The sequence below is a fragment of the Felis catus genome, chromosome D4 (genome assembly GCF_018350175.1).
Source record: "Felis catus isolate Fca126 chromosome D4, F.catus_Fca126_mat1.0, whole genome shotgun sequence".
NCBI lineage: Eukaryota > Metazoa > Chordata > Mammalia > Carnivora > Felidae > Felis > Felis catus.
In genome coordinates this window covers 18,729,004-19,305,719 of record NC_058380.1, presented here as the reverse complement: position 1 = coordinate 19,305,719, position 576,716 = coordinate 18,729,004, and the positions used below count along the sequence as shown (strand labels likewise).

The 576,716-nt window shown below is 39.0% G+C and overlaps 2 protein-coding genes, 3 long non-coding RNA genes and 3 pseudogenes across 12 annotated transcripts in view; 4 read left to right on the top strand and 4 right to left on the bottom strand.

Annotated features, from left to right (window-relative positions):
- GNA14 (G protein subunit alpha 14) overlaps nucleotides 1-186,901 on the top strand; it is a 205,812-nt gene extending 18,911 nt beyond the window's left edge. The window contains exons 2-7 of one of the 2 annotated variants that reach the window (XM_003995421.6): nucleotides 97,063-97,247; nucleotides 175,864-176,018; nucleotides 178,773-178,901; nucleotides 181,021-181,150; nucleotides 184,745-184,898; nucleotides 185,859-186,901. In XM_003995421.6, the coding sequence (XP_003995470.1) occupies nucleotides 97,063-97,247; nucleotides 175,864-176,018; nucleotides 178,773-178,901; nucleotides 181,021-181,150; nucleotides 184,745-184,898; nucleotides 185,859-186,049 (944 nt within the window). In that variant the 3' untranslated portion in view covers nucleotides 186,050-186,901. The other variant, XM_019815788.3, reaches the window with a different exon arrangement.
- On the bottom strand, nucleotides 87,714-89,525 carry LOC123381474. Its single transcript, XR_006588485.1, has 2 exons — nucleotides 88,934-89,525; nucleotides 87,714-88,003 (listed from the first exon to the last, which is right to left on the bottom strand). It is a non-coding gene; the product is annotated as an uncharacterized LOC123381474 (long non-coding RNA).
- A 21,951-nt stretch (nucleotides 186,902-208,852) lies between the features above and the next one.
- Nucleotides 208,853-462,733, bottom strand: VPS13A (vacuolar protein sorting 13 homolog A). 7 transcript variants are annotated; one of them, XM_045043176.1, is made up of 72 exons: nucleotides 462,447-462,732; nucleotides 449,453-449,496; nucleotides 447,388-447,430; nucleotides 444,819-444,914; nucleotides 444,449-444,550; nucleotides 431,964-432,073; nucleotides 431,228-431,287; nucleotides 429,240-429,299; nucleotides 428,981-429,061; nucleotides 425,250-425,307; nucleotides 420,651-420,778; nucleotides 420,341-420,447; nucleotides 418,055-418,226; nucleotides 416,052-416,114; nucleotides 415,444-415,573; nucleotides 414,285-414,379; nucleotides 413,837-413,979; nucleotides 402,617-402,806; nucleotides 402,417-402,531; nucleotides 398,714-398,850; nucleotides 396,643-396,775; nucleotides 393,726-393,843; nucleotides 381,032-381,170; nucleotides 363,077-363,158; nucleotides 361,669-361,823; nucleotides 361,132-361,288; nucleotides 349,512-349,591; nucleotides 348,724-348,783; nucleotides 348,120-348,273; nucleotides 347,288-347,404; nucleotides 347,111-347,214; nucleotides 337,887-338,054; nucleotides 335,207-335,511; nucleotides 327,304-327,451; nucleotides 324,344-324,494; nucleotides 316,534-316,661; nucleotides 315,789-315,958; nucleotides 315,042-315,259; nucleotides 314,111-314,343; nucleotides 303,863-303,955; nucleotides 303,012-303,368; nucleotides 301,571-301,672; nucleotides 300,124-300,282; nucleotides 299,706-299,961; nucleotides 298,219-298,379; nucleotides 286,513-286,616; nucleotides 282,663-282,945; nucleotides 278,922-279,317; nucleotides 278,568-278,672; nucleotides 278,301-278,447; nucleotides 273,632-273,760; nucleotides 273,089-273,222; nucleotides 267,611-267,740; nucleotides 259,437-259,669; nucleotides 255,997-256,150; nucleotides 255,239-255,385; nucleotides 254,957-255,038; nucleotides 254,019-254,088; nucleotides 253,104-253,209; nucleotides 246,662-246,775; nucleotides 245,432-245,577; nucleotides 244,156-244,237; nucleotides 243,210-243,323; nucleotides 242,309-242,384; nucleotides 242,060-242,223; nucleotides 241,476-241,521; nucleotides 241,247-241,370; nucleotides 231,808-231,922; nucleotides 215,659-215,744; nucleotides 212,891-213,014; nucleotides 210,357-210,431; nucleotides 208,853-210,262 (listed from the first exon to the last, which is right to left on the bottom strand). In XM_045043176.1, the coding sequence occupies exons 1-72, from the start codon at nucleotides 462,544-462,546 to the stop codon at nucleotides 210,212-210,214; spliced, it is 9,519 nt and encodes a 3,172-aa protein (XP_044899111.1). In that variant the 5' UTR covers nucleotides 462,547-462,732; the 3' UTR covers nucleotides 208,853-210,211. The 7 variants fall into 7 exon arrangements, 5 of the variants coding, with proteins under 5 accessions (XP_044899111.1, XP_044899112.1, XP_023099131.2 ...); XM_045043177.1 differs by lacking the exon at nucleotides 462,447-462,732 and adding an exon at nucleotides 452,983-453,067; XR_006588872.1 differs by lacking the exons at nucleotides 208,853-210,262; nucleotides 210,357-210,431 and adding an exon at nucleotides 214,555-214,787 and having other exon boundaries at nucleotides 212,897-213,014; nucleotides 462,447-462,733.
- On the top strand, nucleotides 376,466-376,732 carry LOC123381623 (annotated as a pseudogene).
- Nucleotides 450,660-450,803, top strand: LOC111557677 (annotated as a pseudogene).
- Nucleotides 462,734-487,553: 24,820 nt separating the features above from the next.
- Nucleotides 487,554-541,256, bottom strand: LOC109493609. Its single transcript, XR_002147885.3, has 3 exons — nucleotides 540,714-541,256; nucleotides 537,735-537,828; nucleotides 487,554-487,917 (listed from the first exon to the last, which is right to left on the bottom strand). It is a non-coding gene; the product is annotated as an uncharacterized LOC109493609 (long non-coding RNA).
- Nucleotides 541,219-548,350, top strand: LOC109493610. Its single transcript, XR_002147887.3, has 2 exons — nucleotides 541,219-541,899; nucleotides 547,882-548,350. It is a non-coding gene; the product is annotated as an uncharacterized LOC109493610 (long non-coding RNA).
- Nucleotides 548,351-551,149: 2,799 nt separating this feature from the next.
- Nucleotides 551,150-572,356, bottom strand: LOC123381763 (annotated as a pseudogene).
- Nucleotides 572,357-576,716: the final 4,360 nt, after the last annotated feature.

Here is a 576,716-nt window from a genome sequence, read left to right as displayed (position 1 = left end):
CGCCTGGGTGGCTCAGTCAGTTGAGCGTCCGACTTCGGCTCAGGTCATGATCTCGCGGTCTGTGAGTTCAAGCCCCGCATCAGGCTCTGTGCTGACAGCTCAGAGCCTGGAGCCTGTTTCAGATTCTGTGTCTCCCTCTCTCTGACCCTCCCCCGTTCATGCTGTCTCTCCCTGTCTTAAAAATAAACGTTAAAAAAAAATTAAAAAAATAAATAATCATGCATTTCACCTAATTCTTTGGGTTGGTAACCTACTAAGTTAACTCACAGGGAATTAAGCGATTAAATTTACTTTAAATGTTTTAAAACCTATTTATACATTTAAAAACCTGAGGATCATATATTTCAAGCTTCTGACAAAGGGGGCAAATAAGAGCTAAACATTTAAGATGTGCCAGTAGATCTTTAAAGTTAGAGGTTAAATTCTACCTCTAAGTAGAGGTTATCCTACCTGAAGTAGAGGTAGAGGTACCTCTAAAGTAGAGGTAATCCTACTCTTAACATTCAATATATGATCTACAAATGTAATAAAATACTATTTCTAAATGAAATAATCATTTATACTTTTAACTCTTGTAAATTTATCACAACTCTAATAGATTATTTCATAACAGATTGAATGCCTTCAATAACACAAAACTCAGTCCTGACTCCTGGCTTCCATATTTACTCCTGAACTTGAGTAGAGGTACTATATGTTTGGTTGACTTATTCATACAGGGCTTGCAAAGCTCGACCCAACCAAGAAGAGATTTACAATCTCAGGCTGAGAAGATGGTTTTTCAAGCCCAGGCTTCCCCTGCCCCCACTCCTACCCCAAACCAAAGCATCACTTCCTCCTATATTCCAACTTTACTATTGTAAAATATATATATATATATATAAATAAATATATATGTATATATATGTATATATATATATATATATATATGTATATCTTACTTCCCTAATCTTAATTCACTGGATTCTGTATGCCCTCTCACCTACCATGACAGCTAGTTTCTTCACCCCCTGATTTGTATTGAAGAGACTCCTTTCTTTCTTTTTTTTCTTTTCTTTTCTTTTCTTTCTCTTTGCTTTTTTCCTTGCTTTTTTCTTTGCTTTTTTTCTTTGCTTTCTTTGCTTTTTTTTTCTTTCCTCCTTTCCTCCTTTCTCTTTTCCTCCTTTCTCTTTTCCTCCTTTCTCTTTTCCTCCTTTCTCTTTTCCTCCTTTCTCTTTTCCTCCTTTCTCTTTTCCTCCTTTCTCTTTTCCTCCTTTCTCTTTTCCTCCTTTCCTTTCAAGAGAAACAAGGACACAGTGGGGGGGAGGGGAGAGAGAATTCCAAGCAGGTTCCTCGCTGTCAGTACAGAGTCTGATGTGGGGCTCTAACTCAAGATATATCATGAGCCAAAACTGAGAGTTGGATGCTTAACCAACTGAGCCACCCAGTTGCTCCTTTGTTGAAGAGATGCTGTACTTTCTAAGTTCTTCTGTCTCGAGACCATCATTTCTTTTACTGTCCCTGAACTTGAAAGAAGAAAAATTCAGATCAGACCCAGGAGATGAGAGAGATGAGGTCATGTCTTAATGCTTGTCTGTATTCTGCTTTTGGATATGCTGAGTTTGAACACATCAGTCTAACACTGCTGGCACGTTTATCCCCCTTTCTGTGGAAACTTTAGGCCATTTATTGATTTTAAAAAAAACACAAGATGAAATGGAGTGAATTAAATATGAAGTTCTAATCACAAATCATGAACTAGCAAAAACTCCACTAGCTGCAAACCTTCACATCAAGTACTTGGGTTTAAATGCTGCTGCTTCTAAAACGTCTAAAAGTTGATTGACTCACTCCTTTTAATAACTTCTCTCTCTCTTTGTATTTGTCACTGTGGAATTGGGGGGCTATCTATACGTAGCTCATGCATGAAAAAACTCAAACTTTCTATGACCACTTTCAAATTACCATTCATTTAAGGTAATGAGCAAGTTGTTTCTTCCTTGCAACTTGGTGTTAGAATTGGAGGATGGGCAGGCAGAGAAAATGAGGAGGGAAGCTATGGTTTATTTGACCCAAGTTCTACAGGGTAGGACTGGACACTAAAGGTAATGTCTACCAATTGGGAATGGCCCCAATGAAACAAATTTATTGTATGTGTGTGGGCGTGTGACGAGACACATGTACGCATACCACCCCAGATAATTTGAAATCGATTAGTACTTACAAGGCAGTTTGAATTTGCTATTAGAATTAAACCACTTCTGGGGCGCCTGGGTGGCGCAGTCGGTTAAGCGTCCGACTTCAGCCAGGTCACGATCTCACGGTCCGTGAGTTCGAGCCCCGCATCAGGCTCTGGGCTGATGGCTCGGAGCCTGGAGCCTGTTTCCGATTCTGTGTCTCCCTCTCTCTCTGCCCCTCCCCCGTTCATGCTCTGTCTCTCTCTGTCCCAAAAATAAATAAACGTTGAAAAAAAAATTAAAAAAAAAAAAAAAGAATTAAACCACTTCTGTCTATGATGGAATTGTGTCTTGGTATAAACCAGAAAATGGCCAGAAAGCTTTTTATCCAAGGAAAGTATTTGTTCAAAGTTTTTATCTTGAGTGTCTCAATTTCTGTTTAAAGTCCTCTTCCTCTTCAAGGAGAGTCATGTTGGCCAAAACGAAGGGTTTTGCATTCATTATGATGGTGAAAACTCAGTACCTTAATTTAGATTACATCTCTCAAGCTATAATTAGAAATAATTTCTAATTTGTGTTTTTTCCAGAATTCTAAACATTCCTTATTATACTTACTGCATTGCCTGTTTAATGAATTGCTTTTCCCCTTAATACTCTTTAAAAAAGCTGGATGTTGTCTAAAGCTTTGTGGGTAAATTGCCAAAAATCTTTGGTATGAATCCCAGTTTGGCGTCTAATTTGTAGTGTGACCTTGGGCAAGTCACAAAATCATAGAGGCTCCTCATCCATAAAACACGCAGCCTGGATTGAGCGGTCTATAAATTCTTCTAGCTCTGAGTTGCCATGGTGATTCTTCATTCATAGCATAAGCGTTAGTTACCTTGATGACTCAGGATAGACATGACTCTGTGTGTGTGTGTGTGTGTGTGTGTGTGTCTAGCGTGCCTCCACAAATGAAGAAATAGTATCTGGTTGCTGTTTGCCTTGGTGATAGATGACAGAAAGAGTTCTTCATATTCCTTTGTTCTCTAATTGTGTTTGAATTTTCATGTAACATGAGACTTTACATGTGCAGGAATCTTAGTGTATTAGAACAGTTTTGTCAGGGACAGAAATGTATTGCATTGGTAATCTGGAACTTCTGATGGTAGAAATATCTGTTGACATAAAGATGACTCCAAAACTAACACTATTTGTCACTAGCCAGAACCCTTCCAGCCTTCAATTTATTTTAAAAAAGATAAGCACCTGAATAATAATAAGAAGAATGTAATAATAGTAAATTTAAAAATCCCTTAGAATTGTATCTGACATATAGTCAGTGTTCTATATCTACTAATGCATTTCATCTTTGCAAGGTATGGAATAAACTTTTTTCTATCTTAGGAAAATGAGGTAAAGAAAGACTGAATGAGCTGCCTGAAGCCACTAAGTGTGGGGCTGGGATTTGACTGACCCAGGTAGTTAAGGTAAAGGAATTCCTAGAACCTACCACTCTTCCCCACTGCCCCTGGTAAAGAACTCACTATAGGGGCACCTGGATAACTCAGTCACTTAAGTGTCCGACTTGATTTTTCACTCAGGTCATGATCTCATGGTCAAGAGATTGAGCTGGCATCGGGCTCCATGCTAAGCATGGAGCTTGCTTAAGAGTCTCTCCCTCTGCTCCTCCTCTGCTTGTGAACTGCTTACGTGTGTGTGCTCTTTATTGTAAAAACAAACAAACAAAAAACCCTCACAAAAAAAACAAAACAAAAACCCTCATTGTAGTGCATCCATAGCTGGACTGGGCATTAGAAGTCTGAATGGAGGAAGGGTTCTGGTGTGTGGTCGTCTGTCTTGCATTACATGCAGTGTGTCCTTGGGTAAGTCCTTCAACCTCACTGAACCAGTGCTATTCAATGGAAATGGAATATTTGCTGGAAGTGTGAGCCACATATGTAACCTCAAACTTTGAAATAGTCCTATTTAAAAAACATAAAAAGAAACTGGTGAAATTGATTTTAATAATTCTATTTAGCCCAATATATCAATATAATTATTCAACATCATCAATAATATTTAGAAATGGGATCTTACTTTTTACACTTTAAATCTATGAAATCTGATGTGGGTTTTACACTTAAGCACATCTTGGTTCAGAATATGTCTATTTGAAGTGTTCACTGGCCCTATGTAGCTAGAGTCACAGCTCTGAACCCTTGAGAGCTACCATAAAAATGAGACCACAGTGATGGATGATCTCTAAAATGTCAGCTCTGAAGTTCCAGAAATCTATAATGAGAAGTACCTGTACCCCTTAATGGTTTACCATGACATTACTTACTTCTCTGCTTAAGTAGCATGGAGAATGCACTCTAAGATGAAAATTCAACAGTGAAATGATTTTTGAAGCATCACAGAGGCAGTATAATGTCAAGAGACAAATCGAGTAAGGACTTTCAGAAAGTGACTGTGCTCTAGTGGGTTAAAAAAATGATTCCACAAATACCCAAGAGCTTACTATGGGTCAGGTCCTGTGGTAGATCTCTGGGATGCAGAAGAGAACAATTCATGGCCTCTGCCTTTATGATACTTAAACTGAAGTGAGACAATAAATGGATGTGTGGATGGTTTTAGGTTAAGTAAGTACCAGAAGGAAAAGTAGAGTAAGGGGTTATAGAGGAGAAACTGAAGACCCAGGGGGTTGGTAGGTCTGGCTTCAACAGGAAGACTTCTCTGAGGAGGTGACTCTTGAAGTTGGATGTGGTTGAGAGAAGGGACAAGCTTCATGAAGACCTGGGAAAGTATATGCCAGGGAGGGATACAGGAGTCTAAGCTGGGAAACAGCCCGAGGTGGAAGAGACTCCATGGTGTTGACGAAGAACTAAAGGCATTGTGCTGAGTTGAGCGAGGAGGTGACAGGAAGCATAGTTGGGGAAGCAGGAGTTTGGATTTCATTTTAAGTGCCATAGAAGGCCCAGAGAGAACCAAAGTTGGCAGAGAGGTTGATTGGCTTGTTTTTATGAAAAAACTCTGACTGGTGGACAGAGAATAGTCAGTGTTTGGTCAAAAGACATCCAGATGGCCAACAGACACATGAAAAGATGCTCAACATCACTCATCAGGGAAGTGAAAGTCAAAACCACAATGAGATAATCCCTCATACCCGTCAGAGTGGCTATAAATGAACAACTCGGGCAACAACAGATGTTGGCAAGGATGCAGGGAAAGGGGATCTCTTTTGCACTGCTGGTGGGAATGCAAACTGGTGCGGTCACTCTGGAAGATAGTATGGGGGTTCCTCAAAAAATTAAAAATAGGGCTACCCTACAACCCACTTATTGCACTGCTAGGTATTCACAGGATACAAAAATGTTGATTCAAAGGGGCACATGCTCCCCAATGTTTATACCAGCACTATGAACAATAGCCAAATTATGGAAAGAGCCCAAATGTCCATTGACTGATGAATGGATAAAGAAGAGGTGGTGTGTATGTATATACAATTATATATATGTATATATGTAACATATACACACACAATGGAATATTACTTGGTAATCAAAAGGAATGAAATCTTGCCATTTGCAGCAACAACATGGATGGAACTAGAATGTATTCTGCTATTCTGACATCAGAGAAAAATACAATATGATTTCACTCGTGCGGAATCAAAGAAACCAAACAGATGAACATAGGGGAAGGGAAGGGAAAATAAGATAAAAAGAGGGAGGCAAACCATAAGAGACTCTTAAATACAGTGAACAAACTTGAGGGTTGATGGGGGGGGGGTGTTGGGTGGGGGGCATTAAGGAGGGCAGTTGTTGGGATGAGCACTGGGTGTTATACGAATCACTAAATTCTCCTGAAACCATTATTAGACTATATGTTAACTAACTTGGATTTAAATTTTAAAAGATTATTTGGTCTTCCTGCTCCCACTCTGACCAATCAGGATACCACAGGATAGTCTAGGTGACTTTTCATGGTGACTTGGAATAGTATGGGAGTTAGGGAGGTTGACTGAGTTGGTTAGGTTGCATATATGTGTTGAAGGTAGACTTGATTGGATGTATTGGTAGATGGCCCAGGGGTATGCAAGGACAGAATCCAAATGGCCCCTGGGTTTTTGGCTTGAATGACTGGGTCAATGGTGGTGCCATTTACCCAGATGGTGATAGTGAGGGGAAAAATGGGTTTGGCAGCAACAAGGGGATAAGGGGATAGGGAATCAACTGTTCTATTTTTAGACTTCTTGAGATAGGTTTATATGAATTTAGACAGCAGGATTGAAATTGGGGTAGAGAGGTTTATGGTCTTTATCTTAGGCATTCAGAGAGAAGACTTTGCTGTGGTTTCATCTGGGTACTGACTTTGTTTTCTCCAGGATAAAGATGAGGCCTTTATGACACTTAGTTTTGGATAATGATAGAAGTGTTAGGGCTAGGAATCATGACTTAAAGAAATGTTTTCCCTCTAGTGTTAGAAGGTTTTGGCTCTGGGCTTGAGAAAGAGCTGGAACCAGTGCTGGTAATGAGCTGGTGAGCATGAGCACACCTATAGTAGGGGTTAAACACTGACCTATTCTTATGCTAATTGGTAAATAGCCATCAGCCACAGCACCCTTTCCCCCTGAGGCTATCAACCTAGTCATCAGGGCCTCATCTCTGGAACACTCTAGACCTCTCTCTACTAAGTAATGCCTCACACTGCAGTTAACTTGCTTGGCCCCATTCCACCCGCTTAGGTGGAACAGCAACTGTTCTGATTGGTCAGTGCTCATACCGTGCCATATGCATCACTAACCTTTTGAGTATTACCTATGGTTCTACCCTAAGTGGGCCATGACCAAACCATTGGAGTGGGAAAGAACCACCTTCATGAACTGGTCACTTTGAAAAAATCTGAGGTGTTGAAATCCTTCATCTCTTGCATGAATTATGTTTCCTTTTACTTTATTCTGTGAACACCACACATATTTGATCTAGTAGTGAAGTTGACAAGGCCTTACATGCGTAGATTACTTGTATCCTGGCATAAATATTGCAGACTGAAGACTCCCTGTATTACTCTGTGACCAAGAACTATGAAATTTCAGACCGAGCCTCTATTCCTTCATACCATGTTTATACCATAAGCTGTGGCTCCAAGACTGAGGAAATACTTGATTTACTGTAACAAAACAAAAGAGCTTGCTTGATCCCTTTGACTCCATGTTCTCTCTTGTACTCTGGGCTTTCTCTGATAAAAGATGAAAAGAACCCCCAAAGAACTGATGATTCTGTACTACCTTGAAAGCTTGAATTCATAGTGAAGTCTTGGGCCTGGTAAAATTCTTGAGTCATTATTTAAACAACTACACTTAAATGTAACATAAATATAATAAGCAAATATCTGTATAATTCCATGTATTTCATTTTCAACCACCAACACTGAGCTGGGATATTCTCAGTATAAAACTGCATATGATGATAAAGAGGTTGGTGAAGGGATAAAAAGCCTTGTGACATGGGGTGAGGGGAGTGAACTCAGTTCCTGCTTGCCCATTCTGCTCTAACAGAGGGTCCCATCCTCTTGGAGAGGGGACACAAACATGGAGTAGTGATGTACTGCAGGATGAAACACTTGACGATTGCCTGGTGAGGGCAGAGCAGAATGTGCTATTTCCCAAGGCTTTGGGCCGGAGGTGGGAAGAACTGACCAAGATCTTGACCTATCCATGGTACTTGAGTAGAAAAAGAGAGGAGGCACTTCTGATATTCTAGACTGTAAACAAATGTCCCTTCTGACTGATTTCTCTTCAATGGCTTAAAAAACATTTTCTCTTACCTCTCAGTTGGGGATAATTGATGAGAGGCACTGGGAGAATTTATTCTCTGAAAAGTTGAAGGAATCATGTGGCCAGTCACATTTCTTACTGTATAAAGGTTCTATGATAGTGTTCTTGGCACATCTGTTTCAACAATTTGAGAACTTTATTCCACTGGCAGTTGAGAACTTTCTCTATGCCAAGAACTGCATGTACAGAGAAAAGATAGACAAAGTGGATTTTTGGTTAAACTAGACTTTTAAACCCCTTGGTCTTTCCAAGTCTATAACCCTTTAGGAGGCAGGCTGGCTTCTGTTGCTTTACATACTTTTGGCATTTACATTTGAGAGTATTTGCAATCTATCACACCCATCTTCCCCTTTGAGGACTATATTCTTTTTGATTAGATCAGCTGATAGGCTCTGGCTCTGGAAAATCCAGGTAGTGGATGGTGCAGCGAGAATGCTAAGGAGAGGTGAGGAAGGCTAAGTTGATTGGTAATACAGAACTGAAGTGGGGGAGAGGAAACACAGGGAAAAGCCAAGTCAGGAGGGCTTCTCTGGATGGGGTGTTGAGACTAGGAAAGTGTCAAGGAACATTTTTCTGATTGTGGAAAATACTAAAAGTAACAGTGATGAAGAGCGATCATTCTGAGAGTACATTCTGAAAGTTAAGAATTCACCTCCTTGTTGGCATTTTGTAAACATTGGGATGGAATTGGAGAATTAAATCCACATTAGTTGACTCATTAGTGGTTATTTGAATGTGACACGCTGTCAAAATTGAGGCTCACGGGGCACCAGGGTTTAGAGAAATAAACTGAAAACACCAAGATAGGAGATTTGGACCCAGACACCCCAAGAATGGAGGAGCCAGGGCGGTTTGGCTGGCTGTATAACAGCCACAGTGACGTGGATGGGACATGTGTCTAGTGTTGGTCATTGGAATGTGGGAGCAAGTGATGTGTACCATTTCCATTTATTAATTGGTACATCAGGATAAAATGGTTTTTAAGCCATTAAAGGGAAATCGATCTTCAGAAAATTACTTATAGTCTTCCCTTTCTACCTAGGGAAGTACCACCTCTTTGGCAATAAAAAATATGTAGCCCATAATAAATCCCCTAGTCACAGTCCTCTTAATCTTTTTCTGCAGTCACATTTGAGTCCATTAACTAAAGAGAGCAATGCTACAAGATTCACACTGTCCGGTGGTTTGAGTCATCACTTGGGAGGAAAGCTGCCCAACTATGAACAGGGACATTGGGCTTGATATATGGGAGTGAAAAATAAGTTTTTGCTATGTTAAGTCACCAAGATCTTGGGTTTTATTCGTTGCTGCAACAGAACCTTGCCTTCTCTACTGGTCTATTTTTAAACAAGTTCAACAATAACCCCTCTGCTCCCCTCACTGACTGTGCTGTTAGCTGCTGTTTCTTCCCTTATACTGTGGGAGGAACAGCTGTTAATCTTTAATGAAAATGATGCTGTCATCTCCAACATGTTTTCCAACTGGATTAAAATTTTTTTTTTAATTTACTTAAAAAAATTTTTTTTAATGTTTATTTTTGAGAGAGACAGCATGAGCAGGGGAGAGACAGAGAGAAAGGGAGACACGGAATCTGAAGCAGGCTCCAGGCTCTGAACTGTCAGCACAGAGCCCGACACACAGCTTGAACTCGTCAACTGCGAGATCATGACCTGAGCTGAAGTTGGATTCTTAACCGACTAAGCCACCCAGGCACCCCGAATTTTACTCATTTTGATAGAATGTACGAACAGGGGAGGGGCAGAGAGTGAGGGAGAGAGAATCCCAAGCAAGCCCCACATTATGAGCACATAGCCCAACATGGGGCTCGATCTCACTAGCCATGAGGTGAAGACCTGACCTGAAATCCAGAATGGAATGCTTAATCAGTTGAGCCAGCCAGGAGCCCCTTTCCCAACTGGATTTACATTCTTAATGATCCTGCTTTGTTCTAGGGGAAGACTGGGGTAGGGGGGAAGCATATGGAGCAATTCAGTGGCAAATGGTTAGCACATACCGAACTATAATGGAATTTTCCTGAGGCCAGTTCATGTTCTACAAGCCCATGAATGAGTGTTTGTCTTACTTTGTTTTGCCCGTGCGTCTTTGTATTTGTTTGCACTTGGTTTTTGTTTTTGTGTTTTTATTACACATTTGGCCTGGTTTTAGACTCAAAGAGCACAAGATCTTGCAGGGAAGCTTTTGGCCTTGCTAGATACAGGTTGTTTGGAGCTGCTTACCCTTCTGGGTTGGTAGAAATGATCTGGAACATGATCTTGGGGGGGGGGGAGCCTTTTCCATAGTTGTGTCATCTTGGCTACCTGCTAGCTATGGTCTTGGGGGAGGATTTTGCATTTGCTTCTGTAGATGGGTGTGATCTTATTTATTTTATTTTTTTCAGAGACAAAATAGATTTTGTCAGAGCTCAGTCTTTGGTGTCTATATTCCATCTGTTACTTTCTGTCTATATGACCCTTGATGAGTAACTTAATTTTTTTAGGACTCTATTATTTCCTTATTTGTAAAATCAAGTAAGATTAACATATAGGTCTTTCGCATAGCTTCTACTTAAAAAAATTTTTTTTAATCTTTATTTTTGAGAAAGAGACAGAGTGTGAGCAGGGGAGGAGCAGAGAAAGAGGGAGACACAGAATCTGAAGCAGGCTCCAGGCTCTGAGCTGTCAGCACAGAGCCCATTGCAGGGCTCGAACCAATGAATTGCGAGATCATAACCTGAGCCACAGTCGGACGTTCAGCCGACTGAACCACCCAGGTGCCCTGCTTCTGATTTTAAATAAGCATTCAGTAGCTTTTTTGTTTATATTTTCATTGGCACTACTATGTTTCCTCTTTAGTTTTTCTTTTTTTTTTTTTTTTTCACTTGTGTGTTGATATGGGTCCTTAGTACTTTGTTGGGGCACTTGAAATTTAGAAAATTCTAAATCATGAGAGCATTCTGAGTACATTTGTGAACATAATAGCAGCTCATTGTAGAAGTCCAAATGGCTAAATGCTGTTTGGGTCACCCAGAATATCATCATCTCATTTTTAGCTTGAACATCAGGCTGTGTTGGGTGCAAGAAGAAAGACAAGTTACCCAAATCCACCACCAGCAGAATAATGAATTCTCACTTGTGTTGCCTTGCTTTGCCTCTTCCTTTTTTCTTGGGAGTGACATGTAAGAAAAGGGCTGGAGAGAGTGCAGTACAAATGGAGGGTAAAGTCAAGGGCTATTCATTGTCTGAAATCTCTCCTTTCCACCTCACTGGCCAGAGTTGGGAGGCAATTTCCCATGGACCTCTCATGATTCTGCATGTCTTGTAAGCGAGCTACTGATGGCCTTTTTCCAGTACTTTATTTTCAAGGATGTTGGTATAATAAACAGTCTGAAAGATAAAGTGTCTTTCTCCAGATAAAAAACAGGTTGTCTTATTGCCCACTATATAGAATTTAAGTTTCCTAAGCCCAGGATTTTCCTATAATGCAGCCACAGAGCTTTCAGGCATCCATCTGGTCCTGTTCACATGGGCTTCTTGGGACTTTGGAGGCAGAAGAACTGATAAAAATTTGCCGATGCTCATGGTTCTTTCTATATTACGAGCAATAAAGTTCATTGTCTTGGACCCTGGAGTCTCATGTCTTCTGCCATTGTGCATGAAAACTGTGGCAGCTAACTTGTTAGAGTCAGATCTCAGATCTTTCTTATTTATTTTTATGTTTTATTTATTTAGAGCAGGAGCCAGAGAGGCAGAGGGAGGGAGGGAGGGGGAGAGAGAGAGACTCCCAAGCAGGCCTTGCACTATCAGCATAGAGCCTAATGTGTGGCTCAGACCCACGAACCATGAGATCATGACCTGAGCTAAAACCAAGAGTTGAAGGCTTAACCCACTGAGCCACTTTGGTGCTCAAGATCTTTCTTAGTTCTTGACAGCCATCATCTTACTTTGCTTTTAAGGCAACTCGAAAACTATTGAGAATAAGACTGGCTAAAACAAATGTAGCTGGATTAAAGCCATAAGCTATGTGGTACAGTCTTAGTGTTTCTTTACCACTTCTCATTCCTCCTCCTCTATCTTGATATAACATTGTTAAAAGCCCAGTTTGACAAGGGCAAAATCATCCTCAAGGGGAGAGGGACAACCTTGATTGAAACCAGAACCCTTTTTAATACAAGTGAGATGGGGGAAAATAAGGGCATTAATATGTTTTTTTTAATGTTTTCAAACTTTTAAAATTTATTTTTGAGAGAGAGGGGTGGGGGGAGAGAGACAAAGCATGAGTTGGGGAGGGGCAGAGAGAGAGGGAGACACAGAATCTGAAACCAGCTCCAGGCTCTGAGTTGTCAGCACAGAGCCCGATGTGGGGCTTGAACTCAAAAACCATGAGATAATGACCTGAGTCCAAGTTGGATGCTCAATTGCTTGAGCCACCCAGGCACCCCGGGGCATTAATATGTTAAATCCTCTCTGCTCCATCACAAGTAAGAGTCCAGTCTTTTTAATTTTTTTTTTTAATCTTTATTTATTTTTGAGAGAGAGGGAGACAGAGTACGAGTGGGGTAGAAGCAGAGAAGGAGACACAGAATCCAAAGCAGGCTTCAGGTTCTGACTTGTCAATGCAGAGCCTGATGCGGGGCTTGAACTCAGACTGTGAGATCATGACCTAACCCGGGTGTTGGACGCTTAACCAACTGAGTACCTAGGTGCCCCCAAGAGTCCCATCTTCTATCTCACAAATTGTTAAAATAGATGATTCTTGTTTTTCTCTTCTCTAGTCTAGAACGTAACAAAAATATATAACAGAAGTAGTTTATTTAGTTACCTGTATTTAATCAAACTCTTACAGATGTTGGCATTATTGAATAAATGGCTTATTTCGCTTTGGTTGGTGAGTGTAGAGGAGGATGTTTTGGACTGAATGGTTGTGTCCCTCCTAGATTCATAGGATGAAGACTTAATCCTTAATGTGATATATTTGAAGATAAGCCTTGAGGAGGCAGATACGGTCAGATGTGGTTATGAGAGTGGGGCTCTACTCCAGTCAGATGAGTGCTCTCATGAAGAGACACCAGAGAGCTTGTGCAGTTGTGCTCTTTGTCTGCCCCCGCCTGTCTCTCTCTTCCCCCCATTGTCTGAGGACACCTTGAGAAGGTAGCCATCTACAAGCCAGGAAGAAAGCTCTTCACAGGAATAGCAGTGATCAGCACCTTGATCTTGGACTTCCCAGCCTCCAGAAATAGAAATTTCTTTTGGTCAAGCTCCCTAATCTGTGATATTTTGTTATGGCGGCCCTAAGAAACGAATAGAGAGCAGCATGTATGCATTGAAGGGATACTGGGCAGTCAGAAATGTTGATGAAGGTCTTGGGAGTTGGTCTCCTTAGGAAACTAACTTCTGGTTTCATAGCCATTCTTTATGAGGCACAGATGATGTTAAGCTGCCTAAGGCATACCTGAATGGGTTGGACCCAGCATGCCTTCCTCTAGAACTTTGACTAAGCCATCCCAACTCCCATTCATGCGTACTTGAGTCATCTACCTCAAAGAGTGTTTTCCGCAAGCCACCTTCCCTGTTCATTGATTAACGGTGGGGTTCCCCCACCCTGGAATTTCACTTACTCTGATTTCTTACTCGTGCCTTTTCAGCATGTCCCTTGTTATCTCTGGTGTGTATGAGCCAGTGACTAACTTGAAACTCTTTTACTCTATTTATGTGGTAATCTGTTCATTCTTTTATTATAATAGATTGATGAAGCTCCATAGAACCTCAAATCATTTTATGCAAATCCGTTGTTTTCCCAAGTTTCCTTATAGAGATAAGGAAGGGGAGGTGTCTTAGCTTGAGCTGCTGTAACAAAATAGCACAGACTGGGTGACTTAAAACAGCTGACATTTATTCAGTTCTGGAGGCAGGGACCCAAGATCATGGTGCCATCATGGTTGAGTTCTGGTGAGAGCCATCTTCCTGACTTAGGGGTGGCCACTTTGTGGATGTATCCTGATGTGGTAGAGAAAGGAAGCTCTTCTGTCTCTCCATCTTCTTAGAAGGGCACTCATCCCATCATGGGTACTTTACCCCTATGACCTCATATAAACCAAATTAACTCCCAAAGCCCCCACCTCCTAATATTATCCTACTAAGGTTTAGGGATTTAACGTAAGAATTTTGCAAGGACCCAGACACTCGTTGGAAAACAAAAGGCTTCGGATGAAGTTTTGGAGCCATAGAGCACTTTGTTCTTGCGCATCTACCCAGAAAAGAATTCTTCCATGAGCTGCAACTAATTAAGCTCTTTATAGCCCATTTCATGGCAGCGTTCATGCAACAATTCTCTTTTGAGCCTTTGCTAAGACACACTGGGTATACCAATATGCAGAAGACACAGCATCTGAAAATGGATCTCAGTTTTGATATTCATTATACACTCGTTTTAATGGTAATGGCCACTAAACTTCTAAAAAGAAGGAAGCTGTACATATTAATGAAGAAATAATCCAATAGGTTGAGTTTCTGGTTTTGTATAATCACAGGACAATATCCATTAACTATCTCCAAAAATAACAACCACCTTAATGGGTTTGTAGGGAGAGACGTTGCTTGACTTGAAAGAGATTTGTACATACTTGGACTAAAAAGATTTATTAAAAAGGAATCTTTTTTTTTTTAATCATAGTAATTGGAAAATTACCTTCTTTGAATTTTCTTTAGGAGTTTTTTTTTTCTTAGAAAAAAAATAATTGCTGGTAATTTTTTGAGAATAATTAGATGCCTTGTGCTGGGTCAAGATCCTAAAAGAGAATAGTTTTCCTTCTTTTGGGAGAATAATAAAGCACTTAAAATGTTTCTGCTAGATTTCATGGCTGCCCACCTTAGGATATAGTTCGTTAGGCTTTCTGCCTGCTACCTCTTTTGTTAAAGGGAAAAGGAGAGGTGTCTCAGTATATTACACTTATCAGAAATTGTTCTTTGCTGGGGCACCTGGGTGGCTAAGTTGGTTAAGCGTCCGATACTTGGTTTCAGCTCAGGTCATGATCGCACAGTTTTATGAGTTTGAGCACTGCATCAGGTTCTGTGCACTGACTGGGTGGAGTTTGCTTGGGATTCTCCCTCTCTCCTTCCATTCCTCTCTCCCCCTCTCTCTCTCTGACCCTCCCTGGCTACCACTCTGTCTCTCTTGCTCAAAAAAATAAAATTGCTCTTTGCCATTGCATAGTCTTGGATAGTCTTTTACCAAGTTTTGTTTCTGGAATGGAAAAGTAATACTGCTTATAATAGGATCTGAGAACACGGGAGGAACTTAGAAATCATATAGTTGAACTTGATTATCTCAAATTGAGGTAACCAGCACCCAAAGAGGAAACTTCATAGTTCATAAAGACTCAGAACTAGAACCAAGGTTCCTTGGCTTCCAGTCCATTGTGGTTTCTGCCCCATCATACTGCCCTCTTTTCTCATTGGATGGGCCTTTGTCATCCCTCTTTCATCTTCATGCATGGTAGAGGACAGAAACAAACAGCAAATCTCATGGCAATGCTGATGCAGTGATTGTTCTTGGAACCTTCTCCATGATTCAAAGCTATATGCAACATGTCACCAGAAAACATACTAACCTCTGGGAAAATTCCACAAATGTTTATGGAGCATTTCTTTGTGCCGTGTGCAATGTAGGTTCCACGTCCATCCCTGATGATCATGCCAAGTAGACATTCTTGCTCAGATTCTTCTTCGTGGGATGGGGAGAAAAAAGAAAATCCTGACAGTGACTCTAGTGTGGGAAGGTGGCTGCTAGTCCAGTGAAGAGACGATGGGGGTTTATTATGCCTCAGAGTACAGAGGTCCAGTTCCTGAAACACGAGCGAGTTGTAAAGCTGTGTGCTAGGTTATTCTTTCTCTTTGACTTAGCCTAAGAGAAGTTTCTCTGGGGTTTCCAGCCTCTTCTTCCTTGACCTTTTCACCTTCTGCTCATTCTTTCCCTTACCAGAACTTTGGAACATACTTTCCCATGCACCTGCTGGCTTCCCTGCATGAAGGGAAGACTCCGTTGCTGGGCATTTGCAGCTTATAATTGAAGCCAATCATTCTTGTTTACCAGGGCTATTTATTTTTTAAGCCTAATCTCCGGAAGTTGTGGAAGGAAAGCTTTTTTCATGGAAGGGCAGGGACCCAAGCTTTTAAAAATCTGGAGTGGCTGTGAAGTCTTCTGTGTATCAACATCTTCATCCAAGCACTTAAAATTGAAGTAAGGAGTCTCTTGCGGCCATCTTTCCATCCTAGGATTGGTAATCTTTTCAGTCAACATAGCTGAGATGCAGATAGACTGTTTATTGTAGAAAATTTGACAAATACATGAACAAAATGGAGCACTGGTTCCCTTAGTCATGTTAGCCCAGTTGGTCTTGCATATTTAAATATTTTAATTTGGGGCACCTGGGTGGCTGTCTCCATTGAGTGTCAGACTCTTGATTTTGGTTCAGGTCATAATCTCATGATATGTGGGACCAAGCCCCAGCTCAGGCTCTGCTGACAACTCAGACTGCTTGGGGGGTCTCCTCCCTCTCTCTCTCTGCCTGTCTGCCTTTCCCCTACATGTGTGCATTCCCTCTCCCTCTCCCTCTCCAATCTCAAATCTCCTCTCTATCTCAAATAAACATTAAAAAAAATAGTAAATATTTTAGTTAAAAATGAACGGTGAGGTATTTAGGTAGTTTTTATAGGGTTATAGACCAATTTTTATTAAGTTGGGCTGTTGGGCAATGCTGAAATCAATGAGGGTAGAAAAAATAATTGTTACCATCCTACAGTTCACATAGTGATTTCCTCTCTTCAGTTTGATCCTTATAATGATCCAATAGGCAGTCAGGCATTATTTGTATGTTCCTTTTGCCGAAACTCAGACACCTTTTTTTTTTTTTTTTAATTTTTTTTTCAACGTTTATTTATTTTTGGGACAGAGAGAGACAGAGCATGAACGGGGGAGGGGCAGAGAGAGAGGGAGACACAGAATCGGAAACAGGCTCCAGGCTCTGAGCCATCAGCCCAGAGCCTGACGCGGGGCTCGAACTCACGGACCGCGAGATCGTGACCTGGCTGAAGTCGGACGCTTAACCGACTGCGCCACCCAGGCGCCCCTCAGACACCTTTTAAAAATGTTTGGTGTTTGTTTAATATTGAGAGACAGAGTGTGAGTGGGGGAGGGGCAGAGAGAGGGAGACACAGAATCTGAAGCAGGCTCTGGGCTCTGAGCTGTCAGCACAGACCATGAGATCATGACCTGAGCTGAAATCAGACATTCAACTGACTGAGCTACCCAGGTGCCCCAAAACTCAGACACCTTTAACCAATGGTGGAGCCATGACTTGATCCTGGAATTTGGAGCTCTGTATTATGTGTTTTTGCTTCATGTTCTTCTGCTTCCTTGATAAGAACTGAAATGTAGGCCAGCAGGACTACCAGGTGGTGAGTGATGAGAGAGAAGCCAGGTGAAGTTGATCATGCCATGTTTTCAGACCATATCCATGGCAACGTGGACTTGAGAGAGTAATTGGCCAGTCCTGTTGCCCGTGTGACCAGATTCACCTTAGTGATGATGTGTGTAAGGAATAGCATCCGCTCAAAATCCCACTCTCCTTGGCTGACTTTGCACTTCTACCTAGGGTTTTACCAAAATGAGAGTGGCTCAGCTTGAACTTTTGAAGTCGTCACTTTAATTGGTTTTGGGAACCTCTTTTTCCACCAGGTAGGTGCTTTCTTCTAAATACAAATCATGGACTGTCCTCCTGTGAGAGCTTGTCATTGCTCTAGTTTTGGGCATAGCAGAACTGAATATCTCAAACTTGTTCATCAGAGTATCCTTAACAGCAGGGGAGAATAAAGGATGCATCCTGGACATAAGCTCAAGCAACTGTGTGTCAGCAGGAAATATCTCTGAAGTCTCACGTTCATGAAAATTAATGGGGAGTTTATATGATGCTCTGAAATACTTATTTCTACATTAAAGATTACATTACAGGGGCGCCAGGGTGGCTCAGTTGGTTAAGCGTCCAACTTTGGCTCAGGTCATGATCTCATGGTTCTTGAGTTCGAGCCCCGTGCCCAGCTCTGTGCTGACAGCTCAGATCCTGGAGCCTGCTTTGGATTCTGTGTTTCCCTCTCTGCCCCTCCCCTGCTCATGCTCTGTCTCCCTCTCTCTCAAAAATTAATCAACATTAAAAAAAAAATTTCCAGATGAATTATGATGAGTGATGGTGACTTTTTGTCTGTGACTTTGTGTACCCAGCTGCCCTTAGGTTGTTCTTCCCCGATTGAATAAGCATAGACCCAAGCTAGCACTGGAGCTCCTCCTGTTTCCCTCAGGACTATAGGATTCTGGGGTCATTCCTGATAAACAGGTAGGTGTGGTTTGGGGTCTGCATCAATGGCTCTTAGATAATTACAGTCACCAGACCCAAATGTTAGATCCCACACCAACTTGTCATTTTCCACACACAAACCATCACAGTGGAATAGCTAGGAGGAAGGACATTGCTTTAGTTAACAGGAGGAAGTGATGTCTGGTTTTAATATAAATGTAATTGTTCTTGGGAGAAGAATCTAACCATGCCCATGTTAATTCAGTATGAGCTTGCTGACTGGGTCAAACTTTGACAACCATTGATTTGTCTGGAGTCTGGTGTGACCAGATGTTTGCCCTACTTTAAAGAAGGCAATAAATAGCTGGCAGTGAGGAAATCAAATCCATTGCATGTAGGGCGTTTATGAGTTGGGTGCCAGGTTAAATAATACTCAGGAGTGGCTACATAATTGGTGGGCCGGTGCAAAATGAAACTGTCATATCCTCTCCAAAAATTAGAGATTGCAAGATGGCAACAACAGAGCATTAAATCAAGCACAGAGCCCTCTCTGCATGAAGCCCTGTACAATTGACAGCCTGATCAAGTTTGTTAAGTTGGGAAACTTCTGTGTCTAGCTAGAATGAGAAGGAAGAAACCACAACCACAAAGGTTATAAGAGAAAAAGGGAAGGAGAATGACCAGGGGAATAAAGTTTTCCTGTAGGTGGAGTGCAGAACGGCTGTGGTCCACATGTGACGTGTGGGAGAGGAAAGGAGAATGTTGCATCTGGGAAGAATGGAAGCGGATGGAACACTGATGTTGTAAACCAGGTCTATCCCAGAAATTGACTGTAAGGGCTAGTGGTTACATCCTAGTGGACAGCATAACACACAAAGCACAGTATTGGTTGATTGATTGATGGTAAGATTCTGTTTTACACCATTCATGAAAACTTCGTGGCATTTAGTTGCACTTGCTATGAGGTCAGAGAATTGTGAGTTACTACTGTCAGTTTTGTCCACCTTGGAACAATATTTATAGTGTGGAGAGATTCAGGAAATTGGCATGGATGGGGGTTACGGTGTCTTTCCAAAAGATGGAAACTTGAACATCAGTGAAGTATAAAGAACATGAGCATGATGCGGGCTTTATGGAAGATGGTAATCAAATGCAGTGCTCATTTATTGCTCAGTCAATACCATTAATGGGATGAGAGGCAAAACTCAAACATAAGTAAGACCAGACAGGGAAGGTGTATGCGTGAGGACGATGAGGAACACTGGTGACTAAGGCATGCCGGAGAGCATAGAGCCTGTTTAAAGATGCTTGGAATCCTGTAATTGCAAAACACAGAGCAAAATCCTTCCTTTGGTTAGGTTTAATTGCCTGACCATCAGTTTACAACCGCTGATAGATGAGTTTTGGGGAAAAAGCAGGCATATCGGTGGCTCTGGAAACTATTGAAGTGAAGCCTTGTTACCAAGAGTGGAGAGGTTGAGACGATTAATATCCTCTCATGAGCTTAATGCTACCAACCAGGAGGCAGGTGCCAGGGGGTTCTACCAGGTGTATATACACCACCTTCAACTGCTCAACACCTATGTTGTCCTCCGTCCATAAGGTGGCTTTTGGATTCTGTTGCCAAGAGAGATCCCATAGGCTACTAACATGATTGAGTAGGTTTTAAGGACTAATCAGGAAGTTTTCTTTAATTGCTCTGCATAAATTCACTTAAGTTTCAGCCTATTTCCTCATTTTGTAGAGCTATCTACTCTGAAGAATGATGTATTTATGTAGAATAAATCCACTTTGTTACAGGTATGTGTCATTTCCCCTATTTGAAAATATTGGAAACCTTAATTCCTAAAACAGTATGTATGGCCAGAGAGTTTTAATCTAATGCTGTTTATTCTATCAGAATAAACGTTCTGTCTGTGAACACTGATATTAGTGACTGATTAATCTTGAGTAAAAAAGATTCTTCCTTTGACTTCTTTCTTTTGCCCCAAATCCCTAGATCTCCTCATCACTCATGTTCTTTTCCATGCTCTGGTTCTCCCAGAGAACCCTGCGTGTCCCAAGCGCAACTGCACGAGAATGTTCTAGCAATTCAGGTTGCCATGTGAAAAGCAGAGTTTGCACATTTGGGGCCCAGGAAGGAGAAAATGGAGGCCACAAATTTCCCAGTTGTGTTGAGAACCCTCACACATACCTGTGTACTCCAGGGGGTAGTGAAGGAGAAATAAATTGCTCTCAAACTGTCCAAAGAAAACAGAGTTTAAAACAAAAAACAAAAAGAGCTTTACTGACAAAATCTCTCCTTTTGGTAAGCATGCTTGAGCTCTGTTGCCAGAATAAGAATTTGACGATCACTAAGTTTTCCTGGTTTGAATCACAAGGATGGAAAGGATATGCTTGAACTCTCCTCTCTTCCTTTACTCATTAGGTAGATAAAATGTTTGGACCTCAAGAAATCTGGACCTGCAAAAAAAAGTTTTTTAAGCAGAGAGCTGTGGAAAGTCCCCCCAAACAGGGACGTTCAGGTCTAGTTACAGATGGATCTTAATTAAAAATAAGGAGATGGGGGCCTGGGTGGCTCAGTTAAGTGTCAGACCTCTGCCCAGGACGTGATCTTGGGGCCCGTGGGTTTGAGCCCCGCATCGGGTTCTGTCCTGACAACTCAGAGCTTGGATTCTGCTTTGGATTCTGTGTCTCCCTCTCTCTCTGCCCCTCCCCCTCTAGCACTCTGTCTCTCTCAAAAATAAACATTAAAAAGAAATGTTACCTTGGGGCGCCTGGGTGGCTCAGTTGGTTAAGCGTCTGACCTCAGCTCAGGTCGTGATCTCACAGTTCACAAGTTCGAGCCCCACATCAGGCTCTGTGCTGATAGCTCAGAGCCTGGAGCCTGCTTCAAGTTCTATTTCTCCCTCTCTCTGCCCCTCCCTCTCTCATGCTCTGCCTGTCTCTGTCTGTCTCTCTCTCTCAAAAATAAACACTAAAAAAATTTAAAAATAAAGTGTTACCTCACTTATAAAGTTGAGATTGTTTATAGGGGTGCTTGGTTAAGTGCCCAACTCTTGATTTGGGTTCAAGTCATGACCTCATGGCTATGAACTCGGTTGTGAGATCGAGCCCCATGTTGGATTCCACACTGTGTATGGGACCTATTTCAGATTCTCTCTCCCTCTCTCCCTCCCCTGCTCACTCGTGATGGCGTGCTCTTTCACTGTCTCAAAAAATTGACATCATTTATGATGCAAATGTATACTCATACTCTACAGATAGAATTTTCTGTTCTGCTAGTTTAGATTTTTCATTTTTGTCACTAGCCACCATGTCATGGGGGAAGAGACACCTGTAATCTTAAACATGGATGTTACTTAGCATGGCAGCGGAGGGAAGGGATGCCTCATCAGGAGGAACGCCTCAGATGGAAAGAAGTGCAATGGCGGCTGTCCTTGGCCATTCATGGAAATGCACAACAGCAGGCTCCCCGAGGGTTAGACGATGCTGTGCCCTCAGGACAGGGCATATCTAAATTACAAAACTGGTTGCCTTTGTCCCCACTCAGCTGTTTGCTGCATGGTGACCAAATTTTGTTTACCAACAGAGCTGCATTTAGCCTATATTCTACATACATAATAGATGTAGTGTCTTTGTGGGAAATAGGAAAACGTTGCCTCTCAAAGCTAATGTATTGGGCCAGATTCAGCCCTCATTTGCCACCCTTGGTGCTCAGTATTTGCTCCAGGGTTTAGCCTTTCTCCTTTCCCCCTACTCAACGCTTCCCTGTTGTGTGGCTTTTGCTTCTAGGGCCTTCATTTTACCACGTGACCTAATCAGACAGTGAATAACTTCAAACCAAGATCTTAATAGCAATGGCTTTTCCAAGCATGCTGTTACGTTGCCAGTGTTACTGCCATTGTTTAGAATACTGCTTCCGGACTTTACATCTGGTAAAAAACAAAAAAAAAATTCTATTCCTTTTTGCAAGGCTTAACTCTGATGTCAGTTTCTCTGAGAATTCCTGATGCTCTCAATTGACTTCCCTCCTTCTCTGATTGCTGGTACTTGTTGGTGTGTGAATCTATTTGCATATTTCTTATATTGCTTACTAAGTACTTGCACTTAGTAAGTGGGCTATAATACACTGGTCAGATTTTAGTAAACACAAAAGGAAAGTGGTTCTCTCTGTTCAAAAAAAAATTTTTTTTATGTTTGTCTCTCTCTCAAAAATAGAGTATGAGCAGGGGAGGGGCAGAGAGAGAAGGAGACAAAGAATCCGAAGCAGGCTCCAGGCTCTGAGCTGTTAGCACAGAGCCCGATGTGGGGTTCGAAATCACAGACCGCGAGATCATGACCCGAGCTGAAGTCGGAGGCTTAACCGACTGAGCTACCCAGGTGCCCCAAAAAGTTTTTTTTTAATAAAAAAAAGTTGGAGAAAGTTAAAAGGGAGATTTCTATCAAATCTTACTTTTCTGAATGCTTGGAAAGCTTCTGCTAATAGCACTGAAGATGAACACCAGGCTAGACCAGTATTTGAAAACTGGCTGAAGAAGATGGATCAGAAGGAGAATCTTTTATTTTTTTTTTAATATTATTTTTGAGGGAGGGAGGGAGACAACGTGTGAGCAGGGGAGGAGTAGAGAGAGGGAGACCTAGAATCCAAAGCAGGCTCCAGGCTCCAAGCTGTCATCACCGACCCTGACGTGGGGCTCGAATCCACTAGCCATGAGGTCATGACCTGAGCCAAAGTCAGATGCTTAACCGACTCAGCCACCCAGGGGCCCCAAGAGAATCTTGAATTGAGGCAGATGCTGGTCGTCAGGTTTGTCAACACGACTGAGTACGGTACTGCTGGTTTTGTTAGCAAACCTCTGCTTCATCTTGGAAGTTCTCTTATGCCGGTCAGGTCCACTTGATGAGCCATTTCTGTGAACCTTGTTCTGCCACCTGCTAAGGAGTTCAGACTGTGAGACCCACAGGGTTTCCTGTGGGACAAATGCCGCATCTTTCGAAGGGACCTGGATGCGACCAAGAGGAACTTGAGTGTGTCAGGGAAGCTGTGATTCGTCAAGGTAGGTCCTGAATAATGTGGTCTGTCTGGAGTGCAGCCAATAGCTATAAAGTCATCTTTGAACAAATTCACCCAGGCTTGAAATTCAAAGCTGGGAAGAAGATAATAAAATGGCCAAATACTTTTTTTCCCCTCCATTGTGATTATTTGAGGGTCTGTTGACTCCCTCATTCCTGTTTCTTTCCCCTTATATGCGCACCTGAATATTCCAAGGAGCGTTTCATCTATGATACATCACAACCGTATCTGAAGGATGGTTTATGGGATGCTGGGGGAGGACACTGAGGGGGGAGCAAGAACCTGGGTTAAAAAGGAACTTTGATGACTTCTCAGGTTTCTGTTGCTAACGCTAGATGAAAACTGTCAACAAATAGCTATTGTGCAATAGTATGTTATGTACAACTAGTCCCTTGGACAGAAACAAAGAAATGATTGTCAAACACTGTGGTCCTTTGAAGGTTTTTACCATTCATTTAATGAATGTGACTTAATTTTTTCAGTCATTTAGAAAATTATATTTTTAAATTCCAACATTGATGTTGTATTTGGTACAGTCAATAACATTTGTTTAGGGACCCCATCTGTAGACATAGAGCTTAGGTGTCGCTGGCATTAGGAAAGAAGCATGTCCGAGCATAGAAAACGTGGAGTGGCTTTGCATTTTTCTGTTCAGAAGCATTTGTGGTGCTGGAAACCTTCAGGTGCATTTCGTGATGTGTCCATGGACTCGGAACAACTTGATCCGAGAGAGTCCCAGCCTGCCGTTTCCAGTCTCCTTGTCCTGGAAGAGAAACCTATCCCTGTGCTTGGGCAGTCTTCCAAAGGACTCCTAGCTTGTCTTTGTTTCAAAAACAAATCAGGCTGTGTCCATGAAGAGGTGCTTGTCTTGAAAACCTCCCCAAAAGCCTTGAGTGCTGCTTTCCTGTCTTCCTCTTGTCAAAATGGTTGCAATTGGAATTCTGCCGTAGTGAAATGCATTTCCTGTCTGTGGTGCTGTCCAGATTGACTTCCTCACACTCGCATGCCTTTCAAGTGCTAGCGTGGGTGAGTTGAGAGCTGCAGGAAGTGAAAGGAAATGAGAAGCACCGTGTTCTCTAATCACACCATCAGTATTTCACTTTGTACACATCGGTTCGGAAAGGAGTACGATGATGGACTGACAGGCTGCCTAAAAGCGGGGGCTCTGAGGCCAAATCCCGCTGCTACTCCTTCTCACCGTGGGATCACAGGCCCAGAGAAGTTAAATAGCTGCCGGTTTCCTCCTCTTGAAGCTGGGCGGAGTGTGTGTGTGTATGTATTCCCCTTAGGACGGTATCCATGGAAAGACCTCAATGAATGGTAGTTATCATTAATATAAAAAGGAAGAAACAGTGAAGGCATTTGTCACTGAGAATCCTCCCCTGTGCTCATGAAACTGTGACAGCCCCCATTTGGGGTAGAGAAGGCACATTCCCATCTGTAATCCATCCACTTAGCTCCTCGAATCCTTACCGAGCTAAGCCAAGGAATAAATCCAGACATGAATTGAGCAAATATTCATCAAGCATCCGCTGTGTACTTGGGGTTCATGCCAAGTGGTGTGGAGAATGCAAACATAAAAGATGTGGAAACAGTAGCCAACAGCCCCATGGGAGCGTGAGGCCTGGTGAATGGCTATATGACAGGGTGTGCCTTGTGCCCAGCGAGGGGTGTGAGGTGTTGTGGTTGTTGGGAATTTGTCAGAGAAGATCTCTTGTAAAAGATGGCATTCGAGCTGGACATTGAAGAGTGGTAGAGATTCTGAGGAGTGGCAACAGTGAAGGTCAGTTTAATTCTCCACAGTTCCACAAAGGGATCTGCTGGTTCCTTTGTTTCCAAGGGCCTTCAGTATTCTTGATAGCACAGTGTCTTCTTGATTTAAGCAAAAACAGTTGTTGGCAGTGGGCAGGGACTTGATAAGTACAGCCCGCTCTCCCACACATGTGGGGAAGACCCCAAAACTTGAGCAAACTGGCCAGGGTCAAGGTCAAGTCCGGGGTCTTACTTTCTAAGCAACGGTTGCTAGTGACAAATTCAGTTATAACTCAGGAGAAGGTTTCTCATGATCACAGTGTCCTTCAATTTCTTTTCCCTTTCAAAGACACCAAAGTATTAACTTTTCAAAGCCTGCCTGGGATCCTTATCAAAATGGGGAGGTTAAGGAAGAAGAACATTTCACCACAACTGATGGGGTCCTTGGCTTTGGTGCCCTCTAAGGTTGTTCAGGACTTAGAAGCCTGTCCAAGGACACCTGAAACTGTGGGTGTAAGACCATTGTGATTTTAGTTGTTAACCTATTTAGGGCCAGCTAGAGGGCAGAGCAGGAGTGTGATCTATGGAGACCTACCTTTTCTGTCCACTGCTCTGAGCTGTGGTAGGGAAGCCTGGGGAGTGACGTTGTACTTTGGAAACTCTGACCCTGACTCAGCAGAGTGGATGTAATCTCTATCTTGGACTAGAATAACTGAATATCTGGAAAAACAGAAACCCAGGTTTCAGAAATGGGCCTTTCCCAATCTCTAAACTCAGTTTCTGTTCCTTGAGCCTTTTTTTTACATTTTTTAAAAAAGTTTATTCTGAGAGAGAGTGTGAAATGGGGAGAGGGTCAGAGAGGGAGAGAATCCCATGCAGCCTCAAAGCTGTCAGCATAGAGCTGGACATGGGGCTCAAACCCACGAACCGTGAGATGAGCCAAAACCAAGAGTAAAGTCAGTCTCTTAAGCAACTGAGCCACCCAGGTGCAAACCCCTACCAGTCCCCGCCCCCCCCCCCCCCCCCCCCCCCCCCCCGCCAGATTTCTTGAGTCCTGTTGTTCCAGCACATTGCTGCTGAGTTATTTCCTTATCCCTGGCAGTGATGCATTCTGGTCCTTCCCCACCACCCTGATCAGAAGCCTCCAGCAGATGAGGCCTTGCTGTGAACAAGCTTTTTAGATGCTGACGCCTTGGCAAATGGAAGTGATTCTAGGAAGTCTTGTCTGAACAGTGAACAACAGTATAATACAAGGTGCTTTCAGCTTTTTCAGACCTTTGCATTGCCTCACTAAGAGGGAAGAGGAAAAAAAAAAAACAACCCGGCAAACAAAAACTTCCAAGAGAGTTTTGAAAACAGTGTGCATTTTTTGGCCTGGATGTGTCTTTTACCCCCCTTGTCTCTGGTTTGCCAAGATGTAGCTGGAAGTGAGAATCTGTAGAAAAGAGAGGGGTTGTGAATGTTGGCAGGATGTGTTGTGACAGCCTTGATCACCGTGTAGATGGACATATCACCGTCAGCTCGGAGATCGAACATTGGAGTGCTCCCTGCTCTGCCCTGCCCTGTGCAGGGCTGCGCTTCATTTCTGCCTTCAGAAGTCGGGAGCTGTTTGGGAGGACGTTTTGTTCTTGCAAAGTACAGCTTGGGCTTCCAGCTCTAACTAGAGGGAGTAACACTGCCTCCATAGCTCAGGGTTTTTGTGCGATTCTGAAGGAATGGTATCTGTGACAACACAGAGAACAAAATGAAGTGCTAGCCAGACACAGGGATGCAATGCAGCTGCTAATAAACAGTTGAAGGAATTGCTTCCTGCAAATGAATCTGGGACAAAATTTAGAACTACATATCAGGCCTATAAGTATGGCTTCTTCTTCTTCCTGTCCTCTCCTTCCCCACTGCCAGCTCTTACTATTTTTTTTTAAAGTTTATTTTTGAGAATGTGCATGCATGAGTGGGGAAGGTGCAGAAAGGGAGAGAGAATCCCAAGCGGGCACCATGCTGTAAGCACAGAGCCCGCTGAGGGGGTCAATTCCATGAACTGTGAGATCATGACCTGAGCTGAAACCAAGAGTCAGATGCTTAACCGACTGAGCCCCCCCAGACATCCCCTATTCATTTTTCCTAGGAGGAATTGACGGGAAACTTAGCCCAGCCCAGGGGAAAAAAGTCTGCATGCCTTGTGTTGTGTGACTTTCCTATGATTAAATTTAGCTGGTTTTTGTTCATTTAAAATGATTAATCCAATACCTGCTTGTATTTGGTGCTAAGCCAGGCACAGTCCAGCCAGGGGTTCCATCTCATGGGGCTTGTACTTGAGGAAGGGCAATACAGCGAAAATATAAAGTGTTGGTTCCAATATACTGCAGTGACACGCACCTTAGCAAATACAGCTGTGAGATCTGAAAATGAAAAAGAAAAATCATTTTGAAGACAGAAGAATCAGGAAAGAAGTCCTGGAGGGCTGAGGATGGATAAGATGTACATGAGGGTTGGCAAACTCCAGAGCCTTCAGAGGACCAGGCAGGTAAACTAGTGAGTAAGTGAGGTAGGTGTAATAGTACAGGGAGTGGAGCGACTGGGGTGAACTGGAAAAACTTTGTCTCTCCCAAAGAGGTGGCCACCACTCAAGCTAGGCCAGTGGTTGCCACCTGGAAATAAAGGTCCAAAGTCACCAGATACTTTATTTCATGAGGATGTAGAAGTGCAGTCTTAGAGGTGAGGTGTTCCGATTGACAACTAGTAAAAGCAAGCTAAGATCCTGCGAGAGTAAGCATGCATGCGTGCATGCGTCCACATGGTTCCGTGCACCTACACATTAGCTCACAACCCTGGAGTTAAACGTTAGGGGATGGAGTCTAGCACCCTAGGCACAGAGAGCCAAGTTTTGGATGCAAACAAGAAACTTAGGTGGTTCACAAAAAGCAGGAACATTGAGTATATGCAGGACCTTGTGGGGAATGTATATGGAAAGCAGGTCTGAGGACTTTGAATGCCAAGTAGGAAGTTTGAACCTTATATCAGAATAGAGAGTCAATGAAGATTTTTGAGCAAGGGTGTGTATTTATCAGGTGGAAGAATAAACTGATCTACTGTAAGGGATGCATTAAATCAGAGTGCTAGGCACTATCCTACTTGATGGCATACCACTATGTCACATGTTTTATACACGTTATAGCACTCATCCTAACACACTAAGGAAGAGATACGTGTTAATTCTGTTTATTTAACACTTGAGAAATGGAGGCTTTGGGGGATCCTCTAAAATCTTAGAGCCAGGAAGGGAGGGGACAGGATTTGAATCCGGGAATATTTGATCCCTAAGCTTGGATAGTCAGCCTCTCTGATAGATTCAGATTTAAGAAAGAGAAATATATTTCTCTTTTAACTTAGTAACTATCTTCCTATAAACTTCACCAGATCTTTAATGATCCAAGAGCAAGGATGGAGCATTCAGTTCCTCCAGCAGGGCTGATAGGACGTAACAATTTGATGTAGGAGGTAGAGCCCTGGCAGGGGGAAGGGTGTGATCAGTATGGTTTTTCATTTGAATAGCAGGAGATTGTCCTGATAAGGGGATGTCTGCCTCCCTGGAGGGTGAGGCTCCTCTCTTGAGAGCATGTTACCATTGTTGTCAGTCACCTGTGGCTCAACAGGCAAGGACTAAGTTTACCGATTGTTTCCAGGTTGTGACCCATGTCTCCCTATTCCTTTGGGAAGAATGTGGACTTTCTGACACGAAAGTCCAGTCTCGCATATTGTCTGTGCTCCTGATTTGTGTCAGTAGTGATGTCGGGTGTTTAAAAATAGGTTTAATATGGGTCTGATATCATTCTTCGGTGTATGCTTGACATGTGGTTTTCTAAATGGAAAAATCAATAAGATGAGGTGTGAGATCCACAACATTTCAGAATTTGTTGTTTGAACATGTGTTGATTGGGGGGGTGGGTATGTTTTGGTAACTAATAGTCTCTTCCTAATGACTTCCTGCATAATCTTTTTTTTAAAAGTATGACCCAGGGATATCTTTTGCTTGTCCCTATAAGTGTATGGATGTTTGAAGAAGTTTCTTCCCTTGCCCTGTGCTGTGCTATGTCTGCCTCTCATTCTGAGGGAAAGACTGGCTCACATGTTGAGACAACTGTCAGGAGACTTCGAGGATAGCAGGGCGGAACATAGAAGTTTGGGCTGCCATGGAAAAAGCAGACCATCTGGTCACCATCCCCTGACCCTTCCTGGCAGAGATGAAAAGAGGAAGGCAGCTCCATGGCATGTCAAAACAAAACAAAACAAAACAAAAACAACGAAACATGAAATTGGGGCAGCTGGGTGGCTAGTTAGTTGAATGTCTGGCTTCAGGTCATGATCTCATAGCTCGTGTCTTCAAGCCCTGCATTGGGCTCCGTGCTGACAGCTCAGAGCCTGGAGCCTGCTTCAGAATCTGGGTGTCTCTCTGTCTCTCTGCCCCTCCCCCACTCATGCTCTGTCTCTCTTTCTCTCAAAAATAAATATTTATTTGCGTGAAATTGCTGTTCTATAAAATGAAATTATACTTACTACCTATGTCTTGAGGTCATGTGGTTTTGTTATGAATTTTATCTGCCCTTCTTCAACAATGTGGTCCTACCAGCTGCCCTCAGTGCAAAGCCTGAGCCCAGAGACTTTATTTTACAGGGAGAAATCACTTAGGAATTGACTATAAAGGGTTAGGAAAATGATGGCAAGTTTGGCTGAGTTGAAAACTGGCGCTATACTAATTTTCATATCCTTGGCGTTAGTCTCCTTATCCTTTCTGGGGAAAAGGGGCATGACTTTACTCTCAATGTTTCCTGGCTATAAAGGATGTAAGTTGCAGAGCATCATTTTAGGGAGTTACCTTCTCAGTACAGAAGGCAATAACCCTGATGGTCATACTTAATTAATTCCAACTATCAGTGTTAGTTTAGGTAACCTAGGGGTTACCCAGTGTTTACCAACTAAAGGTTATAACCAAGGGGAGAGGAAAAAGGCAATATCCAGCCATCCTCCGAGCTTTCTCCACCCTGGATGAACAAACACCCCCTCCCCTTTCGACAAACACTTATCTATAAAGGCAGAGGTGACTCATGCTATGGCTTTTGAGAATGAAACACAGTAATACCTGAACCCCAAGAAGATACATGGAACAAAGAGTGTTGTTTGCTCTTCCAGGAACCCTGACTTCCTAATAAAAACCTAGCTCACTCCGTTTTGCATGAATAAAATTTCTAGGTCAAAGTCAAATGAATTGGCAATACTAACAGTTTGTTTAAGGCAGAGGTAGTTAAATAGATTTGCTCTTAAAAGTCTCAGGGAAATGAAGTGGCCTGGCCTATAACAAAGGTACACTCTCTGCACAATTGATGATTTGCTCACTGGGACAACAGGGACCTGGCTCTGTGAAAACCAATGCCAGGTTTTGGTAAACTGGTCCTAAAAGTTAGTGAAAGATTGCTGGGGCATCTGAAGGTTCTGTGATTCCAAGTCTGATTTAAAAAAAAAAAAAAATATCCCAGTTGGTAGAAAATGAAAAGGAAGATGTCTTTAAGTGCTATCTAAAACAAAATAACTCTCCTTTTTTGGCTCTGCTGGCACTTGACTTTTCTCACTGTAGTTAGCATGTGAATCCCCCACCCCTACCCCCACTATGTCTCCTGGCACTTACAGGCAGTGGCTCAGAGGACTGAAGTGTCTTCCCTCCTTTGAAGAAATGGCCATGGTGATGAGAGTTGAGAGCAACACAGTAAGTGCTCAGTACATAGGTGTGGAGCAGAGAAAGCTGTTAATTCTGTTTGGGGACAGAAGAATGACTTCCTGGCTGAGGCGACCTGTGATTCAGGTTCGGACTTCAGAGTAAGAGGGTATTACCCTTAAGGGAAGGGGGGGGGGGGGGGTTGTATCTTCCATGCTATATGTGCTTAACTGTGCTATAACTTGGATTTTATACTGAAAACCTTGTCTTGTTGCCTGACTCTTGTGTGTACAGTCTTATCCTTGCTTCTATGGCCTCTGATGAAGTGTTTGTTAAACTTGCCTAATTTTATTCTCCCCCTTGTATTCATTCAGTCCTTAGCTGCTTATTAGGTATCTCCTTATCTGGCTTCTTTGGTCCTTGGGAAAGCACTGTACCAAACATAAAATCCCTATAGATTTCCTCTGCCATTTTGAGGTATGGTCAAGAAGTCCTTGGACACTGCTGGCTACTTTCATATTCCCTGTTCATTCAATAAGAAATGCTGAAAAATAACAAGCATTTTATTGGTTGGGGTTCCGTGGTTATAAGCAACAGAAACTCTCTAACTTAAGAAAAAAAAATTCATTGAAGGGACAAGGGGTATGTTAGATGCAATAATGGCCTCTCCAAAATGTCCATGTCCTAATCCTGAAACGGGTGAATATTTCCTTATATGGCCAAAAAGACTTGGCAGATGGATTACGAATCTTGAAATGGGGAGAGTATTGTGGATTATCCACGTCGGTCCAGTGTTATGACAGGGTCTTTATAAGAGGGAGGCCAGAAGGTCAGGGTCTGATGAGGCAGGATGACTGAAGCAGAGGTGAGAGGGCTGCCATCACCGGAGGAGATTACAAGTCAAAGAATACAATTTGGTCTCTAGAAGATGGAAAAAAAAAATCAAGCTTTTTCTGGATTCTAGAGCCTCCAGAAGAAATGCAGACCTTGACAGGTCTTGATTTCTAGGACTTCTGACCTAAACTGTGAGATCATAAGTGAGTGTGCACATGCATGTGTGTTCACTGAGGTGCAATCTGCCTAACATAAAATTAACCATCTTAAAGTGAATATATCAGTGGCATTCAGTACATTCACAAAGTTGTGCAACCATCACTATCTGGCTTGAAAACATTTTCGTCACCCCAGAAGGAAGCTTTGGAGCTATCGGGTAGTTGCTTTCCATCCCTCAATCCCCTTTTCCCCAGTAACCACTAATCTGTATTCTGTCTCAATAATTTTACCTGTTCCAGGTGTTCTGTGTATATTATATATTTATGTGACCTTTTGTGTCTGGCTTCCTTCCATGAGCATAATGTTTTTGAGGTTCATCCATGTTGTAGCATATATCAGTACTTTATTCCTTTTTATGGCTGAGTAATACTTCATTGTATGTCTGCATCAGTTTGTTTATCCATTCGTCTCTGGATGGCCATTTGGGCTGTGTGGACCATCTGGCTGTTGTGAACAGTGCCGCTAGAAATATGCATGTGCACATTCCAATGAACACTTGTTTTTAAATTTTTAGGTATACCCATAGGAGTGAAATTGCTAGATCTTGTGATAACTCTGTTTAACTGTTAGAGAGTGTGTGCTTGAGCCAGGGGATGGGCAAAGGGGGAGAGAGAGAATCTTTATGCTGAGCCCAACTCAAGGCTCGATCTCAGAGCTGTGATATAGTGACCTGAGCCAAAATCAAGAGCTTAACCGGTGCTTAACTGACTGAGCCACCCAGGTACCCCTCTCTGTTTATCTTTTTGATCAACCGTCAAACTGTTGTCCTTAGCACCTGAACCATTTTATATTCCTACCTGCAATACACGAGGGTTTCAATTTCTCCACATCCTTGTTAACATTTATTATTTTCCTTTTTAAAAAAAAATTTATCCTAATGGGATTGTCCATGTGGTTTTCATTTGCATTTCCCTAATGACTAATAATGTTAAATGTCCATTTTTATGTGCATATCTTGTTTGTAGAAAGGTATACTTAAGTCCTTTGCCCATTTTTTAATTGGGGTTTTTATTGAGTTGTAGGAATTTTTTTTATATATTTGGAGGCTAGAACCTCATTCTGTGTTGTTTTAAGATACTAGGTTTGTGGTAATTTGTTACAACAGCAATAAAAAATGAAGGCAGAGGGATTCACAGAGTTGAAGGAAAAATTGAACAACTAAGTGTGGAAAAGAAGTTCTGGGATTCAGGTAGCAGGAATTAATGGCTGATCCATTTGAGACATTCCTTTTAAGATGTATCTATTCTATATGCCTTTAAGTCTTGTGTCCCTGATTTAAAAGAGGAGAGTGGCTATTGAGCTTGAATAACATACAACTGTTAGGTCAGAAGGAAGCAGCTTCCCTTGATTGCTAGGACCACTAAGACTGCATGTAATTAAAATACAAGTGTTACTACCAGAAGAAGAGCAAATGGAAGCTGCAAAGGCAAAAAATAAAAGGGATCTACATAGGCATCCAAAGAAGGTCATTTCTGTAAAATGATAAAGACTTTAAGAGCTTTGATAGCCAAGGAGATAAATCTGGAATTATAAAATGGGGAAGATGCAGCACCAGGCAAGCACAAGGAAAAAGAAAATCACATAGGTTTAGTGAATAGACATCATAGACTCTATGAATAGAGGCATACCATCTGAGAACAGGGAGGTGGTGATCCTGTTCTGTTCTGCCCTGAGCACAGCTTACTTCAGTGAGGAATTCCACTTGGGGCTCTGTACTTGGAGAGTCCTACAGGCCAAGTGGAGCATTTCAGAGAGGAGAGGCCAGAAGATTGGAATCATTCCCCTGGAGTGATAAGAGAAAATGGGACGTTCAACTGAAGAAGGCAAGATACTGGGCAAGAGGAGGTAGACCATGATAAATGTACTCAAGGCAGAGAGAAGTAAGACCCAAATCTCAGTAGTTTAATAAAATATAAGTATTTCTTGCTTATCTCACAATCCAGGTGGGCCAGTGGTAGTGAGAGCTGAGTTCAGCTTCTTAGGCCATAGTGTTCCACCTTCCTCCAGACCTTTGCCTCCTCATGCAGTTAAGGAAGAGGGGTGGGAAAAAGGATCCTGCGTGCCTGAGTTGTGTATGGGTGTTCTTAGACCACACCTGGCTGTTCTGTACATCACTCCTTCCATGGGCTAAAACTCATTCACATGGCCATACCCACTGCAGAGAATGCTGGGAAATGTAGTCTTGCTGCTCAGAAAAAAAAAAGCGACCTAGACATTAGCATGTGTCACTTTCTCAAGACTATACACAGTGGGCCCACAACTCTGGGGAAGCTAGATTGATTAATTATTGACCCCAGGAGGAAAAAGGGAGGAAGCAAAAAGTGCCTTTAGCTGTTTTGTTCTCATTAGCTTGGCTTCTTCATCTTCTTTCTCCCTGCCTTTTCTTTGTCTTTTCCTTCCCTGTCACAAGACTGAGCTTTGTGTTGACTCTGGCTTCATGACTCCTGAACCTTGCTCTCCCTTTTTTGCTCTTTGTCTTAATTATGATTTTGTGGCTACTGGTAAAAGTTGTATTCTATATACAGTGGGTAGAGCACACTGATGACTCATCGTCCAAACATGGCTTGACGTCTTGGCAAGTTTGTGTGTGTGTGTGTGTGTGTGCACGCGCGTGCGTGCGCACACGTGCATGTGCATGCATGTATGCAGCATGTTTAAACATTGTATATCCAGGAAAACTTCAAATGTAAGTTTTCCTTGAAATAGATTATCAACTGAGTCTGCACGTCCCCATGGGCAAAGAATGGAAGGCCAGCATTCTGCTGCCATGGTCTCTACTCCTCTCTACTGCCTTTCCAGTACTGGGACCTAGAGTCAATCTCTGCCTGTCACATTTGTGCTGTCGTTTTGTTACACTCTTCCCTCCTTATGATTTTGTGATCCCTCCTTGACTGTTGCAGGCATAGGAGTTTGGGATCCCTTGCTTTTCCTCCTGTGACCTCAGCCGAAACCCTTGGTGGCGGTGGAGGATAGGGAGGTCACAACACCAGAAACTAGGTGTGTGGGGAGAGGGGTTGACCAAAGAACACCAAGATATTTATTCCATGTGGAATGGAGGGCAGAGAATAGGATAGAGCAGTGGTCTCCAAGGCTTGATTGTGCACCTCATGTGTAAAATCACATGGGCACATATATCCCTCAAAGTAGGAATTACTACTAAAAAATCACATGTATATTCTCCTTTTACTTCTGGATGCAGTGTACTCTCAAGGTCGTAGTTAAAGATGACCATAAGTCCATATTCCAAATAATCTTCATTATAATTTTGGATTTCTGGGCCAACTTTTCGGTTGGCGGATATAGGTGCTTAATGTTATCTTTAATTAGCAGTTTCTTGGCATTATTTAAACCTCTTCTACATTTTGTGAGAGTTTTATTGAAGCTAGATAATGTATTCCATAAGCTCTCTGACATGCAATTCAGCATATTGCAGTAAGCTGAATGCAATGAATACGTAGGTCTGTCTTTGTCAACCCCTCTGAGATGCAGAATTTTATTTCTACTCTTTTTCTCAGGATTCCTTTGACTCAACCTCATGGGAGGTCATCAGACAGGTGAAAGTACCTGTGTTTAAGACTTAAAAGTTTTAGGGGTGCCTGGGTGCTCAGTTGGTTATGTGTCCAACTTTAGCTCAGGTCATGAGCTCACTGTTGGTGAGTTCAAGCCCGCATTGGGCTCTGTGCTGACAGCTCAGAGCCTGGAACCTCCTTTGGATTCTGTGTCTCCCCCTCTCTATTCCTCCCCCATTTGCACTCTTTCTCTCTCATTCTCCCATAAATAAACATTTAAAAAAGTTTAAAAAGACTTAAAATTTTTAGGTAGAAACCATTCATGTTAGTTTTAATACTTTTTTTTCCTGTGCATCAATGGAACATCTTGCCTGTTGGTCTTCTGGATGACCCCCTTGGGCCCACTGGTAGAGGGTTAGAGCTTTGCTACTCAAGCAGTGGTCTGTAGGGCAGCGTGGGCATTGCTTGGGAAGATGTTAAAAATGCTAACTCTTAAACCTCACCTCAGACCTACTGAGTCACAATCTGCATTTCAACAAGAGTTCTGGGAGATTTTGTATGCACAGGAAAGATTTCAAAACACTAGTTAAGGGGCCAGCCAAGGATTTGGGGTGGGGAGGGAGGGGACAGTGGAGGGCTGAAGGCATGAAGAAGAGATAATGGGATCTCATCATAACCTATAGACACTGGACACAATAGTTAGGGTGTTAAACATCATGCTTAGACCCACACTCAGAAATGGGTCAGTTGGAACCCAATAGGACTAATCTGGAAAGATCTTCTAAAAAAAAAAAAACCCCAACCCCTCCACCAACAAGAAGATAAAACAAAAACAATTAAAATTGCAAATAAATGCTTACAGGAATTTCATGAACTTAAACAGAGAAAGCATTTGTTTTGGAATCTGGAGTCAGAGGAGTCCAGATTCCCCCAATGGTATTTTTTTTGGCTGCCAGAGCCTCTGCACATTTCCCAACTGTTTGCAATTAATCAGTCTGAAATGCTAATGACCTCAGATGTAAATTTGATGCTTTCCTGCCTCCCTTGATTGTTTTCTTTCTTTCCCATCCTCTCAAACCTGAGTTCATTCTTGAAGACCTTGCCTCCATTTCCTGAGCAGATTCACAAAACAAAGGCTTGACTGTCTCTTAATTTGTTTGAGAATTAGGCCAATTAGAGAGGGGTGAAACTTCTGCCTATCCCAAGACAGCTAGGCCTTAAACCAGCAAGTGTTGCTGGTAAATTGCTCCACATCCTTCTGTGTGCAGTTCGATCAAAACAAATGTCAAATGGCACTGCAGAGATCGGTGTGGGACCTGATTTAGCATGCCTTGGGTGGAGGTGTGAGAACCCAGCCCTTCCAGCCAGACTGGGGCTTCTATCAGTACAGTCAAAGTTTTGGACCCCTCCTGGAGACTGCTCAATGCCCTGAGAATTCAAAGGTGAGCAAGACCAGGCATCTGACTTACAGAGCCCAACATCATAGGGCAATTAGAGATACATAGATTCCATGGCAACCATAGATATGTTGCACAACAACCAGAATATGTAGAAGATGTCAAATATCAAGAGTAGAGTGAAGGATCACACTTTCTAGTAACTGAGAGAAGGGGGAAAAGAGGGTTGTTTTTGAAAATTTGGATAATCTTTGTCCAGTGGACTGTCTAGATCAGCTTCTGCAAGATAGATGTCCAAATCGGCATAGTGTTGGCCAACTTCAAGGCCAAGGTGATGGATAGGGTCCCAGGAGAGGCAGATAGGGACTGGATTTTATCCTGGTGGAGAGTGTCTCTTAAACCAGGGTGTATTTCACTGGGGTGTAAAGCAGAGGAGGAGAGGGAAAGGTTGGTAAAATTTTAAGAGGGTAGTGATGACGTTGGGCGAACTGACCAAAATTGAGGGAAAGCATGGCTCTGAGGGCCTGCTGAAATTGTAAGCTATAATTGAGTAGCAGCACACATTTCAAGAATTCTGTCATTTCTTAGAGGCTTTTTGTGTGTGGAGTACAGTCAGTGCAGGTTTAGAAGCTTTGGGTGCCTTGGGCAGACAAACACAGGGAAGTGACGGTCAAATGCCAGGGAAACAGTGTTGAAATGATGAAACACACAATCTGTGCAGAAAAGAAAATGAAGCAATAAGGGAAAATAATTTAAGGAATAGGGAGAGCTTGGAGGAAGTCAAGGTGCTTAGTAGTTCCGGGAGCTGAGCTGAGCTGAAGTTGTGGTCAGAGTGTATGATAGTAGCATTTAGTATTTCACAAGTAGAAGTTTCTAGGTGATGTCAAGATTGGAGTCCCAGATTTTCCTCTGTGTATTAAGTTTGGTCTGTCTCCCTGTATTTAAGGTGGTAGGGGAGGTGCACCAACAGATGAAGTTGGGTAATGGGGAGATTATAACAAGGGTCCACAGGAATTTGGGATCAAGTCTGTTTTTTTCTGGGAGTTCAGGAACCCTGGGGCTCAAAGAGTCCATGTGTAGGCCAGACTGTGGGAAGAGGAGCTTCCTGTCACTTGAGATTCAAATGCAGTGACCTAACTTGTTATCAAGCATTTCTTTTTTTTAATGTTTGTTTTTTTTTTGGGGGAGGGGGTGGGGGGTGGCGGAGGGAGAGGGAGGGCATGTGTGCACACACACATAGGGGAGAGGGGCAGAGAGAGGGGATAGAGGATCAGAAGTATGCTCTGTGCGGACAGCAGAGTGCCTGATGTGGGGCTCAAACTCATGAACAGTGAGATCATGATCTGAACTGAAGTCAGTCGCTTAACCAAGTGAGCCACGCAGGTGCCCTAAGCATTTATTTCTTACAAGAGAATCTGATCTGGTTGGTTTTTGCTAATACCCAAACCAAAGTCATTTGCACTAAATGTCTGAAAGTGGACCTTCCTTTTGTCCACCCACTGTAGTTGTGTGGGACTCGGATATGGATCCAGGGCCATCCTTTGTGGCAGAAAACACTTGATAGCAGTTAGTTTGCTTGGGCACATGGACTCCTTTTATCTTCACAACAACCTCATGACTTTCATACTGTTGTTATATTTTTTGCATGTGAAGAAATAAGCGCCAAGAGGTTACATGACTAACTCGGGTGTATAGGATTCCAAACATGTTTCTTAAAAGTGGCAGCAGGCTTTATGGTTTCTTCCCTCAGCCTGTCACAGAATAGCAGATAACCAAGGTTTCATGTGGTCCCTGTAAATGTGGGTCCTTCTCCTCCCACACACCTTCACATCCCCAGACTCCACACAAGGCCAGCCACATGGTCTGCTCTCCCAGTTTGATAGGAATGCCATAGGAATGCCACTAATGTCCCACATCTCAGAGTTCCCTGGCAGAGACCTGCCCACCCCATCTCCTGCATTTGCCAGGGCTAGATGACCAGAGAACAGGGTAGAGGCAGTGACTTTGCAGGTGCCTCAAACATTATAGTCTGTATCATCCTGTAATCTGAGATGACAGCCATAGCCCGCTATAGACTTGTGAGGCTATGTTTTGGATGAGAGTCAGCTTGGAAGGATTTATCACTTATGAAAATGATCAATCTTCAGTTTTACTGGAGTATTCTAGGTGGACTTACAGTCTCTGCCCCTCTCTCCCAACTGGTTCATTCCTTTTCCAGGTTATAAATCCTCTCTATGTTACTGTGTTTGAAGTGTGTTTCTTTCTAAGGACAAAATTTGTTCAGAGATGAGGTGCTTGAGGGTTTCAACTAAATTCCAATATGGGAAACATTGTATGAGGACAAGGTTTTAAGTGAGGTCAGCATTGAAAGAATAGTCCTCATGGCTTAAACTGAGGGTCTGGATGCACTTCCATGAAGTTATATATTTTTTCACCTCCATTCAATTTTTTAAACTTCATGAGTTTTTTTTAATGTTTATTTTTTGAGAGAGAGAACACAAGTTGGGGAGGGGCATAGAGAGACAGACAGAGAATCCAAAGCAGCTCAGGCTCTGAGCTGTCAGCATAGAGCGCTACGTGGGGCTTGAACCCATGAGCCATGAGATCATGACCTGAGCCAAAGTCAGACAATTAATCGACTGAGCCACCCAGGTGCCCCTTAAATTTCATGAAGTTTAAGGCAACCCTGTTAATCTGTGTCTCCAAATGGTAGCAGTATGAGAACAAACTTGTTCTTTTCACTTTATAGATTGCTGTTTCCCCATTGTTCCTATTCCAACAGTTGAGTCATATTTGAAGCACAGAGTAGAATAAGTTCTAAACAAGTTTTTCAAGTGATATAAAACTGTCATTGATCCTAGACATAATAATACAGTTTTCTAGAATTATGTGAGAGATAGAAACCACAGAGCCACTGATGCAGGAGAGTCCCAAAGGTCCTCCGATAAAAGCAAGACAAGACTTAATCTTGTTGCTGTGATCATTCGTCATTTCACTCAATCACCCTTGGCCTCCTGTTTGTAGGCTCTGATGATGAGTGTCCTCACACTGCAGTGATAAGAACTCTTAATGGTGAGAGGAGAGTATTTACGATTTCTATCTTTACTTCCATAAAAGACATAACTCCTTGGAGAACAAGAGTTGTGAGATCATTTTATGGGAAAAACAAGTTTACTCAGAGCTGTGTAAGTAGCAGAGTCAGTCACTGGGGTGCTGGGATCCATCAGAGCCTGAGGCAATAATGAATTTACCATCAAAACAGCCCCTTGGAGCCCTGATACTGCTACCAGCAATTCTGAAATACTCTTTCAAAATATTTTTCTGTCTTTCTGCTTCTAGATTCTATAGAGCCCTCTTTGGAAGTCTTCAATAAATAGGCTCCCAGAGAGTTTGATAGATAGGAAATACCAGAAGTTTAAGGAGGCTATACTAAAATGATTCTAATTGTGTTGATGGTAAACTAGCTCCCTCCTAAGAGCCCTTTTGGGAAAGAGAAAGAAGTCTTATTTGATGGGTGACAGACTTGGTGGGAGGGTGTCCCAACGCTGGAAGATGGTTGGACTTGGGTGTTTTTTTTCAAAGCACCTTGACTTAAATCCACTAAAAGGCTCATGGCTACCAGACCCACCCATTAAATGTCTGAATATATGAAGGGTAAGGTGTGCTCAAGGTCTGACAACTGTACTCTGTTTTACTGTTAGGATAACCACATTGGCAAAGCTGTGAACTGTGATTAATGGGAAATGGGATTTATCTGATTGTTTTGAAGTGCAGAGTGTTTAAGAAAGTATGGATTAATTGTTCATTCTGACTGAAGCAGTAAATGCAGGTGTCCAAACTCATACAGTCTGGTAATAAGTAAAATGAGTTTCTGAGTAATTTTAAGATGAGGGACTATTCTCCCCATTAACTCTTTAAGCATCTTGTGGATCTACATATTAGCAAGTGCCTTGATGTCTAGTGTAAAGCTCTTATTTTCCAATTGCTAGCAGAGGACTAGGAACATAATCACCCCAAAGATACTCATGCATTATTAGAGTTCTGTGCATACACATACATGCCTTATGGGAAATACTAGAATTTAGCAAGGAAGAGACATATGTTTGGGAGCTATTTGCTGATAATGTGGGGTTCAGATGTTTGGCATGTTTAGGTTACATCAGGCTCCTATTCCTGATATCATTTACTCTGGAAAACATTTTCTATGTTTCTGAGAATGTTCATAAATTTGAGAACACTTAAAACATTCATTTAGCCTTTTTAGCCTTTTTATTACCTAGTTGTTACTTGACAGAGTCATGGAATACATTGCATCTCCATAAAAGTTTGAGGGAGTGAGTGTAGGCTTTTAGACCATGGAGAATAGAAGAAATTACTGAATGGACAACTCACTTGTGATAATGAAGTAAAGAATGTGGAAGAGAATGTGGGAAACATTAACTGTTAGGTCATATCTAATTATTGGTCTTATAACATCACGTTATCTCATTTATCTTAAAAAACTACTCAAATTCATAAACTGGAAATATTCAGTGGTGATATGATTCGGTAATATAAGATGAAGATGTTACTCTGTGAAAATGGGCTATTTCTTTAAAAATGTCCCTTCTCTCTTAAGCAGAAAAATGAAAACTATAAGCACCCATGCATTCAAATTGTAGATGGGAAGTAAAGCATCTCATTTTTAAAAATTCTGTTGGTTTACACTGTGGAAACAATATTCAGACACGGTTATCAACTAAAGAAATGTTTGGACTTTCCAAGAGCATCAGTCATACTTACTTTAATCTTTGCCCTATGTAATCTCTGGACAAACAGCAAAGAATCCTCTTGAAACCTAATTCTCTACTCCCCATCCACCCCTCACTATATCCCTCAGTCTCTGTCCCTTTACAAGCCAAAATATAAACTGAAAATCCACAGAACAGTTCCTGGATTATCATAAGTTTTATATATCTCCAGTTAAAAAGATACCACCGTGAAAGATTTTATCATCTTAGTAAATGCTCATCACCCCTGATAAAAATTCACTGACATTTCAGCACCACGGACAGCACCACTCAGTGCTGCATCCCCTCCCCCAATTGTAGTCATGTTACCTCTGGTCTGACAAGGGGGTGAGAGATAGCTGTGCTGCCATAAAATGGCAGTTCTTATACTTCACATTAAAATCACCTGAAGAATTTTTAATATCCCAAAGTCCAGCCCTCACCACCCTGAACCAATTAAATTACAATATGTGGAGTGGATCCCGAGCATTAATTCTTAAAGCTTTCCAGTCTTACAACCAATAAATTGGTAATTGCTAGGTGATGATTGAAGTTTGCTTCTAAAATAGAGGTTCTCAAACTTAATTGCATCTTAGAATTATCCAGGTAACTTAAAAAAAAAAATCCTTGCTGGTACTCATCCCTGGACATTGTAGCTGAGTTGGCCTGAGTTAAGACACAAACATCAGTAGTTTTAAATAGTTCTCCAGGTGATTCTAGATAATAAGGGTTGATTAAACACTACTCTAATGCAAGATCTAGAATTAAAATTTTATTTCATGTGGAATGTTTAGGCAACTTTGATATCTCATAGGAGTCCTACATTCTAGAAGGAAGCAATGTCTAGTTTGCATGACATTGGACTTAAAGTTGGGAAATTCTGGCTCTAGCCAGATTTGCAATCAAAGAAGCTACTTTCTGATCATTGCCTAGGCCAAACCCAACCCTAAATGTTGGATAAGAGCATAAGGTATGAATTCATAACTTTCCAACTTGTTTACAAACATCATCTTCTGTCTTTAACACTAGAGATTTCAAACTATGTTCTAGAGAAGTTAAAAATTACCTTAGCAGCTTCCTTTACCTTCCCTCACAATAGGGTATATCTCTGGTTTATTCACTCTAAATAAGTTGAGAGTGTTCGGCAGACATCAAATAGTGTTTACCAAATACTCTACATGCTCCCTTGTGTTTTCAGTCTTATCTGCAGTAACACTGGAGCCGTGTAATTCTGAGCATGGAGTTTCTTCTTGTATGAGGCACATAGAACTCCCATACATGCCCAATTCCCCTTTATTGCTGCGACCACATGTCACAGATAAGGTTGCTTCAACATGGAGGAGGGCTGCCTGCCTGCATGAGATTGAGAATAGACTGAAAAGCTACTGAGATTATATGTCAGAGCTTGACTGGTGTGATGGCTATTGTTAATTATATAAAATGAGATATTCAAAGATGAATGAATATTCCTGAGATTTTGAGCTAATGAGAATCCCTATGTTCCCATCTATTCAAATTAAGAGGAGAAACAGTATATACAATATATGGATTCCAGATTGTATAAATTTTTCCCATTAATCATTATTAGCTGCACTAATGTGTATATTTAACCACCTTTCCAGATTCATGGAAACTTGGGGGAAAAATCCTTCAGTGCACTTGGAATTACCAAACAACTTCTTGAAATCATGAATAAGGCACTGAAAATCATGATTTCTCTTTACCTTAGTTTGCCTTTTTCTTTATACTTTGAATATTCTTAAGCTTGATCATTTCTGTTGCTGAGACTAGTTTTAAAGCCATGCCCTTCAATGAGAAAGAATGAAATATGGCCTTTTGTAGCAACGTGGATGGAACTGGAGAGTCTTATGCCAAGTGAAAGAAGTCATGCAGAGAAAGACAGATACCATATGTTTTCACTCTTAGGTGGATCCTGAAAAACTTAACAGAAGACCATGGGGGAGGGGAAGGGAAAAAAAAAAAGTTAGAGAGGGAGGGAGCCAAACCATAAAAGACTCTTAAATAAAAACTGAGAACAATCTGAGGGTTGATGGGGGGTAGGAAGGAGGGGAGGGTGGGTGATGGGTATTGAGGAGGGCACCTGTTGGGATGAGCACTGGGTGTTGTATGGAAAATAATTTGACAATAAATCTCATGTTAAAAAAATAATAAAGCCATGCCCTTATTTACAGTCAGTGGCAACTTGCTCCCCTGTGTTCCTTCCAGGTCTTCTCTTCTGCTGAACTGATTGTGTGCTACATTCCCTACTGGTTCCCTTCTTCCCTGAGGTTAAACTAGTAGCATGCCAACCTCCACATTTCCCCAACTTCTGGTCTAATAACTACAGAGAAGCAGAAACAGGTTAAAACAAAGAAACAGAAGTGGCATTTAAATAGCACAAGAAGTCTAGTGATTAAATAATAATTAAATAATAGAAGATGGTACTCTGTGAAAATGGGCTATTTAGCCCATTTTTGGCCACTGATAATTTTTGAACTATGATGGTTCTTAACCTGATGTCAGGCATCTTAGTCTCTTGGAGGTTTTGATGAAAGATCTTCCTCATTCTATTGCTCATCCTTTGACTTCCCCAATTTCTTGATCACTCCATCACAGAGCCTGCAGATGCCCTGAAAAGTGGAGCCGGCTTATTAATACTCACTTCTTTGAGCATAGGTCAATTACATCCCAATGGGAGCTGTAACCTAGGTCTTAACCATCAGTGCTCCCCTCTCTTGCAACTCCAGCATCCTTTGTACTAGTCAACTTAGATTATTCTCTGGAAGTTTTCAAGATTTGAGACAAGTAATTTTCAAGCAGGCTATTAAAGTAAACTATAATCTAATTTTAGCTGAAACAATACCACTAAGTATTTATTTAGCACTAACAGTGTCTTTGTGGTTTATACCTGCAATTCCTAATCACTTAGTTCTATAGAGTTGTGCTTGTCTATCTGCAATACTATTTCCATGAAGCCATCAGTGGAACATTTAGCAAATTATTGCCATAGCTTGCTAAACTATGACCCCAAAGCATTCAGAAGCATACTGTGTTCACTTTTGTAATTGGATTTGGCCTGACCTTGTTTTAAAATGTGTAGACTCCCCAAGAGACACACAGATAGCAGGTTTTTGCAAGATTTTCAAGTCATGGGATACCTTTTAGGCTAATTATTGCTTTAAGATACTTAATTTCTTTGAGAGACTCAATTACCTTGGCTAATTCAAATTATTTGGATATTTATTTGTAGCTAGTTAATTTCCATTTCTAATTAGATTGTGATTTTGATATAAACATTTAAAAAATCTGTGAGTCATGGGTCACAGATCAATTTATTACGTATTGAAACAAAACTGCCTCTTCTAAGATACCTCTTGAGGTATTCTTAGAAATAGAGTCTAGTTACATACTTGGTAGACCTAAGAGTATATATTTGTTTTAATCTTATGAAAGAAAGAGGTGGAAAGAAAAATAAAAAGGTAGGAGTGATCCAATATGGGAAGATGTAAGGTTTAGTCTGGATTTCTTTTGGATATTCTTTCCCATTCTAAATAGTTTCATAGACACATCTTATAATCTTTTCTCCCTCCCAAATTGGATCTTCCCCCTGATATTTTTTTTTTTTGGTGAAACATTTTTGTTACTTTTTCCCTTTTCCAATTCCTTATCACTTGCTGGCCCCAAATCACCCACTGCTAATGAAGACCAACTGTAGTTTTTCAAATGACTTTTTTTTCCTGCTTAACTTATTTTCACAGGTTTCCAGTTCACACTGCTCAGTGCTTCCCCTTAGTACTTTGTCTCCCCACCATTCTCTTTTGATTGCTCCTCAGCATTGACCAACATTTTCATAGTATAAATAAGGGAGCAGGTTGAGATGGGAACATATTCTCCTATAATGCAGCACCCTAGCATTAAAATTGAAGACTTGTGACTTCTGTCCATGCCCTGAAGGGAAAAATCAATACCTATTTTCTTGGCTTGTCTATAAACACAAGTCTCAGCTTGTGGAATTTGAATTCCCAGGATAAAAGTTTTGTTTCAGGCTAAACAATGTGCATTCTGCATTCCGTTGTTCTTAGATATTCTCCATATTCCCAACTACCAGAACCTGGCATATTAGTGGAATATCAGAAAGACTGATGGAATTGAAAAGCAAAAGGGTTTAAAGACAACAATTGCTATCTTACTTGTATTAGGTCTCTGTCTTTCCCCCTTAAAAATTGACATATGCTTATCGCTTATGCAAATGACTATTGAGTATAAATATAAGTGGCAAAATGAGTATTTTTTCTTTTGACTGTTAACGGCTCATGATATGTACATGGAACAGATTGGCATTTGCTGTGTGCTATATTTTCTGGGTCTGATCTCTATGCTTCAGTGTCTGCCTAGTCTCTCAGTCTGTCCATCTAGGTTTGCTTTCACTTGTCCCCATTCTGAATTCTTAGTGGGACTTCACTTCTTCATTCTGTGGGCACTTTGGCACCCAGCCCTGTGTACCTCTGGAAAACCTGGGTGTTAGGTGCACTTTGTGAGAGTATGATGGCAGCCCAGTCTTACCTGCCACTTAGCCCCATTCATGGGGATCCCTTTCTCTCAATCCAAAAGCAATAGCACCAAACCTTCTTACATGTCCTCAGCCACCTGTGTCCCCACTCCAAAATAGCCCCATTGCCTAAATGAGTATCATTCTGTACCTCTGGTGGACCTCGGTAGCCCTTACCTTTAGAAGAGCCCATCTGAGATTGTCATCATTCCCTAATTCTCCTGCTTTGATCCTTCTTCCTTCCTTGATCTTTAGAATCACTCTTCTGACTTTTTTTAAATGGGTGTTGTTGCTAAAAAGAGATCATTTAACCTGCATCTCCATCGAGGTGACCAACAATCCATTTGTTCCCCTTGCTTTCTTCTGCTCTAGCCACTGTGCTGATACTGCTGTTTTTGAGGATTTGGGTAACCCTAAGCCCCATGGCAGAAGCACTGTATCATCTTTGTTTTTTTTTTCTGCTTGTGTTCAGCGTTTGGCACCATTGGCCCTCCCTCCTTGACACGGTCTTGACTTACTACGCAGCTTCATCTCCCAATTTTGTGGTGCTCTTCCTTTACAAGACCCTACATTAGCTCCTTTATCTTTTCACTGACCTCTGTTTTCCAAGCTCATCTCCTTGCCTTCATTGGGAGGACTTTTTCTAGTGTCACTTTTCTGCATATGATTCCATTTCCTATCCTTGTATGTGCAGGGCAGTGACCTGGGTATTGTATTTGATCCAGCATTTTAATGAATTTTTGGGGGGGGTGTGTTCTTAAGCTTCAATTTCAATAATATATTTTATTTCAGTCAGTATACAAAAAGTATTTTAATATGTACTCAATAAACATTGAGGGATTTTACTTTTTTGTACTAAGTCTTTGAAGTCCAGTGTATATTTACAGCACTTTCTGGTTTCAAGTGGCCACATTAAAAGTGCTCAATAGCCACATGTGGCTGGTGGCTACCATATGGGATAGAATAGTCTTAGGGTATTGATTTAAGATGCTCTACCCATATGTGCCCAACAAGGCCTACCTTCAGTCCCACTTAACCCAAGATACTGGCAATTCCCCTCTGTCAAAATGAATCTCTGCCTCGTCCAGAGTACTCTTTTTGACTGTGAACTCATAGAACTCATGAACTCATAGAACTCATATTACCCCTTGTTCGTCTTAGAAAAATGCCATGAATGGGGCACCTGGGTGGCTCAGTCGGTTAACTGTCTGACTTGGGCTCTGATGATGATCTCATGGTTCGTGGTTCAAGCCCCGTGTCAGGCTCTGTGCTGACAGCTCAAAGTCTGGAAACTGCTTCCATTTGTGTCTCCATCTCTCTCTCTGCCTCTCCCCTGCTTGTGCTCTCTCTCTCTCATTCAAAAATAAATAAAAATGAAAAAATGAAAAAAAAATACCATGAAAATAGAGAAGAAAATTGGACTTGGGCAGAAAACCGACCCAAATGCAAATGCTAATCCTGCCACCTTGCAATGGTGGTGGCAATATGGTGATAGCCTATTTTGTTTTAAATCTCCATTTCCTCATCTATAAAGAAAGGTAATAAATCTCTGAGACTCCCTGAGCATTAAATAAATTGTGCCTAGTACTTAGTTAGGGCTCAGTAAATAACTTATCACTATAGTTCTGTTATTCTAGGATGCGCTAATTTAAGATAGTCCATTAATTTAATAACAAGCCTCTACTAAAGAATATAAAGAGGAGATCCACTATATTAAATGTGCACATGGATTGTAAATCACACACTTATTTTAGAAACATCAAAATTTGAGATATTGCTAGTGGGAATTTAAAATGATGCAGACACTTTAGAAAACACTTTAACAGTTCCACGAAAGGTTAGACATGGAGTCACTATATAATCTAGCAAATCTACTCCTATGTATTCATCCAAGAGAACTGAAACCTATGTCCACACAAAACTTGTACAAGAATGTTCTTCTTAATAGCCAGAAAGTTGAAATGACCCAAATTTCTACCAACTGATGAATAGATGAACAAAATGTGGTTTATCCATACAATAGAATATTTGGCAATAAAAAGGAATGAAGTTCTGAAGCATGCTATCCATGGATGAACCTCAAAACACAAGATGCTAAGTGAAAACTCCACTTGTAAAAGACCACATATTACATGATCACTGAGATGTGAAAAATAGGCAAATCTCTACAGACTAAGTTGTTTAGTGATTGCCTGGGCTGGGGTGTTGGATATGGGGAATCACTGTTAATAGGTTCAAGGTTTTGGGGGGGGGATGATGAATATGTTCTAAAATGAGATTATGGTGATTGTACAACTCATACTGTACTAAATATATTAAAAACCACTCAATTATACGTATTAAATGGGTAAACTTTACAGTGTGTAGATTACATCTCAACAGGGTTGTTAAAAATTTGAGATGCCTGGGTGGCTCAGTCAGTTAGGCATCTGGCTCTTGATTTCTGCTCAGGTCATGATTCTAGGATTGTGGGATTGAGCCCTGTGTCAGGTTTGGTGCTGGGCATAGAAACTGTTTAAGATTCTTCGCTTACCTTTCCCTCTGCCCCTATCCTGCTTGAGCAGTCTCTCTCTCTCTCTTTCTCTCAAATAAAAATGGGGGAGGAAATTGGTTTCAAATTAAGGGCAAATATATTTATCTACTTCATAGAGAGATGAACAACTTCCCCCGAACAAGCAAACAACAAAGCAAAAGCTTATCACAATAAAATTCTTAGAGCAACTGCATGGCGCAGTTAAGCATCTGACTTCAGCTCAGGTTGTGATCTTACAGTTCGTGGGTTCAAGCCCTGCATCAGGCTCTGTGCTGATAGTGCATGGAGCCTGCTTGGGATTCTCTCTCTCCCTCTCTCTCTGCCCCTTCCCCTGCTCACACACACGTTCTCTCAGTCACAATAAATAAATAAATAAACTTAAAAAAAAAATGCCAGTTCTCATGATGGCCACAAAACTTAAAAAAAAAAAAAAAAAAAAAAAAGAATTCTCAGTCCTAAAGCATGTGGACACTTTGCTCTGTGCAAGACAAGTAAAGAAAAAGAGATTTCTCCCCAGAAGATGACTCTTCCTGTGGGTTAGGGACCCAGACATGGAGACTTTTCAAATCCACTGGGCCCAGCAGAGAAACTGAAGCCCAAAGGGAGCTTTGACCCTTAATTTCTCAGGGAATTGACTCCTCTTCTACACACTGAAGTGGTCTCCTGTTGAGTTGTCCCTGCCTCACCATTCTTGAAGCTCCTGGGGAGCACAGACTTTGTCATCTTGTTCACAGCAATTTCTCAGGACCTGACCTGTAGCAGGTGCTTAGGAAACCTGTTGGGTGGGGGCAATTCTGGCACCTCCAGCACTGGAGAGGAGTGCCTGAAACACCAGCATGTTCCACCTTCTTGGATCTGGCAATGTGTACTTGACTTTGTGAGTTGTGCTATCTTAAAGGCCCAAGTGCTTATAACCTCTATGCCATCATGCTACCAGGACTACAGTCCTCTTGGTCTCTCTTGTTAGTTGTGAGGCCAAGAGCAAGGAGAGGGCATGCCAGATAACTGTTTCAGAAGATGTGAATAGCAAGAGTAAGTTCAAGCCACCTTCTGCAGGGAAGAAACAGGTTTTTCCACCCCATTTATAAAAAAAAAAAGGCAGAGAGCTACATGGGGCTCTATATTCCACTTAAAGTTCATTTGGGGGGTTAGAGCCCTAATGTAGGCTAAGAGTGAGCTTCTGGATTTTGGGTCTGTGATCAAAGCTAAGCTAAATAGAAGACCCTATCTGCCTGGGCATTGGCAAACTTGTCTAATTTGGAGTTGCAATTGAAACTGTCAAGTAGCAGAGACCCCTGTTTATTTCAGAAGCTTCCAAATGGAATCTCGTAAGCGTTTTCTGAAGGGTAGTTTTGCCTAAATTGCATCGTTGCTACATCCACCAGACTTGCCAAAGGGGGTTTGCTAGGGGCAGCCATGTTCGTGTTAGAGCCTATAGGGAGGGATGAATAGGCACAGAACATGGGAGGGTCCCCCCTGCTCCCCGACAGATGGGTCCTCCCTCCCCGACAGATTCTTAGAGACTTGACCATTCCTACCCAGCCTCCCAGCTTTGTGGACCCCAGGAAGGCACAGCCAGCATCTCTTCCTCAGGATGACTGTTGAGGCAGGCTCTGCCACCCCCCACCAGCCTATCTAGTGTGCACAGCCTTGCCCAGTCCTCATTCATGCTTCTGAATCAAAATTTTGGTCTAACGCGTATGCTTTTTAACCTCAGTAAGTATTTTACTCCATCTCCCATTCTTTAATCAAGTATTTCAGTTACACTATATGTGCCAGGTCATGCATTAAGAGCTGTGGGTAAAATGATGAACAAGAGGGGCCATTCCCTTTCCTGAGGGTTTGCAGTACAGCCTTTCTTTCTTTCTCATCTCCCTCTTTCTTCTCCTCCCCTTCCCAATCCCCTTCTTCTTTCTTTTGTTATCTAGAATCTATTAAGCCCCAAATAGGAAAATCAGTAAATACCAGTTGAGACCAAGACATGATGAAGGTCAATACAGCTCTTGGTGGCCATGGTTTGAAAACTTGGACTCTGGAAACTACCCCACAAAACATAATTTTTAAAACGTTGGGGGGGGGGGGGCAGAAATGGTGACTCATCAGAACTAATTGTGATTGTTCCAAGGGCTCATCATCTTTTGCATGCTCTCCTGAGAGTGAGTGCATGATTCAACTTCACTCCGGGAAGAAAGTTAAAATGAGCTCTTTATTAGGAGTTCATAGCAGAGGAACCTCAGAAGAGTTACAGTGCTAAAAAGCTTTATGGCTGTAGAATACCTTACATTTGACTTGTCATGGAAAAAACTGGGAACATGAACCATGTTAGCTATGATTTGAATTTTTGTAAATATGGAAATTGAAAATTGGCGAAGGTAAATAATCTTGCTTCCTAAAAAAGACTAGGTAAAATGCAAATAGGGGAGTAATGCATTTCCTATAAATTTTACCTTTGAATTTGCATAACGGATTTAAATCTGTAATGTATTTCTACTTGCTGATGTGTCAAGATCATCTCTAGCTAATAAACACATAGTGTTTGAGAACAAACACCTGGCCCTGGCACATGACTTGTATGATCAGTTACTACACATGAAGGTCATTCCAAGGGCAGCATTTGCTGGGAAAACAGTGCTTTAGGGTCTGTGTGTAAGAGAAATACAAGTAATTTTTTGAAAATTGGCACAGTATTTAAGACACTCCGCTTACTCTCCCAAGATGCTAATTTTGGCCACAGTTGAAAAGCAGGGAGAGATATTAGTTAGGTTAGTTATATATTAACATTGCAAAGACCCCAAATGAATTATGTTCTGAAACCAAAGAAGACAATTTTTCAAATATTGAAACTCTGGGATTTAGAGTTGCATGATCATTCCTGTTGATACTAGAAACTCAGAAGCCTTTTGAACTTTTCTAGGCTGGATTTATTTATTTGTTCTTTAATGACTGTTTAGAATATCCTTCTGCTCTGCTGGGAGAAGAAGCTGGCATATTCATCCTGGAGGACAGTTTTTGGTGTTTGTAAACATCTCAAAAGCACAGACTATTCCATGACTTATGATTTGCCTGTGAGGGGCACCTGGGTGGCTCAGTGGGTTAGTATCTGACTTCGGCAGGGGTCATGATCTCACAGTTCATGAGTTTGAGCCCCGCGTAGGTCTCTGTGCTGACAGCTCAGAGCCTGGAGCCTGCTTCAGATTCTGTGTCTCCCTCTCTCTCTGCCCTTACCCTGCTTGTGCTCACTTGCTCTCGCTCACTCTTACTCTCTCTCTCTCTCTCAAAAATAAACCTTAAAAAAAATGATTTGTCTTTGAGAAGCACTGTCATACGTGGACAAGGATTCATACATAACTGAGTTTCTCATCCTCAGCACTGTGGATACTTGGGGCCAGATAATTCTTGCTGTGTGGGCTATTCTGTGTATTGTGAAATGTTTAGCAGAATCCCTTGCCTATACTCACTAGATGCTAGTAGCATCCATAGTTATGACAACCCCAAATGCATCCAGGCATTGCCAATTGCCCCTGGGGCAAAATCACCATCCCCCCCACCATTTAGAACCACTGATAGATAAGAATGTCCACCAGAGTACTTTTTTGTAATGTTACCTGAATGCAAATACCCTAAATGCCCATCATTTGGAACAGAGCCATTTGATAGAACGATAGTGTGAGCCACAAAAGTATTTTCCTGTTTTTTTCATACTTTCTTTTTTTATAAAAGCTTATTTATTTTGAGAGAGAGAGAGAGAGAGAGAGAGAGAGCAAGAGAAAAAGAGCAAACAAACATGAGTGGGAGAGCGGGAAAGAGAGAATCCCAAGCAGATTCCGTGCTGTTAGCCCAAAGCCCTGTGTGGGGCTTGAACTTAAGAACCATGAGATCATGACCTGAACTGAAAACGAGTGGGATACTTAACCGACTGAGCCACCCAGATTCCCCATGAAATATTTTAACTTTGAAAATGAGGAATATATTGACGTATAACTTGTGCAATATGTGCTTTAAGAAGTGAGCTCACTAGGTCTAATCATCCCCACAGTTTGTTGTTGCCAGTGGTTCTGGTTTCTTCCTGGGTTGTGCCTTAAAATCACTAGGGGAGCTCTCTAAAAATATCCTGCTGCCACCCATTTTGAACCAATTAAATAAAAATCCCTGAAGGTCAGACTTCTAAAACTTATAAAATGATTTTAAAGTGTGGCCAAGACTGAGAACCACAAATATGGCACAAGGGTAAACTTTGTGTCCTTAAAGCATCATCTGTGAACATAGATTTTTTCAAGAGAAAAAAAAAATTTCATAAGGATCTGGTAGAAAGTACTTTTGAGGCACATTGTCTGGTCATGGTTTTCTTTTGTTGAATAAGGGCAGATCCGTATTTTAAAGATAAATTAGGGGTGCCTGGGTGGCTCAGTTGATTGTGTCTAACTCTTGATTTTGGCTCAGATCATGATCTCCTGGTTCGTGGGTTTGAGCCCCTTAAGGGCTCTGTGCTGATGACACTCAGAGCCTGCTTGGGATTCTCTTTCTCAGCCCCGCTCCCACTTATGCGTGCTCCCTCTAAATAAATAAATAAATGAATGAATGAATAAATAAATAAATAAATAAATATTTAAGAAAGATAAAGTAGATCAAATGAACAAATGGATGGGTTTGATATCATTTTGTGTAAATAACAGTGCCTGACAAGACTCTTAATTCACAACCATCCAATTTCATGTAAGTTTGGCCAAAGAGTGTGTGTTAAAGTAATGCTGGTATTTTGTTAAAACAATTCTAGATAAACTTTAACAAATGAACATACTGGACAGCAAGACCCCAAAGTTGCACTCCATAGGAAATTGTCAATTAGGTATTTCCCAAAAGAAAGGATTATAGACTTAACTTGTTCACTGACATTCATGAGCTTATTGTCCCCATTTGAAAACATGACATTCACCATCCTAGTGTTTAGAAAGCACCAGTGAAAGCCTCTCAGGGCACAACACAAGAAGGTGCCCTGCAGTTTGGTGTGGCTGCAGCCCATATGGACTGGCTCAGGGCAGACCTGTGGTCTGACTGCTGACACTACCCAACTACAAGACCACAGCAGCCCCAGACTGGCCCATTAAAAGCACAGAACCCAGGCTGGTGGGCCTGCAACAGGCAAAGTGGGCTATTGCAGCCTACTAGACTAAAGGCAAACGGTACTCAGCCACAAAAGTAGGGGGCACACAACCCACATGGACACCCCTGAAGTGCCTGCTTCTTCTGGTGAACAGGGGGCATTATACTACAGGACACAACAGGACTTCTTTTTCATAAGGCCACTACTATTTAGGAAACATGGCAGACTTTCCTAATAGAAATAAACAAAGAGACAAAATGAGGAGACAGAGGAATATGCCCTAAATGAAAGAATAAGACAAAATCTTGAAAAAGAGCTAGATGAAGTGGAGATGAGCAATATGCCTGATACAGAATTCAAAGTAATGGTGATAACACTTACTGGACTTGAGAAAAGAGAGGAGGACCTCCAACAAAGAAATAGAAAATATAAAAAAGAACCAACCAGAGATTAAGAACTCAATAATTAAAAATAAAAATACACTATGGGCCCCTTGGTGACTGAGTCAGTTAAGTGTCTGACTTCGGCTCAGGTCATGATCTCAGGGTTTGTGAGTTCAAGCCCTGCATTGGGCTCTGTGCTGATAGCTCAGAGCCTGGAGCCTGCTTTGGATTCTGTCTCTCCCTCTCTCTGTCCCTCCCCCACTTGTACACTCTCTCTCTCAAAAATAAATGTTAAAAAAATTGTTTTAATTAAAAATACACTAGAGGGAATTAATAGTAGACTAGATGAGGTGGAAGAATGGATTGACCATCTGGAAAACAGGGTAATAGAAAGCAACCAAGTTGGAAAACAAGAAGAATAAAAAATAAGAACAGGTTAAGGGAACTCAGAAACATCAAGTGTAATACATGCATATTATAAGGATCCCAGAGAAGGGGGGGGGGGCAGAAAACTTCACTAAACTGGGGAAGGAAATGGACATCAAGATCTAGGAAGGGCAGAGAGCACCCAGTAAAATTAACCCAATGAGGTGCACACCAAGATACATAATAAAATGGCTAAAAGTATTGATAAAGAATTTTAAAAGCAAGAGAAAACAGTTAGATACAAAGGAAATTCTGTAAGGCTATCAGCTGATAGTTCAGCAGAAACTTTGCAGGCCAGAAGAGAGTGGCATGATACTTGACAAGTATTGAAAGGAAAAAACCTGTAACCAAGAATACTCTACCTATGAAGGTTGCCTTTCAAAATAGAAGAAGAGCTAGTTTCCCAAACAAAAGGTAAAGGAGTTTTTCACTGATAAGTCTTAAAAGAAAGGTCAGAGGGAATTCTTTGATAAGAAAAGGACATAATCAGGAGTAAGAAAATTAGGAAAGGAAAAAATTAGACCAGTAAATGCAAACATGGAATAAAGGTAGTAGATTAATCACTTATAAAATCAGTATGGAGGTTATAGCACAAAAACAGTAAAATTTTATTTAGAGAAATCAGTTAAAGGATTCACAAAATAATAGGATGTGTGAAGTATGACAACATATACTTAAAATATAGACGGGGAAGAGTAAAAATTCTGTGCTTTTAGAATGTTCAGCTTAGAAAATCTGATAGACTCCACCAAAAGTCTACTAGAATTGATACATGAATTCAGCAAAGTTGCAGGATACAAAATCAGTGTACAGAAATCAGTTGCATTCTTATACACTAACAATGAAGCAACAGAAAGACAAAGAAACTGATCCCATTCACAATTGCACCAAGAAGCATAAAATACCTAGGAATAAATCGAACCAAAGATGTAAAGGATCTGTATGCTGAAAACTATAGAAAGCTTATGAAGGTAATTGAAGAAGATTTAAAGAAATGGAAAGACATTCCCTGCTCATGGATTGGAAAAATAAATATTGTCAAAATGTCAATACTACCCAAAGCTATCTACACATTCAATGCAATCCCAATCAAAATTGCACCAGCATTCTTCTCGAAACTAGAACAAGCAATCCTAAAATTCATATGGAACCACAAAAGGCCCCGAATAGCCAAAGGAATTTTGAAGAAGAAGACCAAAGCAGGAAGCATCACAATCCCAGACTTTAGCCTCTATTACAAAGCTGTAATCATCAAGACAGCATGGTATTGGCACAAAAACAGACACATAGACCAATGGGATAGAATAGAAACCCCAGAACTAGACCCACAAACGTATGGCCAACTCATCTTTGACAAAGCAGGAAAGAACATCCAATGGAAAAAAAGACAGCCTCTTTAACAAATGGTGCTGGGAGAACTGGACAGCAACATGCAGAAGGTTGAAACTAGACCATTTTCTCACACCATTCACAAAAGTAAACTCAAAATGGATAAAGGTCCTGAATGTGAGACAGGAAACCATCAAAACCCTAGAGGAGAAAGCAGGAAAAGACCTCTCTGACCTCAGCCGTAGCAATCTCTTACTCGACACATCCCCAAAGGCAAGGGAATTAAAAGCAAAAGTGAATTACTGGGACCTTATGAAGATAAAAAGCTTCTGCACAGCAAAGGAAACAACCAACAAAACTAAAAGGCAACCAACGGAATGGGAAAAGATATTCGCAAATGACATATCGGACAAAAGGCTAGTATCCAAAATCTATAAAGAGCTCACCAAACTCCACACCCGAAAAACAAATAACCCAGTGAAGAAATGGGCAGAAAACATGAATAGACACTTCTCTAAAGAAGACATCCGGATGGCCAACAGGCACATGAAAAGATGTTCAGCGTCGCTCCTCATCAGGGAAATACAAATCAAAACCACACTCAGGTATCACCTCACGCCAGTCAGAGTGGCCAAAATGAACAAATCAGGAGACTATAGATGCTGGAGAGGATGTGGAGAACCGGGAACCCTCTTGCACTGTTGGTGGGAATGCAAATTGGTGCAGCCGCTCTGGAAAGCAGTGTGGAGGTTCCTCAGAAAATTAAAAATAGACCTACCCTATGACCCAGCAATAGCACTGCTAGGAATTTATCCAAGGGATACAGGAGTACTGATGCATAGGGGCACTTGTACCCCAATGTTTATAGCAGCACTCTCAACAATAGCCAAATTATGGAAAGAGCCTAAATGTCCATCAACTGATGAATGGATAAAGAAATTGTGGTTTATATACACAATGGAATATTACGTGACAATGAGAAAAAATGAAATATGGCCTTTTGTAGCAACGTGGATGGAACTGGAGAGTGTGATGCTAAGTGAAATAAGCCATACAGAGAAAGACAGATACCATATGGTTTCACTCTTATGTGGATCCTGAGAAACTTAACAGGAACCCATGGGGGAGGGGAAGGAAAAAAAAAAAAGAGGTTAGAGTGGGAGAGAGCCAAAGCATAAGAGACTGTTAAAAACTGAGAACAAACTGAGGGTTGATGGGGGGTGGGAGGGAGGGGAGGGTGGGTGATGGGTATTGAGGAGGGCACCTTTTGGGATGAGCACTGGGTGTTGTATGGAAACCAATTTGTCAATAAATTTCATATAAAATAAAATAAAATAAAAATAAAGGAAAAATAAATAAATAAATAAATAAATAAACATTAAAAAAAAAAAAGACCTACCCTATGACCCAGCAGTAGCACTGCTAGGAATTTATCCAAGGGATACAGGAGGACTGATGCATAGGGGCACTTGTACCCCAATGTTCATAGCAGCACTCTCAACAATAGCCAAATTATGGAAAGAGCCTAAATGTCCATCAACTGATGGATAAAGAAATTGTGGTTTATATACACAATGGAATACTACGTGGCAATGAGAAAAAATGAAATATGGCCTTTTGTAGCAACGTGGATGGAACTGGAAAGTGTTATGCTAAGTGAAATAAGCCATACAGAGAAAGACAGATACCATATGGTTTCACTCTTATGTGGATCCTGAGAAACTTAACAGGAACCCATGGGGGAGGGGGAGGAAAAAAGAAAAAAAAAAAGAGGTTAGAGTGGGAGAGAGCCAAAGCATAAGAGACTGTTAAAAACTGAGAACAAACTGAGGGTTGATGGGGGGTGGGAGGGAGGAGAGGGTGGGTGATGGGTATTGAGGAGGGCACCTTTTGGGATGAGCACTGGGTGTTGTATGGAAACCAATCTGACAATAAATTTCATATATTAAAAAAAAAAAGAATGTTCAGCTTAAGTGACTATCAATTTAACATAGACTGCTATATGCAGATGTTATAAATGAACCTAATGGTAACAAAACTGAAAGGAATCCAAGCATAATACTCAGGATAGCTATCAAACAACAAAGGTAGAGAACAAGAGAGGAAAAAAAAAAAAACCAGAACTACAAAAACAATTGTAAAACAAGTAACAAAATGGCAATAAGTACATACCTATCGATAATTACGTTGAATATAAATGGAGTAAATGCTCCAATCAAAAACTACAAGGTGACTTGGGCACACGTGTCGCTCAGTAGGTTAAGAGTCCAACACTTGATCTCAGCTCAGGTTTTGTTGGTTTTTTTTTCAAATATTTTTTAATGTTTATTTTTTGAGAGACAGCATGTATGTGAGCAGGGGAGGGGCAGAGAGAGATAGAGACACAGAATCTGAAGCATGTTCCAGTCTCTGAGCTGTCAGCACAGAGCCCAACATGGGGCTCAAACTCACAAGCTGTGAGATCATGATCTGAACCAAAGTCAGACGCATAACCAATTGAGCCACCCAGGAGCCCCAATCTCAGCTTAGGTCTTGATCTCACAGTCAGGAGCTCAAGTCCCAGGTTGGGCTCCTCACTGGGTGTGAAGCATACATCAAAAAATCTGTCTATATATATCTATCAATCAATGATAAATAGTGATTGTTGAATGAATAAAAAAGCAAGACTCATTTATATGGTGCCTATAGGAGACTCACTTCAGACCTAAAGACACATGCAGATTCAAAGTGAAGGGATGGAAAAAATATTTGCCATGCAAATGGAAACAAAAGCTGGGGTAACAATACTTACATCAGTCAAAATAGACTTTAAAACAAAGACTGGAGCCGGAAACAAAGAAGGATACTATATAAGATAAAGGGAAAACGAGAGGATACAACAATTGTAAATATGATGCACCCAACATGATAGCACCTAAACACATAAAGCAATGCTTAACAGACATAAAGGAAGAAATTGACAGTAATACAATAATAATAGGGAACTTAGACATCCCACTTACATCAATAGACAGAAAATAATGGTGACTTTGAATTACATGTTAGATCAAATGGGCATAACAGACATATACGGAACACTCCACTCAAAAACAACAGAATATACATTCTTTTCAAGAGCATTTGGAGCATTCTTCAGGGTAGATGACATGTGAAGCCAGAAACAAGTCTCAGTAAATTCAAAGAAATGGAAATCTCATCATGCATCTTTTCTGACCACAGTGGTATGAAACGAGAAGTCACAAGAAAAAAAATCTGGAAAGACATACATATATGGAGGCTACATAACATGCTACTAAACAATGAATGGGTCAATCAAGAAGTCAAAGAATAAGTTAAAAAAAATACACGGAGACAAGTGAAAATGAAACACAATAATCCAAAATCTTTGGGATGCAGCAAAAACTGTTCTAAAAGAGAAGATTATAGCAATACAGGCCTACCTCAAGAAACCATAAAAATCTCAACCTAAGCTTACATCTAATGGAGCTAGAAAGAGAGGAACAAATGAAGCCCAAAGCCAGTAGGAAGGAAATAATAATAACGATTGGAACAGAAATAAATGAAATAGACACTTAAAAAAACCCACCAGTAGAGCTGAAAGCAGGAGCTGGTTTCTTTGAAAAGATAAACAAAATTGATAAATCTTTAGCCAAACTCATCAAGAAAAAAGGACTCAAATATTCACTAACATTCATGGGCTCATTGCCTCCTTTTGAAAATACAAGATTTATCATTCTTAGTATTTAGAAAGCACCACTTCAATTAGACTGATAGGAAAAAAATCTCATTAAAAAAAAGGTTTTCTTATTGCAGTGTTCTTGAATGCATGACTATTACAGTGTCAGTGCTCTCTGGGGGTGAAGCCAACATAATTTCACTTGACAGGATAAGCTTCTTTGAGAATCAGGCAAATTTCACATGCAATCCAGGGTCAATATTGATTTGGAATGCAGTTCTCTTACATTTCCCCATCAGTGGCTGCCTCTGCACTTAGAAATGAAGCAAATCAGTGTTTGGCAAGACGTATGGCCATTATGTGTTTTTTTCCTAGGCTTTGAAAATACCCAGAAATTGCCTGATTTACTGAATGCTCCATTCATTTGTCCTGGAGTTTAAAGGTACACACGCTCGTTACCACGCAAACAGACTCACATCCTAAGGAAACAGATTCATTGCCTCCCTTCGAATGGTAATATATAGTGTAAGATCTGAAGAGAAAAAAGGATCTACATTAAGTTCCATTGTTGAGATCATAGCATTCTATAGCTCCTTGAATCTCCTCTTCATTTGGTTTTAGGGGGGTTTATGTTCACTGGGCAATAGCACATGGTGAGAAGTTTGATAGTTTAATCCCTTCCTGCTTAATTTGTGTGAACAACCCCAATACTGGATTGGTTTCATACAGGTTCTGAAGTTGTTAGATATTTGAGAACAGATACCCATGTTTGCTCCCAGAGGCCCAGAAATCTGATACTGGGATTGAACTCTGGGCTGGGCCTGGAATAAACTAGTTAAGATCTATAGGAGGCCCCCTGATGAGAAGATAATTAATTCAGGGAAAAGTCCATTTTAACTGAGACCATTTACAATGGGGCCCAAAATTCCACAGTAAATAGAGGACAGGTGGCTTAATTAGAATTTCATTTTGAAAAATAAAACAAATTATGAACATAAAGTTACTTGCTCTTGAAAAAATTTTAGGTTTTAATATCAAGAATGGTTGAAAATATAGTTCGAATCAAGCATGAAGCGAATACTGCTTTTATTGTTATAGATTTTCCAGGTGAATAGTTAATAGGTAGCTTCCTGTACATGGGACCTTTGCCACCCACAAGTAGACTATTTTCAGTCATTCACACCACTCCTCTTCCATTTGGTTTCAGCTCCCTCCCCTGACTTTTCCTGTTATTTTGTACTTCTTAGAACGAATCCCCTATTTTAGCTTGGTGGCTCTCTTCTATGCCCTCCCCCTACCTCATATGTGATCATCCTTTTATTTTCTGCCTCTTTGTGTCCTTGAACCTAATTCCTTATTCGCTCTAGGTACTCCATGCTTGTTAGGATTATGGAGACTCCATCCTTTCTCCATCCTTCCCATAGCACTTACCTGTTCCACTGTGACTCTTGATAGCACCCTACTTCCCAGCCTCATATAAATGATGTATGGTTATGTCTTGCCTACTTACACAGTGTCCCTGAGAGAAAAAAATCTCCAGGACTCTGGCATAAAGTCATTCATGTTTCTGGAATTCAAGATTCTGCTGCTGAATTTCATTCAAGTGATTGCTGGGTTTCCTGAATATATAGTGTTAACCTATGATTTTTAAAACTTTTTAAAAATGTTTATTCATTTTTGAGAGATGAAGCATGAGCAGGGGAGGGACAGAGAGAGAGAGAGAGACAGAAACTGAAGCAGGCTCCAGGCCCTGAGCTATCAGCACAGAGCCTGATTCCAGGCTCAAACCCACGAACCATGAGATCATGACCTGAGCTGAAGTCGGACACTTAACTGACTGAGCCATCCAGGCGCCCCTATGATTTTTTTTTTAACAACTCCTCTGTTTTCTAATGAAATCCCATAGGCAGCTATTCCAGAAACTTCTATAGACTCACAGGATGATTCCAGGGAACCAGTTTTAAATATATGTGGGTAACTCATGTGGGTAATAACTTGACTATGGATTGGAAACTTTGTAGTTCATCAGGCTTTGAAACTCTCCAAAGAAATTCAGTACGTATATTGCTTGTGCTTTATCTCAAAAGAAAGGTGAAGCAAAACAAAAGAGGGGAGCTTTCCTAAGAAAGAAGGGCCCTCTGTGAGGCCCCATATGATTGGTGGAAAATGGCCAATAGGAAAGTAAGATCTAGATTTGATAGTTTGTTAGTGTAGTGATGAATTAGCCTGCCTAAGGAAAATGTAATCAGATTCTATCTTCCTGGGTTTTATGCTAAGCATGGGCCTCAGAGTTAGAAGATAATTATTGTTAAACATACTTTTTTATTGTGGTGAAATATGCATGACAAAATTTACTGTCTTAATCCTTTTCAAGCATAAAATTCACTCACTAAGTACATTCAGAATACTGCACATCCATCACACCTATGCATTTCCTGAACTTTTTGTCTTAATCTTTTTCAAACATAAAATCCAGTCACTAAGTACATTCAGACTACTGCACATCCATCACACCTATGCATTTCCTGGACTTTTCATCATTCCAAAGAGGAACTGTGTACCCGTTAAACAACTCTGTTCCCTTGTCTCCACACTCCCCCCCCCCCCCCCCCAAGCCCTGGGAACCTTTATTTTACTTTCTGTATCTTTGCCTATTCTAGCTAGGTACCTTGTGCAAGAGGAAGCATGATATTTGCCCTGGCTTATTTCGCTGAACATGATGTTTCTAAGGATGTTTCTAAGGGTCAGACATTTTGTGGCTTAAATGTGAATTTCCTTCCTTTTTAACACTGAATGATATTCCATTGTGTGTATATGCCACATTTTGTTTATCCATTCATCTGTTGATGGACAATTTTTAGACTATGAAATATTGATACCACTTCCTTGGCATTTTATGGTGTGTTTTTTTTTCCTGATTCACTACTACTGTTCTCCCTTCTTTAAATTTTTTTTTATGTTTTTATTTTTGAGACAGAGCATGAGCAGGGGAGCGTCAGAGAGAGAGGGAGACACAGAATCTGAAGCAGGTTCCAGGCTCCCAGCTATCAGCACAGAGCCCGATGCCGGGCTCAAACTGACAGACCTTGAGATCATGATCTGAGCTGAAGTCCGGAGGCTCAACGCACTGAGCCACCCAGGTGCCCCGCTGTTCTCCCCTGTTTAAAAGACTTCCTATCCTCTGTTAGGCACCTACAGAGGAATTTGACACATTCGTTTGTTCTGGGAAGGTATTCTGACCAAACAGACTTGGATGGATGAGAACAGGTGTGATGAGCTAGCTTAACGACCCCTCCTTATTAACCTGCTCAACTTAGGGTGTCCTTAGAGGCCTACAGGGGACAGGCCATGCCATATATTTTAAAAGGTACAAGGTGATGATGCGTGAAGCTTGTTGAAATCTCTGCATAAAAATATTTTTAAAAACGTAGGTTTGTGTTTAGAGTGAAAGCTCTCGAAGGGAAGACCAAACATTTGAGAATTCCCATCCCAGCGAGGCAAGCTCTCTGACAAGGGCTTAATGTGGCTTACCTTTTTTTCATTTAGCCATGTGGCAGCTAGAAAGATTAAGCTCAGGATGTCAGATAGAATGGGTTTATTATTTTCCAGAAAGTTAGGGAAACTTTTGTTGGGATGATATTTTTCTTTATTAACTCCCTGCCCCCAGCCCGTTACCTTGGGGATATTGGCAACATAGTGTCTCCTCACGGAAGGGAGAGATGTATCTCTCTGTGCAGAGGTCTTTCTGGAGATGCTTTTACTACTCCAGCTAGAGAAGGACTGAGTAGACCCTTCTGCTGTAATAGCTGTCAGAACGGGGGTAGCGTGCTAACACCGTGAATTAAGTTGGTAAGACTAGTAAGCACCTGTTTCTATCTAAATAGTTTATCTCCATTCTGATTTATACATATATTCATCAAATCTAATGTAGCTTATTATTACTTTCAGAAAGTTAAAAAAACAACAACAAACGTTTAAAAAGTTTGTAGCTCTAGCCTAGTAATTGTCAACCATAAAGATGTGATAGAATCACCTTGGGAATTTCTAGGGGTGAGCCCTGGCATGATATAATTTAAAGCTCCCCAGCCATGAATACAAGCATCCCTGATGTAATATGTTGCAAGAATCATCGTCTGGTCTAAGCCCCATGGTTTATGTCACATAACAAGGCTACACTTAGCACCACCTGATTGAAGCATTTTTCCATTTGTGGAATTAGTTCAGTTTAAAATCAGACACTGAAAATGTAAACCTATCAGTCCATGACTACTGTCCAAAGGAAGGAGCTGGAAGGGCCATTTATGCTGCACTGTAATATTCAGTAATTCGAGGGGCAAGTTGCATATATGAGGTTGTTTCTTTTTTTAATTTTTTTAAACATTTTTTTTTCATTTTTTGAGAGACACAGAATGTGAGCAGAGGCAGGGCAGAGAGAGAGGGAGACACAGAATCTGAAGCAGGCTCCAGGCTCTGAGCTGTCAGCGCAGAGCCCAACGCGGGGCTTGAACTCATGAACCGTGAGATCATGGCCTGAGGTGAAGTCAGATGCTTAACCGACTGAGCCACCCAGGTGCCCTGAGTTAGTTTCTTTTATTGTCTTTTTTTTTTTTTTTTTGGTAAGCTCCAGTGGGGGAAAATGGCCAAGGAAATGGTTTTGTTGAATCAGTCACTTTGACTTTAGCAAGCTCAGAGCTTGATAAAAGAATTTCTTCCCTCAACATAAGCATGCAGAGGGACCTATAACACAGGGTTGCCATCACTGCATGACATACACTGTGTTACTCAAATGCCTTTTTGTAAGCCATAGTCATCTTTGGAGCACATTCCTCTTCCATTTCCACCCATCAAAGTACTACCTATCTCTTGGCATACAGATCAACTGCCCTTCTTCATTCTGCCCTCTGGCCAGAGAGTGCCCAGTTTTTTGTTCCAGCCTCCACCAGACCTTTGTTTCACTCGCATGGTCTGTTTCTGGTGGTCTGTCATCTCTTGAGTTCACAATAAATTTCTTGAAGCAGAGGCCATCATTTGGACCTTCTGTCTGTGTGCTTCCCCAGGTTTGGTGGTGGGCATAGTGAGCTACTTCCAAGCCAGAGTCTTCCCAGGAGGTGTGCTGCTTGGTAGCAGATGGAGCTTAGGATGAAGCCCATAGAAACAGCCTCTGGAAAGATGTGTTCCATTCTGAGTACTGGGGTTTTAAATGGTTAATTGATAGAGGTAAACAATTGAATTTTTTATACATAATAAGACTTGAGGCACAGAGGAATTTGTGGAATCATAGCTAAGAATCCAGAGAAAAGATCTGTCCTCTGATGCATGCAGAGGTGGTAAGAGCTACAGACTTCAAATCAAGTTCAAAGGGAGGAGAAAGAACAGAATCAAGTAACACTGGATGGAGCGGATATTCAGCCCCATCTGCTCAGATGCTTAGGGGAGTTTTTCTGTTTTCATTATGGTACTTCCTAGGGGAGATACAACACTGGGTTAGATGCTTTGAAGTTGTTTCTCGAGAATACAATGGTAAACAAAAGCAATGACTCTCTTTGTTGGAAAAATCATTATTTTCTATATTCTGCTTTTTATAGGCTACTTCTGACTTTCTATAGAAGGCAGGCCTCAGCCTCCCCTCCCCTCCCCTATTCTTATGGGAGGAGTAGTATGCAAAGACACCTGGGTGCAAGCTCTCCCTATTGACTCTGAGTGGACAGCCTCACCTGGTTTCTACTACTCCCTAGACATATTTTATAGGTATGATTTTGTTATCATTAGGTTTAGATATACTATTTGGGAACCCCATAAATCCTTCCCTCTGGAAGTCCTAATAGGTTATATATATCACATGAGGCATCTGAGCACAGAGGTGGCTCTGGGCACAATCTATTCTTTGTAGTTCTGAATGATTGCTCTGTCTTTAAGGCTTGGCTGTGGACTTAAAATTTTGCTGCTTACATTTTATCCAGATTTTCTGTTTGTAGTGGCAGAGTGTCCATCTGCATCAATACAGTCTACCATTTTGCTGGAAGTATCACTCTAGAATTTTCTAAGCAGTCAAATAGCAATCTTAGCTCTGACTATCCGATATTTGTACTGTGTATTTGTTTTTCTTGTCTTATTTCTTTGGCTAGGACCTCCAATACAATATAGAATAGGAGCAGCAATGGCAGATATGTTTCACTCCTGACTATAGTGGGGATGCTTTAAATGTATTTCCGTTAGGAATAATATCAGATACAGGTTAATAAAGTCACTTTTCATTCCCAGTTTACTAAAATCAGGCACAGGTATTGAATTTTATCAAATGATGTTTAAATTGATAGGTTAATCCAATAATGGAGCAATATATTTCCTAAACCTGAAGCAGTCTTATCTGCCTGAAAAAGAGTCACTTATTCTCAGTTACTGCCATATGTTGTATAATAATGTTGTGTCTAGGGTTAGGTATGTTTTAAAGATTACTTTTCTGCCACTCAAGGCTTTTACAGAAGGAAAAAAAATGAGGATTTGTGTGTTACGTTATTTCAAGAAATAAGGAATCTGGAGGTATTGCTATGTCTAATAGTTCTATAACAACCCATCCCTGCCAAGACTTTGCAATGGGCCAATTTTCCAAATTGCATTTGGAAAAAACAGTGGCAAAGGTCGTGAGAGAGGGGGCAGATTTCAGCACTAATACATGATTTAGAAAGGATTGTTATTAGAAGAAAAAGAATCACAGTTAACTCTTATTGGAAAGTAACAATCAATTGCTAGAAAATTATAGCAAGTTTGAAATAAAAAATCCCTACTCTTAAATATGGAAAAGCTTATGGAACATTCCAGTATGGTGCATGCACCTTTATATATAGTGTTTGAGACTCCAAGATTCTGCCTGACCAGTGTCCTACTTGAATGGGAAGGGTACTACCTGGGTTGAAAGTTGTGTTAATAAAGACAAGGAAAATGGTCCCTGTTATTGGGCCTCACCATGTCCTCTCTGGACTCTGTTGTCTAAACCCAGCTCCACAGTTGTTTTTTTTTAAGTTTGTTTATTTTGATTAAGGGGTCTATCCACCAAGAAGACCTAACAATTGTAAACATTTATGCACCAAATGTGGCAGCACCCAAATATATAAATCAGTTAATCACAAACATAAACTCATTGATAGTAATACCATAATGGTAGGAGACTTCAACACCCCACTCACAGCAACGGTGTGACAGATGCAATGGACAGATCATCTAATCAAAAAATCAACAAGGAAACAATGGCTTTGAATGACACACTGGACCAGATGGACTTAACAGATATATTCAGAACATTTCATCCTAAAGCAGCAGAATATACATTCTTCTCCAGTGCACATGGAACGTTCTCCAGAATAGACCACATACTGGGACACAAATCAGCCCTCAGCAAGTACAAAAAGATTGAGATCATACCACACATATTTCAGACCACAATGCTGTGAAACTCAAAATCAACCACAAGAAAAAATTTGGAAAGGTGACAAAAAATTGGAGACTAAAGAACATCCTATTAAAGAATGAATGGGCCAAACAAGAAGTTAAAGAGATAATTCAAAAGAACATGGAAGCCAATGAAAATAACACCACAACCCAAAACCTCTGGGACGCAGCAAAGGCAGTCATATGAGGAAAGTATATAGCAATCCAGGCCTTCCTAAAGAAAGAACAAGGATCTCAGATATACAACCTAATCTTACGCCTTAAAAAGCTGGAAAAAGAACAGCAAATAAAACCCCAAACCAGCAGGAGATAGGAAATAATAAAGATTAGAGCAGAGGTTAATGCTATTAAATGAAAAAAAAAACAGTAGAACAGATCAATGAAGCTAGAAGCCGGTTCTTTGAAAGAATTAACAAAATTGATAAACCACTAGCCAGTTTGATCAAAAAGAAAAAGGAAAGAACCCAAATAAATAAAATCAAGAATGAAAGAGGAGAGATCACAACCAACACAGCAGAAATAAAAACAATAAGACAATATTATGAGCACTTATATACCAATAAAATGGGCAATCTGGAAGAAATGGACAACTTCCTAGAAACATATACACTACCAAAACTGAAACAGGAAGAAATAGAAAATTTGAACAGACCCATATCCAGTAAAGAAATCGAATTAGTAACCAAAAATCTCCCAGAAAACAAGAGTCCAGGGCCAGATGGTGTTCCAGGGGAATTCTACCAAACATTTAAGGAAGAGTTAACACCTATTCTCTTGAAGTTGTTCCAAAAAATAGACACGGAAAGAAAACTTCCAAACTCTTTCTGTGAGGCCAACATTACCTTGATTCCAAAACCAGACAGAGACCCCACTAAAAAGGAGAATTATAGACCAATTTCCCTGATGAACATGGATGCAAAAATCCTCAACAAGATATTAGCCAACCAGATCTGACAATACATTTAAAAAAATATTCACCACGACCAAGTGGGATTTATACCTGGGATGCAGGGCTGGTTCAATATCCACAAAACAATTAATGTGATTCATCACATCAATAAAAGGAAGGACAAGAACCATATGTTCCTCTCACTAGATGCAAAGAAAGCATTTGACAAAATACAGCATCCTTTCTTGATAAAAACCCTCAAGAAAGTAGGGATAGAGGGATCATACTTCGAGAACATAAAAGCCATATATGAATGACCCAATGCTAACATCATCCTCAATGGGGAAAAACAGAGCTTTCCCCCTAAGGTCAGGAACAATAAAGGGATGTCCACTCTCACCGCTGTTATTCAACATAGTATTGGAAATCTTAGCTTCTGCAATCAGACAACACAAAGAAATAAAAGGCATCCAAACCGGCCAGGAGGAGGTCAAATTTTCACTCTTTGCAGATGACATGATACTTTATATGGAAAACTCAGAAGATTCCACCAAAAAACTGCTAGAACTGATTCATGAATTCAGCAAAGTTGCAGGATATAAAATCAATGCACAGAAATCGGTTGCATTCCTATTCACCAACAATGAAGCGACAGAAAGAGAAATCAAGGAATCGATCCCATTTACAATTGCACCAAAAACTGTAAAATACCTAGGAATAAATCTAACCAAAGAGGTGAAAAATCTGGAAAAAGATTCCATGCACCTGGGTAGGAAGAACGACTATTGTTAAAATGTCGATACTGCCCAAAACAATCTACATATTCAATGCAATCCCTATCAAAATAACACCATTCTTCACAGAGGTAGAACAAAAAATACTAAAATCTGTATGGAACCAGAAGAGACCCCGAATAGCCAAAGCAATCTTGAAAAAGAAAACCAAAGCAGGAGGCATCACAATCGCAGACTTCAAGCTATACTACAAAGCTGTAATCATCAAGACAATATGGCACTGGCACAAGAACAGACACTCAGATCAATGGAACAGAATAGAGAACCCAGAAATGGACCCACAGACGTATGGCCAACTAATCTTTGACAAAACAGGAAAGAATATGCAATGGAATAAAGACAGTCTCTTCAGCAAGTGGTGCTGGGAAAACTGGACAGCGACAGACAGAAGAGTGAACCTGGACCACTTTCTTACACCATACACAAAAATAAACTCAAAATGGATGAAAGACCTAAATGTAAGACAGGAAGCCACCAAAATTCTCGAGAAGAAAGCAGGCAAAAACCTCTTTGGTCTTGGCTGCAGCAACTTCTTACTCAACACATCTCTGGAGGCAAGGGAAACAAAAGCAAAAATGAACTACTGGGGCCTCATCAAAATAAAAGCTTCTGCACAGCAAAGGAAACAATCAGCAAAACTAAAAGGCAGATGATGGAGAAGATAATTTGCAAATGACATATCAGATAAAAGGTTGGTATCCAAAACCTATAAAGAACTTAGCAAACTCAACACCCAAAAAACAAATAATCCAGTGAAGAAATGGGCAAAAGATATGAATAGACACTTTTCCAAAGAAGACATCCAGATGGCCAACTGACACATGAAAAAATGCTCAACATCACTCATCATCAGGGAAATACAAATCAAAACCACAATGAGATCCCATCTCACACCTGTCAGAATGGCTAACATTAACAACTCAAACAACAGATGTTGGCGAGGATGTGGAGAAAGAGGATCTCTTTTGCACTGTTGGTGGCAATGCAAGCTGGTGCAGCCACTCTGGAAAACAGTATGGAGGTTCCTCAAAAAAGTAAAAATAGAACTATCCTACGACCCAGCAATTGCACTACTAGGTATTTATCCAAGGGAAAGAGCTGTGCTGTTTCAAAGGGACATATGCACCCCCATGTTTATAGCAGCACTATCAACAATAGCCAAAGTATGGAAAGATCCCAAATGTCCATTGATGGATGAATGGATAAAGAAGATGTGGTGTGTGTGTGTGTGTGTGTGTGTGTGTGTGTGTGTGTGTGTGTATATATATATATATATATACACATACATACACACACACACACACACAATGGAGTATTACTTGGCAATCAAAAAGAATGAAGTCTTGCCATTTGCACCTGGGTGGATGGAACTGGATGATGTTATGCTAAGCAAAATTAGAGAAAGGCAAATATCATATGACTTCACTCATATGAGGACTTTAAGAGACAGAGATGAACATAAGGGACAAGAACAAAAGTAATATAAAAAACAGGGAGGGGAACAAAACATAAGAGAGCCAGAAATATGGAGAACAAACAGGGTTACTGGAGGGGGTGTGGGAGGGGGGATGGGCTAAATGGGTAAGGGGCATTAAGGAATCTACTCCTGAAATCATTGTTGCACTGTATGCTAACTAATTTGGATGTAAATTAAAAAAAGAAAATTAAAAAAAAAAGTTTATTTTGAGAGAGAATATGCACATGGGGAAGGATCAGAGAGAGAGGGAGAGAGAGAATTCCAAGCAGCCTCCACTCTGTCAGCACAGATCCCTATGCAGAATTCAATCTCAGGAACTGTTTGATCATGACCTAAGCTGAAACCAAGAGTCAGTTTCAAGACTGAGCCACCCAGGCACCCCTTGGCTCCAAGATCTTGAATGAAACCACTCCCCTGAGCTTTCAAATCCCATTTTCCTCTGTCCCCAGCCTCTTTGCCACCCTGTGTCTTACTAGATGATGTGGTCAAGCACCATGAGTGCCTGCACACTGAACCCTCGTGTCTCCTCCATAGCTAGAAAAAAATCCCTCCTTCTAAAGACTACCAATTACTCTTTGTTAGCCTTCCCTTTTGCATTGAGGCACCTTATGGCCTACGGGGTGGCTGTAGGGAGTCTATTACTCAAAATTTAAAATGCTTTAAAAGGATTATTTTTAAAAACATTTTTATTTCCTCATTTGTATTAAACATTTTAAAGATTAATTGAAGCCATATAATGAACTCCTCTTCTTCCATCTACACTGTTATTATACACATGTTGCCATATTTGTTTACCTATCTATATGGCGTTTTGCTAAACCATTTAAAAGTTAGCTGCAGACTTTATGGCATGGCACATCTAATACTTATTAAGAACATTCACCTACATAAAATACCATTATCCCATCTAAGAATATTAATAACATACTATGAAATGTCCAATCTATATTCAAATATCCTTAAGAATTTTTTTTAATTAAGTTTCCTAAGAGAAGTCTCAGAAGACTGGAAAACTGAGATAGTTTTCCATGGGTGGAGAAGGTGAAGGAAAAAATGAAGTGGTACCATGCAGAAAACAGAAAATGTAGAGGTGGAGTCCTAGGTTGTGGATGTAAATTTTTACCATAACTTGAGCTTTCCAAGTTCATTGGTAAAATGTGGGAGTTGGGGAAAATAATCCCTAAGGTCCCTTCTGTTTCTCCTCATAAATAGGGTTATAAATTGCAAACGTAAAAACATTTTACAAATGATACCCTCTCTTGGAAAGCATATATTTTTTCTTTCCTCTTCATTCTTGATAAAGGATTGTCTAGTTTAGTGATGGAAGCTAAAGGTAACCTACCCTTCTCTGGCGCCATTGTCTCCCATGAAATAATCATCTTTGAACCACTGTACTCCTTGTTCCACTGGGGGAGGAACAGTTTTTAAACTTCGCTTCCTTCTTTATAGTGTTTATCCAGGCCTACTCTTGTTTTTCCATCATATTTTCATCAGTCATTTAAAAGACAGTTTCATTCCTTGCCAAGAAGATTCCCAAATGTGGGCCATTCATATTCCCTGCTAACCAGTATTTTGTTCTTAATGATATATGGTTTGAGTAATTATGGAGAGAGAGAGCACTGAGCAAAATGCCTGTACTTGCCCTAGAACATAAAAACACTAGAGATAGCAAGGTGGTCTTCTCTGACTTCTCTGTGATTTTGTTGATACATACCACGTTATGGTTATTTTCCCAAGGGGCCCAGAATCATTCTTGGGCTTAATAAATCTGGGAGATGTGGCTGGCTTTGCTAACTCACTGTAGTCCCACTAAATCAGTTGCCTGTTTATCTTTCTATTTTTCTCTCCTTCCCTTTTACCCTCTCCTGTCTCCTTTCTTTCTCATTCACTTATTCATTCATTTGTTTATTTGGTACACATACCTATTGTATGCCTCCTCGCCAACAGGCACAGAGCAGGGCTGCAGTAGAGGGGCCTCCCTACCCCCATTGGTTTATTTCTACATTGACAATAGCCCATGTCAAAAGAAAGGGTTTCAGGAGGGCTATTGTCCTTTTTTTTTTTTTTTAGTATAATTTATTGTCAAGTTGGCTAACATAGAGTGTATACAGTGTGCTCTTGGCTTCATGGGTAGATTCCTGTGATTCATCACTTACATGCAACACCCAGTGCTCATCCCAACAAGTGCCCTCCTCAATGCCTATCACCCATTCCCCCCCTCCACCCACACCATCAACCCTCAGTTTGTTCTCTGTATTTAAGAGTCTCTTAATGAGTCTCTTTAAGAGTCTCAGCTTACCATAATGAAAAAGAAAAGGAACCCATGGCATGCGTATGGCATGTTAATTACTCCCAAAGCAATTTCCAGGCAAGCCTCTGATTTGTGAAAGCTGGGATTGGTTAGAAAACACAAGTGAGAGAGCTCAGGGCACACAGTAGTGACTGGCCTGGGTTGTAAAGAGGAGGAAGGCTTGGCTCTCTGGGATTTGCAAATGTACAAATGGAGATGCATTTGTGATGCCATGATGGTAGCCTGAAATGATTCTGTTGTATAGTGAATCCATTTTATTCCTTTCTAAAACATTTTATCCATTAAACTAAAAATAAAATACTGTAAACTTTCCCAGATGTACTCAGAATTGGATGGCTTTCATCAGTATTACCTGTAAACCGTCTCATGGCCCCTCCCTTTTCTTCATGATCCCCACCTGCACCTCATTAGTATCCACCTTCAGGTGCCTACCTTGACTTCTCTGAATCCATTCTCCATATTTTTATAGCTTTGCAACCATGAAACAACTCAGTTTGTGTGTGCTTCTAGAACCTCTAAATATATAGTAGGTGACCCTTGTTTAGTAACCTGCTTTTATTTATTTAACTTTGATTCAGCACTGATTTATAAGATCTATCTATGTAGCTATACTCCAGGTCCAGTGCTCTCTTTTTCATTGCTGGAAAACATTGCCTGCAACAAATACCCATTTGTTCCTACACCAGGGCCATGTTCAGTCCTTTGCAATTACAGACAGTGCAGTGGTGCATGCTGCCTTGTACACGTGAACACGTGCCACATTTTTTCTTCAACTCATTGGTTTTGAAATTTTCAAACCTGTGGAAAAGTTGAAAGAACATATAATACTCCTTTCATTTTACCTAAATTTTCCAGTTACTTAATTTCACCATATAAGCTTTCTCTCCTTCCCCCTACCTCTTCCCTCTCTTCCTCTCAATCTCTGTGTCCACGTGCATGCTCAAGTTCAGAGGTGTGCGTGTGTGTACGCGCGTGCGTGCATGTTCAGGCTGCTGTAACAGAAAACCATAGACTGGGTGACTTGTAAACATCAGACATTTATTTCTCTTAGTTCTGGAGGCTGGGAAGTACAAGATCTAATTGCCAGCAGATTCTGTGTCTGGTGAAAGCCCACTTCATGGTTCATAGACAGCTGCCTTTTTGCTGTGTACATATATAGCAGAAGGGGGAATAGATCTCTCTGGAGTCTCTTTTACAAGGGCACTAATCCTATTCATGAGCTAAGAAATTCCCAAAGGACCCATCTCCTAACACCATCACCTTGGGGATTAGGTCTCAACTTAGGAATTCTGAGGGAGGGCACAATCATTCAGTCTATGGCATTTTTATATATAGATAGAGCATGCATACACACCTACATACATATATGGGTAAGTTAAGAAGTTTTGGATTTTTTTTTAACCGAATCTTTTAAAGTTTTAGACCTTCCTCCTAAATATTCCATCATTGATCTTCTAAAATAGCCAGGTCATTCCCTTATGTAACCACAGTAAAATGATCACATCTAAGAAAATGAAATAATAATTCCAGAGTATCATATAAGGGCAATCCAGATTAGGGCATATTTTTAATTTTATAAATGTTGCCAAAGTCTCTCCAGAGCATATGTACTAATTTATTGTCCCCAACAGCAATGCATGAAAATTTCAACTTCCATATACATTTACCAGTGTTCAATTATTATCTGAGTTTCACTTTTGCTAGTCAGATGGACAAAAAGTATCACTTTTACATTTGCATTTTAAAAAAGAAAAATCACCCACAAAAAACATGTAATTCGAGTATAAGATTTTATCTTTAATTGTCAAAGTAGAAATGAGATCCCAATTTGGCCTCCAGCATAAGCTTACGTGTCTGTGAACAATTGAGAGTACAAAGCTCATATTTTTCTGCAAGTTTAGGAAAAAATATTCAACTCAAGTCTTCATTTTAGAAATGTAGATCTTTGGGGCGCCTGGGTGGCTGAGTCGGTTGAGTGTCCGACTTCAGCTTAGGTCATGATCTCACCGTCCATGGGTTCAAGCCCCGCATCGGGCTCTGTGCTGACAGCTCGGACCTGGAGCCTGCTTCAGATTCTGTGTCTCCCTCTCTCTCTGCCCCTCCCCCGATCATGTTCTGTCTCTCTCTCTCTCTCTGTCAAAAATAAATAAACATTAAAAAAAATTTTTTTTTAAATCTTTAAGCCAAGTCTTATCAGAGAATGTTTTGACCCAATTATGTTGGGGATCTGAAATTTTTACGAAAAGTTAATATCATTTTAAGGTTCATATAAAATGGATAACTTTAGTATTCAAATAGCTGACAGGTTATGAAGCCCTCACACTGAGAATACGGAGGAAAAAAAGACTGTATCCCTGTTCTTCCTGACAGTAAACTGATCCTAATGCTTTTTAAAACTTTTCTGCAGAAACTCTTAGGTTTACACTTTGACATTTAATGTGTGTGATATGCTCATAACCAAATGGGAATGGGATTTTGTTTACTTTTTTGTGCATGTGCATAAGTAATAACACTGTATCTTACTACCCAGTGATTGTCACTGGTAACTATGTGTATTTATGTGTGTACACGTAAGCATAAAACTAATCCAGATAACTTTTGCCTTAAGGTAATGCACTTAGTATTTATTATGGAATAACCACTTGTCTAAGTGTGCCTACCATTCCCATTCCCACTTTCCTGAGGGAGCAATGAGGTTCAAGTTTAGGCAGCTGGTGAGTGGCAGACCTAGAATTTGAGCAGAGGGAGCCCTCTTAATCTTTACTATACTCCCTCCTTGCAATGTAGGTTTTATGCATTACTTTCTCACTTACTGAACTAGGAATAGTTCCATGTCAGTAAGTACTCATTTGCATTGATTTTCTTGGCTGTACGATATGTCCATTGGGTAGTGTCCCTGTAATTGATTGATTTCATCTCCTACCGCTGTGCAATTTTTTAAATTTATTTTTTTGGTGTTATGTATAACATAATCACTGTCCTGTTATGTATGTCTTTGCTACACATCCAACCATTTCTTTAGGTTACATATTCTAGAATTGGAATTTCTGGATAACATAATACCACATTTTGAATGATGATGTAGGCTGTCCTTCATACTCTCATGGTTTTAATTTGTGCTCTTTCATTATAGTGAAGGCAAATATTTCTCATATGCCTCCTTGTATTTTCTTTTTATGAATTGCCTTTTTGTACTTTCCATGTTTTCTCTGTTGATACTGTCTTTTAAAAATTGATCTCTTTAAATGAAGACTGTAAATTCTTTGTTATGTTGGGGTAGATTTTCCCTAGTAAGGTGTCTGTTTTTTTTTTTTCATTTTTTTAAATGGTGTATTTTACATTTTGTTTACACCAAAATAATCTGAATTTCTCCAATGTAACATTGGACCAATATTCACCTTTACTTCCTTGAAGTCTATTGATTATTGAGGGTTTTTTTTTGTGTATATAAATCTTCAACTCATCTGAGATTTATTTTGATGTGCCATACAGATCTGACTTTTTCCCAGATGGTTAAGATCTAGGTGCAACACTATTTATTGAGATGCCATTTATGAGAATGGCAGGTGTGGTGGCTGGCACAGAGTTTGTCAGTAAACAAACCTTTCCTCACTTTCTCCCTGTCTGTCTCTTGCATAGTCTCAGGCAGAGGTGAAGTGTAAGGAGGCTTGTCTTATTCAAGAGTTGGGTGATAGGAGGAGAAACAAAACAAGATTGATAATTGAGGTTTTACCATTTCATTAATAATAAATATTTATGAACCTTCTCTGAATGATGTATGAGGGTTGTTAGCTTCCAAAAACCTAGTTTGGGATTTTGAGAAGCCTTTGGGGACACACATTTTTTTAGAGCAGATCATGTCACCGCTAGATAAATGGCAGTGGTCCTTTCTGGATTCACTGTGTGTTAACCAACTTGAATTTAAATAAAATCTAAGAAAGAAAGGAAGAAAAAGAGAGAGAGGCAAAGATAAAAAGAAACCCCTGGATTGAGTTACCTTTGCTTTTACCTGTCAGCCTACATTACAGTGTTCCATTATCTGCCAAGATTTCCATTGCTCGATACTAGTTGGAAAGCAGGTGAGATCAGATTGTTAGAGGCATTTAATTGTGGTGCTGAACAGGTCTAATTAGATTTGGTTATAATAATGCAAAATGTCTGAGGACATTTTAAAAAACCCAAGGTAGAATGGTAATGATTTATTTAATTTTTTTTCATGTTTGTTTATTTTTGAGAGAGAGAGAGAGAGAGAGAGAGAGAGTGTGTGTGTGTGTGTGTGTGTGTGTGTGTATGTGTACGCGTGCATGAACAGGGGAGGGTCAGAGAGAGAGGGAGAGAGAGAATCCCAAGCAGGCTCCACACTTGTCAGCACAGAGTCTGATGTGGGGCTCAACCCCAGGAACCATGAGATCATGACCTGAGCCAAAATCAAGAGCTGTATGCCCAACCACCTGAATCACCCAGGTGCCCCAAGATGATAATGATTTTTAATTTGCTCCTGTTTCTCTGAGGTATCAAAGCTAACCAGGGCTTCACTGGTAGATGATTCTGGAATAGATTGCCTCTGCTTGCTGGATGAACTGGGTCTTATATAGCATTTGATTCCTTTATTCTATCAGAATATATATTTGGTGAGGTGAGCTTGAAATTCTTAAAGGGATAGAAGGTAATTATTATAAAAGATATACCATAAGAAAAATCATCAAATTTACCAGCTGGTATAACATGTAACATCCCTCAGATATAGGACCAAGAGGAGCTTATCATTCTCTAACTCCAGTTAGGAAAGCTCATTAATAAATTCTTTATTTGGTGCCCCAAACCAAGGCTTTAAACCTAAAAATGCTCCAAGCATCTTTTCTACCATTATTCTCATATTTAAATCTTTTTCTTAGATTTGCTCATCTTAGTCTCTCAAGGCCTCCGCATTTTCCTCACTGTTGACCAAACTCCCCATCAAACAAACCAAAAAAAAAACCCACCAAAAAGCCCCACAAAAACAAACAAAAGCAGCAGATAAATAATCCCCCAGAATCTGGATATTGCATATTCTTTGTATTTTATCTTAGAAATTTTTGGAAATGATTGGCTGCCTGAGTTGCAATTCTTTATATTAAGGCTGTATTGCAAATACTGTCATTCTAAAACCACTACATGTATTTTTTTTTACCAAGTAAGCCAAAAAGAATAAAAATGATTGTCATTTAAGAAAAATGAAGAACACACTATTCACACACCTCCCCCTTTAAAAAAATTGGTTCTAAGGGGGTTCTGAGTGGCTCAGTGCGTTAAGCATCTGATTTTGGCTCAGGTAATGATCTCCAGGTTTGTGAGTTTGTCCCACATGGGGATCTCTGCTATCAGCATAGAGCCCACTTCAGATCCTCTGTCCCCCTTTGTCTCTGCCTGTCCCCCACTTGTTCTCTCTCTCTCTCTCTCTCTCAAAAATAAATAAATATTGTAGTTAAGTCTGGCTCAGTCAGTTAAGTGTCTGACTTTGGCTCAGGTCATGATCTCATGGGTTGTGAGTTCGAACCCCATTTTGGACTGTGTGCTGACATCTCAGAGCCTGGAGCCTTCTTTGGATTCTGTGTCTCCCTCTCTCTATCTCTGCCCCTCCCCTGCTTATGCTCTCTCTTTCTCAAAAATAAATAATAAACATTAAAAAACCTCCCTCCCCAAAAATAAACAAAATAAATAAATAAATGTTAAAAAAAATTTACAGCTGCAATTAAAAATAAATTGGTTCCCAAAGATCTAGTAGGAAAACAATCCTACTAGATTTTTGGATTTTTTCCACGACTTTTCCTCCCTGGGCTGGACTTGACCTGACTTTAGGAGCAGGGCAGGTTTCCATGTAAAGAGAGCTTAGCTTCAATCCATAGGCAGCTTCCACACCTGTTGGTCTGGTGACTTGAAGTTATGTGAAAGGATGGGTGAGTGAGTGTATGTGTATGTCTTTGATGAGATCCCAGTTGTTGTGTACTCTTAATGAGTCTTGTATCTGTCACAGATGTACTTCATGGGGTAAAGGGGCAGGATAGGGTAGATAGAAGATGAGTTCATGGCAACTGGTGGTTGACCAGATGTCACAATCTACATAAAGTTAAAAACCCTGCTTATCTGCAGAACAGAGTTTAAATGATAAAAAATTGATGGATGAATGAAAATTGTATCCTCTGGAAACCCAAGAAGATCCAGAATCTGAGAAAGAATGAGGAGGGAGAGGAGGAAAAGAACAACTAGAGAATGTACATCAAACTGTGTCAGAAAACATAAGCCAAGGATTTTTAGTTTGGGTTGTTGATTTGTGGGCATGTAAGTTCTGTACAAAGTTGAATGGAAATTCTTAGCTAATCTGCCAAGGAGATTGAATTTTTTCCCCTTAAGTCTATAATGGAAAAGCATTCATTCATGTATGTTCAGGTGGGGGCAGGGACAGCCAAAGACTACCAGGCTGCTTGAAAATAATCAGTTTCATCCGGAAAATCAGAGCTGAATTGCATTTCCATAGAGGATTTAAAGCACAAATTAGGCTTACAGTATCATAACCAGTAAGGGAAAATCTCAAATCTGAGCTTGAGACCTACGGTAACTAATTTTTCAGTGTATGAGAGTGAATATGGAAATGACCATTTTAATATGCACACTGTAGCCTATAACTAATCCTGTTTTTCCTGTGGACAACCTGACTTGGGTGAAATCCTGCCAAGACCATCTCATTTCCATCTCCCATTAGATTCTGTTTGGATTTCAAAGTATAGATAATGGTTGGATCCTAGGAAAATATATGAAGTACGATTTAATGGCTACTTCAAAGATATTTTAAATGCACTTTTCATTAGTATTGTCAAATTGATTTCACACTGGAGTGCCTAACTTGAATGTATTTTATGATAATGCATGCGTTTGGAACCTAGATGTACCCTGTGGTGATGGTTATTTCAGAGTGGATATTGATTTGAATGTGACCGTGTGACATCATTCCCAATTTTCCTGGGTAATGCGGCTGGTCCAGAAACACTGGCTAAGTCAGAAGACTCTTAGCATATTTAGCCAATAATAGGTACCATTCTTCCATGCTTTTGAAGTTTTTTCTTCAGTTCTTAGTCCTCTGTGAAAACAAGTACTCATTTTAATCTATCGTCCTTTCAGCAAATAACTGAAAGTCAGTTATTTCTCTAATGAGTAGATCTATGCGAAAATACACTGAGGCTGGAGAGTATGTCCTAGGTAAAAGTGAGAGATAAGAGAATTTTGCCATTAATATTTACCTCTTCAACCCTGAGTGCATATTGAGCCACTTAACATTTGCTGGACCCGGGTGAGAATACACATGGAAGCTGGGTGCCAAGCTGTTGTCTCTTTGCCACCCCTACCCCCACCCCCACCTCCACCCCCACCCCCACACAGAGTGCAGAAGGTTGACATGCACTCGGGCTAACACACCAAGCTTTGTCAACACCCCCTCAAAACATCTGTCCCTTAGCTGTACTTCAGGTTTAGGGATGCGCATTCCAGTGGCACGTTCATGCTCAAGAGGATGGATTGGGGAAGGGTCCACATGGGCAATGGAAGTGGGCCCAGGGCCAGTGGAATTCTAGGATCTTAAGCACCTGGAGCATGGCTGTGAAGCTGGGGAGAGGACATAGACTGCAAGTGGCCTGTCCCCTTCGTCCCATGGCCTTGCCATTACATTGGGTAAGGAGGTGAAGGAGGTTCAGGGCAAGGTCGTCTAAAGTTGGGAGCGTCTCTGTCTAACTCTAAGCGTGGCACTGTGTCAAGTCCTGGAAGATGAGAATAATGGCAGGATGTTGTCTTGCTGGCCCTTTGGTTTTTAGCCAGCGTGCATGTGTATGTCTGTTCTGTGCAGATGGTTAGGCTAGGTGCTGTGGGAGGATACAAAATACAAAGCTATTTTTAATCTAGTTGTGGGGGAGACAAAAGCTGAACTGAGAATAATTACAAAACAACCGAATAACCAGGGAAAATGGTTAGCCCCATAATTGTCAAGTGAGGGGATTTGGGGTGAAATGGAGTAAAGTGATGGTCGTAGCTGGGGTGGCGAGGGCTAGTTTCAGGGCCATAGGGTATGAGAGGTCACAGAGGTCAGGGCTGGCAAACTCCTATTTTCAGAGCTCCAGCAGGTACCTTAATTGTGTAGTGGGACCTGGGATAAGACAGTGGGGACTAGGGATAGAATGTGGGAGAGTTTCTGTTGAACTAGTGAAGGTATGCCTTCTTGAAAGATGTTCAAATTAAAAGAGAAATTGTTTGACCGAATCTCATGGGGATGGGACCCCTTGAAACTAAACTTCTGGGGTTGTTGGTGATAAAATGATGTTGCCACATCGATGTGGAATCTTAATTGGTCACTCACATTTACTCCTAATAAAGTAACTTCACTGAAAGAGGTTGTTTTACATAGGACACAAGTGTTAGGACAAAAACTGGGAGGAGAAAATTCTTGAATGTCCCAGAAACAGTTCAAATGGTGGTTAAGAGAAGTGCAAACAATGAAGAGCCCTTTTGTCTTTCATGTTGCAAGCACAAAAGTTTGCTATGTCTAGAAAATATGAAGGGGACTACCTAAGTGGCTCAGTCAGTTGAGCATCTGATTCTTGATTTCAGCTCAGGTCATGATCCCAGGGTTGTGAGATGGAACCCTACCTCAGCTCCATTCTGGGTGTTGAGCCTGATTAAAATTCTCCCTGTCCTTCTACACTAGCCCCTGCTTTCATGTGCTCTCAAAGGAAAAAAAAAAAAAAAACAAAAAAAGAAAAAGAATAAAAAAAGAAAATGCAGAGGAATCCCCTAGTATTCTTTCTTTCCATTTCTGTAAAATCCTACCAATAATTATTATATCAAGTTTCTTGAGGTGTTGAGCCTGTGATCACTGGGTTGACTAGAGTGCCCCCAATTCATGATGAATTTGGAATCTTCACAGATTCACATGTGAGCTTATTTGGAAATACTGTCTTGGTAGCTACAGTCAAGTCAGGATGTGGTCATACTAGATTAGGGTGGGCCCTGAATCCATTATGACTGGTGTCCTTCTAAGATGAGTGACATTTGAACACAGATACACAGAGGACTGATGGCCAAGTGAAGACAAAGGCATAGACTAGAGTTAAGCCACCATAGACCAAGAAGCACCAAGGGTTGTCAGCAACCCCCAGATGCCAGGAAAGAAACAAGGAAGAGATTTTTCTCTCAGAGCCTCTGTGAGAGAATAAATTCCTTTAAAAAAAATCCTTTTAATATTTATTTATTTTTGAGAGAGAGAGGGAGACACAGAATCCAAAGAAGGCTCCAGGCTCTAAGCTGTCAGCACAGAGCCTGATGGGGGCCTGAACCCACAGACCGCCAGATCATGACCTGAGCCAAAGCTGGATGCTTAACCGACTGAGCCACCCAGGTGCCCCAATAAATTCCTTTTTTAAGAAAAGTTTATTTATTTTTGAGAGAGAGAGCATGAGCCAGGAGAGGGGCAGGGAGAGAGAGAATCCCAAACAGGCTCCGCACTGTCAGCACAGAGCCATATGTGGCTCTCAATTCCAAAAACCATGAGATCATGATCTGAGCTGAAATCAAGGGGCACATGCTTGACCAACTGAGCTACCCAGGTGCCTGGAGAATAAATTTCTTTTGTTCTAAGTCACCCAGTATGTGGTACTTGGTGACAGCAGCCTAGGAAATGAATACAGGCACTACTTCCCTGATTTCCCCATTATTAGAAATGCCACCGATGATCTGGTCTGAAAGGTTATAGCTTTGTCTTGCAAATACATTCAACCTTCCAAACCATTATATTCCCTCTTTCCATTTCCACAGTTATCACTCTTACCACATATCATAGTAATATTTGAGCCTTGTTTTCTAGAATTAAAGTGACTTAATTCTTAGAACAAACGATGACAGGAGTGGTCTTATTCTGGCCCCTTAACTGATGTGGAAAGTGAGGTTCAGAGAGTTTAAGTAATTGGTCTGAAGTCACACAGTTAACCAGCACATTAAAAATCTAGGATTCCAGAAAGATAGGCTCTTGAGCACCAAGAAAAAATACTGAAACTAAAATGTAGCACCTGGCTACAGTTATTTTGCCATACTGCCTTCTCCATTATCCCAAAGACAAGACCTCAAGAGCTTATCGTTATCATTGGGGTAAAATGAGAATAGTCTTCAAATTATTCTCTTTTGCTTCCCCTCACCTTAGAGGGCTAACCCTTGTTATTATCACAGCAGAGGAATCTAAGTGTTGATAGAATGAGAAAAGAGAGTAACAATTTCTTTATAACCATTTCTTTCCTATGTTTAATTACAGCCTTGGAAGAGGCATCAAATTGGCTTTTGGTGGAAAGCAGTTTTTTTTTTTTTTTTTGTCTATAAGTAGGTCACTGGAGATGTAATTAATAGAGATAATCGCTATCTCATATACAGATTTTGTTTTAGTTAAATGACCTCTTTTGCATACGTTTTACCACGGGGTAAGAAAGCAGCTAGTTGGGTGACATTGTTGAGCTGGTTTTATATAGCAAGGTCAAAAAATAAATCTTTCCAACATAAGAAATGCGTTTGTTTTCCTGGAAAGCTGGGGTTTTGTTGTTGTTCAAGTAGAGGCTTATGAAAAGCAAAACCTAGCTGGTGATGGATTTTCTTAACCTTGGGCTTAAGTAGTGAATTAGAGTTATAACATCAGAGCATGCTCTCAAGTGTCTCCCAACCCCAATATGGCAGAGTATATTAATGGTGACCATATACCTCATTGTCCAAACCAGGACATTTGAGAATGAAAAAGGATGCTATTAATAATTACCTCAGGATAACAGGTATAAACTAAGGCCAGTCCTGGGCAACTGGAAAATATGGTCATCTTGGTCGCTTTAATCCATCCTAGAAACAGAAGTCTAGACAGTTTTTGAAAACCTCTTCCCACAAAGAGAGCTTGATAAGTGGGGCTGAGAATTGTTATTAGTTATAAATCATTAGGCTGTCCCTTGGAAATTAAGTATGTATAGATATATATTTTAAGTTTATTTATTTTTGAGAGACCGCATAGTGAGCAGGGAGGGGCAGAGAGAGGAGAGAATCCCAAGCAGGCTCCATGCTGTCATCACAGAGCCCCATGTGGGGGTTGATCTCACAAAGCATGAGATCATGACCTGAGCCAAAATTAAGAGTTGGACACTTAACCAAATGAGCCATCCAGATGCCCCAAGTGTGTGTGTGTGTGTGTGTGTGTGTGTGTGTGTGTGTGTGTATGTGTGTGTATTTAAGTACTTTTTTTTGGATATCAGTAAGAGACATGTTGAAAAATTATTACTTAAATGTTTTAGTCTTAGTCATTCTGGAGCTAATAGTTTTGGGGAGACTGAGGCTGAAAGGGATCTTGGCCTGGAGGAAAGGAAACCAAGGAGTTGGCCTTCCCTACTTGGGTGGAGACTTATGCCCTAGAATTAGTGCCCAGCCTAGGTCCCCATGTGCTCAACTAATAATGATGCAAATGACTCTAAAAACGTCTTGAATTGAACTGGTAATTTACAGTTGTGCACCAGAAAGAAAAAAAAAAGTTTTTTTCAGAGAATGAAGCTATAGTGAAGATTGTTTGATGAGATCTCTGGAGTTGAGTAGGCACAAACTTGTTTGTTTAGGGGATTGAAAGAGAATTACAGCAGAGAGGGTATTTCATTTATGTTGGGAAAGTGCCCTCTGAATGGAATGGTAGGAAAGATTCCAAGGCTGTGTGGTGATCAAATGAGGAATGCTAAGGCACATGATACTACGTAACTCTTCAAATATTCATTTATTGAGCCCCTACTCCATGGCAGGTGTTGTCCAAGGCCCTGGGGTCCACAGGTAGAAGAGAGTTCCCGATCTAAGGGAAATTACAGAGTGATGAAGATATGTAAACAATGTGAACATCATGGGGTGCCTGGATGACTTAGTCAGTTAAATGTCCCCCTTTGGTTCATGTCATGATCTCATGGTTCATGGGTTTGAGCCCTGCATCAGGCTCAGCATTACCAGCTCAGAGCCTGGAGCTTGCTTCTGATTCTGTGTCTGTCTGTCTGTCTGCCTGTCTCTCTCTCTCCCCCCCCCCCCTTCTGGATTGTGCTTTCTGTCTCCTAAAAATAAATAAATAAACTTTAACAAAACAATATAAACATTATGATCAGTGCAGCAATAGTGGTATGTAAAAATATAGTCATAACAAGAGAATGAGTGTTTCTACCTGGGAATTCTGGGGATTCATGGAAAAAAGTGATGTTGCAAGAGGAGTTGGATATGTTGGCAGACCACTGTGGGAGAGGAAGGCAGGCAAAAATGATATGGCCTGACTTTTTTCTAAGGTTATTTACTTATTTTTGAGAGAGGGAGCATGCACACACACGCATGCACGTGCACGCATGGGAGAGGGGCAGAGAGAGAATCCCAAGTGGGCCTCGTGCTGTGAAAACAGAGCCCAACAACACAGGGCTCAATCCCACCAACCATGACATCATGACCTGAGCTGAAATCAAGAGTCGGATGTTTAACCAACTGAGCCACCCAGGCGCCCCTATAGTTTTCATTCTTAACATGATTCTACGTGTAACTGCACTTTTGTTTAAGTAACACTTAATTTATTTCCATGTAAATTTATCTTTGGGGTGGGGTGAGGGTGGAAAGAAGAGTCAGGGAGTTGTTGCAGCAAAATGCTTTCGCGTTTTAAAAGTTACCCTGCCTCCTTGCCTGCTTTTACTGAGGCTTAAGGATTTTAAATCCGTGGCCTCTTCTGAGAGCTTCTTTATTTTCATTTAAATAATTTTTGCCTTTGCTGTCCTCTTGCTCCTCTTCTTTTTCAACAGGAGCAAAATCAAACTTTCAGATGATGATAGCTTGTACAAGAACAAGTTTTCCCTTAAGACTCACTATGGTGTTAACCATTCGAGTGTCAATTATTCCTCATGGAAAGACAAATATCACGTGATTTCAGTTACATGCAGAATTTAAGAAACAAAACAGATGAATGTGGGGTTGGGGGAAGAGACGTAAACCAAAAAATAGACCTCCTGACTATAGAGAACAAACTGGTGGTTAGCAGAGCAGTGGTGGAGGGGGCAGGGATGGGTGAAATAGATGATGGGGATTAAGGAGGGCACTTGTGATGAGCATTGAGAGATGTACAGAATTTATTTATTTATTTATTTATTTTAATTTTTTTTTCAACGTTTATTTATTTTTGGGACAGAGAGAGAGAGAGCATGAACGGGGGAGGGGCAGAGAGAGAGGGAGACACAGAATCGGAAACAGGCTCCAGGCTCTGAGCCATCAGCCCAGAGCCTGACGCGGGGCTCGAACTCCCGGACTGCGAGATCGTGACCTGGCTGAAGTCGGACGCTTAACCGACTGCGCCACCCAGGCGCCCCACAGAATTTTTGTTTTTTTTTTTAAGAAGTTGTTGAATCTCTCGGGGCACCTGGGTGGCTCAGTTGGTTAAGCCTCTGACTTCAGATCAGGTCATGATCTCACATTTCATGAGTTCAAATCCCATGCCAGACTCTGTGCTGACAGCTCAGGGCCTGGAGCCTGCTTCGGATTCTGTGTCCCCCTCTCTCTCTGCCCCTCCCCCGCTCATGCTCTGACTGTCTCTCAAAAATAAGCATAAAAATAAATAAAATTCTACACCTGAAACTAATATTACACTGTATGTTAACTAACTTGAATTTAAAGAAAGACTTGAAAAAGGAAAAAAAATACTCCTCAGGGATGCCTGGGTGGCTCAGTTCGGTAAGCTCTGACTTCAGCTCAGATCATGATCTCACTGTTTGTGAGTTTGAACCCTGCATCTGGCTCTGTGCTGACAGCTCAGAGCCTGGAGCCTGCTTCAGATTCTGTCTCCCTGTCTGTCTGCCACTCGGCAACTTGAACTCTGTCTCTCAAAAATAAACATTAAAAAAATTTTTTTAAATGACTCCTCATATTCTTCCAAAGGTTGAGGAGTCAAAGCGTTATCTGTGCCCTGGTGTTACTATTTCTTGGTGAACATTTCTGTAAGAAGGGGGGAGGGGAATGTTAACTTTTCAGCAGGAATGGTGAAGAGTGGAAGATTATAAAATCATTTATTAAAATGCTTACCATTTGTGTTTTTGGAAAGTAAAACAATGATGAGTCAGAATCATAGAGCAGAAAGTGATCTCATAACCCTGCTTCCAACTGAAATGAGTTGTACTTCTAATGAAATTGCTAATATTTTAGCTGTCAGCTATAGAGTTTGAGTAGTTTTCTCCCTTCCCTTGGTATGGCTTAACCATTTCTAGGGAAAAGCAATTGATGTCCAGGACATTTTCCAAAATAGAGCATTTGATTTTTAAGATTGTGTATATCGTGTTACTTTTCCAGAATCTGATACAGATGGACTATTGGTACAGAATGAGCAAAATTCTCAAAACTGTAACTCTTTATGGAAGGGTCAGTTATAATGTTTGGTAAGTAACAAACACCTCTGGATCATGTGACTACGTCCAAGAGGTCAATGACACATCCATCATTGACAACTGTTTCCTGACATAAAGCAGTTAGTAATAAGTAAAAAAAAATTATTGAATTTTTAAAGAATACCACGTTTAAAACAAATTATAGAAATTTGGTTGCATAGGTAAATAACTCAATTTAGAGTAAAAATTAGCCTCATTGTTCCACTGCAGTTGAACTTTTTTTTTTTTCTCAACGTTTTTATTTATTTTTGGGACAGAGAGAGACAGAGCATGAACGGGGGAGGGGCAGAGAGAGAGGGAGACACAGAATCGGAAACAGGCTCCAGGCTCTGAGCCATCAGCCCAGAGCCTGACGCGGGGCTCGAACTCACGGACCGCGAGATCGTGACCTGGCTGAAGTCGGACGCTTAACCGACTGCTCCACCCAGGCGCCCCTGCAGTTGAACTTTTAAATACACATATGACAACTCTGAGAAGGACATTGTTTTTGATATTTCAAATCAGAAAAATTAATCGATTCTTCACAATTAAAATTGTCAGCATGACTTTTTGGCTTGGCTTTGATATAAGAACTCAGAAATCGGTTTAAACCTGAATACATTCTTGATCAAAATGTCACCCAAAGATGATAGAAAATGGCAGGGATTGCCATTGGAATTGTTGGGAATTCTTGTTCTTCTTGGTTAGTCAGTGAAGATGATTTTGCAGGTTAATGAAACGGAAAGACTATAAAATCTAATACAGCATCTTGTCATTCCCCATTGTTTTATTATTAGGTTTTTTAAAAATCTCAAACTATTTACTGAGCCTTTTCACTTAATTTCTTGTGGCTTCTCCTTTTTGGTTTCAAGAGCCCCATAGTCACCTCTTCTGTTGAGAGAGCAGCCGCGAACCCTGTCTTCAATTGTTTCCAGTTCTCTGTTCCTAGGACACTGCTCCTCTTTTCATGGTGAAAGATCACACCCCCTCTGTTTGTGAGCACAGAAGCTGGAGACCGGTGACATGATTACGCTGGCGACGTGGGGGCTGGGCACAAGCAGACAGGACTGACTTAAATAAGTGAATCTTTACGGCACTCAAAAAATCTTTTCCCTCTAGAAATTGAAAAACAGAGCTTCTGTGGGGAATTTATTCATGCAGAAATTAAATTGGAACTTGGTGTAAAAACCCACCAACTGCGAGATCATGACCTGAGCTGAAGGTGGACGCTTAACTGACTGAGCCACCCAGGCACCCCTTATTTATTTTTTTCAAGTCTATTTTTTTTTTTAAAGAGATAGAGAGCAAAGAGGGGGAAGGGCATAGAGAGAGGGAAAGAGATGATCCCAAGCAGATTCCACACTGTCAGTGCAGAGCCCAACATGGGGCTCTGGGGCTCCAACTCACAAACTGTGTGATCATAACCTGAGCCGAAATCAAGAGCCATAAGAGTTGGATGCTGAACCAACTGAGCCACCCAGGCACCCCGCCCCCGCCATCCCAAAGGACCTTTCAATACCATCACTTTGGGCATTAGGTTTTCAACATGTGAATTTTGGGGGAGCAAAAACATTCATCCCAGTGCTGCAGTAAGGAATCATTTGGAATTTCCCCCAATGTTAGCCAGCTTGTCTCCTCCATCAGTATCTTGAGAATAACCAGCCCTAGGATTGTAGCACTCACAGGTGCAGAAATTCCTACTGTGTGGGGTGGCTGCTGTCCAAGGTCACCGGTGAGTTACAGGAGCCAGTGCACCCAAGTCCAGGCACTCTCCCGGGGCAGCCCTCCTTGCTGCTGAGAAATGCCCCTGCTTAAAAATTTTACGAAAAGAGTTTTTTTTAACTTATCCCTTTACCAGGAAACCCTGATATGGAAGTTGAACCTCCGTGCCTGGCTGGCACGGGGTCCTGCGTGGCCCGGTGGAAAGGGCAATCGACAGGAGGCCTGCCCCTGTGTGGGGTTGCTTCGTCTACTCACCAGACTCACCCACCGAGTCCTGAGTCTTCTCTTGGTTAGAAAAACCTGTTTCCTGTTGCTTTCCGAGATCATGACCATCCTGGTTGTCCTGGTCAATAGATATCTGTTTGCAAATATTAGTTAGGTTTTTCCTACATGCTGGGTTTTAGGCTCCAGAGGTGTCAGGGAACACGAGCACTAAGGCCCCACAGAGCCAGCCTGCCGGTCTTCATGGTAGGTCCACACCCTTGTCTGCCTGTAGGTCTCCATCCTTTACATCAACATCCAGAATCGTGTCTTCATTTATGTTTTGACTTACACTTTTGCTCTGTGTTTGTCCTCTTGTAAAGCTGAGCTAAAAAACAAAAAAACAATGGCTTCTCACAGATGGTTTCAGAAAACATCCCAGGACGCTGGAGACGGCTCTGCCTATCTGAGAAGCTTAATCAGCTCTTTGCTTTGGCTCTTGGGGAGGCTGTCTTCGCAAAAGATTGTAGGTGAACTGTAGAACAATTGATGTACTGTTCAGATGTCCTTGGTCTATCACTTGCAAAGGATTTATTTTGCTTTGGCCTCTGTTCCCTCTTGGCTCCTAAAAGGCAACATTTTTCTCCGTGAGCCTTTCTGTGTATTTAACAGTAAGCTGAAAGTTGAATCTCACATTGCTTTCTCAAATCTGAGAAAAAGTTTAGAGTTTTAGTGCTGAGACATTTTGTTGGCCCTTTTTCAGTAACATGAATTTTAACCCTCAGTGTTTTGTTTTTTTTTTTTATTTTTTTTGTATCTGGATGTGGTTCATGGGGAGAATTCCAGAAGCCTCTAGAGAAAAAGAGGGGAAAGCTCCTTTAAGTAAATGGGTAAATTTCACATAAAGAGGGCAGTAATCTGTGTCTGTTATTTATCAAAATGTGATACCTGATCACTGGTGGTAGACATGATTTTTTTTTTAGTTGGAATATTGCTGAAGCCTTACTTTATTTTAATACATTTAATTAGATTAATCATGGCAAATGATACTGGTTTTTCACCTATAATATCCATGTTGCCTTTCATAACAAGCTTATTTGAGTAAAAAATTTTGCTAAATATTAAAATCATACAGGTGGTATGTGAGTATGGCAAACAAAAAAAAAATCACAAGATGGGCATACAAATGACAAGGTCTTGGGAAACAGTGGTTAAGTACATGCCAGGGACAAGAGTCGTGTAAAACAGCCTGTAGCCCTGCAAGGTCAAAGATGTATACCCCTCACCCACAGAAAGCAAGAAGCCTGTGGTCTATGTTAAGTATGCTAGAGTAGCAAGCTGTGTGTGTGCAATTTTTAACCACTTACTGAGTGGCTATTCTGGGAAAGGAAATGACTCCTATTTAAGGGGCTGGGGAGAGGCAGAGATCCCAGGCAGAGCTTTACAGTGAGAGACTCAGGGGAGTGTGTGAGCCTCACTTGAGAGGCATTTTGGTCTCCTGCCCAGAGCCAGGGAGCAAGGGGGCAGAGAACTGGTACTGGGCCTCCAGGGGATCTGTTACCGGCCAGAGTGCTTTCTTGACAAGTTATCTGCCGATTTGATTACAGAGGACGGTTGCAAGAGGATGATGATAAGCAAGAACCTCAACCTTAATGCAAGTTTAAAAGTACTTAAAACCATTGTTGGGTTTCCCCCCCAAATATGAAAACGTTGAGCTAAAAACTAAATGGGACAAAGAGCCGCTTCCTTTATTAATACTTGGAACAGAATCTGGAAATGGAATGGTAATTTTATTCCTTTGCCCATCTGGTGTTTTAACAGAGTTGGGTCCAGGAGTGAAAGTCCTGCCAGTCTGTGGTCCACTCCCTGTCCCCCCACCTCTCCCCCTCCCCGACTGGCCCCTGTTGCCTGGATTGAATCCCTCAGTAACCTGAAACCAAAATGCACCTTCTAACCTAAGGCTTTGCCCTCCCTGTGAGTCAAAAAGCGGCCCCCAGGGTGAGAGCTCAAGTTGTCTTCACTATCTGTGGATTTTGTGGGCGAGCCTGGGAGAAAGTCCTCACAAAGAGACAAGAAACAAAGCAGAGTAGACTGTGCTCCTGACCGAATCACACATTGTAAAGCGTGATGGGGTGGGGGTGGGGTATGTAAAGCTAAGTCACCTAATCCTCCAGTCACCAGTAACTTTCATTTAAAAAATCATTTCCTTTAGCTGTTTTTCCTTTACTTGCATAGAATAGATAGTTGTAGTCCGTGTATGGATGTCGAGTTTCTGCTGAGAACAGATGAGGAAGCTCAATTCAGATCCTTAGCTTGAGTTTGTTGGTTCCTCTGGTCACGGGTCATTGCAGAGAGATATCATTGCAGAGAGATGTCATTGCAGAGAGATGTCATTGCAGAGAGAAGCGCCCCCCCCCCACCTTGCCCCTCTCTTGCCCCCATCTGCTGCTGGAGACCTCTCATTTAGAGCAGAGCTCTGAAGGATTAAAGATAAAGTCCTAAGTGTCGCAATGTCGGTACCAGATGAAGACTGCTTAAAAAGATAGGAGGGTGTGACTCGACCATTTATTTGGGGAAACGCTCAGTGTAAAACTAGCACATGGTGTTAACATGGGAAGTGCACATACCAGCACAGACCTGAATTTAGACCCGAGACCCAGCACTTGGCAGCTGAGCGACTTTGGACAAATTTCGACCTTGGACAAAAATTAAAAAAAACTATGTAATCTTTATAATTTTGAGTTTCCCTTTTAGAGATAGAAGGTTCTAACTGGGTTGTGCGGTGCCTTACATAAGATCCAGTGCACCTCCCACCCTGAGTCACTCTTCTCTGGACTCAGCCCCCAGGGGACTGTGTCTTTCAATCTCTCTTTCTGCCTTTAACCGAGCCTGTTTTGTTCCATGTTTGGTTTTTTTTGTTCTTCAAATAACCACAATATAGAACTGAAGAATATTTTAAGGTATTGGTATTCATCAAATGAGTTTATGTCTTCTTTTTGTGAATATTTTTTGATGTCTGTTTTTGAGAGACAGCCTGAGCTGGGGAGGGGTAAAGACAGAGGGGGTACATCAGATCTGAAGCACACTTTGCTGATAGCAGAGAGACCGATGTGGGGCTCGATCTCATGAACTGTGAGATTGTGACCTGAGCCAAAGTTGGACACTTAACCAACTGAGCCACCTGGGTGCCACTATTTATATCTTCTTTTTCAATTAACCTTTTCTTTAACATTTTAACATTTTCTTCTTGAAATGCTCCATGTCCCAAAGCAAAAAGCAATGACTTGTAAAAAAAAAAAAAAATGTTCCTATCTTTGGGACTAGTGGTGAGGTTGGCTTTAACCTCTTGTAAATGAATGGCCTGTAAACCTAAAAAAGATCTTTATCTTGGTAGAAGTTTGGGCTGAGTCTCCAGTGATTTTTCTGGTCTCAGGGCCAAAATCACAGTTTCTGCCTTGAGATAGTTACGTAATCTCTCCTTTCACATCAGCTTTGTGGTGTATAATATGCAGAAGGATTAGTATTTGCTTGGGGTAAGGTAGCACTGGACCAGAGGTCAACCCTGTGGGGGTGGAACAGAAGAATGCATGGCAGTGTCCTAGTGAAAAGGAGATTCAGGGACTCCAGAATTCTGTAAGAGCAGAGATCTTGTGTCATCTGGAACTTTGCATGAAATTCAGACAATAGAGAGTCTTCAACAGGTTCTCATGTTATCGTATGGGATCTGGGCAGCCAGGAGTAATCATGAAATGGTGGCTTCAGGGGCCGCTGGTGTCACTGCAATCCTCTGGAAAATTCATATCTTATTTTTATGTGATTGATCATGATATAAGACCTATGGAATAAAACTGTGGCTTCTCACATGTGTTCTCTTCATACCTTTATTTAGCCATCCTTTGACAGCCAACTATGTAGCAATCAGTGTGCCTGGCACCCAAATGAGTGACCCTCAAGCTTTACCCTTAGGGGACTAAGTAGCGAGAGGTCTCCAATTAGGGGATGTGCTCCACTGGGGTGTTCCAGGTGCTTAGATTGCTCTAAGGGGACAGGCCTGAGTGTTGAGGGGATGGAGGGGAAAACAATTCCTTCAGGGGAGGTGGTATCCTTGGTGAACCTGAAGGCTGAGGCATTTGTCGCCTGGATTCTGGGCCCAGCTCCGCACCCACCTTGCCTTGTTTCCTGACTTGCAGCCAGTTTCCTCATCTCTGACCCACCTTTCTGCCTCTGGAAGTGGAAGTGAGGTAGCAGTGAGGCTACCTGTGAGAACATGCACCTGTCTGAAGGTTCTTCGTGCTCCAGCCATATGTCTACAAGATGGTGGTCCTGCTGGGGCTCAGAGTTCAGTGTGGCTGTGAGCTTCCGATTTGTCTTCATTAGACCAGTCTAACGAAGTCCTTTTGGTCATGACCCTGACTTTCTTCCCTGACCATAGAGTCTGTCATTAGTCTGACTGAATAAAGCCCTGTGATTACACACACCTTGTAGGGTGGTTGTGTGAGAGAGAGGGGGTTGTTTGTCTAGAGTAGCTGCTACACAGTGACTTCTCGAATAGTCACCATTATTGGGAAGGAGGAGTAATCCAGAAAGGGTCACAGAATCAGGACAAGGCTCCTGCGTGGCCACTTGTTGTGCTGCTGCCTGCAGTGGCTGAAGGCACTGCTACCCACATAGTACCCTGGGCAGTTGAGAAGGGATAATCCCCTCTCTTTCCCCATGTTGTAGATACTACAGGTAGTTGAGACTAGGTATACTCTTAAGTACTATCATGTACTCAAATACTGTTGTATTATTCAGGCCTTTAAAAGGAAGGAAATCCTGGGGCCCCTGGGTGGCTCAGTCGGTTAAGGGACCGACTTCGGCTCAGGTCATTCTGTCATGGTTTGTGAGCTCGAGCTCCATGTCGGGCTCTGCACTGACAGCTCAGAGCCTGGAGCCTGCTTCAGATTCTGTCTCCCTCTCTCTCTGCTCCGCCCCTGCTTGCACTCTGTCTCTCTCCCTCTCTCTCAAAAATAAACACATTTAAAAAAATTAATAAAAGGAAGGAAATCCTGGGATGCCTGGGTGGCTCAATTGGTTAAGCATCTGACTCTTGACTTTGACTCAGGTCATGATGTCACGGTTTGTGAATTCGAGCCCCACGTCAGAGTGCTGCATTAGCAGCATGGAGTGTGCTTGGGATTCTCTCTCTCTCTCTCTCTCTCTCTCTCTCTGCCCCTCCTTCACTCTCTCTCTTTCTCTCAAAATAAATAAACTTGATATATTAAAAAAATGAAGATGGTGAACTGTATGTGTATTTTACCACAATTTTAAAAAGTAGTTTAAAAGCCTATTAAGTATGTACCAAGTGTCAGACATTATTGTGATTTCTCTCTCTATATTGAATGGGGACTCCCAAATGTAGGGTGACGATCAGGTGGGAGCCGGTGGTGTGGGCGGTGAAAGGATTCAGCCAAGGCAGAACAAAGGAGATAGCAGTTTATTGAATACATTGCAGGGGAGCGGTGGGCAGGACCACAGAGGAGAGGCCATCTGCAATGAGGCAGTGGGAGGGGGCTGTTTCTAAAGGGAGAAGATGAGGAGGTCTGGGGATGTATGAATTTTCCCTTTTATGGTAACTAAGCCTGGTTGTAAGTAGCCCATTGGTCAATTAGGGCTTGTGAATATTTTGAGGTGGGGCACCTGGTGGGTCTGTCTCCATTCAGCCTAGTGGTCATTGTGGGCCCTTTTCCCTTGTTCAACATTCCGTTGCTCAAGCCTGTCACCCAAAAGTGGCCTCTACAGTAACACCGGGCACAAGGGGAGATGATGTGAGTTAAAAGGAAGGTGGCCCCTGTCTCCCCTTATGGAACGTGCAGGCTGGTAAGGGAAAACATGTCAAATGGAGAACGGCATTAATGAGCACAAGTGTGGCTGGAGCACACGCTATGATTGGTACCTGGAGAACTTACAGTCGGGGAACTTGACCTCATTAGGGAGGCCAGGCCAAGAGCCAAGGTGAGCAGGATGAATGTGCAGAGCATGAGCAAAGGCAGCAAGAAGACCAATGTGTCAGAGAGCAGAGGGTGAGAGAATGTGTGTTGTACGAAGAGGGTGGTGAAGACCCAAGGGGCCAGACTGCACAGCCTTATGGGCCAGAGTGAGGAAGTTTGTCTTTCTTCCTGAGCAGAGTGGGATGCCACTGAGAGTGTTGAGTGAGGGTGGGGAGGTAGAAGAGTAGGTTTGGGTTTTGAAAAGGTCAGTCTGATGGAACATGTTTTCTTAGAAGGAAAAATCTTAACAAATATTCACAGTTGTATCTCAACTATCCATGTGGAAAACTTGAGCGACTCTGTTTCTCAGGGCCCTTGTGCTAGGCCCTGCCCTGATGTTTGCAGAGACATCACAGAGACCCACATCCCATAAGTCCAAACAGTTGCAGGTTATAATTAAGGTAACAAACTATTATCACTATGTTCTATCCTCTGACCGTGGCAAACATGTCTTTAAAATGTCAAAAAAGATGTGTACAACTATGGTTTTTATGTGACTAAGTGTTAGCAAAGTTCCAGAGGATGAATTTGTCTGTAATTGCATTGTCTGGTAGTCTATTGGGCCAATGAGATATGGATGAGTAGTAAAGATTTCATAATTAATCATTTACGATGCCACAATTTTTTTGCTGCCATTATGGAAAAATCAGTATATTTTAATTAAGGTTTTCATATAATTTGCGCTCTTTTGACAGAAATACTGAGTCAGACAACTTCTTTTTTTTGCAACAGCTTTGTTAAAATATAATTTGAGTACAGCACAACTCACCCATTTGAAGTTACAACTTGGCTTGAATCATTTTAGTTCTGAGATAGCTTCTCATAAATCTTCAATTTGAAGAAACTTTGCCCTGCTGGGGGCATATTGACATGAATTGTTACAAAATTCTTAAAACAATACTGAGATTTGAAAATGAATCATGGGTATAATATAACATGACTTGTTCCAAACATGGTAATGGGATCTCCTACAATAAATTATCTTTTTTTTAAGCTATAATTGACACGTAACATTATATTAGTTTCAGGTACAATAAATTATCACAGAAAATGTTAGAAAATATTTTCATTGCATCATATCCATCTTTATCACTTACACTGTAACTGTCATTGTCTTGTGAAGCATTATCTCAATCTAATGTTAATGTGGAGTCCTGGTTGAGGTGCCTGGGTGGCTGAGTTGGTTAATCGTCCTACTTCAGCTCTGGTCATGATCTCAAAATTTGTGAGTTCAAGCCTCACACCAGGCTCTCCATTCACAGCGTAGAGCCTACTTGGGATTCTCTCTCTCTCCCTCCTCTCTCTGCCCCCTCACACTTACACTTTCTCTCTCTGAAATAAATAAATTTTTTTTAAAATGTGGAGTCCTGGCATCTTATGTCCCACATGTTATGCCTGGACATCTCAGAGCAGCAGGAATGGTTTGATCCTGTAAACTGTTCCTCTGCTGCCACATGCAGGTGTTATGAGTTTGGAGGAGCCCCTGAACTACAAGTTGGAATAGGAGGAGGAGCCAGAATACAGTCACTTGGCACAACCGGGGATGGTGCTGGATTGTGCAAAGATCACTTGTGCTCACGTATCTGAAAGGCAGGAACTGACGAGTGAATAAGACTTTGATCCTGTTGCTGAGGTCCTCCCCGCGCACTGATGCAGCCTCCATCACCACTGCTGCTGTATTAGCGGTAGTGAAACCCTTAGATGTTTGGGGCTTTCAGACACAGTTGCCAGTTATCAGAAGGAACTTAGGAAAAGGGATGTAGGGGAGCAGTTTCCTGGGGCCTAAACAGTGCTGGTTATAAGAGCTGATGGTTAGAATTACTCCAAGGAACAGAGACACTCACGTACCCTTAAGTGTGCGTGTATGTGTGTGTGTGTGCGCGCGCGCGTGTGTGCGCACGCACGCTCGCATGTGTGAGAGGGAGGGAGGGAGAGAAGGAGTGGGAGCACAGGGTACAGAATAGGGACTCCTCTGCCTAGGGTCAGGATACTGACGCCATATTACTGTCAGGATACTGTCAGGCCCCTTCCAAGTTGACCCAATCAACCCTGTTCATCACGATACAGACCAACACAGCCAGGAGGTCCCCTCTGTCCTAGCGTGTTCCTTTTGAAGACTGCTGACTGCATTCTCCCCTTGTGTTGTCTTACCAGGAACTGGTGAAAGTGGCAAAAGCACCTTTATCAAGCAAATGAGAATCATCCATGGGTCTGGCTACAGCGATGAAGACAGGAAGGGGTTCACGAAGTTAGTTTACCAAAACATATTCACCGCCATGCAATCCATGATCAGAGCCATGGACACCCTGAGGATACAGTACGTGTGTGAGCAGAATAAGGTAAGCGCCACAGGGGTGTTGGCCCTATTTGTGGAGGCATGCGTTCCTTCTCTAGAGAGCATGTACATCTTTTGACAAAAAGATTTACAGAGTGCTTTGGTTTCAGAGGCCAAAGAAGATCTGGGGCCCAAACTCCAGAGGAGTGTGATGAACTTAGTTAGTTAGCTCTGTAGTCTTGTCTTCTGCAGGAGTTCTCTCATGGGGGTACTGTGGTGCTCCCCAGTGCGCTGGGATTCAGAAATGTGGGCATTAACATTGCTTTTTTCAGGTGCTGAGAAAAGGTAACCCATTAATTTCTTCATTGGCACAGTGGAGATCGTGGGCTTACAATGGCCACTTTCCCAGAATTCCCAGTCATGGGAAGTAGGGTCATAAATGACCTGCAGACCACTCAGAGCAATTGGTGGGTTTTCTTTCTTTATTTTAGGAGCTAGGTAATGGTTGAGGAGAGTGATACTTACGTCCCAACTAGCAATGGGCTCTCATAAAGTACTAGTTTCAAGCTGGCTTTACTTTTGCTATCACCACTGGTTATTTAAGATATAATTATGTTTAAAGTCATAGGAAAATAAGATAACCAGGAATGTGGAAGGACAAGGCAAATAAAATTGTATATGGTATACTGGAATGCAAATCTATTGCCAAATACTATATCTGAGTTCATTAAGAAAATAGAGAGGAAATAGTTTATTTAATATAGTTGATACTGAGGGAGACGCCAAGGTGGCTCAGGCAGTTAAGTGTCCAACTCTTGATCTCAGTTCAGGTCTTGATCTAAGGTCATGATTTCAAGGCCCAGGTTGGGCTCCATACTGGGTATGAAGCCTACTTAAATGAAATGAAATAAATAAAAAAATTAATACCAAGATACAACATGACATGATAAAGGAATATTCTAAGATGAGTCTTTTGTGGGTCTACTAAAAAGAATGTAGCTGCTACAATGCCAGCATTGCATAGGCTTTAGGATGGACCCCAACAACAACTTTATCACAAACTTGTAGCACCTACATTCATGTATATTTTATACATGATATACGAAGAGTTTCAGAGCAATCAATCTAAATTTTTATCACTCAGTGACCAAGTTACATAGGAACATAGTATGCACCCAAGTTTTGACTTGACTTTACATGATGTCTGCAACCTCACGTCTTTACCACCCTTTCCTTGCACTTTTGAAGAAATGAAGGAATGGATCTTGCTTCAACCTTCAAGAACGTTGTGCTGAAAAATGTGTGTATGTGGGGGTGGGGTGGAGAATTAGCCTTTAGTGTATCTGGTGCCAAGCAGTGTAAGAGGTTACACACTGAGCCATTGGAAGCTTCTAGAGGTGACTGTGATGATTCCATGATACACTGGTTTTGTATCTGATTGAAAGTGTAGAATTATTTTTTAATCACTTATCCAGTTGACCCTTGAACAACGCAGGTTTAAACAGCGCAAGTCCGTATACATGGAGATATTTTCAATAAATACAGTACAGTACTATAAATGTATTTTCTCCTATGATTTTCCTCACATTTCCTCTAGCTTCTTTCCTGTAAGAATACAGAGTATAACACATCTAACCTACAAAATATGTGTTCATCAACTGCTTATGTTATCAGTAAGGCTTCTGGTCAATAGCAGTCTGTTAGTAGTTAAGTTTTGGGGAAGTCAAAAGTTATATGCACGTTTTTGACTGTTTAGGGGTAGATGTCCCAACTCTGATGCCGTTCAAGGATCCACTGTACCAGGGATTTGGAAAATGAGGCCACCTGTGGAAATTTAGGATTATTTCAAAAAAGAAGTAGGTCAGGAACATCCTTGTGAAGATTTTAGTTAATCCATTTGCCTTTGTTGGAAAATGCATTTTGTTTCTCGTTCATCGTGGGGTGATGGGGGGAAGCCTGGAATTTAAGGGATGGACTTGTAAAAAGGTCTACTGGGAAGGAAAAGCTCAAGTGTAAGGTCATTCTATTTACCTTGGCGACATGTGTTTTTAAAACCCAATCAGGTTGAAAATCAGCGTCTCTGGGTTTTGGTTTTGTGTCGTTTTCCCTCAAGGTCTTCCAGAAGTACTAAGGGTTTATGTTTTAAGCAAAAACATTTTTATGGGGTTTGGCATTCGACCACTTCCTCTTTCTCTCTTGGTCTTAATTCTTCTTCATAAGGCCGTGTCCTCTTGACCACTAATCTGCATTAGGTTCCCAGGGCTGCTGTAACAAAGAACCTCAAACAGGGTGGCTTAAAACAGAAATACATTCTCTCCTGGTTCTGGAGGCTACAAGTCTGAAGTCGTCATTGATTGGTTCCACCTGGAGGCTCTGAGGAAACATTTGTTTCAGGCTTCTCTCCTAGCTTTGGGCGGTGCTGGATATCCTCGGAACCCTTTGGGCTTGTAAACATGCCATTGCAGTCCCTGCCTGTCCTCACACAGGGTTCTCCCCTGTGTGAATCTGTTCTCATGGCGTTCTCCTTTTTGTGTCCAAATTTCCCTTTTCTTCTAAGGACACCAGTCATTGGATTAGGGCCCACCCTCATCCCAAGTAGGATCAGAACTTGATTACACCTACAAAGATTTCCGAATAAAGTTGCTTTCTGAGAAGTTTGGGATTTGCATGAATTTCAAGGAGATATGATTCAACCCAGTACAGTCTGCCCTCTGCGCCCCACCCCCCATTCATGTTAGTCCCATATGCAAAATATATTCGTCCTGTTCCAATACCCTCCAAAGTGAACCCATTCCAGCATGAACTTAAAATCTTGAATCTAATCGCAACCTCAACTGAAAAGGTTTCAAATCTCATCATTTAAATCCTCTAAATGAGGTGAGGCTCTGGATGTGGTCTATGCTGGGGCCAAGTTCCTCTCCTATCTCCTTTTCATTTGCTGCATCTGGCTCCCTTCTCAATGCCTTCTTTCTATTTCAAGTACCTACATTTATGCTTCATAAACTTCCTCTTATCCCTCAAACAAATGCCTGGGATGAATCACAGGCTTTACAAAGAGGCATAAGATTGAGTAGAAACAACACTGGTGGTTCGTTCCCAAAAAATCTGGGCTCTATTCATGGCTCCCCTGTGGGTCTGGGGCAGAAGTCAGCAGTCTTTCTGTAAAGGGCCAGAAAGTAAATATTTTTGGCTTTCAGGGCTATATAGTCTCTTTCCTGCTCTGCTGTTGTGCAAAATCACCCATAGGAGAGGTGTCAACAAATGAGTAGACTCATTGGAAGCTCTATTTGCAAAATGTAAATGCTATTCTTAACCCATGGGCCATACAAAAACAGGCCACAAGTGGATTTCATCCACACTCTGTGGTTCTCCACACCCAGTCTTAGGGGAAGCCATATAACCTCCCTGGTTTTGCACTTCCCCAAATGTTAAATGTGGACAACACATGCTGTTTCTACATCATAAGCCAACATGAGCGAAAAGAAGTGCTTTACAAATGAAATGGCACTACAGAAATACGATACAGAAATATTATTGGGGCAGTGTCAAAAACCAAAAGTGGACTCATTATTTCTTCTATTTGTTTAGGTCATTTTCATCCCTTCATTGTTTTTAGGATAATTTTTTTCTGTGGGCTAATCCTGATTCCAAATGAGAAACTGTAACAAAGTACCATCCTCAGATCACAAAATGATAAAATGATGAGTGTTCATAGTATTAAATAATAACTTAAAGAAGCATGGGGTCACCTGGGTGGCTCAGTCTATTAAGCATCTGACTTCAGCTCAGGTCATGATTTCACAGTTTCATGGTTTCCAGGCCCGCATCCGGCTCTGGAATGCTTGTGGTTCAGAGCCAGCTTGGGATTCTCTGTTTGCCTCTCTCTCTACCCCTCCCCCACTCTCACTGTCGCTGTCTCTAAATAAAACTTAAAGCATGGTACACGTTTTCTCTACCAAGCATTGTGTCACTTGAAACAAAGAATTAATTAGGAGGGAGATGAATAAAACCTTAAGTAACTTTTAGTTTTACAAACATGCACTCCTTTCCTCACTTCTTATTATGGACTATTTAGTTACATTTTCTTGTTTTTTTTTCCGAGGTGGAAGCACTTTCTTAAATGTAGAAGAGAAGTAACTGATTTTAGAGGGTCTTATGTTAAATGTTAGTGATTTTATTTCTCAGCTAGGTTGTTAAAAATCTTTGCCTATTTATTTGACAGGCTCCTTAGGAAAGGAAATTTATCAGAAATTTAGTTGAGCTTTTGGTTTTTAGCCAACATGGTTTTTCAATTAAGATATGTAGCCTGGGGGTGCCTGAGTGGTTCAGTCGGTTAAGCGGCCAACTTTGGCTCACATCATGGTCTCACGGTTCGTAGGTTCAAGCCCCACGTCAGGCTCTGTGCTGACCACTCTGAGCCTGGAGCCTGCTTCGGATTCTGTGTCTCCCTCTCTCTCTGCCCCTCCCCTGCTCATGCTCTGTCTCTCTCTGTCTCTCAATAATGAATACATGTAAAAAAAAAAAAAAGATATATAGCCTGGAAGATTATTTTCTTATACCTCGCCTTTTATTTTTTTAAAGAAATGATGCACAGGTGTTTGCTCACTGTGTTGGTAAGCCTTAACTTTCATGAATGTCTCTCAGGAGTGTCATATGAGCCCAGAGTGGAATTTATGGCTTCTTGAATAAACACTGCTCAATGGCAGGGCTCCCAAATTGGAGTCGGCTTCTAATTCATGTTTACTAGTGATGATTTCACTGAAGTCCGAAGAGCTTCATATTTTTTTTTTGCTGTTTGTAGTGTGTCCAACTTGGGACATTCTCATCCTAGGCCTGTCCTGCAGTGAAGAAATGCATTGCTTTTTATCCTTCTAAAGGTTCTGCAGAATCTGCCTGGATGACACAGATTGAGCGTTTCCCAAGGGGAAAGGAGAACTCTGCCTGGCTTCTCAAAAACCCTTTTGCTCTATAGTCACTGATCCCTGGAGAAAAGAGTAAGGTCTTCAGGATCTTCGGCAGCTGACTCCCGCTTCTACCCTGCCTTCCTGCTTATGGGAGTTCATCACAACACTGGGGTCGCCTCATATTTGCATGTCATTATGCACAGATAATTGCAAGGGCTCATCACAAAACAAAAACAACATCTTAAAAAGGAGAGTTAATAATTAAGCAACAAGAGGTCTGTTTTGCCTGCCATCCACTCTGAGAACCTAATTAAGGTCTGAAATTCCCTTCAAAAAGCATCTTACTGTTCCATCGGTTACTTTTGCTGAATTCCAAGGTTCAGCTGAGAAGATGGGCTTGGCCCATCCTGTCAACCACAGCTGAATGGCAGAACTGGGAGCAGGGGAGGGGTGTTGAATTTCCTGACAAGACCTCTGCTAGTTTGGTTTGAAGGTCTGCGGGTCCTGCATTTGGGTAGCAGGATGACTTTGTCACTGGTTCCTTGCAGTGTCTTGAGTTTGGGCATCCACATCCCCCTCTCCTGACTTTTAGGTTTCTCAGGATGTTGGAAACAGTCTTTCTCAGTCTTGGCTGTACATTGGAATCCCCTTGGGGGGAGGGGGTTGCTGCTGGGGTACCACCCCCAGAGTCAGAACTGAGTGTTCTTGGAATGTGGCAACTTAAAGAAAATTTTTTTAATGTTTATTTATTCTTGAGGGAGAGAGAGAGAGAGAGAGAGAGAGAGAGAGAGAGAGAGAGAGAATGTGAGTGGGGGAGGGGCAGAGAGAAAGGGAGACACAGAATCTGAAGGAGTCTCCAACTCTGAGCTGTCAGCGCAAAGCCCTACGCAGGGCTTGAACTCATGAGCTGTGAGATCATGACCTGTGCGGAGGTCGAACACCCAACCAACTGAGCCACCCAGGCACCCCTAGATGGACTTTTAGAAGCTTCCCCAGTGCTTCTGATTAGGCAGCCGCAATTGAGAACCGCTCCTATAAGTACCTTAACATTATTTGAGGTGTTCATTCTGGGTTCTGGTTTCCTGTCAACCTTTCCAGAATGGGGAGGGAGAATTCTGGTAATCTATTCCATGGAATGACCCAATTAATCTCTACCCAAAGGTAAATCGAATGGCCAGCCCTGAGGATGTTTGTTTTGTTCAGCTGAGCTGGGCTGCCTTGATGAGTTTTGTGATGGTGGCATCTCCGGGTGACATATTTTATTTCAGGGCAGGCTCTGTGTTTGTTGGCTTTGAATTTTGCAGGGGCCTAGCACTACCTCATACTGGGATCTTCCAGGGGTGAGAAGGAGCTGTATCTTAATCTCCGGAGGTTCTGTCACCAGTACTTTCTATCCTCTGTTTCCTGTTATGACAAAGAAATGATCATTTCTTTTTTGATCAATAAAGAATCAGGGATGATGGTTAGGTTGGTACTATGCCCAAGGTATAGATGCCATTTGTAGTAAAAAATACCTTGCAATGTTGTAAGTGGAGATATTACACTAGGAAATTAAGTGGTTAAATCTTTTTACTCATCATTAATAAGATACTTGTATTTATTGACATGGTAATTCACCAGGTATACAACTGAAATATCAAATATCCTGCTTCAGGAGCACCTGGGTGGCTCAGTTGGTTGAGCATCCAACTCTTGCTTTCAGCTCAGGTCATGATCTGACAGTTCATGGGATCGAGCCCCACATCAGGCTCTGCTCTGACAGCATGGAGCCTGCTTGGGATTCTTTCTCTTAGCTCTCTCTCTGTCCCTCCCCCACTCACATGCATGCTCCTGCATGCACTCTCTCTCTCTCTGAATAAATAAAAAAAAAAATCCAACTTCACATTAAAGCAGTAAAGTGTAGTATTTATGGGTCAGGGTCACAGGACAATTACATTTTGTATATAACTCTTCCAGCTTAACTTTATTCTCAGAAGGCAAAGGGATGAAGTTCCAGAAGGATCTATTAAAGACTCATGTGAGGAAGTCAGGCACAGTCAAATGAAAATGGTAAATTTATGTCACTTTTTTTATAGAAGAGTTTCTCAGAGCTTGAAGTATTTTAAGACCCTCTTAATTTCTAATTTTTAAAACATCTGTTTAAATATATTTTTCAGTCCCACTTCCTCATCCAGTTTGAAAAGTCAGCTTCTGCATGAGCTTCTGGGAACAGGGAGGCCTATGTTCAGATTTTGGCTACAGCCCAGGGTTGCTGGTTCTCTGGCAAATGTGAATTCAGCCTCTTTCTTTCTTTGTCCATTGGATATTAAAAATCGTGTGGTACATTTTTCTTCTTACTAAGAACTTGGAGTTCTAGCTAGTGTCACAACTACAAAAAGAAACTCTCCACCAAAATCCTGGGCTGGAGTTTTTCCATTTATGCCAATAGTTCCCTGATTAATCAATGTTGACTTTAGTGTGAAAATTGCTATCATCAGAACTTGAAATGTTAAGAGTTTGGAAAAGAAGAAAGAATAAGATGGAGTAAGAACTGGGTTTCTCCATCACCATCAAGGGGACCACCCTCCCCTCACCCCCTCCACCACAACACCACCCCCCCCCCCCCCCCGCCCACCCCACAACTACCCATTCAGCCTAGATTGGAAGATGAGAAATGTTTGGAGCCAATGAGGAGTGATGAGATTGATTTGACCATTGAAATAATCATTCCTTCCCCCACCTCAAGGCAAGATGTGAATCTACCACATCCCATGAAATGCTTCTTAAAATCTCGTGGAAAGGGTAAATGTCAACAAAGTTACAATCCCCAAAATGAATGTGATCATCAGTCGATTGGAACGTCATCCATCCGACATATGTGAAACATTTTCCTGGAGTCTTTTGAGTTGCATCCAACTTTGTTGTCATTCTAAAATATAAAGGGGAACGTGTGAAACACCCTCATGATCAAACTCTTTAATAAAATCTAGAATGATCTTCAGTGATGCTACATCCACATTTTCTGATGGTAGAGGTGACTGGTGTGATGGTGGTGCCCTCAGACCTGCCTTCTCTGAATGCCCAGTTACCCTACTGATGAATGAATGCCATAAACATGTGCCAAGGCATATATTCCCACCGCCCAAGGTTTTTTATTGGAGTCCTGCCAAGGGAGGCATGTTCATCTGGTATTTTTGAATTTAGACGTAGATTTTCTTATTAACTGGTCATTAAACTCTGCATATTATCTGAGGCAAAACATTCTAGAAAGCTGCTTCTCTTTATTAAAAGTTTTTGTTGAGGGGAGGGGGCCTCAAACAGTATACAGTAATGAATCCAACAGAAACAGATTGTTAAAAGGTTTTGTGTGTGTGTGCGCGCGCACGTGTGCCTGCAGGTGCATAGCTGTGTTTAGCAATAAACATACCATTAAAGTAAAAACCACCAGGGGCGCCTGGGTGGCTCAGTCAGTTGAGCGCCCGACTTCAGCTCAGGTCCTGATCTCACAGTTTGTGAGTTCGAGCCCCACGTCAGGCTCTGAGCTGATGGCTCAGAGCCTGGAGCCTGCTTCCGATTCTGTGTCTCCCTCTCTCTCTCTCTCTGCCCCTCCCCCATTCATGCTTTGTCTCTCTCTGTCTCAAAAATAAATAAACATTAAAAAAGATTTTTTTAAAGTAAAAACCATGTTCCTTGGAAGCCAGTAGAGTTGCCTTTCTTTTCTTCATTGACACTTCTTTTTGGAAGCTTAGAAGTTTTGAGGCAGCTTTGAGACATTGCATATCATGTACTTGCTCTTGATTTTTGACACCTAAAACTCTGTTGGGTTTAATTAAAAATGATCTAGAGTAATGTAAGATAGCTTCATGCCATTACTATTACTTTGTGTTTTGCCTAAATCAAATCCTAAAATATTTGGGCACTTTGATTAGCAGTAAATATGTGGTGCATTTAACTTGGCCATGTACAGGGTCTGGTTAGGAAATTGTTTGCTTTTTTGTGTGAGTGTATAATTAAGGTTAGAGGACTTAAAAAAAAAAACTAGAGAAACCAACTTCGAGTTTTTTAAATCACTCAAATAATTGAGGTGGCTTTAGTTACAAAAAGGTTGAAGATGATAAGAGTGATGCTGATTATATATTAAGTGCCTCTGAGTTTCCTCCCTTCCTTTTATACTGGCTGAATGATGGTATGTGTGGGAGAACATTGTGGTTGGGCAGTGGCTCCCCCTTTGCCCCAGGGACCAGAACTTCTGCCCTGTCCCTTTGTATCTGTGCTTTGTGTTGACATGGAATGCCTTTCCTGTTGAATCTTCTCTGTTGAGCTGTGGGGAGGCTTCACTTGAGGGTTTATTATCACCGTGATCGTTATGATTTGGATTAGTTGGGGTGTAGAGTCCTAACAATGTTAATAATTACTCCAAACAAAAAAGTCTTTCTTTCCAAGGTCAGGTTAGCTCTTGGTGTACTGGAATGAGACAATAGCTGACATCAAGTTGAATTCCTGCCCTGCCTGTCATTTACATCCTTAATAGCTTTGGGCACATCACCAAAGCTGTGTTTTTCTTTTTTTCCTCAGCTGAGGGCAATGTTGGCTCCTACTGATAATACAAAATATATGGGTAACCTACCTTTAAAAGCAAAAAATCCTATTCTGCTATATCTTCAACATGTTACTTGTTTCACCAAAATTAAAAAAAAAACTCTTATTCTTATTTCTTTTACTCTTATTACTAACTTCCTGGTTAATGAGACTCTACATCAAAGTGTAATTATTTTTGAGGTATAATTAACATTCAGTGTTATATTAGTTTCAGGTATACAGTATGTTTCTGTACATTACTCAGTGCTCATCAAGGTAAACGGGAGTTGTTAAGCATCAGACTCTTGATTTGGGTTCAGATCATGATCTCACAATTTCATGAGTTCAAGTCCTGTGTCTGGCTCTGTGCTGACAGTGCTCTAGAGATGCAGATTAGTGCAGCCAGTGTGAAAAACAGTATGGAGATTCCTCAAAAAGTTAAAAATAGAATTACCATATGATCCAGTAATTCCACTACTGGGTATTTACCCAAAGAAAATGTAACACTGATTTGAAAGGATACATGCACCCCTATGTTTATTGCAGCATTATTTACAAGAGCCAAGATATGGAATCCTGCTTGGGATTCTCTCCATTTCCCTCTTTCTCTCCCCTTCCCCTGCACACACTGTCTCTGTCTCTCTCAAAATAAATAAATTTTAAAAAAGGGAAATGTATGTATTTTTAATCCCCTTTATTTCACCCATCCCTGCCCCACCCCTGCCACCTCCCCTCTGGCAACCACCAATTTATTCTCTGTGTTTGAGTCTGTTTTTCTTTGTTCATTTATTTTGTTAAATTCCACATAAGAGAAAAATCATAAGGTATTTGTCTTTTGGTGAATGACTTATTTCATTTAACATTATACCCTGTAGGTTGTCCATGTTGTTGCAAATGGCAACATTGATTCTTTTTAATGGCTGAGTAATATTCTTGGGTGTGTGTGTGTGTGTGTGTGTGTGCGCGCACGCGCACACGACATCTTACATATTCATCTATTAGTGGACACTCGGGTTGCTTCCCTATCTTGGCTCTTATAAATAACGCTGCAATAAACATAGGGGTGCATGTATCCTTTCAAATCAGTGTTTTATTTTCTTTAGGTAACTACCCAGTAGTAGAATTACTAGATCATATGGTAGTTCTATTTTTAATTTTTTGAGGAATCTCCATCCTGTTTTTCGCAGTGGCTGTGCTAATCTGCATCTTCACCAACAATACATAAATGTTCCTTTTTCTCTACATCCTCAACAACACTTGTTATTTCTTGTGTGTGTGTGTGTGTGTGTGTGTGTGTGTGTGTGTGTGTGTGTGTGTTTAATTTTAGCTATTCTGAAATCTTGGTTTTGATTTGCATTTCCCTTGATGGTTAGTGATGTTGGGCATCTTTTCCCCTGTGTGTTGACCCCTGGTGTATGTCTTGTTTAGAAATATGTCTCTTCTGGTCCTCTGGCCATTTTTAAATAGAAGTATTTGGGGTTTCCTTGGCATTGAGTTGTATTAGTTCTTTATATATTTTGGGCATTAGCCCCTTATCAGATACATCATTTAAGAATATCTTCTATTCAGTAAGCTGCCTTTTTGTTTTGTTGACGTTTTCTTTGCTGTGTAAAAGCCTTTTATTTTGATATAGTTCCAGTGGCTTAATATTTGTTTCCCTTGCCAGAGGAGACATATCTAAAAAACTGTTACAATGGCTGATGTCAAAGAGATTACTGCCTACATTTTTTTTCTAGGACTTCTATGGTTTCCGGTCTCACATATAGGTCTTTAATCCATTTTGAGCTTATTTTTGTGTAGGGTGTTAGAAAGTGGTCGAGTTTTTTTTTTTTTCACAATAGCTATTCAGTTTTCTCAGTCATTTGAAGAGACCAGACTGTCTTCTCCCCGTTGTACATTCTTCCCTTCTTTGTCATAGATTAATTGACCACATAAGCATGGGTATATTTCTGGGGTCTCTGTTCTGTTCACTTGATCTATGTGTCTTTCATGGTGTCTGTATCATACTGTTTTGATTACTGTAGCTTTGTAGTATATCTTGAAATCTAGGATTGTGACACCTCCAGCTTTGTTTTTTTTCAAGATTGCTTTGGCTATTTGGGGTCCTTTGTGGTTCCATACAAATTATAGGATTACTTGTTCTAGTTCTGTGGAAAATGTTGGTATTTTGATTGGGATAACGTTAAATCTGTGCATTGCTTTGGGTAGTTTGGACATTTTAGTAGTATTTATTCTTCCAATCCATGAGCATGAGATGTCTTTCCATTTGTGTCATCTTCAATTTCTTTCATCGATGTTTTATAGTTTTCAGAGTACAGGTCTTTTACCTCCTTGGTTAAGTTTAGTCCTAGGTATGTTATTGGTTTTGTGCAATTCTAAATGGGATTGTTTCCTTAATTTGTCTTTCTGCTACTTCTAATATTATTGGTGTATAGAAATGCAACAGATTTCTCTATATTAATTTTGTGTCCTGCAACTTTACTGAATTCATTTATCAGTTTTAGTAGTTTTTTGGTGGAGCCTATAGGATTTTGTGTATATAGTATCATGTCTTCTACAAATACTTCTTCCTTACCAATTTGGATTCATTTTATTTCTTTTCCTTGTCTGATTGCTATGGCTAGAACTTCCAATACTATGTTGAATAAAAGTGGTGAGAGTGGACATTCTTGTCTTCTTCCTAACCTTAGGGGAAAAGCTCTCAGTTTTTTACCATTGAGTATGATCTTAGCTGTAGGTTTTTTATCTTTGGCCTTTTATTATGTTGAAATATGTTCCCTCTAACCCTACTTTATTGAACGTTTTATCATGAATGGATGTTGTACTTTGTCAAATGCTTTTTTGCATCTGTTAAGATGATCATATGGTTTTTAACCTTTTCCCTGTTAATATGCCCTATCGTGTCTATAGATTTGTGAATATTGTACCGTTCTTGCATCCCTGGAATAAATCCCACTTGATCATGGTGATGATTTTTTTTAAATGTATTACTGGATTTTGTTGGCTAGTGTTTCATTGAGGATTTTTATACCTGTGTTCATCGAGACATTGATCTGTAGTTTTCCCTTTTTTGTAGTATCTTTATTTAGTATTGGTATTGGGGTAATGCAAATAATAGGATGAACTTGAAAGCTTTTCTTCCTCTTCTGTTTTTTGGAATAGTTTGAGAATAATATTAACTTTTCTTTAAATATTTGGTGGAATTTACCTATGAAGCCATCTGGTCCTGGACTTCTGTTAGGAGTTTTTTGATATCTGATTCAATTTTATTCCTAGGAATAACTCTGTTCAAATTTTTCTATTCCTGATTCAGTTTTGGAAGGTTAGTTGTTTTTAGAAATTTATTCATTTCTTCTAACTGGTCTAATTTGTTAGTATATTACATTTTATAATACTCTCTTGTAATATTTTGTATTTCTGTGGTGTTGGTTCTCATTTCTCCTTCATTTGTTTTTATTTGCATCCTCACTGAATACAGTGTCAACATAGGCTGTTTTATTTCATATAATATAGGAGTTTTTTTCAGATACAATAAAAAGTACCAGAAAGATACATATACCAGCCTTGAAATAAGGAAATCCATGTTCCAGAATGTGTGTGGTTTGCAGATAGGTTCTCACTGCCTTCCTGAGGATAATACCAAGTTTTACATTTTTAGTCCTTATTTTTGAAGGAAGAAAATGAATGAATGGCCCTCCTTCCTGCATATGCTGGCATCCACATGTCCCGCAGCTCTCACGTATTACCATGAGAACATCTGTTGGCAAGAACATGCCTCACATAAATTGTGGGTCAGATAGGCAGAAGGATGAGGCAGAATTCATGAAATACCTTTTAAGTTGCTTGATTCCCTAAAAAAAAAAAAAAAAAAAAAAAAAAAAGTTTTCTTGTAATGACAAGCTTAAAGGATTGGAGAAAGAATCTTCCCTAACAAGTGATGCTATTTCTGGTGATTTCTTCACTCCCTCACTCAGTGAGAAAAGTCCAGGCTGGACCAGGCAGCTGGCTGGTTCTGGTTGTCCAAATGTCTGAGTCTCCCCAGACAATGGGCTTTGTTTTAAGGGAAACCAAGAGCTTATCCTTTTGAATTATGCTCTCCAACTTTTCATCTATAAGGGACAGGTCATCATTACAGCAGCTGGAGTGGTTTGCTTTTATTTTTTCTATTTGGCTAGAAATGACCCTAGTCACTATTGCCCTCCCTTAATTTCGTTATGGAAAACTGCTTGCGATAGTTTTGCTTCCTTCCTTCCGGGTATTTCTGCCACTCAATGTTAATGTGAATAGCTGATAATGCCTACTCGTCCCTTCCACCCAGGGAACTCAGAGCAAGGACCCAACTCCCAGCAGGAGTAGGCACCTGATGCATATTTTTTTTTATGAAGTAAATGAATGGCACCAGCTAAAAATACTCTTCCAGTGAAAGTTGGGCCCAAGAGAAGAGAAAATGGACAACTCGTTTAGAATCCTAGGTTTTCAAAGATTTAATGGTCTCTGTTTCCCTTGAAGTACAGTCCCCTGAGTGAAGGTTTCCCAGTGGCCTTTAAGTCCTCAGTGATTCCGCCACATTCCCAGGGCATATGCCGCATGCCTTGATGAGTGCATGTCTCTGTCCCCATGGTGTGAGGCTGTTACAGGGCTGTCTCTCCCAGCTCACTCTGAGCTCCTCAGAGGCAATACTGCGTTCATGTCTGTTTCCTCCAGCTCTCAAAAATGGTGCCAAAACAAAACAAAAAACTGCTTTTCAAAATTCCACATGGATGACATCAGAAATTTCAACTACATCATAGTTGTAGTGTTTAAAAAAATCCACCCATTAAAACAGAGAAGACTTTTTAAAAAATCTTTTTTAATGTTTGGGGCTCCTGGGTGGCTCAGTCGGTTGGGTGTCCAACTTCGGCTCGTCATGATCTCACTGCTCATGGGTTCGAGCCCCACATCGGGCTCTGTGCTGACAGCTCAGAGTCTGGAGCCTGCTTCGGATTCTGTGTCTCCCCCTCTATCTGCCCCTCCCATGCTTGTGCTCTGTCTCTCTCTGTCTCTCAATAATGAATAAATGTTTTTTAAAAAGTATAATGTTTATTGATTTTTGAGAGAGAGATAGAGAGCACAAGCAGGGGAGGGGCAGAGAGAGAGAGGGAGACACAGGCTCCAGGCTCTGAGCTGTCAGCACAGAGCCCGACGGTGGGACTCGAACTCACAAACTGTGAGATCATGACCCGAATGCTGAAGTTAGATGCTTAACCAACTGAGCCGCCTGGGCCTCCCAGACCAGACTGTTACTTATTTTTTTAAACTAGCATCATGGCTGTTGATGGCAGCAACATGTCTGCTGCTCTGATGCTTGCTCATTCAGGCCCAATCACAGTGACCTCCTCTCTTTTGGCCTGGTATTGACGACAGTCCTTCAAGTCCTAGACTTGACACACACTCTTCGTGCCACTCTACCTTTCTCTCCTTGCCTGGCCGTCTTTCTTGTCTTCGTCCAGATTGGAAGCTTCATGAAGGCCCGTGACGGTGTCTGTCTGTATGTGCCTCGGTAGCTCCGGTGTCTGACTAGGATGCTGGCCGATTGCCAAAACCCTATCTACTAATTCTTATAGCAAAGGAATCTGATTTTTTAATAAGCCCGTGCAGGTGATGTTAGGGTAACATTTTGGCCTTTCCTGAACTTGACTTTGATACTTTGCCACCTTATCTGTCTTGCCTAATCGACTGTGGTTTCCTGCATATCCCATGCCAATTTTTGCCAATTTTTTCCACCTGTTGGCACATCTTGACAGCAATTCCCTCTACGCTCATAAATAGATAACTTCATTTAGGCATCTTCAGTAAGCCATCCGGTACTGTATCCAACTTTGGCAACCTCCCTCTTGCAGAATTCTCCCTTGGGTTAGGCAGTCTTTCCAGTGTACCTATAATACCTTACATTTACCATACTACATTACACTTCTTTAATTATGCATCTCTTCTGCTTCAGACTAAGGATTCTTTGAGATTGGGAATCATGTTCTGTTCATCTCTGCATCCCTTTTGGGCTCATTAATTGTGGAGTGATGTTAAAACCTTGTGTGAAGATAATACAAACTCAGTACTTGGTTAGAGGTTTGTCCAAGGACTGATACCCACAATTTCCCAGAGGATGACTGGACTCTTCTTTCCTCTGACTCATTTTTGCCTCCTTGGCTTTAGGATCGTGATACTGGGCAAAAATGAAACTGAGAGTCTATGTGGTCATGTTTTTCTTTTCCAAAGAAATAATTGGCATTTGGAAATGTTGCTTCTGAATTGCATGATAATCAAGAAGCCTTGCATAGTCATAGGACTCAATAATCCAGTGTAGGAAGCTTGGGATTGGCCAGTGCAGCTCTTGAAATGTGTTTGGTGAACTGCAGATGTACTCTGCCTGTGAAAGTTAGGCCAGTGGCAATGACTCTTTTCAAGATGACTCACCAGGCGGCTGTTTTGGAATCCAACGGGTCCAAAACACGGTGCCATAGAGGAGGATGGCTTGCTTATGAGCTAGAAGAGAGACTCCGTAAATCACATCCTTTTCACCAACCAAGTTCTAAAGTAACTGAGAAATAAGACAAAGAAGTAAGGCTTACGGTGATTACAATATCGTGTATTAGTGCCAAAGCTGCGAATAGAGAATGTGGCCCATGAAGGAATCGTGTGAGCTTTCTACTCCTGACCCCAGAATGTGGTAGATTCACCCATGAAGTCATCATTAGTTCTGGAAGACCCCAGGCTTCACCCCCAAGGCAGGTCTCTAACAGCACAGAAGAGAGGAAAGGGCAGGGGTTAGGAGTAGCACTCAACTCCCATGCCTCCACAGGGAGAGTGTTGAATGTGACACCTGTGCCATCACACTTATCACAGGCCATTTCCTCTCCTGCTCGGTGGCTCCTTCTGGGTGGGGGCTGTATATGCTTTTGGGTGCCAAAACATATATGAATCTCTGCCAGGCTTTACTGAGAATGTGTCATTCCATCCTAAACAGTTCTTCAGTGTGGGTACTATCAGTTGCTGCATTTTGGAGATATGGAAACTGAGGTTTATTGGGGTTAAATAATTGCCCCAACATTGCCCAGGTATTACATATCAGAGCTGGAAACTCTGTCACCCAGGTGACTTTACTTCCTGAGTAAAGTGGGTAACCACAATGCTTCATGCCTCTCTACAGGTAATAGAAGGCCATGTCCAGTGGGAGGTCTTGGATAATCATTTAAAGCTTTGATTATGAAAGCAATAAAGGATATGAGTGGAGGGTTCTCTGTCTCAAAATCTCTATTCCTGGCCACTTGCATTAATTTTCATTCTTCCTGGCTGGGATCCAACTAGCTCACACAACTGTCAGTATTATCTCTATCAATATTTACACGAAGGGGTCATGCAATTAAAAAACGGAACTATCAGGATTAGAGCATCCACTGAATGAAGTTTGAGGATTGAAGAGCTTACTTAAGTGGATTTGAAACAGCTGCATGGAGAATATTTAAAAATTTTCTTATTAACTTAGAGGAGAGTCATAAACAAGCGAGAGATGACTTAAAATTTATTTTGAAAATGGAGAGAATCAGAGCATGACATTGACCCTTGAACCAGTGCTGGAGAGTCAGGAAGGATCAAATAAAACCTGGAGAATATGTTCTGATAGTAGTGTAAATGGGACTCATTTTAACTTTGGGGTTCTGCCTGGATTGTATCTCAAGTACGGTATTAACTTGCCCCACCCTCAGTCTGTTCAGACTCTCAGACCTGCTCCTAAGTTGGGTTTACTTTAGGTGGAAAAAACATACGAGGAAAAAGAAGAGAGACATGGACACGATTTCTCCCCTTCCCCCAGAAAAGCAAACATGTTTTGCACCTCCAAGTTCTCTGTCTTACTGAGAATGGTCTCTGATGCCCAACACCTTTCAATGAACTGGTGGGTGGGACCCATATGAACAGTGTGTCTTCATTTTGTGTGCCACCTTAAGAACACTTTGATGTTCTTGGAGTTTAAAAGTAAAGTCTGTTTGGGGGAGCAAAGCAAGAATTGGGGTTGTGCCTCTGTGGCTGGTTAGCAGGATAACTTGGGTACGTTCCCGGCTCTTGCTGAACCCGCTTCCTTGTTTGTAAAATGAGGGAACTAGACTAGATTATCATTAAGTTCCACACTCTGGAGGAATAGAGGATGTGTCTTAGAGTCGGAGAATAGCAAAATGTAGACATTCTGGCATTTCATAAGATTATGGTCAATTTGGGAAGAAGGTTCTTTTACCCTTCTTTCCCTCTTGCCTTAAAAAATGAACTACATGGGTTTGGGCCCTGCATCGGGCTCTGTGCTGACAGCTCAGAGCCTGGGGCCTGCTTAGGATTCTGTGTGTGTCTCTCTCCCTAACCCTCCTCTGCTTGTGCTCTGTGTCTCTCTGTCTCAAAAATAAATAATAAACATTAAAGAAAAATTTTTTTAATGAACTAAATTTTTTGAGATGAGAAAATGTCATGTGCCCTGTGATTTAGGGGCCTGAGATTCAGCACTACTGGGCAGCTCTACTATGGAGACAGTTTGGCCCCTACCCTACTTTGGTTAGTTCTGAGGGCATCTCCCTTTCTCTAAGAGCTGGATTGCTTCATCATTTATCACATAATGTTAGAATCTTAGAATCTCCAGACAACATGCCTCCTTACTCTTTTCCCCTTTCTCTCTGTGGACGCTTTCCAACCTAACTCCCTACACATCTGTTAAGGGAGCTGCCTCCTAATTATATCCTAGGAGCTTGATATAGAATAGACCAAAGGGAGCATTCCATCTCTGTCTCCCTGGATGTCCCAGGGGCTTCTTAGGTCATAGATGGAGATTTGCTCCTTGGTGAGATGCCCAGAGGCCACAGACTGGGAACCAAACTTTAAATGTACACTAGGACCCATCTGAGGGAAGTGTGATTTGGCATAAGGGCCATGGAATGTTTCCACCATGTTTAGGCTGATATGTATAAATGTGATTAAAGATTTTTGGTCAACATTAAAATAAGGTGCTCACGCCTTTTGGGATGAGCACTGGGTGTTGTATGGAAACCAATTTGACAATAAACTTCATATGTTGAAAAAATAAATAAAATAAAATAAAATAAAATAAGGTGCTCACGGGATGCCTGGGTGGCTCAGTTGGTTGAGCATCTGACTCTTGATTTTGCCTCAGGCCATGATTCTAGGGACGTGGGATCACACTCAGCACAGAACCTGCTTAAGATTCTCTCTCCCTCTGCCCTTCTCCCTCACTTGCGTTCTGTCTCTAAAATAAAAAAAAATAAATAAGATGCTCATTCCATGTAAAGTTCTGTGAAGAGAAGCCCTAAAATGTCACCTCAATAAGAATATATTCAAAGGGAGATTCATCCTGAGTTCTGCTTAAGAAGTATGATCATAGAGTCATAGAATTTCACAGCTTGATGGGACCCTCAAGTACCTTCTAGGTCAACCCAGATTTTTTCAAGGTCAGAGAACCAAGGACTAAAGAGGTTAAATAATGTGCCTAAGGCAAGTTACAAGGACTAAAGAGAGTCTCAGTAGGGTTCTGTTTCTTGTCAATCTAGCCTGGGACTAAACATGAGTCTTAAAGTGAGTTTCCAAGGCAGCTGGTAATTTTCCATAAAGTATTTCTTCTTCCTCTTTTTAAAAATATTCTAGGCCTCAAAAAGTTAAACATAGAATAGTCCTCTGATCCAGCAATTCTACTTCTGGGTATGCATCCAAAAGATTTGGAGGTAGGGACCCAAACAGATACTTACATGCTCATGTTCATAACATTATTTACAATAGTCAAAAGGCAAGAATAACCCTCATGTTTATCAACAGATGAATGGTTAAATAAAACGTGGTATGTACATATGATAAAATGTCACCTAGCCTTAAAAAGGAATGACCCTTGCTGGGGCACCGGGGTGGCTCAGTCGGTAAAGCATCCAACTTCGGCTCAGGTCATGATCTCACAGTTCGTGGGTTCGAGCCCCGCATCGGGCTCTGTGCTGACAGCTCAGAGCCTGGAGCCTGCTTCGGATTGTGTGTCTCCCTCTCTCTCTCTTCCTCCCCCGCTCCTGCTCTGTCTCTCTCTCTCTCCTTCAAAAATAAAACATTAAAAAGAAATTTAAAAAGGAATGACCCATGCTACTGGGTGGTTGAACCTGGAAGACCTTATGCCAAGTGAAATAAGTCAGACACAAAAGGGCAAATACTGTATGATTCCGCTTACATGAGGTGCCTAGAGTGGTCAGATTCATAGAGACAGAAAGTAGAATGGTGGTTGCTGGAGCCTTGGGGGAGAGGGGGTAGGGACTTACTGTTTAATAGGTATGGAGTTTTAGTTTGCAAATTGAAGGTGTGTGGAGACGGGAGATGGTGACAGTTGTCCAATAATATACTTAATACCACTAAACTGTACATTGAAAAATGGTTAAGATGGTAAATTGCATGTATATTTTACCACTTTAAAATACCCTCTTATTAGATTGTTTATTTTTACTTCAATGAATTGTCATAATTACTACTATTGATGCCAGAAATAGGCCACTGGTAGCCCCTTCATATGCCGCTCCTTGTCCCTCATTGTTCTTTGAGTGTTTTGGGTTTGTTTGTTTGTTTGTTTGTTTGATTTGCTCCTTGGCACAAGAGATTTCTGGTCAGCTCTGACTTTCTGTATCCCAGTCTTGCACACAGCTCTTTCTCCAAGGAGACCAGGTTCCGTTTACAGGGAATTGTAGTCATAACGCAAGATCTGGATGCTAGGTGACTCATTGCTACTTGGTTATCATGTGCTTCTCCCCGTTTCAGTGGACAGAGCTAGGAAAACAAACATATAGTCACATATACACATGCCCACACACACAGTAATATGCACATATGCGCTTATACACACACTTAAAAATATATACAGACTTGTTAATCATTAATCTCCAATTTACATGCAACACCACATTTTCCCCCACTGCACGGCAATCCATATTCATTGCTCTTCTCCAGTAGTGACAGCTCTTGTTCCCAAAAATACCAACACATTTACTCATTTGCTCCATCCTTCAGTAAACAACATAATTTTTGATGTGCTGCACCAATACCACAAATCATTTTAAAAACTAAATAAAATTCACATCTCCTGATTCTCAGTATTGCTGTGTGCATTTTCTGGACCTGTTTTCTTTTTTTCTTAATGCGGGAGGTGGGTGGGAGTGCGATAATGGTGGTATTGGTAGTGATGACAACAGAGAATAAAAGAAAGAGGAAGAAAGGGGGGGGTAGGTGGGGAAGAGAGAAGGAGAGAGGGAGGGGTAGGTTGGGAGGAGAGAGGGTGGGGGCAAAAGAGGGAGAATGAGGCAGAGCTTTTTCAACATTTAACACTCTCACGTGACTAAAGGCCCTAAATAAGGGTGAGGTGTGTAAGAGGTAAGAATTGGGAAGAGAAGAGTCAAAAGAAGCATTTAAAAAGACAAGAATCTGGTTTTCTGACTTTTGGAACACACGCTTTGTTTACTTCAACAAAAACTAATATGTAATAATACAGTGAAAATAGAGCAAAAGACAGCTGTTTTTTATGAATTACTGATAAGGTTTTATCCTGTTTGGGGAGGTTCAGTTGCTGTACTTGGCTTTGATGGTGACATTTTCTCGGACGTGGCATTTGATCCCAGCACACAAGCTCTACATGGTTGTTCTTAAAATGAGGAATTGATTTATTTTAAAAAGGTTCCCCTGCCTTTGGAAGAGAACCAAGTATCTCTTTCAAGTTGGGGAAATGACTTCCTTTGGAGACCTAACCTCTTTCTCACCCCAGGCAGCCACTTGGCCTTTTGTATTAGGAATTGGCTAAGCATACTGAAACGAGGGGTTCTTTTTCTCCACTAACTCCCGAACAAGCTGTTTTCCCTGCTATGAAGAATCCTGATTCCTATGAGAGAGGGTGATAGAAAAACAAAGACACTCTGGAGCAAGTGTCCCAAGACCTAGTTTAAAAAAAATATTTTTTTAATGTTTGTTTATTTTTGAGAGAGAGACAGAGACAGAGTGTGAGCTGGGGAAGGGGCAAAGAGAGGGAGACACAGAATCCAAAGCAGGCTCCAGGCTCCGAGCTGTCAGCACAGAGCCCGATGCGGGGCTGGAGCTCACAAGCCACGAGATCATGACCTGAGCAGGAGTCGGACGCTTAACTGACTGAGCCACCCCGGTGCCCCCCAAGACCTAGCGTTTAGTTACCACCTGAGACTGACTAGCTGGGTGACTCGAGGCCCCTCAAGATCAGAGCTTCAGCGCTTCAACTGTGACGTGGGGAGAAAACCTGCTGTGGCTTTCCTTTCATTTAGATTTTGTGCCCTATACAAAATTTCCAGAAAAAGATTTCAGGTGAACGTAAAAGAAATGACACAAGTCTCACGACTCTGGTAACGTCAGGATTAAGATGAAGATGATTAGTAAATTAGGAGGCAGGTGGAAGAAATATTCATGACACTAGGAACCCAAACTACAAGCAGCTGCTGCAGATGTGAGCACAAACTTTGCTGTTCCATATGTGGACCACTAGCCCTGTGTGGCCAGTGAGTCCTTCAGCTGTGGTTAGGTTGAAGCAGGATGTATGCTAAGTAAAAAATACACACTGGGTTTCAAAAACCTGGTACACGTACAGGCGGTTATCACAACAATTTTTTACACTGTTTATATGTTGAAATGATGTTTTGGATATATTAAGCTTAAGCATATTGTATTAAAATTAATTTTTCTTATTTCTTTTTATATATTTTTGTACAATGTTTTTTAACGTTTATTCATTTTTGAGAGGCAGAGAGAGACAGAGTATTAGCAGGGAAGGGACAGAGAGGGAGACACAGAATCTGAAACAGGCTCCGGGCTCTGAGCTGTCAGCACAAAGCCCGACGCGGGGCTTGAACTCATGAACTGCGAGATCATGACCTGAACCCAAGTCGGACGCTCAACCGACTGAGCCACCCAGGCACCCCTTGTACAATTTTTAATGTTTATTTTTTTGAGAGAGAGAGAGACAGACAGAGTGCAAGCAGGGGAGGGGCAGAGAGAGAGGGAGACACAGAATCCAAAGCAGGCTCCAGGCTCTGAGTTCTCAACACAGAGCCCGATGCTCAGCTCAAACCCACAAACCGTGAGATCGTGATCTGAGCTGAAGTTGGATGCGTAACTGACCAAGCCAACCAGGCACCCCTCTTTTTATATTTTTAATGGCTGCTAGAAAATTTTAAATTTCAGGAGAGATGGTAACATCACATGTTTTCTAAACATCTCATTATATTTCTCTCAGTGCTGGTCTAACCTGTTTTCATCCAAGGCCAAGGGAAAAAAAAAGGAGTTTGTTTTGTCAGCCTGCCGTACATTCATCGTTGAGCTGTGGGCTTAAAGGTTTTGTATAAAAATTTGCCAAAATGATGGTGTCTTGCTATAACTATAGTCCTTTCTCCCTATTGGAAAATCTGTGTCACATAGGGAAATTTCTTACTAGCAAACAGTCTGTGGCATAAAATCTGCTAATTTGTTCCTCAGCAGTCATTCATTCAGACACCCATTTATTCAATCCACGAGTTTTATTTAGGTGCTCTGTTTTGTCTTCAGAGTACAAGTAATTACGACTCAGTCCTGCCTTGAAGAATTTAAAAGAGTCGGAATTGGAGATGAGCATCAGGCATGTAAACCATAGTTGAGAACACAGCGCTGTGGGCCCTGGTCCGGAGCTCTGTGCAAAATATAACTGGGAAGAGAGAAAGATGACCATGGCTTGACTTGGCTTTGGGGTAATTCAAATTTGATTATTCATACTGTTATTCTGAGAGGCTTTGCCAAGTTTATTTAAGGAGATTGAAAGATAGCAAATATAAACATTAAAATAGTTTCTCATTCAGTCTATACTTTCAAAAGATCTTTACTGTAAATATTTTTTATTCATCAGATTGGTTCTACTTACGCTCGGAAATTTAGTCTGTCCACTAAGCTGTACGTTGGCTGGATTCATTCTTTCTAAGAGCAAACGTGGGTTATTTATTGATGACCAATTCGTCAGAAACCCACCTGGTTGGCAAGAGTTTCCCTTGAGATTCCCTTGTTTGGATCCATACGTCTAACTCTGTGTCCTCTCAGGCAAGGGTGAGTACAAATGATCAAGGGCTTTTAAGCTGAAAAGAATTTTAAGTAGGCCAGCCAGCCAGAACTCCATAGCCCAGCAGGGTCATGGACTTCTCCAACAGAGGATACAGTCAGTTGAGTTGAATATGGACTTGTTTCTCAATTGAAAAAAAAAAAAAGGCGGGGAGATCATACTTTCACAAGCTGTTTCTTTTGGTTAGGAATATGCTGAAAACTTGGTCATGGTAATGAGTCTTCTGAGGAGCTTTTCCTTCTTTAAACATTTCTGGCTCTTGGCCTTTGGAAGAGAGCTCTGTGTGGTCTTAATAAGGTTGCCCTGTGGGCTGAAGGCTTATGGGAAGCAGGTTCCTCGTGAGAGCAAGCCTTGTGAAATGAAGATCTGGTTTGTATAGTCTCGAGCAAAAGCAATCAAATATTTAAGGCTTTAAAAAAAATGATAGTGTTTATAAGGGTGCTTGAAAAGAATTTCTGATGGAAGGTGGTGAAAAAGATTTGTTTCCATTACTCAGAGCTTAAGTTGGCTGTGATGGGAGTTGTTTAAATTTTCACTTCTCAGATGGAAACCTAACAAAAGTGGGTGTTGAAGCCTGTTGGAATGGGTGATTTGGGGCCAGAAGAAGTCGAGAGGTAGATAGGGTCTTACTGGAGGCCATTTTGTGTACTTGTTTTTATACACATCTCCTCCATTGTCTTCTGCATTGGAATCCTGGTCTTCTGGCCAGTGTGGGGCAGAAATACCTTTGTGTGCTTATGCAGTCAAGTTAAGTATTTGTTATATTTCCACAGAACATTTTTGGGAATCAAGGCAGGCACATAGCGTGTGTCCAGAGGGATAGGGAAATGGGGAGAGACATTACAATGACATATTCCATAAAAAAAAAAAAAAAGCAAACAAGCACAGATTTCCTGAACTCTTTTTAATTTAGCAAGTTTCTCTATATTTCTGTGGGAAGTGCAGTTGAAGCTTTTGAAATCACCGACACTTGTATAGAAGTGGTTGGTTAAGTAGGAAAGGGTTTGTCAGGTGCTCCTTTCTGAGTCCCTTACCTTTTGCATTTTCATCTCTTCCTAAAATTCCTTGAGAATCAACCCACGGGGGCTGGTTTTCCTCACACCTCAAGGGCACAGTTGGTCAAGCTGGGAGGACTGGCATTTAGCACAGGTGCTGCCATGTTTGTGCCTTAAAATGAAAGGAGGACTTCTGCTTTCAGAAAGTTGGAATAGTGGTCCTTTTTCCTAGTCCTCCTGTTAAGTACAACTAAAAGCCTTGGACGTCATATAGGAAACAAACATAAACTTGGAAAGGTGGAGAGGAAAAGGAAGACCAGCAGGGACCTGAGGACCCAAGGAAAAACCAAGTGGGAAGTTCTTGGGTTTCCGTATTGCCTCATATGTTCCAGACTTGAGGTTGAAGACGCCAGTAAGTTGGCAACAGAACAAGATCAAACAAAAAAGAAAAACAAAAAACCCTGCTTTCTCTGGCCAAAGGACCAGGAAAAGGCAAACTTAGCAAGACAGAAAACTTCTAAGCAATGGCCACTCTATTCCAGCCAGATACATTTTTAAAAACCTGGGGCTTGGGGCTCCTGGGTGGCTCAGTCAGTTAAGTGTCTAACTTCAGCTCAGGTCATGATCTCGAGGTCTGTGAGTTTGAGCCCTGTGTCGAGCTCTGTGCTGACAGCTCAGAGCCTGGAGCCTGCTTTAGATTCTGTGTCTCCCTCTCACTCTGCCCCTCCCCTGCTTTCATGCTCCCTCTCAAAAATAAACATTAAAAATAAATTAAAAACAAAATGAAAAACAAAAAACCCCGTGGCTCATCCTACCCATGCCAGCTAAGGCCCAGTGGGGAACTACATGTCCACTCTCACCAGGCTGTAACAGGATGCCCAAACTCCCTTGCTGGGGGAGTTCAGAGAAAGTCATGACTTAAATTCCCACAGGGAGGTCCTTCTTACACTGGGTGGATGTCAGAGGACGCCGAGTGGAAAGTTGGGACTTTGCTATCCAGCAGTGTTTTAAGGGTATCCAAGATTTGTTTTAATCAGGTGTGGTAAAACATGCAGACATGGAAATAACTATCATGAATCGCGAAGTTTATACTGACGGCTCCCTAGAAGTAGGAGGCATGGCACGCCCATTATGCAAGGCCACATGGAGAAGCACCAGAGTGGCTCCGGAGGCAGAAGGAGCAGGAGAAAACATGGGCAAGAGCCTTTCTTGTGGTTTCCACGTGAAGGAGCAGGTGAATCCAGGTAAGCAGGCTTAGGAGTGGCTAGTTTGAATAGTTTCAGCAGACTTTGTCCTGAGTTGTCTGATATCTGGAATAGGGCAGAAGAATAGTAGCGCAGAGTATAAGAGCCCAGTAAAGGAGGTGGTTGTGGATCTGGGCTCTGGATTGCCTCGTTTGTGTATGGAAGGTGCTCCTGTTGGGGAGTTTTATAGTCTCTAGGAATTGGCTAGCCCAGGGTGGGGAGGCCATGCCTCCAAGATCAACAAGGCACCAAGAGGTCAAAGCATCAGAAAGGCATGGTTGATACAAAGAGTAAAAAGATCACCCCTGCGTGGGTGGTATAGATGGAGATCACATGGGGAGGAGAAATGAGGCTGTCCTACCTCTCCCAGTGGCAAAGTGTCAACAGAGGTCAGGAGGAAGCTGGGACTCCAGTCCTCACCCAGCAGTATCAAGGAGCCCTGGCCACCTGTTGCCACAGCAGGGTAAGCCAGTTGAAACAAAAGTCGGAGATAGATCATATAATAGCCAAAAATTTCCAGGTTCATTAAAAATCACTCATTATGCCAAGTATCTGGATGATCTCAAACTGATGGAAAAAGATAATCTATGCCAACAGCAAATTACTGAGATGTTCGTATTACAGGGAAAGATTTTAAAACAGCCATGATCAGAGTATTGCAATGAGCAATTACAAACACGCTGGAAACAGTCACAACTGCGACAACAAAAATAAAAGATTTAAAGAAGAACTAAATGGAAATTTCAGGATGACCAAATACAATAACCAAAATGGAATACTCAGTGATAAGCTCTACCACAGAAAGGAGGAAACGGGCCACCTGGGTGGTTCAGTGGGTTAAGTGTCTGACTTTGGCTGATGTCATGATCTCACAGTTCATGAGTTCAAGCCCCACATTGGGCTCTGTGCTGACAGCTCAGAGACTGGAGCCTGCTTAGGATTCTGTGTCTTCCTCTCTCTCTGTCCCTCCCCTGCTCATGCTCTCTCTCTGTCTCAAAAATAGATAAATGTTGGGGCGCCTTGGTGGCTTATACAAATGTTGATAGCCACTTTATTTGTAAGAGTCCCATACTGGAAAGAACCCACGTATTTTTCTCACAGGTGAATGGTTAACTCTGGTGCATCCATACCACACAATCCTACTCAGCAATAAATAGGAATGAACCATTGATAGGCTGAGTGAATAAAGCCAATCCCAAGAGGTTATATACTATATGATTCCATTTATATAATATTCTTGAAATGACAAACTCATAGAAATGGAGAACAGATGAATGGCTGCCGGGAGTTATGGATGGAATAGGGGAGGAATGTGTTTGTGGCTCTAAAAGGCAACATGAAGGACCTTTGTGATGGTAGAAATGTTCTACCTTGACTGTATTAGTGCTGCTATCCTGGTTGTTGGAGGAATCTGGGTAAAAGGTACACAGGGTCCCTCTGTGTTATTATTTTTCATAACTGCTTGTGAGTCTATAATTCTGTCAAAAATTTAAATTTAAAAATGGTTATTGGGGCACCTGGGTGGCTCAGTTGGGTAAGCGTCCGACTTCGGCTCAGGTGCTGATCTCATGGTTTGTGAGTTTGAGCCCCGCATCAGGCTCTGTGCTGACAGCTCAGAGCCTGGAACCTGCTTCAGATTCTGTGTCTCCCTCTCTCTCTCTGCCCCTCCCGTGCTCATGCTCTCTCTCTGTCTCTCAAAAATAAACTTAAAAAAATTTTTTTAAATGGTTATATATCCTATGCCCCAGAAGTTTGCTCCGAAAAATTCATCCTAAAGAGATAACCAGAGATTTGCACAAAGATTCTAGATCCTAGATATTTAACAGGGGAAAGATTAAATTTTGTCACGTCTCTGTATTTAAATACCATGCAATCATTAAGAACCATACACCAGGGTATTAATTTTATTTTTATACTTGTTATGTGCATGTATGTTATGTGGTCCTTTTTGTATGTATGTCTCACTTTTCAATAGACTAAAAACATTTAAAATTTAAATTTATTTAATAACATGGTCAGATGTATACAGTCTAGATAGAAAAAAACACTATACTCAGTTCTTAGGACTATGGTCATGAGTTTGTTTTGTTTTTTAAGTAACATATAAATTATGAAAACCTGAAGGAGGCTTCTGAAAATACTAACAGTGGACATCTCTGGTGCTAAAGTGCTCATATTTCTGAATCATGCTTCTGGTCTTTTCCAGAATTCTAAAAATGAACTTGTATAATTATAAAAAAAAAAAAAACTGGAATGAGCTTTCAAAATCAGGAAAAATACAAATGTTACTCAATAGACCAGGAGCCTGAAGGGGATGCTTCAAGGTGGCAAGGGTAGAGGCCCCCGGTTAGCCACCTGGCTAAATTACTCCCCCTTCCCTTAATACCATCTCATGTTTCCAGTATGTTTGTGGAATCCCTCACATAGTAGCATTTTTCCTATTATCCTCTCCAATCTAGAACATACTTGACATTTGCTCCCTCACATCAGGCCAAAGTGCCAGAAAATTCCACTCATGTAATTCCTCACAGCTGTTAGCATTTCTCTGCCAGCTTGTGGATTAAAAAAAAAAATTTTTTTTTAACGTTTATTCATTTTTGGGAGATAGAGCGTGAGCAGGGGAGGGGCAGAGATAGAGGGAGACACAGAATCCGAAGCAGGCTCCAGGCTTTGAGCTGTCAGCACAGAGCCAGATGCGGGACTCAAACTCATGAACTGCAAGATCATGACCTGAGTCGAAGTTGGATGCTCAACAGACTGAGCCACCTAGACACCTCCAGCTTGTGGATTTTTGTATGTATTATCTAGTCTACTGGATACTTGTGTGCTGGAGGCTTGATAGAATGCAGAGGAATGTGGAGGTGAAGGAGGGCAAAAAAAGATACACACTCACTGCCTGTGGTCTTTCCTCCTGTCATCCTAGGAACTGCCCCACACAAAGCCAGGAGGATCAGAGAAGCCCATAATTGCCTCTGAGATCAGTCACTGTGCTGTGGGAAAAGCTAAGCTCACAGCATCCCTCAGTGTAGGGCAATCTGGGGGCTATGAGACCACGATTAGGACTTATTATGGCATTCTCTCAGAGCCATGAACTATTATTCAAATGTTTTTTAATGTTTATTTTTGAGAGCAAGAGAGTGAGCAGGGAGGGGCAGAGAGAGAGGGAGACAGAGGATCCAAAGTGGGCCCTATGCTGATAGCAAGAGAGCCAGATGCAGGGCTTGAATTCACAAACTGCGAGATCATGACCTGAGCCGAAGTCAGATGCCTAACCAAATGAGCCACCCAGGAGCCCCTATTACTCAAAACCTTTATCTTAAAGAGGTGTAAGTGTGTTCCGTGCTCATTATGCACCAGAAATCCTTCTGGGCACTTCCACACGCATTAAATCATGTGATCTCTATGTGACCCTAGGAGGCGGGTCCTAGAAGCTATTTGTTCACTAACTATACTGTATATTGACTTCCCACAATGGGCCTGGCCCCGTTCAAGTTATGTGTTAGGTTAGTGATGAAAATAGACCCAAATCCCTCTCCTGGCCCAACTTGTGTTCATGTGGGCTAATTTGCAGATGAGGAACTGAGAAGCCAAGAGGCTAAGTGTTTTGCCATAGCAAGTTGGTGGCAATTCCTGTATTTGACCCCAGATGGCCCAGCTTCAGAGGCCGAGGGGTTGGTCACCATCACACGCACATTGCCAGGTACAGTAATCCAAGCATCAGTGTTTACATGGGGTGATGCTGATTACCAGTGTCATGCTCATTTGTGTTGCCAAATGAGAATTACACCTGGTAGTTCACGCTATAGATCATAAATATGTGTATAGATAGGTCAGACCATAAATAGATCTATGAGCAGTTGAAATTATACACTTTGTGTTGAGTACCTACTGCATGTCAGTCTCACGGATCCTCTTCTCAAGAAACTCATGGTTTGGAGAAGGCAAGCGAGCCAATAATCATTACACAGTTATGAAATGCTCCAATAGAGGCAAGTTGAAGGTGCCAAGGAGGCATGCCAAAGGTAGACAGCCTTGGTGGGCTGGGGAGCTCAGGTGTGTGGTGCCTTTGTTTTATAGATAAATAAATGAGCTCTGAGAGGCTGAATGTCCTGCCCATGGTCACATTGCTAGGAGTTGGAGGAGCTAAGGTTTGAAACCAGCATTTCTGACTGTCTAGTGTAGTCTTTGTCTCTCCCGATGTGTGATTTCTGGAGTGTCCACTTCAGGCCCAGACTAGCTTCTGGACAATTGAGGAGCCAAAGGGTTGACCCAGTTAGGTCTTTCCTCCACCTCTTAGGTTCTAAGCCAACTGGAAAGGTCTGGAGTTAGAGGCAAGGTCAGTAGGCTATATCATTCATGCCACCCTCACTCAGTAGAGTGCCAGGTGGAGAGCATTTTTAAGGATTGTGGGAAAGAATGAATATTCTATTAGCAGTGTTTGCCAAAGAGATACAAATTCCAAATAAGAAAAGTGGGTGGGTTACTTTTGGAGAGAAAGAGAAGAATATGAAATGGAGGGCTCCCTAGGAGGCTTCTATGTGATGTTAAGACCTAAAGCAAATACCATATTACAATTTGACAAAACAGGATAGCAGGTACAAAAAACATTTGCTATTTTATTCTTTATACCTTTCTGATTGCTTGAAATATCATATTAAAAACATAAAGCATACATACCACGAATGGGGCATAAAATATGTATCAATCCCAACCCACAGTGAGCACTTTACTGATTATCAATAACCTTGACCTTTCCTATACAGGTTCATTGTTAACTCTAAGGTCTAGTTCAAATGTCACTTCCTCCCTGAAAACATCGGATTCCCCTTTATGGCTAAAAGAATGTGCCCATGAATTCCTGCTATACAAATTACTACCTCTTCCTTGGCAGACTGAGGCCACAACTCTCCTACTACACTGTCTTGTTTAACTCTGTGCTTTAGGTGGCCCACAAACCTGGAAATTGCTCAGAGAATCATCCATCAGTTTGCTAAATGGAAGAATGAGTCTTGAGGCCAGAAGTGGAAGCCAGTTGTTCAGTAGTTTGAGCTCTGAGAGTTTCAAATTTTACTTCCTTGAGTGGGTCACTGTGGCTGACTGTTAATATAAAATGTGTAATCATGGAGGGAACGTGTCCTAAGAACATTGTCCCAGGACCAGCAACGAGGTTGGAGGAAGTGATGTAGTCAAAGGCACTGAAGCTCTTTTAGATGGGAGAGCCCCTTTGCTGCCATTCCTATTGCCAGACCAAAGAGGGTGCTAGGAACATGTCAGGGGTTAGAGTGTCCTTAAAATTTTATAAATCTGAGGGGCACCTGGGTGGCTGAGTTGGTTGAATCTCCACCTTCAGCTCAGGTGGTGATCTTGCATTCGTGGGTTTGAGCCCCACATCAGGCTCTGTGCTGACAGCTCAGAGCCTGGAGACTGCTTGGAATTCTGTGTCTCCCTCTCTCTCTCTGCCCTTCCCCCACTAGCACTCTGTCTCCCTCTCTCCCTCTCTCTCAATAATAAATAAACATTTAAAACAATTTTTTAAATAAATTTTTAAAAAATTACAAATTTTTATAAGTCTGAGCTCTGAATAAGCAGGGCATTCTAGGCAAAGCCCTTCTTGAAGGAACTTAGTGACAAGTGGTTGGAGAACCACTATTATATCCTGTGACAACTTGACTCTTGATCCTGAAGATTTCGATGGATCAAGGGGGAAAGTAACCCAACCAGCATTCATTCTTTGATCGTGCAGGCATGATTACATAAAAGTTTCCTAAAAGTCAACTGTTTCAAAAATGGTACTTTTCCACTATCGTGATTTGAAATGTCATTATTTGCCAGTGGAAGGAAAAACAGTAAATTCCTTCCCTGTTTACTCATCTTCAGAGGATACAATAAAAGGTTCCAAGAAGAATGAGATCTCCTACCTCCTCCAGAGCACCTCCCAGTGTAGGAGGTGTCCTGGGCATCACTCCTGCTTGCATTGGGATCTAGTTCTTACACGACAAGTCCAGGGTCAACTTGGTATCATGCACATCCTCCCTCCCTTTCATGAAACATTTTTTTTTCTGGGATGAAAGCCGACTGATTATGATTTTTAATTGTTTAATAGAGCAAGTAGCTTTTCTTTTATGTTTGGCTAAATTATTTCAGAGCAACTTTATTTTTTTAATTTTTAAAGTTTATTTTTGAGAGAGAGAGACAGAATGTGAGCAGGGGAGGGGGAAGAGAGAGAGGAAGACACATAATCTGAAGCAGGCTCCAGGCTCTGAGCTGTCAGCACAGAGCCTGATGCGGGGCTCGGACTCACGAACCACAAGATCATGACCTGAGCCAAAGTCAGCCACTTAACCAACTGAACCACCCAGGCGCCCCTCAGAGCAACTTGATTTTATTTTATTTGTTTTTTTTATATATGAAATTTATTGACAAATTGGTTTCCATACAACACCCAGTGCTCATCCCAAAAGGTGCCCTCCTCAATACCCATACAGCAACTTGATTTTAAAGAAATACAACATTAAAAAACAGTTGAAATCTCTTGTATATACTTTACCCCTTCCCATTTGTTTTCTTTTTTTTTTTTTACCTATAATCTAGTGGATTTCTCAGAGGGCCTAAAGGCATGGAGCATCCTGGCTTCTTATTACAAAAATATTCTAAATAGCAAATTGTAGAGAATATAATAAATGGCTTTGTGTCTGCTTTGTTAAAATCCGTTGCCATATTTGCTACATGGTCAGGGAGAGTAATATTAGCTGCTGTAACAAACAACCCCTCGACACGAAAGAAGTTTATCTCTCGTTCGTATGATATCTAGGGATCCGGTCACTGCGGCCCAGAGGGCTAATTGGCCAAGAAATTACCTTCCCACATCTTTACATTACTATGGGTGAGAAGAATTCGTTCCTGTCTAATGAGCAACTATTTCCACATTTCAGGAGGGTTTAGGGGTTTTTTTTCTTTTTGTTTTGTTTTGTTTTTTCTCTCTAAAGCAGCCTACTCACTGTGTAGCAGCCTGAGATCCTACATCATTCTTCCTTTGGTCTAACCTAAGTCTCTACTGAGTCTGAGCCACATTTCCTTGTATTCTCTCTTCTAAGTGATGCAACAGTCTCCAGTATTTATAAAAACAACTCTAAAAATTTGAAAGCCCTTTCTTCTGTCTTTGGTTTTCACTTTGAAAGTGAATATTGAAAGTTCAATATTTTCTTGTAGATAGAAGTTACCAGATCTTTTAAATCAGAATTTCCCAAAGCGTGGTCCTCAAGTGGAATGAAAATAAATGTTAAATCTAAAATGGTCACATGTTTTTGAGAAATACTGTGCTAGAAAAAGTAAAACTGGTTTCTTTTTTGAGGACATGTTGGCAGCCCTGATACGCTAACAGCCATTGCGAGTGTCTGGAAATAAACTCTGCCGTGTTTCCCGAACACTTTTTGATGGTGGAATTTTCCTTTAGAGAAGCAGGATTGGTAGAAGGTTTGGGAGAATATATTTTAAGATAAAATGCTTTAAGCCTTTTTCTTTTTTCTCTGATTCTTTCAAATTACCGATTCTCTTTTACATAGTGGTCTTAGTGTCAAATATGATGTTAGCTAGGTTTTTTGGCTTTGTATTAATGAGCTGCAGAGCCCTGCTTGGTTTGTTGAGCACAGTGATGTTCATGATGATGATTCTGTAAGATGGTAAGACCCAGATGCACCTTCTGAAACTCTAAAGAAAGGTCACAGTCAGGAGGGCTTTAGTGTTAGGTGCTTATAATTGTTTTAAACTCAGTAATTCACAAATGGCTAATACTGCAATTGCTTACTTGCCACAATTTTTAATTAACCACTGTATCTGAGCAGTTCAGGCTCCCTCAGCTGCTTAAGTATTTGTATTTCTTTTTTTTAATTGGAGTAACACAAGTATATCCTATCTTTAAAATTGTATACTGCAAGACTTAAAATGAAAACAGCAGTCCCCTGCCCTTATCTGATTCAAACTACCCACAAATGATCACTTTCAAAGTTTGAACTATTTCTTTTGTTAATTATCTCTGTATTGTGAACATTTAATCTTACACTTTTATTTACTTTCTGTTATGGAAACAATTTGTCTATTCTCAACACACACACACACACACACACACACCTTTCTTTTATGGTTATGTAACAGTTTGTGGTAAAATCATTTATCACTTATTCACAATGGAGCCACTTTTTTTTCTTTTTTTACCATGGTTACGTTTTCTTTTTGAACACATTTAAATTTTTTAAAGATCATTTTATGTGCCGATCCTTAGTACATTTGTGTACTTTTAGACAAACTTACAAAATCCCTTTTAATGTGATAAAACAAACTATATTGTTCATTCCATTTTCCTCCATTGGATACAGTTTACTTGAAGCCCTTTATCCTCCTGCTCAAAATGGATTAATTCTCATGGTAAGTTGCACAACTCTGATCATGAGACTTCCCTTTCCATCTTGCAACCCCTGCGTTTCAGGTGGTATTTCTTCTTTTTGGTTCCCTACTTGTTTTCCTGGAGCACATCCTTCAATAGCATCCTAAGAAAAGGAGCGTGAAATTTGGTCTCCCCTCCCCCCCATTTTTAAATATGTTAAATGTTTTTATTGTACCTTTATGCTTGATTGGTATTTGGGTATTGAATTCTAGGTTGCCAGTCAACTTCAGATTTTGAAGGCATTATTCTGTGGTCTTTTAGCCAGAATTTGTTTTTTGAAAATTCAATGCCATTCTGATTCTTGATTGTTTGCACATAATCTTCTTTCTCAAAGAATTTCTTATCTTTTTATCCTTTCTGTTATTGAGGTGGGTATTTCCTATACATTGTGCTAGGAGCTCTGTAATGCTTTCAGAAAATTTATGTGTTTTATAAATAAACATACTTATTATGTTATTTCATATTATGTTATTATGGGAACTTTTATATAAGACTCCTTTGAAATAGTCTCTCCATTTTTTCTGTTGTTGCTTTCTGAAGTCTTGTCAGCCAGATATTAGAATGTGTGGATGATTGTCTAATTTTCTTCTAATATCTACATCTTTATCTTTTATTCTGTAGTTGGAAATTATTTCCCACCTATCTACTGAATTTTTTAAAATTTTATGCTTGTTAGCCAACTGTTCCTTTTTTATAGCACCCTGTTCTTGCTTCAACGATTTTTCATTTATTCCTAAAGATATTGTTATAAGGTTTTATAAAATTGTTCTGTTCTGTATGCTGTCTCTGTTTTCTCCCAAGTTACTTCCTTCTCTTTTTATCTTTCTGTTTTATGTTGAAGATTGTCTTTAACTGTTAACCTCTGACTGTTCTTTTTTAAGGGTGAGATACTGTAAAGGATCATAGAAGGTTCTGTGTTATGGATGGGTGATGAGATAGTATACTGCTTTGTTATGGAGTTTCAAATGCCTATAATTCTGGGTTTTTTTTCAGGGAAGGTCTGTTTTCCCAGAGGGGGAATGTTTGGATCTCAGGTATGGCTGCCATATTTCAAGCAAGAGAATGAGGCTGGAGGGCTCACCACTCAGTACATAGCCTTTTACCTAATTATCTGTTTTCAAAATGCACCTGCTCCCCAAACTATACTTGGTGCCCCTCTGTCCCCTGATTAAGGGAGAAAACTCTAGATTTCTGGCATCTGCTAACCCACTGCCTTTAAGGGCACCTCCTTTTTAACCTTTTTCTTAAAGTTTATTCATGTATTTTGAGAGAAACAGAATACAAGTTGGGGCGGGGCAGAGTGAGAGGGAGAATCTCAAGCAGACTCTGCAATGTCAGTGCAGAGCTCCACACAGGGTCACACCCACGAAACTGTAAGATAATGACCTGAGCCGAAATCAAGAGTCAGAAGCTCAACCAACTGAGCCAACCAGGCACCCTGGGCACCTCCTTTTTAAGTGTTGGGCCTCTGAGGAGCTTCTGAGGTGTTTTGAGGTATAAATAAGTAGCTTCTCTTGGTTATCTTTCTCCACAGAAGACAGGAAGTTTTGGCTTTTTCTACTATTAAGTGCTTAGCACTTACTCATTTGCCATCTGCTTCCCATTTCCATGATTTTTCTTGTTGCCTCTCCACAACGTCAATGCATTCTGTCCCTTTGAGTTGATGGTTTTTTTTTTTAATTCTATCATTTTAGTAAGATTTTAGGAGAGGGCATATGTACAGGGCATGTGTGTATTCTGGATTCAATTCATAATTTAACATATTCATAACTGAATTCTCTCAAAATATTTATGTTGAAGCCCTAACCCTTAGTGTGACTGTATTTGGAGGTAGGACCTTTGAAGAGGTATTTAAGGGGCACCTGGGTGGCTCAGTCAGTTACATGTCTGACTTTGGCTCAGGTTATGATCTCACCATTCATGAGTTCAAGCCCCCCATCAGGCTCTGTGCTGACAGCTCAGAGCCTAGAGCCTGCTTTAGATTCTGTCTCCCTCTCTCTCTGCCCCTCCCCTACTCATGCTCAGTCTGTCTGTCTGTCTGTCTGTCTCTCTGTCTCTCAAAAATAAATATCTTAAAAAAGAGGTATTTAAAGCTAAATGAGGTCATAAGGGTGAAGACCTAATCCAGTATGACTGGTGTCCTTATAAGAAGGAGAAGGGATACGAGGAGTGTGTGCCCAGAGGGTAGGCCATGTGAAGACACAGTAACCAGGCAGCCATCTGCAAGCCAAGAAGAAAGGCTTCAGGAGAAAGCAAACTTGGCAACATCTTGATCTTGGACTTGCAACCTCTAGAACTGTGAGAAAATAAATTTCTGTTGTTGATGCCACTATGCCTGTGATATTTTGTTACAGCAGTGCAAGCAAACTACTACACCCATTTAAGAGGATGTCTAGCTCACCTACTTTCTACACTGTCTCTCTGACACAAATATTCTTCATTTATGTGGCTGTCTCCTCTCCAAATGGGAAATTCTCTATACTTCTTTGTGTGAAATTTATTAGTCTCTGTGTGAATTATTATTCTGGTTTCATTCATTCAAAAAACCATGAACCAGCTCTTAGGCTGTGCTCTTTGGTTACCCGGAGAGAATAAGACATCGTTTCCTGTTCTCAAAGGGCCTCCTCCTCATTTATAGAGGTGGCAATGCCAGTTTTCAGAATCCTGATACCTCTGCTATTTTCAAGTACAAAGACAGGTGTTTTTGTTGGTAAAATTTTGTCATTTCAGTATTTTTAAAAATCTCAAATCTGAATAATTCCCCTGAGATGTTGGATGCTGTAAATTCTTCCGTTTCTAAAATATTTTGACTACTCCCTCCCCTGCTTAAATCCTTCTGAGCTAAACTACCATATGAATTCCCATTTCCCAAATTACTTATAAGGTGGAGCATCTCTTTTCCCCAGGTTTTAGTCATGTGTGTTTCTGCTAAGCCGATTTAGTTCTCAAAGATCCAAGCTAGAGTGCCTCACTTGGGATTTTAAGGGGCTAACAGGACATGCCTAGCTGGATCCTGAATCAGAACCCCTGAATCTCCTGCCCAGTGTACCCAGCTGCTTCCAGGGTGCATGCGAATCCCTTCTCCAGGTGTTTCTAGTGGATAAGGGAAGCACACACAATCTGAGACCCACAGGCATCATACAAGGGACCTGAGAGCATGCTATGTCCCCTTAATTTTGTGCCCACATCTGCTGCTTGCCTCAGCTTTTGGGGATGCTAGAGAACAAATGAGGTGTGTTGAGAGTTAGGGGAGCTAACAGGGAAGGAAGTGTGCTGGCTCCCACTTGCCCTGGAGTCAGACCACTCATAACTCCAAGGCCAGATTCTTTCCTTTTACTGGAGGATCAGAGCCATTCTTCTGGCTTTTCTCCACCATTCTCCTGAGCCCCACAGCCCCAGGATACATTTTAGGTAATGTGAATAAATACTTAAGTACAAGTATTATCATTTAGCCTCAATATTGCAAGAACTATAATCCACTTAAGCCTTTCCAAATTCTGGTCCTAGTGACCAAAATTTCTTTATTGAGACGAACAAGTTTCTAGTTATCTTTTATAAAAACCAAACCTGACTAGAGCTATCAGGTGAGCAAATTCCTCTTCCAACGATGTTGGAGAAGAGGGTTTGTATCAATACTTTGTCTTCCAGTTCAGACCCTGTTCTTATTTTGTTTTTCCATTATTATGATGTGATTTGCCGTCACTCAGGAATGGGAAGCAACTGGTGAGTTGTCTCTCTGTTGCCTCTGGGCTTGTATCAACAAATAGCTGCCAGGTGAAGGTCACTCCAACTTCTTTGGAGTACAGCAGCAGGCCTCAAACTTCAGAATCACCTGGGGCACATGTAATAACAGATTGCTGGATCCTACCCTTAGACGTTCTGATTTTGGAGATTGGGGTGGGGTAGGAGAATTTGATTTGATTTGTTTCTAAACAAGTGCTCAGGTGATAGAGATGCTGCTGGTGTGAAGCACACCTTGAGAATTTTGGAATAGAATAGTCATTCTGACCCATGCCCTGAATTTAGAGCTGAATAGCCCAGAAGGAGGAAGGTACATAAGAATGATGTCATTCTCTCAAATGAGTCTGAATTATTGCTTCAACTGCTTTTCCCATGGTCCAGAATTCCAGACCTCTCTATCTTCTGTCTCCTCTTTCTAAACTACTACTTACAAACTTTATACCTTTATTAAACTATAATTCATATACCATGCAATTCACCGCTCCAAAGTAAGTGTATCATTAAATGGTTTTTTTTTAGAAAATTGTTGTCCCCCCATGAAAGAAACCCTGTTCCCCTCACTACTTCCCAGCCAGTTCTAGAAAACTAATCCACTTTCTTTATCTATAGTTTTGCCTATTTGGACATTTCATATAAGATGGAATCATACAGGGGCGCCTGGGTGGCTCGGTCGGTTAAGCGTCCGACTTCAGCTCAGGTCACGATCTCGCGGTCCATGAGTTCGAGCCCCGCGTCGGGCTCTGGGCTGATGGCTCAGAGCCTGGAGCCTGCTTCCGATCTGTGTCTCCCTCTCTCTCTGCCCCTCCCCCGTTCATGCTCTGTCTCTCTCTGTCTCAAAAATAAACGTTAAAAAAAAAAAAGATGGAATCATACAGTATGTGGCCTTTTGTGACTGGCTTCTTTCACTTAGCATAGTGGTTTTAAGATTTATCCATATTATAGCGTGTGTCTGTACTTACTTTTTTTATTGCCGAATAATATTCTGTTCTATGGATATACCACATTTTGTTTATCTGTTTGTCAATTGATGTGTATTTGGGTTGTTTCCACTTCTTGGCTATTATGAATAGTGCTGCAGTGAACATTCATGAACAGATTATTTTGTGTATGTGTATCTTATATGCTCTTTTGTATATACCTAGGAGAGCACTTGCTGGGTCAGACAGCAATTCTGTGTTTAACTAGGTGAGAGAATGCCAAGATGTTTTTCAAAGTGCTGAATGATTTTCTCATCCCACCAGTAATGTATGAGAGTTTCTATTTGTCTACATCCTTATCAACATGTGTTATTTTCTGTCTTTTTGAATGTACCAATCCTAATGGGTATAAACAGTATTTCCTTGGTTTTCATTTGTATTTTCCTGATGGCTCATGATGTCGAACATCTTTTCATGTGCTTATCAATTATTTGTGTATCTTCTCTGCTGAAATGTCTATTAAAATCCTTTGTTGGTTTTGAGTTGCTCATCTTTTTATTACTGAACTGTTAAGAATTCTTTATTCTGAGAAGTCCCTCATCAAACATATGATTTAAAAATATTTCATCCCATTATGTGGGTTTTTTTTCACTTTCTCAATAGTGTCCTTTCAAGCACAAAAAATTAATTTTTATGTAATCCAATTTACCTACTATATTTTTTTCTATTGCTCTGCTCTCCATGTCATATCTCAGAATCCATTACCTAATCGGAGGTCACAGAGATGTACTCCTATGCTTTCTTCTAAATGTTTTATAGTTTTAGCTCTTACATCTACGTTGATGATCTATCTTGAGTTAATTTTTGTATATTGGGTGAGATAAGGATCCAGCTTCATTCTGTTCATGTGAGTATCCAGTTGTCCCAACACAATTTGTTGAATAGACTGTTTACCATTGAATTGTCTTGGCAGCTTTGTAAAAAAACAAAAAATCAGTTGATTTTAAATATAATGATTTATCTCTGGACTCTTTATCTTTGTAACACCACACCATCTTGATGACTGTAGCTCTGCAGTAAGTTTTGAAATTAGGAATTGCTCTTTTTAAAGATTATTTTGGTGATTCTGGGTCTCTTTCACTTGTATATGAATTTTAGCACTAGCTTGTCAGTTTCAGTGGGGAAAAAAAAAACTCAAAAACAAACAAACCAAAAGCCAATGGGGACTTTGGTAGGGATCATATTGACTGTGTAGATCAGTTGGGAGAATATTGTCATCTTAAAAAAATTAAGTCTTCAGATCCATAAATATGAGATATCTTCCCATTCATTTAGGTCTTTAATTTCTTCCAACAACCTTTTGTAGTTTTTGACATACAGATTTTGCACTTTTATTAAATTATTAAGTATTTTCTTTTTGACGCTGTTGCAAATGGAATTGCTAATTTGTTAAGCCATATGGAGTTGAGTCCACTTGGACAACCACTGCTCGATTCAGCACTCTGTCAAAAGCCAGCTAATTTTATTTTTGAAATGTTGATTGTTAATGTATAAAAATACAGTTGATTTTTTAAATATTGATCTTGTATCCTGCATCCTTGCTGAACTTATGTATTCTCATAATTTTTAAATATATTCCTTAGCGTTTACTATGTACAAGATCATGTCTTCTACTTCTTCCTTTCAGACTGGATGCTTTCTATTTTTTAAATTTATTTATTTATTTTGAGAGAAAAAGAGAGCATGCAAGTGAGGGTGTGGCAGAGAGAGAGGGAGAGAGAGAATGCCCTGGCACTGAGGGTGCAGAGCCCAGTGCAGGGCTTGAAATCATGGGTCATGAGATCATGACCTGAGCCAAAATCAATCAAGAGTTTGATGCTTAACTGACTGAGCCATTCAGGTGCCCCTCTATTGTGTGTGTGTGTGTTTAACTGCCTAGTTTTCTTGGCCAGTATCTCCAGTAGAGTTTTTTGTTAGAAGGTAAGGTTAGAAATGAAGTCCTCCATCACTATGGTTGAGGCCATGCCATGGAAGATACAATGAACAGAGAAGAACTTTGTGAAACTGGGAATAGCATGGTTCCACTCAACACACCTTCCCATAACATTTTGAAACCTTTCACAACAGAAAAATACTGATGCGTTGTTATCCCTTTTTAAGTTATCAATGGAAGTTCTAGTGCACAGATTTGCAAGGGTATTTTAATCTGTAAATAACTTAGGGGCGGTGCTGGACAGCAGTGCTGATGTTAAGCCATATAGAGTTGAGTCCACTTGGACAACCACTGCTCGATTCAGCACTCTGTCAAAAGCCAGAATAAGACAAATCCAATTCTAGTACCATTGGCCAGTAACAATTTTATTAATGGGGTGATTTACATGGAGAAGCAGACCTGCAAATAACTCTGATAGACTACATCTTACTGATGCATTTGGCACATACCTTTTATGTATTTGTTTATACTTGCTCATAATAATTTTCTGGTGGTGTATTTTCTCCTCTATTATACTTGAGAACAGAGACCTATTTATTACCTTTCCAAATACCTGGTGTGGTTCAGTGCACAGACTTCGTGGCTAGTGCATCCTAGCTCATGTAGGACTATAGCCAGTGACTTGAGTGATTGATTTGCCACCATTAGGACCAACCTGGCTTTTCTCCTATGCTTTCATCTTCCCTTCTGAACATCTCCCCTAAAATGCATCCCTAGAGTCTCAAACAGTCTGTAGCAAACTGACCCCCCACTGCCCCTGCTCAGCCTGCTCTTCCTCTAAGATTTTCAACTTCTCATGATGTTGCCATTATTACTTCTTGTCTGGCTCCCACATTTATTTAATGTTGACATCTTCTGATCCCTTGCCTCCTTTATCTCATCTTTAATGGGTCATGTTGAGTCCACCTGCTTGGTTTCTGTCAAATGTACTCATACTTTCCTCTCCCTGCATTCTCAGGGCTCTCCCCCAATATAAAGTGGCCCAGATTGTTAGAGCAGCTTCTATCCATCTGTTTATTCAATCAATAATAATTTCTTGACTAGCCTTCAAGCATTGTTATGATCATATCTCTTTCCTGCTTATACAACCACAATGGCTCCCCGTTACTTGAAAAATTCTGTTCAAACTCCATTGCATGCAAAGGTTTCTATGAATTGGCCCCAGCATTTCTTTTCCATCCAATGTCTTGCTGAGGCCAAACCACAACCTCTTCCATTTTTGTCCTTTGCTTTCTTATTCCAAGATCTTTGCTTCCTTTGTCTCTTTGGCCTTGAGTACCTTCCCCATCTCAGCATTTATCCTATTGTGCCCTTAGAACTCATCTCAAATGCTTCCTTCTCTCTGAAACCTTTCTTGGTAGTAATCCCATGTACTTTCTAAGACCCCGTAGTACTTTAGCTATGGTTTTCTTTGGCATTTGCTATTTACTCTCTTAACAATTTTAGTTATGTGTAGACGTGTGAATAACTTTCTTAAAATATAATTTGTTGTCAAACTGGCTTCCATACAACACCCAGTGCTCATCCCAACAAGTGCCCTCTTCACATGTGTATAACTTAGTGTCCTATAAGCTCTTTGCAAGGAAATGATCATCGACTGAATCCATGACAGAGTATTCGTAGCCAGTACAGTTGACATTGCTATTTGATGGGATCAGACTTTGATCATCTCTCACATGTGCATTATTGTCACCTGTATTTATCTCCCAACTTCACATTTTTCTCTTTTCAGTCTGTTCTCATTGAAGATACTATCCAGAGTTATGAGATCAGGCACTTCCCTTCCGAGTATGATTTGAGTCTACTCCATGTCGTCAGGACTCATTCCAGTGTCCTTACCCCTACCAGATTAAATCTGCCCATTCCCCACACACTCAGGCTTATTGTACACCCCAAACCTACCATGTTCATTCTGTACCCTTGAGCATTCTCTACTTCTCAAACTGTCCGGATGCCTTAGTGACTCCTTGCTCTTTTCCATAATGGAGATGATTTTTCTTTAAGCCTCTTTCTTTTTCCTGCCATCACTGTGAGTCTAAATAAGCCCACTCCTCTGCATAGCTAGCTTAGCCCCCTGAACATACCAGGGCATGGTTTTGTTTACTTAATTATGTATGGACATGTCTGTCTCCCTCCAAAGGCATTGAACTCCCTGAAGAGTAGAGACTATCTTTCAATCTTTATAACATCAGCATTTAGCTATCTGGCAGGTATTCAATAAATGTTTGAATGAATGAAAACAAGATCCAGGAATGCTTTTTAATTCTAAAGAGGAAACTGATGAGTGGACCACAACCAGTCAAGCCAAGACTGTCTCTTTATATCCTCCTGAGAAAGAAAAATTGTCCAAACCAGATCTACAGCAAAACTTTCTGCATGATGTAATTCTCAAACTCCTTCTGGGAAATAATTTGCATTCCTGATGAAATGCTTGGGCAATTTTCTGATACTCCTAAATGATTAGGAACTTCTGGGAAGTTAGAGCTGTCCACCCCACTGACTGACTAACCTAATTATTTAACAGACTGTTCAATAATTTAACAGACGGTTTTCGTTGTTGTTTTCATCGTCGTCATTGTCGTCAGTCTTTCCTTGCCGAGTTTGCAATAAAATTTTGACAAACACTTGTAAACAATTTTTTGGGAAGTTCCTCTTTTTAACACAGTTCATTTTAAGACTGTTTGTGGACTCTCCCTGTTTCACATCTTCTATATGAATGCAGTATCTTGTCCATTCCTTCTTTTCACCCCCACCTTCCCCTCCCAGCCTTCCCTGTACCTAGAAAAGGGCACATGCTGCACATGCTGAGTCTGGAAGGATGGATGGTGGTACCATGCAAAGAAGGGAGAGAACAGATGGCATTTGTGGGGTTGGGAGTCTTGTAGAGTTGCATACAACAAGAGAGGGAAGGAGAGGTGGTAGAGTGTCCTCAAAGGAACCGAGACCAATAGATTAGCAGGGCACAGAAATTGTGGACTTGCTAAGGAGTTGGATCTTATACATATTACTAAGGGTTGAATTTGACTTTTACCAGGATCTTTGGAAATTCAGAAAAAAATTACATGTGATGGGATCTTTAAAAGGAATAGCAGTCTTACCAATAAGAATAGGCTAGGATATACTTCAGAAGCAAGCAATCCCCAAGCCTCAGTGGCTTAGAACATTGAAGATTTATTTCTTGTTTACACCACATGTACAACCAGAGGAGTGAAGGCTGTGCTCCACATGATTGTTGTTCAAGACCGAGGGTAACAGAGGCTTCCCCAGTTCATGATGATGTCATCTCATCACAAGACTCCACGGTTTGTTGCAGCAGAGAAGAGAAGAGAGAGAAGGATATGACAGTGATGAAACAATTCCAAGCAAAGGATTCCTGTTGGAAGTAACAAACTTAGTACATTTCTTTAGCCAAAGAATATCACAGGGTTATACCCAGCTTCAAGGAGGTTAAGAAAAAGTCATCTTTCCCAGTTCCTAGAAAAAGAGAAGCACCTGAAATACTGCTGAATTCTAGACATGTCTACCCACCCCACCCCACCCCCCACCCCCCCCACTCCCCCCAGCAAACATGGTACAAGGGAAGAATAGCCTCTTCAAATCTTGGAGTGTGTTTTAAATGGTGCTGGAAAGAACGTGATTTACCTCTGTACATGTGAATATGAGAGAGGATTTCAGACCTTCAGAGTAGTGGTGTGAGGAACTTACTAGACCCTCTCTCTAGTGAAACCATGTAATTGGTGAAAATTACAATCATCTAAAGTCTCTAGAAGTTGTCCTAACAGCATACATCAAATGGAGAAACATTTATTCAAGAAAATCTGTATCTCCTTAAGAACATCAAGAGTTAGTAGCATTTAAAGCATGCCCTATGCTCACATCCCCTTTCCCTAGCTCCATGTAATGGAGGCTCTATTCCAGGGCGGGGGAGGGTGGGTGGGGTGGCTGAGAGGATGGGGTCCACAGCTCCTAGTCTCCTCTTCCCAGCTCCTAGTCGAGGGCTATAGTTAAACTCTGGGAGGGGGAGGCGGCTGCCAACTTATCTTATCCTCTCCAGCCCTGGTGTGGAAACACACTCTCAGTCAGATTATGGGTTGAGAAGTCTGGACTTCCTTACCCTGCTTAGCTCTTACTCATGGAACAGATCCTCAGTCCCAGTCTTGACAGGCTAAAAATAGACCTATATTGCCCCACCCAAGCCTCCTTATAGGGTAGAGGTTCCATGTCAAAAGGGCCAAGAAGAGAAGACCAAGGACTATTAACTCCCCTTCTCAATATGCAGTGCCCACCTGAAGAGCAGTTTCACTCCAAGAGAAGCAGCCCATTGACCCCACCCCCAGCTCTGGCACAGGGGTTCTATCCTGAGGGAGGGACAGGATGTGAAAATGGCATTCCTGTCAGAGAAGAGTGCCTTGACCTGGATTACAGCATGGAGTTTACACCTAAGGTCACTGTGGAAAACATTTGGGATCTCGGTGGTGAGCAGCTAAGGGCATGCTAGTAGCTTGATGATACCAGTAGCGATAAACAAAATGGCAGATTGAAAAGAGCCAATAATGGTCTTCCTGAGATCGCTCTCCCCCTAAGGGGTCCAGAAGGCCGTATGCATGCAAAGTGCTGAAAGGAGAAAAACTGTCAACCCCAGATCCTATATCCAACAAAGCAATCTTTGGAAAATGAAGGCAGCTCTCATATATTGCTGGTGGAAATAAAAAAAAAAAAATGAGGTGCCTGCTTTGGAAAACACTTTGATAATTCCTCAAAAAGTTAAACATAGTTTACCCAGCAATTTGACTCCCAGGTATGTATCCGAGGGAGATGAGACTATATGCCCACAGAAAAACTTGTATGTGAATGCTCATAGCAGCATTATTCATGATAGCCAAAAAGGATTTAAAAAAAAAAATCCAGATGTCCATCAACTGATGGATGGATAAAAGTAGCATATTTATACAATGAAATGTTTTTAGGCAATAAAAAGAAATGAAGTACCAATACATAGTACAGCAAGGATGAACCTTGAAAACGTTATGCTAAATAAAAGAAGTGAGTCACAAAGGACCGCATATTGTATAGTTCCATTTATATACAATTTCCAGAACAGGCAACTCTGCAGAGATGAGTGTACTGTTGGTTGCCTAGAGCTGGGTGAGTGTACCGGGAATGGAGTGTGACTGTGTATTGCTTTCCTATCCTAGGGTTGCCCTATCAAAATACCATAGACCGGGGGGCTTCAAACAAAAGCTGATTCTCACACTTCTGGAGGCTAGATGTCCCAAATCAGGATGTTGGCAGGCCATGCTCCCTCCAAAGCCTCCAGGAGAGGATCCTTCCTTCCCTCTTCCAGCTTCTGGTGGCCCCAGGTGATCTTTCAATCACTCCAGTTTCTGTCTTCATCTTCCCTATATCTGGCTTCCCTTGGCATTCTCTTCTGTGCATGTCTGTGTCCAAATGCCATCTTTCCTTCAGGGATACCAGTCATATGTTTTAGGGCCCCCTTCATGGCCTCAACTTGATCACGTCTATAGACGTCTTATTTTTCAAATAAGCCCGGGTACGATGGGCTAAATTCACCTTCAACATACCTTTTCCCAGAGGGAGGAGGCACAATTTATCCCTTAACAGGCTGCTAATGAATACAGGGTTTCTTTTTGGGGTGACAAAAATGTTAGGAAATCGATTATGGTGAAGGATTTGGTGATCCCTGACTACTCTAAAAACCATTGAGTCCTACATTTTCAGTGGGTGAGCTCTATGGTATATGCATTATATCTGAATAAGGTTGGTTTTAAAAAATGAAAGAGAAATCAAGGCCTTCTCAGATGTAACAAGAAAAAAATAGAAGGCTAGCTGACCTTCCTTAGAAGAAATACCAAAGCAAGTTCTTCAGGCAGAAAGCTAGGCACAACTGACCGTAATTCAAATCCATATAAAAAATCAAGATTCCAGTAAAGGTGGTTATGTAGGTTATGATAAAAGAAAATACAAGCATATAATTATATATTTTCTCCTAATTGTATTGATATAAAGAGAAGTTTTATCCAAGAGAGGATTCCATGAGTGACCTTACCCACATGAAGCTAGAATGGTCCCAGCATTGCTTCTGGATTTCAGCCATTCACTCTGACTGGTTCTGTCTGGCTTCCCAGAAGTTCCCTGATCCTATGATTTCTAGGCCTTTCTTGGGGCTCATGGAGTATTGGCCTGTTGAATTTGGCATTATTCTACCACCACCCACTCATGCAATGAAAACCAACTCATCATTTTTTAAGACATTTTTAATCGCTTTTGATATTGCTTGAGAAACTACATATGTTCTCTGCTGAAGGAAAAAAAAAAAACTTATCTAAAAGCTGATCACCCTTTCTAAATGACAGAAATGTTTGGCTGGAGTTAAAAACTAAAGGTTAAGTATAAAGGTCCATTTTCTCAGATTTAATCCCCCTGGTCATGGTCCTGCCCTGTGCTGCACAGGGAGATTTTCTAAAGCAAAGGTCAGCATCTGTCTTAGAACTGACCAGTCCATGTATAATGCAACCTTTTTAAATGACATCAACTGATTTCAAACTATTTGCATGAGCAGCCTTGGGTCTTGGGTATCTTGAGTGGGAAGCTATTTGCCTAAATTGTGGCAGCTGTTCTAGATGCATCCTTGCTGTGTCTGGTTATGATGAAGATCCAGAGTGTCTGTTCTCATCCGGAGAGCAAATGAGTCTTCATACTGATGTGAGAGAGTTTTAGGATGTAGTACACAACTGTGTATTCTGGACTGGCGTGTTTTGTATGAGCCAAAGGTCAAGAGCTTGGTCTTCTGAACTCTACTTTCTTACTCAGTGTTTCCAACCCCAAGCTGTTCAGTACCCTTGACTTGTCACCAGAGGGCCATGGGGTGGGAACAAGGCTGAAGTCACTCTTGAGTGACATCAGGAAGGAGCTCAACTGGGCCCCTCCCCCACGGGAGGAACCATCTACTGGAGAGAGAGGCTGTCAGAGCCCAGTATGGAGGCCCAAGGACAGCCCATCTCGCTGGAGGAAGCTGGTGTTTGGGGATCTGTGGATATAGGGGGAAATTTGAAGCTGCCTGTTCTCCCTGAACTATAAAAAGCCAATAGAGGCTGCAGAAAGAGTGAGCTGTCTTTCCTAACCAAATTTAGGAGAATGGGGGAAAGACCAGGGGCCTCTAGAGAGATTTCATCCAGCTATTTCAAGAGGGAGCTGCTAGCAAGAGCTGTCAGCCTTTCATTGCCAGACTTCTCCTCTGTTATGGGTGTGCCAGTGACCAGTCTCGAGCGCAGATGAGCTTGCAGGGAAAAAGAACTGCCCGTGTGAGAGGCACAGACTCCTGGTCAACCTGGCTGAGCGCAGGCCGAGGGAAAGAGCCAGAGGTTGGTGTTAGCAGCTTTGGCTTCTTCTGGAGCCCTGAGGGAGAACCTGTTCCACGACTCTGTCTGAGCTTCTGGTAGTGCTGGCAGTACTTGTCATTCCTTGGCTTCCAGATGCATCCTTCCAGTCTCTGTCGCCATCTTCGCATCGTCGTCTTCTCTATGTCCCTGTGTCCTTTTCTGTTTCTTCTAAGGACTTCTCAGGGGATTTAGGGCCCACGCTAATCCAGTATAATCTTATCTGGGCCCTCCCCTTAACTATACCTTAGACATAAATTTGTGTGGGGGCTGGGGGGGACACTATTCAGTTCACTAGAGCTTGATAGAACTTTCTGCCGAGAGGTTTGTGTGGTGGGAGACTACAGCGGGGAAAGTGAAGCAGAGGAGGAGATAAGCTTGTTGAGAAGTGCATGGAGTGCTCGTGGCATAGCGATGCAGGTTGGGGGAGGAGACAAGTGACTCATTGGTGGCTCCCAGGACCTCAAACTGCTCACTGGGCAGCTCCCCTCAGCCCCAGGGAGCTGCGAGCTAGTGGGGGGGGGGTTGGGGGGGGGAGCGGGCAGGGCGTGGAAACCCTGGCAGAGGGCAGCCGTGAAATACCAGGAGGATAAAAGGGCACTTTGTGGGCACCGTGGGTTGTGAGAAAGATTTGTACCTGCAAGTCAGGGGAGTCTGAGGTTGAATAAGGACACGTTATTGTGTTTGGCTACTGAGAAGCTAATTTGACATTTGGGGGAAAAGAAAAAGGAAATGGTTGAGGGATCAGGCTTTGCTAATATTTCATAAATAGCAGGAGGAATCATGGGTCCAGTCTCCCCTGCAAGTTGGTCAACATAGGAGAGCTCAGGAAGGAGTTTGCTGTGGGACGTTGGGGCTGAGGGGCCTGGAGGTGTGGGGTTTTCTTGATAGGAGGTGGGTAGGGGGGTCCCCGTGTGGGGACAGAGATACAAGGGGACACACCATGGGAGCATGAAAGACTGGGTTTGCGCACAGGTGAAGTCAAGAGCCGTGGAGGCGAATAGGAGGTGAGCTCAGACATCATTTTGATGGAGTTTTGCAGTCAGTAGGTGCCAGGGCATGGCAGCCTGGGCGGCACGGTCAGCAAGCCTCTGGTGAGACAACTCCAGCCCTGACTTTTTCTTTTCTAAAATTGTGGTAAAACATATATAACATGCATTCTATCATTATAACCACTTTTAAGTGCATAGCTCAGTGGCACTAATTACGTTCACATTGTTGGGCCACGTGGGTGGTTCAGTGGGTTGAGTGTCTGACTTCGGCTCAGGTCATGAGCTCGAGGTTCATGAGTTTGAGCCCCACATTAGGCTTTGCAGTGACAGCGTGGAGCCTGCTTTGGATTCTCTGCCTCCCCCTCTCTCCGCCCTTCCCCTGCTCGCGTGCGCTCTCTCAAAAATAAATAAACATTAAAAAAAAGAAAAAAATACATTCACGTTGTCCGTGTTCCTAAGCTCTTATCATGTGTGAGGGATGAAAGGCAGTGATGCATGTGTGTGGCATGTGTATATTTAAAGTTGGTGACAGGAAAAGCCCCATGAGGGAGGTGGGTCTGGAGGCTCGGGTGAGGGGGAGAAAACATGATCCTTCCACAGTTTGTGATAAAAAGAGATTTGGTTCTGCAGAGAAGTGGACTTTTGGGGACACTGGGAATAGACCATAGACATCATTCAGAGACAAATGGGGACTGATTTCTGCTTTCACCCCTTGAGGAGGGAGCCTTGCTAATGCCGAATTTGTTTTGAAAGCCAGGAAAATGCCCCCAGTGTTCACAAGCAGGCCCCGATATAGAAACACCCAGATTTCTTTAGTGTTATTACTCTAGCAAAATACAACAGTAAGTGAAAAAGATACTTTTTTCTTTTCAATGCATGGGGCACCCCTATACTAAAAGAGTATTTGTTGTGTATCTAAGAATCAAACTTGGGGCACCTGGGTGGCTCACTTGGTTAAGCATCTGACTTTGGCTCAGTTCATGATCTCACAGTTCGTGAATTCAAGCCCCGCATTAGGCTCTGTGCTGACATTGCGGAGCCTGCTAGGGAGTCTTTCTGTCTCCCTCTCTGCCCCTATCCCACTCGTGTTCTCTTGCTCTCTCAAAATAAATAAACTTTAAAAAAAAAAAAAGAAAGAAAGAAAGGCTAGAACCACTATCCGGGTGGTAGATGTGGGAAAGCAGACACCTCATGTATTCTTGGACAGGTGCACATCTATAACCAGTGAAATTTAAATTAAAACCTAAAATGAAAATATACCTATTAAGAAAAATCAAGGTTAACTGGGTGTCTTCTCTTTCTGTTGGTAAGTGTATTCTATGGAACTTCGATATCTGGACTAATTAAGTCCAGAACTTATGCTAACTGTACCCACTTGTGGGGCATCTCTTTCCACCAGCCCATGACCCATTGGAAATGTTGCAGGCTCATGTACACTCATCAGCCCATCCCTAGCCCCCTCTCTGTTCTGTCACAAGTGCTACCGAGACACAGCACCCAGGTCTCCCCCAGGCCCTTCAGGCCCCATGGCCTTGCCAGGAGACCCCTTTTCTCCCTTCAAAGTCATCCTCTTGGACCTGGTTTCATCCATGGAGAAGTGGATTAATGGCGGACAGAGGACATATGGACCACTTTGGCGCCCCCTAGCGGTACTCGCTTCTCCTCCACTGTCGCACCTAGAGAGAGTCTAAGACACACACTGAAGACTGCCGGGTGGGGGTGCTGGAAGGGCCTCCCTCAGAGCTGAGGATAAGGGAGCCCTTGGGAAATCTGGGGTGCCCTACTGTCCTGATGCCACTCCCAGCAGAAATGCCTGCGGATTCTTAGCGCAAAAGGAAAACAACAACTAAAACTGCATCCAGGATTAAATCCACTGTTTCGAAAGCACATCATTAAAGCAAGCTGTGACCCAAATATTTGTTGTGGTGTGCTTAAGAGTGTTTCAAGTTATTGAAAAGAATGGAAAAAGTGAAACACCAAAAACAAAACAAAACAAAAAACAAAACAAAACCCAGAGCCAGGAATGTTGTTGGATGATTCTCTGGAAGTTGTGGCAATTTTTAATTTCCAGAAATACAAGCTTCAGTGTGGAGGGAGTACTGTAGAACAAGATGTGAAGCATCACGGGGGCATGATTTTGAGAGTTAAAAGCGTCAACAAGGCAGAGTAAGGGTGTCTGTAGCCCAGATGGTTGTGCGTTTGAAGTGAAGGGCTGGTCAATGGGGAATATGAGCGCCTGAAACATGTTAAGTTCAGTGCAAAGACTAGGGTGACCTCCCTCAACACCTCGTGTGCAAGGGAGACCGGTTGCCCTCTTGGGATGGAGCTTTTCCACACCCTGGCAGGGTCCTGTTTGTCAGCCTTTCCGAGCTGGCTGTGGAGGCATCAGGAAGGCAATAGGGACAGCTTGTGGATGTGGGCAGTTACCACTCGTTTGCCTACAGCTAGTGGAAGCAACATAACCTCTCTCGTCCATTTTTATACACTTCAAAAGACATACCAGTAAAATTTGAATTTGTAGAGCACTGTCCTCCGAGTGGTTGATATCCTACTAGCCTTTAAAGTAGCAGCAAAGATGTGCCTTTCACTAAACTCTCTGAATCTTTCTCTCCATCTCCCTCTCAGAATATTTCAATCGTTGCCTGGATGTTATTAATTCTGAGATAGACTCCAAGATAAAATGCAGACCGTGGATTCTGGTTGAAACATTATAGGTGAGGGATATAAAGCAAAGGAGAGCTGAGTCTTTCTACTTTCAGTGGCTGCAATCAGAGAAGCTGTCACTAGGTGGCGCCATGAGTCATGGTGGCAAATGGCCAGGCTCTCCCCATAGATACTTATGGGCCTTGGGAAGTACATAAACTAGTAAGTGATACTTACTTTCCTATAAACCTCAGTTATATTGATATTGATATAAACCACCAACACAATCATGAACTGACTTTAAGAAGGATTTATTGTATACATGATATTCTTTAGAATAGGGCTTAAAGATCAGCGATGTGCCTTCAGAATACGCATTTCTAACTCTGGTTTCTATATTCTGTTCTAAGGACACATTTATTCCTCAGTAGTGTGGTGTGTGCCTGAGATTCTTCTATATGGAAACAGTCACGTTGTGCTTGGGGCTTGGGGGTCCGATGCTCTCACTCCTGCTTGCAATTCACCATGGAAAAAGTTGACTTATTTCTAAGGCATTCTTTTATCTCTGCCTCTTTCCTCCTTTGTTTTGAGAAGGCTGTTGAATGCTGTATTCCAAAGAATTTAGTTTTAGGTTGTAGAAGAGCAGTTGGCAGCAAGGTGTGCAGAAAACAATCCTTACCCTCACATCAGTGATGTGTTTCTAGCCTGACGGATTCAGAGACAGCCACTGTCACCACTCCTTCCTCCCTTTAAAATGTAAATGTTTTAAAGTTGGTAGGGCAAGGTGGTTAACTGGTGTGGGGAACACCTGGGCTTGAATGGCTGTTCCACCAATAATACCTCTTCTTGCTAAGCCTCCATTTCCTCGTCTGTCTCATCAGGATATTCAGAGTATCTAATTTCTTAGTGTTGTAGTGATCCAAAGGGATAATGCTTATTATACAAAATGTTTATCCAGCTATTATTATAATACCAGTGTCTACCAGCTATTATTATCATTTTGCTTATATTAATTTGTATTTATGTCCTATTTCATGGAAACTACTTATAAGAATATGTACTTTAAAAAACAAACTCAGTGCCGGAAAAATTTTGAATTAAGATAAAAGAGTGAGCTGGAAGGGGGTGGGATAGGACCTAGGTACCCGTATACTTCTGCATTATTTAGAGCTAACTGCGTATTTGTTTCTGAGCTTTCCGCTAGCTAAAGCAAAAAGAGAATCCATTTTAAATGATTTCTATGGATCACAACCCCAACAACAGCCCTATAGGTGGTATTATAAGCACTCCTTTATTACAGTCCAAAAGAAAAGGCAGTTATGCTGCCCAGGACTATGTGGTAGGCAGGATTCCAAGTTGGGCCCCCAGAATTCATGCCCCACCCCTGTACCTGACCTGCATAATTCTCTCCCCTTGGATGTGGACAGGAGCATGAAGAATGTCATTCCCATAATTAGATAATGTGATAAGGCAAAGGCGAAGGAATTTTCTAGATACAACTGAAGTCTCTAATTCGTTGACTTTAAGTATCTGGAGTGGCCTGACCTAATCAGCCCATTAGAAGGAAATCTAGAGGTATGGAGGTTCTCTTGATAGAGAAGTAGCTGCCATGTTAGGTGAGAGCCATGGGGCTACAACATGAGGGCAGCCTCTAGGAGCCAAGGGTGACTTTCAGGTGACAGCCAGTGAGAAAGTGAGGACCTCAGTTCTACAGTCACAAGAAACTGGATTCCTCCAAAGATTTAAGTGGGCTTGGAAGAAGATCCTGGGTCACCTGGAAGGCTCAGTTGGTTAAGCACCCAACTCTTGATTTCTGCTCAGGTCATGATCTCATGGTTATGAGATCAAGCCCCACATGGAACTCTGTGCTGCTCGTGGAGCCTGCTTGAGATTCTCTCTCTCCCTCTCTCTCCCTGCCTCTCCCCTGCTTGCACCTGTGAGTTCACACGATTTAAAAAGAAGATCCCAAGCTCCTGATGATAACCCAGCCTAACAAAAACTTCAATTTCAGTCTTGTAGGACCTTGAGCAGAGAACTAAGTTCCACCTTCTTGACCTATAGAAACAGTGAGATATTAAAAGTAGGTTGTTATAAGCCATAAAATTTTTTGTGATTAGTTATACATAAAAAAGAAAACTCATCCAGATAATATGGCTGAAGTCCACAGCTTTTGGGTAGATTCAGAAATAAAGCCTAGAGCATACAGGGCATTTCCCAAACTAGATTTAATATAACATGAATAGAGGGAGACATTAATAGATCTGCAATGAGAAAAAGAAACTTTTTATTGTAGATCCTGACTGTTAACATCAGAGAAAAGAAAACTCATCCCTACTGGTGGGATAAGTTAGGCTCTTTGGTTGTAAACAACACAAATAGTGGGCTAACACATGCAGAAGAGAGTTTATGGAAAGGCTGTTGTGGAGGTCATGAAATCAAGAAAAAGACTGAAGTAACAGCCTCAAGATGGACAAGAACCTGGAAATTCCAGGGTCAAACTACCAAGAACCATGATGGCTCCATTACTGTCAAAATACAAGAATTTCATCCGTGCCTTTCCTGTCCCTGCCATTATCACTCTGCCCGGGGTTCATGGTCTCAGCAAAGTGTCAGTGTCCTGGCCGGTAGCCATGGGAGAGCAGGACACCTGAATTGAACCTGCCAGGATCCATAAATGAGATCCTCCAAGGATGATTGGAACGAGTAGGAGGGGTAATGGATGACAGACCATCCAAAAAGCAAAGGGGGGTGCTCACAGACATAGGATGGGCTTGTAAGCTTGGGATAGAACCAGAGTTCTGCTCGCTTTCATCAGAGTCTTTGAGGAAAGAAGGAATCACTCTTACAAGAAAAGGTGGAGAACCTGGGTCCCTGCACTCTAAATCTTCAGGAGAGAGAGGTGAGCCAACAGAGATGCGGGTGGGGGTAGAACTGCTGAGATGGGAGAAGGCTGTGCATTGGGACCCTTCCTTGTGAAACCCAGGTTTTGAACACATTGGATGTTCTATGTAAGCGAGGGGGCTAAGCTTTGGAAGAGCTTTCTGATTTCAATAAGCCGTGGACCTGGCTGGAGTCTGAGCCAGTTAGACCCTGTGAGAAAATGGGGCCCCAGCTGTCATTGAAGCTGTATAAGTTTGGCACATACTGCATCCCAAATCCCCCTTCTCTGGAAACTCACACAAAATGAGCCTCTTAAAAGTTCTATGCTCTGTTGGGTGTCCCTACACAATGGTGTTCTATTTGTCGTAGCTGCTATAAGCTTGTGACTCCTGATTTTCTCTATTCAGTAAGTTGTCACTCATGCTGCATTTATTGATGGAGTCCTATTGTAGTTTTAGGCTTTTTCCCCCCTGTCATATGTGTTTTCTCATTCTAAGTGATTGAATGTTTGGGGCACCTGGGTGGCTCAGTAGGTTGAACATCTGACTCTTGATTTTGGCTCGGGTCCTGATCCGAGGGTCATGGGATCGAGCCCCACATTGGGCTCTGTGCTGAACAAGGAGACTTCTTGGGCTTCTCTCTGTCCCTCTGCCCCCCTCCCCAACTTGCACATGCATTCATGCTTGCTCTCTCTCTCTAAAATAAAATAAAATAAAATAAAAAAGAACGTTTAGAACTTCGTGCACGTAGTTATGTATTTTCATGAGCTCTTGTGTCTGTTAATGCACATTTAATATGTTTTATCAGTTTTGACTAAATGTGAAGATTTTCGTGTGACACGGATGCATTTGAACAATTGGTGTGCCAGTCACTGTTCTAGGCACTTGGGGTGGATCAGTGAAGCAAACAGACTAAACTCCCTGTCCCCAAGGGTACGTGCAACACACACCCACGTGCACGTACACACACAACTTCTGAGAGGTCCTGCACTTTAAGAAAAGCTTGAAAGCTTGAGTGACTGTTTCAGATCTTGTCCTAAACTTATTTGGACGAGGAGCTTCTTTTTTTTTTTCCAGTATACTTACAACATTTTGTAGATGAACGTTCTCTATGATACATCACTCTGGGAAATGCTGACAGAAGCATGGCTAGACTCTGTGTGCTTAGAAAAACCATGCATAAATACCATTTGTTTCAACATTTGATAGGAGTCAGACAGCAGAAAGATTACTGATAAATCCTCCACCAGCAAATGGAGGACGGATATTCTTTGTTGCTGCTTCAAAGGAAATGTATGTGTTTTACATGTCCGATGAGTGGGTGACTTGTTGATCACTGAGGTCTTATCTGAGAGTGTTCATTGATCACTAGATGTCCAGTCCCACATCTGACAGGACCAGGATATTTCTTTCTTTTTTTAACACTTTATTTATTATTTTTTAAAGTTTATTTATTTTGAGAGACACAGTGTGAGTGGGAGAGGGGCAGAGAGAGAATTCTAAGCAGGCTCCATGCTGTAAGTGCAGCGCCCATCATGGGGCCTGAACCCACGAAACTGTGAGATCATGACCTGAGCTGAAGCCAAGAGTTGGGTTCTTTTTTTTTCAGAAAAATTTTTTTAATATTCATTTTTGAAGGAGAGAGAGACAGAGTGTGAGTGGGGTGGGGGGGTGGGGCGGCAGAGAGGGAGGGAGACACAGAATCCGAAGCAGACTCCAGTCTCTGAGCTGTCAGCACAGAGCCCGACACGGGGCTCGAACTCACAAACCGTGAGATCATGACCTGAGCCGAAGTCGGTCGCTCAACCGACTGAGCCACCCAGGCGCCCCAAGAGTTGGATTCTTAACCGACTGAGTCACTCAGGTGCCCCAGGAGCAGGATATATCTAAGAGATGTTGGATCAAACAGTGTTACAGTCGTATGTGTATGGTCTTTGCTACTGGATGGTGGTGACTCTCTTAAGTCAGCCTCTGTGGATTTCTTTTTCTTTTTTTTTTTTTTTTTTTGTTTGTTTTTAAGCTTATTTTTGAGAGAGAGAGCAAGCAGGGGAGGGGCAGAGAGACAGGGAGACACAGAATTCGAAGCAGGCCCCAGGCTCCAAGTTGTCAGCATAGAGCCTCACACGGGGCTTGAACCCATGAACTGTGAGATCATGACCTGAGCTAAAGTCGGATGCTTAACAGTCTGAGCCACCCAAGTGCCCCCAATTTTTCTAAGTTTATTTATTTTGAGCAAGAAAGTTGGGGAGGGGCAGAGAGAGAATCCCAAGCAGGCTCTGCGTTGTCAGCGCAGAACTTGTTGCGGGGCTCGAATTCACTGACCGTAAGATCATGACCTGAGCCGATGTCAGACCCTTAACTGACTGAGCCACCCAGGTGCCCCTCTGTGGACTGCTGTCTGCATCCGCTGGCACCCAGTGTGACGTTTAGCACATAGTAAGCATTCAATCCACTCTGTTGGACTCAAGAAACTTTAAGAGACCATGTCCAGTTTTTTACACACACACATACAACCCCCACCCCCTGCACCTGCCCAGCAGCTTGCTGGGTTGGGATTTTTTGAGAAGGAGTATAAAACTTGGCTAAATGTCTCTGTAGCTTGGGGACGCTTGAGGGGAGAGGCATGTTGCACTGATCCCAACAGATCTTACCCAGTTCCTGCAAAGAGTCTCCGTTATTGCCTGGAAGAGTGGTTGACGACTTGGAGGCATTTGGCCCTTTCCATTTGAAATGGGGAAACCTGAGGCCCAGAGTTCTCAGCGTTGCTGATAAACGTGATAAGGGAAGCATTTGATGTGATAGCATCTTCTGGGGTAGCTGCCTGTGATGCTGCCTTCTTGGTTGCTTTGAGGGTAAGTAAGACGTGAGAGAGAGATGTGCCGACACATTGGTCATGCTGGGGATTTTTAAGACCAACCCAGAAGAGCCTTGACCCTGGGACCCTGGAGCAGACATGGCCTCTGGTCCTTTGTGGTTCTGTGCTGTGTGTTCCGTGTACTTTGATGGAGCCAATCCCTTACGTGCTCAACTAGGTGTAACTTGTGCGTCCTCCCTTGGAAATTATAGTGATTGCTTTTTCTAGAAAGAGCGAGTTTTCCTTTATACTTTGCAAGAAGGGTGTCCACAAGACGGAATGGTTGCAAAGTCATAGAATCAAAGAAAACATTTTTCACTGCAGAATGCTAATGTTGAAAAGACACTCCCCTGCCACCTGCCCACCTTATTTGCTGATGAGGAAACTGGGGTAGGATGAGTAGAGGAGCACGAAGCTTCTCTCACACGTGTTTTCTCCATAAGGAACGTCCAAGCCTTCTTCTTTTTTTTCTTTTTGTTCTTTTTTCAGTTTATGTATTTATTTTGAGAGAGAGGGGATGGGCAGACAGAGGGAGAAGAGAGAGATTGGGGGATGGGCAGACAGAGGGGGAGAGAGAATCCCAGACAGACTCCACCCTGTCAGCACGGAGCCCAACTCAGGGCTCCAGCCCACACACTGTGAGATCATGACCTGAGTCAGAGCCAAGAGTTGGACGCTTAACCGACTGTTCCGAGCGCCCCTGGAACATCCAAGCACTTCAACACTGTCCTGCGGGCCATTTTAAACAGCAAAATTGCTGTCAAACAGCACAAAAGTGCCAAAACATAGCACTAAGTAGACGGCAAAAAGGGCTCTTGTTTGTAGTCTGAGAGCTGAGACGAGGGGCTGGGGCCTGTCTCCGCCGGGAAAACGGGCACCAGGCAATTCAAATGTTTCTCAGCTCTGTGCATGCCCATAAATGGCTGTGAAGGCACTGTGAGTTTTGATTGGGGGCTTACAAATACATTTTAACAAGTAGGTGAATTTGCAAAACTGGAATCCATGAATAATGAGGACCTGACTGTATGTTTTCCTTATTTCGAGGGGGCACGGGAGCACCAACCATCTAGGAAGGGGAGGTGGAGGAGGGCCGGGTTAGAGTGGCCACCATCTGTTGGGTACAGGGTACTGTGCTGAGCACTTCATATGTTGCTCGGCTGACTGAAAGCCCAAGAACAGAAATGTTTAGACACGAAAAGAACCTCTCATCTTGCCTTGGTGTATCCCATTTTATAGATCAGGACTCAAGGCCAGTGAGCCAAAGGGCAGTCTGTTTAGTGGAACAGCGGGGAGCCCAAATTTCAAAGTCCCAGAATCCTGCCGTCCTTGGAACCAGTGCCCTTAGGATGCAAATGTCCTTCTGCCCAGCCCCAGCTTCCAATCAGTCCAGATGGGAGTATGTAATCCGGCTGATTTTCCATGTTTTCTGCTGTTTCTAATGTTCATGTCTGGGCAGCGGGGAAGGGAGGTGTCTGATCACTAGGAGTCACACATAAGGAATTTCTAGAATTATGCCCGGGCCTAACATGGCTTTTAAAGAGAGAGTTGTCCAGATAAGGCTCTGGCTCAGTATCATTTGAAGAACTTTCTTAATGCTTGTCCTTCGGCTCAGCCTTGGAGGCACCTGCCTGGCTGGTATTGCTGAACTTCTGAACCTGCCATTTCCTTCCCCTTGCTTTTGTTTGAGTAGAAAACCTGCTTTACAGGAGGGGGAGGGGAGGATTTTTTTGGAGTTGCCTTAAAGAAGCTCCTTCCCTACCCCATCTTCTGGCTTCTCTCGAGTATCAGCAGTGTCCAGGGAGGACATGGGACTGTCTACTTAGTCTAGGGCCAGTCGGCTTGTCTTGGATTTCACTTCAGGGTTTCTGGAAACATCTGTTTGTTGGTCCCCGGCTGGTAGACACAGCATAGACTTTACAAAAACAAACTGCATAATACTACACCCCAGGAAACTAGCACATAATAAATGGCCTGCTTAAGGAAGCCATGAAGAAAAACAAAAAAATGCAACCGTTCTCTAAATTTTCTGAAAATAAGTCAGAATCAGAAACAATTCCAGCTTTTTCCACTGGGTGGTGTTGTGTTGAGTTTTACTGGATGCTTCCAAGTCTCTAGGCAGGTCCCCAATCCAAACAGAAATTCTGAAAGCATGGGGAATTTTTGTTAGGTGGAATTGTCCTGCTTTTTACACTGAATGAGTGTGTTTTTTCAGAAGATTCTTTTTCCGTGCCCTACACACCTGTTACCGCTGTTCCTGCAAAGACTGGAAATTCCTTTTCACAGTTGCAGACTCGTACCTAGCGTAGTACCTGGCAAAGAGTGGGTGCTTCATAATTACATGGGCTCTGATTCAATGAATGTAGGAGTTAAGGTCACAGCAGTGTCCTACTTGGATGCACTTAATTAGAAATTACCCATCTACGCCTGGGCTCAGCAAACAGTTTCTGGAAAGGGTCAGAGAGTAAGTATTTGGGCTTTATGGACCCTACGGGCTCTGTTGCAACAACTCCACGCTGCTGTCCTAGTTGTGAACTCAGCCGATGTGACAGGGTCTGGCTGTGTTCCAGCTGAACTTCATTTACAAAAACAGGCAGAGCTGGGTGTGGCCTCCCACCGGTAGTCCACCCTGGTTTCTCCAAAAGTGCATGTAGGCACGACACAGACTTTAGAGGTCACTGTGGTGAAGAGATTCTGAGAATCTGTGAGTGGCAGAGATGATGATAGGCATTCACCAAATTCTGTTCTGCTTTGCACCCGAGTCCAGGAAGACCCCGTTTCCCAGCCTCCTTTGCAGTCGGGGGGCACCTGGAGACTAGTTCTGGCCATTGAACAGTGTGTCCAGAAGTCAAGTCCGCTGCGTTCAGACCTGGCCCATAAGTCATCCTACCCACTATCCCCATGCTTTCTTCCCTCACCTGCTGACGGGGTGCAAATAATCCAGGGCAGGACTTAAGGGTCGTGGGGGTTGGCAGAGCCACCTGCTGGAAGGAGCTGGGCCCCAGGATGACTGCATGGAGAAGAGCCCCCCCCCCCCCCCCACCCACACCCTCTGCGCACACTGGTATGGGAAGGAGCGTAAAATAAACCTGCATGTGCTGTTAAGGCCCTGGACTTTGGGAGTCATTAGTCTATCCTTTCTGTTAATACCATGTTTGGGCTCAGATATGGATAAAGAAACTGACACGTAAGAGCTTAGAGCTCTTCTCTCCAGAGCTAATGCGTTCCCGTCAGGCAGACCTGGTCTTTGATCGGAGAGAAGGGGAATGAGGCTGCTTTGGTGTTCACGCTCTTTAGGAAAGTGGGTATATAGGAAGTATGTATTACTGCAGTTTGGGTCTGAGAATCTGGGAGCACTGAAGAGAGAGTCACTGGGAGGTAGAATGATGATGGAGAAATGAGGAGAGTTTTAAAAGAAAGTGGCCTAAAAAAATCATACATGAACCACACTAATCCTTGTACCCAGGATGCAGCCCCGTGCCCCCAGTACAGTGGTTCATCTCTGGGCGCGTAAAAATGCATTTCTTTGAGGTAGCCTGGGACACCCCCCCCCCATCCTAACACCATTTTTCTTTCGCTGTCGATGAAGGAAGTAAAATTTGATAGCCTCTGTAATAAATCAGCACTAAAACCTTGGCGGCTTAGCAAAATCAGTGTTTATTTCAGTGTTTATTTCTCTGTCACGACCATCTCAATCTTACGTGAGTTAGTGGTCATGGGCTGTGCTCTACATGGTCCTTCAAAGATCCAGGTTCCTTCTCCTTTCTGCTGAGAATCAGGGAAAGACAAAGTGGAGGAGGCTTGTATGGGAGGTTTTTAAGGCCAGGCCGGGTAATAATAGCATGCTTCATTTCAGCCTGAATTCCATCACTCAGAACTCAGTTACATGGTCCCCCCTGACCGCAAGGGGGTGGGGAAATCACAACCTGTGAGCCCCCCCGGAAAATACAACAGGATTTGGGGGATCTGTAGCAGTCTCTGTTTAACGGGGAAACACTTTGAGCTCCCAAAAGCTAACTCTACAAGCATAGCCAACCTGTTCGTGAATGGAGACCTTCTGCCTTGCTGTCTAGAAGGGCCGCAGACATAATCCAGTACCAAAGGGAATGGATTCCTTATAGCTGACCGTGATGCTACAGGAAGCCAACGGGGCAGGAGGGGAGGTGGAAAGCACTTATTACCCTCCCTGTGAGGGGGGTGACAGAGGGTTGGTGGAGGTCAGGGGTATCTAGGACCAGGCTCTCTGCCACTCTAGACCTGCCTGTCTCTAATCTCCCTCCTTCGGCCACTCTGCCTTTCCTTGGCCTTCCCAACATCCAGGCCCTGGCCACAGTCATTTTGGCTTTGTCTGAGGAAGACCTGGGTAGATACTGGCACATATCCTGCCAGCCACCCCCGTACCCCCTGCCCCAGGTCCTGCAGATACGCACAGACACATAGGGACAGATCTTCCTCTTATAAATTTGAACTCTCATAACACAATTTTGATCCGCTAACAAAACTAAAAGAACTTCCCTCAACTTGGGGAGGAAGGGGACAAACAAGATGGTGATAGGGACCAAAAAAAAAAAAAATCCCATCTTGCTGCATAACATAGGCCTGTGGACATAGACGATTAAACTGGCTCCCAAACAAGTGATCTTCTGAGAGGCAGCTTCTGTTGGCTGAAGCTTCTTCATTCTGAGGTGGGGGGGTGGGGGAAGGGGAGGAGGGGAGTGGTCGGTGCAGAGGGGAAGCCACCAGATGCTGCTGGTAAATTCTACCTGAATATGTTCAGCTACCCTGGGACCTGAGGGGGTTCTGATGCTTTCCAGAGCATCTCACGGGGGAAGCAATGACGTGTGAAAATTGATATAGCAAAGAGCTGATCTGGTCACAGTGCTGTCGTTGGCAAGCAAGCTGGAATCCACATTCATGCAGGAAGGAGGGAATGTGGCCGCCTTCTCTTTACAAACATCAGGCCGCCTCTGGTGGGAAAATCTTAGCTCATCCCCTCCTTCACACTTAGTTGAAATTTCTCCTTTTCTTTTACGGTTAGCATTTGTGTGGATTGGTTTCCACCAAATGGGTGTAGCTCTAATGCTGAAATCTTCAAGGGCAGGGCAACGGTCCTGTTTACATTCTGTAATGCCAGTCCTGAATCGAACATAGAGCAGGTGTGGGATGGTGTGCCTTGAAGGATGACTAAGTCTGGCTGCCAGTGTCCAGCTGACTTTGGGACATTTAGGTCACCCCAACTGAGGCCTAAGATGCTACCACCATCTGGACCTAAGGTTATAGGGGATTTTGCCCCTACCTAAAATTGAATGGACTGGAATGGAAGATTCTGTGCATCAGTTTGGGTTTGGTCAGGAAATCAGTCACTCAGAGTGATATGAAATAATAGATTTACTGTAAGGCTTGCACCATATGTAACTGGTGGAGCTTTGAAGAATGTACTAGAAGGTTGTTCCCTCTTCGTATCTGGTGGTTGCTTAGCAGGACCGGCAGTGGGGGAGAAGAAAAACTGGATGTGAAGCAGGCAGAGCAAATACAGACCAAACCCATGAAGGCAAAATGGACCCCATGGGCACTAACTGGGACCTACGTGTCTCTCACCATCTCGGTGTTAACAGTGCAGGTGACTTGTAGCAGAGGCTGGCGTCCTTGGCCTTGGACCTGCACACATGTGTCTGCCCCAGGCTATGGGGAAGCTGCTCCAGGATTTAGAGAAGCTGAAGGAGAAGATCCAAGCTGGTGCTGAGGGTGTAGCTCCTGCCGGCACCAGTGAGGTTGACCAGAAGATCAGCCACAGTGTGAGCTGAATCAGAGCTCTGACCTTCAGAGCAGAATGGCCGTGTTCCGCCTCTGGTTCCCAGAGCTCTTTCAGATTTCTTTGTGGCCCACCCTCACCCAGGAGCATACAATAAGGGGGTTCTGGGAAGCATCATTACAGCCGAGCCAAGTTGACACAGAACAAGGCCACAGCTTCCATCTCTCACTTGCATCATTAATACTCACTGTACCTACAGATGTTTGTGCCAAAGTAATTTATCACAGGAACATTTGGGACGAGCCTTTTTAGAGAAACCCACTCAAGTTTTGACTGACAGGAAAAGATAAAGTAACCTGGCCTTTCCTGCCAACACTTTGTGGCTGGTGAATTCTGTTATTTATTTTTGTTGGAAAAAAAAGACGAGGAGAAAGAGGAAGACAGATATTGGAATAGAAATAAAGACTTCTTTTGAATTTTGAATTGAGTTAGGAAAGATTAATTTCCAGTCTGAGTGTGATGGACGATTGCCTTTCTACAAGGAGAAATCTAGGTAGCTTTGGACCAGGGGTGAATTAGTCAAATGCCTGCCTAACAAGTGGGGTGTCCCGGGTGGCACCCTGGTGGCAGTGGTGGCAGGTGTCCCTACCGGAGCCAAGAGTTGTTGAAGAAGCTGGAATTTGATCAAAGGAAGCTGGAAAACCAATTTTGTGTGTGAAATCTTAATAAGTAAATGGTCATTTTGTAAATATTCCAGGTGTGCTTGAAAGAAGCACATATTGTACAGTTATTTTGAATATAGGGCTCTACATGTGTCCCTGAGGTCAAATTTGCTGATCAAGATGTTTGAATTGACTATATCTTTACAGTTAATAGTTAGATGATTTTTCTTATTCTACCAGTTACTGAGAGAGTTATGTTAAAATTTCCTGTAAGAGGAGAACAGGGAGCAAGGATGTGGAGAAAAAGGAGCCCTCATGCACTGTTGGTGGGAATGCAAACTGGTGCAGCCACTGTGGAAAGCAATGTGGAAGTTCCTCAAAAATTAAAGTAGAATTACTATATGATCCAGTAATTCCGCTACTGGGTATTTCTCCAAAGAATATGAAAACACTAATTTGAAAAGATCTATGCACCCTTACATCTATTGCAGCATTATTTACAATAGCCAAATTACGGAATCAACCCAAGTGTCTGATAGATGAATGGATAAAGATGTGGTACATATGCCATGGAATATTATTCAGCCATTAAAAAGAGGGAAATCTTAACATTTGCAACAACACGGATGGAGCTAGAGAGTATAATTCTAAGTGAAATAAGTCAGAGGAAAACGAATACCACATGATTTCACTCGTGGAATTTAAGAAACAAAACAAGCAAAGGAGAAAACAGAGACAAATCAAGAAACAGACTCTTAATTATGGAGAACAAACTGATAGTTACTAGAGGAGAGGTTGGCAGGGTGATGGGTGAAATAGGTGACAAGTAGTACACTTGTCATGATGAGCACTGAGTAACGTATAGAATTGTTGAATCACTATATTGTACACCTGAAAAAAAATAAAGCAATGTATGTTGACTGTACTGGAATTAAAATGTAAAAACTTGATAAAAAATTTTCCTGTAAGATGATCTATTTTGCCATTTAGGTCTAAGAAATTTCGCTCTCTATATTTTGAGCCTGTGTTATTAACTGCATAGAACTTTAAAACTCTTATGTCTTTCTGAATCTTTGTCCTTTAAAACATTCCTATCTCAAGTTATGCCTTTAAGCTTAAAGTCTTTTGTGGGGTTTTTTTTTTTTTAGCTTTGTGGAGGTATTATTGACAAACCTTATAGTCTACTTTGATTGTAATAGGGAGGCTTCAGCTTCCTTCAAGTTAGTGTTTGTGTGGTATATCTTTTTCCATTTTTCTACTTGTCCCCCTTTCTGGGAGTTAGCTTCTTATGTTTGGTTATTTCTGTGGTGTGCTGGATGCATGTGAAGAAATAATTTGAGGGTAAGGAAGATACTGTCTTCTAAACTCCAAAATGGAATTTCTTTTTCTCCTCCCAGGTGCCTGAGGATATTCAATTCTGAGACTGTGGTGATTCCATGCTGAGTTGCAGCCCCCTCAGGGCTACCCTTTAGGATCCAAACCCAGAACCAGAGGGCTTTCAAGGGCCTTTGGCCCCTGCTAACCTTTAGATTTCAACCCCTGTCACCCTAGTCCTATGATCTTGAAAAAGGAGCTACTCCACTTTCCAGAATAAGCAGAAGCCCCAAGGAGAAAGGCTTCCCAAATGCTGGTTCAACTTTTTAGATGCCATTCTTCCTGATATTCCGACCAGTAATTATTTACTATTTCATTAGTTTTATGATACTTTCAAGTGTATTTTTTGAAAATACTTTGTTCATCATTTCTCCCTGTCCTTAGTGGAAGAATTGATTGAAATTTCCTAGTTGTTCTATACCAAAAGCAGAAGTTTCTTATTTATTTCCTATAGCAAAAGTTCTGTCTCTAGTATAGTTGACTGGCATTTTATTTTTTTTTTTAATGTTTATTTACTTATTTGAGAGAGAGCGTGAGCAGAGGAGGGGCAGAGGGAGAATCCCAAGCAGGCTCCACCTGGGGCTCGACATGGGTTTTGATCCCACGACCCTGGGATCATGACCTGAGCTGGAATCAAGAGACTTTTGACTGAGCTGCCCAGGTATGCCTAGCATTTTCTTTATAATGTAACATTTGAGATGCGTTAAAAGCTGATCGTAATGGAGCACTGAAATTTTACCTCATAATTTATGTTTAATAGGATACAGAAGCGCAATTCTGGATTTTGATGTAGCTGCTAAAACAAGTAGGGGTTATTGTACAAAAGTCAGCAATACTACGTTACAGGGAACTTAACTTTGTAATCCTATATTTTATTTCAATCTTGTTTTCAAAAAGTTTGCAAAGCTCATAGGTACTACATATGACAGTAGACGCTTGAAATATTATTAAATTAGATTTTTATCATATAGAATATATTAATATAAATTGTGAATGAAAATGCTTGAATATCTGACAAAAGAACTCTGGCTTCCAGAATACCCTCCCCTCATTAGTAATAAAGTCAATCTTGGAGAGAAAGCTCTGGGCCCCGCAGTCCTGGGAGGTTAATGGTGTAAGAAGCTCTCCCATTGAGGATCTGGCAGAGAACAGGGTTGCCTGCTGGGCTCTGAATTCCAGCCGGAGGGGCTTGCTGGGCTCCACGGGGACTGTCATCTGGGCAGCCGTGGATCCATGCGTGAAAGTAGCAAGGCGCCACTTCATGAAGAGCTCCTTTCATGGTTACCCTGGGAATTTCCGAGTGAAACGCACATGTAGGACATCTGTTTTCTGTGTTCCTCCTTCAGAGCAGTAAAAATGGTGATTTTGTTTGAGAAAGAAATAGAGGAAATGCCAGATATGAGCTCAGTGTTTAAGAAACTGGTCGTGTTTCTTGATCTGCTGAATAGCCCCCATAATGTTTACTCTTTTGAGATTTTTTTGTTGTTGTTACTGAAACAAATGTGTTAGGCAATTTCAATTCAGTATGCTGCTCTAACCTAGGACTCTCGTGAGAACTACAGACCCATTTTTTTCACCCACTTCCTGGACATCTCCACTTAGATGTCAGCCACCTCAGACTCAGCATCTCCTCTACGCGAGTCTGTTAACATTTCTCGAAACCTGATTCCCTTCTGACTTTTCTTCCCCTCTTTGCATGAGGTAAAGTCAGTATTTTTATTATTGAAGTGTATTTGACACACATTAGTTAGTTTCGGGTGTAAACTTAGCGAGTTGACAAGTCTATACCTCATACTATATTCACTACAAGTGTGGCTACTGTTTGTCCCCATACAACTCTACTGCAGTATCCTTGACTGCATTCCCTGTGCTGTGTCTTTCATTCCCATGACTTACTCCTTCCATAACTGAAAGCCTGTATCTCCCATTCCCCTTCACCTGTTTTGCTCATCCCTCCCCCCCGCCCCTCCCCTCTGGCAACCATCAGTTTGTTCCCTGTATATGAGTCTGTTTCTGCTTTTTGTTTGTTTGTTTAGATTCCACATGTAAGTGAAATCATACAGTATTTATCTTTCTCTGTCTGACCCGTTTCACTCAGCATGATACCCTCTAGGTCCATCCATACTATTGCAAATGGCAAGATCTCATCCTTTGTGTGACTGAATAATGCTCCATTGTATACATATTTCACATCTTCTTTATCCATCCATCCATCGATGGACCCTTGGGTTGCTTCAATATCTTGGCTATTATAAACAACACTACAGTTAACATAGGAGCGCATTTATCTTTTTGAATTAGTGTCTTTGTTTTCTTTGGGTAATTACCCACTAGTGGAATTACTAGATCATATGGTATTTCTGTTTTCAATTTTTTTCGTTGACGAACCTCCATACTGTTTTTATAGTGGCTGCACCGATTTACATTCCTGCTAACAGGGCACAAGGGCCCTCTTTTCCCCACATCCTCAACAACATTTGTTCTTGGTCTTTTGACTCTAGCCATCTGACAGGTATAAAGTGGTACCTCATTGTGGCTTGAGTTGCTTTTTCCTGATGATTAGTGATGTTGAGCACCTTTTCGTGTGTCTGTTGGCAATTTGTATATTTTCTTTGAAAAAAAAAACATCTATTCAGGTCTTCTGCCTGTGTTTTAGTCAGATACTTGTTTTTTTTTTTTTTTTTTGGTGTTGAGTTGTGTAAGTTCTTTATATATTTTGGATATTAACCTCCTATTGGATATATCATTTGCAAATATCTTCTCCCATTTAGTAGGTTGCCCTTTTGTTTTATTGATGGTTTCCTTCCTTGCACAGAAGCTTTTTATTTTGGTATAGTCCCAATAGTTTAATTTGACTTTTGTTTCCCTTGCCTGAGGAGACATGTCTACAAAAATGTTGCTAAGGCCAATGTCAAAGAGATTACTGCCTATGATTTCTTCTATGATTTTCATGGTTTCAGGTCTCACATTAGGTCTTGAATCCATTTTGAGTTTATTTTTGTGCATGGTGTAAGAAAGGGGTCCAGTTTTATTCTTTTGCATGTAGCTGTCCAATTTTCCCAGTACCATGCATTGAAGAGACTGTCTTCTCCCATGGCATATTCTTGCCTTTTTGGTCATAGATTGTCATTAATTGACCCTATACACATGGGTTTATTTGGGGGCTATCTGTTCTCTTGCATTGATCTATGTGTTTATTTTTGTGTCAGTACCTTATATACTGTTTGGATTGCCACAGCTTTTTAGGACATCTCAAAATTTGGGATTGTGATACCTCCAGCTTTGTTCTTTCTCAAGGTTGCTTTTGTTGTTTGGAGTCTTTTATTATTCAGTAAAGATCTTAAGATTATTCTAATTTTGTGAAAAAAATGCTGTTGGTATTTTACCAGGAATTGCATTAAATGTATAGATTGCTTTGGGTAGTATAGACATTTTAAAAATACTCTTTTAATCCATGATCATGGAATATCCTCTTCTTTGTATCATCTATTTCTTTCATCACTGTTTTATAGTTTTCAGAATACAGGTCTTTCACAACCGTGGTTAAGTTTATTTCCTGGTATTTTATTCTTTTTGGCACAATTGTCAATGGAATTGTTTTCTCAGTTTCTCCTTATGCTACTTTGTTATTAGTATGTAGAAACACGACCAATTTCTGTGTACTAACTTTGTATCTTGCAACTTTACCGAATTTATTTATTCTAATAGTTCCTTGGTGGAGCTTGTAGGGTTGCTTATATATAGTATCATGTCCTCTGCAAATAGTGATAGTTTTGCTTTCTTACCAATTTGGATACCTTTTCTTTTTCTTGTCTGATTGCTATGGCTAGGACTCCCAGTAGTATGTTCAATAAAAGTGGTAAGTGGACATCCTTGTCTTGTTCCTAATCTTAGAGAAACAGGTCTGTTTTTCACCATTGAGTATCAGGTTAGCTGTGGGTTTTTCATATGTGGTCTTTATTATGTTGAGGTATGTTCCCTGTGAACTTTGTTGAAAATATTTATCATGAACAGATGTTGACTTCTGTCAGATGCCTTTTCTACCTCTTTTGGGGTGATATTATGATTTTTATCCTTCGTTTTGTTAATGGGATGTATTAGTTGATTGATTTTTGAATATTGAAACATCTTGCATCTCCAAAATAAATCCCACTTGATTTTTGATGAGTGATCCTTTTAATGTATTGTTGAATGTGACTTGCTAATATTTTGCTGAGGATTATTGGAACTACATTCATCAGGAATATTGTCCTGTAGGTTTCCTTTTTTTGTTGTATCTTTGTTTGGTTTTGTTATCAGGGTAATCCTGGACTCATAGAGTATATTTGGAAACTTTCCTTCCTCTTCTATTTTTTGGAATAGTTAGAGAATAGGTATTAATTTTTCTTTAAGTGTTTGGTAGAATTACCCATGAGTCCCTTTGATCCTGAACTTTTGTTTGTTGGGAGTTTTTTGAGTTACTAGTAATGATCTGTTGAGATTTTCTATTTCTTCCTGATTCAGTTTTGGAAGACTGCCTGTTTTGAGGAATTTATCTATTTCTTCTGTAGTGTCCAATTTCTTGACATATAATTTGTCCTAGGATTCTCTTATAATCCTTGGTGTTTCTACAATGTTGGTTGTTACTGCTTCTCTTTTATTTTTAGTTTTATTTATTTGTGTCCTCTCTCTTTTTTTCTTGCATCTGGCTAAAGGGTTATCAATTTGTTTATCTTTCAAAAAAAACTAGCTCTTGGTTTCATTGATCTTTTCTGTTTGTTTGTTTTTAGTCTCTATTTCATTCATTTTTGCTTTAATCTTTATTATTTTCTTCTACCAAACTTGGGTTTTGTTTAATTTTCTTTTTCTATTTCCTTTAGGTGTAAGGTTAGATGGCTTATTTGAGCTTTTGCTTGTTTCCTGAAGTAGGTCTGTATTCCTGCATATTGCCCTTTTAGAATTAGTTTCACTGTTTAGCAGAGATTTTGGACTGTTATGTTTTCATTGTCTCAATGTAATTTTTAATTTCCTCTTTGATTTCTTTATCGACACATTGGCTATTTAGTGGCACGTTGTTTAGTCTTCATGTGTTGTGTCGCTTTTCTCCCCCAGTTTTTTTCTCGTGATTTCTAATCTCATACTGTCGTGGTTGGAAAATATGCACGATACGAGTTCACTCTTCTTAAATTTAATGAGGCTTGTTTTGTGGCCTAACATGTGACCTCTTCTGGAGAATGTTTAATGTTCGCTTGAAAAGAATGTGTTGTTTGGGGATGGAATGTTTTGTGTATATCTGTTATGTCCATCTGGTCTAATGTGTCATTGAAAGAAACTGTTTCCTTATTGATTTTTCTACCTGGATGATCTATCCCTGGATGTAAGTAAAGGTGTTAAAGGCTCTTGTTATTATTGTATTACTGTCATATTTTTCCTTTGTTTTATGTATTTAGGCACTCTAGTATTGGGTGCCTAGATACATACAATTGTTTTAGCCTCTTGTTGGATTGACCTTTTTATCGTTATGTAGTACCCTTCTTTGTCTTTTATTACAGTGTTTGTTTTAAACTCTATTTTGTCTCATATAGATATTGGTACCTCAGTTTTCTTTCTTTCTTTCTTTCTTTCTTTCTTTCTTTCTTTCTTTCTTTCTTTCTTTCTTTCTTTCTTTCTTTCTCTCTCTCTCTCTCTCTCTCTCTCTCTCTCTCTCTTTCTTTCTTTCTTTCTTTCCCTCTTCTCTTTGCACGGAATACCTTTTTCTGTCCTTTAATTGTCAGTCTGTATGTGTCTTTGGGTCTGGAGTGAATCTCTTGTAGGAAAAATATAGGTAGGTCTCATTTGGTTTGTTTTTTATTTTTAATCCATTTCACCCTGCTGTGTCTTTTGGTTGAAGCATTTACACCATTTACATTTATTTTTTTTTAATTTTTTTTTACACCATTTACATTTAAAGTAACTATTGATAGGTATGTACCTGTTGACATTTTCTTAACTTTGCCAGTTGATTTTGTAGTTCTCTGTGCTTTTCTTCTGTTCTTGCTCTCTTACCTTGTGACTGATGACTTTCTGCAGTGTTAAGCTTGAATTTCTTGCTCTTTATTTTTTATCGACTGAAGTTTTGGGTTTGTGGTTACCATGAGGTTCATGTAGAACATCCTAAGTATATGGCAGTCTCTGTTGAGTTGATGGTCATTTGAATTCGAACACATTGTCAAAGGCCTTTTTTACTTCCTCCTCCATGTGTTACGTATATGTTGTCATATTTTACATCTTTTTATTCATAGTTTTCTTCTAATTATGTCCTTGAAGTCCCTTTAACATTTCTTGTAAGGCTGGTGTGGTGGTGATGAACTTCTTTATCTCTTGGGCTTTTTTTTTTCTTTTTCTCTCATTTAATTCTAAATGATAATCTTGTGGGTAGAGTATTCTTGACTGCAGGCTTTTCCTTTCACTTCTTTGAATATACGATGCCACTTCCTTCTGGCCTGCAAAATTTCTGCTGAAAAAATCAGCTAATAGTTTTATGGGGTTTCCCTCGTACATAACTTTTTGCTTCTCTCTTGAAGCTTTTAAAATCCCCTCTTTATCTTTAACCTTTGGCATTTAAATTCTGATGCATTGTGGACCTCCTTGGATTCATCTGGTTGGAAACTGTGCTTCCTGAATCCGGATGTCTATTTCCTTCTGCAGTCTAAGGAAGCTATCTGTTCTTTCTTCAAATAGGGTTGGGTGTTCTTTGGTTTTGTTTTGTTTTGTCTTGTTTTGTTTTTGCCCCTTGCTCTCTCGTTTCTCCTTCTCGGACCCCTATAATGCAAATGTTTCTTGGCCTGATGTTTTCTCAGTGGTCCTTTAACCTGTCTTCATTTTGAAATTCTTTTCTTTTGTGCTCTGCAGCTTAGGTGCTTCCCCTTCCCCTGTCTCCTGATTGCTGAGCCGTTCTTCTGCATCTGCTCATCTGTGGTTGATTTCCTCTAGTGTGTTTTTTATTTCAGTTACCGTGTTCTTCAATGCTGATTGGATCTTTTTTATATGTTCTATCCCTTTGTCGAAGCTCTCACTGAGATCCTCCAGTCTTCTCTCCAGTCCAGCGAGCATCGTTATGATCGTTAGTTTAAGTTCGTCGTCAGGCATGTTGCATATCTCTGCTTCACTTAGTTCCTTTTCTGTGCGTTTGTCTTGTTCTTTCATTTGGCGCATTTTCCTCTGCCTCCCCATTTTGATTGATTTGCTGTGTGTGTTTCCATGAATTAGGTACGACAGCTACTTCTAAACCTGAAGGAATGTGTGTGGTCATCCCTTACGTAGACTGTGTGTGCCTTGTGACTCGGGCTGGCTGGCCGGATAGGTGTCTGGTATGGGGTTGGGGTCCTGGGGCATGCTGTGCTGGGGCTGCACTGGTGGGCTGACCAGAGCTGAAGTGGGCACGGGCCAGGGCAATCTCGGGGCTCTCGACACAGAGGGCGCCCCGGCAGGATAGCTGAAATGGGTGCAACCTGGGGCCGTCTGTGCAGATGGGTCCTGGTGAGCAGCCGGAGCCGGGGTGGGGTGTATGCTGGGGTCCCCAGGTGCTCCATGCAGGACAGCTGTAGCTGAAGCGGGCACGGGCTAGGGCGGTCCTGGTGCTCTCTGGGCAGAGGGTGCCATGAAGGGACGGCTGTAGCCGAACGGGTGGAAACCAGGTTGTCCTGAGTGCTCAGAGCAGCAGGTGTCGGGAGGGATGACCGAAGTTGAGGACAGCACTTGCTTGCGGTGTTCTGGGGCTCTGTGCAGGTGGCCGGAACGAAGGCAGGGTGTGGGTTACTCACAGGGTGCCCTGCTGGGGCGGCCGGAATGGAGGCAGGCACGGGCCGGGGTGTCCCAGGGTGCTTAGCACAGGGGCTGCATGGGTGCGGCCGTTGGAGCCAAAGCGGATGTGAGCCAGGAGGTCCCAGAGTGCTCTAGGCCGGGGGTGCCCTGGCAGGCCACCTGGAGCTGAAGCGGGGCAGGTCTGGAGCGTCCCAGCGTGCCTGTGCCTGTGTCCCCTTGGTGCGGTGCCTGGGGCTCCTCTGGGGTGCACCGCGGTGCACCTGCCTTGATGGGACAGCTGGGGCCGGTGTGGGCTCGCTGAGGAGGCGGAGTGGCCCCGGCACCTGGATTCTGCTCCCGCGTGGGTGGCAAAGTGGAGGGCAGACGGAAACCGTGGTGTTCCCCGGTCCTTCCAACCTGGAGAGAGTCCCAGCAGCTCCCCTGCCGTTTTCTGGAGGCTGGATCTTTTATATACTAGCTGCTCTTTTAAACTGCAGCCCTTTGCCGTGCCCCTGGGGCGGATAAATCTGCTCAGGGCCCTTCAGGACTACCCCTCCCCACTGCACTTGGCCGCGTCGGTGCTGGGGAGGGGGGCGTCCCCGCATTACTGTGCCCCTTTCTGTCTTGCCGTTCTCTGTGTGGTCTCTCTAGCTTCTGTGGTACAGAAGCTGTTCAGTCAGCCCTCAGTTTTGCTCTATAGATAGATGTGGATTTGGTGTGTCCCCCCAGGGGGGTGCCGCAGGGGAGCCGAGGGACTTCCTATCCTTGCCATTTTAGACCTTGAGCTCAAGGAGCCAGTCTTTTGAGAGACAGAGAGACAGAGAGAGAGCACAAGTAGGGGAGAGGGGCAGAGGAAGACAGAGAATCCCAAGCAGGCTCCACACTCAGCCCTGCGCCCAACACGGGGCCCAACCCCACAACCCCGGGATCACGTTGTCAGCGGTAATCAAGAGTCACACGCTCCACGGACTGAGCCACCCAGGCGCCCCAAGGGGCCAGTCGTAGACAACATAAAAGTGTTCCCACGTTGCCTCAGGGGCCCTCTGCTCCTCGTGCGCCCTCGTTAGAACGGGCTCATCAAAGTGTTCCTGCTGTGCTTGGAAGTGTTTCACCAGGCCATGGGAAAATATGTATAAAACCCCACTTTTTATAACACACAGACATCGTTAACAGTACAGCAGTCATTCATCCTTTGTTTTTTATTTTATTATTTTGAGAGAGATTGCCGGCATGCGCAAACGGGAGAGTGGCAGACAGAGATGGAGACAGAGAGAGAATCCCTAGCAGGCTCCACTGTCCGCACCGTGGGGCTTGAACCCATGACCCGTGAGATCGTGACCTGAGCTGCAATCGAGATTCAGATGTTTAACCGACGGAGCCACCCAGGCCCCTCAAAGTCATTCATATTTCAATAAAATGTATTTAAAAATGGGTCACTCACTTTCTCACTCCTCTCCACCCTTCACAATATTTTTTCCTGGAACGATCCACAGGGGTCCACAGGACCCACAGTGGGCGGTGGCTGGGCCACTCTCCCTCCCAGCCAAACTCATGTCCTCGTCAGGCCATTCTCGATCAGGTGACAAAATGATATCCGACCATAGAACCTTTCCAGATAAATAGAGACCACGGAGGCAAGTAACTGCGTGATGTGATCCTAGATGGGGCAGATAAAGGGCATTAAGAGGACAACTGACAGGAGTGCCTGGGTGGCTCAGTCGGTTAAGCGTCCAACTTCAGCTCAGGTCACGATCTCGCAGTCCGTGAGTTCGAGCCCCGCGTCAGGCTCTGGGCTGATGGCTCAGAGCCTGGAGCCTGTTTCCGATTCTGTGTCTCCCTCTCTCTCTTTGCCTCCCCCGTTCATGCTCTGTCTCCCTCTGTCTCAAAAATAAATAAATGTTAAAAAAAAAAGAAATTAAAAAAAAAAAAAGAGGACAACTGACAGACTTTGGGGAAGGTCTGAAGATGAGATCACAATATTGTGTCAATGCTACGCTTCTTGCTTTTGGTCATTACACTGTGATTTTTATAGTCCAGGGTCCTCGTTTTTAGGAAATCACACCAAAGTCTTTGGCAATGAAGAGGCATTGGGTCTGCAACGTCCCCTCAAGTCCTTCAGGTGGCAAGTCTATGTGCGTGTGTGTCTGGAAAGGGGATGGATGATAAGGCATGGCCATAAATCGTCGACATTGGGACAATCTTGAAGGGCACAGAGGAACTCTTCTATCTTTTTCCCCGTCTTACATTATTCCAAAGTAAGTTTAAACAGCATGATCTCAACAGGTGGGAGCCTTAGCCAGGAGGAGAGCTCTAAACTTGGAATACGTCTGGGCTCCTTGAATTCACTGGGTCCCAAATCCAGTTCCCAATTGCTGGGTTTGTAAGGAGACTGAGGTCCCTTCTCCTTTCAAGCCCGGGTCCCTCCATAGTCCCCTCACTTGGCTGAACAGACAATACATCTTGCTCTCCTGGCTGAGCTCCCCTGGTTACCTGAAAGCTCAGATTTGTCTTTCCACAGCCTCTGTACCCCCTTCCCTGCCCCCTCCCCCGCCCCGACTGGGTGCCCATGTAGAAGCCTACATTCCTCTGGGATATCTCACTGGGCTGCATTTTTTCTCTCTCTCTCCTGCCGGAGTCAAGTACTGGACTTGCCCATTGTAACACGGGCCAGTCAGAATAGAGTCGGTTGTGCTCCGGGAACAAACTGCCCCCACAGTTCAGCTTACTTAGCACAGTGGAAGATGATTTCTCACTCACGCTATGTGTGCAGTGTGTTGGGGGAATCTCCACTCATTGAACTTGCTCAGGAAGCCCGGCTGATTGAGGCTCCACCTTGTCTCCTGACCATCGCCACAGTAGATGAAAGGGAGTGTGGTAAATTACTCGGGGGCTCTTTAAAGTTTCTTTCTAAAAGAGACAAGTGTCGGTTCCACTTCTGCTTCACCCACCGTGAAGTACAATTCTCCATGACATTTGTGAGGAGGGGAGGTGGGAATATTTGTAACATCCCGATGATTCTCACAGTGCTCTCTCTCAGGAGTTAAGCTGAGAGTAGGAGTTACATTTAGGGGGCGCCTGGCTGGCTCAGTCAGTGGAGCATCCAACTGGATCTCGGGGTCGTGAGTTTTTGAGTACCACGTTGGGTGCGGAGATGACTTTTTTAAAAGTTAAAGAAAATAGTCCTATTTAGGGGAGCAGCCTGAGAGGCAGGCATTCCTGAAGCAACGATTCCGCCTGCCTGCCACCAGGGGCAGAGTGAGAGCGACAGACTGGCCAGAAATCACCAGGGCGTTTCCTACTCCGAGACACTTTCTTGTCTCCGAGTTCCTCTGTGCTCTTGCGGTGACTGACACGGGCTTCTGTCATACTGTCCTCAAGGTCTTTTGCTGTTATTTTCTCGTGATGTTCTGTTAGGTAGATTTTTTTTTTTTACATGCCCCAAATGTTGGCTAGATGCCTGCATCACTAGAACACCTGCTATTTGCCAGGCACTGCGCTAGGTTCTGGGATAGAAGGACGGGGAAGACATTGGCTCTGCCCTTGTGGCATTTCCTGACCGGTTACGAAGACGGGGAGGAAAACAGACACTTTACGTAGAGCCATGCCCCAGGTGGGAAGAGACCACGTGATTGTACGTGGGAGGAGGACGGTGGCGGGAGGAAGGAGAAGACAACCCTTTGGCTCCCTACAGACTCTGTCCATGTTCTCCATTCTTCGTTCTCTCTGGCTTAGAGTAAGGCAGGTGACGTCCAATGTGCTTGTGGGCGGATCGGAAGTCATGGTTTAAAGGCTAGGAGCGTGCCCTCTTTTTGCAAACAAATATTTATTAGGCGTCCACCACAATGATAAGGCTAATTTTGCTCACATTTGGCTGGTACTTACTAGCTTATAAATCAGACTCCTTGAAAAATCACTGGCTTCTTTCACAAATGAGGATGCCGAGATCGGTAACCGTTGGAGTCTTTAAAAGTCCCAGCTGCACTAGTCGAACTCGAGCTCCTTATTCCCAGCCCGGGGCACTTCCCACTGATCCATTCTGCTTACACCTGTTTGAGATTCTACACCCGGGGTCTTCTGCCTGCCAAGGACCAGGCAGGACCTCCCACGGTCCAGGCAAAGAGTTTATATCCACCCTCGGTGGGTGGGGTGCAGAGCCATGCTGATGTCATCCCAGCCCTCGGTTTTGCCCTGAGCCGAGTGAATCTGTAAGATCTCCCTTTTCTCCAGCTTCCTGTCGGGCTGTTAACGAGGATGAATAATGCAAGACAGGAGCAACTTTTCGGGGAGTACCGTATAGACTCCAGGAGGTCACAGCTGCTAAGCGGATGCTTTGCTGACAGCTGCCGGTGGGTGGCCGGCCCTGCGTGATGTCATTGCCCTGAGATGTGGCAGGACGGCAGAGCAGAGGAAAGGTGGGGTTCCCGTCTCCTTCGGCAGGATTCTCTTGTCCGCTGCAATATGCGGCCAAGGGATGGGATGTTGGACCTCTGCGGCCAACACGTGGTTGTGTTGAGGATGTAACCCAACCTTAGCATTTTCATCGGCTAAGGTTTGGCGAGAGGTGTGGCCCCGTGCTTGCCCTACATGGATTAAATGAGATAATGTGTGTGTACCTCTCGGCACATGCAAAGTGGGCAATACATGTTAACTGCTGTAATAGTAGTAATTACAGCCATGGCGATCTTAACAAGTCCGGTAATAATGGAGCAGTGGTGTAGGAGCAGGAGTTATTTAATGACAGTAACGATAAATATCACGATATTACAGCCATCATTGGCATGGGGAGTTGCAGTGAGAGCGGTTCTGCAATGGGAAAGGGTCGTATCAGTGATGCGTGATGATAAACAGAATGGATGGGAACTCTCTGCACCTCCTCTGCTTTGCTCTGAACCTAAAACTGCTGTAAGAAATTAAGTCTAAATTACTGAAGGAAAAAAAAAAAAAAAAGAAGGGAAAGAGGACAAAGACAGCAGACTGACATCGAATTGGCTATTCTCTGAAGGCACGGCAGTCCCTTACTGCACGGAGGTGGACCTCCTTCACCATCCCACCCTTGTACGCCAGGACAATAAAAATGGTTCTTTTCAAATTGCCCCGAGATGCAGACGCCCCGATGGCAGTGAGGATCCCTCGCGCTTGGGCTTCTCTGTTCACAGTTGGGTATTGAACGCTGGTGAAAGTGGCCCCTGGGTCCCGCTGGGACCGAAAGCCGCGGGTCTTGGTCCGTCCGTGGCTCTGCCCGGTTTCAGCAGCCACGTCGTCTGCACCGTAGCTGAGCCTGCCTGCGAGCGGCTCCCCTGGAGGGCCCCCGGCATCTAGTGAGATCTTCCCTGATCCACAGACCGGGGGAAATCTTGTCCCCATGTCACCAGCGGGGTGGCTTCCTTTGCCTTTGCCCACCGAAAGCATCTCTCTCCTTCGCTTAGGAAAATGCCCAGCTCATCCGAGAAGTGGAAGTGGACAAGGTCTGTGCGCTCTCCAGGGACCAGGTGGAGGCCATCAAGCAGCTGTGGCAGGACCCGGGAATCCAGGAGTGTTACGACAGGAGGAGGGAGTATCAGCTCTCGGACTCTGCCAGATAGTGAGTACAGAGCCCGGCCTAGCCCCACGCGCATCGGGCACATGTGGCCACCCTTCGAGGAAGCTTCTGGCTGGGGAGGAACTAGCTGCCTATAAAACGTGGGCCCTCGGTTGCAACACTACCTCCTTCCCGCTTGTCAGCGTCCCCTCTGACTTCTTGGTGCGTCTCTTACCACCCCCGAAAAACTCCGTCCTTGTCCACGTTCACCTTTCGTTGCTGTGTTCTAAGCCTCTTTTTCTTTTTTTTCTTAAAAAAAATTGTTGTTAATGTTGACTTATTTTTGAGAGCGAGAGAGCGCACATGCAAGCAAGTGGGGGAGGGGCAGAGCTCGAGCGAGGGAAACACAGAATCCGAAGCAGGTTCCAGGCTTTGAGCTGTCAGCCCAGAGCCGGCCACGGGGCTCGAACTCACAAACTGGTGAGCTTGTGACCTGAGCCATAGTCGGTCGCTTAACTGACTGAGCCACCCAGCTGTCTCTTTTTTCAACAAGAAGCTCAATCCAATACGGGCTCCCTTTGAGGGGACTCATCTCATTTGGGGTGCTGGAATTTTCTGACTTAACTACGGACAACCACTGCTTCTGGATTCTACTTTCTCTTCTCCGTATCCCTCTGCCTTCTGGTTTCCTGATCAGTAGACAGCAGGTCCACCTGTCCTCAAATCTGAAATCAGAGTGAAACCAATTTGACAATAAATTTCATAGTAAGAAAAAAATAATAATAAAAAATCAGAGTGCAGACCAGCAGTGAAATAGGCCCACGCCCGTGGCTGATCCGGTGCTTCCCTCTAGTGGGCAAGACGGGTTCTGCAGGCCCAGTGCACGCAGGAAGCTCAGTCCGGGGGCCCTTTGCTTATTGAATCCCTGGGAAGGCCTGCACACTCTATTTTTGATTCATAAAGCTCTAGTTCTAAATCATTAATCTCTAAGGAAAAACGAAACAGATGGTCCTGCACACAAACTTTCCCGTGGAGATCACAGCATTTCATCGTCTTAAGAATTTCTTGAGGCCATGCCTCTCCGTCATCTAGGTCACTGGACAAAACAGATCTATCATATTCCTTCTTGAAGAGGTGATGATTCCTGCTTCTGCATCTCAGCTCTTTCCCCTTTGCCCCATGTCATCTTCCGTCGTCTGAGGGCCCCAGGATTCTTTGCCCTTCCCCGCGGGTCCATCCCCTTCCCTTCCGGTGTTGCCCTTGCCCTCTGAGCTGGTGAGGGGAGGTGGTTCACCCGCATCGTCTGGACAAGGCAGTGGTCAGGAAAGGAAACCTGAAATCTCGAAGCCCTTTGATGCGTGTGCCCGGCCGAGTGCCATTATCCCAGGTTTGCACAACCACCCTAAGCACAGGAACATTTAGCTGCAACAGAGCAGTCAGGTAGGAAAAGGAAATAAAAGAAGCCCAGAGAAGGTGTTGGGTCAGCTCAGAAAAGATCCAGAAGGAAGGAAGGCGGTGTCCCAAGGAAGAGGACAGACTGCCATTGGCAGCTGTAGAGTGAGAGACAACATCAAGTCAGTGAAGCCATCTCTGGTCCTTCCCTGAGACAGCCTAGTGTCATCGGCTTCTGTGAAGGTCCTGGGGAGTGGCCGGGGCTCTTGATGTAGATCCATTTGGAGGAGACCGGGTGGAGCCCTGAACACCGGAGCTCACGCACTGGCAGGAGTGTAGGGAACAGCTAGGTGGACAGGGCTGCAAACAGAGTGGCCCTCAGAAACCCGGTGTTGCCCCGCCTTTGGACTTGGCAATATTCAAGGCGCTTGTGCAGCGTCCTTGGTCCGGGTCCGTAGTTGTCATCCGCTTATCGGGCCAGGTGTTCCCTCGACAGAACTTCAGTGTGTGCCTGCTGTGGGCCAGGCACCGGGGTAAGAGCTGCAGGTACAGCCAGTGCTCTCTGTCCTCAAGCGACGTATGGTCTGACGGAGTGTGGTTTGCTTCCTTGGAGTGAGGGCTGCACGGTGAATGGGGTTGGCCTGTCCCCCCCGGGCTCCCCTTCATGCCGCCTGCTGGGCACCGCTATCCTAGCCCGGGTCAGTCTGCGCAGGGAGAAGACAGGGCCAAACCTTACTTTGCGGGAGCCTCCGAATCACCACTCCCATTGTTAGCCAGGGCCTGGCTATGGTCATTTTTCTCGAAAATGCCTTTTAGAAAGGACTCAGAGCTTAAACAAAAAGTGTCCTCTCATTTGACCACAGAAAGAGTGATTTGTTTTCGGCTTAGGAATTTAATGTACGGCCAGAAATCATCTGAAACCGGTTTTGGCTTCTTGTGGATGTTCAGTTTCCCAATAAACAGTAAACTTTTTCTTGTGAAGGAACTTTGAGATGGCCTGTTTATACCTTTATATTCTCATAGAAACTCTAAATCATCGAGCAACGCCCTTGAGAACAGCGTCTACATTCTACACTGTGGAGGGGGGGTGAGTGTGGGATGGGGGAGGGTCAGCGAGCCCATCCCAACAGCCTTTCCTTCCGACCCGCCGGCTCCCTCACTGGCCAGCCAGAGAGAGAGAGCTTGGAGCCTAGAGGAAGAGATGGCATGATTTACAGGTTTCCCAGGGGCTCATGGGAGCTTCTGATCCACATTCCCTCCCAAACAGTCACAGTTGGGGTGGGGGTGCCTAGTCAGCACCAGGTCTCAAGAAATCTTGGCTGGAATCCTTGAGCCTGGCGGGGGGGTGGGGGGGGGTGCAGTGAGTTAGGCTGACTTCCCCGATGTCTGACACAAGTCTTGGCGCCTTGCTGTCTGCTCTCACAGTTACCTGACCGACATTGACCGGATCGCAATGCCGTCCTTCGTGCCAACCCAGCAGGACGTGCTTCGTGTTCGCGTGCCCACAACCGGCATCATTGAGTATCCGTTTGACTTGGAGAACATCATCTTTCGGTAAGACTGTCTCCCTGATGTGGTCCATTAAGAATCTGTCCGGTCTTGGGAGTCCCCAAATTAAGTCCGTTATTCCTAAAAGCGGTTACAGCTCCTAGAGCCGTATGACCCTGTCCGTCACGAGGTGTTTAGAATTGTGATAGGTCTCCGGTCCTAGAATGGAGAGGAGCTCCCCTTCCTGTTCCCCGTAGAACATAAAAGTCTCCTTACCTAAGTCTGGAGTGATTCCTGGGTGTAAAACACACGCACACATAGATGTATACTTCTGTAACCACAAATTGAAAACACTGATGTCGTTTCCCTAAATTTGACTATTTCTCTTCCCTTATATTCCCTTCTCTAACGTCTATTAAAAAAAAAAAAAACAAAGAGCCAACACAAAAGTGTGTATTAAAAATTACTACTGGGCACGTGGGTGGCTCAGTCGGTTAAGCGTCCGACTTCGGCTCAGGTCACGATCTCGTGGTTTGTGAGTTCAAGCCTCGCGTTGGACTCTGTGCTGACGGCTCAGAGCCTGGAGCTCAGATTCTGTGTCTCCCTCTCTCTCTGACCCTCCCCTACTCATGCTCTCTCTCTCAAAAATAAATAAATGTTAAAAAAAAAAAGATTAAAAATTACACAATACATATAAACTGTTTACAGCTGTGTAAAAATGTATGAATTCCCACATATAAATATAAGAAGTACTTTTAGGATGACTTAAGTGGACCTTCATTGCATCTAATTATGGCAACAAATTAGTAATATGGTACATATGCCCAGCATTGCAAATTTCAAAGCAATTCTATATCCCTTGGTTCTCATGTTCCTCCTTAGGGCTAATTACATTATGCTTTTCCAGTGGAGATGGACACAGGTCCCACCCTGCCACACCCAGGCCGTCTGTAAACCCTGTTCCATCTCAAGGCTTCGGAGCATTGTTGCTCTGGTCGAGCCCCTTGAAAATCTGCATCTGGGGGTGCCCGGGTGGCTCAGTCGGTTGAGCGTCCAACTTTGGCTCTGGTCATGATCTCACGGTTTGTGAGTTCGAGCCCCACGTCAGGTTGTGTGCTCGTAGCTCACAGCCTGGAGCCTGCTTCGGATTGTGTGTCTCCCTCTCTCTCTCCCCCGACCTACTTTTGCTCTTGTTGTTACCCCCCCCCTCAAAAACAAAAAATAATAATAATAATAAACTTAAAAATCTGTATCTGAATGCCATGAATTTATGAACACAACTATTTCAGAATCAGTGCTGCTTGCTACTTGGAAAACTGGTATCTGGTCCACAGATACCACCATCTTTGGCCCACATGGTGTTTTTAAACAACTTTTGAAACTTGGTCCATTTTGCTTAAAGCACTTGGTAACTGGTTTCTCTGAAAGGTTGAGGGTCCGGTCATGGGGTGCGTTTCTATCCAGCTGCATGGCAGTCGACCTTGCAGACAGGGCCCCTAGCATTCTCGAGTTGCCTGTTGTCATGCTTTGGAGAGACCCACTGGACTCGTTTGCGAAAACTGCCCGACTCCTGGAGCGTTCGAGCTCCGGGGCCATCTTGGGGCTATGACTGAAGTCTTTCCCCAAGACACAGAGGAAGGCCTTGGGTTTCCATATAGGACGGAGGAAACTTGTAGGTCTTTATAGGGCAGAAGGGGTGGCATCCACCTAAGGCAGAGAGGATTGCTGGAGAAATCTGAGGAGTGGTGAAAAACAGGCGGGGGTGAGGGCCCGAATCCGGCTGAGTGGACCTGGAAGACCGCCCACCTTCCTGCCCCTTGTGTGTCTGGTGTCCTGACACTCGGCCGTGGTTCGAGCAACAGCTAAGGGGATGCTTGTGCTTCCTGCCTGGACTGTTGCAGCAGCTCCCAAACCAGCGTCCCGGAGCAGCCTCCCCCCGAGTGACCTCTACATCTGTCTTCAGTAACTCTGCTTGCATCCTGTGCCTCCTTTGCTCTAGGAAGCATCTAGGGTTCCTCGCTGCCTCATGGAGCGGTGCTCACACATTCTAACCGTAAGGCCCCTTTTCACTCGAAAACAATTACTGAGGACCCCAACGAGTTTCCACAATATAAGGACTCCTGCCCTTTTTTCCCAGAGAGCCATGCATGCCAACCTTTGAATGATCTCTGTTTCTGTTGAACAGGATGGTAGACGTGGGTGGCCAGCGATCTGAGAGACGGAAATGGATTCATTGCTTTGAGAGCGTCACCTCCATTATCTTTTTGGTTGCTCTGAGTGAATACGACCAGGTCCTGGCCGAGTGTGACAACGAGGTACGCTGGGTGGGGAAGGGGACGGCTGTGGAAAATGGGGAACTCTTTCTGCAGTTTGCAAGAAGCCAGCGCTCTGGACTCCGTTCTTGAGGCTAAGCCGGCTTGGCTGGTCCAAGCGTGGTCTCTGGCTTAGCAGCACCGCCATCATCTGGGCGCTTGTTGGAAATGCCTGCCTCGTCAGTCAACCCAAACTGAATGAAATACACGGGGAAGCGGGAGAATCACTGGCCTAGAAACCTGGTCCTCAAAGTGGGATATGCACTGCGATTCCCCGGGGATCATTGCGAAAAACCTGGCACCTGGGTCCAACTCAGGATTCTGGTTCAGTTGAGGTGGGTGTGGGCTGAGCCTGGGATCTAAGCTCATGTGCTTAGAGTCCCTGCAGACTTTGGTTCTCAGCCGTGGCTGCATATTGGGACCCCTTGGGGAGTTTTAAAAAAGACCATCTTTTGGACCCCACAGGAGAGATTCGTATTTCCTGGGTCTGAGTTTGGAGGTATCTTTTCCAAGCCCTTTATGGGTACTAACATATAGCCAAAGTTGAGCAATGTTACTTCTTTCTTTTTTAAGACAATGCTTATTTTTGAGAGAGGAGAGCACGCACACGCAAGCAGGGGAGGGGCAGAGAGAGAGGGAGGCTAGAATGCGAAGCAGGCTCCAAGCTCTGAGCTGTCGGTGCAGAGCCTGACACGGGGCTCGAACCCACAAACCGTGAGATCATGACCCGAGCCGAAGTTGGATGCCTAACCGACTGAGCCATGCGGGTGCCCCAGAGCAATGCCATTTCCAGTAAATATAATGAGAACAGGCTTCCCAACCTCCATGGTGCACCCTAATTAGGTCCCTAACTGAGCTGGCATGGGGAGTGGTGCCAGATGCTTGGAGCTGTTCGGACCTACCCCGGTCAGGCATCCCATGTCCCCTGCAAAGTTGCCATAGTCCTAGCTGGGTCAAACTCCATTAACTGTGTCTGCCCAGGAAGTGGGGAGAGCCATTCCTGTCACTTCGTTGCGAGGTGGGGGTGTCCTCTGTGGGACACCATTGTCCTCCCCTGGTCTTTTCCCCACCCTTGCATGACACATCCTGACCTCGTAGAAAAATGTCTCTTGCTTCTGGGTCGTGATCGTAAAGCAGTGAAGAACTCTGCCCAGGATTAGGCAATCACCGAACAAATGGGATCTTGTATTTCTTGAGAGCAGACCTTTCTCTGTGGAGCACAGTTACATTAGCTAATTAGTGGAGGATTAACCCACTTACTAGCGTCACTGTGCAGAGAAACACGGCAATCCTGGCTGCCCCCCAGCTCTTCCAAGGGAGACATTTTGTTAAAAAAGCAAAAAAGGCGTCATGTTATCAATGTGAAAAATTAGCTCCCAATTTGTCTCGGGATTACTTAATGATGTTTCTCAGAAAACTCAAAAGATCATTCAGGTGCACAAGGGACCAACGCCTCAGCCCTATATGTGTAGAAATTAGACATTTTCTTTTTTGCCGAAAGTCACAAGGTATCTGGAGAAAGATTAAGTGGCTGCCACTCAAACCTTCCTATCCCGGTTGTAATTATCTGTTGCGTCCCCTCCCCGGGCTGCGTAGGAATTGTTTCTTCGTATACACCAGACCCTTGAACAACACAGGTTTGAACTGCATGGGTCCACTTATACGTGGGTTTTTTTCCCCGATAAATACAGTACACTAAGTGTATTTTCCTTACGATTTTCTCATTGCTTTTCTCTAGCTTTGTTGTAAGAATACGGTATACGACACCCATAACATAAAATACGTGTTAATCGATTGTTGGTGACACTTCTGGTCAACAGTAGGCTACCAGTAGTTAAGTTTTGGGAGAAGTAAGAAGTTATATGCACCTTTTCTTTTTTTTTTTTTAAGCTTATTTATTTTGAGGGAGAGAGAGAGAGGGACCAAGCTGAGAAGGGCAGAGAGAGGGAGAGACAGAATCAAAGGCAGGCCCTGCGTTGTCCGTGGAGAGCCCAGTATGACGCTCGATGTCACAAACCATGATATCATGACCTGAGATCAAGAGTTGGAGGCCTAACCGACTGAGCCACCCGGGTGCCTGTGTGTGCACATTCTCGACTCTTCCGGTAGGTCAGTGCCCCCGCCTCCTGCGCTATTCAAGAGTCAGCTGTGTTGTCTTTCCTAGGAGATCATTACTGAAAAGATAATAAATTTTTGTTAAGCTTTAAAAACAACTGAGGGACGGGCCACCTGGGTTGCTCAGTTGGTCGGGCTTCTGACAAGTCGGCTCAGGTCATTATCTTGCACAGCATGAGTTGGAGCCCGGCGTCGGGCTCAGGGCTGACAGCTCAGAGTCTGGAGCCTGCTTTGGATTCTGTGTCTCCCTCTCTCTCAAAAATCAATAAAAACATTTTTAAAAATTAAAAAAAAAAATACAACTGAGGGGTTACCTATCTGGTAATAAATGCCAGATCTTAATTCCCAAAAGGGTACCGAGCAAGAGAATGAGTCCCAGTGTACGGGACTTGTAGGCAAACAGATTTACAGCATGTTCGTCCGCAGTGGGCGTGCAAGGCTTTCATGGTTTTGTCTGAGCACTTCCCTCTGTCTAAAGGGAAGCTGCTGTTTCTTTACTCTTAGAGCAGGCGTGCCTGGCTGGCTCCGTCTGTTGAGTGTCTGACTTTGGCTCAGGATATGATCTTACAGTTTGTGAGTTCGAGCCCCGCGTTGGGCTCTCTGCTGTCAGCCTGTCAGCAAAGAATCTGCTTCGGGATCTTCTGTTCCCCTCTCTTCACCCCTCCCTGGCTTGCGCTCTCCCAAAAATAAAGATTAAAAAAAAAAAAAAAAAAAAAAACCTTCAGAACAGAGTACTATCTAGAGCAATTATTGTCACCAGATGAGATTTGTATGTGCCCTGTCTACTCTCCCTGAAGTAGGAACATTTGGTGTATTCTTGCCAATGTCAAATGTTAAGAGATGTTGACGGTGTTTCTACGTAATTTTGATCAGGTCCTACTACCACATGGGCTTGGGACATAATTTAAACTTGTGAACACCACTATGCTCATCCATCAAATGGGGACGCTGTGCCCCGAGTAGAGCTCCTCCGTATTGCCAACACGTGAAGTGTGTCAGCAGCGTGCGCTCCTCGCTCTGCCCGTGTCCAGCATTCCTCTGGGCGGTGGCTGGGCTCCAGGAGCTTCCCCCTCATGGACTGGGAGCCCAACCCCAATGACACAGGGCTTCCGGGGTGTAAGTTACTCACTTCCCCCACTCGGTAATCCCAGTAATGACCCAGAAAACTTTTGTCAAATAGGATAGGAACTTTCTTCCAAGTTTCACGAAAGCCTTTCTTACATGGGTTTATTTGCGGTGCCACAGAACGCATACCGAAGAGAGTGACTGAGAGAGCCGGCGGGGGTGGGGGTGTGGGGGGGAAATAGAGGCAGGAGACCTGGTATCCTGAGGGGCCCCAGGTGCTCACCAGCTTCAGCAAGGACAGTGATATGGAGCCGGTAGCTGGGTGAGGGGACAGATGGGCGGGACCAGACATTTCGGCACGTTGCTCCCAAAGTACCGTTTTTCTTATTAACCCTAAGCCCGTTGTTTCTCGCTTAGAACCGCATGGAAGAGAGCAAAGCCTTATTTAAAACCATTATTACCTACCCCTGGTTTCTGAACTCATCCGTGATTTTGTTCTTAAATAAGAAGGATCTTTTGGAAGAGAAAATCATGTACTCTCATCTAATTAGCTACTTCCCAGAATACACAGGTGAGTGTCCATCTTGTTGACTTACCCGGGCATCATCCAGCGTTATTGGTCAGGCCCCTGGGCCCCCCTGCCCCCCGATCTGCCTCTAACACCCTTTCTCACCGAAGCTCCAGGTGCATCACTGTGTTTTGCCTCAGCACCTCCACGCATGCCAACACCTTTTGTGAACTTCACCCTGTTCTCCAAGACCCAGCTCAGGCGCCTCCTCCGGGAAGTCCTCCTCACCCTCACGGCACCCTCGTCTGCATAGGTGTGCCTCCCGCGTGCTCCCTTGGCAGCGGGGGCTCACTCTGTTGTCCCCTGGCCTTCGTCACTCTGTGTAGTGTTGTCCGCGTGGGCAGCTCCAGAGGCAGAGACTGTGCCCGCCCTGCCTTTCCGGTCTCCGAGTGCCCGGTACTTCTGTGTATGTTAGTGTGGCAGTCCCCTTCCTAGGCACAGGGTAGACAACAGTTTTTATGAATATGACCTACCCCTGGCTGGAAAGTTTATGTCTTGTTGCTAAGGATTTCTGGTACAGGAGGTCTCGAATATCAGGAAGTGTGATACTGATGTTCAGGGTTTTAGCATCCTATGGCCAAAAGGTCATAGCTGCAGTGGCCCTATCGGGTAGAGCCCTCACGCATTAAAATGAGACTTGGGGGTCTAATCATGTTCCTGTATCCTTCCTTTCCCTAGTCCTAGCCCACTGTCTGCCTCTGTGGTCCAAATCCAAAAATTAAGTTGGCTATTTTTCAACAAATTGCTTTAAAGTACAATTTTTTAGATGGCAGTGAACACTTTAAAAGACTCTTTTATGAGATATAATAAAATAGAATGAAAGTCAATGTCCCCAGGTCAGCTACCCTCTAGAACTAAGGGATCCCACGCAAGAGCAGGACTGTATCGAGAATGATTTGGGGGAGGACCTGTTGGTTGGTCACTATCTTTCTTCTTTATTCCTGTAACTACACTCTTGACTAGGACCAAAGCAGGATGTCAAAGCTGCCAGAGACTTTATCCTGAAGCTTTACCAAGATCAGAATCCTGACAAAGAGAAAGTCATCTATTCTCACTTCACGTGTGCTACAGACACGGAGAATATCCGCTTTGTGTTCGCTGCCGTGAAAGACACGATTCTCCAGCTCAACCTGAGGGAGTTCAACCTGGTTTGAAAGCTGCTGTGCACTTCTCACCCATTCCAGAAGACAGGATTTGCAAGCTCCTCACATATTTGCAAGTGCTTGTGACGTCACCCACCCCTGGCAGCACGGAGCCCGTCATGCAGGCCGCGGGGCCAGGTGTCGGACCTTACGAGATATCTGAGTGTGGCACCCTTTTTCAAAGTCTTGATTCCCAAATTGTTTTTATATTTCTTTGCTTGAGTTTTGGCTCTAAGATTTTGTGTAAGTTTTGAATTTGATATTTTATAGAATTTTTAAAAGCCACTGTGATTTATGTTTTTTTAAGTGTGTTTAATAGGCATTAACACATCATGTAACAGAGGCATCTGTTAGTTTATAGATCATACCTTGAGACCTCTAGGATGAGTTTGGGTGATATTTTCAAAAAAGAAGATTAAGGGGTTTGAAGCTTTTTATTAAATCTTGTAATTTAGAGATTTTAGATTTTCTCTCTCCATGCTGAAGTATGCATTTAACATGCCATCAAAGATTTTTTTGGTTTTGTTTTTTTGTGTTAAATATTTTTAAGCCAAACTGATGACTATATTAATATATCTTAGTTTTCCCATAATTTGATCACCATGCAGCCAAAGTTCACATAAGCGGGCTCGAGATAGCATACGTGCTGTAATGGTAAAAAATGTGTGTGTGTTTTATGTGTGTATATATATACACGACCAAGTCTTGTCAACTTACGAAATGGCTAAAAGCCTAAACTGTTTAACCAGCGTAATGCAACCCCTGCCCAAGTTCTGATGGCCACCACAGTTTTGCTGTTTGAACCGTGTATGCTGTGCCTTTCTGAGGAGGCTAAGAATATACCATTCTGCCATTAGCATTGAATTACGTTGTGTTTCTTTGAGCTCGTCGTTGACTGATGGGTCAGCTCCTAAAAAGAAAAATGCTGTGACTTTAATAGTTTGTAACTCAAACTTTCTACATGTCCTTGCAGGAGAGGAAAAGTAAATTTCCTTTTACGTTCTAGCTTCCTGGCTGAGATCGCCCCCTGTAAAACAAACAAGCAAAACAGATTAACAGGAAAAGGCCCAGGAGTTTAATAGTTGTATGCCTCCTGTGCACATTAGAGGTCTCCAGAAGAACTGAACCACTTCCCAAACAGGCCAAGCTCTCACCTTGAGTACCTTCTTCAGCTAAAGACCTAAGAAAGATGTTGGAGGAGGAAGAACCTCTCATAGGTGGCTATCAGGCAAAGCACGGTAAACAAGAGTAAGGTTGTGATGACATAGTCACTTTGTCTTTCTGGATACCCTCACAAACGGAGATTTCCCTTATACAAGAGTAGCTTTTACTAGATTTCCAGAGCTTTTGCCGTATCTCCTATTTCTTAATCAGCTCAAAGTAATCCTTCTGCCAAAGAGGCACATTTTTGGGGTGCCATAGTCTGCTCCCTTTTGGGGCTGCCTTTGAAGCTTCAGATTCGTTTCACAGTCCAGAAGCTGAGTTGGTTGATAGATTGCTTTTTTTTTTTTTTTTTTTATGAGAGAAGGAGCCAATGCAATGGCCAGTCTTTATTGGAAAGAAGAAACTTTACAGCACCTTTGGAGTAAGTTAATGCTTGTAATGGGTTCCATAGCCAGGGCATCGCGGGGCCTCGCATTTGGTGAGCCAGAACCAGATGATGGCACTGTTGTCCTCTTCTCAGATGCAGCCCACTATTCACTTGGTGACAGATGCGACTAAATTAGGGTTTTCCTTGGTGCCTGAAACTGCATTTGGGGCTAGCATATTGTATGGGTTTAGTCCCCTCCGTGCAGCAGTCACGACCTCCCTCTCCAGCCCAGTCACCTGCTGATCAGCAGTAGAAACACCACCTCCAGGGCACCTGGGTGGCTCAGTCGGCTAAGTATCTGACTCTTGGTTTCAGCTCAGGTCACAATCTCATGGTTAGTGCGTTTGAGCCCCGACAGTGCGGAGCCAGCTTTGGGTTCTCTCCCTCTCTCTCTGCCTGTCCCCTGCTTACGTGCTTTCTCTCTTTTACAATAAATAAATACTAAAAAAAAAAAGAAACACCACCTCCAGATGCCATGGAGTGCACCTTGTTGGCTCCATTGGGACTGCGGGCCCTGAGGGCCTCCTCTGCCAGTGTTCCAACTCCAGGAAGTAACTTTGAAGCCATTGTGCCCGCTCTAAATAGCACTTCCGTCCGTCTTGAGAATTGTTCAGGTTGGTGAAAAAGTTGTGTCTCATTTTAGGCCTCTGTGGTGCAAGCAGGTATTTAAATAAGAAGCACTTCTATGGGAAAAAAACGTTAATGGAGCAAATTCTACACTAGACCTCTGTCCTGGGGGCAACCCGTCATATGATTTCTACAGGTTGGGTTTAAAGTATCGTTTGTAGTCTGTCTCTGATGCCGTCAGGGGTTGAGGTAAACTCTGGTCTGCAAAGCGGCAGGCATGAAGACTGTAAACATGAGCTTTTGTGGCCATTTCTGTGGCGTTAATAGCAATAGCTATTACCATGAAAATAAGAGTGGTCACTATTAGTTTCCAAGTTTTGGAGGAATCAGGGAGAAAAGGGAATTATTTCATCTTATTCATTAAGGTATACTTCATCAAGTTACTGGAGCTTAGGAGAAAAGAAAAAGTCTCCTTAAATCTGGAAATAATATTTCAAATAGTCGTAAAAATTAAAACCATCCTCTTCGTTCAGTCTCATGTAATTCTTGTTGATCTTCACCTTGTATTAGCAATTTTATAATTCCACTTTTTCCTTAGAGTTTTATAAGTTCTTGCTCAGTTCAGTGGTATGATTTGGAAGTTACCGGAAATATGTACTTGTCAGAATCCTTTCCAGGACTCTCCTTGAAGATGAAGCACTTTTGCAAAAGCGAAACAGTAGCCTCTATTAATGGCAAAACACTTTAAAAATGGACACAAATAAAGATCTGATGAGTGTTCACTATAATGCAATTGACAAGAAAATTTGGTTATTTCTGTGATATACTGTTTTAAGATAACTAGATTACAAGTAGTAACATTATACGAGGACATAGCAGACTTCTAGGAATTTCATACAATTTCTGGAACATTTATGTTAGTAACATGTATCCGTACAAATACAACCTGAACAAAGTTTAGCATCACTTATTTGTGAGTGCTTCCCGTGTAATTTAACAAAAGCCGAATATTAGTTTGATAGCTCCTTTAACAGAGAGACAAATCTTGAGATGTTCCAGGGGCCCTCTGGAATATCCCTAGTTAGTTCCAGGTCAGAAAGACTTCATTTAGAATTTGATTTTCAGCTCTTCAAAAATACCATTACTTTTGAACACTTGACTAGGATGACAGATCTTTATGAAACTATAGTTGATTTCACCTCTTTAACCAAGGTGACAAAAGATTTTAAAGGCAAATATAGAAGGTGACATCATTGTGAGCAAAACTGGCTCTTAATATTGAGAAGACTCAGTTTTCTTAAGTAATCAAAGACCTGATGATAAAGATAACAGGAAATTATTTCAGTAAAACACAATCTTTTGATTTCTGGTCAAACTACTTAAAAGGGAAAGAAAAACCTTTTGCGGTATTTCATCAGGAGCAGACCAAGAGAATTTGGTCCTTTAGTCACCAGCTAGACCCCAAACCCTGACCTTGACCACCCACCTGCTTGTACTCACCAACCTTTGTCCCACATGGTTCCTTGAGCTGTTTTTTCAGTTTGTCTCTTAACTCTGGCAAACGGAAAATGAAACCACCCCAGAGAGAGAGTCCTAGATTGCTACTGCCCTGAGGAGACCTCCAGCTGGTCCAGACCACCCAGACCAGTTGGAGCTAAACCCCTCTCACCTGTGCAGATGGACCAAGGAGCGACCTCGAGAGTGACAACTATCTTTACCTCATTATAAAACCAAGATCTTTGCCTAAGGAGGATCCCAAGCCTCCTTTACATAATATACAATGTAGTGTGGGCATCTTTCCTCGTGTGTGTGCCATCTTATATCCGCCTCTACAGTGACAAGGCTTCCCTACCTAAATATCCATCCTAACCCTAAATAAAAGGAACCCATCCACCCTTGCTTGGGAAGTCACCGCTGCAAATCAATTTTACTTTGTCCAACAACTCCACCCAGTGTAGATTTTATCTGTGACTCACCATGGAGCCAATGCCTGTTGGTTCAGTTACACTTCCAGAAGATGAAAGGAAATTTTTAGTTTTACATGAATATATTCAGGTAAATGATATTAAAATTTATCTTTAAACATTTATGAATTCATTCCCTTTCAGCCAAATTACACAAGGTTTTCTCTTTGCGACTTTCTATATGCAGTTAATTTGTCCCTTATTGTCCCCTTTCCTCTTCTGAAACAACTCATTCTACTTTTTGAACAAAACTTCTCTTTCCTGTAACAAAAATGCATCTTCGTACCTCATACCTTTTCTTAACCCAAAGCACATCTGACTCTGTGAGAAGGGAGATGATTTATTTTCAGAAATACCAAACAGAAGCTGTGCTAACAATAGGTTTACAACGTATTGGAAACATATAGGAACCTTCTTCCTGACAATGGAGACCCAAACCTTAACTTCCTGGTTCTTCTTCCCCTCCCCGTTTCGTGGGCTAATACCCCAGGGCTTTGCAATAGGCATGCACCAAAGAACAGAGGGAGGAGGGGCTGAAAGTCTCTGCGTCACCTCGAGGAACGTACATTTATTCCGATCAGACTACTTCTTGCCTTTCATGGGCATAGGCCACGTCCAGGTAAGGCTGCAACCTCTGTGGTACTCAGCCACTGAGGAACCAGGGGAAGGACTTACGCGCCAGGAGATAAATTATCTGCTGAAACTGCCCCGACTGTGCCTATCCATCAGACACCCGCTCTTGCAAGAATGTTGGTTAAAGCCTGGCTTCACTGTGCTCCAAGTCTCTGTGGCCCCCTTTTGATTGGGTCGGTGGGTTTATTGCTCACATTTCCCTTGGATACAGAGATGCTTTCCTATTTCTGGTAGGTTTAATTACATATGTTAACTAGTATTCCCAACCCTCTGAAACCCTAATTTCTATTGAGAAGCAGCAGTTATCAACTGCTTACATACCAACATTCTGTGTATTGGCAAATTTATGGATACATTTCATAATTTATGGAAGCATATGCTGCCTCATAGTACAATTTTTAAATGTGGTACAAGACGTTTACTAACAGACCCAAATATGTTTAGTTTCTCTACAAGCCAAAAGTAGATAAAGCTACATTAAGTAATGTTTCAGTATGTTATCATATTTAGAAATTGATATTCTAATAAATTTCTATCATTTCACTTATGAAAATTTTAGGGTGTAAAATCACCAAAAATATTTTGAAAGCTATTTTAAAGTAGACATATTGTCATCATTGTTGAAAATTTCACGTATACATTTTAATCCCACTTACATCTACTTAATTCACTTCTTCTTAATCATATCGAGGTTACTTCTAAAAATGTCATGAGGCATTAAAGCCATCCTGTTATTTTTCTTGCTGGCAAGTTTTGTAAGAGATCACATGAACTCATTTGTCTAATAAACCAGGTAGAATGAAAGTTGTGTACCTGCATTATATCCACGGACAACTCTGAAGACAGACCTGATGAGGTAGCATAAGGCAAGCTGAGGGCAAACACAAGCTAGCAAACTGCACCCCCCCAGCCTTCCGGGTGGGATATGCGTGACTTCCTCAGGCATCTGTGGTTGCCCTAAAGCTAAGAGGAGAAAACAAGTGGTTAACTGATAGAGATCACATTCATACAGGTCAGAAGTCTCCATCAGTTTACAAATGTCTTAGTAAATGATAAGAAAAAGGCAGTCTTATCAATAGCCTAATCTCCAGAAACCTATAGACTCCGTTTTTTGGAGCCCCAACATGGCCGTCCCCTCCATAGTGATGTGGGGAATGAAGACAAGAAGTAAATGGCAGGTAAAATTAAATTTCTTTATAACCTGCAGCCCATTGACAAATACTTGAGGCAAAAACAGAGTAGAACATTTTCCCAGGAACTCCCTACTGTCTTCATGTTAGTGCCTTACTAGAAGGAAAACCACCTTAGCTTCACAGGTATCTTACTGGTCCTCTTTAGCACATGGAAGTCCCTCTGGAGGCCTCCCTTTGCCTTTACCTCCCCCAACTCCATTGTACATAACCAGTCACTCTTCACAACTCCACGCAGCTCTGCCCACCGGTCCTGTCTCCATGCTTTCATAAAATCACCTTTTTGCACTGAAGGCGTCTCAAGAATTTTGTGGCCATCAGCTCCAGAGCCCCCCACCCCATTCCAAAACCCCATCAATACCCATTTCAATTAAACCAAATTAAAATAGCTTTTATTTACCAAATATATCCCCAGATTGCATGAACTTGCAAAACATTTGGGTGAGTTTCTGTATTTCTGAGTCTAGAAATCCTTAATTCATATAAGCAGTTTTTTCTGAGCCAATTAAATAGAGCTGATTCACAAATTAATTTTGGCAATACTATCTGGAGGTGGAAAATGATCACATCTACAACATACATAAATAGACACACACATAGATATAAACAGAGACCTTAGACCTAGCATTGTAACATTGTAACCATGAATCAGATATAGTAACATGAAAGTCAGTACTTTATAAAAGAAACATTGGACCCAAATTGTGTTTCTAGCAGATGGAATGCTTTAAGTTTATTTATGGCCAACTCAGATGGCTAAAGCTTTTTTATCAAGATTTGTATGGAGGAAACTTAATTTTTTTTTTAATTTTGCCCAATTTCCAAATAGCTCCTTTTCCCTTCTGATGATTCTCATCTCCCTAAAGTCTTCATTTCAAAGAGATGGCTCTTGGCTCCTAGAGAAGAAGGGGATAGAAAATGTACATCTCACAAGCACAGGGAAAGTGTCCAAGTTTTCTCCAAAGAGTTTCAGATATATTTGTCTATTATCAGAACTCTAGAGTAATTATGATTAATTTTTTTCCTTAGGTGCAGGACAATTCTATTTCTAATATTCCAATCTTATACAATACCTGTAAGCATTCTGAGATGAAGAGGGGAGACTTTGGGATTGGTAAAGATAGATGGACTGTATATTGTTTCTAGAATTGCATTTCTAATGTTGTAAAGATTTGTAAGACAAAAGATAGTATTTCTAATTCCACAAGGAATTAGGTGAGCCTGAATGATACTCTGTAGCTGACCCACCAAGTACATTATCTTCAATTTGCCTCTTTACATCAATATGGGGGAAATTTTCCATTCCAATTAAGATGGCAATCAAAACATTCCTATGGGGGTGCCTGGGTGGCTCAGTCTGTGCCCGACTCTTGATTAGGGCTCACGTCATGATCCCAGGGTCATAGTATCAAGCGCTTTGTTGGGCTCTGTGGTGACAGCACAGAACCTGCTTAAAATTCTCTCTGCTCTACTCCCTTAACCATGTGCTCTCTCTAAAATTGAATACACACACACATTTTTAAATTTATATGTCCAGGAACTTCAGGGTTAAATGCAGTATGTCTTTGTTTTTTGTTTTTATTTTTTAAGGCATTTTATGTATGTATGTATGTATGTATGTATGTATAATAAATAACTGAGCTGTCAGCACAGAGCCTGACGCAGGCTTGAACTCATTGTGAGATCATGATCTGAGCAGAGATTAAGAGTCGGATGCATAAGAGACTGAGGCACCCAGGCACCTTTTTATTTTGCTTTGGTTTTGGTTTTTAGAGACAATCATAAACAGACTCCACACCCAGTGTGGAGCCGTATTCGGGCTAGATGCGGGGCTTGATCTCACGACCGTGAGATCATGACCTGAGCTGAAATCAAGAGTCCAGGCTCAACTGACTGAGCTACCCAGGTGCCCCTATGCAGCACGCCTTTGTAAAATGTATATAAAGTGATCAGCAAGAACCTTCGAATGCTCTCATTTTTGAGTGTGCAATCCAACCTTGGACCAATTCACTTTAGGGAGAAAAGACTATACTACTGTTTCTATCAGGCCCTGAACAGCAGCCTTAACGAATCCACTTCCTTGATCATTTGCAGGAGGGCCCGGGAGAAATTCTGGTCATCCATTTCCTCTGTGAGGGGAGTTTGCCCCAGAGGGCTGTCCGGCTTGTCTCATCACTGCAGTGTACAGGGGTGGGAAGAAGACCCCTGAACAGCCAATCCAGATACCTGTGAGTGGGGTTGTGAATGGCCACTGATCTATTACTTCTCTAAATCTGGGAGAATCTTCTGAAGGCGGAGATAAAAAGGGCTTTGTAATTTCATTTTGTTAAGAAAGTTCTTAAGGCCAAAGGCTCTATTCCTTCAAGTCCTCTTTTCAATTTGATCATCTGTAGATGTGTAAGGCAACTGTGTAGATTGAGAGAGAAATTTTTTTTTCGTATATACAAGTTCGTCCCATTCAAAAGATCATCTGGCTATTGATGAGTAGAATCTTATATTAATCTCCATAGGGACTCAAACCAATAAGCCTTTTTATGGTTTAAGCGTGGATGCAAGAGGTGTCCCCTTTGAGCAGACAAGAGGCATCCAACCCTTTGTTGGAAATGATGCAGCCCTTACAAGATCTAGAAAGTTTGCTCTTAGAGTTAGCTTAAGACAGCAAAGACTTTGCTTGTCACAGGCGATAAGAATGATGCAGTGAAAGGGTATCTCTTGTTTCCCAGGAGAAAGTGAGACATCTCCAGTCCCGGACCTGCTAATCTATGACACCAGACAGATACTACTGGAAAGGGACTCTTCTGGCACTGAGACAATGAAGGTTGAGGGGACAGGCCCCGTGTATACTGGGAACCCCTAAGACAAACTCCCCTGAGAATGGGCACAGTAGGATATGGAGAATGCTGCCTCTCACTTCATGTCTTGGATCCCCAGCCTGTTTGGCTGGCTGGCACATATAAAACCATACCTGCATGTTCCCTCCAGTGGAGACCAGAGAAAGTACTCTCATTGGTAAAAAAGCCAAGCTCTCAAGACATAGAACAAAGATGAAAGGAAAACCTCTGGCCTATGGTTCTCCTCTTCATGACAAATGACACAGAAGAAACAACAGAAAACAAAGACTATCTCTGGGGGGAAAGGGATCAACAGAAGATAAGGGTACTCATAACGAGAATCTTTGTAAGAGTCTCTATACACAAGGAACTGTTCATACAAATATTTTTTCCTGCTAATCTAAATTATTAAAGGATGGAAGAAGGTGAAATTTTCCCTTCCTGTCTCAGGCACAGAGAAAGAGCTAGGAGAGTAGATATTGGTTAGTATTCTTACCCTCTGCCAGCTTCTGCCAGTTTTTCAGGATACTTATCTGCAGGCTCCAGAGGGAGTGTGGTATCTCAGCAAGTCCCATCATGAGTAGCCAAACTGTAGGGGAGGAAAAACAATTTTCCCTCTCCCGTTCTAGGTTCTTGGGTGGGATCCCACCCCTGTAATAAAAGACAGATTAACAGGAGAAAACCACACAGTTTAATAACATGTATAGCTCTTGTAAACATGGGGGAAACCCAGGAAAACTAACTCCCTGAGATGGCCTAGGCTATCACCTTCAATACTTTTTTTTCCCACATGAGAAATATGTTGGAGGTGGGAAGGCCAGTTACGGGAGGTTACCAGGAAAAGCATAGTAAGGCTGATATGCAGATTTAAATTGAGCTTCTTTTGCACTGATATGAGTTTGTGATTGGAAGTCATTCCTCTTTTCCTAATACATAGAGGGAGGCACCGTTACAAAAGAAGATTTTGCTTATTCCATTACAAAAGGTACCTTCTTTTCCTATCTGTTGTTGCTTAAAAATCCTTACGCCAAAGAGGCATATTTTGGGAGTGGCATATTCTATTCCCCTTCATGCTCCTTTTTGAGGTATTCTGTATTCATGTTGTGTTGGAGTTCTTTTAGTAGCTGGCCCAATAAAGCAGTAGCAGAATCGCCCGGCAAGTGCAGAGTGCTTCAAACGGCAGGCCCAGTATGGTTTTGTTTCTGCTTTTTATTTGAAGGTGCAAACACACATACAAATACACACAAAATCACATCACTTAGGGATTGAAGGTGTGACACCTCCAGTCTGCAAAACCTACCCAGATAGTTCCATATGTTAAGGAACAATGTGTCAGCGTTCCTGTAACTGAACTGAGCCTTTTTTTCAGCCAGTTAAAAGGTTCTCATTCAGCTGGAACCTTTCCAAGCATGAAGCTATTAAAGAACTGGAAGAGCAGGGGCACGAGGGTGACTCAGTTGGTTAAGTGTCCAACTCTTGATTTCAGCTCAGGTCATGATCTCATGGGTCATGAGATCGAACCCCCCATTGAGTTCTGTACTGACAGTGTGGAGCCTGCTTGGGATTCTCTCTCCCTCTCTGCCCGTCCCCTGCTCAGGTTCTTTCTCTTTCTCTCTCTCAAATAAACGTTAAAAAAATAAATAAAAAACTAAAAAACAGAAGAGCATTGATGCTGGAAAAGACAGGAATTACTCATAGAGCTAGTGATTCTACTATAGCAATATTAAGTTCTAAAAACGAACCTTCCCTCAAGAAATGACTGCTTTTGCATTCATTTTTGCGGACACTGACAAAACATTAAAGATTAGCTGCAACAGTTGAAGGCCCAAGAAGAAAATAGCCAAGATAACTTTGTCCAAGAGACCAAAGAGATGGGGAAGTAGGTCTTAGGGATATCTAGGAACAAACAAAAAGCAGAGCAATAGGGAGGAGGGGAAACACACCATGCACTAAAGGTCAAGAACTGCTTCTGATAATTGGTTAACTTACGAAAAGTGCTCATGACAATCAGTAATCAAGGGAGTTGAACAATGCAGAATTTTGTTTAAATTCTTGCTAGCGTTGAGTTATTATTAAATTTAACTTACCTCTGACTGACAAAGCATCCCAAAAAACGATGGGTTTCAATCACTTCTAGTAGCAGGATGGCTAATAAATCATAACAAAAGGTAGTAACAACAAAGTATTTTATCAAGTCACGTAAAGGCTGAACTCTCCATAACTGAGGTAAATTAATCATCTCTGCCAACATTAATTCCGCAAGTAAAGAAATTCTCTCTTCGTCCTCCCAATGAGGCATTTGAAGTTTGATGAAGTGGAGAGGCACATTCTTGGTGCTTTGCTTAAGAATTTACTAAGTATTCAAATCTCTAGGAGCAGGCAGTGAGGTCCGAGGGATCTGTGGGCCACATGGGGAGAAGCGGTTCCCCTGCTTAGAGGGCATTTGGTAGAGGCCATACGACCCCCCCACAGGCAAAAGTCCCAGTGGACCCTGGAGAACGGCCGCATTTGCTGGTATTAGAACAAAGACACCAGAGTGCAGTGAAACCTGGCATTGGCTGTGTGTTGTGATTTGCCATAATCTCTGAACCTTTGTTGCTGCGCGATTGCACAATTTTTTTCTGGGGCGGCTGCCACCTGGCCATTGCTCAGTGAGACCCTCTCCCAGAGGGTTGGAGCAGGTGCATGCTACAGGGTTCTCAGAAGTGAGGGGTTTGGAAACATAGCCCCATCTGAGACAAAATTTGGGAGGGAGGTGCCACCTGGCAGGCTGATGGCTTGGACACAGTCTAGAAGTGGGAACTAGATGGAAGCCTGAGACAAAGAAGGGGTGCTTAATTGTGGGTGGGTGAGAGTGCAGAGTTCCTGTGCCAGAAACTAGGAAGCTGGGTGAGGCCATTTTCACCTCTCCTGCACATGCACATACACGTGTATGGTGCCACACCAACTCGCCCCAGTAAGCTTTGCAGCTCCACCTAGTGGAGAATGGAGCCCTTAGGCCAAGCCCCGCCCAACTGTGCCCTCCAAGCACATGCCCTAGAGGACCACCACATGTCTCTCCACCTGTTTATTGTATGGACTATAGAGTGCTTCATAGTTTGAATTCTAGGGAAAACTGGATGTAACTTCATTTGGGTTTCATTCTGTTTGCTTGCTGGTTCATCTATTCATTTTGTTCTGTTTTGCTTTCCTCTAAATTAGCTTTCTCTTTTTCTCCTGTATCCTTTTCTTGGATACAGAAGGAGAAAAAAATTTTTATTTTCCTTTTTTGAAAATTCTTTTTAATTTTTTGTAAACTTATTTTTTATTCTATTTTACTTCATTTCACTTTCTTCTATTTTATTGTGTGTATATATATACATATACACACACATATATATTTGAATACATTTTTTAATTATTAATCTTTTCTTTTGTTCCTTTTTTAATCCATTCTGTCAAGCTTTCAACAACCAGACCCAAACACACCTAGGATCTAGCTTCATTTGATTATTTGTGCTGTTTTTAACTAATTTTTCATTTTTATTATTTTCCTTCCTCGAATTCACCCCAAAAGAAAGAACAGGAAAAAATGAAAGCCAGGGGCTTAATCAACAAAGATATAAGCAAGATGTCTGAACTAGAATTTAGAATCATGATATTAAGAATACTAGCTGGGGTTGAAAAAAGCATAGAATCCCTTTCTGTGGACACAAAGGAAGTAAAATCCAGTCAAAATGAAACTAAAAATGCTATAACTGAGATGCAATCTTGAATGGATGTCTCACGGCAAGGATGGAAGATGCAGAGCAGCAAACCAATGACATAGAAGACAAAATTAGGGAGGATAATGAAGCAGGGGAAAAGGGGGAAACTAAGGAAAAAGAGTACAAGAATTAGAAAACTCAGTGACTTATTAAAAAGGAACAACATCCAGATCATGGAGTCTGAGAAGAGGAGAGAGAAAAAGGGGTAGAAGGTTTACATGAACAAATTACAGTGGAAAACTCTCCTAATCTGGGGAAAGACACAGACACCAAAAATCCAAGAAGCACAAAGAACTCCCATTAGATTCAACAAAAATTGACCATCAACAAGGCATATAATAGTCAAATTCAAAAAATACTCAGGCAAGGAGAGAATCATGAAAGCAGCAAGGGAAAAAAGTCCTTAACCTATAAGGGAAGACAGATCAGGTTTGCAGCAGACCTATCCACAGAAACTTGGCAGGCCAGAAAGGAGTGGCAGGATGCATTCAATGTGAATAGGAAAAAAAAATGCAGCCAAGAATTCTTTATCTAGGAAGACTGTCATTCAAAATAGAAGAGAGAAAAACTTTCCTAGACAAACAAAAACTAAACGAGGTTGTGACCACTAAAAAGAGCCACGCAAGAAATTTTAAGGGGGACTCTTTAAGGGGAGAAAAGATGAAACAAAAGAAAAAAGACCAAAAGCAACAAGGACTAGAAAGGACTAGAGAACACCACCAGAAACTCCAACTCTACTAGCAACACAATGGCAATAAATTCCTATCTTTCAGTACTCACTCTATACATCAATGCACTAAATGCTCCAGTCAAAAGACATAGGGTATCAGAACAGATGAGAAAACAAGATCCATCTATACGCTGTTTACAAGAGACCCATTTTAGACCTAAAGACACCTTCAGATTGAGAGTAAGGGGATGGAAAACCATCTATTATGCTAATGATGGCCCAAAGAAACTTTATATCAGACAAACTAGATATTTAAATAAAGACTGTAACAAAAGATGAAGAAGGGCATAATTAAGGGGTATATCCATCATAATTAAGGGGTATATCCACCAAGAAGATCTAACAATTACAAACATTTATGCCCCCAATGTGAAACACACAAATATGTAAATCAATCACAAACATAAAGGAACTCATTGATAATAATACTGTAACAGTAGAGGACTTCAACACCCCACTTACAACAATGGACAGATCATCTAAACAAAAACTCAACAAGGAAACAATGGCTTTGAATGACACACTGGACGGGATGGGCTTAATATAGTCAGAACATTTTATCCTAAAGCAGAATACACATTCTTCTCGAGTGCACATGAAACACTGTCCAGAATAGATCACATACTGGGACACAAATCAGCCCTCGATGATTACAAAAACATTGAGATCATACCATGCATTATTTTCACACCACAATGCTATGAAACTCTAAATCAACCATAAGAAAAAATTTGGAAAGACCACAAATACTTGGAGATTAAAGAACATCCTACTAAAGAATGAAAGGGTTAACCAAGAAATTAAAGAAGAAATTAAAAAGTACACAGAAGACAATGAAAATGAAGATACCACAGCCTAAAACCTCTGGGATGCAGCAAAGGTGGTCCTAAGAGGAAAGTATATAGCAATCCAGGCGTTCTTAAAGAAGGAATAAAGGTTTCAAATACACAACCTAACCTTGCACCTTAAAGAGCTGGAAAAAGAAGAGCAAATAAAGCCCAAAACCAGCAGAAGATGGGGAATAATAAAGATTAGAGCAGAAATCAGTATCTAAATAAAAGAAAAAAACAACAACCATACAACAGATAAACCAGGAGCTGGTTCTTTGAAAGAATTAACAAAATTGGTAGACCACTAGCCAACTAGCCAGATTGATCAAAAAGGAAAGGACCCAAATAAAAGCACGAATGAAGGAGGAGAGATCACAACCAACACTGAAGAAATAAAAACAATAATTAGAGAATATAACGAGCGGTTATATGCCAATAAATTTGGCGATCTGAGAGAAATGGACAAATTCCTAGAAAAATATAAACTAACAAAACTGAAACAAGAAGAAACACAAAATTTGAACAGATCCAAAAGCAGTAAAGAAACTGAACTGGTAATAAAAAAATCTTCCAAAAAACGAGAGTCCAGGCCTGGATATCTTTCCAGGACAATTCTACCAAACATTTAAAGAAGAGTTAACACCTATTCTTTTGAAGCTGTTCCAAAAAAAACAGAAATGGAAGGAAAACTTCAAACTCATTGTACGAGGCCAGCAGTACCTTGATTCCAAAACCAGACAAATACACCACTAAAAAGGAGAACTACAGGCCAATTTCCCTGATGGATATGGCGGCAAAAATTCTCAACAAGATACTAGCCAACCAGATCCAACAAAACATTAAAAGAATAATTTATCACGATCAAGTGGGATTTATACCTGGGATGCAGGGCTGATTCAGTATCTGCAAATCAATCAATGTGATACATCACATTAATAAGAGAAAGAATAAGAACCACACGATCCTCTCAATAGATGCAGAAAAAGCATTTGACAGAATACAGCATCCTTTCTTGATAAAAACCCTCAAGAAAGTAGGAACAGAAGGAAGATCATAAAAAGCCATATATGAAAGACCCACCACTAATATCACCCTCAATGGGGAAAAAACAGAGCTTTACACTTAAGGTCAGAAACGTGACAAAGATGTCTACTCTCACCACTATGTTATACAACATAGTGTTGGAAGTCCTAGCCTCATCAATCAGATGACACAAGAAATAAAAGGCATTCAAATCTATAAGAAGGAAGTAAAACTTTTGCTCTTTGCAGACAACATGATACTCTATGTGGAAAACCCAAAAGATTCTACCAAAAAACTGCTGGAATTTATCCATGAATTCAGCAAAGTCACAGGATAAAAAATAAATGCACAGAAATTGATTGTAATTCTATCCACCAATGATGCAGCAGAAAGAGAAATCAAGGAATTGATCCCATTTACAACTGTACTAAAAACCATAAAATATGTAGGAATAAACCTAAAAAAAAAAGAAGTGAAAAATCTATACACTGAAAATTTTAGAAAGTTTATTAAAGAAATTGAAGAAGACGCAAAAAATGGAAAAATATTCCATGCTCATGGATTGGAAGAACAAATATTGTTAAAATGTTAACACTACCCCAAACAATCTACATGTTCAATGCAATCCCTCTAAAAATAACACCAGCATTCTTCACAGAACTGGAACAAACAAGACTACAATTTGTATGGAACCAGAAAAGACCCCCAGTAGCCAAAGCAATCCTGAAAAACAAAACCAAAGCTGGAGGCATCACAATCGGGACTTAAGCTGTATTACAAAGCTGTAATCATCAAGACAGTATGGAACTGGCACAAAAACACTCAGATCAATGGAACAGAATAGAGAACCCAGAAATGGACCCACAAATGTATGGCCAACTAATCTTGGACAAAGCAGGAAAGAATATCCAATGGAATAAAGACAGTCTCTTTAACAAATGGTGCTGGGAGAACTGGACAGCAACATGCAGAAGAATGAAACTAGACCACTTTCTTACACCATTCACAAAAATACACTCAAAATGGATAAAGGACCTGAATATGAGACAGGAAACCATCAAAACTCTAGAGGAGAAAGCAGGAAATAACCTCTTTGACCTCAGCCGCAGCAATTTCTTACTTGACACATCTCCAAAGGCAAGAGAATTAAAAGCAAAAATGAACTATTGGGACCTCATCAAGATAAAAAGGTTGCACAAAGAAGGAAACAAAAGGCAACCAATGGAATAGGAGAAGATATTTGCAAATGACATATCAGATAAAGGGTTAGCATCTGAAATCTATAAAGAACTTATCAAACTCAACACCCAAAAACCAAAAAATCCAGTGAGGAAAGAGGCAAAACACATGAATAGACACTTCTCCAAAGAAGACATCTAGATGGCTAACAGACACATGAAAAAATGCTCAACATCACTCATCATCAGGGAAATAAAATCAAAACCACAATGAGATCCCACCTCACACCAGTCAGAATGGCTAAAATTAACAACTCAGGCAACAACAGATGTTGGTGAGGATATGGAGAAAGAAGAACCCCTTTGCACTGGTAGTGGGAATGCAAATTGGTGCAGCCGCAGCCACTATGGAAAACAGTATGGAGGTTCCTCAAAAAATTAAAAACAGAACTACCCTATGAGCCAGCAATTGCACTACTAGGTATTTATCCAAAGGGTACAGGAGTGCTGTTTCGAAGGGGCACATGCACCCCAATGTTTATAGCTGTGCTACTGACAACAGCCAAAGTATGGAAAGAGCCCATATGTTCACGGACATGAATGGCTGAAGATGTGGTATACATATACAATGGAACATTACTTGGTAATCAAAAATAATGAAATCTTGCCCTTTGCAACAACATGGATGGAACTTGAGTGTATTATGTATGCTAAGGAAAGTAAGTCAAGAGAATGACAAATATCATATAACTCCACTCATATGTGGAATTTAAGATACAAAAGAGATGAACATAAGGGAAGAGAGGCAAAAATCGGGAGGGGAACAAAACATAAGAGACTCAAATACAGAGAACAAACTGAGGGCTGCAGGAGGGTTTTTGGGTGGGGGCATGCGTTAAATGGGCAAGTGGCATTACGGAGGATACTTGTTGAGCACTGGAGTGGTAAATGTAGGGGATGAATTAATGGATTCTGTTCCTGAAATCATTATTGCACTATATGCTAACTTGGATGTAAACTAAAAAAAAAAAAAAGAAAAAAAAAAAAAGAACTTGCTAAGTATTAACCATAACCCTTTAGTTCACAACAACCATGCTGGGGTGGAATGCTGTCTTTAACTGAAAAAACAGGACTTTGGGCAATCCATTATCCACATTTATTTAGGCCCCCAAAAGGGTGGAGTTTAGATAGGCAAGAACACTTATAGGTACTCTTTCTGGTTCTACTCAACAACTAAAAACAGAGACAGACTGAAGATCAGAAATCTTTGATTCAGCTTATTTGAAAAAGTATACATACACTGAGCAGTCATCTGACCAAGAAATCTAATTCTACCAAGAGCAAAAAATAGTGGTTATTTAGAATAGAGTCATTGGTGAGCATGGCTAATCAATTTTCAGGAAAAAAAAAAAAAAAAGACCAAGGTCAATTTCAAGAGGAAGAACTTCACTATACACATTTGTGTTTATAAATTGTCAGAATAAATAAAAAAACAAGACAGAGACTGTAATAGGCAACTGGGTCAGGCACCCACATAAGAGGTATAAGGAACACAAAAATGAAGGAAATATTGTGGTGATGCAGAAATAGATACAAAATTAACATCATCAATAACCATGTTTTTATCAAAGAATGATAAGCCTATTCCAAAGAAGCACAGACTATTTGGTCAATACAAAAATTAGTAAGAAAGTATTTTTAAAGTGCACATTCCCTGAAAATTTCATTCTCATATGTAATATGCATAATCGCAGAGATGATCATTTTTTAAAAGTCTGTAACAATCTACTTGACCTTGAAAAAAGCCCCAATTTCTAAGTTTGTGATTGTGTATAAAATTATTGACACTGGGAACTTATCAATGTAATCTACATTTCTGAGTGGTTTTTAGCCCCTCAGTTGAGAACTTTTGGGTACCCAATTGAACACTGACAAGTAAGGATGGAACACAGGTTCTGCTTTAAGTACACTTCTGATTATTAGATTTTTTATTATATAACTTTCACAGGATTTCTTGTTACAGGACTCTACTAGGAGGTAAAGGTATCAGAGAAATACTTGATGGTGTTCAGTGACAGGGTTTTCAGATGGACAGATATCTATCATAGTGGATATTAAATTATAATACATATTAATTTGTATTGTATGAATAAAACCTTTAAGTATACACTCGTATCAACCTACAAAATGTGAAGTTATATGTCTTATGTAGCTCTTTGGGTACCAAAAGTATCAACTTGTTTTGAAAATGCTAGAATGCTTTAAAAAAAAGAATGCATAATTCTAAAGTAAAACTTTTTTTTTTTCTAATGCCATGGAACAAGTTATTCTACAAAAGAGGAAATTTTTAAAAAGGTAAAAAAAGGAAGTAAAAAGAAAAACGTTTCAATTAAAGAAACACGAAGGAGGCTTGCACAAGGTTAGGATCCAGCATCTTCACAGTCCATGTGCTGGCCTGCTTGCGGGATACTGCTGAATCAAGTACTACGGGACACCAATTATGGCAGAAAGAAAAGAAGCATGAGCAAAAGTCTGCATTAGTAGCTGTACTGGCCAATGACCAAAACTATCGGGTAAAAGAACCATCAAGGTTTTAACTTGATTTAGGCTAACTTGATTTAGCCTTAAGGCTAACTTGAATGGTCAGCATTAGCAGTAAGGTGTAATTTCAAAAGCGTATTTCAAAGGATTGGGTAGGAGGGTGAATGGCCTGCTTTTAGGGTATGTATAGGAGCTACAGGTGATACTGGGTAGTAGCACCGAAGAAAATCAGATTGAAGAAATTTTGTCCTGAGCCACGCCTAAGGAATGCAGGTTATCTACATTTTCTCCTTGAATTCTATAGAAATGAGGATATCTAATTATTTTAGTCAGGTACACTGCATTAGCATTTGTACAGTACCCTCCAGAGCATGAGAAAGTGTGACCTATATATGAGCTTCCTTTTTAATTTCTTTTAACGTTTATTCATCTTTGAGAGACAGAGAGAGACACAGCATGAGCGGGAAAGGGGCAAAGAGGGAGACACAGCATCCAAAGCAGGCTCCAGGCTCCAAGCTGTCAGCACAGAGCCCGACGTGGGGCTCGAACTCACGAACTGCGAGACCATGACCTGAGCTGAAGTCAGATGCGCAGCCACCCAGGCGCCCCTAAGCTTCCTGCTTTTAAGGGCCTCTACCACGTGTACAATGAATCACACCAAAGGCAGATAGAGCAAGTTCATAAAATTGGAGAATTTTTGTCCCCAGTCCTAGGGGGAAAGAGGTTGACTTCTCTCTAAATGACAGCCTGTGGCATTTTTTGGGGTGCTGCTTGCAAATGTAACTTTTCTCTGCTTTTTCTGATACCTGAGGGAATCTGATACACACCAGGAAAGGAAAACATCTTACAAAAACCAAAACAAGAGCCAGCCTATCGTCTCACTCAAAACAAAATATAGTGATCACAATCTGAAGATTTCCTGAGTTGTGGATCTGCTGTTCCTTCTCTAAGGTCAGGCTCCACCCAATCCAGATTGTTCCAACTATTAGTAGATAGTCCATGCCTCCCACAGCAGTGGCTCTCAAGGTTTGCTTTTTAACTGCAATTCACAATAGGAAATAACATTTTATATCGTGACCCAGTACACACAGTATACATAAAGTAGGCAACATTTCAGGAAACGAAATTTAACTTTGTTATGCGCAATGTTCTCTTACTTTCATTTTTTTTAAATTTATTTTTGGGACAGGGAGAGACAGAGCATGAACGGGGGAGGGGCAGAGAGAGAGGGAGACACAGAATCAGAAACAGGCTCCAGGCTCTGAGCCATCAGCCCAGAGCCCGACGCGGGGCTCGAACTCCCGGACCGCGAGATCGTGACCTGGCTGAAGTTGGACGCTTAACCGACTGCGCCACCCAGGCGCCCCTTAAAGGGGTTACTTTCATTTCTATTCCACTTTAAAATATGCTGGTCTTGAGGAGTCAAATTGATTTTATGGCCCTCTAATCGATTAAGACCTACAGCTTGAGGAGCGGCGCCTGGGTGGCTCAGTCAGTTAAACGTCGGACTTTGGCTCAGGTCTGATCTCACCACTTTCGAGTTTGAGCCCCACACTGGGGTCTGTACTGACAGCTCAGAGCCCAGAGCTTGCTTCAGATTCTGTGTCTCCCTCTCTCTCTGACCCTCCCCTGTTCGCACTCTGTGTCCCTTTCAAATATAAACATTTAAAAAAAAATTAAACAAAGACCTAGAGACTGAAAAAACACTGTTCTTGAAGATTTTAATTGATCTTGAGAAAAGGTAAAAAGCAATGGCCTTGGAACCCAAATTTCTCTGAGTTGTGTTGGCAGGAACATGAAAACATCCAGTTCCAAATGGCTACTTCTTTCTATCGTCCATGTATTCGGCTCACATTTTCTACTCCTACAGGCAAACTAGCCTAGTATCTTGTCCCAATCTTTTTAATACAGGGGTCTTGGCTTGGCCTGAAAGATCACTTAACACTGGCAATTGATGACTGAATAACCAAGGTGCAGAAAATTGAGCACTGAGTAGGGTCTTTATTTTTTACTAGGTAGGAATAAAATACTAGCATATTTCTAAGGCAGAAGCTAGATGCATATATATTCACTGGGAAAATATTACTGTTAACTATCATCAGAAAAAATGAGAAAGATAATTATGATAGAAATGATAACAGAAGAAGAAATTCTTATTTATTTGGAGGCCATAGGACAGTTTTGTCATGGGTTAGGATTATGGAGGAGGATTTTCCAGGCCCGGACGGCCTACAGCAGATGATGATTATTTAGGGACCAGAAAATAACCTGGGCTGTATGAAACTGAACCTGGAGAAAATCCGAAGGTCTTCCTAACACCAGGGAAGAAGCAGCCGATACATACACAGTAACAGGGAAGCCACTGGAGAAGTGCACATGCTCATGGGTTCAGACAGTATTTTGTAAACGTGAAGAAATCACAAGCTGCTTCTTGTACCAGAAATCAAAGTTGCTATTTCTAATCATAGTTTTTTCAGTGGAGAGTTAGCAGGGAATAGACACTCTGCCTTGGGCTTTACACAACTATCACAGAGCAGAAAATATACTGTGCTAGAATTAAGGGGCTGGGGCTACAGCTAACAACACAGAGACATAATCCTCAGGATCTCATTGGGTAGTAGCCACCAAACAACTAAGAAGCTTCAAGTTTTCAAACAGAGTCATTCAGTGTTAAATATAATTCAGGGAAGATGATTTTCAAATACAGTTAAGATTCTGGACTAATATTCAAGAAAAAATAATATAGAATCAAACACATAATTGTAAAATGTTATGCTAAAAAGACTGACGTTATGTAGTGATCTGCTGTTCTTTATTTAGATGAAGACAATCTTCTAAGACAAGTGATAAACCACTGCTCTTGTAATTGGGGGTCTTTCTACTCCAGAAACAAAGGCAGTGATAGGAGGTGCTGATGGGCAGACGACTACTGAAGAATAAGAAAAGATATTTGTAGGTCCTCATTGGTACGGGAACAGAAACAACAGGCAGGCTGGCATTGCATGTGTACTAGGTACAAGACCCATTCCCTGCTGCCCTCCAGAGGATCCTAGAAAAATATGTTTACTCTTTCACCGTGGGACACCCAAGAAGTTTTGCGCCTGTATGTTTTGAGAATGAAATCATGAAACTGTAGTATAACAGGGAAAGATAGGATAAAATAGGCAGAGAGAGAAAGGTTAGGACCCGAGCTCCCTGGATGGGGAAAAACACATTATTTTGGAAAAACGCTGGGAGTGTTTTAACTACAGCAAACCCCCTCAGGTGTAAGGTCCCTCTTAAAAATGTAACAGACACACCTACTCCCCCTCAGATTCCCCCTCAGGAATTTGACATTCAAAATACCTAGCTAAACCATAAAACTTATGTTATACATGGGACAGTATGACACACAATGGAGTCGAGGCAATCAGGAATGGACAACCCAGCACCTAGAGTTGTCTAGTCAGTAAGGGTAGAATCTGAGAAGGGACAAGGGGAAAGGGAAGGGGATGCTGACCAGAACCTTATGACACAAGGACCCTTGACTATAGTCTGCAGGCATTTACTTTCGAATGTCCCCTCTCTGTAGAGAGAGCTTTCATACTATTCTTCCTTTCTGATCTCATATTCCAATAAACTTTGCCTGCTGCTCATTTTGTGTCCACCTCCTTGATTCTTCGAAGCGGCAAAACAACGAATCCCTGGTACTGTGATAAAAAATTCTGCAACAGTGGTAGGTAATGAGGTACTTTGTCAGTGGTCCTGAATGGAACTCCAGTAAAGCAACATTTCGAAATGGATGAGGACAATCTGATCAAAGTTTTCTGGCCACTACTCTTAGGCTTAATTCTAACGTAAAAGTGGAGGAGCTTGGCAACAGAGACAATGTGTATGTTACTTTGAACAAAAGTCATCAAGGGAGCGAGCACACGCTACCATGGGATATGAAATCTGTCATCTTTTGATTCAATTTATATTCAGCAAAGAAAAAAACATACTGGGAGACTACTGATAATAAACAATGTGTTTTTATAATCAGAGGAAAATCAAAGTATTTAGTAGCAGGACAGGGTCAGGAAGAAATACAATTACAGTCTGGCATGCTGTTTATTTTAGCTTTTACAACAAAGCAAGGGTTTGAGGACCCTGAGGAGAATTTCACAATTATTACTATCCAGAGTCTCCAATCCCAGAAACAGTTTATATTAATTTCATGGCACATACGACATGCATCAAATAGTCTGTATTATTCAGTAACGAAATAAGACACTGCATTGGTCTCTTCATGGTTCGCAGTCATGTATTCAACCCCTTTCACTTGAAAAAGTACATTCATATTATATTAATTTACAAGATCTTGGACAAAAACCAAGAACCCCCCCCCCCCCATGACCTTATTTTTATTAATGTGCAGTCCATGATTTTTTTTCTGATGAGCTTTTAAAAGAGTGATTCTCATTTGAATAACTGTACAGAAAGCACAGCAGAAATTCCCAATCTTTTGCCAACAGAACAGGTAATTAACACTTTAGGGTACATATATTTACTTACAAGAAGGGCTGTCTGTTCTGAAGCATAACTCACATCTAAGATGGTGGGAATTTTATTTCATATTTCCAATGAATGGAGAGTTGTTATTTTAAGGCTTCAGGGATTTTCCTGTAAAGTCAGCAATGTTAAAAACGTGACTTGGGTAAACAGAGTAGATCCCATGAAGTTGGCTTGAGAAAGTATTTCTAAGGCTTCAAGCTTGAAGGGGTATTACTCAATCTGTATTATAGTATATTAAAAAATGTTTTTCATAGTCATGCTATGGAAGTATAATTCAAACCTATCCTTTATAAAAAAATAAGGAAAATAATACCAAAATATTTATCTGTAAAAAGAACTTCATGTTTCTAAAGAAACCACCACTAAAGTTTTTGATACCGAGGCAATGTTTGATTTGATCATTTACCCATCACTGATTCAGGGAGTCTGAAGATAGAAGTTATAAACTTCATGACAGAAGTTTAAAATGTGAACTAGAAACATTAAATTTACCTCCATGTGGGGTGAAATATGGGCAATTTCTCTACACTGCAGAGAATTACTTGGAGCAAGTATTTAAGGTTCATCAAATAAATGTTTCTTTTGTAAAGTAATTAGAATTTTAACCATATGCATGATTCAAGTTAGAAGACCAAATGGATCTCCAATGAGTTGAAATATTTTAATCACCTGATTGTTTTACCTGACTGTAACTGATTTTTTTTTTTTTTATTTGCTTGAAATTACTTCTGTACTGTATTTCCCAGACTGGTTTTGAAAGGTACAAGGTAGAAACTCTAATGATTTATTGTTGTCTCTCTTCAGGCAGTATTCTCCATCAGAATCTCGGGGAAGGTTCTCTTGCTTCTTCTAGTTTCGTGAGGATCCACTGTTGTGGGGAAATAAACCAACATTTGCTTATTTCAAGAACTTGCAATGAAACTCAAAATGTAATCAATGTAAATCTAGAAGTTGGCTTTTACCCTAGCATCTTCTGGGGTCTTGAAGTTAATTATTTTTCCAAACTCTTTGGCATGAAATACAGACTTCACTCGTTCCTATAAACAGAATAACTTCATTAAAATGAAAATCCAGTTGCAGAAATATGATTTTAAAATGCCACAGTTTTATAAATCTGTGCTTAAAGTGTCCACCTTACACAAATTATGTACCTAAAAAAACAAACATAAAAAAAGCCAAGAATGAAGAATCCAAGAAGAATCAAACACAAATGGGGGCGGGGGGGGGAGGGCTAAATTCTAACATATCCATTATCACTAAGCTTAAGTTACAAAGCTTTGAGATTTCAATTGCTAAAGCTCTGTAACTTAAGCTTAATGATAATGGATATGTTAGAATTTAGCTCTCCCCCCCCCATTTGTTTACTCAAAGGATGAGGAGATAAGTCTGGGAGCAGTGTTTCCCCCCACCCCCACCACTCAAATAGTTTCTCAGATAGTTCTTGATATATGGCCATGAAATCATGATGAGCTCAGCTAAAAAAAATTACCTATATGTGTGTACATACATACACACGTATGTGTTGTATGGGGTGTGTGTTATGTATGTAACTTCTGACATTTTAAATTGGTCATGCAGTAAGAATGTAGCTTAAGCTTAATGTCCTCTGCTTTTTCTTTTTTTTTTCTGATGGCCTCTACTTTTAACATTCTTTAGGCATTCTGTTCAATGTTTGTGGGGAGAGCTAATAGTGGATGGTAAGCATGAGAGAGTCAAACAGAAATAAAAGGATTATTCAGGAGGAGGGCAGTTTACTTCCATTAACTATAGGCAGAGCTACAGAAGAAGAAATGTGGGGGTCTCACAGGTTGAACAATTTCTCTAAGTAATTCAAACATCCATGTAAATACAGACTGCAGAAGAAATCAGATTCTTTTACTTAGAAAAAAAAAAGGATATACACTGATAAAAGATTTCAAGGAAAAGTAGAAGGGAAAGAAACCAAGAAGGTAAGAAGAAGGTTATTTTTGGAGAGAGAAAAAGGTATGAAAAAAGCCAGGAAAGCAGTACAGGCTAGAGCAGAAGGTAATAGCCACTACCCATTACTTTGTATAATAATAAGGCCACAGGGCCTTTCATATTCTGAGTGAATCAGAGAAATTCTCAATGTGTAAGTTGGTCTAAGATCCTCAAGAACAAGTAGCCGGTCTACTCATGAGCTGTTCGTGTCTTTGGAACGAGTGGGAAGACTAGAGAAATGGTTTTCAATGGTTAAACACAAGGCCTAGGGGCAGTTCTGTTCTACAGACTAGCCAAGAAAACATCTGTTGTTTTTGCCTGCCTGTGTCTACTGCCCTTTCTTCCAGCAACAACTTTTTGAGTCTTTGGGTAACTACTTCTCACCTTCTCTCACTCCAAATACTTCAGATAGAGTTGACCCTTCCTTCTTGGTAGCATCATGGTGATCCCATGACCCTCACCTGGCCAACTGGCTCACACCCGCTCTCTGACCAAAGAGATTAGTTCAGGAATAGGCATGTGACCAAAGGTGGCCCAGTGAGACCCAGTGAGATGCTTTCATTCTGCTGAGCTAGTAGGATATAAACCTGGAACTTCTGCTGGCCGGCTTGACAATGAAGCCAACACTGAACAAAGTAGGACCTAGAAGCAGGGGTGGTGAAGAAGGAGAGAATGGAGGAGAGGAAGGGAGAGAGAATAACCGCTAATGACACCATTGGAGCATATCTAAACTAGCAGATAAAGACCTAAGACTTTCAGTTACAGGAGCCAATTAAATTCCTCAAAGTCAAAATACAACAAAAATAACAAAGAACAAAACTTACTTTGGTTGTGTCACTTACAATATTTCCTACGTGCACAGCCAATGCCAAAGTGCCCCCTACACATAGGTATCTGGTCAAATACCATGAAGCCAAATACCTTGTATTTCTTTGTATCACATATAATATGTAGTGCAATCTTTACAACTTACAATGTATAATGAGTCTCTGCTGATTTGCCAAAAGACAAGCAATTCATTTTATCTACATCCAAGTACCAGGCACTGTGCTAGTAATCAATGCAGAGTAAGAAATGGTATCTGCCTTCAAGATTATAACTGAACTGGGAAGATAATATCTATAAAAAGAAAAAGAACCACCAACAATGGTCTATTAGAGAGAGAGAGAACTTTTTAAGTATCTTTTTGTAAGATTTTCAGGGAAAAACATTTTGTATGGAACTGCTGGAGATTCTGACGTATACAAATGGATTTCTCATTTGAGTGTCTTGGACAGCAGTGAGAAAGCGAGGTTCTGTTACTGAATAGAAAATGAAATCTCAGGAACACTGTTGTCCATGTAATAGCACATAAAGTATCACATTTTTTTCTTGGCCTAGCTTTCTTTTCTTTAAACCTGCATAAGACAGAAGGTGTCAAGGAAAACCATAGTAAGACAAAGCAATGTCCATAAAAGAGATGGGAAAATTACAAAGGAGGACCATTTCAATTTATTATCTTCAGTTCCAAGTTTTCAAAAAAATCTATTCAACATACCTTTGCTTCAATGCGTAATCTTCTCCCATGAACAATGAAGGGCTCTTTGGTAAACTCATCAAAACTATACTGCCACTCACATGTAAGCTGTCCAAATGTTCCTTTTGTTACAAACAAGACACCGCTGGGGGAAAAAAAGAACCCACTGTAGACATAAAGGCACATATCCAGTAATATAATAATAGCAAGATATACATTCATTGCAAGTGCACATAATGCAAACAGAGACTGTATTATGAGTCATAAATAACCTTAAGGAATTTAAAAGAACTGAAATCATACAAAGTATGTCCTCAGATCATAATGAAATTAAACTAGAAACCAGTAACAGAAACAATTATTTCTAAATGCTTAGAAATTAGCATACTTCTAAATAATCCATGAGTCAAACAATCTCAGAAGAAATTAGAAAATGTCTTGAACTGAATGAGAACTAAAATATAACACAACATAAAATTTGTGGGAGGTAGCTAAAGCAATGTTTTATGGGAAATTGGTAGCACATAATACCTAAGTTAGAAAAAATGAAGTACTTCTAAATTCAAATATGTAAGACGCTTTATACAAAATAAACTTACAGAACCTATTATTAACCAATATTTTGGAGAGCTTTTGTGTAACTAATGCTTTAGAATAAATGTTTTTATTACCAAAGCTCCATGCAATAGGCTTACCAACCTACCTCAGAAAGAGGTTTTTAAAATTAATTCTTGTTTTCCCATTTTTGAGGGGGGGTGGGGAATCAAGAAATGAAAATGCATGGTCTATAATTCTATTTAATCCTTCATTCAAAGGCTTTTCTTCCCCAATTCTTTCTGGTTGAAACATCAACTCTAGGTGCAAGCAGATTGTTTTTTTAAGTAATACATACTTGAAGTCAAGGGACTGCAATAAGGAAAAGAGCTGGCTCCTGGTTGGGACAACTAATCAGGACTTAACATCTATCACTTCAATCTTCTGTCTCTGCTCCCCTTTCTCACCAATCCTGGATGACAGGTACTGGTGGAAAAAACCGAATGGTCCTCTCCTAGGTCCTCAACCACGTGAAAAGTCAAAGACAGGCTCATCTCGTAGTAGGTTCCTGGTACCCCCTTTCCTGACTCAAAGACCTGTTCTTCTTTTTGTAAGTTTATTTATTTATTTAGAGAGAGAGACTGAGTGAGAGCAGGGGAGGGGCCGAGAGAGGAGGACATGGTGGATCCCAGGGAGGCTCCACTCTCAGCGCCAAACCCAACACCAGGCTTGATCCTTCAACTGTGAGATCATGACTTAAGCTGATATCAAGAGTTGGACACATAACCCACTGAGCCACCCGGGCGCCCCTCAAAGACACTTTAATTCTCAAATATGAAACGTGGAAATAAAGGAAATCCCAGGTACGAGTATCACCTTTCACTCAACTGCGACTAACTTCCCTTACTTTATCAGGGTTTATATGACTTCCTTTAAAGAGATCCATTCATTATGTTGAAAAGTTTTTTAAATCTTGCAAACTAATCTATAAACTGACTCTTGTTTAACTCTGATGAGTCAGACAGTTCGCATCGTCAGTGGGAGAGAGGGTTAATAAAAAGATGACTGAAAATCGCTAGAACAAGAATGCTTGAAGCATTGCCCCCCAATTATAAAAGTTTACTGACTTAGATGCAAAATTTAGTACATACCTATATGCTAAAGTAGTCCTTTACAAGTTAAGAAAGATCTCCATATGTTGATACGGAATAATCTTCAAGACATAGATCTTAAGCAAAAAATTAAAGTACAGAATGGTATGTGTAACAGATTCCCATTTATGTTAAGATACATATGCGTGTATGCTTGTATAGGCAGAGAATACTTCAAGGAGGAAACAGGTGAAAATGGTGGCCTGTAGGACCGGGAAAAGAGGGACTGGTACCTAGGATGGAACGAAGATTAACTTTTACAAGTATACCTTCTAATACCACGTGGATTTTCTACTTTGTGTTACTTTTAAATAAGAAAATTAATATAGTGTTGTAAATTTTAGACTCGGGAGTGGTTAGTATGAAAAACGTTAGAAATGACTGCTAAGTTCAACAGTGAATTTGAACTAATAAGTGCTAATACAACTTCACCCTTCTCAATAGTGAACAAAACCAGAGGTTTATTGACAATTTCTTTCAGTTAGCCATAACCTCTCCCCCTCAGTCACATTTCACTCTGTGCCATCCATCCAAAACCCCCGTCTTAATACTGCAGCAGCTGACTCTTTCCCGCAGTTTAACAGTAACTCCTGCAAAAACTAGTCCCTCTGAAGCTATGCCGCTGAGTAATTTTGCATGTACCTCTATCTACAGGTCTACTTGAGGATCTGGTTGGAGCTGGGAGTATCCACGTAAGAAATCACCTGTCTCCAGTGATGTATTTACTTATGTGACTGAATCTCTATGTATGCTAATGGATAGATATCACTAGAAGACTTCTGGAGTAATCTGAAACTGTACACTTTTTTCAGAGCGGGAAGAAATGGTACTGTGAGGACAGTTTTATGGGAATTTCTATATTATTCAAATTGGTTGAAAAAATACTAAACAATTTACGTTTGTGCATGGCTATGACTTATCTGCACTCATGCACAAAGCTGAACATAAATTTATGTAAGGTTTTCTGATGAGGCTTGTAGAGCAAGAGGACCAGAGTTAGCAGGAATCGGGGTGACTATGTGCCAAAAATGGTGAATATCAACTGCTTCCCTTCATAAGTAGCTCTCAGTTAACCTCTTACCAAATTACATTCAACAAAGTTACCTTTTAGTTATCATTAACATATCTGTTTTGTTGATCATGACATGGGTAAAATACTTGTATTTTGCAAATCTTCCATTTTCCATGACCTAAAAAAAAGGTGAGAGAGAGTGAGAATTTCATTAGTATTTCTATTCTAATGCAAGTAATGCATTGTGATCCTCTAAAAGCCATTTCTCAATGGGGGAAAATTATTAACATATTTATACAGTAAATACATCATATAATTGAATATTCAGAAAATTATTGCTGCTTCCTTTTTTAAAAGCACCTATTTGTACTGATTTATTCAAGATGACTCAATTGCAGCTATATCAATGTTTAATGCTGGATTTTTGGAAGATAACGTCATGACCTTACAGAGTTTAAATTGAACCTGTTAAGGTTACTATTAAACTATCACATTCATTTTCTCTTAAAAAACATACTAGTATTTGATCACCTATGTACAAAAACACATGTAAATGCTAACACATTGTAAACATATGTATCACATAAATTAGTATTGGCCCCATCTTGCATCTTCCCTGGAATTTTCCTATCTGCCTTACAAACATGCTTTTCTTTCCCAGTCTCACAACTCATTCACAAATGAGGAGCAGAGTGTCTCTGGACAAACACGAACTGTGGGACCTAATTAGCATATACAACAACCTTTATTTTCAAGACTGTGGAAACACTGTCTATCCATGACATTGTCAACAATTCTTTGTCCCAGAAAATATAAAAATAATTATATAAATGAAATACACATCATTTTTAATTCTGTTGTAAGTATCATTTACTCTGAGGACAGAGTTACTTTGGCTACTTAAAATATATTGTGGGCTAGCCTACTTTTTTTTTTTTTACTTCATTTTTTATTACTTTTTAAGGGCAAACAGTGTAACTGTGACTAAGACCCCTCAAAAAGAGGTATGTTAAGAATTCAGCCAAAATGTCAGATCTATTGAAGAAATCCAAAAGAGATAAAAAGATTTCAGAAAATTGTGTTCCATTAGGCTATGTCTAACTTAAAATTAAAAGCTAACAAGTGACTTCAAAATAATCTTAGGTCATATTCTAAGAAAATATAAAATATTAAAAAGTATCAAATTGCATAGGAAGAACAGAAATTTTTTGCAGATGACAGTATTGTCTGGAAAACCCAAGTATATAAACCCAGTAACTTTGTTTTATAAACACAGTATCAAATAGAAAAATGGAAGGAAAAAAAATCCTGTTTATCAGGATAATAAAAAATAAATATTTATGCATAAACTTAACAAAGAACATGCAAAATTTATGTCATAAAAGCTATAGCACTATTGAGGGGAATAACAGAAAACGTGAAAATGGAAATCCATGTCGTATTCTAGACAGAAAAATTCATTACAATAGTGATGTCATTCCCTTCCCCAACCCCAATTTTTACCACCCCGCCAAAACAATATGACCCCTGGATAGGGTGTGTTAGTGTCTTCTGGGGAGAGAAAAGGAAGTGATTTGACAAAATTATACTAAAATTTCTCTAGGAGAAAAAGTGTTGATACCCAACAAATTATAAAAGCTGAGTGAGAACTAAGCTAGCAGACATGAGCACAACTGGTGAAACGGTTAAGTGCTCACTGGCAGTAATACACAGATGGGTCAACAGAAAGAATACAGATTCCAGAAACTGACCAAAATGTACACTGGGACGTTATAAAATACTACATATCCAAAAACAGGGATACATAAAATCCAGATAGCATTTTAAATTACTGGGAGAAGCATGTTTATTAAATGGTGTTTCAGGTAACATGCTAGCTAAAGCTGGGTCCCCATTTCTCTCCATACCAAATCAATTCCAGGGGGCTCATGGATTTAAGCATACAAAATGAAACTATATAAGTACAAGAAAAGGTAACATTTTAATAACCTTAAAGTGAAACAACCTTAAATATAAAACACAAAGTCTATAAAACAATATAAAAAATTGTTAAGTACTTGGAAATTAAGCATTACTGGGTGGCAAAACAGTAAACAAACAGAACAAAGTAAAATAACATAAAGATTACAGAATAAACTGGGAAAATATCTGTCAATCCAGAGATATGGAGCTAATTTCATAACAGAGAATTCTAGGAATATGAACAATTCAACAGAAGAAAACTGAGTAAACCAATAGGAAAATGTGTTAAGTGCAACAAATCTGACCAATAAACATATGAGAATATGTTCAACAACTCAAAATCAAGAAAATGCCAATCAATTAAAAATACCCTTTAAGTGAGGAATTTGACTGCTAGGATTTATCTTATGCAAAACTATGCCAAGATATACATTGTAGAATCTTCACAGTAATACTAAGTTAAAATCATACAGGGGACTGTTTAAATAAATTATAGTATAGCCATACAGTGTGACATTATGTGGTCATGAAAGAAAAATGCAGATGTGCATAATGATATAGAAGGATGTGCAACATATATTAAATGAAGAGCAATTACATTGCTGGGAATGAATGGGGGTACTAAAAACATACATGTACACTTATATATTCACAAGACATATCTGGAAGGGTTGGTGGTAACACACTACACTGTAATAGCACTTATCTCTGGGCTTGAAAAGGTTAATAGTGGGGGCAGAAGTGAAACTACTATTTTTAATGTTACACACTTTTCAGTTATTTTTTGTATTTGAAATAGCTTAAAGGTATTATTTTCTTTTGTTCTGTATAACCAAGTTTAAATATCAAGAGTACAGGGGCACCTGGGTGGCTGAGTTAGTTAAGTGTCTGACTCTGGATTTCGGCTTAGCTCATGATCTCAAGGTTCCTGAGTTTAAGCCCCACACTGGGCTTTGTGCTTGCAGTGCGGAGCCTGCTTATGATTTTCTCATTCTGTCTCTCTCTGGCCCTCCCTTGCTCACTCTCAAAATAAACTTAAAAAAAAAAAAAAAGGTTAAAAATCAAGAGTACACATGCTGATCTCAAGAATATCACCACTATTGTAAGTCAAGAGTCTATATGCCTCATTAATAGACCACAACCTTCAAACAGCTTAAAAGCTATGGTTTACCTCTAGGTACCTAGCTTCTATTTTAATGTTTTAAATTTGAGCATTGTAGATGAGCCTGCTTCGCAATACTTTCCACTTTTCACACCCAACTTAAATAAAATGTAACCTGTGCATATAAGCAATTAAACCAATGTCAAAAGTCACAGTAGCATCTGGTGGAAGTAAAAGCTAGAAATCCCCCCAAAAGTCACTCATGCTATGTTTTCTGGAGGTCACCAAAAACCTTAGATGCAACACTTGAAAGACAAATGGACACGATTGTCATATAGCTGCCTATTTTGAACATACACTGAACTGTGCTGTTATCAGAATGGATATATTTGAATAAATATCAAAGATAAGTCCTTATATAGCAAAACTCATTACAAACAGGTGAATAGAGAAGAATAGGGAACCCAGTCCCATAGAAGCATGGGAGTGAAAGAATATGATGGCTTATCAACCATCATCTTCCATCATGCCGTAAAATCTACAAACATCATGCCTTTGATTACAATTTCCTAATTATTTCACTTTATAAGTTTTCTATATATTTAGACTTTTACTTTTCATAGCATCATTATAAATCATTTCAGAAAAAAAATTTCAACCTAAAGCAAAGTTACTGTTCATCCAAACACAAACTTATATACACATGAAATAATGGAGAATCAGGTAAGTGTCTTACCCACCTACTCTTCAAAGCAACCTCATATGTGATTAGCTAAGATTACAGTTAAGTGACTTGCTTGGGGTCATACTGTCAGTTGCAAAAGTGGGCTCAGAAAAGTGGTTTCTTCCCTTCTAGTTCCAGTGCTTTTCACTATACCATGATGTTTCCTCTTATGGTGCCAGTCACATGTTTCCCATGGTACCTCAAAAGTGTCTTCAATGTCCCTGATGCTGGATGTTGCTGAAGCAGGCTGCTAAAGCAGTGCAGGCAGGCTGATTTTTTTTTTTAGGTTAGTAGGGTTCAAATAGTTCAGTGTTAATATCCTGTCTTCCTCTTTCCCAAACAGATATTACGTATCAATGTTTCTGCTGAAATAATTTGTGATACCCTTTAAAATAAATGAAGAACTACAAAACTAGGGCTAGGAATCACTATATAGAGCCTTTGCATAAAGACAAAAATTTGGCTGAAATATCAAGTACATTAGCCAGTATGTTAGACATGTTAGCCTCATTTAACATGCGGTGTAAAATAAAAAAACAAATTTTGCCTTATTCATTAAAATACACATCATCGTTTGAGAACACAAAGGAACTGTTACATATAACTGTCAGAATTTATAGATAATTAAAATGTATGGTTACTGGTAAAAGGTTCTTTTTGCATTAGAAGAGTATGTAGACCTTAGTTTATTAGATACAAATAAATCCAAAGTGACTGCAAACCTAGAAATACACTGATGGTAGGAACCTATAAGATAGGGGTGTCAGGGTCACCCTCTACTAACATCCACATTTCATATCAGGTAATTCCAATACTTTAGAAAAAGAAGAGACGCTGAAAATTATATTGCTAACACGTTCAAGTCATCCAAATGCTATGAATCAGCAAAGTTCTATAACAAAAATATTTCTGAAAAGAACAAAGCAAAATATGAAAACACAGATACGGGGAATAAATCACAAACATGGAAGGCTTTAAATCCCAAACAATCTAAAGTGCTAATATTCATGGGAGATTTACTTCAGGAAATTGGATAAAGGGTAAGAACACACAGTTCAGCAAAACAAAACAAAACAAAACAAAACAAAACAAAAAATGCCCAAATCTGATCAGTACCTGGCTCTTTTGGAAGACCACACAGTCTCATGGAAGTATAAATGGTTTTTGTTGTTTTTTTTTTAAAAGACAGAAACATGAAGGATGAGAGGAAAATGAAATTCATCTAGATGAGAAATAAAGAGTAAGAATGCTATCAGACAAGACAATCTACTGGACAACAAATAAGCAGCTTTATACACTGGCTAATTTGAATAGTCAGCAGATGATGGGGAAAGAGGAAAGGCCTATAAACAGATTATACTAAAAAATTAAGCTTGTTTTTAAAAACAACAAAATGTAGGTAGGTAATCGTAAATTAAAATAGTAAAGGCTATCATTTCTCAATTATTTAAGAAGTAAATAGACAACTTGTTCAAAACAATCGTATCTTTAGAGAAAAATGTGATCAAGAAGCATAACTTTCCTAGAGTTATCAGATTAAAGATTAGAGATAAAAACTGTTTTACTAATTCACTTCAAACATGAGAGATTTCAGGGCCCTAGCCAGGAGACACAAGGCATTCAACCATGCTTCATGATAAAATGTAGTGGAAATTCATTACCTCAAAGCTCAATAATTTCATATACCTAACACAATAAATGTAACCAACAGTGAAGGAGTGTTATTTGGCCTATTCTGTGAGGCAAGTTGATGTGAAAAACAAAACAAAACAAAACAAAAACAAAAACTTCAAATCTCAGTGACAGTCATCAAATCTGGTAAGGAATCAGGTCTTTCTGAATCTCCCATACCTTTGTCTCCTCCCAAGCTAATGAGCTATTCTGATTGTTAATCAAAAGGGTAAATTCTGCTAACAGTTTAGATGGGGAAGGAAAGTTGAGTATAACCCCGCCAACTTAAAAATCAAATCAAGTAAACTACTACTACCTTAAGAGATATGAACTATCATCAACTGGTTCAACTCAAAGACTGGAGAAAGGACAGAATTATGCTCATGACATAATTATGTGCATTGATAATAAAAGACCATTAAATTGGCCCTTCCAGAAGAAGGGCCAAAAATAATTTTAAGTGGATAGTTACAAGTCTCTCTAAACACATTTCCAGCAGAACCTCTACTGAGCATCATTTATTGACCCATCATGCTACACATACTTAAGAACAACTTATTTTAAACATTTTAACATTTCTCTCAAAATAGTATGTAATTCAGAGCAGTCCAAGTTACTGAGGATTGTTTCGTTTGTTCACTAATTAATGTGTGGAAATGGTTGTGATATTTTAATTACAGTATTCTATTAATGTTGAAAGGAAGAAAAAGGGTAAGATTTATTAATGCTTTTATCCTGATAAAAAGGAGACAAATGTAGAACATAAAATTTATATAATGATGACCAAGAACTAGCATCAACTGGTATTCACCTGGAATAATGAAAATACAATGAGTTCTTACTATACACTGTACTAACAGTCACATACATTACCTTACTTGTTTAAATCCTATCAACACCACCAAGGTTACTGTTATCTTGGTACTATGTTACCAACACCAAGGTACTGTTGTATCTTGGTGTTATGATACTAACACTACTTAACACCAACTCTTAAGTAGTAGAATTATCTCCATTTTACAGTTTGGAAATTGCGGCCAGGCAAGCAGACTAGAAGATTATAAAGCTAGTGAAAGGAAAAGCTGGAGCTGAATTCAGGTTTACTTGGCTCTAGAATCCAGGCCCTGAGCCATAAGATACTGCTATAGCTCAGATAATTTTTATTGTCAAAATGGGTTAGCCCAAAGAACTACATATAGTCCAGCAGATACAGTGAGCTGCCATTTTAACAGCTCACTGTAATCTGGATTCAGATATCCTACAAGCTGTACCGTATCTCTTACAATGCTCCAGTGTCATATAATACCTAGGAATCATTATCTTCTTGGATGGTTGGGTATATCTTGTCTCTTTTGATTCCTACAGTTTCTTAGAGCCTTGCATTTAGTAAGCAGCTCAACAGCCAATAGGAATGAGACTGTGAAGATCTGACAGGACAGGGATGGCCTCTAACATAGCTTTTGTTTTGTCCCCAATAACTAGAATAAAGTTCACTACGGTTATAATCTCAGAAAAGATGAACAGCAATGTTGACTACTCTCTTCAGACCTGTAATCTTAAGATCTAGAAGAGTGTCCAATACAAAACTAGTAAGAATTTAACAAAATACTTGTATGAATACATGACACTGTTTCTCCTTGGTATTCATATAACCTATACTACCAGATCATCTAGCAAAAATTCAATTACACGTATATAATTATACATTCACTTTTTTGGCAATTTTAAAATTTGAAATAGCCTGCCAATTCTATACAAGTTAACTTTACAAGAAACATGCAGCCTCCTATGCTTATATATTCCACCACTGGAGCTTCATGAGATCTTCAACTAAAACAACTACCTCAGACCGGAAGTGCCACAAAATGCCTACTGTACATTTTCTCCACACTGCTTCCTATAGGGTTCTTCACAGTGGTAATTTTTCACAGAAAATTTGACATTAAAATTCATTAGAGTCATCATCAAAAGTAACTGGGACATCAATTTCATTTGAATTTGTAACTAAAGACTGATAGAAAAAGTACACGGTGCTTCCTTCCACAGATGACATGAAAGTTTGTTTTTGGATGAATCAAAGTGGCCTCCAATTTAATTCTGCATGAAAATGAATTGCTTCATTTGGCAAGAGAACACCTTTCTTTCATAGGACATTTGGCCAATAAAAAATAGATTTTTCATAACTTATACCAATGTTTTCTAAGAACACTACTGTTAGAGCACACACTAAAAAAAGTCTCAAATGAGCTTTCCTAAGCTCAACTCATGCTGAGACTCTGGGTGCTGTCCACAGTAACCAGGGGAAGTCATATGAGGTAGAGCTCTAACACAGAAGTACAGAGGTCATGTACTGAGTTCCAGGTTACAATTTAGCACCTATAGCTAAAATAAAGGCTAAACAGCTTCTAAGCTAATAACTACTGCAAAGTTGAAGCTCTATTTGCACATCTTTGGGAAGAAGAGAGACTCCAGGTGAACCTACCTGAACATTTAAGGATTTAAAGTTAAATGTACTAAATTTTCTATTTTAATAGTATTTATCCTTCCCTAAAAGATTTAGAAATTGAATTGGTTTCATTCAGGTTACTGAATTAAAAAAGAATCAAAAAAACCATTTTATAATTGATACAAAGAAAAAACTCAAGTAGAATCATCACCTCCAGAAAAAGATATAATTTCAAAGTCTTATTCAAAAGGTATTGTTATGTAATACTGGAAGGTTCTAAGTGGAGTGAATTACTCTTCTGGTGCAAAATAAAGTCAGTGGGACTTACTACTAAATGTTGGAAAGAACAGGCCTTCTAAAATGATGTATCAAAGACTCTCTAAGAGACCTCCGCTAAATTGATTAATGATGTATTAGAATGTATCTAGGTTAATCTCCTTTCTCATAGGATCTGCTTTAGTTGAGATGCTAAGAGCTCTAACTTGCCTAGATAACAGGATTTGGCTCTCTTCAGTTGTCTCATCCCATTCAGAAACTGGCTTCTGGAGGGGAAGAGTTACAAACTGAAGAGTAAAATCCAATAAGCATCTGTCTCCTAGTTCTTGTCCACTTACTCAAAGTTTCAGATGAAGCCAGGAAGAATGTTCAGCACTACTCTGGTGATCTGACTGCCTATGGTAAGCCCTTTCTTCCAGATCAGTTGTAATTCTCCTCCAGAGGTAAAGGGAAAGACCACGTCGGCTGAAGGCAGTTATCTTCCAATTGCTATTAGGGCAGTGTTTGAGGCTAATTATAAACATCTGTAATTTCTGAAAGAAAAGAAATATACAACAAACAAAAACAGCCTCCCTTCTACAACAACTCACATAATCACAACTATGATATTAAGGTAAGAGATGTAAGAGATTCAAAGACAATACAGATAAAGGTTTAAAATATCTGAAAAGCTTAAGAGTATGCTACCCTCGTGGAATAACCCAGCTGACAACATTCCTACACGTGAAGGACATAAGGATCACACACACTCATTTTAAGAGGATATTTATTTAAGGGATGGAAACTTTGTAAAAAGGTACAAACATGTTCAGTTAAAAAGAAAATAAAACTTCTATAACTACAAAAAATTATAAAAATTGAGAAAAGGTTCTGCTGGCTTTTATGTATTCTAGAAATAAAGACCAGTTTCCCACATTGGGGATTATTCCATGGATAGATCACTTTTTTAATTTTTAGAAGTTAATAATTCTGCTTATAAAAATTTATAACATAACAGAAATTTATGTATTTGGATCACAATCATGTTAATAAAAAATTTAAAAAGGAAATATATCATAAATGGTGGGGAGATAGGATAATTTTTATTTCTGTAGTTTCTGACTTTTCTTCACTGAGCATGTACTACAGTTGCAAAGTAAAAAAAATCTAATTTTTGAAAATTTTCTTATCAATGTTAGCTAGCTGATTCACAAGAGGAATTTAGCTTTTTCCATGGAAGTATGGGTCTATCAATTTTTTAATTCATAGAAATCCCAAGTTCTACATTCAGAAAAATCTTTGTAGACGTATAGTTAAGCATTTTCTACTCTAAATGATAATCTAAATGATAATTTAGAAAAACACAGCATACCCAATCAAGAATTACGTGTTTAGCTAAGTCTCTAACTATCCTTTGTTTTTCAAAAACACTGATATTGACTATACTATTTTGAATATTTAAGCATCTCTAAGATTCAGAAAATGGCAGAATGCAATTTAGCACATATCTTTGTTACCATTTCATTGCTTAGAATATACATATGTAATAAAAAGGCTATATTAAAAACCAACTTTACAAAGTTATTAGACATTTAAAGCTCATTTTAGAGGTACACTATTGCTCAATAATTACTAAATAAATTCATCACACTGAGATAATGGACATGAAAATGGTCTACCGCATTAAAACTAACCAACCACAAACTGCTACATGTGAAAATTTTAAATTATTCTAACTAGCTCCCTAATAGAGACCAATTTGAAATCATGTGTTTTATTCTTCTTGGATTCAGTACTTTCGATAATGTTTTACATAGTACTGTTTATACTCACTGCACTTCATGAATTCAAACATTTACCCACTGAAATTAAAGATTAAGTTAACAATCTAAACATTTTTAATCTCCATTTAAAAAGGTGCAGGGATAAATTAAAATGGACATTCTTTTTACATACCCATCACAATTACTTGCTATAAATGAATAATTTATGTATCTTATTTAGACCCCATAAGACCTTTCATGTTTTTTGACCATTAATAATAAATTATACATTTGCAAGGAAATCTACAAAAACAAAACCAAAGGCTTGAAGGGGTAGTAGAAAAGTACTCAGTAACACTTCTGTTTGTCTCTGGTCCTCCTCCCATTACTATAGGATAGTATGATGCAAAATTTCACCACGGGGGTTAAATCAGACCAACTACTACAGCAGCTATTGTTCTTCAGGATATATGACCTTGGGATGTAAATACAGTATCATATATTTCATGTTGAATACTGATGTCCTAGTCACAAATTACAATGGCTCTATTTGCAAATTTTAATAGCATCACTTTAAAATCAACACTTAACACTGATATGTTTTGAACAATTTCAAAATGTAAAATTTATAAAATCCAGATTATTTTAAATATGGAAACAAAGTGAAATTTATTTTTTTATAAGGAATATTGACAGCAATATTATTCTAGATTTACATTTGTTATATCCAATTCATCTTACTTCACTTATAGGCTGCTCTTATAAATTTATCCACAGTAAAGATGTCCACAATTTCAGGATTTTTATGAGTTTTTCTTCCTGCCAGTTTTCAATGTTACTCAAGTGTCAAGTAAATACAAAGGCAAAGAGAGAATGAGTGATGACTCCCTTAGAGATGATAGAAGAACCCCTCCTTTCCTTTTTCTATACATAAGCAGTGATCATATAGAAATTTAGAATATAAATAAAGGATATGGAAAGGTGTGGTACGACTTAATCTTTCAGATGTAGCTTTCTACACTTTCTCATTATAAAATACTTCCATTTTAAAATTCTAATTAATTATAAAGCCTCTAATAAGCATCTCATAAAAGTGCCAAAGTTGAACTTATTTTCTATATATTTGGTGAGGAGTAAGAAGATATTTTTGTTCATGTCCTATATTTCCAACATGAGCACATTGGTGTAAAGTAACAGAGGAATCTTCAATCTTGAATTTTTCTGTAATAAAAAGCAACTTTTTTTTACTGGAAAAATAGTATTGGTGGTCAAAGCAGCTTGAAAAGATTTTTCCCTGGGCATGAAAACAGAAAGAACAAGGGCAGTTATTCTGTTAAGAACGTATTTCACTTCTAAGTATTAAAAATTTAAGAATGCTAAATCCTTAAGACTACATGAACTGCATGACAGCTCATTAGTTACTAGAATATGGTTTTAAATCATTGCACTGTTTAAGGGATCTTAAATAAATGTAACCCTGTCTACAATTTTCTTTTCATTAAAATGGCAAGGCAATGCTGAAATATCCAGAACTTTTCCCGATAAATTCTTACGAATCTTTATGAAACCTATACCATAGCATTAAGTGTCACAGACCAACCACAGGAAAGTCAGTAAATGCCTTGTAATCAAGAAGTTCAGTGGTTTTCCCATTTAGAAAGGCCCTGTGCCTCGCTGAAGTGTAAAAAGTCAATGAAGACATTTCCAGGCCTTTCCTAAGACATACGCAATACATAATAATAGGTTGTGCTCTTTCTAGCTCCTTGTAGAAGGAGTAGGTTTTGTTTGATTTTGGCCAGGGGTGAGAGACCAATGGCGATAAGATGGATTTACACCGTCTCTGATACAAGTCATGACTATTTTAATGGTCACTGTTCTCATGTATTTACTCATCCAAAAAGAGAAGAATACTATTTTGGTGAAAACAATAATTAAATTATTTGGCACTCACATATTTCTTAGTCCTAGTATATACAACCTTGATTTCTATTTAATTTAAATGAATGCTAGGCAGGTAGAAATTTCAAAAGACCTTATCATTTTTTAGCTTCTTTTTTTGTAAGCTCAATACTAAATAATTAAACTAGTCATTTTCTAAGAAATAGAACAATGATTTATAGAACTAAAATCTTGGTAAACTTAAGAATCAGAAGAGATTCAGAAATGTTGAAAAAGTTGATTAAGCAATTATTTACTACAATCCAATTAATATAAGCTCAATATAAACTGATTAACATAAGTCAAGGTAAATGTTTCTCTGTTGATCCAAAAACACAGCAGTCATAGGGATTACCATTTAACTAAAAAAGAATTAGAAGAGAGAGACAAGCAAACCGAGAAACAGACTCTTAACTATAGAGAACAAACTGATGGTTTACCAGAGGGGTGGTAGGTGGGGGGATGGGTGAAATAGGTGATGGGGATTAAGGAGTACACTTGTCCTGATAAGCACTGGGTAGTATAAAGAACTGGTGAATCACTATATTGTACACCTGAAACTAATACTATACTGTATGTTAATGAACTGGAATTGAAATAAAAACTAAAAAAAAAATATATTACTACTAGTCATTCACCTTTAGACGATTTCTTTTGTACATCTAACTGAATAGTGAATTAGGACAAGATAGGGGCGCCTGGGTGGCTCAGTCAGTTAAGCATCTAATTCAAGCCACGATCTCAGTTTGGGAGTTTGAGCTCCGCATCAGGCTCTCTGCTGTCAGCGAGGAGCCCGCTTGAGATCTTCTACCTCTCTCCACCCCTTCCCACTTGTTCACAAGTAGGCGTGCTCGCTTTCTCTCTTGAAAAAAAAAAAAAATTAAAAAATGGGACGAAATCGTTCAAGTTGAAAATTAAAAAAAAAAAATACTACAAAAATACTATAAAAATTCTCCTAATATCCTGAATTAATCTGTAATATTTTATAATAGGGATATAGCATATGGATACTTAGGTTAACAAGTAAATATAATGGCTATAAAACCAACTTTGTTCCTTGTTTCACAAAAATATACATATAATGAAATAAAAAGTGAACCAAAGAACATTATTTTTCATTCTAAGACTACACATTATGTCACCACCTAACCATCCATGACAAATCATGAATGTTCCTTATGAGAGTGGTACAACCTATATGATTTTGGAATAGAACAACACATTCATATTGAAGTTACATAAGTTTATTATTATTAAAAGAAATTTGACAAAAATACTTTTCAAATGCTAAATATAAAATATTGACTTGGTGTTCCTATTATTTTTCTTTTACACAATGGAATTATAGCCCAGAAAATTTACAGAGAATATTAGAAATGGCATTTTGCTAATAAGCAGATAATTTAAAAGAAAACTAGTGAACATTAAAGAAATATTTAAGTCTACCTTTAAATCGTAAAGACAAACTCTGCGTTTTATAAAGCCACAAAACATATACAAGCAAATGGTAGAAAATATAATATGCCCCACTTTGGATGTAAAATACATTTTTCTGTGCTTAATAATGCAATTACTTTGCTTTCTGAAAATGTGTAAAAACACATTTTCAAAGGAAAAAAGTATTTTCATTCCTTACAAATGGATATATAGGCATTAGGGTAGCAGTCATACAAAACATGTTAATGAAACATTCCAAATAAAATGACAAAGAACACATGAATTTAACATTTCAGATCTGACTCATCATCATCATCATCATCATCATCACTACTGCTACTGTGAGTCATGATCCACTCCCTGTAGACCTGAATTTTCTGTAAGCATGGTAAAGGAAAAAAGAAGCACAAAGGTTAGTCAGGCATGGCAAAATGCTTGCAAACATGTAAAATTGTGAAATGTTCGAGTTAGAATAATTTTGAAGCAGACTTTTCAGATGAGTAGGACAGTAATTATGGATATATTCCATAACTTAAGAGACCTAAGACTAATAAGTTCCACTGGTTGGTACACTCAATGGGTAAAATAATTCGGTAATACCAGTAAGGTATTTCATGAATATATTAGGATTGTTATCCTATTTCTCTAGCAGGTAACTTGAATTGACTACCAGGAAGCACTGTAATATGGCACTTCCTTCTAGGTGCAAAGGCATACAGAGTATTATTTTATATTTAATGATATTTTGATCCATATAATTTAGTGAACACCAGAGTACCTTTTTTTGGAGAATTAGAAAAAGAAAAATGAGAAACATTTCAAATATTAAACATTTTTGAAGGGCACCACTGTCAAGTCACTTAGATGAAATCTTGGCAGATGAGATTTTAAATCCTGTTTCTATGTCATCTACTTTTTTTCTATATACTGCCATTTATGGATTTTAAACTGTTTGCTAATAACAGACTTGTGATTAAAAAAGCACCATTACCACCAAACCAACAACCTACTTCTTACACCTGTGAGAGATAATGCTAACCAAAAACATCCTAAGGCCTCTGGTGAATTCCTACAGGTGTTCCAGCTACTACTGTATTTATGCTCTTGCTGAAAAACAAGTAAAATGGCTGACAAGGATTGTGAGGTTTTAGTCCTTTAAATAGCTCTTTTAGCAATTAATAGTAAGACTGGCCTACTAAAAATAATACACACCTTTAAAAACACACAATCAAGAGTCCTGACCTTTAAATCCCAAAATTTAAAGCTTCAGTTAACAATTAATGAATGTATAAAATACATTTACTTGTCACTAAAATCAAGTTAGCTGTGAGAAATTTTTGGTATCTCATGTCTCTCTCCTTTTGTTATAATCTATTCCCTGATAATGAGGATGTATTTCTAAATTCTCCTCACTACTCACACTTCCTTCTTACTAAATTTATTAAAAATTTCTCAAGAAATATTTTTAGTTTTTCAATAGGTGATGACTAGGCACTCCAATAAAATGTTAGTACTATGTTATTAACATAAGTTACTAATGTAAGGTACACGTTACTTCCCTAACAAGGGAAGGCAGCAACTGAATAGAAGTATATTTTTCAAATATATTAACCGTAGGTGACTTCTGCACCGTTTGCATCTTCCAAAGAATGATACACTGTCATTGCAGAGATTGTACGAAATGCCTTTTAGAGCACAACCTCTCACTAGATTGCCAGTTCTACCCCATATGCAATTATTTTGAGGCTTTAAAAACATTTTAAATACAGTATCACTTTATTAAATAATACACATTAACTCAATGGTCATGTTTTACTGTATTAGATGGAAGCACCTTTTACTCAAAATGATATTCTCTACATGTAGTGGGTAAAATACTGAAGTTTTAAATATTTACCATGGTAATTTTCAACATGAAAATATTTAAAATATCAAGGCTATAAAGGAAGCACCATATCCCTATAGGTTATTATTACTACGAATATTTTCAAGTCTACTTAATATAACGACTCCTGGTTTGTTTTCAAACAAGTGATTTACTTTAGTACTCCACATCTAAACCACAGATGAAATAACTTGAAATCGGTATAACCTATTATGTATGCTACCTACACCATAATCCAAATTTTAAAAAGGACAATTTTCAAAGTAAGAAAAGTATCTAAACTGGTAAAATATTCTACCTTCAAATGGTCTACTGTTTCAAAAGCCAATTTTCCTTTCTAAAAGATGTTGGCTTTCATGTGAACTGCTTATCAGATTCCACAGTTTTTAAATAGACTACACAAGCATAAGGCAGGAAGAAGGTCATGGCCACTTGAATATTTTCCAAAGAAAAGCCTAAGAAACTCAAGAATTCACAATAGCAGAACTGATTTTTCCCTTATCCGTGCCCAAGTGGACAGGAGAATTGTATTAAAGCTACCAGTGGCTTGATATGCAGAGGGAGTCTCCTACATAGAAATGGTCTAACTGGTTAAGTAAGTACCACCAATTATGAGGGTACAAAAGGCATGATGGTTTGCAACAAATCTAGCAAATCCAGTACAGAACTAAGAATACCCTATAACGAGATCAGATTCACTAAAATCCTATACAAAAAGTTACCAATATGAAAGCTTTTCTTTGTATTCAAAATACTGAAACAGCTGTACGTAGTTTGTAAATTTTAAGACTAAAATCTACTGCTGGCTTTCACTTGCAAAGTCATGCATTAACTGTTTTCATATCAAACTTTTTGATGCCTGTAAAAAAGAAAAAAAAATCTTATAGTAAATAAACGTACATTAAAACCTAAGTAAACATAAAAAACTTCTAAACAGAATTAAGCAAAACATCTAAAGCCCAAATAATCTAATATATATTGGAATCATTATATAGATACTTGTAATAAAGCAAACTTGACTAAATTAATCTTAGTGTGTAAGATACTTCTTCACCCACCTGTAACATTTGGTTGCCAGTCCCATCCCTCAACCTGTAAGGTCTGATAACTCCATCCTCATTAAAGAATCGAGGGGGTCGCAGGCTCTCCACTTCATCAGAACTCTCTGTAGCTCTACAGAGAAGAACATATAGCTTGAGTATAAAAACTATTCAAATACTCTTATGTACAATTTAAAATGCAACTACTGAAAAGAATGTTCTTTTGGATAAGACTCTCACATCACTCCTCTATTTTAATATTTGTCTTTATGACACCAATAAATGTAAGTTCTCTAGAAAAATATAGACTTGAAGTTTGTTTACAGATTGTCTTGGACTTTCTTTGTACACAATAATCAGAGAATCAGCAAATGATGAGTACTGCTTTTTTCTTTTTTTCTCTGCTTTAAGGCTTTTAACTTCTTTTTCTTTTCATACAATACTGTTTGGTTCCTCCAATACAATGCTAAATATAAGAGGGGACTGTAGGCAACCTTGTCTCATTCTTAGCTTTAAAGGGAAAGCTTCTACTGAGTTTTCCATGAAGAACCAATATTAACAATCATTTTCTTTTTTAAAGGCACCTTTTGCCAAGCCAAGGAAGTTCATTTCCACTCTTAGTTAGCATATAGTTCTTGTTATTGTTTTGGAAAATTTTGAATGGGCAATGAATTTTAATTAAGAAATTCCTGTCTGGTCATTGCTGTGACCTTTGGTTAATCTCCTTCAATCTATTATTGCTATAAGTCAAATTACATGTATGTTGTTTAATGTTCAAATACCCTAACATATTCCTACTTGGGCTGATATGCATTGCTTGAAATACATACTTTGCTAAATCTGGTACTGTAATAATTTAACATTTTTGACTGTATGGACCTACATGAGAATGGTCCATTTGTTTGTTCACTCATTCAACAAATATTCAGAGATTCAATAAATATTAAGAACTTACTACATAACGTACCCATATATATAAAACACATACCATGGGGTAAATTCATCAGTTAAAAAGCAGATTGGCAGAATGGATAAAAAAAGTTGATCCAACTAAATGCTGTCCAAAAAAGATTCACTTTAGAATCACAGACACAAATAAGTTGAAAATAAAAGGATGGAAAAAGATATACCATGTAAACAGTAACTAAAAGAGAGGTGGAATAACCATATTAAGATCAGAAAATAATTAAACTTTAAACAAAAAATTCTCAGATACAAAGAACATTTTACAAGAAAAGGGTTAATACATCAAGAAGATGTAAAAATTTTAAACATATAAGTACTTAACAAGAGAGTTCTCAAATACATGAAGCAAAAACTGGCAGAACTAAAAAGAGGAAAAAATCTACAATTATAGTTATTTTTGTATCCTACTTTCAGTAGTGAGTATCATATAGACAAAAGATCAGCAAGGGAATAGAAGATATGAATAACACTATAATCTAACTAGACCTAACAGGCATCTATACAGAGAACACTTAATTCAACAATAGCAAACTACATATTCTTCTCAAGCACACACAGAATACTTTCTGGGACAGACTATGTTTTAGGCCATAAAACACATCTCAGTAAATATAAAAGTTATACTAAAACTTGTAAAGTATGTTTTTTTCTGGCCACACAGAATAAAATTAGAAATCTATGAGAGAAGGAAATTTGAGAAATTCACAAATTTGTGGAAATTAAACAGCAGAAGCCTAAATAATTAAAAGTCCAAGAAAAGTAACAAAGGAAAGTAATTACTTTGAGACAATTGAAAACAAAAACACAACAAACCAAAACTTATGGGATGTAGTGAAGACACTGCTCAGAAAGTAATTTATACTGTGAGTGCCCAACACTTAAAAAGAAGAAAGATCCCAAATCAATCATCTAACTTTACACCTTGAGAAACTAGAAAAAGAAGAGCAAACTAAACCCAAAGCTAGCAGAATTTGGAGGAAAATAAGAAAAATTAGGGCAGAAAAAAAATTAGAGGAAAGAAAAATACAATAGAAAAACAATGGAGGGAGTCAATAAACCAAAAATTGTTTCTTTGGTAAAGTCAACAAAAATGACAAACCATCAGACAAAGGAAAAAAGAGAGGGAACTTAAAATGACTGGAAAGAACAGACAATATGATTAAGACTTAAAGAGACTGAATGAGTAGTCAAAAAATTTACCAGAAATAAAGGTCAAATCCAAATGGCCTCACTGGTGAATTTTATCAAATGTTTGAAGAAAAATTAATGTAATTCTTCCACAAACTCATCTCAAAAAATGAAGAGAAGGGAATACTTCCTAATTATTCTAGGAAGACAGTACTACCCTAATAACAAAACCAGGCAAAGACATGACGAAAAAACTACAGGCCAATGTCCCTTGTAAATACATACGCAAAAAAACTCAAATAAAATTTTAGCAAACTAAATCTAGCAGCTCATAAAAAGGATTATACATCATGACCAAGTGGGATTTATCCCAGCTATGCAATGTGGGTTCAACGTATGAAAATCAATTAATGTAATACACTATATTAATAAAACAAAGGAAAAAGAAACAATGTCAATTTAATTAATATTAGAAAAGCATTTGACAAAACCCGATATCCTTTCATGATAAAGGCACTCAAACTCAAAATAGAAAGGAACTTCTTCAACCTGATAAAGAATATCTACAAAAAAGCCATGGCTCACATCATAGTTAATGGTGAAAGACCAAAAGCTTCTCTCTAAAATCAGGAGTAAGACAGGCATGACTGGTCTTGGTAATTCAACACTGTACTAGAGTTTTAGCCAAGGTAATTAAGCAAGAAGAAGAAACAATGGCATTCAGATTGGAAGGAAAAACTGAAACTACTTTTATTTTTATTTATTTAAAAAAAATATTTTTTTTTGGAGGGGTGAGGGGTAGAGAGAGAGGGCGATACAGAATCTGAAGCAGACTCCATGCTCAACTGACTGAGCCACCCAGGCGCCCCATACTACTTTTATTTCTACATGGCATGATATTATATATACGAAACCATAAATAATCCAACTATTAGGGGCGCCTGGGTGGCTCAGTGGGTTAAATGTCTGACTTCAGCTCAGACAGTGATCTCATGGTTTGTGAGTTCTAGCCCTGCATAGGGCTCTGTGTTGACAATGCAGAGCCTGCCTGGGATATTCATTCATTCTCTCTCCCCCCCCCCCCCCACTTCCCTGCTCCCACTCTCTCTCTCAAAATAAATAAATAAACTTAAAAAAAAAGAATCCAACTATTAGGGCTAACAAACAAGTTTCATAAGGTTGCAGAATAAAAGCTCAATATACAAAAACTAGTATTTCTATATACTAGCAATACAATCCAAAAATGAAATTAAAACATAATAGCATCAAAAAGAATGTAATACTTATGAATGAATTTACGAAAAGACACATATTGAAAACTACAAAACATCATTGAAAAAAAAATTAAAGACTGAAATTAATGGAAAGACATCCATTTTCATAGATTGGGGAGACTTAATATTGTTAAGATGGCAATAATCTCCAAACTGATCTTGATTCAACACAATCACTATTCAAAATTCCAGCTATCCTTTTTTGCAGAAATTAACCATATGCTAACTGAAGTGACTCAGAATATCTAAATAATCTTGAAAAAGAAGAACAAAGTCAGAAGACTCATACTTACTGATTTCAAAGCTTACTTCACAGCTACAGCAATGCAGTGTGTTACTACATTAAGGATATACATACAGATCAATGGGACAGAACTGAGAGTCTAGAAATAAACTCAAATTTATAGTCAACTGATATTGGACAAGAGCTTCAAGACCATTCAGTAGGGAAAATGTAGTCCTTTCAAAGAAATGGTGTTGGGACAACTAGATTTGCACATGCAAAAGAATAAATATAGATCCAAACTCTCATCACATACAAAAATTTAAAAAGTTTTTTAAATGTTTTTTAATTTATTTTTGAAGGAGAGAGAGACACAGCATGAGCGGGGGAGGAGCAGAGACAGAGAGAGGGAGGCAGGCTCCAGGCTCCGAGCAGTCAGCAAAAAGCCCAATGCGGGGTCAAACCCACAAACTGTGAGATCATGACCTGAGCTGAAGTCGGATGCTCAGCCGACTGAGCCACCCAGGTGCCCCATCACATACAAAAATTTAAAAATTAAAATGAATCAAAGACCTGAACTTAAGAGGTAAAATTGTAACTCTGCTAGAAGAAAATATAGGTGTAAATCTTCATGACCTTGGACTAAGTAATGCTTTCTTAGGTATGAGAGCAAAAGCACAGCAACCCAAGAACATACAGATAAATCAGACTTCATCAAAAAGCACCGGCAGAAAAGATAAAAGACAATACATAAATAGGAGAAAATGTGGTCTAGTTTCCAGAATAAAGAACTCTTACAGTTCAACGGTAAAAAGATAATCAGCTCAATTAAAAAATGTAAAAGATATTTTACATGAATAGACATTTCTTCAGGAAAGATATACAAATGGCAAATAAGCAAAATGATATGAATGTTCTATATCATTAAGAAATAGCAATCAAAACCACAATGAGATATTACTTTACACCCAATAGATTAGCTATTTAAAAAAAGCAAAATCGGGGCGCCTGGGTGGCGCAGTCGGTTAAGCGTCCGACTTCAGCCAGGTCACGATCTCACGGTCCGTGAGTTCGAGCCCCGCGTCAGGCTCTGGGCTGATGGCTCGGAGCCTGGAGCCTGTTTCCGATTCTGTGTCTCCCTCTCTCTCTCTGCCCCTCCCCCGTTCATGCTCTGTCTCTCTCTGTCCCAAAAATAATAAATAAACGTTGAAAAAAAATTAAAAAAAAATAATAAAAAAATAAAAAAAGCAAAATGGAAAATAACTAGTGTTAGAGAGGATATGGAGATATTAGAAACTTCTTCACTGTTGATGGGGATATAAAATAGTGCAGCTGCTGTGGAAAACAGTTTGGTAATTAATTCAGTAAGTTAAACACAGAGGTAATCAAAATGACCAAGCAATTCCGTTTCTAAAGAAAAACTCAAGAGAACTCAAAGCATATATCCACATGAAAACTTAAAATGTTTTCAGCAGCACTGTTTGCAACAGAGTAAAAACAACCTAAATACCCATCAGCTAAGAAACAGATAACCAAAGGGAGTCTATCCATACAATGGCATATTTACTCATAAAAAGAAATGAAGGTCTCATTTATGCTACATGGATGAACCTTGAAACATCGTAATTTTAAGTGAAAGAATCCAGGCACACAGAGGCTACATACCGTATGATTCCATTTATATGAAATGTCCAGAAAGTGTAAATTTACTGACAGAAAGTACAATAGTTGCCACTGGCTGAGAGGAAAGAGACATGATAACTGTTGACAAGTGCAGGGTTTTCTTTGGGGTGATTGAAAATGTTCTGGAAATAGAGCTGATAGTTGTACAACCTTGTGAATGCTAAAAGTTACCAAATGCATACTTTAAGACGGCAATTTCTTATAGTATGTGAATTATATCTCAATTTTAAATAGACTATATTTGGGTATTTAAAGTAGTATGAAAGATTTTGGGGGTCCATGGGAGGGAGGTAGATGGAGTTAGGAAAGGGCAACAGGAAGTATCTGTGTGGTGAACTACTTACTACCCTGACTGGTGGATACATGAACATAACACAGGTGATGAAACTGAATGGGATGAGGGCACACAGAAGCAAGTGAGTCCAAGTCACGGTGGGAAATCTGAATAAAATTGATGGATTGTATCAACATCGATATCCTGGCTGTGATGCTGTACTATGGATATGCAAAATGTTACTACTCTGAAATCTAGGAAAACATGTAGTGGCCCGGATGGTGGTTCTCAAAGAAATCATGCCAGATCCCTGAACTTGTGAATGCCATTTTACAGGGTCAAGTCTATGAGGATGAGGTGAATTTAAGGACTCTGAGACGAGGCGGTAGTCCTGGATTATCTGGGTGGGACACGTGTCATCACAAAAGAGACCCAGAGGGAGAGTAAGCATACAGAGGAGGAGGTGATACAAAGATGAAGGCAGAGGTTGGAATGATGTGGTCACAAGTCAAGAAATGCCTGCGGCCACCCGGAGGAAGAGGGAAGGTGCAAATTCTACCTTCCAGAGGGACTGCAGCCTTGCTGGCACCTTTAGTTCTGACTTCTGGCCTCCAGACCTATAAGAGGATGAATGTTTAGCATTTAAGCCACCAAGGTCGTGGTCATTTGTTACAGCAGCCAGAGTAAACACAGTACAGTGTACAAACAAGGGATCTCTCCACGTCATTTCCTACAATTGAATGTGACTCCACAGTTATCTCAATTAAAAAACAAAAACAAAACAAAACTCCCACAGGTCAAGCAATGTTTTAAGTCATGTGGAAATAGACAAGAGCCACTGCATTCATAGAACTTACGTTCTACCAGGAGAGACAAGCAAGGTAAAATTTATAGTGTATTTAGTGATGAAAAGAGCTAAAGGGGGCGGGGGAATCAAGGAAGGAAGAGATATATGATCTATCTGGGGGCAGAATAGGGGATAAAATGAAACTTTAGGGTGGCCATGGCAAGGCCTCACTCACTGGGAAAGTAACTGTTGAATAAAGGAAGCAACCATGTAACAGAAGAAAGAGTATTCTAAGCAAAGGTTAAGGAGGGGGTACCATACCTCCATTGTAAGTTCCACACCAGTTTTTAGAACAAATTTCTAATACTCTTACATGATGCTGAATGGGGAAGTGAGGATTTCCCTTTCCTCTTAAACAACAGTACAGCTGGGATTGTCGTGTCTTAGCTTTCGGAACACCGCCCTCTCGATTATCCCCCTTACTTTAAGGGCCATTCCTTTCCAGACTCCTTTGCTGGGTCCTCCTTATTTTTCCCAACTTCTCAGTGTTGGTATATCTAAAGCCAAGTCCTTGTATCTATTTTTTTTCCTCTTTTCTATTCTCATTCCCTAGGTGATCTCATACAATCGCACAGCTTGAAACACCCATTACAGGCTCACACATTTCAAATTTTTAACTCCAGCTTGCACCTTTCTCTTGAACTTCAGACTCTTATACTCAGCAGCTACCTGATGTCCCCATCTGGATGTCTAAGAGATAGTTTAGACTTAATGTATTCAAACAAAACTTCTAATTCCCCCCTCCCCTAAGTGTAATGACAATACGGCATTTCCATCATTTCAGAAAAAAACTTTAGAATTATCCACAATGATTCTCTTTAATGGCCGACATCCAATCCTTTATGTAATCCTGTTGTCACTACGTTCAAAATACATGTAGAACATGATTCCTTCGTACGAACTTCTAGCCTATCCAGGCCTCACCACCACCACCTCACATCTGTATTACTGCAAAGGCCTCCTAAGTGTTTCACTGTGTCCCCCTGCAATTTACTGTCGATATATATAGAGATATATATCTATAGCAGCCAGCTCACATCATTTTTCTTGGCCAAAACCATCCAATGATTTCTTATATCAAGAAAAAGCCAAAGTCCTTACAGTGGCTTACCAACCCCATATGATCGGAACCCCTAGGCATTCTCTAATATCATCTTTTCCAACTCTCTCCTTGGATTCACTCTACTCTGAGCACACTGGTCTTGCTACTTCTCAAGCCAAGCATACTGCTGGCATCGAGGCTTCTTACTGGCGGTTCCTACTGCCTGGCACCTTCTCACATGGCTCACTCCCTTACTTCTTCAGTCTTTCCTCAAATTTAATCTTACCGGGGAAACTTCCCTGAATACCTTACTTACATTTAAGATGGCAACTTTCCTCCCTACCACTTGGGATGCTCTTATCTCTTTCACGGTTTTATTTTTTCCTCAAAGAATTCTTCACCATTTAGCATATTGTATATTTATCATATACGTATATAATAAATATTCACTTATTGCTTTCACAGCAGAATTAAGTCACATGAGGACAAGAACTTTGGCAATTATATTCGCTTCTGGTTTCTTGAGTGATTAAAAGTATCTAATTGATACATATCTATAGAAAATATATAGTATATCCTCTTCAAAAATAATATATTAAAATGCTTAATGCCAAATATTCACTTCTCAAATTGTAACTTATTCCTTTGTAAAGTTTATTTATTTGAGAGAGAGAGAGAGAGACAGAGACAGAGACAGAGACAGAGAACGAACCCCAAACAGGCTCCTTTCTTTCAGTAGAGAGCCCAGTGGAGGGCTCAATCTCATGAACCGTGAGATCATCACCTGAGTCAAAATCAAGGGTCAGATGCTTAACCAACTGAGCCATGCAGGTGCCTCTGCAACTTATTATTGTTAGTATTTTGGTTCCAATGTTGTTTCTATACAGTTCAATTAGATTTATTCATTCATTTATATTCTTTTATTTGATTCTCATAATCCACTTCTCATTTCTGGTTTTAATATCCTTCTTCTCAAGTATATTTTTAATAGTTCTTAGTCTTATTTTTATTAAAAATGTTTTATTTTGCCCTTAATCCTTAAAGGTAGCACAGGTCAGTACTGATTACAAAGTTTTAGAAAAATGGAAGGTTATTCTAGGAACTTTGGGCATATACCTGCATAGCTGTTGATTTTGAATTATTTATGTTTCACTGAGTTTGAGCTTCTCTGATGACAACTTAATACATTCTATTTGTGAATCTAAAGTTATAAGGAGAAGAGACCTTTTTTCCCCTATCTTAATACTAAACTATAAAACCAGAAACACCCAATTATGGTAAACAGTAGGAAATACTAACTTAAGAGGAACAGTTAAAAAAACAAAAAAAAAGGAGCAGCTCCATATAATGACAGTACTTACCTCAATAAAGCAGGAAGCAAGAAATAGACTAGGGAAATGTCCATATACCTAACTTCCTGTTAGGTCTCATTAGCATGAATTTAATCCATTGTTGTATGGGTTACAAAGCTCTAGAACAGAGATAATAATGCAACTACCAAATTTCAATCTTAAGCTAAATTTAACTTGGAGCAAGAGAGGATGTTTTAAAATTATTTGCACAAATGAAGAAAAATAGAGGAAATGGATGTAATAGTTTCATAACAAAGTAAGACCATAAGGGGAGGGGGAACACAAGCTGAGTTTAAACCAGGAATATAAAATGCCATTCTTTATTTCTTAAAAGGAGAGAGAATATTGTATTTGCTAATTTTAGAACTAGCGTGCGTGTGTGGCATTACATTATTAATAATGCACCTCACTCAAGGCAACTGAAGAGCCTGCCTAACCTGCTCAGCCTTTCCTGCCAAGGCTGCTGGGAATGAATGACCAATGACCAATGACCAATAAAGGAGAACTCCATAAAGTTGAACTGATGCAAAGGCAACAACTTAAAAAGGAATTAGGAAATCATATGTAACTTGCCATTCATAACTAAGTGCCTTGAGGCAAACAGCAGATTTATTTTATTTCTCATGGTTTAAGAGTTTTACTCATATCTTCCACCAAACAGAACCTACCTTTTTATTCCCTGAAATGTACTGCTAGCCATGTCTATGATGCCTCCAGTTGGCCTTGCCACTGCTCCAACTAAACCTTTCCCAACACCTTTGAAGAAACCAGCTGCTCCTTCTTTTTGAGCTCCTAGAAAGAAAAACAACAAAGGTTTAGGCAAATGAATCATGAGAGAAAACAGAATCAATTTGTGAAAGACCTGGCAATACACATCACCTAAAAGAATATACTTGCCTTTGATTGGTTTTGTAACGATTCCTGTTATGCCACTTACAAAACCCTAGAGGAAAAGCACAATTAAAAATTTTTAATACTTTCAACATGATGCTTTGAAAAACCAAGTCTGGCTTACAAAAAAAAAAAAAAAAAGAGTTTTGCTCTCTAGATACTGTAAGAATCAACACACTGTCCACGTATTTTAGTTAAACAGAATGCTTTTGGAGGCTATGGACATATTTTATATAGGACACAACCCCCTGCCTCTCCGGTATCTAAATAACACTTGAAGGAGTGCAAATGTCTATTTTTAAAAAAAAATTTTTTTTTGATGTTTATTTTTGAGAAAGACAGACCGTGAGCAGGGGAGGGGAGGAGACAGAGGGAGACACAGAATCTGAAACAGGCTCCAGGCTCCAAGCGGTCAGCACAGAGCCCGACGCGGGGCTCGAACTCATGGACCACGAGATCATGACCTGAGCTGAAGTTGGACATTCAGCCAACTAAGCCGCCCAGGCGCCCCAATGTCTATTTTCATATTCACAGAATGTGGCCTTATTTAATGGTCCCTGTTGTGTTTACAACCCTGGGAAATTTCTTACAGAAACTAAGCCTTTTCCTCCACGAGTGATGCCTTCTCTAAGACCCGCTGGTTGCTTATTCATGGCTTCTCTTCTCTTCTGTTGGTAGTCTTCATCCATAGTCATAGCTGCCACCCCTTTCGCCATAGCATTGGTGATTTTAGAGGCAGCACCAGCTAATCCACCTGGCAGAAATTATAATATTTTTAGTAAAAGCAAAGGCATCATTGCTTTAGCATAATCATACCTGGTAGGCATTCTGTTTCTTACCGACAGCTCCACCAACTAGTGCCTTCAGTCCTAGGGCCATGCCCTCCACAAACTCTTCAGGACCCTGGATGGCTCCCTAAAGGGTCAAATAATAACAAAGAAGGTTATATTTTATTTTAAAGGTGAATTTATTAATGTAAATTAATATATGCCTAGAGGAAGTGATACCAGCAAAAAACTGAACATTATAACAGAATTCTCAGAGATACTTCACGACGTTGAAAGTAACAACAAGTTGATCCAAATGCAGGAATAGGACTATTCACCAAAGTGTACAAATGATGTTTTGCTCTGTAATGTAAGTTATGAGAACATAACCACAAACTACTCCTGATAATTTTTGTAAAAGAAATAATAGCACTTTAATTCTTAATATTTCTTATATTTTAAATTATACTGTACAATATAATAATATAGTAATAGTTTTACTTTTTGATTGCCCTCTCATTTAAAAGTGAAAGTAAGAGAGTTTTAAATGTTTTAACAGAAGATTTTAAGGGACACCAAACAATAATAACTTTTGCCACCGATTAACATTGCTGTGTACAGTGTCCACCTGCATAGTTATTTGTACTGTCCCCACAATTGTGCAAAGACTGCCTGTCTATGGTGATCTTCCTTCTACTATAGAGTGAAGTTTATTGACCTTTAATATTCCAAGAGAACACTTAAAATTCAATGTATCTTTGGAAAGTCTTAAGTTTAAATTTTTAGGGAAAAGGTAAACGTATCCCTCCAAAATTTTCCAGTATCTCTTACCATTGTTTGCTGCAAAATCATGTCCTTCTGTTGTGTCTCTCAAAATCTATTTACACACACACCTCAAGTTAACAATTGGATGCATTATTTATTCAAAGTATTAGTAATATGTTGCACAATGCAAGAATAACTATTTTATTACCTGGTAAGGTTCATAAAAAAATGCTTCCACACCTTCAGAAAATTCTCTAATCAAGCCAAAGGGATTTCCCAAAACTTCAAGCCCAAGAATGAGTACGTACATTTGCTTAATGGCCTGAAAATGAAATACAGACTTAATCAGATATTCAGGAAATTTTTTAAACTCAATGTTTTGTTTGTTTGTTTGCTTTTAGGTCAACACCCCCATCACCAATTTTAACACCTAAACTGTATCACCCTATTCATCACTAATTTTGTTTTTAAAAAGTGATCTGGTGTTAGAGTTTTAGAAATAATATATTTACATAAAGCTTTAGAATATTCAAAATTCTTTCACTTTTACAACTATGTCTGATGGTTACTATTACCACCATCATTTTAGAGACTGGAACAACATGCAGACCAAATGATAACCTGGGTCACGTAACAGGTAAATGGCAAAACTGGAATCTAAACCCACACATCTTGACTCAGGCTTAGTGATCTGTGCATGATAAGACAGCTGTCTCAGATGCTGTAAGTTATATCATAAGATACGGGAGTCTTTCTAAAGGTGGAAAAAAATCCATTAAAGTAATATATATAGCTGACTCAACAATACAATTACATTAAAAATAGCCTGTGTTCACCAGCTAGTTACTAATAAACAGTTTCCCTTGAAACTATTTTTTTAAGTAAGTTTGGTGAATTAGTTAGTTAATATTTTATTTAAAAATGTCTTAAGTCCACAATGATCCAGAAGAGACCAGTCAGTGGAAAAACAACAACAGGAGGGCAAAAAATTGAAATGGTGATAGGGCTCAATTTCTTTCTACAATTCTGAGAAAAAAAGTTAAAAAATTTTGAACATGGCTGCTCACTTAGCCTTGTCACATCTACATGTAAGACACAAAATGTTTCACTATTTTATATTAATCTGTCCCTTTGTAAAATAATCTCAGACAAACCTGTTTTGAATAGTGTCTTATTACTTCAGATTGTAGTTCAGATGCTGTATGGAACTGATAGTTGAGTTGAAAAAATGCAAGCCTGAAAAACACATAAATACGTGTGTGGGTACGTATCAAGGGAGAAGAGGGAGAGAGGTGAAGAGAATGCTTTTAATATTAACGAGTGGTTTCATTTTCTTTAGAATTTTTCTCCAAATCTTTCCTTTCAATACAGTCCTGTGCCAATCAGAAAATTTCCTCTTTCACATGTATCTCTCTGCTTATTCTTGTCAAAGAACATCTAAGAATCTAATGGAAGCTATGGATCTTAGCCTCAGAAAAGCCACCTATACATACTTTCACGTAATTTAGGGGATTCAGAGACCCTCTGAATTCCATTCATACATACAGACTCTATTACTCAACTCTGTCCTATCACGGCCCATAAAGAAAATGTCTGACACCTGAGACAAGTGGAGGAGGATGCTCAAGAATGGGCAGGGTTCAGTCGCTGCAGGTCCTGCCTGATCAACTGACAGGTGAGGAATCCAGGTCAGTTTACTTTTAACCTAGTCACAGCATATATCAGATCCATGACATGGGAAGCTCTGTGTTAGCAGGTAAGACATCAGCGGGATTAGAGGTTTTACCCTATTCCCAATGTCTTCAAACCTACGTTCTTTATGTCCTATGTTCTTTAATTCATTACCTAACTTTATCTGGATTTAGAATTGCATCTTGCTGGGATCACTGATTCTTACCGTTGTTCTTCATAATCTTTCTAGGTGCTACCTGAAAAGGTCCTTGTCATCTGAAATCTCCACTCAGACTTCCTGTCTCTTTGGTCAGATATTCTGATAGCTTCCATGACTCCCACTAAAATGTAAATTCTTGGCTCCTTTCATTTCCACTAACATGGCATTCATTTTGTTCTAGCCACATATGCTTTAAAGAGTCTTGATCCTATTAAATCTTGAAACCACATCTTTGAAGCACCATACCTTTGAGCACACACGGCTTCTTAGGAATCCTCCCCGAGGCCTGAAAGGCCTTATATAATGCACAAACTTGTATGGCCTCTGTCTCTCTTTCTTAAGGAAATTATTTAATAATTATTCTGTTTCTTAACAGTTAGGGCCTGGCAGGTAATATGTTAAATTATATTCCATTTAACAGTAAAGACCGTATTTGCCTCTGATCTGCGATGTCATTTACACACTTTTCACTTATAAAGTTTTTACGTAAATATAAAATGGGCTTTTCGTCAATTTACAGATTTGAATATTACACATACTTAAAAACTACATCTTGTACATCTGTAAGAGTCGCACCAATACTCTTCAGCAGAAGATTTAAGGAATGAACCGCCATCAGTCCTTCCTGTTTTTCTGAATCTTTAGCTTCTTCTCTACCCGAACGCAGTGAAACACTTAAGTGCAACTAAAGAGATAAAGAGAGAAATATTTCAAGCACTATTTTCAAAATGACCATTTTAGCTTTTAAAATTCAATCTTATTTTAAATTTACTACACCATAAAGAAGACTTCAAAATTATCTAGATTATATCAAAATTATTATGTAAAAAGTTAAAGGAATTTAAAATTGAACACAATTCTTTTTAAATTTTAAATTCAGCAATACAGACTAATATGGCATTTAGGTTCAATCCGATTCTTTTGGTACACCTAGGAAAATAGTAAGTTGTATACATCTTTAAATAATATTAATAATCTAGAAGTTGAGGTTGTTGAAATGACTCAAGTATCACCAAAAGTAAGTGTTTCAACTATTACAATTAAGTTAGCACATTGAAAACAGTTAAAACACACTTTCGTATCATATGCACATACACGGTATACATACATAGCTATACACTAATTTTCTTCAAGTATTATGTAATTCAGAAACTTTGTGTTAAGAACTTATATTTAGTTCCATTCAACTTCCAGTTTTTAAATCGAGGTTACTTTATGAATTTAAAACTTAAAGACTATAGTTAATAATATTATAGTGCATTATTTGAAAGTTGCTAAGAGTAAATAAATCTTAAAAGTTCTCACACAAGAAAAACAAATTTTTAACATGTATGGTGATGGATGGTCATTTGACTTATTGTGGTGATCATTTCACAGCATATATAAGTAATGAATCATCACCTTATACACCTGAAACTAATGTATGTTCTATGTCAATTATAATTCAATAAAAAAAATATACAATCATACACACAATTTTGAAAACTGTCATTAAGCATGTTAATAGAAAACTAAGGTAACATAATATTAGGTCAAGATATAAACACGTAAGTTCATGTTTTACGTAAGTTCATGTTTTACCACATGGTGAAAAATTGTTATAAGTATAAATAAAAATTTTAAAGGATTATTCCTTACTTTTTACTTTATTTACAGAATTTATATACTATTAGAGAACATAATTTACATGCTCATCTCTCCACACAGATCAAGTCAATTTGCTATTACCGAGATTATCAAGGATAATAAAAAAGAGACTTTTCTCCTACCTTGATGGGAGATATATGAAAGTATTCATAGAGACTGACTTGTGATGAATCTACTAATGAAGCTGTTTTATATTCTTCTTGGAAAGCTTCTATATCTTTATGAAAAAGTTCAACCTATAAGAAACAAAAAGTATTAAAAACTTAAGGGATTCATCTGTACAAGTTCATACACTGCAGAACACTTCCTTATAACGTCCAGATTCAACGTTCCTTGTGATTGGAAAGTTACTACATCAAAAGGGAACCTAACACTTCTATTGTTAGTAAAGCTCTGCCCCTTCCTCACAAACTGATAAGCATATCTTCTATGTTTCCATCTAATCCATTAAAAACATTAAGCTTTTACTCTTGGGACTATGAAGTTTATCCCAAAAAGCTACTATAATCCAACTCACCAATACTTTTTTTATGTGATTTATTTTTGGGGGATGGGGGTGGGGGTGGGGCACCAGCCCGTGTATGAGTAGAGAAGGGGCAGAGAGAGAGAAGAGAGAAAGAATTCCAAGCAGGCTTCACACTCAGTGCAGAGTCTGACACCGGGCTCAATCTTACAACCTTGAGATCATGACCTGAGCTGAAATCAAGAGTCAGACACTTAATGGATTGAGCCACCCAGGTGTCCCTCCATCAACACTTTCTTAGGAATATAGATTTCTTAAATATAATCACATTCCACTTGTAGCTTTTTGGTAAATACTGACATCTACAGAGGCCAGTAATATAAATCAAAAAGGGGAAGGTCCTGCAAATGACGTTGCATAAAGTGATAATGGCTTTCATTTTTGATAATCGTTAATTCTCTTCCAAACACTCACAAATCTAAGTTACTTCTATGTGTTGAGAAATAGCCCAACATTCATATTTAACCCATCATCAAAAATATCAAAATGACAGCCTTATTAAAAGTTGAGTATCTGGAAACTACTTCTGGGATGACAGTGTGAGGGGATCTTTAGATCAGCTTCCCCAGTGAAACTGGTGAAATTAAAAAAAAGCAAATTTAAAAAAACCCAAAAAAAACCCCACTTACTTAAGGCCTCTACGAATGAACCTAAGGGTATAAGCAAATTAAACATCTCTTCAAGAAAATCTACAAACATTTGGTAAGAAAAGTGAATCTGTGGTATCTGAACAAGGAACACTCTCTTAGTGCCCCCTCCTAGTTCAAAAAGCCGTAACACCACTGTAGACTGCTATACTCAAAAACACAAAGCTCCCTTTCTGCCTAGTCTCCCTCAATGGTAGACTTTCCTCCTGGGAGGCATAAAGGTGTCAGCATTTCTCATCCTGCCCCCAGCTACCAGCGCTAATGTTACATTACAGAGATGGGAGAGCTTACATTCTCTGCCTGGCCTCTACTCATGGAACAAAGACTCTAATTGTGTGTAATGTCACTGAGAATACTGGGTTCTGATCACTCTTGCTCCTCCCCCAGCTCTGAAGCTCTGGTTCAGATTTTACCTGGGGTGTAGGGAGGTGGACAGCAAAGAAACTTTGAAATAGTTCCTAGTCTTTTCCTGAAAAAATTGCCTTCAACTACAAGAGAGTGTGAAGCAGTTCAAGCGTAGGCTTTGGGAAACAGTGAATGTCATGGTGAAAGTCAATTAGACAGAAAACCATTGATTCAATGAAGATACAGCCTAAACTGTAGTCCTGTTAGTTTTCATGAGAGAAATGGGCAGAGACAGTTTAGAGGGGGTCTTCCCAGCCTCAGAACAAATATGATCTCCAGATCAATTCCTTCAAAAAACCCCTCAAGTTTGATTGGATTAGTCTGCAGAGCAATTTGTGGCCTAAGGTACTGTTGAAAAAAATAAAGCAATCAGCTGGCAATTGTGGAGTATATATAACAGCAGGGTGTGGTTGTGGAAAGAGAAGAAGGCCCAGCCCCAAAACCAGTTATTCCAGGATGACAGTGGGTGTTGCAAATCTTCACCTTTCTGAGCAACACCAAAAGCTGAACACCGCAGGGAAAGTCAGGGGTGTGGGTGGGATAGACTTCAATATAAAAATCTAGTCACTGAATAAATAAGCTAGAAACAATAATAAACTATGGAGGAGAGGGCCCAGTAGCCAGTTTTTATAGTATATTACTTAAAATGTCCAGTTTCTAACCAAAAATTATGAGATATGCAAAGGCATAGCAATGTATTAACCATACACTGGGAAAAAAGCAGGCAAAAGAAACTGCCCGTGAGATGTGACCAGATTGGATTAAAATACTTCAAAGTAACCACTGTAAACATGTTCAAAGAATTAAAGAAAACCATATTTAGGAAAGTAAATTATGATGACAATGTCTTATCAAATAGATTATATCAATACAGAAGGAGAAAGATTAAATTAAAAAGTCCTATGAGAAATTCTGGAATTGAAAACTGTAACAAATGGAAAATTCACTAGAACGAGGTAACAGTGGATTTGAGTTGATAGAAGGAATATAAACACTATTATATGCTAAATTAGATGCACTGCTTCATTAGTGAACTTGAAGATAAAGTGTTACAGATTACGCAACCTGAAGAACAGAGAAAAAAGAGGAAAAATGAACAGTCTCGGAGAAATGTGGGGCACTGTTAAGCATACTAACATATACAGTATGGGAGTATAAGGAGAAGGAGAGAGAAAAAAAGAAAAAAAATATTTGAAGAAATAATAGCTGAATACTTTCTAAAATCACTGAAAAACACTACTAAACTATGTATCCAGGAAGCTAAATGAACTCCAAGTGCATAAACAGAAAGAAAGTCACAACAGATACATAATAGCAAAATTACTGAAAGTCAAAGACAAGGAGATAATCTTAAAAACAAGAACAGAAAAGCAACCCATTATATAAGAAGGATCCTGATAAGATGAATGGTTGACATCCTGGCAGAAAGGAGGCAAGAAGGGAGTGGGCTAACATATTCAAAGCACTAAAAAAAAAAAAAAAAAAAAAAAAAAAAGCCAACCAATAATCCTATACACAGTATAGCTACCTTTCATAACAAAGGGACATAAAGACATTCCCAAATAAACAAAAACTGAGTTTACTGCTAGCAAGTGTGTCTTACAAGAAATACTAATGAGATTCCTCAGGCTGAAGGCAAGTGACCCCAAGTAGTAATCAGAACTCAAATGAAAAAAACAAACAAACAAACAAACAACAGCCAGCACTGGTGTGAAGACGATTATGCAAGTATAAAAGATGGTAAAAATATATAATCTTTTCCTCTTCTTTTAATTCAAAAAGCAAATGACTAAATTACGTATGTATAAAGAATCTGTTGGGCCGATGACAGACCAATATCCCATGAAGGTAAACACAAAAATCCTCAACAAAATACTACCAAACCAAACAAATATTTAAAAAAGTTATATATGTGGCCAAGTGGGATTCATCCCAGGTATAGAAGGTTGTTTTAACATCCAGTGTAATATAATCAATACAACGAAAACCATACGATCATCCCAACAGATGCAGAAAAAACATATGACAAAATGTGACATACTTTCATGATAAACACTTAAACTGGCAATATTAGCGAACTCAACCAGATGAAGGGTTATCTGCAAAAAATCTACTGTTGATACCATAATTAATGGTGAAAGACTGAAAGCTTTCCCTTTAAGATCAGAAACAAAGCAAGGATGTCTGCTCTTGACACATCTATTCAATGCTGTACCTTGTACTAGAGGTTCTAGCAGGGCAATTAAGAAGAAACAAAAGTCATCCAGATTGGATCAGAAAGGAAGAAGTAAAACTATTCTCAAATGGCATGATCTTATATAAGGAAAATCCACAAAACAACTAGCAGAGCTAATAAATGAGTTCAGAAAGAATGCAGAATACAAGATCAGTATAAAAACATTAAGTGTATTTCCATACACTTGCAATAAACTAAAATGAAATTAAGAAAACAATTTTGTTCATGCTATAAGAAAAGAAATATTCAATAATGAATATAACAAAAGCCAAATTTACACTCTGAAAATCATACAACGGTGTTGAAAGAAAGTAAATCTACATTAAATAGAAGACATTCAGTGTTTAAAGACTGTAAGACTCGGGGGGTGCGTGGGTGGCTCAGTCAGTTAAGCGACCGACTTTGGCTCAGGTCATGATCTCACAACTTGTGAGTTCGAGCCCCGCATCAGGTTCTGTGCTAACAGCTCGGAGCCTGGAGCCTGCTTCAGATTCTGTGTCTCCCTCTCTCTCTGCCCCTCCCATGCTCATGCTCTAATAATAAACAAACATTAAAAAAAATTAAAAAAAAAAAAGACTGCAAGACTTAATAATGTTAAGATGTCAAAACCCTAAGGCTAGTATATAGATTCAATGTAATCCCTGTCAAGCCCCCAGATGACTTCTCCAAAGAAATTGTCCAGCTCACTCTCAAATTCATACGGAATTGCAAAAGGACCCTAAATAGTCAAAACAATCTTGAAAAAGAAGAAAGTAGGAGGATTCATACTTTTCAATTTCAAAACTTACTACAAAACAGTAATAATCAGGACAGTGCAGTATTGGCACAAAGATGGACTTAGAGAGCAATGGAATAAAACCATATATTTATGATCAACTGATTTTTGACAAGGGTACCAAGACCATTAATGAGGAAGGAATAGTCTTTCAACAAATGGTATTGGAACAATTGAAGAGCCAAATGCAAAAGACTGGTGATCCTGGACTCTTATACCATGTACAAAAATTAACTCAAAATATATGAAAGACCTGATTGTAAATAATGCTTAGAACATAGGGCTAAATCTTTATTACCTTAATAATCTTGAATTTCACAAAGGACTCTTAAAGATGACACCAAAAACATGAGCAACAAGAGAATTCAGACTTCATTAATATTAAACTTTTGTACTTGAAAAGACATTAGGAAAGTAAAACACAACATACAGAATGAGTCAAAGTATTTGCAAATCATAGATTTGATATGGAACTTGTATTCAGAATATATAAAGAACTTTTACAATTTGATAATAAGGAGCCAACCTATTTAATAACAGGCAAAAAATCTGAAAGACATTTCTCCAAAGAAGATATGTAAATGGTCAATCAACACATCAAAGATGTTCAGTCATTACTCATCCGGTATATGCAAATCAAAATTACAAAGATATACTTCACATCTACTACGATGGCTAGAATTCAAAGGACAGATAATAACAAGTGTTGATGATGACACTGAAATTAGAATCATACATTTTATATGATTTTAACTTGTACACAAATATTCACAGCACTATTATTCATAATAGCCTAAATGTGGAAACAGCACAAATGTCCCTACCTGATGAATGGATTAACAAAATGTGGCATATCCACAGAGCACTGGCTATATACAATATGGAATGCATCTATAACAACAGAGTATCCGTTGGCCAGAAGTACTGATAGATGCTACAACCTGAATGAACCTTGTCAACATCATGCTAAGTGAAAGAAGCCCCTCCCTTCCAAATAACTATGCAGTGTATGGTTCTATTAATATGAAATATCTAGAGTAAGAAAACCAACAGACTGAAAGTATATTATTAGTGGTTGTATGGGACTGGCATGGTTTCTTTTTGGGATGATGAAAATGTTCTGGAATGAGATAGTAACGCTGGTTGTACAATTCTGTAAATATATTAAAAGTCACTGAACTGTACACTTTGATTAAAATATATGGTATGTGAACTATATCTCAATAAATTGCTATTAGGGGCGCCTGGGTGGCACAGTCGGTTAAGCGTCCGACTTCAGCCAGGTCACGATCTCGCGGTCCGTGAGTTCAAGCCCCGCGTCGGGCTCTGGGCTGATGGCTCGGAGCCTGGAGCCTGTTTCTGATTCTGTGTCTCCCTCTCTCTCTGCCCCTCGCCCGTTCATGCTCTGTCTCTCTCTGTCCCAAAAATAAACAAAAAAAAAAAAAAAAACGTTGAAAAAAAAAATTAAAAAAAAAATTGCTATTAAAAGAAAAAAGTATATATTCTTTTACCCATATAATTTGTCTTATCTTCAGAATTCTCATGAAGACAGCTGAAAAAGAGATCATATATGATCTACTCTATCACTGTGATTTTATAGTCTTTCTATCAGTCACAAGTAACATACTACCTTTTATTTTTACCTTTTCCTTCGCAGAATATCCTGGTCACACCCAAATTTCTCAGTTACTAATTAAAACAAAAGTAACCCAGGAAAATAAAATAGGAAAAAACAGTGATGTGAACCTGACTACTAGCTAGTCACTACTACTGGCTTAAAACATTTCCTCCTGTTTGCTAACACACCTTAAACAGGCTATTTTAACTTGTCTTACATGTCATCTACAATCTGAAAATGTGACTTCTACCACTTTACCCACCAGTGGATTAAAACCATATTAATACATCAAGAATTTATAATTTTTTAGTTTTCCTCTTCCCGAACCCTTCCCTTCAGTGCTATCATTTTAAGACTTACCTCTGTTTTTTCAGTCACTTCTGCTTCTGTCATAAGTTCTGCTAAAGCATAGACAAACCCAAGATCTAACCTGAGATCCATTTCTTGGATCAACACCTTGAAGTACCTATTATTACAAAGCAGAAAATATAAAATCATTGATTAAGTGCATTAAGAAAATTAGCTAGAAAAAAGCATTAGATAACTATTAGAATGTTGAAACTGAGGATTTTCTAGATGAATAAAAAAAATCATGGCAACACATAACAGCAACAAACTCGAAATGTAAAAATGCCTATAGAGAAAAAACTGGCAAGTAAATTGTGCTATACAGTCATACAGAATATTATACATTAGTGATAATAAACTCTACCTACACAGAAAATAAAATTTAGTAATAGTTGAATGAAAAAATCCCGTCCCCAAAAGTCTATGTTCTTTGAAAAAAATTCTTTTTAATTAGGAAAAAAAGGGAACACAAAGAAGAATATTTAAATACATATATTTAATAGAATTATATTTTAAAAAGGGATGAAGATAGTTCTTGGTTGATAGGGTGGAGAACACAAGAAATAGGAGAGTAAATACAGATGGATGTTTCTGTCAATGTTCTACTTCTTAGACTGGATAGTGACTTAATTTTAAGATACTATTTTCTTTCTTTTTTCTAAAATGGCATGCCGTAATTAAAGAAAACCTATCAGAAAACAAATGATAAAGTAGCAAAATACTCACAGTTAATACCTAAGTATATTTCATTCACAGCCTCTGACTCTCCAAAATTATAAAATAGATTTTTCCTAATGACCTGTATAATTTAGTATTTTGCATTTAAACATTTGACTCATCTGAATTTTTTTTAAAAGAGTACAATTAGCTCACATATTTAAATCGAAACATTAAATAAACACACAAGAAATATATTAAGACACTTACTTAATACGTGAAATCTGGGAATGGCCTGCAGATCTCATAACAATACTGACATCTGTGAAGGGTTTTGGAGCTGCAGAAGTAATAAATAGGATTAATCCCACGATGCTTTAAGCGGAAGATAAGCACTTTCTTGCAATTTGATACACATTACAATGGAGACCTAAATTATTTACTAAATTATGAGTATCAATTAAAATTGCTATTTGCAAGATCCATTACAGTCTTAATTTCAGACTCTAGGATTTTTTTTTAAGTTATCTGTATTCACTTTAAGGATAACTAATCCTTTAAATTAGTGAGTGATTTTAAAGTAGAAGTATGCATTAGAATCACAAGGCAAACACTGTGAAAACACAGATTTCAGGGTCTCGTCCTGGACTTCTGGGTGGAGGGGCTTGGGCATGTACAATGGTCAAAAGCTTCCAAGAAGATTATGAATACCACCTTAGAGAGTTCAAAGCCAGTGGTGTGGAGGTAGGGGTTGGAAGGCAAGGTCAGGGGTAGCAAAGACAAAGTGAGGGTACGAGGGATAGAAAAGATAGAAGTGAAGGGGAAGAGAATGGAACAAAGGACTTGTCATCACACTGACTTGGAGAATACAGGACAGTTTTCATGGCTGGAAACCACTCTGAATTTAAATTCCTTCAAAATTTATTCAGAGATCCTATTGGTTTTTAGATTAGAGGTTTACAAACCAGCAATCCATTTTTTTAAGTAATATTTCTAAATATTTAAATGTTTCTAATTAATCTTTTCTTCAGAATTCAATATTGTGTTGACCTTAATTGAGTACCTGTTGTTCCTTTTCCATGCTATTTAATTTTCTAATGATCCCATAGAAACTAAACTTGAGAATGGTTTCATTTCATATTTTTATAGTAAAATAAACCATACAGCTAATACAAACATTTTCGTGGCAATTTAAAATACAAACAAACCTGAATCCATGGTGACCGACTTAGGAGGTTTAATCGGATAAAACACAAAAGGAAATATAGCACCATGTATCTGGTTTTGGATCTATGAAAATAAAAAAAAACCAGGTTGGTATATTAACATGTTAATTACAGAACTTGACTAGAATAACAGGATTTAATAAGTAGAAGGAATCAGCAGTCTAGTTCAACACTGAAATCAAAGTACTAGAGCGACCAGGGGAACACATTTGGTTTATTGCTATGTTCCTTATGAACACAATTTGAGTATCTTTTCAGACTCACCTGTATTCTGTAAATTTGAATTCTAAATGATGACTGATGTGCAGATGTGCTATATTCTACTTTTAATGCTGGAAGATAATTTCTTCGTATGGCTATTACATGTGGTTGCAGAATTTTCATGTTAGTGCCACTAGGTGTGAAGCGAACCTGAAAAACATGCCCCCCCCCCCACAAAATACAATTTCTCTGAATTCATAAACTGATTAAAATCCGAAATTTGTACCAAAAACTTTAAGATAATATTAACTGAAGTAATAGGCTACATACTTGATTAGATTAGACATTTGCAATTTGATTAGGTTTAGGTTGGATCTTTAAATACAATTCACAAAAAATACTCACTTTTTATTGTATCACTTTTTATATAAATTTACTAAAAAATGATAAAAGAAAAGAAATTTAACAAGTAACTAAAATAACATATTGGCTTCTTAAAAGTATGAGTTGCTAATATAGACAACTTTCCCTTTAAAGCATTTTATATAAAATATGTATGGTATAATTAATTGTTTTGTAAGGAAACCAGACTTTCCTTAAAAATTCACTAGTGAGGGGTGCCAGGGTGGTTCAGTCGGTTAGGAGTCCAACTCTTGGTTTTGGCTCAGGTCATGATCTCACAGTCAATTTGTGAGTTCTCTCCCTGCCCCTCCCGCACTCTCTCTCAAAATAAATAAATCAACTTAAAAAAAATCAAAAGTGATTCATCTATTTACAACAGGTACGAATTAAAACCGCACATCATTACTTAAAAATATTACCGGAATGTTAGTGTCCAACTCAATAACCTTATCTTCTGAAGGTGAAGATTCAGTATATTCCTTAAATTCTTTTTCTAACTTCTCAGTGTGCTTTATACTCATTGGCTTCCATCTTGCCTTCTTCTTGGGCTTTGTCTCCCAAACCACATCAGAACTTATATGAAAGCAAAAATCATGGTACTCATTTATAAACATTTCCATTGTAGCTGGTTTATTACATGAGTTCCAAAACTTTCAGTAAAATTTTACAATATCCTCAGTTATATGCAAACACACTACAAGTTTAAAAATACAAATTCATTCTATTACTACTTAGACTTTTACTAAGACACTATTCTAGGTGGTAGGGATATTATCAGTAAACATCTTTGCATACAGGAGCTTTATCATAACTGAGTGACAGACAATAGTAAATATAATAAGTTAGAATATTTTAACTAGTAAGAGGTGAAATGCTTTTGAAAAAAGAGTAAGTAGACAGGGTGAGATGGATGTGGAGTACTGGGATATGCCAGTAGTAAAACAGCATGGTCACTGGGGGGTGTCACTGAGAAGATGAGACTTCAGCAACCTTACAGGAGGTAAGGGAATTATCCAGCAGACAACAGAGTAGAGCATTTCAGGGAGAGGGACCATTAAGAGTGGAAGATGAAATAAGACAGATGGTGGGAAGCCACATAATATAAAGCCTTACAGATTATAGACTTTGAATGTAAAGCCTTGTAAGACACTGTAAAAACTTTGAGTTTTATTCTGAAATTAGGAAAGAATTGAAAGATTATGAGATCAGCCACATCATCTGACTTAAACTTTGTAAAGAATACAATGTGTGTTGGGACAGAGGGGGAAAGGATAGGAGTAAAGGTTAGAAGCTGGAAACTTGTTAGGAGTTTAATGGAATAAACCAGGAGAAAAATGGTGATGGCTCTACCTAGGGTGGAACAGTGAGGCAGTAAAAACTTGACCAGTCTGACCAACTCTGTGTCTATTTTGAAGGTAGAGTCAGCACAGAACTTGTAATTATTGTATTATTACATACGTATGGGGTGTGAGATACAGAGAAGAATCAAAGATGATCCCGCAGCTTTTGACCTGAGCAACTAGAGGGAGGTAGTCATTGATTCCAGTGGGGAAGGAGGTTTTCGTAAAAGGACATCAGGAGTTAGGTTTTACACATATGAAGTTTAAAGAAGTCTCTTAGATGTAAGAGTAGCTATTTTGTGTAGGCAGTGGATATACAAGTGTGGAGTTCAGGACAAATGTCTGGTTAAAGATATACATATTGCTCAAATTTTTGGCATATATGTGGTATTTGAAACAGAGAAAAGGACTCATGTCTGAGAGCGTCAGGGCACCCAATATTAAGCAGTTGAGAAAACAAGGAATCAACACATGAGATGGAGAATTCTGGCAAAGAAAGAAAAACAAGGATGGGGAGGTATCCTGGAAGTCAAGTCAAAGAAAACTATCAAGAAGGGATCTGTGTGGCAGTTCTTTCTGTGCTTTAAGAAAACCACATTTGGGGCGCCTGGGTGCTCAGTCCGTTAAGCGACTGAGTCTTGATTCCGGCTCATGTCATCATCTCACAATTCATGAGATGGAGCCCCAGGTCAGACTCCAGGCTGACAGCACAGAGACTGCTTGGGATTCTCTCTCTCTGCCCCTCCCCCATTTGCATTCCCTCCCTCTCTCTCAAAATAAATAAATGAAAAAAAAAGTTTTTAAACCACATTAATGAGAGAGAGAGAGAGAGAGAGAGAGAGAGAGAGAGAGAGAGAGAGAGGGAGAGAGAAAAGGGATCTCTGTGTTACAAACTTAAGCAACATGAGGACTGGGAATTACACTGGACCTGGCAATACATAGGTCTCTGGTGATCTTGACAAGATCAGTTTCATGGTGTGTTGAAAGTAAAATCCTGTTGGCAGTGGTTAAAAAAATGGGTAAAAAAACGAATTAGGAAATAATGAGTATATTACACTTTTTTTTTTTTTTTTTTTTTTTTTTTTACCAGATGACACTTCTGACAAGTTTGGCTATAAATGGAAAGCAAGAAATGCACAGTAGGTAGCAGGGAAAGTAGGCTCAAGAGAATTTTTTATTTTGAAGTAACTAATACTGATGGGAATAATCCAACAGAGACCCAAAAATTATTACATAGGAGAAAGAAGAGAATTGCTGGATCAATGCCTCAAGAAGGCAAAAAGAAACGGAAAAGAGTGCAAAGTTGAAAAATTTTTTAATAGTAGCACATGTATTAGTATAATTACTGTGGAGAAGATGAGAATGGTGACAGCAGCTCTTTCAAAGAACTGAATAAACTAAAGACATGGGTAAGAAATGCTCATGGGTAGGAAGCTGTGATTTTTGGAGGGGTAGGTCGCTGGAACTTTCCTTTTCATTAATTTTCTCAGTGAAATGGGATACAAAGCAGCAAGATGAGAGAGAGAATGGGGTTTTAAAACAAGACAAAGTGTGAAACAGTAATCTAAGAGAGCAGGGAACAAATAATTTACTGAAAAATTGCTGAGAGACCTGTGTACAGAATAGAAACATTCTAAAGTTAGTTCACCCTGTTTAAGTATGTAAGTTATTTAATAATTCTATCAATTCCCTCTAAAATTTGTATTCACTTAAACAGAATGGTAGGAATCATGTATTATCCCCCTTTGCATTCACACAATGTAGCATAGCATTAACAAATAAACACATTTTTGGGGAATAAAAATTCTTAAGAAAATAGTTTTTAATACTCCTTTTTAAATGGCATGGATTCCATTCATTGAAAAATCAAGGGCATTTCTAGATGAATTTATATAGAAAAACAAATTTAAATCTGTACCAATTACCTTTAATGTATATGTTTATTTGAGAGTTTAAGTCAAGGTCAAAACTACACTTTCCTGCTGGAAATCTAGAAATGCTCTCAAATCAGGCACTAATATATACAAATATATACAGATTAATTTTACTTGAGGTACTTATGAACAGGAATATTAAAGGAATAAAGGAAAGAATAAGTTTTACTCTAAAATGACTTACAGGGGAAATGATAAATTCAGTATCACTGTATTATATCTTAAAGTGTCAAGGTCAAATTAAAAAGTGATTGGCTTTATTCCTCCAACAACTATTTATGGAGGATCTATCCTGTATCTTACACTGTGGTGGGTGGTAATGGAAAATTAAATTCTTCCTTATGACATGTTACATAAGGTATACCTTTGATAAGCTGAATAAATATAACTTTTTGGAAAGGTGAGAGAATCATCAACATAATACAGGATTTATAAAAGTGATTTCTGATATATCTTTATCTCAAAAGGTAAAAAAAATAATCTCAAAAGCATGTTTACAAAACTTTACATTATTTTAGATTTTACAGTCACCATTCTTATTAAGAACTAATCATTTAATTGTATCCAAATTTTAATGCATCTAACCTTGTAATGCCAATATAGGCTACTTCTTGCTTTGTGTAATTGTTGACGAGGGAAATTCCAACATCTTGTAAGGCCAACACAATTTCTTGCTCCGCTAACTCTGCTTTCTCACTTTCATATGTTGCTTTAAATACCCTTGGATCTTCAGTGAATAAAATAATGCGCTGTAAGCCTTCAAAGAATGAAACTAAATAAATGGTCTTTTTCCCCAAATTTATAGGTGTCATCATATCCTAAAACAAAACAACCAAAAAATAAAAAATTAGAGTTTGCTCTTAACCAACAGGAAATCTAGATTCTACAACTGAAAAATGAGAATGGTGACAGCAGCTCTTTCAAAGAACTGAATAAACTAAATGAATTAATATTGTGTAACATTTGGAAATTTACATAATTAAAATCATTTGATGTTAGCTCCTGTCATTATTATCATGAAGTTATTAATCAAGAAGATAGATCAACTATTCTTTGAACATCTTAATAAAATCTAACTAAATAGTCTTCCTTACAGGCTAATCAATAACAAAAAGTATTATTTTCTCTGCTTTAAGATTAATCAATGTGTTATATGTTAAAAAGTTGTTCAGTCAGAAATTTGTATTTCCTTACAGAGCTGAATGAAATAGGATAAAAAATGCCTGAGACTTCAGTTGCATGCTCTACAAAGCAGAGATATTCATCACAGGGTTAATTCTGCAGGAGGCCCTTATACATAAGCACTGTGTTGTTATCAGGGTCTTGAGATTCAGTGACAAGATGAATACAGCAAATTCTAATAATTAACAGTGAGCCATGAATTTCTAGTCAGTATTCTAGTGAATATTCTGGTTAACAGGAGATTTTAATATACAGTAGTCCCCCTTCTCTGTGGCTTTGCTTTCCACAGTTTCAGTTACCAGTGGTCAACCGTGTATTAGGAGCAGATGATTCTCCTTCTGACATATGGTCAGAAGGTCAATAGCAGTAATCTAATACTATGTTACACTGCCTACACCTTCCATTTCATTGTATCATGTATGCATTTTATCATCTCACATCATCATAAGAAGTAGAGCACAAGATATTTTGAGAGGGAGAGGGACCACATTCATATGACTTTTATTACAGTAAATAATTGTTTCATTTTACTAGTTTTTGTTGTTAATCTCTTACTGTGCTTAATTTGTAAATTAAATTTTGTCATAGGCATGTATGCCTAGGAAAAAGCATGGTTTATACAGGGTTTGGTATGAGCAGTGGTTTCAAGCACCCACTGGGGGTCTTGGAATGTAATCCCCACAGATGGAGGGGGGGCAGAACACAGAGTATGTACACATTCATGTTATAATGCACTGATAGTAAAAACTGGAGTTACCATGAAGTCAATACTCAGGAAGAGTCCATCTACTTATAATACTTTCTAAAATAAAACATACAGCATTAAAACTACATTGAGAAATAAGAAAACTAATTTAGTTCCAAATAATTCTGAAGTCCACATTTCCAAATTTTCTGTAGTGGGTTTCAGATATATCTTTATAAACTTTAGCTATCACTATGATATAAATATGCAAAAGTGCTAAAAGGTCAAATGAGATTATTTATATAAAAATACAGTATTTTTTCCTGAAGAAATTCTAATACCCAGGAATAAAAAAATTAAAATTAGGTCAATTATAGGCAGACCTCTCAAATACATTAAACAAAAAACAAGGCAAAACAAAACAAAACAAAACAAAACCTACGCTGGACACAATAGAAACACATAAGATAATGGAAAAATGTATTAATATGCTAAGAGAAAATAACACTCAACCCAGAACTCCTTACTCAGCAAAAATATCCTTCAGTGAACATAAGGGCACAAAATAAAAATGCCTAGAGACAGTAACTACTACATTTCACCATCAACAAGTACTCACTCAAGGACATTCTAGAGGAGGAATGAAATACTGACAAAAAGTGATTCAAGACGGATATCTAAAGCAAGAAGAAAATGTTATGCAAATAAAATAGCACCTATTTGGAAGAAAGCATTTTATAAAATTCAAAATCCAGTCATAAAAACCTTTAGTAAACAAAGAGTAGATGAGAATTTTTTTTCATGTTCATTTTTATTTTTGAGAAAGAGAAAGCATGCACATGAGCAAGCAGGGGAAGGACAGAGACAGAAGGGGACAGAGGATCCAAAGCAGGGTATGAGCTGACAACAGAGAGCCTGATGCAGGGTTTGAATTTATGAACTGAGAGATCATGATCTGAGCCAAAGTCAGACACTTAACCAACTGAACCACCGAGGTGCCCTGAGAAGTTCTTTTTAAACCTCTTATCAAACTGTCCTCCAAAAAAGGAAATACCAAATTTTGGTAAAGATTATATTTAAAGGTGAAATGTTGAAGGCATGTAATTTAAGGTAAGATAGAAGGCAAAAATATGTGCAAACACCACTTCAATAGTATACAAAGATCCTGGCCAGTCCAGTAAGGCAAAAAGAAATTAAAAATGAAAAGATTAAAAAAGGAAAAAACAAAATCCTTGTTATTTGTGTATGACTGTCCATATAGAAAAATAAAAAACAAGTAATCAATATTAATAATTTAGTGAGTTTTCGGGATACAAAAATCAATACACAAAATGCCATGACATTCCCATACACTAACAAGTTTAATTTTGAAAAATTACTATAACTTACTGCCTTAGAAATTGATGAGCAGGTGGTCTTGGCCCAACCCTCTTGCTAAGAACAAGGGCTTTTTGCCAGACAAAATATAAAAAGGAAAACATGTCTGAAAAGACATAAAAGCTACCAAGGGAGTGAGAATTAAGATCTGCAAGAGAAGGAAAGGTAATCAAAATGAATTTTATATTTGGACTTGCTTTCTCAAAAAGTCAACTGCCATTTCTAAAAGTAGCAGCAGACACTGAGAAGTTAAAATCAGAAAAATACTGTGAAGCCTCATAGAAATGCAGAGACTAAAACTGGAGTACAGACACACCAAAAAAAAAAAAAAAAGAAAAGAAAAAAAAGGGGGTCAACAGCTTAGGCTTTTAGTTGAGTCCCCCAGGGGCTATATTCTAGGCAGCAGGGGAAACTCAAAGTAGACCAGTCCTTTCAAGGACTGAAGACTAGATGCAAATCACTTCAACCCCCACTTAGAGTATGGTAATCTCCCCCTTGACTAGCCGCCTGACAAAGGCAAAACCGTAGCTTCTCAAGAAAAAGCTAACACTGTACAGAGCCTTAAACTGTCTACGTCCAGCACACAGACAAAATTAAACATGCATAAAGAATAGATAGGAGTGAAAACTAAGAAAAAAGGAGAAAATTTAAAAGCATCCACAAGAGATCAACCAGATAGGCTTTCAAGTAGTTATGATTAACATAATCAAGGAATTATGTAACGAGATAGAGAATTTTGAAACAAAAAACTTCCACAGCAAAAATCCTAGAACTGATCATTTCAATGAATAAAATTAACTCAATGGATGACTTCAAGAGTCTAGACACTGCAAGAGAAGTACAAAGATAGGTTGGAAAAAATATCCATACTGAAGGTCAGAGACAAAAGGATGAAGCAATATACAATGTAACATGAAAATCACAAGGGAGATGGTAAAAAGGTCTAACATTTACATAATACTGGAGTCCTTAGGTGAAGAAAAAACAGAAAGGCCAACCTTGAAATCTGACATCCAGCAAAAATATCCCATCAAAAAAAAAAGGGGGGGAGGGCCAAAATAAAGACATTTCCAGACAAATGAAACTGAAAGAGAATTTGTCAGCTGTTGACCTGCATTAGAAAAATACTCAAAAGAAGAAAAATGAACACAAATGGAAACATGGAGGTATCGGTTGGAATGAAAAATCAAAAAAAGGAAAACATGAGTTAATTTAAATGGATTGTTAATAAATAAACTTTAAAAAAAAGGAGTGGGGGAGAAGCCTGGGTGGCTCAGTTGGTTAAACATCCAACTCCTTAACTCAGCTCAGGTCATGATCTCATGGTTTGTGCATTGATGGCACAAAGCCTGCTTGGGATTTTCTGTCTCTGCCCCACCCCTGCTCATGCTCTTTCCCTTGATCTCTCTCAAAATAAACTTAAATAAATAAATAAATAAATAAATAACTGGACAGGGCACCTGGGTGGCTCAGTCAGTGGAGTGTCCAACTTTGGCTCAAGTCATGATGTTGTGGTTCAGGAGTTCAAGTCCCAAATCGGGGTCACCGCTGTCAGCCTGTCAGCACAGAGCCTGCTTCAGATCTTTTGTCCCTCTCTCTCCCCCTCCCCTGCTTGCACTCTCCCCAAATGATAGTGAATATTTAATAAATAAATGGACTATTAATTGCAAAAAGCAATTAATAATACATCTTACAGTATTTAACATATATTTAGAAATAAAACATGTAAGAGTAATCTGTAAGACGATAGGAGGTAAATGGAGTAAGAGGTTTTTGTTTTTGTGTTTTTTTTAAAGTGATTGAGTTAGAGAGAGACAGAGAGAGACAGAGAATGTGTGCACGCAAGTGAGGAGGAGAGGGGCAGAGAGAGGGAGAGACAGAATTCCAAGCAGGCTCCATGCTTAGTGCAGAGGTTGATGCGGGGCTCGAGTCTCAGGAACTGTGAGATCATGACCTGAGCTGAGATCAAGAGTCTGACGCTTAACCAAGTGAGCCACCCAGGCACCCTTGAAGTAAGAGTTTTAAAGTCCTCATGTTATTGGGAAACTGGTGCAAGTATTATTTTACAGCAGGTTTTAGAAACTCAAGAACGCATGTTGTGAGATCATAGGAAGCTATAGGTTTCTTTTAGTATGATGAGAACTATATGTTCCTTGCAGAACACCTGTAAGCTATGCTCATGGTCTGTTACAAGAGATACCCGCTATTGTGGAGTAGCATTTATAAGTCAAAAGTGGCTCATAACATACCCAAGCGAGCCTTGTTCCATCACAACAAAATGGTCATTTGAGCCAACCAAAGAGAATGCTTCCTAAACTGATGTGGAAAATGTCTGATGCTCCCAGCTGGCACACTGGGTCTCCTGGCCTGAATCCTTCTGAGTAGGTGGGGCAGTTGCAAACTGTGGCCTATGATAGTTTTGTTAAGTTTAAATGTTTAAACCTAACAAAGATAGAATGGTAGGCACTGCAGTATTATATACTAATGATGCATGACTAAATACTAAAATGATCAATCTACCAGGAAAATATAACAATTCTAAATCTGTATCAACCTAATCACATACTTTCAAAATATAACAGCCATATTTAACAAAACAAGAAGATAAATGTATATATCCATGGAAGATTTTGAATACAACTCCACAGTAATGTACAAGCAAACAGACACACACAAACTAATGAGCTAGAAGATTTAGAAATTAATAGACTTGAACAAAATGACTTATACAGAACACTGTAACCAACCACAGAATACATATTCTTTTCAAATATACATGAAATAGTCACAAAAACTGACTACATGCTAGTCTTCAAAATCTATCTCAATAAATTTCAGAGGACTGAATCAGAGTGTGTTCTCAAATCACAGTGGAATTAAGTTAGAAATCAACAGACATTATTAGCAAGTTCCCATATTTTTAAAAATCAAGCAATGACCTAAGTAACCATGAAACCAAAATATAAAATATATTTTTGAAGCAAAATATTAAATATATATAAATGAAATTTAGGAAATTTTGAACTAAAGGAGAGGAAATATAAAATACGTAAAAATTTGTGAAATAAAACTAATGCTGTTTTTGGAGGCAAATCTGGGATTTTAAGTGACTTCATATAAGAAGTGAAAAAAATCTGGGGCGGGGGGGGGGGGTGGCTGGGTGCCTCAGTCAATTCAATGTCCCACTTCGATTTCAGATCAGGTCATGATCCCAATGTTGTGGGATCCAGATTTGTTTGGGGATCCATGCTCAGTGTGCTTAAGATTCTCTCCTTCTCTTTCTCTCTCTCCTTCTGCACCTCTCCCCAGCTCATGCTCTCTCTTAAAAAACAAAAAAAAAAGCAGGAAAATCTGAAAAACAATGATCTAGGGGTCTGCTATGAACTCAACTGTGTCCCCTCCCGCCCCCAAATTCATGATATTGGAAGTCCTAACCTCCAAAGTGACTCTATTGGATACAGGACCTTTTGGAGGTAAAGTTAAATGACATCATAAAGGAGGGGTTAGGGTTCTGATCCAACAGGATTAGTATCCCTATAAGAGACACCAGAGAGCTCACTCATTCTCTCCTCCACTATGTCGGGACACAGTGAGAACGTCGTCATCCGCAAGCCAAGAAGAGTCCTCACCAGCTTCACCAGAACCTCACCACATTGGCAGTGTGATCTCGGGCCTCAAGCCTCCTGAACTGTGGGAAATACATGTCTGTTGTTTAAGTCCCCCAGTCTAAGGTACCTTGTTAAGGCAGCACGAGCAGACTAATGGCTATCTATCCCAAGAATTTAAAAGAAATTTATCAAATTAAAACCAAAGAAAGATGAAAGAATATAATATAGATCAGAGAAGAAATTGGTGAAAATGAACAAAAATGTGCAACAGAGATCATCAAAAGAGCAAAACAATGGTTTTCTGATTAAAAAAAAACTTAAGAATAAAACTGATAAATCCTAAGTAAAACTTATTGAGGAAAAAGGAATTAAAGCACAAATAATCTATACCAAGAATTAAAAAGAATCACTGTAAAAAAAAAAAGATAAAAAATGGGTGTTATAAAAATATTGTAATCAATATATCAGAAAATCAGATGAAATAAAACACATTCTTAGAAAACCTCTAACTAAAATGACAGAAGCAGAAGTAGAAAACTGGATTGTCCTATACACAGTAACAAAAGAGAATTCATAATTTAAAACCTTCCTACAAAAACAACTTCAGGCAGAGATGGCTTGGCTTCACTGGTGAATTCTAGCCAACATTCAAGGAACAAAGCATATGCATCTTACATACATTCACTGAGAAACATGCGCTTCCAAACATGTTTTAGATGTCTGCAAACTTTAACATCAAAATCTAGTACAGACAGTACTCTCTTGTGAATACAGGCAGAAGTAAAACATTAAAACATTAGCAAGCCAATTCCAGAAACGCAAGGTTAGTCTAATATTTAAAAAAATAACCACATAATTCATCCCCCCCAAATATGATTAAGTCCAGTTATCTCTTTAAAGAAAAAAATTAAAAGCATAACAACTGATAAAAATTCAATACTCATGGGGCACCTGGGTGGCTCAGTTGGTTGAGCATCCAACTCTTGATCTCGGCTCAGGTCATGATTCAACAGTTCATGAGTTCGAGCCCTGCATTGGGCTCTGCACTTTTGGTGTGGAGACAGCTTGGGATTCTGTCTCTCCTTCTTTCTGCCCCTCCCCCATTTGTCAGTGTGTGTGTGTGTGTGTGTGTGTGTGTGTGTGTGTGTGTGTGTGGGCTCTCTCAAAATAAATGGATAACCTTTAAAAAAAATTTCAATACTCATTCCTTCATACATACACTCACATATTTTTATAAACTAAGAATAGAAGGCAACTGCCTTAATTTGATACAGACTATTAAGCAAAACCAAGCCTATAATAAACGATTAATGATTCAGTTTTCCCTCTAAAATGAGAGTGAGATAACCTCTGGCCCATCGATAAGAAATAATAATCAGTGCTAAGAAAAAAGACATTGGAGTAGGGGTCAAATTAAGATGAATTTTGAAAGAGTAATAAAATTTTAATAAAAATTTCTGAAAGTCATTCAAAATGTTACTGGGAAATGTTTACACATAATGTTACCATTATAAAAAAAAAAAACACTCAAAAACAAATTCTTCCATGGATCCCTCCCTAAATGATGCTCACAGAAGCCACACTGACCTAAAATGACTGTCATTACAGATAATGTATCTGTTCATGAGGCGAATGCTGAAAGCACCGACCCAACCCCAGTTTACCTCTTATAACATACCAGCAGCGAATAATGATGTAGACAAAATAGGACCCCTTCTGATCTTCAACATTTTTCATTAAAGTTTGAATGCTGCTTTTAAAATCTTTCGCAGTTTGTTTAGAAGTACAGACACAAAACAGTCCTTAAAACTAGCAAGGCTGACAGAGAATACCTTTAAAAAAATTAAAAACAGAAAAACAAAAAAGAAGGCTGCTGAGAACACCATAATACTCAACCCAATACGTACATCCTTTTGTGTTACTTCACCGTGGCTTTTTCCACATCTCCACTTCAGCTTTCTAGAGCCCACTGGATCAGCCCATGTATAAAATACTGCTTTTCCAGGAGGGAGGGAATCTTCTATTTCACTGAGAGAACTGCCAAAAATAGTAAAAATATGCATTAAGTGCAAATATATGAATATATAAAGAACCCAAAATAATTCTGACTCCAGTGAGATTTGTTAGTTCTGATTAACAGTAGATTGAAATTTTTTCCTTATACAATGAAAAAGAAGTTTTCTAAGAAAATAATGAGAATATTCCAGGAAAAGATTTGTCTCACTTAGAAAATAAAGATTTTCACGTTTTTGAACCTTCTTTGTGAACTTTTGTTTTAACACAAATGAACTGTTGGAGAAAATTATTCCAACTATTACCTATACTAAATCTGAGAGAATTTAATTGGTACCTCTCCCCTAAGTACTGGTCATATTCTGGCAAAAACAAGACAGCTGAATTATTTTTTAAAAAATCTTATGACATGGCATGTAATTCTAAGAAATTCAATCAGCTCACAAAATGATTCCCAGAAAGAAAAAAAAAAAACTGGAAAAGTTACAAACCAAAGAAATAACATAATATAACTTTTCTGAGCTGAAGAAGGAGCTGATTCTGCAGGTTACATGACTGGGCATTGCGCAAAATTAATTAAAACAGAGTATCATCCCACACATCTTTGTAAAATGTTGAATTTTTAAGAAAATAGAGGGAAACCTGCCCATAAACATGGAGGAAAATCACAGTTACTTAGGAATAAAAATAAGACTGGTCTCACATTTTTCTCTAATGGTAAATGCCAGAAAACAATGAAGCAGTGTCTATACAATTTTGAGACAAGAGGTTAGGACTTAAAATTTCATGTCAAATTGTCATTAATTTTCAAGAATAAGGCATTCTCGAACAAGCAATAGCATAACATTATTATCCACAAACCTTTTCTGAAAAACTGACTCTAAGACTTTTTCCAACCAAGCCAGGGATGGCTCAAAATAAAATCTGGGAATTGAGATGTAGGAGCACCTGACCGGCTCATTTGGAAAAGCGTCTGTCTGGCTCTTCATCTCAGGGTCATGAGCTTGAGCCCCACACTGGATACATATACTTAAATAAATAAAACTTAAAAAAAAGACTTGGGATGTAAAAATATTAAGCAACTAGTCAAATAAACTTGTCAAATGCCCCAAAAAAGCCCTGAATAAATACATTTTTAAAAAACTAATCATTTCACATTTCATATTAATTTCAGTCAAAAATTCCAAATTATATGCAGAAGAAACTGGGAATTTGGAAAGAGAAGCTGAAAATACAAAAGTATTCCATATTTTGATGGGTAAATTAGAAGATATTGTTTCACTCTCAAAATTTAAAATGCACTGAAATCTTCAAGAGAAAAACAAAACAAAACATGTATTTTCCAAATCATCACGAGAAGAAAATAATCCATATAACAAAAAAATAGCAAGGAATCTTAATTTAGTTATTAGAAGGACTAGGGGTGCCTGGGTGGCTCAGTCAGTTAAGCGGCCGATTTCGGCCCAGGTCATGATCTCACGGTCCGTGAGTTCGAGCCCCGCATCGGGCTCTGTGCTGACAGCTCAGAGCCTGGAGCCTGCTTCAGATTCTGTGTCTCCCTCTCTCTCTGACCCTCCCCGTCCATGCTCTGTCTCTCTCTGTCTCAAAAATAAATAAACATTAAAAAAGAAGGACTACAAATGGGTTAAAGATCTTTATTAAAAAATTATAAAATTAGACAATAACCAAAATTCTCAGTAAAAGAGTATTTAGTTATAGTGCATCTAAATGATGGAATATTGTGCATTAAAAATGGTGTTTTAAAGCAAACTTACATGCTCACAATGCTAATAAAAACAAGAGATGCAGAAATACACAGATAATAAATACACAGATACACAGTAAAACAGTGTGTGAAGAAATGCATCAAAATGTTGACAGTGTTGGGATTTCAGGATCATGGTTTTCTTTTCACAATTTTTCTATGGAATTAAAAAAATTGACCGTTATAATTTTTATATGCAGGAAACAACCATAGTAGTAACAACAAACAGCAAAGCCAAGAGACGAAAAGCAGAGGAGACAAGTCTTAGAGTTTTTGTTTGTTCCATGAAAAAAAATCAAATGTAAATGTAAACAGGATAAACTTAGTTTAAAATATTTAGAAATGCTTTTAATTCATACAAATTTTAATTTGTTTAACTCACTGAAGAATATTCTTTACAAAAAACTTCATCTCAAATTTACCTTAGATAGGAAATTGTAATTCAAAGAAAATAAAGTAACCACAGTCCTCACAATGTTAACTACACATGCACAGGCACACAGTTTTAAACTCACAAGACAATGCAATGTGACAAATGCTTTAATCTACATATGTAAATGTACAATTGAAAACTGGGTGCAGAGAAGCACTTGGGTGCCTCAGTTGGTTAAGCATCCGACTTTGGCCCAGGTCATGATCTCCTGGTTTGTGGGTTGGAGCCCCGCATGGGGCTCTGTGCTGACAGCTCAGAGCCTGGAGACTAGATGTCAGATTCTGTGTCTCCCTCTCTCTCTGCCCCTCCCTTGCTTGTGAACTGTCTCTCTCTCAAAAAAACAAATAAACATTAAAAAAAATTAAAAAAAAAAACAAAAAACAAAAAACTGGGTGTACAGATTAAGGTAGTGAGGGAAGAGATCACCGGCAGTGAGAGTTTTTCTGGCAGAAAGGAGTACCAAAAAGGTGAAAACCTATGGAAAGGACCCAGGGGATTCAGGAAACAAAGACTTCAACTGGTCCTAAATATAGGGAAAGAGAAATGTTTAGAAAGGTAGCCTCGAAAACAAATTTTACTGTAAAAGATATGGTAAGTCACTAAAAAACTTTAAACAAGAGAGACAGGATTATATTTAGTAGTTTTGGAAACCTACCTCTGGTGGCAAATGAGGGTTTAGTAGGGACAAGGCTACAGAGATGCAGATAAAAAAAATCTACTTGAATAAGAAATGTGCGGAGGCTGAGCTAGGATAATTAAGGGAAAGATTAGACAAGAGGAGATCTTTAAAAAATAGCTTAACTATGTGATTTATTAATTATGTGCTACTATTAATTATGAGACTATTAGAACTATTAGTTATTTGATCATTAGGAGGAGGTGGCAGCCTGAAGCTGAAGAGAAGTCTATGTTGGAGTGAAGATTTGGGGATCACTGGCACACAGGACTCTGGATTCAATATTACACCAAAGTCTGAGGTTCTTGATTTAATAACTACTTCAAATAATTCTAAGTTTAAATCCAGTGTTCATTACTGCAGATTATTAATTTCATAAATTTCCATGAAGACTGCAGTTTTTTTAGCTATCAGAATTTCAATATAGGATCACTTACTTTTATAATTACAACAGTGCAGTAGATAAGATTTCTAAACACTTTATATCTGAACTGGATAGAGATAATTGCAAGGGCAAAGCCACAGGACAAGCCTGAGAAGTCTCTACTCAGCTTCAGCCAGACTCAACCAGTTGTCAGAGAATTAAACTATGATGCCCTACATCATTCACAGCATATAAGGAATTACTAACTTTGCTCCTGTGTATGGATCTAGAATGTTACCAGACATACACTATCCTTGAATGGATAAAGGAGATACTCAAGTCATTCTCTGTAGATTTTAATTCTATTAACACTGTATGGGCAAGGCTACTTGAGGGTACACGGATTGGAGGGCAAATGAGAAATTGTTTCTATTTCTTTTTGTCAGCTTTGATCAATCAAATATTTTTTTTAATAATGTGGATAATCATAAAAAAACAGGGTTCCTCTCTCTCAACTTCTTCCACAAATGAGAGAACTGATAGGGCAGGAGGAGTTCTAGATATTTGCCAGTCCAGTCTTGGGCTCTAGACTCAATGCTTATTTGATTTAATCAGTGGTTAGAAGCATACATTTAAGCAATGGAAGGAAAGCATAAGTGAACTCAAATATGGGCCCACTGACAAGTGACAGCTGAAAACAAAAAAGCAGACAAAATGAATTTGAGAGCCTGGGACCAATAAGAGAAACAAACAGCAAATTGAAACAAATGATACTAAGAGTAGTCTTGGAAAACCAAGATTTAAATCTAGTCTTTAAGAAGCTTAGAAATGTAGCAGTCCCTTCCCACACCCGTCAGCAAGAAGAAGGTATCTACTGTTTGCAAAAATCAGACATTTCAATATTCACATTATGTTCATTAAAAATAAGAAAAATGTGAAAAACCAAGTTCTTGTGATAAACCCTGACATTTCTTCGCCAGATTCTACAATGACCAAATTTGCCATATTTGCTTCAGTTCTTACATTTTTCTTTTTTTGAAGCATTTGAAAGTAATTTATGCCACTAATCATCAGAGAAATGCAAATCAAAGCCACAGTGAGCTGTCACCTCACACGTATTAGAATGGCTATTATCAAAAAGACAAGAAATTAAGTGCTGCTGATGATGTGGAGAAAAGAACACTACTGTACTGCTGGTGGGAATGTAAATTGGTGCAGCCGCTGTGGAAAATAGTATGAAGGTTCCTGAAAAAATTGAAAATATAACTATATAATAAGATCTAGCTATTTCACTTCTGGGTATTTATCCAAAGGAAATAAAAACACTAATTCAAGAAGATACAGGCATCCCCATGTCACCACAACATTATTTACAATAGCCAAGACATGAAAACAATGTATGGGTCCATCGATGGATAGAGAAACTATGGTGTATAAATACAAAAGATTATTATTCATCCACAAAGAAGGAGGAAATCTTGCCATTTGTGACAACCTCGAGGGCATGATGTTAGGTGAAATGAGTCAGAGAAAGACAAATACTGTATTCATTTATGTAAGGGATCTAAAAAGCCAAAAACACAACCATTAAACAACAGAAAAATATAAACGTGTAGATAAAAAGAAAAGAGTGGTGGCTGTTACGGGTGGGGATAGGGTGTGGATAAAGTAGGTGAAGGTGGTCAAAAGATGCCAACTTCCCAGTGGTAACACAGGTCATGGGATGGACTGCACAGCATGGAGACTATAGTTAGTAATACTGCATTGTACATTTGAAGGTTGAGAAGAGAGTAAATCTTATCAGGAGAAGAAATCAGAGGAAGTAAATCTCATCAGAAGAAAAAGAATTTGTAACTCCATGTGGTGATGGGTGTTAGCTAGACTCATTTGTACATATACAAATACTGTATCATGATGTTGTGTTCCTGAAACTAGTATCATGTATAGGTCAATTACACCACAATTAAAAAAAAGTAAATTATAGATATTATGTCAGTTTTACCCCTTTATATGCCAGTATACCTTTTTTAAAAAATGAGAACATTGTTTTACATAGCAATTACATAGTAATGGCATTATCAGTGCTATGTTGTTAAGAAATCATCATAAAGTCACTGTGTGATAATCTTCTTACCTTTGGTTGTACTGAACAATGTCACTCTTGGTGTGATTTATTAACAGGAATGTAGCTGCTCCATCATGATAATCTGAAAATCTAATAACTGTAGAATGTTCAGCCAAATTAACCTCTGCTATAACACCTCCAAGCTAGCAAAAGAAAAAAGAAAATATTCTCTTATGTGACCATTTTCCAAAGAATATTAACCAATAACGTTTAATAAGACTAGTCATAACTTAATACACTTCTGATGATTAAGAAAGCAGTTCAGGATTCTCTACTGCATGTGTGGGAAACCAGGAACCATCAGTACATCAGTATGTACAGATGGGTCAAATTCCAGATGTGGTACATTATAGCATTCTGGGCACTCTAACTTCCGGCTTAACAATTAAGTTGTTTTATGTCTCCGTTTCCTTTTAGTACTTTATCCTTTTACAAAAAAGCAATGTTTGTTCATTTTGGTGAAAGGAAAAAAAACTCAGACAAATAAAATTACTAGTAAGTATATAATAGCTTCTCTAATCACACACACATGTGCACACACACACCACCCACCTCATCATCCAGACGCAATAAAATACAATTTTCTTGCTTGTTAAAATGTATCTTTTTGGGAGGGCCTTGATTTCTTTCAACTTGAACAAGCAGTGCATTAGAAGCATCCTCAGGCCAAAAGGGAATACACTAAAACATATATTACAAACATTTATTTTTCTTAAAAAGGTTTCATAATAAAGATTTCATCATTTTAATAAACCTATCAGAATAAACTTAAATCTCTTTCCACAATGCTCTGGCTGTTGCGTTGCTCGGCTAAACAGCCATCAACTGCCAACTTAGAGATGGGTCACCACTTCTGGGCACTGTGGATACAAGCAGTGAAGGGTGCTAAGTTGAAGAGGTATGGTAAGTGGAGGGTTGGCAAAGGGGCTTCAATGTGGTCCAGAGATCCGGAGGAGGGTTGAAAAGTCAGCATGTAAGCTGACCTGAGAAGCAAGTGATTGGCTTAAAACAAAGGGTACATTCAGTTCCTAAAAGTCATAATCAGGTTGTGCACACCATTTGGTAATTAAGCAGTAGCCAAAGTACACACAAAGGGTGAATCAGGTCATGTATGAATCCAAAGTCCTGGAAGTCAAATAAGAGTACAAAAGTAAAAGGGTTATCTGAGGTTTACATTAGGAAATAGGCTCAAAATCTTAAGGAACAACAGGGGCATCAGCGATCTGGAATCCAAACTAAAAACAAACAAGAGGCAAAGTACCGTGAGAGAAGACCAGACAACATGAGCAGAAACAAAAGAGCTGGAGGACAGACAAGGAGAACCAGCACTGTCTCAACTGTTCTGTAAACCCTGTCCTTCTGTGATAAGCCCTAACCAGACTGATGACTTCACACATTTCAATGAGACTGTTCATGTGTCACACTCATCATCATGACATGACTTGCAGCAAAGCAGGAGAACCGGGATGTTAAAGCCAAGTGCATTAGCTTGTTAAGTCCATTTTATTCAACCCTAAGAGTTAATTAATGGAACTAGACATGAGACAGGATTAGTAAGAGGCTTAGAATGTTACCACCCAGGGCTTTTGCAACCTAGCAGGAACTTACATAGGAGAGTCAAAAGAGCAGCAATACTTCACCGAAGCATATTTCCCATGAGGAACAGAGAAGACAAAAAATGATGCACTCTGAATATCCTCAAGCCTATTTTCTGGTAGACTTGGCTTAAAAATGTATGCTTTATGGGGTGCCTGGGTGGCGCAGTCGGTTAAGCGTCCGACTTCAGCCAGGTCACGATCTCGCGGTCCGTGAGTTCGAGCCCCGCGTCAGGCTCTGGGCTGATGGCTCAGCGCCTGGAGCCTGCTTCTGATTCTGTGTCTCCCTCTCTCTCTGCCCCTCCCCTGTTCACGCTCTGTCTCTCTCTGTCCCAAAAATAAATAAACGTTGAAAAAAAAAATTAAAAAAAAAATGTATGCTTTATGTTTACAAATAAACACCGCATCTTTTTAAAGAGTTATGTGCTCAAAATCTTGAGATTAGAGCAAGTGCTAATGCACTTGTCTTTTGTAGTAGGAAAACAGTGATCTAAGTAAGTTTAACAAATCAACAGAGGTAATAACCATGAGCATGCATCTTAAGGTTGACCACTTTAGGCCATAATTATGATGTAAAAAATTTAAACTAACAAAAGAAAATTTATCTCAAGAAAAGCTGAAATTGAAAACAAAAAGAAACTGAAAGGGGGCACCTGGGTAGCTCAGTCAACTGAGCATCCAACTTCAACTCAGGTCATGATCTCATGGTTTGTGAGCTCCAGCCCCTCGTCGGCTTGCCACCGTCAGTGTAGAGGCTGCTTCGGATCCTCGGTCTCCCTCTCTCTCTGCCCCTCCCCTCTCTCTCTCTCTCAAAAAATGAATAAACATTAAAAAAAAAGAAACAAAGTAAAATAAAATGTTAGGCAGTTGTAATTGCAATTAATGTAAACATAAACTGAACAAAGACAGAGGGTGTAAAAGTTAGGTTTTTAAAAAAGCTAAGACCCAACGATGTTTTCTGCAACAGACACACAAATCAAGACACAGAACTGCTGTAAGTAAAACTACGTAAGAAGCTACACCTAGAAAACATCTAAAGGACAACAAATCTGGAGTTGGTCATCTTAGCATCTAGACAGAAGGGCTCTACATCCAACAAATCAAGAACCTTAGACTTCATGAGCACATGTGAAACATCTGCAAAAATACATCATATATTCATTCAACAAATATTTGGCAAGAGCTGGTAATCACTGATCACAGCTCGGAACCTGCTAACTGCTCTTCATTTCACTCAGAGCAAAAGCTAAAACCTTTGGAATGGCTCAAGAAACTCTCCATGATTGCTCTTCACTCCTGTTACACCTTGTTCTCCACTACTTCCCCTTCTCCAGTCATATTGGCCTCTTTTGCTACTCCTCAAATATGCCAAAAATCCTTCCACTTTAGGGCATCTTCCCTGGCTGATCCTTCTGTCTCTAATGCTCTTTCCCAAGATACCCACATGGCTGAGGATTTCAGTTCCTGGCTAAAAACCTAGGTGCAATTTTGCAGGTCACACCATAGGCAATTACAAAGGCCTCATCTGGCAGGGCTACACTGCCCTCCTCTTGGCTGAGTAGGAGCACAGTCAGCATACAGCAGTATCAAGGACCCAGCCCTCACCTCCAGTCATGCACTTACACGTGTCGGAATTCCCACCTAACTTCCCTTTATTCAGAGGCCTCTTTATATGGCCTGTGGCAAAGGCCTTTTTGAGGACCTCCCTCCAAGACCTCTCTATCAAGGACAGAGGGGGAAGCCTGCAGAGGCCTTCTCTCTCCTCTCAGTGTTCAGTACTTTTCTACTCTTAGCTCTTCCCCCCTTGTCATGGCTCATCCTCTAAGTCCATAAAAGTGTAAGAGCCTTTTGTTCCAGGCTCCCTTAACAGCCACGCGACCCCAAAGTCTGTGCTGATCCACCTGAACCCTGACCAATGCTGCTCCACATGGAAAGTGGAAGGGGGAGAGTGCGCACTTTCTCCAGGTTAGCCTCTTGCTTACACTATGGGAGGAAGTGACTAAGGGCTTGACAGTCATTCTCAGTTTGGCTTGCTGTCCTCCAGCTGCTCCAACACCCGGCAGCTCAGCTGAGCTCTTGGCAACTGCTACCTCCCACACTGCCTACATGTCTATTCAAATATGACCTCAATGAGTCCTATCCCTTGACCACCTTATATAAAACTATAGCCCACTGTGTTTGTTAGAACTCTTAATAATACTTCCTGTCTTATGCTCTGTCTTATTTTCTTTTTCCTGATTAGACTTTTCACCTTTAAACATACTTTATATTTTACTGATTGATTATACCATTATTAATGTTTCTACATACCCCCAGTGAAATGTAAACTACACAAACACAGGGACTTGTGGTTCTGTTAACAGATGTATCACAAGGCACATGAGAAATACACACAGATATTCATTAATGAATGAACAGGCAGACTTCAAAAAAAGTGGAACTGCTCAAAGAAACCTAATTATGCAAATAAAAACCTGAAAACTTAAATAGCAGTTTAGACACAGGAAAAGTAAAAAGTTATTAAAGCTATACATTTAGAATTTATCTAGAATGCAGCAAAGAGAAATACATAGAAGGAAAATAGAAAAAAAAATATATAAAGAGAGATGGAAGAGAGAATATGGAAGTCTAGAACATACTGATTAAAGGCCAAGAAGAAACCAATGGAAAAACAAAGGAGATGCAGTATTTAAATAGAAAACAGTTGCAAATGTTACAGCAAGTACGAAATAGATCTACAAATCTCAGAGGAAAGCATCTCAAGCAGGACATATAAACGGAGCCCACACATGGACAAATGGTAGTATGACAGCAAAACAGACAAAGATCATGAAGGCAACTGGGAAGAAAAATAACCTCCAAAGGAATAACAGAATCACAGCAGAACTTTCAACTATAGTGGAAGCCAGAAAATGGTGGAGTAAAATCTAGATATGTTGAGAAAAAATAGAATTCATTAGCAAGAGAAATTATCATAAAAGACGATGGTAAAAATTGTTATGGATAAACACAAACTAATGGCATTAGCTCCAAAACAAGCTCTAAAGGAAAATCTACAGAACATATGTCAGGAAGAATGGTCCCATCAAGATGGTTTGAAAGCAAAAAGGCACAGTGAATAAAAACAGCAAATAATGTCTCTTAAATCCTAACAGATTTACAATAAAATTTCTTCAAAGGCAAAATATTCCATCAGGCAGTCTTTTTAGAAAGCTTTTATGCAGAGGTCTAAGAGCTAAACATGGAACCGAATAAAAATTTCACTCCTAAGTCACTACCGTCTTCTTAAAATAACTGGCTTAGCTTACTCTATAAAGGCATTCTTAACAGCTTTATGGAAAGAACAAATCATTTCCTACTTTTCACTGCATTTATACTTTATCTAGTCTTCTTCTGTGTGCTTTCACTGTTTGGTTACTAGTTGTTAAATATCTACTTCCCTTATCAAGCAATACATTCCTAAATGACAAGGTTTGGTTTTTAAAAATTAAGTATCTAGAGCTTACTAGTACAAATAAAATGTAGTGTGGGGGGCAAATTAAAAACTTACAGAGTGGTTTCAGGTATTTAACTTCAAGTAAAACTCAAAATCCAAAGAGGTACATTTTTGACATTCATCTACCCACCTGCTCTAAATCAAGAGAGAGCCATTTATCATTTCCCTCTTCAGCCACTGATATATGGTATTTGCTTTTGTTTTCAATCATATAAAGAGGGGTAAAAGTCACAATTCTGGTAATGTTAAAACTGCTGAGGTCTATAGTGACACCAACCTAAAGGGAAAAAACAACATTTCAAAAACTGTTACATTACCACAACATCCTAATAAAAATTAAGTATTTGATAGATATAATTTACATACAAGTTTCTTGAGGAGCAAAGAATGAACTCACTTGATACTCCATTTTCAGGCCTTTACATTTAACAGCTCCATGACTCCCAACAGTATCAATTGAAAACTGATCTGACAATTCACTATCAGTTACCATAAGCTGAACCTAGAAAAAAATTTCCAAATACATTACAATTTAGATATCTTTAAAAATTCCTAGGTAAATTGATAAATTTTTTGCTTGTTAGCATAAATATTACGTTAATGCACTAAACGTTTCTGCATACTAAAATCTAACATTTTAACCTCAAACATATAAATGTTATTCTAACCTGTTTCATAATGTTCTTCAAAACTTTAAAAAAGGAGTGATAAATAGCTGAAGAAAAATGAAAGTTTAAAAAATCTTACATACCTTATTGTTATTAAAAAAATGCTTTGGTTGAAAAGAAAAAAGAATGGGTTTTTTGTAATTAGGTGGATGCTTTCGATGAATTCCATCTGCTTTATACTGTAACATTCGACCAGTTTTATTGACCATCCAATAAGGACTATGAAATGCCACAACGGTCTGGCCAATATTGTAAGTTACATGGATAGCAATATCTAAATCAGTCTTTTCTATTTCTGTAACACAGGTGAAATTGATGAAACTAATATCTTGCTGATTAGGTTTTATACAATATTCACTTTTCCAATCATGATTAAGATAGTCAAGTAATTTTAAATGTAGTCTGGCTTTATCCAACTGCGCAGTACAAATATGGGCTGACTGTCCTTCATTTAGAGTATAAACTCTGTGTTCAATCCCCTGTAATAAAAAAAAAAATACAGTGAAATTTTAAATGTGTCAGAATAATATGCCAAAAACCTCTCTTTAATGATTACAAATGGCATACACATAATGCTTCTGAAATACCTCTGTCAGAACAGGTCAGAAGACTTATATTTGACTTCTAACTCTGCCAAATGTGTAAGCTTCTATAAATTATTTAATCTGAGACTTGAATTATCATATTATAAAATGGTCTAAACCCTCAACTTCAAAGAACTATGAGGATAAAATTAAATAACATAATGAAAAACTATGCTGAAATAAACATTATAAAGCACTATAATTAGTAAAACATTAAAAAAAATCTTATCCACTAGTGATTTTAGTTTTGAAAACTACCAAATAATGAAAAATGAAAAAAATGATAGTAATCCAAAATAAGCAATCCTAACTAATTTCTATTTCTGCTTTTTAACAATCCCTCATCACCCATTTCCAATCACTGTTTATACTACACCTTACGTTTCAAAACTGTTCATTTCTCTCTGTCCACCCTTCCATGACCTTATTAGTTCATGTCTCTGCTTTAGTCTCTTAACCATTCTTGTCCCTTGTAATCCTCCCTCCATACCACAGCTAAATTCTCTTTTTAAAAGTTTATCATATCCTTTGGAAACTAGCAAACAAAATGTGATCCCCAAAAGTACCAAATTAAAAGTCTTTGAGAATGGAACACACATAGATAGTTCATCACCAGTTTTTCCATCATCTCTAACCTGATTCCTTAGTGTTGTTATAACAAAGGAATCTCTTAAAGATTTTTAATTACTTAAAGCAAAACTAATGCAAATTACTCATGTCTGACATCTTAGTTAATATTCCACAAAATAAGAACAGTAATGGTTGGGGGTGATGTGAGAGAGGTAAATAAATTGCAACCATAGGCCTGTCAGGCATTATGCTAAATCTTTTACAAGCATTATCTAATTTCATTTTCCTATATACCCATTATACAAGTTTTATTAATATCCCTATTTTATGGACTAGGACAAATGATATAAAAAGATAATACAACTTGCTTAAAGACATAAAGCTAGTAAATGAAAGAGGTAGGATTCAATCTCAAATCTATCTGACAGCAAAGTACAAATTGTTAACCACTATAGTACCTGCCAGCCATATGGAAGAGATATCCTTAAACCATAGATCTGTTAACTCTGCCCCCCCCCCATTTATCAGACAAGTATAAACATATAGTAAATCCCAACAATTATTAATAGACCACTACAAAAATAATTACTAGACTACAGTAAAGAACTACCTTCTTATATTTGATAAGCATGGCAAATAGAATGTTTACTTAAAAACTACACTGTTGGTGGAAATGCAAACTGGTGCAGCCACTGTGGAAAACAGTGTGGAGGTTCCTCAAAATTTAAAAATAGATCTACCCTATGACCCAGCAATAGCACTGCTAGGAATTTACCTAAGGGATACAGGAGTGCTGATGCGTAGGGGCACTTGTACCCCAATGTTTATAGCAGCACTTTCAACAATAGCCAAATTATGGAAAGAGCCTAAATGTCCATCAACTGATGAATGGATAAAGAAATTGCGGTTTATATACACAACAGAATACTACGTGGCAATGAGAAAGAATGAAATCTGGCCTTCTGTAGCAACGTGGATAGAACTGGAGAGTGTGATGCTAAGTGAAATAAGTCATACAGAGAAAGACAGATACCATAAGTTTTCACTCTTAGGTGGATCCTGAGAAACTTAACAGAAGACCATGGGGGAGGGGGAAGGAAAAAAAAAAAAAGAAAAGGTTAGAGAGGGAGGGAGCCAAAACACAAGAGACTCTTAAAAACGGAGAACAAACTGAGGGCTGATGGAAAGTGGGAGGGAGGGAGGAGTAGGTGATAGGTATTGAGGAGGGCACCTGTTGGGATGAGCACTGGGTGTTGTATGGAAAACAGTTTGACAATAAATTTCATATTAAAAAAAAAAGATGGAAAGATCCCTGTTATAACAAAAGAATCAGATGTAATCTGTTAAAACAAAAAGTACTTAAAAGAAAAAGCATCTTTATAGAGCATAATATTCTTTTTAGAAAACAAACATAAGAGGGGTGCCTGAGTGGCTCAGCTGGTTAAACATCCAACTCCTGCTCAGGTCATGATCTCCCGGTCCATGAGTTCAAGCCCCTCATGGAGTTCTGCGCTGATAGCTCAGAGCCTAGAGCCTGAGAGATTCTGCGCCTCCCTCCCTCTCTGCCCCTCCCCCACTCACATTAGTGCACACGTACGTGTGTGCATGCACTCTCCCAACAATAAAAACATAAAAAAAAGTTTAAAAACACTAGCATGGTAATAATATAATGTAGGCTGTTGTTTCTATTTGTCTAATATTTTAAGACGAATTCTCACACTTGTTTCAAAAGTTAGTGTCCATCTTTTAAACATAATAAATGAGATACACATGAAAGAAAAAGATTAAATATATATACACAGGCATACCTCAGAGATAATGCAAGTTCAGTTCCAGACCACAACAATAAACCAAATACCACAACAGAGCATGTCAAATAAATTTCTTGGTTTCCCAATGCATATAAAAGTTATGTTTACACTATACCGTAGTTTATTAAGTATGCAATAGCATCATGTCTAGAACACCATGTACACACTTTAATGCTTTATTGCTAATAAACATTAGTCATCATTTGAGCTTCCAGCAAGTCATTATCACTGATCATAGATCATAACAATTAATAATGACAAGTCTGAAATATTACAAGAGTTACCAAATGTGGCAAAAAGATATGAAGTGAGCAAATATTGTGGGGAAAATGGAGCCAAAAGAGTTGCTTGACATAGGGTTGCCATGAACCTGAAATTTGTAAAAAAAAAAATGGTTTCTCTGAGAAGTGTGATAAAGTGAGGTATGCCTATATTCTAAACCTGAAATGATTATCTTCACCTGAACCACTACTTTCAGATGATGTAATTACAGGCAGTTTTTATTATCTTTTTTTCTGAATTTTCTAGTGTGTGTATATGTATATGTATATATATGTATATTTTCATAAATGATTTTAATTTTTTAATGTTCACTTTTGAGAGAATGGTATATCACATTTGTGCATGTAACATATTCAATTTAGCAGCCATATTCCTAAGGTAAATCATGGCAAAAACCCTCTTTTTATACAATATGATTGAAGCATTTCTTTTCCATTTGAAGGACAGCTGGACTGCCCATTCACCAGTACTATTAATTCATATGAGAACATTTAAACATTGTTTTGTTGCTGATAATGTTCAATAACCAAAGCTACAAAATCAAAGACAGGAAGGCATTAAAAAAACTCTAGAATACCTCTATATAATAAGCAATTTTGTAAGGAAGAAGATTTCGGAGGAGGATAGGCGGCCACAAATGCATTATGTATGGTAAGTCCCAACCATCTTCTGAATACACGGAGAGAGATGCCAAATTATCTTTTTCTGGGACAACATTAATAATAAATGGTTTCTTAGCAGCGTTTGTAGATCTACATATCTTCTTTAGAAGAGTGCCTTCATTTTTTATAATTTCTTCAAAGTCAATTCTTTCACACACTTCATAGTCCTCATCTTCTGGCTTCAGAGAAAGAGGTGATCTGTGTAAAGGATTAAACAGTATGCTTTAAAATGCTTTAAAAGAAAACAAATTAAGTGATTACTACTTAGGAACAATAAAATTACATCACTGCCTGCTCTTGTAATACATTTTTATATTTCCCATTCTTCTTAGAGATAGGTAAGATAGACCAATGAATGGATGTGTTCATAACTTTCTAAAACTAATCAAATTAATTGGCTCTTAAGAGAATATTTTTCAGGGTGCCTGGGTGGCTCAGGTGATTAAGAGTCTGACTCTTCATTTTGGCTCAGCTCATGATCTCAGTTTCTTGAGCTTGAGTCCCACATCGGGCTCTGCGCTGACTCTACAGTTAAAATTAAATCACTACCTTTTCAATGTTAATCACATGAAAGCTTTCAAATAGATACGTAATTGCTGAAACACTGGGCATAGTTGCAGAAGTGGTTGCAAGAAAATCATATGATTAATCTTTATATTTAAACATCACATTCTGTTTACATTTGAACTATACTTTAGGCTTCATCATTTTTCAAACCTAACCTGCCCAAATATAAACACCTAAATATTTTTGTACTTCTAAAACCAATCTCCTGTAATTTGACACTATCCCTTGCAGATGAACAACGTGTCCATACTATCTCCAGACCAGATTGTCTGAAACTTCAGTCCTGTAGTTTTAAATATCCAGCACACCCTTCTGTAATGATGTCTGATGATGACTTAAATTTGCTAGATTGAACCCTAAACTGTCCATACCACTTCTCAGTGTGTTCCTTTCAAGGAACTTCTAACTACTAGCACTCTGGACTATAAAATATTAGACTTTTCCATCTTCTTTGACATACACATAAATCTAATGATCTGTCAAGCCCATTATCAGATTTAACCTGTTTTATTTCTACATGCTCTATGACTTTTATTCTCTTTTCTAGTCTTTTAATACTTAAAAATAAAAACTTTAATTTTCTCTAAGTTAAACTAATGCCAATAAAGTCATCTGGATTATCAAAACCTTTATTGGACCTATTATTTACGAGACGGTAAAACTGGAAATAAACAAATGAATAAGTCATTCTTTACTCTTAAGAGATCCCAATCAGGTGGGGGATGTAATGTTAAAAGAAAACTACTGCATTGTGATAGGTACAAAAACCGTATGTACACAGCAGACTGAGGGCATGCGAGTGTGGTTAAGTCTTTCTAGACAGTTGCAGAGCATTTTCCAGAGGTGAAAATTTTGCCAAAATGCTTTGTTCTGAAGAAAAGACTTGAATTGGAGAAACATGCAAGGTTAAAGCAAAGTTTAAGAAATGAATAGGAAGAAAACACCAGAGAAAGATGATCAATGGTGAGAGGTTCTGAATGAGAAAAGCTGATGGGGTGAAAGGTCTTGAAACATTAGGGTACCAGATGTTCTAAGAGAAGAGGGAAGAAAAAGATGACATGAAAGATAAAGATGGGGCGCCTGGGTGGCTCAGTTGGTCAAACGTCTGACTCCTGAACTCGGCTCAGGTCACGATCTCACAATTTGTGACTATGAGCCCTGCATCGCCTCTGCGCTGATGGCACGGAGCCTGCTAGGGATTCTGTCTCTCCCTCTCAAAATAAATAAACTTAAAAAAAAAAGATTAAGATAAAATTTATATAAATGAGGGAGCAAGTACCTCAATGTAAACTTAAACAATGTTTCAAATGTTACATTACAACACGTATAGGACAATCAACTCCCAACTATTCCTTATAGTCACTTACAAACTCTGTGCTTTCAGGCCTCCTTACTTTTATTCACCCAATTCCTCCCACTTAACACTGCCCTTCCCTGCTAATCTGTAATTATATTTTATCTTTAATGCATGTATCTCGCCCAGGAGTCCATCATTAAGACCTTCTTTGTTTTCTGTAGTTTTCTGCAACTCTTAATTGTTCTGTATCTCTTAATTGTCTCTGTATCTTAATTGTTCTGTATCTTAATTGTTCTGTACCCACTGTTTGCTTCCTTCTGTATTTACATAATGTATCAATCTCTCAAAGGTAGTAGCAATGCCCAACTCATCGTAGCATTCCACACCAGTGCCTTATACACAGCAAAACACTTGACATTTTTTAAATGAATTAAAGAATCAGTATATTTAAATTCTCCAGGGAGAGGTAGCCATTTGTTAAAGACCTCATAACTTAAATGTAAGTGTACCTTTGTTAAATATAAGACCTCAAAACTTAAATGTAAGTGTACATCTCAGAATTAGATTAGACAAATACCTAATGTGAAATACAAGCTGGTTCATCACTAATAATTTTAATTAAGATTAATTAATTTCCATTTGACAAGCTAATATTTTACTCCTGAACCAGAAAGTGTAAAAATACTCTAAAACACTTTTTATGGATAGAGTCACAAAATATACAGCAATCATTTATTAAAAATAAAGCAGAATGCCATTACCTTTTCTCATTCAAGGACAAAAGGAGTTGAAACTTTTTACAGAAATTTTTAAACATATCCTACATGCTATCTTTAGTCTCATAACCCACCCAAAATCTTTCCTAGAATAAGGTCAGATACCATGAACAACAATTTTGTTGTTCTCTCAACAAGAGAATTCTTGCCCTGAGCAAATCTGAACTAAGCAATAAAAGGCTCATTAGGGCTGAAGGTGTAAGCAATAAAATACTTTTTAGTAGCAGGTCTACTAACTGAAAATATGTGCCTAAACCTGCTAGATTGCTTTCTAAGCATTAGGGAGTCAATAGTGAACTTGGCATGGATCAGAAGGACAGAGGAAGAGCGTGTTTTGGCACTGCTTGTAGTTTTGCCTCCACCCTTCCATAACGCAGGTCTGGGTCCAGGGCTAGCATGTGTTCTGAAATGGTACTTAGACAAACCACGACGATTATTCTCAGGAAAGTTCTACTTTCCAAGAGAGTTCGATATCCCTAAAAGAGATTATTTTTTAATTCCTGATTATATAAATATCCTGAATATCTGTCCATTATGATATTAACCCTAAAATTCTAAGACTAATACATCATCAGCATCCTGTAAGAATTTTTACCTATAAAATTTTGTATCAGGTTTAATCTAATTTTTAATATTTAAGATCAATGTACCGCATATCACAATTTATACTATAATTCTACCACTGAATAATACATAGGTAAAAAGATGAAATATTTTGTTTCTAAAAGGATTTTTTAAAAATTCTATTCTAAAACATTTCAAAGGTAAAAATCTCTTCATAATAGTATATTTAAATCTAGAAGCTACCAATCGTGCTCAATTCATCATTTTGTAAAAATCATGAAAAAATGATATGGTTATGATGGCTATACTGTAAGCATGTAATAAATGTATTTACTAGTAAAAGCATAAGTAATTTACATGGTATAAATTAAACACATTACATTTTCCTTTAAAAAAATTTATAACACCTTTTAAGCACCCTGAAACTTAAATAAGGTAGACAAATTATTAACAGAACAGATTTGATTAAACTTTGATCACTTAAAGACAGATATCCCTACCAAATCAGAAACTAAAAATTCCATGGCACCTTAGAGCAAATAAAAAAGAAAGAAAAATCACCGGTAAGATGTTAATGGTATGTTGAATTCACTTCCAGGTGAAGCTGTTCCCAATGAAGTATCCCCTTCATAAACAGAAAGTGGAATTGAAAAATGATTTTTAATCTGAGAAAGAAAAACAAATCATATTTAGCACCATTAATCTCAGAATTTAAAGACATTTAAAAAACATTCCATCAAAATATCCCAATAAAGAAACTAGTGGGAGATATTTATCTTTCTTATAGAAGTTAGAAAAGAAACAAACATGCTATTATTTATCCTAAAAATTACAAGAAAAGTTGCCACAGTTTTATAGAAAAAATGTATCAACAATAATACTTTAAAAATCCTCAAAAAAGGTCACAGGCTGGGTAATGTGTACTTTTGTAAATCACTGTTGTATGCTCCTGATTGGATAAGGTACTCTCTGAAGTATATGGAAACTATCTCATCCAATAAGTAGCATACAACAATGGTATAAAAGGTAACATCACTGAGATTACTATATGTTATCAGATAAACTTCCAAGCACTTATATTTATCCTTGGGATGGATAAAAACAAACTAGTCAGTAAAACCATTTTATTATAATCTTTCTAGATCTCTAGTAAAATTGTCCTATTAAAAAAAAATAATAATACCCAGGGACACCTGGTGGCTCAGCTGGTTAAGCATTGGACTCTTGATTTTAGCTCAGGTCATGAGCTCATGGTTCACAAGTTTTGTGTTAACAGAGCCTGCTTGGAACTCTCTCTCTCTGCCCCACCGTTCTCTCCCACTCTCTCTCTCTCTCTCAAAATAAATAATAAAGAAACTTAAAAAAAATCATACCAAAACAGAAAACATACTGAGAACTAAGAATTGATAAATGGATAATCTTAACTACACTATGTTTTTTTTCTAGGTAAATCATTGGCTCTATTTGAAGCAACAGGGATACCTTCAAATTTCTATAGTGTCTTCAAGAATTTTAAAATTAACGTGTAACTATTTAAAAAATTTAAAAAAATCAATAATAGGTAGAGCAGGACAACAGTCATCTTTTAAAACAGTTAACTATAAATAAAAAATGAAAGAGAAGAATTTCTGTTTTCAGCCATGATGGAATAATAGGGACTATACAAACATTCCCAATGTAAACAACCAAAACACAGGAAAAAGAACCTACATTAAATAATGGTTTTCAGATACTGGGCAGCATATAGCACAGGAAAGAAAAATAATAAAAAACAAACCACCAAATTATGCAGTAAGACTACCCCAGCTTGCTGCCTGAAGTTTTTAAGACTATTGTGGGGGCAGAAAGAGAGGTCAAACAGAGCTCTGTCTGCTGAAGTCAAAGAGACAGATATGAGAATCTGGGGAAGCCAATGTGCCTTAAATGCACAGCACGTTGAGGAGCGAGTAATTGGAGAGGCAAGAGTTGCAGATTTAAGAGTGTCCCTACTGTCAAAATTTCACTTCATTACTGACTGGAACATGCACATGAACATGACTGAAACTATTGAAGGCTCAGTAAAGATCAACCTCCAACCCACCGTCAACGGGAGTTCTCTAAAGCAGCTCAGGCCTCCTCCCACAGCAGATCTGAGCAAACCTTGCTATGACCATGTGCCACAGTTGCACGTTCTCCTGTAGCAGGAGTCCATCCAAAGTGGTGTCACAACCCTGGCAGTGTGCAAGGAGACCCAACAAGGGCTAGCATCACTCCACAGTGACTCCTGTGATGGGAGAGGGGGAATAACCACACATACCAGTTCAACTATGGCCTGAGCAATGGGCTAGGGGCAGACAATTGATCTGACTGAAGGCCTCACCCACCAATGAAAGCTTCTTGGGGACGGACTACAGTTCTGGCAAATACAGTCTGAACCAACTCAACCTCAAGGCAGCCCCAGACTGGACCACTAACAACACAGGAACTAAACCCTGCCCCCAACAGGCAAAGAGAGCCATCTCAGGCAACTGAATCAAAGGCAAACTCAGCTAAGCCACGATAGCAGGATATGTGCAACACACATAGGACACACATCTGAACTGCCACATTCTGGGGAACATGGGACATTACAGTGTAGGATGCTATAGAACCTCTTCTTCATAAAGCTATTACTTTCAGGAGCAGGAGATATACCTGACTTTCCTAACACATAGAAACAGACACAAAGAATTAGACAAAATGAGGAGACAGAGGAGTATGTCACAAATGAAAGAACATGAAAATCATGGTAAGAGACATAAAATAAAAATGGAGGTAAGATGTTTGATAGAGAATTTAAAGTAATGGTCATAAAGATGCTCACTGGACTTGAGAAAAGTGAGGAGGGTCACAGTCAGACCCTCAAAAAAGTGACAGAAAACATTAAAAAGAAATCATCAGAGATGAGTAACTCAATAACTGAAGTTAAAAATAGTACACTAGAAGAAGCAGAAGAATTTATCAGTGATCTGGAGGACAGAGCAAAGGAAAGCAATCAAGCTGAAGAGGAGACAGAAAATAATAAAAAATGGGAATAAGGGAATTTATTGACATATATGATTATAAAGATCTAAGAGGAAAAGAGGAAAAAGGGGGCAAACGTTTATTTGATGAAATTAATACCTGAAAACTGAGGAAGGACAAATCCAGATCCAGATGGTACAGAGAGAGCCCAACATAATCACAAGGAGGTCCACACCAAGACACAGTAATTAAAATGGGAAAAACTGTGATAAACAAACAATCTTAAAAGTAGCAAGAGAAAAAGGAAACAGTTACATACAAGGGAAACCGCATAAAGCTATCAGCTGATTTTTCAGCAGAAATTTTGCAGGCCACAGAAGAGTGGTGATATATTTAAAGTGCTGAAAGAATAAACCTGCAACTAAGAATACTCTATCCAGCAAGATTATCATTCAGAATAGAATGAGAGATTAAGAATTTCCCTGATTACTCCGTGGCAATGAGAAAGAATGAAATATGGCCCTTTGTAGCAACGTGGACAGAACTGGAGAGTGTTATGATAAGTGAAATAAGCCATACAGAGAAAGACAGATACCATATGTTTTCACTCTTATGTGGATCCTGAGAAACTTAACAGAAACCCATGGGGGAGGGGAAGGGGGGGGGGGGAAGAGGTTAGCATGGGAGAGAGCCAAAGCATAAGAGACTCTTAAAAACTGAGAACAAACTGAGGGTTGATGGGGGGTGGGAGGGAGGGGAGGGTGGGTGATGGGTATTGAGGAGGGCACCTTTTGGGATGAGCACTGGGTGTTGTATGGAAACCAATTTGACAATAAATTTCATATATTGGAAAAAAAAAAAGAATTTTCCTGATTAAAAAAAAAAGTTAAACGAATTCATCACCAGTACTCAGACTTACCAGAAATGTTATATAGGACTCCGAGTGGGAAAGAAAGACCATAAGGAAGAGTAAGAGCAGCAAAAAAACAGTAAAATTAAGTGATTCGAAAATAATATAAAGTATGACTCACATACTTAAAACGTGGGAGGGGGAGACAAGAGTTAAAGTGCTTTTGAAATGAGTTCAAACTTAAGAGACTATCAACCTAATATAGACTGATATATGCATAAGATGTCATAAATAAATTTAGTGGTAACTACAAATCAAAAACTGATAATGGATATGTAAAACGTAAAGAGAAAGGAATCCAAGTATATCACTACAGAGAGAAGAGAAAAAAGGAAAATAGAAGAACTACAAAAACAACCATAAACCCATTAACAAAACTGCATTAAGTACATACCTATTAACTGCTTTGAATGTAAATGGACTAAATGCTGCAGTTAAAAGCCACATGGCAACAGAATGGATAAAACAGCAAGATCCATCCATATGTTACCTACAATAGATGTGTTTCACGCATGAAGACATATACAGAATGAAAATGAAAGGATGGAAAAGCATTTATCATGTAAATGGAAGTGAAAAGAAAACCAGGATAGCAACACTTACATTGGACAAAACAGACTTTAAAACAAAGACTGTAACAAGAGACAAAGAAAGACACTATATAATCACACAGGGGAAAAGCCAACAAGATATAACTGTAAATAGTTATGCACCCAACATGGGAGAACCCACATACATTAAGCACTATTAACAAATATAAATTAAGCAATTGATAGTAATACTGTAATAGTTAGGGACCTTAACACCCCACTTACATCAATGGATAGATAATCCAAACAGAAAATAAAAAAGAAAATAGCAGCTGTGAATGACACATTGGAAGAGACAGATCTAACAGATATATTCAGAACATCCCATCATACAACAGCAGAATACACATTCTTTTCAAGTGCACATGAAACGTTCTCCAGAATATATCACACAGTGCCACAAAACAATATCAATGTCAATAAATTCACAAAGACTGAAATCATACCATGCATCTTTTCTGACCACAATGCCATTAAACTAATCAACCACAAGAAAAAATCTGGGAAAAATACGAATACTGGCATAAAAACAGACACTCAGATCAATGGAACAGAATAGAGAACCCAGAAATGGACCTACAAATGCCTGGCCAACTAATCTTTGACAAAGCAGGAAAGAATATCCAATGGAATAAAGACAGTCTCTTCAGCAAGTGGTGCTTGGAAAACTGGACAGCGACATGCTTTCTTACACCATACACAAAAATAAACTCAAAATGGACGAAAGACTAAATGTAAGACAGGAACCCATCAAAATCCTTGAGGATAAAGCAGGCAAAAACCTCTTTGATCTTGGCTGCAGCAACTTCTTTCTCAACATGTCTCCAGAGGCAAGGGAAACAAAAGCAAAAATGAACTACTGGGACTTCCAGCACAGTGAAGGAAACAATAAGCAAAACTAAAAGGCAAATGACGGAATGGAAGAAGATAATTTGCAAATGACCTATCAGATAAAAGGTTGGTATCCAAAATCTATAAGAAACTTATCAAACTCAACACCCAAAACACAAATAATCCAGTGAAGAAATGGCAAAAGACATGAATAGACACTTCTCCAAAGAAGACATCCAGATGGCCAACTGATACATGAAAAAATGCTCAACATCGCTCATCATCAGGGAAATACAACTCAAAACCACAATGAGATCCCACCTCACACCTGTCAGAATGGCTAACATTAACAACTCAAGTAACAACAGATGTTGGTGAGGATATGGAGAAAGAGGATCTCTTTTGCACTGCTGGTGGGAATGCAAACTGGGGCAGCCACTCTGGAAAACAGTATGGAGGTTCCTCAAAAAAAAAAAAAAAAACAAACTACCCTACAACCCAGCAATTGCACTACTATTTATCCAAGGGATACAGGTGTGCTGTTTCGAAGGGACACATGCACCCCAATGTTTATAGCAGCACTCTCAACTATAGCCAAAGTATGGAAAGAGCCCAAACATCCATCGATGGATGAATGGATAAAGAAGATGTGGTATATCTATACAATGGAGTATTACTCGGCAAACAAAAAGAATGAAATCTTGCCATTTGCAACTATGTGGATGGAACTAAAGGGTATTATGCTAAGTGAAATTAGTCAGAGAAAGACAAATATCATATGACTTCACTCATGTGAGGACTTTAAGACACAGAGCAGATGAACACAAGAGAAGGGAAGCAAAAATGATATAAAAACATGGAGGGGGACAAAACATGAAACTCTTAAATATGGAGAACAAACAGAGGGTTACTGAAGGGGTTGTGGGAGGGAGGATGGGCTAAATGGGTAGGGGGCATTAAGGAATCTACTCCTGATATCATTGTTGCACTATATGCTAACTAATTTGGATGTAAATTTAAAACAATAACAAATTTTTTAAAAAGAGAAATACATGAAGGTTAAATAACATACTACTATAAACAATGAATAGGTCAACCAAGAAATCAAAGAAGAAATAAAAATCAACATGAGGACAAATAATAACAAAAACACAAAGGTCCAAAATCCTTGGGATGCGGCAAAAGCTGTTCTAAGAGGGAAGTTTATAGCAATACAGGCCTATTTCATGAAGCAAGACAAATCTCAAAAGAAAATGCAAGCTTATAGCAAGAAAAGCTACAAAAAGAACAAACAAAACCCCAAATGAGTGAAGGAAGGAAATTAAAAAAAAAAAAAGGAACCAATCAATGAGACCAGGAGCTGGTTCTTTGAAAATCCACAAAATCTGACTGTTAGGCAGACTTACCAAAAAAAAGAGGACTCAAATGAACAAAATCAGTAATGAAAGAAGAGAAACAACGACCAACACCTCAGAAGTACAAAGGATTATGAAGTACAAAGGATCATGAGAGAATATTATGAAAAATTCTATGCCAACACACTGGACAACTTAGGAGAAATGCATAAATTCCTAGAAACATATAACCTACTAAAACTGAAGCAGGAAGAAACAGAAAATTTGAACAGACCAATTACCACTATTGAAACTGAACCAGGAATTAAAAACACCCTAATAGGGCTCAGTCAGTTAAGCATCTGACTTCAGCCCAGGTCATGATCTCATGGTTTGTGGATTCAATCCTGTGTCAGGCTCTGTGCTGACAGCTCAGAGCCTGGAGCCTGCTTCAGATTCTGTGTCTCTGTCTCTCTCTGCCCCACCCCCGCTCACATGCTTTTTCTCTCTCCTTCTCTCTCTCAGCAATAAACATTAAAAAAAAAATTTTTTATATGCTCCAAACAAGATGGCATCACAGGTGAATTCTACCATTTAAAGAAGAGTTAATACCAGTTCATCTCAAACTATTCCAAAAAATAAAAGAGGAAATTAAATTTCCAAATGCATTCTATTACACCAACATAACACTGAAACCAAAACCAGATAAAGACACAACAAAAAAGGGAACTGCAGGCCAATATCTCTGATGAACATAGATGCAAAAGTCCTGAACAAAATATTAGCAAACTGAATCCAATAATGCATGGCGAAAAATCATCTACTATGATCAGGTGGGATTCATTCTGGGGACACAAAAGTGGTTCAATATTCACAAACCAATCAAAGTGGTACATCACATCAATGAGAGAAAGGGTAAAAACGACATGATCATTTCAATATATGCAGAAAAAGTACTTGACAAAGTACAACATCCATTCCTGATAAAAACCCTCAACAAAGTTGGTTAAGAAGGAACATACCTCAACATAATAAAGCCCATACACGGGAAACCCACAGCTAATGTCATTTCAGTGGCAAATAACTGAAAGCTTTTCCCCAGGATCAGGAATAAGACAAGGATGCCCACACTTACTACTTTTATTCAACATAGTACTAGAAGTCATAGCCATTGCAATCAAAGAAGATAAAGCTTTCACTATTTGCAGATGACATGATATTCTATATAAAAAACCGTAAAGACTCCAATGAAAAACTACTAGAATTGATAAATGAATTCAGTAATGTCACAGGATAAAAAAATCAATACACAGACATCTGTTGCATTTCTATTCACGAATAATGAAGTAGCAGAAAGAGAAATTACGAAAACAATTCCATTTATAATTGCACGAAAAATAATAAAATGCCTAGGAATAAACTTATAATCAAGGAGGTAAAAGGCCTGTGTTCTGAAAACTATAAAACACTGAAAGAAGAAATTGAAGATGACAAAAACGAATGGAAAGATATTCCCTACTCATGGACTAGGAGAAAAAATATTGTTAAAATGCTGACGCTACCTAAAGCAATCTACAGATATAATGCAATCTGAATCAAAATACCAACAGCACAATGTACAGAACTAGAACAAATAACCTAAAATTGATACGGAACCACAAAAGATCTTGAGTAGCCACAGCACTTTTGAAAAAGAAAAAAACTGGAGCTATCACAATCACAGATTGCAAGATATACCAAAGCTGCAGTAATCCATGACAGTATAGTACTGGTACAAAAACAGACATGTAAGTCTATGGAACAGAAGAGAAAGCCAAGAAATAAACCCACAATTATATGGTCAATTAATCTATGACAAAAGAGGCAAGAATGTGCAATGGGGAAAGGACAGTCCCTTCAACAAATGGGTTGGGAAAACTGGCAAGCTACTTGCAAAAGAATGGAAGTGGACAGGGGCTCCTAAGTGGCTCAGTAGGTAGAGCACTGGACTCCTGATTTCAGCTCAGGTCATGATCGTGCAGTTCATGAGATTGAGCCCCATGCTGGGCGTGGAGCCTGCTTGGGATTCTCTCCCTCTCTGTGCCCATCACTGCACTCTCTCTCTCTCTCTCTCTCTCAAAATAAACAAACTCAAAAAAAATTAAAAATAAGGTAACCATACCACTTTCTTACATCATACACAAAACTAAACTCAAAATGGATCAAAGACTTAAATGTGAGACTTGAAACCATAACAACCCTACAAGAGAGCACAGGCAGTAATTTCTTTGACATTGGCACTAGCAACATTTTTCTAGACTCCTGAGGCAAGGGAAACAAAAGCAAAACTAAAGTAGTGAGACTACAGCAAAATAAAAAGTTTCTGCACAGCAAAGGAATCAGCCAACAAAACTAAAAGACAACCTAGTGAAGGGGAGAAGGTATTTGCAAACGACATAGCCAGTAATGGGTTAGTATCTAAAGTATATAAAGAACTTATACATCTTCAGAACAGAAATAAACAAATAATCTAATTATAAAGTAGGCTGATGAGATGAAAAGATGTTATTCCAAAGAAAACATACGATGGCCAATAGACACATGAAAAGATGCCCAACATCACTAATCATCAGGGAAATGAAAATCAAAGCCACAATGAGATATCGCCTGACACCTGTGAGAATGGCTAAAATCAGAAACACAAGAAACAGTAAGTGTTGGCAAGAACGAAGAGAAAAAGAAACCCTTGTGCACTGTTAATGGAAACACAAACTGATGCAGCCTCTGTGGAGAACAGTATGAAGGTTTATCAAAAAATTAAAAATAGAATTACCACATTATCTGGTAATTCCACTACTATTTACCCAAAGAATATAGAAATACAAATTTGAAAAGATATATGCACCCCTATGTTTACTGTAGCATCATACAAGCGCCAAATTATGGTAGCAACTCACATGTCCACCAATAGACGAATGGACAAAGAAGATGTGGTATATATAAACAATGTGACATTACTCATCCATAAAAAATAAGGAAATCTTGTCATTTGCAACAACATTTATGGAGCTGCAGAATCTAAATGTTAAGTGAAATAAGTCAGATAAAGACAAATACCATATGATTTCACTCTTATGTGGAATTTAGGAAACAAAACAAAGAAAAAAAGAGACTCAAGTATAGGGAACAAACTGGTGGTTACCAGTGGTGAGGTGGGTGGGGGGATGGGTGAAATATATGTAAGATATTAAGAGTACACATATCATGATGAACACTAATATATAGAACTGTTGAATCACTATACTGAATCTAACCAATTGTAATTTAATACAATAATTTAAAAAATTCAATTCAACATATTAAGTATGTTTTAAAACACCTTTCACAGTAGGGGCCCCTGGGTGGCTCAGTTGGTGAAACATCCCACTTCAGCTCAGGGCGTGATCTCACAGTTCATGGGTTTGACCCCTGCATTAGGCTCTGTGCTGATAGCTCAGAGCCTGGAGCCTGCTTCGGATTCTCTGTCTCCCTCTTTCTGCACCCACCCCCCCCCCCCCCCCCGCTTGCTTGCTTGCTCACGCACGGGTGCTCTCTCTCTCTCTCTCAAAAACAGACATAAAAAAAAAAAACCTTTTAATAAACACAGAAAATCATTGGACAAAATCCAACATCCAGTTCTGACCAAAACTCAGTAAACTAGAAACATAAGGGAGCATTTTCAACCTAAGAAAGGTCATCTACAAGAAAGCGACTCAAAACTTAATGGTGAAAGAATGAATACTGCTAAGATTGAGAACCAGGCAAAAATATCTGCTTTCAGAACATCTATTCATACTGAACTGGAGGTTCTAGCCAATGCAACAGGGAAGTAAAGGTAAAATAAAATAATACATATCCAGATTGGAAAGCAAAAAGGAAAAATCTTTATCTGCGGATATCAAAACTATATCTACTACAACAAGTGCATCTAGTGACATTATACAATATAGGTTAATATAAAAATTAGTGGTACTATCAGCAATAAAAATCAGAAATATGTAAAAATACCAACTTAATCATAACTTTTCAATCAACATTGAAAACCCAAGTCTAAAATTTAAATGGAAATAGAATAGACTCAGAATAGCCAAAACAACTTTGAAAATGAACTAAGTAGGACAACTTGTACTACCTGATTTCAAGACTCAGGATAATAAGGTAATGAAGACAATGTAATTGTGGCATAAAGATCAACAAATAGATCAATGAGATAGATGATAGAGTTCTGAAATAAACCCCCAAAGTTATTGATGAGGGACCATAAGGCAAGCTGATGGCCAAGCACAAGCTAGCAGAGCTCCTCCCCCTCCCCCAGTGAGATATGTGTGATATTCCTCTGGCACTCCTGGCTGCCCAAGAACAAAGCAAAGAACAGAAAACACATGGTTAAACTTACAGAGTCTCTATCAGCTTACAAATATCTTAGCATAATTCCAAGAAAAGGGCAATCTTATCAATAGCCTAATGCCCAAGAACTCCCTACCATCTTAATATTAATGTTTTGCTAAAGGGAAAAACAACCTTAGCAAAACAGCTAGGCCTCTAGCAACCTGTGAGTCTTTGGCATATGGAAAATCCTTTAAGAAACTTCCTCTTGACTCTAACTCCCCCAGGCTCATAGTATATAACCAGTTACTCTTCACAACCCCAGCACAGCTCTTTCTGCCCATGGGTCCTGTCCCCATGCTTTAATAAAATCACCTTTTGGCACCAAAGATGTCTTTAAGAATGCTTTCTGGGCCATTAGTTCTGAACCCCATGATCGCCCCACTTCATCGATATAATCATTTTTTTTTTTTTTTTTTTTTTTTTGCACAAAAGCACCAAGGCATTTAATGGAAAAAGGATAGTCTTGGTTGGAACAACTAAATAGCCACATGGCAAAACATAAACTTCAACCCTTACACCATATACAAAGATTCATTCAAAATGGTATTTGGAACATCCATTCAAAAAGATTACTAATCAACAACAACATGTAACTGCATATAACATTAATACACAAAAGCTGATACATGCAAAATTATGCTGAGTGAAAGAAGTCCTATTCCTTTCTGTACTCTGTTTACATGAGCTTCTCTATGTGCAATACACAATGGGAACGTATCAGTGGATGCGTAAGAATGGAGAAGTAGGGAGAGAGGAAACTTTTTGGGGTGATATGTTCAGCATGCTCATTGTGATGACGGTTTCACAGATGTATTTTGTGCCCAAATTCATCAACTTTAAATATGTGCAGTTTATTGTACATCAGTTTAACCTCAATAAAGATGTAAAAATTTTCCCTCACCATATTTTCTAATTAAAATCAAAGGACGTACACATACTACTACCAAGTCCAAAACAAAATATTGATGAGGCATTTAAAAGTAACAGTCCAAAAAGATTTTACAAAGAGTCCTAAAAAAAATTATGAGAAGTATTGAACAAAATCCTACCACTGTTGATACTAGAGTAGTACAATTACTGGCAATGATTCTTTTTTATATTAGTTATGATTTTATTGCAGTTTATATTCTTTTGGTATTAATTAGCTTTAGTTTTTTTTTTAGCACACAAATGTGCATAATATGACCCCACAAAAAAATGGATCATTTCGTACCTGCACTGGAGAACGAATTGTTACCTTCTTACTTCCTTCCACTCCATCGACTTGACAAACAATAGACCTTTCAACCCCAGACTCTCTGTGTCTTACGGTGTATAGTCGTCGTCCCACTTTTGTTAAGGGAATCTTATCAGCAGTAGAGTGGTTAGTGGGTGCTAAATGGAATATGTATGTTTGTAAGTTTTTATTATAAATCATCATATATTAATTTTAAGTAAGTGCTAAATACCAGATAGATCATTTTTTAATACCATGAATAATAATCACTGAAGTTTATATATATAAGACTATAAAAAAAGATTTCTTTGTATAATCTACAATCAAGGGGTATTTTAAGAAGCCATAATACATTCCCAAAGCATTTATCTAAAACCTTCAAAGTATTTTACCAAAAAAAATTTTTAATTGAAAAAAATTTTTCACTCAGTAGTTTAACCTAAGACAATAACATAAATGTTTTCAAACTAACTAACGAGACAAGTCATAAAATACAAGTGTACTGAACTGTGGTTTGTTGTCATCATAACCAGGGCCTAATACCTTTAGGCAGTCACTGGCGATTACCAAAAGTAGCTGTAAATTTTCAGTTTTTCACCATTCCAATAACATGTGATATTTTATGGTGTCTAGGACTTGATTAAACAAAATTTTATACATACATACATTTTATTGGAGTATGACTTATATACCCCTCCAATTCTGTAAAAATGTTAGTTCAAAAACAAATGAGGTAAAAGCTAGAAGAACAATTAATTCACCGACAACGCTGGGTCTACACCTGAAACCTAGCCACCGTTAAGCATCATTTTCTGACTAAAAGCACTAGCCGTTAGTCTTAGTACCCCTCCCCCACATCTTAATTAATACTCTCCCTCCTCCATAATGATTTAAATGTCAGAGTGTCGTAAAGAGGTGTGGGTGAGGCTTTGGGACTAATTAACTTTACAATGAATAAATATTATGACAATTAAATTTTTTTTTTACTTTCATTTCTCATGAAAATGAGAATCAGAAAGGACAAAAAGAAAAACCTTCGACCTCAACAGGCAGAATATATAAACCATTTACAAACTCCAAAACCATTCCAGTGTGCCATTGTTGTGAATTCAAACTCTATTTCTAATTCATTCAGCTGTAAAACTAGTGGAGTATTACTGAATTATACTAAATGTGGTTAAAGCAACAAATACCAACACCTACAGTCTGTAAAAGCTGGGTTAAGGAACAGATCAAATCTTTTTCCTCCCCAGCATAGAAAAAGTGGTGAATGACCATGCCCTGGATAATGCAGTGGACAAAGGAAGTCACAATTCACAATACAAATATATAGTGACAGTAAGCAACCAAAGTCCTGCAAAAGAAAAGGCAAAATTCCCAACCTATTTGGAGGATTAAAAAACCTGTAAAAACCACAAATACGTAAAATAGGAAATAAAAATGCAACTTAAAATAAAGACCCAGGAAGAAAATTTATAACTTACTAAGAAGAATAAAGAAGAGTTTACTGCTTAGGCTGGTCATTGCATTGAAATGATCATTGTCTTTAGTTCCCACATAATCCATACTTAAACTCTCTTCATTTTTCAATACATAGGATCTTGCCAATGGAACATTGAGTACACTAAAAGAATCACTTGGTGAAACAGAGACCGGAAGTCCAAGAGAATTTAAAATCATAAATGGCGCTAGATCCCGTATGATGACAGCTGAAGCTCCAGTAGCGGCTTCTGTAAATGCCTATCAAGAAGAATTATCGTAAATAAAATGACATAAAATGACTAACAGAACACTAATGACCATAAGACAACTAAGTTAACAAAAAACTTCTTATTCAGTTAGCAAAAAGGGTTAGCTCAGACGACTACACCAACACTTAAGGTTTCAAATTTCTTTCCTTACCTTGGCTAAATTATTTAACATTACAAGGCCGCATTTGGATAACGTAATATTTAGCTGGTCTTTTGAATGGAAACTGATAACAGTTTTATATTCTGGCACTTTGTAATTTTCTTCTTCGGTATCTGACTCAACAATAGCCATTTTTGCTTTCTTTTTCATCTAAAATGATACATAAATTATAGAAATATAAGGAAATTTGTTCCTAGGAACACACATTACTCATTTTGCAAAGAAAAAAACAAAACAAAACTAGACAAGTCCCAGTAATAACATTAGAGACAGCAAGTTTTTTCAATTCCATTCCCTTACTGGAATTACTTGGATATCAGCCAACTAAGGTCTTACAGGACAGGGGCAATATTAGAGGAAAAATAGTTCTCATCCTCAGTGATAGTAAAATGGCAAGCACAATTCAAAAGGAAAAATACACACTAAAATTACTAAATGCGTGTGGCATCTGAATCAAAAGTAAAAGCACACACTTCGTAGCGCATGGGCACTCAGAGCAAGAGAAATCATTTCGTTTACTGGTTATGGAATAAAGAATAGAAACCCAGGGATTTAGAAAGTCCCAACAACATTGCAGAATAGTGTCCTACAGCTCCTAAAAATCAATACCATCTACGAATTTTTAGGATTCACAGATCCACTGCCCACGTATCTACTGATCTAAAAACCACCAAAGAAGTTCCTTTATCCAGTCCTTTATCTGAAAGATGTACAAAATAAGTGCAGTAATCTAATACAAAAAGTTGGACATGCTAAGCTAGTCACCTTTGTTGTTACATTAACTGGCTTTCAATCATTGAAAATCTGTCTGCAGGTGACAGAATCATTACTCAGAGGGAAGCCATACTAGAAATTATTCAGTCTCCTGTTTTGAAGCACAATTTCATCTAAAGGCCCTGATTCTTATGATTACATAAATGTATTGTAATATATTTGAAACAAATAATAGCATACTTTTTTCTATATATATGCACCCTTCAAAGGACAAAGGAAACACAGGGTAGACAACAACGTACAAGAAGATGCTAGAGGCATTGGACGTGGCAGTTCTGAGCTGGGAACCTGTAGCCAGAAAAGCATCCCACCTCTTTCACTGAAGATACTACTTCAGGGAAGTCTCTTAAGCTCTCTAGTCTCAGTTCCTTCACATGTTAAAAAGGAGTTAAAAACTCTAACTTCAGAGGGGTGCTATAAGGGGTCAAGCAAAAGTACATTGTTTAGAACAGTGTCTAGAACACAATAAAAGTTACATAATTATTTGTATTAACATAGGAGGCACTGGCCTTGGGGATGAAAATTACATTCACAGGTCCAACAGGGAAGCATGTGTCAAGGTTCATAATGAGAAAACTTGAACTTTGTTATTAAAATTCAAGTGTTTTGTGTGGTGTGGACATTCTCAATTTTGGAAAAAAAAAATTTCAGACTTCCAATGTACCTTGATTCCAAGATTCCATGGTCTAAAATCCTCAGTCTGATCAATTTCTAAAGGTTCAAGCAAAGGCTCCCATACACCAAACATTTCATTGTAATAATGGACCTATAGAGAAAATCAAATTTTGAATAAGGCATTCTTATACTTCTGAAGGTGATCTTCCCTGCTGTTTCCCACAACGATTTCTTTTGGCTATGTTATTTCTTTTTATGAAAACTGTTCCACATGCCATTTCTTGGTTTCCTGCACACACTCCCTCAGCACTTTCCTCACCTGGCTAACTTCAGAGTCTAGTCTTCACAATTTAATCCGCATAAAACTCTCTTTTAAGCATCTCTCCTTGACTTCCAGACTGGGCCAAAGAGCAAAAACTGTGTCCATTTATCATGTATTAGTGACATTTTTAAACAGACCTGCCTACCTCCACTGATTTTTTTGAAATCTCTTGATGAATAACCTACAATTCAGTAAGTGTTTATTTGAATTTTCAGAACTTCCTGGACATCCTAGATCATATGTTCTCTGCAAAATATATGGAATCTAGCCAGAATTTCAGAATCTGACATCTAGTCAGTCAGTTCTACCTTTATTAGTGTATATTTCTGTATCAACACACATATAATAAATCAGCTTATAAACCTTCATGTTTATTGATATAAGCTAGAATATCCAATTAGTTTCTACTAGATATAAACTCATAATTAAAACCAAAATATCTTTGGGGATAATTCTCAGTAAATTGCGAAGCAAAATATATGTTGTTTCAAAACAAGCATTTCCTTTATAATTAAAGTACTCTCACAAAAATTTCAAAGTCACTAAAGATAATGCATTCTATAGAAGTATAAGGTATATTCTTCTAATTCCTATTACTTTTACTTTTTTATTATATTTTGTTTTTAAGAGATAGACAAAGTGCGCAATTGGTGGGAGGGAGGGGGAGGGGGAGGGAGAGAGAAGGAGGGAGGGAGAATCTTAAGTAGGCTTTACACTCAGCATGGAGTCCAGGGCTCAATCTCATGACCCTGAGATCAGGACACGAGTCAAATTCAAGAGTCCCATGCTCAACCATCAACCACCCGGCACCCCACTATTACTCTTTTAGAAGAGATTCAGAAATAATCTATTATCCTTTTAAAGGATAAAAGATATTCCATTCTTAAAAATAAGAATTTTGACTCTATTCAACATTACTAATGTATCACCTTTAAACTGATAAAATTCAATTGAAATATCCAAGTTAACTTTATATTTCAATAAAAGTAATATACGCATAAGAGCAACTATATCAAGGGCATAAATTTGTGTACTTTCTTCCAAAAGTATTGTGAGCCAACATCATCTTTACAATAAGCCTAATGAAAATATGTACATAATACTTCACAAATATTCCACATGTAGAACTATCTGTTATAGACTCTAGAAAAACACTACATATGCTTACTTCTAATTCAAGCTGACAGTATAGATTTATCAAGGAACTCCAGTTTTTGCCTTCCCCCGAAAAACGTGACTTTGCTAACAGCATAGGCACTGTTCTGTGACCAACTCCAGCCTCAAGAACTATAAAAATAGAATCAATGTTCACTCTTATGATCTCTCCTCTGAGAATCAATTCAGTTGTGGGAGCTTTGTTTTCAACTTCATTTGGTTCTTCAAGAAACCACATTTTTAAACTCTTAGTATCCTTCTTTTCCCATAAATGTGCTGTAGAAGAAGCAGTATCCTCGGGGATGGTTTCCTTAGATGTATAAAGTGCTGACGTTATGGTAATCACAGTATTTATGATAACTGGTGAAACCTAAGGGGAAAAATTAAAAGTAATGAAAAATCTACACATAACACTCTCAAAATTAGGTATTTAAAAAAATATTAGATATACTCGAAGGATCATGAAGAATATTAAACTAACATCACTACCCAGAGAGTAGATATAATTTATTGCCTACAAAAATTTTATAATGATTTCAATTTTTAAAATACTTACATGAATCTTATAGATATTAATATTAAACTGATCAAGTGGAAGTTCAACTATATATACTATAGGAATGTTAGATGTTATCCACAGAAGGAGTCAAACACCAATAATAAAATATACAGCATTCGTTATAAAATGTGTATTAAATAATACATCACAAATAATGTGTCACATAAAAATATTTTCAGAAACACAGCTGCATTTTTGATTATTTAACAATTAAAAGGCAATATAATAATTGCTTACTTCTAGGTTTTACTAATTTTTTAAAGGGTGCACTAAAGATATGAACAACTGACTGCATTTTAACTTACCTTCAGTGTCAAGGATTTTACTGATATATCAATCACTTGTGGATTTGCACTTATTTGAGTAGCTTGATAGAATAAGTCACAGGGCTGCAAAACCTATGAGAGATAATTCAATCCCACCAAATTAACACTGTTCTAAAACGGTTTTATTTATAGATATTTCTAGTAATAGCTAAGTTAAATAAGTTAGTCAAAGTAACTTTTAAAAACGTGACTCAATAACACAATTATCTTTTACACCTATCATTTATATTAGAAATTATTAACAATAGCAACAATATTAATTAAACATAGTAAGTCAAAAGATACATTAAATATATGAAAGCCCCATAAAACCTGATTTTATATACTTTATTTTACTTACTATAATAAAATTTTTTCATGGTATTTTTTCATTATAAAATTGAAACAAAATTATATAGGAGAACTACCAAAGATGAAGAAATTATAAGTACATTAGATTTACTAAATAAGTCTTAATGTAATTATAAATTAATTGAGCTTCCTTTAGGTGTGGTAGCAGAATTCTGCCCTCTAGCCCCCAAAGACTCAGGCTCCTCTCAAATGCATAATATATTCATTTACCTCCTAAGGTTTCTAATAGCCTCATCCCAGAAGTCTAAAAGCTCATCATCTGTATCTTTTATCTTATCACACATGAATCTTCTCTGTATCTCTCACTGATTCAAAAATCCCCAAATCTCACCTCTTTTTATCTTTTTAGCTCAAGGTCTAAAATCTAAATTGGGTACAGGTACTGATGAAGTACATGGGTGTAATCTATGAAGTATAACAGCACAGTTTCCCTTTTGTGGATCTGTGAAAGGAAGAGGAGTTAGTTGCCCCCACCCTCCCAACACAGAATGGTGGGGCAGACATGGGTTAACAATTACAGATATTCTAGTTCAAATGGGGAAAATGAAAGGTAAAAAGAAGTTACTAGCACAACGTAGCTTTGAACTCCACCCAGGTAAATGAGTTTCTTGATTAGGTTTCAAAGCCTAGGATCAATTCTCTGTGGTGCTCATTTCTACCCTGAGAGTCATCCTTCCATTTCTAGAAAAGGTAGCATAAATTTGCAACTGAGTAGTTTTACCATCCTGCTTCTTGCCAGAATTTTGGAGATGCAAAGAGTCTCTCTTCATTTTGTTCTCTCTGTCCCTCTCAGTCCATCCTCACAGTGTTTCTATTAAAATACTTTTCTCAAGAACCTTGAGGGCATTCTGTAAATTTTATGAGGTTTCATTGCATTAGACAAAAGCAACACCCACTGCTCTTTTTGAGATAATCATGGCCTCCTGTTGAAATGGCTAACAGGTGATACCTTTATAATTCCTAGACACTCTCTGTTTGAGAAGATCTGTGAAACACACATTAATCCTTCAAAATCTCTTGAAAGGGCCCTTCCTGTGTATGAACACTGTGTTTTTTTATCCTGAGATTTAGCAAAAGTTTATATACACAGTCTTTTCTCTATGCCACACTTTTGGGAGCTATTTCTGACTTTTAGCATCTTCTGCCATTTGAAAAGCTAAGGAATTATCAAAATCATCAAGTTCTGGTTCTTTTTAACTGTTCTTCCTCAATTTATCCCTCTGGTCTAGCATTTTACTATAAACAGTAAGAAAACAGGCAACATTGGGGCATCTGGGTGGCTCGGCCTGTTAAGCATCTGACTGCAGCTCAGGTCATGATCCTGTAGTTGGTGAGTTCAAGCTCCACGTTGGGCTCTGTGCTGTCAGCTCAGAGCCTGAAGCCTGCTTTGGATTCTGTGTCTCCCCCTCTCTCTCCCTGCTTGTGTTCTTTTTCTCTCTCTCTCAAAAATCAATTAACATTAAAAAATGCAAAAAGAAAGCAGCCAACATCTTCAAATCAGGCATCTTAGAAATCTCCTTAGCTATATATATATATATATATATAGCTCCATGTTTTCCACTCATAAGTTCTGCTTTCCAGACAACTACAAGACACAGTTTTGCAAAGCTCTTTGTATTGTAACTCAAGCCATCCTTTCTGCTTCCAATAACATGTCTTTCACCTTCTTTGTAGGCCCTTTGGGCAGCATATTCAAAAAGAGTCTGTTCAACACACTTGAGGCTTTCTCTACCACTCTCCTTAAAATTCCTCCAGATTCTGCATGCTCCCCAGTTCCAAAGCTGCTACTACATTTTTTTTTTTAATGCTTAGTTTTGAGAGAGAGCAAGAGAGCGTGCACAGGAACCTGCATGGGAAACAAGAGACAGAAACAGAGGGAGATAGAGAAACCCAAGCAGGCTCCACACCGTCAGCACAGAGCCCAGTGCAGGGCTTATCTCACAAACCATGAGATCATGACCTGATCCAAAATGAAGAGTCAGACTGAGCCACCCAGGCACCCCTGCCACTCCCACATTTTATAGATTAACTGCTTGCTTCCTATTGCTGCATAACAAATTTCTACACACTTTGCAACTTAACACAAATTTATCATTTCCCTGTTTTCATGGGTTAGGAATCTTGATGAAATTAGGGGTCAGCCAGCCAGTTATGTCATCTGAAGGTGTGACCAGGTAAAGATTTTCTCCCAGACTCCTTCAGGTCGCTGGTAAAATTCCTGTCTTTGCAGCCCTATGACTGAGATCTCCATTTGCTGGCTGGCTGTTGGCCAGGGACTGCCTTCTACTCCTACTGGTCACTCACAGGCTCTTGCCATGTTGCCTTCTCCCCAGTTTGCTCCTTTAAAGCCAACAGGAAAACATTATTCTGATGTTTCACATTTTAAAAATTAGATTAGGCTCACCCAGAATCTCTCTTTAACTCAAAGTTAACTAATTAGTGACTTAATTATAGTTATTAAATCTACCCACACTCAAGAGAAAACCATACTGGGCACATGCAACAGGGAATAGAAATCTTGGGAGCCATCTTAGAATTCTGCCTACACTAATAATGAAGAATAAGTCAGGAAGAAAAATTGACATCCTAAACAATTTCCCAAAGAAATCACATTAAAATCTACCACTATTCTAGGGGCACCTGGGTGGCTCCTTCAGTTACGTGTCTCTTGGTTTTGGCTCAGGTCCTTATCTAATGGTTTGTAAGTTTGAGCCCTGTGTTGGGCTCCGTGCTGACAATGTGGAGCCTGCTTGGGATTCTCTCCCTCCCTTCAGTGTCTGCCCAGCCCTCTCCCTACCTCTCTCTCTCTCTCAAAATAAACAAACAAACACCAAAAAAAGAAAAACTACCACTATTCTAATAAAATCATTAGGAACAACTGGTACACGACTTTAACATTCAGTATATTACGTCTTTAAACTTCACAAACAGGAATAACATTATAATACATGATCCAAGATTTTCAATATAAAATTTGTGTTATCTCTTCATCTTAGGGAAGACAAAACAAAACCAAAAAAATACCATGATACATACATATACAAGTTTCTCTATAATTTGGAAATTTTTTAATAGCCCCTTCCCAAAATAAATACGAAGGTATACGTTGATCCTTGCCCAATTCCTTTATTTTCAAGTGTAGTTATTGAAGATTAAAAATGCAGCTGGTCAGTAACAGTAAAGGTGTTCATGCCAAAACATTACTGTCAAGTTGTCCACGATCCAGTCCATATAGATTAATTTAACGATGCAGAAACAGTTCTTAAAATGGAATTGTTTTCCTACTAGTATTTGTCTCCAACTATATACACTGTGATTTCAGGGGTATTTCTATCATTTTTTTCTCTTTCCTACTTTCTCACCAAACTGCTCCCAGCCTTACACGAAAAGACTTTCCTGCTGCTACTGCTTCCCCTTTGCAGAAGCAATCTTGAGCTACACAACATCTACAAAAACCTGTAAGAGTTCACTATAAATTCTCCACTTTACAAACCTTATCTTGGTGGTGGGAAGGACTGCCTCACACTGAAGAACTGAATAACAAGAGAAAAAGGCAGAGTATAAGAGTACAGATGCTGGTGTGCGGGTAGGCGTGGGGTGGGAACTTGTGCTCTCTGGAACCCAGGTTCTCTGCATATGCTATCCCTTTACCCTGAAACATGCTCCTGTGGCAGGTGAATTAGATAATACCTACTCATCCTACAGGCATCAGCATAAAGGTCATTTCTGCTGAGAAGCCTCCCCCAGCTACTCTTCCAGGAGAGTTACAGGCTTTTATTATAGAGTCCACGAAGGTACTTTTAACAAAACAAAAGAACAAATCAAAATAGTCTTCAATTTGGGGTATTTTTCCCACAAATGTAAGGCTCACATGCTATAGGAAAAACTATTAATGTTATTTATTATAAGAATAATAAAAACTATTATGCTTTTTTCAGCGGATAGTAGTAAGCACTCAATAAAATATCATATATGGGGCACCTGGGAGGCTCAGTTGGTTAAGTATCCAGCTCAGTTTCAGCTCAGGTCACGATCTTACAGTTCGTGAGTTCAAGCTCCACACCATGCTCTGCGCTGACAGTGATGGAACCTGCTTGAGTCTATCTCTCTCTCTGCCTCTCCAGTGCTCTCTCTCAAAATACAAAATTAAACTTAAAAAAATAAAATTCCACACTTATTCATGATTAAGATTCTTTCAAAATTAGATATGGAAAATTTTCAACATCTCAAGGTTGTATGTATAAATTCACAAGCAAATATTAAAATTATAGTAATATAGTAATAACTTAAAAATGGGAATGCAATGAGGATGAGTCATTATTGTCATTTAAGGAACAAAGAATGTTACTTTTGCAGGTAATTTTTAGAAAACCTAACATAATCAAAAATACTAGAATAGGTAACAAGTTTAGTAAAGTTATAGAATAACACAAATTCACTTAAAAAAGCTGACAGCCCAGCCATAAAAAAGGATGAAATAGTGCTATTTACAATGAAGTGAAGAATTATTATGCTAAGTGAGATAAGTCAGTCAGAGAAAGACAAATACCCTATGATTTCCTCATCTGTGGAATTTAAGAAACAAATGAGCAAAGGGAAAAAAAAAGAGAGAGGGGGCAAACCAAGAAACAGATTCTTAACTGCAAAGAACAAACCAATGGTTAGCAGTGGGGAGGTGAGTTAAATAAGTGATGGGGATTAAGGAGTGCACTTGTGATGAGCACCGAGTGTTGTTGAAGTGTTGAATCACTACCTTGTATCCCTGTAACAATATTACACTGTATGTTAACTAACTGGAATTTGAATAAAAACTTAAAAAAAACTTACAGACATTTGTTATGATATAAATTCAAAATCTGGATCATGATTTAGCTTTTCTTACGATTTAGGAATTTATTCAAAAATTATAAAATCTTAATGGGTGAAATAAAGTCAAACAAATATAAATATATACTCTACAAGGAGCAAAGATGAGAATATCCAATCTGTTAAAACTTCTAAAAATTTGGTGTTATGTATCCCTTGAAAAGTAAATTTGCATTTTTAAAAATCCATGTATACAGCACTTTACAAGGTTCATGAAGTTTTAATAAGCATCTATGGAACCCAATTAATATTAGATTAAGAAACTGGGGTTTCTTAATCTGGGGCACCCTGGGGTGCCAGGGTGGTTCAGTTGGTTGGGCATCTGACTTTGGCTCAGGTCATGATCTTGTGGTTAGTGGGTTCGAGCCCTGCATCAGGCTCTGTGATGACAGCTCAGAGCCTGGAGCCTGTGGTGGATTCTGTGTCTCCCTCTCTCTCTCTCTGCCCCTCTCCCGCTCGTGCTCTCTCTCTCAAAAATGAATAAATGTTAAAAAAATATATATTAGATTAAGAAACTTTAATATTAAATAAGTACAGTATCAATTAAAGTTCCACTAACTACAACTTATCCAAATGTATGTGGCCAAAACTGCTGGCTGGCCATAAATAATAAATACACTTTTCAAAATCCCCCCAAATCACAGAAGTTTCCCTTAAGACATGGTTACCCAGCTAAAGATCTCCTTTTCAATACTTTTTTTTTCCTTTCTAATGTTTACTGATTTTTGAGAGGGAGAGAGAGTATGAGCAGGGGAGGAGCAGAGAGAGAGATACACAGATTCTGAAGCAGGCTCCAGGCTCTGGGCTGTCAGCACAGAGCCCGACACAGGGCGAGAACTCACAAACCATGAGATCATGCCCTGAGCCGAAGTTGGACACTTAGAAGACTGAGCCACCCAAGTGCCCCATCCTTTTCTATACTTCTGTTTCCATCTATGAAGGAAGCCACTTGTGGCAGAGTAGAAATCCATCTACAAGTTGAAAGTCATGTTAAAAACATCTGCTTGGAAGTATAAGCAAGCTACCAAGGTAACCCTGCAAAGTTCCCAAGGGGGAGAAAAAGAAGCAGAGGAGTTATCTCAAAATTTGGAGGTGATTTACCTTCTAATTATTTGTCAAATTAGTTATATACTAAGCAGAAGGCTATTGCTAAGTAGAGTGGAGTGGTCAGCAATTTCTAAATGGTCAGCAGAATGGGACTAAGAGGAAAAAATCTATTTCCTTAAATAAGCAGATTAAATTACATCCTAGGAATAGCAGAACAAGATGGAAACAATCTTTTAAATGTAGTTAAGCCATGCTTTAGCTACTTTTTGGGAGGTACTGCTTGTTACAGCACCTAATTAACATCCTAACTAAGCACAGAATTTCATTCAGAGAAGTTGGCACTTCAGCAAAGTTCAAAATATCTGTGACTGATTTGCCAATTGAATGGACAAGGGATATTTCAAAATGAAAGAGGCCTTCAACTACCTCCACTGTGACCTTAGTCTGTACTTTCTAACTGATTAAGTTTTTCTTTACAGCTTATTACTTAACACGGGCAACAGACCCTATGGGCAAAGCATCCCCTGATGGGAGCCGAAACTACCCTTCAAGCAATAAGCACTGCCCTAAGCCAGCAAGACCCCATGTGACTGACAAGACAAAGGTCCACCTGACCTTTACTGCCCACCTGCTCACACCCACAAACCTTTGCCCCACATTTTTCTGAAGTTTATTGTTTTATTTTCAGAGAGAGTGTGCAAGCATATGTGCACCAATGCGCACTCAAGCAGGGGAGGGGCAGAGGAAAGGAGGAGAGAGAATCCTGAGCAGGCTCCTGCTGCCAACCCACAGCCTGACATGAGGCTCAATCCCACAGATCATGAGATCATGACCCGGGCTAAAATCAAGAGTCATATGCTCAACCAACTGAGCCATCCAGGCCCCCAACCCACATTCTCCTTGTATAAATCTAGACCCATTTTCGGTACTTTGGAGACAGTCTTTGAGATATTAGTCTGCTGTCTTCCCCGTGTTGGCCTCACTGAAATAAATTCCTTTCCTGTTTCACCACCACTGTCTCTCTGCCTTTGGATTCTGTCAGCAGCGATTGGCCAAACCTGGTCTATTTGGGACCCCAGGGCCAGGTGCTCTTGCCCCCCTGTACCCCAGCTACAAAAATACAAAGCTGATGACTTTAACAATGCCATAGCAAAATACCTGGGAAGACTGCTACTGGTGATACCTAGGAAGGCAGACAACGTACTCTGGGAAAAAACCTGACTTCAGCCAGACAGGCTTGGAATATTGAGAATGTTGCTCTGTATTAGCTCCTTCATTCTGCTGTCTGCAAAGTCCTATGAGAGACAGGAAACCACTGAGGAGACTCCGGCTCTAAAGAGGAGCCTCAGCGAGAGAGAAGACTGCACTCCTAGTCTTTCTCTAGCAATTTTTGTTAAAATCAAATATGGAACTAGCCCATGGCAAAAATAACAACAAAAATTAGATTACAGATGGTGCCTGTCCCCCCTGCCCACACTATTATTAAAGTAGGCTTTACTAAATCAGGATGGAGGCAGAATAGACAGAATATAAACATCAGTAAGTAAAACAGGAGTTTTCTACAGTAAGTGAATGAATGCACGCTTTGGTTACGGCTGCTTTTACCTGGAACTACCTAGATGTAAACTAAATGTTCAAGGAATGAAGGACTGCCAAAGAAACCATTATCTGTGATGCAAAACCCTGTTATTCAACTGCTGAGTAACCAACTCAGGAGGAAGCTGTGACAACTGTGGGGTTCTCCCAAAAAAGACAATAGCCACCTCAGAAGTGTCTACAGAGAGTAATGGCAAAAAAAAAAAAAAAAAAAAAAAATTCTTTCAAAGGGGAAGGCCAGAGCCATCTGAGAAAAAGACAGCAATGCTCTTCCATGAGAGTAAAACGGAAGGCACAACACATGCTCTCCCAGGAACCGGACTCCACTATAGGAGCTGCAAGTTTTCACATTCCCACTCAGAAGGATATGACAGTTGTTAAGGATAAGGGACTACCAAGTGTTCCCATTCTTTCTTTTTCTGAACCGCAACTACCCTGTCCTTACACCACAAGTATGTGGTATTTGTGTGTGTGGTGATGGAGTGCTTGCTGAAAAGCAATAGATTATTTGTCTGTTAGTTAATAGATGGTGTAAAAGAGAGAAGTCACAGCAGACTGAAAAAAACTATCACCCAAAGATCCTGGACTTTGAACTTGTACCCCTTAAGGAAGAGATGGAGATGTTCTCTGGATGAGAAAAGACAACTATGAATTATACGTGTGGACACAGGAAAAAACCTCTGAGTGATCAATAGGGCAGGACCTCTAACTGTCACCTTGTATCTCCTTTTCTCTCCTACAGTAATAGAAGTTTCAGGTGAGCACACGGTAGCTCAGGAAAAAAGAGCACACACTCCAGTCCTTTTTGAAGAGAAGTGTGGTCCTACAACTAAGTTCAAGCTGGTAATAAAAGGAAAAACCACAGGATCAAGATGAGGTCACTTACTTATGCTAGGCTAAATCGGTAAACCAGGGCTTCATACCTAACCTAACTGCAGTTTCAGCCTCCCCCCAAAATGTAGTCTTAATCAGGAAGTTTTTGGTCTGCACCAATGAGGTAATCTGTCATATGGACCCTTCTCCATCCCCAAAAGGAAGAGGAGTTAATCTACCCAACAAGCCTCTCTCTTTTAAAGAAATATGACCTTGTCTGAAACAATCCGTTCTTTTGCTAACAACTTCCCTGCTCCATTCTCCTTCCTATTAAAAAAAAACCTTCCATTTTATATAACTCCTAGGAACTTCTTTCTATTTGCTAGATGGGATGCAGCCAAATTCATGAAATGCTTAATAAAGCCAATTATATCTTCAAATTTCCCTGGGTGGATTTTGTCTTTTAACAAGGCCAAACAGATGTAAATAGAAAAAATACATGTAAAATTTCTAAATTATAACATAAAAGAGAATCACCTTGCCCTCCAGTTGTTGTTTCCTCTCTTTTGTTAGTGGTGAGCCATCAGCCTTGCAAACTAAGAAAAGAAACTCACCTGTATCTTAATTGACATATATGTATTGACTTATCACAAAATTACAGTTTATATTTCTATGTTGACTATTAAGAACATTTATGTGTCTACTACTCCTTGTAGAAGCCTACACAATTTGTGTTTTATACGAGTACTAGGAGTAATAGTTAACTTGAAAAAGATGTCTTTAGGGGCGACATCTATGGGTGGCTCAGTCAGTTGAGTGTCCAACTTCGGCTCAGGTCATGATCTCACGGTTTGTGAGTTCAAGCCCTGCGTAGGGCTCTGTGCTGACAGCTCGGAGCCTGGAACCTGCTTCGGATTCTGTGTCTCCTTCTCTCTCTGCCCCTTCCCCGCTCATGCTCTGTCTCTATCTCAGAAATAAATAAACATCAAAAAAAAAAAAAAAAAAAGAAAGAAAAAGACGTCTTTGAAGAAACGGACTTTCCTCAGTTATGAAGAGTGGAAGGCCAAGAGGCTACCACAGAGTAAAACGTAAATGTGAATGTATATCGAAGCAAATGGCTCAAGGGTCAAATAAATTACAGGGAAAAAAGAAAAAAAAATCTATCTGAGCAAAAGTGTCCAGATGGGAGAAAAAAATCAAAGATAATAAAACTGAAACAACATAGCAAATGACTGGTAGAAAGTCTCAAAGAGCTAAGAGCAGTGTGAAATTGACATGGTCAGAAAGCCAGAGTGAGGTCTCCTAGAAGCGTCCCGACGAAAACAACTTGTTGGTGAGACTATTCCCACAAATACATACAACACTGTGGAGCAACTGGGGAATGAAAAAGAGCTTCAAAGCTTGTGTAATAATAATCTAGACTAGGCTCTTCAAGAAAAAAGAAAGGTATTTTACAGAAAAAGGCTGAGAAGTACGTTAGTAGTTTTCTAAAGAGGCATATGGCTAAATCCGAAATAGTGTACAATTAAGCAGATAAGGAAAGAGTAAACTCACCGTAGTGATTCTGCCTTTTCTCTTGACTGGAAGAAATGGGCATGCTCTCACTTGAAGATCTTTAATGGCAGCAGTCATTGTACTGTTCTCACGGTCACCTTTCCAACAAATTTCACATTGTGTTGTAATGACTAAGGCAGGAGCATCACTTCGTGTCATATCAGCCACAAACACAATTTCAGGATTTTTAATAATAATATTAACTTCCCACTTCTCTTTTTCCTGTACAGGTACTAAATAGAAACAAAATAAGTTCACATTTTAAAATATTTCTAAGTATTTGTTATACAGATTATTTATGGAAAAACTTGTTATTTGTGAGAAAATGGTTTTTTTCATTCCAAGGAAAAAAATACAAGAATCTTAGATCTCAAAGGAATCTACTGTAATTCTTTTAGTATAAAAGTTGAAGATGTATAGTCTTAAGAGCATTTTAAAATGTGGGGGAAAACCCCTGTCATGGCAGAGAGCTGGGAACTAACCCAATCTCTGACTCTCAACTTGGCACTCCTTCTGCCACACCACAATGAGCCACATATGTAAATGATAATGGAGAGCTGTAAAAATAACAAAAATAAAAGAGTACATTAAGTAAAAATACTGTCTTCAAATATGAAAAGGAATAGTTGGTGCATTATTCCTCCTGCTTGTTTTTGTCAAAAAAATTCTTTTAAATTACTGCCTGTAGAGAAGCATATTTGCTTATTCTAACATAGGTCCCTTAATTATTGAACCCAATATATATTTATATGTAGAAAACTACACAAACTGCACATCCTACAGGAAAACACATTTAAGTTTTTCACTTACCTATGAAAAATATTTTACTTTATTAATTCACTTAGCCTCATCATCTAGACAGATAATCAAGGCAAGTGCTACTGTAGCATTTCAATAATACATATATTAAATATTTTAGCCAATAACTAACCTTCTTCCTTAGCAGTCCATGTTTGAACGCTGGTTTCTATAGCCGTGCCTGTGGTGAAGGCCTCAAGAAAGACGTTTGCAACTGTCAGCAGAAATTCTACACTGGCACAAATATACATTTCTTGAAGGACTAAATCAGTCACCAAACCATCTCTGACTTTCCTATACTTTACATCCATCATGTCCTTTTTGTCAAACCCAACTGTCAGTCCTATCATTCTGAAAAATACAATAACAATTCCTGTGAGTATCTTAAAAATAACCAAACACACCAATAAAAGTCAAAAGACCTCTTATTCATTTTACTAACAGCAAACCAACATTCTGAAGTCATTTTTCTTGGGAAGATCACAAAGTACTCCAAATAACAGACTTAAGAACTTCTGGAGCACAAGTGTTTCATAAACTAGTAAGTGTAACTTTAAGCAATTGGCAGAACTTAAATGTCTTCTCAATTTTTCATGTTTTCCCATTAGAACTTACAAAGATGAATAATAATTTAGGAAAAAAGAGATTCATTTAAAAAACGAGTTTAACTGCATTATTTCTTTTGAACCATTCCATCAACCATCCAGTAAGAACAGCACGTAACTGAACGAGGCCATTTGCAATGCTGAAAACCGTGACTCCACTAAATTGAAACTTTGAAGATCTTAGGATGTACCCAGAAAACAAACATGCAACTTTGGGATTAAGTTTTGTCAAACAACTCAAACATTTCTCAAATAAAAACTAAGCACACTGTTACCTAGGAGTTGCCTTCTTGACATGAGGTCTTTTATCATCTAAAATACAGTTTTTTAATGAGAAGGAAGAAAATACTGAGTCATCTGTATACATCTTTGCAGTACTTATAATATTCTCCAACTTAAATTCAGCAAGTTTCAGAGCAGGATCACGAACATCTGTAAAGGAAGTCTGTGGAAGAGGAAACCAATACACATTTTACAGAAAAACAAAGTCTAACACATTTTAAGATATGAACTACCACATTCTCTATCTCCACAGGGCTTGCTAATGAAAGGCCAAAAAAGCCATTTAATTTAAAAACTTTTTTTTTTTTTACATCACTACCTATAGGAAAGAAAACTTATCTTAAAAGGGCAAAGGTTAAATTAATTTTGTTATTAAAATGAAATAATCAGTAACATTTTTCAGAGAAAAAGATAATCCAAAATACATATGAAATATTAACAACTGTTATTTTTTAAATATTTTTTAAATGTTTACTTATTTTTGAACAACAGAGACAGAGGGTGAGTGGGGGAGGGCAGAGAGAAAGAGGGAGACACAGAATCACAAGCAGGCTCTGAGCTGTCAGCACACAGTCCAGTGCGGGGCTCGAAGTGAGGAAGTGCGAGCTCATGACCTGACCCAAAGTCGAAGGCTCAACCAACCGAGCCACCCAGGCACCCCAAAAACTGTTACTTTAATAAGCATTCACCTATATCATTTTCATCAAGTGAGAAAGTATTTTTTCTTCTTTCACTTACCTGCTCAGGACTTGGACTATATAGTACCATGGTGAGATAATCAGTTTTGAAACTCATATTTAGTGTTGTCTTAACTTGAGAGGCCTGTGAATGTACTTCTACCACAGCAGCTGTCACTACAGTTGTTCCTTGGAAAAATGAAAAGTTATTGGACAAAAAAGTTAAGAAAAGTAGAAGCCATTAAAACAGGCTTAAAATAGGCTTAAGAGAATTATCCACTAAATAGGTATAGTATAATGATAGTCAAGAAAATAAAAAAAGATTAGAAAATTCAGATGCTGACCTCAGTAACTACTGGCTTCAGATTCTATCCATGCAGTAACTTGGAAATATTAAACACTGATGCTTCTGTTTCCATTTTTGTAAAATGAGAATAACAGAACTAACTACTGGGTTTGTTTTCGGGATTAAGTAAAAGAGTATGTGTAAAATTCCTACTAGAATACCAGGCACCTAGTTTAATATTCAAACTTACTTCAAAAAACTAAAACCAAACAAGATCATCTTAAATGATGTTTAAAAAACTGTTCCACTGAAAACAAGGAAACAAAATTCATTCTTTCCTGCATTTTACATTTTGAGCCAAGGCATTTATGTACATGGTATATATTAAATGGGCTTTTACTAAACACACAGCTCTTACTAATTCTCATTCTACCCAACCGCAGAGACAAGTACCACCACACCACGTAACTTATTTTTAATTAAGTTAAAATTTACATCAGTGAAATACATAGATCTTGGCAGAACAATTCAATGAGATTTTATATATCCATGCCACAAACACTTCAATTAAGATACTGAAGATTTTTTACATCTTTGGTTAGGTTTATTCCTAGGTATTTTATGCTTCTTGGTGCAGTTGTGAATGGGATCAGTTTCTTTGTCTTTCTGTTGCTTCATTATTAGTGTATAAGAATGCAACTGATTTCTGTACATTGATTTTGTATCCTGCGACTTTGCTGAATTCATGTATCAGCTCTAGCAGACTTTTGGTGGAGTCTATCGGATTTTCCATGTATAATATCATGTCATCTGCAAAAAGTGAAAGCTTAACTTCATCTTTGCCAATATATGTATGTTTTCACTCTTATGTAAATCCTGAGAAACTTAACAGAAGTCCATGGGGGAGGGGAAGAAAAAAAAGAGGTTAGAGAGGGAGAGAGGCAAAGCATAAGAGACTCTTAAAAACTGAGAACAAACTGAGGGTTGATGGGGGGTGGGGGGGGGTGGGGGGGTGGGTGATGGATATTGAGGAGGGCACCTTTTGGGATGAGCACTGGGTGTTGTATGGAAACCAATTTGACAATAAATTTCATATTTAAAAATAAAATAAAAGCTTAATTATTTACAAAAAAAAGATACTGAAGATTTACATCATTCCAGAAAGCTCTCTTGTAACTCTTTCTAGCTAATCCTCAACCTCCCTACCATTCTAATTTTTAATCACCAAAGGTTAGTTTTGTTTGTTCTTAAATTCTGCATAGTCATATTCAAAGTAAAACCTCTTTCGTGTTTGGCTTCCTTCAGTAAACATGTTTCAGAGTCATCCATGTTGTTGCAAGGGTCATTCTTTCTTCTGCAGTCTATGAAAATGCATTCTACAAAAAATATAGTTTATCCATTCTAGGACTGATGAACATATGGGTTGTTTCCAGATTTAAGCTATGATGAATCAATCTGCTACAAATACTCCTGAATAAGTCATTTTGTAGATATGTGCACTGATTTTGGAGTGGGGTAGGATAAATACTTAGACCATAATTGTTTGTTACAAGGTAGATATATGTCAACTGCCAAACTCTGTTGAAGTAGTTATAGTATTTCACATTCCCAACATTTTCCCAACTCATTCACATTCCCAAATCACATTATGTGCATCTCCGCTGTTTCATATTCTCATCAACATGTGGAGTTGTCAGTCTTTTAAAAACTGACTCATCTGGTGAGTTTTCCAGATAAATAACTATATTAGGACCTTTCCACATGCTTACTGTACATTTAACGTATCCTCTCCCATGTATCCAATTTTTTTTGGTAATTCTTTTGGTTTTATTTTTAAAGTTCTTAATTTCAAGGAGTTATCAGGTATTCTAGATATGACAACATCATATACATGTATCATGAATATGTATCTCAGACTGAGGCCTCACTTTTCACAATCTGATACCATCTTTTGATAAGTATAAATTAAAAATGTTTATGAAGTGTCCTTTATAAAGTTTTCATGATTAGTGTTCTATCTGCCTAAGAAATCTTTGGCTATCCCATGATGATGAAGGTATCCCATGTTGTCTTTCATAAGCTTAAAGTTTTAGCTTTCAAACATAGGTCTTTCATCCATCTCAAATTAATTTCTATATATGGTATAAAGGGACAAGGTTCAATTTTTCCTACATTTATCTAGTTGTGACAGCACCATTTGTTAAAACGTTTATCCTTTCCCTATTGACTAGTCTTCACTGAAAATCAGTTGACTCTATCTGTGTGTTTTCTGGACTCCTGGGTTTTACTATTCCGTTTATGTTATGCCAATAGCCATACTAACAAGATTTGTAGTTTATTCCATGTTTTGAAATTAGACAGTATAAATCTTTGTTCTTCCTTCACAATATATATATATATATATTTTTTTCCCTTTGTTTTTCGGTTTTCTGGCTATGTGGTCAAAGGCATTTTTACTTCTTTCTACTCTTTAGACCTATTAATCCTTGTCCTGGCATTATTACTCTATCAATGACTACCAATTGACCTGGTATGATGATTATGGACACTTCTAACTTGTGCCTACTTTACAGGGAAAAATTTAACACTTCGGCATTAAGTATGCCTTTTAAATATTTCTAGTTTTCTTCACAAACAGGTACAGAATTTTGTCAGATGCTTTCTTTGCATCTGCTGAGATATAATCTTTTTCTTCTTTGTTAATTTGGTGATTTACATTCATTGATTTTTGACTGTTAAAACCAACTTTGTTATTTTGGGCTAATTCTCACTTGGTCAAGGTGAAGTATCCTATATCCTTATTGTTGGATTCAGTATACTAATATGTTGTTTAAAATTTCCGTATCTGGGGCGCCTGGGTGGCGCAGTCGGTTAAGTGTCCGACTTCAGCCAGGTCACGATCTCGCGGTCCGTGAGTTCGAGCCCCGCGTCAGGCTCTGGGCTGATGGCTCAGAGCCTGGAGCCTGTTTCCGATTCTGTGTCTCCCTCTCTCTCTGCCCCTCCCCCGTTCATGCTCTGTCTCTCGCTGTCCCAAAAATAAATAAACGTTGAAAAAAAAAAATTTAAAATTTCCGTATCTGTGTTCATGAAGTATTTGGTGTGTGATTTTTTTAAATGCTTATTTATGCGGGGGGGTGGGGGGTAAAGAGGGGGGGAGAGAGAGAGAGAGAAATTTCCCAAGCGGGCTCCATGCTGTAAGCGCAGAGCCCAACATAGGGCTCAATCCCACAAACTCAAGATCATGATTTGAGCCAAAACCAAGAGTCAAACACTTAACCAAATAAGCCACCAAGTACCCCGAGATTCTTTTCCTGAACTGGCCTTTTCTTTTTCTTGTTACCAGAGTAATGCTTGCTTTAAAAAATTGCTAAGGAAGTGATCCCCCTTCCTCTATTTTCCAGCAAAGTTTGTGTGACACTGGTATTATTTTTAACTCAAATATTTCAAAGAATTCACCACTGAAATTCAAATCCTTTAACAGACAGAGGGCTACTCAGATTTTTTATTTCTTCTTATGCCAGTTTTGGCAATTTTGTGTTTTCCAAGTAATTTCTCCATTTCAAACAAGTTGTAGAATCCAGTCACAAAATTATTCATAATATTTCCTCATTATCCTGGTAGTGATCTGCAGTATCTATCTAACTCTGATACTGCTAATTTTTTTTCTTTCTTTCTTCCATCCTAAGAGTTTATCGATTTCACTAGTTTTTTCCAATGAAAATAATCTCTGACTTTGCCAATTTTCTCTATTATTTACCTGTTTCTCTTCCACTGACTTCTACTCATACCTGTATTACTGCTCTCTTGTATTTACTTTGGGTTTAATTTGCTCTTTTCTACTTTCTCCAGGCAAAATATTTAATCTTTTAAACTCGTTTTTCCTAATCAAATCCTTTTCAGCTACAAAATTATTTCAGCTCTGCTTTAGTTGCATCCCCAAATTTTGGTATGCTTTATGTTCATTATCTTCCCGTTTAAACACTTTTCTACTTTCCTTTGTCTTTTCTTTTAAAAAAAAAATTTTTTTTTAACGTTTATTCATTTTTGAGAGACAGAGGGAGACAGAGCATGAGCGGGGAAGGGGCAGACAGAGGGAGATACAGAATCTGAAGCAGGCTCCAGGCTCTGAGCCGTCAGCGCAGAGCCTGATGCAGGGCTCGAACTCACGAACTGCGAGATCATGACCTGAGCTGAAGTCGGACGCTCAACCGACTGAGCCACTCAGGAGCCCCGCATCTTTTCTTTTTTGACCCACAGGTTATTTGAAAAATGTTTAATGCCCAAGTATTTCAAGCTTCTCTGACATCCTACTTCTACTCATTTCGAATTTAATTCCATGTGGCCAGAAAATTTTATGGCCTCCCAGGATGGTCTATCCTTGTGAATATTCTAAGAGCCCTTTTAAAAGAAGTACATTCTGCAATTGTTGAATGTAGTATTATATTAATGTCAATTAGGTCAATTTTGTTAACAGTGTTCAAATGTTCTATATTCTTTCTGATTTTTGTCTATATTCTATTAATTACTAAGAGTGGTGTGCTAAATACACAACTATGATTCTGTATAGGGGTATTTCTTCCTTTTGTTTTGTCAATTTTTGTTGCAGACATTTTGGAACTCTGTTATTAGGTACAACAGATTTAAAGTTGTTAGAACATCCTTGCAAATTGGTTCCTTTACCATTATGAAAAGAAAAAAAAGCATTTATGAGACAATCAGGAGAAAATGAAGCCTACCAGGATATTTTCATGGTTTATAGGGAGTATAGCCATTTTTTAGGGGTGACAATGTTACTCTGACTACATTTAAAAAGTAAAGTTCTTACTGCTTAAAAACCAATTGAAGGTAGACCATCTAAGATTTTCTTTAAAGTCATTTAGTGGGATGGCAGTAGGGGGAAGAAAAAGCAGAGTTACAGCAGTAATAAAGACAGTCACATGATACTAGTTGTTGAAACTGGGTTGATGAGTACCTAAGAGTTGTTTACCTTATTCCTTCCACCTCAGTGTAGGCATAAATTTCAAGAAAATGATTAAAATAGTAATATATTCACATGTCTATTTTTTGTTTCATTTTGGACATGATCTTTACAGTCCCCACTATTTTAAGTCCTTAACCACTTCCTCTATCCGTCCCATCTTCTTTTCCTGCTTTGATCAGTTATATCTCCATTTCCATGTTAACAGAGTTAATAACATTTACATTCTTACTTACATAATTAAGTCTTCAATGTGTTAACTATGGCTATGTGATAATTTTCAATGAAGAGAGTAATAGTATATTATTAACACTTCCTCTACTGCTATATCACAACTAGTTCATCTCTCAAAAAAGAAGACTCTTTTCTCATATTGTAACAGTGGCTCAAAATCATGCAAAATGTAAATCCACTTCACTTCTGGCCCAGACTGTATAGTAGAGATATCTCCCTTCTTAAGAACCAAAAGCATGTCTTCCTTTCCAAATACCACTTATTTATCTAATTAAGCCCTCATTCTATACACTATATGAAATTCATGCTGTTTTTCTTTTTTTAAAGACATTCTGCCATTTCTTACAATTTTTCTTAAGGCATTCTGAATTCCCCTTTAATGAAAACCAAGAACTTCCTAGCCCAATCAAACAGATAATTTGGGGATTCCTTTTCAATGTACTCCTGAGTAGGCCCATTGTTTTCAGATTCCCATGTTTTCCTTTTTCCTGGATTCCTTGTTTGTTTTGCTAGATTATATTTCAAAGTAATTTCTTGATGAATGAGAATGAAGTAAACTTTGAGCCACTAGAAATTTGAGAATTATTGTGTTTTCACATTTCAAGGTTTGATCATATATAGAATCCTAACTTCAAAATCATTTTTCTTAGATATAGGACTATAGTACTTCATTGTCTTTTATCATCCATCTACCCCATCCCATCCAGTTTTGTTCACGATAATCTGATTCCAGTAACTCTTTTTCCAAGCCCCTAGTAAACAGCCTGCTTTTTTTCTGAAACTATAAATCTTACCTTTGTGGTTGTAACATTTCATAAAGATATGTGTGCATGGGCAGTCTTTGTTTATTCAATCTGCCTGACAGTCGTTATGTTTTTTTTATATCCAAGAATTTATTTCACTATTTATTTAGCTCTGGAGATTTTCTATTATTTCTTTCAAAGGTTCTTCTCTTCCATTTTCTCAGTTCTTCTCCTAACATACTTACTATTCTGGATTGCAACCTTTGACTAAAGGTCTATCTTTTTTTTTTTTGAAGTTTATTTATTTTGATGGGGAGGTGGGGGAGGGGAGAGAACGAGTGAGCACGAGCAGGGGAGGGGCATAGAGAGAATCCCAAGCAGTCTCTGCACAATGTGAGGCTCCATCTCACAAACCATGAGATCATGACCTGAGCTGAGATCAAGAGTCAGATACTTAACCAAGTGAGCCACCCAGGCACCCCAAGGTAATTAAAGGTCTGTCGTTCTTAAGTTTTATCTCATTTTACATTTCTATGGTTTATTTTTCCTCAGTGTCATGGGAGCTGATTTTACATCAACTATATATTCCAACTCAGTACTTGTGTTTTAAATTCATGCTTAGTGTGTTTGTTCTGTTTCAAAATTTCACCATATTTTTGGGTTCCAAGAACTCTTTCTTATCTTGAGAGGGGGGCAGGTCGTGATGGTAGGATTCAGTTTCTATATTCTCAAAATCCTCTGATTATGAATTAGAGTTTGTTTTCTGTTTGTTTACATTCTATTCTGTTACCTCAATTATTTCTCTTTCACTCAGAAAATAGTTGTCATCTTTGTTTCTTTTATGCTTTGGTTCTTGCTATTTCCTTATTCTGACTATGAATATTTTAACAACAAAGGACTAGACTGGTTATGCTACTCAATAAGGATAGAGTGTCCTATAATGTTATAAATGTAGGGTTGTTTTTGTGTTTCCCTGACTGGAAAAGTTGTGTATTATCTCAGGGCTTTGCAAGAGTGGATCTAGTGGACTAGTAGGTTCCATTTTGAGGTAGGTAGGTTTGAGGATACCCCAAAATGCCAGAATGTGAACTTTATTCTTGTGAAGCATATAATCATCCCAGCCCTATAAGACCCAGTCAGGTTCCACACAGCACATTAAATCCAACATTAGATGCAACTGAGTTATATTTCCCTCTGCTCTGCTCCACCTATCTATCTTGCAGATATCTGCTGAAATTCATCATTTATCAGTGACTGTTCTCTCTCAACATCCTAATATTTTGATACTAATATAAAATATCCCATCTGGGATATAGGCTGCACTAGGAATAAGGGAAAAGAGGAGGATGGTGAGAAAAACTGAAAAAAGGACATATAGGGCAGTAGGTATAACAAGAATAAATACTAACGAATTTTGTCACAACACGATTAGGAATTTTGATTCAAAGAAAAAAATCAACAGAATGTCTACTAACAGACAATTGAGAGATACTCAATTTAGAGAACTTAGAAAAGATCTATAAATCTTGTTTTCCAAAAACTCAAACTAGCGAATGGAAAGAAGGATAAAAGATGAAAAGTTGGGGTTGGACATGGGGAGGGGAGGGCTAATCTGAAGTTAAGAACATACCTTCTAAATGGTGTGAAGCATTACTAGCTCCACTAGTAATACTATGTTCATCTTTTACTCCTGCAGGTGAGGCACCATAACCTTCTTCATACCATACATTGCCATGTAACGTCTTAAAAATAGTTGTTAAATCTTCTTGACTAAGAATGAACTGTGAAGAAAAGATTTGCTTATTTTAACATTACTACTTTACGTAGTTCAAAATTCTCTTCCACAGAAAAGCCAAGTGTTTCATTTCAATCCTCTACAAGCCAATTTTTTAATGCATTAGATATTTGTACTAACCAAATAATACTGAGTTTCCTAAATGACCATGTGATTTTTAGTACCTTGTGAAATATGGAAATTAGATGTCAATTCCAATGAAATTATGAATAAAAGTTTTGTTAGGCATATACCAATTAACCTAATAATTTAAAACCTTTAAAATGAACTTTCACCTTTACCTAGATACTCTGCATTTTTTGGGTTACCAAGCACCTGTATTTACAAATGCAATTTAATCAAAAATATTGACTTGCATCATGAAAAATAGTTCAGTGTTTTACATGAATTATTTCCTTTGAACCTAACAAAAGTCCTCAGTATAAAAAATATATCCTGACTTTATATAAAAGCTGAGGTTTAATGGTCAAATATGATACTTAAATCCACTTAAAGAATTCATGCAGTCACTCAAAACCCCATGTGTTGTGAATTTAGCCTAATATCACCAATGTAAGATCTGTATTGAAAACTGTGTTAATTCAATGTCAACTTGGCTAGGTCACAGTATCTAGATATTTGGTCCAATATTATCCAAGATATTACATATATGGTATGCATATAGAATATGTACCTCATGCACAGACCATCTATAAGTGCCCAGCTGCCTTCTGGGGCAGACCAACCAGCATGAAACTGGGTCTTCATGATCCACCTGAATAGTTAACAACTGTTACAGTCTACCTCAGGGGACCACATGTTTGACCCCTCATGAACCTCATCCTCTGTGTCAGGGAGAGGCTAAAATTGAGTCATCAAGAAGTCAGTCTACCACATCCAGACCAAGTGTAAACACACACACAAACACACACACACACACACACACACACCCTTTGATTATGTTTCTCTGAAGAACTGTAATACAATAGCAATTATGTAAAAAAAAAATCCCTTTGAGTTTTAAGTTGATATACTCAATCACCTCAAGGAAATAATTTTAACACCACAAAATTTAACACTTTTGTTTGTACTAGGATTCCTTTGACTGCATTTCAAAGATGATATGCTAATCTAGTGTTTTAAGATTAAGTCCATGTGTATCTTATTCATGCTATTTATGCTGTGCTTTTCTTTTTCATTTATTCATGACATCTTGTGTTTATTACATACCTGGTATTACAAAAATAGTATGTTCATATAAATTAATAAGCTGAAGTTAAATATGACCACTACATCTAAACCTCATCTTTCAATTAGTACATGTATATATCAAATGGCCCCCAAAATAGTGGTATTTGCAATCTTCACTCTTGAAAACAGCTCAGTGCAGGAAGTCAGAAGAATTACAAGGATTCCAGGACCACTGGACTATGGCTCCTACATGTCAGGACAGGCTATCTTGACACCCCCAAAAGTCCGAGAAGTCAAAAATCAGAGGCTGCAGTACTTAGTCTAGATGTATGACAGTAACTGATTTCAACCTTTCCCTGAACGAGGAGGGGTCAAATATGTGGACCCAGGGCCATATCTGCTACCTATTCAGGTGGATCAGGGTAGGGGAAGACCCAATTTCATCTGCCCTAGAAGGCAGCTGGGCCTTTACAGATGGTCTACAAAGGTTCATCTGAACATTCTGCATGGATCTTCCTAGAAAAGAATGGAACAAAATGGTGTCCCTGCTGCCCCCCAGAGATCTAACTAAGGCCACTTGCAAGATCTGTGCAGTAAGCTGGGTGAACCATGCTACTTAATGTTTTAAAAGTTTTGATCTGTTGTCTTATCAATATAGAGAGACTTCAATTTTCATCTCAAGAAAATACTTTCCATTTGTAAGTTAGGGAGTCTATATGATCTTATACACTATGAGCATAAAGATTTTTCACTTGAGATGATGTTTTAAACTCGAAATGTATTTCTGAAATAAAAATCTGAAACCTTTAAAAAGGATGATTTTCTCTTTTTGAATACAATTTTTATAGGGAAAAATAGAAAGGAAAATGGAGGAGGAAAGAGGATTTGTTAAGTAGGTTTCTTAAAGCAACCTTCCAGACAGAGTATGTGTTGCCGTCACTTCAGCAAAGCATGTGATACAGTTGACTTCCATCCAGCCAAGAGGGAAAATACAAATTTTGGATAGTTATATTAGAGAGCTGTGAAGCACTATCAACAGGGAAGTAAAGTTATGCAAATGACCCATTTGCCATTTTCATTATCAACCTCTTCCATTTCTTCTAGGACTTTCTCTAGGCTATTTCTTATGTTGTCATGGCTTTAAATACCATCTAGGTGCTGATGACTTTAAATTATTATTTCCAGCTTAGACTTCCCCACTAACTTCTAAATTAATATACCCAACTGACTACTCACCATATCTAATATTTGTTTTCTTTACAGAATTTACCACAACTTATAACTATTTTAGGTACATGCCTATGCACTTTTTAGAAGTTTATCACACCTCTAGGTCACCATGACCACCGACCCTTGGAACTAGTTAGGTTCCACGAAGCCAATGACAATGCCATAGCTTCTTTGCCACTGTCTCCCCATATACAGCCTAAAACCTAACACAGAGTAGTCACTCAAATGTTTGCTGAATGAATGAATAGAGAACATTCAATGAATTCTAATATGGCTACTATTACAACTTTGACAAAGTTGGTCAGTATGTAATATCTACAACCAAAATACCTTATGTTCCCAAGAAATATTTTTAACACACAAAATGGAAATAAATAAGCATCCAAAAAACTCACCTCCATGGGCTTTAGCTGAGCATTTACATTAAAACAAGGAACTTCCTGGTACCACTCCCAAGATAAATTTCGCTCAACAATCACCTCAAGATTTAATGGCAGTAGCAGATCCAGTACTTCCTGGTACGTATCATCAATAAATTGAGACCTGTAAGTAGAAATAAAATTGTTTTGTTTCATATATACTCAGAGGAGTAAAAAATAATTTTTAGCATTCTATATACAAATAGAAAAAAAATCAGTAATTTGTGTATGAAGAGAAGAATAAAATCTACCCAGCTCTCCAAGTCAAAATGACAGTACATCCCACTGTAAACACAGATGATTTTTTTTGAGCTCAAGTGTTCCATATTATAGAGAAATGTATTTTTAAAATATGATTTTACAATGTTAAAAAGTGCCAAAATATATGTTGGTATAGTAAACCCTTAAAATGAGAACTATCTCCATATGTTTTTAAAATTATTTTTAGTTAGAATTCCAGTATCATTAACATACAGGTATAAATACAATACAGGGATTCAACAATTCTATATATGACTCAGTACTCATCATTTTAAGTCTACTCTTAATCCCTTTTGCCCATTCCCCCATCCATCTCTAGCAACCATCAGTTTGTTCTCTACAGTTAAGAGTCTGTTTTTTTCTTTGTTTCTTGAACTACAGGAGCGAAACCCTATGTGTTTGCCTTTTGCTGAATGACTTCACTTAGCATTTTCTCTTCTAGATCCATCCATGTTGTTGCAAATGGCAAGATTTCAGTATTTTTATGACCCATCTTCCACCATACACACACACACACACACACACACACACACACACACACACACCACTTCCTCTTTATTCATCAAATGATGTACATTTGAGCTGCTGCCTTAATTTGGCTATTATAAATAATGCTGCAATGAACATAAGTGTATCTTTTCAAATTCATTTTTCATATTGTTTGAGAAAATACCCAGTAGAATTACCAGATCATATGGTAATTCTTTAATTTTTTTTTAACGTTTATTTATTTTTGAGACAGAGAGAGAGACAGAGCATGAACAGGGGAGGGTCAGAGAGAGGGAGACACAGAATCTGAAGCAGGCTCCAGGCTCTGAGCTGTCAGCACAGAGCCCGACGCGGGGCTAGAACTCATGGACCGCGAGATCATGACCTGAGCCGAAGTCAGCCGCTTAACCGACTGAGCCACCCAGGCGCCCCTTTTTAATTTTTTTAAATGAATCTCTATATACTGTTTTTCACAGTGGCTATACCATTTTGCATTCCCACCGACAGTGGACAAAGGTTCCTTTTTCTCCACACTTTCACCAACACTGGTTGTTTCTTGTGTTTTTGATTGTTACCATTCTGACAGGTGTGTGGTGATATCTCAATATGGTTTTGATTTTCATTTCCCTGATAACGAGTGATGATGAGCATCTTTTCACGTGTCTGCTGGCCATCTGGACGTCTTCTTTGGAGAAATGTCTGTTCATCTCTTCAGCGAATTTTTTAAACTGTGTGTGAGAGTGTGTGTTGAGTTGTAGAAGTTCTTTATGTATTCTGAATAATAACCCCTTACCAGATGAGTCATTTGCAAATACCTTCTCCCATTCATAGCTGGTCTTTTGGCTTTCTTGATTGTTCGTTGGGAAGATTTTTATTTTGCCGTAGTCCCAATAATTTATTTTTGCTTTGGTTTCCCTTGTATGTAACTGTTTTCTCTTTTCTTTCTGCTTTTAAGATTCTCTATCACTACTTTTTCTCCATTTTAATTACTATGTATCCTGGTGTGCGTCTCCTGGGGCCGATTTTGTTGGGGGCTCTCTGTGCATCCTGGATCTGGATTTCTGTTTCTTTCTCCAGATTTGGGAAGGTGTCAGCTATCATATCTACAAATTTTCTGTCACCTTTTTACTCTCTTCCCCTTCTGGGTTCCCTAGGATACAAATGTTATTACACTTCATGGTGTTACTGAGTTCCCTTAATCTACTTTCATTTTTCACTATTGTTTTGCTCTGCTTGATTGCTTTCCATTGCTCTGTCCTCCAGGTTGCTGATCCATACTCCTGCTTCCTCTAGTCTATTTACTCCTCATATAAACTTTAGTTATTGGGTTATTAATCTCTGATTTTTTAAATGTTTTCTTCCTCTTTATTAAGAGTCTCACTGAAGTCCTCTCCTTTTTTCTCAAGTCCAGTGAGTATCTTCATGATCATTACTTTCAATGGCATGCTCTTTCAGGCATATCATCTCCATTCCGTTTAGCTTTTATGCTGTGATTTTATTCTATTCTTTCATTTGGGACTTACTCCTCCGTCTCTCCACTTTGTCTCTCTGTTTGTATGCATTAAGAAAGTCAGCTGTGGGGCACCTGGGTGGCTCAGTAGGTTGGACGTCCGGCTTCGGCTCAGGTCATGATCTCGTGATCACTGAGTTCAAGCCCTGCGTCGGGCTCTGTGCTGATGGCTTAGAGCCTGGAGCCTGTGTCTCCCTCTCTCTCTCTCTCTGCCCCTCCCCCCGACTCACACTGTCTCTTGGTCTCAAAAATAAACATTAAGAAAAAATTAAAAAAAAAAAAAAGTCAGCTGTGTCTCCTGCTCTTGAAAGTAGTGGCTTTACGAAGACAAGGTCCACATGGTGTCCGGCAGTGCAAGGTCCCCTGTTCATCAGAATGTGGTGCTTAAGGAGTGCCCTCTATGTGTTGTATGCCCTACTACTGCTGAGCTGTGTTTGCCTTCCATCCAGTTGCCTGAAATGGTGCTCTTTGCTTGTTGTGGGCAGAGTTTGGTACCTGTGTTGTTAGCGGTCCAGTATGGGGCCACCCTGGGGTTGAGGTGGGTCAGACCAAGTGTCTGGCAGAACAGTGGTAGCACTGAACCACAGGGGCCTCTCCCTGTGTTGTCCCCTGACAAGTTTTGTTAGTGGGTGGAGCCTGCAGTCGGACCAGATGTCTGTGCCTGGCCCACTGCTGAGGCCAGAGTTGAACTATGTGGTTATTTCCCCTATCCCCATCACAGGAGTCACTTTGGAATGGGGCTGCCCCCCGCCTTCAGGGCTGCTTGCACAGTGGCAGACCTGTCCCACCTCTTTGGATGGACGCCTGCCAAGGGCACGCTGGAGGGGGCAGGTCCTCAGGAGAATGTGCGGGCAAAGTGCGTGGTGTCAGCAAGGTCTGTGCTCATCTGCTATGGGAGGGATCTCCAGCCAACCAGGAAAACTGCCCAGCGAGGATGATGGGGGTGGGTCTACAGAAGGGTGTGGCAACAGGACACACTATAAACAAGCTAGGTGGGGAGTGCTTGCACTGTGCTGGTTCCCACAGGTGCTCATGTATCTATCAGGGGAGGGTAAGGGCAATGGTCAGCTTTTCTGTTCTTGCAGATTCCCAAAAGCTCCTATCCCTTCTGCACAAGACTTGAGGTTAGTAAATAAATCTCCTTCCTGTTTACCCTCAGTGTTTTTCAAACTGCTGCTTCTGTGCAAGGGGGCTGTTTGTTGTGCTGTCTCTTAGAGGGTGGGTACTCCATTTCCCATTGTGCCCTGGCTCTCCCAGAGCCGAACCTGAATTTTTAAAGTTCCAGGTATTAAGCCCACTGATAGTAAGAACTTGCTAAATTTACACCCCTGTGGTTTTCAAAGCCAAGTGTTATGGAAGATCCATCTTCCCGGTGCCTGCGGAGGTACCTGCTCCTTTCCCTTCTCCATGCCTACAGGTGTCCCACCCTCCTACTGACAGCTTCATGGCTGAGTCTGGCTCCCCACCTTGTCTCCACCCTCTTTGACGTGGCCTCTTTTCTACATTTAGCTGTGGAGAGTCTGTTCTGCCAGTCTTCAGGTCTTTTTCTGGGTTATTTATACTGATGTGGGTATTATCTAAGGGTATCCATGAGACAAGGTGAACCCAGATCTTCCCCCTCTGCCGCCTTCTCTGGAAATTCCTCATATGCAATTTTAATAGGTGCATGTTATATGACTATAATATAACTTTAACCTTCCATTGTTGAAAGTTATGTTGCTTTTATTTTTTCAGTATAAATAAATACTTGGATCAGTACTTTGTACCTATTTTTGATTAACTTTCTTGTTCTGGACAAACTGTAAGAAATTAACATTAATTGCTGTGTCAAAAGATTACCTCCTTAAAAATATTTGCCTTATCAGTGTTACTCAGTATCTGGGATAGATACTTTTCCTATGTGCTCCCACATTCTATTTTATATACTGTATTTTAATAGTTTATTGTCTTGTCTATAGTTTCAGTTAGAAATAAAAGCTTCATGATGGCGCCCCTGTGTGGCTCAGTTGGTTAAGCATCTGACTCAGGCGCAGGTCGGGATCTTGTGGTTCATGAATTTGAGCCCCACATTGGGCTCTCTGCTGTCAGCATGGAGCCTGGAGCCTGCTTAGGATCCTCTGTCTCCCTCTCTCTCTGACCCTTCCCCGCTCATGCTCTGTCTCTCCCTCTCTCAAAAATAAACATTTAAAAAAATAAAGAATAAAATCTTCCTGAAAAAAGGGGACTACTTCATCTCAATCTATGCTGTATTGCCAGTCCTTGGCTTAGATAATTGCAGTACGTCATATGCTATACAATTATTTGCTGAAATAAGAAGACAGAGTGTCACTTTGTCTGACACCTTAGCTGGGAACACAGGTTTTGGAAGATCAACACTTCTCATGGATATGCACACGCAGAAATAACTGCAAAATTGTCATGTTTATTGATTTTGGGGTTACATATGACTTTTAGCGAATGGGCAAGTTCACACATATGGTATCTAAGAATACTGCAGACTGACTGTATATGTATGTATGACTGTAATACACATACGTGCAGATGGTCAATTGCTGCTTACCTTTCTATTCTCTTTATTTTAATCATTGTAGTTTATAATACATTTTAGAAGTATTTAGTGCAATTCTATATATTTTAGTAGTACCTCTAATGTTATGATGTCTCCATTCCCCACCTCAAAATCAATGTATACAAACTGACATCTTTGTAATATTAGATCGAGGAAAATATTCTCTCCACATTTATTCAAGAGTCCTTTCTGGCCATGGGTTAAGGTCTACAACTTTCCTTATAGAAGTACTATAAGTATCTTTGTAAAAATTTTACATTGTGATTAGTAGCTTTGCAACAAAATGATTTCAACACAGGTTGTCACAAAAATAAAATACTTATTTGTCTTTATGTGCTTTTCTATGAAGCTGAAACTAAACTGAATTTCCAAATATCAAGAACTTGAAAATTATTTCAGGGAAAACCTGTAACTGTATAACTGAGTAATTCTATTTCTAGAAATTCATTGCAGGAAATGAATTATCCTAACGACATGAGTAGGATGTCATGATAGGAATAATTGTAACGTTATTTATAACAGCAAAAAAACTCACAATCAAATTAACTTTTAAACAATAGGCAACTAATTTTTAACAGAATAAAATGAAGTATTTAGAAATAATTTTGTACTCAAAATAATATGGAAAAATATTTATAGCATACTGTTAAGGGAAAAAGTGTATTTATGATGCAAAATATATAATTCTTCTTTTACTTAACATATATGTGCAGAAATAATGAACTAGAAGAAACATACCAAACTATTAATAGTACTTACCTCTGGGTGGTCATATTTTTCTGTTCATCCTAATACCATTTTATGTTATGTCTTCAGTAAAAAGTTAACTCATTTTTGGACATAAAAATAAATATTTTTAATGCTCTAAAGATATTTAGTAAACTCTTTTTTTTTTTTCAACGTTTATTTATTTTTGGGACAGAGAGAGACAGAGCATGAACGGGGGAGGGGCAGAGACAGAGGGAGACACAGAATCAGAAACAGGCTCCATGCTCTGAGCCATCAGCCCTGAGCCTGACACGGGGCTCGAACTCACGGACCGCGAGATCGTGACCTGGCTGAAGTCGGACGCTTAACCGACTGCGCCACCCAGGCGCCCCTAGTAAACTCTTTTCAAAGCAGACAATCTATTTGTAATATAGATTCACACCTGATTTACATGTACCATGTCTTGAAATCAGGCAAGATGTGATTTTAGATACATATTCCCTTTTAGTAAATTTAGACTTTTATACAGTTTAAAAGTTAATGAGCCATCTGAAGTTTAAAGTGTCTCTATGTATCTATAGCCTATTATTAAAATAAAAGTCTCTCACCTCAATATTTCCCTGTGATTTTTGAATTCCCTGGGCTTGGCTGAACAAATCTACATTTTCCAATGTCTTCACTAAATGTATCACTGTAACCGAAACCTGGCTTTCCATGGAGCTCTATTAAATAGGGGCCAATTTTTCTCCAACATCCTATTCATCTCATCATTAAAAGACAGAAGTCATTTTCCTTAGTTTGTAATGATATTCAATTCTCACTCCTATCCTTTTAAGAATATCATCATCCAGACTTACCACTTTCTACTCTTGCTTTCCTGTATCAACTAGTCAGTGCTTATTTTTGAAGACTTTAAGATTGATGAATTTCCAGTTTATAAACCTCTCTCTACAATTCTTTTACTCTTTATGTACCCTCTTATCTTTGATTTCTTCTGTCTCCATTATCCATCAACATGACTCTCAATATTTAAAAATCCTGTCCTACTTTAGTCACACCTGCTTGTTAAAAGTTCAGTCTTGCCTGAATCCGACACCAAATATCAAGTACTACATGAAAAAAATTATCATGTACTCTTAATTCATGGTTAACAATGTCAACAGAGTCCTCAACATTGTCTCAACATATCTTCCTGGAATGCCTCCCATCTCTCTGCATGCCATTTCTTAAGTCTCTTTTGAGAAATATATATGCCTTGTGTACTGGCATTCATCAGGATTCTGTCCCGTTATGTCCCACTCTACAAACTATGTGATATCACTTGTTCAGTGACTTTAATAGATAGCTAAATATTACTAAGGACACCCAAATCTGGAAGTCCAAACACTCTCCTAAAATCTACACACATACGTTCAAGTGCCTTCCAATCTTTTTCTATAGATCTCTATACCAAAGTCAGACAGCAACTTCCAAGTTACTTTACCCACTAGAGAACTCAATGTCTCCACTCAACTGTTTTTTCTGCATTGTTCTATCTTATCTCAGTGAACTGCATTATTACCAAATAACAAATTTTGTAAGCCTGCAATCTGGAGTCAAATTTCTCTCCTCAAACTCTGACATCCATTCAATAATCTCTTACTATATATTCTACTTTTTAAATTTCGCTTAACTGGCTAGTTCTCCACTACCTCACTTCCCTACCCTAGACAGCATCACATATAATTCTTATGGAAATCACACCAGTAGTTAGTAAACCACTCTTTCAACCTCTAGTGCTGTCTTCTTTTGACCTGTTTTCTACAACCCTTCTAAAATCTAAGTGTGATCCCATTTTTGTGCATCAGCTCATTACTTTCATTAAAGAACAGTTACCTTGACAATGAAGTAGAAACTGTTTATTCATCCTTTGTAAAGATTGCACATTATAATACGTCTTGTTCCCAGAAGAGTGCCTGGGATACACGAGGTGCTTAAATTTCTCCTTCCATCCAACATGAAATAATATAAACCGAATTTATCACACTGCCTGAAACAACTCATCCCCTTCACCAAAAAAAACTCACACAAAAAACATTTAAAAATGATTTTCAAGACACAGAACATCAGACAACAGTCACTCCTGAGAGATAAATTGTTTAGTCTTCCTGGCTACCTAAGGAGCATTTTTCAAATACTATGTAGGTTTTCAAAAAACTTGCGCAAGAGAAATTCTCAAAATTAGTATAGTTATAATAAAATAAAATCTCCCTGTAGATAGAAGACTCCGGATACCAAAACCTCTCATGTAAAAAGTCTGAAAAAGACTGCATTCTCCACAAATGTACCTAAGAAAAGCTTACCTGTATAGTCGCATTTCACTCAGCCTTATTGTTATCAAATCAATAATGGGTGGGGGGTTGCTCTGGCTCTCTGTTATTATATGGAATGTATTTGTCATTGTAATTAGTCCAAAATCAGCAACAAAAACATTTTCAGAAACTGGAGACTGTGGGATGACCACCACTGGGGCTTTGATGTTAACATCCAATGACATTCTAGAACTCCTCTGTGCCAGTTCTTTTACACCAGTAGCCGCCATTCCTGCTGCCTGAACAGTAGCCTCAGCCAAAGCTTGTTTAGCCGCTTGAAAATTATCTATAAAAGCCTAAAAGGTAACAGAATTATATTATTAAGGTTACCATTAATGAATGTTAATGTTAAATGCATACTGATATTGATGATCTTACTTCCGTGAGAAAAATTTTTTCTCAGTACAACCAAGCATTCTTTTATCCAAGTCTGGTTATCTGTACTAAATCTCAATATTCTCCACTGAAAACTGAGAAACAGTAAGATACAGATACAGAAACACAATAAAACAACAAAAATTTTGTCCCGGGAAAAAAGTTAACATGTAGATATTGCAAGGTTTCAGTAATATACCTATTACCCTTATCAACATACTTTCCCTAATGGCTAAGCAATCACACTGTATTCTCCTATACAACCTCAAAGGACAGACAGCTTAGTTAAGTTTGTAAACTACAAAGTAACTTGAAAAGTAATAAAATGTCAAGAACTCTGTAGTTTTTGAATTCTGACCTCTAGAAAAAATATTTCAGTGACATAAAATGTATCTAGAATTATACCTAATTTCCAAACAATTTGTTTTCAGTAGTTGTTTCCAAACAATTGATTTTCAGTAATTTTTTTTAAACAGAAGGGTTTTTTTTTAGCTTATTTATTTTGAGAGAGGCAGAGCCAGGGTGCACAGGGGAGGGGCAGAGAGCAAGGGAGACAGAGAATACCAAGCAGGGTCTTCACTGCCAGTGCAGACATTGAAGCAGGGCTCGAACTAAGGAAACCAAGATCATAACCTGATGCTGAAACCAAGAGTGGGACACTCAACCAAGGCACCCAGGCACCCGTATTTTCAGTAATTTAAGACTAAAAGGCCATCACAACAGGGCTCAGGGACATAATGAGGCTGAGTTATAAAGATAAATTAGAGGGGCTCCTGGGTGGCCCAGTCAGTTAAGCACCCAACTCTTGATTTCGGCTTAGGTCATGATCTCATGGTTCTTGAGAGACCAAGCCCCGCGCTGGGTTCTGTGCTGACCGTGCGGAGCCTGCTCAGGATTCTCTCTTTCTCTCTGTCCCTCCCTTGCTTGTGTCCTTTCTAACTAAATAAACTAACAAACTTAAAAAATAAATCAGAAAAAAAAAATTAGAACAGGAATGCTTGTTCATATTTACTATTTGAGTATGAAAACACACTACAAGCTACAGGAAAAATTGCACTGTAATCTCAAAAAGATCACAGGGGTGCCTGGGTGGCTTAATCACTTGAGTGTCTGACTTTGGCTCAGGTCATGATCTCATGGTTCGTGGGTTTGAGCCCCATGTCAGGCTATGTGCTGACAGTGCAAGAGGCTGCTTGGGATTCTGTGTCTCCCTCTTTATCTCTGCCCCTCCCCAACTTGAATTCTCTCTCTCTCTCTCTCTCTCAAAAATAGATATTTAATCAAAAAAAGGTGCGCTTGGGTGGCTCAGTGCATCCCACTCTTGATTTCGGCTCAGATCATGATCTCACGATTTGTGTGTTCGAGCTCATAGGGCTCTGGGTTGACTGACTAGGATTCTCTGTCTCCTCTCTGCCTCTCCCCCACTCATGCTCACTCTTATTCTCAAAAATAAGTAAACTTTAAAAAAATTTTAAAAAGATCACAAAAATAGCAACATTTATTTAGAATCAGGTAATTACCTAGTTTATACACCAAGATTTAAAGACAACCTGTTTTAAAAAGTGAATACTGAAGTCCCAAAGACAGGTATGATACAGGAAAAAAATAACTAGGAAAAACAGAAAAAGAAATCAAACATCATACGGTGGTATCATATAGAGATTCATTCTAAAGCCTTTACACCCCAGATAGAACACGCAATAGAAAACATAATTTCCATAATGATTACTTACATGAGACCAAAACAAACTTCAATCATAGTTTTTTTTTAAATTAATTTATTTATTTTGAAAGAGAGAGAGAGGCAGAGAGAGAATGGGAGAAAAAGAATCCCAAGCAGGTTCCACCCTGTCAGCACAGAGCCCAACAAGGGGCTCAAACCCACCAACTGTGAGATCCTGACCTGAGCCAAAATCAATAGTTGGATGCTTAACTAAGCCACTTAGGCATCCTTATATTTAGTATTTTTATTTAGAGTTGGAAGTCAGGTAAAACAAAGACTTAAACCAATTATGTACGAAGAATTCAATTAACACATATAACAAATCCATGTATGGTTTACGTACGTACATTTAATACATTAATATGTATGCTTGAATTAACTGCACTATTCTCATATGAAAATGATATTATATAAATAAAACACTACGCATTTCAGCATTGATAAAAGATACCCAGAAAATTCTGAAAAATCAGGGGAAAAAAATCAAGTGAGGAATTACTGCTTTTCACCTAACACACAGCAAATAACTTCCAAATAGTAAGAAAAAATTAAAAAATCGATTAGTATACTTACCAATATAGAACATAGAAATTTTGTGACAAAAACTACTTCAATGCAACCAACAGTTAAAGTAACTTGAACATCAACCACGTTCATATCTGTGTATGCAGAACCAGCAGTTGCATCCACAAAAGAGACCATTTTGAAGCTGAAAACTTCTTTTCCAGTGATGTAAACGGCCTTAATGAGAGAAAATCCAACTATCAAAATCCACTTTTGAAATGTGTTTTCAGTACAAAAGTAAAGCACAAAATAATAAAATATACACACATATTTTGAAAATCTTTCAAGTATTCAAGCCAAGTACAAATAAAACAGTAATTCTAACACCTCTATTGGAACCTACACTGCAAGATTTTTCAATGTGGTGGTGGCAGCTCCCTTTGTGGGCCATGAAACCAACATAGTAGGTCTTCCCAACATTTTTTTTAGTGGGGAAAACAGAAGAAAAATGATCAGATCATACGAACATTCTCATTTAGTGTGTATATTTGGGTACTGAGACTTGCCCAATGAACATACTCTTTGGTCACTGTAAAACATGAAAGACGCTGTACCTCTACAACTTAATGAAAACTACTTCTATTTTAAATATGTCAACAGGTTTTCCAGATCCTTCAAAAAGTCTCCTCCTATATTTCTCTTCCTAATTTGCTTGTGACGGGTCATCTCAACTGCTGAACAAGACTTACGTACAGTAGTTTATTTACTTAAAAATTTTTTTTTAATGTTTATTTATTTTTGATAGAGAAACAGAGCACAAGTGAGAGAGGGGCAGGGAGAGAGGGACACAGAATCCGAAGCAGGCTCCAGGCTCTGAGCCGTCAGCAAAGAGCCTGATGCGGGGCTCGAACTTGTCAACTGCGAGATCATGACCTGAGCCAAAGTCCGATGCTTAACCAAGTAAGCTACCCAGGCGCCCCTACATACAGCAGTATGCTCTGCAATACTAGCGAAATCTCAAGCTCTGCAATACTAGCGAAAAATGGTGGAGAAAACAGCGCATGTGAATTGTCAAAAAAATTTTGTAAGCTGGACATATCACCAACTAAACTTAGTTTATAGCTTTCCTGACCGTTCTAAATGCTAGAAGGTAGAAAGCTGAAGAGCCATCAACAAGCAAATGAATTCCAACATGGTACAAAGAAAACTTCAGGAACCAAAGATATTAAGGACCTCTGAAGGCTGAGGCGCAAGATGAGGCTGAACAAAGTCTACAGGAATTCTGCTTCTGCCCTGAATGTACAATGCTGGGCAGAGGTCCACTCCAAACCTTGGCAACAACAATAGCAGCAGCAGCAGCAGCAAAAACAACAACAAAGAACTAGATGACCTATAAAAATCACAACTGTGCTTAAAACCACTAGAAATCTGAGGCTACAAGCCAACGAAGCAGCCCAAAATGTAAGGATAAAACAGTCCAGAAACAAAATCCCCCATCCTCAGCACAAGATATAGCTGAAAGAATCTGAAGCAGTGGGTATAATGAAGGCAATCATATTAAACAAGAACACTCAAAGCCAATTCAACTCTCTGTTAAATTGACTCAACCTCCATGCTAACTGTCTGGCAGAAAAAAGACCCATTATCAGACATAAATACTATTCATTTCAGTATCTACTGTTCCATACATGATCTCTTACACTCAATCAATAACTAAGATATATTGCAAAAAGCAAGGAAAAATAAAACCCATCAGGTGACATAGAAATCAAGAGAACCAGGTTTGCTCATAACACAAATATTGGAAATTTCACCCAGTGAATTGTAAGTTCCTGTGACTAATATGGTAAATGCTTCAAGTAGAAAACGTGGAAAATATGCAAGAACAGATGAATATCACCAAAGAAACAGATGAAGAAATGAGAATCTAAGAAAATATTAAAGATTAAAAAAAAAAACAGTAACAGAGATGAAGAAGCTATAAAAATAGCTTAACAGGGGCACCTGGGCAGCTCAGTCAGTTAAAGTATCCCACTCTTAATTTGGGTTCAGGTCATGATCTCACAGTTCATGAAATCAAGACCTGTGTAAGGCTCTGCACAAAGCCTGCTTGGGTTTCTCTCTCTCCCCCTCTCTGTCCCTTCCCCACACTCTCAAAATAAATAAAGAAACATTAAAAAAAAATAGCTTAACAGAAATTATCCAAACTAAAACAGGGGAAAAGAAGGGGAAAAAGTTGAACAGATGATTCAAAGGTTGTAAGACAATATCTAACAAGAATCTAGAAAGAATTTTTGGAATCCAAGAGGAGAAAGTACATACAAGGAGCAGATGAATAAGGGAGAGGAGGGGGAGGACAGAGAGAGAGAGAGAGACAAAGGAACTATTTGAAAAGGTAATGAAAAATAATGTAGACATATCCAAGAAGCTCAGAAAACCCCCAAATCAAAACACACTTACATATTCCTAGAAGCACCATACACAAATCCTGAAAGAAGTCAGATAAAAATGAGAAATATGTATAAAGGAGCAAAGATACATTGATGACTTCTCATCAACACCATGTCTAAGAAAGAATGCTGGAGCTACATCTTTAAGAGTTTGAAATGGGGTGGGGGGCGGGAACCCTGTCATCACAGAATTCTATACCCAGCAAAAACTTCAAATGGGAAATGAAAATGAAATGAAAGTGGGTTCTTTTCCAGTTCTCATTCCTCCTTGTGCCCCAAAGCTGAGAGAATTCATTACCAGCAAATTTGCACTATAAGAAATGAGTAGAAACAAAATAACAAGAAACTTGAAGCTACATGAAGAAATTAATTCCAGAAATGGCTAGAATGAAGATAAAAAGAGCTTAAAAAAAAAAACTGCTCTAAAGAAAATTGACTAAACCAAAATCAGTACGTACGTATTATAGATTTTCAGCATACACAATATCAAAACATATTACAGTAATACCATGAAAGACAATAAATAATTAGGGGTTGATAGTAGTATTGTAAGGTATACTATACATGAAGCAAAAACATTATTGGAAAGTAGACTATGATTGAAATTATGAATCATAAACCCAAGGGAAACTGTAAAATCAATGACAATCCAAAATCAGGTTAAATGTGGGGAGACAATACAATAAACAGAATGAAACAACTAGAAAACAGAAAACAATTAGAGAGAGAGCAAATTTTAAAGTTTATTATTTGAGAGAGCAGAGCGGAGAGGGGAAGAGAGGGAGAGAAGTCCAAACAGGATCAACGCTGTTAGCTCAATCCCGTGACTGTGAGATGATGACCTGAGCTGAAATCAAAAGTCAGACGTTCACTGAGCCACCTAGGCACCCCAAGCGATAACAAATTTTAAACCATCTGTATCATAATTGGATTTTTTTTAATGGCCTAAACACAATTTAGAAGTCAGAGATTGTCAGACTGGATAAAAAAGCAAGATTGAAATATATGATGCCTCTAAAACACTCACTTTAAGTATAAAGACATAGACTAAAAGCTAAGACATAGAAAAAGATACACCATGCAAACACTAATTCATAGAAATCTGGAGTGGCTATATTACTACCAAAGCAAACTTCAAATTAAGGGTAATTACCGGGTTAAAGAGAGATATTACAGAACACAAAGGTTCAATTCACCAAGGAAGTATAAAAGCTCTATGTAGAAGATCTCTAAAACAATGAAGCAAAAACTGAGGTAACCGAAAGGAGAAACAGACCAAGCCACAGTTGAAACTTCAACAACAGAAAATCAGTAGCCTGTAGAATTCTATCAACCAAACTAGTGCTCTGACATCTGTGGAACATTCAACCCAGCAACACCCAAACATACACATTAATCTCAAGTATACTTGGAACATTCACCAAAGTTGATGTTTTATGGTCCATAAAACAAACACCAACATGCTTAAAAGAACTAAAAAAGTTTTGGCTTAAGAGGGATATTTAAACTGGAAATCAGTAACAATAAGAGATCTGAAAGGAATCTCAAATATTTGGAGGTAAGAGGTGGGGAGTTAGGATGGAGAAGTAGGGGGACGGGGATTTCCCTCATCCCTTAAACACTGCTGTATGGAGGTCAGATCACTTGCAACACCCAGGAATTCTGGGCAGAAAGATTTCCACAGGTGGAGGGAGACAGCCTGGTGGATTCCGGGTGCGTGTATGTGAATTGGGACAGAGGAAACAGAGGAGGCATACAGGGGAGGGAACCCCTTCTGTGGAGAGAGAAAAAGGAAAGCCAGAGAGGCTGTGGAATTGTGGTACTGACAAGGTAAAAAATCTCTCTGTGCAACTGTGGTATCGACAAGGTGAAAAAAATCTCTCCGGACCACGGACTGAGGAACAAGAATTACAGAGAGTGCCAGTTTCTATTTTGCAACAGCTTTAGGAGCTGAAGATAAGAGTTTTCAAAAGTGCTTGACTTTCTGCAGACTGAAGCTGCGACGTGCACGTGCCCAGGGTGGGGGTGGGGGGTGGGGAGGCGAAGGGAGCCAGGCCTGGGGCCGGGTAGCGATCTCAGGGGTGCACCGGGAGAGACAGTCCCCTTCCTCCAATACTGTGGGAAAAGAGTTTATTGCCTCCCCAGGGACAAAAGACCCTGTAGGCGCCAGCCAGAGGCCTTCTATCAGCAGGGCGGAGTGGGGCTACACCAGAACAGGGTCCGTAGGGTGCAGGGCCCTCTAAGACATTGGGTTTTGAATCCCAGCTGAGCGCCTCTGGCACTGGAGACTGTGGAGCAGGGCAAGCCCACCTCTGGCGCCACTACGTGAGGGCTGCCTGAGCGGTGTGGCTTGAGACCCCTGTCTGGGGGGGAGAGATTGGGGTGTCGCCATTTTTCCCCCATCACCAACAAGATAGGGCTTCAGGGAGCAGCACAGGGGCCCCCAGTGGAGGTGGGACCCGCCTACACCAAACCCTCCCCCTCCGTGCCTGGCAACTGCTTATCTACCTAAGCAGAACGGACACTGACCAAACCAGAGGGCCTCTCTTCCAGACCAGCACAGCCATGGGTCTCAGGCACCAACAGACAACTGTTTTGTGGTTTTGTCTGTTTTTCTTTTCCTTTTTTCTTTTCTTTTCTCTTCTCTTTTCCTTTTGGAATCAGGTTCATAGTTTGAGTTGGTTTTTGGTCAATTCTTATTTTTTATATATATATAATTTTTTGTTTGTTTAATCAGGCATTTTTACTCTTTTCTCTTTATACCTTTTCTAGATCTCCTTCTTTATTTTCCTTTCTCTCTCCTTGAATTAAGCCTTATAGTTTTTTTGATTCTCCACTTAACTTTTTTTTTCCACCCCTTTCATTTTTCTCTTTATATGGGATCAGACTCCCCCTTCCTTTCCTTTTTTCCAGGGTTACTCCAGCAAACAATTCAAAGCACACCTGGTGGAAGGTCCCAACACTCCACAGATACAAGCAAGGCGGAGCTCTGCAGTGGACTGACCAGTGGGATAGAGCAGCCAAAACGCAATCACAGAGTGCACGCTCCACACTCCAAAAGCACTTCTGAAGGGCCAGGTCCTGGACAGCGTACAACACCTTTTTAATATAGTACTACTTGCAGGTGCAGGACACGTAACAAGCTATTAAAGCACATAAAAGACAGAAACCTAGCCAAAATGATGACACGGAAGAACTTTCCTCAAAAGGAGATCCAGGAAGAAATGTCAGCCAGAGAATTGCTCCAAACAGATATAAACAATATATCCGAACAAGAATTTAGAATAACAGTCGTTAAGACTAATAGCTGGGCTTGAAAAAAGCACAGAAGACAGCAGAGGTTCTACTGCTGCAGAGATCCAAGACCTAAGAAGTAGTCATGATGAACGAAGAAATGCTATAAATGAGATGCAAAATAAACTAGGTACAGTGACAGCAATTATGGAAGGAGAGAACATAATAGGTGAAACAGAAAATAAAATTATGGAAAATGATGAAGCTCAACAAAAAGAAGGGAAGGAAATCAAAACGTCTGGAGGTTAAACAATGTATTTCTAAATAAACCATGGGTAAAGGAGAAAGTTGCAGGACAAAATAGAAACTATTTTAAATTGAATAAAAATAAACATATCAAAATTTCTAAGATACAACTAAAGCAGTGCTTAAAGGAAAATTTATAGCAGTAACTGCCTGCATTAGAAAAATGTCAAATCAGTAACCTAAGTTTCTACCTTAAGAAACTAGGAAAAGAAGAAATTAAATCCAAAGTGAGAAGGAAGAACATTTAAAAAAAAAAAAAAAAAAAAAGAGAAGACATAAAAAAATTTAAATAAACAACACTCAACTGAACCAAAAGCTGATTCTTTGAAAAGAATGGATAAATCTCTAGTTAGACTGTTGAAGAGAAAATCAGAAAAGACAAAAATTAAAATCTCATATGCTAAGACAGAATCAGACTAAAAAGGTTATATACTGTAGTATTCCGTTTATTCAACATTCTGGAAATGGCAAAACAGTGACTCCTAGGTGCCAGGGTGGGGAGAAGGGATAACTACAAAGGGCAGGAGCAACCTTTGGGAGGTGATAATAATCTATTATTCTTAAGATGTTGGAAGTTACATAGCTGTAGGTGTTCCACAAAAATCAAGGAACTATATGCACTAAAAAGGCTAAATTTTACTGAATATAAAGTAAACCTGACTTCAAAAAGAAAAAAAAAATGGGGGGGGGGGAACCAGTGAAGAATTCTATAAAAGGATTACTGAGGCCCTTTACGACCTTCCAAATGTGCCCAGCAGCTTGCTGCCACAAACCTTTTATAGTTGCTACTTCCTCTACATGGAACGCTCTTTCCGCATTGACAACTGATTCAGATTTCACTCTGATGTTCAGAACAGGATTTCCTGATAATCCTAAAATGTTATTAGAATCTATCATATTATCTTACTTTATTGGTTTTCAAAGTACTTATTCTCCCTAACATAATTTTCTATTATTTACTATTTATTATTTACCCCAGGAAACAGACTTTGCATCTTTTGCTGACCATAATATTCCAAATATTATTAATAAAAATACAGAATATCTTCCACAAGTCACCTGAGTGACCTTGTGACTATTCCCCTAAAGCCCAAGAGAAGAAAAGAATTTTAAGACAGAGTTTAGAGTAGAGAGGATATGGCATAAGACACACCAGGTGCAGAAAAGGGGTAAATAAAACTAAAAAATGGGTATTTTAAGCAAAAATCTGTAAACTGAAGAGGTCCCCAACATTCTTCAACCATTCTGGCTCTCAGAATTTAGACTGTTAGGCTTGTACTTACAGTACTTTTCTCAAAGGAAACTGATGTAAGAGGAAAAAAAGCCTTCACTCTCAATTTTTGAGGCGATAAAATTACTCTATCAGTGCCTCATCCACTCTTATGTCTATCTGTCTAAATCCAACGATTAGAAATACTTATGTACCTACCATTCATAATAAGCAATAATAATAATAATTAATAATTAAGGGGATAATTCTTGTAAACATTCACTTTTGAAACATTCTTCTATAAAGAAGACATAAGAAATTTACAATGAGATCTTATTTCATAAGAAAGTCAGATCAGCTAGAATCCCTTTCAGATTCTACGTTAGTTATGATACACAAAATTAACGGTCATCTATACAATGGTTCTCTGGTAAACAGAGGATGATGCTCCAGGACAGATTCAAAGAGTCTGAGAACTCCAGGTATCCTTTACCCAACTGCCCAAAAAGCTAAGAAGCTAAATACATTATTATACCCAAAACCCACTCAGGGCACAATAATTAGGAAGCTCTGATCTGAGGCAAATAGTTGTCCCTCTGCTTCCTAAACATGTGGAGAGTCACTGAACCAAGGCAGTTTACTTAAAAATCATGTACAGTACGGGTCACCTGTGTGGTTCAGATGGTTAAGTGCTGGATTTGAGGTCAGGTCATGATCTCATGGTTCATGGGTTCGAGCCCCGCATTGGGCTGTTAACAGCTCAGAACCTGGAGCCTGTTTCAGATTCTGTGTCTCCCTCTCTTTCTGCGCCTCCCCCACTCACACTCTCTCTCTCTCTCTTAAAAATAAACATTAAAACATTTTTTTTTTTAAATTAGAAGTAAAATAAAAATCCTGTACACTAGAATCAAAGTGAAAGAATAGCAAGGGGAAATGGGGTGGGGCAAGAAGAAAGAAACTTTTCAGTTTGTAGCTTACGTTGAATTTTTAACCTCACAGATGCATTAGTTATAAAATTAAAAAGGAAAAAAGTAAATAACTGGGATTATGTTATCAGTTTCATTACTAATTATTTGTATGACTTTCAGTAGATGCCTTTATTTATGTGAGCTGTACTTTCTACACAGGGCAAATAAAACCAATAATCTTAAGTGTGTTAGTACTTTGCTTTTTGGTTTTTGTTTTTGTTTTTGTTTTTTAATAAAAGCAAAAGTAATACATTAAACCATGGCTTCTAGAAGATTTCTTGTTCCTTATTACTATGGACCACGCACCTTTGATGCTCTGGCACTCTTGTTATTTCACGCTAGCAAGCCATAATAAGGAAATATAAAGAGTAAGGATTTTCATTTAACATAAAAATCAGGTCATCACTGTATCTCATTGGTATTATTGCCACATTTTCCTTTCACACTCCAGACTCCGACTTCCTGACTCAAGAAGTAACTCAGCCTTTTCTGACGCTACTACCTGATGTTCTCTTCACTCCCTTAAATACACCATCCTACCTATATGCTCCACTGTTCAACAATTACCTGTCCAACTCGACAATGGTATCTGGTCCAAGAACTTTACCATCTCACACCCAGTACTAACACCTAGCCCTTCAACCCCTAGCCATCGGGTTCAAAGGACTCTGTTAACATTGTGAACAGCTATACTATAGTAAGCACCCATGAAAATAAACTTAAATAATTTCATCTGCTCAGTCTGACTTCATATCCACTGCTGTTGAAATCTGAAATGCATCACAAGATTCACAGTATTTGAAGAGAAGAGCAAAAAGAAAAAAAAATTGAAAAGGCATTTACTAATTGCCCTCCCCCAGTCTCCAAATATGTTTCAGAGTATGATATAAACTTCTTTATGAGATACTTAATCCTCATTTTACAAATAAAAAGAATCTGAGATCAGGTCACACAACCACTAGGGAACAGAGCTAAAATACAAGCCCAATTAGGCCTAACTCCAAAACCTGTCAACTTAATAAGCCACACTGCTAAAATGCTGACAACTAATTTATACCTATGACCAACCTTAAAGAACACTCGTATTTAATGATGCACTATTATTTAAGAGAAACAAGTCCATACCTTTTTGTATAAAGCTGTTTTATCAGAATCCAAGACAATTATATTCCTTAGCTTTGCATTTATTTCAGTGGCTGAAGTCCTCATTATTATCTCAGAATCAAGCCCTAAGGGAATAAAAGGAGGAATGAATGGCTTTTCATTTCATAGTTCTCATTTTTTTTTCTGAAATTTTATTACCTTCAATCTTAATTTCAGAAATGTTACGTTTCTGATCTTGAATAAAGATCTGTAAACAAGATAATTCTGCCAAAATCTGCAAGGTAATAATATCTTCGTTCTTGGGTAGTTTTAAAGCTGCAAAAAAAAAAAAAAAAATTATAAAACATAAGGAAAAACTTTCAGTAGTTACCTCACTACCCTTATAAAGTAATTGAAGTATAAGATAAATTAATAATACTAGAGGAAAACCTGATTTTCCATTCTATTGAAATTAAGATATTCCCTACTAAATTAGGAATTCTAAAAAAACAATTAAGCCTAATGAAAACAAAGCCAAACAAATCAGACACAACCAAAAACTATTCTAGATGAGACTAACAATTTAGTTTCATCCTGGATGACACGAAAAAAAACTGTAGTTGCAAAATCATGAATCATTTGAGACACAATGATTATGAGGTGGTATTTGTCATGGTCAAACCTGCAACTTTTCATTGCTTAAAAAATATGTGCTTAAAAAATACAGTCTGACAGGATTAAAATTTTCTTAGTTCTAAATTTCTAATCCAAAATTATGATATTAAATGCATGAATTTTAATTCAAATACTACTACTATATGATATTTGACTAAAAAGAGTGACATGATAAATAAAAACCGCATTTTCTTCACTGGTAAATACTTTCTTTTGCTGTTACTTTCTAAAATTTACCTGGTACATAATAATCTTTCTAGATGCTAATTTAAGCAACAGAATTCTGGAGCCAATATTATATATAAGAAAACAAAGAAAAAGCTAAAATTTATTGATCTACATGGTAAAAAACCTTGAAGCTGAATTTCAAACGTACACATTTTTTTAATGACCTCTCCTTTGTCTTCAGTCTCCGCAACAGACACAGAGGCTCGTTTTTCTTCTAGTTGTGGGAGTACGTTATTAAAATAGTTTATTGTATTCAGAAGTGCTTCAGTATGTAAATGAATATCCAAAGAGGAAAAATTCACCTAAAGAACAAAGCTGATTTTAGTAACAGGTCAATAAATATCTGTTTGTTGCTCAGTATAAGGCACTATAATTTGTGGTAATAACAATAAAATTCATGGGGCACCTGGATGGCTCAGTTGGTTAAGCTTTCAACTTTGACTTGGTTTCTGATCTCGCAGTTCATGAGTTTGAGAGTGGAATCGGGCTTTGCGCTGACGGCTCAGAGCCTGGAACCTACTTTCTGTTCTGCGTTTCCTTTGCTCTCTGCCCCTCCCCCACTAGTGTCTGCGCACATGCGCGCACTCTCTCTCTCTCAAAAATATTAAATATATCTAAAAAAGGAATACAATTCATAATATTCCATTTTTATCCTCAAGGATTATACAGTTCTAGTTATAAAACAATTTCCATAATATAGTTACTTAGAAATACAGTATCTAATTAAAAAATAAATTATTGTTCATTCATACCTTAATTAGTTGCACAACATTGTTGTAAGTACTTTTCAAATTAGGTAGATTCTTTTCTGCCTAACCAAAGAGAAAAAAGCAAATCCATTAGTATCTTATGAAGTCATATGTACATACAATTGTAACTAAGGTTCTTCCTAATTCTTTCCCTTTGTGAAAATATTTGTGATAGAATTGTCTACCAAGTATCCAAATACTGTGCATGATATCTTTAGATCTGGAATGCTTTTGTCAAAAAAAGGCTATTTAACAATGCATAAACACCACCACAAACCCTAAAATATCTCCATCAATAGTAAAAAAAAGTCTTAAAAGTGGTAAAATACTCTATCAGCATTGTTATTATAAAGTAATTATTAAATTAATGTGGCACTTACATAAAAATAGGTCAATGAAAACGCGGAATAAATCTTAAGTAGACCACAGTACATATAAAAACTTAATAAATGATGAAATCAAATGAAAGCCTCATCTCATATTGTATACCATATTAAATTCCATTAAGATTAAAAAGTTTGTTTTTGTTTTGTTTTGTGTTTTTGGTTATCTGATGGAGGGAAAAAAATCAAACTTCATGTCATTTCTACTTAGAACACAGGCCTGTTATTTTTCTATACGAAATGTTTAGAAACTAAAGGATGACAAAACAAGAAAAGCTTAAAGTTGTAGGAATTTTAGAAATCACGTTATAATGAAGATTAAACGAAACCTACCTAAATTTACAAAACTTGATTACAACATTTCAGAAGCACACTCACCACAGCAAGCATACAAATGGAAGTGCTTACCTTCACATACTCCAGTGTTAGCAGATCTTCCATTGTATTATCCAGCGTTGTAATCAAATAAACTGGTTTCTTGTTTTCATCTAAAAATAATGTTTTAAATTACTCTTTCACAGAAAAAAACTTACGGAAAGTCAATAGCAGCAACATTAATAAAATAGAACTGGAAAAGAAGAATTTCCTGTGGCAGTTCTGAGCCTTCAATTCTGTCTTACCCAAGTCAGATCCCTCCTCCTTTATTTTAAACTCTAAAGCTGTAGTTTCTCCCAATTCCCTTCCCTTCTCTTATGGCACAAGGTTCAACAATCTTACCCTTTTAAACCCAGATAGGAGGTAAGGTAAGAAGTAGCAATCAGTAAAAGAAAAAACAGAGTTATTAGGACCAATGAAAGGACATGAAGAGAACTGCAGCCCTGAGCCACAGAAAAACCTAGAAAGAAAATGACAAGACTCCGTGGAAACCTATTGTCTTTAAGAAGACAGATCAGGTATGTGATGAGAAACTAAGTTCTTCTGTGTATTAGTTTAGATTAGAATAAATCCCCTGTAGTTAGTCTTCACTAGTTGTACTCTGGCTTCTGATTAAAACTTTGGAAAGTAAGTGGGAAAGCTGCCGTAGAGAACAGTATTTTGTATAAAGGCTATAAACTATCATCACCAAATTACTATGACTACTAGAAATTACTATCTAGATACTGGAAGAACTACAAATTAATCGTAAGACTTTTGAGGGAAAAAAGTAACATATTCCACAGACTCTTCCAGATTTAAAAGCTTACTAGCTATTAAGCCAGCCTCCTACTGCACATGCTACTCACATTTCAATCTTTAAAAAGGTCCCAATTTTTCTCACACATTTGTCCACAGAACTATTTACTGATCATTTATGAGAAACTGTGCTATTCACTTCTTCCCCCCCAACTAAAAAAAAAAAATTATAGAAATAGGTGTAGTGACAACTGTGTATCAGTACCCCTGTGTGCTGGGGTTTCCTTATCCTGTGCTTTTAGAAAAAAAAAATCAACAGAATAATTCACAACTGCTAGAATACTTCTGGATTACTGGAGAACACTAAGGAAACTGGTTCACTTTTCTTTCCAATCACAAGAGCAAACTGTTTCTTGATGTAAAAAAGCCTAATAAGGTAAAACTCTGTATCTGCTAGGTATGATGGTTTTCTCAGCACAAGATAATCATAATAAAATCTACCACACTCGAGTTCTCAAGGGCTACAGAACAAGTGTAGAATAGGCAACTATAATGTATGAGTAAATCACATTCAGTGATTAACGTTTCAGGCTGCCAATACTTTATTTGCTTTCTCAAATACAAAGATCACATTCAATCCAGGGCTCGACAAAGGGGAGGGTAGTTTTCATGTCAGTAGCTAACTGACAGCTTTGCCTGGGAGTAAGTTCCTAGAGATGATGACCTTAATTCCTTGATACGTATACAAGCGTATCTTCTGCCTTTCTTAATTCCCACAGATAGATCTTGGGATCTATCAGATTCTAGGACTGATTCTTAGAACATTAGATTCTATGACAGCCAAAGTACCAAAATACTTACTTTTATACACATGTAAGCAGAATACTTTTAGAAGTGAGTTCTATATCTGTTCTGGGGCTTGAACTCACAACCCTGAGATCAAAAGTCACATGCTTGGGGTGCCTGACAGGCTCAGCTGGTTAAGCATCCAACTTCGGCTCAGATCATGATCTCGTGGGTTTGTGAGGTTGAGTCTTGCATTGGGCTCTGCACCGTCAGTGTGGAGGATTCTCTCTCTCTCTCTCTGCTCCTCCCCCCACCTGTGCACACACACTCTCTCAAAATAAACTTAAAAAGTCACATGCTCTACCAACTGAGCCAGCCAGATGCCCCAGATTTATATGGTTTCAAAAATAAATGTAAAGCTCTACTACTTTTAATTACAAAAATTTTAAGCCAACTTGTACTAATAATCAGTTTGGACATCAACGGTCTAAATACGTCAATTAAAAGATGCAGGTTACCACAGTGGACCAAACAAACAAGACCCAGCTATATATTGTCCATAAGAAATAACACTGTAAATAAAAGACACATACAGATTTAAAGTAAATGGATGAGGAAACCATAGCATGTAAATACTAATAAAATGAAAAAAAGGGATAGCTATGTTAATTTTCAGACAGAGCAGACTCCAAAGCAAGAAAAGTTATCAGGGGAAATGAAAGTTATTATATAATGATAAAGGGGCCAATTCTCCATGAATACATAACAATCCTTAAGCTGTATGCATCTTAACAACAAAGCATCAAAATATGTGAGGCAAAACACTGATAATACTGAAAGGAGAAACAGATGAACCCACTATCACAGTTAAGACTTCAACATTCCCCTACCAGAAATGGACAGATCCAGCAGACAAAAAAACCAGTAGGGACATAGTTGAAATCAGTAGTAGTACTATCAATCAACTGGACACAATGGATATCTATAGATTACTTCCTCCATTACTTGCAGAATACACCTTCTTAAGCTCCCACAGACTGATCAGCAACATAGACAACATTCTGGGCCATAAAACACACCTTCCTAAATTCAAAAGATAAATAAAATAAAAACCACACAGTGTCTGTACTCAGACCACAATGGAATTCAATTACAAATTAAATAATATATTTGGGGAATTCCAAAATATTTGGAGAATCAGCAACACTTCTCGTAACACATGAGTAAAAGAAGAAATCTCAAATTGAAAACATTAGAAACTGAGTATGAAAACACACCTCATCAAAATTTGGGACTAATAGTAAAAGCACTGCTTACAGGGAAATGTAACATTGAATGCATATGTTAGAAGACATAAAATCAATAATCTAAACTTCCACCTTAGGAAAGTAGAAAAAGAAGATCAACTGATGTAAGCAAAAGGAAAGAAATAAAAATTAGATCAAAATCAATGAAACTGAAAATAAAAAAGCTTTAGAAAAATTGAAGAAACCATAAAAGATTCTTTGAAAGGATCAATAAAATTTATAAGCCTCTAGCCAGGCTAACTAAGAAACAAAGAGGACATAGATTACTAGTATCAGAAGTAAAAGAGGAGAAATTATGGTATCATGAACTTAAAAGGATAATTAAAAAATACTATACACAACTCTGCCCACAAAAGTAGTAACTTAATGAAATGTACCAATTCCTTGAAAAATATAACCTGCCAAACTCACATAAGAATCAACAGACAACCTGAATAGGTTCATATCTATTAAAGAAATCAAGTCAATAATAAATAACCTAAAAAAGAAAACACCATGCCTAGAAGGGTTCACTGGTGAATTCTAATAAACATTTGAGAGAAAAATTGTAACAATTCTTTACAATCCCTTTCAGAGGATGCAAACAGAAAGAAAGCTCGCTAACTCATTCTATGAAATCAGAATTACCCTAATTCCAAAACCTTACAGCAAAGGCATTAGAAAAAAGAAGAAAAAAAAAAAAAAAGGAAGAAAGAAAAGAAGGAAAACTACAGACTAGTAACTCTCTTTAAAATGTATATAAAACTGGAGAGTGTTATGCTAAGTGAAATAAGTCATACAGAGAAGGACAGATTCCGTATGTTTTCACTCCTATGTGGATCCTGAGAAACTTAACAGAAGACCATGGGGGAGGGGAAGGAAAAAAAAAAATGGTTAGAGAGGGAGGGAGCCAAAACAGAAGACTCCTAAAAACTGAGAACAAACTGAGGGTTTATGGGGGTGGGAGGGAGGGGTGGGTGAGTGATGGATATTAAGGAGGGCACCTGTTGGGATGAGCACTGTTGGGGTGTTGTATGGAAACCAATTTGACAATAAATTTCATATTAAAAAAAATGAATACAAAAATCTTCAACAAAGTACAGTGTTAGTAAATTGAATCCAACAAAGTGTAAAAAAACAATATGTACCATGACCAAGTAAAGTTTATCCCAAACTTCAAGGCTAGCTCAACACTGGAAAATCAACTGATGTAATCACATCAAAAGGCTTCACAAGAAAAATTACATGATCATATAAACAGATGCAGAAAAAGCATATGACCATATCCAATAAACATTCATGATAAAAACCCTCAGTAAACTAGAAATAAGGAACTTCCTAACTTAAGAATATCTTCTAAAAACCTACAGCTAACTCCATGCTTAATTGTGAGAAACTCAAGGTTTTCACACTAAGGAACAAGGTAAGAGGTCCTTCCCTTTTTACTGATGTCAACATCATACTGTTAAGTGTCAGAAAATGCAGTAAAAGAAGAAATAAAAGGTATTTTCTTTTATTTCTGGGAAGGAAGGCATAAAATTGTCTTTGTTCACAAATGACATGATCATCTATGTAAAACTTTTGGAAGAATCAACATCAAAAAAACCCTCCTGGAACTAATAAGCCATTAGAGCAAAGTTGCAGGATACAAGGTTAATATACAACTCAAAAGCTTTCCTATGTACCAAAACTGGATAACTAGACATTAAAAACATAACACCAAAAACAAACAAACAGTACCATTTACATTAGTCTTTTCAACAAATGTTGATGGAACAAATGGACATCAACAGGAAAAGAAAATCTAGACATAGAGATTATACCCTTCACAAAAATCAACTCAAAAAGGACCACAAATCTAAATGTAAAATGAAGAACTATAAAACTTTAAGAAGGGAGCACAGGAGAATATTTAGATACCCTTCATTTTGGCAATGACTTTTTAGATACAACATCCAAGGCATGATGCATGGGGAGAAAAAAAAAAAAACCTCATAAAGGACTTCATTAAAACATTCTGTTCTGCTAAGGACAATGTCAGTAAAATGAAAAAAACTAGCCATAGATGAGGAGAAAATATTTGCAAAAGATACATATGATAAGGTACTGTTATCCAAAATATATAAGTAACTCTTAAAATTAATCAAGAAAAAACAAACACCATTAAAACAATAGACCAAAGGGGCGCCTGGGTGGCTGGTGGGTTAAGCATCTGACTTCGGCTCAGGTCATGATCTCACGGTCCGTGGGTTCGAGCCCCACGGCGGGCTCTGTGCTGACTGCTCAGAGCCTGAAGCCTCTTTCAGATTCTGGGTCTCCCTCTCTCTGTGACCCTCCCCCGTTCATGCTCTGTCTCTCTCTGTCTCAAAAATAAATAAACGTTAAAAAAAAATTTTTTTTAAATAAAATTTAAAAAAAACAATAGACCAAAGACCTTAAGAGATACCTCACCAAATAAGACACACAGAAGCAAAATCAACATAGAAAAAGATGCTCTACACATGTTTTTAAGGAACTGCAAAACAAAAACAAATATGGGCGCCTGGTTGGCTCAAACATCTGACTTCCACTTTGGCTCAGGCCATGATCTCATGGTTTGTGGGGGTTTGAGCCCTGCATTGGGCTGTGCTGACAACTCAGAGCCTGGAGCCTGCTTTGGATTCTGTGTCTCCCTTGCTCTTTGCCCCTCCCCCACCTGTGCTCTGTCTCTCTCTCTCAAAATTAAAATGTAAAAAAAAAAACTTTTTAAACAAACAAAAAAACCGCTGAGCTGCCCATTTCATACCTTACTGGAATGCTCAAAATCAAAGAGAGTAACACCAGGTGAAGATATGAAGCAACAGGAACTCTCATTCTTTGCAGATAAGAATGCTAAATGGTATAAGTCACTTTGGAAGAGAGCTGTATTGTTTCTCACAAAACATACTCTTAAACCATATGACCCAACAATTGTGTTCCGTGGTATTTATCTAGAGCAGTTGGAAACTTATGCCCACACAAAAATCTTCATACAGATGTTTACTGCACCTTTATTCAGAACTCTAAAAACTTATGTGTGAACCAAGATGTCCTTTATTAAGTGAATGGAAAAATAAACTGTGGTACATCATACAATGGAACATTATTCAGCACTGAAAAGAAGTGAGCTATCAAGTAATGAAAGGTTATGGAAATAGTAACTTAAATACATATTACTAACTGAAAAAAAAGTCAGTCTGAAAAGCAAAATCCAGTATGATCCCAGGGATGTGACATTTGGGGAAAAGGATAAAATATGGAAACAGTTAAAAGCTTGGTGGTTGCCAGGAGAAGGGGGAGGACAGAAAAGGATGAATAGGTGGAACACAGAGGATTTTTAGAGTAGTGGAACTGCGTATGATAATATAATGCTGGATACATGTCGTTATATATGTGTCCAAAACCCTCAGAATGCACAGCACCAAGTTGAACCCTGATATAAACTATGGACTTTGTACTACATCAATGTAAGTTCATCAACTGCAACAAATTCCTCTGGTGGGGGATGTTTATAATGGGAGAGGTTTAGCATGTGAAAAGTACCTGAGGAAATCCATATACCATCTGCTGACTGTACTGTGATTCAAAAACTGCTCTAAAAATAGTCTATTAAAATTTACTGTAATTTCTACTCATATGATGTTCTTCTGCTACAAAGAAGTTTTATAAAATTAAAATTAACCTACTAAATTTTTTGTAGTTGAAACAAAAATTTTTTTGAGAGAGAGAAAGAGAGAGAGAGAGAGAGAGAGAGAGAGAGAGAGAGAGAGAGAGAGAGAGTGTGTGTGTGTGTGTGTGTGTGTGTGTGTGTGTGTGTGTGTGAGAGCGAGGGAGAGGGGCAGCGGGAGACAGAGAATCTTAAGCAGGCTCCATGATCGGCATAGAGCCCAATGTGGGGCTCAATCCCATGATCCTGGGATCATGGTCTGAGCCAAAATCGAGAGTTGGACACTCAACTGACTGAGCCACCCCGGCACCCCAATCATTTCTCTTTCATAAACAGGGTATAATTCACATAGAACAATGCACTAGTCTCAGGTATAAAATATAATGATTCAATATCTGTAAGTCTAGTTAACATCTGTCCTCATACGTAATTACAATTTTTTTCTTGTAATGAGGACTTTCAAGATTATCTTAGCAGCTCTCAAATAGGCAATTAGGTATTGTTAACTATAGCCACTATGCTATACTTTGCATCCTACTGATTTTCTAACTACAAGTTTACATCTTTTGGACCCCCTTCACCCATGCCAACTACCACGCCACCCCACCCCCACCTCTGACAACCACTAATCTGTTCTATGTACCTATCAACTTGGATTGTTTGTAAAGATCCCACATATAAGTGAGATCAGATGGTATTTGTCTTTCTTGGACTTATTTCACTTAGCATAAGGCCCTCAAGGTCCATCCATGTTGTCACAAATGGCAAGATTTCATTCCTTTTTATAGCTGAACAGAATTTCATTGTGTATCTGTGTATGTATGTAAATAGGATATCTTCTTTATGCACTCATTCATTGATTGAACTTAGGCTGTTTCCATACCTTGGCTATTGTACATAGGGCTGCAGTGAACATCGGGTACCTTTCTCTTTTTGAGTTAGTGTTTTCATTTTCTTTGGGTAAATACTCAGAAGTGGAATTGCGAGATCATATGATACTCTATTTTAGATTTTTTGAGGAATGTACATGTGATCTTCCATAATGTCTGCACTAATTGGTAGTGCACAAGGATTTACTTTTCTCCACATCCTTGTCAACACTTGTTATTTCTTGGGGTTTTTTTGATAGCAGCCATACCGACAGGTGTGACGTCATATCTCACTGTGGTTTTAAGTGGCATTTCCCTGACAATCAGCAATATTCAGTATCTTTTCATGTACCTGTTAACCATCTGTATGTCTTCTTTGAGAAAAATGTTTTTTAGATCCTCTGTCCATTTTTTAAACTGAATTGGGTTTTGGTTATTGAGTTGCAAGAATTCTTTATATATTTTGGGTATTAACCACTGATCAGATATGTGATTAGCATGTATCTTCTCCCATCCAGTCAGCTGCTTTTTCAATTTGTTGGTGGATTCCTTGGCTGTGGAGAAGCTTTTTGGCTTAATGTATTCCTACTTGTTTATTGTTGCCTTTGCTTTTGGAGTCAGATCAAAAAAAATCAACACAAGACTAATGTAAAGGCACTTACTGCCTACATTTTCTTCTAGGAGTTTTATGGTTTCAGGTTTTTTATTCAAGTCTTCAACTATCTTCAGTTAATTTTTGTGTATGGTATAAGATAGCAGTTTCATTCTTTTGCATGTGGCTGTCCAGTTTTCATAGCACCATTTATTGAAGAAACTATCCTTTCTTCATTTTATGTTCTTGACTCCTCTGTCATAAAATAATGGACCATATGTTAATGGGTCTGTTTCTAGGTGCTTTTTGGTTCCATTGATTGGTGAGTGTGGTTTTATGTTGGTACCATAAAGTTTTGTTTTGCATCAGTACCACAGATAGCTTTGTAATATATTTTGAAATCAAGGAACATCATGCCTCCAGTTTTGTTCTTCTTTCTCAAGACTGCTTTGGGTATTTGGGGTGTTTTGTGGTGACTGACAAATTTAGAATTCTTTTTTCTATTTCTGTGAAAATGACACTGGAGTTTTGATAGGGATTGTATTGAATCTGTAGATTGCTTTGAATAGTATGAACACTTTAATTGTATTAATAATTCTAAGCCATAAGGATGGACTATCTTTCCATTCGTTTTAATTTCTTTCATCACTGTCTTACAGTTTTCAGTATACACATCTGTCACCTTCTTAAAGTTATTCTTATGTGTTTCATTCTTTTTGATGGAATTGCAAATGGGATTGTTTTATTTTTTCATTTGAGTAAATTTTCTTTTCAGAAAGTCATCATTCATTCCAGTTTGTTAACAAATGGGACTGTCTTCCTAACTTCTTTTTCTCATAGTATATAGAAACCCAACAGAGTTTTGTGTTTTTCTATCCTACAACATCACTGAATTTATTGATTAGTTGTAGCCGTTTTTTTGGTGGAACCTTTAAGGTTTTCTAGATGTGATACCATGTCATCTGCAAACAGTTACAGTTTTACTACTTGGGTCAAAAAAGAATTACTGCAGATATTAACATTTTTTACTGGGTCAATAAATCCAAAGAAAATTTTTAAAAAATACCTTAAGACCAATGAGAACATAAAATACAACACACTAAAGTTTATGAAATGCAGCCAAAGTGTTTCTAAGAGGGCAGAGCACAGCAATACAGAGCACAGCAAAAACCTTTAGAAACAAGAAAATATTCAAATAAACAATCTAACTTTACACCTCAAGGAACCAGATGAAGAACAAATGAAACCCCAAATTAGAAGGAAATAAAAGAGCAGAAATAAAGAAAATAGAAACTTAAAAAAACAACTGAAAAGATCAATAAAACTAAGTGCTGGTTTCTTTTAAAAATTTTTTTTCAACGTTTTTATTTATTTTTTTGGGACAGAGAGAGACAGAGCATGAACGGGGGAGGGGCAGAGAGAGAGGGAGACACAGAATCGGAAACAGGCTCCAGGCTCCGAGCCATCAGCACAGAGCCTGATGCGGGGCTCGAACTCACGGACCGGGAGATCGTGACCTGGCTGAAGCCGGACGCTTAACCGACTGCACCACCCAGGCGCCCCTAAGTGCTGGTTTCTTAAAGAGATAACCATATTCACAAACCTTTAGACTCATCAAAAAAAAAAAAAAAAAAAAAAAAAAAAGAGAGAGGGCTGAAATAAAATCAGAGATGAAAAAGGAGACATGACAAATAAATGATAACCAAAGAAATACAAAGGATCATAAGAGACTACTAAGAAAAACCCTAACACTAACAATTGGACATCTGAAAAGAAATAAACTCAGAGACTTAATAGAACTTCCTATACTTAATAATGAAGAAATAGAAAATACTAAGACCAATTACTTGTAAAAACAAAAAAACAAAAAACGGAATCATTAATCAATAACTTCTGAACAGGGTTGCTTGGTGGCTCTGTCAGTTAAGCATCCAATTCTTGATTTCAGCTCAGATCATAATCTCACAGTTCATGGGATCGAGCCCTGCATTCGGCTCTGTGCTGACAGTGTGCAGCCTGCTTGGGATTCTTTCTCTCCCCCCTCTCTGCCCTTCCCCCCACATGCACACATGCTCTCTCTCAAAATAAATAAACAAACATTAAAAAACAAAAAAAACCTCCAAACAAACCAGACAGCTTAACAGATGAATATTATCAAACATTAAACAAAGTATTAATACTAATCTTTCTGAAGAAACACGTCAAAAGAAATAGGAGGAAACACTTCCAAACTCCTTTTACAAGTCCAGCATTGCCCTGGCAACAAATCCAGACAAATTTACCACAAGAAAATATTATTACAGGCCAATATTTTAGATGAACATAGATGCAAAGATCCTCAACAAAGTATAAGCAAAGCAAATTCAACAATACATTAAAAGGATCTTACACAATAATCAAGTAGGATTTATTCCAAGGATGGTTCAAAATCCAGAAATCCGTCAATGTGATATACCACATTAACAAAATGAAGGAGAAAAATCATATGATCTCAATGAATGAAGAAAAGCATTTGACAGAATTTATATAAAAACTTTCAACAAAGTGAGTATAGAGAGAACATACCTCAACATAATAAGGACCACATATAATAAGCCCACAGCTAACATATTTAATGATGGAAAGCTGAAAGCTTTTACTCTAAAATCAGGAACAAGACAAGGATGTCCACTCTAATCACCTTTATTTACTAGAAGTCCTAGCCAGAGCAATTACACAAGAAAAAGAAATAAAAGGCACTCACAATGGAAATAAATCATTTTCCTTAATCATTCCATCAACCATTGAGAATTATCTTACAAAAATAAACCTAAAAATGTAAAGGAAGAAATATATATAACACCCTCTCTTAAATGCCTAAGACAATAAATGGAAATATCCAATGTATTATATAATTTATCCATTATGATTCTGGAAATAAAATGTTTATGTTAGACAAAATAATGCTATGTCCTGCTGCCCAAGGATGTCCATGCTATGTTTCCCTAAAACCTGAGAATACATTACCTTATACAGCAATAAAGACTCTGCAAAGGTGATTAAGGTAAAGAGAACATTATCCTGGACTGAAGCTATAGACACGACAACATGAGAACAATCTACCATCCTGCTCTGGTTCTGAAATATAGGGAACTATGTGCGTGTACTAGAGAGGCCCACAGGAGGTTGAGGCTAGCCCTCACCTAATAGGCAGAAGGAAACATATTTAAACCACATAGAAACGAATTTCGCCAACAACCGAATGAGCAAGGAAATGTATCCTCCCCTAGAGCCTCCAAAAAGGAACTCCTATTGGCACCCTGATTTTTACCTGTTGAGACTTATGTCAGACTTCTGATTAATAGAATTTTAAGATAATAAAATTCTGTTGTTGTAAGACACTAAGTCTGTGGTAAACTGTTACATTACCAACAGGAAATTAATTCAGCATTGTAGTAGGTAGATTAGGTAGATTTAAAATTAAACCAGGACTATTTTATTTTCCTTAATGAAAAAAAATTATCTTCATTTTCTCTTTGATCTACCTCTCTAGATTCCCAAGTACAAGATAAAAACTGAAGACCAACTCATAACATAGTATTTCTTGGAGAATATTTTAACAAACATACTAATTTAAAGCCTAGAGAATTTAAAACTCTCCATTAGAGAGTCAAACAATAAAGTTAATTTATTTATTTTAAAAAAATGAGACACTTACCAAAGTATTCTGGGCATTTTAAGCAGAACTCTTTCAAAAAGGCATTTGCTTTCAAATCAAATGTTCTAAGCTCAACATCTGTGCCCAGTCCTAAAACATCAATTTCTACCACAGGTAGTTCACAATCTCCAACAAGGTGATAAAACTGAATCAAAACCTGGAGAAGAAAGACAAAAGGGAACTACCAACACCTAAAACAAAAAAACTGTTTATGTCGATTGTGATTATATATGAATATGTAAGGTATATACATGATATATAGTTAAATTTCAGGGGAGATTTTACATACACATATACAAAAAAACTTATGCTATACAAATAATTATCTTTAATAAATGTACACTGATAACCATAATATCTAATCTACACCCCTAACTTTTGATTAGGAAAATTATCTTCAAAAATAGTGAAGGAAAAGTCACATAGCAACATCTGGATTCAGCTTACGTAGGATGAAAACAGAATGCATATTAGTAATATGTGAACAGCAGAAATGACGAACTTAAATAAGCCATGTTAATTTTACCATGTACATACCTCTGGCACTTCAAATCTTATTTTATACTGAATCATATTTTTTGTATAATCTGGCTTTTGAAACTTTTTCTGTTGACAACTTTTAACTCCAGTGGGAGACTGAGGAGGCTCTTCCAAGGGACTACACAGTGCGTCAAAAAATTCTTCCTCTGAATCTAAAAATTACAGAACGCTATTTAAGTCAATAATCAAAATGATTGATTTAGCAACATTTTTATAATTTTTTGAAATAAATACGAATGCTAATATATTAAGGGTCTAAATGTTCCAGGGTCTAAACATCAAAAACTGAATGTAAAGGACATAGAGATTTTGTCTGAAAGAATACCATTTTTGACCAAAAAGAGTACAGAAAATATAAAATTCATCTTTAGCTTAATGAACATCACCTTTTAAAGTTATTAGTCTATGTAAAAATTTCAAAAGAAAATTTTATAGCAAATGCCAATGATTACACACATAATGAATTTTCAAACAAACACACTAAGATGCTCACTATATCTCGATAACGAAACAGGACTTAGTTATAAAATCTACAATATTAAAAGCACACAGCAGGCCCTGAGATTTGGATGAAGAAACTGAAATCAATCACTATTGAATTCATATGTGTGTGTGTGTGTGTGTGTGTGTGTGTGTGTGTGTGTGTGTGTGTGTGTGGACACATATATATGATAAAAAATTTCTACAGTTTGCTATTAAAAACAACTCCAAAACTAGTAAAACTATTAAAAGAAGATTTAAAGAAAACTAAAACCACCTGAAGTATGTCCCGAACAACCCAAGACTGAATTTAGGGCAGAATATCTCAAAAATAGCTCCTCCCTGCCCCATTTACCACAAAGAAAAACATTCTTTTAGAAAACCAAGGATTAAAACGGCAACTTCAGTTACTTACCATTTAGCAACTTTTAAAGCCTTAAAAACAGAGAAATACATTTGCTTTTCTTTCCAATGTGGCCAAGAAAAAGCAGATATCTGTTATCAAAATATTTACCAGTTTTCATATGTGAATGTAGTAGGTATTAAGTCTTGATTTTTTTGTTTAGTAACAAAAAAGGAAAATATAAAACTAAAATTTTACTATAACAAAACTCTCTAAATAAGTAATATCATAAATTAGGTACCAACAGCTTCACTAGGGCTCCTAGCTCAAAGGAGGATAAAAAGATTAACTTACTAGTAGACTTTGAGACTACAAGTTTAAATTTTACATACCAAAAAACCCCACGGCAAAAGCAACTTTAAGGAACACCCCACGTTCTAGTGTTTAAAGGAATTTTAGTGAAATTTCCAAAAAATACATAAATATCTGCTATTGTTTGAAATTTTTAATATGGTCTCAAATGAAAATTATATTCCTAACACATTTTAATAAGAAAAACTTCCTAAAGCGGTTGCATTTTACCATCTTCGACACATGGAAGTTCCAGGAGAGGAAGCACTTTCTGTGAAATCTGTGATGTTCCCAAAGAAGTCGACCTTTGAATCTGGAAGAAAAGTAATTCACTGTTAATTAGCACAAAGATTTTTATTCCAAGTCCTAAGACAATTTTTACCTAAATAAATAAATAAATCTCCCTAAGAATTAATTAAGAAAAAAACCTAGTCTGAATTAGAAAAGTAAATAATAAAATTTGGTTTAAAGATGTGGTTTTACAATTTCAAGGCTAAATATAAACGGTCGAACTATTACATTAATTTTCTTGTTGACAGGCTTTGAGTAGAAAAAGATCTTAGATACAATGTTAATTCAACCTATCACTAAATAAATACATATCAGAACATCCATGGGAAAAAAACCGTTCCTCATATTTTAAACCTACAGAGTTGAGAAACTTGCAGTTTTAAATTTTTGAAAGATCATTAAATTGGCTTTTTTACTGCTATGAGAAATACAGCACACAAAAACATATAATACAGTTTAATAAAATAACAATAAAAGACATCCCTGAATCTTCTACCCAGGCCAAAAAATTAAGCGGTACTACAGAAGCATCTTTTGTGATCCTCCTTCATTATGTTCCCTACAACTGATCATGATTTCACTTTTAGTTACTTGTTTTCAACCTTCTATGAAAGATTCTCTAAATATAACACTGTTTATCAACTTCTTTCTAAACTGTACGAAAAGGAAATAATATCACATATGTTCCTGTGACATTCTTCAATAAAACAATCTTTAGATTTTATCCATATTGGTAGTTCATTCATTCTCACTGCTATACTATATTACACTGATAAATGACTACTTAATTGTCCACTACACTGTTGATATATATGTGTACTGTTTATAGATTTTTTGCTTTTACTCACAGTGCCACCATGAGCCTCCTTGAACATGCCTCCAGATGCTCATGTGTAAGATTTTCCACGGTGTATATATCAAAGAGTAGAACTGCATATATTCACTTAACTAAGTGTTACCAATCTGTTTTCACAAGTAGTTGTGACACATGAAACTAACATCAGCAGGTTAGATTTGGTATGGCTCCGTGGCCTCACAAATTCTTAGTGTTTTCAAACATTTAAAATTTTGGCAATCTTCCTGGAAATTTCACCATAGTTTTAATTTCAATTCTGAATGTTCTGAAATTTTTTACATCTATATTAATGATCAAATGGCTTTGTTTTGCATTTTCCTGATGAGTAATAAAATTAAACACGCTTAATTTTTCACGTTTCTGCTCATTTTTTATGGGCTGTTCGTCTCCCTATATATTTTAGATGAAGTATTATGTACATTATATGTGTTACGAATATTTTTCTCAATTCCGCGGCTTACCTTTTTCATTTTTAACAGCTGTCTTTCAAAAAGTAGAACATTTTAATTTTCATCAATTTATTTTTCTTATTTGCACTTTTTATCCCAAGATATCTTCACCTACCACAAACACTTAAAAGACTTTCTCTTATATGTTAAACAAACTCTATACCTTTGGGCATTTACATTTATGTCAATGTTCCATTTCACATTAAATCCCATATACATTATTTTCTTTCCCACTTGGAAATCTAGTTATTTCAAAACCATTTATTGAAATGTCTACCATATTTCCCCTTACTTATTTATTAGGTTGGCATCTTTGTATGAAATCAAACATATATTAACTGTGGATTATATTGTGGATTTATGTCCAAACATTATTCTCCTTCATTGATCTGTATGTCTATTCTCATATGAAAATGACACTTTGTTTAATAAAGTAGCTATAAAATAATCCTTGAAATCAAGCATTAAAAAACCTCAACATTATTCTGATCCAAAAATTGTTTTGGCTAAAATTATGGAAGCAGCCCTGTGGTGTATATATATGCAGTGCAGTATTATTTAACCATAAAAAAAGAATGAAATCTTGCCATTTGTAGCAACATGACTAGATCTAGAGAGTATAGTGCTAAGTGAAATAAGCCGGAAAAAGACAAATACCAAATGATTTCACTCACATGTGGAATTTAAGAAACAAATGTACAAAGGAAAAACAAGACAAACCAAACAGCAGACTCTTACCTACAGAGAACAAACAGATGGTTAAAGCGGGGGGAATGGGGATGGGGGAAACGGGTGAAGGAGGTTAAGAGTACACATATCTTGATGAGCACTAGTGTTGAATCACTGAATTTTACACCAGAACAAATATAATGCTGTATGTTAACTATACTGGAGTTAAAATTAAAAATAAGAGTAAATAAAATTGTTTTGGCTAATATGTGCCCTTTACATTCCACATATACTTTATAATTAGCTTGTTAATTTCTGGAAGCGATATCTGGTATTCTGATTGAGGATATGAGAAATCTCTAAGTTTGGAGAGAACTGCCATCTTAACAAGGTCAATCCTTGACTATGCCTATCATTCTACTGTTTAGGTTTTAATTTTTTTTTTTCAGAAATGTTTTGCAGTTTTAGGTTTACAGGTCTTGTACTTCTTTTGTTAAATTTTTCTGTGGGGCACTTAGGTGGCTCAGTCGGTTCAGTGTCCAACTCTTTTTTTTCCCCAAAGTTTATTTATTTATTATGAGAAAGAGCACACGTAAGCAGGGAAGGAGCAAAGAGAGAGGGGGAGAGAGTAAATCCCAAGCAGGCTCTACACTGTTAGCATGGAGCCCCATGTGGGGCTCAATCTCAACCATGAGATCATGACCTGAGCACAAATCAAGAGTTAAATGCTTAAGTGACCGAGCCACCCAGGCACCCCCGGTGTCCGACATTTGATGTAAAATAAATAACTCAAAATAAATAAACTCTCAAAATAAACTTAAAAGTTTTTTTTAAGAATTTAGCCTTTTTAATGTTATGAATGGAATAATTTTCATTTCATTTTTAGAAATGACTATTTACATTGACAATGTATCTTGCAAACTTATTAACCTTGCTTACTGTTACTAATGGTAGTTTTCTACATTCCTTAGGACTTTCTGCATGACTCATCATTTCATCTGCAAATAAAGCTAGTTTTACTTTTTCTTTCCAATCTTGTCTTTATTTTTCTTGTTTTGTTGCAGAAGCTAGAGCATTCACACTATGAACCTGAATAGAAGTGACGAGAAAAGGCATTTCTTGAACTATTCTGTACCTTACAGGGAAAGCATTGTCTTTTTCAAATTAAGTATGATAATACCTATAGGTTTTTCCTAGATGTCCCTTACACCAGGTTGAAGAGACCCTCTTTTATTCCCCACTTAAGAGTTTTTATCATCAATAACTGTTGATTTTGTGAGAAATTTTTTCTCTTCTACTGAGATAATATACTTTTCCTCCTTTATTCCATGAATATAATTAACAGAATTGACTGGTAAACCATTTTTGCATTCATAAGGTAAATGCATTTGGTTATAGTATATTATCCTTCTTACATATCATACTATTTCACTGTAATATTTGTTAAGGATTTTTGCTTCTATGTTAATGAATATACATGTCTGTAGTTTTAATTTCTTATACTTCCTTTGTCTGATTACAATAGCAGGACAGTTTAATCTATGCAAGGAATCAAGGAAGCCTGGCCCATGCACAGATGAAATTAGCAGACACAGTTCAGGAGGAAGCAAGGCACTGGGCTTACTATAAAAGAAAAAAATTTTCTTAATGTCTCAAATATGCTCAGAAAGCTGATAAGAACCATGGAGAAAGAGCTAAAGGAAACGAGAATAATGATGTCACAACAAACAGAAAACACCAATGAAGAGACAGATTGTAAAAAGAACTCAAACATAAATTCTAGACCTGAAAGTGCAACATAATAAATGAATAGGAGATATCATTATGGATCCTAAAGTTATCTGAAGGATACGGAAATGTTGGGAACAACTGTATTTCTACATATTCAACACCTTGGATAAAAGCAACAAATTCCTTAACATACTTAATCTTATAAAGCTTATGCAAGAACAAACTGATACTGTAAACAGTCCTGTAAAAATTAAATACAGTCTGAAAATCTTTCAATATATTCCAGGCACAGATGGCTTCACTGGTAAATTCCAACTTCTATAAGATAGAAATAGTATCAACTCTTTACAAATAATCTCATCAAACAGAGAAGGGGGAAACATTTTCCAATTCATTTTACGAGGCTAGCCTTTCCCTGATATCATGAGTAAACACGTAACAAGAAAAAAGTATAAACCAGTATCCTGTGTGAACATAAATACAAAAATCCTCAACAAAAAATTAGCCAATAAATCCAACAATATAAAAGGATAATATATCATGAACAAACAAGGTTTGTGTTAGAAATACAAGGCTAGGGGCATCTGGGTAGCTCAGTCGGTTGAGCATCTGACTTCGGCTCAGGTCATGGTCTCATGGTTCATGGGTTCGAGCCCTGCATCAGGCTCTGTGCTAACAGCTCAGAGCCTGGAGGCTGCTTCGGATTCTGTGTCTCCTTCTCTCTCTGCCCCTCCCCTGCTCACACTATGTCTCTGTGTCTCAAAAAAAAATAAAGTTTAAAAAAAAAAAAAAGGAATGCAAGGCTAGTTTAACATTCAACAATCAATGTAATTCATCATATTAACAGAATAAAGAAGAAAAAACTGTATGATTACAATAGATGCAGCAAAAGCATATAAAATGCTATACTCATGACACATAAAAAAAGTTAACTGGGAATAAAAGAGTTACCTCCTCAACCTGGGAAATAACATGTAGGAAAAACCTACAGTAATTACCATACTTAACAAACTAAGACTAACTATACTCCTGCCACCTAGGTTCTGGGTAGTAGCAGCCGGACCCACTGAAACTGAGGAAGTGGCCCCACTCTCAGAAATCCAGGAGGAGGTTCAGCCTCCAAAACACATGCACCTCTATTGATCTCAGAATAGCCTTCTGAGATTGATTGGTAGTGGCACCTCTATTGATCTCAGAATAGCCTTCGGGGTTATTCTTTCCCCTTTTCTTGAAGAATAAAGCACGCTCCCAGGTAGCTGGCTCTACTCTCCTGTCCCTTAGTATCCCATAACTGCAAGGAGTTTTCTTCATTTTGTCCTGACTCTGCCCTTTTTAGTTCAAGCTGGCAACACTTCAGCTGGTATAGCCCCATTTCCATTCCTGGACTCTGCTGAGATGGTGGATTAGATCCAAGAGTCACAACCTTAATCCTTCTCTCAAGTGTTTTGTGCACAACGCCCTGGGTTTTCTCTCTGTAACACGCTTTTCCATATTTTACAATAAGAATAGGCCGAGCATTTTCCAAATCTTTAACTTTGGTTCCATTTTGCTTAAGAAATCCTTCTTAAAAATGTATTTCTTTTCTTGCATTTTACTACAGGCAATTAGGAAAAGACAAGACCATGTCTTGAACAATCTGCTTAGAAATCTCCATTAAATATCCAAGTTCATCACTTATAAATTCCACATTAGAAAACAATTCAGCCACGTTCTTTACGATTTTATAACAAGATCACCTTGCCACAAAAGTCTTTTCCCTCTCTACTCATTATCCAGTTCTAAAGCTGCTACCACATATTTGTTACTGCAACACCTCCCTTCCTGGTACCAAAAGCTGTGTTTGGTTGCTAGGGCTGCCATAACATAATTCCATGGACTTCATGGATAGTTCTAACAGAAATTTATTCTATCCCAGTTCTGGAAGCTGACAGGTCCAAGATCAAGGTGTTGGCATAATTTGCTTTATCTGAGGCCTCTCTCCTAGGCTTGCAGACATCCATCATCTTCTTTTGTTTGCTTACCAATGTATTTTCTTTTTTTTTTTTTTTTTTGGAAATTTATTGTCAAATTGGTTTCCATACAACACTCAGTGCTCATCCCAACAGGTACCCTCCTCAATGCCCATCACCCACTTTCCCCTCCCCCCCCACCCCCCATCAAGCCTCAGTTTATTCTCAGTTTTTAAGAGTCTCTTATAGTTGGCCTCACTCCCTCCCTTTTTTTCCCCTTCCCTTCCCCCATGGTCTTCTGTTCAGTTTCTCAGAATCCACTTTAAGAGTGAAGACATATGGTATCTATCTTTCTCTGTATGACTTATTTCACCTAGCTTAACACTCTCCAGTTCCAACCACATTGCTACAAAAGGCCATTTTCATTCTTTCTCATTGCCAAGTAGTATCTCATTGTGTATATAAACCACAATTACTTTATCCATTCATCAGTTGATGGACATTTAGGCTCTTTCCATAATTTGGCTATTGTTGAAAGTGCTGCTATAAACATTGGGGTACAAGTGCCCCTATGCATCAGCACTCCTGTATCCCTTGGGTAAATTACAAGCAGTGCTATTGCTGGGTCATAGGGTAGAACTATTTTTAATTTTTTGAGGAACCTCCACAGTGTTTTCCAGAGTGGCTGCACCAGTTTGCATTCCCACCAACAGTGCAAGAGGGTTCCCATTTCTCCACATCCTCGCCAGCATCTATAGTCTCCTGATTTGTTCACTTTAGCCACTCTGACTGGCGTGAGGTGGTATCTCAGTGTGGTTTTGATTTGTATTTCCCTGATGAGGAGTGACGTTGAGCATCTTTTCAAGTGCCTGTTGGCCATCTGGATGTCTTCTCTAGAGAAGTCTATTCATGTTTTCTGCCCATTTCTTCACTGGATTGTTTTTCGGGTGTGGAGTTTGGTGAGCTCTTTATAGATTTTGGATACTAGCCCTTTGTCTGATATGTCTTTTGCAAATATCTTTTCCCATTCCATTGGTTGCCTTTTAGTTTTGCTGTTTCCTTTGCTGTGCAGAAGCTTTTTATCTTCATGAGGCCCCAAAAGTTCCTTTTTGCTTTTAATTCCCTTGCCTTTGGGGATGCGTCAAGTAAGAAATTGCTGCGGCTGAGGTCAGAGAGGTCTTTTCTTGTTTTCTCCTCTAGGGTTTTGATGGCTTCCTTTCTCATATTCAGGTCCTTTATCCATTTTGAGTTTATTTTTGTGAATGGTTTAAGAAAGTGGTCTAGTTTCAACCTTCTCCATGTTGCTGTCCAGTTCTCCCAGCACCATTTGTTAAAGAGACTGTCTTTTTTCCATTGGATATTCTTTCCTGCTTTGTCAAAGATGAGTTGGCCATACTTTTGTGGGTCCAATTCCGGGGTCTCTATTCTATTCCATTGGTCTTACGTGTCTGTTTTTGTGGCAATACCATGCTGTCTTGATGATTACAGCTTTGTAGTAGAGGCTAAAGCCTGGGATTGTGATGCCTCCCACTTTGGTCTTCCTTCTTCAATATTACTTTGGCTATTCGGGGTCTTTTGTGGTTCCACACAAATTTTAGGATTGCTTGTTCTAGCTTCGAGAAAAATGCTGCTGCAATTTTGACTGGGATTACATTGAATGTGTAGATTACTTTGGTAGTATTTTAACAATATTTATTCTTCCAATCCATGAGCACAGAATGTTTTTCCATTTCTTTATATCTTCTTCAATTTCCTTCATAAGCTTTCTATAGTTTTCAGCATACAGATTCTCTACATCTTTGGTTAAGTTTATTCCTAGGTATTTTATGATTCTTGGTACAGTTGTGAATGGGATCAGTTTGTCTTTCTGTTGCTTCACTATTAGTGTATAAGAATGCAACTGATTTCTGTACATTAATTTTGTATCCTGCAACTTTGCTGAATTCATATTATCAGTTCTAGCAGACTTTTGGTGGAGTCTATAGGGTTTTTCATGTATAATATGTCATCTGCGAAAAGGGAAAGCTTGACTTCATCTTTGCCAATTTTGATGCCTTTGATTTCCTTCTGTTGTCTGATTGCTGATGCTAGAACTTCCAACACTATGTTAAACAACAGCGGTGAGAGTGGACATCCCTGTCATGTTCCTGATCTCAGGGGGAAAGCTGTCAATTTTTCCCTATTGAGGATGATATTAGCTATGAGCTTTTCATAAATGGCTTTTATGATGTTTAAGTATGTTCCTTCTATTGGGACTTTCTCAAGGGTTTTTATTAAGAAAGGATGCTGTATTTTGTCAAATGCTTTTTCTGCATCGATTGACAGGATCATATGGTTTCTTTTATTAATGTGATGGATCACACTGATTGATCTGCAAATGTTGAACCAGCCCTGCAGCCCAGGAATGAATCCTACTTGATCATGGTGAATAATTCTTTTTATATGCTCTTGAATTCGATTTGCTAGTATCTTACTGAGAATTTCTGCAACCATATTCATCAGGGATATTGACCTTTAGTTCTCTTTTTTTTTGCTGGGTCTCTGTCTGGTTTAGGAATCAAAGTAATGCTGGCTTCATAGAATGAGTCTGGAAGCTTTCCTTCCCTTTCTATTTTTTGGAACAGCTTGAGAAGGATAGGTATTATCTCTGCTTTAAATGTCTGGTAGAATTCCCCAGGGAAGCCATCTGGTCCTGGACTCTTATATGTTGGGAGATTTTTGATAACCGATTCAATTTCTTCGTTGGTTATGGGTCTGTTCAAGTTTTCTATTTCTTCCTGTTTGAGTTTTGGAAGTGTGTGGGTGCTTAGGAATTTGTCCATTTCTTCCAGGTTGTCCAGTTTGTTGGCATATAATTTTTCACCGTATTTCCTGATAATTGCTTGTATTTCTGAGGGATTGGTTATAATAATTCCATTTTCATTCATGATTTTATCTATTTGGGTCATCTCCCTTTTCTTTTTGAGAATGCTGGCTAGAGGTCTATCAATTTTATTTTTTCAAAAAACCAACTCTTGGTTTCATTGATCTGCTCTACAGTTTTTTTTTAGATTCTATATTGTTTATTTCTGCTCTGATCTTTACTATTTCTCTTCTTTTGCTGGGTTTGGGGTGTCTTTGCTGTTCTGCTTCTATTTCTTTTAGGTGTGCTGTTAGATTCTGCATTTGGGATTTTTCTTGTTTCTTGAGCTAGGCCTGGATTGCGATGTATTTTCCTCTCAGGACTGCGTTTGCTGTATCCCAAAGCGTTTAGATTCTTATATTTTCATTTTTATTTCTTTTCATATATTTTTAAATTTCTTCTCTAATTGCCTGGTTGGCCTATTCATTCTTTAGTAGGGTGTTCTTGAAACCTCCATGCTTTTGGAGGTTTTCCAGACTTTTTCCTGTGATTGATTTCAAGTTTCATAGCATTGTGGTCTGAAAGTGTGTGTAGTATGATCTCAATTCTTTTATACTTGTTAAGGGCTGTTTTGTGACCCAGTATGTGATCTTGGAGAATGTTCCATGTGCACTCAAGAAGAAAATATATTCTGTTGCTTTGGGATACAGAGTTCTAAATGTCAAGTCCATCTGATCCAATGTATCATTCAGGGCCCTTGTTTCTTTATTGATCCTGTGTCTAGATGATCTATCCATTGTTGTAAGTGGAGCGTTAAAGTTCCCTGAAATTACCACATTCTTATCAATAAGGTTGCTCAGGTTTCTGATTGTTTTATATATTTGGGGGCTCCCGTATTCGGCACACAGACATTTATAATTATTAGCTCTTCCCGATGGACAGACCCTACAATTATTATATAATGCCCTTCTTCATCTCTTGTTACAGCCTTTAAAGTCTAGTTTGTCTGATGTAAGTATGGCTACTCCAGCTTTCTTTTGAGTTCCAGTAGCATGATAGATAGTTCTCCATCCCCTCACTTTCAATCTGAAGGTGTCCTCAGGTCTAAAATGAGTCTCCTGTAGACAGAAAATAGATGGGTCTTGTTTTTTTTTTATCCATTCTGATACCCTATGTCTTTTTGTTGGTAAATTTAGTCCATTTACATTCAGTGTTATTATTCAAAGATACGGGTTTAGAGTCATTGTGATGTCTGTAGGTTTCATGCTTGTAGTGATGTCTCTGGTACTTTGTGGTCCTTTCAACATTTCACTCACAGAGTCCCCCTTAGGATCTCTTGTAGGGCTGGTTTAGTGGTGATGAATTCCTTCAGGTTTTGTCTGGGAAGACCTTTATCTCTCCTTCTATTCTGAATGACAGACTTGCTGGATAAAGGATTCTTGGCTGCACATTTTTTCCTGTTCATCACATTGAAGATTTCCTGCCATTCCTTTCCGCCTTGCTGATAGGTCTGTCACTACTCTTATGAGTCTACCTTTGTAAGTTAGAGCCTGTTTATCCCTAGCTGCTTTCAGAATTTTCTCTTTATCCTTGTAGTTTGCCAGTTTCACTCTGATATGTCATGGAGAAGATCGATTCAAGTTATGTCTGAAGGGAGTTCTCTGTGCCTCTTGGATTTCAATGCCTTTTTCCTTCCCCAGATCAGGGAAGTTCTCAGCTATGATTTGTTCAAGTATACCTTCAGCCCCTTTCTCTCTCTCTTCCTCTTCTGGAATTCCTATTATATGGATACTGTTCCATTTGATTGCATCATTTAGTTCTCTAATTCTCCCCTCATACTCCTGGATTTTTTTATCTTTTTCTCAGCTTCCTCTTTTTCCATAATTTTATCTTCTAATTCACCTATTCTCTCCTCTGCCTCTTTCGATCCATGCTATGGCTGCCTCCATTTTACTTTGCACCTCATTTACACCATTTTTTAGCTCATGACTATTTCTTAGTCCCTTAATCTCTGTAGCAATAGATTCTCTGCTGTCCTCTATGCTTTTTTCAAGCCCAGCAATTAATTTTATGACTATTATTCTAAATTCTTGTTCCGTTATATTGCTTAAATCGGTTTTGATCAATTCGTTAGCTGTCGCTACTTCTTGGAGTTTCTTTTGAGGAGAATTCTTCCATTTCGTCATTTTGGATAGTACCTGAGGTAGCACGGAACTGCAGGGCACTTCCCCTGTGCTGTCTGGAGTAACTTGCATTGGTGGGCGGGGCCGCAATCAGACCTGATGTCTGCCCCCAGCCCACCGCTGGGGCCACAGTCAGACTGGTGTATACCTTATCTTCCCCTCTCCCAGGGGCAGGACTCACTGTGGAGTGGTGTGGCCCCTGTCTGGGCTACTGGCACACTGCCAGGCTTGTGGTGCTGCTTCGATGGGATCTGGGGTATTAGCCGAGGTGGATCCACAAGGTGCACAGGGGTAGGAGGGGTAGGCTTTGCTCACTTTGCCACTGGTGGTCCTCTGCAGGAGGGGTCCTGCAGCACCGGGAGGGAAGCAGACCCTTGGGAGGGACAGATCCACAGAAGCACAGCGTTGGTTGTTTGAGCGGTACAAGCAAATTTGGTGACGGGAACTGGTTCCCTTTGGAATTTCGGCTGGGGGATGGGAGATGGCACTTAACCAGCGCCTTTGTAATCCGCCAAGCTGAGCTCTGTCTTCCAGGGCTCAACACCTCTCCCACCGAGTGTCCTCTTGCCCTCCCTGCTCTCTGAGGGCAGAGCTGTTGACTTTTAACATTCCAGATGTTAAGTCCCACGGGCTGTCAGAACTCACAGAGCCCCAACCCTCCGCTTTTCCAAGCCAGACTTCGGGGGCTCTGCCTTGCCAGGTGGACTGCCCCTCCACCGCCCCGGCTCCCTCCAGTCCGTGTAGCCCGCACCACCTCTCCGCCCTTCCTACCCTCTTCTGTCGGCCTCTCGTCTACGCCTGGCTCCAGAGAGTCCGTTTTGCTAGTCTTCTGGCAGTTTTCAGGGTTATTCAGGCAGATGTAGGTGGAATCTGAGCAATCAGCAGGACAAGATGAGCCCAGCATCCTCCTACGCTGCCATCTGCCCCTCTCCAGAGGTCCATCTTCTTGCTGTGTTCTCACTTGGCGTTTTCTCTGTGCACATGCACCAATGATGTCCTTTTCTGTGTCCCAAATTCCACTTCGTATAAATATGCCAGACCGAATGGATTAGGACCCACCCTAATGGCCTCATATTAACACTTTGAAGGTCTTATCTACAAATATAGTCACATTCTGAAGGAATAGGGTTAAGGTTTCAACATACGAATTCTGGGCGAACAAAAAATAACAAAATATGTGAAGCAAATGTATGTTTCAATTAAAGAATAAAATGAAAATGCTTGAAGACTTAAATAAATGAAAAGATATATCATGCTAATAGAAAGATTCAATATTGTTAAAATGCCAATTCTTCCCAAATTGATAGTACAATAAAACCACTATCAAAATCACACCAGAATTTTCTTGTGGAAATTGAAAAGCTGATTCTAAAAGTTACATGAAAAGGTTAAGAACTAGCTGGAACTATCTGGGAAAAACAAGCAATTCAGATGTCACACTATCTGATTTCAAGATTTACCACTGATAACAGTATCGAAAAGAATAAAACACCTAGGAAAAAAACGTAAAGAGGTGAAAACATCTGTGTACTGGGAACTACAGAACACTGATGAAAGAAACTCAAGATATAAAGAGATGGAAAGATTTCATGCTGAGGGATTGCAAACAGTAATATTAAGTTCATACTACTCTGGGGCGCCTGGGTGGCTCAGTCAGTTAAACATCTGTCTCTTGGTTTCAGCTCAAGTCATGGTCTCACAGTTTTGGGTTTGAACCCTGCATCGGGCTCTGCACTCACAGCAAAGAGTCTATTTGGGATTCTCTTTCTCTCTCCCTCTCTCTGCCCCTCCACCAACTCCTATTCCTTTCTCTCAAAATAAATCAATATATCAACTTAAAAAAAAGTTCATACTACTCAAAGCAATCTTCAGATTCAATGCAATCTCCATCAAAAGTCCAGAGGCATATTACACACTAGTAGAGAAGAATAATGCTAACATTTATATGACCCCAAATGGCCAAAGCAATCTTAAGAAGAACAAAGCTGGAGGCATTATACTTCCTAATTTCAAAATCTATACAGAGCTACAGTAATCCAAACAGTATGGCACAAACATAAAAACAGAGCCATAGATCAATGCAACAGACATGAGAGGCCAGAAATAAACCTTTGCCTAATGACCAATTTTTCGAAAAGAAGTGAAGAATATACAAGGAAAGGACAGTTTCTTTCAACAAATGGTGCTGGGAAAACTGGACAGTCACAGGCAAAAGAATAAAACTGGACTCCTACCTTAAACACAAAACCAACTCAAAATGGATTGAAGACTTGAATGAAAAACCTGAAGCCATAAGCTGCTAAAAGAAAACACAGGCAGGTAAGCTCCTTGATAGTCTTGGCAATGATTTTTTTAGATCTGATACCAAAGCAAAGGCAACAAAAGTGAAAATAAACATGTGGGACTAGCTCAAATTAAAAAGCTTCTGCACAGCAAAGGAAATGATCAACAAACAAAAGGCAATGAACTGAATGGGAGAAAATATATGCAAATAACATACCTGATACGGGATTAATATATAAAATATATAAAGAACTCATTCAACTCCGCAAAACAAACAATCCAATTTTAAAATGGGCAGAGGAAATAAATGGACAGTTTTCCAAATTAGACATACAGATGGTCAGCAGACACATGAAAAGATGCTCAACATCACTAATGGAAGTGCAAATCAAAACCATGATGATTTATCACCTGACATGTCAGAATGGCTACCATCAAAAAGACGCACTACTGCACAGACCAGACTTCGCTTGAGGGCCATGCTCCACTTTCTCTGCAACTATGTCTGACAAACCCAGCATGGCTGTAATTGAGAAGTTTAATAAGCTGAAACTGAAGAAGACAAACATACGAGAGAAATCCACTGCCTTCAAAAGAAACAACTGAACAGGAGAAGCAAGCAGGTGAATCGTAATAAGGCATGTGCCGCCAATATGGACCGTACATTCTAGCAGCATTGCCTTATTTTACTTCTTGTGGCTGTTGAACTTTCTAAGATGTAAAGAGGTTGGATCAAGTTTAAATGACCATCCTGCCCCTTTTCACATCAAAGAATGGAGAACTACTGACAATGAAGGCGCCTGCCTCTCCCATCTGGAGAGGGAGATGCAAAGAACTTCCACGTTGGTGAAGAAAGAAGCTGGGTGGAACAGAAGTGAAATCTAAAGTAAAAACCAAGCTGGTCCAGGGTGTCCTATAGGCTGTAAAATGCAGTTTAATCAGAGTGCCATATTTTGTTTAAATCTTTGTAACTATTGGAATGCACATTTTGTAAAATATGCAAATACAGCTTTAAAACCTGAAAAAAGAATAAAAGAACAATGGGTAAGAAGTATTGGAGACGACGTGGAGAAAAAGGAACTCCTATGCACCTGGTAGGAGTGTAAATTGGTGCAGCCACCACAGAAACAGTGGGAAGGTTCCTCAAAAAACTATGTGATCCAACAATCTCACTTTCTCAGTTTTCCAAAAGAAATGAAAACAGGATGCCCAAGAGATATCTGCACTCCATGTTCACTGAGGTATTATTCACAATAGCCAAGATATGGGAAACTACCCAGTGTCCATCAAACAGATGAATGGATAAACACAAGATGTGTGCGTAATGTAACATTATTCAACTCTGAGAGAGAAGGAAGGGAATCCTGCCATTATGACAGCATGAACAGACCTTGAGGGCAGTATGCTAAATGAAATAAGCTGGAAGGAGAAAGATACTGCCAAGTATCATTTATATGTGGAATTAACAACAAAAATGTCAGGCTCATGGCAACAGAGAATAGAGAAGTGGTTGCCAGAGGCTAAGGGGTAGAGGAAATAGGGAACAGCTAGTAAAAGGGTACAAATTTCCAGCTTTGAGAAGAATAAGGCTGAAGATAAAATGTAAAACATGGTGACTACTGTCGACAACCTGTACTGAGTAACAGAAGGCTGCTAAGAGAGTAGAACTTAATGTTCTCACCAAAAACAAGTATGTGAGGTAATGGATGTGTTCATTGACTATACAGGTGAAATGCTTTCACAACATACACATAGGTTAAACCACCACACTATACACATTAAAGATCGTATAATCTTATTAGTCAATTACACCTTAACAAAACAAATAAAAACTACAAAGAAAAAGAAATCTACTACAGGAAGTGAAAGGAACATCCAGCTTCAAGAGATGATGTTAGGACCTTTCAGACTCGTGACTGAAACTTTCTGAGACAAGCCAAACAAGCATCCATGAAGGGGTGATTCTTTGCTTAAAAAACTTTTCTTTACCTGACCTATGAAATCACTTCAAATTAAATTAAAACTCTTAGAAATGACCTAGTGTTTTGTACTCAACTTTCTTGAGAAACTTGGAAAAAGCAGAAAATAGAGTCTCTACTGATTAGGACATCATTTATATAGAAAGAAGCATGAAAACAGCAAAAACAAAGCCAGCTGTTGGGCTGTAGATTTGTTTAAAGAAAGAGAGAAAGAAAAACAGAAACCTGAATTTAAAGTTTGGCTCTGCATGCTAAAGGCTACAAACTTTATGATCTTAGCAAAGTATTTAGCTTTTCTAGAGTCTATTTCCTGGGCAAAATAATGACTGTTAACACTTAACTTGCTGAATTGTGATAAGGGTTAAAGATAAAAATATACAGAAATAGGGGCGCCTGGGTGGCGCAGTCGGTTAAGCGTCCGACTTCAGCCAGGTCACGATCTCACGGTCCGTGAGTTCGAGCCCCGCGTCAGGCTCTGGGCTGATGGCTCAGAGCCTGGAGCCTGTTTCTGATTCTGTGTCTCCCTCTCTCTCTGCCCCTCCCCCGTTCATGCTCTGTCTCTCTCTGTCCCAAAAATAAATAAACGTTGAAAAAAACAATTAAAAAAATATATATACAGAAATATAGAGGTGGACTAGGGTTTGAACATAAATAACAGATGACCTGACATATAGTATTCCTTAGCCAAGCATGTGGTCTGACACATAACAGAAACGCAGTAGAAGACATATTACATAGTTATTCTCTGCCTATTTTTATATATGCATTTGATTTTAAAAAAAACATCTAGTATAGATCCTATGTTTGATACCCTCTTGATATACAGATTAAGCCCAAGATATGGGAGACGGAGGAGTCCTCCCAGATATCAAAGATAATGAATAATGAACCTAACATTTATCTAAGTACTTTCTCTAAAACTTAGAAACGTTTAAGAAGAAAAAAACACGGGCGCCTGGGTGGGTCAGTTAAGCGTCCATCTCTTGATCTCAGCTAAGATCATGATCCCACAGTAATGGGACTGAGCCCCACACTGGGCTCCATGCTCAGCATGCTGAGCATGGAGCCTGTTTGGGACTCTCTCTCTCCCACCCTCTGCCCCTCTTCTGCTTATGCTCACTCTCTAAAAAATGAAAACAATATATAAGAAGCTAAAACTATAAAACTTCTAGACTGTAACACAAGAAAAATCTTCTTGACCTTGTATTAGGCAAAAATTTTACAGACATAAAAAGCTTCATCAGTATTCTTTTATTCATGTTTCTTATATTCCATAAAAGTATATGCTGATGAAGTGGATTTCATCAAAATGTAAAAACTCTGCTCTTCAAGAGATTGTTAACAAAAAGCTCAGCAAGAGATTATGAAAAAAATATTACAAAGCACTACAGTTTTTAGGGTATGGGACAACATGTCAGCAAATTACCCTTACATGCTTTGATGAAGTTAAGTTCCTTGTACCATTTTTACAACTTTTCTCTAAGTTTGAAATTATTTCAAAAGGAAAAAGTTAAATGTGGAAATAATTTTTAAAAGAGAAAAACATGAACACTTATCTTCATTTTGAAGTTTTCTTCATAAGAGGTAAGGTACATAATATAAAACATACAAATCATAAAAGAAAACCTAATAACTGAATAGTTGAAAGTAAAAGCTTTGGCATGCCAAAAATAAATGAATCAGATAATAAACAAGGAAACAAATGTTCGTAAAAGACAAATAGCAACAATTTCCTTAAGTGGAAAACCACAACACAAAAGACATGAACACCAGTTTCCAAAAACAGAAAGTCAAACACCCAATAAACTTATGAACATAAGTCCTATGGTTACTTGTAAGTGCAAATCAAAATCAAAATATAACGTTTTTTCATTTAATTGAATAAATTTTAAATTGTTAATACTTAAGACAAATGAGAACAGAGAAACACATTTACTGCTGGTGGGACTATAAATCAGTACTCAATTTAAAATTCGGCAAAGTTCATGAAAATGTAAAATTCACTGAGCAATGCCACTTGTAGGAATTTATCCAATGGATAAAAATACACAAAATATATGTATAAGGAAGTTGAAAACAGTGTATTTTAACTGTGAGCACTCATGTGAATACCCATGAAAAGGGGATCATGTTAGGCAAAGAATGGTACGTTCACACAATTCAATACTATATGGCTATAAAAAAGAAAAAGGTAGATCTGTATGTGCTAACATGAAAATATCTCGAGGGTACATAATATATAATGGTGAAAAGAATACAAATTCAGAATGCTAAGTATAATAATCCAATTTATGTAAATTTTAAGAACCTGAGAGTGTGTGTGTATCTATATACATACATACAGATAGATAGATAGATAGATAGATAGATAGATAGATAGACACACACACATATGTATATATATACACAGATATTTATACATAAGCATGCCACAGTACATGCCATAAACACTTCTGGACAAATACGGACATAGTGGTTAACAATGTTACCACCGAGGAGAGGGACTGCAAGCTGAAAAAGGGAAGAGAGGCAGACTTACCATGTAACTCTCTTTACTACATGCGCCTTTTACTCTTTCATCATTTTCTCTTTTAAGGTATAATTTTTTTTAACTTTTTTTTTAATGTTTGTTTATTTTTGAGATAGAGAGACACAGCATGAGCAGGGAAGGGGCAGACAGAGAGGGAGACACCGAATGTGAAGCAGGCTCCAGGCTCTGAGCTGTCAGCACAGAGCCCGACGCAGGGCTCGAACTCATGAACTGTGAGATCATGACCTGCGCCAAAGTCGGACGCTTAACCGAATGAGCCACCCAGGCGCCCCTTAAGATATAATTCTTAAAGGCTATTCAAAATGAATTAAATTGTTTTACCCCCAAAATTCTGTGACTCTTACAAATACTTTTTGTTGCGTTATTTTAATTTGTACTTTTATCAATTTTGCAAAAACATTACCTGAAATGGTTTGACAGGAGCATATGTTTCAGTTGCAGGTGTGGGTTTCGGAATGCTTTCGATCAATTCCAAAATCCCTTGCAGTTTTTTATCTGAGATTCGTAAAGAAATCAGTGGTAACTTTCCAAATATCTTGAATCTGTTTCAAAAAAACAGTAATCATTATAAGGCAAACTTCATTCTGATTTAAGTGCACTAAAAAGACAAATGTTCTCCTTGAAATATGCAAAAGTAATAAAATGCAATTTTAAGCTCTAAAAATTACCCACACAGTCCATATGACATATTATTCCCTAACCTCCACCCAAATTTGTTTTGCCTCACTGACCAGTCTCACTAGGTAAACTAACTTCGATATTTTGCAGCCGCTTATTTTCTAATGTTATTATGTTTATTATCCCTCTACTATTTGCCAAGGTCAGTTCACAATTACTAATTATTAATTATTTATTACATTACAGACACTAAGGAAAGCACTGAAATACATTATCATACATACTCACCACCTATATGGTAGACAACCTATTTTTGCTCTCTGCTACTTGTAAGTTCCCATATGCACAAAGTTCCTATCAGGAAACTAATGCTTACCAAGTTCAAGTAACTACTAAAAGAGATTATGTATCTAAAATCATGTTTAAAAGTCAGATGTGACTGAAGAAAAGTTACATGATCATAGTAAGTAGATGCATATGACAAAATCCAACCCCTATCCATGATAAAAACTTACAGTGAACTAGATGAAAGGAGAGCTTCTTCAACTTGATAAAAAAAAGATCTTCAAAAAAATCTACAGCTATCATCATATTTAATGGTAAGAAACTCCAAGTTTTCCCCACTAAGATTAGTGTCTCTGATCACTCCTTTCAATACTGTACTAGAAGTCTTTACCATGCAGTAAGACAACAAAATAAAAAGTATACAGATTGTGTTCACAGATGACATGATCATCTATACAGAAAATCTAAAAAGACTCCTACAGAACTAATAAGCCCTTATAACATCGTTGCAAAATACAAGGTTGGTATGCAGCAATCAATTGCTTTCCTACATACCAACAATGGACAAGTGGAATTTAAAAATTAAAAACAGGATCGTTTATATTAGCACCCAAAAAAGTAATACTTGGGTATAAATCTAACAAAATATATACAAGATCTATATTGGGGAAATTGTAAAACTTTGATGAGTGAAATCAGAAAAGAAATGAAGAAATAAAAAGATATTCCAGTTTACCTATGGATATTAAAACTCAGGGCACCTGAGTGGTTCAGTCAGTCAAGCATCCGACTTCAGCTCAAGTCATGATCTCACCCATCATGGGTTTGGGCCCCACACATAAGGCTCTATGCTAACAGCTCAGAGCCTGGAGCCCATTTTGGATTCTGTCTGTCTGCCCCTCTCTCTCTCTCTCTCTCCCTCTCCCCCTCCCCTGCTCATGCTCTATCTCTCTCTCTCTCTCAAAAACAAACATTAAAGAATTTTTTTTAACTCAGTATTGTCAAGATGTTAGTTCTTCCCAAACTGATCTATGGATTCAATGCAATTAACATCAATATCCCAGCCAACTATTTAATAAATATTGACAAAATGACTCTAAGGAGAGGTAAAGGATCCAGAATAGTAAACATAATACTGAAGGAGAAGAACAAGGATGGAGGACTGACACTCCCAGACTTCAAGATTTACTATAAAGGTACAGTAAGACACTGATATTGGCAAAAGAAATGACAAACAGATCATTGGAAGAGAATACAGAGCCTAGAAGTAGACTTCTATAAATAAAGTCCACCAATCTTTGACAAAGAAGTAAAGGCAATATAATGAAGCAAAGACATACTCTTCAAAAAATATAACAGAGATAACTAGAAAAATGTGCTAAGGCTGATGTCCAAGAGATTACTGTCTACTTTTTCTTTTAGGATTTTTACAGTTTTAGGTCTCATAATTGAGTCTAACTCACTTGGAGCTTATTGTTGGGTATGGTATAAGAAAGTGGTTCAATTTCATTCTTTTGCACGTAGGTGTTCAGTTTCCTCAGCATATTTTTTGAAGTGACTGTCCTTTCCTCATTTTATATTCTTGCTTCCTTTGTTATGGAGTAATTGACCATATAAGTATGGGTTTATTCCTGGGCACTCTATTCTGTTTCCTTGATCTATGTGTCTATTTCTGTGCCAGTACCATAGTGTTTTGATTATAGCTTTGAAGTATATCTTGAAACCTGAGACTATGATACCTCCAGCTTTATTCTTCTTTTTCAGACTGCTTTGGCTATTCAGGGTCTTTTGTGGTTCCTTGCAAATTTTATGATTATTTGTTCTAGTTCAGTGAAAAATGCCATTGATATTTTGTTAGGGATTGCTCTAAATCTGCAATTTGTTTTTGTTGTATAGACATTTAATGATAGCAATTCTTCCAATCCATGAGCATGGAATTCTTTCTACGTCTTGGTATCCTCATTTTCTTTCATCAATGATTATAGTTGTCAGAGTGCAGGTCTTTCACTTCTTTGGTTATGTTTATTCTTAGGTATTTTATTCTTTTTGGTGCAACTGTGAATGAGATTGTTTTAATTTTTCTTTCTGCACTTTATTATTAGCATGTCAAAAGGCAACAGATTCCTATGTATTCATTTTATACCTACAAATTTACTGAATTCATTTACTCTAGTAATTTTTTTGGTGGAATCTTTAGGGTTTTGTGTGTAGTATCATGTGATTTGCAAATAAGGGTCACAGAAAAACTGATAGGAGGTATCGAGATGTTTTATACACCTCTTACATGTACCCATGCCTTGCCTCCTTCATTAACAACATTCCCAACCAGAATGGTGTATGTTTGTTGAAACTAATGAAACTACACTGACAAATCAGAGTCACCAAAGTCCACAGTTTACATTACTCTTCACTCTTGGTGCTGTACATTCTGTGGGTTTGGTCAAATACATAATGACATGTATCAATCATATCATTTAGAGTATATCATCTAGAGTATTTTCACTGCCCTAAAATCCTTTGTCCTTCGACTATTCATCCCTCCCCTGTCAGCTTCAAGTCCCAGCAAGCGCTTTTCTTTTCACCGTGTCCCTATTTTTGCCTTTTCCACAACGCCATCTAGTTAAAACTACACATTATGTAGCCCTTTCAGGTTGGCATCTTTCACTTTGTAATATGCATTTAAGGTTCCTCCATGTCTTTTCACAACTTGATAGCTTATTTCCTTTTAGCACTGAACAATATTTCAGTGTTTCATATGGCACAGTTTATCTCTAACCTACTAAGTGACATCTTGGTTGCTTATAAGTTTGGGCTATAAAATTGAAATATAAAATTGAAGTGTATAAACTTTATGTAAAATTATGAATAAAGTTGCTACAAACATCTGTGTGCAGGTTTTTGTGGGGATGTTAAGTTTCAATTCTTTGAAACCTAAAACCTTAAAATCCTAAAAGACAAAATAGACCATAATCTCTTGGACATCAGCCTTAGCAACATTTTTCTAGACATTTCTCCTCAAGCAAGTGAAATAAAAGCATAACTAAACTACTGGGACTACATCAAAATAAAAAGCTTCTGCACAGCAAAGGAAACCATCAACAAAATGGAAAGACAACCTACTGAACGGGAGAAGATATTTACAATTAATATATCCAATAAAAGGTTAATATTCAAAAGATAAAAAGAATTTCTACAACTTAAAACCAAAAAACCCAAAAAATCTGATTTAAAAAATGGGCACAGGACCCGAATATTTTTCCAGTGAAGACATACAGATGGCCAACAGACATATAAAAATATGCTCATCACTAATCATGAGGAAAATGCAAATCAAAACCACAATATCACCTGACACCTGCCAGAACAACTAGCATAAAAAAGACAAATAACAAGTGTTGCTGAGGATCTGGAGAAAAAGAAATTTTCATGCAACATTGGCAGGAATGTAAATTTAGACAGCCATTATGGAAAACAGTATGAAGTTTCCTCAAAAAATTAAAAACAGAAACACAGTAGTTCTACTGGTGGTTATTTACCCAAAGAGAATGAAAACACTTATTTGAAAAAAATACATCCACCTTTATGTTTATTGTGGTATTATTTATAATAGCCGACAGAATCATCCGAAAGGTCCATCAATAGATAAATGGATAAAGAAGATATACATACGATGGAATATTACTCCACCATAAAAAAAAGAATGAGATCTTGCCATTTGCAACATGGGAGGACTAAGGGCATAACACTAAGTGAAATAAGTCAAAGATAAATACCATACAATTTCAGTTACACGTACAATCTAAAAAACAAAAAAACAGACACACAAATACAGAGAATAAAGTGATGGTTGCCAGGGGGAGAGGGTTAGGGATGGGCAAAATGGGTGAAGGGGAGCGGGATGTATAGGCTTCCGGTTCTGGAATGACTAAGTCATGGGGATAAAAGGTATAGCACAAGGAATATAGTCAAATGGTGTCGTAATACTCTTGTATGGTGACAGAAAGTAGCTATACTTCTGGGGAGCATAGCACATTTAGAGCTGTCAAATCGCTATGCTGTACACCTGAAACTAATGTAACCTTGTGTGTCAACGGCAACAATTTTTTCCGTGACTCTAAAACCGTTCTAAATAAAGTCTCTAAAATAATAATAGTTTAAAATGAGACGTATCAGGGGCGCCTGGGTGGCTCAGTCAGCTGAGTGTCCGACTTCGGCTCAGGTCATGATCTCACAGTTCATGAGCTCGAGCCCCGCGTCAGACTCTGTGCTGACACCTCGGAGCCTGGAGCCTGGAGCCTGCTTTGGATTCTGTGTCTCCCTCTCTCTCTGCCCCTCCCTCGCTCATGCTCGGTCTCTCTCTCTCAAAAATAAACATTTAAAAAAATTAAAAAAATAAAATGAGACTTATCAAAACGAGAATAAGTTTTTATTCACCATTTTTATCCCTCTATCTTTTCTAAAACTTAACTTTTTCAATTCATATGCATGGCTGCTAAGGTTATCAGTTTAAAAACATATCTGCATTTCCTGAGAAAATTAGAAGCTTTCTTTTACTTTAATAGCTGAAATATTTGTAATTAGTTCCATATATCCTAGTTTAACTTAGGTAACCATTATAAATCTGTCTCATTATTATAACTCAACTTTTCAATTTCTTTATATATACCAGGTGTACAAGCTGAAAATGGGGGCACCAAAATACGATGTACTAAATAGTAGAGGACTTCCTTTTTATTTGCCTTAAATGTTTTAAGATCAAATTTCAAAGGATGCTGCCTAATACTTTTACAGTTCCAGGGTTTTATCATATTCACTTCAGACTGCTCCAGCTTACTAAATTAAAATCAAATGCTTCTCAGATTTGTTCTTTCTAAATCATTTAGTTTCTGCCTCTTATTATTGTAGCTGTCCTTCTCTGATCCTAACCTATAGCAATTTTAGTATCATTAGAATACTCGTTCAAATGACCTTCCCAGTATCTTTTCCCTTGTACTGGTCATGTCTGACTACAATGCGCTGGACTGGAAACTGGTAAAAGATGGCCAGGGGTTAACTCAGCCTGCTGCTTATTTGGATAAATTAAGTATTACTGACTGCAACACACCCGTACCCATTCATTACGTATGGTTTACGGCGATGTTCACCCTAAAACAGCAGAGGTGAATAGTTATGACTAACAATATGGAATTCAAGCCTAAAATATTTACTATCTGTGCCTTTACAGAAACAATTTGCAACTGTTACACGCGACTGATCTCTCATGATCTTGCATTTCCTTTATCTTTTTTTCTTTAAGTTTATTTATTTTTAGGAGAGACAACCCATGTGCCCGCATGAGTGGGAGGAGGGGCAGAGAGAGACAGGGGGAGAGAGAATCCCAAGCAGGATCCAGCACTGAGCATGGAGCCCAACATGGGGCTCGATCTCATGAACCCTGAGATTGTGACCTGAGCCAAAACTGAGTCTAAAACTTAACCGACTGAGCTACTCAGGTGCCCCAGATATAGGTTTTAATCGGTTATTTCGATTGTTTCTATGCTCTACATATTCCCTGCATTACAGGACATTAATTCTTCCTGATCATATACTGATAGAGCAACCCAACGCAAGTTCCTCAGCATAATATCAACTTCTTTTTCCTGGTACTCCCTAAATTTCTAGATTCAACCATACTTTAAAAAAAAAATATTTCAACTAAGCTAAAAAGGAATCAATTCAAACTCATGTTTACAACAGAAAATCACATACATCTTTGTTTTTTACCACATACTGACAAACTTTACAAGAAATATTAAACAATAAATAGGCTGTGGGACATCTGGGGAAGAACTAGAGAACCTAAGCCTCATATCTAATATCAGACTACACCTAGTGTTGGATTAGAAAAATCCACAATGTATAGAATGGCTTTTGTTCCTTCTTTCTTAAGCCAATTATTGACATCCCTCTGCCTTAAGACTCTCAGACTGTAGTTTGATTTCCTAGCAGAAGTCAAAGAGAACAAGATTCAGTACGCTACACAATGTTTGCTAGTAGACAGAGTCATTATATTTTAAAAAGCAACAAAGAAGAGTATGGGTCTCTCTTTCACACGACAGGAGCAGGTAAGTAATAGCAGTGACGTCCACAGCAGTAGGAAAAAGCCAGGCTATCACTACTTACCTCTTTCCCCCTATACTTCCTTTCAGACACAAAGCCTGGACACTACTTTAAGAGCATTCTCTTGTTGCCTCCCTTGTAACAATTCCCCTGGGACTGTTTGGTAGGCGTTAGATGTGTCTTTAGTTAAATTATCAACTAGATTATCCGCCTGAGGTTTGCAAGGAAGAGGAAAAAGTACTGGCGGAAAGACAGGTGAAAGGACTGGTTACAGTCTAAAACTATTGAGGACTAAATCAGCTAACCAGTACAGTCGAGTTCAACAGACTTCTCTACTTAGGATCCTGGGCCCAAAGTTTCAGCTAACAGTAAAATATAAAGATCTCATTAAAGATCAAGGTATTTATATGATAAATGTAAAATCAAGTATCACTTTTAATCTGATTACAACTCCACTCTTTATTTTCTATGGGATTTAAGACAAATGCATAAAAATAATTATAAATCTATGTTAATAAGTACACAATATATAAAGACATAATATGCGACATCAGTAACATAAAATGGGAGGGGTAGAGCAGTGAACAAGTAGAGTTTTTGTATACAATCGAAGTTGGTATCAATTTTAAATGGATTGTTATAACCTTGTGATGCTATATGTAATCTCCATAATAACAAATAATAAAATATCTATACAATATGCACACATGGAAAACAGAAGGGAATCAAACCATGTCACAACAAAAAAGTCAACTAAATGAAAATGAAGTCAGTAAGAAAGGAAATAAGCAACAAAAAAGTTGTAGAATATATGGGAAGCAAATCTCAAAATGACAAAGTCCTTCCCCATCAATATTTACTTTAAATGTACATGGTTTAAGCTTCTCAATCCAAGATCTAAATTTAAAGAATGGATTTAGGGGTGCCTGGGTGGCGCAGTTGGTTAAGCGTCCGACTTCAGCCAGGTCACGATCTCACGGTCCGTGAGTTTGAGCCCCGCGTCGGGCTCCGGGCTGATGGCTCAGAGCCTGGAGCCTGCTTCCGATTCTGTGTCTCCCTCTCTCTCTGCCCCTCCCCCATTCATGCTCTGTCTCTCTCTGTCCCAAAAATAAATAAACGTTGAAAAAAAATTAAAAAAAAAAAATAAAGAATGGATTTAAAAAATGGGATCCAACTGTCTGCCAGAGACTCAGTTTAGATCCAAGAGCACCACTAGTTTAAAAGTGAAAGAACAGAAAAAAATATCCCATGTAAATAATAAGAAATCAGAAACCCCAAAACCCTAAATTGTGAAGAAATACAAAACCTAAAGAGATCTATAACTAGTATGGAGATTGAATCAATCAGTAATCAAAACTCTCCCAATAATGAAATGTCCACAATCAGAAGATTTCACTAGTGAATTCTAGCTAACACTTAAAAGAATTAATACAAATTTTTCTCAAACTCTTCCAAAAATTAAAGAGAAAGGAACACTTCCAAGCTCATTTTTAGGCCAGCCTTTTTCTGATACCAAATCCAGACAAAGACACAGTAAAACTATAGACCAATATCCCTTATGACCACTGATGCAAAAATCCTCAACAAAATTCTAGCAAACAAAACTCAACAGTACATTAAGAGGATTATACAGCATGACTCAGGTTTTATTTCTAGGATGCGTGGATGGTTCAACATACGAAAATATATCATTGTAATACACCACATTAATAAAATAAAGGAAAAAATAAAAAAAGTATTTGAAAAAATTCCACACACTTCCATGATACAAACATCAAACAAATAAGGAATAGAAGAAAAAGAGAAAAAACTACTTCAATATAATAAAGGTCGTATATGAAAAAACTCATAGGTAACATACTCAGTGGTAAAAGACCAAAAGCTTTTCCTCTTTGCTCAGGATAAAGGATGTCCACTTAAATCACTTCTTCTCAACACAGTACTGGAAATTCTAGCCGGAGTAATTAGTCAAAACAAAGAAATAAAAAGCACCCAAATTGAAAACAAAGAGTAAAACTGCCTTTGTTCAAAAATGAACATGTAGGGGCGTCTGGGTGGCTCAGTCAGTTGAGCGTCCAACTTCGGCTCAGGTCATGATCTTGCAGTCTGTGAGTTCAAGCCCCGTGTCAGGCTCTGTGCTGACAGCTCAGAGCCTGCTTCGGATTCTGTGTCTCCCTCTCTCTCTGCCCCTCCCCCACTCGTGCTCTGTCTCTGTCAAAAATAAACATTAAAAAAAAAATTATAAAAACGAACATGTAGAAAATCCTAATAGTTACATGCATGCACACACACAGAAATAAACGAATTCAGCAAAGTTGCAGAATATTAAAATCAACTCAGAAAAATCAATTGCTATAGAGTAACAATAAATATAATCCAAAAAAAGATATTAAGAAAATTCCATTTAGAACACCATCAAAAAAGAATAAACAACCAAGGAAGAAAAAGACAAACACTGACAACTACCAAAATGCTGCTGAAAGAAATTATAGAAAACACAAAGAAATGGAAAGACATCTCATGTTCATGGACTAGAAGATTTAATATCTTAAGATGTCATTACTCAAAGCAGTTACACATTCAATGCAATCCATATCAAAATCAAAATGACATCTTTTATAACAACAGAAAATCCACCCTATAATTCGTATGGAATCTCAAAGGAGCCTAAATAGCCAAAATAATCTAGAAAATGAACAAAGCTGGATGATTCATACTCCTGATTTCAAAACTTACCACAAAGCTAACAGTAATCACAACAGTGTGGCTCTGGCATAAAGACAGAAATACAAAGGAAATAGAATGGAAAGCCCAGAAATAAATCCTCATATATATCATCAAATGGTTATTTTTCTTTTTTAATTTTTTTAACGTGTATTTAGTTTTGAGAGAGAGCGCGCGCGAGCATGCGCGAGCAGGGAAGGCACAAAGAGACAGGGAGACACAGAATCTGAAGCAGGCTCCAGGCTCTGAGCTGTCAGCAAAGAGCCTGACGTGGAGCTCGAACTCACAAACTGTTAAGATCATGACCTGAGCCAAAGTCAGAGGCCTAACTGACTGAGCCACTCAGGCACCCCTCAAATGTTTTTCAACAAAGACTACTCAATGGAAAAAGATCAGTCTTTTCAATAAATGGTACTGGGCAAATCAGATATGCAAAAGAAAGAAGCTGGGTCTATACCTTATACCATAGCCAAAAAACTCCAAGTGCATCAAAGACCTACATATGAAAGCTTCAAGTATAAAATATTTATAGAAAATATACAGAAGTTTCACGATGTTGAATTTCACACTAATTTCTTGGACATAACACCAAAAGCACAGGCAACAGATAAATGGGACCTTATCGAGTCAGTACTACCCGAAGCAATCTACATATTCAATGCAATCCCTATCAAGGTAATACCAGCATTCTTCACAGAACTTAAAAAAAAAAAACCCTAAGACTTATATGGAACCAGAAAAGACCCTGAATAACCAAAGCAATCCTGAAAAAGAAAACCAAAGCTGGAGGCATCATTAATTCCGGACTTCAAGTTATATTACAAAGCAGTAGTCATCGAGACAGTACGATACTGACACAAGAACAGACACACAGATCATTGGAAAAGAAGAGAGAACCCAGCAATGCACCCAAAGACATATGGCCAACTAATCTTTGACAAAGCAGGAAAGAATATCCAATAGAAAAAAGATAGTCTCATCAACAAATGGTGTTGGGAAAAGCGAACAGTGACAGAGAAGAATGAACCTGGACCACTTTCTTACACCATACACAAAAATAAACTCAAAATGCATGAAAGACCCAAATGTAAGACAGGAAGCCCTCAAAATCCTAGAGGAGAAAACAGGCAACAACCTTTTTACCTCAGCCACAGCAACTTCTTACTTGCCATGTCTCCAGAGGCAAGGGAAACAAAAGCAAAAATGAACTATTGGGACCTCATCAAGATAAAACGGTTCTGCAGGATGAAGGAAACAATCAGCAAAACTAAAAGGCAATGAACAGAATGGGAGAAGATATTTGCAAATGACACATCAGATAAGGGATTAGTATCTAAGACCTATTAAGAACTTACAAACTCGACACCCAAAAAACAAGTAATCGAGTGAAGAAATGGGTAAAAGACATCAATAGACACTTTTCCAAAGAAGACATCCAGATGGCTAACCAACACATGAAAAAATGCTCAACATCACTCATCATCAGGGAAATACAAATCAAAACCACAATGAGATCCCACCTTACACCTGTCAGAATGGGTGAAATTAACAACTCAGGAAACAATAGATGCTGGAGAGGATGCGGAGAAAGAGGAACCTCTTTGCACTGCTGGTGGGAATGCAAACTGGCACAGCCACTCTGGAAAATGGTATGGAGGTTTCTCACAAAATTTTGAAAAAAACAGAATTACCCTACGACCCAGCAACTGCCCTAGTAGGTATTTACCCAAAGGATACAGGAGTACTGATTCAAAGGGGCACATGCACCCCAACGTTTATAGCAGTGCTTTCGACAACAGCCAAAGTATGGAAAGAGCCCAAATGTCCATTGACTGATGAATGGATAAAGATGTGGTATACATACACAATGGAGTATTACTTGGCAATCAAAAAGAATGAAATCTTACCATTTGCAACAACATGGATGGAACTAGAGTGTATCATGCTAAGCAAAATAAGTCAGTCAAGAGAAAGACAAATAAATGATTTCACTCGTATGTGGAATTTAAGATACAAAACAGATGAACACAGGGGAAGGGATGCAAAAATAATATAAAAACAGCGAGGGAGATAAATCATAAGACTTTAAATACAAAAAATAAACTGAAAGTTGCTGGTAAGGTGTTGAGTGTGGGGGGGAGAGTGATAAAAGGGTGAGGGGCATTAAGGAGGACACTTGTTAGGATTAACATTGGGTGTTATATTTAAGTGATAAATCACTGAATTCTATTCCTGAAATCATTATTACACTGTATGTTAACCTGGATTTAAATTTAGAAAAAAATTGGACTTTATATTTACAACTTTTGAGCAAAGGACACTCTCAAAAGAGTGATACGTAAGGCAAGCCAATCCACAAAACAAAAGAAAATATTTGCAAATCATCTCTCCAGTAAGGAGTTAGTATACAGAATGCATTTAAAAAACAAAACAAAACAAATCCCAATTATAGATGGGCAAAGGACTTGAATAAACATTTCTCCAATGAAATGTATAAACTGCCAAGAAATACCTGAAAATTACCTAATCAGTAATGATTAGAGAAATGCAACTCAAAACTATAATTTGATACTACTTCATACCTACTACAGAGGACAATTCTTAAAATAAGAACAGTGCTGAAGAGGTGGGGAAATTGGAATCCTTGTGTACTGCTGGTGGAAAGATAAAATGGTATAGCTGCTATGGAAAACATAGGCCAGTTCCTCAAAAAATTAAAAACAGAATTATCATATGATCCAGCAATTCTACTTGTGGATATATACACAAAAAAAATTACAGCAAGGACTTAAATAGTTCTCTATCAATCTTCACAGCATTGTGAATGTAACAGTATTGTTACCCGAGCCCAACTTCATTACAATGACCCAAATGTCCATTGACAGAGGAACCAATAAATGTGATACGTATACATGCACAACAGAGTATTTTTCAGCCTTAAATGAAATTCTGACATATGCTACAACATGGATCAACCTTGAAGACGCTATGCTATGTGCAATAACTCAGACACAAAAGGGCAAATACTGCATGATTCCATTTATATGTTACCCAGAGTAACCAATTTATCGAGACATAACATATAATGGTGATTACCATGGGCTGGGGTATGGCGGAATGGGGCATTATTGTTTGACAAGTACTGAATTGCAGTGTGGGAAAATGACAAAGTTCTGGAGATGGATGGTGATGGTGGTCACCCAACAATGTGAATGTACTTAATGCCACTGAATTATACACTTAGAAAAAGTAAAATTTATGTTAATGTACATTTTACCACCAAAAAAACCCAACAACAATGAAATATGGTATCTCCTCAGCTAAGGAATTTCTAAGAAAATCTACAATCACATAAAACAGACAATACATACTTGGGCATCCTTATATCCATAAAAACCATGGCCTTAGCAAGTTCCACATTGAAGTGCATAGGTATCAAAATATGTTGTGTAGATACATTAAGTTTTCGAGCTTCTTTCCAATTATCACCTAATTGTGGAAAACAGTACATGTTTATTTAGCACATGTATAATTTGAAAAACACATTAAACCTAAAATTACTATGAATACTTTGTAGTCATACACTGCACGATATGGGAAATTCTTCCTATATCCAGACAATCTTAAAGCCACCTTCCCCAGTACATATAATCAACAGGTAAATTCTTTTCCCTTTCATCATTTTCCTTCTACTACTTCAAAGACTCTGTTTCAATATGAAGAAAATACTTACTAAAAACCAACAATATAGTTAAGGGCACCTAGATGGCTCAGTTGGTTGACTCTGTGACTCTTGGTTTTTGGTCAGGTCATGATCCTAGGGTCATAGGATCGAGCCCTGCATCAGGTTCCGTGCTTGGAGTCTGCTTGCGATTCATATTCCCTTCCCTCTCCCCCCTTTCTCTCTCTCTCCTCCCTCTCCCTCCCTCCTTCCTTCTGCCCCTCTTCCCAGCTTGTGTGCTCTAAAGTTAAAAACAAAATACAAAAAAACCCAACAATATAGTTTAATCAAATCTGTGCATCCATTTACAGTTGCTACACCAACCAGACTACTTTACCCAAAAAACAACATGGCTCTAAGGCAATAATGAAAAAGGCAGAGAAAAGCACAGCTCTTTTCTGTCAATAAAAGCTACCAGTTATTCAAGATTTGTTAAGAGCTATTCTAGGCAATGTTTTAATTTTCACTTAATTCTCACAATGATATTTAATCATCCCATTTTAAAAAACAGATTCACAGGAATTTATTAACTTACTTATGGTCAAAGGCTAGTGTGTGATAAAATCTGAAATTTACATCCACATCTCCTAACATGAAATGTATGTGACAATGCATCCTCATTTACGTTACCTCTTTTGAACCTAATCATTCCTTAGGTCCAATAAAGTTCCCAGTCAAGGAAAAACAAGCCAATGAATGATTAGATGTAAAGAAAGGTGGTAAAGTGAACTCTTACAATTTTTTAAATTCCAACAGTATTGAGATAAATATTTTCTTTACTTCTCAATTCACAGAAAATATTCAGAAGCACGTGATTCAGTATTTATCATTAAAGTTTATGACAATCACCTAAAGTAGCCCCAATGTCAAAAATATCTTGCTCAAAAAAGATTATTTAAGAAGAGTTAGTGCTTATCAAGAACAATTCCAAGGAATTCCAGTAATTTTCAGGTAACAATGGAATACTTTAAATTTTTTTTTTCAAAAAGCATGTCAATATTAAGTACGGTGCATGGACTTTAAAAATGACAAAAATGTAGCAAACATACCAAAATACTGTAATTTATTCCCTGAGAAAAATTTATGGATTTTCTATAAACAATTTATATTTGCCACCCACTACACTTCTGGGTTTCTTCCACACCAACTGGAATCTGACAAAAACAGAAATCAAGTTTATTATCTCAAAGCAGTTTTAGTTAAAAAAAAAAAAAAATTAAAATGTACCAATACTATATAAATCAATACTTCTAATAACTACTATTTTGGGTTCTCATTGCTTCCTTTTTTATTAGTTAGCTCAGATAATTTCAATTTGACCATATACACACTATACAGATCTCCAGAACAGCCACCAATCCAAATCTGTTGAATTATCTGAATGTTTACTAACACCTAACACTCCATGGAATCATCAACAGTATGACCCTGTAGAAAGAGGGCTCAAATTAGTCTTGGATCTCTATCTACTTTAGTGGTTCTTTACAAGTGAATTTCTGGCTGCTGACTTTATCTCAAAACTAGATCTGGATCAGAGACTCCTGATTAGTACATCAGAGTGAACGGAGTAAAGGTATGCCTAGGATACCCTCCTCAGTCCTCCTAAGACCCTCCTCAGTCTCTATCTGGCTATTTAAGGCCTGGGTGGTCAGAGGCCCTAGATCAGTTGCCTCTGGCCTTGAGCAGCTTCTTGTGATTATTCTGTATAAAATAAATACTTTAAATATGTGCCAAGGTTTTCCAACCTGGTCCAAAGGATTTCTCCATCTCAGCACTACTGACATCTGGGCCAAATAAGTGTGTGTGTGTGGGGGGGGGGGGGGGTGGTGCTTTCCTCTACCCTGTATGATGTTTAGTAGTAGCATCCCTGTCCTCCTCTCACTAGATGCTAGTAGTGCACCTACTCATCAGCAGTGACCACCAAAACGTCTCCAGACTTTAATAATGTCTCTTGAGGGATAAAAACCAGGTACCTGAGATACTGGTCCTAGGCAATATCTACTATTACTTTAAAAAAAATTTTTTTTTAATGTTTATGTTTGAAAGAGAGAGACAGAATGTGAGCAGGTGAGGGGCAGAGAAACAGGGAGACACAGAATGTGAAGCAGGCTCCAGGCTCTGAGCACAGAGCCTGACACAGGACTCAAACTCATGAGCTGTGAGATCATGACCTGAGCTGAAGTCAGCTTCCCAACTGACTGAGCCACCCAGGTGCCCCCTATGACCTTTTTAACCTTTTTTTAGATGTTTATTTATTTTGAGAGTGAGCGAGAGAGCAAGCAGGGGAGGGGCAGAGAGAGAGGAGAGAGAGAATTCCAATCAGGCTCTGTGCTAGCAGTACAGAGTCGGATGCAGGGCTTGAACTCACAAACCATGAGATCTTGACCCGAACGGAAATCAAGAGTGGGACATGCAACCGACTGAGCCACCCAGGCGCAACTACTATTACTTCTAATTCGAAAATATAAATGTTCTAATGTATTTGGGATGAAGGTCTTCAGAGAAACTGTCTAAAAACCTAATCATTGCTGCCAAATCAATCACTAAATAATCCATTATATACTTACCAACTGTGCTGTAAAGCAGCTGTATGCTTGTAAGCTGAACATCAAAGGAATCATAAGCTCTATGCATTATCTCTTCAAGTCTGGCCCCACCTTGTTTCATATCTGGTAACTCCAAACGACTTTTACTTGTCACCTTGAAGTTAATTTTAATAGTTTAGATGATGCAAAATACTTCAAAATTAAAATATAAATTTTTTATCTTTAAGACTATAACATAAAAATTTAATAAAAGATTTGTAAGTTGACATAAAAGGCTAATAGAAATGTCTTTATCTATGACATGTCTAACAAAAAGACCAGGTACAAAGTAAATTTTTACACATTAAGTTATATTTCTCAATTGCATATATTAACAGAGGAAAACCGAGCCAATCCTAGAGAATAAAACATTTAAAACTTTTTAAGATCTGACAAGAAGCCTTTTTATTAAAAACAAATTGAGACATGTGTAGCCTACAAAATGTTTCTATGGCATAATGACAGATATTTAGATACTTTTATAAGAAGAAGAATCCAGAATTAAGTATTAGAATAACTGAACTGTAGTCCCAACTTGGCCATTTATACGACCCCAACAAAGTTATATTTGTACCACCCCCTTCTTAACGTACCATACACAATACGTTTTTCACTTAACCTTCTGAAAATCACTCTACTGCCATATATAAAGATCTTATACATTCGTATGTATGTGTGTGTGTGTGTGTGTGTGTGTGTACTTACCTTAACATTTTCACCTCTATTTTAAACAGCTCATGTGCCACAGACTATCAAAACTGATTATCTCTGAAAGGTAGGTTAAGTAAATTGCCTAAGATTACAAAACTAGACACCTTACTCTTGATGTTATGCTTGTTCTACTATACTACACTACCCTTGAAACAATTCCATAACTAAAGTAAACTATAAATAATTAAGTGTATAAAGCTTATTATAAATATAAATCCAGTAAACATGTACATAATTAATAACTCAAGAGTAAAAACATAGAATAAAGGACAATATCAAGGAAAGGCATATATTTGTTGGGTAGCCAGAAAGCATGCCAATATCATCCATCCCTCGTGAGTGTTTAAATTGTTACAGCTATTTAATCTACATTTAATGATCTACAGTAATGTGGTCTAAGAGAACTTTCTACAAGGATGGCATTATTATCTCTGTATTGACAGAATAGACACAAGTCACTTGTGACTATTTTAATTCTTGAATGTGACTCATATGACTAAAGAACTAATTTTTATGTTACTTAATTTTACTCATCATAAACAATCACATGTGGCCAATGGGTACCATAGAGAACCATGCAGATCTAGAAACACACACAAAATATTCTCTATTCAAAACTGCGGGAAAAAAATGTACATAGTTGGATGGAAAGGGAAATGACTTAGGTAAATGCAAGAAGAACATCTCTCAAATTAAGATTTAACAGAACTATTAAAACATCAATATCTAAAGTTATACATGCAAAAAGTTTCTGAAGGATAAAGATGTATTTGATTATTTCCAAAACTCCCTCCCATCTGATATATTTCAGTCAAGTAGCAAATTTAAATTGAAAAGGAAAGCACTACTCTCAAATTCTGTAAATATATATTTTTTTAATTTTTTAAAATGTTTTATTATTTATTTTTGAGAGAGAGAGAGAGAGAGAGAGAGAGAGAGAGCAAGCGAGCAGGGGAGGAGCAGAGAGAGTGGGAGAGACAGAATCTGAAGCAGCTCCAGGCTCTGATCTGTTGGCACAGAGCCCAACGTGGGGCTCGAACTCACCAACTATCTAAAGTTGGACACTTAACTGACTAAGCCACCTAGACGCCCCTATAAATATAATTTTTAGGTTTTCTCCTCACCTGCAGATTTCAAATGATAATTTTGCTATTAGAAATGTAGGGAAACTACCTAATTAAATAAATCTTCACATTATTTACTAGAAAGGAAGAATTTTCAAATCCTAGAAGCTACCTAATTTAATAATCAATATAGCAAATCCAACTGTTTTAAAACAAAATACATTTTAAACAGGGAAACACCTTAAATGTCATAATATAAAACAAGTATTACTATATACCTTTAGATGACCAAGATCCAAAATAAGTAAATTTGACGTAGGGCTAAAAATTCCATCCTGTGGGATAATAACGTATGAAGCCTTCAAATCAATTTTGAGATCAAGAACTTTCTGTGTTTCAATAATATATAGTAGACCTGCAGAAAATTTGAACAGAAAATAATGTGAAATTAGTATTAATTTTGAAAATACTTTGAGCAAAGTATTTTTAATATAAAATAAAAATATTTGTTAGTCAATGTGTGTGTACACTCACTCTTGATTAAACATAAGTGAGTACAAAATTGGACTGATTCCTCAAATAAATGTATTTGACCCACAAACTCCATTTGAGTAAAACCGGGTACATATAGATTTTTTAAAATTATGTTCTATGAAACATTTAATAAGCTTGGAACTGAAGTACAGAACTGACTCAAAGCACAGTTGTTAATTTTTCCCCCCCAAATGATCTGTATTCAAACACAGACAATGTGGTTTTACTGAGGTTTGTTTGCTGAGGCAGGTATGACAGTCTCAAGAAGCAGCCAGAAGGGACAATCTAGCATTCAAGATACTCCATCTCCTGTTAAGCATTTCTCTACCCTCATTTCCATTTCTGTTTTAAGACTTCCTCATCCAATATAATCTGTTTCATATATGCCTGATTCTACAAGTCCAAGTCCCTAGATACTCCCTGCAAGCCTTACATGTCAAAAGAAAGGTTTCACTAAATGACCATATTTGTCAGAACGACCACATTTGACAAGGGTAACTAACTACATACATGTGTGTGTTCTGTAAGCTGATCACCCTACTTGACAAAAAAGGAAAAGATCTGAAAACCTTCACACCTAAGAAAAAATGAAGAATACAAGAAACAAATCAGGTTATATAGGAAGAAGATAATAATAGAGGCTAATATAGAAAAAAAAAATCAAAAATGGAAGGGGGGAATGAATGAAGAACCAAAATATATAAAGCTCTTAGCAGGTAAGTGTCTTCCCAAATTAGTAAATTTTAACTTTCTGGAAAAATATTAAAAGTAATTTACTGATTTTTTTAAAATTCAAGAACATAGTAGCACCCCACTTTTTCATACGATTAGCATTTATTCTACATAATAATTAATACTATTTGTGTACAGAAGGAAACAGAATTAGAAGAATAGACTTCAAATTGTGAAGTCTGTTACCTTTCGATGGTAATATACTAAAGACCTCCACTTTCTAAAATATTTCCATAACATCTGAAGTTTATACAGTGGATATTTACTATTTTGGTAATTCTTTCCTAAGTAAAAAAAGCTTAGGAAAACAAAGCTTAGGAAAAAAATGTCTACAAATCTGAAGGAATATGGTAAGTCTCCAACACAATGCATTCATATTTAACAATAACAAGTAATGGTTTCTACAATTAGGAAGAATCGATCAGAAAACAGGTCTGACCTTATGCTTATGAATTCTACTGAGTATGTATTATACTAATACACAGAATTTGAACTATAAATGGCATGTGAGATTTTAACAGTAGATGGGTAAATGCAAACCCTACAGCTTCTAGAATTAAGGTAATTAATTATCTGCAATCTAATATAAAACATACTCAGATGGAGAAAATCATGGGGAAAATGAGTAAAAACCAGAGAAGGCACTAATATGAAAAACATAATGCCCAGCTCTCTGTGAAAAAGAAGTGAATAATGTATTCAAAATGCAATCATAAAACTGAGAGGTAATGGAGCCTAATGATATGATGCTTAAACTAGTTAGACAGCTCTTGAAGGTCTCATCAAAACATCAAGTGAATTTTTTACTTTACTTGGCTAAAATATTTTCTCTTAGGAGAAAGAAAAAACAGGAGAATCATATTAGCACATCTCATTTTTACCAACAAAGATAAAGTGAATACAAAGGAAAGGGTGGGAGAAAAATGACAATTTCATGTTATATTTTGTGACAGGCAGAACTAAATGAATTCTGATTTCAATTAGAGATATAATCCAGACTTAACAAAAATGGGGTTCTAAAGCTAACACTTTGACATTAAAATTGGAAACCACTCAAGTGAGAATTTCACCCAAGAATTAAAATGTCAAAAATAGCTAAAAAGCAGTCTATGCAATAATCTCAGATTTTGAGGAGACACTGACAACAGGAAAGATACTACCAAAAACAAAAATAAAACTTTTAAGAATCTATAGAAATGTCAGAAAGATTAAATGCCTGGTATATTTGGAGGGTGGGGAGAGAGAGGAGGAGTTCATTGTTTCAAAGGCAGTTTTTAGTTATAGTCAGAACAGAAGTAACATTATGGAAGCAAAAATAAAACCAGCCTTCTTTGAATTATGTAAAGAAAATATGTGATTGAAAAACCAAAGAGCTCTGTTCCTGTGGTTTTTTTTAATCCATCTGGCTCTTCAAAAATTACACTGAACCTGGAAAAGCACGATACAGTAAGACAACTTAAAACTCTTAACCGGTAAGATTTTGACTTAAGGGACACTTGGTAAAGTCACATCCCAGCTGCTGATATTAATCAATATTAACACTTTCCTAGAAATCACTGACAACTACAGAGGTCTTAGAAGACTGAAATGAAAAAATGCCAGATTATTTTTTTAATGTTTGATTTTTTGAGAGAGAGACAGAGAGAGTGCATGCAAGCAAGGGGAAGGGCAGAGAGAGGGAGAGAGAGAATCCCAAGGAGGCTCCGCAATGCTAGTGCAGAGCCTGATGCAGGGATCGAACTCACAAACTTGAGATCATGCCCGGAGTCAAAAATCAAGTTAGATGCTTAACTGACTACTAAGCCACCCAGGTGCTCTGCCCAGATTACTTTAGAAAGAAGAAAAATTTAATATTTTTTATTAATTGCTCAAGTGAATGTGGACCGTGAGAAAACTTTAAACACACAAATAAATGCAGGGCAAGTAAAAAGGAAAGCACTCATCATTGGAAGCTAATAAGTTTCATAAAATAGGCATTCTATATTAACTAAACTTTCTCTAAGTTAAAAAAAAAAACTTTTTCAACGTTTATTTGTTTTTGAGACAGAGCATGAATGGGGTAGGGGCAGAGTCAGAGGGAGACACAGAATCCAAAGCAGGCTCCAGGCTCTGAGCTGTAAGCACAGAATCCGATGCAGGGTTTGAACTCACAAACCATGAGATCCTGACCTGAGGTGAAATACACAGTCAGATGCTTAACCAACTGAGGCACCCAGGTGTCCCTAAAAATGTATTTTTTTAATATATTTTAAAAATGGAATCTGTAGCTTAAAATCTTCCACAATGAAACCTCCAAGCCTATATGGTTTTACTGTTCAATTAGGCCAAATATTGAAGGAGGAAGTAACACCCAATCTTATAAAAACTCTCCGCAAGAATAAAACAAGAATTCTTATTTTCTGAGGCCAATATATTAATATCTGGAATTCCTTATCTGAAAGGAAAAAGACAGGTTTATTCCCTCATGAACAGAATTGCAAAAATCCTAACAAAATTTGCAATTAACTTGAGTGTGGTAATAAGTTTGACGTGAGTGTAAGAAATGATCGTTATATTTGATTTTAAATATAAAAATACTAATTAGTTTAAACAAAACTGTTCTAATCCAGAAGCATAAATTTAAAGTACAGTTTACTAAAGTAAGTTAAACATGACTAAAAGTTTAGTATACAATATGCTGCTGCTGAATATAACAACATTAATACTGGCACTTACCTGTTGCTGTCTTGTCACGAAATTCTTCAAGTTTAATCAAAGTTGCTGAAGTGAGCTGTGCTAGATTTACCTCTTTGGGAGGTCTGAAAAATTCCACTATACTATTCACCGTTCTCTGTTAAAGTAAGTATCATTAACATTAGGCACAAACTCAAAGTAAACTGAAATGCATTAAAACTTAGGTATTTAAAAATGCTTACTGCATCATATATCATTTCTAAAGGTTCAGCTTCTATGATACACCTTTGAGCAGCAGTTTCATCTAACGGATTTATCTCAAATATAATTTGGAAGAGTGACGTAGCATCATCCAAGGAAGAAAGGAGGTGAGGTTTTGTTGAGTTATCTGGTAAGCCAGTGACATGAAATGAATCAATTTTGGTTTCAAATCTACATGAATAAAGATAGGACAAAAATTAGCTGTCAGTGCAGTTTTAAGGTATTTCAGAAACTGAAAATTAAAATTAATGAAAACAATTTCAGTTAGGATTTCCTGCTACTCCATTCCATTCAGATCATAGAAAATACACAACTATTCGATCTGAAATGACATAAATTAATTCACAAACAACTCTTCTCACATGTTGATTTCAACATAAAAAAGGCTATTTAAGGGTTAGGGGTTTAAAGTTCCCCATAAAAGGAGTTTGGAAGTTATCACTCAATACTAACAAGTAAAAGGCTGACCCAAGTCTTCTTGGATATGTAAGAGAAGGAATGACACAATGCAAATCACTGCCCCCCAGACTGGAGAGACAGGTGAATACGGGGAGTCACAGAACACAGACTCATGAAAGAAAACTACCCTGTACACCAGGGCCAAGGTTGGAAAACCTGAACTGTTTCATTCTCCTGAACTGCTGGAGATTCAGTGTGGACAATTCTGAGGTTAAAAACTCTAGAGGGACTCAGTAATAGGAGAGAGCCCAAAATATTTTAAGATACAACTCCAGGAATTAGACCAGGTTCCTACATAAATACTGGAGAAAAATCCCCTTGTGCTTCAGGCAACAGAAGCAGAAAAGAAATCCAGAGCACTGTGTTCTCAAAAAGGCATGCCCTATCGAGCAACTAGTTCCCCAGAGCCTAACCTGATGAGGTATTATCAGAGCCAAATGACCCAGCAAAGGGAAATACCCAACTCCAGTCAGGTCTACTATTCCATATGCAACAAGGGAAATACCCAATTCCAGCCAACTCTAGCTATCCTATCCCACCTAAGGCAGTAAGAAGGGAGGTACTGAGAAATATACATAAACATATATGTGTATATGTTAGTGTTTATATGTATCTATTTACTGTATTTTTCACCCCAGACATCATGTCTATCAAGAAAAAATAATAATACTAAAAAGCAAAAAACACAATTTGAAGTGACAGTACAAGCATCAGAACCAGATAGGCAGGAATTCTAGAACTATTCAAAAACAACAATTAAGAAGCACCTGAGTGGCTCAGTCAGTTGAGGATCCAACTCTTGATTTCAGCTCAGGATGTGACCTCACCACCATGATCTCATGGTGCTGAGAGCCTGCTGGGTGTGAAGGCTGCTTGGGATTGTATCTCCCCCTCTGCCCCTCTACCCAGTTCGCATGCACGTACGCACGCACTCTCTCTAAAATAAAAATAAGTAGGGGCAGCTGGGTGGCTCAGTTGGTTAATCGAACTCCGGCTCAGGTCATGATCTCTCAGTTTGTGAGTTCGAGCCCCATGTCAGGCTCTGTGCTAACAGCTCAGAGCCTGGAGCCTGCTTCAGGTCTGTGTCTCCCTCTCTTTCTGCCCCTTCCCTGCTCACGGACTGTCTCTCTCTGTCTCTCAATAATAAATAAATATTTTTAAAAAAATTTTTAATAAAAATTAAAACAATTAATATGTTAAGGGGTCTAATGAATAAAGCAGACAGCATGCAAGAACAGATGAGCAATATAAGCAGAGAGATGGAAAGCCTGAGAAAGAACCTAAAATAAATATGAAAGATCAGTAACACTGTAACAAGAATGTCTTTAAATGGGCTTACCAGGAGACTAGAAACAGCTGATGAAATTAATCCCTGAACCAGAGAATGCATCAGTAGAACCATAAAAACACAGATATCAGAGAATAAAGACTAAAACAAAACAGTAACCAAGCACTATGCGACAACAAAAGATGTACCATATGCACAAAAATACCAGAAGGAAAAGAAAAAGGTACAGAATACATATTTTAAAAAGAATGATGATTTCTACAAATTAATGTCAAACATTAAACCGTGGATCCAGAAAGCTCAGAGAAAAGCAGAATAAATGCAAAAGAGAAAAACTACCCCTACACGTTTCACACTACAAAAAAAAAATCAAATATAAAGAAAAGACCCTGAAAGAAATAAAAGAAAAAAAAATACCTTACATATAGAGGAGCAAAGGTAAGAATTACATCTGCTTTGTTAGAAACCATAGAAGCAAAAAAAGTATAGTGAAAAATTTAAAGTGTTAAGAGAAAAAAAAACACAAACTTAGAATTCTGTACCCTATAAAAATCCTCCTTCAAAAGTGAAGAGAAAATAAAAACTTTCTAAGACAAACAGAAATTGAAGGAAATTGTTGCAACTAGACTTGCCTTTTGAGAAATATTTAGAAGCTATATAGGAAGAAAGAAAAAATGTAAGTTAGAAACTCAGATCTACATAAAGAACTCAAGATTACAGAAGAAGGAAAAAGTAAAGGTAAAATAAAAACCTTTATTTTACTTATTTTATTGATCTAACAAATTACTATGTTCCAAATCACAGTAATAAGTTGGTTATGTATGCTTACATGTATTTTAGGTGTGTATATACGTATACTCTTATGCATGCTCATGTACAAGTGAAATGAGTAATAGTAATGATACCAGGGACTAGAAGAAGGAATACGGGTATTTTTGTTCTTATAAAGTACTCACACTACCCATGAAATACTATAGTGTTATTTGAAAGCTCACTTGGATCATTATTAATCTATATAGAAAACTCTAGGGGCAACCACAAAAAAAAATTAGAAAAAAAGTTATAACTTGTTATGATAATAAAGGTGAGAAAACAAAATCATACAAAATACTCAATTAAACCACAAAGGCCAGAAAAGGCATGAAAGACAAACAAAGGAACAAGGAACAAGGGCACCAAACAAAAAACAGAACTATGGTAGATGTTAATGTTACAACAATGAGAAGACAAGCCACAGACTATGAAAAAATATTCACAAAAGACACATCTAATAAGAGTTATCCAAAATATACAAAGAACTCTTAAAACTAAAAAAACCCCAAACAACACAGTTTATAAAGGGGGCCAAAGCCTTAACAGACACCTCACCGAAGACAATGTACAGATGGCAAATAAGCACACGAGAAGATGCTCCACATCAGGTACAGCAAGGAAATGCAAATGGAAACAAAACAGATGCCAGGGCACCTTGGTGGCTTAGTTGGTTAAGCGTCTGATTCTTGATTTCAGGTCACTATCTCCCAGTCATGAGATAGAGCCCTGCATCACAGGGAGCCTGCTTAAGATTCTCTCTTCTCTCTGCCCCTCCCCCCGCTCATGCTCTGTCTCAAAAAACAAAAACAAAAACAAAAACAACCACAGATGCCACTACACACCAATTAGAATGGCCAAAATCTGAAACACTGACAACAACCAAATAAGGGCAAGGATGTAGGAACTCTCACACATTACTAGTGGGAATGCAAAATGGTACAGCCTGTGGAAAACCATGTGGTGGCAATTTCTTATAAAACTAATTTCTTACAAAACTAAACATACTCTTACCATACAATCCAGCAGTCATGCTTCTTGGTATTTACTCAAAAAAGTTGAAAACTTATATGAAAACCTGTACACAGATGTTTATAGCAACTTTATTTATAATTGCCAAAACTCTAAAGCAACCAAGATGGGTTTCAGTAGGCGAATGGATAAACTGTTATAGCCTGACAACACCATGTTCTTAAGCACTTTAACAAATGTACCACTGAGCCAAGAAAAGGCATGATGGAACCTTAAGTGCATATTACAAAGTGAAAAGTCGTCAATCTGAGAAGGATACATAGTATATGATTCTAACTACACGCATGACATTCTGGAAAAGGCACAACTATGAACACAGTAAAAGATCAGAGGTTGAGGGATGGGGATGATGGATAGGCTGAACAGAGAATTTTTAGGGCAATGAAAATACTCTGTATGATCCCATAGTGATGGACACATCATTATATGTTTGTCCAAACCCACATAATGCACACTACCAAGAACGAGTGATAATATAAACTATGAACTTTGGGTAAGTATAATGGGCCACAAAGAAGAGAAAAATTGGGAGTAATGCTTAATGAGTACGGGGTTTCACTTTGTGGGGATTCTGTGACCAGACAGGGGAAGTGATTATTCAACATTATGAATATATTAAATCCCACTGAATTGTACTCTTTGGGGATGATTTTATGTCAATTTTAGCTCAATAAGGAAAAGTTAATAAAACAAATTTACTGAATTAGTAAATGCATACATTACCAAAAAAATTCCTGAAATCACTAACCTACCAGGTAAAGATACTTGAAAAAGTAACCTAAGCCTAAAACAAGCAGAATAAAGAAAATATAAAGGTGAGAGGATAAATAAAATAGAGAATAGACAAATACAGGAAAACACAAAACCAAAGCTGTTTTTTTTCTTAAAGGATCAACAAAATTTAGCTTAAGAAAGAAGAGCAAAGACTCAAAAAAAATTAAGAGTAAAAAAAAAAAAAAAAGACATTATGAGGTTTCACAGAAAGAAAGGGGGATTATGGTAATACCGTAACCAACGACTTGCCAACAAATTAGATAGCTTAAATTAAGTGGACAAATTCCTAAAAAACTACCAAAACTTACTGGAAAAAAAAAAAAAACCCAGAATATCTAAATAGACCTAAGAAAAAGATTAGATTAAGTTAATAATTAAAAACTTCCCACAAAGAAACGCTAAGGCCTCAGTGACATTACTGGTGAATTCTACCAGCAAACATCTAATGAAGAATCAATGCCAATTCTTTACAAACTATTCCAAGGATGAGGGAACATTTCCTAACTTATTATACAAGGACAGTATTATTGTCTTAATACAAAACAACAGACAAAGCAATCACAAGAAAACTACAGACTTATATTCTCTTATGAACAGACATAAAAATCCTCTCCAGCAAACCAAATCCAGCTGTATGTAGACAAAATTATACATATGCCCGAAAGAATACATGGTTATTTTATCCTCTGAAAATAATTTAAGGTAATAAACCATAAATCAAAAGAATAAAGAACAAAAACACCACGATCATCTCAATAGACACAGAAAATGCATTTGACACAATCTAACAACCTTCTGGGCCAAACAAAACAAAACTCAACAAACTAGTAATAGAAGGAAATTTTCCAACTTGATAAAAGGCATCTATGAAAAATCCACACTTAACATCATATTTAAAAGAGTAAGCCATTCTTCATAAGATAAACAACTAGAAAAGGATTCCCTTTCTGACCACTTTTCAACATAGCACTGAAGGTTCAAACAAGAACAATTAAGAAAGAAATTAAAGGTGTCCACATTGGAAATACCGATGTAAAACTATCTCTATTTTCAGATGCAATGCTCTTGAATGCAGAAAATCCCAAGGTATTCACTAAAAACTATTCAAATAAACAAGTTTATCAAGCTTGCAGGGTATATACAAGATTGCAGATCAATAAACAAAAATCAATTGTATTTCTACACACTTGTAATAAAAAAATCCAAAAGTGAAATTAAGAACATGATGCCACCTGTAATAGCATTGATGGGGTTCAGGACACGCAGCCCCCAAATATGGCACCTTGGCATAATGAATACTTCAAGTTGAAGGAGTTTGAGAAACAGCAGAAGCAGGAAGGTCACTCTGATATTCCCCTACCCTTACTTCCCTCAAACCCTCATATAACAGGTGCCCTCCCTATACCTAGAGCAAAGCAGCATCTTCCTCTCTAAAGACAAAGGTAAACTGAGAAGAATACTAACAAACAGGGCTTGTTGAAGTTCCCCCAGTCAAGTATACTTACCTTACACTCCCTGACCTTTCAAGTCCTTCCCAATTGTCCACTCTTCATCAAAGCTAACGTAGTCTAGTCTAACTGGTTCTTTGCATCTTCATTTCCTTATGAAGACTCTCATGTCAATTTAAAACTTACACAAAATAAATCTGTATGCTTCTCTCTTGTTAGTCTTCATCAGATTTAATTTTTAGATACAGCAAGGCACCCAAAAAGGGTTGAGGAACACTCTTCCCTTCCATACAACATCAAAACCAATAATATACATGAGAATATGCTTAATAAAAAAAGGTATAAAACTTGTAACTCTGAAAGGTATAAAACACTGTTGAAATTAATGAAGATCTAAATAAATGGAAAGACATCCAATGTTCACAGGCTATAAAACAATACTGTTTAAATGTCAGTACCTAAAACTGATCTACAGATTCAACACATTCATTAAATCTAACCTGAATTTTTTTGGCAGAAATGGACAAGAGCAGCTGAAAAGACACAAAGAAATTCAAGAAAATCAGAGGAGCAAGAAAAAGAAAAAGGAAACTGGGTGTATCACTGGCAGCAGATTAATATAGATGAATGGGCATAGTGTCTAGAAATAAAATCTTACATTTATGGTAAACTCATTTTGATGAAGATACCAAGATCATTCAATGGGGAAATAAGTTTTCCCAATACATGATGATAGGACAAATGAGAGAAGAGAATGAAGTTGAACCCCAACCTCAAGCCATATACAAATGTTAACTCAAAGTGCATCATAAACCGAAGAGATGAAGGTATAAAATTCCCACAAGAAAATAAAGGAATATACCTTTGTGTCCTTGAGTTATGCAAAGACTTCTTGAGTCTTTAATTCAACAAAAAATAAACTGGACTTCATCAAAACCCAAAATATCCAGCAAAGAATACCATCAAAAATATGAAAACAGTAAATGAGAGAAAAGAACTAAAAAACTTTCATTTCATATGAGATTTTTTCAGTAATACATATAGAACTCTTAAAACTCTCCCAACAAATAAGAGTCTGGGGCCAGATAGCTCTCCAGGGGAATTCTACCAAACATTTAAAGCTGTTCTTCCTTTGAAGCTGTTCTAAAAAATAGAAATGGAAGCAAAACTTCCAAACTCATTCTACCAGGCCTTGATTTTAAAAGCAAAGATCCCACTAAAAAGGAGAACTACGGACCAATTTCCCTGATGAACATGGATGCAAAAATTCTCAACAAAATACTAGCAAACTGGATGCAGCAATATATTAAAATAATTCTTCATATTCTTGGGATGCAGAGCTGGTTCAGTATCTGCAAATTAATCAATGTGATACATCACGTTAATAAAAGGAAGGATAAGAACCACATGATCCTATCAGTAGATGCAGAAAAAGCATTTGACAGAATACAGCATCCTTTCTTGATAAAAACCCTCAATAAAGTAGGGATAGGAGGATCATACCTCAAGACCATAAAGGTCACATACAAAAGACTATCTTCAATGGGGAAAAACGGAGAGCTTTCCCCCTAAGGTCAGGAACACAACAAGGATGTCTACCCACACCACTGTTATTCAACATAATACTGGAAGTCCAGCAATCAGACAACATAAAAAAACAAAAGGCATTCAAATCAGCAAGGAGGAAGTCCAACTTTGACTCTTTGCAGAAGACATGATACTCTATGTGGAAAACCCAAAAGATTCCACCAAAAACTGCTAGAATGGATACATGAATTCAGCAAAGTCACAGGACACAAAAATCAATGCACAGAAATCAGCTGCATTTCTATACACCAATAATGAAGCAGCAGAAAGAGAAATCAAGGAAATCAATCCCATTGACAATTGCACCAAAAACCATAAAATACCTAGGAATAAACCTAACCAAACAGGGGAAAAATCTATACACTGAAAACTGTAACAATTTTATGAAAGAAATTGAAGAAGACACAAAAAATGGAAAAAAATTCCATGCCCATAGATTGGAAGAACATTATTGTTAAAATATCAATACTACCCAAAGCAATCTACATATTCAATGCAATCCCTATCAACATAACACCAGCATTCTTCACAGAACTAGAACAAACAAGCCTAAAATTGTATGGAACCAGAAAAGACCCCCATTAGGCAAAGCAATCCTGAAAAACAAAACCAAAGCTGGAGGCATCACAATTCCGGACTTCAAGCTGTATTACAAAGCTGTAATCATCAGGACTGTATGGTACTGGCACAAAAACAGACACATAGATCATTGGAACAGAATAGAAAACCCAGAAATGGACCCACAGACATATGGCCAACTAATCTTGGACAAAGCAGGAAAGAATATCCAATGGAAAAAAAAAAGTCTCTTCAGCAAGTGGTGCTGGGAAAACCGAAGAGTGACATGCAGAAGAATGAACCTGGACCACTTTGTTACACCATAGTCAGAGATAAACATAAAGGAATAAAGGATGAAAGACCTAAATGGATGAAAGACCTCAACATAAGACAGAAAGCCCTCAAAATCCTAGAGGAGAAAATAGGCCACAATCTCTTTGACCTCAGCTGCAGCAACTTCTGACTGGACATGTCTCCAGAGGCAAGGGAAACAAAAGCAAAAATGAACTATTGGGACCTCATCAAAATAAAGGAAACCATCAGCAAAACTAAAAGGCAACCAATGGAATGTGAGAAGACACCTGCAAATGACCTATCAGATAAGGGGTTAGTATCCAAAATCTATAAAGAACTTATCAAACTCAACACCCAAAAAAACAATCCAGTGAAGAAATAATCCAAAAGACATGAATAGATACATTTCCAAAGACATCAGGATGGCTGACATATGAAAAAATGCTTAACACCATTCATCATCAGGGAAATACAGATCAAAACCACAATGAGATCCCACCTCACACCTGTCAGAATGGTTAAAAATTAACTCCGGCAACAACAGATGTTGGTAAGGATGTGGAGAAAGAGGAACCTTTTTGCACCGCTGGTGGGAATGCAAACTAGTGCAGCCACTCTGGAAAACAGTATGGAGGTTCCTCAAAAAATGAAAAATAGAACTAGCCCATGACGCAGCAATTGCACTGCTAGGTATTTTACCAAGGGATACAGGGGTGCTGATTCAAAGGGGCACGTGCACCCCAATGTTTATAACAGCATTATCAGCAATAGGCAAAGTATGAAAAGAGCCCAAATGTCTATTGGCTGATGACTAGATGAAGAAGGTGTGGTATGTATACACACACACACACACACACACACACACACACACACACACACAATGGAATAATTACTCAGCCATCGAAAATGAACCCCTGCCATTTGCAACAACGTGGATGGAACTACAGTGTATTATGCTAAGCGAAATAAGTCAGTCAGAGAAACATAACTATCGTATGACTTCACTCATATGTGGAATTTAAGAAACAAAACAGATGAACATAAAGGATGGGAAGCAAAAATAATATCAAAACAGAGGGAGACAAACCTTAAGAGACTCTTAAATACAAAGAACTGTGGGTTGCTGGCAGGGTGTTGGATGAGGGGGCAGGGGGAAGGGCTGAAGGGGTGAGGGGCAGTAAGGAGGGTACTTGTTTTGATGAGCACTAGGTGTTATATGTAAGTGATGAATCACTAACTTCTATTCCTGAAATTATTACTACACTCTATGTTAACTAACTTGGATTTAAGTTTTAAATAAATAATAAAAAATATTAAAATAGTTGCTAAGGGAAAAAAAAGAACTCTTAAAGCAGAATAATCAAAAGACAACCCAATGGGCTATAACTTAATACACATTTCTCTAAAGACTATACAGAAACGGCTACCTGATCACACAAAAAGATGCTTAACATGATTAGCTATCAGGGAAATGCAAATCAAAACAACAGTGAGATACCAATTCACACCCGGTAGGATGGCTGTAATCCAAAGGAAGGTAAGTGTTGGCAAGGATGTAGATCAATTAGAAACTTCAGTACACTACTGATAGGAACGTAAAATGTGCAACTTCTTTGGAAGACAGTCTGGCAATTCCTTAAAAATTTAGACACAGAGTTACCGTATGAGGAAACACTTCTGCTCCGAAGTATGCACCTAAGAAAATTTAAAACCTATTGTCCATATAAAATATTGCCAGTAAATATTCATAGCAACATTACTCATAATAACCAAAAAGTAGAAACAAGCCAAATATCCATCATTTGATGAATGGGCAAACAAAATGTCCATATGATGGAATATTACTGGGCAATAGAAAAGGGAAAAAAAACACTAATTCATACTATACCACAGATGAACCTTGAAAATATGCGAAATGAAAAAAAGAAAAGAAAAATATGCTAAGTGAAAGGAGCTGGACAGAAAAGGCCATATAATTTATGATTTCATTCATTTGAAATGCCTCCAACAGACAAATTCTTAGAAATTACTTTTTGCCCTACACTGGGGAAAAGGGAGAATGAGGAGTGGCTAATAGGTGTAGGATTTCTTTTTTTGTTTTGTTTGTTTTTAATTTTTTTTTTTAACGTTTATTTTTTTGAGACAGAGAGAGAGCATGAACAGGGGAGGGTCAGAGAGAGGGAGACACAGAATCCGAAACAGGCTCCAGGCTCTGAGCTGTCAGCACACAGCCCGACACGGGGCTCGAACTCACGGACCGCAAGATCATGACCTGAGCCGACCGAAGTCAGCCGCCCAACCGACTGAGCCACCCAGGTGCCCCTCTTTTTTTGTTTTTAAATTTTTTTAATGTTTATTTATTTTTGAGAGACAGTATGAGCAGGAGAGGGGCGGGAAGACACAGAATCTGAACCAGGCTCGACGCTGGGCTTGAACTCACGAACCATGAGAACATGACCTGAGCTGAATGAAGTCAGATGCTTATCCAACTGAGCCACCCAGGCGCCCCTAGGATTTCTTTTCTTTAGAGTGTTAAAATGTACTGGAAATAAGATAATGGTAATTGTTGCACAACTCTGTAAATATACCAATGTGAATTTCATGTAAGATACTAATGAGCTGTACACTTTAAACGGATGAATTGCATGGTATGTTAATTATATCTCTCAATAAAACTATTTTAAAAACAAAAGTAAAATAAAGACATATCCAGATAATAGCCAAATTGTTGATGCAGTTTTTGTATAGTGTGATTTGGACATTTTAGTATTATTCTTCAGTGTCCCTCTACTTTTCCTCAGCATAGAGTTTTCTATTGAACATGTGTTATTTTAATAATTCCAAAATGTAAGTTCGTAAAAATACATAAGGATACGTTAAACCACAGTAGTCTTTATAAAATACTGTTAGGTTGTGAATTTTTTTCTTGTAAGTAAAAGAAAAATACTTACTTAATTGCTTGTGCTCCTGGTCTTTGCACGATCAAAGTGCTAAATTCTTCCACTACAATATCTAACAGTTCAGGTGTTTCTCGTTTTTCTCTTAGAACAATAGACATACTTTTCAAGTGAACAAAAAACTTCATGGCTTCAAACTAGAGTGTATTCAGAGGAATAAAATGAGAAGAAAACATATATGTAAATACAACAAATACTCTCATTCATATACTTTATTCTTTCCAATAACCAAAAAATACTTTAAAAACAACTCTTTATATATTAAATTATCACCACATTAACATTAAAAAGTAGGGGCAATTTTTATCCTTACCTTCGAAATTAAAATACGGAATACTTACAGACCAAATATCAAAACAAGTCAGAAACCTACTTCTGAGATGATTAAAAACAGGCCTATCTATCACTAAACTCTAAGGTATAAGGCAATAAAACATCTTACTGTTTTAGGCAAGGTTGGATCAACTGCTGTTTCACTGTAGCCAATTGCTTCATAGAGTAAAACTTTTTCTTCAGGTGTCAACATTTCTTCAAGAACTACAAATCATAAAGAAGTGTTTTTCATTCTTAACTGGTAAGATAAAACTAACCCATAATTTAGCTGCCTTTAACAAATGAAATGCAAATTTAACTCCTTTTATACTTTTAAGAAATTATAAAAAAAACTTTGTTAATTAAAAATTTAATGTTTATTTACTTTGAAGACAGCAAGAGACAGAGTGCAAGTAGGAGAGGGGCAGAGAGAGAGGGAGACACAGAATCCGAAGCAGGCTCCAGGCTCTGAACTGTCAACACAAAGCCTGACATGGGGCTCGAATTCACAAACTGTGAGATCATGACCTGAGCAGAAGTTGGATGCTTAACTGACTGAGCCACTCAGGCACCCCTTTTTTAATTTTAAAAAAAGAAATCATAACCCCTGAATATCAGGATGGCATTGGCAATTTTAAAAGGATTAGTCTCCAAAAATATAAATTGCTAAATATATAAATTTAGCAATATAAATTTCTAAGTATTTGTATTAAGCTCACAAAATGGCTAACAGTATTACACACTTAATGGCATTGTGCTAAGCAACACACTTAGCATACAAAGTAGGTAGTATTAATATCATAATCTTCCCATTTTACAGATGACAAAATTGAGATTCAAAGAGTTTAAGTAATCAGCCTAGGATACACTGCTAGTAAGTGATAGATCCAGGATATAAACTTAAGCCCCTAAATCTCCAAAGCTATGATCTTAAATATTTGGTAAGGAAACAAAAACCTTTCCAAAAACAATTTCAAAGGAAATGTACAATGGCTTATACCATTTGCAAATTTTCACTTATTACTATCTATATGCATTTACTAAATCCTCTGAGCATAAAGTTCTTCTGTAAACTTTAAGGTAAAAAATTTATTTTTTATTTGACATATATATTTGCAATGTTATAAGAGTTTTATTGAGAGTAAGAATAAGTTACATATGATATGTATGCATATTTTGCTGATTTCAATTAAAAATTTTCTGCAAAACTTTATTTTCACACCTGATGATTAGCTACACTAAATTAATCTGATGATTAACTGCACTACTATAAAATGAAATGGACCTACTTCCAGGCTTAACATCTGGCTGTTCTTTACTTCTTGATTCTGACCAAGTCCACAGCCAGCTAAACCATCCTTTATTATCCTCCGAATCTTTTGCTCCTTCTCTGTAAATCCTGTATCCAGCTTTCTTTACCTAAAATAAATTTTCAAATAAATGACAAATTATCCTTATTTAGTAATCTAAATAGAAATATGACACAAAACTTAACTATTCTAGTGAATAAATATAAACCACATACAAACTGACGACAAAACACAGTAACTGCAACATCAGCCAAAGCTGAGAATGTAGGACTACCAGGTACGATCAGCCCTACTGTCTTACAAGTCACGGTGATCACACGACTCCCCCCAAAATTGGATTTTCACCTTCATATGAACTGAGTGTTTGATAAGCCAAATTATTTAGAAAGAATTTTTTCCCCACAAGACCTAATTTAAATGGATGGGGCAAAACATTAAATCAAGTTTTCTTATACTACAAGAGGCAAATTTGAACCCCTTCCAGGAAACAGCATATTATAGCACAACACTAATAATATGACTACATCTGTCAAATCTACACGGAATCTAGATTTGCTTTTACTAATTGAAACATAATCTGGAATTACCTCAACTTCTGCCTGTTGTCTTGATATAGTTATATTAAATACATCCAAGATCTTTTCCAACTCCTAAAAATATAAACAAAAGTGTGTTTGAAATAACTTTATATACCTATATAAAGATTATAAAAATTATAAAATTGCATATATAATCTATCAAATTGCTGCACTAAAGCAAAAATGTAATAGGAAGCAGAAAATAGATCATCTATCAACATAATATTCCTGTTAAATTCTGAGACGCAATGCTTATATATGGGTCAGCCTGGAAACTGTACTGATGGAATAACCTAACAAAGAAACCATACAGGTCATGCACACGGGTGTTACAACCTTGCATGATTCACAGACACATACTAAAAGGTATCATACAGATACTGCTTAAAATGATTTTGGGGTTTTACTACAACAAGGGTAAACACATTAGTGTCACTTTCAACTAAAAATTATAAATCCTTCATATTATATGCACAGTTGGTGCCATCTTTAATATAAAGCAAGTCGATCTATATACATTTAAAACTTATTTTGAAATTCTACATTTTCCAAAGTTTTTCTGGCTACTGAAATAAATTGAGATAAGCTAAATATTTCATCATATCAATACATTATTTCCATGATTGTTTTTAAGAATTTCATGCTAAAATCTTTTTATCCTCCCTAGGAGAAGCAAACATGACCTACTATTTTCCAGAAAACAGCTTGACTCAGGATTCTACTATCCAGCAGACTTGTAGGATTCAGGCTAAGATCCAAAATAATAAGTAAGGAAATCTGTATCCATCCCAAAAGGCCTCTAAACCCAAGCATTCCTAATTAGTCTAAGTCTGCAGAAAGTGTCCCACCTCAAAATAAAAATAAAGCTCAGTCTTCAGGGAGCTCCTAATTGGAATCTGGCCTAGATTCAGAATGGTTAATTTCAAGAAGGTACCTTCCCTCAGTCTCCCTGAACTGAACTTTATCCCACAAAACAAGCCCATCTAGAATATACTATAATGCTAAAAGACTAGTATTTAGGGAGTTCTCAAGACAGATAATGAAACATAAAGTTGCTGGGTAAGACTAGAAATTCCACAAAATTAAGACAAAGAAGGCTCTCTGTATGGGTAAAAATTTCAGGAAAGTCCATACAAGAGATGGTACTTAAGTAGAGCTTTAAGAATGAGTAAAAGTGGGGGGGAGGGAGAGAGAGGGAGGGAGAGAGAGAGAGAGAGAGAGGGAGAGAGAGAGGGAGAGAGAGAGAGAGAGAGAGAGAGAGAGAGAGAGGGAGAGAGAGAGAGAGAGAGGGAGAGAGGGAGAGAGGGAGAGAGGGAGAGAGGGAGAGAGGGAGAGAGGGAGAGAGGGAGAGAGGCAGAGAGAGAGAGAGGGAGAGAGGGAGAGAGAGAGAGGGAGAGAGGGAGAGAGGGAGAGAGAGAGAGAGAGAGAGGGAGAGAGAGAGAGGGAGGGAGAGAGAGAGAGGGAGGGAGAGAGAGAGAGGGAGGGAGGGAGAGAGAGAGAGGGAGGGAGAGAGAGAGAGGGAGAGAGAGAGAGAGGGAGGGAGGGAGGGAGGGAGGGAGAGAGAGATGAGGAAAGGCAGATGGACTTGGCTACAAACGTAAGCATGGTATGTATAAAAGTCAAGAAATTTATTTAATTAACACCGTCAGATGTAACAGAGAAATGGAACGGTGACAGATAATGTAAGGCCTTGAAATAGAGACACAGAGAAGATTGGAATCAATGTAGCAAATGCTTTTTAGGCTTTTGAGGTTAAAAACGTCATAGTGTGAGGCTTCAAATTACTATTTTCATGAACCCAGATCTCCGCAGATTCAAAATAGTCTCTAATTCCAACAGGTCACAGGAGAATATCACCAGAGCTCATATCACCCAAGTAAATTAAGAACAGGAGTATGAAAAAGTCTAAGTTAAAAGACAGAGTCAGTCAAAATTGAAGTAGGAAGTGTTAGTCACTAAAAACGGAGGAGTTATGTAGCATAAAATGTTCAACATTTTTTTTAAATGCTAACCTGCAAAGAGAGGAGAAGTTCACCAGTTGGCTTTTTAGTTGTTATCTTTTTTTTATACAGTTCTTTATACTGCTTCATTTTTTGCCTGTGTTCTCTAATATACTTCCATGACCACATCCGTAACCGGGGGCAGACATTTACTTCCAGAATACCATGTATAGCATAAGTCCACCTACAGTAAAACAACAAAAACAAAAACAAAACCCTACACTTAACACCCTCAAACCAACAGTAGGAAATAAAGTTACTTCCACTCCAAAACAACATATGTACCTATATAGTACACAGACTTTCAAAATGGTGTACTGATTATCTGATTTTTCCCAGCCCTATTTAAGACTACATTATTAATCTTACCTCCTTCCAAAGTGGAAGTAAACAAAATCACTAAATTTTGTGACAAAAAATATAGCTCTACAGAAAAACTATGGAAATATTACTTGGCAAATAGCACTTTAGTCACCTGAATAGTAATTAAGAGTCAACTAAATTAAAAGTATTTCCAACTTCTAGAAACAGCAAGAGCTTAATAAGCGATTAAGACTTCTGAATTTAGAAACATTTTTAATGTTTATTTTTTGGGGGGGGGGGCAGAGAGAGAGAGGGAGACACAGAATCTCAAGTAGGATCCACGCTCTCAGCTGTCAGCACAGAGCCCAACACAGGGCTCAAACTCACAAACAGTGAGATCACGACCTGAGCTGAAATCAGACGCTTAACCAACTGAGCCATCCAGGCACTCCAAGACTTTGGAATTTAGAAAGGGGTTATACTTCATAGACACACATAACCCGACTTTCAAGTTCAATTATATAGGCTTAAAGTATCTAATACTAAAGTTTGGATTTTTTTTTAAAAAAGATATTGCTAGGGGCGCCTGGGTGGCGCAGTCGGTTAGGCGTCCGACTTCAGCCAGGTCACGATCTCGCGGTCCGGGAGTTCGAGCCCCGCGTCAGGCTCTGGGCTGATGGCTCAGAGCCTGGAGCCTGTTTCCGATTCTGTGTCTCCCTCTCTCTCTGCCCCTCGCCCGTTCATGCTCTGTCTCTCTCTGTCCCAAAAATAAATAAACGTTGAAAAAAAAAATTTTAAAAAAGATATTGCTAGACACAAACTAGGATATAGTTTTTAATAATCCCAAAACTATAGTTAATGAATGGTATTCTAGTATCTCCTTTTATAAATTTTCTTAGCATCCCTTGGGGCGCCTGGGTGGCTCAGTCGGTTAAGCGTCCGACTTCAGCTCAGGTCATGATCTCACACTCCATGAGTTCGAGCCCCGCATCGGGCTCTGTGTTGACAGCTCAGAGCCTAAAGCCTGCGTCAGATTCTGCATCTCCCCCTCTCTCTGCCCCTCCTCTGCTCATGCTCTGTTTCAAAAATAAATAAAAACATTAAAAAAAATTTTTTTTTAATTTTCTTAGAATCCCTTAACTCAATTTAACATAATAAGCAAAAGCCATAAATCAGTTTCTATCTGTCCTTTAAGAATATCTTAAAAAGTTATTCTTAAAGTCAATAAATTCACTTTTATGCTATATACTATAAATTTAAAAAATTAGATCAAGCAATTCTACTTCTGGGTATTTATGTGAAGGAAATGAAAACACTAGTACAAAAACATATGTACCCTGAGTATTCACTGTGGCATTAATAACAACAGTCAAAATATGGAAACAACCTAAGTGTCCACCAATGAATAAATGGATAAAGAAAATGTGATGTGTATGTATACACATATACATATGTGTATACATACACACCCACACACATGCAATGGAATATTATTCAGTGCTAAAAAGGAATGAATCTTGCTATTTGTGACAACATAGATGGACCTTGAGGACATTATGCTAAGTGAAATTAGACAAAGAACGATCAACACTGTATGATCTCACTTATATATGGTATCTCAAAAAACAAAAATAAAAAAACTGAGTTCATAAATACAGAGTACAGACTGCTAGATGACAGAGATGAGGCATAGGCAGTGGTTAAAATGGGTGAAGGGGATTAAAAGATCCAAACTTCAAGTTACAAAATAAGTCATGAGGATGTAATGTACCTCATGGTAACAATAGTTAATACTATACTGCATATTTGAAAGTTGCTAAGAGATCATAAAAACTCTGAAGGAAAAAATTTTGTCATTTTATCTGGTGATGGAGGTTAACCAGACTTACTGTGGTCATCAGTTCACAATATATACAAATATTGAATCATTATAAACCTTAAACTAATGTAGTAAGTCAAATTATACCTCAATTAAAAAAAACTAAGCCATATTACCATTCTCTGGCATGATAGTGAAGAGGTACATCAGGTTTGAACTTCCTATATGGCAGATTTTGCGTCATCATATCAACGGACTCAAGAAGCTCCATGATGCTGAAATACTAAAGAATGAAAATATTAAGTCTATTAAATGTTTCAGATTTTGTGTTCAACTGTTTAAAAAGTTAAATGTTACTCTAAGACATTATGGATTTCTGAAATACATTTAAAAATCTTAGTTCTGAAAAATAAACATTAATAAGTATCTTAGTTCTGCTTTTATCAAATTATAACTCAATTCAAAATTTCACTTTAAAAAAATCACCTGTGGTTTATTAAATTCAATTGCTATCTCATGTAACTCAACTTCCAGGTTTATCTTGGGTGCAGAAAAGTCAAAATCCGATCGCCGATTCATCTGAAGTTTGGCATTAGCAGATATGGGGCGAAACACTGGAAAAGAATGCAAATTTTAAAAAAATTTTTTATATATACCTCTTATTATTTTTTTAATATATAAAATTTATTGTCAAATTGGTTTCCATACAATACCCAGTGCTCATCCCAAAAGATGCCCTCTTCAATACCCATCACCCACCCTCTCCTCTCCTCCCTCCCACCCCCCATTCAGCCCTCAGTTTGTTCTCATTTTTTAAGAGTCTCTTATGCTTTGGCTCTCTCCCACTCTAACCTTTTTTTTTTCCCTTCCCCTCCCCCATGGGTTCCTGTTAAGTTTCTCAGGATCCACATAAGAGTGAAAACATATGGTACCCTATGACCCAGCAGTAGCACTGCTAGAAATTTACCCAAGGGATACAGGAGTACTGATGCATAGGGGCACTTGTACCCCAATGTTTATAGCAGCACTCTCAACAATAGCCAAATTATGGAAAGAGCCTAAATGTCTATCAACTGATGAATGGATAAAGAAATTGTGGTTTGTATAACCACACAATGGAGTACTATGTGGCAATGAGAAAGAATGAAATATGGCCCTTTGTAGCAACGTGGATGGAACTGGAGAGTGTGATGCTAAGTGAAATAAGCCTTACCGAGAAAGGCAAATTTTAAAAATTTAAATTGAGTTATATTTCAAGAGTCTCTAAGTACTAAAGGGATGGAGTTGAAAATATTGATTTTCATTTCTTATACTCTTTCTACTTTCCCAAGTTTGCACACTGCTATAATTCGGTTAGACGAACTGTCAATTAAAAGATTCTTTTATCTTTTTCCTAACTATAATTTATATTTTCTTCTTTAAGTAAACAGACTAACTGAAATTCCCCTCAAAACACCAACATAACCCTTAAAGACAGGAACACTCTCTAAAAGGCAAAAATAGTGTAAAAAATGTTGACAAAAATACAGTTTTAAAAGAACTACATTCAAAATGCTAAGAGGAAAGAGATTTTATTTAAACACTGACTTCTATTACAGAACTATAATTTTTGAATTTCTGGTCAGTTTCTATGTATCCATCTGCTTCCTTTTGACTTGTAAAAGGAGATTTGAGAAGATGAGTGAGAGTTTACCCAGGATAACCTTCCTGGCTCGACCCATAATCTAAGACAGATTAAACTAAACCTTTTATATTTAGTATCAAAAAAGGATAACAATATTCTTGCAAAGGGAGGCCAGTAGTAGCTCAATCTATACAGAGATCAACTATTAAATTATCAGCTAATCTGTGTAAGAACATAGTACATTCCTCTGATTTTAATCATCCCCAAGGCACAGCACTTAATTTTTTCACATTGAGCATTCAAATGTACTCAACATATTATACTCAATTATATACATATGTTGAACTTGAATAAAACAAGAAGATATTCCACAACAGGAGACTGGTTAAATTCATCATGGTACATCCATACAATAAAATACCACACAGTGAAAAATAAGAAAAACTTATATATAAATGGAAGGATACGTACAAAGCAATAAACCACTAAAATGATTCCTCTCCCCCACCTTTCTCATGTTACATGGAAGACTACACAACTCCCATACCCTCCCTGGTTGCAATCTCTATCCATCCCTGGGTTACAATCTCTCCTACCTCTCTCTGATTTTAGCTCCTGGCAACTCTAATTTCCAAGTGATTTCCATATACAAATGCTCCTTCCAAAACCAAAGCCTCTCAGAACCTTGGACTCCTACCCCTTACTTCATCCACTAAACCTCATCATGCCCATAGCCCCGCCCTCTCCATAAATTCAGTCTCAAGCATCCAACTCTCCTACCGCCACCACGTACCTCTCTAGTATTCTGATACCAAACCTCCAGGTCCTGTGGAACCTAACACTCATTGATCCTATTCTTTCTCTGTCCTTCACCTCCGCCTCATGTCCTCAGTTCCCTCCCCACCCTATTAAAATTCTATGATCGGTTATGTTAATCATTGCCCTGCATTCACTCTTCATTCCTTTGTCTTTCTCACTTTTGTCAGTGATCAGGCAAAACCCTAATTCTGGATAAAACCCCTCACCATGTATTCTACACCTATAATCTACCACAGAAGTTGAATTTTATCAGGGAAAAAAAAATTACACAGTCACACAGATCGGCCTCACTATGTCATAAATCCCACAGTTCCTCAATGTTGTTGAGAAATCATACAACATTTAGTCAAGGACAGGCCAAATCCATACCCACAGCATGTTTTTGCACAAGCAGTGAACTAGGAATGATTGTTACACTTTTAAACGGTTGTTTAAAGGAAAAAAGACAAATATGCGACAGAGGCTGTATACACATGGCCTTCAAACTGAAAAATACTTAATTTACTACATGGCCCTTAAAAAAAAAAAAATTGCCAACCCCTACCCTATCTCAGTGGCTCTCAAAATTTGGTATTAATCAAAATCACCAAGAAAGCCTATTAAAACATAGATTGCCAAGGTTCACTCTCAGAGGTTCCGATTCAGTCTGTCTGGGATGAGCCCTAGGATTTACACTGCTAACAAGTTTCCAAGTAATACTGATGCTGCTAGTCTGAACTGCACTTTGAGAACACGGTTCTAGTCAATTCTCTCTCCCGTTAACCTACATGGGTATTTCACAGCCTCTCCTCCCTCCAAAAACCTCCCAACACCTCACATATTAAGAAGTAAGAGCTCATCAAAGAAATTCCATAAACTATCACCATCTCTACTGCCCACCCAGTATCAGGACTTGTGTCTCACGCCTGAAATCTGTCTTATGATTGAACTAATCATGTTCTCTGTGTGGAAAAGCACTCCACTTGTGCATGAGATCCTATCCCCTTTTACCCACATCAATAAAGAAATTATCCCTTCTCTATCTTGCTTCATTTATTCATGTTCTACAGATGATTCTCATCTCAACCTATGAATAAGCTGTTGACTCTCCCATTAAATAAAAAAAAAGCCTTCAGTCCTCCTTCCCTCTCCAACAGGTATGCCAATTATCAATTTATTATCTGTGAACTCTGAATTCATCCTTCATTGTCTATTCTAAAAACTAGACTTGGGCCCTTGAAATATTTTTTACCAGCTAGCGTAATACTAATCTTTATCAGTAGAGGGCGCCGGAGAGATACTGTAAGAGGAGTTCTGTTTGCTGGTTCCAATGTGCTCATTCCACAGACTCCTGCACTGCCATGGTTTTTCCACCACCCAGCTCCCACAAAATGGCTCCTACAGAATTCTGCTCCTTCAGCGTCCCGCTCCTACGGTATGACAGCAGCTCCTACACTATGACAGACTTCTTCAGCACCAGCCTCCTGAACGGCGCACGGCGACTAGCAGCAGCCAGCAAATTCTCCCAGCACCCTAATGCAGTTCTCCAGTGAAGTGCCTCCCACAGGACAAATCTCTATGAGAATCCATAAAGTTCCTGAGGGTGAATTTCCAACAAGTTTAGAGATTTTCCTGGCAATCGGTGAGCCCTGGTCACATAGATCTCTATGCTGAGGCAGGCAGACCCCCTCTTCTCTGGGCACTCCATCTTAGTCCTAGGGTAGGGGCAGTTCCTTCTACTATTCCTTTTTTTCTTTAGAGTTCTCTCTACTCGTTAGCGAATCCTTTGTGACTCCAATCCCCTGTTACAGTCATTTTTTATATTAAACTTCCCCTGCTCAAATTACTGTGTGGTTTCTCTCTCATCAGGTCCTGACTATCGCAGCAGGAAATGACAGCAGGGCAAAGGAGAATAAGTCAAACCTAAGTGACAGACAGGAGAATCATCAATACACATGACAAGAAATCTCATCTGTTCCTAATGTTTCCTTTGATGAAAATAATCTAGAAAATAAAACCAAAACCATGAAATGGATAGTTTAAGAGTGAAAACAAGACTCAACTTTAGGAAATTAATAAAGTATAATCATGAAGGTAGAAGAATACAGCAAAGAATCACTGAAGACATCAGACGACCAAAGCTAATAAAGAAGTTACCCACTCACCAATCAGTATTTACTGAGTACCTACAGAGTACAAGAAATGCTACTCCTTTCAACTTGAAATTTTACTCATTTCTGAAAAGTACATGTTCATTTCAGAAAATTTGGAACCAAATGCAAGTATGGAGAAGAAAAGTTTTAAATATACATTTTAAAAATAGTAAGATTACACTACAGACTATGGCAGCTAGCCTTATTAAACTGTATTTGCCATTTAAAATGTCTTAACATTATAATTATTATGAATAGTCCTTAGAGATTTACCACATTTATTACATCCTCTCTCGGGACATTTTTCTTTCCTATAGTTTTGAAATATAGCAAAAAGTTCCCCAACAATGAAGGGCATTGAACAGACAGCTGTTTTATTTGTGCATATGTATTATAAATACCTTGACTTATATGACAAAATTAACATGAAACATCACAGTGACATTAACAATGTTCATTAAAATTTATACCAATTACTTTAATTGTACTTATTTTATAAAATGTACTTACCAAAATCATAACCTTCTGGAACAATATTTTTATTGACAATACCATTCCTCAAGCTGTCCTATTAAAAGACAAACTGCTTTTATTTATATTCATGCCAACAGATCTTTATTCTACAAAATCCTACCATATGCAAAAAAAAGCTGAAAAACAATTTAAAAAATAAAAAGCTCAAACTTAGGAGGACTTAGCTATGGAAAATATTAAACTGGTTAGACAATATCCCATTAAACTACTACTATTAAAGAATGTTCTAGGAACTATTTGAATATATGTGTGTTTTTATATATTTGTGTACAGACACATATATAAAATTTGACAAAATTCAACATCCATTTATGATAAAGAATCTTAAGAAAGTGGGAATGAAGGAAATACACCTTAACATAAGAAAGGCCATATATGACAATCCCACAGCTAACATCATGCTCAATAGTTAAAACCTGAAAGCTTTTCTTCTAACATTAGGAACGAGACAAAGATGCCCACTACTCTTGCCACTTTTATTCAGCACAGAATTAGAAGTCCTAGCCAGAGCAATTAGGCAAGAAAAAGAATGTAAGGCATCCAAATTGGAAAGGAAGAAATAAAACTATCACTGTTTGTAGATGATATAACATTCTATATAGAAAACCCTACAGACTCCACCAAAAACTGTTAAAACTAATTAATTCAGTAAAATTGTAGGATACAAAATTAACATACAGAAATCTACTGCATTTCTACACACTAATAATGAAGTAGCAGAAAGAGAAATTGATAAAACAATCCAATTTACAATTACATCAAAAGGAATAAAATACATAGGAATAAATTAAACCAAGGAAGCCAAAGACTTGTACACCAAAAACTGTAAGACACTGAAGAGACAAACTAAAGATGCCAAAAAAAGGGACCATATTCCATGCTCCATATTTCAAGATACATTGTGAAAAAGTCCATACTAGCCAAAGCAATCTACAAATTCAATGCAATCCCTGTCAAATTTCCAATGGCATTATTCACAGAAATAGAATGATCCTAATATAAGTATGAAACCACAACAGACCTCAAAAACCAAAGTAATCTTGAGAAAACCTGGAGATATCACAAGCCTTGATTTCAAATTCTATTCAAAACTACAGTAATCAAAACAGTATGGTATTGGCATAAAAACGGAGACACAGATTAATGGCATAGAATAAAGAGCCCAGAAATATATCCATGCATATGTATGGTCAATTAATTTCCACAAAGAAGCCAAAAATGTACAGTGGGGAAAGGAGAGTCTCTTCAATATGTGGTGTTTGGAAAACTGGACAGCCACATGCAAGAAAATGAAACTGGACCACTACCTTAGACCATACACAAAATTAACTCAAAATAGATTAAAGACCTGAAGCCATAAAAATCTTGAAAGAAAAGATAGGCAGTAAGTACCTTGACACTGGTCTTGCCAATGACATTTTGGACCTGACACCAAAAGAAAACTAAAGAAAAACAAGTGGATGGGAATGCAAGCTGGTGCAGCCACTCTGGAAAACAGTATGGAGGTTCCTCAGAAAACTAAAAACAGAACTACCCTACCACCCAGCAATGGCACAACTAGAATTTATCCCTGGGATACAGGTGTGCTGTTTCAAAGGGACACATGCACCCCAATGTTTATAGTATATATATACATATACATAGTATATATACACAATATATGATTACTCGGCAATCAAAAAGAATGAAATCTTGCCATTTCCAACTACATGGAGGGAGCTAGAGGATATTATGCTAAGTGAAATTAGTCAGAGAAAGACAAAAGTCATATGACTTCACTCATATGAGCACTTTATGAGACAAAACAGATGAACATAAGGGAAACAAACATAATAGAAAAACAGGGAGAGACTCGAATATGGAGAACAAACTGAGGGTTACTGGAGGGGTTGTGGGTGGGGGGGGGGTGGGCTAAATGGGTAAGGGGCATTAAGGAATCTACTACTGAGATCATTGTTGCACTATATGGTAACTAATTTGGATGTAAACTTAAAAAAATTTTTTTTAATTAAAAAAAAAAACAAAACAAAAGTAAGTTGAACACATCAAACTAAAAAGATTCTACAAAGCAAAGGAAGCCATCAATATAATGAACAGGCAACCTACTGAAGAGGAGAAGATATATGCAAATCATTTATCAGATGAGTGGTCAATATGCAAAATATATGAAGAACTCCTACAACCCAATTTCAGAGAAATAATCCAATTAAAAAATGGGCAGAGGATTGGAAAAGACATTTTCCGGACAGATGGCCAACAGATACATGAAAAGGTACTCAACACCACTTATCATCAGGGGAATGCCAATCAAAAGCAACTAACACCTGTTAGAATGGTTATTAACTTTTTTCCAAAGTAGGCTCCATGCCCAGCATGGAGCCCAACACGGGGATGCTTAACTGGCAGAGGCACCCAGGTACCCTAAAACGGTTATTATCGAAATAACACGTGTTGGCAAGGATGTGGAGAAAACTGAACTCTTACACACTGTGGGTAGAAATACCAATAGATGCAACCCCTATAGAAAAGAGTATGGAGGGTCTTCAAAAAATTAAAAGGAGAACTACCATATGATCCAACAATTCCACTGCTGAACATTTACCCAAAGAAAAGAAAAACATGAGCTAGAAAAAATATGTGCACCTCCATGTTCACTGCAGCATTAATTCTAATAGCTAAAATATGGAAAAGACCTACATGTCTATTGATAGATGAATGGATAAAGAAAATATAGTATAAATACACAGTGGAGATCATTCAGCCATTAAAATGAAGGAAATCTTACCATCTGCAACATGGATGAACCTTGAGGCCTTATGCTAAGTGAAATAAGTCAGAGAGACATATACCCTATGACCTTACACATAGAATGCTTAAAAAAAATTAAAAATAAAAATGAAAAAAAAGCCAAGCTCATACTCATGGGTACAGAGAAAAGATTGGTGGTTGTCAGAGTGGGAAATATGCATAATGTGTAAACAGAATCAAAAGGTAAGAACTTCTTGTTATAAAAGAAGTCAGTTATGAGGATGTATGTAATGTACAACATGGCAACTATAGTTAGTAATATCATATTGTACATTTTTTAAAGTTATTTTGAGATAGTGAGCAAACAACAGTGGGGGAAGGACAGAGAGACAGAGACAGAGAGAGAGACAGAGAGAGGGAGGGAGGGAGAGAAAGAATCCCAAGTAGGCTCCATGCTCAGTGCTGAGTCCGACACAGGGCTTGATTCCACAAATTGGGAGATCATGACCTAAGCCAAAATTAAAAGTCGAACATTCAACAGACTGAGCCACCCAGGTGTCCCTCATATTGCGTATTTTAAAGTTACTGAGAGAGTAAATCTTAAAAGTACTCATTAAAAGTTTTGAGATTAACTATGTACGGTAATGGATGTTAGACTTATTGTAATCATTTCACGTTATATACAAATGCTGAACCATTAACCGTGCACACGTGAGATTATGTATATATATGTAAATATAATTGTCAATTATACAAAATCGTCAATTATACAAAAAAATGGGTCTATACACATTTGTGTACAGGCACATATATATTCACATATTTCTGTAAATGCTAATGGATTTTGTCTAGGAAAAAAGACCACAAACTACGGTATGTTAATAAATGACGATGAATAAAACCAAATGCAAAATATACTAACAAAAGCATATACACACATCCCAAAAAGATTTACTTACCAATGATTCATCATAATCATTAAGGTAAAACAACTGAGACTTCACATTCCAATAGGCAAAAAGGTTATCCAATCGGATTAACTGAAAATAAATCAAGTTTATTACACATCTCATTTTCTTTAAACGATAAACATACGCTATTTTCAGAAGTCTCAAATCACTGAATCATATAATCAAGTTAAGCAAGTAAAAACTCACACGAATCCTTAATAAAAGTCTTTTTTATCAAGACTATGGGTTGACAGGATATTTATTTTACCTTACGAAAGAGTTTCTCAGTTTCATCATGTAAACATGGAATCCAGAATTGATCAGTTGTCTGAAAATAAAAACAGTAAAAGTGTCATAACACATGAAATGGCTGACTGATAAATTGTTATCAACATGCCCTTGACCAATTTCCCATGAAAATGTCCTTGAAAACTTTCAGTGAAAGGATATTAACCACAACAAAGTCTGTTTTCAAAGAGCTCACTGTTGACTGAAAAAGCAAACAAGTCAACAGGCAATTACAAACAGGTAAGTGCCACCCCAGAGGTTAAATACACAGTTCTCAGAATAATGTAGGAGCCTCAAACTCAGCGGGTAATGGAGAAAGTGATGACTAATACATGATATATGGATAGAAATTACTGATTTTAAGGGGCGCCTGGGTGGCTCAGTCAGTTGAGCACCCGACTTCAGCTCAGGTCATGATCTCACAGTTCGTGGGTTTGAGTCCTATGTCAGGCTCTGTGCTGACAGCTCAGAGGGATTGGGATTCTGTGTCTCCAATTCTCTCTGCGCCCCTCCCCGCCCCCCACTCCCACTCTCTTTCAAAAGTAAATAAACATTAAAAAAAAATTGGAAATTATTGATTTTAAGGTTAGTAGGCAATATGATTCAGAGTAGGAAAACATGCAAATATACAACATGTTCAGGGAATTGAAGAAGCCCAGTATTGCCAGAGAACATAAAGCAAACAAAAGAGATGAAACCAGATGTTACCAGGGGTCAGATTAAAATAGATTAAAACTATTTTAAAACAACACTATTGACTTTATTCTAATAGCAATGAGAAGCCACTGAGGGCAATCAAGTGTTTAGATGCTTATTCTACAAAGATGGTTTTCATTTTCTGGTAGAGAACTGAACAGATGACAACAGTGACTTTCAAACTTTAGTGTGTATCAAAATCACCTGGAGGGCTTTCTAAACCCTAGATTGCTGGGCCCCCAGCTGAGTTTCTAACTGAACAGGTCTGCACTAGGGGACCAGTTTCTAAGGTCTCCCAAAGGGGATGGTCAAAACCGCTCTGTCACAGTTACCCATGACCCACATGTTGCCATACCCAATGTCATTCTCATCCTTATTTTTCAAACTAACAGCAGCATTTGACAGTTTATCCCACCCAACTTTAGTGAATAACTTTTAATTTGGCTTTTCTTTTTTTGCTTGTAGTAGGTCCATGTTTTAAGAAGAAATTGTACACAAAAACTCAATGGATATAAATAAATAAAGCATGTAATGAAATACTACAGAGCAATTAAACTGAATTGAATTACATGTAGCAACACAAGTAAATATTAACACTGTGAAGAGAAAATGAAAATTTGTAGAAAAATCATGTAAAGTATTTATGTAAACTTTTAAAAACCTACCGGTATTATACATTTCTAATTGACATATTATACCAAAGTTTAAAAATTTAGGATGTTTATCTCTGGGAGAAGGGTAAGAGTAGGAAACAAAAGGGTTTTAAACTTTATTCCTAACAGTTTATTCTTTAAAAGTATTCAAAATATAAACCAAATGACAGATTCCTCAACTGTCCACAACATTGATGCAACAATGTTCCATAATCCTCTATTTGCTCCCATACTTTAAAAATTCCTCAATTTGAAAAATCAGGAACCAAGTTTGCCACCATATTAATAATGGTGGTAAGAAAATGAGTGATTTCTTTATGTTTTTCATGATTTATCGGTTTCTGAAATAAACATTACTTTTATTTTGTATTTAAGAAATGGATTTTTTAAGGAAAAAATATCAAATATATTCTGCAAATAATAGGCCTTCATATTTTAAACTAAATTTGATTATCAAACATTTTTTGAGATGCTAAACTACCTACCCTGAATTCCATTCTACCTTATGCACTTTCTGTACCAATTCTACATAGACACCTATTTTTGATGCTAGCATACAAGAACACTAATAGCTTGATGAACTGCACAATATGGTTAAACTGCTTTTTAAACAAAGTACCTGCATGCTGAGATTTTGAAGGGAAATACCAAATGACAATGGATTGTCTCGATTTGTGATCTAAAGAGAAAAGAGCAAATTTTACTCAGATTTTTAGTGGTTAAACAAAATTACAGAAAAAGTTCGTTTTCTGGAAAACATTCTTTTTCAAATACTCAAAAACATTTTACTACTTTTTAGAACAACCTTTATTCCTGTGTTTTTCCCAATATTAATTAAAATTTTAATTATCAATGTATTAGTGTTGCACAATAATAAATCTTTGTATTTTTCAATGTATAAAAAACCAGTTTATCAAAAAACTGACCTCACAATAGTACTGTGAGAAGCCAATAATTATGCATTTTAGAGACACAGGATCTATTTGAGATAAACAACCTAAATCTACCTCTACTGATTCCTAGACCAGTATAACTTCCAAGAGGCAAATATAAAGTATTCTAAAAATACGTGACTCGCCAACTACATAATGCCCAACTACCCAAGGTGACTGCAATAGAGGAAGGCATTTTCCTTCATTATCTGATTTTTGAACATTTTAGCAAAGTGTAATCAAGGCATTAAACACTGCAAATTGAAACTATGATTACAAAACAGAAAGATCAGGTCACCTTCAGATCTGTGTCCCTCCACTCCCCGGCATCCAATAGGCTGGCCACAACAGAGCAGGTGTCAACAAACCATAAAGTATATATATGAAAATATAAAAATAAGTTTCACCTATTAAAATACTTACATCATCTTCATAACGAATATGGATGTTGGAAATTTTCACTTGAAGATTTTTTATGATCTGAGTAATTAATTTTTCTGTGAAAGTGTCCGGTTTCTCCACCTGATGTTTTTCTACAATAGCAAATACTTTTTTTTTTTAACTCGAATGAAAAATATACTCTATAAATATCCATCCACATATGGAGATAACATAAACATCACCGTGTTAAAAAAATCTGTCTTTATAAACAGAACACCAAGAGCATCCTTTCCCAAAGTCTTCCACACCAAAGACTCAAAGGCAACCAAATACAAATAGTTTCAAAATCTACTTTTTCAATGAAACTAAAGCCAACTATTTATAACTTCCTGCCATTAAATTTTACAACTATACCTGGGTCCATAAAGACCTGGAAAACAATGAAGATTATTTGGTAAGAATTCTAATAGGCTTAAATTAGAAAAGCCAGAAACAGTAACAACGAATTGCCCTTAAAATTAGTGATACTATTACAAATTGTCTGTGGTTTGATGTATGAAATACTTGAATATGTTTCTTCTTCTGATGAATCCAGAACAGGAAGATAGGCAATCCTTTCTTCTTTCAAGTAAGAATTAAGGAAATTCATCATTTGTTTCATTTTCTAAAAAAGATATTAACTATCTCCAGTTTCAAAACTTTCTAGGGGAATAGAAAAAACAAAGTATTGAAACTCCTAATTTCTTCCATTTTTAATTTATTTATTTATTTATTTTTTTTTCAAACGTTTATTTTATTTTTGGGACAGAGAGAGACAGAGCATGAACAGGGGAGGGGCAGAGAGAGAGGGAGACACAGAATCGGAAACAGGCTCGAGGCTCTGAGCCATCAGCCCAGAGCCTGACGTGGGGCTCGAACTCCCGGACCGCGAGATCGTGACCTGGTTGAAGTCGGACGCTTAACCGACTGCGCCACCCAGGCGCCCCTTTAATTTATTTATTTTGAGAGAGAGATGGTGCAAGTAGGAGAGAGGGAGAGGGAGAGAGGGAGAGAGGGAGAGAGGGAGAGAGGGAGAGAGGGAGAGAGGGAGAGAGGGAGAGAGGGAGAGAGGGAGAGAGAGAGAGAGAAGAGGACAGAATCCCAACCCAAGCAGGCTCTGTGATACCAGCTGCAGAGCCTGACATAGGGCTTGAACTCATGAACCGTGAGATCATGACCTGAACCAGAATCAAGAGTCGGTCACTTAAACGACTGAGTCACTCACCCAGCACACCGCTAAGTCCTTTTTTAATATGCATTTGATAACCACGGGTTACTGTCCCTTTTTTCTCCATTTGAAAATGTCAATGAAAACTATCTCATTTTCTATCTGTAGTCCTGTCTCACTGTACATACAGAGTATCTGTTTTTTCCTCTCATGACCCACTACTAATTCAACTGGCCAAGGAGGACAGGCTGATGAAGATAAATTTACATCAAATCCAAGTGTCAGTGAATAGCGGGTAAGTAAATATATTAAATACAAAAAGACTTTAGAATAAGTAAACAAAATAAAAGCTCTTTGAAGAAAGAGCATTTTAATCTTTGAATACGACACCACATCCTAATAAAATCCTTTATAAACCTATTCAGTCATTCAATTAAATGCTTAAATCTTTCTTTCCCTACCCAGTATTTCCTTCTGAATCCCTTAACCAGCACAGATTCCATAATGTCTTATTTCACCAACATTTTCAACCCTTTTATTCCTTTTTGCTCATTTTCCTCTGTCAATAAAGCTCCAACCCTGAATAAAACCAACTTTCTACTTTTTATATCAACATGCTTAACCTTGCCAGTTGAGCACCAGAGAAAAATCACAACAGGACTGAAATTACTATAAATTAAGTATCACCAACTTCATCCCAACAGCCACTTACTACATTTCTCCACTCAACTTGTTCACATGCTCTGGAACAACTAAGTCAAATTCTTTCTGATTCTCCTCAAAGGTCTAACAATCCTTCCATTGCTCTCTTTACTGTTAGATGACCTTGTCTCCAACTTTGGAAGAAACAGAAGTTCCTTTTCCGTAATCATCACTCAATGACCCATGACATGCATGACGTAAATAAAATGATTATTTCTTTAATTTACCTAATACCTCATTAGGATCTGATAAATTCTTTGCTTCCTAAAACACACTTTTCCCATGAAATCATAATCTCCAAATTTCTTTATACTTATCTGATGACTTTTTTTTTTATTATTTTTTTGGTGTTCATTTTTTTGAGAGAGAGAGAGAGGGACAGAGGATCCAAAGAGGGCTCTCCACTCACAGCAGAGAGCCCAATGTGGGGCTCGAACTCATAAATCGTTAGATCATGACCTGTGCCAAGTCAAACGCTCCACCGACTGAGCAACCCAGGTGCCCCTCATCACTCTTTCTTGATTTTTTTTTCTGTGTTCCTCTTTTACACCATCATTAAAGGTTACATTTCCTTAAGGCTCAGTCCTAGGACTTCTCCTCTCCTCTACTGCTGCTTCAGGGAATCTCATCCACACCATACACCTCAACTATCATTTCAATGCTGGTAACTCACAATTACATGTTAGATAGAGTAAAAGTGAGATATATTCAGAGAAATTGATACGCTCAATAAACTATAAGTAGGTCAGTATGTTTAGAACAAAAGAATAGAAGAGAAAGGGATGGGGTCAGTAATAAGGCTGAAGAGGTAAATAGGATTCAAATCATACGAACTTTTACATATCACGCTGAAGAGTTTAAACTTCTACCTGATAACAATAAGCTATCACTGATGAGTTTTAAGCATAAACGTTTCTAATTTTAGACCAATGTAAAAAATAAGGACTTCTGATTAAACATGGTGGACTGTTACCTATTTTTCTACTTCTCAGTAAGACCTCATTAATGCAAAAGTAAAGGGGGAAAATGGATAAATCCCCAAGGTCAAGAAAGAGTACAGGAAAAAAACAGGTAAGATATACCTTCAGTAGTCTGGAAGCTAGAATGCAGATGGCCTTAACCTACTTAGCAGAGATGAAGAAATTCTTCTAAATACCTATAATAAATGGAGAGGCCAATAATAAAGATGAGTCAAAAGCCAGAATCCTGGGAAGATTCAGGAACTGGAGTCCTCAGAGAACATAAATGGCAGGGAGAGGATGATAATACGAGGATTGGCTTAAGTCTGGTGTAATTAGTAGTTAGACTTCCAGGTATCCTCCCTCCCTTAGTCCACACAGCCATACAACTATCCTTTTCCCATCCTAGTGAGAAGCAAGAATTTCTTCTGAAGAAAATACACGCAACAGACTGCAGACTCTAAAACCATGTACTTACAGATACAGGGAGATCCATCACATTGAAACCAGACACGTTAAGAAAAACTACTATATAATAATCACCCTACATCCACCTACTATTGCCAAGGAAATAATAAAGTTGCACCAAAAAACATATGTAATCAGAGCATATATACTATTTGGCTCAGTAGTAAACATTTATATATAGCCATAATAACATAAACAATGAATACTAATTTAACCAAACACGCAATTATACTAGAAAGACAGAAAAATGGGTCAACCTTACAGTCCATAAAAGGAAGCCTCTCTATATAAATGATGTATAAGCATAATGAATCAAGTAATAGGGATGTGATCATCTTATATAGTAGCATGGAAGTAACCACAAAAACACTTTAAAACTTAAAAGTAGGGGCTCCTGAGTGGCTCAGTCAGTTGAGCATCTGACTTCAGCTCAGGTAAGATCTCACAGTTGGTGAGTTCGAGCCCACGTCAGGAGCGCTGCTGTCAGTGCAGAGCCCACGTGGGGTCCTCTGTCCCCCTCTCTGCCCCTCCTCCACTCACACTCTCAAAAGTAAATAAAAACATCAAACAAAACCCAAAAAACTTAAAAGCAGATCTATATGGAGCAGGCTTAGGGGCCGAGCCAGGAGACAGAATTTCTAAATTGTGGTACTAATATTACTAACTTTTAAATCTATGTATATGTATTATTTTGAGAAGATGAAAATAATTTTTAAAAGGCAAAAGCCTAGGAGACTTAGTAAAGAAAGGACTGGAGAAGAGGAAAATGGCAGAGTAGAAAACACCAAGAATCTGTCTTCCTAGCTAGATAACGCAATAGGCAAAATGTGCCTAATGTAAAGATTCTGGAACTCCAGAATCTACTGAAGGCTTGCAACTTGCAACTTGCAGAGAAGGCTTGAATGTAAACTGCACTTCATTCACATCCACTTTAGCTCTTTACCATAGCAGCAGCTCACCCGGGCCCCTATTCTCAGGCCTACTGCAGCCAGCCGTGCACACATTCCTGAAGCACCTTGCAACTCAACTTGCAGGAACCAAGGTGGGAAGAAAGGACCCATCCTCCAAATATTTGGAGATTTGTGCTCTAATGGCTGGTTGCTGCTCCTGATCACAGAGAAGGGTGGATGTGGTCACTGCACCTTTTTCAACTGTTGCAAGCCCCTCCCTCTCCAGCCAAAGTGACATCCAGGGCTTTTAAAGGACTCGCAACCTTTTTTGTTTTTGTCCCCCTTCATTGTTCTCTTCTCCCCATTTGTGAGCAAAACATTACAGACTAGGACATTCAAAACCAACTCCATATGCAGGGAAAATAAGAATGTGACCATACACGTTCAGGGAAAGGCATAGGCTTGGGCTCAGCAAAGTCCTGAGAATACCTTACATTTATACCTCAGATTGATCCTTGGACTAGGGGTAGCCTACAATAATGAAAAAGAAAAAAAAGCTCTAAAAAAAAAAAAAAAACAATGGGAATGGGGGTGAATCTCATTTCCACAGATATCACATTATTATATCCAAATATCTAGATTTTAAAAAGAATCACCAACGATACAAAGAAGCAGGAAGATATGGCCCGTTTAACAGACAAAAAAATAAGTTAACAAAAACTATTCCTGAAGAAGATACGATGACAGATCTATTTTTTTTTTTTTTTTTTAGTTTACTTATTTTGAGAGAGTGCAAGTGGGGAGGGGCAGAGAAAAGAAGGATAGAGAATCCCAAGCAGGCTCTGCACCATCAGTGTGGAGCTGGACATGGGCACTGAACTCACAAACCATGAGATCATGACCTGAGCCAAAGTCCAGAAGCAACTGAGCCACTCAGGTGCCCCACTAGACAGACTTTAAAACAACTGTCACATAGATGCTCAAAGATCTAAAGGAAGATGTGGAGAACATCAAGAAAATAATGAATGAAAAAATAGAAATATCTATAAAGAAAAAAATTAAAAAAAAATTCAGAAGCAGAAAAGTACCATAACTAAAAGGAAAAATTCATCATAGAGATTCAAAGGGAGACTGCAATAGACAAACATGAAGACAGAACAACAACAAATTATTAAATTTGAGGAACAGAAAGAAATAAATTGAAGTGAACAGAGCCTAACAGACACCCAGGGGACACCAAGTGGACCAACACATGCACTGTGGGAGTCCCAGACGGAAAAAAGACAGAGAAAGGGTCAGAGAGAATATCTGAAGACATACTGGCTGAGGGACTCCCGTGTGGCTTAGTCAGTAGAGTGTGCAACTCTTTATCTAGGGTTGTAAATTCGAGCCCCACACTGGGTGTTTAGATGACTAAAGAATGAAAAATCTCAAAAAAATAAAAACTAAAAAATGAGAAATACTAGCCGCAAACTGGCCACATTTAAAGAAAGACATGATTATATTCACCCAGGGAACTCAAAGAACTCCAAGGAAGAACTCAAAGAGACCCAAGGATACAAATTATAAGCAAACGTTCAAAGACCAAAGATAAAAAGAGAATCTTGAAAACATGAAGAGAGAAGCTGCTCATCACATGGAAGGGATCGTTAATAATTTTATCAATAGATTTTTCATCAGAAAAAAGGCAGAAAGGCAATGGACCAAACTGCTGAAAGTGCTAAGAAAAAAAAAAATCTTTCAACCAAGAATTCTATATCCAGCAAAAATGCCCTTTAAGAGTGAGGGAGAAATAAAGACATTCCAAGATAAATAAAAGCTGAGTAAGACTGTCACCAGACCTTCCCTACACAATAACCAGAGATACTGCATGAAACAACAATGATCCCAACAAAAGATAACACATCTGCAATCATCAATTATCGTTACCATAACAGTGGTTTGTAACTCCACTTTTTGCATTCTACATGATTTGAGAGACCAATGTACTTATAAAAAAAACTTCTTAGTCTAAATGCTAGTATTATGGTAACTTTGCTTTATAACTCAGCCTGTTGTTTTCTAATTATTTAAGACGCTAATCTATTCAAAATAGTTTGTTTTCGGCAACAATATATAAAGATGCAATTCTGTGACAACAGCAATTTAAAAAAGTGAGGAGGGAGATGTAAAACAGTAGAGTTTCTGTATGTTACTGAGGTTAAGCTAGTATAACTTAAAGTGTACTAACTTAAGGATGTCAAAAATGTAATTCTCAGGGTATCCGTAGAGAAAATACCTATAGAATATGCACGAGATGAATGAAATAAGAATTTAAATTTTTTTTTTTTAACATTTATTTTTGAGACAGAGAGAGACAGAGCACGAACGGGGGAGGGTCAGAGAGAGGGAGACACAGAATCCAAAACAGGCTCCAGGCTCTGAGCTGTCAGCACAGAGCCCGATGCGGGGCTCGAACTCACGGGCTGTGAGATTATGACCTGAGCCGAAGTCGGCCACTTAACCGACTGAGCCACCCAGGCGCCCCGAAATAAAAATTTAAACATTTCATTATACAAAGTCAACCAAACTCAGAGAGTAACGCAGTAAATGAGTGACAAATAAGGCACACAGAAAACAAATGGCAAAAGGACAGAAGTAAGTCTGTAAGTTATCAGTAATTATTCTAAAAGTATATGGATCTGGGGTGCCTGGGTGGCTCAGTCAGTTAAGCATCCAAGTCTTGGTTTCAGTTCAAGTCCTGACCTCATGGGTTTGTGAGTTTGAGCCCCACATCGGGCTTTGCAATGGCAGCTCAGGACATGCTTGGGATTCTTGCTCTCCCTCTCTCTCTCTCCGCCCCTCCCCTGCTCATGTACATGCTTTTTCTCTCTCAAAGATAAACAATTAAAAAAAAAATATATATATATATATATAAAATATACCAATATTAGTTCATATTTATATTTGTACATATACACACATATACGTACATATGTATGTATATATGTGGATATGGATTAAACAATCTACTCAAAAGACACAAACTGAATGGATTAAAACACAAGACCCACTGTTCTCTGGTACATCTAAGACATTTTCCATGACAGAACGCATATTAGGACACAAATTAAGTCTAACTAGATTTAAAAATACAGGTATCATGCAAAGTGCCATCTTTGACCACATCAGAATAATGTTAGAAATAAAACACAAGTTGGGGTTCCTCAGAGAGCTCAGCAGTGGCTCTCTGCTATGAGTGCAGAGCCTGCTTCAGATCCTCTGTCTCCCTCTCTCTGCTTCTCCCTAACTCACGTGCTCTTGCTCAAAAATTAGCAAACCTTTAAAAAAAATAAGAAAATGGAAGGAAAATTTAAAAATTCATGTATTTGTGGAAATTAAACAAAACACTGTTAAACCACCAATGGATCACAGAACAAGTCATAAGGGAAATTAGAAAACACTTAGATATATGAAAACAAAAACACAGCATACCAAAATTTATGGGACACAGCAAAAAAGTATTAAAATGGAAATTTATAGCTGTAAGAAAAAAACAAAAAGACCTCAGAAGAACCTAACTTTATAACTTAAACAATATGAAAATAATGGACAAACTATATCCACAGCTAACAGAAGGAAAGAAAAAATAAAGATTCAAGTAGAGATAAACTGAAGAATAGAAGAACAACTTGAAAAAAAAAAAATCAAATGAAACCAAAAGTTGGGTTTTTTGAAAAGGTCAACAAAATTGAAAAATAGCTAAATGGACCAAGATAAAAAGAGTAAGGCTCAAATTACCAAAATTACATATGAGAGTAGGTGTATTACTAAAGATTTTACAGAAACAAGGATTATACACATTATGTGAATAACTGTATCCTAACGAACTGGATTAACCAAATGAAATGGACAAATTCCTAGAACCACAATACGTACCAAGACAAAATTACAGAGATAGAAAATGTGAATAGATATATGTATTATATATACCCATATATATATATATAAAATACATATATATAATATATATGTATATATAAAATATATATATACACACACATATAAAACTAGTAAAAAGATTGAATCAGTGATCAAAACTCCCCTAACAAAAGCCGTGGAACTGATTGCTTCTTTGGTGAATTCTACCAAACACTTAAAACATCAATCCTCTTCAAACTTTTCAAAAACAAATTAAAGGGAATACTTCCAAACTCAATGTATGAGGTATTAATCTGCTACCAAAACCATACAACGATACTACAAGAAAACTACAGATCAATATTCCTAATAAATACTGATGCAAATAATGAAATGCCAACAAACAAAATTCAACAGCACATTAAAAAAATTCAAGGGGCGCCTGGGTGGCTCAGTCGGTTAAGCTTCCATCTTCGGCTAGGGCGTGATCTCACGGTCTGTGAGTTCAAGCCCCACGTGGGGCTCTGTGCTGACAGCTCAGTGCCTGGAACCTGCTTCAGATTCTGTGTCTCCCTCTCCCACTCACTCTCTCTCTCTCCAAGAAAAAAAAAAATGAATAAACATTAAAAAAAAGTGTTATAAAAAATTATATAGCATGACTCAATAGAATTTATTGCTGGAATGGAAAGATGGGTAGATATATAAGTCAACTTACCAAATAAATTTGCTAAAAATTACCAAATAAATCAAACATTTACCAAATAAAAAAATATATATGATCATCTCAATTGATGAAGAAAAACCATTTAACAAAACTCAAAATCCTTTTTTAATAACAACAATCAAAAAACTAGGACTAGAAGGAAACTACCTAACATAATAAAATTCATATACAAAAAGCCCACAGCAAACACCATACTTAATAGAAGGGCTGAAAGCTTTTCCTTGAAAATCAGAAAGACAGCAAAAATGTCCAGTTTTGTCACTTTTATTCAACATACTACTAGAAGGTCTAGCCAGAGTAATCAGGCAAGAAACAAAAGTCATCCAAATCAAAAAAATGAAGTAAAATCTCTGTTCACAGATAATATGATCTTATATGAAGAAAACTCTAAATGCCTCACAAAACAACTATTGAAACTAATTAACTCAGCAAAGTAGCAGGGTACAAAGTCAACACACACACACACACACACACACACACACACACACACACACACAAAATCAATTGCCTATCTCTAATCCCTAACAATGAAGAATCTGAGCAGGAAATTACAGAAACAATTCCTTTTACAATAGCATCAGAAAGAATAACTTAGGGATTAACATAACCAAGGAGGTGAAAGACTTGTACATTTTTAAAAAGATATTTTAAAAGACATAAATGGAAACATACCCAAGTTTATGGATTGGGAACCACTGTTAGCATGTCAATGCTGCCCAAAGCAATCTACAGATTCAAAGCAATCCCAATTATACTTTTCGCAGAAACAGAAAAATGCTCCTTAAATTCATAAGGAAACTCAAGGGACTCCCACAGAGGAAAACCAGTCTTGAAAAGGAAGAACAAAAGGTGAAAGACTTATACTCCAGATTTCAAAATTTACAACACAACTACAGTAATCCAAACAGTGTGGTACTGCCATAAAGACAGACGAATAAAACAGAATACAGCACTCAGAATAAACCCTTGCATACACGGTCAAATGATTTTTGATAAGGGACCAAGACTACTCAATCAGGAATGGACAATAGTTTTAATAAACAACGTTGGGAAAACGGGATATGAAGAGAATGAACAAGAGGATGAAGTCAGACCTTGCTTATCAAAGAACATATGAAAAAACTAATTCCAAATGGATTTAAATTTAAGACCTAAAACTATAAAACTCTTGGAGGAAAACACAGGACAAAAGCTGCATGACACTGGATTTGGTGATGATTTTGCGATGATTTCTTGCATATCACACCAAGGCACAAGCAACAAAAGATGACAAAATGGGCTTCGTGGGAATTTAAACATTTTTTGCATTAAGACACTATCAACAGAATGGTTACACAAAGAATGGGAGAAAATTTGCAAATCGTGTATTTAGTGAAAGATTAACATGGAGAATATATAAAGAACTCGTAGCACCAAACAACAACCAAAGACAACCCAACTAAAAGATGGGCAGAAGACTCAAATAGACATTTCTCCAAAGAAGATATACAAATGGCCAATAAGCACATGAAAAGACACTAATATACTAATCTTCAGGGAAATGCAAATCAAAACTACATGAGATACCACTTCATCCCCATTAGGATGCTACCATGAAGAAAAGATAAAACAAGCATTGGCAAGGATGTGAAGGAATCAAAACCTTTGGGCATTGTTGGTGAAAATGCAGAATGGTACAAGTCCCTGTTGAAAACAGTATGGTGATTCCTCAAAAAGTCAAAAATACAGTACAATTACCTATGATCCAGCAACTGCACTTGTGTGTATATACCCGAAAGAATTGAAAACAATGTCTCAAAGGAATACTTGTGCTCCCATGTTCAGAGCAGCTTTATTCACGACAGCTAAAGCACAGAAACGACCCAAGTGTCCGTAGATGGGTGAATGGGCAAGGCAAGTGTGGTATATACAAAAAATGGAATACTATTTAGCAATATTTAGCCTTAAAAGGGAAATTGTGACAAGGGCTACAACATGGACAGATCTTGAAGACATGATGCTAAGTGAAATAAGCCAGTTAGAAAAAGACACGTTGTATAATTCCACTTACATGAAGTACTCAGAGTAGCCAAAATTTCAGAGACAAGAAAGTACAGTTGTGGTCGCCAGGGGTGCTAACTGAGGGGCGTGGAATGGGTGGATTGTCATTTAATGGCTATAAAGTTTCAATTTTACAAGAAAAGAGATATGAAATGGATGGTACTAAGAGTTGTACAACATTCTAAATGTATTTAATACCAGCGAACTGTACACTTAAAAATGGTTAAGATGGTAAACTTTGTTACATGTGTGCTATAATAAAAAAAATATTTGAATAAAAAAAGACTGGGGACAGAGATAAACAACTACACAGGGTATGAAAATATAATTACAAGAAGTGTCACCAGAATTTGCATTAAATCTCCTTTAACGTTTTTACCTCTTTGTCAAAAGGTAAAATGTTTCCTAGTGGGTTTTATTTTTTATCAAAAAAAAAAAAATGAGTAACTAAATAAATGCAAGGCAAGGATAGTGGTGTAAGTATACATACATTTTTAAGATGCTTGGCTATTAAACAAAAGAGGAACAGAAGACAAATGATAACCAGGTTAGGAAGATCATTTTGTGTTTGAAGATAAGACCAGGTACAATGTATTTATAGGCTAAGGAGAAAGTTTTACTAGAGAGAACAGAATACAAAAAATACAAAAGTCACCACCACACAAGTGGAAAGGAATTCGATTTCTGCAAGACAGCTCTTCCAATGAGAAAAGAAAGGGTTGAAATAATGAACTACTTGGTTTAGGCTGAATAGGAAAGGATATGAAGCCAGAGGGTAACCAAAAAGATTTGGGAAAACATAATTATATCAAACAACTAAGTATCTCCAAAAGATTAAGAACTGATATAAGGGAAATTAAAAAAAAAAAAAAAAAAAAAAAAAAAAAGGCTAGAAAACTAGGGTGCCTGGGTGGCTTAGTCAGTTAAGCATCTGACTTCAGCTTAGGTCATGATCTTGCAGTTCATGAGTTCAAGCCCTGCATCAGGTTCTGTGCTGACAGCACACAGACTGTTTTGGGTGCTCTGTCTTTCCCCCTCTTTGATTCTCTCTCCCCCTCTCTGACTCTCTCAAAAATAAACATTTTACAAAATAAAAATTTGTGGGCACCTGGCTGGCTTAGTCAGTTAAGCACTGGACTTTGGTTGAGGTCATGATCTCACAGTTTTTGAGTTCGAGCCCCACGTAGGACTCTGTGCTGACAGCTCAGAGCCCAGAACCTGCTTCAGATTCTGTGTTTCCCTCTTGCTCTGCCCCTTTCCCGCTCTCTCCCTCTGTCTCTCTCTCTCTCTCTCTAAAATAAGTAAACATTAAAAAAATGTTTTAATAACAATTTTAAAAATTAAAAAGCTACAAAACTAAAAAAATATACTTGATGAAATTAATTATTATAGCTAAAAACTAACCTTACCCTTATAAGCTATGTGTATTATTTGTCAAACAGTAAGTTTCTGTAAGTAAAATTTTTATAATCATCATAAAAATAGACAAACCACATTAAAATTCCCCATGTAATAAGATTATCTCATATTTTTTAAATAATTTCAATGCCTCCAGAGAAAAATAATATTCCCATGTGATAAATATTTAGGTCTTCTCTCCTTTTCTTATTACCATTCCTATTTACTGTTTCCTTTACCTTGATCAGCTACTTTTTGTTTTGCTTCTTCTATTCGCTTAAGTTCATATTGCTTTGCCTCCAAGAGTTGTTTTTCTTCTTTTACAGGATCGTATTTTATTCCTACAGGAAGCACAGAAAAGAATATTTAATTATCTTAAGTTTAAGTATACTCATTCCAAAACATACCCTTGAAAAATAATCACTAATACAAAGTCTGCAAAAGTCTAGAGTAAAAACCAATATAATTTGAATTCCCAAATGCTAATTCAAACATAAAAATATCTCAAAATATTTACCAAAAGTATTTTGAATATCATTATGAGAGATAAAGATTTTTCCATCCACAAATAAAAGTGCTTGAAGTTATAATGTTTAAAATTTGACTTACGAGAAGAAGGCACTATGAGTAAATAAATGTCTTCCAGGACAGCTTCAACTGGTTGAGTATACAGGTTTTTCCATGGAATTGTAAGATTAAGATTACCTATGTGAATTTTTTTTAAAAAGGACAAAAAATATTATTCATTCAACCTGCATTTGCTGCCAGTCTATTTTCTGTCAGGCATTAGAAGAAATGGCAAGACAACAAGCCGAGTCACTTCACAGAAAGCTATTTTACAACCCAAAACAACACGCCTTTGTTGTGACGATCTGAAATTATGTGTATTAGTACTGCTGGAAAATCTAAATGCTATTCTAAAAATTTACAAGTTTCTATTTATGGCAAGCTGCATCAAACGTAACAACACTCTTCTGCCATTAACCAACAATCCTTGATTATCAGAACTCTGATTTCCCCAATTCTTACTCCAAATCACTATAAGTATTCATAGTACACTGTCAAAAGGTGGATTATAAAACTGAAGATGTATTTTTCATATATATAGATGATATATATACAATATGTATCATTATCACCCTAAGTGTATGTGTGCACAGATTTCTATGATAATAATCAAAGACTGTGAACAAGATTAGAAAATTATTCAAACTATTCAAACATTCAAAATGTTTTACTATAATCCAATAGCAAAATGTCCTTAAAGCATTAGGGATATTAAACTAAAAAATATGATGCAAGGTATTCATTATACTGATTCTAGTCTTGTGTATTTAAAAAGTTTCCCTAATTGTCTTAAAATACTTTAAATATTTTAGAAAGCAGGAGTCTATTGATTTAGAAATAGTTGCCATGATTGGGAAGGGAAAAATTAATAACACGATGGCTGCATTAACTGGTAACTGGAGAAGGGGAAAAAAACCTACATAGATTTATCTCATTACATAAGGCCAAAATTCCATGTTTAAAAAAAAAAACAAAAACCCAAACTAGGACACCTGGGTGGCTCAGTCAGTTAAGGATCCGACTCTTGATTTCGGCTCAGGTCATGATCTCTCACAGATTTTGAGCTGGAGTCCCCCCTCCAGCTCCACAATGACCTCGTGGAGGCTACTCATGATTCCCTCTCTCCCTGTCTCTCTGCTCCTCCCCTGCTTGCTCACTCTCTCTCTCAAAAAATAAACTTTAAACATAAATGAATAAATAAAATGAAACATTTAAATAAAACTCAAACTGAGAAAAAGATTTCATATTACAACATCAATCCAGAGAAAAAGAAATAAACTGATTTCTAAAACAGGGATGACTTCCTAAGTTTTAAATCAGAGAAGACTGGGTCACCCAGGTAACTAAGCCGGTTGAGTGTCCCACTTCAGCTTAGGTCATGATCTCACAGTTCCTGAGTTCAAGCCCCACAGCGGGCTTGGTGCAGTCAGTGCAGAGCCCGCTACAGATCCTCTGTCCCCCTCTCTGTCCGCCCCTCTCCCACTCACATTCTCTCAAAACTGAATAAACATTAAAAAAAAAAAAAATCAGAGGAGACAGTGACCATTTCAAATTTGTGTACCATCCAAAATATAACCAGAATGAAATAAACCCATTAGAAAAAATAATTCTGACAAATCTGATACAATGTATAAATGTATCAGACTGCTCACACACATGTATCACATATATTAATAATCCAAAAAAGGAAATAAAAGAACAGAGAACAGTGACAAAATAGCATTAATAATCAAAGAAATAGACACAAAGTTAATAATGTAGCACTTTCACCATTAAATCTTAAAAAAAACCTTTTCCTCTCATTACCAGAAATTCTCATTTCTAAAAGTACAGATATCTAGAAAATTTGTAATACACAAAAATATAAAACAAAGACAATTCCAAAAATCTTCCACATAAATACAACTGTTTTCAAAATATCCATATATTTATATTTACTATATATGTAATTCCACATGCTAAATGCAGCAAACGCTGAAGGATCAATAAGATTAATAACACCCAGTAATAGCAAGGGGAACATACGTTCCTTTAAAACTGATTATAATGCCGTACACTCATTTGGAAATGGGTACTTCCTTCACTCAACAAACTGTGTCCCTACTATATGCCAGGTATCGTACCAAGTGGTGAGAATAAACACGAAGAAACTTATTGTCTAGTAGAAAAAAATAAAATAATAATATTAGAGAATGACAGCTGTTAGGACACAGGTATGCAAACAACCTCAGAAACTAAGTTTCTGACTCATTCCGAGTCACATTGCCTGGATAATCCAGACCCTACTCCTTACACCAGACATCCATGACTGGAAGACAGCAATAACTAGTCAGAAACCTAAGAAACAGAGACAGTTATGCTATTGGATTTAACACACTGGCTCTCCACTCATTTTTAACACCTAGTAAATGTATAATTTCATAGTTTTTAAACAAGGGATACATGGACCACACAGTATCTTTAAGTTACAGTACTAAGCTCTATCCAGATGAAAACACATGATTTTCAATTAGTGCTCAGAAACATTAACAATATCACATTAAAGAGATACGAAGCATATCATTCTTACTGCAAGTCCAGCAAGGACATTCAAATAATAAGCACAGCTTACCTATATGACCAACTTTAACTTTAAATGGTACATCCAGTTGACTCTACAAAACATATATATACATATAAAATATTAGTATATATACAGGCCAACAAAACAGAAGACTATTTTTTTCTTCCCACAATTACTTAAAGGGATTCAGTTAACTTGCACCTTCTCTTTACCATCAACACTTATTTAAATTTGTAAATACTTAATTGTCATATTACTCTCAACTCCTTAACATTCAGGGAGACTGATAATTTTTAAATAAATAGGGAGAAAGTTCTGCAGTAATACAGAAGACCTAAGTTACCCTTACCAAAATCATACTGCTTTTATATTGTCTGAGGGGAAAATTAAGTGGGAAATTTTATCATCAGTTTGTCCTTACAGGGAGGTTAAAACTCCACTTTGCAAAAAACCTCAAAAGAATTTCTCCCCATCCAATGGGGAAAAGGACAACCTTTTCAATAAGTGGTGCTGAGAACACTGGACATCCACACCAAAGAGTGAAGCCCTTACCTCATAACCATATATAAAAATTAATTCAAAATGGACATAAGACCTAAACACAAGAACTAAAACTACAAAACCCTTAGAAGAAAACATGTGGTAAAATCTTCTTGACATTACATTTGGCAGTGATTTCTTGAACAGCACACCAAAGACACAAACAACGAAAGAAAAAAAAAAAAGATGGATTAAATTTCACCAAGATTAAAAACTTTAGTGCATCAAAGGACACTATCAACAGAGGCATAAGGCAACACAAAGAATGGGGGTCAATTTTGCAAATCATGTATCTGATAAGGGAAAATATCAAGAATACATAAAGAAATGCAATTCAAACAAGCAAACAAAAACTTGACTAAAAAATCAGCAACTATTTTCAACAGACATATCCAAAGAACATATACAAATGGCCAATAAGCACATGAAAAAATGCTCAGCCTCACTAGTCATGAGGGAAATGCTAAGAGAAACCAAAATGAGATTCCACTTTATGTCTATTAGGAGGGGTATAATCAGAAAACCAAAAACAGTGCCTAGCTGGCTCAGCTGGTAGAGCATGTGACTCTGATCTTGGGGTCGGGAGCTCCAGCCCCACCTCGAGGAGTAGACTGTACTTAAGGTAAAATGAAAAAAAAGAAAGATTTAAAAAGATAAGTAAATGTTAGCAAGGATGTGGAGAAAGTGGACACTATATGCATTGGTAGTAGGAATACAAGATGGCTCAACTAGTGTGGAAAATGGAGTGGCCGTTCTTAAAAACATTAAACATAAAATTACCATAAAATCCAGCAATTCCACTGGTAGGCATTTACCCACAGGGATTGAAAAGAGGGAACTGAACAGACACGTGTATGCCAGTGTTACAGCAGCATTATTCACAAGAGCCAAAAGGCAGAAACAACTCAAGTGTCTATCAAGACATCAATGGATAAACAAAACGTGGCATAAAGATACACTGGAATATTACTCAGCCACAAAATGAAATAATGTCCTGATAAAAACAACAGACAAACCTTAGAGGAATGAGCTAAGTGAAATGTGTCAAACACGGTATGACAAACATGGCAGGATTTCACTCACGAGGTACAACAAGCAAATTCATAGAAGCAGAAAGTAGATTAAAGGTTAGCAAGGTCTACAAAGAGGAGGAATAGGGCATTACTTCTTAATTGTTATAGGATTCCCTTTGACCCAATGAAAAAGTTACAGAAAAAAGATAGCGCTTAATGACTGTATAGCATCATGAATGTAATTAATACCACTGAATTCTATAGTAAAAAAAAAAAATCGTTACCATGGTATTAAAACTTGAAGACAACTGGAAAGATAAATTAACCATTTAAAATAAAATCATATAGAAAGAAAAAAATTGGAAGCATTTTTAAATGGGGAAAATTATACTCTGTGCTTTTAAAGGAGATTAAAAGTCTACTTTGTAAAATACACATTTTGCAAAAATTCTCTTTTAAAAATTTTCACAAGCTTGAATAATTTAAAATGACGAAGTAAATCAAAAAGTCTATATACAGTTAAATGCAGACATTACAAATTTTTTATACTCAAAACCTACCAGAGCATTTTCTTTAATTTCAAGATTCTTCAAGGCCACAGCTCCTAAAAAAACATTTAAGGAGTAAAATTAAAATATTAAAGTATTTTTCATTTTAAAAAGACATACTTTGGGGGGTTCCTAGATGGCTCAGTTAAGCATCCGACTCTTGGTTTCAGCTCAGGTCATGATTTCACAGTTCCTGAGTCTGAGCCCCTCCATCAGGCTGTGCGCTGACAGTGTGGAGCCCACTTGGATTCTCTGTCTCCCTCTCTCTCTCTCTCTCTCTCTCTCTCTCTGCACCTCCCCTGCTTGTGTGCGCTCTCTCAAAATAAATTATTTTTAAACATTAAAAAATTAAAAAAAATAAAAGGCATACTCAGGGCACTCAGGTGGCTCAGTCAGTTGAACATCCAACTGCCATTCAGATCATAATCTCACAGTTAGTGAGTTCAAGCCCCACATCAGGCTCACTGCTGTCAGCTCAGAGCCCACTTTGGATCCTCCGTCCCCCACTCTCTGCGCCTCCCCCACTCATGCTCTTTCCTCTCAAAAATGAATAAACATTTAAAAATAAATAAATAGGCATACTTCATTCTTTAAATTCCTAAAAACAGGGGTGCCTGGGTGGCTCAGTCGGTTAAGTGTCCGACTTCGGCTCAGGTCATGATCTCACGGTTCGTAAGTTTGAGCCCCACATTGGGCTCTGTGCTGACAGCTCAGAGCTTGGAGCCTGCTTCGCATTCTGTGTCTCCCTCTCTCTCTGCCCCTCCCCCACTCATGCTCGCTCTCTCTCTCTCTCTCTCTCTCTCTCAAAAATAAATAAACGTTAAAAAAAAATTTTAATTCCTAAAAACATACAATCTTCCAAAAGTAAATCAGAAGTAAATAGAAAATTTGGACAAAGTGATTACTAGTAAGGAAATTGAATCAGTAATCACATAACTCCCAAAAAGCAAAAGTCTATGGCTTATGGCTTCAAAGGTGAATTCTACTAAACATCTCAAGAGTTAATACTATTCTTCTCCAACTATTCCAAAAATTTACAAAGAAAGGAAAACTTCCAAATTCATTCTACCAGGCCAGCAATACCCTGATACCAAAAACAAAGACACTACAAAAAAAGAAAACCACAAGCCAATATTACTGATGAACACAGATACAGAAATCCTCAACAGAATATCAGCAAACTAAATCCAATGATACATTTTAAAAAATCACTGACCCCATCGCTTCTCGGCCTTTTGGCTAAGATCAAGTGTAGTATCTGTTCTTATCAGTTTAAAAAATCACTGACCACAATTGAGCACGAGTTATTCCACTGATGCAAGAGTGGTTTAATATTTACAAATCAATCAGTGTGGTACCTCACATTAACAAAAGAGATAAAAGCCCAAGGATCACCTCAGTAAATGTAGAAAAAATTGTGTTGGCAAAGTCCAATATCCATCAACAATGAAAGATTTAGAGGGAATATACCTCAACATAATAATGGCCATATATCAAAAACTTACAAGCTAACTAACATCATACTCAACTAGCAAAAAACTAAGAGCTTTTCCTCTAAAACCAGGAACAAAACAAGGATCTCCACTCCTTTATTCAACATAGTACTGGAAGTCTTACTACTCAAGACAAGAAAAAGAAATAAAAGGCATTCACATTAGCAAGGAAGAAGTAAAACTTTCACTACTTGCAGAGGACATGATACCGTATATAGAAAACCCTAAAGACTGGGGCGCCTGGGTGGCTCAGTCGGTTGAGCATCCGACTTCAGCTCAGGTCATGATCTCACAGTCGGTGAGTTCAAGCCCCACGTCAGACTCTGTGCTGACAGCTCAGAGCCTGAAGCCTGCTTCAGATTCTGTGTCTCCCTCTCTCTGACCCTCCCCAACTTGTGCTCTGTCTCAAAAATGAATAAAAACATTTAAAAAAATTAAAAAAAAAAAGAAAACCCTAAAGACTAACAAAAAAAAAAAAAACTGTTAGAACTGATAAGTGAATTCAGTAAAGTTGCAGGATACAAAATTAATACACAGAAATCTGCATTTCTATACAGTATACAGTAATAACGAAGTAGCAGAAAGAAAAATTAACAATTCCATTTACAATCACCAAAAATAATAAAGTACATAAGAATACACCCAACCAAAAGGATGAAAGACCGATACTCTGAAAACTATAAAACCCTGATGAAAGAAAGAAAACACCAACAAATGCGAAAATAGTCCATGCTAATGGATTAGAAGACTATCATTAAAATCTCACTACAAAAAGCAATCTATAGGTTCAACACAATCTCTATAAAATTACTAAGAGCAGTTTTCAAAGAACTAAAACAAATAATCCTAACATTTGTATGGAACCAGAAAAAAGCCTGAATAGCCAAAGCAATCTTGAGAAAGAACAAAGCTGGGGGTATCACTATTCCAGATTTCAAGATATACTATCAAGTCATAGTAGTCACAACAGCATGGTACTGACACAAAAATATACACATAGATCAATGGAACAGAATAGAGAGCCCAGAAATAAACCTACACTTACATGGTCAATTAATCTATGACAAAACAGTCAGGAATATACAATGGAGAGAAGACAACCTCTTCAACAGATCGTACTAGGAAAACTGGACAGCTACTGCAAAAGAATGAAACTGGACCACTTTATTGCAGCATAAAAATAACTCAAAAGTAGATTAAAGACCTAAATGTGCAACCTGAAACCACCAAACTCCTGAAGAAACCCCAGACTGTATTTTCTTTGACATCACCACAGAAACATTTTTCTAGATCTGTGTCCTAAGGCAAGGAAAACAAAAGCAAAAATAAGTATCAGGACCACACCAAAATAAAAAGCTTTTCCACAGCAAAGGAAACCATCGACAAAACAAAAACGCAACCTACTGAATTGGAAAAGATATTTTCAAAGGATATATCCAATAAAGGGTTAATATTCCTTTGGATAATATCCAAAGTTTGGTTAATATCCAAATTTTATGAAGAACTTCTACAACCCAACAGCAAAAACACTAATACTAATCTGATTTAAAATGGCAAAAGACCTGAAGAGACATTTTTTTCCAAAGAAGACATACAGATGACCAACAGACACATGAAAAGATGCTCATCACTCATCATCAGAGAAATGCAAATCAAAGCCACGAGATATCACCTCCCACCTGTCAGAAAGGCTAGAATCAAAAAGACAATAACAAGTGATGATGAGAATGTGAAGGAAAAGGAACCCTCATACACTGGAGGTAGGAATGCAAATTGGTGCAGCTGCTATGGAAAACAATATGGAGGTTCCTCAAAAAATTTAAAAAAGGGATACTATATGATCCAGTAATTCCACTAGTATTTACCCAAAAACACGAATTCAAAAAAAAAAAAAATATGCAGCTCTATGTTTACTGCAGCATTATTTACAATAGCTAACATATGGAAGCAACCAAGCATCCATCAGATAAATGGATACACACACCCACACACCTACACCCACACATACACACGAATATTACTCAGCCATAATAAAGAATGAGACCTTACCATTTGCAACAATACGGATGGAGCAGGGTATTATGCTAAGTGAAACAAGTGAGAGAAAGACAAATACCATGATGTCACTTACATGTGGAATCTAAAAAACAAACCAGGGAAACAAAAAAAACCAAGACTCTTAAATACAGAGAACAAACTGATGGCTGCTTGAGGAGAGGTAGGTCGGGGGGCGGGATGGGCAAAATAGGTGAAGGTGATTAAGTACAAACTTCCAGTTACAAAATAAGTAAGTCACAGAGATGAAAAGTACAACAAAGGGAATATAGTCAATAATGTTGCAAAAATGTTGTTTGATGACAGATGGTGGCTATGCTTAGGGTGAACACTGAGTAATGTACCGGACTGTTAAATCAATATACTGTACACCTGAAATTAAAATATCATTAAGATAATTTTATGTTGTATTTTACCACATTATTTTTAAGTGGTGGAGATGCAAAAGAAATAGTTTCTCAGGCAAACAAAACCTGATGGCATTTTTTGGCAGACCTCCCTTGCAAGAAATGTTAAAAGTTTTCACAGAGAAGGAAAATATAGGTCACAAACTCAGAGCTGTAAGAGCATGAGAAAAGGAATAAAGGTAAAATTAAGCCTTTTATTTTCCTTAATGGGAAACTGTTCAAAATAATAATAGCAACAGTGCACTGGGTAGGTACAGCTTATGGATAAGTGAAATGAATGGCAAAAGCAAATGAGTACAATAATCTTATAAGGTGCCTCCACTAGCTCTGAAGCAATATAGCTTTATTTGATTGGACTTTGATTAGTTTCATTTTTTGTCTGTTTGTTTATTGATTTAAGAGAGAGGCAAAGAATCTCAAGCAGTCTCCATGCTATAAGCTTGGGGACAGATGCAGGGCTCAAACTCACGAACCACAAGATCATGATCTGAGCCAAAATCAAGAGGTGGATGTTTAACTGACTGAGCCACCCAGGTGCTCCAGACTTAGATTAGTTTTAAATGCATATTGCAATCCTAAAGCATCCACTAAAATAATAATAATCAAATGAAAAATAAATAATAAATTTGGTAAGCCTGTGGTAAATAATAAATTTGGTATAATTAATATATTAGGAGAGGAAAAAAAGAAAATCATAGAAAAGCTTAACTAAAACCAGAAGAGGCAGAAAAAAGAGGGGAAGATTTTAAAAAGCAAAGACATACATATAAGAAATAGAAAAGAGCTACAAATAGATAACCATCAACCCAACTATATCAATAATCACTTTAAATAAATAAATGGTCTGAATATACCAATGAAAAGACAAAACCCGACACAGTGGATAACAAAAACAAAACCTAACAAGATATCTGCAAGAAACCTACTCTAGACATAAAGGCATAAACAAATTAAAAGCAAAGGGATCTAATTAAAATTTGTAGAACATTTCTTCCAACAATAGCAGAATATCTATTCTTTTCTTTTTTAATTTTTTTAATGTTTATAAATTTCTGAGACAGAGACAGAGCATGAGCAGGGAGGGGCAGACAGAGGGGGAGACACAGAATCTGAAGCAGGCTCCAGGTTCTGAGCTGTCAGCACAGAGCCCGAAGCGGGGCTCAAACTCACGGGCCATGAGATCATGACCTGAGCCTAAGTCGGATGCTTAACCAACTGAGCCACCCAGGTGCCCCATATTCTTTTCAAGCTCACACAGAACATTCACCACAATAATCCAAACTCTGGTCCATAAAACATATCTTAACAAATTTAAAGGAATAAAAGTCTTACAAAATTTGCTTTCAGACAACAATGGACTTAAACTAGAAATCGGTCACAAAAAAAAAAAAAAAAAGGTAGAAACTCCCAAAATACCTGCAGATTTGGCATATACTAATTTAAAATAACACAGAAATCAAAGAAGTCTCAAAAGAAACTGAAAAGTATCTTGAATCAAATGAAAATACAGCTCTCAAAATTTGACATGCAGCAAAAGGAGGGCTCAGAAATTTACACCACTGAATGCATATATTAGAAAAGAAGAAAGATCTAAAATCAATACTCTGGCTTCCACCTTAGGAATCTAGGAAAAGAAGACCAAATGAAATCCTAAGTAAGCAGAAGAAAAGAAGAATTAGAGCAGAAATCAATGAAATTCAATACAGAAAAATCCAGAGAAAAACTAATGAAACCAAAAGATGGTTCTCTGAAAAGATCAACAAAATTGATAACACTCTAGCCAAGTTAACTATGAAAGAAAAGACACAAATTACTAGTATCACAAGTGAAAGGAAGGGCCATCATTACTCATTCTATGGACAGTAAAAGGATAATACAGGAATGCAAACCTGCTCACAAAACTTGTAACAATCCCTCAAAAGATACATTCTAGCAAAACTCACACATGATAAAAAAGATACCAAAATAGGCCTGTTATCTATTAAAGACATTGATTGAATACTTAATAATCTTTCAAAACTCAAAGCATAACGCCCAGATGGTTTCACTAACTTTCTAAACCAAACATTTAAGGAAAAAATGATACCAAGCCCCAACGAAATCTCCTCTAGCAAACAGAAGCAGAGGCAACACTTCCTAACTCACTTTATGAGTTCAGCATTACCCTAATACCAAAACCAGATAAACACATTACAAGAAAAAAAGCTACAGACCACTATCTCTCATGAACACAGATGCAAAAATCAACAGAGTACCAAATTAAATCCAACAATGTGTAAGAATAATTATATACCAAGACCAGGTGGAATTTATTCCAGGTATGAAAGACTCCTTCAACATTCAAAAATCAATTAATATAATCCATTACATCAACAGGCTGAAGAAGAGACACCCTATGATCATATCAATAGAGAAAAACCAGTTTACAAAACCCAACACACATTCTTGGAGGAAAAAAACCACATTCAGCAAGCCAGAAATAGAGGTATAGGTATGTATGGTAGGAAAAAAAAAAAAAAAATCAGAATATTGGATGCCTCTGGAGATGGCCAAAAAAACTTTTGAGTGTGATGGATATTTCGTCACCTTGATCATGATGACTATTTCCCAAGTGCATACATGTCAAAGTTTACCAAACTGTAGACTTTAAATATGTGCTTTTACTATGTCAGTTATGTTTCAATAAAGCTGTTAATACATAATTCGTGGTACCATCTAGATTACAGGAATATGGATGTAGACTGCAAAATCTTTTAATTCTGTATTTAACACTTTTCATATTAAATGTTCCCTTTCAGCTCTAACATTCTATAAAAGTTTCTCAGAATGTAAAGATAAAAATAGTATTTAAGGAATTATAATTGGTAATTACCACTAGATCTCAACAAACATCTGTTCAGCACTCCCAATATATTCCTTTCATAAAAGAATGACTCCTTCATATCAGGAATTGTGCCCTGAATCTTCAACATCCTACAGAGCAAATAGTATACTGGGGACATGTAGTAAGTGGCCACTGACCATTAAACTCTGTTATAAAGAGAAAACTGGGAAAGTAACATTTCAAAAATAAAATATCCAAGTTAGTTTTTAAAAAAAAGAAATCAGTTTCTAACGTTACATAACATCATCAGGCATAACAACCACCACCAAAAAAAAAAAAAAAAAAAAAAACCTGCAAAATTTGAGTACTATTTTAGAGAAAACAAGAAAGAGTTCTATAACAAGCCATCTTTATTACTGCTTCTGCCTCTTGAGTTTCTAATACATTTGCCCTCAAAGTGCTTCTTTTTTTTTTTTTTTAACGTTTATTTATTTTTGAGACAGAGAGCGACACAGCATGAACGGGGGAGGGGCAGAGAGAGAGGGAGACACAGAATCGGAAGCAGGCTCCAGGCTCTGAGCGGTCAGCACAGAGCCCGACGCGGGGCTCGAACTCATGGACTGCGAGATCATGACCCCAGCCAAAGTGGGACGCTTAACCGACTAAGCCACAGAGGCGCCCTAAAGTGCTCTTAAAATGCACCTAGTTGCACATGACAATCCCATGACGTTTAAAAAACAAAACAAGACAAAAAAGAAAAAGATTTCGGTGTCCTACTCCAGATAAAAGAATTATTAAGTCTGGAAAGCAGTTCAGAAATCTGTATGTCTAAGGAACACATATGGCTGATTCTGATGCAGCCTAGCTCTTGAAGGAAACACGAAATGCCAGCTTAGAAAAGGTGGGAGATGGGGCGCCTGGGTGGCTCAGTCGGTTAAGCGGCCGACTTCGGCTCAGGTCATGATCTCGCGGTCCGTGAGTTCGAGCCCGGTGTCGAGCTCTGTGCTGACAGCTCAGAGTCTGGAGCCTGTTTCAGATTCTGTGTCTCCCTCTCGCTGACCCTCCCCTGTTCATGCTCTGTCTCTCTCTGTCTCAAAAATAAATAAAACGTTAAAAATTTTTTTTTTTTTAAAAAAGAAAAGGTGGGAGATTGGGGTGCCTGGGTGGCTCAGTCGGTTGAGCATCCGACTTCGGCCCAGGTCATCATCTCACCGGCTCGTGAGTTCGAGCCCCGCGTCGGGCTCTGTGCTGACGGCTCAGAGACTGGACCCTGCTTCCGATTCTGTGTCTCCTTCGCTCTCTGCCCCTAACCCACTGGCATTCTGTCTCTGTCTCTCTCAAAAATAAATAACCATTTTAAAAAATGTTTTTTAAAAAGAGAAAAAAAAAAAGAAATGGTGGGAGATTAACGTCAGATAGATCAATGAAGTACTACCACCTACCTAAGTAAATGACATACAAAACGGTGGAGGATTAACAGCGGCGCATAAAAAGTACTTTATCAACATCAAAATTCATCAGGAGTGTGAGATAAAGCTCAATTCCTCTTTCTCCTTCATAAAACAGATGCTTCCAGCACTCAGTCTGCTTCCTGTAGGGCCCAGTATAGTAGCACTATTCTGCTACATTATAATTAAATACGTTTTTGGAAACTCTTCATTCATGTATAACCAAGTTTCTAAGGAAAAATGGATTCTCCTTTCCAAAAAAAATTACCTCAGAAACATTTTCAAAGCACTACCCATTATTAGATTTGAAATCATCCATCTAATTCCTGAACACTAACACTATTAATATGCTAAGAGTGCAATTAGCTGGATTATTACACACACCCAGCAAAAGCATACATTTAAAACCAAACGTCCTTCTGACATTAGACCATACAATATTAACTCCATAACCTTAACAATTTTCCTATGCATCTAGTTTCTATTATTGAAATTTTCAAATAACTTTTTAAAAGTTTATTAAAATTACGGCTTTTTAAATTCTCAAAGGAGGGAGGAGCGCCTGGGTGGCTCAGTCAGGCTCTGCGGTGACAGCTCAGAGCCTGCTTCAGATTCTGTCTCCATCTCTCTGCTGCTCTCCCTCTCATGCTCTCTCTCAAAAATAAACATTACAAACAATTTAAATAAATAAATAATCAATCAATCAATCCTTGGAGAATTTAACAAAAAGCTCTTAAAGTTTCACTAGGGCACCTGGGTAGCTCAGACAGTTGAGCACCGGACTCTTGATGTGAGATCCGGTCATGAACCTGGAACCATGCCCTGCATCACCCTCTGAACTGTGCATGGAGCCTGCTTAAGATTCTGATTCTGTCTACCAAGGCGCCTTGGCATTTCAGTAGGTTAAGCAACCACGTGGTCTCAAGGCATGATCTCAGTTTGTGGGTTTGAGCCCTACATGATCAGATCCTGTATCTCCCTCTCTCTGCCCCTTCCCTGCTCATACTCTATCTCTCAAAAAATAAACATTAAAAAAAAAAAAAGGATTCTGCCTCTCTCCCCATTTGCATGAGTTCCCTAAAAAATAAAATAAAGCTCTGCTTATCAAAATATAACCAACTTCTATATATAAAACACCGATATGTTGTTTTAAAATTTTTGTTAACACCAAAGTTAGAAGAATCACACTACCTGATTTCATGACTATTAGCTAGAGTTATCAAGACAAAAGTGGTATTGGTCAAAGGATGGACACACATATTATTCAAACAGATGACAATGCAAAAATAAACCCAGGCAATATAAAGTCTAATTTTTTTTTTTTACAGAAGTGCAAAAATAATTCTATGAGGAAAGGATTTTTTCAGTAGATGGTACAACTGAACATTTGCATCCACATGCCAACAAATGAATGTCAACCTTCAACCTTGACAACTTTTACAAAAATGGATCCGAAATCCAAACATAAAATATAAAATTATAAATCTTGTATAAGAAAACATAGGAGAAAATCTTTGTGATTTCAGGGAAGGCTAAGATTTCATAGATACCTCAAAAGCATGACTCATGAAAAGTTTTTGAAGTGGACTTGATAAAATTTTCAAACTTTTGCTTTGCAAAAGACAGACTTGGAAGAGACTGGGAGAATACATTTTCAGATTTTCTTTCTGACAAAAGATTCAAATATGTAACATGTAAAGAACTCTCAACACTTAACAATAAGAAAATACTTTGGAAAAGAGTTCAACAGTACTATAAAAAGTCTGAGTTACCCTATGACTCAGCAATTCCAGTCCTAGGCATATACTTGAGAAAATTTAGAACATATGCCCACAAAAAAACTTGCACATGAAGGTTCACACCATTACTCATAAAAACCAAAAAGAATAATTTATATGTCTATCAACTGATCAATGAATAAACAAAATGTGATATACCCATATAATGGAATATTATTCAGTCATAAAAAGAAATAAAATGATACATCCTACAAGATGACGCTTGAAAATATAAAGTTATGTGAAAAAGGCCAGAAACAAAAAGCCATGTATGTTGCAGGATTACATGTAAGTGAAATGTGCAGAATTGGTGACTCCACAGAAAACATAAAAGAAATCAGAAGTTGCTGGAGTTGACGTCGGGAAGTTCGGGACAGAATTTGAGAGTGACTGCTAATGGGCATGAGGCTTATTTTGGGGGTGTTGAAAAAGTTCTGGAATTAGTGTCGACAGTGGCACAATTTTGTGGCTATACTAAAAAACACTCAATTGTACATCTTAAAAGGGTAAATTTAAGATGAAAAGCATAGGAAATACAGTTAATAATACTGTAATAATGGAAGCACCTGGCTAGCTCATTCGGTAGAGCATGTGACTCTTCATCTGAGGGTCAGGAGTTCCAGCCCCATGTTGGGCATGGAGCCTACTTAAAAAAATAAAAAATAAAACCAAATAATACTTTAATAATATGGAAAGGTGACAGATGGTAACACTTATCATGGTGAGCATTACATAACCTTTAGAATTGTTGAATCACTGTTGTATACCTAAAACCAATTTAACATTGTGTGTCAGCTACATTAACAACATTTTTTAAATGGCATTTTAAAATACCATTTTTAAAATGCCACTTTAATGGGTACAGTGAATCTCAATAAAAAAAGAAAAAAAGCCAACTGAAAAGGAGCCAAAGATTTGAACACTTCACCAATGAAACTACACAGACAGCAAAGAACATGAGAAGATGCTCAACATCTTTAATCACTAGATATGCAAATTAAAACCACCATACTTCAGCACTATATACCTAGTAAAATGGCTAAAAAAAAAAAGTTTCAGAAATGTCAATGCTAAGTGCTAGTGAGGGTGTAAAGTAACTAAGCGTTGAGCAGTCAGTGCTACACTACACTGCTGGTGAGATTGCAAAATGGCACAGGCACTTTGAAAAGCAGCTTAGTTTCACGTAAATTAAATATTAACTTACCATAAAGGCCTCACAATTGCGCTCTTCGGTACTAACCCATGGGAAATAAAAATTTATGTTCACACAAAAACCCGCACATGCATGTTTATTAGCAGCTCTATTCCTAATGGCAAGAAAGGGAAACCAGCAAACATAAACATGTGCAACACATGCCTACAGTCAACTACTGCTCAAAAATACAGGAATGAAATACTGGTGCATGCAACACACGGATGGCCCTCTCAAATTCATTTTGTGTAAAAAGTGGAAGGAGTGAAATTCAGTAAAAACAGAAGACCCCAAAAGCTATCTACCACATAATTCCATTTATATGGCACTCAGGCAAAGACAAAACTGTAGGGATGGAAACAGATCAGTGGCAGCCAGGAGAAATGGAGGCTGGGAAGGGTGGACTGAAAAGGGGCAGCAGGGGGAACTTCGGTGTCCTGATGGAACTTTTTGGTACCACGACTGTGGCAGTGGATACATTCCTTAACACTGCGTCTGTCAAGAAAGGCAGAACTTTTACATCACGAGTCAATTTTACCGCACCTAAATTTTAAACAAATTCATCCATAAATCACACTCGACACACACCTCCACAAACCTCTACGGGAACCCTCCACTACGATTCAAAACACACCACAAAATGTTTGCAAGGCTTCCCTCTGAAGTGGGTGAAGGCAGATCGTATGATTTTTACTCGGCAAATGAGAAGAACAAATTCAACAGTCTTCACGTCTCCGATACTACCCGGAGATGCCGAGCTAGCGCTCACGTCCCTTCTCCGCGGAGGCTGGCTCTACCCGTGGTACCAGATACCAACAGCCCTAACAAGGTTCTCGCCACCAAAATAATTACCTACTCACACCCTTTCATAAAGGAGAAAACTCAAGATAAATGTCTTAGAAGGAGGCTGAAAGTGTGTGCATATTAACGATTTAAAAAAAAAAAAAAAAAAGCCCTAACTTTGGCCCAAGAGATTCACTTGCTACGGAAAAGCAATCCAACTTACAACGGATGTTTAAAAAGGGGATAATACAAAAACAGATGGCAGCAGTAAAAAGGAGGCTCCAAATAAGGCAGCGCACCAGAGTTAAGTGGATCCAAAGTAAGGCTTCTGTCCTCCTCCTAACTCCCGGGTCAGGCTGTGAACTGGAAACACCTGACCAACCATTTGAGTTAATCGTGCCCAGGAGTTTCGCTTTCTGTTACCGGCAGGAGCCAAGCCAGCAACCGGGAATGCAGGTGGGGTGGCCAGGATCCGGGGCCGAGAAGACACCGCGGGTTAGCCACACGCCCGAGCTGGGGAAGGAAGAGGGCGTCTTCGGTCGCAGCGCCTTGCTTGCACGTGCGAGACAACGTGCGACACTCCGTGAGCTCTCCCGAGCCTTCGCCATAACCCACGGGGGTACAAAATGACAGGGGTGGGAACAAGCCCCCCGGGCGTCTTGTGACCCCCCCCCTCCACACCCCCACGACCCGCGCAGCTGAAGCTCGACGGCGCGGGGCGACGGGCAGAAAAGGGCGCCTGGGAGCAATCGGTCTCCCGCACCCTCGGAATCCACCGCGAGCCCCCTCAACCGCCCGGCTCGGAAAAGGGGGACGTTACAGCCCGCACCCCGACCCCAACCCCCTCCTGCCAGAATACAAACAACTTGCGGGCAGAGGCCCTGGAACCGCCGCCTGGCTTTACGTAATTTAACCCCGAGGAGGGCGGCGGCAGGTGGTGGTGCCGAGCGAGCAAGGGGACCGAGGCTCCGAAAACCAAAGGCCGGGAGGAAAACGAGATTGAGGGGGCGGCGGCGGTCTCGTTACCTCCCCAGATGCCCAGAGTGAGCTGGGACGTGTCCAGGTTCACCACATAGTCCCCCAAGAACCGGTTCAACACATCCACGACCACCGACTCGAACACCATTTTCCTCAGCCGCGGTGGACACGGCAGCCGCCCACCGCACTCCTTCGTCCAGCGCCTGGCCGCCCGAGACCGCTCGGTTCACCGGCTCCCGGGCGGCTCCCACTAGAGCTGCCCCACTGCCGGACGCACAGCCCCGCCGCGAGCCCTGCGAGGGGCGGAGGCGGCTGCTCGCCCCGCGCGTGCGCAGAGCGGACTCCAGGGCGGGGGCGGAGCGCGGCGCCGACCCGGGCACGCCTGCTAGAGAAGAGCAAGGGCGGCTGCGCGACCGCTTCTCTGACGCCTGCCGTTTCCTTGCAGAAGCCGCCTCCTTTTACATGTTGGCCCCGCCTCTTCCCCGTCGCCTGGCAACAGGATGAGCGGAGGCAGCTGCCAGTTTGTTCCCGACCCCGCCCTCGCCGGTCGACCCGGGGGCCGGCCCAGCGGCGGGGGGCGGGGTGGGGCGCGGCGGTTACACCTAGCAGGGAACGCCCCTCTCCCTACAGTGGAGACGACCCCACTCGCGGACCGGTAGGACCTGCACGTAACCAAGGTGTGGGCAGATTCCAGCACTCTCGCGGTCAGGCTGGAGGCGTCGTAAGGGAAGGTCCCAAGGAGCTCTCCCACATTACTACAGGTTCCTGCGTCCGGCCAGCCTGTGTCTGGACGCGTGTAACTGCCCCGCCCCCTGCTCGGAGGGCAAGGTCACGACGCTCTAAGGGTGACTTAACATCCCTTGCTGCAAATAGTGCCAGAAAGTAGAAGGGCAGTGAAGAGTAAACTCGGTGCTGGAATGCCACGCCCCCCCTTCCCTGCATCTGACCTGGCACTCTTTTTTTTGGTCAAGTTATTTACAGGGATCCTCCTTTCATCACCTAGAGTCCTTTGGGATTCAGAGTCAACCAGTTCAGAAACTGCGGAGCGCCCTCTAAGAAATACTGTGAGACCTAGACTCACCCCTTGAGCCTTACCGAATGACCCTAACTAAATAAAAAATGAGGACTCTTCTTTCATCCCCATCCCACCCCCATTTGGTCTTTTATAAGAAATACAGTCAAATGCCTGAGGTCACAGAGACGCCGGATGTGAAGTTTGGAGAACTATAATCACCACCCTCCTAAGGGGTTAAGATGTAGGAGTGAACTTGGAACTTTTTCTCTTTGCATCCTGAACATGAAAGGGAAACCTCGCTAAAGTGGACTAGCAACGCTAAGAGAGGCTAGGGAGCCTTAGCACTCAATGTCAATTACAGGAAGAATTCTCAATTATAAGCCTAACAGAAGAATCTCAACAGGAAAGAATCATCAATTACAGGCCCCCAACCAGGGAAGAGGGACGTTGCATCTCCTGCAAGAAATCAACTACCCCTCAGCTGATAAGGGGTATTTTATCATCACCCTGAACTCTTCTCTCCAATTGACGTTTGTTCAAACCGGAAGTCATAAGATAATGCCCCCTGGCTTTTGTTTGTGGTCTTAACTAGGGTTTTGGTTTTGCGGTAGCTTGCTTGTCCCATTTGCAATCCTCTACTGTTCCCAAATAAACCCATCTTTTGCTGGTAAAATAACTGGCAATTTTTAAGGGTAACAGTTTCACAAATAAATAATGCCTCTGACGACTTTCACTTAATTCCTGTACCATTTTAGTAACTTTTTGTACATAGTCACCCAATGTTTTTTAAGGTTAAGGTTTGCCTTTGCAAGTAGAATGCCTGGCAAAAAAAAAAAAAAAAAAAAAAAAAAAAAAAAAACTGTAAAATCTTATTTTACATGAGTTCATAAATTATTTTCAGATAATTTCATATTTGAAGGGTCTTTATTATATAGTCACCAATTGAATCTCTTAATCTTAACAATAATGAAGCAAAGATATTAGGGATTGATCCAAGGTGATGTAACTAATGTTCTGCAGGAACAGAGCTGGAACCTGGCATTTGTGACTGACTCTGCTCTGCCACCCCACCTGATCCGTTGCATTTGACTAACAACATTGGAAATATACCTCAGAATACTTGTATAAGTAAACTTATAAGGAAGGAAACTGATAAGAGGCCTAAATGCCCAGAAAAGGGAAAAGCTATAATGAGGTATTTTGCTACTGTAGCATTATTTAGAGGAAGCCAGATAGACAGTAGCTACAAATTCTATTAAATCTAGCACCATAAATTTAAAGCACAGGAACTCCAGAACTCTGTCCAAAAATACATCTTAAATAGCTTGCAAACACTTCATGCTATAATCCAGGAAACACTTCTATAATCCAGGAAAAGCCTGTGGAATTGGATGAAGGGGGAGTGTGCTGCTGAAAATTTGGAACTATAAGCATTTCATTGCCAAAGAGAGCAATGAAAGAAATTCTGCCCAGAAAGTGTTAGAAACATGTAAGAAGATGCAAAGTGTAACTCAAGTCTTATCTAGTGTTAGGTGCTGTATCATGAACATGCGTTTCCTAATTACTAAAAGGTACATTTTGCAGTCAGTCCTCTTGTTCCTTAATCCATTTGAGGAAGCTTATAAGCAAAAATACAGTAATGTCATCATGTAAAAGATAAGTACACTCACTAAATCATTAAACCAAATATCCGCTGGACCTTGAAAAATAAGTCCAACGGCTACCAAAAAAAAAAAAAAATGTTCCAAGTTTCAAATTTGGAAATAGTGTAAAGTGTTTTTCTTCTCCAGATCATAATTAAAATGCTATACTTCATTGTTTGATCATATTTTAAAAAATTTTTTTGAGTGAACCCTAACTGCAATATCATCCAACTTTACAATAAATCCCTAACTTTGCAAGTAGGATTTGCTCTTTTATGCTTAGTTTACATGCCACAGCTTTCCGTCTTTGAAGTTTGGCATGCTGGTAGTTATCTTGGACATTTTTTCCTTGTCATTAATTCCTCTGTCCACAAGTAAATATCATTTGTGTACTGTTTGTCCTGACCTCATTCCCCAAGCAAGGTTCGCATTGCGGTAGCATGCTAGATGGCCAGATAACAAAGCCATTGAAGCAGACTACATTCCCAAACACATTCTGTTCCTGGAGGAACAGTTCTACAAGATGGCCATTTCACAGAAAAGCTTTTACGGAGTTAGCCTCAAAAAGCCCCGAGCTCCCACCTCAGATAATTGTTTAAAAATTATAAACAATTTTGGGTGCGTAGGTGGCTCAGTCAAGCTGTGCTGACAGCTCAGAGCCTGGAGCCTGCTTCGGATTCTGTGTCTCCCTCTCTCTCTCTGCCTCTCCTCTGCTCATTCTCTGTCTTTCAAATATGAATAATTTTTAAAAAAAAATTTTAAAAATTACAATTAAAAATTATTTCAACTTATGTCTTCCAAAGCCTTAAAAAAAAAAAAGAAAACAGAAATTTGTTGGAAAGGAGATATAAGTAAAAGGTTGAGAAATTTACAAGAGCCTTACTCAGGCAGTGTAGCTAAAAATGTAAATCAATACAATCTTTCTAAAAGGCTGTTTATAGGGACACCTGGGTGGCTCAGTCGGTTAAGCATCTGACTTCAGCTCAGGTCACGATCTTGCGGTCCGTGGGTTCGAGCCCCGCATCGGCTCTGGGCTGATGACTCAGAGCCTGGAGCCTGCTTCCGATTCTGTGTCTCCCTCTCTCTCTGCCCCTCCACCGTTCATGCTCTGTCCCTCTCTGTCTCAAAAATAAATAAACGTTAAAAAAAATTAAAAGGCAGTTTATAAACATCTACAAACTGATATATACACATTTTTGCTACATATGTATATTCATATGTACATATTCACATATGTAAATACATATATATGACTTTTGACTCAACAGTCCTGCTTCTAGTGATTTACTCTAAGAAAACATAAAAATTTAAAAAGCTGTCCCCACAAGAACATTCATTAAAGCATTATTTATAACAGCCAAAAGTTAGAAGAAGCTAAATATCAATAAGGAAGCTGGTTAAATGCACATGCACACGTGTACACACACACACACACACACACATACACACAGACACATGTGCACACACACACAATGGGTTACTGTGCAGGCTTTAAAAATGATAATGCACATCTGTGGAACTCAATAATATATGCTTGTAAGAAACAAGATACAGAGTAGCATCATACCAATAATATAAATTATAATCATATTTTAAGTGTGCAGAGAATATATGTACATAAATACACACATACATACACATACACACACACAGAAAGAAATGTATAAGTATGCCCACTGACTGTTAACAGTGATTAGATGGTGAGACTTTGGTCGTGTGTATTGTCTCTGTTCTTTCAAGGTCTTTTTTTACAGGGAGCATGGATTTTTTTTTTCCCCAAAACAAAAAAAAAGCTATTAATATTGTAAGATTACTACAAATGAAGTATAATAAGACTTTTCTTACCATGCTAATTGAAATGTTTTCAGTCTAAAGCAAATCAGCTTTGGAGATTGTGAAGCATGGAAACTGAATTTCATTACATTCAACTGTATGTCATACACTTGGAACATTAAACAAGAAGATGTAAACTTAATTTGTTCCTCTAAATTGGTGGAGAGAGATGTATCAGAAATGGTATTATATTGTCTATTCTTTTATAATTCTTTGGGGAAATTGCTCTCCCAAAATTAGAGCCAACTGAAGTTTGTGAGCAAGTTCTCAACCCTGGTGGCAAATTGATATAAAGATTCATGTAAACTTTCAAAAGGCTGCCAAAAGACATGAATTGACATAAATATGGCAAATAAGCACATTAAAATATGTTCAATATTATCAGCTATTGGGGCAATGAAAATGAAAAACATAAATGATATATATTACTATACACCAACCAGAATGGTAAAAAAAAAAATGTGGTAACACCAAATGCTGGTGAGGATGTGGAAAAAAAATGGATACATGTGCATTAGTTATGGGAATGTGAAATGGTATAGCTGTGCTCTGGACAATTTCTAAAACAAAACTAAACTAAATACGCATGAACCAGCAATTGTATTTCCAGACATTTATCCTAGATTTTTGCTGACACAAAATCTTGTACAAGAATGTTCATAGCACTTTAATTCATAATAGGCAAAAATCGGAAACGACTCAAAAGCCTTTCAACAAATGAATGGAAACAGACTGTATGTAGTATATCCGCACTGTGGAATACCACTCAGCAACAAAAAGGAATGCACTACCGATGCTATAAACAATCTGGATAAATCTCAGGGCATTATGCTGATTCCATTTACAAAATATTCTTGAAAGGACAAAATTATAGAGATAGAAAGCAGATTCGCAGTTGCCAAAGGTTAGTATGGGATGGAGGGACAGGTGTGGCTACAAATGGTTTCCAGGGAGGAGCCCTGTGTTTACGGAGCACTTATGTATCTTGATTGTGTCAGTGGTCAAATAAAATTGCATAAAACTACATACACACACACACACACACACACACACACACAAATTAGAGCATAGAGCACAGGTGAAATGTGAATAAGCTCTCTGGACCTCTCAGTCTCAAATAACCACTAGTCACGCTATCTCATAGTCACCTTGGGATCTTCATGTCGTTCATCATTCTCTGAAATAACCCTCCTCATAAGGGATTTAAAGGTTCTGTCTCCAAGGCACCTGGATGGTTCAGTTGGTTAAACATCCAACTTCAGCTCAGGTCATGATCTCACAGCTTGTGAGTTCGAGCCCCACGTTGGGGTTTGTGCTGACAGTTCAGAGCCTGGAGCCCACTTCGGATTCTGTGTCTCTGTCTCTCTCTACCCCTCCCCCATTCGTGCTCTGCTCTATCTCTCTCTCTCAAAAAAAAAAAAAAACATTAAAAAAATAATAAAGATTCTGTCTCCCCCATCACTGCCACTTCTAGAACAGGAAGCTAATGTGTCTAGTTCACTGATGTATCCCTAGTACCAAACGAGTGCTTGGTACACATACGTTTTTTATTTTGTTTCTCTTTTTGCTTTTTAAAGAGAGAGAGAAAGCATATGCAAGAGGGGCAGAGGGAGAGAGAGAATCTTAAGCAGGCTCCACACTCAGCATGGATCCTGATATGGAGCTCAATCCCACGACCCTGGGGTCATCATATGAGTTGAAATCGAGAGTGGATGCGCAACCAACTGAGTCACCCAGGCACCCCCATATAGGTTTTTAATACATGTTTGTTGAAAGAATGAACAAATGTTGGATATGAAGTCACGCCCAACTCTCACAACATTGAACATACCACCAGAGAAGTAGATTAATACCCCCAAAAGCGTCTCAAGGAGAGACTATTCAGAGGGTTAAAAACAAACAAACAAAACAAAACAAAAAACAAAACAAACAAAAACCAGAGGCTGTGACTGTGAATGAAGATACAGCCCCAGGAGAAGAGGCACAGGAACCTAGGCTTGCCCCCCTGACCCCCGCACTGCTGTGCTTTGACAGGCAGATACAGAGAGAGAAAGATGAGGCATGTGGAAGGCAAGACTCGAGACCCAGGATTAAGTTCCCATTGGCAGGGCTGAGGTGAATCCAGCGAGGACAACCTAATCTCAAAAAAGTATCCAGAAGAATCCTTTAAAAACTGTGTCACTTCTGGGGCACCTGGGTGGCTCAGTCAGTTAAGCATATGACTCTTGATTTCGGCTCAAGTCATGATCTCACGGTTTCTGAGTTCGAGCCCTGCATCAGGCTCTGTAGTGACAGCGTGGAGCCTGCTTGGGATTCTCTTCTCTTCCTCTTTCTCTCTGCCCCTTGCCTGCTCATGTGAGCACACTTGTGCTCTCACTCTCTCTCTCTGTCTCTCAACATAAATAAACTTTCAACAAAGCAAAAGCCTGTGTCATTTCGTGCTCCAAAGCTGCTAAAGTACTGCTCACATCATCATGGGAGTGGCCACAGCCCTCACAACGCCAGATAAGGCCCTACACAATTGGCCTGACACTCCACCCTACCCTTATCTGGAATGCACCTTCCTCTTGTATTTGCACAACTCTTGTCTTTGCTCTCCAGCCATTTTCTCAGCCCTTCCCTGAACAGCCTGGTTAACACTGATACTCACCCCCACCCCTCAGCACTCTTCTGTTACCTTCCTTGCTTTCTCTTTCCTCCGAGCACTTACCACCTGACACGCTATGCGTTTTTCACTTATTTATTTTTTGTCTATCTCTCCCCACTATAATGCATATAATACAACTTAAGCTACTCGAGGAGAAATTATTGTTAGCGTTTTGCTCATTGTTCTCTCCTCTGTGCCTAGAACAAGGCAGGCGCTCACATATTCGTGGAAGGCAAGCAAGACATACCTGCCAAGTATTGAATTATTGCCCGTCGGCTCCAAACCCACCCTTCTATTTTGGGCTCGGGCGATGGGCGGACTCTGTGAGCCGCGCTCAGCTTCGGCAGCTGGCTCCTGGCGGGGCTCTGCCAAGAGGGGGCGCTCGAGGGGCTAGAGGAGGAAGGACCTACCCGCTCCCTCTTGTTTGTTACCTATAGAGTTGCCGCTCTGCTTCCTTTCCTTCGGATCCTCGCCCCCGCGACCCTCCTTCGCGCGGACGGCAGCTCTTCCTTACAGCCTCTGAATCTGACTTGCATTTTCTCTCTCTTGCACAATCAGCACCATCTCAGCATCTCAGACACACCGGAACCGACCTCGCGGTTCCCCCTCCGATGCCTGCTCCTCCTGTCTGGGAGCCGCGCAGCCCGGTGGATCCCGCCTTAGAGCCTCCGGTTCTATGTTTCCTTGTGTGTCCCTTTGCTCACTCAGCCCGCTTGGGGTTATGTCCGCTTCCTCCAGTAACTACGGCGGGGATGTGATAAAGCTCCTTTTTCATTTTTTTTTCTTTTTTTTTTTTTTTTTACAGTAACCGATTTTGTACCTTGTTCATAGCGCTGTGTATGTTCTTTTTCTGTGGGGAACAGAGTCAGGACCTGCAGCTGAGTCCCTGCCGGCGGAGACCTTTGGCTGAGAGAGGGAGGCAGTATCATTAAAGGGAGTACAGGCAAATTGTGGGTGAGCAGGGAAGCCAGAGAGAGTATTAAGTGTCTGGATTGGCAACAACTGCCAGACCGTAAATAGTAATGAATTCAAGGATCAAGGGCTCGGATAATTTAGAACAGGTCAGCACACCCCAGTGTGAGGTGGGTCAAGAAAAGGGGGGCAGAAGGTAGGCTACCCATGTGAAGTGCTGGGGTCTGTCCTTAATAGTCTTATATATGGCACAGGGGCAGTGGGGTAAGGTGGCTCACGACAAGCTGAATCCACTGATACCACCCCCCCCCCCCGGATTTAGTAAGTCCAGCCTCCCCACTCCTGAGCCAAACTTAATTCAGACAGTATTTGAAAGACCTCCCAGATGTGAACTCTCTGCCCATCTAGACTTCTGAATGTTGACTGTCTCTGTTTTGTTGCTTCTGTGAACCCTTCCCCATAGCCTGGGCCACTTCAGTGCACGGTCCTAAGGCCAGACCCTGTCACTCTGCCTTGCCTACCCTACCCAACCTATGTGTTAACGCAAGTGATCTGAAACATGCAGATAGGAGCCACTGACCAGGATGGAGTGGGGAAGTCCAGAGTTAGAAGCCAGTTATGGATCTCAACTAGGTCACAGCAATTTATTTTATTTATTTTTTCAACGTTTATTTATTTTTGGGACAGAGAGAGACAGAGCATGAACGGGGGAGGGGCAGAGAGAGGGAGACACAGAATCGGAAACAGGCTCCAGGCTGTGAGCCATCAGCCCAGAGCCTGACGCGGGGCTCGATCTCACGGACCGCGAGATCGAGGTCACAGCAATTTAAATGAATGGAAAGGCATAAATGAAATGGAGGTCATAAAGGTAGAATTCATGAGCCCTGGAAACTGATTAACTATGGTGGATGAGGTATATAAAATAATTCTAAGATCATGCCATTCATAGTAACTGGGATGTGAAAGCGAGGTGTTGGTTTTATAGAAGATGATGAGGAGTTCAGTTTTTGGTTGGTTCTGTGAGAGCTAAAGTCCAGGGTAAAATATCCAGGATACAGTGTTGTTTGTCTAGTGATAGTTAGAAATGAAGAAACGAGGTCCCAGTGAAAGTCCAGGACAAGATATGGACACTTGAGACCTCCCTACACAGAAACAATTATCTTCCGTGTGTGGATGCCACTTAGAAGGAAAGGAATGTAGACACAGAAAAGCAGACCAAGGATTGAAGAGTGAAGGAACATTCGCATTTAGGGAAAAGCTTAAACGGATATGAGACAGGAAGCCTAGGAAAGAAGCCGGTGTACCTGGAGTAAGATGACACAGAAATCCAAGAAGGATGTATAGGATACACAGCCAAGAAGGATATGTCTACAATATCAAAACTGTATACATGTTAAGAAAGATAAATACTGAGAAAACGCAACCAAATTGAGCTATTAACTAGTACTTGCAAGGTCTTTTGATTTACCTACCAAGAGATGTCTAACCAAAGTCATTAGAAAAGTAAATTTTAATAACAAAAGGGTTACTAGCAAATTTGAACCTTATGTTTACCAATTGGATGCTTAATTTAGAAAATTAAGTTCAGTCAACACCTATCAAGTGCTCAAATGCACATAGCTCCTTCAATATTAAAACAGTGATTGATTTTCAATGAGGGTTCATTAGTCAACGCAATACATGTCCACATTATTCTTTGTATTTGCAATATTTAAGCCCTTCGTATTCATGTATATGCTTTTATCATCATAATATAACATCAGTCCTCATAAGAATCTAAACTGACCTATAAATAAACCAAACAGTCCCCTCCACATATCCTATTTTCTGGCTGCTTTAATCAGAGTTTGTCTCTGCAATTTTTTTTTAACAACTACTCGCCTGGAAGTATGCTAACCTCTAAGTACATATTTAACAACTGTTTACAAAAATATTTTCTAAGTTTATGTACTTCTATAAGTCTTGGCAAGATGTTCTATTACCAACACCATAGGCATGTATGTGGGGTTCTGAGAAAACAAATTTCTTGCTCCTTAGTCTGCATGCATATCCACATACAGACATGTGATGTAGCAGTTATAGTATGCTCTAGAAATTTAATAATAATATTGTCCATGTCATGTAATGATAGCTTATGTACTTTTTATATATATGCATACATATAATTCACATTATATATATCTATAGTTCACAGTATATATGTATAATTCACATTATGTATGTATAATTACATATATATATCACATGTCTTATCACAAATGGAGCATTAGATTTTTAATAACAGCTACAAAAAAAAACTGTTGGCACTTTTGAGCCTCATGTATACCAGAAGTGTTTTTATTTAAAATATTTTGTTTAATTCAACAATTGCTTATTAAGTAAAACCTGATAATGTCTAAAGTTTTCCAATGTTCACATTTTACAACACCTTAATTTCCAAAGAGAACTACATAATATTTCCAGAATCTCTTCCTTGAAAGTAATCATGGTATCTTTCTACTACTAATAAAAGTAGTCTCCATCAATTAGTTATCACATTTATACTGTTCTCTTTTCAAAAAAAATTTTCTTTCAACGTTTATTTATTTTTGAGACAGAGAGAGACAGAGCATGAACAGGGGAGGGGCAGAGAGAGAGGGAGACACGGAATCTGAAACAGGCTGCAGGCTCTGAGTGGCCAGCACAGAGCCTGACGGGGGCTCGAACTCACGGGCCGTGAGATCATGACCTGAGCCGAAGTCGGACGCTTAACCAACCAAGCCACCCAGGTGCACCTACTGTTCTTAGATTATACACTGTGCTCATTATATCCAAGGAAATTGAGTCAGATGCACTAACTTGGTTTCATTAGTGTTAAATTAGCTGAGTCAAGAGTCAGCTACCATTCAAACTTTAGTTTTCCCTTAAAGGAAGTTAAAAGAGCACCATCTAGTGGAATTTTTGACGTAAGATCCTTCCAAATTGTCTCAAATTCAGTCCATTTTTAAATACAAATTTCCTTTTAAATAATAATGATTATAAATCAACTCATATATTTTCTAAAATAAATCCTAAACACATTTTCAACTAACCTTAAGATTAAAAATCAAAATCAATAATTCATTTTTTAACAACATATTTTAACTACTGAATCAGTTTTTCTCTCATTTAAGTATTACTGCATACTTACCTTTATTTTTATGCAGATTTTATTTGCTTTTTATTTTTAATTAATTTTATTAGTTTCTTATTTTTCATGCAGCTTTATATCTTTTTAGAGGAGACATAATTGACTGCAATTTTATGTTACTGAATACAAATTTGGCTTTGTTTTTTTACTACTTGTTAGTGGATCAATTCCTAAACACAGATAATGTCATTCTATTCACTGGCAATTCACTGGCATCCTGGAGCCTGCTAAAGATTCTGTGTCTCCCTCTCTCTCTCAAAAATAAATAAACGTTAAAAAATTTTAAAATAAAGATTTAGATACAGAATTCCAACTTATCTGTTACTGGCTATGCCCAATACAAACTATTTGACTTTTTCCTACTTGCATGAAATTCATCAATACATTTGATCTAAAAAGATAAACATGGTGACTGCTTTAGCTTGGGATACTGATTTCATCACCAGACCAGAGGTCCTGTGAACAATGTGGGTAGTAAATGAAGTTTGTGTGTCTTTTCAATCCTGGAAACACATAAAACAAATGCATAAAAGTGGTCATGCAACCATATGGGCTGATGGGGATACAAGTTCATAGTTTCCAGTTGAGTTCTCTTTTCACATTTATTTCCTTATTCTATTATTTTTCTATTTTGTTCCTTTTAAGTCTCTGTTTATCAAATCTCCTAAATAATTGCTTTTCACATTAAGGTCTCTCTTCAAATACCACCTCATCAAAGAGGCTTTCCTTGACAATCCTACCAGAAATAGCAACATTGGGGCACCTGGGTGGCTCAGTTAAGCGACTGACTCTTGATTTTGGCTCAGGCCATGATCTCATGGTTTATGAGTTCGAGCCCCGCATCAGGCTCAGTGCTGACAGTGTGGAGCCTGCTTGAGATTCTCTCTCTCCTTCTCTCTCTGCCCCTCCCACATGAGTGCGTGCTCTCTCTCTCTCTCTATCAAAATTAAATAGATAAAAGAAAAAAAATAGCACCATCCTTCTGCCCCTACCTCCATTCTGTGATGTTATTTCTATGACCTGCTTTCTAACAGTACTTATCTTACCTTTCATAATAAGTATTTGTTCATTTTCTGTCTCTCTCTAATAGTTTCAACATCGGCTCCATTATTTTACCCATCTCTGTAGCTTGTTATTTAACTCTGTAGGACTCTGCATTTGACTTCACATTCGGTTGTGTGACTTGCTTAAGCCAGTGAGATATTAGCAGATGTGAAGTGAGCAGAGCTAGACAAACACCTGCTCAGTTGGGCTACCTGTCTCCCTCGTGGCAACGAGAACACATCTGGACTGAGCTAGTAGAGGATGAACAATACCTAGGGCAGTGCCGCGTCACCAGGCTTGAATGAGTTGCCCCAACTGGCCTAGTTAAGCTGCCTCTCACCCTTGTGTTTTGGAAATGCTAACAATAGTGATTGTTTTTTAAGTCACTGCATTCGGGGATGGTTTGTTATATAGCAATAACTAATTCATACATCCTCCCTAGAAAGTCCCTGGGTGCAGGGAACTTCTATGTTTTCTTTATTGCTACATCCCTACCACCCAGCACTGTGCCTGGCAAGTTGCATAAATGAACCGGGGGAGGGTAGTTGGACCATATATTACAGCTTAAGTAATAGCTTTTATGATGGTCTATCTTTATATAGGGATAGACTCAATAACCTAGAGAGAAATGGGTAGACTACTTATCCAACAAGCAATTCTCAAAAAAATTTTTTTTCTTGGTTAAACTTTTGATAATAATAAGGAGTAGCGACTTCAAGGTTATGTATCTTACCAAGTGTTTCCTTTTTTTAAGTAACTTCTACCCACAATGTGGGGCTCAAACTTACAACTTCGAGATTAAGAGTCACTTGATCTCTACTCTACTGACTGGGCTAACCAGGCATCCCTCTTACCAAGTATTTTAAGTGTAACTATTTTAAGCGCACAGTATAATGCTATAATAATGAACTCTAATGAAATGGTGTTGTGAATGACTTCCTTTTATGATCATTGAGTAGCCTAACAAAGAAATGTAAAAAATCCATTTCACCCCCACATAGAAATGGGCACAGGGTATACCTTCTGATCAAAGGATCATCTTGAACTAGATTTAAAATGAAAATGAATGGGTAAGCAAGTTACCAAAGTTCTGTGGTATGGCTACAATAATTTTAGCCTGAAAAAAATTTTTTTAAAGTATTAACAAACTTCACTCAAGCTTTTCTTTAACAATGTCATAAAATACTCATTGAATGTCTAATTTTAAGAATTTTTACTCCCTAATGTAAGTTAAAGAAAATATATTGCCTTATGTTATAAAATTATTAGCTCCGAGCCAGGGTTTTATCAACCTGAGTCTAACATTAATGTTAACATTTGGGCTGGATATTGTAGGGGATTTCCTGGGCATTGTAGGATATTTAGCAGCATGCCTGGCCTCTACCCAATGTCTTAACACATTGCCATATGTCCCATTAAGAGCAAAATCAACCCCATTTGAAAACCACTTCTCTAAGTTAATAATTGTTGGTGCAATAACTAATATAAATTATATTTTGTTTTTAAATGATTTTTTTTTATTTTTTTTTCAACATTTATTTATTTTTGCGACAGAGAGAGACAGAGCATGAACGGGGGAGGGGCAGAGAGAGAGGGAGACACAGAATCGGAAACAGGCTCCAGGCTCCGAGCCATCAGCCCAGAGCCTGACGCGGGGCTCGAACTCCCGGACCGCGAGATCGTGACCTGGCTGAAGTCGGACACTTAACCGACTGCGCCACCCAGGTGCCCCTTAAATGATTTTTTGAAGTTTATTTATTTTGAGAGAGAGAGAGAGCACATAAGTGGAGGAGGGGCAGAGCCCAACGTAGGGCTCCATCTCACGAACCATGAGATCATGACCTGGGCCGAGATCAAGAGTCAGATGCTTAACCGACTGGGCCCCCAGGTGCCCCTGTTTTTAAGTGATTTTTAAAACCCTTTTATCTTGAGAAAGTTGTAGTTCACGTGCAGTTATAAGGAAGAATACACAGAATCCTGAAATAATTCAAAGAATTCCCCCCAATGTAGCGTCTGGGACACTACATCTTCCTACACATCTTGAACCACTAGTTTGTCTTCCGTTTTTATAATCTTGTCATTTTCGGAACGTTATATAAATGGGGTAATACAGTATAAAATCTTTTGTGGTTGGCTCTTTTCACTCAGCATAATTCTCTAGAAATTCATCCATGTTGCTGCATGTACCCATCCTTTGTTCTTCTTTATTATTAAGTAGTATTCCATGGTATGGATGCACCACAGTTTGTTAACCACTCCTACATTTAAGGATATCTAGGTTGTTTCCCGCTTTTTTTGCTATTATGAATAAAGTTGCTATAAACGTTCGTGTACAGGTTTTTGTGTGAACATAAAATTTTTCATTTCTCTGGGACAAATGCATAGAAATGCAGTCACTGGGTTGTGTGGTAGTCTCGTGTTCAGTTTTATGAGAAACTGTTGAACTGTTTTCCACAGTGGCTGTCCAGTTGCTTCAACCCCTTTGTTAAAAAGCCTATCTTTCCTCCACCGAATTGCTTTTGCGCTTTTGCAAACAGCATTTGCACATCTTTGTGTGGGTCTGTTTCTGGGTTTTCTGTTCAATACATTTTAGAAGAATACAACAAAATCAAAATTGCACCAATATGATGATGTCCAGCACCCAATAAAAAATTACCAAACATGCAAAAATACCGGAAAAATGTCAGTGTCAAAAAAGAAATTACCTCGAGTAGCCAGATACACCAGTTAGTCTCATAATGTACCTGAGCATATGTGATTTGAATTACAACTCTTTATGCCTCTGTCTATAAAATGTAACTGCAAAATGGGGATAATAATAGTACCTATCTCATAGAGTTGTATTGAGGACTAACTGACTTACTATATAAAGCACTTGGCAGAGTGCTTAACACCTAGGAAGCTTTATGAAAACAGTTGCTTTTATTGTTATCATTACAATAAACTATTTTATGATTACAATAAACTATCGCTTCTGAGAAAAAAATAAATTCTGTTTTATTGCTCTGATGCCAGAAACACTACAATGAATATAAAAGATGTTTAATTTTTTTTAATGTTTATTTATTTCTGAGAAAGAGTGCATGTGAACAGGGGAGGGGCAGAGACAGAGGGGGACAGACGATCCAAAGCAGCCTCTGTGCTGACAGCAGAGGGCCCGTTGTGGGGCTCGAACTCATGAACCATGAGCTCATGACCTTAGCTGAAGTCAGATGCTTAACTGACTCAGCCACTCAGACACCCCAAAGATATTTTTAAATTTCTATAGGGGCAATAGCTGTGGGTTGTGAAGGAATACAGGGCCAAAAGCATTTCAAAAAAAGCTTAAAGAATCCATTAATAGAATAAGTAGAAGTAGTAAAAGTTATATCTGTCAATTACACCATAGGAAAATACAAGGGGAAAAATCAAGTGATCAATATACCAAAGAAAATTATTACTTTTTAAAAGTTTATTTATTTATTTATTTTGGTGGGGAGGAGCAGAGACAGAGAATCTCAAGCAGGTTCTGCACTGCCAGTGGGGAGCCTGATGCAGGGCTTGAGCTCAAAAGATATGAACTGAGCCAAAATCAAAAGTCAGAAACCTAGCCAACTGAGCTACCCAGGTGCCCCAAAGAAAATTAGTACTTTTTAGAGAATAAAACAGTAAAGCATACTAAGCCAAAATATAAAGTAGGATAGGAAAACTAAAAATAAAATATCAGTCATTATACTAAATGTGAGCAGGTTAATTCCTCTCTTGTTAGACTCAGACTGGGTCAAAGAACTACATATATATACATATGTGTGTGTGTGTATATATATATACACACACACACATATGTATATATATATATGCACATATGTATATATATATGTACATATACATATGTATGTATATATATGTACATATATATATAGTATTGTAAGATATGCCTCTAAAAGAAAAAACACAGAAAGATTGCTATTAAAAATAAGTATATTTAAAATAAGAAAATTCATAAAGATAAATTCAAGATGTTAATATCAATGTAAAATAAATTAGGGCTCAGGTCAAAAAGGATAGGAGAAAGAGAAATGTTTACACTGATAAAAACTACAATATACAAAGAAGATATAACAATTATATCATTTTATGTACCAAACCACATAGAATCATAATACATAAACTATAAACTATTTGAGATATAGAAGAAGTTGACATTTCCATAAATAGAGCGGGAATTTTTAAAGAAATTTTAACATTGATTTATTATTGAGAGAGAGAGACAGAGCATGAGCATGGGAGGGGCAGAGAGAGAGGGAGACACAGAATCTAAAGCAGGCTCCAGGCTCTGAGCCATCAGCACAGAGCCCGACGTGGGGCTCAAACCCACAAACCGCGAGATCATGACCTGAGTGGAAGTCGGAGGGGAGGCTTAACCGACTGAGCCACCCAGGCGCCCCCAGAGTGGGAATTTTTAACACACTTCTCTCAGGAATAAAGATTCAGGAGATTTATATCAAAACTGACAAAATTGATTATGTATGTCTGTATACAGACATATATGTAGGTGAATAATATAATCTTGGTATGTTGGAAGATTCTCCAAGCATGATACTGAAGCCAATATTCAAGGGAAATTTAAAGACAAGTGATTAAGTGAGGAAAGAATTTTCAAAGTCATGATGTTAAAATTTAAGGTACTCTTATAAATTTATTTTTATTTATTTTTTTAATGTTTATTTATTTTTGAAGGATAGAAAGAGTGCGAGCAGGGGGAGAGGCAGAGAGAGAGGGAGACACACAAACCCAAGCCGGCTCCAGGCTCTGATCCATCAGCATAGAGCCTGACTGGGGACTTGAACTTATGAGCCATGAGATCATGACCTAAGCCAAAGTTGGATGCTTTACCGACTGAGCCAGGCACCCCTACTCTTATAAATTTAAAAGAACTCTTGAATAGAAAAGTATGCAAGTGATTGAGATAGACAATCCATGAAAGAAGAGATATAAATGCTTAATAAATATATGAGAAGATGTTCAATTTTCAGGTAACAAAATAAATATAAATTAAAAAAAGAAAACACTTCTCACCTATAGAAATTGACAAACACTTAAATAATATTAAATAGTAGCCAGCATTTTGAAGGAAATGGTGAATGAACAACCTCAACATCAGTGATAGTAACAGAAATTGTTATAATCTTATTGTACAGCCATTTGACAATATACATCAAAAGTCTTTAGATTGTGCTTAATATAGGCCACCTGGGTGTCTCAGTTAGTTGAGCATCTGACTTCTACTCAGGTCGTGATCTCATGGTTCATGAGTTCCAGCCCCACATTGGGCTCGCTGCTGTCAGTGCAGAGTCCGTTTAGGATCCTCTGTGCCCCCCTCTCTGTCCCTCCCCTGGTCATGCTCTCTCTCAAAAATGGATAAGCATTTTTATTTTATTTTATTTTATTTTATTTTATTTTATTTTGGGAGAAAGAGGGTGCAAGTGGTGAGGGGTGGAGAGAGAGACAGAGAATCCCACAAGAGGCAGAAAGAGAGAAGTGGGGCTCACTCGAGGCTCGTGTTTTACCCGAAGCAGTGCTCTTGCTCACCCAAAGTGGGGCTCAAACTCACAGACTGTGAGATCATGATCTGAGCCAAAGTCAGATGCTTAACAACTAAACCACCCATGGGCTCAAAAATGAATACTCATTTAAGAAGGAAAAAACTCTATAAATTGGGCTTAACACTGGGCCAAAACACTCCATTCTTAGTAAATTATTCTAAAATAAATATATTATTTATTGAATTCTACCTCTGAGCCAGGCACTGTAGCAGGCATTTTACAAATATAATAAGATTTAATCCTTACAACAATTTTGTATGCAGATGTTAACTATCAAATTTTACAGGTGAGGAAACTAATACACAGAAAATTTTAGCAGCAAGCCAGAGATCAAACAGTTGAAATAGGAGTTTATATATAAGTCCATCAGATTTTTAGAAAAATGCACGTCTATAAGAATAAAGATGTTGACTGTAAAGTTTAAAATAGAGAAAAGTAGAAAATAGTGTTCATTATTCATTAATATGGAATATTATGTAAATTACATCCATTCAGGTAATCATATAAATTTTGAAAGGAAATGTATTTAAAATACATTGTTAAGTTAAAATGATTTGTAGAAAAACAGTGTCATAATAATAGCTTTTTTTTTTAGACACTTGCTACATACTGGGTGCATCACACATGTTTATTCAACTAAGTATTTGCATACAAAATATTCTGGAAGGATTTGCACGATGGTTGACTCCAGGTGGTAGAATTAGGGATAATTTTTGAATCCTTGTTTAGTTTTTTTTTAATAATTAAATTTATATCAATTGGCATGTATATATTTTGTAATCAGGGGAAAAAATACTTGCAAATGAGAAACAAAAGAGAAAGAGAGAAAAACAATCTTGTAAATTAAGAAACAAGTGGGGTTTATTCACATTGTTCTGATACACACATGAGCCAGGAGAGTGTGCTATACTTCCATCCTTCTAAATCTTCTATCTTTATAAATAGAGTGCTACAATTTCAAAAATGATCATCATATCTTTGTAGATTCCTTAATGAAGCCTTTGTAGTCATGATTTAGTTTTCAAAGTGTTTGCAATATTTCAGAAGACCACCAAATGAAATCAAAGCAGGAGGTTTCTGATTTCTCTAATAGATTTGCACATGTAACTCAGGCGTCTTCATTTTCCTCCTTCCCAGAGCATGGACACAGCCGTGTTGTACGATGTAGGTTGTAATGGCAACCGAGCCCTCTCCTGCTGAATCACTATATCCCAGCACATCATTGCCCCCCTACCCATGGCAGGATCCTGGGTGGCTTCAGTTCTCTCTGAAGTAATTTGTTTGCCACAGTCCCTCATGTTGAACCCTTGTCACCTACCCCTTGCTTTGCCTGCTGTTGTCTGCAGGATGTAGTTTCTGGTGACAGGAATGTGTCTTTGAGGTACATGAGTGAGCCAGGAACTTGATATTACCATTCTTGACTTCGCCACTACCAACCTGCTCACTTCAGGGAGGGCAGTGGAATTGTTGACAGTTTTCTCTCGGTGCGTCCTAGCCGCTGCTCTGTTCCATTACACACAAATGAATGAATGGTTAATTTCTTTTAGACAAACAGATCCTTTCTTCTTCTTCCTTTTTCCTTCTTTCCTTCCCTTTTTTTGACCATAAAGTTCTTTGTAAAATAAATTATACTTGTCAAAAGTTATAAAATATAAAATTGAAATATATGCACACTCATGCACACACATATGCTTTTCATTCTTTTGTTTTTTACAAAGTTTTATTTTACTATGTCACAATATTAGTGTTCCTCCCACCTGTGTTTACCAGAGTAGAACCGTAACAGTCTTCTGACATCACCCAGTTTCCTATCTGTTAAATCCACCAAGCGTTCATCTTCATTTTTCTTTGTTTTAGAATATTTTACCATTCTTCTTTCCGCTTTGTAATCTTGCTGATCTACTGATATTTTACATAAAGGAGGAAACCCAAGTGATATTTTTGGGGCAAAGATGGCGAGGAAACCGGAGTCATATGGAAACTTTTCCGTTCTTTTTTTTTTTAATTTTTAATGTTTATTTATTTTTGAGAGAGAGAAAGAGAGAGAACAAGCAAGCAGGGGAGGGGCAGAGAGAGAGAGACAGAATCTGAAGTAGCCTCCAGGCTCTGAGCTGCAGCACAGACCCAACGTGGGGCTTGAACCCACGAACCCTGAGGCCATGACCTGAGCTGCAGTCAGATGCTTAACCAACTGAGCCACCCAGGCGCCCTGGAAACTTTTCAGTTCTTTCTTTCTTTCTTTCTTTCTTTCTTTCTTTCTTTCTTTCTTTCTTTCTTTCTTTTAACATTTATTTATTTTTGAGAGACAGAGTGAGACAGAACACAAGCAAGGGAGGGGTAGAGAGAGGAGACACAGAATCTGAAGCAGCCTCCAGGCTCTGAGCAAGCAGTCAACACAGAGACTGACACGGGGCTCCAACCCAGGAACCTTGAGATCATGACCTGAGCCGAAGTTGGACGCTCAACTGACTGAGCCACACCCAGGCGCCCTGGAAACATTTCAGTGCTAAGGGGAAGGTTCCAAATGTCAGAAGATACCAAAGCTCATGAAAAGATTTAATGATACCTCTGGAGCTGTTAGACACATTGATGGGTTTATGCCTTCTATCTTCCCTGATGCTATTAGGTTGAGCCAGATGATAGTGTTGGGTTTCCTAGGTAAGAAATAGTTGATTATTAGTGATCTCATATAGTTTGTTCTAAAGTAAGGAAATGTGAGTTGCATGGCAGAGTGAAGAAAGATGATCTTGAAAAGAATACAGAAGTGTTTCAGTGGGAAAAAAAAACTTATTGACTTCTATAAATGTTAGTTAACATATATTCTCCTGAGGATAGGTTGCACATATCCAATCTTCCTTCTATTACTGCCAGGTATGTTGAGGTCCCCAGATCCTCAGAGAGCTAGTAAACTAGACTAATCTCTACTTTTAATGAATATTTACCAAGAACCAGTTGTGTTAAGTTATACATCAATAATACAGACACACTTTTCCTTCAAGAAGCACTGAGTCTATGTAGGTAGGCACACAAGCAATTATGTCACAACATGTGCATGGCCATGATGGATGCATGCAAACTGTGAAACAGAAGCCTAGGAGAAGGAACACCTATGACTTTTGGGGAAATCAGGAAGGCTCCACAGAAGGGGATATGGGTTGACTTGGTTTGTGTGAAACAGAAATAAATAAGGATCTCTGCCATACCATTTTCACACAAGATGGTCGGCCAGATTGGGGCATTCTTCAACATTACAGACAACAAAAACAGCTAATGTGGATAGAAGTTGTATTATGAGTGGGTAGAAGGGCAGGAGGGTTTCCACCAAAGGAAACACAAAAGGATATACTGGGATTCCATCAGTGAAAGATCCTGCCCAGACAGGGGGGAAAACCTGCCTTCAAAGTTAAGAAATCACTGGGGCGCCTGCATGGCTCAGTCAGTTCAGCCTCTGACTTTGGCCCAGGTCATGATCTCACGGTGAGTTTGAGCCCTGCATCAGGCTCTGTGCTGACAGCTCAGAGCCTGGAGCCTGTTTCAGATTCTGTGTCTCTCTCTCTCTCTCTGCCCCTCCCTGGCGCGCACTCTCTCTCTCTCTCTCTCTCTCTCTCTCTCTCTCTCTCTCACACACACACACACACACACACAAATAAATAAATGTTAAAAAAAAAAGTTAAATCATTTTGGATGTAAAAGTCAGGGACCCGGGGAGAAATGAAAACAAGCTCTGTCTTGAGGTTCAGAGCTTAACCGAGCCCACTCAGGCACCTCTAGATTAAATGATTTTTTTAAGTCTGGCTTGGTGAATATATCTCTCAGAAGTATTCAAGGGACTATCCTTTGGGGCTAAGGTTTTTTATCCCTGAAAAAAGAAAACCTTCCCGATGCCTTGAGCTTTCCTGGTACTCATTTCAGTCCCTTGTACTCTGCCTTTTATTCGGCTGTCTCGTTAGCCATCCGGGCTTCATGCTTGCACAGCCACTCCTATGATCCGAGCCCTATGAGATGTCTCAAAGTGTATTGGTCCCCATGTTGCTGATTTCACCACCCATCCATTATTCATTCCACAAATACATAAATACAAATACAAATACATTTGCCACCACAGCTATGTAGGAGAAACGTCTGGGTGTTCAGTGTTCAACTCACAGTCTCAGGGAGCATTTTCACTCAATTCTTTAAAAAAAAATTCTTTATTTTGAGAGAGAGAGAGAGAGAGAGAGAGAGAGAGAGAGAGAGCGAGAGAGAGAGAGAGAGCACGCAGCGGGGTAGGGACAGAGACAGAAGGAGAGAGAATCCCAAGCAGACTCTACACAGTCAGACCTGAGCTGAAATCAAGAGTCAGGCACTGAACCAACCGAGCCACCCAGGCACCCCTTCACTCAATTCTATGAAGTATATTATCTTTTCTTTAATCAAAATATATTTATTTATTTATTCTTAGGACTAGAATTTAGTGATTCATCCCTTACATATAACACCCAGTGCTCATCCCAGCCAGTGTCCTCCTTAATGCCCCTCATCCTTTAGCGCTTCCCCCCTCCCAGCACCCCACCAGCAACCTTCAGTTTGTTCTCTGAATTTAAGAGTCTCTTACGGTTTGTCTCCCTCTCTGTTTTTATATTGTTTTTGGTTCCCCTCCCTTAGGTTCGTCTGTTTTGTATCTTGAATTCCACATATGAGTGAGATCATATGATATTTGTCTTTTTCCTGACTTATTTCGCTTAGCATAATACACTGGTTCCATCTATGTCATTGCACATGGCAAGATTTCATTCTTTTTCATCGCCAAGTAATATTCCATTAAATATATATACCACATCTTTATCCATTCATCAGTTGATGGATATTTTGGCTCTTTTATACTTTGGCTATTGTCAACAGTGCTGCTATAAACACTGGGGTGCATGTGTCCCTTTGAATAAGCATTTTTGTTTTTTCTTTTAATTTTTTTTTCAACGTTTATTTATTTTTTTGGGGACAGAGAGAGACAGAGCATGAGCAGGGGAGGGGCAGAGAGAGAGGGAGACACAGAATCGGAAACAGGCTCCAGGCTCCGAGCCATCAGCCCAGAGCCTGACGCAGGGCTCGAACTCACGGACCGTGAGATCGTGACCTGGCTGAAGTCGGACGCTTAACTGACAGCGCCACCCAGGCGCCCCTGAATAAGCATTTTTGTATCCTTTGGATAAATACCTAGTAGTGCAATTGCTGGGTCAGGGTAGTTCTGTTTTTAATTTTTTGAGGAACCTCCATACTGGTTTCCAGTATGAAGTATATTATCTTGACTACACTTAGGCAGAAGAGACATGCAATTGATGTATTATAAAATTAGGAATCCTTGTACATTTAACTTTTTTTTTTAAGTTTATCTATCTATTTTGAGAGAGAGAGCATGAGGGCAGAGAGAGAGGGAGAGAGAGAATCTCAAGCAGGCTTTGCGCTGTGAGCACAGAGCCCATTTGGGGCTCGGTCCCATGCACTGTGAGATCCTGACCTGAGCCAAAATCAACAGTTGGACACGTAACTGACTGAGCCACCCAGGCGCCCCACACATTTAACTTTTATACATTGCTATATGTGTACTAAAAAGAACCAATAAAGATAAAACATGCTGTCAGAGTTATGATGATTTACATATATCTTAACCAATCTGGATATTCCTTTCTCAAGAATTTCATTCAAAATCATGTAAATTTGAGAAAGTGTTTGCACCCAGTTTGTAAAAAGGAACTCTATTTAACTGCGTTTATTTTTCAGTCTTACTAGAACCCAATCACTGTAAAGGATTGAATTATATGTATGCTGTGTGTATTTACATATTTTAATAAATGAATAATTTTGAAATTTCCCTTTTCAATACTGTGTAAGAAACTGGCTACTTAATCACGGTGAATTCGATCATAATTTCCTCTTCAATCTTGAAATTTCTATTTTCCCCAATGACCTACTTTAAAGGTTTACTTTCAGCATTACAGAAGCCATCAGTCTATGCAAGCAATTAAAGAGCGTTGCTGTGGGATCAGTGGAAACCACAGATATGTTCAGTTGCCCCCCTGTTAAGTCAATGCACTCACATGGATCTGTAATTAACACCCATATGGTGGGCGAGCTCACCTTGCTTTAAAGACAAGCTACTTCTGTTCGCTCTGATCTCAAAACTAATGAAAGTCAATAGTGATTTTTATCTTGATACCAGAATCATTAGGGCAGCAGGTCGGCAGAGCAGCTGAGAGCTTTGCAAAGACAGCCAGAGGGGTGCCATGCCAGCCACCACTGATGGGAGGTAAGGGACCTGTCAAGGATTAGGAAGGTCTTCCGGAAACTTCAAGGAGGCAACAGGGAGGCACCTGCCATGAGAAAAGATCTGCTCCGTTGTCCCTGGTTGCTTTACATTACTGGTATCTATCTGCCTGAACACCTGCCCCTCCAAACACAGCACTTACAATAAGTTTTGTTTATCCACTCTTACAGGCAATACTCTCTTCCCCTAACAGGGTGAATACAACGAATTATTACTCAGCCTGGCTGTTCACAGCCACTAATCCTAGTCATGGTGGAAACCTGCCCTATCTTTGATCCAAGAGCACACAGTGAAGGGTCAGAAGTGTTGTTAGTCTCAACTTATTAAGAAATGAAATAATCGTAAGAATACTATGCAAAATTTAGAATACATGAATTACACCCTAATATGTAAATAGCCAGGAGGATGCTGTAAGGTACCTATCTGCTTCCTCTCAGGACCAAGATTCATTCATTGCCTCAACTTCTGATAGTTTCGGATGGTTCACAACTGAGCCCCACTCTGAGCACTGCCCTTGGCAGGACGGTGTTTCCGCCTGCAAGTTCAGGCCTCCCCTCCAGGGGCAGCTCACATCCAGTGACTGGCTAATGCGGGGATAAAAAGACTCAGCTCCCTTGTCATAACACAGCATAACACATGTAAGGCTGCCTCAGCTCCAGAACTTTTCAACAGATCCTGAGCACTCTGTTGGGACTGCTCTGCAGCTCAGCTCCTCTGCCTAATCCTGTTTCCTTCCCTCCTGCATGCAAATCTCCACCTCAAACTGTTTTCCAGCAAACGGACCTAAGACAGCACCTGCCCCAAGGAAGCCAATGGCATTCACCCAGGAGGACTTTATTGAACTGATATCCATACCCTTTCTGTTCCTTTTACCCAGTAAACCCAGCTGATTAGAACACTCAGATACCAAGTATTAGAATCTCCTATATTGCTTGAAACACACAGCCTTCTCAGTCTCTCTCTCATTGGCCCAGTTTTGTCAAAGATACGACATATCAGGTTTAGCTGCTTTTGATAGAAAACTCAAATAAGTGGCTTAAACAAGATCAAGTTTGATTTTTCTCTCCAGTAAAAGAAGCCTACTGGGGACAGTCCAGAGCTGGGATGGTAGGTAGCTCTGTGGTTATCAGAGATTTAAGTTTGTGCCATCTTTTTTCGTCATTATGTGGAGCCCCTGACCTCCAGCCTCGTGTTTACTCAGGATCCAAGCTAGCTGCTGAAGATCCTGCCAACTTGTCTGCTGTAGAAAAAAAAGGAAGGTGGAAAGGCAAAAAAAGTGATTTCCTTGTAGTGCCGTCGGCCATCTTGAAAAAAAGTTCCCGGAAGACTGGCCCATAAGCTTTGATACACATCTCAACGGTGATAACTATCTGCAAGAGGAAAGGGGAAGCATAAGTTTGAGTCAAGTCCATGACATCCCTGATAATATAGGTATCTGTTACTAACTGATGCAAGAGAGGGCAACCAGTAGGTTAAAATATCCTATAGGTTAAAAGTATCCACTTTTAACCACATATGTGATCGTGTGTGTGTGTGTGTGTGTGTGTGTGTGTGTGTGTATGTATACAGAGAGAGAGAGAGAGAGAGAGAGAGAGAGAGAGAGGATGTACATAGCGAGAATAATAAGTGACCTCTGACCTTCAGCTTCCTGCGCGGGGAGATAACAGGAAGTAGTGTCCCTGTGATGAGCAGGCCCCTCATCTAGTATGCCCCAGCCATAGGGGAACAGGGTAGAATTTTCCAGAAGGAGCTGGCAATCCAGACTTTTATGTGAATTTTCCTTATTTTAAAATCAACACCCACATAAATATGTATCTAACCTCGTTTGCAATCTCTGATCAAGAAAAACCAGTTTTCCTTGCGGCAACGTTTTAGGAAATGTCGTGCCGCGCAAGTGGGAAACGGCCTTTATTGCTTTGCCTGAAGGTGAGGCAGGAGGAGCTTGAAAGGACGGTGCCGGCGACCAGATTCGTGGACCAGAGCAAATGCTTATACCCTGTGGGCAGGCAGCCCATGAGCCACCTGGCCGTTATCTCCCCTCTGCCACTGAGAAGGGACTGGCTCTGAAGCTGGGGTGTACAGTATATTTTTACAAGCATAATTCTGGATAATTAATCCCTTCCTACCCTATAGAAATGCATCTCAATAACAGATCAAATTCCCTCTACGCGTTTCTCCATTCCTTGCAACTTTCTCTTTTGACCAGCAGATGGCAGCAAATATTGACCAGATTTGGGCACTAGTTAACCTTCAGAATAAATGGGTTTTTTTCCATGCGTTTTCTTTGACTTGTGTCGTCGAAAACAATGAAAGTCATTTACATTTGCCTCAACTGTGACTCCTCACACTGAAGAGCAAGAAGGCAGTCCATTTCATACCTCATGTATCCTTTTGAAAGGGTCATCACAAAAGTCCAACTGTTTGAAATAGTGGAGCAAAGGTCTTAATTTATTCCTTGATAACACAGGGATATAAACTTTAATACATACCACTAAAAAGGATTACTTATTCAATCCTGACTCTGAGGGATACTTTTCATAAAAGAATATATATTAATGTTGCTAAGTAGAATACAATGACTTCAGGGCATAAACAAAATGGTAAATATTTACTGTTATTATTTTATGAATAACTCCCACCTTTGGCCAAATCTATCTTCTTTTAAATTCACTGCATCCTTTCAATCACCTGGACTTGCAAGTAATGAGAAAGACGTAGGAAAAGTTACTGAGAAAATCTCCTACGTGTCATTAAATTGACTTTTTTGTGATGTCATCTGTTGAAGAGGAGCAAGGTAAACATTTTTCCATTTTTGTTATGTCAACAGTGAGGATGGAATAAAGAATGTCTTTGAGGAGAAAGGAAAACCACACTCAATAAAGTAATTCAGGCATTCAAGGGGATTTGGCCGGCGGAACAATTATTTTTGCAGTTAATGCTTCAAAGTTTGATATAATGTAAACTAACATCTCAATAACCTATGGACCTACATGGCAAATGAGCAATCCGGACTGAGTTTAAAATAAGGAAAATTCACTAATGAGCATAATGGACTAAGGAGGCTATCTGACTTGAAAAATAGGAATTACCAGTGCCTGCAGATGTCAACAGGATTTACACGTGAGTTTTTACGCTTATTAAGAAATGCAAAGAAACCCGAAGATGATCCTTAAAGGGGAGTACCTAGGAAGGTAACAGACTGAGAGATGCCTCTAAAAATAATCAAAATCTTTGCAAAGTTAAAAAAGAACTGATCAACGTGTTATGGGTTGCACCTTAGAATTACAGAATCGCAGAGGTCGAGTGTGGAAATTTTCCTAGAGTACCTTTCAGCCCTCCCAGAATTCTATGGATTCCTTTCTCTGTATCTTTGGACATGTTTATCTGGCCTTTGCTTGATGGTTTCCACTGATCCAGAGCTTTTGACATTTTGCTGTAAAGATTTTATTTTCAAACAGCTCTCCTTGTTGTAAATTTCCTTTTTTGCAGAGATCTGAAACTGGCTTCCCAGTAACATCTGCTCACTGGTTCTCCTCTGGAGAAATAGTTCTAAACATTTTTATTTGGGGTCACCGAAGGCTTTGTGAGATTTATTAATGGTATGGACTGTTATCATAGAAACATGCTTCCCTGAACTCATTCATGGAGTTCAGGTTAGAGCATCCATTATTCTACAGGAAGGATAAAGCCATTTCTACACATCACTTCTTCAGATATTTAAAGCAGCATCATGTGCTGGCGAGGATGTGGAGAAACGGGAACCCTCTTGCACTGCTGCTGGGGATGCAAACTGGTGCAGCCGCTCTGGAAAACAGTGTGGAGGTGCCTCAGAAAATTGAAAATAGATCCACCCTCTGACCCAGCGATAGCACCGCTAGGAATTTACCAAGGGATGCAGGAGTGCTGACGCATAGGGGCACTTGGACCCCAATGTTGATAGCAGCACTTTCAACCATAGCCAAACTATGGAAAGAGCCTAAATGTCCATCAATGAATGAATGGATAAAGAAATTGTGGTTTATATACACAATGGAGTACTACATGGCAATGAGAAAGAAGGAAATCTGGCCTTTTGTAGCAAGTGGACGGGACTGGAGAGTGTTATGCTAAGTGAAATAAGTCATACAGGGACAGACAGATACCCTAAGTTTTCACTCTTAGGTGGATCCTGAGAAACTTAACAGAAGACCATGGGGAGGCAAAGGGGATAAAAAAAGGTTAGAGAGGGAGGGAGCCAAACCATAAGAGACTCTTAACAACTGAGAATAAACTGAGGGTTGATGGGGGGTGGGAGGGAGGGGAAAGTGGGTGGTGGGCACTGAGGAGGGCACCTGTTGGGATGAGCACGGGGCGTTGTATGGAAACTAATTTGACAATAAAGTTCATATTAAAAAATAATAAAACTAAAGTAAAAAAATAAAACAGCATCATGTTCTTTTTTTAATGTTTATTCATTTTTGAGAGAAAGAGAGAGACAGAGAGAGAGAGAGAGAGAGAGAGAGAGAGACAGCATGAGTGGGGGACGGGCAGAGACAGAGGGAGACACAGAATCCCAAGCAGGCTCCAGGCTCTGAGCTGTCAGCACAGAGCCCGATGTGGGGCTCAAACCCACGAACCATGAGACCATGACCTGAGCTAGAAGCAGACACTTAACTGACTGAGCCACCCAGGCGCCCCAATGTTTATTTCTTTTTGAGAGAGAGAGAGTGTGTGAGTGGGCAAGGGACAAAGAGAGAAGGGGGAGACACAGAATCCAAAGCAGGTTCTAGGCTCTGAGCTGTCAGCACACAGCACAAGGCAGGGCTCAAACTCACAAACCACGAGGTCATGACCTGAACTGAAGTCAGACGCTTAACCGACTGAGCCACCCAGGTGCCCCGGCATCATGTTCTTCTTAAAACATCTTCACTAGTTCCTTCAGTTCCTTCCTTTCTTTCTCTGTCCCTTGATCCATTTTTTTTTTTTAACAAGCATATGTTAAGCACCTATCCTGTGCCACAGTGTTAGACACTGGGGATCAGAAATGAAGAAGACATCTTTCCTGTCCTGGGGATTTCACGGCTTATTTGAGGGGACAGATGCGTACACATAGGGATTAGGTCAAGAAAGAGACTGGAATCAAGCATGGGCCGCAGAGCTGGAGCCAGCCTAGAAGGAAATCCCAGCTCTGCCACGTAAGGAGTTCTGTCACCTTGGGGAAAATACTTAACCTCTTGGGGCCTCATTTGGTTCATATGTAAACTAGGGATTCAATATACGATATTGCCCTTATTATTGTCATTTGCCAAGCAAGGAATCTGAACTTCATTATGTAGACTTCTGCAACTACCAGTCCTTTTAGAAGGGGAGTAGCAGGCATGGGTTTTTCCCCCCACTTTTATTTTAAGGCAAACTACTCTCCATGGGAATATGGTGAAAACACTGGAGAGAGGGAAGGAAGGGACACTAGACAGGAGACTTGCAGTCTAGAGGCAAGCATGCTGCGGACTGGGACTAAGGCGGGGGTCATAGGATGGAGAGATGTCAAAAGATAATTTTGAGGGATAAATTACAGGACTTTGTGGTCACTTGATAGGAAGAAGGCAGAGTGAAGTAAGACTCACAAATTTCTACCTTGGAAGACTGGTTGGGTGGTAATTTTATAAACCGAGATTGTGATTATAGTAGAAGACACAGTGACAGATGATAATGAGTGGATGTGTTAAGTGGAAGGTGCCTTGCAGATCCGTTAAATATTAGAAATATGGCTCTGGCATTTAAAACGGAAGCTTCCACCGGAAAGAATAGAATAGATTTGGAATATCCTTTTGTCCTTGGTAGTCAAAGTCATGAGAATGGATGAGCAGCTGGCCCAAGAGGGCTCACAGAGTGAAGAAAATGGCAGGCAACCAAGGAAAGAACTCCAGGAAACACTAGTGTTTAAAGGGAGCTGATGGGGGGTGGTACATTTGGGTGGCTTGTTGGTTAATTGTCGGACTTCAGCTCAGGTCGTGGTCTCACGGTTCCTGAGATTGAGCCTTCTATTGGGCAGTCTGCTGCTAGTACAGAGCCCTCTATAGATCCTCTGTCCTCCTCTCTCTCTGCCCCTCCCCTGCTTTCACAATCTCTATGTCTCTCAAACCGAAATGCATAAACTTTGAGAGAAGCTGAAGTCAATTGACTGTAAGCAGTTGGAGAAGTAGAAGAATTTGGGGGGGGGGGCTGTAAAAAAGCTATCCCTCTTTAAAAAGAAATCTGCATACCCCACAAGCCTCAAGCATTCTGTTTATTGTTAATACTAATTTTCCCCCATAGAAATAGCTCACTGCCCGTGCATCCTATACACTTGGATGTGTTTCTGTGCTCTATGCTATGCTCTGTGGGTCTAGATGCCTATCTGTGCTCTAATGCCACACTGATTAATTACTCAGTTACAGAACATTCCAAACATCTTCCCTTCCTCTATTCCATGATAAATTTGAATTATTGTCATATTTCAGATGGCCAAAGCTGTTGCCACATTTTTGGGAATAGGTATCTTCTGAATTATGTGTACCAATGATTTAGAAATACTTTCTCTGTGAAGTCACCTCTAAAATGAAATTAAAGAAAGAGTTAACATACCATATGGTCCACTTTCTCTCTTTTCTCTTTTGATCTACATAAATCACATTCTCTTAGACAGTGATTCCCAAACCTGGCTGGGTATCAGAATCACCTGGGGAGCCTTTAAAAAATGTAAATTCCAGAGTCCCATCCCAGATGTACTGAACTGGATAGGATGAGGCATTTGGGGCCAAGAAATTGGTATATGCAATAAAATACTCCTAAGGTGATTGTGATGCGTTCAGTTCATGGACTGGGATTTGGGAATCCTTGATTAGGAAGTTCTGAGAACATTGATGAAAGACATCTTCAATAATTTTAGAGTACTGCTTTGCAATTAACTTTCAGAAAGCGAGCAATTTATTAATCTTTAATTTTCTTCTTGGTATAAAACAATATATGTCATTATAAAGGTATTAACATTGCAGAAATAAAAAGAAATGTAACCTAATTCCATAATTTCCTCCACAGCAGATAAAGAATACCAACAGTCTAGTGAATACTCTCATTTTTTTTTTTTCTGTCTGTATTTACTAGATTACTTTTTTCTTTAAAAAATGACTATCAAACTATGCTTTGGGAATCTAGAGTAAGAGTCCATTCTTGGGAGCCACGTTTATCTGGGTTCAGGACCTAGAATTGGCCCTTTCCAGCCTCCTTGGGCCAATTATTTAATTTCTCTGAGTCTCAAGTCTTCTTGCCTGTCAAATGCAGGTAAAAATACTACCTCACATCATAAAGTTCTTGTGAAAATTATTGGATAATGCTTATAAAAAGGCTTAGTACAACCTGCAAAAGAGTAAATATTAACTGTTTATTATGGTTGTTATGAGTAACAACTGCTACCCTAAAGCTGCTAATACTACAGGCATCTTCATCTAATACATTAATCTAATACATTAATATAAGATTTTCTCTTTTTTTAAGTTCATGTATTTATTTTGAGAGGGGGGAGGGGCAGAGAGAGAGAGGGACAGAGAGCTCCCTCTCTTGTGCTGACAGCACAGAGCCTGATGCGGGGCTCGATTCCACATCCCTGGGATCATGACTTGAGCCAAAATCAGAGTCTGAACCTCAACTGATTGAGCCATCCAGGCACCCTTATAAGGTTTTCTTTTTTTTCTTTTTTTTTTTTTAATTTTTTTTTCAACGTTTATTTATTTTTGGGACAGAGAGAGACAGAGCATGAACCGGGGAGGGGCAGAGAGAGAGGGAGACACAGAATCGGAAACAGGCTCCAGGCTCTGAGCCATCAGCCCAGAGCCTGACGCGGGGCTCGAACTCCCGGACCGCGAGATCGTGACCTGGCTGAAGTCGGACGCTTAACCGACTGCGCCACCCAGGCGCCCCCCTTATAAGGTTTTCTTAATGCTTTGAGATTCATATATAGCATTTTACTATAGGGATATACAATAATTTATTTAACTAATGCCCTACTCATACACAGATTTTCCCACCCAACTTTTCATATTCATAAACAATTCTGCGGGGGATATCGGTATGCATATATCTTTTCACACCTGTATAAGTGTCTCCCCAGTAAAGGGAATTGTTGACTCAGTGAGTATGAATATGTTAATAAGGTTTTCTCCATTAGCTTCATACAGTTTATTTATTTATAAATAAATAAAACAATAAATCACTAGTGTAGGAGAATGTTTTCCCATCTCCTTGCCCAAACTAGATAATAATATTCTTTTAAATTTTTGCTAATGGGCTAGGCAAAATGATGCATCATTGTTACATTATTTTGCATTTATTTAATTATTAGAGACAGGAAGCACATAAAATAATGTATTCATGCTGCAGGTTTTTTATTTTGCTTAGTATTTTCCCACATGCCCCTGGTCAATTTTTTAAGAATTGTTTCCCCCTCTCCTACCTTACTCCTTTCATTCCTTTTTCTTCCACTCACCTTCTGATTTTTCTCTCTCTCCTCGATTTGCCAATTGAATGATATTTTGTCAATATCATTTTCCATCTTCCTTTAATTTTCGGTGGTTTCTAGGTCCTTTTAATTAGCATTCTTTTTGTTTCATTTGCATTCTCTAAACAGAAGACTCCAAACGCTTTCATCCTGTATTAGTCAAGTCAGTGTTCTCTCTTTCCCTGACAGTCACAGGAAGAGTGTTGGAAGAGGGGAAGATGGCCAGTGTTGTAGCTTCCTCACTACCTGTTTGAAGTGGAAGACCTGGCTTGTTTTCTATTTCCTTCTTTTCCAAAATCCAGTTCTCTTCCGTAACATGTAATTGTTCCATTGGCTTTCCATATACTACCCAATTGCTGACAGAAAATGTCACAGCTTGAGTAAGTGCCAGTCGCAGTCAGTTATACCCTAAATCATCTGTGTTGGCATGCACAGGCTGGCAAATGTGTTATGTTTTGGTGAGATGAAAATTTGCTTCAGTCAACTGTGCTCACATGGGATTTGACCTCAAATGAAATCACGCTGTTGTATGGTCTGAAGCAGGGGTGGCAATCAAATATTAAACAACCAGGATAGGGGCATCTGAGTGGTTCAGTCAGTTAAGTGTCTGACTTCAGCTCAGGTCATGATCTCGTGGTTCGTGAGTTCGAGCCCCGCTTCGGGCTCTGCGCTGACAGCCCAGAACCTGAAGCCTTCTTTGGATTCTGTGTTTCTCTCTCTCTCTGTCCTCCCCAGCTCTCTCTCTCTCTCAAAAATAAACAAAGATTAAAGAAAAATTTAAAAATTTTATCAAAAAAAAAAAAAAAAAAAGAAACACAACAACCAGGATAGCATAAATATCCAAATGGTGCTTTCAGATATGTTACAATTATCGCACATCCTAACAACATAATGATCATAAACAGGATTCCATTCTTTTTATTCCAAACTCGTTACATTCTAATTTACCAAAGTTGTTTTTTTCCCTTTATTTCTCACAAAAATAATGAGGAAATATCCCCAAAGAAGCACAAAACATATTGATATAAATTTTATGTTAAACAAATCAAAATCATCTGGTATTTATTCTGAAATTAATTTGTACCTTTAAGGTACATTTTCACATTTTCCAAGTTGAATTAAGTTAGTTCATATCTTAGGATTACAATGACTTCAAGAGCCTAAATCATTACAATAATAACTGACTGAAAAAAAAATTAGTGGCTTGTATCATTTAAGTTCAAATACCTAAAGCTTACCAAAGAAATTATTACCATTACATTTAACTTTTTTTTTTTTAATTTTTTTTTTCAACGTTTATTTACTTTTGGGACAGAGAGAGAGAGAGACAGAGCATAAACGGGGGAGGGGCAGAGAGAGAGGGAGACACAGAATCAGAAACAGGCTCCAGGCTCTGAGCCATCAGCCCAGAGCCTGACGCGGGGCTCGAACTCACGGACTGCGAGATCGTGACCTGGCTGAAGTCGGACGCTTAACCGACTGCGCCACCCAGGCACCCCTACATTTAACTTAAAAAAAATTTTTTTTAAGTTTATTTATTTGTTTTGAGAGAGAGAGAGAGGGCTCACACACAAGTGGGGGAGGGGCAGAGAGGAGAGACAGAATCCCAAGTAGACTCCACACCATCAGTGCAGAGCCTGATGAGGGGCTCAAATTGATGAACTGTGAGGCCATGACTTGAGCTGAGATCAAGATTGGACGCTTAACCAAGTGTGCTACCCAGACGCCCCCATTACTTTTAACCTTAAAGTGGTAATGCCATAGTTAAGGTCAAAACTATATCCATGAACATAGTATACAGCCATTGAAATATGATTAGAAAAACTATGTAGAGGGGGTGCCTGGGTGGCTCAGTGGGTTAAGCATCCGGCTTCAGCTCAGGTCATGATCTCACGGTTTGTGAGTTTGAGCCCCGCATCGGGCTCTGTGCTGTCATTTCAGAGCCTGCAGCTTGCCTGGGATTCTGTGTCTCCCTCTTTCTCTGCCCCTCCCCCACTCTTGCTCTGTCTCTCAAAAAATGAACAAATGTTTTTTTTGGTTTTTTTTTTCAACGTTTATTTATTTTTGGGACAGAGAGAGACAGAGCATGAACGGGGGAGGGGCAGAGAGAGAGGGAGACACAGAATTGGAAACAGGCTCCAGGCTCTGAGCCATCAGCCCAGAGCCCGACGCGGGGCTCGAACTCACGGACTGCGAGATCGTGACCTGGCTGAAGTCGGACGCTTAACCAACTGCGCCACCCAGGCGCCCCAAAAAATGAACAAATGTTAAAAAAAATAAATAAAATTAAAAAAAAAGAAAGAAAAACTATGTAGAGACAAGGATATATTCATAACCATGTAAAGTGAATAAAGCACAACCTAAAAAATGGTTGCAGGCTTACATATAGAATCCAATGAAAATAGCTACTCTTTATTTTGGGGATTATATTTTGTTCATCCTGCTATTTTATTGCTGTCTCAATGAAAAATTCTTGTGTAATAAAGCTAAACAGTGGCTAAAGTCCAATGCTTATTCAGTAATTCAGCAGTTATGTCTAACATTCATTAAACAAAAAAATCAGTAACAGTCACTTGACTAATGTTTACATTATGTAATTAATCTTCAGAATGTATTTATTCTCTGTATTCTTGATAATCTTGGAAGCTTGGTCCTGAATAGGTTTGGATAGAAGAAGGGTAATATTTAAAATATTTTAAAAATCATCAAAAAGCAGAACAGACCCTGTCACACTTGAGTATCAGGGCTTGAACACCCATGCTGGATATAAGTGAAAGTATGCTTTTAGAAACACGCTGGAGGGAACTCTGCTTTTTTGGACATCAACATAATTTGATGGACAACGCATTTGGTTTAGAAAAGAAGGCATAGGTTACAGTTCTAACTTTGCCAAATAATCCCTCTGAGTCTTATTTTCTATATCTATAAAAATATTCAAACAATGAAATAATAATTTGGGAAACACACAGTAAATTTTATAGCACAAGAGAACCCTTGATATCTTAATAGTCATTAATGACATCTTAATGTATTTTATTTCTTTGTTATAGACACAACTGGAAATTTTGTTTTTCTTAATTTAATATCACTTAACAAGTCCACTAACTGAACTCTAAGTGATGGAGATTTCAGATGATATACACTGACTTAATCAATAATCTGTCCCTGTGAGTTATAAATGATGTTTGAAACTGCCAAATGTATAGTAAATTCTCTTCTTTTCATTGTAATAATCATATTTGTGTTCAGTGAAGTGAGAAGTATGAACCATATATATCGTCAGAAGGCTCAGAGCAAAGGCATACATTTCCTATGTTAAACATTCCAGGGCTGATTATAATTGACTGAACATTTACAAATAGTGGTGATGTTTTATTAATCCTATTGAGTTTTGGTATTTTGCCCCCATTTCTATTTCACTTTTCTTTCTGCAATGCTCTCTGCTCCACTGTGTCACAATGGAGTTTCAATTAGTCTCCTAGGCCATTTGGCCTCATCTATGATATTTTGTTGGCATGTCAGCTATAGATTCTCTAGGGTTTTGAATACAGATAAAGAAGTTTTATATTACTTTTAAGCTTTGCATAGGCTTGAAAATCACCAGGAATTTATGCTATTTAAGTCAATGGTCAGCAGCTCAGGCAAAGTCTTCACAAAGATTGTTTGCACTTTAATAAGCGTTGCTCAAGACCAGAAAAGTTTATCTGCTTCTCTAGGTCTAACTCTGATTTCCCTCCAAGCGATCACTCACACCCCCTCCCCCCCCCTTCTTTTGCCGTGGCCCCTATCTATGAGTAAGAACTCTGTCTTGACCTCTTAGCTGGTCTCGGACCTTGCTCTTTGGTAGAAGCTCTTGGGGTGGATGCCCTTGCCAGGTTCACCCTGCTGGGAGTGGGAACTTGGCATTATGATCCTATATTTCTCTTGCCTACAAACTTGTCTGCTTGTTTATACAAAGGCTGTCCATCATTGAAGACTTAGCTCAAGTCCTGACAGTTCTATGAAAATTCCCTCTCTTTACTGTATCAGCTCTCATTGATCTTTCTCATTTTGGACTTTTCCAATACCCACTTGCACTAGATCATAGAATGATTTTTTTTTTAATTAACCTTAGAGGATGTTTGGTCAAATTATACCATGCAAGATTTCACTGTCCTATATTCCTCACCAAGCCTTAGTTGGGGGTAATTCTGCTGCTTGGGAAGGCAGCCATTCTATTTGTAGGAATAACCTAAATATCTCAGATAGCATTTTCTTCTCTAGACATATTGGCTCTGAAATATTACCAATGACTGTGTATCAATTCACTTTAAGAAAATGCGAAAGAATTCCCAGGAGAGGTAAAATCCTGCTATTCAGAACATACCAGCTTGTCAGCTTTAGGTAAAAAACAAACAAACAAACAAACAAACAAACAAACAAAAAACATGGCATAGAAGGAATCAGAATAAGGGAGGAGGTAGCTGTTTAATGAATGGATCATGGAAATCTTTGGGGTGAGGTCTCCTAGTGGAGGACAGTAGAGAGAAAAATGCCTGATATCTTATTCTTCAGAGGGTGAAACATCTACCTGGACAGATCTTGTTTTTCCTACTAAATATTTGATGATGATGATGATGATGATGATGATGATGGCGGTGATGATGTATAAATGGGTTAAAGATGGCTCCTGTATATTAACCCCTATAAAGTTTACTTCTTTGCAATAGTCTTGGACTGAACTCAAAGCCTGCTGATGCCAAGATCAGTTTTTTACACCTCTAATTGCTTTAAGTATAATCCAAATAAACAAATGTTTAGCCATTTAGAGCCAGTTGCTTTGCATGCCCCACAAAACGACACCCAGAATCTGCTAGCAATAGCGTAAGACAAACCCTACAACCATAAAAGACCACAGACTGCTGCCACCCTTCAGAGCTCTCTGACCCAGAGGCTCCCTACCTTGCTGATGGGTAACATTGCCTGGACATGTGAGTCCCCTCTGTAATTCCTTGGTCCCCTGAGAATTCTCCAACCCTGTTTCCCTTTTGGTTAGTAGACCTACATTTCTGGAAGGTCTCTTCTGCGAGAGACTTCCTCTCTCATGCAAGCCCATTTAGTGCTGCCCAATAAAGCATGATGTGTAGTAATACCGTCTCGTGGTCCTGGCTTTTCCTTGATCAGCCCTGAAATTCTCAAAGCCACCATGTCAGTATACATGGTAAAAGTTAAAGCAGTACAAAAGTTAGTCTCTTTTCCATCTCAGATCTCTAGTCACCCTCTCCAAAGGTAAAGATTACCAATATTTCTCGGACATACATCCAGAAACGTGCCATTTGCATATATGCATGTACCTGTTGTCTTAGTTTGCTAGGGCTGCCATAACAAAGAACCACAGACTGGGGGGCTTAAACCACAGGAAGTTCTTTTGTTAAAGTTCTGACGGCTAAAAGTCCAAGATTAAGGTATCAGCAGGTTTGGTTTCTCCTGTGGCCTCTCTCCTTGGCTCACAGATGGCCTCTCGCTGTGTCCTCACACTGTTTCCTCTGTGCCTGTGCATCTCTCGTGTTTCTCTGTGTGTCCTAATCTCCTCTTTTTATAAAGACATCAGAAGGGTTGGACTAGGGCCCACCCTAACGGCCTCGTTTTAACTTAATTACCCTTTTAAAGGTCCTATCTCCAAATATAGTCATATTCTGAGGTATTAGAGGTTAAGGTTTCAATATATGAGTTTGGGGGAACAAAATTCAGGCCATAACACACACACACACACACACACACACACACACACGTATTTGGTTACCTTTAGGAAAATGATAATGAGTTCTACTATGCATATTGTCCTTTGCCTTTTGCATTTACCGTATGCTGATTGTCTTTTCATATCAACAAATAGAGCTACATCTACCTTATTCTTTTAATGGCTGCATAGTATTTCATCACCCAGATGGTGTATTTTATTCATTCAGAACCCAGTTGATGAGCAATTTGGCTGCTTCCACTTCTTATTTCTTTAACAAACAAGGCTACCATCGTATCTTCAAAATTACTCTTTCTTTTATAAGTGGAGCGATAGCTGTAAGATAAACTTTTAGAGTGGAGACCGCTCAGTCAAGAGATGTGAATTTTCATTTGGATCCATGTTGTAAATCTCCCCACAAATAGAGAGTACCAGTTTGTACTCTCATCGACAGTAAATGTGAAAGTCCCCCAAACCCTTTTAATGTTGCCATAATGAAACATTATCAAGTGTGTTCACCTTTGCTAATTGAGCCACTGACAATGGTATCTTCATATGATTTAATTTGACTTTCTTTCACTGAGAGCAGGGGTGGAACATCTTTTCATGTTCAAGGCTACTTGCATTTCTTGTAAACTGCCTGTTTAAATCTTTTATTCACTTTTTCTCATTGGGTTTCTGGCCCTTTCCTTAGTGATTTATTCATCAGAGCTCTACATAAATGAAAGAAATAGGTTTTGTCATATATGGTCTTATAGGAAACGAGGTTGCAACATGGCCCTAGAACTGGTGGGTCTTCTTGAGCACCTTCCTAGGCAGACGGTTTCTAGCATGAAAGGATCTTAGTCATGGTGATGTGGGCACAGATAGGAATTTCTATCCCCATACCTTATAATCTCCTGCTATGACTAGGATAATACCAAAAAGCTGAGAAAATTCAGATAACGAACACATTTTGTTGATTTCATGTCGTGTACTTTCCAGAACTTTAATTTTTTTCTACTAACCACATGATTTAGCGAACCTAGTGCACAATTACAAATTAAATAATTTAGCTCATAACACACTTCCTTCTTAAAAATTAAAATCTCAATTTTAATCAGTATGCCTTCCTGGGAAGTGGAATATTATTCATGTTGATGGAATCAAAATTTCCAGATTATATCTCTAAACCTTATTGACCTGTTCCCTCACCTGAAAGGACTATATTCCTTCCCAAAGGGAATTGGCCATTTGGCCATGGAACATTTTTCCTTCCTGACATCCTCTTTTCTTTCACATCTGAGTTTAAAATCCCTTTCCTTAGAGAAAGCTTGCTTGACATTTACTGATCTCCTAACCTGATGCAGACCACTTCCACTAGACCTCAAATTACTATATTCCTTTCTTAATAGCACTGAACCCAACAGGAAGTTATCTATGTATTTGTTTAGTGCATTGTCTGGTGTATATTAGATACTCAAGAAAAAGTTAAATATCTAACATACAAATTCCTTTGGGTTCTAACACTTTACAGTTTTATGAAATGTCAAAGTCTAGAGAAGCCATAGATATTTCTTTATCTTCTAATTCATGAGGTTACTGTAAATACTTTGCAGCAAAAACATGCATGTCTGGATAAAGTATGACTTTCCCTACTCATCTCCATCCATATTCTTGGGGAGACAAGTTATCTGACACATCTAGCCTCCTGTCCTGTTGATTCCATAAAACTCTCCTCCCTTTTGAACTCTCTACAACTCTTACCTTGTAACTTAGGTGTGGATAAAGTGTGAAAGAAGGCAATTAATACATCCAGAGCTCTACTCCAGAGTGTAGGAACAGGTTAAATGTCTTTTTTTTTTTTTATCATTGCAACAGACTTTACGATTGCAATAAAGATGTGAGTGGTTTCTTCAAAGATAAACATCTGAAACAGAGAGGCGGGTTACATTCTAATAGCCCGTGGCTGCTGTCAGAAATAATTTAATGCTCAGAGCTTTGTTGGCTGACCCGAGTCCTCTGAAGAAGTGAAGCACGCGACTGACAGCATCATGGCTGCCCAGAATCCACTCATTTATGTGAGGTGCTCTGTAGTGCTGCTCAATGAAGGCAAGAAGCCTGAACTTGGTAATTGAGAATGAATGTCAAGTAGAGTCAAGGCGCCTCAATTCATAAGGCTGATAACTCCTTCTGTGATTGCATTTCCATTTTTACAGCTGCTTCAGCGGCCAAGTTTGTCAACCCTGTGTGGGAAAGTATATATATCGTAGGACTCTTGGCACTGGCTGAGAAAAAGCTAGTGTTTTTTATTCATTTCTAAGGGCTGTGGAATTTCCCGACTATTATAGAGGTCGCGTGTATAACATTTAGAGAGATAGAAAGAGAGGATTTTTTCAAAGACAAGAAATAGGGAAAAGAAAAGTGCTAATCTTTGTGCTACTATTCTAGCTATCGCAAATTTCGGAAACTTTTGAGGGTGGCAATTTATTTCTTTGAGAGGAAGAAACTCCTTTAAGTGAAACGAATACACAAATGATTAAAATGGTGCGGAACGAATTCAAGTTCTAGAATGTTTTGGAACCATAGCTGTTTAAATAGAATAAAATACGTATTACCTTTAGTATAGAGCCTAGCCCCTCTTTCTGTAAAGAGCTAGAGAGTAAATATTTTATTTTTTGAAGTATTTAAAAAAAAACTTATTTTGGGGGCGAGCACAAGCGGCGGAGGGGCAGAGAGAGGGGGACAGAGGATCGGAAGTGGGCTCCACGCTGACATACTGACAGCAGGGAGCCTGATGTGGGGCTTGAACTCATGAACTACGAGATCATGACCTGAACTGCAGTCATTTCATATTTTAGGCTTCGCAGGCCGGATGGTGTCTGTAGCAACTACACTATCCTGGCGTTGACTCCGAAAACAGCCATGGACACTGTGATAACGAGTGATTAGAATTTTCTGTCACTTTATGTGAGTCGACTGCCTTCTTGTCTCTCAAATTATATCCGAGCTCTACTTACGTTGGAAGGTTTTTGAAAGAGATTCAGGGTATAAACACTACATTGGGGAGAGTCCGTTTTTTCCTTATTGTTACCGAAATTGTCGTGGTTGGCAAATAATATGGAAATTAGCCAGGAACACTTACTGGTGAATGACTTATCTTTTTCCTGACGGTTGAAACCTGAGACTTCACTCTAGCGGTGGAGAAATTAAAAACGAAACAAAACATTAGAGTTGTTTTCACAAAGTCAATCTGGGTGCCCGCTTGGTAAAGCTGGAGCAGCTTTAATGATGCCCCGTTAAAAAAAAAAACACAACAAAACTTCCATTATGCACTGACTGCATACCATAGGATGGTAATGATGAGAAGCATTCCCTGAATCGCGAGGTTGACTACGAAAAGGAATTCATACATACAGCGAATGCAAAATTGGACCTGATATTCCGGAGCAAATGTCACTTTTACTTCCTGATTTCTGATAGTTTACGAAAGCAGCTAAAGATTTGGGGCGTTTAATAATTCAGAAAATAATTTTGAGTGGCAGTGGATCGCTGCTACAGTTTTGTTTCGCTGCTATTCTTACAGCTTATCGAGCAAATGACAAAAGTCATATTTGCTTTCATAGTAATTAATGTGCTTTGGGAGGCCCAGCTAAAAGCGCACCAAGGGTTTGCATAAAAGTTTCAGGCATTTATTTACATATTTCCCAATCACAGAGTCAGCTTATTATCTAGGTTTTCCCCGGTAACAAATATCTTGGTAATTGAGGAGGTCCTTGGTTTCTACTGGGATGTCGGGCATTGTCCAGGTGTCTGAGACTACTTAGCATTTCTATGCCACTTCAGAGATGCTTTCAGACTTTGGGTGGCTAACGAGCTGTGTTTTGTACAACACTAAGGATCTTAATCTGATCAAATGGTGGTGCTGAAAAGCTCCCTTGGCTTTTAATATGGTGATCTAATGCTAGGAAATTGCAGTCCCTTGTTATTATACATAGATCAAGACATTCCATTCTGGGCATGGACTGTCACCTCTGCAGACCTTATTCTCTTGCTGCAGATCAGAGAATCTCGGGGCCACAGGAGCAAGTTTAAATGTCTTTATTTTGTCTACAAGTATCCCTTCCTTCCACTGCCACCCTGAACACATTTTAGTCCAAAGCACAGCCTTTCTCGAAAAAAGACAGATCATGTAGTTTTGGTTGGAAATCACATTACTATTGGATAACTAAATCATTCCTTATGAATGACATGAACTAGATTTATTTTTAAGTGCTGTTTTGTTTAAATCTTTCCATTCACCTTAGCCATTTTATAGTCCTTACTTTAGATACTGGGACCAGTACACATTGATCATAGTGGGTCTTCATAGTCTTGATCAGAAAATACTCACGAGGGGGCGCCTGGGTGGCTCAATCGGTTAAGCGTCCGACTTCAGCTCAGGTCACAATCTCGCAGTTAGTGGGTTTGAGCCCCAAGTCAGGCTCTGCGCTGACAGCGCGGAGCTTGGACCCTGCTTTAAGATCTGTGTCTCCCTGCTCTCTCCAACCCCCCCCCCCCAACTCTCTCTCAAAAATAAAATAAAACATTAAAAAAAATTTTTTTAAAGAAAATACTCATGAGTCCTCTGAATCTCACCAAACTTCGGTTAAATAGTCAGCATTTGCGAAGTCCCTGAAGCTGGCCCATTAACTTCTTTGGAGGTGTAATCCTTGCTCTGCCCATTCCTTCTGAGCATTTTTAGCAGTTCTTGTCATCAGGAATTTTTATTTTCAAGTCGGTGTCCTGCTTCTGGTCATGGCAAAAAACTGTTTCACTTTATCCATCACCCGGTTGATAAATACAATATCATACTTTATGTTAGCACAACAGCTGTAGGTTGGTTAGATTCAAGAAAGTCCTGTTAAATCAGATCATCATCATAAATAATGTCAATCTTCCTGAGAACCAGCTTACCCAAGAGTAGCTAAGTATGTCCTGATTGAAACAACTCAAATGCAGAGGTTCTTATCTGGGCTAGTTAATAAACTGGCTCCTCCCTTCCTCCAAAGCTTATTCTCTCTTTTGATCCTGTAGTAGATTTTTTGGTAATAATAAAAAACAAAACAAAACAAAACGCAACTTTTTTGGTGTGTCAAATACAAAAGAGCGTTTTTCTTAAAATAGAGCTAACCTTAGCATCTCTGAGAAATTAAATGGTTTTTTTGTCATTTCGTCATACAATTTAGATGCCTTGGGATTTTTTTTTAAACCCTCCTATTGTTAGTATTTAAATGTAAGCCTTCTCTTTTAGCATCCAAATATTACATTGCAACATTGATACAGTTAAATGTGAAATGAATAAGCAATCTCCGTTGTGACCTGGGTTCAATTACGTAGGTAAATCCTGGGCATCAAAGACAGGTTTTCTTTCTTTTCCTATTCTTCGAGGTGCTTTGTTTTGTTTTTCTATTACAAAGAGAAAGAGAACTTAAGTAAAAATGGGAGGCTCCTGCAGCTGTTAAAAGCTCTCCGAAGCCCATTGAGCAAGAACAGAGCTGTTGAATAATGCAGACAAGATAATGAACGGCAGACAAATGATCCCAGGAGGCTCCCCGCTGGGTAAAGGGAGTGTATACTTAGAGGCTAGATTTATTATCCTAACATCTTTCCTGGTGACCTCCAATTTATTGGAAATACCTGTGACATTTATAAGCTCTAGGTTCTCCCCCTTCAACCAGAGGAAAACCCACACTTCTACTTCAGCTTCTTGAAGTCACATAGTGAAGTTTTAAAAACCCCAAACTTCCCCTCTGAAAGAAGAAACTGAGATTTAACTAATCGTGGAAAGAGAAAAGAACCAGAAATGCAGCATGGCTCCCTAGACTAAAGGAAAGCATTCTAGACGGAAGGCTTTCTTATTTACTAGAAATCACCAGTAAAGTTTACACTTTAAGTACCTAGATTTGCTAATGCAGCACTTCAGAGATACAAGCTGTGCCCAGCCAAATTTGAGCCATTTTCTAACAAAGACAAAATTGTGGGATATATGCTATTGTGAGATTATAAATCACCTTTGTTTTAAAATAAGCATTCTTGGGGCACCTGGCCTTAAGCGCCTGACTCTCAGTTTTGGCTCAGGTCGTGATCTCAGGATTCATAGGATTGAGCCCTGCGATTGGCTCTGCACTAGCTGTGTGGAGTCTGCTTGGGATTTTCTCTCTCCCTCTCTCTCTCTGCTTCTCCCCCACTCCCTCTCTCTCTCTCAAAATAGATAAACATTTTTAAATTTTTTTATGTTTATTTATTTTTGAGAGAGAGGGAGAGACAGACCGTGAGCAGGGGAGGGGCAGAGAGAGAGGGAGACACAGAATCCCAAGTAGGCTCCAGGCTCTGAGCTGTCAGCACAGAGCCCGACACGGGGCTCGAACTCACGGTTAGATCATGACCCGAGCCGAAGTCGGACGCTCAGCTGACTGAGCCACCCAGGCACCCCAAAATAGATAAACATTTTTAAAGAATGAGCATTCTTGGGGCGCCTGGGTGGCTTGGTCGGTTAAGCGGCCGACTTCGGCTCAGGTCATGATCTCGCGGTCCGTGAGTTCGAGCCCCGTGTCGGGCTCTGTGCTGACAGCTCGGAGCCTGGAGCCTGCTTCGGATTCTGTGTCTCCCTCTCTCTGACCCTCCCCTGTTCATGCTCTGTCTCTCTATGTCTCAAAAATAAATAAATGTTTAAAAAAATTTAAAAAAAAAGAATGAGCATTCTTAAAGACAGTTCTTAATGCGTAACTTATTCTTTGAATGTAATTCATCAAATTTTTTTTTATACAATCTTACAGTCAAATTCAGCAAGAACTTTAGTTTGAGATTGAAGGAATCATTCCATAAAGAAGAACAGTTTCCAAAGCCATGAGAAGCATAGTTTTGGGAACCTGTGAAACATCCTAATGAGCTCCTAAGATAACTGATCTTTTTTTTTTTTTTTTTTTTTTTTTTTAATTCTACGTTACTGGTTTCTCAACTGCTTCTTAGGAAAAACAAACCAACACAACTCTATAACTTTAAACTTAGTTATCATGACCTCCCAGGCCAGTTCACCTTACTGAGGTTTTAGAGGTTAATATGTATTAATCAGGTGTACATTAATTTAAGATTGCAAAATTCTGAAGATCTTTGTTGTTTGAAAGGTATTACTCTAAGTGTTTTATTTATATTTGTATCCATGATTCCAGTCATATTAAGAAAAAAGTGGGAATTTTTAAGTGAGTGTGAAATGGCAATATTTAAATCATCAAAAATCTGGGGCACCTGGGTGGTTCAGTTTGTTAAGCATCTGACTTTGGCTCAGGTCATGATCTCATAGTTTGTGAGTTCGAGCCCTACATCGGGCTCTCTGCTGTCAGCACAGCGCCTGCTTCAGATCCTCTGTCCCCCTCTCTCTACCCCTCCCCCACTCACATGTGCTCTGTCTCTCTCTCAAAATAAACAAGGATTAAAAAAAAAATCTTTTCTGGTGGAAGGGCATTTGTATATGCAAATAAATGAAATGGAAAGGTTTTGGTTTGCAAAAGAGATTGAACTGAATGAGATGAAATGTAAACTTGCAACAGTTGAGTATTTTTCCCACCCGCCTGAGGAGAAAATCATGGTGGGATCTTCCAGAAAGCTGTTGGAGGAGGTGGGATTTTTATTTAAATTCCAGTTAGTTAACATACAGTGTATGTGTTAGTTTTGGGTGTAGAATTTAGTGATTCGACACTTACATACAACACTGGGTGTTCATCACGGCAAGTGCTCATCTTAATCCCCATCACCTATTTCAGCTATCCCTCCCACCCACCTCCCCTCTGGCAACTATCAGTTTGTTCTCTGTGGTTAAGAGTCTGTTTCTTGGCTTCCCTCTCTTTTTTCCCTCTAAGTTCATTTGTTTGGTTTCTTAAATTCCACATATAGGTGAAGTATGGTACTTGTCTTTTAATCTGACTTATTTCACTTAGCATAATACTCTCTAGCTCCATCCACATCATTTCGAATGGCCAGATGTCATTGTTTTCCAGTCTATATATATACATCTTCTTTATCCATTCATCAGTTGATGGGCAGTTGGACTGTTTCCATAGTTTGGCTATTGTAAATAATGCTGCTATAAATATCGGGATGCATGTATCCCTTTGAATTAATATGTTTGTACTCTTTGTATAAATACTTAGCAGTGTGATTACTGAGTTGTAGGGTAGTTCTAGTCTTTTAAATATTTTTAATGTTTATTTATTTATTTTTGAGAGAGAGAGCACAAGAAGGGAAGGGGCAGAGAGAGAGACACAGAATGTGAAGCAGGCCTCCAGGCTCTGAGCTGTCAGCACAGAACCTGATGCGGGGCTTGAACTCCCGACCTGTTGAGATCATGACCTGAGCTGAAGCGGATGCTTAACTGATTGAGCCACCCGGGCACCCCAGGTAGTTCTTTTTTAACTTCTTGAGGAACCTCTAGACTGTTATCCAGAATGGCTGCACCAGTTTGCATTCTGGGGGAAAATTATTTATAACAATTAGATGAATAAACTTAGCAGAGCAGAGATAAGATGTGTTGTTCCATTATACTGTGGTAAGTACTACAATAGCACCTAAGTGGCTTAAGTAAGTATATGGCTTTCAATGCCTAACGAATACCACAAACTAACTAAGGCCATGTCTATATGAATCCTTTTGTCCTTTCTTTTTCTTTCTTCTTTTGATTTTCATAATGATTGAATTATGACTCCTTGACCAGTTGATGTCTAATCATTTGAATCACGTTAATGAACTGATTGGATTGACTACTTGCGAGTGTCACTGAGGGTACCACAACAATTTCTGAATAGTCAAGCTAACAATGCACATAAATCCAACCATAGACATTGAGCAGCAAATTACATGAATAGATATAATTAAGCCTCTCAAGTATATTATTTATGGTGTGTATATTCCTGCTAATTAAATAAAACGGTAAAATAGAAAAAATTAAATATGTGCTCAAGCTTATAAAGTTGTATAAACTCACTCATTCATTTATTCATCCTTCAGCAACATTTTAGCCCCGACTGTGAACAGGCACTGTTTTAGACCACAGGGATTCTATGGTGAACAAGATCCCTGCTCTCATGGAACCTATATTTTAGAGGGAGAAGGGATGATAAATATGTGCATATAAAATGGACATTCATTCATTCAGTCAGTCAACAAACATTTGTCACATAGCCCCTCAGTGCTGAGTATTGACGATAGAAAGAAAAATAAAATAACATCACTGCTTTTGAGAAGTTCATAATCTGTTTGGGAAACAGGCAGCGAGACAAAAATAAATAAATACATTTACAATATGTTGTTAAAGCTGCATCTAAGATAAGACTTCCAGTTACATATGATAAAGTGAACATGTGTATTTATCTTACCACTTCTTGGTATCTCTAGAAAATAGTAAAGAGTAAAGATAGTAAAGAGTAAAAGAGTAAAGAATCCACAAACTCACAAGAGCAAAGAGAACAAGAGGGAAAAGATAGAAGAGAGAAGTTGTTTGAAATTGAAGACAGGATAGACACTGGTGCTAAAAAGAGGATAGATACCAGAGAAGGACTGAAATCTAAACTCATAGGAATGGAACCTCCCCAGAGCAGGCAAAGCCCAGCATGGAACTCTGGAAAGATCAGGCGATAGGAACATCTAATTGGATTGTGTGTCTTCTTATTGAGTTGTGAGAGTTCTTTGCATATTCTGGAAACAAGCCCTTGGTCAAGGAGTTTCATTTCCTTTAACTGTGTCTTTTGGGGAGCAGAGGTTTTTCATTTTGATGAGGTCCATTCCCATAAATTTTTTTCTCTTTTGTTCTTTGCTTCGTGTCGCCTACCTAAGAAAGCTTTATGAAACTCAATGTTGCACACATTTTATCCTGTTTTTCCTGCATATTTTATAGTTTTACTTCATATCCCTTGAAAGTGGACTGCTTGTTACCGTCGCCACTAGCCTCACTTGAAATCGCCCAAACTGAGATGTAAATCTTGAAAATATGAACGACACCACAAAGAGAAGACTGAATATCTCATTGATATTTTTATACTGATTCCATATTGAGATGACAATATTTTTTTTATACACCGGGTCAAATGTATAATGTTGATAAAATCAATTCACTTTATTTTAAAACTTTTTAAAAATGTGGACAGGACACTTAAAATTACTTATGAGGCTCACATTTGTGGTACAAATTATTTTCTGTTGGGCGGGGCTGATTTAGACCCCCTTCCTTTCACTTATCACCTTGTTTACTCTGGCCCGGTAGCCAGACAGCTTTTCCTCTGACATCCTGGCTGAAGGCAGCATGCTTTACAGCAAGGAGCTTGAATCAGAAAAGCTCTGGACTAGGAATATCAAGGCCAACCGTGAGCAGGAATAACAGGGATCAAGGGGCCCCTGGGGGGCTCAGTCGGTTGAGCGCCCGACTTCGGCTCAGGTCATGATCTCGTGGTCTGTGAGTTCGAGCCCCGCTTGGGGCTCTGGGCTGACAGCTCAGAGACTGGAGCCTGTTTCGGATTCTGTGTCTCCCTCTCTCGCTGCCCCTCCCCCATTCATGCTCTGTCTCTCTCTCTCCTTCAAAAATAAAGAAACATTAAAAAAAAAATTAGGGGTGCCTGAGTGGCTCAGTCAGTTAAGCATTCGACTCTTGGTTTCGGCTCATGTCATGATCTCATGGCTTTGTAAGTTCAGGCCCCACATAGGGCTCTGCACTGGCAGTGTGGAGCCTGCTTGGGATCCTCTCTCTCTGCCTCTCCCCCACTGGCGCTGTCTCTGTCTCTCTCAAAATAAATAAATAAACTTAAAACAATTAAAAAAAAGAAAAAACAGAGGGATCAAGAGAAACTTGACATAGACAATAAAACTCCTTAATCTCTTTCTCATGCTAGATTTGTGAATACTGGCATACAGATATCTTCCCCAATACAGAATGCTGGCGAGTTTTTGTCTGAGTAAACAGACCAGGCCAAGGGAAAAAACTTAACATCGACTGATACTTGGGAGTCAAATCTGGCCAAATCCTGATCACTGGTCAGAGAAACCCCAGGCCCCACACATCCACAGAGAAATTACAATTATCATTTTATATTTTCTTTTAAAAAATGTTTATTATTTTTGAGAGAGAAAACAGAAGAGAACACGGGTGAGTAGGGGAGGGGCAGAGGTGGACAGAGGATCCAAAGTGGGCTCTGCGCGGACAGCACAGAGCCTGATGTGGGGCTTGAACTCACAAAACGTGAGATCATGACCTGGGCTGAAACCAAGAGTCAGATGCTTAGCCAACTGAGCTATCCAGGTGCCCCTATAATTACCATTTTAGAGCCTCAGTCTGGACAGTGAGAGATCATCAGACATTTGAGGAGAGCCTCCAAGTTGAAGCCGGATAGTAAAATAAAAGGAAATAGATAAAAAGAAATCAGAGGGCATAAAAAAAATCCTCTGGCAAAAGGAGTATTAGAAGAACTCCATAATTATTTTCCTCAGAGAAATAAAAGATATTCCTTTTATGAAACAAGAACAAAGCAAAGCATTCTGTCAGTAAGAATATTAAAATTAAGAGCCTGGGAGAGATTAAAAACTCAAAGAGTTTGAAGGTAAATCGAAGGAAATATTCTAGATGGTAAAACAAAGAGAGTAAAGAAAAAAAGCATCAGTCTATGTGGTCCAATATTTACATAATTTTTTTAATTTTTATTTTTTATGTTTATTTTTGAGAGACAGAGAGAGAGCAGGGAAGGGGCAGAGACAGGGAGACAGAGGATCTGAAGCCGGCTCTGCACTGACAGCAGAGAGCCCGATGTGGGGCTCGAACTCACAAACCACAACATCATGATCTGAGCTTAAGTCAGATGTTTAACTGACTGAGTCACCCAGGTGCCCCTACATAATTTTGAGGAGGTTCTTGAAAGAACAGAGAAAAAATATGTGATAAAATCATCAAAGAAGTACATTTTTAAATTCCTAGAACTGAAGAACATAAGTCCAGATTGAAAAGTCTATTGAAGGTTTATCACAGCAAATGAAAAAAGAGCCACCTATTCCACCTCAAACACATAATTGTGAAATTTCAGTACACTGGAAAAAGGAAATTCTGAAAGCTATTGAATGTAACCAAACAAAAACACCTCACAAAGGATAAATTATTAGAATGTCATTGAATTTTACACTGCAACATTGGAAACTAGAAGACAATGGAGGAATACCTTGAAAATCCTGAGGAAAAATGGCCTCCAGTTTAGATTTCAATACCCAGAGAAACTATCCATCAGGTGAGAGGGTTACTGATACTAAGTGTTCCCCAAATTTATTCTCATGCATCCTTTCTCAGAAAGCTCTTAAGAGGATTTTTGCCACTAAAAGAAAAAAGCAAACCAACAAACAATGAGTATAGGTTCAAAAAAAAGGAGGATATAAGACATAGAAAGGTAAAAGGGATCTTCAGAATGATGGTGGAAGAAGATTCATTCTCAGGATTACAACTGTGCAGCAGTCCTGAGTGGAGCAGAAAGAAAGTGAGCTCCAGAAGGGATATATTTCAGGGGGAAAAAAAGATAACTATATATATTGATATATTTGGGCATATCAAGAGATTTTTTTCTTCCTTTAGAAGTTTGTGGATGGGGGAGCCTGGGTGGCTCAGTCAGTTAGCATCCGACTTCGGCTCAGGTCATGTTCTCATGGTTTGTGAGTTTGAGCCCCGCGTTGAGCTCTCTGCTGTCAGTGCAGAGCCTGCTTCTGTCTGCCCCTCTCTTGCCCCTCCCCAGCTTGTGCACTCTCTCTCAAAAATAAATAAACATTCAAAAAAAAGAAAGTTTGGAGATGAACTGGTAATTGATTCATAGGAATGAACAAAATATGCACAGAAAATGGTGTAATCATTAAGTCTAGGGGGAAAAGTGTGCAACATAGGAAAGGTAATCACAGTATTTGATGTACTCCACTGTGAACAATTTTCATGTAGTTATGATCATGTAAACAGAATATTTATTTAATAAAACAGGGTTATATATAATTTGTTTAGATAGAGGAATAGAAGTGTATGTGTATGGGGACAGGGTGTGCAAGTGAATCAAAATTTATAGGCTGTCAATAGATGTACCTAAAGACAAATATTAAAACAAAGAGTTAAAGAAATTAAAATGGTTATTCGTGGAAAAGGCCACCCATTACTGTGGTCCATACAAGTCAAATTCTGGGGCCCAGACTAGTATAATGGAGAAGGATGACTGAATCTGTAAGAGCAAGAGAATATATCCAGTATAGAAAGTTCCAGAGAAAAATGGGAAAGATGATAAAAAATAAATAAATCATAACGGAAAGGAAAAGGAAATACTAAAATAATCAGAATTCTTAATTCTAGAGGACAAAATGATTGATAATAACTCCAGAATATAGTTTCTAGACTAGAAAACAGCTATTTTGTATGGTTAAAGAAAGACTGAGAATATAATGAAATGGGTTCTAACTCTGTAGATGAGATATGAAAATCTTTACCAGCATGACTTATTAAATAGTTGAAACATTCCTTGGAAAGGTGTTAGGCTCTTTGTCACGATACTGATAAATTTCTCTGAGAATTATTTAAATCTTTTTCCCTTTTGAAGGCAAGAGGGATGTACCAAATAACTCTTGCAGTTCCAAATTGTTTTCAATTTGTAGCCAAGTTGAGAATCATATTGTTTTTTAAAGGCATTTGTAACATCACTAGTTCTATTAGTTTCCTATTGCTATGTAACAAATTACCACAAACTTAGCGGCTTGAGACAACACAAATTCAACAAGTCACAGTTTCCATAGATTAGGAGTTTGGGCATGGTTTATCCGGTCGTCCATTCAGGGTTTCACAAGACTGCGTTCAAGGTGTCAGATGGGCCGTATTCTCATTTGGAGGCTCAAGTGAGGAAGATTCTGCTTCCAACCTCATTCTGGTGTCACCAGAATTGATTTCCATATGGAGCCATGACTGAGGGTCCCCTCATTTTGCTAGTTGTTGGCTGGGGGCCACTTTCAGATCCTAGAAGCTGACTCAGGCTCCTTGCCATGTGGCAAGGAGAATCACTCACTTGAGTCTGCTGGAATGGAGTCTGATGTAACATAACCGTTGGAGGTTTACCCCATCACCATTGCCATACTCTGTTTGTTGGAAGCAGGTCACAAGTCCTATGTGCATTCAAGGGGAGGGGGTTACATGAAGGCCTGGATGCCAGCAGGTGGGAAATCAGTGGGGACTCCTGTAGGGGTGTCTTCCAGAGAGATATATGAAAACTAGAGGCAAAGTTAACATTTGCTAAACCTTGGTGTGCAAACATGATGTTTAACATAATAGTTTCTCCATTCATATATATTTCAACTATTGATTTTATTTTTAAAGTTTATTTATTAATTTTAGACAGAAAGAGCTTGAGTGGGGGAGGGGCAGAGAGAGAGAGAGAGAGAGAGAGGGAGAATCCTAAGCAGGCTCCGCATGGCCAGTGCACAGAGCCCGACATGAAACCATGAGATCATAACCTGAGCCGAAATCAAGAGTCAGATGCTTAACTGACTGAGCCACCCAGGTGCTCCTATTTCAAGTATTTTAAAGTCCAAGGTAGTTTATTGACAAACAACTCAGAAGTTCACTTTACTCTGTTTTCATCGTCTACGTGATGTACAAGTGCAACGGAACCCAGTTCAATGGTTGCGCGTGGGGCCCATCTTATTTTGCATCCCCAGCATGGTGCCTGACTCATAGAAGCTTAGCAGCGAATGACTGATGACCAAATGAATTCCCTAAAATGTTTCAAAACTCCCCAAATCACTTACATATCCACAAATTCTTCTCCAGCCAGACCTGCCATATCCTAACGACTGCTACTGTCGTCCTGGTACAGAATAACACTAAAAATGAAAACTTATTGAGGGCTTACTCCGTCCCACGCACTGGTCAACGTGCTATGCTGTACATGCTTTTAATCTGTTCATTCTCACGCCAATGCTAAGAAGGTAATTACATGTTTTAAGAACCATGAGCTCCTCCAAACATCCTATGGTGGTAAGTTTTATTGTCAGTAGAGCTGAGATTTAAACCTAACGTTTATCCTCTTACAACTTCCTTCGCCTAAGCAACTCACTTTTTTTTTTTTTTTTTTTTTGTCTTTCCTTTTACAAGGTGGTGGATGCGTAGGCAAGTTCTATCGTTAACTTTAAAACATCTTTTTTCCTTTGACCTCAGGTGTTCAACAGGTCTTGGCCCATTGCACAAAAAAAGTAGCCTTTTATGTTTAAAACAGGCATGACTATTTTATGCAGGTCCTAAAATGTATTTATAAATAATCATGCATTCAAACATATTAAGTCATTTAGGACTGTAATTAGTCATTGTCAAGTCCCTGCAAACAGCAGGATTCTAATTGGAAAGCAGTGTTTGCTCTCCTTGTGCCTCAGTGAAACTTTCAGAGAAGGACAGCATGTGCTTCTTAATCTGTTTTTCTAACAGCGAGTAGCAAATCAATGAAGATGAGGCTGGTGGGCATGATAAATTAATATGCACACTGACAACCTATAACCGCGCAATTGCTTGGGGAATTATCGTGCGACTATCTCCAAGTCATTATATGTTTTAAATGATTTATCTCAATTTGTTAACAATACACCCCGAAAATGGAAATAAAAAGAGAGGAAATGCAAATAGCATGTTATACCAACTTTATGTTGAACGTATTAAGAGGTTGCCCTTTTAATGAAGAATTTAATGAATTAAGAGGTTTGTTATGAATAAGCATTCTTACTACTTGTTAAGTATTTGTCACCACCGACCTGTCATAGTTATTCTAATTATGATTAATATCTTATCTTGAATTCCATCTTCATTCACATTTCAGTAACAAATGTAACTTCTATTATATGATCAAGGTTCAGGAAAACAGGGTGATTTGCCTATGACCTTATATTTTATTCATTTTTACATTCATATTGAACAGATTTCTCTGAAAGTTAACCTTATGAATTTAAAAAAATTTTAAAGTGCATTTTATCCTTGGCATGCTTTTCAACGCTTTACCCTGGTTCAAATCATGGCTGTGTACTCAAGACAAATGAAAAATCCTAACATTTTGATTACCCTCATGTATATCTAGAAGCTGCTACTTTGAGGCATTGTTTCAAAATATTTTCTGTCCGCTATGGGAAGAGTGGAAAGAGTACTTTAATCTTAAGCATTGCTAATCTTCTCAATATGGAAGCACAGGTTGATGAAGTTCAGAAAATCATGCGTCAGAATGCATGCTCCGATGGTCTGATTTTTATTGTAGTCTCTATACTTAAAATGGGGCACATCACGAAGGGTTGTGTTGGCTTTTTTGTTGTTTTAGTGGTTTACTATAATGCACAACCCATATCATATTATAAATTACATATCTCTTCCTTTTTAGTTCTTTCTTTTCTTCCTTTAATTCACTCCCCTCTTCCATTAACTTGCCATTCTTCTGCTTTATACCGTTTCTGTCCCCATTTCTTCCCTGTCTTTTAATTTCTTCTCCATCTTCATTATATTCCCTTCTCAGCAGCTCTCCTCTGCCCCCATGCTCTACAGACGCGGGCTCGCCATTTCCCTCCTCCTCTTTGTAGGTTTCTTCCCACCCTTTGCTTTCTAGCCCCGTTCACCTCCCTCTAGGGAGTTCTTGGCGCTCCACCTGCGTAAAAGGCAGGCTACAAGCCATCTTTGCATTTGATTGTTGTGGTTTTAAGAGTACTCCATGTTTTACACTACCAGGTTTTAAAAGCTCTGGAAGGAAATCAAAACAATAACATCGGTTCTTTTCCTACCCTTTTATTAGACAAAGAGAGAGTCTCTACAGGTGTATAAAAGTGTTACATTAACCAATAAGTTCTCCGGAATCACCATGAAAATTAAACCCATTAGTTTTCGGCGAATAAAAAAAAAAAAGGATAATAGGAACAAGGGCCTATAAGACAACCAGATCATTTATCAAACATGAAGTCTGCTCTCCTAAGGGTGGGCTATCACTGAGGGGCAGTTTCTTTAGCAGGAAGAAGCTCTCTGGTCCCCAGAGCCACCGGATCCTTCTCAATCTCTGGTGTTGATGAGGAACACTGCACACACACATCATCGAGGCATTTGTAGTAAGCCAGGTAGCATGAGCGAAGTGTATGCAAATCAGAGAAATGAACCCTCTCCTGAGGTCTTTGAGATCACTCAATTCTTGAAGCAATTAGCAGATAGTCTATTTCCCCTTAAACTCGATGCATTTACATTTTCTTCATCATTTGAAGCATGCCTTCACACATTTCATGTTCTCCATTATAAGCAGAGATAAGTACTCTGCACTTGTTGTGGAATCCAGTGGAATAAAGTCAAACACTCGTGGTATGCAATATTCTAATGCTGTAAAGATCTGATGAGTTTTCCCTTCAAAAAAATGCCACGAAACAGACTACATTTTAATTACATTTCCTCAGAGGTATCTGGGGGAAGGAGGGTCATGTGTTTTAGAGTGTTTAATGTACTTAAAAATTATATCTTCTAGCAGTCTCCAGTTCTGATTTAATAGGTCTGATCTTTTGAAATGAATCCTATATCATATTTATGACGATGTCTTATTTGAGAAATGAGGCTAAGTCTAATGAGAGGTGATTCCTTTGTGGAGAGTGACAATTACATCACTTGAACCAACACATTGCTAGCTAGCTATTCTCGCTAACGATAAACCAGTTGCTTTGGAAATAAATTTCATGGTCTTTTTTTACTTTAATGTTTTAATCTCTGGCTTTTGGTTGTCGTTTGTGAACAGGCCACATCTAACCTAGGTATGTACGCTCATAATCATGAAAAGCAAAGAGGGAACAAAATCGAAAGCCAGAGATAAACTAACATTTCTTATTCACCATCATTTTCAATTTCTCTAAACATCAAATCTTTCCTCTAAACTCAAATAAGTGAGCAGAACTAGTAAATATGGAACCTCTATTACATGGCAGACTGTGCCACAATTGATTTGCTTTTTTCAAATCCTTTTATTTGAAAATCCATCGTAGTAAGAGCTGATAAGTCCTGAAGAGGCTAACGTACCAAAGGCAAGGAAACATGGCAAGGTCCTACGTGCTTCGTGATCTTCCGGTAAATATTATAAAAATCTGATTTAATGGTGTGTAGTCCAGATTTTTGAGTGTTTAATACCTGAAAGATACCAAAAGCTAACCCTTTTGTTGAGGAACTAGTCAATGAATGATGTTGAGACACCTGGCCAGGCAAATGTAAATTTAGAAACTCAAAATCCTCATTTGATTTCTAATATTATTATACATTCTAGATGGACATCTTGAATCACAAAAACAAAAGTTGTTCCTCCTTGCTCCTTTGATTTAAAAAATGGGGTTTCTAAATTTTTTTTTAACGTTTATTTATTTTTGAGACAGAGAGAGACAGAGCATGAACGGGGGAGGGGCAGAGAGAGAGGGTGACACAGAATCGGAAGCAGGCTCCAGGCTCTGAGCCATCAGCCCAGAGCCCGACGTGGGGCTCGAACTCACAGACCGCGAGATTGTGACCTGAGCTGAAGTCGGATGCCCAACCGACTGAGCCACCCAGGCGCCCCTGAAAAATGGGGTTTCAAATCAAGGGGTTTTAAAAAATTTCTATGAAGATTTTAATAAAACTGTAGAAAACGTTAAGTAAAAGATTGCTTATATCTTGTGTAAGTAACAAACTAAACAGAAGGAGCCAGCCTCCTGAGTCACATGCCTACAAGATGGCTGTCATTGATGCTGGCCACAGAAAGATGTTAAAATGTTGGCCTGCTGTAAAATCAGATTCTCAGAGTGTGAGACCAACAGAATGTCCGCTGGAGTTTGGAAACACATTGAGAATGAACGTTTGGTAAAGGATTATAGTAAAACAGATCCAGCCAAGCCCTCCCCAAAACTGTTTAATGATCCCTGAAGAAGTCATAAGGCACTTCATAAAGGATGAACTGACTGATCTCCTGATTGTTTGATATTATATATAGGTGGCAACAAAAACGATTATACCGAAAAAAAAAAACCCAAACAATTCTTGTTTTGAAATCAGACTGCCTCAGAACCAAAAAAATTAAATTAAAAATTAAAAAAAAATTAATTACGAAGTGCCACCAGAAAAATGGCAGCCACGTTAAACAGGACCTTTTCAAATTTCTTTGCTAAAACTGTGACTTGTTTGCGATTTACCCTTGACTTTCCAAGTTCAAATTAGCTCTGTGCTTTCAAACCGTTTGCCTTGAGAGAGAGGGGCTTAATTAGTGAGGACATTTAATGTGCTTCAGAGTGTTTAAAAATCACAGACAATTTAGATAGAGTTGGCTTATGATGATGAAGTGCAAAGCACCTGACTGAAAGCAAGGTGGTCCACACAACAAGCCTGTACTTGCGGAGGAGATGGGCGTCATTGGGTCACCAGTGTCTAAATCCTACTGTTGCTAAGTATTCTGTGCTTACATGCCTTTGCTGGGAGGATGGGAGCTTGACTAATATCCCTTTGGACTGACACCAGGCATTAGTGCAATGTGGGCTCTTGGTAAGAACAGAACTGTAAGTCAAAGTATATCTTACCTTTTGTGTTCTTCTTTTTAATTAAAGAGCCGAGACAATGGCTCCTTTTGGTAAATGAGAACATTGAAAATACATTTTCCCTTATTAAAATGCAAATTTAGTTTAATTTTGTAGATCTCCATTCAAAAGGTGAACTAGGATAACTGCAATCTCTTCAGTTTTGTTTTTATTGCAAACCTTTCTCCCATAAGAATTGGTATTTTTATCCATAAATTCTTCATTGCCCATTAAAATCTTTTTAAACTTTTATTGAAGCAGAGTTGACACATCATGTTAGCTTCAGGTGTACAACATAGTAATTCAACAATCCTGTATACTATGAAATGCTTACTGTGGTAAGCGTATTACAATGTTACCGACAATATTCTCTAACGTCATATTCTCTGTACTTTTCATCGCCACGACTTATTTAAAGTATATCTTATTTTTGACTGCATTCAGGTTCACCACTGCATAAAAGAAACAAAGGATGCTCTGCAGACTGCAGGCAGTTCCAGAAGTGTTACTGGAAAAAGAAAATAGTAAAAAAAAAAAATATCTACTCTATCATGGGACAGAAAGATGCATTTCGTTTTTTAATGAATTTTATCTATGTACTTATTTCTACTGTATTTGAGTTCTCCTTTTAAAAAGTCTCGCATTTAGGGCCTCTGGGTGGCTCGGTCGGTTAAGTATCCAACTCTTGATTTCAGCTCAGGTCATGATCGCATGGTTTGCGAGGCAAGTCTTCCCTTGGACTCTGCCCTGACAGTGTGGAGTCGGCTTGGGATTCTCTCTCTCCCTCTCTCTTTGCCCCTCCCCTGCTCGTGTTCTCTGTCTCTGTCTCTCTCTTTCTCAAAATAAAGAAATAAACTTAAAAAAAGTCTTGCATTTGCATATCTGAAGCATGTACAATAATAGGACTTGAAAATTTTTAAATCCGTTTTATTTAAAAAAATGTTTTAAGCCCAAGACTTTGAAAAAAGAATTCAAATAAACTGCTGCATCAAAAGATAGAAACGTCATAACACACTGTTATATTCTCTCACACATAGTACTTATTTAGTTAGTCCTACTATTAATAACTTCTAATTTTGCTAATCAGGCTTATGGCTGTTTTGTTTTTAAATAACAGCATCTGGGGCGCCTGGGTGGCTCAGTCGGTTGAGCGTCCGACTTCGCTCAGGTCATGATCTCACGGTCCGTGAGTTCGAGCCCCGCATCAGGCTCTGTGCTGACAGCTCAGAGCCTGGAGCCTGCTTCCGATTCTGTGTCTCCCTCTCTCTCTGGCCCTCCCCCCGTTCATGCTCTGTCTCTCTCTGTCTCAAAAATAAAATAAATAAATGTTAAAAAATAAATAAATAAATAAATAAATAAATAAATAAATAAATAACAGCATCTACTTAGCATAAAAGTAAATAGTACTGAACATATAATTTCAAATGCATACCTATTTTTCATATTCTTATGTTGAAGTAGTAAGTCAATGGGGATGAAAAGTACAACCTAGGGAATTTGAGTATACTTATTTATTATATATTATGCTATTATGTAAAGATTTTTTTTTTTTTTAACCTGTGCATCTGCGCCCTGGGTTAGCTCTCTAAAAGCCTGCTTGCCCTCCCGGCCAGAATTCTTACATGTCAGCTCAGGTCTCCCAGAGAGCATGTCCCAAGACAGAGACAGAGGAGAAAGCAGTTTTCCCCTTTAGGACCTGATCTTGGACATCACATATTGTCACTTCTGTCATCTGTTCCTTAGAAGCAAGCCACTACATCTGGAATAACTAGACTATTTTATAATAAGAGGAGTGTCAAATTGGAAACATGTTTTACAACTACCACCAGGGGCTCCCGGATGGCTCCGCTGGGTAGGTGTCCGATCTTGCTTTCAGCTCAGGTCATGATCTCATGGTTTGTGAGTTTGAGCCCTGTGTCGGGCTCTGTGCTGACATCACAGAGCCTGCCTGGGATTCTCTCTCTCCCCCTCTCTGGGCCTCCCCTGATTGCTCTCTCTCTCTCTCTCAAAATAAATAAACTTTAAATAAATAAATAAATAAATAAATAAATAAATAAATAAATAAATAAATAAATAAATCTACCACCAAATATGGAGAATTCAGTCATTCACACACGTTTGGTAGGCAAATGAGTGACACACTCTCTTTGGAGAGCAACTTGGAAATATCTATCAACATGAAAAGTAATTCTATTTCTAGGAGCTTAGGGTATGAATGTACTTGCAAAAACTGCTATATATACTCATTTTGGATTTCCCTACCCTTCCCTGAGTTTTGAGTTTGGAAATACTCAAAACTACAGAAACTATTCTAGAAGACTAGACATGGACACAAATCACTTGACGCTCTTTTCATTGAGACCAAAGGTTTCTTTCCCCTTCCTTTGAATCTGGGCTATTGTGACTTCTTTAAACAAAAGAAAATGGCAGGCGTTACCCTGTAGCAGTACTGGGCCTAGCTTTTAAGAGGGACTGGTTATTTCTGGTACAGTTTCTTGAGGCCCTGAGCCATCACATAAGTTCACCTACCATGATGGAAATACAATGCAGAGACACCTTGGGACTACACGGAGATCCAGCCAGATCCAGCCATTCATCCATCCCATCAAGGTACCAGGCATGGTTTGGAGTCTCTGGAACAGTCCACCCATCATTTGAAAGCCACAGAGGGACTCCAGGTGATGCCACACAGAGTAGAATGATAATCTATCCAAGCCCTTTCCAAATTGTAAAATAGAATGGCTATTTTTTTTTAGCCAGTAAGGGTTGGATTTATGTGGTATGCAGCAATAAATAATCACAACAGCTCTATACCCTTCACCTGTATTCATCAACTGTCAATATTTTGCCACATTCGTGCGCTTTCTCTCTCTCTCTCTCTCTCTCTCTCTCTCTGTATCTCTCTCTCACACACGTACTGTCTCTCTTTCTCTCTCTTTTCCTGATTCATTTGAAAGTAACTTGCAAATGTCACGACACTTCACTTCGAAATACTTCAGCATGAATTTTCCTTCATAATCACAATACCATTATCATTCTCAGGATATTTAGGATAAATACAATATTATCTAATATATAGCTCACAACCAGATTTCATCAATTACTCCAATACTGTCTTTGTACAGCTTTTTAAAAAATCTAGAATCCAGGGTGCCTGGGTGGCTCAGTGGGTTAAGTGTCTGATGCTTGTTTTTGGCTCAGATCATGATCTCACGGTTTGTCAGTTTGAGCCCCATGTAGGGCTTTGCACTGATGGTGTGGAGCCTGCTTGGGATTCTCTCTTTCTCCCCTCTTTCTCTGCTATTCTCCCACTCACACACACGCTCTCTCTCAAAATAAATGAATGAACTTTAAAAAATAAATATAGGGGCGCCTGGGTGGCGCAGTCGGTTAAGCGTCCGACTTCAGCCAGGTCACGATCTCGCGGTCCGTGAGTTCGAGCCCCGCGTCAGGCTCTGGGCTGATGGCTCGGAGCCTGGAGCCTGTTTCTGATTCTGTGTCTCCCTCTCTCTCTGCCCCTCCCCTGTTCATGCTCTGTCTCTCTGTGTCCCAAAAATAAATAAAAGACGTTGAAAAAAAATTTTAAAAAAATAAAAAATAAATATAAATAAATAAAAGTATTTCTAAAAAAAATCTAGATTTCTTTTAGGATTACACATAGCATTTAGTTGTCCTGTTTCTTTAGTCTCATTTTGATCTAGTACAATCAGCTCCTGCCTTTTTTGTCTTTCATGTTACTGATACTTCTGAAGAGACCAGAGCAGTCACCTTGTAGAACATTCCACCATCTGGGTTTGTAAAATTATTTTTTCGTGTATCTTAGGGCTAAACGTTTTTCATAAGACTACCCTATAGGGTGATATGCACTTTCCGTGATATCGTATGAGGAGACACACAGTGACAACTTGTCCCATCACTGATAACGCCAAATTTGATTATTTGATTCAGGCGATGTGCACAAGATTTCTCCATTGTAAAGATATATATATTTCCGTTTATAATTAATAGAGATTCTGTAGGGTCATGCTTTGAGACTGTGTGAACATCCTATTCCCTGATAACCTTTCATCAAATTGTTTTTAACATTCATTCACGATCCTCGACTCAATTATTATGTCGGTGGTTGCATAACGGTGGTTTGCTACTTCTGTATTTCCTTCTCCGTTTGCTAGATGTCATTCTTCTCTAAAGACGTTTTTAGCTCCTACATCTCCTTTTTGTTTATCACAGTAGACTCAAAGATCCTTCTTTTCTTTTTGCTTTATTGAGATATAATGGACAAAATGATAAGATATTTAAAGTGTATGATTGATGATTTGAAACAGGTATACATTGTGAAAAGACCCTCCCCCGTTTTTTTAAAGTTTATTTATTGATTTTGAGAGAGAGAGAGAGCATATGAGAAAGTGGGGGGAGGGGCAGAGAGAAAGGACGAGAGAGAATCCCAGGCAGGCTCCACACTGTTGGTGCAGAGCCTGATGTAGGGCGTGAACTCACAAACCATGAGATTAAGACCTGAGCTGAAATCAGATGCTTAACTGATAGAGCCACCCAGGTGCCCAAGACCCTCCTCTATTAAGTTAATTAACATTAATCATCACCTCACATATTTACCTTTTTCTTTTAAGCGAGAAGATTTAAACCCTCCCTTAGCAGGTTTCAATTATACAAGTGCACTGTTAGCCACTATAGTCACCATGTTATACATCAGATCCTCAAAATTAATTAATCTTATAGCTGAGTGTTTGTACCCTTTTACCAAACTGTCCCTATTTCCCCATCCCCCAGCCCATGGTAGTCACTTTTCTACTCTTTGTTTCTATGAGTTTTACTTTCATTAGTATTAGGTTATAGGTTCCACAATTAAGTGATACCATGCATTATTTGTTTTTCTCTGGCTCATTTCACCTGAAAAATACTCTATCGCTTTCTTCTGGCCTCCGTGCTTTCTGATGAGAAATATGCTATAATCCTTACTGTTTTTCCCTTGTAGGTAAGATGTCATTTTTCTCTTTAAAATGTCATTTTCTGCTTTAAAAAGTGGGTTTTTTTTTTTTTTTTTGGTCTTTAGTTAGCAGGAATTTAATTATGATATGTCTTGTATAGACTTCTTTGGGTTCATCTCTTTGACAGTCACTCAAATTCTTGAATCTGTAGGTTTATGCCTCTTGCAAAATTTGCCAAGTTTTCAGCTGTTATTCCTGCAAGTACTTCTGCAGCCCTTCCCTCTTTCCCCTCTTCTTCCAGAATCTGATGACATGATGCTACATCTTTTGTTTTAGTACTACAGGTCTTTGAGGCTTTGTTCTTCTTCTTCTTCTTTTTTTTTTTTTTCTAGTTTGTCTCTCTCTGTTTTTCAGAGCAGTTCCTATTGTTCTATCTTTCTGCCCATGGATTTGTTTTTCTTCTGCCCCCCATCCACTGAACTTTTTATTCCAGTTAGTGTATTTTCATTTCTAAAGTACGCGTTCGGTTCTTCACATTTTCTAGTTCTTTGCAAAAGCTTTCTATCTTTCATTTGTTTCGATAGGTTTACAGTTGCTTGTTGAAGCATTTTCATCATGGCTGCTTTAAAACATTTGCCAGATAATTCTGTCTCTATTGGCCTCTATTGATTATCTTTGCATACAGTTTGGGATTTTCCTGGCCCTTGGTATGATGAGTGATTTTTATGCAAAACCTGGGCATTTTCATCTTATGTTATAAGACTTGGGATCTTATTCACACCTTCTGTTCCAGCTGGCTTTCTCTGACACCACTCCATCACAGGGAAAGAGTGAGCTGCCTCATTACTGCCAAGTAGAAGCAGAAGTCCAGTTCCACTCAGCCTCAGTTGATACCCGAGTTGGAAGGATTCCTCGTTACTGTCCGCAGGAGATGGGAGTTCTGGCCCTTCTGTGGTCCTCACTGCCACCACTGGGGAGGTGGCCCAATTACCACTGGGCGGTGGGAAAAGCCTTGACCCTTCACTAGCATCCTCTGACGTTACGCCATCTGGGAGAGAAGAAGCTCTACCTAACTGCCACGTTGGGGTGGAAGTCCGTGTTGCCCACTTGGTCTCCAGTGACACAGCGGAGGTGTGGGGAAGGCTAGTTCCCAGCAGTGGGGATGAAAGCCTCAGCTCCCTATTTGGCCTTTTCTGATTCCATCGTGGCGAGTTAGTGAGATGCCTGCGGTAGCCCCACAAAGGTGCAAGTCCAAGCCTCCCACTCAGTCTTTGCTGGTGGGCGTAGGGACGGGTGAGTCTTCTCTGTGGTGCTTGGTTGAGGTAGGTGGTTATTGGCCAAGAGTTTGCATCTTTCAAGGCAACCCCTTTCGTGGTCCTTTGATGAGAGAGAGCAGGCTTCACGGCACTTTTTTTCATCTGTGCCCACTGGTGTTTCTCATCTCTTCCACTCTAAGTCTGGGATGTATTAGGTAAAAAGAAAACCTGGGGGGTTCACCGCTGTGCCATCCTTTGGGTCCCAAGCTCCCTAGCCATTCCGCCTTCTTCTCTTTACCTTTCAGAGTTTTTGTGTATTTGTTTAATACATAACATCCAGGGTTTTTAGTTGTATTTAGTGAGAGGAATGGGGAAAAGTATAGTTTGCTCTGTATTCCTGGAAACAGAAGCTCCCTAGTGTTGAATTTTATCAGAAGCTTTTTCTACATCTACAGATAAGATGTTTCTTTTTGACTTTTTGATGTATTGATTTGACCTAATGATATATTAACAAATCTTCTAAAATAAATACATAGTGTCAGTTTTTTTATCATAAATAGAGCTACCCTATGACCCAGCAATAGCACTGCTAGGAATTTACCCAAGGGATACAGGAGTGCTGATGCATAGGGGCACTTGTACCCCAATGTTTATAGCAGCCCTTTCAACAACAGCCAAATTATGGAAAGAGCCTAAATGTCCATCAACTGACGAATGGATAAAGAAGACGTGGTTTATATATACAATGGAATACTACTTGGCAGTGAGAAAGAATGAAATCTAGCCTTTTGTAGCAACGTGGATGGAACTGGAGAGTGTTATGCTAAGTGAAAGAAGTCACACAGAGAAAGACAGATACCATATGTTTTCACTCTTATGTGGATCCTGAGAAACTTAACAGAAGACCATGGGGGAGGGGAAGAAAAAAAAAAGGTTAGAGAGGGAGAGAGCCAAACCATAAGAGGCTCTTAAAAACTGAGAACAAACTGAGGGTTGATGGGAGGTGGGAGGGAGGGGAGAGTGGGTGATGGGCACTGAGGAGGGCACCTGTTGGGATGAGCACTGGGTGTTGTATGGAAACCAATTTGACAATAAATTTCCTTTTAAAAAAAATAAAATAAATGTAGGTATTATAGGAATATGTGCATGCAAATTAGATACACTTTTAAAAAAGAAGACTGTGTATTGAAAATAATAATTACCATTTATGTAAAAAATAGTTTAAATGAAACATTATTCTCTAGTTCTTAGAAACATCATTGACATATATCTTAAAGAGGACTGCTTATTATCGGATTTTCAGAGACAACAATGCCCATTTTCTTCTTCTCCTCTTTTCCCTATCAGTTTAAAACTCAATTTAAAATTGAATTTACAAGAACGGTGCTGAGAATATTTTAATACTTGGTTTATTTTTACTTACATAAGGTCCTCGTTAAACTGGCAACCTGATTCTTGCAGTTGCTCAAGGCAGAAATCTTAGAGTTCTTGATCCTTCCTTTCTCTCTGCCTAATTATCTCTTTAGCTTTATATCCACGTATCTTGTTTTCCCTTCCTTTAGGCCCTCTCTGCCCCCTACCACCCCTGTTCCCAGCCCCCCACATAAAATAGAACTCCCACATCTTTCCCTTTCTTCCTTACTGTATCTTTTCAGTTATCCCTACCCGACATGTTCTGTATTTAGTTGTGTATCCAAACTGTAAGCTCTATCAGGACAGGGAGTTCATTTTGTTCACTGCTCTAGTCTAGGTCCCAGGACAACATCTAGCATGTTGTCGGGACTCAATAAATATTTGTTGGATGAGTGAATCGATAAAATGATAGAGACAGTGGTGTATTAGTGACTTCAGTGAAGACTGGCTTGTCTTTGCGCTTTTCATTCTCATTTGGCATCCATATTTCTGGATATTGCTTCATCTTGATATTGCAAAGCCAAAGCGTATGCTTTAACACAGCAGATGAAGTCCCCGAATAAGAAAGGCCGACTCTCAGGTTTGGAACAAGCCACCAGAATAAAGGTTTGTCTCCACCTTGATACGGTATGTATCACGGACCATAATTACGGTACATCTTATGGACAGTATGCTAATGAAGGGCATGGCAAAGGACGCACGCAGAGTTTAATTGGAAATCACCACTGCACTTGAGTCCAACCTTTCTGCACAGAGCCATTCATCATGAGTGACAGTCAGGAGAAGGAGGAGAAGCAGCAGATCCTTCCACAGACCGCTCTCCCGCTTGCTTGCCTCACCCCGTCATTCCGTTTACAGTCCTCTTTGTTGGCGGCAATCATTCCCAGAGGATGTCTTTATCACCATGGAAAAAACCCAAGTGACATCAGCAGCAGCACTTACAACTCTGCGCTCTGATCCAATAAGTAATGTGTGCTCAGGGCACGGGAGTGTTGAAGCAGCCCCTGATGTTATCAAGAACCAAACCTGGTCGGCAAGCTCCGGTCCTCCCTGTGAGCTGGTTAGACAAGCAGAAGCCCAGGCCTCACCCAGACCCGCATTTTAACACGATCTCCGGAAATGTGTATAAATACTGAAATTGGAAGAACATGGGTCTATGAGTTCTGACTAATGTCTAAAGCCAGCGACTCTTTAGGACATGTTTTAAAACCCTCAAATCACAAACACAATTCAACTAACGTGAGAAAACGAGGCTTTTCACTTCTCACCCAGGGGATGTAAGAGAAACAGAAGTTGAATTAACACACTGAATTGACCGATGTGGGTATGCAGTTTCTAAAGCTCTTATATGTAACTCTCACTTCATTTGCTGGAAGGTGCGTGTTATCATTACTGTTTTTCAGTAAAGCATATTCATATTCAGGAAACTGGACTGACTTTCCTCAGGTGACTCAGCTAGTAAACGGTATAAAAATTGCCAGGACCAGTTCTTAGACACCGCCCCCCAAACTCCAATCCAGTTCTCTTTTCTCTCATCATAAAATTGTCTCCCTTCTTTCTTTCCTTCCTTCCTTGGTAAAAGATGATACATAAGCACTCAACGCACGTTCCCCCGTTTCCCATAACCGAATCCCACATTCATTTAATGCCGCGCAGCTCTGAAGCAATCTATTTTTGATGATTCTTTGCAAATCACTTATTTGCATCTATCTGAAAGGCCCCTCCCTCTTGTGAATGTTCATCGTTTGGTTAATGTTGCAAAGATAAAAACTAAGTATGTCTTTGGGATCAGCTAAAGGAGTGTTCAGCATTGCAGCAATCTGTAAAGAGATCCCTAGTTAAGTGGTACCATTTAGCTTTAAATTAGGCTCATGAATATTTTTACGGCTACAAAGAAAAAAATGTAACATAATTTTGGGAGGAGGAATACATTGTAAGAATTTGAGAAGAGGGCCATACCCAGTAGTTTCCTAAAAAGGTCTTTCAAAGATACATGGGAAAGAAAGTATCCCTATTTGACTTAATGTGTGTTTGTGGTGGGGGTAGGGGTGGGGGTGCGGGGGACTGGGCGGGGGAGCTACAGAAGGTCATGCGTATGTACACACACAATTTGATCCTAATACCCACTTAAACATCTTTCTTTGCAACACTTTGGGACCTACACTATACATTTTAGCTGATGTGGCAGAATCTGTGGAAGACTGACAATAACAGCATTGTTATTATAAACAGTTTGTTTATAATCTGATTATAAACAGTTTTCCGTACACAGAATCAGTTATTAAATTAGAGTATACTTAGATGAGCTCCAGAATATCATGAATACTTGTGCTTTTAAATTCTTCTAGCAGATTCTTTGCTAAAAATAATTGAAGAGCTGAACGGTTTAAAAGCATTTAGTCTTCCACAAACCTCTCATTAAATGGCTGTTGGGGGGGGGGGCGGCGGGTACACAAAATATTAAATGTAACAGATTTTATAGTGTTTGTTTAGGTGCCTAAACCAGTTGTGTTTGGAAACCTGCAATCCGGTTTGGAGAAAACACGACTTGGGTAGTGTCTGTGCTCTCAACATGCCAGACGGCTGTAAGTTACAAAAGCAGGGCTCAAGAAATAACAGTTGACATTCTGTACCTGCACTAGTACGTCTCAAGGGTCCAAGCAATATGTATTGTCTATACATTGGGTACATCATGTGAATTCTCTACGTGATCCGTTTTTTCCGTCAGCCATACTTCATCGGCAATCATTTAATTGAAAATTGGAGCACTATAGGAGGTTTGTAGCTTATTGCCATTATTTAATATTTGTTTTATGACCAGCCAGGAAGGGGTTGTGGAAACCAGCAATTTTTCTCTTGGGGACTAGATACAATCAGAACCATCAACCCCGAGTATACATAAAACAGGATCTAAATCACATTTATCTCCCACCAGAGAACCAGAAACGCAGTGACTATGTCTCCAGAATTAAAAATTAATAGCCATAAAAGGGACTATAAAAGAGGTGAAAAGGATGTAGGTTTTGTAACAATACACAAGGAGCACCTAGAGGACAATTTATTTGCGTTTTGGAGCTGGAAAGTTACCAAGACGGTCAATTCTGTTTAACAGTTTTTAAAATGAAAAATGCTTGTTTGCAAAAACCAACTTGAATTCAGTTAAACTTTGTTGTGAAATGGAAGACCTTCAGTCTGAATTTCTTGTTCAACTGACAGTGAAAGGCAACCAGCTAATTGCAAAATCTATTCTGTGATGCTTGAGTGCAATCTTAGAAATAATATTATTTCAATAAGGGGTTGATGCTTCCGATTGTATCTAGTCCCCAATTCTGTGTTATTTGTAAAATCACATATTGACTCTTTCTAAGGGAAAATGTGCCTCGACCTTAAAATGAAAATAATGCAACCACAATATTTTCTAATTCATTTCATAATATGTTAGCACAAAGTCACTTATTTATCCATCTGGCATTACTTTTCACTACACTACATTTTTTAAAGAAACAAGGGTAGGAATGTTATCTGTTATATTTAATAGGACAGTTGGTACTCTGTGCTGGTAAAATTAATAGCATTTCACTGAATACAATTCCTTGTATGGCTGTAGATGAGAAGGATTATATTTTCTATTTGTATATACTATACTTACATTATGCATTTTCTAAGAATCTCGACACTTTGGGATCTTAACAAATGTCTGTTGAATGACTAACCATCATACATTCGTCTCCCAGACAAATGAACACAATAGGATGAACTGCATACTATTTATCCACACTGGTTGATGATGAACGGGAGGAAAAAGAGATCAGATGTTTTCCAACATCCTAAATTTAAACCACGCAATATCTTTTTGCTATTAGAGGAACATGAAGTGGAGAGATCTAGGGGACAAGCTAGAGCCGGGTTGCAGCTCACCTCTGCCTAGAGGAACAAGAAGCCTCTTCTCACCTCAGTCAGCACAGATCTGATTACTTCGGGACAGTTGCCGTCACGTCTCCTACAAATTGCCTTTAGATATGTATTTTTCAGGACGCCTGGGTCACTCAGTTGGTTGAGCGTCCGACTCTTGGTTTCAGCCCAGGTCATGATCTCACGGTTCGTGAGTTCGAGCCCCACGTCAGGCTCTGCACTGTGGGCCCGGAGCCTGCTTGGGATTCTCTACCTGCCTGTCTCTCTCCCTCACTCTCTCTCTCAAAAATAAATAAACTTACAAAAAATTCACTTCTAAAAAAAATTATATTTTTCATTTATAGGTCAAAGTGGCTGTCTTTAAAAAAAACAAATGAACCCTTACAGCCGAATCTTTCTTGCCCCAGACAGGATTATTGGTCCTTAAAGAATTTTATAAAACCCATTTTACAAAGGTCAAGAATGTATCAGTGTAAAGAAGACTTCGATGTGAAACCCAACTGTGTGGTTTATCGGCTGCCTATCTTTGGGAAAATTACAAAACCTCCACATGCCTCAGTTTCCTCATCAGAAAAATGTCAGTAGTTGTGAGGATTAAATGAGCTAATTCTTTGTTTTTAAAAATTTTTTTTAATGCTCGTTTATTTTTCAGAGACAGAGAGAGACAGAGCACAAGCCCAGAGAGAGAGGCAGAGAGAGAGGGAGACACAGGATCTGAAGCAGGCTCCAGGCTCTGAGCTGTCAGCACAGAGCCCGACGCGGGGCTTGAACTCACAGACCATAAGATCGTGACCTGAGCCAAAGTCGGGAGCTTCACCGACTGAGCCACCCAGGCGCCCCAGAATGTGCTAAGTCTTATAAAGAACATACAATAGTGCCCTTCACATATAACACTTAATAAATGTTAACTATTATTACTATTTCTCCTGACTTTGTTTGGTTGCTCTTACTCTTAGTTGTACTTTTTTTTTTAAGATGGAAAAACACATAGCGAGACTTACTGTGATGCTTTGTTATGTTTTATTTGCAAAGACAACAATATTCAGAAAAATTTTCAAAATTCCTAATGCTAGCACTATAACATAACTTTTTTGTTTGTATACATTTCTTTCCTTTTGTCATATGCATGCATTCTTCTATGCAGGTGAAATTAACCCATTGTCAAAAAACAAATTTCCTGTTTATATCCTGTTTTTATTTTCTGCTTGCCATAATCTATATATATTTTATATTTGTATTGGCTTAGTAATACTTTTTTAATGGCTACATAATATTTCAGGCTTTCCACTTTTCTGGATAATAGTATAATAGACAGTTTTGCTTTGTTGAAATATTTTCATAGTAAAAATTCTGAACAACAAACTAATAGTAATAACAACAACAACAACAAAAGCCACCACCTAGCCCTGTATTTCCATGGTGATTTCTGGTTACAGATTTTTGTGTTCTTATGTTCTGTAGTCCTCCCTAACCCACACCCCACTTAGGACCAAAGGATCTTCACAGCAGTCTAGGTATGTGCCTGACAGGGCAGGGTAGTATTGAGGGTTGGAAGCAAGCAAATGTTGACGTACTGGCTCTCTAAAAAATACAAACCCTGTTCTGTAGCATTTGCCCATTTCTATGGTGTAAATATTTCCTCCATGACTGATTTGCTGGTAGCTACCCGTTGTGTAAACAATTGGCTTGTGAAATCCCTGAAAATTTAACTGGCTCTTGGGAGCTGATATGAACTGGCTCCAACATAGCAGTGGACGTGAAGTTGAAGCCTTTTCAGATGTTTTACAGCAAGGGTATTCGATGGGCCAGCAACCTAACAGATCACACAGTTCATTCTAATACCTGTGCCTTTGCTGCTCAAAATGTGGTCTCAGGACCAGCAGCTTCAGCATCACTAGGATGTTGGACAGGAAAGCAGAATCGAGGACCCTACCTGTGATATACTGAATCAGAGTCTGCATTTTTACAAGACGCTAGGGTGATATGTGCACACACTAAAGTTTGAGAAGCACTGCTCCGCCTACAACAGTGACTTACTACCTGCACCTGAGAGGACGCCACGCTCACAGAGAGCTTATCCGTCCAGGGATATGCAGTCAGGTCAATGGTGTGCTTGGGTTCAACTGCAAGAAAGCCAGAGTCTCTCAATTAAAGAAAATATTAAGAATTAATCTATTTACTGACTCCTTCTGAAGTGTGAAGGCTGATACCCTACTCACTTGACATCTGGTAATAAGATCACATATGTGAACCCTGCTTGAATTTATATTCATTCTATTTTTTTTTTCAACGTTTATTTATTTTTGGGACAGAGAGAGACAGACAATGAACGGGGGGAGGGGTTAGAAAGAGAGGGAGACACAGAATCGGAAACAGGCTCCAGGCTCTGAGCCATCAGCCCAGAGCCTGACGTGGGGCTTGAACTCCCGGACCGCGAGATCGTGACCTGGCTGAAGTCGGACGCTTAACCGACTGCGCCACCCAGGCGCCCCTATATTCGTTCTAAATAATAAACACGTCATTGGCTGTGTTCCCCTCTACCATTGTTTCCTGAAATCAACTTTCTTTGTACATGAATCCTTGACTCAGAGTCTGCTTCTGGGATGTGTCAGCTAAGATCCTGTCACATAATCTGGGAGACACAAAGTGCTACTTTGGTCTGAGGAGGAGAAAAGACTGTCCAGCTGAGTTATCACTTGAGTAGACCCTCAGAAACCTACCAGGACTTCTAGAAGTGAGGATAAAAAAAAAGAAGAAAGAGACTCTTAATTAAAGGAGAAGGGGGAACAGCCTACTGTATGCTCAGGAAATAAGGAGAAACATATGTTTAGGAAATCAGTGTTTATTTTAAAAAATACTTTAAAATTCAACCAAATATGTAATTTGGGTGTGGTGCTCCTCAAAGCCTGGTTTGTGGACTGGCAGTGGTCCTTGAACTGTTACCAGTCCCAAAAGGGAAGTACAAAAAGTGACAGAGACAGTCTAGAAATGTTTATAGCAGAGTGACATAATTGTGACACTTTTATTGTATTGAACAAAAATATCAGTCCACAGTGCACTGGGGTGGGGGTGGGGACTATACAAAAATCTATAGTTTTTCACTATAGATAGTTTGAGAAGCACAGCTCTATAGGCTTTAATCCCCAAAAAAGAAAAAAAAAATCTATCATCTGAGAACTAAGCTATAAAACGGTTTATATGATGAGTACTCAGAGTACTCCTCCTTTAGGAGTTTCCCCGAAAGAGATCGTGCTTGCCCAGACCTTACAGAAGGCACCGTATTAATATATTGAAGGAAAGAAATGTCAATCTGGGAAGGGCTGACAGTTATATCAGCTAAAGAAAAGGAGCCCATCTATCTAACTTCAGTCCTAGAGGGAATCTCAGCCCCTGGCTTTTCCTCAGCCATTTGGGCAAGAATGGATCTTTGGAAGAGATCTGTAAAAATGCACCACATTTGTACGCACAGCTCCCCCAGGTCTGAGTCCGCAACCATCAACCAACCATCTAATTTGGTTTCCCATGTAGATCATTCACATGGAGCCCACTCTAGTCATGCAACATGAGTTACCTCGTCTATATCACAGGTATATTTCCCATGGTTTGGTTTTATACATCAGGCTTTGGAGTGCAAATAAAGTGAACTCCCCCCATAAAACACTGATCAAGTTTCGGAGTCTGGGTCTTGTAAATTCACTTACGGATGACACTAGCTGTAAGGTCTCATGCTATATGGCCGACCCATCCTCCCCTGAGGTGGTCCCCTGTGCTGAGCCCATCCATCTGAAATTTCTACAAGAGGATGGGGTCTCAGTCATGGAAGGTACTGGGTACTAAGTCAACTTGTTTAATAAATACATTCAGATCTGTGGAAAACCAAAGAATAAAATATGTGCTACAATGATCCATGGCCAGTCCCACGGACTGTCACTCAGGTTTCGGAACCTCTTGTCTCTTGCTCTGTGGATTCAATCAGATTCTCTATGTGAGGATGTCACTCCTAGAACATATTCAGATAAAAAAAATCTTGGGGCACTTGGGTGGCTCAATCAGTTAAATGTCTGACTCTTGATTTCGGCTCAGGTCATGATCTCGTGGCCATGAGATGAGCCCTGCCTTGGGCTCCGTGTTGGGCATGGAGGTGCTTAAGATTCTCTCTCTCCCTCTCCCTTTGCCCCTCCCCCACTTAGATGCACATGAGGCATGCACTTGCAGTCTCTCAATAAATAAATAAATAAATAAATAAATAAATAAATAAATAAGATTTAAAAAATCTGTAATCGTAGCCAGTAATTATTAAGTGCTTATTATGTGCACAGCAATGGTGCCAATCATAGTACATAGTCTTATTTAATGTTCCCAGTAATGCTTTGAAATGAGAACTGTTATTTCCATTATGCAGAGGAGGGCACTGAGGAACAGAGAGATTAAGTAACTTGCCCAAGGTCACAAAGTTAGTAAGTATTGAGGGCAAGATTCAAACGCAGGCTCTCTGACACAGCCTTGCTCTTGACCACTGTTCTATCCTGCTCTGCTTTTTGGTTTTCCAATACTTGTTTTCTCTATTGAATCAGAAAAACTGAGGATCATTAAAGTCTTTGTCTCAAGCAACCAAACCCAAATGGTAGGGAAAATGGAAACTCTGTCGTTTCAGAGTAGATCCATTCCGCTTGCTGGAACTGGAAGAATTCACTTTGCGATTTTCGTTCACATTCAGGTGTTTGAGCGTCGGCTGCTAGAAAGCCTCAAGTCTAGGGGCTTCATCTAGGCGGCTATATCCACACCAACGGGATTTTTAAAATTTTATACTCCCAGTTTCCTCACCTTTTAAGTTTTCTTTAAAATATTAAAAAAACTCCTAATGATAAAATACATCTTAAAATAGTATGAAAGGGTTAAGTGAAAAATAAGAATATCCATCTCTCCCATGTTCCCCACAATCCTATCCCATTTCTTAGTGTTAACATTACCAGTCGCTTACAGGTACGTCCATAAATGCTTCTAGGCATTCACAACTGACATTTTTTTGATAAGTATTACCACACTATATATGATACCCTATCTCTGTTTTTTTTTAACTCAACAACACATCTCTCACATAATTTCTACAAATGTATATAGATCTATCGAATGCTGCATTTCTTCATAGACACCTGTGTGGGACACTGGCAAAGCAGAGGCAGATAAAAGAAAGGAAGCAAGGGGGAAAAAAAGGAAGGAAAGGAAAAAGGAAAAAGGAAAAAGGAAAGGAGGAGGGAGGGAGGAAGTAAGGAAAGAACCAACTTTGATAAATTTATACAAAATGTGTTGCAAGATACTCTCACAATCTAAAAAAATCTAGAAAGAAGCTATTTTGATTTAGCACGAAAGGAGTTTTGAGTTTCATGGTTTAAATTTATTTTACATTGGAATTATGCATTACGGGAACACCATAACATTTTCAATGGGGGGGTTTAAATTCCATAAACCATCTCTGAAGCTAAACTCATTATTTAAAAAAAAATTTTTAATGTTTGTTTATTTTTGAGGAGAGAGAGAGAGAGAGAACAAGCAAGCAGGGGAGGGGCAGAGAGAGAGAGACAGAATCTGAAGTAGGCTCCAGGCTCTGAGCTGTCAGCACAGCGCCCGTCGCGGGGCTCAGACTCCCGGACCATGAGATCATGACCCGAGCCAAAGTTGGATGCTTAACCGCTAAACTCATTCTTTTTAATGGTCCCATCCATTTCACAGAAGTACCATATTTATTTAAGTCCCTATGAAGAGGCATGGACAAATTTACAATTTATGATTACAAACGACATCGCATGAATTTCTAGATCTGCATTTGTTTAGTTTTGCTTACCTGTATTGCATACATCGATATAGATGCCTATAAATTTCTACAAGTCCAACCCTTTCATTTTATTCTGAGAGTTCCTTGGCAATTCAAACGCTTTCTGGAACAAAGAAGAGAAAACAGAATTTCATACAAGAGGATCACAGTATTCATTCAGGTTTTAGGTAGAGGAGACAGTCCCTTTGGTTGCTCTAAATTTTAACTTCAGGAAATCTTGTTGGGAGAACACAACAAATTTCCTTGTATGTGGTAGAAAAGGTTAGAGAGTCTTTCATACAGGTGTAAGTTGGTGGAGTTTAGAATCTTCCAGAAAAGCCACCATTCACCAAATGATTTACCATTTTCAGCAGTAAATACTGCCATTACACACTCTTCAGTTTGCATATTTTTTATTTGCACTCCACACAGTAGCCCACAGGTACTAAGAAACAAGGAAGAAAGGCAAGATTCCTCATTAGCGTTTTTTGTTTGTTTTTATTACAACAGTCCTGTTGAGATCCAGTGGCTTTTTCACTAGGATGTGATAGGGGCCATTAATTCGGAGCCCTGAGCAGTAAGGCAGACTCAGAAATGAGAGTCCCTTTACTTTATTAAGAGATTCTTTTAAAAGTTCAGTGAACAGGACCCATTTTATTTCTGCTGCCTTATACTGAATTAAACTGCAGAACAAATACTCATGATGATGCAAAATCCTATTCTGTTTTACAAGCCAGCAACACTCTTGCCCTTGGAGAACATGCCAGTATATTAGGCAATTTGGACATACACATGAGGGCAGAATTTGGCTTGGGGTAATTAATTTCTAATTAATGATCTGAGGGTGAGTACAAATTGCACGTGTGCAAATACGCTCGTCTTTGAACATTCACACCAAGCTTCCTTTGGAGACACTAGCCTGGCTGTGTGGAAAAGATACAGTGTTCGGATGGTAGAACTCAGAATTTCCACAGGTCACCATTTTTCTTAACCCCAAGACTTTGTTTTCCAGAACTCGAATCCATTTTATATTTAGTTCCATTTTTGAAACTGGACAGCCATGTTGGAACCCCACGTTTCCCGGAGAATCTGCTGTTTCCACAGGGCAAAGCCCCAGGTCCCTGATTGCCTTGTAAGGAGTGACTCCCCACGATTATTTAATCCTTAGTACACATAGTTTACCTGATTAGTCACCAATACAGCTAATGTAAGACAAATACTCATCCTGGGAGGAGAATGTCTGTAACTTGAATAATGCCCAAGGGAATATGTATGACCTCACACCTCCAACCCAGACATTGTTTCACCCTACCCCACAACGCGTGAATTTCAATTATTTGTTCAGAAGGGCCATTCATAATTGCCTGGTGTAAGCCTGCCTTTAGGATGCAAAGCAGAAGACAATGAAAACGCTACCCTGCGAATTAGGGCAGCAGCACTTAAACATATAAATTAACTAGGCCTCTTTTCACATCGCCCCCTTTCTATTCTGAGAGGTTTCAGTCTGGTGACATCAAAGACAGGATTATGGGAGAAGATAAAAACTTGATCTAATGTCCATGTTTGAAGTCATGAAAGTCCTCCTCCCTCCATGGCAAAATAACCCTCTTCATAACACACACACAAAAACCGGGGTCCAGGTGCAAAGGGGTTGGGGGCGGGGTGAGGATGGGGGAAGGCCCCGGCTTCCCGAGGTTGTAGTAATAACTGGGTGTTAAAGCCCCACACTGCCAAATGTGCTAATAGATTGTTTGTAGGCCTGGGCGGGCTTTGTTCTGCAAATTAATATGTTAAGTCTTTCTTTTAAGCCCTTGTGATGTTGGGATGGTTCTTTAATGAGATTTTAACTGGGTTTCCCCTTACTGCCAGCAAAGACTAGAACAGAAATTTTTCTGAGGTGAAAGGAGAGTGATCTTTAACTTCATCCTCCTGAACAGACATTTCCTCTAATGTCATTCGTCAATCATATTTTTCGCCCCATAACAAACTATGTTACTTGTGTCCACTGCGTCAATGGGACACGAAGCATATGCATTCACATTAACTAATAGGCTTAAAAATGCCCTCGGATTAGTTTCTTTGGGGGTGAAAGTTTGCAGGAGGAACGTATACTATAATTTGACGACATTCTCTTACTTGGGAATTCACAGAAACTGTTTGAGATGAATACAAACCTTGGCCCTTTAAAAATATATGCAGCTGCATTGCCCGGCGTTGCAGCCTGAAAGATTTATTTTCAAAACTCTGCAAGCTACAGCCCCATGACTTTTAAAGTCTTTAGTTCTTTAAGCACTAAATCAGCATTCAAGTGGCCGGTTAATCTCCCAAGGGCCAAAATGAAGTGCTCCGGCCTAGTTTAGGACACAGACTGACTGTTGGAAAACTCTTTCTTAGCACCAAACCTAGTAAGCACGGAATATAAACAGAGCAATTTTGGACAAAATTGCCGTACGAGCTTCCTTCTTCACTTTCTCCTTTTTTCTTACTCTGCAGACTTGTGCGCACTTGAATCAAAAGCCAGAAAAACGGATTTTATGGTGGGGAGGGAGGCAGCATGTATTATGACTTCGTCTGACACACTTAGTTGTTTAGTTTCAATAACTATGAAAAGCTCTTGGTTCCTCTGTATTCCCAGCCTCCTTGAGTGCAGGTGTCAGAGTCTTTCTTATTGCTTTTCATATACTATGATTGGGACAGCTCCAAAGGAAAAAGGCAGCCTATCACGGCAAGTACGTTCCATTCTGGACAATGGCTCTGCCTAACATTTGAAGAGGCCTTTAATCTCCTTATATTTATCTAAGTTTAACAGAAAAATTAAACCTCCTAGGTCTACCGAAAGGTCTCTGCTATGTGATAGTTGGCGTGGGTCTCACTGTTTTCTGGAAAAGACAGATTTAAAGAAGGAAACCAAAGGAGCCCAACAGCTTAGATCTCTGAGCAGCTGATGACTTGCACCAGCCTCAGTGTTGCCTCCTTACACATGCCTCAGTTTTATGTTTTTATACTTACCTTATATGTTATTTGGTTAAATGGGATAAAGGTCAATTGCTTATTCTCTTGAAGAACATGTGTCAGCCTCCTAATTTCTATTTCCAAAGGCATTTAAAAAGTTATCCCATACAAAACTTGAAAACTCATGTAGAGATGTTACAAAAATGGTCTACAATTAGTTTTTAGAATATAAGCCACATACTAGAAACTGGTAAAATAGACTCTTCTCTAAGGAATCTTGGTAAAGAAACTTTCGCTCAGTGCCAATATTCACGGATTTCTCTATCTTCAAAATCCTTTCTGTTCTGGAATGGTCCTCCAAGGTACAACCAGACCTATGTAATCTATTTTCCTCAAAACCCTCCAAAACATGAATTGCCATGCCTTGAATGTTGATTATCTCATGGCCTCAGGTAAATGCTCAGCCTTTGTAAACAATTCTGTTGGGAACCTGTGGCTGGGATGTGTCTCTATGCCCCATTGTTAAATCATAACCACGAGTCAGACATTCTTTCCCAGACGACCCATTCGCTAGCATACACGCTCCCATGGTATTTCTTCTAGGCTTGGTACTTGACCTTTGCTATTCAGTGAGAACAAGAGAAGATAAAATATGAGTTTGCTATACTTCCTGAATCATTGGAATAGCTCTGAGATGTACGAACTTGAACCAGAGTGACTTAGAGGAGAGCTTCAGGACTTCCTGATTATCATAGAGTTAGATCTTCCATTGGGGCACACACTTCCAGTCTGGTTCCGGGCGTTGTCGCTACTGTGTAAATTCTTGCAAGGTTAAAGTCAAAGCTTTTCATTTCCTGATGGGGTTCTGGAGAACTTGGTGGGTGATTTCTAGGACAATGAAGGAGGGAGCAACTCTAATTCTTTAAGGGGTCCTTGAAGGTCCTTGTAAGCACAGTAGTTCAGGTTGGCCCACCCTTCATGATGATGATGATGATGATGATGATGATGATGATGATGGTAATGACTCACATTTACAGTGATGATGGGGGTTGCTTGAAACGTTCTTCAATCAGGTCAGTTCTTGGGACAAGTCGGCGTGAAAGCGACTGATCATTTAACGTGTTCTCCATACCCTGCATTGCTGGTTATGCAGCTTTCATGCTCTCATTTCTCCAAGTTCCCAACCGATGAGAAGCTGAAAGACCATGTGACGCACATTCCATGCCAGGCATCTGGAAGATTGGTAAGTAAGTAGATTGGTAAGTCAAAGCAAGCGAGATTGGTAGTCAAAGAAACTGGAACGTACGCAGAGAAACAGCAGTTATCATTAATGAGATCTGCCTAGCTAGCTGATTCTGTATGTTTTCTGTCTACTTCATCAGTCATTAAGGGAAAAGCATTGAAATATCCAACTATAACTGCAGAGCTATCTAATTCTTCTTTCAGTTATGTCATTTTCACTTGATGTATTTTGGGGTCTTATGCATTTGTTTTGAGTAGCAGACGTTGGTTGCTTTCTTAAGGTTTTATCACCAACGTTATTAGAAAAAGCAAACTCAAGTGTAGAAACCTTGACAAAGAGACTAATGTTAATTAGCAACTGATGATAATTGGTGCACCTGGGCGGCTCAGTTGGTTGAGGCTCAGACTCTTGGTTGAGACTCCGGTCACGGTCTTGTGGTTCATGGGATGGAGCCCCACACTGGGGTCTGCGCTGGGAGTGCACAGCCTGCTTGGGATTCTCTTCTCTCTCTCTCTGACCCTCCCCTGCTCTTTCTCTCTCTCTCCCAAAATAAATAAACATTAAAAAAAAGAACCTGATAATCGTTATCAAAATCTAAACATCTTGTTTCTTTACAAGACTAAATATAGTGCGTGTGCGTCTGTCTGCCTGCTCATGGGCACGAGGAACAGTCTTCTCCATTTGAGTAACAGTGGAGATAAAAGTTGCCAGAAATTCTACTGCAGAAATGTGTGTGACTTCCACTGTTCCCATCAGTAAGAGGGGATACCTTTTCTATAACATCTAAAACATACAAAGCTATGAATCCATTTACTTCATTATAATCTTTCTGCAAAGGGATAAAACTGGATCTACACCTCACATTCTGCATTACTTGATACGTAAGAAAGGAGGGAAAAGAAGAATGCATATATGTAGTTCCTTAAGTTTGTAAAATAAAGCTCCAGAAAGACAAATCAGAAATGAATAAAAATAGTTACCTATGGGAATAGAGGGGAGAGGGGTGGGAAGTGAGATTTCTCTTAAGTATATCTTTTAATATACTTTATTTTGCTGCTTTATTGAAGTATGATTGGCACATGAAAAGCTGTACATATCTAATATGTGCGACCTGGTGAGTTTGGGCATAAGTACCCCTATGAAACCACCACCATCAAGGCCATAAACACAACCAAAACTTCCCAAAAGTTTCTTTCTACACCCTTCATGACAATGATGATGATGATAATGATGATGGCAATGATAATGTCTGTGTGATAAGAGGACTTAACACAAGACCTACCTTCTTAGCAAATTCTGAATATACAATACAGTATTGTAGCTATGAGCACCAGGCTATCTAGTAGAAATTCTATTTATCTTTCGTAACTGAAACTTTGTACCCTTTGATCATCATCTCCCCGCCTTCTATTCCCCCTAACCCCTGATAACCATTCTACTCTCTGCTTCTATGTATTGGACTATTTTAGGTTCTACATATAAATGCGATGATTCAGTACTTGTCTTTCCAAGTCTGGTTTACTTTATTCAGAGTAATGTCCTTCAGATCCATTGTGTTGTTGCAAATGGCAGGATTTCTTTCCTTTTTAAAGGCAGAATAATTTTCCATTGTATGTATATACTACATTTTTGTCTGAGAGAAAGAGAGAGAGAGAGCGAAAGAGAGAGAGAGCGTGCACGCTCAATGGAGGGGCAGAGGCAGAGGGGGAGTATCCTAAATAGGCTCTATGCCTAGCGTGCAGCTCTACTCCAGGCTTGATCTCACGATGGTGATCCATGGCCTGAGCCAAAATCAAGATTTGGAAGCTTAACTCCCTGAACCACCCAGGCACCCCTACACTACATTTTCTTTATCCATTCATCTGTTGATGAACATTTAGGTTGTTTCCATATCTTGGCATCGTGAATAATGTCGCAGTGAACATGGGAGGGTGGATTTCTCCTTAAGACCCTGCTTTCAATTCTTTTGCATGTATACACAAAAGTGTGATTGCTGGATCATATGATAGCCCTGTTTTTAAATTTTAGGATCTTCCACACTATCGTCCATAAATGCTGTATCGCTGTACATTCCCACCAACAGACCAGGGTTCCCTTTTTTCCACGTCCTTACAAACGTCTTGTTCTCTTTTGCTTTTATAATAACGACCACCCTTACAGGTGTGAGATATTATCTCGTGGTTTTAATTTGCATTTCCCTAATAATTAATGATGTTGAGCACCTTTTCACATACCTGTTGGTCACAGGTATGTTTCCTTTGGAGAAATGTCTATTCAAGTCCTTTGCCCTTTTTAAAATGTATTTTGATGAATTTTTTGTTGTTGTCATTCCGTTGTAGGAGTACTTTATATATTTTGATTATTAACCTCTTATCAGATACATGGTTTGCAAGTATTTTCTCTCATTCTACAGGTTGCCTTTTAATTCGCTGATTGTTTTCTTTGCTGTGGCATTTTAGTTTGATGTATATTTTTGTCTAATTTTAAGTTTTGCTTATTTTTGCTTTTGTTGTTTGTGCTTTTGGTGTCATACCCCCAAAAATCATTCGTTGCCAATGCCAATGTCAAGGAGCTTTCCCTCTATGTGTTCTTTGAGGAGTTTTATTTAATGCTCACGTTTAAGCATTCAATCCATTCTGAGTTGATTTTTCTTTAAGGTGTAAGATAGGGGTCCATTTCATTCTTCTGTGTGTGGTTGCACAGTTTTCCCAACACCATTCATTGAAAACATTATCCTTTCCCCATTTTGCAATCTTGGTGCCCTCGTCAAAAATTAATTGACCAGGGGCGCCTGGGTGGCGCAGTCGGTTAAGCGTCCGACTTCAGCCAGGTCACGATCTCGCGGTCCGTGAGTTCGAGCCCCGCGTCAGGCTCTGGGCTGATGGCTCAGACCCTGGAGCCTGTTTCCCATTCTGTGTCTCCCTCTCTCTCTGCCCCTCCCCCGTTCATGCTCTCTCTCTGTCCCAAAAATAAATAAACGTTGAAAAAAAAATTAAAAAAAATTAATTGACCATATACGTGCAGATTTATTTCTGGGCTCTCTATTTTGTCCCATTTATCTAACGTCTATTTTTATGCCAACATCTTATTGCTTTCATTGCTATAGCTTTGTAATATAGTTTGAAATCAGGAGGTGTGATGTCTCTGGTTTTGTTCTTCTTGCTCAAGATTGTTTTGGCTATTTAGGGTCTTTTTTTTTTTTTTTTTTTTTTTAATTTGGGATTCTATATAATCTCCTTACAAAAATAGGATTGTTTAACAGAGAGGGAGGCAAACCATAAGAGACTCTTCAATACCGAGCACAAACTGAGGGTTGATGGGGGTGGGAGGTTGGGAGTTGGTGGGGTGGAGAAAATGGATGATGGGTACTGAGGAGGACAAGTGTTGGGATGAGCACTGGGTGTTGTATGTTAAGTGATGAATCATGGGAATCTACTCCTGAAGCCAAGACTACACTGTATGTTAGCCGACTTGACAATGAAAAAAAAAAGGATTTTTTTCTATTTCTGTGAAAAATACCATTTGAATTTTTATAGAGATTGCACTGAATCTGTAGATTGCTTTGGGCAGTATGAACACTATTAATTCTTTCAATCCATGAGCATGGGGTATCTTTCCATTTATTTGTTTCTTCTTCACTTCATCAGTGTTTTATTGTTTTCAGGCTGAGCATCTTTTACCTCCTTGGTTAAATTTATTCCTAAGTATCTCACTCTTTTTGATGCTATTTTAAACGGGATTGTTTTCTTTATTTTGCAAACGGTGCATGGTTACTGTATAGAAACAGAATTGATTTTTATATATTTGCTTTTGCTGTCTTTATCATTTCTAGCAGTTTTTTTTGCTGGTATTTTAGGCTATTCTGTATATTATTCCATGTCAGCTGTGAACAGAGACATTTCTACTTTTCCCTATCTGCTTTGGATGTCATTTATTTTTGTTTCTTGACTGATGCCTCTGGCTAGAACTTCAGCACTACATTGAATAGAATTGGCAAGGGTGGACATCCTCGTATTGTTCCTGATCTTAGAGAAAAAGCTTTCAGCTTTTCATCATTGAGTATGTTGTCAGGTGTGGATTGATCATATGTGGCCTTTATATGTTGAGATACATTCCTTCTATACCTAATTTGCTGAGAGCTTTTTTGTTTTGTAAGTTTCTTTCTCTAGAGAGATAAAGAGCATGAGCAGTGGAGGGGCAGAGCGAGAGAGGGAGAGGGAATCCCACGCAGGCTCCGCACTGTCAGTACAGAGCCTGATATGTGGCTTGAACTCAAAAACTTGAGACCACGATCTAAGCCAAAACCAAGAGTCAGACACTTAACCAACTGAGCCACTCAGGCACCCCTGTTGAGAGTTTGAACAAATGCTGAATTTTGTCAAATTTTTTCTCTTCATCTGTTGAGGCGATCATACAATTTTTATCCTTCATTCTGTTAATGTAGTAATTCACATTTATTGATTTCCTTAATGTTGGATAATCTTTACATCCCAGGGAAAAAAATCCCACCTGGTCATAGTGTATGATCCTTTAACATATTGTTGAATTTAGTTTGCTAGTATTTGTTGAGGGTATTTGCATCTATGTTCATTTATCAGGGATATTGTCCTGTAATTTTCTTCTCTTGTAGTGTCCTCATCTGGCTTTGGTATAAGGGTAATGCTGGCCTTATAAATTGGGTTTGGCTGTGTTTCCTTCCACTTCAAGGTTTTGGAAGAATTTGATAAGGATGGGCCTTAATTCTTCAAATGTTTTGTAGAATTCACTAGTAAAGGCATTCTGAGTCTGTGTACTTTAAAAAAATTTTTTTAGTGTTTATATTTGAGAGAGAGAGAGAGAGAGAGAGAGAGAGAGAGAGACAGAACAAGAGTGGGGGAGGGGCAGAGAGAGAGGGAGACACAGACTCTGAAGCAGGCTCCAGGCTCTGAGCTGTCAGTGCAGAGTCCGATGGGGGCTCGAACTCACAAACCATGAGATCGTGACCTGAGCCAAAGTCCAATGCATAGCCAACTGAGCCACCTAGGTGCCCCTTGAGTCTGTATTCTTTTATTCTTAATTTAATAAATTTTAATTTTGGTAAAATACACATCACAGGAAATGTACCATCGGAGCCATTTTTAAATGTATAGTTCAGTAGTGTGAACTAATTCACATTGTTGTGCGTTCAATCTTCAAAATTCTTCTCATCTTGAGAACTAAAACTGCATCTGTTAAACAACTTTTCATTCTGTGCTTCCCCCAACCCCTGGCAACCATTATTCTTTCTCTATGAATTTTTTACTTTAGGTACCTCATAGAAGTGGGATCATACAGTAGGTATCTTTTTGTGACTGGCTTATTTCACTTATCATAATGTCCTCAAGGTTCATCCATTCAGCATGTGGCAGAATTTCCTTCATCTTTAAGGCTGAATAATATTCTATTGTGTGAATGTACCACATTTTGTGTCTCCATTCATCCATCAGTATGCACTTGGGTTCCTTCCACCTTTTGGCTCCTGTGAATAACGCTACTTTAAACATGAGCGTACAAATTTCTGTTCGAGTTCTTGCTTTCAATTTTTTGGGGTATCTATCTTGTCATATACTTTAAACGTTGAACTCTATAAGTGTTCTTTTGATAAAAAGGTAAAAGCAGTCAAAAAGAAAAACCCTAGGGGCACCTGGATGGCTCAGTCAGTTGTGCATCTGACTCTTGATCTTGGCTCAGGTCATGTTCCCAGGGTCGTGGGATCGAGCCCTGTGTCAGGCTCTGCTCTGAGCATGGAGCCTGCTTGAGATTCTCTCTCTCCCTCTGCCTATCTCCCCTGCTCTCTTTTTCCCTCTTCTAAAAGGGTATAATAATAATAAATAAATAAAAAGTAAAAAAAAAAAGAAAAACTCTAAAATTGAAATCAATCCCCCCCCCCCCCCAGTTAAAAGCACACGATAAGTTGGTGTCATAACCACATGGAGAAAAATAATTATTTTAAACTTTTTACAGAAGGATGAAAGCCAGTCAATGGAGACGGAAGGGTAAACGGAAGGATCATCAATGGATTATAAAGCCATCAGATGAAAAGATGCAGTAGAAGAGTGTATTTTAAGGATGCCAAAGCGTAATCCCACAGATGTCTTGCTAATTTCAAGGAGAATGAAACATCTTTACAAAGGCAAGATCTCATCTTACATTAGAATAACACACCTGACATCATGTACCCCAAACACAAAAGCATCACCTCTGAAATATTTCTGCCAAAACCTATTCAAACCCTCAAACCTTAAGTTTACAGCAACTATAAGGGCTAGAGGAACAGGTTAATGACTCCAAGTGTCAACAATCCAACACATACAGAATGTGGAACATTACACAAAAACTTCTCAGTATCTTCAAAAATGCTGGCATCACACACACACACAAAAGAGGGATAGGGAAAGTTTCTTCTAGAATAAAAAACACTAATGAGACGCAACCAGCATATACGTTGTCTTAAACTGGTTTAGAAGAGATCAGTCATAGGAAACACGTTTGAAACAAATGGGAGAATTTGAATGTGGATTGCATATTATATGATATTAGGGTAATAGTTTTAATTTTCTTAGGTATGCTAAGCATATGTGATTATGTAAGAGAATGTTCTTATTCTTAGAAGATATACACTACAGTATTTAGTAGTGAAGGGTCGCTATAAATTCAAATATGCCAAAATATGTTAACAACTAGGTAGCAGGTATATGGGGGTTGAGTCTAAGTGAGGATGGGTCTATGGCTGTCCACTGCCCTATTTTTTCAAATGCTTTCATCTTCTCTGTATATTTATTTTTATAATATATGGTTGGAAAAGTAAAAGATCAAGTTTTGAGAATCAGCACAAAAAAACTATATAAAAGATGACCGGCAGAGGCTCCCCTAAAACTCCACATCAGGGGATTGTCTCAGTTGAGCTGTGAAGAGGGAACGCGAGACCCAGTGATGGATCTTCTTCCTCAAAAAAGAGACAGGATTCGGCGACTAAGTTTTAATTCTAGGCCCCCAAGCAAAAGTTTCAGAAAAGGACCTTTTAGCCTTTGCTAATTGTAAATTAATCAGCTCTCCAGGGGTGAGAAGGCCCCCTTTTCTCTGCAGCACCCTCCCCCACTCCCCAGTGTTTATGCCTAGAGCAAGAATGAGATATTTTCTAAAACAGAGAGGAGCTCTTAGAGAAGACGATATGGTTACTTAGTTGCTGGTGAGGAATACAACACTGGCATAATGGTAATCTGTGAAATGTCCAAAGACAATGAATCCTTTTTCCTTTATTGAGTGGAGTGGTTGGTAGAAAAGCGGTTAAGATAGGAGGCTGTGGAGTCAGACTGCCCGGGTTCAACACCGGACTGTGCCACACAGCCCCTGCGTGAAACAGGAACGACCGAAACCGTTTTTCAACCTCATGAACGAAGACAAGGCTAACACCCACCTCAGGGTCCTATGAGAACAAAAAATGATAAATACCACATATCAGCATTATTGGCACAATACCTAGCAAAGAGGAAGACCAAAAGTGTTACTGGTGATGCTGATAATGATCATTACTCACTAAAGGAAGTGAACAGTTAGGAGCAAGCTGAAAGGTAGACCCCTACTGGGGCTTCAAAACATCTATAGGCAAAAAGTAAATTTCTTGGCCACGCAGGAACTTAAATCAGGTTTACTGTGAATTTACCTATTTCCATGAGTTTCCCGGGAATTCTTTCAGCACACACCTGGCACCAGCTGTCCATCTCCAGATCCCAAGGGAAGCTGGGATCCAGAGCTAGCGAGAGCTAAGACCCACAACTGTTCTTTGTCACTATGGGAGAGAGGTGCTCTGTTTCACTAGCTTGGTGTCTAGAGTGCTGAAACGTAGAACCATTATTCAATTAGCTGCTGGCTGTTGGAAAACAAAAACTTACCTCAACTATGCTTTTTTTTAATTTCTTGCCTGAGACACTATTTCAAATGTTTTGGGGTTCCTACCAGTGGAGATCTCACGTCACTGGTTATATACCAAGCACTCAAAGACACCACCTTAGCTTCTAAACTTACTTAACATATTTTTAAAAATTATAAGTGGCCATTGACACTCATACACTTCAGAGTCTGGTGAAGTTTTGTTTGAGGTGGAAATCAGCAAAAATTTGTGATGTACAGATTATCTTAAAATTTGAGACCTCTCTACTTGGCCATTGGCCTTTGAACTTCTGAAGATGTCTTTGGTAGATGACAACATCTATGGAGACCATAGATGATGAAATAAGACTTCTCCTTGTGAATAATATAAGAATTTAACACTTATATAAAAACCGACTTTTTAGGGGCGCCTGGGTGGCTCAGTCAGTTGAGAGTCTGACTTTGGCTCAGGTCGTGATCTCGCAGGTTCGTGAGCTCAAGCCCCACATCAGGCTCCGTGCTGACAGCTCAGAGCCTGAAGCCTGCTTCGGATTCTTTGTCTCCCTCTCTCTCTATCCCTCCCCCGCTTGTGCTCTGTCTCTCTCTGTCTCAAAAATAAATACACGCAAAAAAAAATTTTTTTTAATTAAAAAAAACTTTTTAAACAAAGTTTTGTATCACCGAGAATGGTAATTCTGTGATTCTCAGACTAGGAAGGTCTGATTGTAAATACAAATTGAGTAGGACAACCTCTTTAAACAAATGCTTTTGGTACAAACAGTGGTATCGGACGGTATCCTTTAAAGTCTAGTTTTATGTTATACATACAGTTTTCTTTTGTGTGTTTTCATACCACAATCAGAAGGATGCTGGTAATTCTACTTCAAGAAGAGAAAGACAACTTGTAAATGAATTTATTATATCATAGCTCTGGCCACAAATCCAGTAACACCCGTTTCAATGCATATACAGATAATTCCTAAGATTATACAACTTAATTTTGAAGATCTTCATAAGAAACTTTGACTATATTAGATTTGAAAGCCTTACATTCCAAACCAGGATGGATTAGCCCAGTTTCCCTTAATCTAAGCAACTGAAGAAAAAAACCCTTAAGATTGACATAGCTTTGTTGTTGTTGTTGTTGTTGTTTACTATAAAAGACAAATATTACAATAAAGTACTTATACATCAAATCTTGCCTTCTATATCTTTACTATACTACAAATGCAGTGCTTAAAAAAATTCTATCAACTTAAGCCTGAAACTCTGTTTCCCAATGGGTGATTATAGTTCAATCACGTAACTATGTGTTTTGTTCTCGAACTGCTACTGCTGATTTCTTCAAATTGGAGCTAGAAGTCTAAGCCTCTGCAACAATAGAGTCTCTGGTGATTTAAAAGCAGCAGTGAGGAAATTCAGCTGAATGTGCTGCTTTTTGGTATCAACAAAAAGTTTGTACTCAGTGTCTGCCATTTTAGTCAACAAATGTATCTGAACTGATGATATAAAATCCATTCTAAGTCAAATAAGGATATTTTGCAACGCCAACCTCTTCAGAGTTTTCAATTCCATAGTATTTCTATAGCTGTGGTGAGGTCTTAATTCAACATCCAGTCCTGAATGTTGGCAAAATCGCATTTGAGGGGTGTCCCACATACATGTACAGTCTGTCCTATTCCCGCCCTAAAAACCTTACTGGTGTGGGAATGCAAGCTGGTGCAGCCACTCTGGAAAACAGTATAGAGGTTCCTCAAAAAACTAAAAATAGAACTGCCTACGACCCAGCCATTGCACTACTAGGCATTTATCCACGGGATACAGGTGTGCTGTTTCGAAGGGACACATGCACCCCCATGTTTATAGAAGCACTATCGACAATAGCCAAAGTATGGCAAGAGCCCAAATGTCCATCCATGGATGAATGGATAAAGAAGATGTGGTATATATATACAATGGAGTATTACTCGGCAATCAAAAAGAGTGAAATCTTGCCATTTGCAACTACGTGGATGGAACTGGAGGGTATCATGCTAAGTGAAATTAGTCAGAGAAAGACAAATACCATATGACTTCACTCATATGAGAACTTTAAGAGACAAAACAGATGAACATAAGGGAAGGGAAACAAAAATGATATAAAAACAGGGAGGGGACAAAACAGAAGAGACTCATAAATATGGAGAACAAACAGAGGGTTACTGGAAGGGGTATGGGAGAGGGGATGTGCTAAATGGGTAAGGGGCACTAAGGAATCTACTCCTGAAAATATTGTTGCACTATATGCTAACTAATTTGGATATAAATTAAAAAAAAAAACCCTATTGGTGTTCTGCAAGGCATGAAGAGCCCTTCACATATCTCCACTGGAGAAAATTACAAGTGCTTTCAGTCCATCTTCACTTACGGCAACTTTCTCTTCTTCTATGACATGTCCTACATAGGCAACAATGAGTTCTGGGATCAGAGGACTAGCATCGAACATTATATACCAGGACTGCAATGCAAGGGTAATCTTCAACAGGTAGTTACAGATGAGGTAAAATATGGTATTCTCCATAAATTTCTCAATCACTTGACTTCAAGCATTCTGAGCACCTTGAGTCGTGGCATTAGTTAGCTTCTAAGTTTAAGCCTTTCTTGAACATTGTCTTGTGCTGGCAAAGTTCAGGATTGGTCCTGGAATGGTATCTATCACTCCAAGAGCAAGGTGGCCATTTGTTTTTCTCTTTGTATAATTATTTAGCCTGGGCTGGGATTGTGGCTGTCTCTCCTATCTCTGGAGGGTTATTAAGAACCAGATGGGGCAAACATACTTCACCGATAAGTGTTTGAAAGGTTTTCAGGATGTCCTGATGAGAAATGTGGCTGGTATTTCTCAACCAAGGTCAGTTTCCTACTTTTGTCTGCCATTGGGGGTAACCAGCTCTGAGGCCCCAAGGGGAATTGTTATATCCCCAGCATGTCTGCACAGCTATTAATGGAAATATGACCCTAGAAAGTTCACATTTGTGTTGCTATACGTTTACATGTGTTATACATTTACATGTGTTACAATAACATGTGTTATTATATAGTACAGGTAGTTCATTGTTAAAAAAAAAAGTTATGTTGATAAGCAAACAGAAAATACCTCTCCTGAAAGCCTACTGCCCAGAGATTGACATTGTAAATATTTATTATATCTCCTCCCCAAATTTTCCAAATAAAAGTTGTCAAGTATTCTCATACTCTTCTATTACCTTCTTTTTCTATCAACGTTTCATGAACATCTGTGAAAAAAATGAACATGCATGATAATTTTCATGGCTATATCACATTTCCTTGGATCACAACTAATTATTAATAACTAAAATTAATGGGAGCTAATAGTCAAGTGTCTGATCAACTAATACATGGCTGTCTCCTTGAAGAAAGGGACTACTGTGCCTTCAGAGAAGTCCTGCCCCTCACTTCCCTGTGGCCACCTTCCCAATATTTATCAGGACTTTTGCCCATCTATCAGGTCACAATGGAAAAGATGCTCCCCAGGTTGGTTCCAGAAACTTTTGTCAAAATAAGACATAAAGTAACTATAAAATTAAACTATTTTATTTCGTTTACTGTATTTTTGCCATTGTCAGTTATGCCCTGTTCAGTTGTCCAGTCAAGCTCTCCAGGAATATTCCGTGAGTACAAAACCAGAGCATAGCACAAGGAATGCAATAGCAATCACACAAATGTCCCCAAGTTTGAACATTATTAGCAGAGAATCTGTTTCTTCGCCTTTACCAGCTTCTAGAGGCTACCCACATTCCCTGGCTCATGATCCCTTTTCTCCTTCTTCAAAGCCAGTGATATTTCATCCCTCTGGCTGTTCTACAGTCACATCTTCTTCTGACCACAGCTGGGAACAGTTCTCTACTTTTAAGGACCCAACTGATTAGATAATCCAAAATAATCTCCCCATCTCAAAGTCCTTAACTCGATCACATCTGCAAGGTTGCTTTTGCCACATAAGGTAACATACTTACAGGTACCAGGAATTAGGACATAAACATCCAGGGGAACCATTATTCTGCCTACTATAACGGCCACCAAGAGCATGTAGCAGTAGCCAACAAAACGCTTGCGGTGTACCGTCCAGGGGGAAATTATTACACATACTTTATTTTTATTATTATATTGCCATATAACGATAACTGCGTTTATGAGATAAAACACGTAAAAGTAAGACTAGAGGTAATTATACCAAATGGAACTCAAAAGACACGTGGAGGTGAAAGCGAATGATGTCACTGGTTTGGAGAACTGATAGGCACCTTGAAGAATTCCTTCCACGTGAAATATTAATGTGTTTCTTTCTTCCGAAAGCTACTCTGCCTCAAGGCTTCAGGTATTTCTCCTGTTCAGGTCAACAACAGGAATTTTCAAAACTTCAGTGGGTTGAAAACGCAGATAAGTTTTTAGAAAGCATGCTGCTTACTTGCTTGCTGATTTATTTATTTATTTATTTATTTATTTATTTATTTATTTGCAACTGGGAATTTGGATTATTTACATTGCTTTAAAACTCGTTGCTTTCTTCCCTGCCTTGTGATTGACAACCCCTGCGGGGAAAACAACAAAAACTTGTATCACTGAAAAACTTCACACGAACAAGGACACTCTGGGTTCCAAAGGATCCTCATTGCCTTTTAACATGTAGTTTAGCTAATTTCCTTGAGGTATAAAACTTGAATTAAAGACAAAAAGAAGAAGAAGAGAAAGTAAATACAAACGAATGAGGATTTGCAGGGACCCAACTGAAGGTATCAGTTGCCCAGGTGCCTTTATTCGGCTAGTTTAATTTGTTCTGTATGTCACACAAAAACGTGGCTGTCACTTCCAAGTGACAAGTGTAATAGAGTGCTTTGTGAGAAACAACTCCGTTATAAATAGTACTTTATGATAGAGTCTCACTGACAACTCATAGTTATCACACAAAATATACGGGTGGAAAAATTAACATCTTTTATTTTATTATTTTATTATTTTATTATTTTATTATTTATTTATTTATTTATTTATTTAACGTTTATTCATTTTTAAGAGACAGAGACAGAGTGTGAGCGGGGAAGGGGCAGAGAGAGAGGGAGACACAGAGTCCGAAGCGGGCTCCAGGCTCCGAGCTGTCAGCACAGAGCCCTACGCGGGGCTCGAACTCCCAAACTGCGAGATCATGACCTGAGCCGAAGCTGGACACTCAACCGACTGAGCTGCCCAGGTGCCCCCAAAATTAACATCTTTTAAAAAACATACACTGGGGGCAGGAGGTAGCTTTGAACTAGATGGCGTGTCTGGCACTATCCCCGTTTTAGGGCAACTCTAGGAGTTGCGTGGATTAGATCTTGGGAGGATGCATGCAGGGGACTTCAAACATGGTCTTATTCTGGGAGATCCTGCTAAGACTCAGGTAGTCTAACACTCCTATCCGGAGGGGGAGTGGAACTTGAAACATTGCACTATTTTAGGAGATTTTCTCATGGAGGGGCTCAACAAATTTTAGCTGAAGAGAAATCGAAATTTGCAATAATCATCTTCCTGGTAGAAATGCAGCAACTCAAGATGTTACAATGGCTTCGTCTATCGTGGTTACAGGTACCCCCTTCGCTGCCAAGTATGAATAAGTTCCTAACAACTTTCTACTGCCTCTCACTCAACAGAGTTCTGTGCTATTTTCTCTGCTTCTCCCAATTTTTTGTATTCCTTCCTTCCCATTACAGTGGCCAGTGGCACATATGGGACTACTTCCTCTTTACGGATAATTCTCATCATCAGAAAGATTGCTGACCCTTTCACTGGTCATCAGATAATGGAGTTGGGGCGGGGGGTGGGGGTGGGAAGCCGATCCAGAGTGATTGCAGAAGTTGAGGAAGCCTCAAGCTGCTCTCTCATTCGGTGAGTATGTGTGATATCACATACAAGTGTCAGTAAACTTTGATAGCTTAGGTTCCACTAGAAAATGAACTTCCTAATTTGTCAATCAATAATCAACACTGTTGAATGCTTTCTAGAAAACAAGATCACATACTGGGGCGCCTGAGTGGCTCAGTCGGTCCCACTTCGGCTCAGGTCATGATCTTGCAGTTCATGAGTTCAAGCCCCCGTCAGGCTCTGTGCTGACAGCTCAGAGCCTGCAGCCTGCTTCGAATTCTGTTTCCCACTCTCTCTGCCCCTCTCCTGCTCCTGCTCTGTACTCTCTGTCTCTCAAAAGTAAATAAACATAAAAAAAAAAATTTTTTTAAAGAGATCACATACTAAGCCCTCTGAAGTCTATAAAAATAAATAAGATGAGGGGAGGGGTGCCTGGCTGGCTCAGTCAATACAGCATGCTACTCTTCCTCCGGGGTCGTGAGTTTGAGCCCCATGTTGGGCATGGAGATTACTTACACAAATAAACAAATAAATAAGACAAGGGGAAAGTACTGATCAGATTTGCAACGTAATACGATTGTTTTAGCTGTATTTCAGAAGAAAGATTCTGGCTGGGAGAGAGAAGGGATTCACAGTTAGGGCATCGGTTTGGTTGTTTTAACAGAAGCCAAATAACCATGGCTTCCCTCAGACAGATTTATTTATTTCTCCCATAAAAGTTTGAGGTGGCAAACAGTCCAAGAGGATAGGGTTCCTTTTTTATCTTGAGGTTCCTTCACACCCTAAGGTTTTCACTTGTAAGGTTGAACCTGACTCACCACTGTCTCATCACAATCCAGACTGCAGAAAGGCAAAAGAAAAGGAGGACAAACATTTTTTTTTTAAAAAACTGTGGTTCAGAAGGTGCACATGTCACTTCCATTCTCAGGCTATTGACCAGAACTTCCTTGGCCAGGTGACATTGTAGCTTGGTCATACGAGGCTGCCACGGAGGTTGGGAAATGTGGTCTCTAGCCGGGAGGCATGGTGTTCAATTCTAGGAAGAAGGGAATGTGGATATTGGATATAATTAGCCATCCCTGCTACACGAGACAAGACTGGAGGCGAAGAGATTAATTAAGAGACAATAAATGTAATAATTGTGGCCTGGACTAGGCCACTGTCCACGATAACAAGAAAGATTTGAAGAGTATTTGGAAGGAAGAATTGACAGGACTTGGTAATTTATTGAATATGAGGGATAAACGAGAGTAAGGAGTAATTTATTCATTTCTTCAGTATGTATGTAATGAGTCCCTACTGTGTGCCAAGCATCGCACGAGGTGCTAATACTATTTGTGCCTTAAGGAACTTAGACACTAAAAGGTGACGTTCAGATTTGTATTAGAAATTACACTGCCATCCATTAAGATACAGAATACAGAAGAAAGAGCAGTTCGAGGGAAAGTGACGAGTATGTGATAATCCTAATAAACCTGAGGTGCCTGTGGGACAATCAATTAGTGATATTCAGGAGATGGTTGAATATTTGAGCCTGAACATCAACAGGGAAATTGGCGTCGAGATACTTATGCTCGGGGGACCATCAGCACAGGTGGTAATTTGCAGCCTACATGAGTAGTAAGTTTGCCCAAAGAGAAGGTCAAGAAAGAAGAGAGACTCAGACAGAACACACAAGCATTTGAGGAGACCATAATGGAGAAGGACTGATCAGAAGGTTTAAAGTAAAACTAGGTGAATCCAACATGATGAAAGCAAAGGAAAGAGTCAGATTTAAGAAGTATCTAGTATCCCCAAGAGAGTAAATAAAGTGGAGGCCGAGCCTGGAGGATGGGAGAGGGAGAAGAGTAGGGAAGACACAGGACTGCAAGGGGGTGTCTTTTGTGACTGCAAGGGAGACATTTTGTTTTAACTTAAAGGTGGGAGCGCATTGAACATGTTTAAATGATGATGGGAGGCAGTCCTACAGAAGAAAGCACTGGTGTTCCAGGAGAGAAAATCAAACCCCTGAAGGGGTACTTGGGGTAGAAAATGGAGTTTATATAACAAGTAGCTTTATATGGATGGGGCCCTTTCCATCTTATGATCTGAGAAAATTAAGGGAGTGTAGGTATAGATTCAGATATGTTCACGCATTTGCACCAGAAAATGGAGGCCCCATCTGGAGTCTTCTTTTTGGCCTGTAGAAAGAAGCAAGATCATCTGCTGACAGCTATGGGGTGGAGAGATGGTGGGTTGGAAATTTAGGGACACTTACAAGAATTGCCTGATTGTAGGGAGGGAACCAATTGTGTGCAAGGACCATAGCACAAATTTATAGTTGCTTCAATGTTCTGACTGCTCTTGGTGAGGAGACATCTTCTCCAGTGGTATTCACAGCCTAGATAAAGTCCTGGAGGAGGTGGATGATGGGTCCAGGGTTCGATTTTGCTAGGCAGTCGTAACAAAAGAGCTGAAACACAAAACTTCAACCACATTGACAAGAATGTGGTTGAAATGATGGGTAGGGGAGGAAGGGAAGATGGGAGGGGTGCTGCTGGGGAAAATGGAAGGAACATCAAAAATTGGTCTTGGAGAAGATATCTAAGAGGAGATAGCTGAGTGTGAGTGTGAGAGCTAGAGAAATAAGGGGTTCTGATCAGAGGCTGGCACAGTTTGGATTAATGCCAACATCCAGATCTGGAGAATCACACATTTTTACAGGATTCCAGAAGCTGGAGGTTTTATTGGTAAGAAGAAAAAGCTTAGAGCATGGATGAAGTGACATCTGAACTGGGCCATAAGGAAAGGACAGGTTGGCAATAGATTAGATGGAAATAAGATGACGACTTTTATCTGAAAACAAATGGTACTGCTTCGGTCTGGATGGGTAAACTGGGTGCAGATTATGGAAGGAATAATAACATAACAACAACAGTCACGGATTGTTTTTCACGATGTGCCAGAAACACACGCCTCGGCATTTTACACATCACAGAGGTTTCTTCCTGTCATCTCCACTTGAATTGCTCAAAAGAACTAAAATTCAACACATCGAAGAGTGAACTCTTGATCTTCCTCCCTTATCCCACACCTGATCTCCTTCCAGGGTTAATTTCAAGGATGGATGTACCATTAATCCAGGTAGGTAAGCCAAATTCTCAACACCTCCCTCTCCCTAGGAGAGGAACTATTCTCAACACCTCCCTCTCCCTAGTACACTAGGTCCCATCTGCAGTCAAGTCCTGCTGAGTTGACCTTTTAAATACCTTCCTCCGTCTTATCTTTTTTTCCACACCTCCTAAATCCAAACAATCATCATCCCTCTGTCAATGTACTCCCATGGCCTCTTGATGAGTCCCCTTGACATTACTCTTTACTTTCAATGGATCCTTCTAACAGCAACCTGAGTGATCTTTTCTTTTTTTTTTTTAATTTTTTTTTTCAACGTTTTTTATTTATTTTTGGGACAGAGAGAGACAGAGCATGAATGGGGGAGGGGCAGAGAGAGAGGGAGACACAGAATCGGAAACAGGCTCCAGGCTCTGAGCCATCAGCCCAGAGCCCGACGCGGGGCTCGAACCCACGGACCGCGAGATCGTGACCTGGCTGAAGTCGGACGCTTAACCGACTGCACCACCCAGGCGCCCCATGAGTGATCTTTTCAAGACACAACCAGACCATGTCATTCCTTTCATTTCAAACCAGAGATCTCCAGCGAGGTCCTGAGGTGTTGCTGTTTAACAATGATTAGATTCCTACATTTCTTCCAGCACCATGTTGTTCTACAGCATGATCTTGGGCAATTGCCTAATATGTCTTCCCTTAAGGTTTATTAATTGGAAAAAAACAGAACAGAACAAACCTTGCCCTGCTTTGAATAGAGAATGGGAGGAGCCACTAATAAAAGAATGGAAAGGTGCTTTGAACGGAAAAGATACGAAGATGCTAGGTGGTTTATTGATGGGTGCCACAAGAATGCAGAATATAATTTCCTTTTCTTTGAAAGTTCTCAATACTTTAATGATAAAACTAGTAACTGCTGTATCCTGACACTTTGCTGGAGGGTCTGTTGGGTTTTGAGACGCAAGTCGAATTGGTTAATTCCCCAAAACTTTTACACAATGTTCTTAGAAAAAAACTGTAACATTTTGACCTTGAGGTCTCAGACTAGAGCATAAAGAAAGGAATTTCTTCAAAATTACTTACAAAAGAGATGTTTTGTAGATAAATGGTGGTAAAACCAAACCATTTGGTAAGCATTCAAGGCTCTAGGGGTTTGGATAGGTAGTTTTGAGCTACCTGTTGTTCTTGGGAATTTATTTCTGGGGAATATGACCTGTCTGGACCCACAGCGGCTCTCTCTAGTGAATATCAGCTTGATATAGGTCCACCTGGTATCTTCATTTGCTCCTCACCATGTACTCTTCATCCTTGTCTACCTTGCTCCCTCCCCCAGGAGGCTAATCTGTGTAGATTCACACAAACTGACTCCCTTGCCAATGGTTTCCTGTTGGATTTGGCCAGTGGGAAGCCTTTCTAGGAGATAGGAGAGAGAAAAAAGTGAGGTCAAGTATTTAATCCCTCTTCTCTCTCTGACCGCTGGCCTCAGGCTGGGCACTTCCCTCCATCCAAGGTCATTACTCCCCCAAAGGCGGCTGCTCAACAAAACTCTCTCCTTCAGGCTTCTGGTAACCACTTCCTTCCCTTCAGGCCAGGGAGGGTGGTTAACAGTTCTGTTGCTACTAAACCCCAGGTTGGTGTATTATTCCTTGTGGTTCCCTTAAACTCCATATAAATGTCAAGTCCATTTAAAAATAAAACCTCCTTGGGACGCCTGGGTGGCTCAGTCAGTTAAGCACCCCACTTCGGCTCAGGTCCTGATCTCACAGTTTGTGAGTTCAAGTCCTGCCTCTGGCTCTGTGCTGACAGCTCAGAGCCTGGAGCCTGCTTTGGACTCTGTGTCTCCCTCTCGCTCTCTGACCTTTCCCCACTCATGCTTTGTCTTTCTCTCTCTCAAAAATAAATACACATTAAAAAAATTTTTTTAAATAAATAAAGCCTTCTAATTACTTTAATTCAAATGTGTGATCTGTTTCTTATTGGACTTTCATTTGACATTTCTATGCATTCTCCAAAGCACAAAAATTCAACTTTTGTTCCTGTTTGTTTTCAAATGATTGACAATGCCTTCACTCCTATCATCTACTGAGCCACATTCAGAGAGCCAAGATACGAGCCAAAAATGACGTAAACTAAGAGATGATATTAAGGGTGGGGGCCTGGAGATAAAATTGGTCTTTGAAAGGGGGTGAGCATTCAGGTTAGGGTGGAATTCAAAGATTAAGGTCAATATATTCTAAAAATAAAATGTTTACATTTTGGAGAGATCTAGTTTGAGGTAGTATATAAAAATTCACATCCTTACTTTGTTTTCCATATTTTTTTTAAATTTTTTTTTTCAACGTTTATTTATTTTTGGGACAGAGAGAGACAGAGCATGAACGGGGGAGGGGCAGAGAGAGAGGGAGACACAGAATCGGAAACAGGCTCCAGGCTCTGAGCCATCAGCCCAGAGCCTGACGCGGGGCTCGAACTCACAGACCGCGAGATCGTGACCTGGCTGAAGTCGGATGCTTAACCGACTGCGCCACCCAGGCGCCCCTGTTTTCCATATTTTAGAGACGTGGTATAGAATTGTCATTGAAGTATGAAGTTTGGAGTCCATCTTTCTAGTTACATTTTGATTTTGTCACTTACGAGCTATTTGACACTGGACACATTATTTAACTTTACTGCCTCAGACTCCTTATCCATTAAGTGAGCATAATATTACTCTTTACTTTTTTAAAAGATTTTGTGAAGATTAAAGGAGTTAGTATATGGAAGTGCTTAGAATATTGCCCAACCCACAGTAAGTGCTCGGTAAATATTAACCATTACTATTTGAAGCCAGAATAAATGCTAGAGTTTACTGGGATTAACTCATGAGACAAAGAAATAAAGGCATAGAGATCAAATTGCTTGGCCAAGGTCACAAAGCAAGGATCAATTTCAGGTTTGTACAGTGATTTATTTGTGTAACAAATATTTATCTCACCAGTATGCTGCAAAAGTTCTGTTAATTTGGCCGACTCTATAAAAATGGTTACAGCCACAACGAGAACGAATCAAACAAACAGCAATAACAACAAACACAACCACAAAACAAAGGCTTGGCTCCCACCTGTTCAGCGGTCTCTCCCCCTTATCATGCCACCCCTGGGGCTGCCTCACTGCCCACTTTGGATTTTAATCAGTTCCTTGTCTAACATCCTTTGGAGAATCTACCTATATCACGTGCGGGGCTTAGGACAGTACGTTTGGTGCTTAGATCTTGGTTTTTGGCAGATATGCAAAAATGAGAAGGAGCAAGATATCTCCCCAGAGACTCCACAGCTGCATATGTGAAAGAGCACAAATCTCTCCAACTAAGATCTAGCAAAAAAAAAAAAAAAAAAAAAAAGACAAAAAAAAAATTAAAAATCCTCAAAGTAATTTATGCTCCAAGATTTCCCCCCAGATCTGCATTTTCTGAAAGTCTCAGATGGTATGCTGTGTGTGTGTGTGTGTGTGTGTGTGTGTGTGCGCCCGCGCGCTCGCTAATTTCATCCTCTTTGGTCAAACCATCTACTTTGGGGAGCGCAGAAGTCCTGTTGGTTAGAGACTTGTCTCTGCCACTGGGGAGAGCAACATCTTGGTAAATCCTCACTTAACTGTGAAGACAGCTGTAAGCCCTTTACATTCATAAGTGAAATTAAATTGCAGAATTCTGTAGGGTTTGATGCTACCCAAAGATTCCCCAAGTGCAAAGCTAATCCTTGAGTTTAAAAGTAGCAAATCTAAACGCTCCATTCCGGATAGATGATTCCCCTGCCTGCCATAGAGAAGGGTAGCAAGAGACTTAATCAAATAATAAAACAAAACAAAATCCATAGATAAGTACGGTTGGGTCAGCATAGGACTGGAGGAAGTACACAACTGAAGTAATCTTCCAGGGAATTTGCGTTTGAAGCAATACTTTAGAAGATTAAAAAGGATTAAATTTTTTTTAACATTTTAAATTTGCAGTTAATAATCTTAATTAAAAAAAAACTGTTCAGCTTTGGGGAGGGAAGTTAGTATATTTTTCATGATCTGAACCGGAGGTCAAAAGTCGGGTGTCAGTATGGGGCGCCTGGGTGGCGCAGTCGGTTAAGCGTCCGACTTCAGCCAGGTCACGATCTCGCGGTCCGTGAGTTCGAGCCCCGCGTCAGGCTCTGGGCTGATGGCTCAGAGCCTGGAGCCTGTTTCCGATTCTGTGTCTCCCTCTCTCTCTGCCCCTCCCCCGTTCATGCTCTGTCTCTCTCTGTCCCAAAAATGAATAAACGTTGAAAAAAAAAATTAAAAAAAAAAAAAGTCGGGTGTCAGTTCACTGCTAGCATTGTCGACTGGAGTTTTTGGTCCGTTCATTCTTCGTGTGCCTCAGTTTTTCCATTACTGGAAATAATGCATAATCTGTGCGTGATGTGCTTTTCACACAAGCACACCAGTTTCTTTACATAGCGGCAGTTCGGGATTATTAACATTCAATTTGAGTTATGACAATGAAGTTGGTATTTTAGAAACGCAACTATTGAGACGAATGGAGGATACCAACCATCCCTTCCTATTACTGGAAAAGACATTTAAAATTGTTTGCAGGTGGGGCACCTGAACTGGCTCAGTTGGTAGACTGTGCAACTCTTAATGTCCGTGTCGCGACTTCAAGCCCTGCATAGGCATAGAGATTACTTTTGAAAAAAAGAGATAAATGAAAATGAAATTGTTTTGAGGGGAGGAATGCTGTTTGGAATACAAAACACTTTCTCCACATGCTCGGTAAGAAATGACAACAGTGAACAATTGAGCTTTAAGTCAGGGCGCCCGGGTGGTTCAGTGGTTTCAGGTCAGGTCATGGATTTCAGAGTTTGTGAAGTCGAGCCCCGCCCCACCCCTCCGTGTTGGGCTCTGAGCTGACAGTAAGGAGCCTGCTGCTTTGGATTCTCTGTCTCCCTCTCTCTGCCCCTCCCCTGCTCACTCTCTCTCTCTCTCAAAATAAATAAGTAAACATTAAAAAAATTTTGAGCTTTCGGTTAACTTTTAGATGAGCGGATCTGTATTACTTGAGCACATGTCATGAGTCCTCTTGAAAATACAATAGCACCCTGTGCAATTTGTTCTGTCATATGGTCCGTAAAGGAATCACCAGGTGTTGCCACGAACCCCTGAAATTTACACGTAATATTAACTCATACACATACACAAAAATTTTCTTTAAATGTGGAAATGTGAAGATCCTCAGGTGTTACAGCATAAACCTCTGCCTTTTCACTGAAGTGAGGACCAGTCATCCTCACCGTTTCCCCCCCCCCCCATTCCCTTGATGCTTCTCTGAATATAATTACTTTTGGGTGGATCCATGGTTCTTAAAGCCACAGGGATTAAGGTCAGATTTCCCCCTCCACCAGACTCCCCTCTTTCTCTCCTACCCCTTCAGGGATGAGATCAGAAATGCTGACCTCACTTCAAAGGTCAAATGTAGATTTCTCTTCTGATAGATTTGCATTTTTCTAGCAAGGTTAAATGTGTGTTGTTCACCCTACATTAGGTTGTTAAGGATTCTTTCAAATACATTTTATGGTTTTACTGACAGGCTAGTCAGACTGCACACACTTGGTCTAGATACTTGAAGATGCATCTCAAGTTTCAGGAATTAGCTATTCCTGGAAAATTGAATTTCTTTTTTAGGAGATTGTACTGCATCATATTCCTGATTTGACTTTTTTTATATTATATTAGTATCGAAAACAAGAAAATTGTGTCAGGAGGCATTGCTTAAAGTACTAATACATCTCTGTTAAGCATCTTTCGTTTTGTTTACTCCTGAAGATTTTCAACATAGGCTGGCTTTCATTAGCTTTGAGTTAGTTTTTAATTAAACATAGGGAGATTGAGGGCAAGCAAAGGATCTCTGGATAAAATCACCTTGTCCTCAATTAATATGAGGGGCTTTTTACATTGGGACTTTTTAATTTATTACTTTCTCTCTCTTCTTTTTTTAAGGTTTCATTTTTTATTATATCGTTTTAAGGCTTATTTATTTTGAGAGACAGAGACAGAGAGCCAGTGGGGTAGGAGCAGAGAGAGAGGGAGACACAGAATCCGAAGCAGACTCCAGGCTCTGAGCTGTCAGCACGGAGCCCGACACTGGGCTCAAACCCACAGACGGCAAGATCATGACCTGAGCCGAAGTCGGACACTTAACCGAATGAGCCACGAGGTGCCCCAAGGTTTTATTTATTTTTAAGTAAACTCTATACATGCGGCTCGAATTGATGATCTCGAGATCGAGAGTCACATGCTCTACTGACTGAACCAGCCAGGTGCCCCAACTTTCTCTTTTATTCTATTAATTTTGGTCTCATGATTTTGAATGTCACCTGCTCTAGTTGGAGTTCTCCATAAAACTCACTGGGGCCCCTGGGTGGCTAAGTGTCTGACTTGGGCTCAGGTCATGATCTTGTGGTTTGCGAGTTCCAGCCCCATGTCAGGACTCTCTGCTGTCAGCACAGAGCCTGCTTCGGAGCCTCGGTCTCCCTCTCTTTCTGCCCTTCCCCTGCTCTCTCTATCTCAAACATAAATAAACATTAAAAAAACCTCACTGTTATAAAGAAATCAAGACATGAAATTAAAAGCTGTTTTATCATTAGGAAATCTGGGTGAGGCCTACACAAGGCCCCAGTTATGAGCGATTCGCCTGTGTGGTAGGCAGAACCGTGGCTCCCCAAAATGCCCACAACCTAATCCACAGAATCTGCAAACGTTACCTTATATGGCAAAGGGGATTTTGCAAATGTGATTAAGTAAAAGATCTTGAGACGGAGAGATCATCCTGGAGGCCATAAATATCATCATCATAAGTGTCCTTGTGAGAGGGAGGCAGAGGGAAATTTGCCTATGGAATAGGAGAAGGTGACGCGATCAAGGAAGCAGACTCTGAAGATGAAGGAAGGGGCCACAAACCAAATATAGGCAGCTACTAAAAATAGAAAAAGGTAAAGAAACGGATTCTCCACTCAGAGTTTCCAGAAGGAGCCAACTATGTCAAATGTTGATGTTAGCCCGGTGAAACTGATTTTGAACTTCTGACCTCCAGAACTGCATTGTGTTAAGCCACTAAGTGTATGGTAATCTGTTACAGGATCAGTAGAAAACAAATATTGCTGGCGCTGGCGTTAAGCATTTGCATTTGTATTTATACAAATAATTTTGAACTCTTATTTTAGATTCTTATCCACACTGATTATATCCACAATGACAATCATTACAAAAAATTAAACGGATATTTGGCTCTAGAGTTCTGAATCTTGGCTTTAGTACGAATCATGATATGATATACATTGAGCCATCTATGATAAGAATGATAGTAATAGAGTATAATAACTTTGAGATTCCTTCTAGAAACTGTATTGGCATCGTATGCAAAAAAAAATGAGAGATAAAATTTTGTCATTCCTATATTTTAATCTTATTTAACTTCAAGGAGCAAACTAGTGTGGATGTCAAATGTTTCCTTTGATCTTTTACGGCAGAGAGTACTCAACATCCTAAAAATAACAGTATGTGGAGGGGACTGTTTTTCCCAGTGAGATGCTCTGAAAAAATTTCAATCTGTAAATTTCATTGAGACGTTTAGAAAGTTACCAACAACACAGCAGGCGCTTCAGTGTCTGAGTTTCTGCCTAACTCTGCCTGGGGTCTTGTCTGGGGTGTATGTTAAGCTGTTTACTGACACATACAATCAAGATCTCAGGAATCTGGTCACTAGGAACTTGAACCCGATGTTTATCTATGTGCTGTAGTCTCCATGGAGCAACCTTCCAGTAGACGACCAAGGCAGACACTTCTCCCATTTCCTGTCCCATTTCCATACCAGCGAAGGTGCTGTTTGCCTCTCCGGTACCCTCTCCAGAACCCTCAGTCCAGAAGAGTGGCATCAACCCTTTCCTACACACAGCATCTTCCTCTTCATGGCCATCACCATCTCTACCCTCATCACGAACGTCTGCATTGCTAGTATTTGTGGCACACCTAACAGTTAACAAAGAGCTTTCACTTACATGATCTCCTCAGGATGAAAACGAGCACCCTTTGGAGCCAGGTGAAGCTTCTGGGCACTTTATCTTGCAAGGGTTTTACAGAGGAACCAAGGCAACATTATCCTCCCTGCACACTGCCCCAGCACGCTGTGCCTTACATAAGGAGTGCTTATCAATATGGAGCTACCATTTGTGAATGAGGCTACTACATCTCAGAGAAATTCTGTACTTTTCCCGGTGTCAAAGCGGCAGAGAGGGAATCACAGACCCTAGAACTCAGGTCCCCTCATCTATTAATTACATGAGGGACAAAAAATATATGTAGTGCCAGGTGTAAGCCCCTGGAAATGGTCGTCTCAGTTGAATAAGAGTTAGGGAGAGGATCAAAAGGAAGTGAGTCATCAGAAGGTACACACTCACTGGCCTTATCTCACCATATGTAAAGAAGAAAGAAGAAAGAAATTAAAATTGATGATGTGCCAGCTTTAAACAAAATCAACATCATAATATTGTCACTGGACGTCGACCATTTGTTGTGGAAAAAGAGGAGGGGACTATAGGTCATTTGTACTTTCTTTGTCCATTATTTTTCTCAGTGGGAAGCAGGAGTTAAGATTTCCTATCCTTTGTGAAACTAAAGACAGTTTCCCTTCTAGACCTTAGTTTTCCTCACCAGTGTTTTACACAGCTAACCCATCTCAGGTTGATACATATGTAAATTCACACAATTGTTCCTATTTGTAAAGGGAAAAGCTACTGTCAATAAAATGTGGCGAGTGCTCTTTTAAAGTCCTCAATCATTCACAGCAAATGTGTTTAAACTGCTAAGGACCAAGGAAGGCATCTTGCTCCCTGTTGGAGACCCAATTCTACCTGGGTCATTGGGAAGCCAATAATCAGTTGGAATACAGAGGATGGAATTTAGGGCCTTATATAGGAGGTTCCCTTGTTTCCACCAAAGATCTTAACTCAGATTGATTTGAGTTGATAAAGTTCCACAGTTCTAGGTGAAAGTGTTCATTGGATTGCTACCTCAACAACCCAATGAGGTAGAAATTATTTGTGTATTTATTTTTGTTTGTTTTTTAGTTTATTTATTTTTATTTATTTTGAGAGAGAGAGGCAGAGGGAGAAAGAGAGAAAGAATCCCAAGCAGGCTCAATGCAGAGCCTGACAGGGGGCTCAATCGCACAACCCTGGAGTCAAGAACTGAACCGAAATTAAGAGTCGGACCCTCAACCAACTGAGCCCCCCAACCCCACGTCCCTGAAGCTAACAAACTTAATAAGGCAGTATCACTTGAAGTTAAGAGTTGGGGCTTGAGTTTCATTGCCTTGAGTTCCAGTCCTGCTACAACCATTAACTAGCTGTGTAACCTTGGAAAGAAAGTTGACTCTCCGATCTTCAGTATCTTTATCAGTAAAACAGGGATGGGATTCGGACTAGACTTCCTGCATTAGGTTATTCTGTGGATTAATGTTAGACCATAAATATTCAATCAGTTATTATCATTAAAGCACTTGAGGTAGTACATTTTTAGATATGGGGTTCAAAGTTCAAGCCCTTCTCATTGTACCATGGTGCCTTTTGAATGATGTTCACAAAGACCGCAATTTCTTATAGTGAGATGTCTAGGGTTGGAACTTTAAAATGACCTTTCTGGTTGATTTAAATCTGCTTCTGGAGCAAGCTGCCCATCTCCAGTTGGGACACCTGTTATGTCTTAAATTGAGCGCTCTCAATGGCTACAAGAATATGAGGTGGAGACCGTCAGCCTCACATAATTTCAGGTTGCAGGACATGGAATGGATATCAGGAGATACAAATCGAGTTGGACAAGAGAGAATTTGTCTCTTTAGAAGTCAGCTTCAAAGGAGACTAGCTAAATGTAATTCTGTTACACACACATACACACACACACACACACACATTTAGTACATACTGTGTGGAAAACACAGTGCAGTGAGGAATATGAAGACTTCCATAGGTTGAAGTCCATGCTATTCTACGGGTTATTTTGGCAAGGGAGCTAGTCACATACCCAGCCTAAATCAAGGCACACTGGGCCATAGATCTGACAACATGCTCTAAGAATGAAGAAAAGGGAGATTAATAACAGCGACCAGAGGGGGGCTCCTGGCTGGCTCAGTTGGTTGAGCATCCGACTCTTGATTTGGTTCAGGTCATGATCCCAAAGTCATGGAATCGAGCCTCACATGAACTTTTCCACACTGAGCGTGGAACCTGCTTAAGAGTCTCAATCTCTCTCTCTCTCCACCCCCCCCACCCCTCTCCCCCACTTGAGCTCTGTCTGAAAAAAAAAAGTGAAAAAAAAAAAGAATAACAGAGATCAGAGGAGGGTAGAGGAAATTGTTAAGACTTCTTGGAAAAAAGAAAGGAAATAGTGCGTTCCTACAATCAGTTAGGCACCATAATAGTTGGTTTTGAAGTTGGGTTTTGAAGGAAAGACAAAATTTAATAGCTGGATATAGAAGGAATTGAGGGCTAGCTTGAGAGAAATAGACCAAAAAAAATACGTCTGGGGTGCAGAGAGCAGTTATGATTTATATGGCGCTTTGTTGGTCATCATCCTGGGTGAATCCACATTCTCACGGGAACTTTCAATTACAGTCAGTTTCAAGATTTGCCTTCTTGCCATGATATATTTCAAAATTTCATCATAAGTAATGTTCAAATCATTTCACAATTTTCCTTTTAATATGCTTCTAATACTTTCGAAACCAGGAAAAGTTACTTTTTAAGGAAATAGTATATAATACCAAAATTAATTTTAAAGCCAGGAAATTGTTTCTATAAATATGGTTTTAAAATCAGCACGTGGCTTTGAAAAGTTGTAAGAAATATTGCCTGGATCTAGTTTTTAAAAAAAAATATTGTCCAAAACAATTTCCCCTTTTCAGCTGGCCTCCTTTATTAAATCATACTAATTTTTAGGAGTGTTTTTTTTTCCCCCCAATCTGTCTCCAGTTACTAAGAAACATTTCTCAATTGGTTTTGAAAATAGGAATTTCAATTCTGATTGTCAACAAACTGGATTTTATTTATTGGTTAAATTAAACCTAATTAGGTAGGTATTCTTTGTCCAGTTTTACAGATGTGAAAACCAAAACACACAGAGTTTCAGAGACTTTTCAAAGCAGTTGAACACTGTGGATGAGAGCAGGGTGTGAATTTGGCTGCCTTGAGACCCAATCTTGGCTCCTTCACAAAGTAGTTAAATGACCTTGGCCAAGTAGCTGAATCTCTCTCTCCTAGCCATTTCAGCTTACTAGGATTTAGTTATCTAAGGTTTTGTTGTTGTTGTTGTTGTTTAGAGCAGTTAGGCAGAGGGTCTCCACATTTGAATTTCGTTACATCGGGGACGGTGAAATGTATTAACTCAATTATTCTTCCTCTTCAACGAATCTTTAAGAACTTCCCATAAGTCAAGTATTATATCAGCAGAGAAAAGACGATAAAAAAGATATCTTTAGAAACTTTCAAAGCTTCCACACAAATTAATATCAAGGCAGCCAAAAAGTAAGTAATGGGCCAACTTGTTTTCCAATTGATCTTGTGTGGACCCCACAATGCTGCAGTTTCTCTTGAGCTCCTCAAGAGCTATTTGGTTTCTAAAGCACTTGGATACTCTGTCAAAACTGCTATTTTGAAATTTATCTTTGCTGCTCTCATGAGAAAACTATACAGAAGTCCCCGAGGTGTGTTTCTTCCAACTTGCTATCGTTCATGGGACATTCTTCGGGGCTTCAGGTCGGCCAGTATCTCTCCAGTGAAGAGCTCCAGCTTTGGCCACTCACGATTTACTTTTATTATCATAACTAGTTTCAAAAGTCAATATCCTCATGTTACATCTATAAGCAGAACTGTCAAATTCAGAAATTTCAAAAAACACTCTATATACCTTTGACCTACTCAATTAGTTTTGACCTTATTTAATTGATTTGCTTTGCTCTCTAGCCTCCTACCTTCCCTGGGTCATTTTTCTTCCTTGACTCTTAGTGAAGGTCAAACAGAGCAGTCTAGAGTAGTCTCATCCTGGGGAATTAGCTCCTGGACAGGGTCTGGAACACTGAGATCGCAGAACTTACCTGCAAACCGATGCCGCTTTTCAGAGCCGCATTGCTATGAAGTCCTGCAGAGAGAACACAAGGTTGTGTTACTGTAAATACGGGACATGTGTTAACAGTTTTATTTATAATGTTTATTTATTTTTTGAGAGAGTGAGCACGGAGGGGCAGAGAGAGAAGGAAAGAGAGAATCTCAAGCAGGTTCTACACTGTCAGCACAGAGCCCAATGCAGGGCTCGAACTCAGGAACCGTGAGATCATGGCCTGAGCGGAAATCAAGAGTCAGACGCTTAACCGACTGAGCCACCCAGGCGCCCCCAACAGTTTTATTTAAAACTTTTTTTAATGTTTATTTATTTTTGAGACAGAGTGAGGTGGAGCACGGGTGGGGGAGGGGCAGAGAGAGAGGGAGACACAGAATCCGAAAGAGGCTCCAGGTTCTGAGCTGTCGGCACAGAACCCAACGCGGGGCTCCAACCCACAAACCGCGAGATCATGACCTGAGTGGAAGCCCGACTGACGCTCAACCAACTGAGCCACCCAGGCGCCCCAGCCAACAGTTTTATTTTAAAAGAGTATATTTTATCACTTCTAAAAGGAATACATTTTTCCTGTTTTTCTTAGTTGGTACATACTAGCAAATCTATGCCTATGCATATTGTTTCGTATTATAAATTTGAACCTGAACATTCTCCTCCAAGCTACCCTGCACTTATTTTGTACATATCTTTGTCAGGGGAGACAAGTTTCTGCTTCAGACTGTCAGGTCCTTGCGGGCAGATGCATCAAAATCCAGTCAGGGGACAGAAAGCATTCCAGTTCTTTTCACAAGCAGAATTTAATGTAACGAATAGTTAACTGGATGTAAAGATGTTAACAGCTGAAGGCGGGGACAGAGAATTCTAAACTATCACAGATGTAGCAACTGCAGAAAGCAGCTTCCGCCCCTAGGCTGGAGAGTACAAAGGGAAGAAGTTGGAATTATTAACACTCAGAAACTCCGAGGTGATCCCCCATGAAGCTGAAGGTCAGAACCCAGAAAGCACCTGCTAACTGGTGCTGGGGTCTCTGAGATGGGGTGGGAAATGAGGTTGGTTCTTCAAAGGCTGGGAAAACTTCCAACTGGGTTCAGTTGCTGCTACAGGAAGGCACTGCCAGGTGAAGAAGTTTTGCCTGCATGATGCTTCCAGGAATCACACGCGGAAAGGGAACCCCTGAAGGAACAAGCAGAAAGGAGCAAATCCCTTTTCTTTTTTCCACCCTTGCTAACCGCCACCAGAGCCCCATATTACCAGGACCCAGTGTATAACCAGTGGGCAAAGCCGAAACGCGGTTTGCAAAGTCCCAGCTCCGGTGTCACGGAGTTGGAAAGGGCACGCTCGGAGATGAGAGACAATAGGTTAAGAGTTGGTGCAGTGGGGAACATATCTTACCGTCAGCACCTGGCATAGTTCCTACATTACCATATTGAATAAATGCTTGTAGGATGAAGTTGTGCAGATAGATTTAAAAAATGTGATTAAAATTTTTTTTCAATATTTATTTTTGAGAGACAGAGCACAAGCAGGGAAGGGGCAGAAAGAGAGGGAGACACAGAATCCAAGGCAGTCTCCAGGTGCTGAGCCTCAGCACAGAGCTTGATGTGGGGCTCGAACTCACGAACCGTGAGATCATGGCCTGAGCCAAAGTTGGATGCTTAACAGACTGAGCCACCGAGGAGCTCCTAAAAAAAAAAAAAAAAAAAAAAAAATGTGATTTTAATAGCTTAACATCTTAATTCCTCAGTCTTGTAGGAAAAGAAGTTGATAGACCACTTCCACGGTAGAAGGTGAAATCCCAATGATTACAGTCTACAAAGAGAGAAACAGAATCAAATGGTCCCTCATTAAGAAGTTAGTGGGAATTGGGAGTGGTGGGAGTAGAATGAAGGGCAAAGTAAGTAGCCAGAGAGGAGGGGGAGATCAAAAAGACCCAGAGTCAAAACCAAGCAAACCGTAAGACTAGTCTGGATGGCAAAGACACCCAGTGAGAAATTCCTGGTAGACAGACAGTAGAAACACTTTTAGAAATAATCAATATTTAAATTCAATGAAGTAAGGTAAGCACAAACCTTCAAGGCATTAATATTTGCTCTCGTGCTGGGGACACCTGGAGTGTTTGCAAATAAAAGGGGCAGTGTGCTTTTACACTGAGATGATCCTCAAAGTAAACCAGGTTTCTGGGAGCTGGCCTTTTAAGTTAGACACAACTAAGAGCGACAATGCCTGTCTCCCTTCTACACATTCTAAAGCCACTGACTAAAAGTCCCCAGAGAATAGGGGTGTGAATCTGTCACAGGACATGCGAGGAGGCTGCGGAAAATTTCATGAACTCTCTAGGACCAGAGGGAACCCTAGCTCAAGTCCTGGTAACAGTTGTTTTGTTAGAATGCATACCACTTGGGGCACCTGGGGGGCTCAGTCGATTGAGCGTCAGCCTCTTGATTTAGGCTCAGGTCGTGGTCTCCGGGGCTCTTGGGTTCAAGCCCCACATTGGCATCTGCTCACATGCGGAGCCTGCTTGGGATTCTCCCTCTCCTCTCTCTCTGCCCCTCCCCTGCTGGGGCTCTGTCTCCTTCAAAATAAATAAAAACAAAACAAAAAAGAATGCATGCTATTTAGTGCCTCAGTCCTGAGAACCAAAGCATTTTTATAAGTATTTGGCTTGAATGGCTCCAGTTTTAGGCAAGTGTGAGTTCACTAAATTCATGCATCATTTGAACATCTTCATGAACTCCATTCTGCAAGGTATAGATCTAAGCCTGCATACATATAAAACCTATCGGAACAGGGGCACCTGGGTGGCTCAGTAGGTTAAGTGCCTGACTTCGGCTCAGGTCATGAACTCACAGTTTGGGGTCCGAGCCCCACATCTGGCTCTGTGCTGACAGCTCAGAGCCTGGAGCCTGATTTGGATTCTGTGTCTCCCTCTCTCTGTACCCCTCCCCAATTCTCTCTCTGTCTCTTTAAAAATAAACATAAAAAATTTTTTAAAAAGCTATCAGAATAAAATTCAGAATAAAGCCTATCTCCCCTATATAAAACAGTGGGCATAAAAATACCTCAGGGGGCGCCTGGGTGGCTCAGTCAGTTGAGTCTCCAACTCTTGGTTTCTGCTCAGGTCATGATCGTAGTTTGAGCCCTGCTACGGGCTCCATGCTGACAGTGCAGAGCCTGCTTGGGATTCTCTCTCCCCCCTCTCTTTCTGTCCCTCTCTCGCTCACGCTCACATGCTCTCTCTCTCTCTCAAAATAAACAAACTTAAAAAAAAAAAAAACCTATGACGCATGAAGCATCATGGGAAAGCATGGTCTGCGAACATAATTGCACCACATTAAGGAAGTGAAGTAACAGTTCCTTAAACCCATCGGGTAAAATGCTTTTGTGAAGGGGTTGACTTATGATGTAAAGGGGAGAATAGAAAGAAGACCCCTGACTTCTAGCTCCGGTGTTTACTAACTTGCTTTTCAAGTAGCTGCTGCCTCAGCTGCCTCTGACAAAGTAAGAAGATTGCTGCTTTCCAATCTGACTATTCTGTCTTTATGTGACTTACAGCAGGGAGGCTCGAACTCTGGAGTTTTTCTGTTTCCCTTGTGCGTTATTATTTTTTTTTTTTAATTTGAGAGAGCGAGCACGCACCCAAATGGGGGAGAAGGGCAGACAGAGAGAGAAAGAGAGAGAATCTCAAGCAATCTCTGCGCTGCATCCCATGACTGTGAGATCATGACTCCCGCTGAAATCAACAGGCCCCCTTCCCTCGAGCCTTAGTAGAAAATACTCAGACATCTGGGAAAGTGATGGGTAGATCTGATAGACACCAGGGAGTTTTTGAGAGAAAAAAGAGATCTCAACTCATGCCTTTTCTGTGATGTTCAAAGTTATTCGGGTATCTCTGATGGACTGAGATGGTTGTAACTGAGGTCAACTGATGGAAAACAAAACAAATCTCTGTTAGCACGGAACTTCTCAAGGGTGTGATCTGGGGCCCAGCAAAATCATTACCACCTGGTAGCTCATTAGAAATGTATAATCTCAGGCTCCGCTTCACACCTGCTGAATCAGAATCTTTGGAGGTGGGACCCAGAGGAGGGGGGCCCAGGTGACTCACATGCGCCTCAAGTTTGAGAAGCAGCCTTAGCGGGTTGATTTGACTTTACAGATTTTTCTTTGTCAGGTGGGAGTAACCAGGCCTGAGTCAGCTTGGGGTCCCCTGGCAGGGGAGAAAGAAGATGTTTTCCAGTAATAACTGGGGTGAAAGTTAAACAGTTTTGTATATCGAAGACATAGGATGTTATTTTGTTCTCTAAGCTCGTAAAGCAAGATATATTTGATTATACTTTAGTTCTCTAACTCTCTTGGGTTAAAAACTCAGTCTCGTAATTTTAACAGTTTTAGTTCTCCGGTGTAACTTATTAAAAACAAAAAACCCTAAATCTCAATGATCTGTGGCTATTTTTGGAGGTAATCAGGCTTCTGGCCTAACAGTTGAGGCCTGTTTAATCTTCTGAAAACGTGCATATTCTGGATGGTTACAGACTTGTATTTTTCATTAAAAAAAATTTAATATTTATGCCCAACATGGGGCTCGAACTCACCACCCCAAGATCAAGATGCTCTACTGACTGAGCCATCCAGGCAACCCAGACTTTTGCATTTTTTTTTTTTTGAAAAGAAACAATTTCAGTGTAAACAGGGAAGACAATGCGGTTTTACTTGGACTAGCACTAATAGTATCTAAAGCGTTCCTCTTGAAAACACTGGCACGACACAAAAATTTGCCAACTAGGAAAAAGGAAAATTACATTACTGTTCTGGAAAACTCTATCTTATTTTTCATTTGGGAGGAAATACCTAAGCTAGCAGAATGTATTTACTTAGCATTCATTATCTGCCTAGTTTCTTTTTTTTTAAATATAATTTATTGTCAAATTGGTTTTCATACAACACCCAGGGCTCATCCCAGCAAGTGCCCTCCTCCCTGCCCATCACCCACTTTCCCCTCTCCCCCACCCTCCATCTACCCTTGGTTTGTTCTCGGTCCTTAAGAACCTCTTATGGTTTGCCTCCCTCCCTATCTGCCTAGTATCAAAAAGAGTTTGAGGCTACCACAAAATTTCATGCAACGTGAAAGATGAAAACAGAGGACGCTGATAGGAAAGGCAACACGGGAACGTGAGATTTGGGGTGGCTGGCTGGCTCAGTCAGAAGAGCATTTGACTCTTGATCTTGGGGTTTTGAGTTTGAGCCCCATGATGGGTGTGTACAGATTATTAAAAGAGAAAGTGAGATATATTCTTTAGCAAGCCCTCTTTGTAATTTCAACCCTTTCACATTTTCCTATTCTAGCTTTATGGGACAGCAATTCTCACAAAATTCTCGAAGGGTCAAAACTTAAAGCGACAGCCTCCCACCAGAGGGGTCTGCAGTGAGGAGTCTTGTCAAAGGCACAGCAGGAAGACAGCAAGGTGTCTTCCATCTTCTCTGCCACTCTTTGTCTTTAAAATCTATTTTAATCAGTCAGTTCTTCACCCCTCCCCCATATTTAGGGTGCTACATTAAAAAATAATAATTTAAATTTTGTTGAAATTGTAGTTGCACTGGCTGGATAGATCTTTAAGTAATCTTTCCCCTGGTTATAAGAGTAAAACATGACCAGGAGCACCTGGGTGGCTCATCATTAAGCGTCTGACTCTTGATTTCGGCTCAGGTCATGATCTCTCGGTTTTTGAGATTGAACCCCGCGTTGGGCTCTGCGCTGACAGTGCTGAGTC

Bases quoted from the DNA above. Each gene is read 5' to 3' on its own strand.
- VPS13A (XM_045043176.1), bottom strand. From the start codon at position 462,546: ATGGTGTTCGAGTCGGTGGTCGTGGATGTGTTGAACCGGTTCTTGGGG. The intron at 316,662-324,343 runs GTATGTTCTTAA...CATTTTTCCAAG, and splicing joins TGCTTCACACCATTTAGAAG to GAACAACTGTAGTGACAGCT. The intron at 253,210-254,018 runs GTAAGTGTCTTA...TTGTAATAATAG, and splicing joins TCCCAGATTTCACGTATTAA to GTACTTCAAGGTGTTGATCC.